Source organism: Dama dama, chromosome 8 (assembly GCF_033118175.1).
Source record: "Dama dama isolate Ldn47 chromosome 8, ASM3311817v1, whole genome shotgun sequence".
Lineage (NCBI taxonomy): Eukaryota > Metazoa > Chordata > Mammalia > Artiodactyla > Cervidae > Dama > Dama dama.
The window spans coordinates 36,893,752-37,470,467 of NC_083688.1; the positions used below are offsets into that span (position 1 = coordinate 36,893,752).

Genomic DNA, 576,716 nt, shown 5'->3' on the forward strand with positions numbered 1-576,716 from the left:
AGTGTCCAAAATGGATGAAGAACCACTGTACTCTAATCTAACTAAAGTCAAAATATGCATGTATTAGACTATATACACATGAGTGCTCAGTCATGTCTGACTCTTTGCGAATCCAAGGACTGTAGCCCACTAGGCTCCTCTGTCCATGGAATTTTCCAGGTAATAATACTGGAGTGGGTTGCCATTTCCTCCACCAAGGGATCTTCCTGACCCAGGGATGGACCCTGCATCTCCTGCACTGTCAGGCAGATTCTTTACCACTGTGCCACCGGGGAAGCCCATATTAGACCATAAACAAAAACTTAAAAGGACTTTAGATGTGAGACATGATACCATAAAACTCCTAGGAAGATAGTGTGGACAAAACATTCTCTGACATATATTGGACCAATGTTTTCTTAAGTCTCCCAAGGCAATAGAAATAAAGCAAAAATAAACAAACGAAACCTAATCAAACTTAAAAGTTTTTGTACAGCAAAGGAAACCATAAACAAAATGAAAAGACAACCTACAGATTAGGGGAAAATATTTGCAAATGGTGCTACCAACAACAGCTTAATTTCCAAAATACACAAATAGCACATACAACTCAATAGCAACAACAACAATGAAACAATCCAATTGAAAAATGAGCAGAAGATCTAAGTAGACATTTCTCCAAGAAGACATACAGTTGACCAACATGAAGAGATGCTCCACATTGCTAATTATTAGAGAAATGCACACAGAAACCACAGTGAGGTACCACCTCATACTGGACAGAACGACCATCATTAAAAAGTCTGCAAATAACAAATGCTGGAGTGGGTGTGGAGAACAGGGAACCTTCCTCCACTCTTGGTGGGAATGTAAATTGGTGCAATTACTATGGAAAACAGTATGAAGTTTCCTCACAAAGCTAAATATAGAGTTGCCAGTTGACCCAGCAGTCCTACTCCTGCACATATAGGCAGATGAAACTATAATTCAAATAGATACATGCACCCCTGTTTTCATAGCAGTACCATATAGTCAAGACATGGAAATCATTTATTTATTTATTTTTAATCCAAAATTACTTTTTATTTTATTTTTTTCATTTATTTTTATTAGTTGGAGGCTAATTACTTTACAATATTGTAGTGGTTTTTGCCATACATTGACATGAATCAGCCACGGATTTACATGTGTTCCCCATCCTGATCCCCGCTCCCGCCTCCCTCACCATCCCACCCTTCTGGGTCTTCCCAGTGCACCAGCCCCGAGCACTTGTTTCATGCATCCCACCTGGGCTAGTGATCTGTTTCACCCTTGATAGTATACTTGTTTCAATGCTATTCTCTCAGAACATCCCACCCTTGCCTTCTCCCACAGAGTCCCAAAGTCTGTTCTGTACATCTGTGTCTCTTTTTCTGTTTCACATATAGGGTTATCGTTACCATCTTTTAAATTCCATATATGTGCATTAGTATACTGTATTGGTCTTTATCTTTCTGGCTTACTTCACTCTGTATAATGGGCTCCAGTTTCATCCATCTTATTAAGACATGGAAATAATTTAAATGCCCATCAAAAAATGAATGGATAAAGAAGATGTGGTAAATATATACAGCGAAATACTACTCAACCATAAAAATAAAATAATGTCATTTGCAGCAACATGGATGGACCTAGTGAAGTCAGAGTCAAATACCATGTGACATCACTTATAAGCGGAATCTAAAATATGACACGAATGAAATTATCTACAAAACAGAAACAGACTCACAGACATAGAGGACAGACTTGCATTTGCCAAGGGGGAGGGGCATGGAGTAGGGATATATTGGGGGTTGGGATTAGCAGATGCAATGATTATATGTAGAATGGATAAACAGCAAGGTCCTAAATGTATAGCACAGGGAACTATATTCAATATCCTGTGATTAAATCATAATGGAAAATAATAGGAAAAATATTGTGTATATATATATCAATTACTTTGCTGTGTAGCACAAATTAACACAACATTGTAGATTAACTATACATCAATAAAATAAATTGAAAAAATATACATACATTTATATATGTATTCATATATATTGTATATATTATATTCATATAATGTAGAAAAGGTGACTACATAAAAAAACCAAAAAATAGAAGAACTCCAACTGTCATACAAATATGATTAATTAAAAAAGTAGTGTTTATCATAGAAAAAGCAGAAAAAAATGCCATAAACGAAAACACAGTCCTCTAACTTCTGTCTTCAAGATTTTAATCAACATTTGATCATGGACTAGGCATCATCCAAAATAATTTGCATGGTTAGTAATAATCAATGGTCTTTACCCTCTGTGAGAAATAATTCGAAATCTAATTTGACTACTTTGATGTTTTTAAAACTTGCCCACTATTATACAGATATGTAAATTTTAATGGGATTTTGATCAAAAATTTCATGGATCTATATAAACAGATCTAGGCAGACTAGTTTAAACAGAGGGACAGGTGACTCTCATAAACACAGAAGTTGTGTTTGGGCCTCACGGAAAGGGAATTAGGTGAGGACAAGGATGTGACAAGGACCAGACCATCAGTTCAGGCTATAGCTGCATATTTAGTGAGACTTGGTTACACTCTGTGGGTCTGCCCCACCCTCCCACCCTCCCACCCCATCCCCACCATCCTTTTGCCTAGGGTTTAGCTGTCTTCAACTTGCAGTGTCCTTGGTGGTTCCACAAACTATGATAGAGTTGGGAGGAGAAAGATCATGTTCTAAACCATGATTATTTATGACAGCAGGAACTATGGACAGAGCGGGCAGACCCACTTTGAATCTCTGTGAGAGTCAGGCCATGAGTGACTGCCTCAGGATAAGAGGACAGCAGAAAAGGCAGCTGCCTAATCTTTTCAAATATGAGAGGCTCCATCTGGGTGTGGAATGAGAAGTCTGGACTCGGGGGTAGAAAACCTGTTCAACTAGAATTCTTTCATTTACTAGCTGTCTTCTGTATAATACAATGCTATTTTATATCAGCTTTCACTACAAAAAATGTGGCAAGAATATGTACCCCACAGGATTGATTTAAAGGATTAAATAAATTGTTGAAAAACCTTTCTTCACCAGATGGTCAATACTGAGATCAGATTGATTATATTCTTTGCAGCTGAAGATGGAGAAGCTCTATATAATCAGCAAAAAAGAGACCGGGAGCTGACTGTGGCTCAGATCATGAACTTCTTATTGCAGAATTCAAACTTAAGACTGAAGAAAGTAGGGAAAACCACTAGACCATTAAGGTATGACCTAAATCAAATCCTTTACAATTATACAGTGAAGGTGACAAATATATTCAAGGGATTAGATCTGATAGACAGAGTGCCTGAAGAACTATGAACAGAGGTTCTAACATTGTACAGGAGGAAATGATCAAAACCATCCCCAGATAAAGACATGCAAAAAGACAAAATGGTTGTCTGAGGACTTACAAATAGCTGAGAAAAGAAGAGAAGCTAAAGGCAAAGGAGAGAATGAAAGATATACTCACCAGAATGCAGAGTTTCAAAGAATAGCAAGGAGAGATAAGAAAGCCTTGCTAAGTGATCAATGCAAAGAAATAGAGGAAAACAATAGAATGGGAAAGACAAAAGAGCTCTTCAAGAAAATTAGAGATACTAAGGGAACATTTCATGCAAAGATGGGCACAATAAAGGACAGAAATGGTATGGACCTTACAGAAGCACAAGATATTAACAAGAGGTGGCAAAAATACACAGAAGAACTATACAAAAAAATCTTCATGACCCAGATAACTACAATGGTGTGACCACTCACCTAGAGCCAAACATCCTTGAGTATGAAATCAAGTGGGCCTTAGGAAGCATCACTATGAACAAAGCTAGTGAAGGTGATGGAATTCCAGTTGAGCTATTTCAAATCCTAAAAGATGATGCTGTGAAAGTGCTGCACTCAATATGCCAGCAAATTTGGAAAACTCAGCAGTGGCCACAGGACTGGAAAAGGTCAGTTTTCATTCCAATCCCAAATAAAGGTAATGCCACAGAATGTTTGAACTATCGCACAACTGCACTTGCTCACACGCTAGCAAAGTGATGCTCAAAATTCTCCAAGCGAGGCTTCAACAGTATGAACCAAGAATAGCAGATGTTTAAGCTGGATTTAGAAAAGGCAGAGGAACCAGAAATCAAATTGCCAGCATCCATTGCGTCATAGAAAAATCAAGAGAATTCGAGAACATCTACTTCTGCCTCATTAACTATGCCTAAGCCTATGACTGTGAGAATCACAACAAACTGTGGAAAATTCTTAAAGAGATGGGAATACCAGACAATCTTACTTGCCTCGTGAGAAACCTGTATGCAGGTCAAGAAGCAACAGTTCGAACCAGACATGGAACAACAGAATGGTTCCCAATTGGGAAAGGAGTACAGTACGTCAAGGCTGTATCTTGCCACCCTGCTTATTTAACTTATATGCAGAGAACATCATGCGAAATGCTGGGCTGGATGAAGCACAAGCTGGAATTAAGATTGCAGGGAGAAATATCAAGAATCTCAGATATGCAGATGACACCACCCTTATGACAGAAAGTGAAGAGAAACTAAATAGCCTTTTGATTCAAGTGAAAGAGCAGAGTGAAAAAGTTGGCTTAAAACTAACTCAACATTCAGAAAACTAAGATCATGGCATTTGGTCCCATCATTTCATGACAAACAGATGGGGAAACAATGGAAACAGTGAGAGACTTTATTTCCTTGGGCTCCAAAATCACTGTAGATGGTGACTGCAGCCATGAAATTAAAAGATGCTTGATCCTTGGAAGAAAAGCTATGACCAACCTAGATAGCATATTAAAAACAAAGACATTACTTTGCCAACAAAGGTCTAGATAGTCAAAGCTATGGTTTTTCCAGTAGTCATGTATGGATGTGAGAATTGGACCATAAGGTAAGCTGAGCACTGAAGAATTGATGCTTTTGAACTGTGGAGTTAGAGAAGACTCTTCAGAGTCCTTTGGACAGCAAGGAGATCCAACCAGTCAATCCTGAAGGAAATCAGTCCTGAATATTCATTTAAGGATTGATGCTGAACCTGTAACTCCAATCCTTTGGCTACCTGATGTGAAGAACTGACTCATTTGAAAAGACCCTGATGCTGGGAAAGATTGAAGACAGGAGGAGAAGGGGACAACAGAGGTTGAGATGCTTAGATGGCATCATTGACTTGATGGACATGAGTCTGAGCAAGCTCTGGGAGTTGGTGATAGACAGGAAAGCCTGGCATGCTGCAGTCCATGGGGTCACAAAGAGTTCGACATGACTGACCAACTGACCTGAACTGAATGAACCAATATTGATAGATTATTTTAATTAAAGTCAGTACTTGATTCAAATTCCTTTGGCTTTATGGAGTCACAAAGAGTTGGACATGACTGAGTGACTGAACTGAACTGAGCTGAAAAAGCTTAGCAAATCTCAAGGCAGAAGACAAATTCAGAGGAATAATCACTTCAATGGACCAGAATGTCAGGTTCATTACTATTGTAATCAAGGCAATGCAAGGCGACTGCTTATGAATAAATATCAGCTTGACTGTCTGTTTTAACTCTTGTATTCAATATATTAATGCAACATTTCATGTGTGAATTTTCCATAACACTGAAGAATGAATATTGGCTATTATTTAATTGCTTTCACGTGAATTAAGTGTACCAAATGGATGATTCCAACTTCATTATAAGTGAGGAAAAGCTGATGTTCAGAGAGGCAAAGTTGCTGAAGTCCACACTGGTCATAAATTACAGAGTAGGATTTGGAGTCATTTTGGCCTATGGGAAGGAGCAGATCTTTTTTTAAAACTGAACAGCACCAGTCTCTTCAACCATTTGATCACCTATCTCTGCTGTCTCCTCCTTTGCTTTTGTTATGTGAAAATAAGGATTACATGAATCACATGTAATCACATTACATCTATTCAAATTGGGGTCTGCAAATGACAGCATAGGCCAAATCCAGTCCTCTGTCTGTGTGGGCTGATAATTTTTACATTTTTAAATGAAAAATATTGAAATAAGAATAAAATTATGGGATGTGAAAATTATACACAATTTTAATTTCCATGTTGATCATGTTTTACTTTTTTTTTTTTTTTTTTTTGGATGCTGTGTTCACATTACCAAGCAGAGTTGAGGAGACAGAGAATGTATAATGAGAAAAAACCTAAAATATTATCTGGCTCTTTGTAGAGTAAGTTTACATCTCCTGGTCTTACTTACTGGCTGCTTTTCTTTTGTTTTCTTGTTAGTAAGAAAAGAGTGTCTCATCAGTTGTTATCACAACTTTTAAAGTGAAAAACTAATGTATGTACAACATGTTGGCAAAGATTAAAAATGGCCTTGGGGAATATCTTTCTATTTGGGGAATAAAAAATGGCACATGATTTCTGGAGACAACTTTGCTACATGTGTAAAAAGCTCTTATAAATCCAAAGAATTTTTGACTCAATAATTCCATTTCTATAATTTTTTTTAAGGAAATAGATTTCTGTGCAGAGATGTAGGAAAGGAGAATCATTTATAATAGTGAAATTTTTAAACAGAGCAAATGTCCAAACATATATTATTAGCTAAGTAAACTGTATATCCATCAAATGGAAAGGAATAGAATCATTAAAAAAATCATGCAAACCTACATTTATTGAATTGAAAGATGTATACATGTTTGGAGAAAACAGCATGGTACACAAGAACATGTATTGTATGTTCTTTTAGTAAAATTATATGTTGTGCTATTTCATTAAATGTGATTTTGAAAAATGTAAAAGGTGAAACAGCAGAAAATTTAGCATTTGCAGAGTTTTAGGTACTCTATTAAACAACCCTACACATTATTTTGTTTAAAATCTCCAACAATCTGGTGAGCTATTCACTCATTTTTAATTTAGTTACATTTTTAATATGCTTAAAATTGTCTCCATTTTACATGTGTTGAAACTGAGGCACAAAAATTTGAATAAATTGCCCAAAGTTACATCACCAGTAGCAATAAGGCCAGGATTAGAAAGTTTATGCATTTTTCTCTTTTTACTTTTTATTTTTTGTTTTTCTCTCTTTTTAATGTGGACCAGTTTTAAAGTCTTTGTTGAGTTTGGTACAATACTGCTTCTGTTTTATATGCTTTTTGATCACAAAGCATGTGGGATCTTCACTTCCCAACCAGGGATCAAACTCACATCCCCAGCATTAGAAGTTGAAATCATAACCACTGGACTGCCAGGGATGTCCCAGGAAGCCCATGTTCTTTATATCCTACCCCATGGTTTCCTTTCAGGATCAGGTTGGATATTTTATTGCCATAAATAAAACATTGTTTATTGTATATTATTTATTATTTTTAAATATTATTTTTATTATTTTTATATAAAATAAAACAGTCAGTTTTAGTGTGTCCTTTTAGTGTAAATAACTGATACCCTCTCTAGAGTTTAATGGGGAAAGTATGGGAATTCCCATCAGAGAGATCCATGTAATTCACTGCTTAGCCATTAGTGTCTATGTGATGCTGGATAAGTTAATTTAGCCCTATAAGTTTGTCTTTCCTTAAAATCAAAATAATGATATTTATCTCATAGAGTTACTGTGAAGACCAAAAGAAGCCATGTTAAAAGAAAGCATATAAAAAAGAGCATGTAAGACATACTTGAAAAGCAATAAACTTCTGATTTCCTTAAAAAGGTAATAAGCAATGAATATTAGAATTTCCCTATGGGTATCTATATATGGATTGCTAAAATACTAAGCAGTGGCTGAGTAATTTAATTTAACCATCTTAAGACTGGTTGTCAATCATAGCCACTAACTTAGAGATCACTAGTTTGTCATTTTCAAGGAAATGCCGCTGAAGGAAAGTCTGACTTCTCATACGCCCAGCAGTCATTCTTTGAGTTCCTGATGTATACAGCCTTTCATTACAAACAATCTCTTTACATATAGAGATATTACCTAGTGTGCTTAAGAATGACAGTCATCTGCTAAAAGAAAATCTGTTAGCTGGCAAGAAAAATATCCTAATTCTTCAAAAGAATGACTTGCCTTTCTGATAGTGTCAGGACTATAGCCTAGCAAGTTAGAAAAATACTACCAATCGGGGGACGGTTGCTATGGGTTTCTCTTGTGGGTGTCAGGGCTGGGGTCCAGAAATAGCTGAGTACAATTCTACTCCTTGGTTCAAACATAAGAAAACAGATTCAGTCAACTGTCTTGAATAGAGAATAATGGCACCTGTGATTGATATACTTCTGAAACAACAGGGAATTTCATCTTGTTCCATAGTTTATGCTGTGTCACATCGGGTAATTTTCATCTCTATTTTTCTAGCATTTTTTAAAAACAAACCAAACAGACTTCTCTTGGTGTTTACTTCCTTTACTGATCTCACAGCTAGGATCTTTCTTTCCAATGTACAAAATTGATGCTGTGAAACGTTGTGTAGAAAATTGGTGAGAAATTTTGTTATAAAAATGGAATGACATTGGATGTGGCTGTGAAAGTCAAGGGGAAGTCTTCTACTTGCTCTCCTATATTTAACCCATGTTCTAAAATGTGTGGAAGCCACCCACTTATGCTCTAATATTTAATATGATTTCATTTTTTATTGGTCAAAGTTTCCCTTACAAAGTATAGGTAAATAGCCCATCTCTTTAGGCAAGTTGTATTGCTGCTAATGTTCCTCTCTAATTAAGCATCATTGTGCTTGATCAGGGAGAAGGCAATGGCAACCCACTCTGGTACTGTCGCCTGGAAAAATCCCATGGATGGAGGAGCCTGGTGGACTTCAGTCCACGGGGTCGCTAAGAGTCGGACACGACTGAGCGACTTCACTTTCACTTTTCACTTTCATGCATTGGAGAAGGAAATGGCGGCCCACTCCAGTGTTCTTGCCTGGAGAATCCCAGGGATGGGGGAGCCTGGTGGGCTGCCGTCTATGGGGTCGCACAGAGTGGGACACGACTGAAGCGACTTAGCAGCAGCAGCAGCACCAGTGCTTGATCAGGGGGCTTCCCAGGTGGCGCAGTGGTAAAGAACCTGCCTGCCAATGCAGGAGATGGAGAAGGCCTGGATTCCATCCCTGGGTTGGGAAGATGCCCTGGAGAAGGAAATGGCAACCCACTCCTGTATTCTTGACTGGAGAATCTCATGGACAGAGGAGGCTGGCAGGCTACAGTCTGTGGGGTCAAGAGAGTCAGACACGACTGAAGTGACTTAGCACACATGCACGCATATGCTTGGTAAAGATGATTCCTCTGGCATCAGGAATGAAAGTACAGGCAACATAATTGGGAAGAACTACAAGTCTGCAGTAAGAGCTGGCTGCCAACAGAGCGCAGCAGCCCCCCACCCCCCCCCCCCGCCCCCCGCCTTTTATTCCGGAGTCATCAGAAACTCTTCTCATTTCCTAAGAAACTGAAAACTAACTTAATTTTAGAATAGGCATGTCATGGAATATTTAAAGCATGCTCACACTCATGTATGTGCAAAAACAGGAATGAGATCAAAATAGAACATAATTCAAAGGCGATTATGTACAAATGATTGCATGATTGTATAATATATTCAAGTCTATCTAGAGAAGAAATCACAGTAAATTATATAACCAAAATTAATCTCCTGTGGTTTTCCAGACTGGTCCTGAGGGCAGAGGGTTTTACATTCATCAACTCATCACTTATTATTCTTATGATGTTTAAATTAGAAAACTCAGTAATCTTTATCTGAGACTCATAAATCACTCTGCAAATGTAATTGGCTAAAACACAAGGACATAAGAAAGAATTATTATCTTCATTTTTGAGGCTGAAAGTTTTAGTTAAAAGATTTAATCTAAGACCAACAAATAAATCAGTTATGAACAGACATAATCACTTTCTTTTAACCCTTGAGATACTATTGGAATGCTTCATATACTTAGCAGTCTATTTACTCCTATGAAATTTTGTATTCATGCTTTTTATTACAAAAAAATAAACCTACTTATGCTCATTTAGAAGTCAGTATCAAAGTCAGCAACCATGTGCTGGCAAGGTAGCAAATGCAAGTACTTGTGAACCAGGGGAAATAGAACTAGTTTTCAAAAATAGTCATCTGACTGCTAGGAGGAGTTGACAAAGTGAAGAGAAATTGCCTTTTCATCATTGACAATGCTGACAAATATTGTGTGCCCTGGATGAAAGGCGTTTCCAGAAGAAAACATTTATATTCAAAGTTCCCCAAGCTATGAGTGGGAAATTCATTGCAGATTGCCCTTTGGGAGCTGGAGAAGATATTTCTTTGCCAAAGGCTCAGTTATGTAATTTCCCCCTGGTCATATGTGAAAGAAATAAAGAACTACAGCCCAAGAAGCCTGTTCTGTCTTCAGCATCCACCATTGTTCTGTAAAGTCACTGAATGATCAGCTTCTCATTTCTCCTGTCTGGCAGACTTCTTGCAGATTTTAGCCCTATTTAACATCTACTCTTGAGATTTCTCAGTCCCTTTTCTCAAATCACAGGTCCTCAGTTTTTACTATTAGTCTCCTTCCCCCACACCTGTTTTTTCCCTCTCTGTCCCTTAAATATGCGAACTACACAAAGTTTCATTTTGGACTTTTTAACTCTTCTCTCTTTTGTGAGCCCAGTCTGCATGAGCTCATCCAGTCTTCAGGACTAATACCATCATTTGTATGTTAGGATTTTTTCAAAGTTCTGTTTCAGGTTATGAGGAAAGGAGAACAAATGTTAGGTGTTATGGGAAGATGGCAAAATTAATGACACTGTACTGGTCCTTGTTGACTTGAAGGATGTCATTTCTAGATGACTAGATGTTCATCCATAGACAAAATAAATGGAGCCAACATAAATGGTGTTTTATGGAGGGATGTTAAGAACAAATAAAATTGTAGGAAAAAGACCTTTTGCGTACTTAAGATGAAACAGTCTTAGGGGCAAGGGACAAACTAAGAATCAGTGCTGGTGATCTGGGAAGAGTTAGGTATAAAATCACTGAACCAGTGTCAGGAGGAAATATTGTAACCCGCATCACACCCACTTATGAGGTTTTCCTTAAAACTAGCAACGCACGCAGATATTTACAACAGGGGAATCGTGGATCTGGGGTGGTCACCAACACTGCTTTCACAGCTGCTGGATTCATTCATCCTAAGGGGTAAGGCCTGAATTCAGAGAGATCCACGCTCTGGGATGATCGGTGAGAGCATTGCTCATTATTGAGCAGTTCAGTTGGGTTAGATATGACCAGGGCAAGCCAACTGTCCTTTTCTTGTCTACTCTTCCTGCCTCGGGACCCTCCAGAATCTGGAGTGATACTCATATTCGTCTTTGGTCATGATTCCACTTCTAAGATCTGGATGTGAATCGACAAATTTCTGAGATTGCTTTATGAACACTCCCCACTGACACCTTGTCTTTTTCACTTGCATGCATCATCTTTGTTAATGGTATCAATATTATTATCCACTTGGTTACCCAAGTTATTAACCTCAAGTTTATCTCTCTCCTTCTCTTTAACAATTCACATCCCCTGGTTCTGTCCATTTGATGTCAAGAGAGTCTTTCTTCCTTCAGGTGGTCACTGCTACTCTCCTGGCTCAGGGTCTAGGTCCCCTCTCCCTAGTTCCCTCAGCTGTACTCTCATCTTTCCAGTCCAATCTCTACACTGTTGTCAAAACTATTCTTCTAAACCTCAGAAATGATCACGTCATTTCTCCTCCTCAGAAACCTTTCATGACGGCTCCAGCTTACACAATAGAATCCAAACTTGTGAATATGATAGAAGACCCAGTATCTGGCTCCAAGCTTCCTTCCCCCGCCCCCCTTGGCCTCATTTACTCTGACCCACCTATGCTCCAGATACACCAAATGCGTTCATGTTCTCAGAATGTGTCCTCCACGCCTGCTTTTGAACTGCTTTAGAAATTTCCCCCTTTTTTTATTCCCTGTCCTCCTTTCCCCCCCATAGGTTTTGTGTAACCTCGAGTTTCCACCACAGATTCTTATTTATCCCGGGCTGTGGCGTGTTGGGTATCACCTGTCTCCCTCACTTGACTCTGGATGCCTTGAGGCCATTGGACCAGATAAGGGTGCTGCACTCAGCAAGTGTTTGCGGCATTTATTCGTTTCCTAGTTTTAAAGGCATCCACATTTTGAGACTACTCTAGCCAAAAGAGCATAAAAGAAAAGGCAGCAGGATGTTAAAACTGGATTTTTTGTTTGTTTGTTTTTTTACCCGAGAATCTACTGCAGGGCCGTCACACGGAAGTGAGAGTAACAACTATTCCTGCCCATGTGATGCTTTATAAAGGAAATGATCTCCAGGACTTCATTTCCGTCAGGTTAAAGACACGGGCAGGGGACATAGAGAGGGACCAGATGAGAAGAAGCTGATGAGATTTCTTTGGACAGAGACGTCATGCGCCAAGTCACACCTTTGTTTTGGTGTGGGGAAGCTGTGGAGAGGTCTTGCCTTCTAGCCCTCATGCATGGTAGTTGCTCAGTCATGTCCAGCTCTTCGTGACCCTATTGACTATAGCCTTGCCAGGAATTTTCCAGGCAAGAGTACTGGAGTGGGTTGTCATTTCCTACTCCAGGGGATCCTCCCAACCCAGGGATGGAAACTGCATCTCTTGTGCCTACTGCATTCTTTAGCACTGCACCCTTAGGGAAGCCTCCTTTCTAATCCCAAGCTTAATAAAAAGAGGATTTAAATGCTTGAAGAACATTAAACATTACAGTGTGTTCCTTGATGCTGGGAGACAAATATTGGGAGACACTGGATCTCTGCAGGACAGAGAAATTCAGCAGCCAGAGAAGGGCTGATGGCTCTGGTTCTGGAACCCTAGGAGCGCTTCTGAGTTGGATCTGCCTCAACTCTCAGAGTACAGAGAATTGGTAATACAAGAGGGCCAGGTGAGGGCTGCGCAGGAGAGGGACTGGGGAAAGTCATTTTAGGTCCTGTCCAGTAAGGCTGCCTGAGTGGGACAGAAGAATTAGCAGAAAGGGGCTGGAGGTATACCATTGGAAGCCCACAGAGAAAGAGAAGAAATCTGCTTAAACCACCTGCCAGTCACAGGATGCCCAGTCTCCTATCAAGTAAGATGTCTCCTATTCCCTTATTTTTGTTTATTCCCCCAGCCTTATTCTTGGAGGGAGAAAAAACAGCTTTTGTCAGGAAGAAGACAAAGTGAGTCCGTGGAGGAGAAAGCAGGCTTGCTGCCTGAGGCAGATCTGTGCTTGAGAAGTACAGATCTTACGACTTTATCTTCGGAATTTTGACCGTTCCATAGACTGGGTATTTTAATTTTGGAAATGATACTTCTTAATGATCGAGATTCTTTTTATAGCCAGAAGAACTTTATCTGAAAGGGACTGAGACATCACGAGTCTGCCCAAGTCTTTAGCATGGGGAAGGGGAAGATTTCTGCCACTGCCTAATGTTTAAAGGAACTGCAAGACACATTAATAAATGTGCATTCTGCTCACAACTTATATGATTCATCCTTGTTCAATATGTTGGTTATACTGGAAGAGATAAAATATTAATACTTGGGTGTCCACATAATGAGTGCTTTCTGATTTTTCTACAGCTGAAGCAAAAAAAAAAAAAAAAAAAAAAATGAGAAGCCCCTCTTGGTATCTATTTGTGTCTCGGTTTTCTGATGTTAATGAAAACCTTTTGCTTACTAATATTAAAAATCAAACTATCAACTAAAGCTTTGATCAGGCACTCTCACATTTTATGCTATTAATTATAGTATAATTTTTTTACAAGAAAAAAAATTTTTTTACAAGAAAAAAATCTAACTCGCATGCCATGCTTATAATGAATGCAAGAAATTTAATTCAGTTATTAGTGTCATAAAAGAAGCATTTAAGAAAGCTATATGGTGCTGAAAGCAAGAGTGATGTTAAAATGGTCATCCCTCAATATCTGCTGGGTACTGGTTTCAGGACCTGCCCCATCCATGGAAACCAAAATCTGTGGATGCTTTCATCCTTTATGCAAAATGTCCTGGTACAGTTGACCCTCTGCATTTGTGGGTTTTGTGGTTGGTAGAGTTAGGGATGCAGGACACATGGATACAGAAGACCAATTATTTAGCAACTGGCACATTATCTAAATAAATACATAGAAAAAATGCTTTTATTCTCTAAACAGTATGAATAATGAAATTGCTTGTCAAGTGATGTGCGTTTTGGTACAAATATTCATCCAATTTTCCTAATAATTTCCAAATATAATACATTGTTAACTTTTAGAAATATCTGGTTGATCTTTGATTGATATACATGTCACTTGCTAAATGATGCCTATATATGAGCTGGGACTTAACAAAGAGAATGGCAGAAAATTGTTCCAATTAGTTCCCATTTGTTATTGAATGACATTTTTTTAAAAGAATATTTCTCTTTATATGAATCAGATTGTTTATAATCCATAATCCTCTGCCATCATTTGCTCAATTAACAGCTTGCTGAGAGTTTTCTCTTTTATGTATGTAATACTTGTTTGGTATCTTTATCATTGTCAAGAAAATTGTTTATTAGAATATTTATTGGATCAAACCTAATCCATTAGGCCAGATCAGACATTTTGGGTTTCTTGAGTTCAAATTCCAGCTCTGCACATTAAGTTTTAAACAACTTCTCTATGCCTCAGTTTTCTGATCTGTAAAATGGGGATGCTGAGAATTACAGTTATTTAATTACAGGAGTTAATGTAAGGATATAAGGATGCCTATAGAGACAATCACTAAATAAGTATAAAATTAATGCTAATGCCTACTTTCTTTGGGCTTTTGGTGGGTTTTAAATGGAGGTTAATTTCAACAGGCACTATTAAAGTCTTTATCTCAGGCAGTAGTACCCTGCATGGCTCCGCAGGACCTATCTGTTGCTTACAAACTCCTTTGCTGGCCTCAGAAGCTCCTATTGCCTTCTCGGTGCCTGTTACCTGTCTCCTTACTCTGGTGAGAGTTCATCTGTGGTGACTGTAGTTCCTACATGCAACCCTAGGAGAGGAGGGCTCTGGGGAAAAACGAGACTGGTAGCCTGTGGCCACAGCCAAAGTATGGTTCCATGAGCACTGTGTCCTTGACTCTCAGGATGCCCAAAACTGTTATCTCCCCTGTAGGACTCCAGGCTTCCTCTGACTTGGAGGCCAATGCATGGACAGCAGTAGCCAAGTAAAAGCTGTGGTGGGCTGGCCGGTGGGCCAGCAGGCTGCTAGAAGCCCGTGTGGAGAATCTGGACTTTCCCAAACAGCTGGTGTGCCCAGGCCAGCCCTCCAGAGCCCTGAGCGGATCACAGCAACCGGTGGTGCCTGGAAGGCAGGACTTCTGGGGACCCTGGAACAGGATCGTGGAAGCTCTCTGTTGTACCCAGCATTCACCTCATAGGGGCTAGAATTGGAGGAGGTCTGTGACACCTGGCGGAACAGGTCTGGGGGTCAAAAGGCAGGCATTGATAAGGTAGAGTCTTGGAAAGCAAGTCTTTTAATATTGTAAAAACTTACGCAACTGAATAAGGTCCAGGTTGACTGAACGTCAGCCCTGGGTTAAAGAACATGCCCCTCACTTGACTCGGTGAGAACATCTTTCTTCTACTTCTAAAAGTAACAGGCAGGCATCTCATAAGTTCAGGCCTACTGAGTAAGATGGTAGTTTCTGCGTTTTCTCACTTGACAACATTTTTATTTATCATGGGCGGGGACACAAACAAACATGCATTTTTCTTCTGTTTTATGATAAATGTAGATGAGAGCAGAACCTTAAATGTATTTATCAGGGACATGAAAATTGCCAGTTGCTACCATCAAAGGAACATATTACTTAAGATTTTTTTTTCTTTTTTCTTGAGACAGGGTAAAATCTATTAAATATTGGTTTCCCAGGCTCCCAGTCGATTCTGACCTGACCTACTCAACCTGACCTTTCCGCTCTCCTACTCCAGGATTGGGGCTTATGCTTTTGGACTTTTCTTTCACAGAAATGAGAAAGAAATTGGGAAGGAGAGAGAGACAAGTGGATCTAGGTGAGAGGTTACAAATAAGTGACGGGGGATAAATGTGGGCTGGGAGCAGTAACAGGCACGGGTGGGTGTTGTGGACAAACGGAGGGAAGAGATCCATCTCATCCTTCATGGACCAGCTCCAGACAATCGTTACCACGAATGAATGTGGGCCCACTGTTGCCAGATCTCTTAACTTTTCAAAGGTCCAAGTCTGGGATTTTGTGTGTGTGAACCTTCTTGAGTTTGAAAACAAGCCAAACAAAGTACAGCTGGAGGCCATAGGTCTATTGCCTCAACGAGACCTGGGGCAGAGAAGATTTTAATGGAATGAGGGTGAAGTGGGAACAGCTGTGGTGCGTTTGTGATGGAAAAGGCATAAAAGGGAAAAAGGAGGCTTTAAGGGCGTGTCTATGATGTTTCCTCAAGGTGTTTAAGAAAACTGAGCGAAGGACAGTATTTTGAAACAATTTTAGGATACTGGAAACTGTGCTTTTGACATGGACAACATTCTAGCCTTGAATTATTTGGGTCATAGTTCTACAAGTAAGTGCCACATCATAAAAGAGGAACATTTCCCCCCCGTAAACTATATAAGGAGTCATCCTGCCATCCTACATTACATCTGAGTTACTCATCTCTTCTTTCCCTTGTTAATAATAATAAAAAAACTCTTTATTGAGGCACATCACTAATTATTAGAGAAATACAAATCAGAACCACAATGAAATATTACCTCACATCTGTCAGAATGGCCATCATCAAAAAGTCTACAAATAATAAATGTTAGAGAGGATGTAGAGAAAAGGGAACCCTCGTACACTGTTGGTGGAAATGTAAATTGGCGCAGCCACTGTGAACAACTTTACGGAGATTCCTTAAAAATGTAAAAATAGAACTACCATGCATTGTGTGCTAAGCCACTTCAGTTGTGTCTGGCTCTTTGCAGCTCCCTGGACTGCAGGGAACCTGGCAGGCTCCTCCGTCCATGGGATTCTCCAGGCAAGAATGCTGGAGTGGGTTGCCATGTTCTCCTCTAGGGGATTTTCCTGACCCACGGATCAAACCCTATCTCTTAAGTCTTTTCAGTTGGCAGGTGGGTTCTTAACAGGCGCCACCAGGACTACCATAGGATCCAGCAATTCTACTCCTGGATATATAGTTTAAAAGATTGAAAACACTAATTTTAAAAGATACATACACCCCAATGTTCATAGCAGTACTATTTACAGTAGCGAAGACATGGAAGCAACCCAAATGCCTATCAACAGATGACTCGATTAAGAAGCTGCAGTATACAAAGGAATATTAGCCATAAAAAAGAATAAAATGTTGCCATTTATAGCAGTGATTGGATGTAGAGAGAATTATGCTTAGTGAAATAAGCTGGACAGAGAAAGACAAATTATATCATTTGTATGTAGAAACTAAAATATGATATAAATTAATGTATTACAAAACAGAAAAGGATTCACAAACATAGAAAGCAAACTCATGGTTCCGGAAAGCGAGAGGGAGGTGGAGAGGGACAAGTTAGGAATATGTTATTAACAGATACAAACTACTATACATAGAATAGATAAGCAACAAGATTTACTGTATGGCACAGGGTCTTATTATCTTATAAAAACCTATAATGAAATATGATCTGCCAAAAATACTGAATCACTATGCTTTACACCTGAAACTAACACATTTTTGAGATCAACTGTACGAAAAAAGATTTTTATTGTGATTTGTGCTATCAGACAAATGTCTTAATCTTCTGTGGTTTAAAGATATACTTTATGAAGGAAAACACAGATGCTAGTCTTAAAAAATTATTAACCAAAGATTTGTGATTTTATCTAATTGTACGCATTGCTGCCAAAAAGTAGGCCGAAAGAAGGTGTTGACACTATTGGTAGAAGTAGGTTTCAGCCAAGGGAGAATGACATGAGTTTGGAAAGTCTCCCGGACGAGTCATTCGCCAGTCACACATTTCCACCACTTTATAACCGAACTCTCTGACATCAGAGTTGATGGTATTCTCTCAAACCATTTTAGGGGTAATTTTTATCTGTGAGTGGTCTGCCGTGGAGCTCCTTCTCCTTAGGCACGTTAGAGAGAACTGGAAGAGCTGAGGCTTCTCAAGCTTTAAAGGGAAGACGAATCACCTAGGGGAGTGTTAAAGTGGCCTGGGGTGGAGCCTGAGGCTTTACATTTTGAACAAGCTCCCAGGTGAAGCTGGGCACACTCTAAGTAGCAAGGAGCTAAAGGATGCATGCATGGGAGGAGGTCTGTTTTCATGGCTGACTATCGGTTTTCTCTCTCTTCTAGCAGGAGCAGTCTGACTTGACTTTGGAGGAAATATTTTCTCTCCACGTTTAGTTTATGTATTGATAGTTCAGATGAGACCCCTTCTCTCTTCAAGTATCCACTTACCCCAATCACCTGTGATAGAGTTAGGTCTGTGACCTCCCCTTGCCCTTTAGGACAAGCAAGCAGGTGACCTAAGTAATGCAATGATGTTCACACCCTGGGTTTGGCTAGTGCTGCTGGGAAAGACGGAGAAGGCAACGGCACCCCACTCCAGTACTCTTGCCTGGAAAAGACGGAGGAGCCTGATAGGCTGCAGTCCATGCGGTCGCTAAGAGTCGGACATGACTGAGCGACTTCACTTTCACGCATTGGAGAAGGAAATGGCAACCCACTCCAGTGTTCTTGCCTGGAGAATCCCAGACACGGGGGAGCCTGGTGGGCTGCCGTCTATGGGATCACACAGAGTCGGACACGACTGAAGCGACTTAGCAGCAGCAGCAGCTGGGAAAGAGGCTTTCTGTGGGAGGGTATGAGACCTGAAGCTTCCAGTGCTCATTATGAGAAGGTAGTCTGTTTGAGGATGAAGCCAACATAGAGGAAGGAGAACTAACCTTTGGGAGAATTCCAATGACATCTTTTGAGAGCCTGGGTCCAGAGTTAAAGAAAAACTTATTAATGACACTTTTTTGAGTGACTGGATACATTCTCGCCTGAGGCAGATACTCCTGCCTTAATGGAGACTTGACTCAATCAAGTAGCCTTTATGCTTAGGCCAATTTGAGTTTGTCACTTGCAACAGATAGCATCCTGCTAATAATACAGTGGTGATAGGGCTTGACACATAGCCAGCATTCAGCAGATAACTGAAGCCTCCTCTTCATAATTTTTCTTTGGTTGGATTGAGCAATATGCATTTATTATGTTTTATGTTTTTTTCCAGGAAAGAAGAAACAATCTGAAACTATCGGATAGGTGACAAGCAATTTTATTTTGCAAAACAATCACTATACAGCAACAAATACATTTGCAAATTTTGATTGAAAAACATGAACTAACTACAACCAGCCATTGAAGAAATGCCTTTCTATGGTAACAGGCTCTAGAATTATCAGAAGAAAGAAACCCCCCCACAGATTTGTAGCGGCATGTTGGAACCTTGGAATCCCAGCATACAGAGTATACTTTTTGTTGATTTTTTTCTTTTTGCTAAAGTTGAAGTATCATGACTGACATTTTCTGAGTTTAAAAATAAGTTTTTTCCTGCAGAGGGACTTGGCCTCAACCTACATACCCAGGCTAAAAACCCTAGGTGTAAAAAAACAAACATCAATACTGATTTAACATATTAATCTTTGAAGGAATGCCTAGAATTTGCCTTTTCAAGCCATAAATCTATCTTTTTTAGCTACTTAGACCATGAATAGTTTGTTTTCCTCCTCTTCGTAGTGTAAAAAATAGGAGAAAATGATATAATTGCAGCTATGTCAAAATCAACCACATTGAAGAGATGATTTCTTTAATAATAGTGACTTGATCTCTTATTTTGCCTGATGATCCCATTTTCTGCTCTAAAACTATGTGAGTGTGTGGAGAAGGCCAGCTACTCTCAGTCCTTTCTTCCATTTAACCAAGTTCTCACTTCAGCCTTCTTCAGCTATACCGAGTTGGTGATCCACAGGTGTCTTGCTTCTGGGTGGGATTTCTGCCCATCACCCTGCTGGAACTCAGCAGGAGAATCCAGAGAGAGTTGGTTCCTAAATGAACATGGCCTTTGAAACTCATCATGAACTCGGATCTCTCCTGCATCATTGAAAGGTACCCAATTATTGGTTGCAGGTGACCCAGAGAGAGTGAGTGGGCCTTTTAACTCTTCACAGCTCTGGATTACTTATGTTTCCTTAAACAGGTTCTCCAAGGCAAAAGCCAGAGAGAAACTGGCATTAATTGATCTAGAATTGAGACTATGAAGCCTTAATTTCTAGATCAGCGTATGGATGTCCCCACAAGAGTGGTGTTCAAAAAGCTTAATTTGTGTCGTTAATCTTGAGAGTAAAGGTAAGATGGGTTCCACCCCTTATCCCCAAAAGAAGACATTTAGCCTGTATTTCTTTCTTTTACTGCTACCAATTTTCAATTTCATTTTATAGAATTATTAATTTCCATACAAAGTGAGGGTATTTAGTCATTATAATTTTGCTGTGATTTGAAGCAAACATTTGTTTTAATGCCAAATCTAATCACTGGGTACCTTATATAATCTTTATTTTAGACATGTATTTGTAAAAAACAATATGTAGAACATGGTTACTTAGTGTTTATAAAAATTTTAAACCAAGTTGAAAAAAAATACATGTTTCACAGGTTAAAACTGTTCTAACCAGCTGTTAACTTCTTTCTAGAGCTTTAATCACTAACTAACACTACCTAACACATAAGAAAATACCATTAAGTCTCCACACAGCTATTCTTTCTTTTCCTATTTCCTGGTGCATTTCAAGGGAAGCTGATGAATCAAACGTCCAGATTGGTCAAATCAAACCTCACAGCAATAATTAGGAGAAACTAGACACACTCATAGTCCTAATCAGTCCTTTCTAAATCTTTGACTATCCTAAGTAACTGATCTATAGTTTCAGAAATGTTTGCCTACGTAAAATCTCTTAGTTGAGAGTGAATGGTGCACTTTTGCTCACAGAGTTTCTTTCACGGAAGTCATGTTGGCTGTAACTTCCAATGGGTCACAACATGCACCCCTGTCTCTCTGTCTTTCCATCCTTTAGCTTCTTTCTCAGATGCTACTATACTAGCTTACTGCCTCAGTCCATGTTCATCATTTCCTCTTTTATGCTCGAGAATTGATTTGACTCAAAGGGATCAAACCCTATTGAAACATTTGCCTTTAACTTTTCAGATCCAGCCTACCAGCCCTGAGCAAGAAAAAGAACAGATAAAATACTAAAAAGCATCCATCCATCCTAGTAATCCACTGCCCTACTCAGACTAATAATGACTATTTCATTGCTTCTTCATAAATTTAAGATGAATGATTCTTAAAGAAGAATTAGTTGATTTGTGATGTCTAGACTGTATAGAAAGTCAGAACCGTATTAGCTAATGATAAATAATAGCAATACAGTATTCCTTTATAGAGTGCAATGTTGGAGTTATAAAAAAACTGATTTAGATATCTGCATCTCCAATATTTTGTAGCTTCTCAAAATACTGTATTTTCCCTTTCTGATCAAGGGATCTTACTTCGGGTATGGAGGCCAAACATTTTCTATCAGATAATTGAATAAACAGGTACTGCTTGGAAGAATGGAATATCATGTCCCAAACTCCCACTGTTAGTTTCAACTTTAGCAAACGGAAAAAAAAGAAAAAGAAATCTTAATAAGTCTATTCCATGAATGATTATAGGAGTAAACCCCAAAATATTCTGTGATTCAAAATAAGACAAACCCATAATCTTAAACCAACAATCTGTAAACCCCTTTTATGTAACTGGACCCACCCCCACAAACTCCATGTTGGTGAAAGCAAAGAAAAATAAATTTTTTCTAGCATCACGGGAGAAACTTTAACGGGAGAAACTTGTATCTGGCACTAAAACAGGGTTACAGCTTTGAGTTGTTACAGAAAGCAACTTCATGCTAAAACTTTTTGTCATTTTTAACTTTTTTTTTTTTAAATAGGGAGAGAACCCTGCTAACATCTACTTTCACATACCTAAAATTGCAACACCAAAGGGTGCAGGAGACACAGATACTGTGAATAAGGAAGTATAATATTCAAGTATGAGGAAGTATCACAAATGGCCACAGAGAAATATATATATTTATATCTATAATACTGTATCAAACAGATGGAAAGGGGTGTGAAACTGGTAGTGTGGACACAAATCTAGCTGATCAACCGACATCCTAATCAGACACAAGTCCATCCTAATGAAAGTGCTTCATTCCTAAGAGATGCACTTTATGTCACTTCCTCAACCACAGCTCAAATGCTTCGAAACTATTTTTTAATTAATTAAATAATTTATTGGATTGACTTATACTCTGATATAATTATCCAGGTCCCAAACGTTAATAACTTAATTGAATCTTTCTTCCCATTTATACAAAATAACGCTTTAAAAAAAAACATTTCTTACATGCTTTTCCCTTCCTGCAATGACTCCTTGATTTAATTTAACCTGTAATAAGTTACAAGGGGCAACTTTTTAATCTTTTCACCCAGCAACAGAATAGTGAAATGAGCAGCTTGGATTTTAACAAGGCCTTTCAGAATGTAGTAGACAGCCTTCAGGCACATGAAAGGTAGAAATGCAATTTTTAAAATAATGATACTCCATGCAAAACAGCAGAGCGAAAAAAAAAAATTGTCCAATTGTACTCATGTAAAGCCAGTATCTTCCTGTTGCAAATGGAAATCAAGTCAATTTCTGCATATACTATTTTTTTTTATAAAATTGTAACAATTACTACAGTTTGGGAATGAGATTATTTATTTTATGGTTTGTAAAGAATGAATATAACACCTGCTCAGAGCCCACTCCTGCCAGAGCTCATGCCTAAATAGTATGACGTCAATACTAAATGAGAGATATTCACAAGCCCTGTTTAGCGAGTGCGGCAGTGACATCCTCGGCCAGGGTGGCAAGCTGGGGGGATTCGAGCAGGTTGATGCTTCCAGAAGAGGAGACATTGCTGAGTCGTCGGGGGGAAGCCACGCTGGATCTGCCTGGGGACTGCGTAATGATCTCAGCCCCATGGTCCACACGGGCCTTAGCATGCTCTCTGAAGTTCAACTTTTGGCTGTCAATCTGTTTAAGACAAGCATCAGTCCTCGTCAACACAAACATCTTAAACTGTCCCCTAGCTCTTTCTCTGTATCCCAGAGCTGATGTTCATGTCACTTCTATTCAGCTCTGCCATCCCTACTTCCGGGGTGTCTAGGTTTTTAATCTGGGACCCATTTTGATGAAGAGTATTTCAAAAGGATTTTTTAAAAAGGCAAGATCGGCTCACAATCTTGTGTCTTACCTTGACATTACCACCTCCGGGAACGTGGTGAGCATTGTCAAGAGAACCGACTTTAGCTTGGGCCTTTTCTTTGAAATCTAGCTTCACACTTTCAATTTTCACACGCCCACCACCTACGGAGGAGATGAGAAAGGTTTTTAAATGCCTTGCTAACGTTAAATCTTCTATTTTGGTGACTAGTTACCCAAAATGACTATAGCAGGTAGACCATGGCAAATCACAAACTTAATGAACTCTACTAACCCTCTGACCATAGATGGGAAAGGAATCTTTTAGAATTTCTAATCTATACCATTTCCCCCATACCATCTAAGTAAGGTGTTGTTCAGTCACTCAGTAGTGTCCGACTGTTTGTGACCCCACGGAGCCCAGCATGCCGGGCTTCCCTGTCCATCACCAACTCCCGGAGCCTGCTCCAACTCATGTCTGTTGAGTCGGTGATGCCATCCAACCATCTCATCCTCTGTCACCCCCTTCTCCTCCTGCCATCAGTCTTTCTCAGCATCAGAGTCTTTTCTAATGAGTCAGGTCTTCGCATCAGGTGGCCAAAGTATTGGAGCTTCAGCTTCAGCATCAGTCATTTCAATGAATATTCAGGATTGATTTTTTTTAGGATTGATTGGTTCGATCTCCTTGCAGCAACTCTCAAGAGTCTTCTGCAACTCCACAGTTCAAAAGCATCAATTCTTCAGTGCTCAGCCTTCTTTATGGTCCAACTTGCACATTCATACATCCATCGAAGGCAGTGACATCCTTTTTGTATCATTCCCTGGATTGCTTTACATATTAATTCTTTACTCATGTCTAACCTAAAATATCAGAGGTATTTTTCTTATCTGTGTAATAAAAACTAAAAATAACACAATGAAAGTACCATATGTATCCTTTCTCAAAGTTGGAGTGTTTTGTCTCATTCTTAAGGGAGCAAATTGCAAGGAAGCACTTCTCTATTTTTCTTCATGGTAGTAGGTCACTTGTTCAAAGAACTAATAGGCTAGCAATTGTGTACATACGGGTGGTATTGCCATTTGTAAATTTTTAGCATTGATACCTTGACTGATGAAACGAGTGAGGGGCTAAGGTGCTTAAAAGCTTCCATTTTAGTTAGTAGATGGGAGTGATAGGAAGGGAATCTTAGAGATCCCATTCTTGTCCAGATTCCATAGGACTATTTGACACTGATCTGATAATACTGAGACAGAGTTCTGACCATGCCATTTTCTTAAATGCTAATTAGTCTGAAAATCGAGGATCTGCTGATAGATGAGAGTGCCATGAGCCACCCTTCTGTGGTACCTCCATTTCTGCACACCTTTTTAGGCTTGTGAATGCAAGCAGTTCTACATTGAGTAGGTATCTGTTGTTCTTTGGCTTATTCTTGAGCCTGTCTGGTGATGTCTTTGATCTGGGAAGAATCTGGATTAGATGCCTTTACCTGTCTCCACCTAAGAGACTAGCTTTCACTTTCATTAGCAATTTGGTTTTGGCTATATGCATTTTTTTTTCCCATAAGGCTAGTAGTGAGCCATGTGATCCTCTATTATTATTGCATCTCTCTTGGGATTTTGATTCGGAAAAAATACCTGAGGGGCTCTATGGAAACATGGAAAAGATTTTTCAATTTTGGACTCTTGATACTTATTTACCTCCATAGATGAAAGAGAAAGGGTTGTTAAAACTTCACAGGTCTCTTATTCCTGAGGTGTTTTTCTCATGTGATACCTAGACATTTGTATTAACACCCAATTGCCTGGCCAGGGCCCCCTTGAAATTGTATGATGTTACTGGATTACATTTTAAAAAATTTATATTTATTTATTTGGCTTTGTTGGGTCTTAGTGGCAGCATGTGGGATCAAGTTCCCTGACCAGGGATCAAGTTTGGGCCCCCTGCACTGGGAGCAGCATGGACACTTAACCACTGGACCACCAGGGAAGTCCCTGGTTTACATTTTGAAGATTCATTCATTCTCCTTCTGAAGACTTGGGATGTGCATGATGTTATTTAACTCATTCCTATAAGAGACATGAAGCTGTCCTTCCCTCAAAAGATTCATTATTGCACGGGTGTTATTCTACCAACATTTTATTTGGCCCCATGGGTCTCACCTGTTGGTTGTTACAGGATTACTGTGATTCATAAAACACAGTTATATTGGTTAGAGGCTAGAGGATACTGAATTTTCAACTACAGGAGATCAACTTTCTTGGGATCTTACTTTTATATTTTTCATAGCCTCTGATAGAAACTGTCTTTTCAAGTTTTATGATTATATATTGTGTCAATATAACCCTATTAAAAATTTTGTTAGACTATATTTTGAGAGAGGGGAAAAACAATGTAATATTGACCCAAACTATATTCAGAAAAGGAAACTTGAGAAGTCTATTTTTGTTAAAGTCTTACTGAAGTGAAGTGAAAGTTGCTCAGTTGTGTCCAACTCTACATAGTCCTTGGAATTCTCCAGGTCAGAATACTGGATTTGGTTAGCTAGGTAATTTTATATAACTGTTAGAGAAGCTCATTTGAAATCAGAGATCTCTGCCTTTGGTTCTGAAAAATTCTGGCCCCATTAGGAGCAGTAAATGCAGAGGATTATAATCCCCATCAAGCTTCATATGTCCCAAAGTGAAGTCAAAAGACTAGCTATTTCAATTTGTGCCTCCAGGTGATGAATTGTTTCTTCCTTACTTCCTTCTGAGACATTCCACAATCCAAAGTAATTTTGTGAAAAGCTTGCTATTGTCAAAGATCATTGTGTTAACACGTCTTTATGAACTTGGTCATCTGATTCACTTATTATGAAGTAAGAGTGAGAAATAGGTGGGAGTCCATGACAGTAGCCTTTATGACCCATAAAACATACACATAATATTTTCTTGTATATAGAAGATTTTTCTGTGCATCAAGACTTTAGGTGAATTGAACTAAATGTATACTTATCATCTGGAATTACAGAGTCCAATATTTTCTCTTGTATTCTGGAAGAAGGTAGGCAGTATACCCAAATACTTCCATCATACTGTTGACACAGGACAAAATCAGCTAAATGTTTGTAGATATAAGGCATAGATGGGGGGCTGTGAAGATACCCATCTGGGAATATGTCCCTGCTATCTCATGAATGATAGCTAATTCCAGATAATAGTTCTGAAATCAGTAATGGAGATCACTTATATGCAGTTTCTATCTCCTTGACTTGCTTTATTAATACCCTTTGCCAACATGAAGCCCAATTTCAAGACATATTTCTAATACTTATCCATTTTTTAAACCTTTTGTTTTTCAACTGAAATGATTCTTCTCATTAATCTTCTGGTCAGAAATCTCACTGGGGTCAGTTGTTCTTTTACCTTGTTCTGATAACATTTGAGATTATGACTCATGGGAATAAGATATTACCTGGTTTAATTAAGATGCCAAGAATAGATGGTTAAAATTAATTTTTTTGTCCTTCAATCGTATATGTAAGTTGTGTCAAAACAGTCTCAAGAAAATTTACAAATTTGACAATTGTCCATTATTTACCTATGCATGGAGGTGGAATTTAGCAAAAACATATAGTACATGATACTTAGAAAAAATGACTCATAATACATTAAATTCACAAATTAAATAGGGAAAAATCACTAGCACATATGAATATAAACTCTACCTTAGGGCACTAGATTTATGAGATATGAGATCTCTCATAATATATCATAAAATATCATAATATACCATATTGTATATTATGATATCCTAAGATATCATAATAATGAGATATGAGATATCTCATAATAATGAGATATTATGAGATACATGGTTTTTCCAGTAGTCATGTATGGATGGATGTAAGAGTTGGACTATAAATAAAGCTGAGTGCTGAAGAATTGATGCTTTTGAACTGTGGTGTTGGAGAAGACTCTTGAGAGTCCCTTGGACTGCAAGGAGATCAAACCAATCAATCCTAAAGGAAATCAGTCCTGAACATTCATTGGAAGGACTGATGCTGAAGCTGAAGCTCCAATACTTTGGCCACCTGATGCGAAGAACTGACTCACTGGAAAAGACCCTGATGCTGGGATTGAAGGCAGGAGGAGAAGCATATGACAGAGGATGAGATGGTTGGATGGCATCACCGACTTGATGGACACGAGTTTGAGCAGGCTCCAGGAGTTGGTGATGGACAGGGAAGTCTGGTGTGCTACAGTCCATGGACTCGCAAAAAGTTGGACATGACTGAGCAACTGAACTGAACTGAACTTATGAGATATTTCAGAAAAACAAGCAGTCTGTGGTCAAATAAGTTGGGGAGACATTGCATTCTGAAGATTCACAATGCTTATTGACCTGGATCTGAGAAATTCAACAGAAAAATAAATTTCTCCAGTTTTGTTAAAAAGCACAATCCCCTCCCCCCCCCCACATAATGTAGAAAAACAATTTCTTGCAAAACCTTTGAAATGCTGCTTTCAGTCCATGAATTACGTAAGAATACATGGCCCAATGTTATTTTATGGACTATATATTTCAAAAGAGCTCCAATAATCATGTTGAGTTCATACAGATAAATGCATCTCCTGTATCTTTTCATTTTTAACATGTCCTACGATATGTGGCCTGTTCGTGGTAACTGAGTTTACTTGTCCATATTAAGATGCCTTAAAATTTCTAATTTAAGTTTCTATTAACACAAGCATGAAGTATCAGGATCTGGAAAGGTCCTTCCAATGAGATATCTCACAGCAACAAAAACTTTGTTTGTCAATTTTTTGAATTCAATCTTATATCTCTCAGACTACTAAAAATACTGATTTACCTGGCCTGTGGCGGATGTTCTTCAGAGAGCCACATTTGGATGTCACATGGCTTAGGTCTATCTTCTTGGTGACAATCTGTACCTGTGTGAAGGACAGAAAATAGGCTTAAAATAGTTTAGATGTAAATAAGCCCCCAAGCTCATATGTAAAATCTAGAAACATATCCAAACTCACAACATACAACAACATATACACACACATGGGAAAACCTAATCTTCCATATGTCCTCCCATATGTTTGGTTGGAAAGAAAAACACAAGTGAAAGAAAATCCTAGAAGAGAAGATTTTATTAGTAGAAAACAGATCATGCTGCAAAGGGACAGAACTTCTGTATTAAGAAGGCAAGCTTTCCACTCAGAGAAAGAGGCCACACCGTATTAAACCTTTCCATAAGCAAAGAGCCAGGTGAAGAGGGAAAGTATTCTTTAGAAAGTGATTTTTACATGAAAGTGACCAAAACTGCTCATACAAACAAGAAGTCCAACACTGCTTTAAGATACAAGAAGAAGAAAGCTCTAAACATGCTTTTCTAAAATACTCTTGTCATATTTTGGCTAAATGCAATTTTTATTGCACACCAAATGATAAAAGGATAGAATTTTTTTTTTTCTTCTGGGTTTTACTGAAATCAATTCATCTTCTAATATTTGAAAGGGTGCTTTCCAAGCATGGTTCCTGGTTCATTTACATCAGAAATACATGGGAATTATGTAATCTAACACTGGAAATGGGGTTAAGGAATCTTCCCCATTCAAATCAATCACATGTGAACAAATGATTCTTCTCTAGGGGAAAGTTTCAGACTACTGGTTTGGAGGTTGGAAGCTTCTCTAATAACTTTAAAATCATCCTTTCCTTCGTAGGTGTTTTGACCAGCAGCACCTATTGTAGAGGTCAGCTGGGTCAATCTTCTGATACTCTCAAAATTACCCATTAATTCCAGGACTAAGATTGTTTCCGTGACAGTAGTACATGGTGTGTACTTACAGTCAGGGCATTGGGGAGGAGGGGGGCCTGTCAGTGTAAATACCGAGCCTGAGGCTTAGCCCTGTGCCCTGGAAGGAGCCCAGCAAATCTGGCTGGGGTTCTCCCATGTGGCATAGATTCATGCTCAGTGGAGCTGCTTTGAACATCAGGCACTTGCTTGTCTATTTTTTCACTGCTTGACTCCATCTCTGCCCAACTGAGGAGCGAGAAACCAAGCGTTATTAGATACGCGAGAATTCTGGATTTGATACTCTATAAATTACTTGAGTCACAGATGGCTAGAATCTGAGGTCTAGGTGATTGGATCTGTAGTAGAGTCAGCCTAGTCACCTTTTTGATTATTCTAATGTTAACAAAGAACCATGCCTACTTTAGCTTGAGTCTGCCTGTTTCAACTCTTCCTGAAATACTTTTGAGAAACATAAATTCATCTTTCTCTTCCTCTCAGAGGATATTATTTCCACCCAATTTAAGAGACAGGGATAAAAAAAAAAAAAACATCAAGACAAAGAGTATACTGGGACTTGAATCCTTTCACTTTGATTACAGATGAGCCATGCTTCACCAGGTTTGAATTATTCCAAATGATATCCCAACTCTCATGAATAATGAAGCACAAAAGATTGACATTATACACTTTGGATACTTTCATACATCAGTCATTGCCTCAGGAGTAACTTTAATGGAGCTAGAAAAGTGTGTGCTCAGCTGACTTTTGCAAGGGAGCAGAGACAGCATGAGAAAATACCTTAAAGCCAAAGGCCAGCAAACAAATTGGCAGGTGAAATGGACTTTCCATCTCCCTGAAAACCATGGTGTCCCCGTTTAAAAAGCGAGACATTCACCAGTGATCTCAGAGGGAAGGATGGAAAGCCCATCCCCGAAAATGCAAGGCTGACAAGCTCCCAAACCAGGGGGACTTGTGGAGCAGCAACAAGAAGTGGGGAGTGTGCTGGGAGGTGTTGGAAAGGAGATGGGAAAGGAGACGGCGTGCCGGCTGTGCAGACGGCTCCACACAATCAGGACAGCTGCTGACATAGCTTCTACTTACATTTCCGCCCCCAGCAGAATGTTTGATGTTATCCTTGGAACCACATCTGGACTGAACCTTGCTAAAATCGATCTTCTTGTTTAAAATCCTAACCTAAAAGGAATTGGAAGTAACTTCACTGTGCATTTTCTTTCAAAATTCTGGGATAGGATATTGGGAACCAGGGAACCAGAAATGGGTTAGCACCAAAGAAGCTCCAAGCTCCTTTTCACTTACATTTATCATTTATGAGAAAAAACTAAGAATGAAACTGAAAAGCAGATCTATCATGTAAATATGAAGTGTTTTTCTCCTGCAGCCCCCACCCCCATCTCCAAGGGCCAGTGCTTGAGAGCCTCAGATACCCTGGCTGTAGGCTGCTGTAATCTGGAAACAATATAGGAACACAAAAATAAAACCTGAATTATCTGTGAGGTCTCCGATATTGTGGGCAACACTGGGACTCAGGTCCCCTCCACGGAAAGTCCAATAGTTCAGCCCTGGTTTCTGAAGGATGTGCCAGTGCTCTCCCCACCCCACCCCCCAACTTCTGGAGTGTTAGCCTGACTGTAAATCACCTGGTACACTTGAGTTGACTATGACTGGTCCATGTAGAATGATGAGGTTCACACTGGTCTGGCTGACTGCTACAGGTTAGGGTTCTCACTCATCTGAGGGAAGAAGCTCTGGTTTTCCCAAGATCATCAACAAGGAGACTCTGGGCCTCCTCTACTGAAAGGCTTCATGATTCCCTTGCAGGTTCAGCTCCGTAGCCTTCTGAAAGGCCACTCTCTGACAACTGCTCATAAATAGCAATATCCTTGACTTTGGTGTGAAAGCATCCTTTCCATTTTTACAAGGGAGAAAACCAAGGACTGTTAACTAGCTGACCTGAACCAGGTCATGTACAGGTAGTCCAGGTCTGGATTGGGCCCAACAGATTGGAGGTTAGCTGTTTCATTTCTATTTTCAGGAAGTCCAGTGTTCATCTTGAGGACAACAGCAAATCCAGATCTGGAAAGATATTACTCAGGTGTAAAGTAATGTGCATAGTAATAACTCTTGTAGCTTCTTCCATGCATCTTCTGAATTTTGAATGTTTTGGAGAGCCCTCCAAAACAAGCAATGTAAGAATGGAAGGAAAGGTTTATTTTAGTTATTTTTTTGTTTATTTTGTTTGTTTTTATTATTTTGTTTGTTTTATTTCATTTTGACTACAAGTACCCCCGAATAGCTAGAGAGATATCACATTTCCAGTATTTATCCACTTATACATAAAAAAAAGCAAAATAAATTTACCCTAGATATACAGCTTTCTCCAGGAATGGTATCACAACTCTTGGAATTTTCAAAAAAGAGTAGAAAATTCAAAAGGACACTGAATCTTGACTATTTTTAACTAGACAAAGCTTAAATTGCAGCGTCTGCCTAACACTGAGAAGATAGCTTGTTCCTTACAGGGAAGCATCATCGACAGCTCTCATCAGCAGCCGAAGGGAAGAGACTCTTGTCAAAATCTGAATTCAAAAGATAGAATGATGTGGCCACTCTTTCGGGCATAATAAATATTCTAATTAAAAAAAATGGCAATGTCACAAAGTCTGTATCTAACAAAAAGCACAGTTGTTCTAAGAGTTTCAAGTAAACTGTAGATGCAGATAAACAAGTCAATAAGGGCCATTACATTTCAAACCTCACAGATAAGTTATTCTTAGAAAGCAAATAATTGTTTTTTATAATAATAATACTTTAAATTATTCTGCATAAGGATCTATTTATTTTAGAAATGAAAAAGAATTCATCTAAGCCATTTTTCTAATCCTTGGGGATATACTGAGTCTCATATTTCATTTATAAGTTTTAATTTAGAGATCATAAGAGTACCAATCAAGTGACTCATTATCAAGTGATCAGAAGCCAAATGTTAAATCTGACTCACTTGTTGCAAAAATGGAAATTCCAAATTCAGTTGCATAAATTTGTTTGACTTTAATGTTTAATCAACTGTTTGACATTTTTTATTATTTTCCAAAGCAAATGATTCCAACCCAAAGAGGACATATTGCCAGCATTACTTAAAGATGATTCAAATTTTAAATCCTAAAACTTCAAGGCCAACTTCTGTTGTTTTTCTTCAGATTTTCAAGAGAATCATAGATTTTCTAGTAAAAAACCTAGCTGGCCTTTTTTGATGGTAGATTTTACTAACCCATGTTTGCTCACTTTGACATGCATTAATGGCACAGCCTTTACATATTTCCATAATTGGAAAAACTTCATAGTATACTGCTTTTGTCTAAAATAAGGCAGAGTATGACATTCACCATTTTGTTTAATGGTTGAGTGGACAGAAATAAAACCACTCAGGGCTGTGAATGTTTGATGTTCAGTGAGATTTACACTCTAGCTTGACAACTTGTACCTGAGCCATGTAACTCACATTTATGCCTTAGCACAATTACAAACTACTTCATGCCAAACATCTCTAGGATCATTGACAAATAACACCTTAGAGAGTTGATTCCACAAATACTGGCAGTCCTTAGAAGCCATCCCACCCACAAAATTGAAAAACAGATGGCTGCAGTGAAGGGTAAAGCTTTATTTCAAATATTTCTTTTTTTTTTAAATCAGAGAGTTGAGTTTTAACTCTCTGTTCTCTATGGATAAATTGAAATGAAAACTGCTTTCTTTGGGAAAAAATTTTCATTGGACTTTTATTTTCCTAAAGCCCATGTCAAGGGAAAATTATTTTAATATCTTGGAGACTGCCTAAAAAGATATAATGAACTTCTATTTTACAAATTAAATAATTTTTTATATTCATGATATAAAGGAAAAATAATCAAATAATCATTATCCAACATTAACTCAAAACCACATTTTAATCTTTGTTAATTTTTTTTAAAAATGTTGCTCTATTAATGCAAAGAATATGAAAATCTTTCCTTCTGCATATTTCATAGCACAGTGAAATGTATTATTATATCAAGCAACTGGATCAGCTTCCTAAAGCTCTGCCTTATTAAAAATTCTACTAAATTTCCTATTTCTTGTAAAATGAGACAAAATATAAAACTTATAGCCAGGCAACCAAGGTTCGCAGCAATACTGACGCTTGAGTTATCTTTTAATACTTTACATTTTGTCCAGATTGTGCTATAGTTTATACCTTAAGGGTCTTGTTTATATTTTCAAGTTCATCCCCATGATGTCTTTATGTTATTATCTCGTGACAGAATGCCTTCACTCCAAGTTGAGTATGTAACAGATCATCTTTCAAGGTTCACTCAAACCAGTTCCTCAGTGTGGGGTTGGCAGAAAAGGATTTCATTCTTTTGGGCATATATTGGTGACTTATATGCAAACATCACTGATTTTTCTTTCATGTAAGGGTCTTATAAGCATGAAGAGTTATAAAGAATAGATTAATGCAACTGAATATTTAATCAGAATTATTTTATTTTAACTTAGTTCTATCTATTCCTCCACTACTCTAGGAAAGAACAGAAGAGTTACTTTTTGGATATTCTTGATGTGATTCTAGTTGAATTTTATCATAAATGGTTCAATTGAAATGATCTGCCACTGTACTCTCTCTGCATATAAGCTTAATTGCTCCTGTAGAGAAAGGAGCTTTTTTTCCTCCCCCAAATGGGGTTACTCTAAGAAAGAGCAGGAATACAAAATGTGGGATATGCCTGCAGGCAGGAATAGGTCTCTCTTACTAGAAATTAGCTGAAACATGAAACATGAAAAATGAAAGAAAATACAATCCCAATTTTAGTTTTGAATAAAACAGTTTATAAACCAGAGTTAGTAATCGCGATGTCAACTTGGGTTCCTTGAGCAATGGGAATCTGATTTTTTTTTGACACTCTCTGCTGCTGCTTTTTAAAAATAAAATATCCACATGTCAACTCAAGATAGCAAGATACGGAAAGTAACTTGGTGTCTAAAAGTTGGATTCTGTTCTCAGTTCTTTACAATTTGGTGCTGGGCCCTCAGGCATCCTCTAGGTATGAGCCTCAATTACAAAATCATTTCTTTCTTTCCCCATCCAAGGTAGTCTTACACAGAATTGAGTGACATTCAATTGACTTCCCTTCAACTTTATAGGGCAGTAAGCTTTTTCTTTGGGTTTGCCTCATTTCTTAGGAATGCTTATGAAGTTTTTCTTTATCCTTGCATAATAAAAACACTTTCTGCCTTTCTCAAAAGTATTTCCTATTCCATAACATTCAACTTTAATGAAACTATGTAGCCTCTATAGAGTCCATAGGCATCATATATTAAAATAAAAATATTTTTATGTCATATATATTCCTGAAGATTAAAAGTTCTCTGGATAGTGCTCTTCAAATATTCATCTGTTAACAACCTGGTACTCTGGTCAGAATGCACACAGGTATATAAACATTATAGTCCATTCTGAATTTTAATTAACACTTACGTACACTGACCAATAACATCTTCAAAACGAAGTCTATCAAATATAAACAGTAAGTATATTCCTTACACATTTAAACAGAAATAATAGTTCATGTCAAAACAAACAATTCCACAGAGCTCTAAGGAAAAGAATGTGGGAGAGGATCCATTTAGGTGAGAGCTCAATTCTCCTGTGTAGGCTGTGTCACAAAGGGCAGAAAGTAGAACTACACTGAGAAATCTTGGAGTGAATAGATAACGCTGAAAAATTTGGAAATAACTTTTTGGTGAACAGACATTGAGTTTAGCCATTAGAGCTGCTGTTACACAGTTTAAGCGGTCTGTCCATGGACACTGGAAGGAAAGTTACAAACACAACAGTCATTGTGACTCATGAAAATTAACATACAAAGAGGTTTATAAAGTTCATATGCCATAACTTCTTGACATTACATTTTTTCTTTAGTTTAAAACTTTAAGATAGTGTAAGGAATATTAGGCCACGTTGGTAATAAACTAACTTTTCAAGAGTCCGTTCAATTGTTTGAAAACAACCTGAGATTCAAGGCTGTTCCCATGTCCTTGTTTGGTTTGTAAATGAACAACAAACAAAAAGAGAGTCTACAGGTCTCAGCTTTGTAAACCCAAAGTAATAATTTTTCCATCATTTTTAATAATTAATATTTATGAAGCCTAGCTTGAAAACTTTTCATTACCTTACAAAAGTACTTGAATTATAGTTATTAAAGTTCTGTTGCATAAAGACAGAGTCCCTGATTTCAAGGAGCTTTCATTTTGAGATAATGATGACTTTGGTTGCAAAAAAAAAATTTCTTGTCAATATTATGTAATATATTTTGGTGAACAGCTTTTCTTCATGCTGGGTTGACTGAGAGTATTTTACAATTAGTGGGGTATTTTATTATACTTTTTAACTAGTACTTATTTGTAACCCTAAGGTGATGGAAAGAAATGGCTTGGAAAAAAATTTAAAATCAAATAAAGGCAGGACACCAGGGGAGGACAAGAAAAACAAACACTTCTGCTTAGATTGTACAGACCACGTGTCATGTGTCACATAGTACACAGCAGAGTCTTCGTAAATGATTAAAGAATAAATATGCAAATAAGAAAAAGATCTAAATAAACTTATTTTTCTCTGTTTATAAAATTTTTGATTCTGTAAATGTGCCTATGTATATTGATAGCACCTTAGTAGACCTTCACAAAATTGGTCATAATAATTTTATATGATAAGAAAAAAATCCTGTTTCACCATAATTTATAGTTGCCTCCAGAATTAATTTCATTTTTCCCCTTGAATATAAAATTGAAAGCAACTCATTCAAGGTAGCACATGAAAGGCCAAAAAAGTCTCAGGATATTGCCTACAATTTTATATAAAAAATATAAAAAAGATTCCACTTTACATTTCATTTAATTCATTTTCTTCTTACTCTCTCTCATTGCTTCTATTTAAAAAACACTGCTTTTTCACTCACCTTCAGCTTGCCCTTTGTGGCACAAATATTTATGGAGTCTGTTAGAGTATATAAAGGGATTTATTTTTACTTTTATTTTTAATTGGAGGATAATTGCTTTATTACTTTATAATATCGTTATGGTTTCTCTAATACATCAACATCAATCAGCCATAAATATACACATGTCTCCTCTCTCTTAAACCTCCTGCTAAGTTGTCTCCCCTTTAGGATGTTACAGAGCATTGGATTTGGGTTGCCTGTGTCATACAGAAAATTTCTACTGGCTATTGACTTTACATGTGGTAATGTATCTGTTTCGATGGATCTGATCCATAGACAGAAAAAATGCCACTCATTCAGCTATTGTTTAATTTTTTTTAATGTCACACATTTAGAGAAACTGGTTATTTTCCTATCTTTGTTCAAATCAAGCAGCCGAGTCCTTAAAAAGCTAACACTATTTATTTTAAAATTTAGATTTGGATGACCATAGATTAAGGAGCTATGTACAGTGAGACAGTTTCAAATTAATACACTTAATAAGATACCTTTACCTATCCCTTGAGTTAAATTAACCAAGCTTACTATCTATAGTGAATTTGAGATTGCATATGTTCTTACCAGTAGACTGAATTTACATTTTAGCAAAAAGATGAACTTTATTGCTTTTTGCAACGCCCCTCACAGCTTCACCTAGCTTATTATCTATTCCATTAGGCATTGACCTACCTCACTGAACTGAGCTCTGAGTTGAGCCTCTTTGCCAAAAGAAAACTGGACTTTAACAGAAGAGATAACAGCCATAAGCACACAACTTAACACATATGGAAGAGCAATAAACATTGAAATTGGGGCAAATAATAAAAGCTTCCCAACGTGGAAGGTTGTTGTTGAATTCCTAAGACACATATATCTTCTATTAGAGATTTCTTCTCTTTATATTCAGTGACTGCACAAACTTTAATACAAAAATAATAATGCTTTAAAAATTAAATTATTTACATACAATCAAACCACTCCAAATTTTATGACAGTAGAGTCTGTAGAGATGGTCTGAATTATATGAATTAAGGTTATAACGACCTATTTACTCCCATCTTCACTAATAAGAATTGTGTGACTATTTTTCTCAGTAACTATAGATGACATATGTCTGCTATAAAACTGGGCTCCTATAGAAGGTATTGCTATTGTCCTATTCTCTTTAATGATTCTGGGTTGGTCACTATCCATTCAAATATCCTAATATATACAATTTACTATTGGGGACAACATACTACTGGCTTCGATTTCCCCAGTTTATGGATTCTCAACCAGATATTAATAACAAGGGTCTTTGGCATATTATTACTATCTTGATAATTTCTAAGAAACTTTTACATAAAAATTTTTTTAAGTTGTTTTATAAAGTTGAACCTTTAAAATCCAGTGAAAATCCCCAGTTTAACATGTACAGAAAAAGAAACTCTCCTCACCCTCTGTATGTGAGAAGACCATACACTATAAGGAGGCTTTTAGGAGCATAGTGTTAAATGTTGAGTAAAATATGTTTCCTACAAAGACAGTTCAACTGTAGTGCATCCAAATTTTCTAATTCATTTTCCTCTCCAATTTAAATACATTGACGCCATCTATCACAAAATAGTAGGCAAATATACTCCTTTCATCTATGTCTTATCTTGGTGAGGAAACACTTCCCATTTCTCCAACAAAAGTCACTTTATAATTCCACTATTGTAGAATTTTTCCAAGTCATCTGAAATTGCAATAGGATAATTTTGCATTAGTTTAACACTGGCCTCATGGAACAAAAGATTTTCTTCAATTGACATGGTGATTTTGAGGCTAATTCTATTCTTTCTTTAATTTTCTTTGTTATATGTGTTTGCTAGCCCTTAATTACCATAACCTCTAGGGCAGCACTGGTTCACCTCAGAAGAATGTCTTTACATCAACTTTAGGAATTAACAAAAACAGGAGAAAATTAAAATTAGACACAGAAATATTCACAGCAAGATATAAAGAAGTAAAAGAGAAAATAAATTTAAGTCTTCACATTTGGGGGTTGGTTTAACTTAATGATTCTAGCAAAGCTGAGGCCAAAACCACTTTCTGTCTTTCTACCTTTAAAAGTCCTTTGAATAAAGTGCTCCGGCCTGGTGCACTGGGAAGACCCAGAGGAATCGGGTGGAGAGGGAGGTGGGAGGGGGGATCGGGATTGGGAATACATGTAAATCCATGGCTGATTCATATCAATGTATGACAAAACCCACTGGAAAAAAAAAATAATAAAAAATAATAATAATAATAAAAATAATAAAATAAAAAAATAAATAAATAAAAATAAATAAAAGTCCTTTGAATAAAATCTTTATTGTCAAATTAGATCAATAAGCATTTACGTTTTATTAAATTTTCTTTTTAGTTTCAATAAAATATCTTTGAGATAATTAACTCCCGTGTGATTCTAAGAAGAAATAGATTCTTTTAAGTATCAATATTTTCCAGAAGATAGGCAAATAAACCTCACATTTAATTAAGGAAAATATTAGGACACTAGGATATTCACAAAAAGAGAACTGATTTAAATACACATGATAACTACTCTATTTTAGGAGGTAGATCAAAAGAACAAAAATGATAAACTTGCAAACTGGTATAAATTTATTTTATTCAACTTTTTTCAATTATTTATGTATATATATAAAATAATATTACATTTGGATATTTCCAAAAGGCTTGAAATATTTCCTTCTCTTGGATATACAAAAGTATGATAAAGGCAAGAGTATGAGACTTTGGGAATTATAGGCTTAAATGTGATATAATTTGTTTTCTTTTTTTTTTTGCTTAAAAAGGTTTCTTGTAGCTCATATTTTAATTACATTCTTCTATAAAAAAAGGATCTTTCTGTGACTATATTATTATAGAATGTTACAGTTGTTCTAAAAATGGAATTCTGAGCCCTTCCTCCCTTCTTTGGTTGATTTTTTTTAACTCTGGACTTTCTTGAACAGAATCATAATGAGAAAGCAGAGAAGTCTGTTGCTAAAGGAAAAAGCAACATTAAATTTTTGTTTCAATGCTGAGTGGGAGTCTTTGACAGCTTCATGTTTTGGCAAGACATTTCTTCTAAACCTGCTGAAAATGTATTTTCTTTGGCGTGAGAGAGGGATACCAGAAATCAGTGGCAGAAAATACAAGAGACAAAAAAAAAAGAGAGGAAAAAAATATTTGTTTTTTTTTTTAAAGTTTTTCTTGGTATATTGAACAAGGGCATTATACTTTGTTAATGTATAAAGGAAATTACTGCTTTCCTCCTTTTACTCAAGGATGGGTGTTTCATCTCTTCATTTACAATAAAAGTCAAACTATGGGCATATCAATATCACAAGGGAAACATCAGGTGATATTTGTTTTATCTCCTTCCAGGCTAATTGCTTTGTCCAGACATACAATGTGTAAGCAATGTTTAGGTTAAGGTAGAACTCAAGCTCTCTGGTTAGAAAAAATAAATATAAATGTTTGCTCTGAAGCTGAAGTTAAGAGACAATAGGTAGAGTTTTACTAATAACTCTATTTAACACAATTATTCTGAAACGGAATTTCTTATAGACTCATGTAGAGTCATTTATTAATTACCAACGTGAATATCTGCCCTTTGCAATGTTTAGGCAATAGCAGGCTGAGAAAACAACTTGGGGAATCATGCTCTGATTTGGAATGAACATGGGGAAATGGTAGTCATAGGAAATCCTTGGGGAGAAGGAAGGTGATAAAAGTAGTATCACTAAAAGATGGCCAAATGAGCTCAAAGCCAGTATCATACCAGAATTCATACCAGATAATACTCGAATTTATACCAGAAATGAAACTTATATCTCCTAAGTTAAAATCCACAAGTCAACAGAGATACATTCAAAAAGGATCTATTAGGTAATCAACTAAGAGATTCTCCTCTATGGTTAAATCAATTTTTATCTAATAATAACCAGAAGGAATGGACATGGCATATTATTTACACTATATTCTATAAGGTAGCTTTCGCAGATAAGATCCAAACTACTGCTAATAAATCACAACCAGTAACGCCATAAAACCTCCATCTCCCTTTTAACAACTGTAAGCCTGTAATGAGGATGGAAACATAGTAAGTAACGGGGATTATACTTCGGCAGCAAATATGTGTGTTCATGTGATTCTTACCTGGCCCCCTTTAGGCTGGTATTTGATGTTGTCTGTGGATCCAATTTTGGATTTGACATTCTTCAGGTCTGGCAGTGGTTGGTTGATAAGCCGAAGCTGTTTGGGAGTAGCAGGAGATTTTGGAGGCGTGCGTATAATGGCGACTTTCTTCTCACTGGGAACCAAGATGGCCGACTTGGGGGTTCCTGGTGTGTGAGGGGTCCTGGGGTAGCTGGGGGTTCCAGGAGTGCCTGGGGTGCGTGAAGAATAGCTTGGTGGGGTGCCAGGAGTGATGGCCGTTGATCCAGGGGTAGTGGGTGTGGAAGTGCCACTTTTTCCTGCTCTGCGAATTGGCTCTGACCCTATATTAACAAAACCAAACCCAAACCACAGTGTCAGAAAGTTCTTCCCTGAGATACCCCTTTTCCCATCCATTGTTAGAACTTACAATTCATCAAATTTCTAAAGGGTTTAGGATATTTACATATTACAACAATGCTTGAAAAGGTGAGAATCTCGTATTTTTAGGCTCACAAATTGATGACATTCTTTTGAACATGCATTGCTATCAGTGTGAAGATAATACTTGGGTTTTCCTGATTTATTCTTAATTTTCATTATGAATATGTCAAAAATATTTTTTACTTGCATGGTCATTAAAGCATATGGATCTGCCTTTAGTTGGAAAAAAGAGTCTGCACTTAATATTCTTTGTGGACTCATATAAACTGAAGATTCTTTGAATGATGTGTAGAATATTTATTCCTTTGTGCAGAAAGTTTATTCCGAGATCCACGTGGATATACAACACAAAACAGTGTATTTAGATCACATGATTTTGGCCTGTGTAGAAAATTATTTAGCTTAAAAAAATCTAGCTCTCTCTTTTGAAAAGTGGGATGTTACAACAATTTATTCACAGTGAATCTTGTACTTGACTGTGTTTTCTCCCATACTTTCAGTACTAGCTTGCAGTTTGGAGTCAAATCAATAATCCCTCACTGTCTATTATACAAGATGCTGTAAGATGCATTTCTTTGCCTCAACTTGATGTTACCCTCATTTTATCATTTAACTCTTTCCCCCATTTTCCTATGCTGTTTCTCTTTTATATTATCTTTTAAAATGTGTGCGTAAATGCCACTTCAAATGCTTTTTTAAAAGAATAATGATATTAAAAAGAGGACACACCTTAGGAGACTCTCATTAAAATAGGAGATTCTCACTTTTTCAAAGAACTTTTGTGAATACCAAACATTTGATAACCAAACATGTGCATACACAATAGATGCGGCTCTTTTTATTTCTTATTCAGTAATAAGGACTTTAAGGCTCATTTACCCAGATGACATTAAATTCTAAGGCAGATATGATACTCAGCTTCTTAATATTTGTTGAGCTTTCCTCTTAAATCTAAAAGTCTGTTCTCCTAAAATAATACATTGATTCCAATAATAGAATACTGACTTACGTTGTTTATGTTATACAAATTCTCTCACTTTAAAAACTATTTTATAGAAAGGGCATGGTTTTTAGTTTTTACTGCTAAGTATGTAACTCTGTGGGGCTTTCCTGGTGACTCAGTGGTAAAGAATCTGCCTGCCAAAGCAGGAGATGCAGGTTGGATTCCTGGGTCAAGAAGATCCCCGAGAGAAGGAAATGGCCACCCACTCCAGGATTCTTGCCTGGGAAATCCCATGGACAGAGGAGCCTGGTGGGCTACGGTCCATGGGGTTGCAAAGAATCGGACAGGACCTAGTGACTAAATGACAACAATGTCACTTTGTAAAATCAATGAATCTTCTAGAAATTTTGAGGAGGATAAAGATATAACTCATTAACTTTAAAATCAGTAAAGTAGAAGGAATCTTAGAGTCAACTGATATAACTCATCATCAATGTAGAAAGTTCTTCCTGAGAAGGGGGACAATTATTAATAATCTTTGCTTAAATATTTACAAGGAGTGAGCTCAAGTCTGCAGACAAAATAACTCTACCCAGGCTCAATCTCCTGGAGAAACAGAACAATTTCCTCTCTCAGTGAACAGTTTTCACATATCAAGGAAAGTTGCCCTGTGTCCTTTTGGTCTTTTAGTAGAAGGGAAAGACATAGGTAGACGCTTCAACGATAAATATGAAATGGGATTTGAGAAGAGTAAAGTGACAAATTAGTGATTTTTATTGCTTTCCACAAATATGACATTTCAAGACCAGGGTAATACAACCACATTCAACTTGGCTTTTTGTAGATTCCTGGCTACAAAGTTTGTTTATGGGCCAAGGTTTTGATCTTGGTTTGAGTCAGTCAGTATGTTCTGAAAAATCTCTTCAGAAAACTTATTTCTCCCCCAAATGTATTCTCCATCATTTCATCTTTCTTGACTATCTCAGGTCTTCTGGGGAGGGGGATCATATCTTTATTCTTTGTCCCTCTACCTAGCACTGGTGTCTTTTGTTGGGCCTGAACACAGCAGAAGTTCAACATATTTTCTTTTTTAATGTTACGGACTTGATTCAAAATTTCTCTATGTACGGAGGAAATTTTACTGTAATGGAGACTGAGTGGAAGCAATATTCCAGATATGCATAACAACATTAACTAAGAAAAATATTTGAGAGTTATTTTGTGACTCAGTGGACATGAATCTGAGCAAACTCAGCACTAGTGAAGGACACAAGAGACTGATGTGCTATATACAGTCCACGAGGTTGCAACGAGGTGGACACTACTTAGCGACTCCATAGCAACAAGAGTAAATGGCTTTATGTTTTGAATATGTCAAGGAGGAAGGTACTGTGTTATATCTGGAAAATGAGAAAAAATCAGTCACAAGTATTAAGAAGCTCTTAATACTGCAGTTCAATAGATATCAATCAATTTTTATTGTAATAAATTATGTTCTAGTCATCAAAAAATGACAAATTTGAGTGTTTCCTATGTGTTCTGAAATAGAAAAGATTAAATCTAAGTTACTAAAATGATTAAAAAGTATTTATGAGTTACTCTATTACAGTTTGTTCTTACTTATCTTGTCAAGTCTACAATGACAATGTCTTTCCCTCCCTTTGGGCTAAATAAACTTCTTGCATAGCATTCTTTCAAATCTTTTCAATAGCAGTACAAAATGCTAGAACATTCCCTTGTGCAGTTAAGGAGTAATAGTGTTAGTTGCTCAGTTGTGTCCAACTCTGATCCCACAGACTGTAGCCCGCCAGGCTCCTCTGTCCATGGGATTCTCCAGGCAAGAATACTGGAGTGGACTGCTATTCCCTTCTCCAGGGGATCTTCCCGACCCAGGGCTTGAACCCCAGTCTCCTGCAGGCAGATTCTTTACCTTAAGGAGATGATAGACAAATGGGAGAGGCAAATTGTTTGTTCTGCTAATTGTCCCTATGTCTTTTAGCTACTGCTATGCAGGGATAAAATATACCCTATGTCCTTAGATTATCAGAGTATCAGTTATGTTCATTACCAAATAATACAATGCCATATGCTTATGAATGTAAATAAAGTTAAAAAGTCAAAATAGATTTGGCTCAGGACATAAAAAGCAATTTGTATAGAGGTGGACACAACTGAAGCGACTTAGCATGCATGCCATTTTGAAAGGCAGAGCACAGTGGCTTAAAGTTGGGATTTGTGGGAGAAAGTGCCATTTTGCTTCCATAGCAACAAACACAAGTGCAGTTGAAGGTGTGCCTTTGGGGAACACTTGGTGCCTTTGGGGAACACTTGGTGACTTTGTGTTGGCTCAGCAACCCTGGGGTTATTGTTGATGCCCAATTCTAACTCCAAATATTTGGAGTTAAATTCTCCTCTGAAGATAATGGACTCTTAAAGGTTTTCTTTGCTAGTTCATTTGAATACTTCATATGTGTTAAGAGTTTTAGTGATTTCAAAGTGTTCCTAGCATGTATCTCAAAGGATGTTAATGCTTCATGAATCCAAATGTTTCGGGACACAATTGCTCTCATTATAACGAACACTTTCATTACAGGCAAAAAACAAACAGTTTAAGTGTCATACAAAATAGTCACATTTGAAGTGGGGCTGCTGCTGCTGCTGCTGCTGCTAAGTCACTTCAGTCGTGTCCGACTCTGTGCGACCGCATAGACGGCAGCCCACCAGGCTCCCCCGTCCCTGGGATTCTCCAGGCAAGAACACTGGAGTGGGTTGCCATTTCCTTCTCCAATGCATGAAAGTGAAAAGTGAAAGTGAAGTCGCTCAGTCGTGTCTGACTTTTCAGGACCCCATGGACTGCAGCCCATCAGACTCCTCTGTCCATGGGATTCTCCAGGCAAGAGTACTCGAGTGGGTTGCCATTGCCTTCTCCGAGAAGTGGGGCAATTACTATTAAATACTTAAAAAATAAGTGGTGAAATCAACTGTAATGCAATAGTAGTAGCAATTTCCACCACTTTCTTTTTTTTTCCCCCCACCACTTTCATATGGATTTTAAATGACAGATATGCTATTCTCCAAATGTTTCTACCATTTTGTAATAGTTTCTAAATGACAGGGATACTATTTTCTGAGTGACTCTATAGAACAATTCCCTAGTACTATTTCTTCTAAATGAATATAGAGAAGACATTAAAAGGACAGGTTGTGAATTTATCAGTAGGCTGAAAACCAAATTCAACCACTTACTAGCTGTGTAGTACTGACAAATTACTGTCTTTAAAAGGTCAGTTTTCTCATCAGTAGATTTAATGAGGCTATTAATACCTGACCATCAGCATTTTAATTGAATTGATTGAAAAATGTATCAAGATTTCAGCATCTATAAATGATTAATAAATAATAGCTAATTTTGTGGTAGTAGAAACACATTTATGAAAATAGTTTGAATTACTAGATAGTCTTGGTAGTAACATAGTATGTAAGTGAGTAATGATTGGAGCATTTTTATATTCTTCACATAAACTATGATCATTGCTGAGCATTACATTATGAGATCAAAAGAAATTGAAGCTATCACACAGAACATGCTATGTTAACAGCTTCACTGGAATGCAAATTCTTACCAAATTGAGCAGGATTCTTGATTTTGAGTGTTGATTTTTCAGTTAGTTTTTATGACTTGGAATTCTAATAAAGGTTACGCTTTCATATTTAAAAAAATCCCTGGCAATTGCTTTTCTATGCTAATTAGTCCTTTTGAATTATCTTTTTCACTTTAAACTTGAAAGAAGAGAAAAACAATCCTGAAGGTGACTTAATTTCAATCCTATTTAATGGATAACAAAGTAGTATATATTCATTTCCTCCATCAGTTGTTTTGACTCAAATAATTGTTTTGGACCCACTGATAGTCTGAATTTCTGATTCTTAGGACAAATATAATCCGACGTAAATACAGGCTGTATTTGAAAATGTAAAATATAAATATGTTATAAGCTACTCCACTTAAGGGATTTTTAAAAAGTGAATGAAAAGGAAGCCAAACCAAAATAAACCTACGAGTGGTCCGCCGTGCAGAAGAGGAGATAGAACTGTTGAGAGAGAAGGAGTTCTCATCTCTGTCTCCTGATACACCTCGGCGAGGAGGAAGGATGGAGGAAGGTCTCGGCAGAGAAGAACGCTTCTCTGGGCTCTTGGTAACTCCATCCTGATTGGAGAAAACAAAATGACGTTGGGTTCCCGTGAATCTTCGGATACAGAGAGATTATACTGCCCTGGCTAAAATTATCCTCCTGGGTCAATAGAGGAATTTCTTTTACACTACTGACTTGTACATACTTAATAAGTATTTGTCCTTTACAACTTAGAAAGAGTTCAGAATACAAAAATATATTATTTTGGAGTGAATGCTAAAAATTGACTGTGAAATTCAAATTCTAAGTGATAACATGAGTAGAAATGTGCTGAAGTAATCTCCAGGTAATTCATAATTTTCCTGACCAGTCTTCATCAGCATGATACTGTATCACTAAGACTGGCAGAAGGGCACTGCATGAACAGTATTTAACGATGACCACTCCTGTATATAGTGCACTTCTGTGACAAGAATGCTAAGCACTTTACATTCACTGGTTATTTAATTTTTACCCCAAAATATTATATGCATTTTAGAGCTGAGGAAACAGGTTTCAACAGTTTATGTAATTCTTGTTAAGAATCACTGAACTGGGATGTAGCAGATTTAGTATTAAATCCTGATGTGTCTGATGCTGAGCCCAGACTGTCCATTATATTTTATATAATTTGGTACCCTTAGATTATATGTGTCACATATAATATGAAATATATTTTGTATTTGAAATTTTATTAAATATCAAATAATAAATTATGTACTGTATATCTTACAAAAACACAAGTTCCGTTTTTTAATGATTAAGCTGTTTATAACTACTGAAACATTTAATTGGTATCAGATTTTTAATAGGGTATATTGTTTATATGTCAAACACTTTAGGATTGAAACTCTTGGCTTTCAGACATTTACTGAATTGCATCCTTCTCCCCAGTTATATTCCTTTCTGGACCTTTGGTTGGCTTGCTGCCTTACCTTGTTCCCTGATTCTGAGTATGGTAAGCGGTCTGTGGGGCCCGCTGAGGTGAGCTGTGTGAATAAACTGTCAGAAAATGTAGCCCTTTTAGTCGCGCTAGGGCAGGCTGAGCTGCATCTTGGGGACTTTGTGCTACTCTGTAAGGCAGGAATCTTTGACAAGGTAGAATTCTAGCCATGGAAGAAAACAAACAAAAGCACAAAATAAACCAAACTATGAAGGAAAAGGAAAATTAAAAAAACATATAAACATATAAGAAATTAAATGTCTACTTTTAATAAGAACACATGATAAATGGTTATAATCAATGACAGACATGTATATTATGTGAGAACAAGAGATTTTCATTGAATTCCTCTTTTTAGCTGGAACTAAGAATATTCAGAAAATGAGAATATAGATTAAAATATTATTTATAAATTCTATGTATAAGGTCTCTGATTAAGCCAGAGAACTTATAATGACACCATATTTGGAAAATATCTTGAGACTCTTCTAGAATTAGTCCTTTAATAAACACAGCACTTAAATGGTAATATATAATCAATATTTTGACGGCATTTCAAAAACTACAGAACAAAGTATATTTCAATAACTGTGGAACAAGTCAAGTATATTTAAGGCCTAATAATGGAAAATATATTTTTAAGCTGAGAAAATGTACTTTTAGATTGTCTACACTGATTTCATCAGAAAATTGCAGATTTTAAATACAATGAGTTCATTTTATAAGTTAAATTCACACCAGGGACCAAGTTATACCACAGAATTAGTAACATTTTTATGTTAATAAATCACACATTTTCTATTATGTGTTATAAATTCTAAAAATTGAAGTCAGCACTGACTAGACTGCCCATGAAAATCACACTTTCACAGGTGTTGATAATCCCTGGGGCGACTGTTGTCAAGTACAAGTGTAAGTGCTTTAAGTGTATATACTCAGCTTTTGGAGAAAGCTATGCTAGCATGCTAAATGTCTCGGGGGGAGACTGTTAAAAATACAGAGCCATATGACAAAGCCGAGGAGATTTTAATCTTCAAATAATTAATATTATTTAGCTGTTACAATAATAGTAATTAAAACTAACGTTTCTAATCTCAAGTTTTAACCTTCGGAACCACTTTGACATAGGCATAAGTATTCACAGATTGCACAAATCACTTCTTGTTTTACAGACCCAGCACCTTAAGTGGGAAGCGTAACTGGGTCAGTGTAAGTCATTCTTTTTTTTTTTTTTTTAAGTCATTCTTTTTTGATTGACATTATCCACAAATAAACTAGTTTCAAAAGTGTGGTATAGGAAAGAAAAGTGAAGTAACTGGATTGGTTTAAATGATGAAAGACATCTACTAATCTCATGCTAGATAAAAAAACAAATAAAATGAACAAACAAACAAACAAACTCAAATGAAATGAAAGATTATATTGATAGATCAGGTTCACAATAAAGATCAATTGAAAAATCGGAGAGAAAATTCTGATAGATACAGTGACTATCAGAGGTATATAAGAGTTAATCTTGGGATTTTAGGAAACTATAGGAAGAGGATGAAGTTATAAGGAAAAAGAGAATAAATTAGAAAAAGAATGGTGGTCTAATCTCTGTCAGAAGATTGAGATGGGTATTTACAAGGAAAAAAGTTAGGTTTTGTTTGGTTTCTGTACAAGTGTGGGCACTGAATGCTAATTCTTGTTTAAACACATTTATGAAAATAATTTGAATTACCAGACAGTCTTGGAAGCAACACAGCACGTAAGTGGGTAATGACTGGAGCATTTTTATGTTCTTTGCATAAACTGTGATAGTTGTTGACCATTACATTATGAAATCAAAAGAAAGCTATTGCACAGAATATGCTACGTTTACAGCCTCACTGGAATGCAAATTCTTACTAAATTGAGTAGGATCCTTGATTTTGATGGTTGATTTTCTAGTTAGATGTTAAGACCAGTAATTCTAACAAAGGTTAAGCTTTCATATAAAAAAAAAAAATCCTGACTGTTGCTTTTCTATGCTAATTAGTTCTTTTGAATTTTCATTTTTACTTTTAAACTTGAAAGAGAAAAAAATATATTCTGAACATGACTTTATTTCAATTCTTTTTAATGGATAACAAGGTAGTAAGTATTCATTTCCTTCATCAGTTGTTTTGACTCAAATAACTGTTTCGTACCTACTGATAGTCTGAATTTCTAATTCTTAAACACAATCTGTTTTTAATACATGTTTTATTTGAAAATGTAAAATATAAGTATTAAGGGGTTTTAAAAACTGAATGAAAAGGAAGTCAAACCAAAATAAAACCAAGGGACTTGAAAATTTCTTAAAGCTTTTGCAAACAGGGTATACTTAAAAATTATCTTTTATAATCAGGAGAAAACTCAGACTTACTTTCTGTATCTGGTCCTAAAGAGTTCTACTTTTAAAATAATAATAACTACTGCTATTTATTGAATAAATACTATGTTCTAAGCACTATAGAGTGCTTATTATATAGGAATTTTTACTCTTCTCCTTATTTTTGGTAAATTAAGACACAGGAAGAAAAAGGTTATATACAGTTAATAAATGTTCAAAACTTAGATCTGGTTTGTTTCATAGCCCTGCTCTTAACCAACACAATACACTACTTCTCCATTAGAAACAGAAGGTAAAGAGATATAAATCTTGAAATAACAGCACGGTCAAATAAAATTACCAATGCAATAGATGCATTGCCTTATGTTCAGTAATATGTCTGAAAACATTTATACAATAATCAGATATACAAATAATTTTTTAACCAACATAAAGCTCGTGGCTTCAAGATGATATAAAAGGTTCTGCTGTCATTGAAATGAATTCTTGTCTTTCACAATAAATAAAAAGTAGAAGTTCAAAATTTTATTAGGTTTTAGAAAGCTAAACGAAGAATTGTGATTTACATGTCATATATTATGGCTATGACCCAGAACATTGTGATATCATTCAAATTATTTGTCATAATTTTAAAATTTCATTAGATTCCTTTTTTCCTTTCAGTAAGAAAGAAGAAAACACTTTGTATTCTCTGTGGTCTTTTGAAAGTTTAAAAAGCATGGTTAATAATATAAAAAATAAATTTGCAAAATAAGAAATATAAAAGATTTATAAATATGAAAGAAGCTAAACATCATTAATACAACCAAATTAAAACAACAAAATATTTCATCTCTATCACTTGTTAAATAAAGAAAAAGCAATATCTAGTAATAATGAATACAAGCATGTTCATATACAGCTGGAGTACATGTAAGTCTAGAACCTTTCTACAAGGCAATTCTGCAGACTTTCTTCTTGAAACAATGATTTTGCTATTAGAAAACTACCAAGGAAATGTATATGGACACATTCAGCCAAAACAGATTTCTACAGTAATACCACTAAAATAACAGAAAACTGTTTGAATACAAAATAACAGGAAATTGATAAAGCATATCACTGTAAAAATATAAAATACAACATTATATAGTCATTAAAATGTACGAGAATGTTTAATGACATAGAAAATTTTTAGTGAATAATTAAAAAACTGATTCGCATCTTCCATCTTTGTTATTAAACCTATAAATGTGTAGAAAAATTAATATCTTGCATCAAAATGGTAACTGCAGTTATCTTTAGATAAGGAGATAATAATGTATTTTTACTTACTTTTACTTATCTACATTGTTTAAAATTCTCATATTCTTAATGTATAATAACAATGAAAAAGTGCTGTAAAATACATTGTAGTGTTGATTACAGTGGTTTATCTGGATTCTATGAAAAGCAAATGAATTGAGTTCTTCCACTTTTCTCCAGATCATTGTGGTGTTTCGTATGTTTCTTCTTACTAACAACAGAGGCAGCCTGCATCCCAGCTCTGCCCTCACCAGCTACCATCACATTCCAGAAAATACCAGGACATGCTCAAATGCCACCGAGAATCATGCTGGGTGAGCAAATGATTTAAAAGAGCAGATGTCTAAAGTCTAAACTGTATCTAAAATTATTAAGACACTGCCACTAATACCAAAGGGAACTTCAAAAAAAGAACAAGGAAAGAGGTATTTTACTCACAGAGACTTTGTCCTTTGCCTGTTTAAATACACTGGGAGCCTGAGCTGATTCAGCGCCCGCTGCTGTTGAAAGAGGAAACACAAACAACCCCACACTTAGCGGCTAAAACCACATACATGAATTTTTCATACCTTTTGGATATTCAGTTCTGTCAACAGACTAATGTTAAGTGCATTTTGTTTACACTGAGACTCAAATTCAGTAACTGACGAAATCTGAATAATAACATTACAGCACGTGGCCCCCACTACACAGTGTGCTAATGACTATAACCCAGTGTTTACCAAAGCACAGATAAGCACACCAAGTGATTTTCTGTTACCAGGAAGTTTCTGTTACCCTTAGATTACTATCGATACTTTAGAATGGAGATCGCAGGACAGTTATCCGAATGCTGCAGAATTTAAGGAAAAGGGGCGTGTTTGGTTTCTAGGGTGGGCATCACATAAGAATACTCACAGAGATTCCCCAACCTTCTTTATGTAGCCACTGGCATATTTCTGCATTTTATATTTTAAACTATTACAGTCTGCCAGCCCCTTTTCCTCTGCACCCCTGGCATTTCATAATAGTAAGACACACTTGTTCGACATGAAATGTGCCACACGAGAAGGGAAGGGAAGAAAAATAGCTTGTCAAGAAGAGAAAACAGGAGAGGAATTTCAAGCTCAATAAAATAGACCATGTTCTACACATGCACTTCCTGTATGAAATTATTACCATATCTGTTACTGTTGTTTTTCTTGCTGCTGTTTTATACCTCTGGTTTCAATTTTAAACTCCATCATCTCCAGCATAATTTCTGTTGACAGCTTACCTGACTTGACTTAACTATTTTTCACAATTGAATACAACCCTTTGTGTTTGGGGAAACTATCTCTATTTAACAATTGAGCTTAGAAAATAAAAAGCTGGTATGTTTGCTCTAATTTTCTTTTGCAAGAGAGAAATCCTCAGGAAAAAGTACTTATCCTTATAAGCACTCTAAATGAGCTTTAAAAAGGTTTCTCATGCCATATGCAGTTCTAACACAAAAATAATAGTGGCCTACAATATGTTCCATGCTATTTAGGACTGGCTAGTAAGATTATTCACAGATTCTCAAACTGTTTTTCCAAAGAAGCAGTGCAAATTATGGCTCTTTACTATTTCTATAATATAGCTCACGTTTGTGTGACATATATGCTTTGGTTTAAGTCAGCAGCACTTGTTTGGTAAATGCTTTTTGTTTGAGTATCTTAATATCTGAATAAAAAAGAGCAAGATCCTAACTTAGTCCAAAGGTCTTAAATTTCCTTTAATGAATGAAGTAAAAAGGCAAGTTACTCTCAGTGTGGCAAATTGAACACCAATGACATGTGGGTACTTCATCAAACCATTTGACACTTCCTCTGAAATTATACAATCCTAATATAATTTTCATCTTTTCAGATGGCATATGGGATTTTTACACCCAAGCCAAGAGATTCTGCCTGTGGAAGCATTTTTAAAAATAGAAAAATTCCAAGTTTAATGAAAATGTACTAAGTGAGATATAAAATTTAGAGATGTCATGTTGATTCATAATTCTTAACTTACTTCCTCATTCTAAACCTTCATCATCAAGGTTTGTGTATAATTATAAACCATCTACTTTCAAATCTTGCCTTATATACTAGTTCTTGAAGGAAGCACATGAGATACTTCCTATATGAAGAACACAAATTAAAAATACTTGAAATCTTCAGTGGCTATCACAAAACATCAATGCCTTGATATTCTTCTTCTTACAAGGGTTAATGCTGCTGCTAACCCTTTAAAGCCATGCAAAGATTCATGTAAAGGCACTTCTGATTTGTATATAATGGAATGAAAAATATTGCTTTCTGACTTAAGCTCTGATACCTTCCTTTGCAAGTGTGCCATTTAATCAATACTAAAATAAAATATAATTAAGAGTATCCTAATATAATACATACTTTGCACTGAAATTGAGGAATAGAGTTTGCATTATAGATATTACATAGGGGCTTTTATTATGATTTGTAACATGTTTCACTCCTTATTCCACTGCTTATTTAAATAGTAAAAACAAAGTACATTTGAAGACGACAGAACAATAAGAAGACAGCAAGATAGAAATAAACCTAAATTCTAAGATATTTGGAGGAAGGGGTTTATTAAATTTATTAAATTTCTGAATACTACATTATAGGGGGAAATTTAGTATTTTGAATCCAACACATTTTAAGAAAATTCCAAGGACAAAATGTCAACCAAGAGATGCAGTATTGTCAGAAAGCCTAGCTAATTTTGGATATGAAAAATAAACTCTGATGGGATTACCAGACAGTTTCTTTTTCCTTTTTTTTTTCTTTCATCCGAAAGCAAAGGAATTTTTCAACCACAATTTTATCCCAGATTTGCTTCTCATTCTCCATCTCAAAATCCCTATGCATTCTTGGTGGTCCTCAGTAAATCCATCAACATCAGTAACAGATTTGGCAGTAACAATATAGAAACCAGGACAAATACGTATGGGTTTAAGCATGAGGGAGATAAATAAGCAAAATAATGAGAATGCATACCACGGTTATATTCATCGCCATCGTCTAACCAAACACACAGAATGAAAACAGGAATCCCCAGAACGTGACACTAGAGCACAATGCCAAGATACAATCACTGTTAAGTCTCAGCATGACAAAGAAACAGATGGTCATGACCTCTTCTGTAGGGAAGGGATAAAAAAAGAGTAATGATACAAGACACTTAATAGCGAAATTGTTCATGACTGCTGAGATTCTCGGAAGAAAAACAAAATGAAGCTGCTAAGGTAATGAGATAAAAAAAAAAAAAAAAACATGTCTATGTTTGCCAGCCACATTGCAGAAGTGAACAGTCACCTGTCGTTTTCCGCTTAACACAGGAGAGATGAGTTGGTCTAGTATATTTGATAGCAGGTTTTAAAATGAATTTCCTGGAGGGAGAGTGGGCCTGAACTTCTGTTTTTTTAGCAAGTTCAGCCTTCTTATAAACTGCTATGAATAAGAAAACACAGAAAGCATACCATCAGGAGAAAAATATACACTTGGAGCAAAACCAAACGAAATTTCATCAATAATTAGTTACCACGGTTAGGCAGTTTTCTTCTACAAAAGAGTAATAATGAATTACTTCAAAAACATTTATAAAGAAGTGATTGTGAAATGAACCTTTTTTCCTTCTCACTTCATCTCTGGAGACTGTGCTAGGTTCCTTTTTAGCTATTTTTCTTTCAGGAGTGGAAATTCTGCCTCTCCCGGTTTTAAAAGGCTTTTCTTTTCTATGTTTCTCAAGAGATGATCTCCGAGCTTCCTTTTCAGCTTTCTCCTCTTTAGGGATAGTTTCTAACTGTTCTGTCATGATGCTTCTATCATCATCTGTGGATCAGAGCAAACCATGACAACAACAACAACGACAACATTAGTAACAAATGTACAAAATCCTCCATCTGTCTAACAAAATGCAAAATAAAGAGATAAAGGGACATTTTAAAATGTCTAAAATGAAAAAAAAAAAAAGTTTTCCCACTAGGATACTGGATTTTATTTGGGAGTAGAAAATTGAAAAATATAATGCACACCTTGAGTGTCCACCCAGAGGCTGTCAGCATCCATGATGGAGTCATCAATGGTGGTCTCATCTTTGTAATCCTCATAGGTCTCTGTCTTATATTCTGAGAGTCCAACCTCTTCTCTCTCAGGGGAAGCTGGAGCCTCTGGGGAACCATCCTTGGGTTCAGCCTGGGCTTCAGCTGCCTCTTCTGGTTCAAGTTCTTCTCCAGCATGGGGTGATGGTCTCCTTTCCACCTCGGGCTGCTCGAGGGCTGCAAAACGCACACTGTGGGAACCTGACTCCCCTTCATCAGTTGTGGTTTGCACGACGGTGATGAAGTCGTCCTCGATGGTTACTACAGACTCAATCACTCCTTTGTGCTCACCGGGACAGGTCTCCACAAACTCCTCCCTGACAGCTGGGGCACCCAGGTCAGTAATCTGAAGGGTGTCTGAGCGGAAGAGCAGCTTGTCATACTCTCCCCGGGCTTCGATCTCTTCTTCCTCGCTCTGAGCCTCTGCTGGTTCAGCTCTGGCGGCTTCAGGCAACTGCTCGGTAACATCGGAGGGCGTGATGGAAATATCCGGGGTCTCTTGGCTTTCTTCTTTTGGCAGCTGAATAAATTCCATCTGGACATCAGCTCTCTCATCTGCGGCTACATCAACCTCTGAAACCACAGGTGCACAGGGTATTTCCACAGACAATTTGATGGCAATCTCGTCTTGAATTAGAGAAGATTCTGGGGAAGTTTCCTTCTTGCCCTCATCGGCTTTCAAGGACTCCATGGTGAGGCTTTCATGCTCACCGCTGGACTCGTAGGATTCTTCTTTGTCCACAGCCTCCTGGTGCACCAAGTCAGGCTTAGCCACCTTCTCCTTGACTTCTGTTTCACTAACTTTGGTGCCTTCCTTCACGTGGCTGGACTCAACACCCATAAATGCATCTACCTCCTGAGGGGCTGTGGCTGAGGGGGCAAGGTCCTGGGGAGCCTCAAGTTTAAGCTCTGCTGCCTTGCCAGCATCGACATGTAGCCCTGAGGCCATCTGTCCAAAGTCACTGATTTTAATATCTAACTGACCTTGTTCGGCTTTCTTCACAGCCAAATCCAGTTCTGCTTCAGCTTTTTTGGACGGTTCTACCTCAGCTCCCTCTGGCACTGAACTGAGACCTTTCTCTGCTTTCTCGGCCACGAGAGGTGATGCATCTTTAGAGACTGTCGGTTCTCTGGCTGTAGCTTGCTCCTCGGTCACTCCTAATCCAAGAGTTTCGGCTTCATCACCAGCCTCTTCTGTTTCCTTGGTGTGCTCTTTTGAATCAGCATGTTCTTCACTTTTCTCTAGGACAGTATCCAGCTTATCATTCGCCTTCTTCTCCTGATCAAACTCCCTACTCAGTCCTGCTCTGTCACCAGAGATAGGTGGGGATGTTTCCTTCTCAGCACTGACTTCATCTTTTACTCTTCCGGCAGCTGCCAGTTTGACTTCAATTAATGAAAGATCAGTGGCTAAATCTCTTCGTGCTTTATCATCAGTGCCTTCATAAAAGGACCCACTCTCCCCAGATAAATTCTCACTGTCTTGAACAGGTGATGGGAGGGGGACTGTGTATTTATTGAACACACAGTAGCCCAGGTCGTCGAGTTGACTGTCGGTTTTCACGATGATGTGGTTTTCATCAGTGACAGGGGGCAAGCCAGTGCTACTCTCCTCCACCACAGTCTCCGATGGGACTGATTTTCTCCTGGCAACCTCAGTGTCTGCGCTCACGGAAGCTAATCTTGACCGAGTGCCTGCCAGGTCTAGCATTTCAGGCAAGTCAGGAGCCATGACAGTACCATTTTTGTAATAATCTTTGGCTAGGAAAGGCGACTCACATGATGTCTCGACTCGGGCATTTTCCTCCCCAGTATCTTTTTCTTCCTTTACCTGTTCTTTTTCTTCTTTGCTTTCAGTTGGGAAGCAAGGGGCTTTGTCCATGGCAGGTGTTGTGGCTGGAAGGTAATCATCTCCTTCATCCATACTTCCACTAGTGTTGGTGAGAATGTCAGAAGCCAGGGGAGAAAGATCATGCCCTCGACCGAAGTTAAACCCAAGGGCTATGGAATCCAGGCAAGACATGGGCAAATTGATGGACATGCTTCTTTGTTCTATTGCAGACCTACCACCAAGTCCTAAACTCCTGCTTAGCGTCAGATCATCCTTATTCTTACTGTGGAGATCTCTTTTCTCTCCGTACACTTTTGGATCAATAGTGAACATTCTTTCTTGAGGAGAACTGGGTTCTTCCGGTAAGTCAGACGGATGACTCTGTGCAAGAGTGCTATACCCTGCTTCTTGCGCCGGAGCCCTGGGCTGGGGTTCTTCTTCTGGGAGTGCCTTGTCACCATCTTTATGCACGGGAGATACAGCATCGAAAGCCTCTTGGGCACTTTCTCTGGTGTCACTTAGTTCATAGTAATCACTGCCTGGCTGGATGCTTTTGGTCACTTCTTCTTTCAAGGCGGATGTTTCAAAGTACTTGGACATTCCTGACTTGTCTTCATAAAATGCCACGTCGAGCTCAGCTGATGTTACAGCTCCAACTCCGTCTACCTCATGATCTTTGTCAGCAACTTTTTCCTCAAAGAGCTCCTGGGTGGCAGTCTTTTCACTTAGTATGGTTGGTTCCGTCATGACTTTTTCCGGTGTCTGAGTGGTCACGGCTGAATCAGTAACTGCTTGCTCCAAACTTACAGGGAATGAGTCCTGTTTTACTATATCCGTGGGAGGCTCCTGGCCCTTCTCTTCTTTTTTGGAGTAAGTGTGTTCTGTGGAAGGATGAATGATATTTGTTTCTTCATCTGTCAGTTTTGGGGGTTCGCTCTCTTTTGGCATGGGTTCTTTGTCAGAAATGGTTGTTTTTTCTTCAAGTTTTAGGTGAGGTTCCTTTTCAACAAGTGTAGATTCTTGTCCGCTGAGGGTGGGAGTCTCTTTGATCTGCATACTTTCTTCCTTTATCATCCCTTTCTCTTCTTCTGAAACTTTCTCTGGGACACACTCTTCCACAATTGAAACGTGAGCATCTTTGGGTGCAGCAACTGCCTCTGAGGCTGGTGCTTCTGCTATTTTGTCAGGTTGATCCTTCTGGGGCTCTTCAACTTTAGAACTATCTTTGGCAGTTGCTGGGCTACCAGTTTCTTCCAGAGATTTTTGGTCATCTGGCTGTAACAGGGCGGGAGCAAAGGGTGATGCTGCTGCAACTATTTCAGTCTTTGAGATGTCAAAAGGAAGAGTGAAGCTTCCACCCTGAAAGGGACTCGGCATGGGAGAATCAAATTGTTTCCCTTCCCATTTTGGGATATCCTCAAGTACATCTTTTTCCTTCATGGGTGTTAGGGGGCCAGGAGATACGGGAGCAACTAAACCCCACTCGTCCTTTTTGGCTTCCGTTGGCATTTGGATGAACCAGTCCTTTTGCTCTTTTGCAGCTGTGGGCTCTGCAGGAAGGCCAATATCAGGTACCACTAGGCTTGGTTCTGTCTTGGGTTTTGTATCTTCTAGGCTGGCACCAAGAGTGTGCCCAAACAGAGTGGGGGGTGCTTTTTCTTCTTCTGGGCCTTGTACGTCCTTTTTATCAGGGGAAGTTTTAGTTGTTTCCAGCTGAGAAACTAAGGCAGCATGCTTAAGGTCTTCACCAGGCTTACTTTCTGTCTCTGGTTCCTTTTCCTTCTTGTCTAATGGCTCGGCTGGAGAGGGAGTCAATTCCTGTTGATCATGAAACTCCATCTTCGAGGCTGTAAGTAAACCTGAAGTAATTGGGTTGATTTTTAAACATATAATAGGCAAGAGCTTTCAGGCAGTAAGCTTAAAATTATCTTTTGAAATGGCAAATGAATGGTAGGCTTGAAAGAAAAACTATGAAACATGCAAGCATGCTATTCATTTAAAAATCAAAATGAAAATGTCAGGACTGAGATATATTTGTATGACTGCTAAAATAAACTCCCACTGTGAATTAATATGTACAGAAATTGAAATAAGAGTATATTTTGAATACTCTTTTTTCCTTTGTTTGTTTTGTCTCTCTAAACAGTACATGATGTGTACTATAGTAGAAAAAAATGTCATGTACCTTCTACAGATAAAAACTAAAAATTAAAGAAAATTTAATAAGTAGTAACATTAGGGTACAAGATAATCTATATAATCTATAATCTTAATATGGAAAAGAATTGGTTTCAGCCAAACTTTTTCTTTTCTCATTGAAAAGTGAATTGGTAGCCCATAGGCAGAAGGCCAATTAATTTATAATAATATGTGTTAAATAATTTCAGCTAACTTGACCAAGAAATGCCAAGACCAGTTTTGGTGGCATTGCAATGTTCCTAGAATAAATTTTTAGAGGTCATCTAAGATTAAATTTCGGTAATACAAATAAATAATTGCTACTGACTTTGTTTGATGTGACCTAAATATTAACAAGATAATTTCTACCATGTATCAAAATTCCTAAGTCCTAATCAATACTTAGTCTGTATGACAGATGTAAGAAAATCTGAATTATACTGTTAATACTGGGAAGTTACATGAGTAACAAAATTTTAATAAGAGTCAACTATTAAAATGTCTTTTTTTCCTTGGTCATGACCTCATTTCCTGGAATGTGACCAACAGGTGAAGCACTGACCAATATTGGCTTTAGAGATGCTTCACAAAGACTAAATGAGTCTTTGTAATTTTTATTTGTTCACCAATTCAAAAGGCTTCAGAGTGTCACTTGTATTTTACAGCCAAAGTTATTTCATTGTGGTCACTAAGGACAAATGTAATTGTCTGGAGAAGATTTGGGGAAAATAATAAAATTCAGTTCTCTGTTGAAGGGCAAGTGTATGGATCATCGTTAACTTAAATACTTGTGTGTCTTGTTGTCACAATAGAAAATACATACTTTATGAATTCTCTAGTAAAGTTTAGATGAATGAAAACTTAAGAGAAATGGTGATGATCAAAGGGGTTGGTTGCCATGGAAAGGAAATGATATGAGAAGCATCAGCAGGTGCTTTTGAGGAAACCAAACCAGTATTCACTGAAGCGTAAAAAAAAATATAGCACATTGCGGTTGCAAACGAAAACCATTCTACCATTGAAGCCTGTAATAATGTGCCAAAATCCACCTCTACGATTTGAAAGAAAAGCATATGAATTGCTGTCCCCCCAAATAAAAATAAAAATATACATGTATTAGCAATGTGACTGGCAAACATTTGAGATGAGGAGGGGCAGGGGCGGAAAAAAAGCTCACATAGCATCATCAGCCTGGCTGCAAAGCGTATTGTATCATGGCAAAGTAAAACCAGGAATCAGCTGCAACAGTGGAAAACCAGGTTGCCACACAGCACCTGCACAAGCCACACTCTTTGCTCTTTAAGTCTCACACAGGGGTCTCGGTATCATGAGACGACCCAGCGATGGAATAGCATTGGAAAGGCGTCAGACTGGTAAGCTGCTGGAGAGATCACTTGCAACAAAAGACATGCAAATCCTAAGAGAGACACACCTTCCCCGGCAGAGGAAGGGGTTTTTACTGCTGGAGACACCTCGGTGACCGTGACCTCTTTTACACCAGTCTCCTGTGGGACCCCTGCCGGGGCGTTGTCTGCAGGAACTACTTGGGCCTCCGCACTAGACTCCACTTGGCCCTCACTGAGGCCCGTGGGCTGATCTGAGACCTTGGCAGCCCCACACTCTTTCTCAGGAAGAGTGGCAGGTTTCTCTTCCTCAGCCACTGGACTTTCTAGCGTTTCTTCTTCTTAGGGATGAAAAAGATGTTGACATCATGACCATAGAAACATACATGGAACAACAGAAATATTATTCAAGGAACACTTTCAGCTCTATTGTATTGACCTCACAAGAACCTCTTTTACCGTTTGGATGAACGAATTAATATCCTAACTCAATGGACATTATGTATTGCTTGGAAAATCAGTAAATATAATCGGCTAATAATGATGCCTTTTAAAGTCTCATTAAAAGGCTCTTTATTTTAAAACTTGAGAGCTGAAAGGGTTTTATTGCTCTATTACCCTTAGTGGAAATGACAGTAAGTTGCACACAATGTGGAAAGCTGGCTGGAAATAAGAGATGGCGCTGCCAGATAACAGATGGTTGTGAAAAGATAGATGCATTGATGTGCTGCAACAAACCTTTAAGTTTGTAAGTCACGTGCTGTTTTCTCCAATGCAGGAAGCCCCTACATACGAATTCCTGATTACTTAATTTAAAACATGCCAACTTCACTGAAGGGATCTTTGGGAGTAAAAAGCCTGGCCTCAAAATAATATCCAATCAACCACTTTATTATCAACTTTATCATGAAACCCATCAAAACTCTTTAAGACATGCTTTATTTAGTTTTTTTTTAAGGCCAAAGACTACCTAACTCAATTAATTTTACTTTCATTGCATTATATGATTGGAGAATGTAAAAATTCTCCAATGTAAAAAATTGGAGAATGTAAGAAGTAAGTAAAATATTTTGAAAAACAAGGTCCAGGTAAAAGTTAATTTCACTGCTATTTAGAAAAGTCTACCTCTGGGACACGGCTATTATCATATTGTTCAAACCACTGAAATATCAGTAATATAGTTCTTGTATAGTTCTCTTTGACACTAAAGAAAGAAAATGTGCATCTTATAAAGTTTCATTTCTGCAATTCAAAACAAAACCACCAAGGAAAGATAGCCGAGTGGCAAAAAAACTGCCAAAATATCCTTCCCAAAGATGTATATCACACAGAAAAATATTAACAATTAAAATGTAACAAGTTTATGAAAGGCCATGAATTATGCTGTTTATTTGTTTCTCACTTAACACTTCAAATATCAGTAAAATAAATCCCATTTTATTGCTTAAGAAATTAGAGGGAAATATATAAGCTGTCTTATAGTTCTTCAAATGAATGATTCTTTTGAAATTCCTATGAACAATCATACATTGTTTAAATGGATCTGTGAGAAAAACTATAGATGGAAAGGAGAGAAATTTTTTGAGAAACATTAAAGCCCTTATGGGGAAAAAAGAGGACTGCTACTATTTTTTTCACATTTAACATACACTTTAATTTTTGTAATTTAACTATGTCAGTAACATTTTAATAATTCAGATTCTAACTTATTATTAAGGCAATTTTGACAATGCCATAGAATTAAAGATTTTGATTAAAGCTAAGAGACTTTTAATATAGCTACTTTACTAATATCACCTTATTGGATGAAATCAATTTAATTTACATGTTTTCTAAATCCATGTACATTTTTAGCTTTCCAGTTTCTCATTTTGTATAAATCATGTTTATTTCCACACCTGTTCTTTATTCAAAATTCACATATTTTTCTTAATTATTTTAAGTTCATTTAATTTTACTCAATATGCATTGTATTTTTCTATCACAATGTCTGAACCATTGGTGCTCTTGCCTTGGAACTATCTGCCTTTACATTAAATATTATGCCATACAAAATTATACTCTTCACTTAAGCAAGGTTTTTTTTTCCCCATTTCAAAATGACATTCACCTAAGCAAAAAAAATTAGCCCTATTTTTTCTTTATAACACTACCTTGTTAGAATGGGATAAATTGTGGCACACTGTCCACTTATTTTATCCTCCCCACAGCCAACTATCCACAAGGTCTCCACCTTCAAAAAGACTGGAATGACAAAAGCTTTGGGGGCATTTCCTTCATTTTAGCCCACTTCTACTTATCTGAACCAAGATTTAGTCACCTGAGGAAGCCTCTATAATTTTTGTAGACGTTTAAGTGATTTGGAGAAATAAGTTCATTCCATAACCTTTATTCTACCCTAAACAATTATTTCTCTTTTAAGGGGCTATCACATTAACATGGCACTAAATAGAAACCTAACTCTCTAAGTCTGGTCTAGTAATATGGAAAAATTATATTAAGGGTCATCTTCTTTGGTTTGGGTAAGAAGATACATTCTTTCCCTATTGATATATTTGCAAGGGGTAGAAAGAAGTCATACTTTGTTTGAACTTTTTTTGCTTCCTTCTCAGAAGCTGTGAAGAAAAAAAAGAAGCACTCACATGTCTTAAATCAGACTTCTTCCATATAAATTGTTGAGGCATTTGGATGCACATGAGTGATATAGGGACTTCACTTTCATATGGAAAAAACAGGCTCCTGCCCCTCCCACCCGCACATGGAGGCACACTCAACGTGATGCACGTGGTCAAAGCTGCAGGCTGGGGAGGAGGAGCTAAAGGGGACCATGCTTGGTTCACCTTTCTCCTGGCCTAAGTGGGCCTCTGCACTCTGCGCTGGGACACTGGGGAGCACACTAGAGGCAGTCCATTGTGAGCTGAACAAAGGATGCTCATAGTACTCCTCATCGGAATTGGAAGGGTCATCATCAGGCACAGACACCGAGATGGAGGGGGCTAGGAGTCTACGCCTCTCCCCGCTGGTGGCAGGTTCGTGGCTGGGGAACCTGTGTAGAGGACCCACTTGATCCTCAGCCCCTTCATCTACAAACAGACACACAGGAAGAAACTGCAGGGAAAACTGGACAAGACAGACACAAGATCAGACAGACGAGACAAACATTTGCACAAGGACATGGGGTCACGGAAGCAGCACAGCAGGATGGAGACAGATGAGTGAGACCAAGCTGGTGGAGGATGGGAGACAGTGAAATTTCATGCTTCAGGAGCCGCTGAATTAAACTCTCCCTTTAGGAATCTTGTCATTGATCTAAATGAACCAAATGCTCTGACACTCCCACTGCATAATAGAAATTATCTTTACATCTCCCTCAAATGAGTTAAAATAACAACAGAAACACTGGGATAGAAACAAATCACTACAAAACAAATGCATTTGTTAGAAGAAATTCTTTCAAGTACGTACATCTTCTCATGTTTTTATCAATACATTTATACGTTATAAAAGAGGAAAGCTGTTAGGATCTGATGCCTGCACATTTCAGAGAGAAATTGGGCCTGTGGATGTACAACCTTAATTATCTAGTATACTCGCATGGTTGGCATTTTGGTTGATTTAATTTTTAGTTCATGACTCCCACCAGAAATTAATTTTTAATTTCAATCCTGTTAAGAAAAAATCTATAATGCATTATGTTTCTTTCCTGTTTTGCTTAGGGGAACACAACTGGCATAGCATTTTCTTTAGATGCAAACTCCTAGGCATCCTTTTGAACCCTAGTTCTTATCTGCATGGCTGTGAAAGTATTAGAAAAGTACCCAGCAACATATACTTGTTTTCTTGTGTTCTGCTTCTCTTTGGAAGGCTTAACAGAGATACAGTTAGCTGAGAATTTCTACTGAGGTGGCTTCTGACCCATCACAATTGTATTCTATGCAGTTTCACTTGCACTACTGTTTTTATATTTCAAAGCCCTCATTGTACAGTTTTCATGGAAATGCTAAAGAAGCTGCTCTCATTTCTTTTCTTTCCCGCGTCTTAGCTTAGAAATCTGTATTACTTAAGTATATTTCCTTAGAAATATGAGTGTATATCAGTCAGTTTGCTTAACACTTCAATGAGCCTAAAGAATGATCGCAAAGAACAATATCTGGCTGAGACACTGTATGTATCTCAGGCCTACATGGCTGATTACTAAATTTGTTAACCACTATTTATTTACTTATATAGAGAAATAATTTAAAAATTTTGTAATTTTCAATAAGATCAAAATGCAGTAGCTATCTGTATCATTTTTATTTCTATCAAAATTTAAGTGGACAGAATTATACCATTAATTTGAAAATGCACTGTATTTTTAGCACAATAACTTATTTTCAGTCAACTGAGTGCTGACAACTGGAAATAAACCTGAAATCATAAGGACACTAAAATAATATTTTGAAGAGAGAATGCTTTCAATCTTTTGAACACATTATTTACTGATTGTTCCACGGAAGTTGTTTCTAGCTGGGTGCTCAGAACTCTCCCAGACACAATGCTTATTATATCATGGGATAGAAGAAACCTAAAATTATATTTGATATTCTTAGTTCAACTCGGCACGATTTCTCAGCTGAGCAGACGACTGGCTGAGATCTGGCGTACAACACTGGCTGAATCCTAAGTCTTGGGTTTGTCACAAGTTCCAGCCATTCATATCTCCTCTAGTGACTCCTGAGGCTGTAGACTCCCCAGGGACACAAATTCTTTCTAAAACTTCTAATACATTCAAACAGATTACATGGATAATCAATAACTGAAAATGGCATATTTGCCTCTCTGCTTTTCAACATTTTCTAGGGAGGACAGCAAACTACAATTCAAAACTAAAGAATTTAAACCTGAGAGATGATAGTTTAAAGGCAATTCTCCTTGGATAGTTTAGCCTTTTGAATATTTTGGCTTCCTCTTTCTTGTTGCTTGTTGTTGTTTCTTGAAAGTGCCAAAATGTGAAAACAACCCAGAGTCTTGTTTCAGATCCAGAACATTTCAAGGAAACAGTACTTTCTATTCTGAAATCTTGGCTGATCAGGGAACAACAAAAATGAGAAAAACTTGAAGTGTATCAGTGGAAAAGTAGCTTCTCTGTAGTATTTGTCTGGCTCTTAGCCAGGCAACTTCAAAAAGAAGGTCTGGCAAAACCCAGTCCCCTCTGGGGTACTTTGCTGGTAGGTGAGTTTAAAGTCTTAATCTATGCATTCAGAGAAATATTTTTATATGTTTTGTGTAATTTATAACAAGGATTTTTTTTTAGCTTTGTTAATTGTGAATTCGCCCCGCCTCCTCTACTGCATATTTAAAGCATGTGTTCACACTGTGTGTAAATATTCACTTTGTGCACTGCTGACTGTTCAAGCATAACAAGTATTATTAAAATTAAATATTAACTGACTAAAAAAAAAAAAAAAAAAAAAAAAGACCAATGAGACTGAAGTTCATCTACATTACATGTCCCAGAGATGTGCCAGTGAAGTGATGTTTAGAGGACCATGTTGACTGGCTAAGTTCAGAGAGTGTACCAGTGCATGGGCTTTCAGTGATAATGCTAGAAGACAAGAGATCCTCATTTGCTATAGGATTGTGTATGGGAAGTGCTCTCAGTTCACACCCAAATGGAGGTGTGACACATAATAAATAAATTATTTAAATGAAAGAATTATTTACTTGGGAGTGGTTTGAAAAAAAAAAAGGAAATCAGTCCAGTGTCTTGTAACCAAAACACTCTCATTAGAAGATGACTTCACTCTCACTGTCCCACAGTAAGAACCTAGCTAGATAACATAGCGCTTTAGCGATGCGGTGAGACTGTGCCTGTAGGAACTTAGGTTTCCCAGGTGGCTCAGTGAGTAAAGACCCTGCCTGCAGTGCAGAAGACACAGATTCAATCTCTGGATCAGGAAGATGCCCTGGAGGAGGGCATGGCAACCCACTCCAGTATTCTTGCTTGGAGAATCCCATGGACAGAGGAGCCTGGTGAGCTACAGTCCACGGGATCGCAAAGAGTTAGACACGACCGAAGCAATTGAGCATAGCAGATTTGAATGTAAATTCTGGATAAGCCACTTATTAGCTGTGACATCCTGGGCAACAGTGGAAGTGAGTATTATCTGTGTGAGTGTTCTGTGTGGGTTGCTTGGAGAATTAAATGGGAAGGTATTTGAGAAAGCACCAAGAATCATTCTTGATTCCATAGACGTTAATATCTCTATCTTTAGTACAAGTTGTCATGTACCTTTACTCTTTACTTTGATTTGATACATCAAAGCTAGACTTAGGAGATTTATGAAAAATGAATTCATAACAGTTTCACTCTTTAAGGCCAGGATTGAATGTCTCCTTTTACTATAAGTACACTTGCTTTTGGACACTTGGTTATGTCACAAAATAGTCTGTTTCATTTAATAATGTACTGTTTTAAAGGGAAGGGTTGTCTTGTGAACCTTGGACTTTTACATAGTTCCTTTGCACAATGATAATCTTCAAAAATGAAGCTTACCTGGTTTCAGTGGAGAACCACACTGCCCCTAATTTGCTTTCATACAAAATTTTCTTTAAAAGAAGCATTTGAAAATTTATATTGGGTAAATTTTGCCACACAAAATTCAGTCTTGATCTGTCAGCCCCCTAGGGTACAATGAGTCATCACGTTTATGAGAGACTGAACAGCTTGGGGGTATTAGTGACTCCGACTTGGTGACTTTGCCTGTCCTGGCATCACAGCTTCTACCCCATGGCCTAGGGCAGCTGACCCCTCTCACATACTGCCCCACCATCTCTAAGCCCTATCCAGTCTACAAGCTTCAGACGGAGGACTTCCCAGTTTGCCAATGGTGTCTGCTGCCCTAGAATGATACGGAGGGAAACTGCTGGGTTAACAGTTACAGTGTGGCCACATCACTGACACAGGAAATCATCAGCCTAGGATTCTGGAGCAAACCTAAGAGGGTAGAAGGACTCCTGGTTCTGTTTCAGATTTTTCCATTGCTCTTGCATGGGCTTCCAAATTCTAACAGTTCAGTTCAAGTGATAACTATCATGGTTAGGGGAACTTAATTTGAAACTTAATTTGAAAATATAATAACTAGTTCAGTTTGGTTCACTGTACCTGGGTTTCCTTTCTAAGTGTGCTACTTACTTAATTTTTTTCATCAAAATCTCTTTGTTTCCCAGAATAAGTACATAGACTTATGAATATTACACCAATTATAATAAATGAATATTCATATAGGACAGTAATTAACATCTTAAATTATTTTTAGTAGAAGCATCCATGCTTCCCCTTTGGGAAAGAACAGCTTTTAGAATGTTTGCTAATTAATAAAAAGCCTGTTCTCAAAATCAATGAAATACTCAATTTAATCTAAGAACATTTACATAAAAGGACTGAACTGTGACATTCACTGTGCCTTTAGATTGAAGTTGCTTAAGGGTGTTTTGAGGAGGGTAAAAAATCTCCTAGATGGAGAAATTCACCTGCTTTCTTTCCAGGCAGTGTGCTCATAAGCTCATAAGCTATATATTAAGAAATTTTGGCTTTGTCTTTACAAACCAATTGATCTGAAAATTTGAAAAGTTGATTCTTGTGGATTTTCACTAATTTTTTTCCGATAAAACAAATAAGTTGTTATACATACTTTAAAAGTGGTTTAAAATAAAAGAGAGGAACTAGTTTGATTGCCTAGATCATATGCCTTTCATAAATTTAAGGTAAAAATATTACCTAATCTTTTAAATCAATGAAGTTTGAAATTATATATTTTCTACATAACTAAAAAATATGGTTATCTTTTTAAAAGCAAATCATTAAGACTTTGTACAGGTTGAGGCTTTCTTTTGAAAAAAAATTCAATAAAAATACATGTTATACGTGTAAATCTATGGCTGATTCATATCAATGTATGACAAAACCCACTGAAATGTTGTGAAGTAATTAGCCTCCAACTAATAAAAAAAAAAAAAAATACATGTTCAGTTTGAGAATGTTAAAAATATCTTCAAATTACTTTCAGTAGGAAGTAAGTTGACATTTTCCCCAAATATACTGAGACACCTTGAGGAAAACAATCCTGAAATGTGAAGGAACAGTTACTTTGGAATATGACACCTAAGTTACCAAGATATGAAATTGATTCTATTTTTAATTTATACTTTCATTATATCTGTGGTACACCCTCCAGAAACAGACTGGATGAGTCTCAGATGGCTGGGAAGACCTTGTTACCCTTTTAACTCAAACTCACATATAACAGTAAGAAGAATGAATTACTTGACCTCTAGGTGACTTGGGAGTCAACTTCATACCCCTTTCTGGATTAAGAGGATTCCCTGACACGGGAAAGGCTTTAAATAGGGGTTCAGAAACATTTTCAGTGACCTGTGGGAAGCAGAGCTATCATGGAAGACTTTCTACTACATTCAGAGGAAAATCCAGGAGCCTGAACCAAGCCAGCTGCTGCTCACTCCCAGACTCCTCTCCTCCACCCATCTCTCACACAGTAGCCCTGGGACTCCTTCAACTCCCAGAGCACTTCATGCGCTTTCCCACCTGACAGCCCTTGCACATCCTGGTCCCTCTGCCCAAATTGCCCCTTTCCTCCATCTTTGCTTGGCCAAAATGTCCTCAGGCTTCTGAGATCAGCTCCCTTCACCAACCAATAAAGGAAGATTACTCTTTTTTTTTTTACCTTAAATCTCCCTGTTCTTTTCCTTCCTAGTGCTGAACTTATTTACTGGATTTCCATTCTCCACCAGACTTTGTGCTTCTTACAAGGAAGGATCATGTCTGTTTTGCTTACTAATGTACACTTGGAGAATTTGAAGAGTGCAAAGTGCTCCATACACATGAACAGATAAAATCAAGGCCAGAAAGGATCTTTCAAATCTATGAATTAAAAAGATCAAATCACATTTTTAGGGAATTAACTAGTCATCAATGGTTACAATGACACTGATTATATGCAATGTTTATAGTCTTCAAATTTTCTTTTATTCCTTAGACTAATTATTTCAGGCAGTAAACTTAGGAAAAAAAGGCCTCAGTTTAAGGAAAAAAAATCTTGCTAAAAAAGGTTTAAGTTTATAAATCTATGACAAAAATAAACTATGTTTATTGATAGTTTATAGTTCAGTAATTTAGATAACCTCTAGTAATTAAAAAAATAATGTAAACAAACCTAATTACGGATTATAAAAAGACAGTGATTCTTTTGTGATCTTATTTAATTTTTAACACAATAAAATGAGCTATAAAAGGCACAACAAAAGGAAAAATAAGTCAACAAATAAATGACTAAAATGGAAAAGTATTAATATTCTGATTTTAGTATATGAAAAGTAAATTATATTGACACAAGCAAGCTTTCAATAAATTTTAAAAGCTTTCTTCTTCTCCTGTAACTCTCAAACAATAGACAAAAGTTAACTGGTCTAAGTCAGAGAACCAATAATAGTTAGCTTTTAAATAGTGTCTTTCATCTCAGATTCTAAATGGATATTCTTCAGAGGCATCTGTCTGCTTCTTCATTGCGAACTAAAAAGCTGACACGGCATTCCATGTTGAATGAATGTATAAATAGATTCATGGACAATAAAAGGTCTCAGCAGGAAAGAAGCCATGATCTAGTTTCCAGTTCACTACTCTCAATATCAAATTTGTTCACTGACTTCTTCATTTATTCATTAACATTTATTGAGAGTTTGCCACAGGTCTGGCCCTGGGGAAGCCCTTGGCAATACAATAGTGAGCAAAACAGAGACAGCTCCTGCCAACCCTTCCAAAACAAATCTATTGATTTCATTATTTATTTTTATTCAGTCACTTATAAAATTAAATTGTATCTACTCTTTAAAACATTCTACATGAAGTAAACTAGTTCTCTGTAGTTATTCTAGCTAGCCACTTAAACACAGTTTTCTTTTCCTTTATCCAGCAGATTTTTCCTGTTTTATTTACCATATTCCTCTACTTTTGATTTTACATACAGAAATGATAATACATTTAATTAAAGTCTTTGTTTCTTCTTGGTTATTTGAAACAGACAGCTCCCAAGCTGGGTCACATACTAACCAATACCAAAGTTCAGCACTTATGGGTTGAGGTTTATTTACCCTTAAAAGAAGACAAACCTCAAAGAGTCCAACAGGCCTTACCTTCCTCCACTGGGACAGTCTGTTCTGAGGCTGGTGATGGGGGTGGAGAAGGAGGCAGATTAGCTGTCTCTTCAGCTGCTAAAGATCAAACAATGGAAAAATGAGATACAACAATTAATCCTACTAACCCAGTGGATGTGTAGGAGTTGTGCCATCTGTAAAAAGGACTCTATGAAATTCAAGGCAAGATTCAATAGTAAGTTGCATTTGACTTATTTTATTTCAGCCCCATTACCTGATTCATAAATTTTTGAAAACCTAAAAAAAGAAGAGCATTTAATATTAAAAAAAGTCACTCCATAAAAATGGATTAGAGATAACTTCCAAAATTCTATCATTACTCTCATTAATTTTTGTCTGCGCTTTCAATTAATAAAATATTTAATTCTGGTCCTAATTTACTACATTCAAACCCAGCCAGGTAAGCATTTTAATTTGGATTTGAATTGACCGATTAAAAATATGTTAGAGCTGGAAACTGTTGTTTATCTTGATCTGGAAACTAATCACAGCTATTTTAGGAGATGTATTTTTTAAACAACATTTTGTTCACTGAGTATAATGTCAAATCCATCTTCTGTATGTATTCTCAGAAAAGAAAAATGAAGCTGTCACAGACTGAGGCAACCTTCAGAGAGAAGCACGTACTAGTGGGAGCTGAGAAATAGTCTGGCCTTGGCACTACACATGAAAGAAGCCCAAAGAGAAATGCTCTAAAAGATGAAATTCAGTCACACTTAACTCCCTTTTCCTCTTGAAGACACTTACCTTCTTTATGACCACTCACACGAAGGTAAGGGATTTTAAAAGGAAATATTTATCAGTCAAGGCCAGTGGTAAAATTTACTTTAAATAAGCCTTGAGGGCTTCTAAGGGATATTTTAAAGTTTTATTTTTTTTTTAAGTGAGATTTTTCTTTTAAAAATTAATGAAATTTTGCCACTAACAGGGCATTATGTTAAGTGAAGTAAGTCAAACAGAGAAAGACAAATAGTGTATATCATTTATATGTGGAATCTAAAAAATACAGAAAACTAGTATCTATAACAAAAAAAAGGGGCAGATTCACAGATAGAACAAACTAGTGCCTACCAGTGGGGAGGGAAGAGGGGCAATACAGGGGTAGAGAATGGGAGCTGTAAACTCTTGGGTGTAAGATAGGCTCAAGAATGTACTGTACAACATGGGGAATATAGCCAGCATTTTGTAATAGCTGTAAATAGAAAATAACTTTCCAATTGTATAAAAATTAAAAAAATATTTTTAAAAAGTAAGGTTTCCTTTCATTTCAAAGAACAGAAGTAAACCATAGAAAGAAAGCTAATGTTTTAGATAAGTTTTTCCCTCTCTGTTTTAGGTGAAAATAATCCCTGCTCATCAAAGAACATTTTATTGAATATAATGAGATTATTTTTAATTATTATTGAGAGAGGATAAATTTTTATGGTTTAATTTTTAATAGATAATGGAGTGCTTATCAGAAAATCAAATATTAAAGATGCATAAGACTGAAAGAACAATAGTTATATACTATTTTTAGCCTTTAAAAATCACATTTTTCTATGGGTTAGTTATACATACCTGTGAAATAAACATATGTTGAATGCAAGAGAATTTCCTTTTTTATGTGTCTCTGCATATATACACATCTACTTCTAGCATCTATCTATCCATTGAGAGTAGGGGCACTACATCTTTGGCTGAGAGTGTTTTCCTTGGTGAGCACCATTATATTACCTGTTTGGTCCTGTAGGGCATTTGACTTGCAATGGAGGGAGGAGGTTAATGTATTGCCCTTAAATGAACAAAGTGAAGGCTAGTACCTTATATGGGATTCAATCATTGTATCCCATATAAGGTACTAGCCACTGATGATTCTAACAATCTCTGGCTATAGGTTTTGGTAGTCTTTTCAGGGAGACCCCAGAGACTGTAGTATAGACAATCATTAATCAAAACCCATAAAGGGAAACAATCATATCTAATTAAAGCATCAGAACATTTTCCTTATGAGTGGGGGCCATGACATCAAAGTGCATTGGCTTTATTTTTTTTAATAACTATCTCTAGTGGTCTGGAAAAGAAAAATGAAGGTCAATTTATGGCCAAAGTGTAATTATAAGTTGACTGTCCTAAAGACTTCTGAAATACCACAATAAGCCTGTTGAGAAAGGTGAAAGTAGGTCCCAGTGCATTCCAACAGAGGCGTTTGATGAATGTCACAAGTAGGGATGGAGTATGAGATACGGCCTATCTTTGAATGTGAAGACTTGATCCTGTGATTGACGTGCAGCAGACACTGCCCCTGACCTGAGACTTTCTCATTTACCTAAAGGCAGAGCAGGAGGTTGATCTTTAGGCTGAGCTTCTTTCTCTTGTTCACCTTTCAGGACTGCTACAGCTTCTGCCGTGACTACTTGAACTATCCTTGCAGACACCTCCTCTGTAATAAATGGTAACAAAAGAAAATAAAATGATGAGCCATCAAAAACAGGTGGCAAAGAGGAAAATTAATCAAACAATACAGTCAGTTAAAACTGTATTTCACTGTCTTTCTCCATAAAAAGTGCAGTAAGATAAGTTGCAGATAAACACACACACATAAACACATAAACCAAAAAAAAAAAAAAAAAAAAAGAGAGAGAGAGAGAAAGAAAATAAAAGGAGCTGGCATTCTGGGAGCTAAGCAACATGCACACAGAACTAAAGAAAACAACCTGTATGGCAGTTAAAAAAGAAAAACTGTTTATACAAACAGAAACAATGTATTATTTTGTAGCCAGTAAAACACTCTTCTATGCTAATCTGAAGAAATACCATGACTTCAAATCATAGGAAGATGCTTCAAAATGTGAATTTGTGATTAAATAACACTATCTGGGTTCAGTTTGAACAAGAGAGATTAAGAAAAACCTGGGAAGATAAAATATGAGTGGAATACATGGAAATGATGTATCAGACAGTCCCTTTCTAAAAAGCTGCTCCTTTTCTCAATAGTGGATGGTTTAAAGATCCTTAAGGCCATATGATATATATTCAACTTAGTCAGTGTCACTGTTGTTTAGTCTCTAAGTCATGTTCGACTCTGTGATTCCATGGACTGTAGCCCACCAGGTTCCTCTGTCTATGGAATTTTCCAGGCACGAATACCAGAGTGGGTTTTCATTTCATTCTCTAGGGGATCTTCCCAGCCCAGGGATCAAACCCACACTTCCTGCGTAAGCAGGTGAATTTTTTACTGCTGAGTGACCAGGAAAGCCCTATAGGCAGTGCAATAGTTAAAAGCTAGAGTGAGAGGGAGGTTCATCATTAAACTGATCAGTCTGTGAGATGCCTGATCACTAGTTTTTGGCCTGTCACATCATCTGCTGAACCATGTCAATGCTAACTTTATACAACCTTGTCAGAAAAAATTCAGGCAATGATTATCAATGATGATCAATTCAAGCATATATCATCAACTAAAAAGGAAAGAAGTCTTTTGAGATTAAAAATATTTTCTAAATTAGAGATAAAATTCTACAGAATTTTTTCATCATATTTATATAAAAACATCTACCACAAGGTAATTAGTCTACTTGACTGATATTGAAGCTGAAACTCCAATACTTTGGCCACCTCATGCGAAGAGTTGACTCATTGGAAAATACCCTGATACTGCAAAAGATTGAGGGCAGAAGGAGAAGGGGATGACAGAGCATGAGATGGTTGGGTGGCATCACCGATTCGATGGACATGGGTTTGGGTGGACTCCAGGAGTTGGTGATGGACAGGGAGCCCTGGCGTGCTGCGGTTCATGGGGTCGCAGAGTCGGACACGACTGAGCGACTGAACTGAAATGAACTAATTTCAACGATGAAGCATCCTTTTTCTTTACTATCAAAAACAAGTATGGAATAATTACAGTATCAAGTACCAAAGATACAATTCATCTTTATAAGGATGTTTTAACCTATACAATTTAATTCATAGTATCACACAATTTTAGAGCTAAAGAACTTTTTAAAGAGAGAAGTTTGTCTAAATTTTCCAATTTTGCAGATGAGGAGACAAAGGCTGAGTATATTGATGAGATTTGCTCAAGTTCACACAGCTGATGGAGGCAAAACATATTAGAACCCAGGTTTCTAACTATTATGATGTTCTTCCTCTTAAACAGGTCAGCAGAAGGTATAATGGAAAAATAACCAAAAAATTCTTTAGCAGTCATGTGTGAATTACTAAAGGAAATGTATGAACTCCTTTAAAGGTATGAACCAAGGAAACACACTCTCAGATCTGCTTGTCTATTCATGTATCTAATGTACACTATTGCTATTCCTGATTATATTTGGAGACTATGTAACAAGTGATTGACGAATATCTATCTATCTAATCATTTATCTGCCTACCAACCTATCTACCTATATATCTTGAAGACTATGTTAGAAACTGCAATATATAATTTACCTCAAGGAGATTAATATTTTATTTCTAAGAGACAGTACTATTTTATTAGCATTTTAGTTCCATTTCAGCTTTTGCAGGTAACTATGTGACAATAACAATCATCAAAGCATTGTAAGGATTAAGCACTGTAATCATCAAAGCACTGTAACTGCTATGCTATTTGGTGGGGAGGGCAGAGGAGGAAGACGGGCTGCATGTTTTTATGAAGCCAAGCTGCTGGGTTGAAAGGCTAATCTCCCAGAGTGACATCATCAATGGAAAGAACACTGAAAAACGGGCCACAGAAAGTTAAATCCACTTGGAGACACTTCTTTGTTGTCTACACTGTTTAATAAAATAACAAAAAGAATTATTTTACTTTTTGTGGATTGCCACTTACATGTATTAACTTTCAATGAAATTCAGACATTTAAAAGTCAAGAGAGTAATCTTAGGGCTTCTAGCATCCAAGTGTTTTATGGAGAACGGAATGCAGTGGAAAGGCGGAGCAAGCACTCCAGAAAATGGGATATATATAAAACCAATGCATCTTCTGGATCATTCCTGCATCTCCCTGTTGACACTACACACATTAGTATCTCCCTATAGCACTTAGGGAATATATCTTGTGTGAAATTGTGCTGGTACACAAGCCTTATCTCCACTTCTATGCAGTTTTCCAAGTCAAGGATTTCTCTCTGGCATTGTTGCAATTCTCAAAGCTTCTCTCATTGAACTTTATCCAGATTGGACTTTTAACACAATTTTTTGAAAGGATGAAAACTCAACATGAAAAGCTTGTTCGTAATATTTAAACAAATTCAGAAGTAATCTGTGCCTGATACTATATTTACTAACTTAACCCCCCCCATTTATATAATTTATTGTATTCTTCAGATTTTGATGCATTCTGGATTAAATGGGGTTCCAAAATTCTTCTGTACTTTCTGAAGAATTTTCCAGGATCTGAGAGCAGTTAAAAAATGAAATTTGTTTACATTGGGAAGACAGTCCAATAAAAATAATACAAATAACTGCTAATTTATGTGAACAAACTACAAGTGATCTACATAATTACACCAGTCATTTTGCTTGAGAGTGTATTTACAATAATTCTGACGCCAGGGAGAACTAGTTTGCACGTTCTTAGCTAACGAGAACAGAGGTAAAGTCAATAAAGAATGCATTTACATGAGGTGTGGGTCAAGTGACATCTTCAGACACTGTACAGGCTCTCAAAATATTCTAAACAGAGATAAATGAAGGGAAAATTGAATCATAACCTGCCTCCAACAGTTTAGACAGGACCAACTTAAGTAAAATGCACTACATCAGCTGGTACCATATGTTTTATGAGTGACAATTTAGTTTTAGCAAAACAATATTAATTTAGATGGAAAGTAGCAGGACATTTGAATCTTACTGGGTTTGCTGTTTGAAAGAACATTAATTTAAATGTGTTTGAGTTTCATGGTTGAATAAGCTGATTTTATATTTGTAGGTATTTAATCAAAACTACTAAGAAAATAATCTAGCCCAATCTTAGGAGAACTGATCTTTTTTTTTTTCAAAGGAATTTCACAGATTATAAGAAATGCTACTTTAGAATAATCAAATAGGCTGTGTGGGAGCCAAGTTCATGACACATTATATTCCATTCTGGGGAAAATAATATTGTTAAAACTTTAAAAATAGAAAATAAGTGTATCTTCTAATATTATTATAATTTTACCATTTATTCAGGAAATCACAAATATAGGGTTGCTCAGGGGTTTCAAACGGTCCAGTCAGTTTAAAAATCTTTCTCTAAGCAAAGGCTGTCATCAGTGTGGAGATGGCAGCTTCCCCCATTAATGATGGCCTTTTCCCAATGGAGGCCTAATCGGCAGATCTCCTGAGGGAACCTCATTGTTATAGCCTGGCTTTTGGAACAGTGGCAAATTTACTCAGGGTTCAGGTAAAGTTCAGGGAAGGCTAATGGTAAACATGTCGAACATATACAAAAGATAAAGGAAGACAGTCAAAAAATCAGACCTATAAAAATGATGAGTTACAATGTGTGTGATTATAAATATATAATTATAGCTAATTATGCAATATAATTATATATATATTCATTCTACAAGTATTTATTAAATGTCACCATCCATCCATCCATCCTTCTATCATATCTTTCTATCTATCTAAAGTATTACTATCTTTTATAGTGTACATTAGACAAAGTCACATGGACTTTAAAGCAGAGATATGTGGGCATAAACTCCAGCATTGCTATCTTCTAGTTACTTCATCTTTGGAATTTTACTCAAACTCACTGAGTTTCAATTCCTCAACTAAAAAAAAATATTGGAAATGATAGTAATACCCATCTCACAGGCTGTGGTGAGGAACTCAAAAATACAACAGGCCTGGCACATCAAGGACTCAAATAAAAAGATTTCCCACTAGTTCTTCACTAAGATGCTTTCATTTTCTCTCAGTCATACAGTGTTCTGAGTTTTCTACTTTTATATTTCTACTTACAGAAAGAGCAACAGTGATATGCAGTAAGAGTTCCAGCCCAACGAGGCTATTTATGTCGAGTTATAGGATAGTATGATTAATCTGTGATTATCTATGTTGATGGCCAGTTTTTCTGATTGTTATTGTTGCTTTCTTTCCCTAGACAAAGCTAGAGGGATGTTACTTATTTTCTGGCTTCATACAAACTTCTTTGGCTGTGTAGGTTCTGGGCTACCATCTGCTCTAGATTCAGCCAGTAAGTCCCAATTATTGAGGGTCTTCTAGACAGTGTTTCTAGAAGCAAGGTAACCCATATCTACTGCTGAGGACAATGAGCAACATGAAACATTCTTTTTGTGATGAACAGATTAGATGACATTTTAATTCTGCATTGCTTACTTGTTCTACATTCTTATTCCCTTTCTTACTTTCTAATTTATTGTTGTTAATTTTTCCTTCCAAACATTATACATATAAAATTTTGAGTAGGATTTAGTCATCCAGAAGATTAAAGATGAATACAGATTATGCATAAATTGACAAAGTACTATTCATTATACTTCACTGAGAGTTAACATGGATCTTCACAAGGCCAAATTTGCCTGTTACTCCAGGTATTTCTTGACTTCCTAGTTTTGCATTCCAGTCCCCTATAATGAAAAGGATATCTTTTTTGGGTGTTAGTTCTAGAAGGTCTTGTAGGTCTTCATAGAACCATTCACCTTTAGCTTCTTCGGCATTATTGGTCGGGGCATAGACTTGGATTACTGTGATATTGAATGGCTTGCCTTGGAAATGAACAGAGATCATTCTTTCATTTTTGAGACTGCATCCAAGTACTGCATTTCAGACTCTTTTGTTGACTATAATGGCTACTCCATTTCTTCTAAGGGATCCTTGCCCATGGTAGTAGATACAATAGTCATCTGAGTTAAATTCACCCATTCTAGCCCATTTTAGTTTGCTGATTCCTAGAATGTCGACATTTACTCTTGCCATCTCCTGTTTGACCACTTCCAATTTGCCTTGATTCATGGATCTAACATTACAGGTTCCTGTGCAATATTGCTCTTTACAACATCAGACTTTACTTCCATCACCAGTCACATCCACAAATAGGTGTTGCTTTTGCTTTGGCTCCGAAGAAAGGAAATGTTAAAGAATGCTCTGACTACCACACAATTGTACTCATCTCACATGATAGCAAAGTAATACTCAAAATTCTCCAAGCCAGGCTCAACAGTACATGAACTGTGATCTTCCAGATGTTCAAGCTGGATTTAGAAAAGTCAGTGGAATCAGAGATCAAATTGCCAACATCCACTGGATCACTGAAAAAGCAAGAGTTCCAGAAAAACATCTACTTCTTCTTTATTGACTATGCCAAGCCTTTGACTGTGTGGATCACAACAAACTGTGGAAAATTCAGAAAGAGATGGGAATACCAGACCACCTGATCTGCCTCCTGAGAAGTCTGTATGCAGGTCAAGAAGCAACAGTTGGAACTAGACACGGAACAGACTGGCTCCAAGTTGGGCGAGGAGTACATCAAGACCGCATATTGTCACCCTGCTGATTTAACTTATATGCAGAGCACATCATGAGAAATGCTGGACTGGATGAAGCACAAGCTGAAATAAGAGTGCTGGGAGAAATACCAATAGCCTCAAATATGCAGATGACACTACACTTATCGCAGAAAGCGAAGAACTAAAGAACCTCTTGATGAAAGTGAAAGAGGAGAGTGAAAAAGTTGGCTTAATTCAGAAAACTAAGATCATGGCATCTGGTCCCATCACTTTATGGCAAATAGATGGGGAAACAGCAGAAACAGTGAGAGACTTTATATTTTGGGGCTCCAAAATCACTGCAGATGGTGACTGTAGCCATGAAATTAAAAGACACTTTCTCCTTGGAAGAAAAGTTATGACCAACCTAGACAGCATATTAAAAAGCAGAGACATTACTTTGCCAACAAAGGTCTGTCTAGTCAAAGCTATGGTTTTTCCAGTAGTCATGTATGGATGTGAGAGTTGGACTATAAAGAAATCTGAGTGCCAAAGAATTGATGTTTTTGAACTGTGGTGTTGGAGAAGACTCTTGAGAGTCCCTTGGACAGCAAGGAGATTCAACCAATCCATCCTAAAGGAAATTGGTCCTGAATATTCACTGGAAGGACTGATGTTGAAGCTGAAACTCCAATACTTTGGCCACCTGATGCGAAGAACTGACTCATTAGAAAAGACCCTGATGCTAGGAAAGATAGAGGGCAGGAGGAGAAGGGGACGACAAAGGATGAGATGGTTGCATGGCATCACTGACTCAATGGACGTGAGTGTGGGTAAACTCCAGGAGTTGGTGATGAACAGGGAGGCCTGACTTGCTGTAGTGCATGGGGTCGCAAAGAGTAGGACACAACTGAGCGACTGAACTGAACTGAACTGAGCTCGCAGCTGAAAACACGACACATCTTACTGTAATCTGAAATTCTGAAAGGATTAGTTATGTTTCTTTTGAACATCTAAAATTTTCAGAAGTGGACATTTTTAGTCTATGTTAGAAATTGTCTTAAGGACGTTGTGTAATATGTATTTTATTCTATCTTTTGTTAATGTCAAGGATTTAGAATTTCAGTGAAAACCTTACAACCAGTATTTGAATATTAACTTGGTATAATTTTACTAGCAGTGTCATTATGGTAAGGACACAGTTTTTATAACTAATACAAAAATAGCTCATGATGTGGCCATAAAGTCATGTCATGCCTAAGCAAAATGAATGATAACTTGGAACTGATCTGATAAAAGATCTGTCTAAAAATCAGCTAGACATTAAAAGCAACTTCTTTAAAACAAATCCATTTTATAACCTTTAAATAATGTCATTGCTTATGAAAAGTGAAAGTGAAGTTGCTGAGTCGTGTCCAACTCTTTGAGACCCCATGGACTTTAGCCTACTATGTTCTTCCATCCATGGAATTTTCCAGGCAAGAGTACTGGAGAGGGTGCCATTGCTTATAGGCTTATATAAAATAAAGGATTTAAAGATAAAATCCAAGGAATAGAGCAACAGGTGACATTGTATCATCAATATAGAGATAAACAGCTACAGGTAACAAAGTGAAGTCTGTTTTGTAAACATATTCTGAATAACAGACATGGGGTTGGTATTCACAAGAGGATCAAAGCAGTCCTCAGGAGACTGAACTGAATTCTGGAAAGCAGGTTTATTTTTGTTATTGGGTAAATATACTGGTGGAAGCATATACCACCAATAGAAGTAAATAGGTATAAGAAACTGAGACATGCTCTCATCCACAGAAACCTACTTGATAATACCTTGGAGATATGATGCTAAGCTACTTACATTCTCCTGCATAATGAATAAACATCATATTGCAATACAAGGTTATTAAATAAGTTGCTACACTAGGCACTTCTATTTCCTGTCAATATTATATACTTCACACAGTAACATATTTTCCAAGTTGGAAAACTAGCAAAATCATGGATAAAGGCAATTTACTGTCTCACTAGAATATCATTTTGATTTATATCAGTGTAGTACAGATATTTTATATCATAGTAGATTCTGGTGTCAGAAAATCTGGAATCAAACCCTGTCTTTCGCTCTTACTAACTGCAAGTAAATACTGTCTCGAGGCTTCCATTTCCCCATCTAAAAAGGGGAACTGAAGTAGTATTCATCTTTTGGTATATTGGGACAACTAAATGAAATATATATATATGTAAAGTGCTTATTTAAATTATATATTACTATTTTAATCACATTCACAGTTTTGTTATCAAGTCTACTATCATCATTTGGTCGACAAAATGTAGGTAAAGACTGACAGTTTCTGTCATACATTAGGACAGTTCTGTCGTTTTTCCCAGTGAGCATCTTCTTGCTTGAATTTTGGGTCATTGTCTAACAGACTGTATCAGGCTCCCGCCAGTGATTCTTGCAACTAAAACGATAAGGTAAGTTTTACTCTATCCTTATACCATGTTGCTGTTGTTTAGTGGCTAAGTTGTGTCCAACTCTTCTGTGACAAGGCTCCTCTGTCCGTGGGATTTCCCAGGCAAGAATACTGGAGTGGGTTGCCACTTCCTTCTCCAGGGGATCTTCCTGACCCAGGGATATTCAGCATTTACAGTCGGTTTGCAATCCTCCAGTCTTTTCCATGATGCTGATTCATGCTACACCACTATGCACTTCAGGTCACCTAATTTTATCATGTCGAATTCTGTTGCTAGTGTCAGGCGCTGTCTTTAGCATCTATTTTTGGTTTAGTTATTTTGTTAATCTATCAATATTGTTTGTTTGATTTATAAACAATGGAGCTGAAACTTTCTCAGTGGCCCTGACAATTCCAACATGGTTCTGAGCAAATTATGACATTGTTGGTATACAAAGAAGTCTGATTTTTAATGTGTACCTTTTGGGTTTTCATCACAACCAGCTGAGATGACTTGAATATGTAAAGGCTCACTGATTACACTGTGAACAACAACAAAAAAATCCAAGCAAGTTGGCATATGCATGAGAATATATTTTTGTTGATTTCTTTCAGGTTAAGAGAAAAGTAAGAGATGTTGACAATAAATTCAACCATATGGAATATAAAAGCCAGAAAGCGCTTTTAAGAATAGTTAAGTATAATAGTGCTGTGTTAAAAGAAATGACAAGTAAGCCTACCGTACACTTGTGAAAGAAGGAAAACAAAGCAATTTTAGACAGAATGCTCCTGTCAAGAAAAGGTTTTTCTCAGTGGGGTAGAGAATGGTTGCCTAGGAAACTGAAGCTAATTGCTGCTGCTGATGGAAACTAGTCAACAAGGAAAGCACTGTGTTCGAAGCGCTCGGCTAAACAAACACCCTAGATAAATTCATATAAACAGGGAAAGGAGGAAAGTGCCTTGCCTCTGCTCCAGCTTAATTTGGAGAGTGAATGAATGGTCTCTCTGAAGCTGTTCCCCGTGATCAAGTGTTGATGAAGGAAATTAAAAGAGCAGATTGGTTTTTGTTGTTGCTGTTTTTGTTTGTTTCTCTGGCACCTTGGTACTTATTAAAGAGGCCAGCATTGGCATATCCCTTCCTAATCAGATTTCCATTGATCTCAAAGGGTCACCCTAGCCACCTGGCCAACACGACAGCTGTGGATCTCTGGGTACCAGCTTTTTCTTTCAAAGATGAATTCCAAAGATTTACTGAGCAAAACAAGGATAAATTTATGAGGGAAAACGCCTTTGCAGTAATGTTAGTCTACAGAGATAAATGCATTTAAGATGAGGAATCATGACTGCACAAAGTGCATTCTGAAGGGTACTTAAATTTAAGTTATATTGTACCCACTCCAGATAATGTAACTATGCTTAGTCATTACCAAGTCACTACTAAGGCTAATGATTACCTTGGCAATTACCAAGGCAAGATGAATAAGACATGGTGTTCCTATATTTAAATTGTACTGGAAAATGGGACAAGCTCATTGAAGAACATGTTTTTGGTTTTATTTTTTAAGATTTTTCTAGTAAGGGCCACAGATTTTGGCTGATCTATACATTCACAGTCACTCACATGGTCCTCTTCTGAAAGGCATTTGCAACAACTTGGGCTAGGATTAGGAGTAGTGTATGACTATGGGAGAATTTTCCCTCTTTCTCCTTTTTCCCTATTTCAGCCTATGTGCTTGAATCCATAATCTTGTTTAGATGGCCAATTTAATCTACTTAAATGAAGTTCTTAGAGCTTGGATAGAATTGGCCTAATGTTTAATTTACTTAACGGGAAAGACTTTGTAAATGAAGATGGTTATCAGTAGAAGGATACTGCAAGTTAAGAACAACATATATGGAATCAAAAGTAATTAGAAAGGCAAAGTACCAATCAAAAACAGTACCTACTGGAAAATTTCACTTCTAGTTCTAAGGGTACAGCAGAAGAAATACAGCAAGCAAGTATGGCTTAGCTTTATAATTATATATTCTAATTAAAGGTTTGTGCTGTTGGTGGTATTGGAGGATCTAAATGTAGTAATATGTGCATATTTGTAGCGTTGTTTGTATTTCATACAGTAAACATTTACTAATTAAATCAGCTTGCAATATTTTATTGATTCTAAATTAATTTGAGAAAGAAATGTCTTGGGGAATATGGCTCTCTGAAAATTTCAAACTGCTTAATATCAATAAATTGAGTACAACAATTAAGGCACTGAGGGAATGGATAAAATGCTTTCAGAGCCTTGTAAAGCTCAGGTTTTGCATTTTGTCAAAACCATTAGAATTGTACTACTCCTTGTAGACTTGAGAGAAACTGGATTACTGTCTGTATTGTCTTGAGCACATCACACAAAGGAATGTAGCAGGAGACATTAATAATAACATTAATGAAGAGATGAAATATCAATAAAACTAAGAGAGAGAGAAAAAATTCCTCTTAGAGTAACTGTGTGATAATACAAAATGCACTGTGTGTGCGGAACAGCACTTGAGCACGTGTGTGTATGTGTGTGTGTGAATCTATGCATGTGCCAGCATTTGTGCACATAAAGGTCTATTTGTGCCTTCAAAGTTTTATCTGTTTTGGGTACCTCAAAGACTTGGGCACCAGCACGAGTCTAAGATTTCATATGGGGAAATTATTGCTTCTACCATTGCAAAACCAGGAATGTCTGAGACAGAGAACACAATGGAAAAATGGAAAAACATTCTAGATTCCAAAAAAGAAAAAAAAATCACTGGAGCAAAATTTTAAAGTGTAAGTGCTCTATATATCTGGGAGAGTCTTTACCAGTTACTTCTATAAACTGTAAGATTTCATCTCAGGAAAAACTGTTACAATAAAAAGGTAAAAATCATCAGCTTAGCTACATTTTGTTGGCACCATCTCATCCCCAAGGTAATAATTTTAAATCTTTGGCGGCCTTATGACCTAGAACCCTACAGAATTTAGGAACTGTGTGGTGGGAAGATTGCTTTTGTCATAGTACATCATGGTGTACCTTCAATCAGCAAACAGACAGACCAACATGACTTCTGTGTAATTAGTCTGCTTAAGCCTCTAGTCCTAACATAGTTCTAAGAATGAATGTGTAAATAATAATATACAACATCCACCTTATTTGATTCTTCTTAGTCAGTCTCTCATGAAATGTAAGTATTTTAAGTGATTCTCTTTTAAAACTGCCTATTTTATTTTTGGCACTGGAGTTATAGAAAATATTGTTCACAAATATTCTCTTTATATCAGTCCTGAAAGGACTTGGCAGACTTTTAAGTCACTAAGTACACATGAGAATTCTTTATCATTTCCAAATTATAACTGAATATATATAGAACCTGCGAACCATGTTTCAATTATACTGCAGGAAAAGGGACAGTGGAATTAATTACATTATGAAATTCTGAAAAGTAAAATGCTATGATAGAAAAGAAAACAAAAAATGAGAAAGAAAGATAATTTTGAGTCATCCTTCTTTTAGTCTTTAATAATGCTTGTTAACTAGAGCTCAGCCATAACATAAGATAAGGAGGACTGTTTCTTTGGAAAAATTCCAAAAAGCAAAATTGTTGATAGTTAAGGATATTTTCTAGGCTCTCTGAATAGCAAAATCAAGAGAATTTACAAATAAAAAAATAATTTTTTTAAGTAAGAAAATAAGTGTTAAGTCTAACATCATATTTATACTATTATGATAGGAAAAAGCAAAAACTTAAATAGAATTTAAAAACTTATGCCAAAAATTATTCTAGAATAAAAATATTTTTTGTATTCTGGATTGATTAATGCATTCCATGAAACATCCTATAAAATGAATTTCTCTCCAACTATGGGATACAAAAAGTTTATGTTAAGATAAACAAAAACAAGTAATAGTAATTTCAAAGTAATCCAGAAATTTTCAAATAACATACAAATACTACTTTAGAAAGTACCCTCTAATTATCTGTTGAAATAAAATTTTACATTGATGATTTTGCTTCAATGTTGTTTACTTATATCAATCTATATCTCTTCTGTGTAGTGGGTCTCACTGATACCAAGCATACCTCTAGAAATACTTGCAAACTGTGGGTGCCAAGGGTGATATATCATACTTAAAACTGTCAAAGGTGGGATGGCAAATATTTTCAAGAGGACAGAGATCATTGCTATCCTGATTGAACGAACTTCCTCTCCTAAAAATGCGACTTTTGAAAGTGGTATCTGTACTTGCTTCAAACTCATTTCTCTGTTTCTTTTTTACTACAATCAAGACAGAAGAATTGGGTGACAACTGGCTTGGAAGAACTGTCTTACATGCTTTGTGAGACAGGCCAAGTTAGTGCAATTTTTTTTTGTTTTTTTGGAGAAAAGTCAATTCTGGTAAAGCTCTCAGGAGAACAGGTTTATTCCAATCTTTCCAATGCTTTAGTCACAAGTCTTGGTTTTTCAAAAAACCAATAGATAATTTTTAAAGAAAAAAAAGCTACACTTTAGCTTAAGATAAAGAATAGTAGCATGGAAATGCAACAAGGAGAAAAAGTATCCAAAGAACTGATTCATTTAAAAAACTGCTTATAAAATTAACAGTAGTTTAATTAAATACTGTCCTTTAAATACTGAAATAATAATTAAAATTAGAAAATGTAAATGGGAGCATCTTTCATTTTAATATGTCAAAAAGGAAAGAAAGTCATCAATTACATGCAGCTTTTAAGATTTTTTAAAATAAGAAAACTAGAGAAATGTATCTGATTGAAACTGAAACATTTTTCCTAAAATTAGTGAATACCCCTGTTATTCAATAGTGAAATGCTGTTTATTACCTAAGAACTTATCATTTTCAAGTAATTTTATAGACTCAAAGATGAAGTAGTGTAAAAGAACATTGGTGATACATTAATCATGTTGACCTTCAAAAATAGGATACATAACATCTCTCCAAGACAATACTAGTATATTCCTTTAACAAAGTATAATTAAGTCTATGACTTAGAGCATCCATTTTCTTTAAGATTCAGTTTGTCCATTTGCCAGAAATGAAATTTGTGTGGCCTTCTGATTTATAGTAGTGAGGCAATCTTTACCTTAAAGCCAGAAGATCAACAAAGGTGTGCATTTTAGAGTTCTGTTCGCAGGATATTTCAGTATCATTTTCTATTGAGACCAACTCTATTACATCAGACTCTGTTTTGCAAGAATGAACAAGAAAAGTTGTTTAATATCTATGCACTTCTTAGCTGTTAGATTATGGATGTGTCTCAGAAAGGTCATTTTTCCTGATTTTTTATATTCTTCCCAGTTCAGGTGTTTTCATCATCAAGACTGTATTTCTAATCAGATGTCTTACTTCTATTTTAAGTCAAAGATATGTTTTCTTCACTCCAAATCTTCACTCCCATCTGCAGAACATAACAAGTCTTCTGCTATATCCCTCCATGACACTCTCTTTACAACAGTATTTCAGAATTCCAACTTGATTGAGCTAGTCAACACTTCTACAGTCTTCACTCTGAATCCAGCCTCCCCCCATGTTCCTCCATTTGCCTCTTTAGTTCCAACATTCCTAACATCATCTTTCCCACAAATATATTGCTTACACAATATATATACAAAATATATTCAAAGTTTTTGTAGCCCTATTTTGTTTATGTGATTTCCATTCTCAAAATTGAACATGAATACTAATTTTCTCTCTTCCTTTTTTTTAATTGTCTCTGAACTTTTTATTTTGTATTGGGGTATAGCTGATTCACAGTGTTGCGATAGTTTCAGGTTCTCTCTTCTTTATCTCACTTTCAAAAATATTTATTAGCACCTACTATGGAGTATAAGCATTACATTATATACCAGAAGGAACATGGAGATGAATGAAGCACAGCTTCCACCTCAAAATACTTATGATCAATGCTAGTAGCAAGACATAAACATGGTACACAGGGGCATTTGAAAGAGGAAGAGATTCATTTGAGAGAATAAAATCAATCAGTTCTGGACCTTTGATCATGGATTTCTAATAATCTCTTCTGTTGCATGTACCCTTTCAAATGAGTCCTCTGTCACTTGTTTCATGATGCGGTATTTGAATGAAACCAGAACAGATTGCTTGAGCAAATTAACTAGGTTTGCAAAAGAGAACATTGTTAGTTCAAATAGAGAACTGACTACTCATGCTGGAGTTACTTATGCAAGAATCAGAGGTGCTCAGCTCCCAGCCTTACCTTGACCTGTGTTTCCAAACACAAAACCTGGACTGAAAATATTGAATCTAATTTTCAGGGTGCTGAGGCTGAATCATCTCTATTACACATGATTTTTCTCTGAATCATGTGTTGATTGCTCCCTTAGTACCCATTTTGCCTAATGTTTTATGAAGTTTGAGCATCGCTGAAATCAATTGTAAAAGTGGACATTTAACTCTCCTTTCTAACATTTACATACTAGCATTACCTAGTATTTGCATACTTGTTAAAAGTTGCCATGAGAGCCTAGAACACATGCTTCCCTCTTTCTCTGCTCATCAGCGTGGCTGTTTTCTGAGTGTTGCTGAACCGTGACTCATTCTGTAAGGCGAGTCACAAAGAGAGAGGGCACTGGGTGGTTTGGTGTCCTTTCCCCCCCAGGACAAGTCAGATGTCAAGTCAGATCATGCTTAAACTACCAGGTCTGCAGTGCAGCACCCGTCGTTCTGTTCATCTGCTCCTGGTATGAATTTCCAGACTCCCCTGACAATCAAAGCAGTGCTTTATGTAATGTGCTAAGGTGCAGTGAAGTGTGAGGGGATGAGAGGGCTTGATACACTGAAGCAGAAAGTCGGTTCATCTTAAGTGGCTTGGGGAGAAAAGAGGGAGGTGTTGAACACTGCTAGGTACTCCCTGACCTACTAACCTCCCAGTAGCGATAAAACCAAACCTGGAGCCAACCCTCAAGAGGATATTTGGTACACAGTGACAGACATTTTTCTCAGGTATATGCAAGCAATATAATCATATAACTTTTCAAAAACACACATTAGTGATTGATGAAGAATATTCTCCAGATATTAGTTAATTTATTTGTTCCAAATTATTATTAAGGTTTTTCTCTTTTATTTTCTGGGAAGAGAGAATTCTTAGTAATTGAACAAGGGACATATAAAGGTCATGCATAATCCTAACCAAAACATAGGCTTAGAGGGTCCAAAAAAAAAAAAAAAAATCAGGAAGACTGGCTTCCATGACTGATTATTGTCATCTATTCACTACAAACAAAAAGGATTTTATGAACTGTTTAGAAATCTTCTCTAAATGGAGATTTTAAAAAACCTCAAATAGGGATACATTGAAAGAAAAATATGATGATACAACATGGTAGCAAATTAGGAGAAAATTTGATAAGGTCTTGAAAAAAATATAGGATTACAAGAAAGGCTCAAGTGAAAAATTCAATGCTATTTAGTTACATTTACAGCTAGAAACAAGAGAGACAGTAATTTTTACAAGTAGTTCCGAACTCTCCTTAGCTCAAATTCTGTTGCATTAAGATTCAAATTCAAAATAATAATTTTTCAAAGTGTCAGTGGACCAAAGAGAATTATATATATATATGTGTGTGTGTATGTATGTGTGTGTGTATATACATATGTATATATCTATATCTATATATATATAGATAGATATTAGTGTCTATGATGTAGTTCTGACTTTAACCCAAAACAAGACAATAAAGAAATGAAAATGATTTCCACAAGTGCATGGGAGGAATTTTCTGGAGGAACATACATGGGAATAAATGCATATGCAAATTAATCTTAATTTTGAAATATTATATTACGTTAGATCAAGTCTTACTCTTCACAACTTGAAGTGTTTGTAGGCAATTAAAATTCCAAGGCATAAAATCATGGGTTTTATTTGTTGAGTCACTGGGTTTAATTAGAAGGAGTCAAGAGAAACCAAGTTTTCCTTAAATTTTGATTCATAATTAGCAGCTTCAAACAATCACATTCTACTCTAAGATTCTGGCTGAAGAGCAAAGAAAGATACAAGGTAATTTTTTAATAGAAAGAACTACCTACAATTGCACATTTAAATAAACAACTGTATCTGGTACCTATCTTTTCTTCTAATTTGTAAAACATTACAAGCTGTATTTAGCAATATCTGCTATAAGCAAGCAACCTTACCAAGGTTGAGAGGCTGGTCTTCATTATAAAGTCCAGGCAAGACAGCCCCCAGTTAGGTTCAGAACCCCTTCTATTTACCAACAAGGCAAGTCACATATGACTGAAGCTAATACTCCAAACCTGCTTCAAACGGTACAGAGAGCACATAGGACAAAGCAAACGTGACAAATACAAACCTCACGCCTTTTCTAGCAATCCTTGTCTTTCTCACTTTTTCTAGCCCCAGATGCCCAACCTTTCGAAGGAAAACATTGCAAAGATCCCCATTTTCTGTCCTTGTCCATCGGCGCCGCCAGGCGCAGACACTTTGCAGTGAGGCCGTGTGCTTTTCTGCAGATCCACCCTGAATGCTAAATAACTGCTCTGCACACTCCTCTGCGGAGCTCCGGGAAATGGCAGCCAGAGCAATGAGTGGTTGGCATGGCAACAAGGAAAGGAAAATCTGCAACCTTTTGTATTGTTAGGCCAGCCTATTTATTTGCCTTGGGGGGGGGTGGGGCCAGCTTCAGTCACTTCACAGGAGAAATGGTTCTGCACTATTTTGCTCTGTGTGTATTAATATATATTATGTATAATATATCATAGTTTAAATGGGATGGTGATTCCTACCATTAAATCTAAAATGTGAGAATGGAGGGAGGGGAATATGAGGTGAGAAAATGCAGATTCAAATTTTCTAAGATTAGAAAGGGAGACAGAGAAGTGTAGAGGTATATTCAGATTTTTGCTTGTGACTGATGATAACGTTTTTCTCCACTATGCATTTTCAATCTGAAATTTATAATTTCAGCAACAAAAAACTTAGAAATCCAAGTATGTTCATGACTGGGCTGCTTGAATCAGGAGGATGCAAAAGGGTGTGTTGAGCTTTAGAAGGTGCATATCCATTGGAAAGCTCTGGAAAAATTGACCGTGATAACCCAGAAGGGCTTTACAGATCTCACTGCTTTGATGGGAGCAGACCTGGAGAAATGCCCCAGAAATGCTGGAGAAACACTGCAACCCTTGGGAAATCAAGGGGTAGTTTACTGAAGGACTGACCTTTAATCTTCAAATTTACTCAAAAAGAGACCTGGCAGTGATTTATAATCACAAAGGCACTTTACACTGTGACTGCTGTTTTTTTTTTTTTTTTTTTTTAACCTGTGTTCAAAGCATTGTACCTCAGAATAGTCAAAATCACTTAAAAAGTGTGATTTTAAATGCTTCAAAGTTTTGGCATCTGTAAACATCTCAGAATTGCCTCCTTTCTTTCTCCATTCAAGCTGAAAACTGGGAATAAATTTGCTGTCATGCTGAAAGGCACAAGGATGTGACCATTCTGCAATGGAAGAACTGTCTTTGGCTATGACTGGTTATTGTTGCTGCCGGGCGTCTGGCTGCATGGGGCAGTGGAAGGAGCACGACCCCATAACGCAGGAGACCGGTGTGCTGGCTTTAGCCAAGTATCCTGGATGGGTCACTAAACCCATATATAGGAGAAATATGAGAGGTCATCTTACAAGATAACATCCAGTTATCTTGAGGTTATCTTGCGTATTGCATATTCAGTCACTCAGTTCTTTCTGACTCCTTGCAACTCCATGGACTATAGCCCACCAGGGTCCTCTATCCATAGAATTTCCCAGGCAAGAATACTGGAGTGGGTTGCCATTTCCTACACCAGGGGATCTTCCCAACCCAGGGATGGAACCTGCGTCTCTTGCATCTCCTGCATTGGCAGGTGGATTCTTTCACCACTGCACCAGCTGGGAAGCCCAGATATTATCCTGATATAAACTGTAATATGCATTTGAGCACCACCTACAAATAAGAAGCTTAAACATGAGGCTCCTAATTATCACCCAGAGTTGAAACTCTGTGGGGACTGAAATGCATTCTGTTTGCTTTTCTCTATAAAGATAAGGTAGAAAAGAGAAGAAGCGTTTATTATAAGCCTTTATTCTTATTAACCATGGTGGAAAATGATTTAAAAATGACTTGCTTCAGTATTATGTTGTATTCACTTATCAATAACAATAACTTTCCTAAGTGGCCCAATTTTTCATGGATTTTGTATGGTTTCTCATCTGTTGTTTTGGTTTCAGTGGCATGGCTTCTAAAAAGGACACTTTAATAAGTAAGTGTAAGAAAAATTCTTAAAGTAAAAAGTTATGTGATACTAGGTGAGTATATAATTCTATCTATTTCTATGGATTAGTTTTAAATTGTAAGGAAAGAGACAAAAATCTAGACAAGTAAGTTGTAAATTAAATATAAAGTGTTATTTCCTTCCAGCATTTTCTATGCAACCCCTCCCCGCTGCTTCCTCCCCCACCATCTTAGTGCATAAGATTAAAGGTAAGCAGACTATGGCCTTGCACCTTCAAAAATTAAAGTTATGATGGTCCAGACATGAAGGTGAACACTGAAAGGGGTGGATGAGAGAGAAGGAGGCAGACCTTTGGCTGAAGTAAGTGCCCTCTGATGAAGGAAAGAGGAGAGAGAGTTGATGATTGCAATTCATTTATTACGTGATCTGGTTTGTAGAGATGAATAAACAATGTTGAGGAAAAGATTTATTTCTAAGAATGAAAGCAGAAGAAAAGCAAAGTAGAAGAAAGATCTTTGGCTTCGATCAGCCATGGTCTGGACATTGTAACAGACAGCTGAGGATGTCATGGGAAATGTTTCATGTTTGCAACATCCTGAAAAACATCCATATAGGAGAAACTGCAATATACCGATAGATTACATGAAATGATGAAAGAGTGGGGTAATATATAACCTGGTCCTCACTCAAATAATCACCTCAAAATATAATGCCTGCTCAATCAATGGTCTCCATTATCAAAGGATAGCATTTTTAAAGATCATATCTAAGATTTAAGAATATTCTTTTTTTACTGGGGATGATTTTTGTTTACAATTTATTATTTTATTAAGCTAAAGTTTGGAGAGAAATTTAATTGCACATTAACTTATCACTGAAAAATCCTCTGTAGGTATGAGAAGATAACAATCTACATTTTTTCTCTCCTGCTGCTTTCCATACATGGATGACTGGTGGATTCAATACTCAGTCTGTTCTTTCTGGAGGGAGGCTGGTTTAAAATTACATCATCGTTTGGATTGAAAACATCACTGTTTACAACTTTTGTCACTATGAATATACATATAAAATTTACATAATCAGTCTCCCAAAGGTAATGTAAAATTCATTTGATATATGTTAAGCTGAATTCAAAATTAACTCTGGATGGTCTTGGACCCACAATTTAAATAACCATCTGTTTGTTTCTTTTTAATTTATGTTATTTTCTCAAAGAAGTTGGCAAGGCCACACTGACCTGACAAATAGATTTTTTCCTGATGCTCTCAACCTTAATTAAGACTATTGAAAAAATGAAATGGTGAGTGGTGTTGGTTCTCTCCTGTTAAACCAAGCACGCTACACGTATTTTTTTTCTTGGGTATATAATAAGCCTCCATATAGTCAGTGAGAGTCAACTTGTGAGAGTTCAAGAGACAAAGTTAAGGCTTTTCAATAGCTTTCCCCGTTAATTTGAAAACAACTTTCTTCTTTTTGTATCATTCACCCAACTACTCACTCAACACACATTTATTGAGTCCTTGAGGTATAATGTCAAGTGCTGCAGGGGACAATGATGAGAAAAATCTTGGTTTCTCACATTACCTCCTTTATTCCCACAATCATTTTTTTCTAACATGTTCTCAACTCCTCATGCCTCAATCACTTCCACATTTTCCCAGTTAATGCTCCTGATACCCAAGTTGCACCCTCTTCAACCTGTATTACACTTGACTTTAAAAAAACAGTTCCTGATCCAGGGTGTCCTGTTGTCTATTTGAACACCACTACTGCCACTAATAATCACAATAACAATGGTACTTAATAGACGCTATTTCTTGAGTCATTTACTTTATATACTCTACCTCATTTAATTTTCCCTGTAACCATGAAAGGTAAAAATAATATTTTTATTTCATTCTTAACCACAATTTCTTACTAATGGGACATGGGTGTCTATAGGGCGCTGGACAGCTTTTCAAATCTGTGAATTAGCTTGGACACTGCCACTCTCTTCTTCCTGTTCCACATACATTTCTGTAGGGTATTTGCTTTACTGATCACAGTAACTTCAAAAAGACCCCAAAATCCCAGCTTCAAAAAGACAGGACATCATGAAGAAGAATGTAGTATGACCTAATGTTGAAACCAAACTATCTTAAATTAATAGTTCATGTAGTATTTGACATCTATTGAATATTACAGAATTTCATCTGGGTATTTAAAAACACTCTGCCACACTCTTGTGCATCTGCTGTGGAACCTCAAGAAGCTTCTGTACATGATTTGGGAACAAGGTTTGGAAACGATCTCCCTTCAACTTTGCCTTTCTATACTGCTCATGTGGCCCTTAATGTACTGTGTTCTGTATTTGAATTAACTGTACACACAGGTCTCATGTGTGCTACTAGATCAACTGCTCTGGGAAGTTCAAAGCCAATTCTTTGCACTTGCCCTGGCACAGCTTATATGAAGAAAATGTTCAACAGTAGTTTGTTAAATGAAAAGAATCACACTATGTATGTATGTATGTAATTTCTCCTCAGTCATTTGAAATGCCTTTCATACTTGCCCATTAAAATTTAAATATACTTTTTGAACTGAGTGTACAGTGGATGTGTGCCTAACCAATTGAGTGTAGAAAACTAACCCTTGAATAAGTAAGGTATGATCTTGAACCAGACAGAGCCTTTCTTACTAGGAGTTCACTTACTGTTTTTGGAGTAGCATGTCTGCAAATTACTGTCTTCAAATACATTACATTCTGAATTACAGAGAAAAGGAAAATAATGGTAAAGAGTACTATAGAGCAGACTAAAGTCTGCAGTCCATGGGATAGCAAAGTGTCAGACATGACTGAGCGACTGAACTGAACTGAATGTTTCTCTAAGCCATTAATGACAATATCATCAACAAACTTGTGGTAGAAATTATACTTTAAGATTAAGTCAGGCAGGTTGATTCCTCCAGTTCCATTCTTCTTTCTCAAGATTACTTTGGCTATTCGAGGTTTTTTGTATTTCCATACAAATTGTGAAATTCTTTGGTCTAGTTCTGTGAAAAATACCGTTGGTAGCTTGATAGGGATTGCATTGAATCTATAGACTGCTTTGGGTAGAATAGCCATTTTGACAATATTAATTCTTCCAATCCATGAACACAGTATGTTTCTCCATCTGTTTGAGTCCTCTTTGATTTCTTTCATCAGTGTTTTATAGTTTTCTATGTATAGCAAAGACAGAAATATAGATCAATGGAACAGAATAGAAAGCCCAGAGATAAATCCACGAACCTATGGACACCTTATCTTTGACAAAGGAGGCAAGGATATACAATGGAAAAAAGACAACCTCTTTAACAAATGGTGCTGGGAAAACTGGTCAACCACTTGTAAAAGAATGAAACTAGAACACTTTCTAACACCATACACAAAAATAAACTCAAAATGGACTAAAGATCTAAATGTAAGACCAGAAACTATAAAACTCCTAGAGGAGAACATAGGCAAAACACTCTCCGACATAAATCACAGCAAGATCCTCTATGACCCACCTCCCAGAATATTGGAAATAAAAGCAAAAATAAACAAATGGGACCTAATGAAACTTAAAAGCTTTTGCACTACAAAGGAAACTATAAGTAAGGTGAAAAGACAGCCCTCAGATTGGGAGAAAATAATAGCAAATGAAGAAACAGACAAAGGATTAATCTCAAAAATATACAAGCAACTCCTGCAGCTCAATTCCAGAAAAATAAATGACCCAATCAAAAAATGGGCCAAAGAACTAAACAGACATTTCTCCAAAGAAGACATACAGATGGCTAACAAACACATGAAAAGATGCTCAACATCACTCATTATTAGAGAAATGCAAATCAAAACCACAATGAGGTACCATTACACGCCAGTCAGGATGGCTGCTATCCAAAAGTCTACAAGCAATAAATGCTGGAGAGGGTGTGGAGAAAAGGGAACCCTCTTACACTGTTGGTGGGAATGCAAACTAGTACAGCCGCTATGGAAAACAGTGTGGAGATTTCTTAAAAAACTGGAAATAGAACTGCCATATGACCCAGCAATCCCACTTCTGGGCATACACACTGAGGAAACCAGATCTGAAAGAGACACGTGCACCCCAATGTTCATCGCAGCACTGTTTATAATAGCCAGGACATGGAAGCAACCTAGATGCCCATCAGCAGATGAATGGATAAGGAAGCTGTGGTACATATACACCATGGAATATTACTCAGCCATTAAAAAGAATTCATTTGAACCAGTCCTAATGAGATGGATGAAGCTGGAGCCCATTATACAGAGTGAAGTAAGCCAGAAAGATAAAGAACATTACAGCATACTAACACATATATATGGAATTTAGAAAGGTGATAACGATAACCCTATATGCAGAACAGAAAAAGAGACACAGAAATACAGAACAGACTTTTGAACTTTGTGGGAGAATGTGAGGGTGGGATATTTCAAAAGAACAGCATGTATACTATCCATGGTGAAACAGATCACCAGCCCAGGTGGGATGCATGAGACAAGTGCTCCGGCCTGGTGCACTGGGAAGACCCAGAGGAATCGGGTGGAGAGGGAGGTGGGAGGGGGGATCGGGATTGGGAATACATGTAAATCCATGGCTGATTCATGTCAATGTATGACAAAACCCACTGGAAAAAAAAAAAAAAATAATAATAAAAAAAAAAAAAGAAATTATACTTTAAGATTAAATTATATTCTGTTATCCTTTAAGCATCTGTATATTAGTTCTTAAAAAGCTATCCAAGGAAGTATTAAATGGTTCCCGTGTATTCATGTGCTGTTTTCCTTTCTTTTTTCCATTTTAAATGCTGGGAGACAGACTCCACATTCCTTCCTGCTCTAAAAAGTAAATGTGCTTCTTATCAATTAATCAGATTTAAGTCCAATATCATTCAAGAGAATCCCAGCTAGTGAAGTTTTTTTTTTTTTTTTCAGTGATTTACAATGCTGACAGTTATTAGCAAAACATAGACACACCAAGCCATCTGTCTACTAAAATTAAGGTGGTAAATGGAAATTTCCTGGTGGTCCAGAGGTTAGGACTCTGAGTTTTCATTGTGAGTGCCCTGGGTTTGATCCCCAGTTGGAGAACTAAGATCCTACAAGCTGCTCAGCACAGCCAAAAATAAAGTAAAAATTAAAAAGCAGATAAGACTGAGAATATAACTGATCTGGGGGAATGTCAGGCTAGTTCCTACAATTTTTCTCTCCTTTTGGTGTCTATGTCCCTTGACTGACTGGAATTTCAGTCCTAGCACCAGTGAAAGAATATCAGTGCTGTAAACTAATTCACTTTACGGTGTAAACAGACTTCAAAGCACAAAGCAAGTACCGGGGACAGAAGAGCCCTTGGTTACCTGCTGTTTCTCTGTCAGCTGAGGTCAGCTCTCCGTTGATTCCGTTCTCTTTGGTATTCGAGTAGGTGCCCTGTGACCCATGTTCTCCAAAGGCGCCCTCTTCATCCTCCCTGTAGGGGAATCCATTGGTGCTTCTGACAAGTCCTTCCCCTGCCCCTCCTTGATCTTTGATCTCGGGTGGGTGTGGTTGGGCAGATGCCTCTGTAAGTTGAGCTGAGGTCCAGTGAGGCGCCTTTGCTTCATCTTTCCGATCATCTGCCATTCTTCAATGTCCTGGGATGTTTCCTGTGATTGGAAGAAGAAAAATGGCAGCCGTGACCTTAGAGAAAGCTTATCTGAAGTACTAAAATAGGGAAAATTGACAGCAAACTCACCAGCAACTAACGATCAAGAAAACACATTCAATAACCCACTTTTAAATATCGAGAGGTAGCTACTATTAACACCTTAGTTTTTACAGATCTTTTCTGAAATATCTGTTTTTTAATATATAAGATCACCATCAGTTTCATATATTCTATTTTTTAAAACTAGTGTTTGGCATTTAAGGACATATCTGAGCTAACTTGCATTGACATATGACATTGACTCAACAGGGAAAATAGGGAAAATCTGTAGTATGAGAAAACTGGATAGAAAACAGTGGGGAAAGGAATGGCTGAGGGGACATGCTGGATTATGGAAAATTATTCCAAATACTCGTTAAAACCACAACTCTCTGTGAAATCTAGAAAAGACAATGGTCAGTATATTAGTCCTTTCAGTTTCAAAGATGTTTACTTCAAACCAGAGGTAGATATATCTTTCTGGATACTGAATATTAAAAGAAAGAGAGTTTTGACTTCATTTTTCAGCAAACTTCTCTTAAGCTCTATCTATAGATTAAAAAGAGAATGACATTTTCTCTTAGTATAACTCTTACATAGAGAATAAATATAATATTAGGCCTATGTCACAACTTACAGTTTTATTTCACAATTAAACCAATTCAGTTAAGGCGCTAATATTCATTAGGTGACCATAAATTATAGTAAAGTTTGAATAAGTCGTGGAGTAGGGATTCTGCATGTGTTAATAAGGAAACAGCCGGTACTGCACAGCCTTCACTTATAAGCTGAAGCCACTAAATTTATAGATCTAGTTGACAAGAAGTGATACATCACTGTTTTGAAAAGCTGTTGCCAGCAATGTAGCTTCATTGATGGTCTATTGTCCCCACCCTTATGATGACATAGACAATCAGAATCTCTGATGCAAGGTAAGAACATTTTCCTTTTTCTTTCAAAAATAGTAACTCAACCCAAACCCTCCCCAATAAGCAAACAAAAATTCTATGAAAACAAATCCAATTCTAGCTACCAAGTTCTGTTTAGAGACATCACAAATAAATAAAGCTGTCAAGAAAGTAAGCTTTCTATCAGATTTCTGGCAAGAATCTTACTATTATTATTATTTTTTTTTACTGAATTTCAATGCTATTCTAAGGTCCCTATTCTAATTTTCTGTTCATACCAAGAACTAGATGAGTTAACTCATTTGAACTAATTTGACAACCCCAAAGCCCCTACCCACACCCCCACAATTGCTTCCCATAAGGGTTATACTTATCTTCCCTATGAGCATTTAAACAGGATATGCAATTTAGCTTTTAAAACATTGATTGAAGGGCTTCTGAATAAATCAAAGTGCATCCCCACATCACTGATGATGTATAAAGAAGTGCATGCATAAAAGAGTATCTTTATCTGTAAAATGAGGACAATGATGCCCAGTTTATTTGTTGCAAATTTAAACAAAGTAAGGACTCAGCAAAGCCCCCAGCAAGCTCAATAAATAGTAGTTTCTACCTTTGCCATTGTTATTATAATGGTACTAACAGTCATCATACCACCAGTCATTACATATAAAATACTTTCAGTAGTTTTTCTGGAATTGTTGGCATAGCAAGAGGAGCCTGAAAACCTGGTAGTCCAATAATAAGAGTTACTTGCAAATTTCTGCCCATGTATCACAGAGAAATGAATGAATGCTCCAAGACAGGCACTGCCAATGTTTGGGACAGGAGAGCCTAACCGGAGGAGTGTGTCCTAAGAACTAACCACTCCATGTGTACAACGGAAAACAGCATCTTTTATAAAGATGGTTCTGCAATGTTCTAGATCCCACTCTGCCGCTGTCTTCTAGTCAAACATGAAAGGACCTAAACTGGGAGTCTGAGGACTGTGTTTCTTCTGAGTTGTTCTGGCATCTCCATATGTCTAATGGGCTGAAAAAATGATCTACATTCAAACTGTGACCTTGATCACAGTATTTTATTGCTAGTGAGACTGTTGGCTCAGCATCCTTACCTTTACATGCCTTGACTTCTTTACTTTTTCTTTACCAGGACAGCTTAAATAAGATTCCCACAATCTTAAATGGTCCAAACTATTGTTTTTGTGCAGAGTGAACACTTATAAGTAGAAAAACTTTCCCACAAAGAAGTACATGACTTGTTAATATTGCTCTTAAAAAGATTAACAGGTTTTCTACTTTTAGGACAATTTCAGATTTACAGAAGCATATGAACAGATAATATAGAGTTCCTATGTATCTTCTGCACTCAATTTCCCCTGTTATTAACATATTAGTGTGATTCATTTGCTATAATTAATGAAACAGTACTGATGCATTATTATTAACTAAAGTTCATAGTTAGTTTAGTTTTTACCTAATCTTCTTTTTTCTGGTTCTAGAATCTTATCCAAGATTCTACATTACATTTAGTTCCAGGTCTCTTCAGTTTCCTTCTGGCTGTGAGAGGTTCTCAGATTTTCTTTGTTGTGGATGACCTTAAAAAATACTGGTCAGGTAAATTATAGAAGTCTCTCTATGGAAATCTGTCTGACATTTTTTCATGATTAGTCTTCGATTACATTTTTGGGAGGAAGACCACTAGCAGTAAAGTGCTCAAATAAGCTTGGGCAATGCTGAGTTACATGGGCATGTATAATACAAGTTTTCTGACAGCTTTTGCTCTTCTACTGCACATGGCAATCTCAGAGCAGGACACTGGTGTGCAAAGCATCCCAAGTAATCGGCTACAAAACCTTCATTTGATGTTACATTTAATAACATCTCCAAAAGGATTTGGAAAATACTTAGATTTGCATTTCAGCCCATGTTTACCTCTGGGAGTTCTTGCCACAGACATTCAAAGGAAATAAAATAATACGAGCACCCACAACTCCCAGCAAAATGTGACAATTTTTCCCCCAGGGCTAGGTGGAAAAGATTTCTCAGTGACTAAAAATCTTCATCTTGAACCTAAAAATCCAACACTGAAACGAGCAGTGTGTTACTTGATAATCATCCACTTAAAACATTACGATAATTTGTTTTCAAGAGGCCAGGTATTCAAAACGTGAATTCCTTAGGATTTAATACTTTCGAGTTTTTAATTCTTTCTTTATAGTTAGTTGATAAAAACTAACGTTGGAAGAAGAAAGGCAAGGCTGCCTACACTGACTTCAATTGCTATCAGATAAATGAATTTATTATCTAAAATGCATCATCTGGATTCCTGATGAGACTATTCAGATAATACTCCTTCAAACATATGTAATTCACTTTCTAATTTGTTGGGCTTTTGAAACATACAGAGCCTAAGTATCTATTAAGTGACAAGCATTTGAGGAGATTTCAAGCTAGAACTGGCACTGCTCTGGCAAAACTTCTTTGACACAAAATATGATTTGGAAAGATTTGTTTCAGTTTTAATGAAAAGCATCTGGAATCAGAGGAGACATTACTTAGCCCCACACCCTCAAAATAACAACATGATATTATTAAAATACCACCCATTCATGATTCTGCTTTATTGGCTATGCCAAAGCCTTTGACTGTGTGGATCACAATAAACTGTGGAAAATTCTGAAAGAGATGGGAATACCAGACCACCTGACCCACCTCTTGAGAAACCTGTATGCAGGTCAGGAAGCAGCAGTTAGAACTGGACATGGAACAACAGACTGGTTCCAAATAGGAAAACGAGTACGTCAAGGCTGAATATTGTCACCCTGCTTATTTAACTTATATGCAGAGTACATCATGAGAAACGACAAGCTGAAATCAAGATTGCCGGGAGAAATATCAATAACCTCAGATATGCAGATGACACCACCCTTATGGCTGAAAGTGAAGAGGAACTAAAAAGCCTCTTGATGAAAGTGAAAGAGGAGAGTGAAAAACTTGGCTTAAAGCTCAACATTCAGAAAACTAAGATCATGGCATCTGGTCCCATCAGTTCATGGGAATTAGGTGGGGAGACAGTGGAAACAATGTCAGACTTTAATTTTTTGGGCTCCAAAATCACTACAGATGGTGATTGCAGCCATGAAATTAAGACACTTACTCCTTGGAAGGGAAGTTATGACTAACCTAGATAGCATATTAAAAAGCAGAGACATTACTTTTCCAGCAAAGGTCCATCTGGTCAAGGCTATGGTTTTTCCAGTGGTCATGTATGGATGTGAGAGCTGGACTGTGAAGAAAGCTGAATGCCGAAAAATTGACGCTTTTGAACTGTGGTGTTGGAGAAGACTCTTGAGAGTCCCTTGGACTGCAAGGAGATCCAAACAGTCCATCCTAAAGGAGATCAGTCCTGGGTGTTCATTGGAAGGACTGATGCTGAAGCTGAAACTCCAATACTTTGGCCACCTCATGGGAAGAGTTGACTCATTGGAAAATACCCTGATGCTGGGAAAGATTGAGGGCAGAAGGAGAAGCGGATGACAGAGGATGAGATGGCTGGATGGCATCACCGACTCAATGGACATGAGTTTGAGTAAACTTCGGGAGTTGGTGATGGACAGGGAGGCCTGGTGTGCTACAATTCATGGGGTTGCAAAGAGTTGGACATGACTGAGCGACTGAACTGAACTGAACCCATTCATGATAAATTTCACTTAAACAGTGTTTTGGGGTCACAGATAATCTCTACTCTTCAGAATGGTGTTAGAACATAGTTAAAAGTTATCAAAACTTCCTTTAATACCTTCTTCCTGATGTATAGTATTACTTTTACCTGAATCTCTGAAAACCATGCTTGCAGAATTAAAGGAGATAAGCAAACTGAGAGAAAGGGAAATCCTCTCCAAGTCTATAAAAGAATATTTGTGAGGTAGCAGGAATTGTAACATCCCATTCCTACTATGTAAAGGGGAAAGACTCTCCTCTCTCCATATTGCAAAAGACCACATAGCCTCCTGCTCCTAAGCACTGAGCAGCTAGACATCTGCCACACAATCTTCTGGATGGATAAAGCAAGCTGAGAAGCTACTTGAACTCTCCACCTTCTCCTCTTGCCAAAAGCCTAGCTTGATAATGTGAGCAAGGAAATTCCTAAGTTTTTAAAAACAGTACTAAGTCTAAGGCATTGACATAATTCATAATAAGTCACAATGGGATCTTAGCTGTTAGGGCTAAGCACAAATGCCAATATGAATGAGGATACAGATACCTGTAATATGAATTTTTAAAAAGAAATCCAAGAAGTTCCAATATCTATTTTGTATGAGAATGAAATATTTCACTTGACTCTATCATATCATGGCTATTACGTGACATAATGCAGGGCCCCAGTATTCTTCCCAATTAAGATATACCATTGGAAAAAATGTCAAGAAAAGATCTTGCACCACCAGAAATAATGTTATAGACTTGAGTCATGAGCTTCAATCTCTGCTATCTTTTATTATTAAACAATTTCCTCTTGATATTTGAAAGTTCTCTAAGGACAGATATTTTTTATTTCATCAAAATCCCAGCTGTTAAAATTCCAGTTCTTCCAGTTTTCCCCTTATAAGGCTTAGACCTGGATCTCTCAATCTAATGCTCCTTGGTAAGAATATGCATGATTTTTTCACACCAGCTGTTGAATCCACTGATCATGGCTATACTCTCTGATTCATTTCACTGATGGATAAATATGAAAAAATATGAAAAAAATATGATGGATAAATATGAAAAAAATATGATGGATAAATATGAAAAAAGAATCTTTGAAAGTGTTAGTCGCCCAGTCATGTCTGACTCTTTGTGACACCACGGACTATAGTCACCAGGCTCCTCTGTCTATGGGATTTTTCCAGGCAAGAATACTGGAGTGGGTTACCATTTCCTTCTCCAGAGGATCTTCCCAACCCAGGGGTCAAACCTGGGTCTCCTGCATTGCAGGCAGATTCTTTATTGTCTAAGCCATGTGTAGGCTGCAAACATGTGTTGAATGTTAAATTAATTAACACCTCCAGATTGGTTCTGTCAGCTATGGATATTTGGCCAACAGTAGGCCAACTAGCTGCAGGTTCAACTAGTGAGTTCAATTCCTGGGTCAGGAAGATCCCCTGGAGAAGGAAATGGCAACCCACTCCAGTATTCTTGCCTTGAGAATCCCAAGAGACGTCTGGCTGGCTATACAGTTCATGGTGTTGCAAACAGCCAGACATGACTGAGCGACTGAACACACACACACAAACCAATCAGTGAGAGAAGATTCACTCTGAAACCTAATTTTCAGGCACGACAGAAGAACGGAGATTCAAGTTCTCAATCCACTGAGAGCATACAAAAAAATAACATCAAGCAGAACAAACTTCTAGACCCAAATAAGACTTTGCCTACATAACAGTGACTGCAACATACAGGTTTAGAAATACCTTTCAGAGAAAAAAGCTTTAAAATCATGAAGCTAAAATGGCCTTCAGTGATGATCATCCATTCCAATGTAACTTGAAGTATTTCCAGCCAAAATCAGCCTGCAATGCAGGAGACACAGGAGATGTGCATTTGATCCCTGGGTCAGGAAGATCCCCTGGAGAAGGAAATGGCAACCCATTCCAGTATTCTTGCCTGGAGAATTTCATGGAGAGAGGAGCCTGGTGGGCTACAGTCCATAGGGTCACAAAGAGTAGGATATGACTGAGAACATGGCACATCTCCATCCCAGAAAGTTAGAATTTCTGGTTTTAGGGCTTGGAAATTGGTATTTTAATGGATTTAACAAGTTACTCTGAAACACTGAAGTTTGAAGATTGGTACCTTCAGGCAAACCTGCTGCATAGGACCTCAGAAAAGAGTGGGCAGTGACAGAAATGCATACAAGAAATACTCCTGTAGAATAACTGGAGTAAAGCATTAAAGCAATTATCTTGATAGCTCAAGGTGATCATTCTCACAAATAGAAGCTGAATCTTTCACTGCCTTAGCCCAAGATATTTATGAACGATGGGATGGAGTTCAGGGACTTCTTTCAGTGAGCTTCTTGGGAACATGCCAGTTCTCTCTGTTGTGTCTAATGCTACTTGAAGGAAGCAGAAATATTTCAAAAGAATGTTTAAAGTTACCCATTGTCTGTGATAAAAAACCTACTGCATACTGTGAAGAGAGACTAGTCCTTGGTCAGTTTATCAACATCTTCAAGATGTCTTTAGAATATTTATTTTAGATACTTCTTGGCATTCATTAATGGTTTAGGACAAAAGTACACTTGCCTGAAGTATCTTAAATCTAGTTATAATCTTCTTTATCTGTTAGATCAGTTTGGAGATGGATGTGGGGTAGTAGGCATGGTGTGTATACGTGATGTTTTGAACTAGCAAAGCCCTCAAAGAAGTAACTGAATGATTTAATATCTAGATAGTAGACATGCGTGCTGAAAACGTCATTTAGTAAAGTATAACTTTTTCTCTTGGGACTCCCATAAAACCACAAATCTCACTGTTTTTCTTTGGATTACAACATTAGAAAGATCACAAAGCACAGAAATAGTCCCTGATTATAGTTATTACCAGGCACCATTAAATACTCTAAGAAATTGGCAAAGGGAGAGACAAAGAAAGCTTGGAAAATCTAAAGGAAAAATACACCGTGTGCCAGACAGACATGTCTCCATTTTCATAATGCACTTGGCGTGAGCAGTTCTAGGATGTTTTCTGTGATACGTTCTTCCCTGTCATCATGCAATGTGCCAGTTCAATAAAAACACTGGGATTATAATTTTGTACTGATACATATCCAAGGATGAACAAAGAATAAAACAACGAGTTATATAATACAATTAAGCATATGAATATTGTTTCCCCTTTCATTGTAGGCACAATTATGCCTTACACTATTAGTTATCCATGTCAGTACTACAAAACAGAAACTTCTGTTTTGGCCCCTAAAAATAGAAATTTATGTAGAATGCATATCTCTACTTCCAAGTGTTGAGGAGTTCTAAGCTTAAACAGTTGTTGACTAACTGACTAGAACCCTATATATTCTCTCTTCATCTCTGTACAAAATTGAGAAAAAAGTTCCTGATGACATGAATATCTGAAAGTCCAAATAATTGTTTCATGTCCTTCCTGCTCTTTTCAGATTGATTGTAAAATACCAATAAGGATGATTCATCCTTTTATTTTTTTCAGGATGATTCATTCTTCATCACACACCATGACTAATAAACAATTCACATCAAGAGAGCTGGTGAATGCATCATTATTTCTGATGATAATGAATGCAGAGTACACAACAAGCCGGTGCTAGGGTACTGGTAGACTCAGATAAGGTAATGCAGAGAAAGTATAATTCCAGGCAAGTGGAAAGTTCCCAGCAAATGTTACTTTTTATTTGTTGTTATTACTGTGTGGCTCTTGTTTAAAAACTTTTAGCAACAGGATTCAATATACGGTTTGCCACATATTGAAAAATTGAGGCCAGGCAGAGTAAATTATTTGACCAAGTTAGATTCTTCCAGGGAGATCTGGAATGAGAAGTCAAACCTACTAACATCCATCCCACTGCTAGATCTTTCACCAAGCAGTCAAGCTGGTGGAATGAGGTAGAGAAAAAGGATGCAATCTGGATAAGGACTCTAACTTCATATTCCCATTCCATTGAAAACAATCTATTACATTAAACTGGGTAAGGAGCTTTATGTAACTATGGTATACAACCTATATTTCACAGTTGTATATATTTCTGAACTTTTTTCACGTTATATAAAATAACTAATATAATATACATATCAGAAATGAATAGTATTTAAATGATCTGAAGCTTCAGCTTCTACTGATGATATTTCACTAAGGACCTACATACTAGAGATACAGTGAGATAAGTAATAGATTTCTAATTAGAAAATCAGAATTGAATGCTGGCTGTCTCATTTACTAGGTGTTCAAACTTAGACATGAGCAAAATCTGAGCATTACTTTCATAAGCATCAGATCACTGAACAGATAAATTTTGACCCCTACATCAGTAATTTTCTTTTACTATATAAAGAGAAATTCACTCACAATAATTTTATTAAAATCTCCCTGAAGCATAAATGTAAGTACTAGGACAAAAGCTTAAGAGGACAATTGTCACTTGGAATTTGACAGTTAACAATTTTGTTTCAAACTTTTTCAGTTTGAAATCTGATTCCAGACTTGTGAGACTTTGTCCAGTGGCACATAATAACACACTGTAAATCTCCTTTGGGTGCAAATCTAAGGACTATTCTGTAGAATTCCAGATTGTCATAAGTATTTACTGGCACCATTACCAAATGAAGATCCTTTAGCTCTAGACACCTGAGAACCACCTTACAGGGAAGGCGCTGGTTGCACATTAAAGGGGCTTCCATTCTAAAAACAGCAATTAGTACTTGAGGACAATATGCTTCAGAGATTTCTTTAAAGGAGGTGGGAGCAGGGCCACGACCCAGGTAAACCTGGAGGCTGTGCTATATATCACGAAATAAGATGCTAGAATAAACCCCCCTAAAACCCCAAAAGTTGGAGAAGAAAATGGAAGTCATGAAAAAAAAAGATGGAGACTTGGAAGTTAAGGATTTATTTAAAAAGTAAATACTTGATGGTGTTCCATAAATGGGATCTCCTTTTAGCTATTTAAGACAGAAGGAAGGATGAAGTCCTGTGAAATTATACGCAAGATGCCACTGTGCTCTTTTTTGCCTCTTTGTCTGATCTGCTCAGTCCCTTTATCTTTTGATGAACAACTCCTCCTCCACAAACACAAACTATGTGACTGAAGCTCTGCCTCTGAACATGTTCCGATTAGAGTCTTGTTCTAAATACACTAAGCGTATGTGGCTTCTAGGATACTCAGTCACAACATTTGTTTTCTGCACGTCTTTGAATATAATGCACTCTTTGTCAATGGATGTGCTGAAGCACAAGCTGAATGTCTATCCTGTCATGAACATTATAGACTCAAGGGAATGTTGGCCTACATGACTTCTAAAATGTCTTCCAACTGAGATTACAAATCTTAATTCATTGCCAGTTAACTGGTTGAGAAACGTCTGCCAAACATTAAAAGAAAGGCTCTAGGTGTCATAGGGAATGCACTAGGGGTACAAGAAAAAACATACGGCCCTTATGCAGAAGGAGCTCACAGGCAAACCAACAAGAAAAAGTCATGCTGTGATGCAGATAAGGACAAGAATCTGTGGAGGCACATGGACCGTTCTTACCACACTGGGAAGTCAATCAAAACTTCCCAGGGGAGGGAACATTGAGTTGAGTTTAAAGGACAAGTAAGTTAGCCAAAGAAAGGAGGGACACTTTCTAGGAAGATAGAGGCTGGATGACCACAATCACAAACTGTGTTATTTTTGACTTGGGCTAGGCAACACCTTCCAGGAAGATACCCATAATGAGCATTCTCCTGGCATCCCAAACTCCAGTTTTCACCCTGTGTTAGATTTTCCTTCCCATTCTGTATTCATCAAGGAGCTGTGAGCTCTTGGAGGAAGAGCATTTCATATTTCCACTACCAACACCTAATACAGTGTGTGGCACAGAGTAGGCTTGATAACAGGTGTTTACTACAGGAATGAATGAGGAACACATGTAAAGCAGAAGATGGTTCCCTGTGGTCCACAGACTAAGCGGGACATGGGGAAAGGAGGTTGACAGGCAGGCAAGGGTAGAAAAATTAAGAGGTGTAGTAAGCCATGCTCAGAATCCCCCTGAAAGCCAGAGGGCTCCCACAAAAGATGTGACATGCGAACAAAATCAAGTTTATTTTTTAGAATGATTGATCCAGCAATGGTATTAAAAGAGAATTGGAAGGATGCATGATTAAATGTGGAAGCAACTCTTAGAGAAAGTCACTTTAAAAAAGGAGCATCTTTTTTAAGTGGACTGTGGTGATGAGATTGGTACTGAAATGAGAGGGTAGATTCCACGTTCAAAAATGTAATCAATTAAAACAAAACCTAACTTTCTTCTTTCTACCAGACTGCTTATAAAGTTTCTCTATTTTATCTATCTTATCTATCTAGCTACCTATCTATTATCTACCTATCTTACTATCTTACTTATCTTACTTACTTACTATCTTACTTACTTACTATCTTACTATCTTATCTTCCTATCTTACTATCTACCTATCTTACTATCTATCTACCTATCTTACTATCCATCTGTTTGTTGTGAGATGCATCATGCTTTATACTATTCTGAGAGACAATTTACTATTTTCTTGAGTCTGGTTTGTAACTGAAGTTCAGATTTGTTAAGTTTAGTTATATACCATGCTCTGAAGAGTGCTCTTTCATTAGACTATACAGTGTTAGGAAATATTTTGCTTGATTTTTGATGAACACTGAAAAAAAGGATGGGATTCTTTTTTTTTTTTCCTTTGCTTTGTTTTTGTTCAGTGTGAACCTCATGAGGTTCTTTTGACACCACTTTTAAAGTTTTCTTTGTTCATTTTTTTGTTATTTGAAATGTGACAGTGGGTTACAAAGACATATGGGCCTAGTTAGATCTGGATTCATCTGATGACACATGGAAGCAAAGAAATGGAGAATATTGAGAAAAAGAAAGCCTGAATAGACTGAAGAAGTGGATTTTTCCTTAAGAGGCACTATTAATAAATTCCTTTAACAAAGCATGTATTGAGCTCCCATTTAATTTTCAGATTGCTATCAATTATCAGCTTATTTATTATGCTTTCTAGAATCTAATTCAATAACATTTGTTAAAAACTAGGTTCACACCAAGAATTCTGTTAGAGACTAGGAATATAATGATTAAATTATGGATTCTGGCTGCAAACAGCTTACATTATACTGAAGAGGTCAGATGTATTTGAAATATATATGCTATAAGGTAACACAGTTAAAGCAATGATAGAGGCCACCATTGGTGCTACATGAATATAGATCTGAATCATATATATTTGAAAAGAAAAATGGATAGATGCAAAATATTTATATAACTATCATTTTTAAATATACTAAACTACTGCATCCAGGGAGAGTCCAAAATCTAGTTAATTATAATAAATGCTAGTTTTCTTCCAGGGAAAGGTAAAATATGAGTCACATAAAAGTAAAGTATGAGTCATATAAAGCAGATCAACTTTTTTTCCATTTTCTTTCTTTTTGGATTTGAAGCAGGCTGTGTGCCATGTTGTATTGTGTATCTGTAATTGTGACTCAGGAGAATTCTGAGTTAAGTTGAAAGTAACCTTGTTCACTCCATCAGTTGAGTTGGACCAAAAGAAAAAAAAAAAAAAAAAGCACAAGAAATCCTTATCATTTGGAATTCCTTCACAACTCATGTCTGATCCAATTGGGTCAGTCAGTCCTCATATACTGTTTTGATTTCTCTCTCTGAGCTGACATAACTTTGTGTACCCTGGAGTGAATTCTAGAAATCAGTTTAACTTTTATGGCTTGTCACCTGTATTCTGCTAACCTTCTGGAATAGGATGTGGCATAAATTTGCTAAATCCTTCAGGTCTGAAATACATGTAATAAGTCTGTGTTTATGAGATGATTAAAAACTGAGCTGAAAAAAATTCAAGTAAAGAAACAGTCACAGTAATTTGTCTACAAAGACAAATATTCCAGTCTTACATGTAGAAGTCTTAATGCATGTATAGGCACTGATGTGGCAAAATTGTATGGTGCGCTAATAGGTAAAAATATCTTGATATAAAAATAGACCCATCATAGGCAATTAAGGTAAATGGGACCTGGTCAAGAGCAAATAGACCATGATTTGTAGTGTAAAAAATGTTAAATTAATTTTTAAGTGAAATACATTTCTATGACAGTCACACAAATTTTGAGGAAGCATATTAATTTTTAAAATATATGCTTTGAGCAGTGCTTACTTTTTATTAAACCCAATATATTTCTGATACTATATATAACCACTGCATTGAAAAGGATAGGAATTTTATGCTTTTTTAATGGCATAAGGAAAGGGGAGAGAAGATGACAGATAAGGCCAATGATAAATCTCTGGGCAGGTTAGAAGTGTTGCTGGTAATAATGTTTTCGAAAAGGAAAGAAAGGGCCACTGCGGACTGGACCTCATCTTTCTGGGATTCCAAATGAACTGAGGCAAAAGGAACACAGCAGTAGTGTCTGAGCTTCAGGTTGGCGCTCTTTGATTTTTAGATTTCTAATCTATACATCCAAGAATTCACCTTAGTATACTTACAGAAGCAATAGACAAATCTGGAGAATCTTCCTGTCTCCGGCACCATAATCTCTAAAACATTTTTGAAATTCTCTTCAATTCCATGTTGAAGAACTTGGGTATCAAAAGTAAATCTATAGATTAAGAAATGGCTTCTCAGCAAGAAGCAAGCATATGGACTACCTACATTGTCTTCTTTTTAAATGTTGTGGATGCGTGCTAAGTTGCTTAAGTCATGTCTGACTCTTTGAGTCACTATGGACTATAGCCTGCTAGGCTCCTCTGTCCAGCGGATTCTCTAGGCAAGAATACTGGAGTGGATTGCCATGCCCTCATCCAGGGGATCTTTCCAACCCAGAGCTCAAACCTGCATCTATTTATGTCTCCTGCATTGGCAGGTAGATAATCTATACCACCAACATCACCTTGGAAGCCCTCAATACAACAGACTTTTGTTCAAAACAAAGTTCATGAAATTTACCTTTATTTATTAGGAAAAAATAAAAGTCTTTACAGGAATAACTTATAAATAAGAAAAGGGACCGTCTCACTCGTTCTTAAATAAAAGAAAAAAAAAGTGATATAGTGCCTTAATGATGAGTAGAAAAGAGACATACGAGGTTAGAAAACGTTCTCTTCTGGTGAAATTTAACAATATGTACTGAACATCTATTATGTCATAGGCATGGGTCTAGATGCTGAGGATATGCAAATACTAGCAAGAGTCAGAGGGTGACAGAGCATGAGATGGTTAAATAGCATCACTGACTAAATGAACATGAATTTGAGCAAAGCCTGGGAGATGGTGGAGGACAGAGAAGCTTGACAAGCTATACTCCATGGGGTCTCAAAGAGTCAGACACGACTTAGCAACTGAGCAACAACAACAACAGCAAGATTCAGCTTTTGGTCTTTAGAAGGCATTGAGAGAAACCAACGTGTCAACATATATTTAAGTGACAATATGATAAACGCCTTAATAGAGATAAACAGGAATTCTATGGAAGTTCCTATGAAATAAAAAAGTCATGGGAGACTTCATGATGGCAAAATGTGCTTTCAATCTTCAAGGGCATTCATAGTGGATAGTGGCATAATTCTAAGCACAAAATTAGCAATAGTATGATGTAGGGATAGAATAGGATTGAAAACATGCTGGAAAACATTAAGGCTGCTTCAGAATGCCAGAAACAGTAAGGGTCCATATGATGAAGATTCTGTCAGGCTGTGTAGTACGAATTTTATCATTAGGGTACCCCACTGAGAAACTTTAAACTGATAATGAATGATAAAATGAGCCATAGGAAGGGTTATAGATTATGATCAGAATCAGGAAAAGTGGATAGTTGGTCATAATGTGATGATCAATGAGAGGGCATACAGGAGTTTGAATTAAAATAGTAGTAGTAGGATTGGAGATGGGGAAAAGGATATAAGATATTTATTTTGAGACAAAGGTAAGTCACTCAGTGCCCCATAGGTCATGCAAAATTCCCACCCTCATGAAAGTTACATTTTAATGAGGTAATCATACAGTAACCAAATACCTAGTTAAAATATTAAACTTAATATGACTAAATATTATTTTAAATTATTTAACCTCACATGTCACATATTTAATATAAAATTTAAAATGAGAAGATAACAGGGCAAGAGTAGACCACTATTTTCCATAAGGTGGTCAGAGAAACATCTCTGAGGAGATGAGTTTGGAGCAGAGACTTAAATAACATGGAGGATGCTAGCTATTTAAAGAATCAGATAAGGATGCTCCAGGAAAGAGGTCGTGCTGTAAAAACAGAGGCTTTGGGATGTGAATTAACTTCGTATGTTTGAGGCTGACTTGGAGTAAGATGCAGGAAGAGTGCTATGAGAACTAAGCAGAGCCAGATTGTGTAAGATCCTGCAGAACTTGGGTCAAGAGTTTGGATTTATTTCGAAGGGGGAGAAATGGGGAAATATTGGTCAAAGGGTACAGACTTTCAGTTATAAGACCAATAACATCTGGGGATCCTAATACTGTATATTGTATACTTTAAAGTTGCTAACAGAGTAGATCTTAAATGTTCCCACCACAAAAAATAAATGATGCCCTGGTGGCTCAGACAGTAAAGAATCTGCAGGAGACCCAGGTTTGATTCCTGGGTCAGGAAGATCCCCTGAAGGAGGAAATGGAAACCCACTCCAGTATTCTTGCCTGGAGAATTTCATGGACAGAGAGACCTGGCAGGCTACAGTACATGGGGTCACAAAGAGTTGGATACGACTGAGTGACTAACACACAATTATATGGGGTGATGGAGGTGATAGCTAATGCTCTGGTGGTATCATTTTGCAATATGTAAATGTACCAAATCACACTGAATACTTTAAATTTACATGTTAGATGTCAATTATATTTCAAAAAAGCTGGGGAAAAAGTATGATGAGAAACCTTTGCAGAATTTTGAGGAGGGTGGTAAGAACTTTTTAAATACCTTATGGCTGCTGTGTGGAAGGTAGACCAGAACAGGGAAAAGGGGAAACGGAGAGGCAAGTAGAAGACTACTGTAGTCATCATCTGAGAGGGGATGGCAGCTCTGATCACAGGGTGCTAATAGGATCAGCAGATTCTGGACTCCAGAAACAATACTAGCAAAAGAGACCTGCCATGATTTAAACTCTTTTGAAAAATAAGAATTAGGAGGATTTTCAATGTAGCATCTGTGTACAAATATTTCAAATGGAAAGATACACCATGTTCTTGAGTTGGAAGAATCAATACTGTTAAAATTATTATATTACCCAAGGTAATCTACAGATTCAATGAAATCCCTAATTAGAATACCAATGCCATTTTTCACAGAACTAGAAAAAACAGTTTTAAAATTTGTTTGGAAACACATAAGACCTCAAATAACCAAAACAATCTTGAGAAAAAGGAACAGAGCTGAGGAATCACACTCCCTGATTTCAGACTATACCATAAAGTTATAGTAATCAAAACAGCATGATACTGGCAAAAAAACAGACACAGATCAAGGGAACAGAACAGAAAGCCCAGAAATAAACTCACACGATTAGTCTATGACAAAGGAGGCAACAATATACAATGGAGAAAAAAGTCTCTTCAATAAGTAGTGCTGGTAAAACTGAACAGCTACAAGTAAAAAAAGTGAAATTAGACCATTCTCCAAAACCAGATTAAAAAAAAACCCAATGGATAAAAGACCTAAATGTAAGACCAGACATATAAAACTACTAGAGGAAAACAGGCAGAACACTCTTTGACATAGACTGCAGCAGTATATTTTTGTCTCTGTCTCCTAAACTAAAGAAAACATAAGCAAAAACAAACAAAGGGGATTTAATTAAATTACATAATATAGTCACTCAGCTCTGCAATGAGAAAATTATATAAAAATTATACATCATATGTTATTTCCCTACACAGCTTCATTGAAAAATTCCCCTGCTCTCATGTTTCATTCAACCAGTCCTTCTGTAGTAGATATTTAAATGATCCATAGTTGGTAAACGTCTGTGTATTATATTTGAGTGTGCATGTATATTATGTTACATTATCTTAAATTATTCTGCTTTTCAATTTCTCTTCCTTTTAAAACAAAGCTTCCTTTAGAATTTTTAGGCTTCAAAGGCAAGACCCACTCAAGTGGTAAACAAAAAGGAATACATAAACCCCAAACAAAAAGGCTTACATGCTGCTTCCCAGTAGCAAGAACTTTCTAGTATCACAGTGGTCTGTCTTGGAAAAAACGTCTTTTTGATTGTTTTGGCCCTTTGCTCTTCATTCAAGATTGATTACTACTGGATCTCTCCTAGAGCTTGGCTCACAACGGTTTTAAATGAGTCAAGCTTTGGCGCCCCCTCACTAAAGTATTTGCTTTAGTGAATTCTAAATTTCTCTTACAGAGACTACAACTGTCTCAGAATCAAACTGCCTTTTGTAGTAATTACTGAGCACATGGTACAACTGGAATCTTTGACATTCATTAAAAAAAAAAAGTGTGTATGTATGGGAAGGTGGGTGAGAAAAGGAAAAGAGTAAAAAAATTAATCATAAGAAATTAGCATGTTTAAGTAAATCACTATACTGTTCAGAAAGAAAGATCTGACAGAGACACTCAGAAGGGATCAGCCTGCAGGTTCAGCCAAGATGGATTTTTGCTTATCACTTTTTATTCTTCTTACATATTAAATTGTTGTTCTTGTAGGAAGAGCTATTTCTATTAGGGTATCTTCATTTAAAAATGTTCTCTGATGCCATGAGAACTTGGTTAAATGCTACCCATTCTCAAAGCAAAAAGGAGTTTTAACCTTCAAGGAAAATCAGTGATCATACACTTGCTACAATGCAGTATGTACATGAAAACACATGTTCCACGGTCACAAGAACGTGAAACTTTGTGATAGAATTATTAGCAGATAATTAGCTAAATATTAGCTAATATTCTACAAAATTGGATGATTTTTATACAATACTGTGACACCATATTCCAGTCACATAAAATAATCAGATGCATGGCTACCCTCCATATAAATGACAATATTTACTACTCTCCAAATAAACAGTACTGATAAAACAAATGAAAAATGTAATATGGGGCCTATACTACTTGTGAGTTCATTCAAATATCAAAATTCTTTAAAAATTTTTGCAAAAGTGGATTTTTTCCTCAATATTATACCTTTACTTATTTTTCTTGAAAAGGACACCTTTTTCTTCAGTTCAAAATGAGTTATTTGACTATCTCAATTCATGTCTTTTTATAATGTATTTTAGAAGCTTACCAGAATACAAATATTAATTTTGTTCTACCAGTCAAGTGAAAGTTGCTCAGTCGTGTCCGACTCTTTGCAACCCCATAGACTACACAGTCCATGGAATTCTCCAGGCCAGAATACTGGAGTGGGTAGCCTTTCCCTTCTCCAGGGGATCGTCCCAACCCAGGGATTGAACCCAGGTCTCCCACATTGCAGGTAGATTCTTTACCAGGTGAGCCACAAGGGAAGCCCTGTTCTACAAAGATGCTTTTTTACATCTACAAATTAATCATTTGATACTTTTAGCAAGCAGCAATGGAAGAAAACCATAGTAGTATCAGGCACTATGCTTCTTGAGTCATTATCCTTTTGGATACAACAATCATTTCTATAAGGAGGGCTTTTAAAAATATCTTATTTGTGTACTATCATAAGAATTAATTTTGATAAACTGATGTATTTACATTTACTATTTTAACATGGTACCGAAATTATGATTCATAGTTTTATCTCTACATATAAATAGCATCTATTCTTGCCAGGGCTTGAAATATTTGATCCAATTTTTCAAATATATTAACTCCATAGACAGATTTTCCTTTGGAGATGACTGGCAGTTTATCAAAATCTCTTTCTTTTTCCTTAGCACACAGTAGGATTACATCGCCCAACCTCCCTTGCAGTTAAATGTGGCCACATGACCCAGCTCTAACCAATGAAATGTGAGCAGGTGTCATTTGTCTACCTCTAGGTTTTGCTCACATACCCTTCCATGCACTCCTCTGTGGTATTTTCCCTCCTACCAGCTTAATGGAGACAAACATAGTAAAGCTATAAATAAAAGGAGTTTGGATACCGGGCTGACTATGAAGAGGAAAGACATCCTCCCAACTCAAACAGTCAGCCAGGACTGCTAAATGAACAATAAATAAAGTTGTAACACACTTTTGAATCTAGTTGTTTTTTTTTTTGTTTGTTTTTTGTTTTTTTTAGCAATTAGCCAATCCTAACTAATGTATTTGGAGAAGAGTAGGAAGAAATATATAATGAGATTAGGAAAAAAGAAAAGAGGAGGATGAGACTAATAGAAGTCACGGGGTTAAAAGAAACAAATTTCAGTAACCATTCTCTATCTGCTGCCTGCACAACAGATCCCAACAGCACCTGGAACAGGTCACGGGTGCTGGAATGGGAGAAGGAAGAGTCAGCTTGAGGCAAGAACATTTCCTGCTCTCCTCCTATATTACCTTCTTCATGCCCATCTCTTTTTCCAGTATGGATGGAGCAAAGAGCCCAGCCATCAAGTTGGTCCTATTCTAGTGCCTGCCTTGTGGCCGAGGTGGAGAAAAAATGTGCAACTATTTTCAGAGACTCTTAGGACAGTCTGATATTTGCCAAGGACAAAGTGAAAGTACTGCCTTTCTTGAGATGGAAGAAGATAGAAGACTTTACATCTGGTCCACCTCCTGTCTCCACAGTCCCTCTTCATTCTCCCTCAGCATCTCCTTAAATATTACCTTGCAGAATCACAGTGTCAGCTTCTTCCTTCCTTCTCACTATAAACATACTTTTTTTTCTATCCATAACAAACAATCACACACACACACAAAAGAAATGACAATTAAAAAACCACAATCATAAAACCTGTTTTGTAAATCTGCTACCTTGAGTTATAGCTCATTTTCTTTTTACCTCTTTAACTCCTCATTTATATACCACCTATTCACTCTTTCAGTCATTATTTACTAATTATTTATTGTTATTAGCTATTAACAAAAATATATTAAATATTAGTTTGTTTCAAATCTAATAACATGGTTCTGGAGGCACAAATATAACAAAGACAAAACGTTTGCCTTTGATGATTATACAGAACTGAGGAAAAAGACAGATGAAAATAATTACACAGCAAGATGATTTTTTTGTAGTCTAGATACAATTAAAGGGTTATGAAAGTGCTTCCTCTCTCAAAAGGCACAATTAGTACTACCTTTCAGGCTGGAGAAGAAAGCTTAATAGAAGGAATGACATTTGAATTGAAAAGACACAGGCTTTTATAAGTCAAACAAGGGGAAAATGAATATTTAGGTAGAAATAACAAAGGCAATAAGCAATATGAGACAAACGTGGCGTACAAAGAGAAATTGAAGCTGAAGAAGCTACAAGTAGTCTGCTGTGGTGAGAATGAAGGAAAGAGAGGGACTGGAGGTTGCCCAAAAGGCGCTACTTAGAGTCCTATTTTGAAGAGTCTTACTGAGCTTGAAACTTTATATTATAGAAAACTTTTAAGAAGGGGAGAGAAATGATCTGATACATATGAAAAAGCTTCATGGTGGGAAATCGGATTATGTAAGAGTCAGGAAGATGGAAACTCATCAAAGTTTCAGATAAATGTTGCTGTGGTTTAGTTGCTCATCGTGTCTGACTCTTTGTGACCCCGTGGACTGCAGCACACCAGGCTTCCCTGTCATTCACTGTCTCCTAGAGTTTGCTCAAACTCACTCCCATCGAGTCAGTGATGCCACCCAAGCATCTCACCCTTTGTTGCCCTCTTCTCCTCCTGCCCTCAATCTTTCCCACTGGAGGCCCCTGCTGAAGGGGTTAGTGTTCAGCACTTGCATTATAAAGCACTTCAGTGATCAGAAAAGAATTTTCCCTCTTCTGCTTAAGCAAAAATTAGATTTCTTATTGGCTTTCACTCCTTCCCCAAATTGACTGAGAAAGGCTACTGCAATAGGTCTACAGAATTTTCTGAAGGCAACCCTCTTTTAAGAATTCCTACAGTAAGCCTCCCTTATTAAGGAACTTGTAGTCATGGCCAAATGAAAGGACTAAAGGCATAATAACCATTACTTTTATTCTAAGCATTAGAAAAAGTGCTCATCAGAACCAAAATTTTGTCTTTTCCTATCTCCATCTGGCCAAACTGTGAAAAGGCCAGACTTAATAACAGCATCCTCTGAACAAGAACTACAGCCTTTTTGCAGCAGGTGGTTCCCACCTCTGCCTACAGAACTGCAGCCCAAACAATCTGCTCAGAATTGCAGAGAACTCAGTAGAATGTGCTTATGACTCAGGCTGTTAAGTAGGAGGACTGTTATTGTTATTTTAACTCGTGCCAGAGTATGTGGGCAATTCTCCCTCTTTCTGTCTCGAGTTAACCAAGAGACATCCCTCTTCAAAACCTCACCCCTGGAATAGATTCTTACTCAGTTAGAGCCAGAATGGTTTGGGGTCTGGGCATGACTGCCAGCTGATAGTGGAGATTAGAAAAGGCTTTCATACAGGGAACATCTGATATTCTCACTTAGCAACAAAATTGACTTTTAGAATGCTTGAATCTGCCTTTAAAATCATTTGCACAGGGTGCCATAGACCAGAGCTGAATGCTGATGAGATAGTAGTCAGCACAAGTCAAAGGTACTTGTTTTCAGAAAGGACGCTGAAAATAGCAAGTCTTCTTTCACTTTCCCTTAACTGTTGGGGTATTGTGGTCCTACTGTTTGTCTTTCTCTTGCCAAATGTTCTCAACAGTGCAAATACTCATCAAGTGCTGCTCCTAAGGAATATTTTAAAAATGAAACAAAAAAAATCAGCCTATTTTTACAGAATGTTGTCTTAAAGGATAAACTTTGCCCAACAACATTTCAGGAAAAGGTGTAAATCTATTCTGAAGATATAGAAGTATCAAAGAAATGTCAGGATGTGGCAAATATTAATATTATTCAGTAGACAAAAGATGACATGGAATAGGAAAATAAATATTTTCTGCATTTAAAATCACTTTCTCATTTCCACTTAGCTAATTTGTCTCTGTTTTTCTGATGCTATAAATTAAGATTCAAGATTATATATCACTAGGATACAATATTGTCAAAATGCTATAAAAGTATGCATCAAAAAGAGGCAGGAAAGTTCCTCAGCATTCTAGAAGTGATGGGCAAACTGAAAGAATCCAGAAAAAGGCAACAACCATCACTGGTGTTCATTAACGATAATGTGTGTATTCCAAAGTAACCCTTGCATACCTCTCTAGTCCTCCAAAAAGTGAGGGTCCACCAAGACAGAGACACCAGTCCAGAGACAGCCCAGAATATCACAATGTCAGAATATCACATTACATTACATAGAGAGGATATGGAGATGACGTCAGGGAGGTAGAAGATGTCAGCTGATACAGCACCTTGTCGGCCATAGGAGGAGTGTGGGTTTTCTTCTGACCATTAAAGACAGCCAATGGTGAATTTTGAACAAGAAAGTCACATCAGTTGATTCATGAAAGATCAGACTACGTGAACAATAGATTATGCAAGAGCAAGATTGAGCATAGGAGGCTACTGCATTAGCTAAGGTGAGAGAGAGTGGATTCCAAGGGAACAGATAAAGACAATGAGAAATGGTTAGATTCTAGACAGAGATGAGCTTGTTACTGTTACTATCTGTGATGAGGCTTAATTAGGTTAAATACTATGCCGCTAATACGCAGTGGAGTCCAGAAATAATGCAACTGTCAGGGTTGTTTACTATACTCTAAATGTTTACATGGGGCTTTTATGTCCAAAAGATGCTGATATTAAAAGAAGTAGTAAGACTTAAATGTCAAAGAGATATATCAATCTTTATACTAAGAATTACATGTATTAAGTTTGAAACATTCAATTCTAAATTTTACAAAATAATCAGTAATATTAGCACACGATTACAAAGATTTTGACATTTACAAAGCATTTTCACTCCTGTTATCCTATTCAGTACTAAGATAGCATAGCAAAATAGAGATATCTAATAGTCACCTTTATGGTATCACTGAAGACTGTTCTCAATAGCCTGTTTTTCTCTCTGGGTAGATATGGTGCCTTCCTTACTTTTCTCACATCAGTCCCCTCAACTTTCAAAAAACGATCCTAATATTATTGGTGGAATAAATGAAACTGCTATTTATGCATCAAACAGGCCATGTTTCCTCCATTCTTTTTCTGGCAGGCAGCTTAGCTTTGAAGTCTGAGACAGATGAATTTGAATCGAGGCTTTGCAACCACTATATGATCTTAGTTAGTTTCCCGAAATATATGGGCCTCAATTTCCCATCTGCAACATTGCATTACACTCGTGACCTGCAGGCTGTGCAGCAAACCTTACATGTGTTTACATTTGCGCAGCAAAGGTTAGTTTCTCTCTTCTTTCTCTCCCAACCCTCAGAGTAGTAATTTATTCCCTTCAGGAAACAGAGCAGTGCAAGTGGGGTCTCTTTTCTCCACACCCTCTCCAGCGTTTATTGTTTGTAGATTTTTTTGATGATGGTCATTCTGACCAGTGTGAGGTGATACCTCATTGTAGTTTTGATTTGCATTTCTCTAATAATTGGTGATGTTGAGCATCATTTCATGTGTTTGTTGGTCATCTATATGTCTTTGGAGAATGTCTGTGTAGGTATTCTGCCCATTTTTTGATTGGGTTGTTTATTTGACACAGTGGGGGAATAAGAGGGTGGGACGAATTGAGAGAGTTGCATTGAAACATATATATTACCATATGTAAAACAGATAGATAATGTTGCTATATAACATAGGTAGCGCAATCCAGTCCTCTGCGACAACCCAGAAGTCTGGGATGGGGTCGGGGTGGGAGAGAGATTCAAAAGGGAGGGGATGGTTGATTTACACTGTTGTACAGCAGAAACCAACACAACACTATAAAGCAATTATCTTCCAATCAAAAATACATTTAAAAAGAAAATTAAAAAATTATGAAATATTCAATGTCTATAAATCTTACTGGTATATATTGATATTTCTTTTACCTTAAATGAACTGTGAAATTAAATGTAGTGATAGAGAAAAATAAGAAAAAAAAATCCTTTTTTAAAAGTTTCTCTCATGATTTTTGAAGGGAATATGAACAATTAATATGGACCAAACAAGAGTGTTTTCCTTTTATGCATCTTTTAAATTTCAAAGGTAATATTTATCTTTGTAAATATTACCAAATATTATATTTGGGAATAGTCAGTATTTCATCTATGGAGAAATAAAACAGATTGTAATTATTGCATTATGGAAAAAGCAGTAAAACTATGAATACCATTACTGAGCAAGCTACTCAGAGCCAAAAAAAAAAAAAACAAGCCCATAACCAAATGTTTTTCTAATAGGAAAAAAAGAAACAGAAACAGAATTGGCATGATATCACTATTAAGATATTTGGATCTCTTATAAAATTCAAGAGATGCTTTGAAAGCCACACTTAAGCCATTTTAGCTTTAAATCTTCCAAATGCTGAAAGTTATTTAGAAATAAATAACAATACTGAGCACCAGATGACTGAAACATTAAAATGAGTCAACTGTATGACAGAATGAGTCAACCAGATCTTCATGTATTAACACGGATGAATCTCTAAATACAGTGCTGGGTGAAGGCAAGGTACAAAAGAATGTCTACACTATGACACCATTTATGTAAACTTTCAAAATGTAAATGATCCTATGGAATATTATCTCATACATATGTCATTAAAGTTAGGAAGTCATTAACCACAGGAAGGCTATACCATCTTCAGTGTTGTGACACATTATAGGAAAAAAGGAAAAGTTTTATTTCTTCAGAAAAGATTTCAACAAAGCTGAATGCTAGCATGTTTTCAAATTCATGGGGCTGATACTTGGGTATTCATCATATTTCCTGTGTGCGTGTGTTTGTGTGTCTGTGTATGTGTGTGTGTTTGCGCTCAGTCACATAGTCATGTCTGGCTCTGTGGTTACTCCACAGTCTCTAACCCACCACACTCCTCTGTCTATGGGATTCTTCAGGCAAAAATACTGGATTGGGCTGCCATTTCCTTCTCCAGGTGATCTTTTCCTACACAGGGATTGAACTCATGTCTCTCTGTGTCTCCTGCATTGGCAGGTAGAGTCTTTATCCCTGCACCACCTGGGAAGCCCCAATATTTCTTCTATTTCACTCTGAAAATTTTGTAGATTTTCTTGATTAAAAATAAAATAATAAAGAAATAATGAAAACAGTAAAGTTCATATTGCTATGGCCAATTTAAGATTGTATACTCATTAGTTCCAACAGCAAGAAATTTAATGAAAATGCATTTTTCATCTCCTAGAATAAGAAATCATTCATCTTTATTTTTTCGGTAATATTATTCTGCTTTTATCATAGGAATTGAGTCTAAAGAAAGATATGAAATCAAACAAAATATTCTTTCTGCTGCTACACTGAGATAAAATATATATGTTCCTTCATTTATTTATGCAATAATTGTAAAGTAACAAGTACAACATCAAATAAATTTTGTCTGTCATGACTTTTTTGGTAAATGCATTGTAATTTTTCTTCCTTAAATTCAGATATAACCAACTCAAGACAAAGGAGAATCTGATGACTAGACATTTCTATCACAACCAGCCTCACAAAAACAGCTGGGCTGATACTTTTTCCAGAGACTTGCTCCCAGACCCAAGTATACAACCTTCGGTGAATCTCTACAATTACCTGCCTCCTTTCTCTCTGCCTCATGACCCAATCTACAAAATGAACATCCTTATAGCTACTCACAGGGCTGTTATAGGTTTAGTTAATAAGAGCTAAGTCACATAGGACCACACCTGGCACATAGCAAGTGTTGAGAAAACACTATTGGTTTTGTTAACTATAGCCGGAGAGAAAGGCTTAATTCAAACCTCATTTCAGAGAAATATTTTTTTGTTATTTTACGATGAAAGCATTCAAAACATTACAAAAGCTCATTTTAATAATCCTAAATCTATTAGCTATAAAAGGCATGTATCTTTTCCCTTATTAAAATGAACTAAAACTTATTTAATAAAGATTTAAAAAAAACAGTTAATAAGTGGTTATTTTTCACATTTATGTGTAACTCTTTTACTTTAGAGAGGCTAGGGTCTTACCTGTTCAAAGAAGTGGTAAAATGGTAAAGTTCGTTATATTGTGTTCTCAAAAGGTTGATAATATGTTCTGGTTTCTTTCTGTAAAAAAAAAAAAAAGAATTTAGGAAATTAATAATTTAATCTCTGATCCATGTGTTACAATTACATTATGTAGGTCAATATTAAATTCAACTCACGGCTTTACTCTTAACATTATGTAAATATGAGACTGTGAGGTGAATTTTATGATGGTTCTTAAGAGTTATACACTGAGCATTTACAAAGAGCAAGGTCCTTTTCTGAGCGTTTCAAATAGAGAAGTAAAAATGCTAACCGTTGCAGACTTTTTTTTTTACTTTTTAGCTTCACTCCAGTGTAGTTTAATTAAGTACTATATCCAAAAAAAAAATAATATTTTTAATTGTTTAAATTGTTTTCAGCTAATAAATAACAGGCAATTGTAATTTCTCCCAAGAGAATATATTCATCCTGGTAAATCATTAATTATGTCCAGTAAGCTTTAAAGGACTGGGCCTTTAGCCCAGTTTGCATTGATGCTCTACACTCAGGCTGGAAGAGAATTTTTTTTTTTAAATCAACTAATTATGTTTTCTTTCTAGAGTACTAAACTTATTTTGACATTCAGGATACTAAAAGTCATTCTGGATTAGTAGTTCTGCTCAGAATTCCACGAAGTGCAAGGGGCAGAACTGAGACCCATTTTTAAGTTGTGCTCCTTTACAACTGAACTGTGGTGCTGGAGAAGACTCCTGAGAGTCCCTCGGACAGCAAAAAGATCAAACCAGGTGATCCTGAAGGAAATCAACCCTGAATATGCACTGGAAGGACTGATGCTGAAGCTGAAGCTCCAATACTTTGGCCACCTGAGCAGAGAGCTGACTCATTGTAAAAGACCCTGATGTTGGGAAAAATTGAGGGCAGGAGGAGAAGAGGATGAAGAGGATGAGATAGATGGATAGCATTACCAACTCAATGGACATGAGTTTGAACAAAGTCTGGGAGATAGCAAAGGACAGGGAAGTCTGGTGTGCTGCAGTCCATGGGGTCACAAAGAGTTGGACACAACTTAGTGACTAAATGAAAACCTTTTTTAAAATAGGTGTCTAAAGCTATGCATCTCTGTGTGTCTTCACCAAGGCTTTTGTGATTTCACACCTGGTAAAACAGACCTCATCACATTATCAAAGAAGATGCTGCTCTAATAGTAAGGAGCCCTCAGAATCAAACCGATAACTATTAACTTTTCTTAATCACCGCAGATGGTGACTGCAGCCATGAAATTAAAAGATGCTTACTCCTTGGAAAGAAAGTTATGACTAACCTAGACAGCATATTAAAAAGCAGAGATATTACTTTGTCCACAAAGGTCCGTCTAGTCAAGGCTATGGTTTTCCCAGTGGTCATGTATGGATGTGAGAGTTGGACTATAAAGAAAGCTGAGCGCCGAAGAACTGATGCTTTTGAACTGTGGTGTTGGAGAAGACTCTTGAGAGTCCCTTGGGCTGCAAGGAGATCCAACCAGTCCATCCTAAAGGAGATCGGTCCTGGGTGGATGATATTGAAGGATGATGTTGAAGCTGAAACTCCAATATTTGGTCACCGGATGTGAAGAGCTGACTCATTTGAAAAGACCCTGATGCTGGGAAAGATTGAGGGCAGGAGGAGAAGAGGACGACAGAGGATGAGATGGTTGGATGGCATCACCAACTCGATGGGCATGGGTTTGGGTGGACTCCAGGAGTTGGTGATGGACAGGGAGGCCTGGCATGCTGCAGACACGGGGTCGCAAAGAGTCGGACACGATTGAGCAACTGAACTGAACTGAACTGAAAGACCCAGAAGAAAGGGTAAACTTGGAAAGACATAGAACAGGGGCTTCAGTTCTTCTCTGTAATCCCTCAAAGAAAAATGTGTATATGGACATAAACAGACCGGGGTTTGATGCAAAAGTGATAAACATTGACCAGGTCAGGAGCTGCATTAAGTGATTTTACATATATAAGTCACTTAACCTGCAGGAATTCACATACAATGTACAGTAGCAAACAAATCTATTAATGCACATTAAATACAGAAAGGCTTAACATTTTAAAAATGAAGAAAATTCTGCAGGCAAGAAGAAATATAGTAGAATTCTCCATTCCCTCAAATAACTTGATAGGTATTTTAGGAAAAAAAATTCAACCACCCAGAACTCTGTACACAGCTATTCATTTTTTTAGTCTTGCTCAGTGATTCTCAAATTTGGAATATAGATATAATATTACTATACAGTTATATACACAATAAGACTCTATTATATAGAGTTCTATACACAATAACAAGACTAAAGAATTTTAAAGGGTAGTTTTGATCAAAAGCAAGTGAAACCTCATAGGTTGATTTCAGAACAAAATAAAAATGGTAAACCAGCCCTGGACCAAGTTCAAAAAGAGTCTTTGGGTAATTAATCAATGAATACTAAATAAAGTATCATCCTTTATTTCTTCTTTAAATTCATTCTTTTCCTTCAATTCTTTTTTTAAATTTAAAGAAACAATTTATTTATTGGGCTGCTTACAGTCTCAGCTAAGGCACGTGGGACCTTTCATTGTGGTGCATGGACTCTCTAGTGGTGGGTGGGCTCCCCAGCTGAGGTGCACAGGCCTAGCTGTTCTACAGCATGTAGGATCCTAGTTCCCCGACCAGGGATCGAACCCGTGTCCCCTGCATTGCAAGACGGACTCTCAACCACTGGACCCCCAGGGAAGCCCTTCCTTAAACACTTCAATGTGCATATATTTTTCATTTCATCTTTATGATTCTCAAATCAATGTGTGCACATGAATACGTGTGCAAGTACACAGTTATATATATGTGCATATATATTTTACCCTAGTAAAAATAGGAATTCCACAGAACAGAGGTCAACTAACTATGGTCCATGGAGCAGATCCATTCTGATGCTGCCTGTTTTTCCTAATATAGTGTTTTGGGCACACAGCCATGTCCATTCATTTCCTTGTCCATTCATTCATGCGCCATTGCCAGAGCAAAGCAGTTGTAACAGACTGCATGGTCCTTCATATGTTTATATATCATCCTAAATACCACTGTCTGGCCCTCCACTGAAAATATTTGTTTACACCTGTTATCAAGGGACATGTCTATCATTTGAGTAACACTAAAAACAATATTAAAAAACAATCTCCTGGCTTTTAAAGTTTTTTTCCAAAAATTAACTCAATAGTTATATGTGAAGGAGAGAAATTCCAGCCTTAAACACTTAAAAGCTAATTTCATTCCGCAGGAATTAGAGAATTATTGGCCACAGCATGAGATGATTATTGGAAAGCTGAAAGTACCCAGTATCCATGCATCATAAAAATAATGCCCCCTTTACCCATCATCCATATTTTTATGGAGTTCTTTGGTTTATTACAAAATTAAAATGACTATCTTTTTTCTAGGCTTTATTTTATGAGAAAAGATAAATGTCATTTGGGAATTATTTTTAAAAAGCAACTTAAGGCCTATTCCATAAGGCATATAAACTTGAATAGCTGTTTTAAATTAACATAGTGCAGTTAGAGCTGATCATTTTTATTCCATATCAAAAGGTTTAAATCAACACAATTTTGTTAAGAATATTATTTTCCATAGTTTTAGTATTTGATACAGTGGCTGAAACATCCCTAAAATAATCCTAGCAAATGCTTATATGGCATTTATTAATCTGCCAGACATTCAGAGAATGTTCCAAGCACTTCATATATATTAATTCACTTATTCCTCTCTATCACCCTTTAAGTAGGTAACTTTTATTCTTCCCATTTTACAGATGAGAAAACTGAGGCCAAGAGAGTTTAAATGCCCTTCCCAGCATGATACAGCTAGAAAGTGGCCAAGCCTTTCAGCCTTGATAGACCCCAAGAGTTGGTTTCAGGTCTTCAACTCTGGTTAAGGACACGTTCAACCATAAAGGCTTTGTGGCTTCTCTGAAAAGTGGTATTTCATCTATGGAAAATTGCAATTTATTGAAAATACTTAGCATATCTATTATTCAATATATTCAGCTTCTTGAACAAACTGAAATTTACTCAGTTGCTCCACTGATTGTATCAGGTTTGCTTATGCCACTTTCCAGAACTGCTTAGAACTGGATTTGAACATTGCTGAGAATCATGACTGACACCTGATGAAGTCAACTGATTGACAACAAGATACAAGGGCTAGCCTACAGGTGATACAGGACAGGATGTGCACTGGCTTCACAAAGTCAGATGAGTGCATCATTGAAGGAGGAACCCAAGACAAACACCTGTTCACTATAAACAATTCAGCTTTTATCAGGTGGGTTATTCAGATAAATAGGATGTGCAGACAGTGCACTTAGGCTGCATAGAATATATACTTAGCTGTGGTATATTTATACACAAGGTATGTGACACCTATAGGGTTGAAATTAGAATGATAAATTGATGTAGACTTTCAGAATCTCATTGAGAAAATATTGCCAAGGTGTGCTTTTCCCAACTGATACAAGAACCCACGTTTCATTCAGCAATAAAATAATGATGAAATCTTTCCTGAATTGCAAGACCAGAGTATACTTTACATTAACCTTTGAAATACATTCTAGCATTAAGTTTCATTTGGTTATTTTTCATGTTTTGATAGACTTTTGTCAGATAACCTAAACACTGAGATGCTTGAGATTGCTGGAATCCTGAAAAGTGTTTCTGCAGGCTAAGCTTAACCTCATCAGCTAGTGTTAGCTCTCCAATAAACTAATATTAACATCATTCTCCACCTCTATCAATATGCTTTATGAGATTTTGAACAGTTCATGTAATTCAGTGCACTTGTCCAGGATAACAAGATTTCAACTAAATGGCCAATACCGCTGGGAAAATATCCACAACCCAGCAGTCTTTAAACAGGAGAGTAGCTACCAACATAAACCATTTAGTTCAACATGCTACTCAACCATTTCTATCCCCTAAAGGTTTAGAAGCAGTTCATTATCACTGATTATCCAAGAGTAACTGAAAGCCACAGTGAACCAAACTTGCTACTAGTTGAACGGATCAGAGCAAGGGTCTTCTTTTTCTGCCAAAGTTCTCTTAGGAGAATATTATGTTTCTTGCAAAGGAAATATGCTTAAAAACGTACACTTGAAAGAACTAAGGGCAGTTAACATAAGCCCTATTCAAAACATACAGTCTCCAGTTGACCAGAGAATGTAGGTAAGATAGACAGAATTTTCCCTTTTAATCCCCAGACCTGCTATTTCAAGCCATTTCCAAGGACTAGCAGACTGCATTAAGGTGACTTAATAGAAATTAGCTAGTTTTGTCCAAAGACTCTCAACATAATTCAGGGCAGTAAAAAGAGGATACAAGTAGGTGAAAGATAAGGGACTGGATTAGTCAGAAAAGTCAGGCTTAAGTCACTGAGTCTTTAGAGAATGAAGGTTTATAACCTATTCATGCAAATCCTGATGTAAGCAGAGTAACTCTCCAGGCCACCTCACTCCATGGTGATGACCCAGCAAACTGTGTATATTCTTCTTGTGGCTCAACTAACTCATGGCATCTGAGATTACTGCATCAGTAGAGGAAGACATCTGGAAGGTTCTGCACTGGCCCCTCAATGCTTCAAGGAAATGACACTCATCACTGCCTCTCACAGCCTCCTGACTAAACCAACCACATGGGCTCTGGCTAAATGCAAGGGGTTGAGAAACATGAAAGTTAGAAGGAGATTGGGTGAGCAGTACAATTTTCCATCACAAGAGTAAAAAAGGCATGATGAGTTACCCAATGGCTATTTTAGGGCCATCTTTAGATTCCTTCCTTGTTGAAAAGGGTTGACAAGAAATAATGCTCAGTGATAATGAGCTCAGCTAAAAACTTATTTTGCTAAATTAACAAATGCTGACTCTGATTGGATATATATTTGTTATATAAATATTCATCTTTTTAAATGTTTTCTTAATATGAGTTGACCCTGAATATAAAGAACCTTGGGCATCAAGAGGCTACCCATGTCAGTGTTTTCATTTACTGATGCGTTGTACTGTTGTTTTCTGCTCAGAAATCAGAATATATCTGAGTAACGCTTCTTTGCTTGACAAAAAGCCATCTGTTTGTTTCTAATTTTATACGAATATCAACCATTTTAAAAATGGTAGATTAAATTAATGCAGATGCACAGGTTCATGTGGTATAAAGAGAAGGGTCTGGGGATGGAAACAAGGAAACAAAGCTGCCATGAAACTTATCATGCCAGAATGTCACTTCATGATTTCACTCTCAGGTTCAAAATTCTTCTATCAAAGTAATAAAATCTAAGTTTCTTAGCCTAGCCACAAGGACTTGCATACTGCAACTGTACTTTTTCAAGTTTATCTCCAATTTTCTACCACCACAAGCCCTCATATCTTCTTAGACTAGTTACTCTGTAGACCTAATAAATGCCCTTTTCATTCAAGCTTCACAGTTTTCTTCTTTCTTCTGTGAAGTCCTCTTCTTGCCTCCTTGTCTCTCCCTCTCCCCCTTTTCGTACTTTCTCTATGTCTGGCAACGCCTTGTTGAACCTAAACTCTCTTTTCTAAGAACACTCCCTAGTCACCTCCAAGAATGTCTCTGTCCACTGGCTCCTGGTTCTTGTTTTTATCACTTATTTGGCATTCATATAAACTATCCCAGGTGGCGCTAGTGGTAAAGAACCTGCCTCCCAATGCAGCAGACATAAGAGACTTGAGTTTGATCCCTGGGTTGGGAAAATCCCCTGGAGGAGGGCATGGCAACCCACTCCAGTGTTCTTGCCTGGAGAATCCCATGGACAGTGAGCCTGGTAGGCTACAGTCCACCGGGCTACACAGAGTTGGACATGACTGAGGCAACTTAGCATGCATGCACACCTTCTGTTGTTAATTGCAGCTTATTGAAGAGGAAACAAATTCACAGGCCACCCTTTTTTCTGCTTTATTTCAATACTAGAAGTTATTGTTTAGTTGCTAAATCATGTCCTGCTCTTTTGCGATCCCATGGACTGTAGACCACCAGGCTCTTCTGTCCATGGGACTTCCCAGGCAAGAACACCAGAGTGATTGCCACTTCCTTCTCTGGGGGATCTTTCTGACCCAGGGATTGAACCCTCATCTCCTGCATTGCAGGTAGATTCTTTACCACTGAGTCACCAGGCCACTGAGCCACTATTGACTTCTAGAAGTCATTGGTTCCTATCAAATATATGGATTCTTTTTCTTCCCATAGTATTTTAAATTCAAAACAAGTGCAACTGGACAAAAAATACTAAGCCATACAAGAACATACAAAGCACTTCGAGTAAGGCTGTCATATTATCAAATTGTCTCAAGAGGTATGAGCAATTTCCACTTCTATTTCCTTAGCCTATCAACGGCACCGTGTACCATTTATTTGTTTAAAGTCCACCCCATCCCACCCCAGCTATTCTATAAGCTCTAGGTGGGGAGGAGCCATTTTCCTTGGCATATATTCTCCTTTGTACTATGATACTTCCTGTCTAAAAGCAAGTACTTAATAAATATTCATCCGAAGATGAAAAATTGAGGTATGTACTCCAAAAAATTAAATACTTTACTTTTGTGTATATGAATTTCTCTGTTCTAAGCAATGAAAAGTCCTTTCTACCTGGCTGTTTTCCTGATGTGAAAATGGGTGATTAGTAAATGTTGAATGAATGAATAAACAAAAACAATGATAGCAGTGATGATAGTAGTTTATCTTCCTAAGCATTCTGATGAGAAGTTGGTTAAATCAGATCTTTGAAATAAAAATAACACATATTTTGGACACGGGAGCTGTGTTAGAACCTTGGCCTATGACCTACTGGCTGCAGACTACTGGGCAGACCTTTTGACTTTTTGAATCCTCAGTTTTATCATCAGTAAAATGGAGATTATCCATGCAATTTCCCTCACAGAGTTACTGCAAGAATTAAATAAAATCATCTGTAGAAAAGTGCACTGACAATTGTGATGTGTCAATGTCAACCTTCAGATACTATTTCTTCACCACTTAGCACAACTACATACACTTGTGAAGATATTACCTATTAGCTTGTACAAAGTTCATGCTGATGTGAAATTTCTTAGCTTCAACTCTTCTCTTTTTTGCTTTGCTGCCAAATTCCTTTTGTAAGTTCTTAGAACACAGGATGTCTTTGGGGAAGACTGTGCTTGATAAAGAAAGCATCTCATTCACTAACAGCCCCAATTTCACCTGCTGGGAGCAAACAGTCAACCTGCAGCACCACCCCAGGAAAGCATTTGGCTGAACCGTGTGACAGAGCACCAGGCTATTTTGGGGGGTCACTGTGAGCTCACAAATTCCAGCTGTGCCTAAAGAAATAAGAATTCAGTCAACTGATGATGTTCATTGCTTGAGCTCCCATACTCTCTGAGGATGACATTCTTGACTGCTGGATCATTTGAAAAGACGTACATTGCTAAATGTCTCTTTTCTAAAAGAGGCTCCACCAGAGAGGGAAAATACACGCTATTCTCCAGTCATCTGACCGGAAAAATGAAAATCTGGCAAATCTACTTTTTGCCCGAAGAGCTAAAGCTCTGAAAGCAGAGGGATTTCATCAACTGACTGGCGTCTTGGGGTGGAATTTACAATTAAGGGTGATCTCCAGCTGGTTCAGGTTCTTCATCTTCTGCTGCGTATTGTTCAAGAGGCAACCCATGAGAATTTAATTAGCACAGTGGGGCCTCAGTGGGCACCCACCCCTCCCCCCTTCTGTAATGCTAATTTGAAATATCTCCTTTTCCTCCTCAAGTTATTTTCTGAACAGTGGCAGCCAACATTTTATTACTAAAGAAATTGCCAGTAATGACCCATTTGAAAAAGCCAAGATTTCTTAATGGAGTGCGAATATGACTTACTTGCTGCGAAAATATATCAAAATAAAAGCTAGCCCTGAAATGCACCTGAATCCACTATATTAGCATTCCTGGGTGTTTTGGAAATTCTATAACAGTATTTGTGTATGCAAGATATATCCCAAAAGTAATCTTAGAAATATTAAAACACACAAGGACAGAGCGTGAAGATTTCACCAAAAGGGGGAGACTTGGCCTGGAGCTGCTGGTAACAAAGAAGGGAGGGGGGAGGTTGCCTTCCTATAAATAGGAGGCAAAGGAGGGAACAGATCCTCTGCTGGGGAGTCCTTTCAAATGTTTTCTCCACCTCTTCCATTATTCTGTCAGTGGCCATGTAACTCCCTCTTTTCTGCTCTTTTCAGAAGAGGATTCTATTATTATGCTTTATTTAAGAGGCTAGGATTTAAGTAAATAGACACCACAGGGTTGAAGGGCAGTTGGAATGGAGGGAGGAGGGCAGAAATCGACACAGGAGGAGGGGCAGAGAGAGACAGGGCTGGAGCCAGACGTCAGGGAAACCAAGCACCGCATGCTCATGAATGGCTTTTACCTAACGCTCCCAGCAGCCACCTGACATCTACAATCAAGCCATATGTGCCTGATTTATAAAAAAAAAAATTTAAAAGTAAGATGAAAGTCTAAGCTTAAAAAAAAAAAAAAAAAAGCAAATAAACCAATGAGATGGCAAATATTTCAGCTGCTCTAATTACGGTTGTTCCGAAGGAAAAGTGAGGGTTGCCAATGCCTTGTTTGGGTTCCCCTGGGCTCGCCAGGATCACATCGGCCACTTTTGGTATTTGCAGACACAAGAGTTTGCTTCAGAGGTAGGGTTTTACCCTCACACTCTGAGAATGCTTTTTAAACTACTGTAGGCCAGTGAACATGCAACCATTTTTTTTTTCCCCATGCAACCATTTTTAAACAAAATTATTGCAGCTTTAAAAATGTATACCTGGATCACTTTGCTGTACGTATGAAACGAACACAGCATTGTTACTCAACTATACTCCAATATGAAACCACTGTTTTAAATGTATTATCTTTTAAAAATGTGGCTTCCCAAATTTTTTAAAAAAATGTATGATCTTTTTAAAATGTGGCTTCCCATAATTACAGTACAAAAACCTTGGAGGCTTAGGGTGGGCCAACTATGTGTTCCACGCTACTCTCCCCACATGCCAACTGGCCAGCCCATCTCCAAGTGTCTGCCTAAAACGTGAAGGCCAGCAGCCTGTCCTGTGTCTGTCCGCTGTACCTAGGGGTGGGCGTTACATCATCTTTAGCCGAGTCTTGACTTTAAGGGCTTTTAGAAATACCTTCTTAGTGAAGGAGTGCAGATCTTACAGGATAGTGGTTTTGTTTTGTTCAGTTAATTTGTTGATGATTTTATTTTTCCCATCTTACATCCATCCTAGTTTCAATGTAATGTCAAGCTGAAAGTCATTCAGCTAAAAGAAAACTTATGCATCTAAAGAAAAGGAAAAACAAAAGAGTAAAAACGGTTAAAAGAGAGAGTGGAAGCCACGTTTGATCTCCTGTCTGTCTCACATTTTGGATGCTCTATGTGGTCAGCACGAACTTGCTACTTTCCCCACACACAGTAAGTCTGTTCCGAGCTCTTCAACTACCTCCAGAAATCCACTGATTAGCTATCACAGTAGAACACAGACAGGAAGGAGTGAAGACTCATTAGATCCATATATAACTTTAAAATAACACTAAACTCTGAAATCCTGGAGAAGAAAATGGCAATCCACTCCAGTATTCTTGCTTGGGAAATCCTATAAACAGAGGAGCTTGGCAGGTCCATGGGGTCTCAAAGAGTTGGACATGACTTGGCAACTAAACAACAACAAACAAAATCTGAAACACAGATTTCTACTAAATTGTTTGTAAGAAAACACATATATTTCCATTGCAAGAACAAAAAATAAGGAACTTTATAAGTGTTCAGTTCAGTTCAGTCGCTCAGTCGTGTCTGACTCTTTGCAACCCCATGAATCGCAACACACCAGGCCTCCCTGTCCATCACCAACTCCCAGAGTTTACTCAAACTCATGTCCATCGAGTTGGTGATGCCATCCAGCCATCTCATCCTCTGCTGTCCCCTTCTCTTCCTGCCCCCAATCCCTCCCAGCATTCAAGCTTCACTGCCCTACACCAAGGGGGACATTGGTGGGGTGGGAGGAATTGGGAGATTGGTGTTGACACATATACACTATTGATGTAGGCTTCCCTTGTGGCTTGGCTGTTAAAGAATCTGCCTGCAATGTGGGAGACATGGCTTTGATCCCTGGGTTGGGAAGATTCCCCTGGAGAAGGGATCCCCCACTCCAGTATTCTGACCTGGAAAATTCCATGGACTGTATAGTCCATGGGGTCACAAAGCGTCAGGCATGACTGAGGGACTTTCACTTTCACACTATTGATACTACGTATAAAATATATAACTGGACTTCTCTGGTGGTCCAGTGGTGAAGAATCAGCCTCTTTGTGCAGGGGACACCAGTTCATCCCTGGTCCAGGAAGACCCCACAACTAAGCTTGTGTACCACAACTATTGAAGCCTGCGAGCTCTAGAGTCCATGCTCTGCAACAATAGAGGCCACCACAATAAGGCAAGGCACCACAACCAGAGAGAAACAGAGTCAGCTCATAGCAACAAAGACCCAGCACAGCCAAAAATAAATAAAAATTTATGATATATATATATATAAAACTAATGAGAATATACTATATAGCACAGGGAACTTTACTCAATGCACTGTGATGAGTTGAATAGGAAGGAAGTTCAAAAGAGGGGAAATATGCATATGTACAGCTGATTCATTTTTCTGTACAACAGAAACATTGTAAAGCAATTGAACTCCAGTAAAAATTAATTAAAAAAAGACTCCCTTGGAAACTTGGAAATGATATTTTAATGCCTCAAAGGAGCCTGTGCACAATCACAAAAGATCTTTCACTTCTCACCATGTTCTTGAACATTCTCCTGACTGTAGCATCACCTAACATCTTCTAAAGTTCCAGTGTAAATATAAATGTGTGTTGACTAGTTCTCTCATTAACTGAACATAGTATTTTCTATAGATGGTTACTGAAGAGCCAAGTTTCCCATGGGACCAAAAGGAATAGCATGTTTATCATTATATGGAGGGTGATAAGCCCAGTCATATCAGACCCAGGGGAAATTTCTGGTTTCCAGTTTCCCAGAGAATTGGTTTTGAACATTATCCGAACCAATAGTCATTTCTCTTAAATAATTAAAATTATTTTCCCCCAAAGAAATAATCTGTGAAGATATCTTCAAATAAATCATGTCATTATAAGAAAGCTTCCTTAAGAGTCAAATTAAATTTCTTAATCTGATGATTTCATAACAGAAATGCAAACATTTCAAAAATTGGCACTAGAATAATAATTAGAAAGTTTGGTTTCTGTCATTCTCTAAATGTCAAGAGTTGATTAAATTACATTTATTAGCAAAGAGATCTGGACTCTTCACAAATAGAAGCTTATAGAATAAATGACTGTCAAGATTTTAAAAATTTGAGTAATTTCATTATTAGTGTCCAGTGAAGGTGTTGAATGAAATAAAGCATAATTCAAGTGATATCATATACATATCACAGATTGATCAACCGTAGGCAAAAACCTGGTAAAAGCTCATGTTTTAAAGAAGCCCCACAGACATGTCTTCCAGCACCTCTACTGGGTTACAATAAACTTTCTTTTTTTTGTTAGATGGTGACTTGGTCACCTGATGCAAAGAGCCAACTCACTGGAAAAGACCCTGATGCTGGGAAAGAATATAGGCAAAAGGAGAAAGGGGGTAGCAGAGGATGAGATGGCTAGATAGAATGACCCACTCAATGGACATGAATCTGAGCAAACTCCCGCAGACAGGGGAGGACAGGGAAACCTGGAATGCTGGGTCCATTGGTCCAAAGAGTTGGACATGACTTAGCGACTGAACAACAACATACTGGTAGATTTTAGTGTCATTTTGCATAATGTAACTCTTGGTTTTCCCTTTATATTCTCTGCTTGTTAAATTATAACAACTGGAAGCAATTTTCTTATATTCACACTATTCCTACCTATAAAGTGTAACCTCTGGAAGCTTCTTTTAGAAATGTGTCAGACAGTTGTACTTAGCAAAAGAAGCTCATGTGTTACATGCTGTTCATTACAACCCTAATTGTTGATGACCATGGATTTCGGTGGATGTTAACTGGGACTGTAAGGTTCATACATAACTCCACTCATTTTCTATTTTCTGGATAATTCTTGTAGTGGGTCACTAATACAGCAGTTACAACAAGAGGTTTACAGAATGAAAACAAAGGCTTTGAAGCCAGCAGGACCTCTATTGTAACAAGTCATTTAATTTCTTCACCTATAAATTGTGGATAATAATATCTATTAATATTTCCCTGCAGAATGGTTTTAAGAACTCAGGGTAGCTTAGGGACAGCTTCTGACACATAGTTAGTGTTTGTTACATGGTACTAGCACCTATCCAACTCAATTAATTGGGTGGTGGTGATGGTTTAGTTACTAAGTCATTTCTGACACTTGTGACCCCATGGACTGTAGGCTGCCAGGCTCCTTGGTCCATGGGATTCTCTAAGCAAGAATACTGAAGTGGATCACCATTTCCTTCTCCAGGAGATCTTCCCAACCCAGGGATCAGGAAGAGGGTGGAGGGATTCCTAATGGTGGAGACAACCATTGCAGGTGTATTCTTTGCCAACTGAGCCACCAGGGAAGCCCAATGAATTGGGTAAGCCTGGTTTATCAAAACAGAAAAAAGGAGTTGTTATTTAGTAATTTTTTTAACACTTTACAAACGTGGGTAGACATTACCATCACCTGGGATCCTAGTTAAAAAGTCAGACTCTTGGCTTCCACTCTAGGGAGTCTGATTCCAGGGGTCTGGCATAGCTCCAGGATCTATACCCTTCATAAGTGCTAAATATGATTCCTAAGAGGGTGATCTGGGGACCAGAGTTTGCAAGTAACTGCTGTATAATAGATAATTAATCCTATTGGCATGTGCTATGCTATGCTTAGTCGCTCAGTTGTGTCCGACTCTTGTGACCCATGGACTGTAGGCTGCCAGGCTCCTCTGTCCGTGGGATTCTCCAGGCAAGAACACTGGAGTGGGTTGCCATGCCCTTCTCCACCTATTGGCATAATCAGGATTATTTTGACTATCACTATATCATTTTTAAAAATGTAAGGATATCGTTCTCAAGATATTAGCTTAGTGATAGCTCTTAATACTGTTGTTATTGTTGTTTTTTTAAACTATGATGCTTTAACTTCCATAAGTGATACAAAATAAACCCCAATATTTTCCCTAATAACTTATGGATTGTTTCTCTTCTCAAAAAGGTTGATTTTTAGCTTTTTGTGCACTGGTAGACTCTATAAAATTTAATGAAACTGGCAGGCTACAGTCCATGGGGTCACACAGAGTTGGACATAACTGAAGCGACTGAGCATGCATACAGGCATGACCTGCATTTGTACAAAAGCTTCCTGGTTCTATTCATACACTGCCTGGGAGGCAATGGACCAAGTTAACAGCATTTAGGTTGAAGAATTAGGTGTTAACCATTTGCTGTTTAGAGAACTATTTCTGCACTCTAGATTTTTACAAGTCCAAAACACGGTTATTGTGCAATGAAAAAATAAATGTGACCTTTAAATATCTACTTATTACTTCTCAAGTTATTTTGATTGCTTATTCTGTAGGAGGGTTAGAAAAAATAGTTCTTTACAAAATTGAATTGGGAAATTCTAACAAGGATTAGAATTTCTACTGTCTACTCTATGAAAAGAACACAAGTTTCTACTTCAGATAATAGGGAATTTGATAAAAGCAAACTTTAAATTAAATGCTACCACATTAAATTCTATCATAAGTTTCGGCAAAACAGCTATGTATTACCCAGCAACTATGATCTTCTGTAATGCATCAAAGCCCTAGGAGAGAAGTGTAGGCAATGCCCAGTCTTTTTGTTTGCATTATCTTTGGGATTAAAATACTTCAGTAGTCCAGTGCACGTAGGAAAAAGACCAAAACCATTTCCCTGTCTTGGGGTACCTGGCTTTGCTTATAGCTCCATCATCATTTTATACCACGCTCCCTGTCCCCTCAGTTCTCTGTTACACTGGTTCCTGGCCTCTCCCCACCCCCCACCCCCAATACGCCAAGCTCCTACAGCCACAGGGCCTTTACACATTCTTTTACAATACTTAGAATGTTCTTTTCTGCCCTCTTTACCTAGTTAAAATTGAATTGGGCTTTCCTGGTGACTCAGCTGGTAAAAAATCCGCCTGCAATGTGGGAGACCTGGGTTTGATCCCAGGGTTGGGAAGATCCCCTGGGGAAGGGAACAACTACCCACTCCAGTATTCTGGCCTGGAGAATTCCATGGGCTGTATAGTTCACAGGGTCGCAAAGAGTCAGACACGAAATGAGCGACTTTCACTTTACCTGTTTAATTATCACTTATTTGAAGATCACAGCTAAATTATCCTCCCTGACAATGTCAATTCCTAAATGTCTCCTACACAGCCCTTATTATAGTTCTGTTAATAATTCTGTTTTTATTTATGTGACTATTTGATTATCAGCTTATTCCCCACTAAACTGAGCTTCATGAGGACAAGGATTAGAACTGTTTTTGCTATCCAGGACTTGGTTCCCCAAGACTATTTATTAACCATATGGATGAATGAATAAAAGAATGAATGAATGCTTACATCATACTGTATCAACCTAGCTTCTAAAATAATAAGAAACACTAAGTATCCAGATAAAGGTCTAGGAGTGCCTCTTGAGCTTCAGTTTCAGGTGCATAAAAGGAGAGCGTTTGAGTAAATAATCACTGGGCTCCCTTTCAGCTTTAAAAATCAGTGAAAGTCACTCAGTCATGCCTGACTCTTTGTGACCCCATGGACTATACAGTCCATAAAATTCTCCAGGCCAGAATACTGGAATGGGTAGCCTTTCCCTTCTTCAGGGGATCTTCCCAACCCAGGGATTGAATCCAGGTCTCCTGCATTGCAAGCAGATTCTTTACCAGCTGAGCCACAAGGGAAACCCAAGAATACTGGAATGGGTAGCCTATCCCTTCTCCATCAGATCTTCCCGATCCAGGACTTGAACTGGAGTCTCTTGCATTGCAGGTGGATTCTTTACCAACTGAACTATCAGGGAAGCCTCCTAAAATCAGTGATTCAACATCAAATGCTCATCAAGTAATACAAAATGAATTAACAAAATGAGGCAAATCCATTCCGTGAAATGTTACGCAGTCAGAAAAGCAATAAGTACTTATACTTATTACAACATATATGACCCTGGAAATATTATGCTGAGTAAAAGAAGTCTCTCACAAAAGACTATGTTGTATTACTTTATTTATATTAATTGTCAAGAAGAGGCAAATCCAGAGACAGAAATTAGATTAGCAATTTCTTGGGGAGATCCCCTGGAGGAGGAAATTGCCACCACTCAAGTATTCTTGCTGGGAAAATCACATGGATGGAGCAGCCTGGTGGGCTACAATCCATGGGGTCACAAAGAGCCAGACATGAGTGAGCGAGTGAGCATGTGAGTGCGCTCTTGTGCACACGCATGCACGCACACACACACATAGGGTATATGGGAGGCGGAAATAGGGAGTGACTGCTAATAGGTATGGGGTTTCTATGGGAGTGATGAAATGTTCTAAAATTAGTCAGTAGTACAATTAGATGATTGCATAACTCTGAATATATTAAAATCACTGAATTATGTATTTAAAACACTGAATTTTATATGTGTGTTATATTGCAACATAGCTATTATTAAAAAAAATCAGTGACCCAGTGGCTACATTAATTCATAGTGTTAACATTAAAATCTAAAATAATTCAGTAAATATTAATTTTTAAAGATATTTGTTTTCAAAGAGTTAAGCCTAAGCAGTGGAAAATCCTTCCTATAATAGAAAAAACATTCAGAATATTCATTCTGAATATTACTTCTTTTGACACTATATATTAGACACTTAATTATATACTCTGTCTACTTAGATCTTGTCAAAAAAAATGTACGAAACACCCTCTATGACTTCATTCTGTAGTAACAGAGATTTATTGAAGGTTTTGGATAAGATGTTATAAATCACTTGTGTTTTAGGAGGATTAATCTTGAATCAAAGTGGCTGAGCTCATCAACTATATGTGAAATGAACGTCTTGGGATGGACCAATGGTAGGGTGTCAGGGTTAGAAAAGCTAGTGAAGACAATAATGAAGAAACAAGACAAGCTAGCATTGCAGAATCTAATGAAGAAGAAGATTTCAAGAAGAAATGGGTAGCTCTGAATAATTCTCTTATGCACGTGTATAATATTTAATCTTTGACAATCTCCTAATGTTTTATAACCCGTCTGAGGTCTCACCATCAGCTGTGGGTGTCAGAGTCAAGACTGAAATCAAGTTTTCAGTGTTCTTTCTACTGTATCATTGCTGTGACAAAGGGAAGTCATTCAGCATGAAGGCTAAGATAGATTAACACAGGGGACCTCTCAAATAACATTTCAGCAAGTAGTAGGGCGAAAAGAGAACCATTTTGCGAAATGCTAAGAAGAGAATGGGACAGATAAACAGGGCAGTAAGTAGAGTGGACATGTTAACAGGAGTTTGGGAGCAAAGGGAAAGAGAAGGTAGTAGAAGCGGTAGTTAGAAACAGGACCAGGTTTAAGCAGTAACTTTCAGCCTGCGACTTTCCAGAATGAGGATTCTGGAGGAAAAAGGTACCAGACTAGTCAGGATCCAGCAAGGGAGCATACTCGTAGGAGTAAGGCAGCCATATACTATTACATTGAGACTACTGAAAGCTGGGAAATAATTCACAATGTTTCCAAGTGTGTTTGATATGGACTGGCTCTAAGATCAAATTTCATATTATCTCTTCATTAACTTATCTTAGTCGATGAAACAGTCATTTCTCCTTGTATTTAAGTATATATCTCTTATGATAGTGGCAGAAAAAAAAAAACCCAAAATATTCAGAACATCCCTCAATCTTTGAAAATGTTTTAAATGTTAAGTTGTATCCAATGTTTATAATATTTTCTAACTCTACTTGAAAGGAGAAGGCCACTGGAAATGTCCCTTAAATATGTATAATATAACACAAAATGTGCTGGAGATTAGATGAGTTTTGTTGTCATTTCATTATACTAACTGAAAGATGCTATTAGTTTTTCTGATCATTAAAAATAGAACAACTTCAAAATGCACTTAAGGTTAACAAATATTTCTGCTTGAGTTTAATAGGAAGACAACAGTAAATGATCCACTTACTATCATTAATGCTGTAAGTTTACTGTGGATCCTCGTAAAATACAAATATCAGTCCTGCTTTACCATATGCCATTTGAGTCACTTGAGCATTTGGCTTTCTGCTGTGGTTATTGCTTCTTTAAATGACAATTTAATTATGCAGTTACTCAGCTTCAAAAAGGAAAGGCAGCCTCATAGATGCAAAAATAAATGACTCATAGACATGATCTCAACTATCAAATGTCAATTATTCTTTAGATTTAAAATGATGCCATCAAAACAAAAGAAGGGTTTGTACAGATTTTTTTAGATATTACAGATTTTTTTAGACATTATCTATATGCCCAACCTAATAGTGATGGATGCCTGTTAAATAGTTTCTGATTACAGTGGGTGCACAAAATGAATCTACTATATTTTTAACACTTCTTCAATTTCCTTATTCTTTCTTCACATGTTACTATAAAGAGGAAACCTGCCCTTTTTCTGTGCCTGAATACTAAATAGGTGTAGTCATACCAGGCAACTCTATATTTTTCTGTATTTTTTTTTACCCTTGGACATGTATTTAGAAACAGTTTTCAAATAAGTTTTCCAAAAGAATCAGAAATCAGAAAGATTGAACAACTTATTATTAATGCCTCTCTGTTATGGTATTAAGCAAATGGCTATTTTATTAAAGAAAAGGTTTGATATATGATTTTAAGTGAGGAAGACCATTTTCCAAATTTGGAAAATTTCTTTTCAATTCGATTCTCTCATCACAGCATGAACACTGGTCACGGACTAACGAACTGAGCATTTATAAAATGAGTATGCCCAAGAACAGCCATCTGTTCTCTGGTTAACACTAGCTTCTATCCCTTCTTAGAAGGTCAAAGTCTTGTTCTTTAGTTGATCCCCAGATGACTGTCTAAGATGTTAATATATGACAGTGCAACCTGAATTTAATACCATCAACTGCAAGTTGAAATTTCAAGTCTTGCAAAGATGCAGGATTTCTTGAAGAGCATGAAGGCAACGTTAGAGAAATGGTCAAGTAACAGACAAACTATGGAAAAATGAAGACCTGGTATGATTAGATCAATTTCCCAGGGAAGAACAGAAAATCCACAAGGATGAGGACATAATACTCACTTTAGCAGATAATTATTTGTATAATAATTATAAAGAAACTAGGAAAAATTGATTAAGCTCATGAATTTTTTACAAAAATATCTTTTTTAAGGAGACACTGTAAAGGTCAAATGGAACATGAAGGATGAACTGTTTTCTAATATTTGTGTTGAAATGATTCTCAACAACAACAAAAAACATTTGATTCATTCCTTTTTTTTTAAGAATATGCGAATTATAATTATAAAAATTTCTATAAAGAATGATAGCAAACTTATAACATCTAATTTTAAATTTTCAAATTAAAACTTGTCTCACACTCTTTTTTACTATGCTTTTAATGAAATTTGATCTGTATTTGAATACAAGTTACTATTGTCAGTTAATGAGGGCCTCTTCTACATGTTTAATACAAGAGATCTAATTTTAGATAAATCTATCTCAATGAATGCTGTCTAAATGTCATACAAAACTAAGATATTGGATTATCACTGAAATAGTTTAGTGGAAAAAAACTACTAATTAATAGCAGGTGAAAAAAACTGCATTTAAAAAACTGTTTTCTAGAACAGCCTGGTTACTTCTATCTAAATATTTCTTCTTTCAGAGCTTATTTATTCATTTTTGGATTCTCTCTCAGTATATTTTTGCTGCACTAACTAAAATATAGTGGGAAATTCCTGATTATGTTTAAAATCTCCACCTCTTTGGTTGTGCATAATATACCATAACCCTATAGTCTTGTCAATAGCCCTTGAAGTTCTTAGCATTTCTGTAGGGAGGCCATTAAACGTGGGAGTTATTTCAGTAGCAGAAGTATTCTGTTTTGGGATTTGCCGACACCAACATTTTATCTTTCCTGTCCCCTTCTACAACATGCTTAGCAAACTATAATTATCAGTATTTTCTTTTACAGCAGGATAATTATTTGTTATTTTTGCTTAGGCAATAAAAGAACCTAGCAGAATTCTCCCTGCAAACAAGATTTGCATGAAAAGCATTAAAGGCTTGCCTGCCTGCACAATATAGGAGGATCACATAAAACAGAATGCCATTATAAGTTACTCCAGTGAAATATCAGACAATTGTATGGAAATCCTTGACAAAAAGCTTCTGAGAGACAGCAATATAGTCACACTGAAGAAGATCTCACTTTTCTCAGTTCCAATTCTATTTTAACTACAGATGTTCATACCAGAGAATAAATATATCATTGAAATGAATGTTGGTAAGATTCTTAAGATAGGAGCAAAATTCTTTTTTGCTACAGTTTATGATTATGTAGCCAGGGTACTGAACTTCCTGTGTGATAGTCATTTTACTTAACTCAAGGGTCAAACTACCAAATTAGCTCATCTGGATTAGGGCAGATTAAGGCAAGGATTTGTACAGCATTCTTATTTCAAGGGCACTGGGCACAGATTTAAAGAACACCTCAGTATCTGCTAACAATACTAAATTGAAGCTATGATTAAAAAAACACAATAATCCTAACAATGCAAGTCTGTGCATCTGTCTTGGTCCCTACCCTGATTGGTAGCCGAATCATTTCTGTACCTCTCCTTACTGCTGGAAAGATCCAGTGGTTCTCAGAGCTAAATTATTGCGGGCTAGTGAACGCACACTGTATGCAAAACAAAATCCTTCAGCAGACCATGAGACCTGCCAAAGTTCAGTAAGGCAGAACCCTCAGCTCACTGGAATGTGCTACATGTCCCCCCAGGCGACTTCACACTTCTCTCTCCAGCGACAGGAGGACATCTGTGGTTTTATCTTGGCATTATACAAATATTCAAAATCTTTTTTTTTTTTTTTTTTTTTTGGCACCTGAGCACACATACCCTAAGACTGTTAGAATCAATTTTGAAACCAGTGGCAGCAATCGTGGGTTATTTCACAGATAAAAAGGTTGAGACAGTTACTATCAAGAAGTTTTCTCTTATAGTAGTGTATTTATTTCAAAAATTGAGAGATTCTGTAAAAATGTGTAAAACTATGGCTCCTCTGTTATGCAGTCAAATAAAAGATGATACAAAGAGATGAGAAATGGTTATAGAGGGATTAAAGAGTGGGGGTAATGCTTCTCCCCACTTAGCTATTAACAAGGAGCAAAAGAAGCCACCCACCAGCAAGCAGAAAAGCTTTGAAAATGTGCCCTTGAATGTTCACTGTGTCCTGCTTCCCCCTTCTATACACACAAGGTCAACAGTCTGTGCTAAGTCCCACTTTCCATAAGTTTCTACATCAAATGAGACAATAACTATGAAGTCACACTGGAGATGATCAAGTTCTTTCTGTTATCAATTAGTGCCATAGTCTCCTCGGGCATCTGTCATGAGCAACATGCTAGGTAGAAAAAAATGATAATAGCCATGCCAAATTGTACTTCCATATTGTACAATAGCCTTAAATAAATGAGGTTAATTCTGCCCAGAAACTTCTTATTCAGATCAGTTCTGAAGCCAAGATCTGAATAAGTAATTCTACTCAACTATTTTTGTCCCATGCTTGAAGCTGTTTGGACTCCTGGTAGGGTTGAGTGAAAGAATGACTATGCACAGTGAGTGGTCCTCTTTGTTAAGGATGTCTTATCTTTCTTTGGTTTGTAAGGTTAAGCAGTTTCTATTGTAAACAGTCTCAGTTCAAGCTATGGATTTTTGAACCGAGATGTCAGTCTGAGTCATTAGCCTTCCTCCTAGGGCTTCCAGCAAGGCATGGTCACCAAAGCATCTCTTGCCACTTTGCTTCCTTTTTCCAGAAAACAAGGCATGTTGCAAAGCTATTGTAAGATCTGGTAGTGAATTTCCAATGTGTAATATTTACTGTATGCAGGTCAAGAAGCAACAGTTAGAACCAGATATGGAACAATGGACTGGTTCCAAATTGGGAAAGGAGTACATCAAGGCTGTGTTTTGTCACCCTGCTTTTTTAACTTATATGCAGAGTAAATCATGAAAAATGTCCGGGTGGATGACTCAAAAGTTGGAATCAAGATTGCAGAGAGAAATATCAACAACCTCAGATATGCAGATGATACCACCCTAATAAGTCTATGCCCTGACCAGTAATGCTGAAGAAGCTGAAGTTGAATGGTTCTATGAAGACCAACAAGACCTTTTAGAATTAACACCCAAAAAAGATGCCCTTTTCATTATAGGGAACTAGAATGCAAAAGTAGGAAGTCAAGAAACACCTGGAGTAACAGGCAAATTTGGCCTTGGAGTACAAGATGAAGCAGGCCAAAGGCTAATAGAGTTCTGCCAAGAGAACACACAGGGCATAGCAAACACCCTCTTCCAATAACACAAGAGAAGACTCTAAACATGGACATCACCAGATGGTCAACACCCAAATCAGACTGATTATATTCTTTGCAGCCAAAGATGGAGAAGCTCTATGCAGTCAGCAAAAACAAGACCAGGAGCTGACTGTGGCTCAGATCATGAACTCCTTATTGCCAAATTCAGACTTAAATTGAAGACAGTGAGAAAACCACTAGACCATTCATATGACCTAAATCAAATCCCTAACGATTATACAGTGGAAGTGAGAAATAGATTTAAGGGACTGATCTGGTAGACAGAGTGCCTGATGAACTATGGACGGAGGTTTGTGACATTGTACAGGAGACAGGGATCAAGACCATCCCCAAGAAAAAGAAATGCAAAAAAAGCAAAATGGCTGTCTGAGGAGGCCTTACAAATAGCTGTGAAAAGAAGAGAAGTGCAAAGCAAAGGAGAAAAGGAAAGATATTCCCATTTGAATGCAGAGTTCCAAAGAATAGCAAGAAGAGATAAGAAAGCCTTCCTCAGTGACCATTGCAAAGAAATAGAGGAAAACAATAGAATGGGAAAGACTAGAGATCTCTTCAAGAAAATTAGAGATACCAAGGGAACATTTCATGCAAATATGGGCTCGATAAAGGACAGAAATGGTATGGACCTAACAGAAGCAGAAGATGTTAAGAAGAGGTGGCAAGAATACACAGAACTGTACAAAAAGATCTTAATGACCGAGATAGTCGTGATGATGTGATCACTCAACTAGAGTCAGACATCCTGGAATGTAATGTGGGCCTTAGGAAACATTACTATGAACAAAGCTAGTGGAGGTGATGGAATTCCAGTTGAGCTATCTCAAATCCTAAAAGATGAAGCTGTCAAAGTACTGCACTCAATATGCCAGCAAATTTGGAAAACTCAGCAGTGGCCACAGGACTGGAAAAGGTCAGTTTTCATTCCAATCCCAAAGAAAGGCAATGCCAAAGAATGCTCAAACTACTGCACAACTGCACTCATCTCACATGCTAATAAAGTAATGCTCAAAATTCTCCAAGCCAGGCTCAACAGTACATGAACTGTGAACTTCCATATGTTCAAGCTGGTTTTAGAAAAGGCAGAGGAACCAGAGATCAAATTGCCAACATTCGCTGGATCATTGAAAAAGCAAGAGAGTTCCAGAAAAACATCTATTTCTGCTTTATGAACTATGCCAAAGCCTTTGACTGTGTGGATCACAACAAACTGTGGAAAATTCTGAAAAGATGGGAATACCAGACCACCTGACCTGCCTCTTGAGAAATGTGTATGCAGGTCAGGAAGCAATAGTTAGAAGTGGACATGGAACAACAGACTGGTTCCAAATAGGAAAAGGAGTACATCAAGGCTGTATATTGTTACCATGCTTATTTAACTTATATGCAGAGTACATCATGAGAAACGCTGGACTGGATGAAACACAAGCTGGAATCAAGACTGCTGGGAGAAATATCAATAACCTCAGGTATGCAGATAACACTACCCTTATAGAAGAAAGTGAAGAAGAACTAAAGGACCTCTTGGTGAAAATGAAAGAGTGAAAACATTGGCTTAAATCTCAACATTCAGAAAACTAAGATCATGGCATCTGGTCCCATCACTTCATGGCAAATAGATGGAGAAACAGTGAAAACAGTGGTGTACTTTATTTTTGGGGAATCCAAAATCACTGCAGATGGTGACTGCAGCCATGAAATAAAAAGATGCTTACTCCTTGGAAGAAAAGTTATGATCAACCTAGACAGCATATTAAAAAGCAGAGACATTACTTTGCCAACAAAGGTCCATCTAGTCAAGGCTATGGTCTTTCCAGTAGTCATGTATGGATATGAGAGTTGAACTATAAAGAAAGCTGAGCACTGAAGAATTGATGCTTTTGAACTGTGGTGTTGGAGAAGACTCTTGAGAGTCCCTTGGACTGCAAGGAGATCCAACCTGTCCATCCTAAAGCAGATAAGTCCTGGGTGTTCATTGGAAGGACTGATGCTGAAGCTGAAACTCCAACACTTTGGCCACCCGATGCAAAGAGCTGACTCATTGGAAAATACCCTGATGCTGGGAAAGATTGAGAGCAAGAGGAGAAGGGGACGACAGAGGATGAGATGGTTGGATGGCAATACCGACTCAATACATGAGTTTGGGTAAACTCTGGGAGTTGGTGATGGACAGGGAGGCCAGGCGTGCTGCAGTCCATGGGGTCGCAAAGAGTCAGACACGACTGAGCAACTGACCTGAACTGAACCACCCTAATGGTAGAAAGTGAAGGGGAAATAAAGAGTCTCTTGATAAGGGTAAAATAGGAGAGTGCAAAAGGTAGCTTAAAACTCAACATTCAAAAAACTAAGATCATGGCATCCAGTCCCATCACTTCATGGCAAATAGATGGAGAAAAAGTGGAGAGAGTGGCAGATTTTATTTTATTAGGCTCCAAAATCACTGTGGACAGTAACTGTAGCCAGAAAACTAAAAGACGCTTGCTCCTTGGAAGAAAAGCTATGACAAACCTTGACAGTGTATTAAAAATCAGAGACCTTTGCTGACAAAGGTACTTATAGTCAAAGCTATGGCTTTTCCAGTAGTCATGAATGGATATGAGAGTTGGAATGTAAAGAAAGCTGAGCGCGTAAGAATTGATGCTTTCTATCTGTGGTGCTGGAAAAGACTCTAGAGTCCCTCGGACAGCAAAGAGATCGAACCAGGCAATCCTAAAGGAAATCAAACCTGAATATTCATTGGAAGGACTGACACTAAAGCGGAAGCTCCAATACTTTGGCCACCTAATGCGAAGAGCTGACTCACTGGAAAAGATTCATATGCTGGGAGAGATTGAAGTCAGAAGAAGGGGGTGACAGAGGATGAGATGGTTGTATGGCATCACCGACTCGATGGACATGAATCTGAGCAAACTCCAGGAGATAGTCAAGGACTGGGAAGCCTGGTGTGCTGCAGTCCACGGGGTCGCAAAAAGTTGGAGACGACTTAGGAACTGAAAAACTACAATATTTACTTCAGAGAACTGGCACCAAGCTCCATAAGTAGCTCTTCACTTTAATGAAAATCCTAACGGGGTGGAGATGAAAGCAGTCTTTCAGTCCCTTTCTTGTTTACCCATTTCTTCCCCTCTCTGATCTTAAAAATGTAATTATAGGGAATGAGACCACTAGGCAACTGAAACTAAATCCTGATATATGCTTTCCTAAATGTACACTATGCCTTGCCTAACCTGTAGACTCTTTTTCTAGATAAAAGAAGTTAAGAATGAAGAATTAAGGAGTTAAAGCATGATCTGCTCTCTAGGCCCAGCAGCCCTCTTAAGATTCCTGCATATCACTTGGGTGAGATAGCATTTCAAGAGAGTCAGCTCATTTGCACACAATGGAGAATGATGCAAAACTCAACCTCCTGCCTCCATGATTCACTGAGATTCCTCCCCTTCCTGATATTTTCCTTTAAAAACTGTCACAGCTGAGGGTGGGAGAGGAGTTTGGGGGAGAATGGATACATGTATACGGTGGCTGAGGCCCTTCCCTGTTTACCTGAAACTACACAACATTGTTAACCAGCTATACCCCAATACAAAATAGAAAGTTCAAAAAAAAAGACTCAGTGGTTGAGCAGAATCTTTAGAGTTGGTCTCGGGACACAAGTCCACCTTCTCCCCAGAATGCCAGCTTTTCTTATTAAAACACTTTGACTTTCTACTGACAGTGGCTTCTCCAATTATTGGTTTGTGAGTGGCGAGCAGCTGAACCTGAGTTTGGTAAGAAAGAGTCCAGTTTGGGCATGCTCAGCGTCTACCTGGTTCTTACAATGACCTGAGTCTTCTTGGTCTGTTTCAATTGTCAGGAGAGCTGGTTCCTGTTCTTCGAGCTCATTCAAAGAGATTGCCAGTGTAAATACGCACTTTCATCGAAAGTAGGTATTAACTATCAATACTAGTAAAAGAAGTCTAGGATTTATTTCTGTATTCATCTTTCTATTTGCAGAAGCTCTTCAAAGTGCTGGGGTTCTGATCCAGTGAGCTTAGGAAAGGTTCAATCTTCTGACAGCTCAGGGAGGCCAAGCTAATCTTCTGACGGCTAAGAGATGCCAAGGTCACTCTGGGCCAGCTGAAGGGGAGCATGTGAAATAAAAGGCAGTGTTTTCATCAGCATTAGTTTGTCACTGAGTGGGTAGCCTGCGGCCTTTTGGCATATTTACTAATTCTACTTAAATGAATTTGAAGATAAACATTTTTAGTAGGTTTATATTTGTTTTAAAAGACAATGACATTTTTAGCCTCAATAGTAAAGGCAATCTGCCAACTATTTCTTTTTAACTGAGAGTTGATTTGTTTCATTTGGGGGAGAATATAAAAAGCAAATATATAGTTGAGCCTCATTTGAGCTGGAAACTGAAGTTTTAGGCATATCAGGCAATTTCCTTTCAGATTAGATTAAATTTAAAAGATGAACTGGTAGTTTAGAACAACAACAACAATAACATCATATGCTTGAGCAAACTGTTGTGTAAATTAGTTTTGGAGATTTTTCACACAAAATGTTTGTGAATAGAGGAATTTATAAAGCTGAACCTTAAAGCTTGGAAGAGTTTATGCACATCACATAAGTAAACAACCCCTTTCCTGAAATGCCATTAAGCAGAGAGTATGTTTTACAATTTAATTTTAGTTTATAAATTCAAAGTGTCTTTGAAAATGAAAATTTATTTTTAAAAATATAATTAGTACTCCTTCAAAGGGGACTAAGATGCTGAATATCCCTCATTCTCTCTTATTTCTAGGTCCTAAAAAAAAATACATTTCCTGTCAAAGGTTACTCAACCTTCCAGAACTGATTTGCAGTAAACTTTAGAACCATTTTTGATGAAACCCAGAATCAATCAGTGTTTCTCTCAATTAAACTCCAGGAGCAGATCTCTACAGCATATTAATTTACAAGGTCATCATACTTTGGATACAATCCATAAAAGTTCTCCTTGTAGCACCCCAATGTTCATCGCAGCACTGTTTGTAATAGCCAGGACATGGAAACAACCTAGATGCCCATCAGCAGATGAATGGATAAGGAAGCTGTGGTACATATACACCATGGAATATTACTCAGCCGTTAAAAAGAATTCATTTGAATCAGTCCTAATGAGATGGATGAAACTGGAGCCCATTATACAGAGTGAAGCAAGCCAGAAAGATAAAGAACATTACAGCATACTAACACATGTATATGGAATTTAGAAAGATGGTAACGATAACCCTATATGCAAAACAGAAAAAGAGACACAGAAATACAGAACAGACTTTTGAACTCTGTGGGAGAAGGTGAGGGTGGGATGTTTCAAAAGAACAGCATGTATACTATCTATGGTGAAACAGATCACCAGCCCAGGTGGGATGCATGAGACAAGTGCTCGGGCCTGGTACACTGGGAAGACCCAGAGGAATCGGGTGGAGAGGGAGGTGGGAGCGGGGATCGGGATGGGGAATACGTGTAAATCTATGGCTGATTCATATCAATGTATGACAAAACCCACTGAAATGTTGTGAAGTAATTAGCCTCCAACTAATAAAAAAAAATTAAAAAAAAAAAAAGTTCTCCTTGTAAATAATAAATAGCTATTCACATTTTTTTAAAACTATATTTTACATGTCAAGGAATATTAAATATTTTATGAAAGTAAATAGCATTTTCCCCTCTAGATTCAAAAATTTATTTTCCTGACATGAAACACAGTCAGAGTCAAACCCAAAAAGAACAAAGAATAACTCTTCAGGAAAATGTTCCAAAAATGAAATCCTACATTATTTTGACAAAAAATAAAAGAAAGAAAAAAAGAGGGAGAATTGGAACAGATTAATTGATGAACTATAACTGGTGTCTGTCACTAACTATAAATATAAGTAAAAACAACTGGAATACCAGCTTCCATTTATTGACCATAACTAAGAACATGCAGTAGAAATATCATTAAGTAGGAGGTCTGTTCTCTAACCTAATTTTAATTTATAGATACAAAGCCCAAGTCTTTAAAAATTAAAATTTGACATCCGGTCCCATCATTTCATGGCAAATAGATGGAGAAACAGTGGAAACAGTGGCAGGCTTTATTTTTTCGGGCTCCAAAATCACTGCAGATGGTGACTGCAGCCATAACATTAAAAGACGCTTACTCCTTGGAAGGAAAGTTATGACCAACCTAGACAGCGTATTAAAAAGCAGAGACATTACTTTGCCAACAAAGGTCAATCTAGTCAAGGCTATGGTTTTTCCAGTGGTCATGTATGGACATGAGAGTTGGACTATAAAGAAAGCTGAGCGCCAAAGAATTGATGTTTTTGAACTGTGGTGTTGGAGAAGACTCCTGAGAGTCCCTTGGACTACAAGGAGATCCAACCCATTCATCCTAAAGGAGATCAGTCCTGGGTGTTCATTGGGAAGACTGATGTTGAAGCTGAAACGCCAATATTTTGGCCACCTAATGCGAAGAGCTGACTCATTTGAAAAGACCCTGATGCTGGGAAAGATTGGGGGCAGGAGGAGAAGCAGATGACAGAGGATGAGATGGTTGGATGGCATCACCGACTCAATGGACATGAGCTTGGATAAATTCCAGGAGTTGGTGATGGACAGGGAGGCCTGGCATGCTGCGGTCCATGGGTTCGCAAAGAGTCAGACATGACTGAGCGACTGAACTGAACGATGTCACAATCTTGTAAGGCACTTCACAATCAATGTGACCTTTATGCCTCATAACAGCTCTGAGGCAAGTATGATTGAAACTTACTGTTGAGAAATCTATTCCCCTAGAGTCACTGGGCAAGAGCTCACTCCATGCGAGATGCGTAAACCTGAACTGACATGAGCTATTAGTCTCTCAACAAGATGCTTGCTAGTCATAAAAAAACAGCATGAATCTGTGCACGCAAATTAAGCACAACCTGAACTTCCAGGAAGGGCTACATAGTCACAATCCTGGCTTAACTGATGGAGCCCCGAGAGAAGCCACAGTGCATTCATTATTTGCAATCAGGCAGCCCCAGCAGAACTAACACCTACTTGCTCAGTATTTTCCAACTCTTTGTGACCCCAGGGACTGTAGCCTACCAGGCTCCTCTGTCCATGGAATTCTCCAGGCAAGAATACTTAAGTGGGTTGTCATTTCTTTCTCCACAGCGGTCGAACCCACGTCTCTTAGGTGTTTTTCTGCATTACTAGGTGGGTTCTTTACCACTAGCAACACCTGAGAAGCCTACCTAGGGGATGGTGGTTTAGTTGCTAAGTCATGTCTGACTCTTGGGTCTCCACGGACTATAGCCTACCAGGCGCCTCTGTCCATGGGATTTCCCAGGCAAGAATACTGGAGTGGGTTGCCATTTCCTTCTCTAGGGGATCTTCTCAACCCAGGACTCGAACCCAGGTCTCCTGCATTGAATCCTCAGGCAGATTCTTTACCGACTGACCCATGAGGAAATCCCTCGTAGCTAACACCTAGGGAAGCCTGCAAATTCTAGGCAGCAGCCTCCAAGCTGACCCATGTTGTCTTGGCTCCACCGGCCCCACAAGGAGATGTGTCACTTTTGATTCTGCAACAGGGGCTGACAGACAGCTCCTGTAAAAGATCACATCTATGAGGCCAGAGGCAGAGTGGAAAATACTTACTCAATAAGTCACCTTCCTTTGAATCAGGCAATAAAGGACCCTGGCAACACTGGAGACTGGTATGGGATTTTGCTGCAGATTCGGAGGGAAAAAAAATCTATCCAGAATTGGTTCTGGTGGTGAATGACCCCAGAAGCAGGTTGCAGAGCAGATAAATCCTCTTAAGCCATCTGGGAGGACTGAGGGCAGCTGGTGGGCCTGGAGGCTGAAATAGCTAGGAAAGGCTCCGAAAAATCTGCATTGCAGATAAGCCTCAACGGAGACAGCTGGAACTCTTGACATCTCCCCAAGCCAGCTTCTCTCCTAAGAGCAGAGTGGCCTCAGGTGGTATAATTTAGAATGTATAGAATTTACAGGCTCTTTTGGTGACCTTGGGTGGTTTAAAAATAATTCCACTTTTTTTGTCTTCCTGCTTTTCACCTGACAGTATCTTTTTTTTTTTTGCGTTGGTGGGGTGGGCAGAACAGAGGTGGGGCACGCAGTGAATCCTACTCCTTTTGTAAATCTTATCTTTTATATAGTGTTAGGTTTTGTCTTTAGCCAATTTATATCACAGCATCAACAACATAGACAACTGAGAATCTGCTGTGTCTGTTAAGAAAGGGGTGGAGAAATATAAACTTGGAAAGTCATAATAATCAAATATGAGCAATTACAGAGCTTCTGCTATGTAAATTATCTTCATTAATTCCTACAATATCCTAATGAGGTTGTTATTATCATTCCTGTTGTATACAACTGAGGCTTGATAAGTTCTCAGTTTCTCATAGCTGATAAGGGCCGGATCCTGAATTTGAACCCAAGGGTATCCAGCTTCGAAGTCTACTCATTTTCCTACATTATAACCTAGCATTTGTTAAATGCCTTTTATGTGCCAGACATTCTGCTTGCAAAAAGCAATAATAGCCATAGCCTCCAGAAATTTCTGCTCTGTTGGGATGAAGGCAATTATAATAAATAGCTTTTTAAATAGAGGGTGTTATTATTTTTTTTAAAAAAAAACTTTTTAAGGCTTCATATTTTCTATAATGTGTTCACAAATAGTAATTTAGAATTCTGTAAACACATAACTGTAATTAAAGTCTAGTATATGATCTCAAGAAAAGTAATTATTAGTAGGAAGGGGAGATGAATAGGTGGAGAACAGGATTTTTTAGGGCAGTGACAATGCTCTGTGTGCTACTATAATGATACATATGTATCATTATATATTTATCAAACTCATTGAATACACAACAAGAGTGAACCTTAAGGATGAAAACTGTGGACCTTGGGTGATTATATGTGTCAATATTCACCCTTACTAAAAAGCATACTACTTTTTAGTAAGCTGAAAATGCGGGAACTGGGTGTATGTGGGCGGGGGGGGGCGCTATATAGGAAATCTCTGTACCTCCCTTTCAATTTTGTTGTAAACCTAAAACTGCTCTTAAAAAATGGTCTTTTTAAAAAGGAGTGAGAGGAGAAAAAATAATTAAAAGGAGAGTGCACATACATGGTTTGGATGACTCAGAATGGATGGGGTTTTGGTAAGTGAAACTCTGGTTCACATGTTAGTTAGCTAAGCTTTTTAGGGGAAAGGAGGGAAATAAAGGATCAGTCTGTCAGCCAATAGTGTTCTTTGAGCACCTCCTCTGTCCTGGTTCTTTCAGTGGGTTCTGGAATGGGACAGACACTCATGGAGGTTTTAGTCTTGTGGGGCAGATATGCATTAAATGGATAAATATAAGTGGGAGAAGTGTAGAGTGTTATGGGAGTATGTAATACGCAGGCTTATAGGCCTAATATATTAGACCAGAGGCTGGGACATGGCTTAAGTCCAAATCATGACATCTGAGACCTAACTAACAAGCAGGACTTGAGTAAGCAGAGGGGCAGAGGGAACAAGAGAGGAATGGGAAGTGAAGGGTATGAGTGCTTCAGGCAAGAGAAAAAAAAGTGTGCAATAACCCCATGGCAACAAACTCAGGATTGGCTAGAGAATCATGAAGAGGACAGATCATGGATGGCCTTTATAGGCTCCTGACTCTATTATTATGAATACTGTGGTTTTAAATATAGGCATATGATGATTATATTGATTTTTAAAAGATACAACCAGTTACTAGGTGTATCCTAAAGTCCGCCTTAAAGGAGATCAGTCCTGGCTGTGCATTGGAAGGACTGATGTTGAAGCTGAAACTCCAATACTTTGGCCACCTCATGCAAAGAGCTGACTTGTTGGAAAAGACCCTGATGCTGGGAAAGATTGAGGGCAGGAGGAGAAGGGGACGACAAAGGATGAGATGGTTGGACGGCATCATCGACTCGATGGACATGGGTTTGGGTGGACTCCGGGAGTTGGTGATGGACAGGGAGCCCTGGTGTGCTGTGGTTCATGGGGTCACAAAGAGTCGGACACGACTGAGCAACTGAACTGAACTGAACTAGGTGTATAATGACTTGTGTAGAGCAAGTGTTGATGCAGGAAGTTGTCACAGTTGTCAAGATCAGAGATGATGGGAGATTACCTAATAGTCTTTGGGCATAGAAAAATGGACAGATTTGAAAAATGTTTAGGAAGTAGAACTGATGGGACTTAGTAACTGACTGAACTGTTGTATTTTAGGTAACAATTTTAATACAAACATTATTTATATAGACAACAATATTTGCTAAAATGACATTTCAGAGCCTTTGAAAGTAAATATAAGACTGCAAAGTTGTTATACAAGTGATGACTATGGTAGGCTGTAGGTAATGAGGAAACTCCAAATAACAGTGGCTTAAATGAAATGAAAATTCATTACAAGATGATCTCATTTTTAGAATGGCTGCTGAAAGTCTAGCCATCAGGTCTGAATTCCCACCAGCAGAAATGAGGAAGGAGTGACGAAGAACACACTGTTTCCTTTTAAGCAATTATTTCCCAAACACCTTTTGTTCATATCTCACTGGCCAGAAATTAGTCATATAGTTAGACATATATACAAGAAAAACTGGAATTCTGGATCCTATTCTGAATGGCCACATGATCTAAAATGCTGAGGTTCTACTATTATTGAGGAAGAAAGAAATAATTGATATTGACAGCAAAAGTAATCTGTATCACATTAATTATGAGCTAAGGTCTTAGGTATGGCTTAGGAAAAAAAATAAAATGTGTAAGTTGTACGAGGCTTTTAAAACAACAGAAAATTGAACCACATCAAAATGAACTCACTTTGAAATAGCACTCTGCATTTTGCCTAAGTTGCCAAGTACATTTTTTAACCTCAAATACAATCTAGATGGGCTGGGTAAGTTAAACAGAGTGTCCCCTTCAATAACTATGGTTTTGTACTGCCACAAAGCCGATACAGCTATGCCAATATTTGAACATAGTTGTTTATGGTTTCATTTCCTTTACTTTTAATAGTGGCCATAAAAACCCAAACAAATGCATTTTACTCACATTCCTTTGAATGAGGCCTTGAATTTAAATTATGTCACTGGATCCATTAACATTTAACTATGGCTGGTGACTTATCCTCTACAGACATTCAACTTTTGAATAATAATTGCATGCAGAAAGTGAGAATTAACAGCAGTCAGATAGCACATCCTATAATGCATCACTCCTCACACTTTCACATTATTTTATGTTTTGTCTGTTTGATATGTCCTCAGTTTGTTTCTAATAATAAAGTTTATCAATAAGATGCTGGGCTTAAGTATTAATAATTTAGGAAAAAATACCCCTTTTATCAATTTTCCGTGAATGGTTCCTAGTATGCTGAAGTCAAAGATTGCTGAGACTCTTTCTTTATACATTTAATTTTGTCTTAACAATTTTTTCAATTTTTACAACTAAGCCACTCTACTTAGTGTTATTTAAATTTACTGTTATTGTTATTTAAATTTTTTCCCTTTTATTAGGTGCTTCAAGTCCCAACCTCAGTGAGAGAGAAGAAAATCTTCAATGAACTGAACCCATATGAAATATTTTTGTGACAGCTAATTAACTGTACTATATTATATTCATTATTACCTAAATATTCACATTCTTAATTTTGCCAACCAAAATGATCACACAACATTAAGTTGTATATTCTACGCTAAACCTAAATTTACATTTTTTAAACTATATTATACCCACTACATTCTTGATCTGCATTTATCTTTGTCTTTCCATTAGGTAAAAAAAATATATCCATGAACAATTGCTTATTTTAGTATTGCTACTAACACATAATTTTTGGTTCTTTTGAATTGCATATACCATTTTAGTTCTAGTATCTACTGGGTATCACCTTGCAATTTCTATTGGGTAGGGAGGTCTGGATTTACTTGTTACTCTGGATCCATGACAAAGATAGCTTATATTTATTTTCCACTTTATAGCTTTTATGTGTTTATACATTCCATCTGAACCCTGAAAATCAAACAGCATCTTTATTTTATAGAAAAAAGCCCCCCAAAAGGGAAACAATATTTCTATTAGCTAGTAAATAGTAAATGCAGGACAATGTAACTAGTGCAAAAAAAGTGCAATGTAAACACATATTGATGTTGTGAAAATTTGCAGTAAGAAAAATTAAATATGATCAGTGAGGGAAGAATTATCACATCCCCTTTCTCCTTTAAAATGGTAAAAATGTTGAAAAGTAATGTAACTCTAACAAGATTTTGAAGATATTCTATAAGTCAGAAAGCAGGTAGGCTGAGATAGAGAAAAAACATCAGGAAAACTGCTGCTAGAAATTCATGTCTATCCCAAGGAAACCTGGAGAAACTCCAAGCTGAAAATACAGAGTCCAAGGGGGCTGTGAAATCAATATCATGCAATTCATTAAGAAATGTATTTAAACAATCGAGACCCTTTCTCTTCTTCTCCTTTGCTAGCACATATTCAGCTGACAGAAGATGCTTTTGCTCCCACCAGTAAAAATAAAAACTAGCCTTTAATGAAAACAGGTGAATAGTCTTGCAAACAATTCTGATGCATAAATCCATGCAGAACTGAAACACCACTGTGGAACTGTGGGTACCCTAACCAGCTCACTCACTGGTCCCACCTCCATGCTCCTCCTGGGAGTCTGTCGCTTGAAAGACTCTGTTCACTTGCCCAAAACTTGCAGTCAGCCTTCACAGTGAGTGGGAATACAGATCTGCACAACGGCAGAAGAAACTTCTAATTAGCTGCCTAAGGTCCTCAGCCTAGTTCTCCATTCATTTAAAACAAACTAAAACCTTTCAATCAAGACATCTGAGGAAAAACAGTGCCATGAGTCAAGAAAAATCCTTTAAAAAGTAACTCCTGGAGAACTAGAAATGATTCAGGAAACAATAGAGAACTTTATAGGTATCTTCCTGAGAGAGATGCAAAAGGATATCCCATACTTTAAATAAACTTCCCTCCAAAAATGAATTACAGAAAAGCATCAATCAGAGAATGAGGAAAAAGTTCCGGGTAATCAACATATTATTAAAAATATATAATTAAAAAATTGAAGAGTGTGTGCCAAGGATAATGAGGGATGTGGAGGAGTCAGTGTAGACCTTGGATGCTCAAGTGAAGCATCTGGTTATATTGAAACACCATGAAACATCACATGGATGTGATTTTCTGAAGCTTTAATCATTTTCTTTGTGATCTTGGGTTCTTGCTGAGTTGTCTAACACTTGACTTAAATTCTGTGAATTTTATTCAATTCAACAATTTTATTCAATTCAAAAATTCAACAATGAATTTTTATTCATCTCTCCCTCCATCACATGCTTTTTAAATAAATTACATATTCTGTGATATATTTAGACTTCTCTCCCTTTCACACTGAAAAGTTTAAAACCATTTCAGTAATAACTGTTTTTATAAATAACTAGCATTTAAATACATACTCGGTAAATAGCTGGTAAATAGTACTCAGTAAATAGTATTTGCTCAGTAAATAACTAATATTTACTGAGCTCCATGCTATGCTCATCCAGGATTCTAAAGGGCAGGAGTCTTTTGGCAGGGCAATCCACTGGGTGGAGGTCACAACTAACTTGGAATGGGCTTTTTATTTTAGCAGTCAAATCACTGCATTATTAAAAGAGTATAGCTTTAGGACAATCCACTAATTGTTCTGTTTTGGCTGCAGAGCTGTAGAAAGTAAAGGTTTTGGGGACAGAACAAGGGTAAGAGCCCACCTTCACCATTTTTTAGTGGAATGACTTGGGAAGCTCATTGAAATCTTCCAACTTCAGTTTTCTCATCTGTAATTAATAAATATAACAAGACCTGATATTCTCACCCCAAAGACTGTTGTGAGCTTTGGGATGCCATGTATTGGAAAATGCTTTGTATCATTTGAAAAGAGGTACTGATTTTTTTTTAAAAGATCTAAATGCAACTTCTTAGCTGGTCACATTATGTAACAATTTTATGATCCAAAGTCTATATCCTGGGTCATTTTGTGAGCAAAACATACACAGTAGAAAGAAAAATGCAAGCATATATTAAGCTATATATCATATATATTACATTATCATATCCCTTTGATTTACTGGACTATTCACCATCTTATAGTGGAAAAGTACAGCAGTGGACCAGAGTATATGAATTAGTCAGGACCATGAGTGTTTGTTTAAATTTTTTCATTGTTAGATCTCATATTTCCTCGAGTATCAGTGAAATTCTTGGAAAGTCAGTCATTTTAGGAATTTCTGTCCTCAACTATTTAAAGTATCAGCAGTGAAGTTGTGCATTTTAAGATTCTAGAATATCACAAATTCACCTGCAGCTATGGTCAAAATAGTGCTAACCAGTTGCTCTTAGGCACTATGTGAAAGGAATTCTAAATGCCTGTGTGGCATCTTTTTCTCTCTACATAACCATGAACTCCTACCATGAGAAAATTCTACAGTGCAAAGGGAAAATGTTTTTAAAGGAAACTAACTGCAAATGTTGTTCACCTTGTAAATAAAACATATGATCTTCCTGAAAAGAAACATCATTTCCCAAGTTGCTACACAAGGCAAAGAAATATCTTTTGGCCATAATCTGTTAAATGAAGTAGCTTTGCTTTAACAATCGCCAGACATGGATCAATGTACTTCCGCTGCTTTAAATGGTCATAATCCAGAGTCATTAACACTAGAGAGAATTTGAAGAAAGGTTAATTCAAACCATCTGAGGCAGATCCAAATGGAATTCATGAAAACTGAAGATTGATTCAGACTTTGGGGGGGTGGCACTGGCGGAAGAGGCAGAGTTTGTGTCAGCAACACCAAAGATTATCCTGCATGCCCCAAGACTCTTAACAATTGAATGGATGACAAAAAGAGCATAAAAATAGTATTTAAACCTGGAATTTTACCAATCCCAGTTTGATTATGCACAGAAGACCAACACTGTCCATTATAGAAAGACTTGAGTTTCACATACATGCTCATTTTCTTAGCTTCAATTTGACATATTATTAAGGGCATTTTCTGTGTAGACAGCAAAGAAGACTAAGAAGCAATAAGAGGTCTTAAGATATGGTCTCTCTCCTCAAGGATTTTCCCCAAGTTTTCTCCTTGAAAAGATTTTTCTATCTAAGTTGACTTCTGTTCATATGAAAATGAATTTTATATTTCACTGGAATTTTCTATTTAAAATCACTAATGGCACTGCTCTTGCCTATTTGGCTGTTAGAGTAAACACTGAATTACAGAATGACAGTAACAAGGTCTAAAGATCTGGTCATGGCATGACTTAGAGATAGAAACAGCCTTTTAAGCAAAGGATATATGCTGGTAAGTATGAGAACATCACAAATGTTAAATAGGCACTCAAGATTTTTTTTTTTAATGAAATGTTGTATTTATTTGATTTGTTATATTCTTACTATTTCATGGGGCTTCCCTGGTGGTTCAGTCAGTAGAGTCTGCCTGCAATGCAGGAGACCTGGGTTCAACCCTGGGTTGGGAAGATCCTTTGGAGAAGGAAATGGCAACCCACTCCAGTATTCTTGCCTGGGAAATCTCATGGACAGAGGAGCCTGGCGGGCTATAGTCCATGGAGTCGCAAGTCAGACACAACTTAGTGACTAAACCTACCTATTTCGTAGCTGAAAAGTGTGCTGTGCAAGGAATCAAACAAGTAAAGGCACCCATGCTTCTGCAGCTAAAAGGGAGGACTGAGAGCCTAGCAGCGGAGGCTGAAAGATAACATCCCTCAAGGAGTCTGTCAAGACTTTTTGTGAACACAGACCCTCTAAACACTGTCTACCAATACATGCATCCCTCCTTCAAAGGAATGAAGGTTGCTGTCACCAACCAAAACTGTCCTCCAAAGGGAAATGATTATGTTGGAAAAATAAGCATTCTTGAAATTAGAGACTATCTTCAATAGCTTCCTGTGACTATGCACAGTCCTCCAAGACTTATGTTAGGGTATGGGTGGCAAGAAGATGGGATGTGAAAATTGGGAAGCTTTGCTACTCAGCACAGAGGAACATAAGGGATGTGAAGTGTTAACAGATCAGAGAATTTAGCAGGCCACAATGGTGCTGAACATTCAGGCAGAGAAGAGGTTAAAAGTCCAAAGAAATTATGAAGCAGGGAACAGAACTGGAATTAAGAAACTGGCCCAGGGTTATATGCAATCACATCTACAAACCGGAGCCACAAGAATTCATTATACAGCATAATAAGCATTGAGCATGGGCAGAAAGAAGGAAATGTCAGTAGCTCATTAGGGCTGGTTTAATGGATCTTTCATAAAGTAACTGGCTGAAATTGAAAAAGTTTAGAAGTTAAAAGGAACAAATCTCTCTTACATCATCAAAGAGGCTTGTAAGTTTGCAGTGCTACTGCAGGAAGAGAAGGACTCACATTTGACTTGCTCATAACAACAGCTCCAGTTATTCTGAAGTTTTTTGGGGGTGGTGGGAAGGTCTGGACATTTGCCATCTAACCTCTTGCTAATCAAAGCATGGTCCACGGTTCAGCAGCATCAACATAACCTCTTGTTTAGTCACTAAGTCACGTCTGATTCCTTTGAGACCCCATGGAGTGTAGCCCACCAGGCTTCTCTGTCAATGGGCTTCTCCAGGCAAGAATACTGGAGTGGATTGCCATGCCCTTCTCTAGGGGATCTTCTTCCTGACCCAGGGAATAAACCCATGTCTTCTGCATTGGTAGGCAGATTCTTTACCAGTGAGCCACCTGGGAATCCCAACATCACCTGGGAGCTGGTTAAAATATATAATCTCAGGCCCCTCCTTGCACCCACTGACTTGAATCTTTATTTTAATAAGATTCCCAGTTGATTCGATTCTGCTGTAAAGTTTGATACATTTACCTTCCAGTATCTACTCTTATACCTGATTACCCGTTCTCTATACGACTGACTCAGCCATCCTTTAATTTTGCTTATCCACTGATTATTTCCCCCGTCTAGAAAGAAACTTCCATTAGGGCAGGAAAAGGGCATGAAATTGATGCTCAATAAACATTCACTGAATGAAAAAGCAAATTTCCCTGCAGTCTGAGATAAAGTCTGGATGATACATCAGGTTCCCATATCTTCCCTTTACCACTCAAAACTCTCACTTTCTTCCACTCGCATCTGTAGGGAAGATGAATTTTGCCTGCCAAGGCCATATGCTTGTCTATGCTCTCTATCTCCTTTCCATAAGACCCTGCTCCTTAAATGTGTCCTTCTTCTGCTTCCAAACATAGCATCCTCCCCCTGCCTCACCCCAACATCTCTATCTGCCCGCTCCTTTCAGTTTAGGACTTCCCCTGTTAGTAAGAGAGGGGGGGAGTCACCAGCCTCCGTGCCTTATATATTCTATTCTCTTTCCTTTGAAACCTGATCTTCTTAAGCATGTTTTCTATTATTTTCATATCCTTATTTGCTTACCCTCTTGCTTCTGTTCCCACAGTTTGGTTGGTCTGAGTCAGACCCAATTCAAAATTGGTGCTAAACTTGTGTGGTTTTCCTTAGTCCTTGGCCCTTCACTTTCTAAGTGGATATATAAGAATCTACGTTGGAATCACTGTGATAATTAAAGTGCCTGTCACAAAGGCTGGCACACGGCAGGTGCTAATGTAATTTTAGATTCCTTTTCTTGGAGTAAAGCTGGGGCTAATTTTGAAACCGGCAAATTATATCTGACCAGGAATTTGACAATCTAGAATATAGTGATTCTGCTGTTAGGAAATATCCATTGGAAATCACTTGAAATATTCTGTAAGAGGGATATACAAAGTACCCCACTGAAGAATTGTGATGACTGAAAAATTAAGAACAATGGGGAATAAATGTGTTCAATGTCCAGGGGATAGAATATTATGCAGGTGGAAAAATGTGGTGAGATGACAGAAAAAAATGCAGGTTTCAAACCATATGGTTCTAATCCTCATTACGTAAATGTAAACAAAACAGATGAAAAGAAATAAGCAAAAAGGTTAGGAAAGTGTCAACCATAATCTCTGGCTTGTGTAATTATGGATGGCTACTATTTCCTTCCTTATCCTCTTCTAAATTTTAGAAAATATGGATTTATTGCTTTTTATAATAGAAAACATGACTTGAAATAAATACTAAGTTCAGCAGTCTTTTATTTTCATCCTTTAGTTTTCTCTACTGTCTTTTTTCTTTGCTTAAAAAAAAAAAACAAAAAAAAACCCAACTTTCTTTAATTTTGTCATTTCATCCCTTACTCTGTACCCTAAATGTGAATGCTGTCAAGAGTTTCCTCTCTGGCCCTCTTCTTATCTTTCCTGACAATGTCATTCACATCCTACTTCCCTGATTTATCTTCTTAGCTTAGGATCTACATGTCCCGCAATTTACTGGACCAGCCCACCCACCTCCACCTTCATGGCCTAAACTGGCCTCTCCAGACTGACATTCAGTCAGCATGTGCTGGCTGTCTACCATGTACTAGACTGTCTGCTAGAGACTAGGGATGCAATAAAAATAAAAGGCAAGCTCTTTCCGCAAACAGCTCTTACCTACCTTTCTCCCCTTATTTTTCCAGTTGTTGAATTCAAATGTTAGTTACCATGAATCCTTTTGCTTCTCACTCCTCTTACCAATCCAGCCTTTGCTATATTCTCAGTGTATGAATCTGAGCCCAGAAACATCTTTCATGTTCATGACCTCTTTTTGTTAATGCCCACTGTCAACACTCTCTTGGAACCTTTATTTTTTCCTGGATCATCCCATGACAGCTTCCAAAGTGATGCTTTCTTCAGTATGTTCTCACACACAACCCTGCCATATACAGAGCTATAAAGTCAGTCCTCTGAAAATACAGTGCAGGTCACTGTGGTCTCTTATTCAAAACACAGCCCATAGTTTTTCAGTGAATACTGAAAACATTTCCTCGACTTGGTGTTTACAGTCATTTTTCAATGTATTTGATTGAACCGAATGAAATTTTTATCTTGTAGCCAAAAAGAGCAAAATACTAGGCATTTCGTATGGTACAACCTAACAGTATTCACATACATTTCCATCCTTATCTTCCAAGATTCCCCTTCTTCTGCCCTGCATTCTAGAATACAAATGAAATAATCTATGCCTTCCTTGCATGCTCACATTCTCTGGTTCCTTTGCTAAGTTTGTTTGTTCTTTCTAGAGCTCCTCTAGGCATTATCTCTCCCTTGAATGTATCGATTCATCCCTAAGTTCCATCTCAAAAGTCATCCTCCTCTGTCGTGTCTCTTCCCAATTCTGAGCAACCCTGCCCTGTAATGAGGTCCCTTAAGAAATTATTCACGTGTCTCTTATGGTACTAATGAGCCTGGATGCTACTTTCTGGTTTTAATCTACTGCACTCAACTGAGCTTAAGAGGTGTTCTGTTGTATAGATTCCCTTACAAGGACAGCATCCTAATACGTATCTGTGTAATTGTAAGTGTCCTCAGGTACTTCTCTGGGCTGAGCTGTAACTTAAGGTTGAGTGTGGTATCTTCACACTTTCCTGCTTGTTTATCTGTTTTGGCCAATTGAAACTTCTACCATTATTTCAATTAAAAAGAGCTTTTGCAAGATATGGAATCAATTACACTACTTAGTACTCAAATTTTTCTGACTGATTTTCCTATATAGATGATGCAATTCAGTAATATGACTTCACTGTAATGACATAGGAGATGCTTTATGAATCCACTTATTTCAAAATTTATCTAATTTATCTCTGACATCCTTCAAGAATAAAAATCTTCAGGCTAAGCATAAAATATATATTAAAAATATAAAATAAACCAGAGCTTGAACATTACGGTGAAGTACTTGAAGATGCACTCACTCCTACCTAATATATAAAAACAAGGATCTACAAGGATACTCTTTTAACCTTATTTCAGTAACATATATTTTGTGTGCATAATAAAATATTAAAATAATGATTATGAGCCAAAAAATCTACCAGAAAGAAATGAAGCATTCTGTGGTTAATATGAAGGACTTTGGGCTAGACTTGTGTTGGTTACCCAATTGGAATCTCGGTTCATCCATCACATGGAGACCATACCCAACTCCCAAAGTTGTAGGGAGAGTTAAAATGTAATAACATACCTTAAGGGCTTACGATATTATCTAACACATAGTTAATAACAAAAATTATAGTTTTACTAATAAAAATAAATGACAAGAAAGAATAACATTCCCTAAAGCTATTATGATTCTAGAACTTTCCTTACAGATTATATAGATGTATGTAAGCATATATAAAGTGATGTCATACTTAGTAGTCCTTAATAAGCAAGCAAGCATTTAAGAAGATTATGACATCATTCTTAGTATTACATTGAGAGAGAGAGTGAGCACCCCCCCTCAACCCCCGTCTGTGGCAGCAAAATTTTGGCTGAAGACATGAAGAGCAGTAAATAATGCCAAGCCTGGGAATAGTATTTAGGAAGCATCCATAAAGAAAAACTCATGCTGCAGTTTGGCACCCTAGCTGGTGAAAGTGAAAGGGGACATTTCAAAAATTCTTTCCAGCTTAACCTTAAACCAGAGAAAAAAATACTTTTGCATATAGTCTGAAGAAATTTTTTATACATGGTTTGCCTGATTTTCTACCTGGCATTAATTATTTAATGAATTTTGATTAATTTTGGGGGTAACTGAAAAAAAAAGTACAAAATGTCTGTTTTACAGTCTGTTATCTCATGAAAAACGAGAACCAAAAAGTAACGGGGGAAAATATTGACGAGTCATTTATCCATCACGTAATTAAATAAATATTTACTGAATTTCTGCTGTGGTTCAGGGACTATTCTACATGCTGAAGATATGAGTTAAAAACAAATCAGCAAAGGAATTAACTCATGTCAAGACGATATTGATTAGAAAAACCGTGATACAGGTCCCTGACTCTCTTAGCGTCCAGTAGCCAAGTTCTATTTTGATTTGACAGTGTAACAGACTATTTGAATAAACTTTGATTTACTACCCAAAATCTATCAACATACCCCAAGATGAATTTTAAAATGGTTCTAGAAGATATAAGAATCTATGAGGATTTGTGAGGTATTACGCCACCTCTTCAATACACAGATAAAAATCAAAACAGAGCTGATTAATGCCTATTGACAATATAATGAATACATTTTTTAGTGGCTAAATAGTAGCTTCAACCTTTTTCAATTCACGTAAATACCCCAAAGTTCAAAATTAATATAGTGAGTAACTAAAAGAGTCTGAAGATCAGGAAACAGATTCTCACTTGAAATATAAACTGTAGATATTTAGTTAGATGGGCAAATACCAGATAGATTTTTTTTTCACCAACTATGAGATGTTTTCACTCACTCTGAGTGAAACCAACAAAGAGAGAATGGTCCTAAGGGTTTACAATATCCAGGAGGAATAGTCAGTCTTGTTTGGGTATTTCATACATGATTCCACTGAGAAATTTCTGAGGAAAAAATACAATCTATTTCATATATTTCTGAGACAAGTCTATTAGACTTTGTTCACTATCTGAAATAATGCAATTTCCTTTTTTAGAACACACTGATTTATTTTAATGAATTCATTCTTCTGTGCAAAAATATTATGTGGTGATGCCTACACTCTGGAAGGGGTTGACAATGGCATCTGCCCTTCCCTCTCTCCCACAATAACTACCCACAGCAGCAAGGCTCTTAATAAGTGATTGTGGAATGAATAAATTTAAGTTCTCATAATTACACACTGCAGAGAAAATTAAACAAGGACAATGCATTTGTCTCCTTCAACTGCCACAAATATTCACAGTCACAGGTGTACACTTGTATACTTCTGGTATTTCAGCATCAGTAGTTAAACATTAGCCATTTTTTAAATACCTTAAAAAAAAAAAGAACCTTCCTTTAAAAAATATTTTGGACTAGTAAGTCTTATGGAGAAATCCTATGTGAATACCAAGGAAAGATTTAAAAGATGTATTGATCTTCTCAGCAAGGCAGAAAATGTCTTCCATTTTTTAAAAGGCAAGTTACAAATACTGGTTTTATCAACATGAATATACGTTCAAGTCAAAGCTCATCTTAAAGAATTAAGGAAAAGGTAATACCCATAAATGGCATCTCCAATCAATATATATCCTGGTGCTGAATTTGAAAATTCATATTTTTCATGGAAGGCATAAGGCCCAGGATCAATGATTCAACTGCTTTAATGACAAGATGAAGGATTACTTTCTTATGCTGTCAATGCTAAATAAAACATATAAAATCAGTTCTTTCAATAACAAACAACCTCAGCCTTTAAAATAATACAGTGCTAAAGACTAAATCATCAGAGAAGAAGTTAAAATATTTTATTCGCAAAACCCAACAATACTGAGTCATTCCTGGGAGTCTCTAGCGCTCATTCCACCTGGGAAGGGCAAGCCATTTCATTTAGGCATTTAAAAAATATCACTTATTAGCAAGATTCCTTCAGATAAAATCATTACTTGGTATGTTTCTCTTAAATTCAAGTTATTGAATTTTTTATTAAGAGAGAATTTTGGACATTTTTTTAAGTTGTTACAATGATAGAAATCCCCAAATAAGCCAGAAATATTGATATTTGTTAACAACTTGCAACACAGACAAAAAACACAATTCTTTAGACATCTTAGAATCAAAACAGCCTTGGATAATGGCATTCTCTGCAAAGAAAATCATACATGCTATAGACAATGATCAGCGTAGGCTTAAGGATAAAAGATCAAGCATAGAGGTTAATTTAAATAAAACATTCCAAATCCTCCCTGATTTTCCCTCATTTAAACACCCAAACAAAACATGTGGTACCTTTTAATTTTCTGAATGAGTAGTTTCCAATCAATGTTTCCTCGATTAGAGCCAACAATCTGAAGGATCTACCGAAACAAAAGAAAAAAATTCATGTATAGATTTATTAACTCAATACTGAAAACTGTAACTCACCAGTAAGCAAAAGCATTCTTTACATCCAGATAAGAAATCTACGTCTTGAGATCTGTAGCACAAAAAAACGCAGTACTTGATTTTTTTAGGAAGCTCGGTAAGGAATTTAAAAGCATTTCACTTTGAGATCACAAAAAGCAGATCCTTTGGGAAAAAAAAGGGGGGGGGCTTAAAAAGAGAGCACAATAAAATGTGAAAAAAAAAAACCCCAAACCATTACCAGCGCCTATGCAGCGATACCACCCCAGCCTAGCCTTTGAGAACTGCAGCAGAATCCTTGTCCCGGAACATGATCTCCGCGGTCTGGCTCAGGCTCTCTAGCTCCAGACAGACGCAGTCTGCAAGCCACCAGCTCCTGTCTGTGTGTGTCGGGGAAAGGGAAGCTGCAAATTAGAAAAAGTCCCCGCAGTGGCGAAAAGGAAAATAAGGCGAGTGGGAGAGGGAGAGAGAGCTCACTAGCCTCAGAATTTTCGAGAATGATGACAAGCCACCGGGTGCCGCCATCATTCACTGACAATAAGATGCAGTCCTGGCGTATGATTTAGCGGTTTGCACAGGGGCTTCTGGTATCAAATGCCTGACAGGCATCTTAATTGCGTCCATCCAAGTGTGTCCCCAGGAGTCGAGTCTATAAGCCTATGAATGTCATCATCTGTTCTCCTTTGTGTTAATGCCACACACACACACACACACACACACACACAAACCCCTGTGCTTAAACAGAGAAACTGTTTGCTGGCATATAGAATTACAAATAAGTTGGGCTCCACAAACTGGACATAACTAAACGATAGTTTATAAGAATTTTTATCATCTGCATTTATGACATCAGAAAGATTCTTTGATGTTTTGTCATTGGCAGATCATTACAATAGTTTTAAAACTGAGTATCACATATTGCTTATTTATAGTACAAATAAATAGGTTCATTAGAGAAATGCACACAATCACGTATATTTTCTTATGGAAAATTTGATCCCCTTGTAACTGCGATAATTACGCCCTTGGCAATGGTTTCCTTACAAGGGAGAATGCAGCAAAAACAAAGAGGATTAGGAAACCAGGGTTGATGTGTGTTTTCTGGAGGCAATCTATAATAATTCCTTTCACATACAAAGGCAAAGAGAGGTAGCAACCAGCTTGAGCAGTGAGACTTTACACTCCCCCAGGACCAAGACAGGGAATTGAATCTCTGGCATAATCAGTATCCCCTTTATGTTAGCAACTGAAATTAACAGTTGAAAATCCCTGTTTTATAGTGTCCCTTATGTAGGGAGGTTAAATAGGAAATAATTCCCAGCATTTATTTCATGGACAAAAGGGATGGGGGGAAATGTTAATAAATAAATTTTTATAGCATTGCTAGCTCTCTGCATCAGTGAATGGAGCAAAATTCCATGTGTACCAAAAGGGCCGGCTGCAAAGAAGGTTGCTGGGAGGCAGCATCACCATGGTTACCGGAAACAGAAAGTAGGAAAAAAATAAGGTGATGATAGAGGAGATGGAAGGAGAAGCTACAGTGGAGGAAATCCAGAGACAGAATGATATGTTTCATTTTTTTTTTCTTTCTGGAAAGAATTGTCTCTATCAGTTTTTCATATTAGATTTTGAATGTGTTAGGATGAATATGCATTCTGTATCAGTCACCTTTCTTCTCCAATTTTGGATCACTAGCTAATTTTGCTTTCATAAGTTTGGTTCTTTTGTATGAGATGGATCCTAATATTCCTTGCCTCTGACACTATCCTGGATTCCTGGACACCACTCAGCCTAGTCCACACCCTTTGTTTCACAGGTGAGAAAGCTGAGGCCCAAGGAATCTGACCAAGGTCACAAAGCTGGCTGGAGATCCAACAGAAACACCATCCTAGTCTCCTAGTTCAGGTCCCTGTTTTTCTTCTCTCAACAAGTAACTTTCTTTCTGTGCTCTCTTCCATTCTGTCTGCAAGCAAAACAGATTCCAGAAACATCCTTTTGTCTGTGATTTTGTTTAAGTCTTCTTTTATTTGCTAAAGCAGTGATCCTCCTCTTTAAAACTATGCATTGCAATCATTCCAAAGACCAGCTTTGCTTAATAGCTATGCTGTACTGTACTCCACGTCTAGGGAAACTGGAGTAATTATGTCACTGCTTTTCTTTCATTTCCAGTCTGGCAATCAGATGAATAAAGCATGATTGCCCTGTTGTGAACCTATCTTGTTGAGCCTGAACTTAATCATCATATACTAAGCACTCTCTCATCCCTGGCATCATTCTTTCTGCAAGCATGAAATTAAGTAATCGAATTGAATCAGCTTCCCAAGGTTCCTCCTAGTTATAGACAATGTGAACCTTCCTAGGGTTACCAATAATGAAGATGCAAAATTGAGAGCTCACGTAAAATTGTTAAAAAAGGAAGGGAAAAAATACTCAAAGCAACCACTGGGGGGCGCAATATTTGTTAAAATCTTTCTGAGATATTCAGTAAAAAAAAATTATGAGTAGGATTTTGACCTTGCTTTTATTTCCTTTCTAAAACATTCTTTCAATGTTCAGTTCTTATGAGTCATTGCTCTTAGGTTAACTCATTGATTTGTTGTTGTTCAGTCGCTAAACCGTGTTTAACTCTTTGATAAGTAGAGTCATGCTGCTTTTTTTGACATTTTAAAGTATAGCTGCTGCTACCGCTACTACCCTCTGCCCTCAGCATGTCAGCTATACAAGAAATTAATCACAGTAAAAAAATATGGTTACCTTAGGTAATAATTACAAGAGATTTCAGGTTTCAGTGAATCCTCCATAGTGGTTAGGATTTTTTTTTCTTTTAAAAAATGTCCCTTTATATATAATCTTTCTATGACACGACAATTTTTCTCCTCAGTGATTTTGGACATTAAGGTTATTTTTTCAAAGCAAATATTTTGTTTTAATATGCTGTCCTCTACTGTTCACTTCTAGGCAAGCAAAAAAAAAATGATGCACAAGACTGTCATTTCTTGAAACATGAATCATATTTTATCAAGATCTCATAAAGCACACATAATGGTCTTGGTCAGTTTAGAAGTCAGCTCAGCTTCCAAAAATATTTAATACTCCTTGGGAATCATTTAATATTTGTGGATACTTGGTTCAGTCAATGAGAATGAGTAGGGATATTCTTTTCCTTTTCACTTTTACGATTTGTTAATGGAAGTATAACTTTGTCTTTTGTAGAATAAGCACTATATGTAACACAGAATTCTTTTTTTTAAGGTTTCACAATCACACTTTATAACTACTAAAGTTAGTTCTGAACTAACTAGTTCTGAAACCACACCATGATGCTACACACCAGTTTTATGCTCATGTGTGTGTGTGTGCTGAATCGCGTTAGCCCTGTCTGACTCTGCAATCCCATGGACTGCAGCCTGCCAGGCTCCTTTGTCCATAAGATTCTTCAGGCAAGAATACTGGAGTGGGTTGCGTTGCCTTCCTCCAGGGGATCTTCCCCACCCAGGGACTGAACCCGTGTCTGTTACCTCTAACCTGCGTTGGCAGGCGGCTTCTTTACCACTAGAGCCACCTGGAAAAAAAGCCCTTACATGCTCAGAGCGAGTTCTTACTGGCCGAAGTTCTGAAATGCTGTGCAATTACATATGCCAGGAATCTGTATCACATAAGACTCTCACTGGCCAAGGTTACAGAATTAGACAAGATTTCTTCAACCCAAAATTCTAGATTCACATAAAATTCTAACAAGCCAAAATTCAGAATCACAAAGTCCAATAAAACAACCTTCCCAAACCACATGAGATTCTTTTGATCAAGCATTCAGAATTACATGAGACTCCTATCAGAGAATGTTTCAGACTCATGCAGGATTCCTACAGGCCAAGGTGCATGATCAAGATTCCAGAATTACCCTAAATTTCTTATGGACTAGGCTTCCAGAAGCAGCCAATATTCTTATAAGCAAGTTTCTGAAAAACCCAGTGATAGCCAGGTTCCTGGAATCAAGCGTATTTCTTTCATGCCAAGTTGTAAAACATAATTCTTGCCTTTAAGTATGTTCTACTCTGATAACACTAGACACCAGATAATTGAGAGGCTTGCATGATGTTTTATATTTATGCTCATGAGCCTCAACTGTCATGTAGCACTATTTGCCAGTTCATTTAACCAATTTTAATGGCACACATTCACAGGATTTAGGTATGGGGAAAAAAGAGAACATTTCCTACTCAAGGAACTTCAATTATATTGAGGGGAACACAGAAGTGAACAGAAATCTAAGTTCACAATTCTTTTTCTCACTTTGAGGAGACATGCTATCTTTGCCCCTGGGTTATCTGCTTTATCTCAGGTCCTCATCTTTATGAATGCCCCAATCCCAAGTTCAGTTTAGCTTACCCCTGTGCTTCTTCTGGAAGATTCTCGGTTTTGTTCCTTATGGATATGGATCTGTGTATTTCTCTATCACCCTTTAAGCCCATTAGGAATGGATAATGGAGGTATTTCCTTCTTACTTCTTTGAAGTTCTTGGTCATATATCATTTTCCAAACTAGGACTTTTCTAAGTACCATAATGGAAACTGCAGTCCTGTCCCTTTCGCAGTCCTTCATCACCTGCTATACTTTTCCCTTTGTCCATAGCACTTACCACTTTCTATCATACCATAAAGTTTTACTTTTTATGCTTACTATGTATTACCTGGGGCTTCCCTGGTGGCTCAGACGGTAGAATCCACCTGTAATATAAGAGATCCAGGTTCAATCCCTGGGTTGGGAAGATCTTCTGGAGAGGGGAATGGCTACCCACTCTTGTATTCTTGCCTGGAGAATCCCATGGACAGAAGAGCCTGGGGAGCTACAGTCCATGGGGTTGCAGAGTCGGACATGACTGAGCGACTAACTCATTTCACTTTTATTTATTACCTGCCTCACTCTCTAGGTCATGAGGGAAGTCATCTTAACATGTTTGGCCCACTAATCTCTAAAGCAACACTAAGACAGTGCCTGGAATATCTAGCACTCAAAAAATATCTTTTAAACAGTAAGCGTGAAAATCACAATATTATTGGATTAAGTTGGAGTATTTAAGGACAAGAAAGTTTTTGGATTCTATATTGACTTCCTTGTTCTATATATTCAGTCTTCCTTATGAACATAGTCTTTTATTTATACTAAAAATCATTTTTTTCCCATGGAATCAATTTTTTTTGGTAATTTCCATGAAAGGATACACATTTATTTAAAACAGGGATTTGTCTCCTACTTTCTTTATATTCTGCAAAGTACCTAGCATGGGACTATCAGCTCTTAAATATCAGCTGAGAAAGAGCTTGTTTGATAAATCATACTTCTATTGGTCTTAAATATGCTAAGTTTTAATCATTAGATTATTTAAATTAGAAAAATTAATAAATTAGTACTGTCTGATGGCCAAAATGCTTTGAAATGGCTTTCTGAAAACTGACTATAATTACTATAATCTGCACTTTAAAAATTAGTAAGAGAAATAATAATTACACTTTTACCTAGCACTCTTAAATTTGTTATTCTACATATATTTGGTTCTCTTGGGCATACACCTAGAAATGGAATTAGTGGGTCATAAAGTAGACATACATTCAACTTTACTAGATATTGCCAAACTGTCTTCAAAATTGTTCAAATCAATTTACACACCCACCAGCAGTGTATCAGAATTTCGGTTGTTCTATCATTATAGCTTTCAACATCTGGAGAGCTTTTTATTGCCAACATAGTTTTTCAAGGGTAATGAGACTATGACTTAATGAGCTGAACTAGCAATTATTTTTCATGGTAATAGTAGAATATTATGGTGTCATTGGTTTAGAAATTCTTTGTTTACAATAAATTTTAGGACCTATTAGTGAACATTGTGGAAAAGGGTTTTGGGGTGAACATATATTTTAAAAATGTGACATGCAACCATGGCTGCACATGATGATTATGTTTGTTAGATAAATGAGTTGTATGGGGATATTTTACTTAGAAGGGAGAAGATATTTTATACAGGGTTTTAATAAATTAATAGGCAACTGTGAAGTGAAAAACAATGAAGTGAAAAGCTGTGTAGTAAAATCTCTCTCTTAGAAGTATACCAACAAGTCAAAGTATGACACGTCTGAGACAACACACACCAAACTGCACTATCATGACAAAAGAATGAACAGTTAAGGTGCTTCCAAAACTGTTCCTTTCACACAAAGCCCTTGCTCGTTCATTCTTGCCATAATTACTAGTTTACTTCTTTTTCTCCAACCCCAATCTTACACATCCTTTCTGGTCCATTTAAAATTCTGTCCTCTTTTACAGGGACTTTGTAGGTGGCTCAGTGGCAAAGCATCTGTTTGCTGATGCTAGAGATGCAGGAGATGGGTGTTCATTCCCTGGGTCGGGAAGATCCCTTGGAGAAGGAAGTGGCAGCCTGCTTGAGTATTCCTGCCTGGAGAATTCCATGGACAGAGGAGTCTGGCAGGCTACAGTCCATGGGGTCACAAAGAGTTGGATGTTACTGAGCACCTCTTTTACAATGGTTCCAGAACTTTTCCAGCCCACAGTGCCACAAAGCTCTTCCTCTGTGCTTGTGACTGGTCTCTTCCTATTTTCTATTTTTTCCTGATTCAGTCTTGGGAAGTTGTACTCGTCTGAGAACTTGTCTATTTCTTCTAGATTGTCCATTTTATTGGTGTAGAGTTGCTTATAGTAGTCTCTTATGATCCTTTCTATTTCTGTGGTGTCAGTTGCAACTTTTCCTTTTTCATTTCTAATTCTGTTGATTTGAGTCTTCTTTTTTCTCTTAATGTGTCTGGCTAATTCACAAAAAACCAGCTTTTAACTTTATTATTCTTTGCTACTATGTTCTTCATTTCTTTTTCATTTGTTTCTGCTCTAGTCTTTATGATTTCTTTCCTTCTACTAACTTTGGGTTTTTTCAAAGCCGTTTCTCTGAATTGCCATGATGCCAAAACAAAAAATAATTAACATGATACCAACGAGCAAGGAGATCCAAGCAGTCCATCCTAAAGGAAATCAGTCCTGAATATTCATTGGAAGGACTGATGTTGAAGCTGAAACTCCAATACTTTGGCCACCTGATGCAAAGAGCTGACTCATTTGAAAAGACCCTGATGCTGGGAAAGATTGAGGGCAGGAGGAGAAGGGGATGACAGAGGATGAGATGGTTGGATGGCATCACCGACTCGATGGACATGAGCTTGAGTAAACTCCGGGAGTTGGTGATGGACAGGGAGGCCTGGCGTGCTGCAGTTCATGGGGTCGCAAAGAGTTGGACATGACTGAGCAACTGAACTGAACTGAAACCATAATGCCTGATATTATATATGGCCTCTGGCTGGTCTTCAGTTGTTTATATGCAATTATTCTGATACAGACCAATTAAAAAAGCATATGACATGCTTCTCATATAAATTATTAAATTCCAATAATGTGCCAATCCCTTTGAACACATTATTTTATTCAATAACTCAGAGTTATGAACTCCCTTTCACAGCTGAGGAAACAGGCCCAGTTAGGTTCAGTTACATTCCAAGAACATACAGCTGGAAAGTAGTGAAGCAGAAATTCAGTCCCTAAACTGCTAAACTAATTAGTTTGTAATTCAGCTTAACACTTCCAAGGTATCAGAAATGGAGAGAAAAATTAAACATAGAATTAAGAATTTTCCATTTTTCTAGGATAGGTATTAAGACTTTAAACAGACTGTGTGTTGTTCTAGGTGTGCATGAAAGAGATAGCATTAGAAACAAGAATTTTGATTTTCAGAATTATTTCAAATTCCATCAGTTCATAGTTTAATGATGTATATGTGTGAACACAAACATTCCTACAGTTGAAGAAGACATCATAATTTTATTCACCATCTATTTGGTCTATTATTAGAGTGTACAGTATCACATCTGTGAAATATATGCTCATGTGTTTTTTAAAGTACTTCACTGTTTGACAATTTGAATTTATTGTGTATGTTTTTAAATATATTGTTCCAATTAACCTATTTTAGAAGTACAGATTGTAATAATAAAATATCTGTCTTGGCCAATCATTACCCTCATTTTATTAGACAAAGTTAGAAATAATCAAATACCATGGTGAATCTTAAAGGTTACATCAAAGAACATTATATCAATTCCATATTACACAATGCATGTTTTGTTTAAATTAAATTTATTTATCGTCAGATTCTGCCTGTGGGCATGTTTCTTCCAAATAACTCCACTCCCTCCATCAAGTCTATCCTCAAATATTAACTTCTCAAGGAGGATTAACCTAACCATGATATTTAATACTGCAACCTGAAATTCCCATTATTTATCTTCTTTATCTTATTTTGCATAATACTTATTTTCTAATATACTATATAGTTTACTTATTTTTATTCTTTATTGCTTTCTCTTCTCATTCACTTGTAAGGTCCATGAAGGCAAACTCTTTGCATGTTTTGTTCACTAATGTATCCCAGGTACCTAGAACTAGGCCTAGTACGTAACTGGTACACAGTAAATATTCATTAAACTAATACCTATATGAACAAATAATTAAAATTATAACACTAAAGCGCATATAAAAACCATGAATTACCTCCTAAAAATTCTGAATTCTGAGCTTATCAGTTGAGAACATTCAGTTTCAGAAATCACTAGACTAAATCCTTAATGTAAGTATTTTATTTGGTTTATGTATTGGTTAACAAGTATAAAGTTTTAGGCTTTTCATCTTTGGTACATTTATAGCCATTTTGAATACATCTTTCCTTTAACTTTAGATTTTTTTAGTTATCTGTTTATCTATTTATTATGTATTTTAACAAAAGTTATTCTAGTCATTTTTTTGCGTGCTTGCGAATCCCTATTTAGAAATTACATTACATATTTCTCTTCATCTTTCCAATCACCTGAAAGTTGATACAAACTGCTTTCTTTCACTACTGGAGATACTACCAGCCTGTGGGGAAACATATTTATAAGACAAATGGGCAAGCCATGAAAGAATTAGTGTTGAGAAGTTCTCACTTCAAAAAATTTTCACTTGACAATGAGTCAAGCAGAATCATCTTCAGGACTTATGAATTTCTTGGCTGATCTTTCTGGAAGCATGAAATGAACCTGCATTTTATCTAATGTCTCCACAAGTAGGAACATTAGAGTTTAATGGAAGACTGGCTAAGGACACAAAATCAAATGATGCATTGCATGATATTAGATATAAAATCCTTATTTCTTTTTTAAAACTGCTAAAAGGAATTATTTTGTTTACTGTTCTCCAAGCTTTGAAGACCGTTATCTCAATATTCTAAATCTCTGTCATTCCTTAGTCAACAATTCGGAGAACTCGAGAGTTAGCAGTAATTGAGAGTTAAGCTAGGACTGCAAGGAGATCCAACCAGTCCATCTTAAAGGAGATCAGCCCTGGATGTTCATTGGAAGGACTGATGCTGAAGCTGAAACTCCAATACTTTGGCCACCTCATGCGAAGAGTTGACTCATTTGAAAAGACCCTGATGCTAGGAGGGATTGGGGGCAGGAGGAGAAGGGGACGACAGAGGATGAGATAGCTGGATGGCATCACTGACTCGATGGACATGAGTTTGAGTAAACTCCAGCAGCTGGTGATGGACAGGGAGGCCTGGTGTGCTGTGATTCATGGGGTCACAAAGAGTCGGACACGACTGAGCGACTGAACTGAACTAAAGCTAGTACTAATCCATCTGAATTCAGGTCAGTTCAGTTGAGTCGCTCAGTCGTGTCCGACTCTTTGTGATCCCCTGAACCACAGCATACCAGGCTTCCCTGTCCACCACCAACTCCCGGAGCTTACTCAATCTCATGTCCATAAAGTCAGTGATGCCATCCAACCATCTCATCCTCTGTCGGTCCCTTCTCCTCTCACCTTCAACCTTTCCCAGCATCAGGGTCTTTTCAAATGAGTCAGTTCTTTGCATTTGGATTGGATGCAAAGGACTGGATTTTCAGCTTCAGCCATCAGTTCTTCCAATGAATATTCAGGACTGATTCCCTTTAGGATGGATTGGTTGGATTTCCTTCTAGTCTAAGGGACTCTCAAGAGTCTTCTCCAACACCACAGTTCAAAAATATCAATTCTTTGGTGCTCAGCTTTCTTTATAGTCCAACTCTTACATCCATACATGACTACTGGAAAAACCATAGCTTTGACTAGACGGACTTTTGTTGGAAAAGTAATGTCTCTGCTTTTTAATATGCTGACTAGGTTGGTCACAGCTTTTCTTCCAAGGAGCAAGCATCTTTTAATTTCATGGGTAGGCAGTCTTTAACCTTAACATCACTAGATTATTCTGAAAGCTTTGACTTCTGCAAGCTTCTACAGCGTTTTCCTGCAATGTTGAGCATTTACAGTTCAAATTATAAAATGTCTACTGTGGTGGTAAATAAATGCAATGTCATATTGAAATGATTTCTCAAAATGTATATTATTATAAAAATTTATTTTGTTAATAGCCAAAATTCACATTCCAAAAATTTATGAAATTCATACTTATTTTCTCTGCTATTTAGAGGCGAGTACTCTTGGGTGATTGCCACCCAAGATATGAAATGTCTTAGTCCCTCTCATTCCTTTTCCTTTAGTCCTTTTACCAGGGGTACATTACAAATGGGAGGAGAGTATTAACTGGGGATATTGGGATTCAGAGGTGGTGCTAGTGATAAAGAACCCACCTACCAATTTAGGAGACATAAGAGACACAGGTTCAATCTTTGGGTCAGGAAGATCCCCTGGAGGGCATGGCAACCCACTCCAGTATTCTTGCCTGGAGAATCCCATGGACAGAGGAGCCTGGCAGGCTACAGTCCATTGGGTCACAAAGAGTTGGACATGACTGAAGAGACTTAGCATGTACACATATGGGTTATTTAGTTACCAGCAGCTTAAGTAAAACAGCTTGTCAGAACTACACACGCTTTGAATATCTAGAATACAATCAATGGTATATCTAAACGTGTTTTAAGATCCTAAATCCTCCTACTGATTGGAACCAAAGAACATAATGATGGATATGAAATCCCTTAAGTGAAAAGAAAGAGGAACTGGAATGGAGAGTGGGGGCACTTCTATGTTCCTTATCATCAGATTTCTAAGCTATAAAAGATATTAGATAAAAGACGTATTAGCTTTTAAATTAAAAGGAAATATTCTACATGATCAATGAATAAATGAATATTCTTTCTTGACAATACCATCAAATTCGCTAAAAAGAGTTCACGTGGAAAGGATTCTAGATGGCAGTATTAGAAATTATATTAATATTATATTTATACTAATTTTTCAATTTTGTGGCTTTTTTCCTCTTTTGCTTCTAATAGCAAACATATAATTAAAGAAATAAGATTTGATTATATTTAATATTCTGGGAGAATTAATTCAAGATATTTTTCTAGACAATGTTCATCTACTGTGACTTATTTTTCAAATGGAGTGTGACAATATGCTCTTTACAAAGGTAGCCATTGTGAATATCTGGGCCAACAAATGTGTCTGGAGAGAAATTTTCACATCCCTAAGGCCACTAACTGTTTTCTTAAACCGTCACATTCCATACTGTTTTTTCTTTCCTCCCCTAATCTTTATGCTTTGCCTACCCCTTCCCAACTCTTCCTTCTCTTTGTACCCCAAAGGCAGAGAGAGCGCTGTTATGTAAACAAACTTTCCTCTACCAAAGTCCTGCGATTTCAAGTTAGTTGAGGGCAGATTCCATGGGTTTTACACCATTTTCTCTCTATAATATCTAATAGACTCTTTTTTGCATTGGTGTACAAAAATAATGTTATTTCATTTTGTAGATGTTGACAGGAAAAATTGGAATTGAAGATGGGTAGAAAAATATGAGGTTATTGCAGTCACTGTACGTAGTACTAAGCATGGGATTTGTTTATTTTGAATCCAGCAGAACTAAAGAAATAAAGAAAAGGGAATAGAATACGCAACTTACAGATACCTTCAGCTGAAATGCCTGTAGGCACATAGATGCCATATTAGAAAAAACCAGAAGGTGCCTCAATGACAAGTTTCTCTAGATAGCAAAGACTGACTGTAATTTTCTCATAGTTTCATATTTTCATTTGGAGCTGCTCAATAAAATGTATGATTGATTGGCTGACGAGAGAAGGGGAAGTGAAAGCTATGTTATATGCACACAGAACGCACAAAGGGGGACTTTGAGTAATTGGCAGTCAGGACTTTCCATTAGAAGGCAAGTGCAATGAAAGAGAAACTTATTTTACAAGGAAAAATTAGAAAGAAAAAAAGAGCAGGGAAAACTGAACTTGATAAAATAGCACAGAAATGCTAAGATGGACTCAGTGCTATGCGCATAACCTGGAGAAAAGAAGTAAATGAAAAATAATGGTGTGTGTTAGGAGGGTTAAGATACTCAAATCACAAGGGGAAAAGGAAAAACATGGGAGAAAGGTAAAGAAGGATTAGAGGACCAGGAACTTTAGAAGCAAACAGGGTTTCATTTATAAACCAGTGAGCCAGTCTGACAGGTGAGGCAGGCTGAGGCACTTGAAAGATCTCATTCAACGGCTGACATTACCGAATGCCCAGCTGGGTCTGAACAAGAGTAGTTTTAAACAGGGACATTGTCTAAGGAAATCTTAAGTTTCATGTGCCCTCTAATGCAGCCTTATAAATCTTGAACAGCATCAATATATTCACCAACTACAGGCAATCAGCGTTACTCTAGAATTTGCTGGACACAGCAAGTCCTTGATAGGGAATATTCTAATTTGGATGGCTGGCCCTCTGCTCAGGATTTACATGTATTGATGACATGCAAATCAGTTTAGTGCAGCCTCATCAACAGCATAAATTAAGTGCATCCTGTTGTGGGGATCATCTTGGAAACAGAGAATGTCACCTTCAGTATGCCTATGGTCTGGAGACGAGCAGTCAGTCTCTGAGTGAGGGAGAGTGAAAAACAGACCAAGAGCATCTCCTCACCACTGTCTGGCTGCCTGCATGCTTCTTTACATTAATGCTTGACTACCCACATAAAATAGCTTGGCTCGAAATAATTTTCTTTTTAACACCCATTCAGAGACAAGAGACTCAAAAATAGCATTTTGATCTAGAATCCCTGATACTGCAGGTAGGCAAATCATAGGAGAAGACAATGCTCAATTCTAACCTTTGTTTAAAGAGTGCATATTTCATTAACAAATGATACCCTCTAGCATTGGACACATGCTTTGTATATGAGTGAGGATGGATTTACAACTTCCTGTTACACATTCTAAGTAACTTAGTAAATAAAGGGCTAAAAGCTCCAATGAGAAAAATCACAAAATTGTATGACAAACATAAGGAAAAAAAATCCTTTGGTTTAGGAAATACTACCTGTGACTTAGAGTTTTAAGAATATATAAACCATGCCTGGAAACAGCTGATTAAAGGAAATCCACATACAGTTCACTCCACAGAGTAAAGACATTTTCCATTGAGTTTGCAATTGCTCTCAATACATGTTATCTAGCCAGCTTATTGGACACCATCAATGAAAAATAATCTTTAAAGTCTGGATTTAATAACAGACAAAAGAAAATGAAGAGAGTATTCCTGAGGCCTAACGACATGTGGACTGGTCAAGTGTGTACCTGTGTGAAGTAGATGAATGTGGCGGTCTACCATGCCAGGGATTGAAGACACAGAGGTGCTTACAGTGAAGGGTAAGGACAAGTCAAAGGTGTTTGGTGGAGAGTTGGGAGTTGTGTGCAGCTGATGGAAGCTGTGAACTCCGTAATGTATGACAGTATTGAACGGAAATGGTATAAACAGAATGGCATCTCTACCAAGGACAGAGGAACATCAAGCATCTTGCAATGAGGGTATATGGGGAGCAGAGAAGAGAAGTGGAGGTCAGAGATAAAAGGGCAAGTTTAAAATAATGTGAAGCAAGAATAAGGACTCTCATGTTCTGATGATCAGGTACCCCCCAAAACGAAGACTATGAAGAACTCAGTTCTTTGCACTTGTGTTTCACAACAACACCAGCAATAACAATAAAAGCAGTGACAACAAAAGGTTATGAAGAAATACTGACCACAGAAGACTGAAAAAACAAATGCTAGTTTTCATCAAATGCAAAGGTATTTTGTCTCTTATGCCAGTGAAGCCAATGGGAGTCCCAAAAAAGAGGGTGAGGGGTCAAACTCTGCATGAATTTGAATTTGTGCTCGGAACAAGTACAATGCGTTATCACAATGCTGTTGCTGCTTTTTAGCATTTTGCTGATAAGTAATGTCTGACTCTTTGTAACTCCATGGACTGTGGCCCACTAGGCTCCTCTGTCCACAGGATTTCCCAGGCAAGAATACTGGAGTGGGTTGCCATGTTCTTCTCCAGTGGATCCTCCCAACCCAGGGATTGAACCTGCATCTCCTGCATGAAAGGCGGATTCTTTAAAACTGAGCCACCAGGGAAGCCCTAATATCTTCTAAAATTAAAGATTATATCAAAATTGGAAATTCATTTTTTAAAGAACATGATTTATTTTATTGTTTATTTTTTATTCATCTTTCCTTTCCTATTTTCCCTTCTTTATTAGCTATTAATACAATCAGTAACGACAGGTAACACCCAGAAGAAAGAAATTGCTCTAATCAAAGACATTTTAAGATGAGCTTCCATTTCACACTGACTGTTAAGAGTCAAAGGAAGGTACAAAGAGGATGCCAAGATTGGATTTATGACATATACTTTAAATAAAATCTACAAATATTGCTCATAAAATCATAGTGTTGTCATCACCATTCTTGCTGTATTTCTACCACCTACTGGAAGTTTTGTTCTTGATGCTTGTAAACTGAAAGCCACAGAAAAACGCTTTCTCTTTCAAGTGCAAAGCAACTATAAGATGAATAAGAAACCTGTTTATGTCAGATGAAAGTGCAACACTGCTTTAGCTTTCAGAGTTTTATCTTGATTAAAGGCCAAAACCTCTGTCAGGGAGCTGGGGAGCACAGCCGGCACCCACACGGGAATATGCTCACATGCATGTTATTATGAACATGGTCTGTAGGGTTTGGGACTGATTTCAGAGCTTGAGAGTCCAAGGCCCACTGCTGATTTAGTTCGAGAAAGATCAAGAGATTCCACTATGAGCTGGAGAATTATTCTGGGAATGGGGGTGGCAGGCAGTAGGTGGCAGGGTGGGGGGGGGGGGGGGGTCCTTAATCCTAAACTGGCTTCAGACAGCCTCCAAAGGAGGATTATTTGCAGATTATCTGATTCATTTGTTGACTGGATTGTTTTAAAATTTTCCAATGTTGATGAGAAGTGATGTTATTTTCTTAATATTTCTATTTAGGCAAATGTAAATAATAATAGTAACAGCTAATATTTGTTGAAAGTGAAGTTGCTTAGTTGTGTCCAACTCTTTGCGAGCCCATGGGATGTAGCCTACCAGGTTCCTCCGTCCATGGGATTTTCCAGGCAAGAGTCCTGGAGTGGGTTGCCATTTCCTTCTCCAGATCTTCCCAAGTATTTGCCTACACTACAGTGAGCACTTTATACATATTAATATGGCTGTATAAAGAAAGTCTTTTATTACTTCCATTTTAAAAGGGGGCAAGCTGAAACACAAAAGTTTAGATGACTGCCTCAAGGGCAAGCTGCTAGTAAACAGAAACTTCATGAACCAGACAATACAGCACGAGTTTCGCCATGAGCCTAAATTTTTCTGCATATGTTTTGAATTCTTGATAGGAGTAACCCATTCCTTTCACTGTTGGGAAATGAGGAATTCTTGAAACCGGTTCGAAGAATGCACTAGTAAACCCAATCACTTTCCTTGCTTAGCTCAGCTGCCCAACACACACAGGCATTCAACATCCCTTCATCTGAATTTTATGCAAAACCAAAAATACAGAAGCACAGGATATGCCAACACAGAGTACACAATCACATCGCCTCTGTTCTCCATTTTTAGCCTCGCTTCCTCTGAAAACAGAACTTGTAAAACCATTGGGTCTCTGTAAGTCTTCCTTACTCAATCCTCATGCCTCCCTGGAAAAGTTAAAAAGAAACGAATTGCTGTTTCCTAGACATCTGGGCTATTTTGCATTCCTTCCCTGGAATTAATGATATGCTAAGCATTACCTGTTTATCATCTCTGTCTTCTGTCCAATTGATCATAATCTATGATCTCATAGGAAACGGTTATTAAAAAGTTTTAATTTGAGAGTACATAGAGACGCAGCACAAATAGGAAAGCCTGGAAATTAAACCAAATGATATTTCTGGTTTGAATTTTAAAAATGAAATTATAGACAAGTAGGCATGGCCTTTATTTGTAATAAAGTCACAGGAAGCAAAACCCTCATCAATCTATTTACCTACAATGAAACTCAAAGATGCCACTTCACTAACTCCTTAAACATGATGTAGGTACTACATCCATTGGGGAAACTAAAAGAAGTTATATATTTGCAGATTTTTTAAAATCTCATAATTCTTTAAACAACACTGTTCTTTTGGAACCTACTAAATAAATGTAAAAAAGGTAAAAGCAGGAGAAATCACACATTTATGTTTCATCATTTTTCAGATGAATGATTCAGTTTTCAAAAAGATTACAGTTGATCCACAAAATAAAATGCTTTGTACTTTTCTATCTGAAGAACTAAATAACAAAGCACCTTTGAGAAAAGGTGAGGAATCAGGCAACAGTCTTTTCTTCTGTTCTATTTACTATCTTAAAGTCTTAAGATAAGGTCTCACATTGATTCTGACAAAGCTAGCCTATGTTTCTCCCCCTGCTTCCCATGTGTCCTATGTCTTCTAATTATCCTCTAAACACAGAGACTCGTACCGGAGCTGCTATTTAGCACTGCTCCAAATAACCGAATACTTGTCTGATGGCATGAGTAACAGTCGTGATAGTGTGGTGCTTCACATTTTTAACTAAGTATGCTCACATCAATTACCATTTTTTTTACCTCTTTTTTTTTTTCTTTTTCCCAATTATTTTTATTAGTTGGAGGCTAATTACTTTACAATATTGTAGTGGTTTTTGCCATACGCTGACATGAATCAGCCATGGATTTACATGTCTTCCCCATCCTGAACCCCCCTCCCGCCTCCCTCCCCATCCCATCCCTCTGGGTCATCCCAGTGCGCCAGCCCTGAGCACTTGTCTCATGCATCCAGCCTGGACTGGCGATCTGTTTCACACTTGATAATATCCATGTTTCAATGCTATTCTCTCAGATCATCCCACCCTCACCTTCTCCCATAGAGTCCAAAAGTCTGTTCTATACATCTGTGTCTCTTTTTCTGTCTTGCATATAGGGTTATTGTTATCATCTTTCTAAATTCCAGATATATGCGTTAGTATACTGTGTTGGTGTTTATCTTTCTGGCTTACTTCACTCTGTATAATGGGGCTCCAGTTTCATCCACCTCATTAGAACTGATTCAAATGTATTCTTTTTAACGGCTGAGTAATTTTTTTTACCTCTTAAGCAATGACGTCCCAGTCTTAATTTCTAAATACCATTCATCACTAAATGGAACCAGAACTTCTTGGTAAAAAGTGGGCAACCCCAGGTCTGGGGCAAGGAAAGTACAGAGTCCCTGGACATCTTGTTGTCCCATAAAACAGGGAAGTGTTGAAGGATTAATGGGGTTTGTCAGAAGGACAACAGTGCTTTCTTGGAAGGGCTCGCAGTGGCCAAATTTGAGATAATTTAGGCATCAAATATAATAATGATGGCACTAGATTATAAGGCAACTTGTAAAATAAAATCTACTAGCCAAAAGTGATACTCTATCAGAGCAGGGGACAGAACAGGTGGAGAGAGGGAAAGAGGCGAGACAGAGAGACAATCCTATAGAAGGGGAGAAAAGTCTTCTTTAAAGAAGAATGCTAGTTAACAGGAGTAGAATGATACATATATATACATATTCAAATTATCATAGCTTCCTTCAATATAACAATTAGCACAGGCAAGAATCATGAATTTATGCTAAAACTATTGGGTTAAAGGTTGTTAGGGAAAGATATTCCCATGACCTCAAAGTATCATTGTCTTCATTACAGGGGGAGAAAGGTGCTTTTAAAAAAACCGAGTGCCAGGAAGTTCCAAGATTGCCCATTCCCCCTCCCCACCCCAAAATATACTCAAACTAATCATGAGGAAACTAACAAAAAATTCCATCGTGTGGAATATTCTACAAGACCCCTTGCCTGAAATTTCCAGAAACATTAATGTCATGAAAAAAACATAAAAGGGGGAGCTCTCCATCAGATTAAATGAGACACAAGTAACATGGCACCCTGATTGATTCTTGAGTTAAAAGAAAAAAAAAAAGGAACAGGGGCATTTGGAGACAATTCAGGAAATCTAAATATGGGTTGCATATTAGATGATATTATTGAATACATTGTAAACTTATTTCTGGTAATGGTACTGTGGACCTGAGAAGGTCTGGATGTTTAAAGAAAGCAAAATGAATATTTTAAAGTGAAGGATCATAATGTCTGCAACTTTCAAATGGCTGAGAAGAAAACTGAGCATACAGATAATATATTGTAAGAGAAGGATAACATTAACATGGTAACACATTAACCACCAGTATGTAGTGAAGAATACACAAACATTTATTGTGCTATTCTTTCAACCTTTCTAAAGCTGTAAAATTATTCAAAATAAGACATTGAGAGGATAAAGATACTGTTTATGTTGTAAAAAGCTTACAGTAAAGTGGGGGAGAAAGGTGGGTTAAAATATTTCGATTTCAATGTCATCAGTCCTTCAATAGAGCTTCTCATAGGAACCCAGGAAAGCACAGGGCAGGATGAGCTGGATTCCAATCCCAGGGTCCTGAGGCCGCAATCCTGACCTTCTTCTACTCTCCGGCACTGTTCCTCTCACCTTTATGCTCATCTCCACAACACTCAAATCTCTTATTTTCACCTGCCTAATAAAAGCAGCATTGGACTTAACTTCCACCAACCAGACACACCCACAACTGGGCATCATTTCCACTTTTCCTCTCCATTCTTTCTGGAGCTATTTCTCCGCTCTTCTCCAGTAGCATGCTGGACACCTACCTACCAACCTGGCGGGCTCACCATTCAGTGTTATACCTTTTTGACTTTTCATGCTGTTCATGGGGTTCTCAAGGCAAGAACACTGAAGTGGTTTGCCATTCCCTTCTCCAGTGGACCACATTTTGTCAGAACTGTCCACCATGACTCGTCCATCTTGGGTGGCCCTATATGACATGGCTCATAGTTTCATTTAGTTACACAAAATTGTGATTCATGTGATCATTTTGGTTAGTTTTCTGTGATTGTGGTTTTCATTCTGTCTGCCTTCTGATGGATGCAGATAAGAGGCCTGTGCAAGTTTCCTGATGGGAGGGACTGGCTGTGGGCAAAACTGGGTTTTGCTTTGATGGGCAAGGCCATGCTCAGTAAATCTTTAATCCAATTTTCTGCTTATGGGTGGGGCTTTCTTCCCTTCCTGTAGTTTGGCCTGAGGGTGGTGGGGGTAATGGTAGGTGGTAAAAAGTCCTCCTCCCAAAGGATTTAGGCAGCACACCAGGCCTCCCAGGATTACTGCTATCAATGCCTCTGAGCCCACAGCAGCCCTGTCAACCCACAAGTCCACCAGAGACTCCTAAACACTCACAGGCAGGTCTGGCTCAGTCTCTTGTGGGGTCACTGCTCCTTTCTCCTGGGTCCTGGGGCACAAAGTTTTGTTTGTGCCCTTCAAGCATCTATACTTCTCATTGGAAAGACCCTGATGCTGGGAAAGACTGAGGGCAGGAGGAGAAGGGGAAAACAGAGGATGAAATGGTTGGATGGCATCATCAACTCAATGGACATGAGTTTGAGCAAACTCCGGGAGATAGCAAAGGACAGGGAAGTTTGGCTTGCTGCAGTCCATAGGGTTGCGAACAATCAGACACAAATGACCCACTGAACAACAACAAATAAAAACAGATCTAATCTAAGCTGAAGACCACTTGACTCATCCTCAGCCCCCAGACCCCTTTGGATCTAGGCCTTCTAAAGATTCCAGAACAAGGAACTCATTTTACAGACTAATTTTAGGATTTGTAAGCCCACGTGGAAGATCAGTGAAGCTCCCAGTGATGTTTGATACTGGAGTTTGATGGCAGCTATGCTGGGCAAGACCGTTCATGCCAGGTTCACTCTCGTGGATGACTATATTTTGTTGGAATATGGCAGTTTAAATAGAAAGAAAGTATTTTCCTGCTATTTACCTTTATACTATCTGTGAAGAACTAGACAATAGTCTTCTCTTCTTACCAGATACATTCTCCCATCAGAGTAACATTTTAGACTAAGTTTCAGTTTCTTAATTCTTTCAACACAGTCAAGAAGATGACTTAAGTTGCCTGATCTCATGAATAAAATTAAAAGTAACAGAATTTAAGAATTTAGATGAACCTCAATAGTAATTCATTGAATGTATTTTGAATTAATAGTGAATGTGAGAAGGTGATTTTTCAAAGGCTACAGTGCATTATTAATGTCTTTACCATGTTAATTTTTTAATTAAGATGTTATTATTTTAAAGCAGTCTGAGGTTTACAGCAAATTGAGGGGAAGATACTGATATTTCCTATACACTTCCAGCCTCCATACAGGCACAGCATTTCCTTTGATCCATATTCCCCATTTCCCTCTAAAGTGGTACATCTGTTACAACTGATGAACTACACTGACCCATCATAATTACCCAAAGTCCGTACTTCACATTACGGTTTGCTATTCCTGTTGTACGTTCTATAAGCTTGGACAATTATATCATGAGATGTATCTATCAATACAGCAGCAAAAAGAGTATTTTCACTGCTCTGAAAGTCCCCTGGGCTCCACCTATTCAGCCCTCCTTCCTGTTTCTACTTCCCTCCACCAACCCCTGGCTACCACTGACGTTTTTAACTGTCTCCGTATTTTTTAGCTTTCCAGAATGTCATCAAGTTAGAATCATACAAAGTATGTCACCTTTTCATATTGGCTTTATTCACTTAGTAATACGTATTTTAGATGAAGTTTTCTCAATGTCATCTCATGGCTAGATAGCTCATTTCTTTCTAGCATTGAATAATATTCCATTGACTGGGTATACCATAGTTTGTTTATTCATTTACCTACTGGAGGATATCTTGTTTGCTTCCAAGCTTTGGTAATCATGAATAAAAGCTACTATAAACACCCATATGCAAGGTTTGTGTGAACATACATTTTCAAATTCTTAGGGTTAATACCAAGGAGCATGATTATTGAATCATTTAGTAGAAGTATGTTTAGTTATGTAAGAGGCCTCCAAACTGCCTTCCAAAATGACTGTACCATTTTGCATTCACATCAGCAGTGAATAAGAGTTTCTGTTGCTCCATATGTCCTGACCAGCATTTGGTGTTGTCAGTGTTCCAGAGTCTGATCATTCTAACTAACATTCTAACAGGTGTGTAGTCATGTGTAGGGAAATCTCATTGTTGCTTTAATTCTCACTTCTCTAATGACATAAATACAGAGCATTTTTCATAATAATTATTTACCATCTGTATATCTTTTTTTGATGAGCTGTCTCTTAAGGTTCTTGGCCCATTTTTAAATTGGGTTGTTTGTTTTCATATTATCGAATTTTAAGAGTTCTTTGCATATTTTGTATACCAGTCCTCTATCAGATGTGTCTTTTGCAAATAGTTTCTCCAACTCTATGACTTATCTTCTCATTTCCTTAACATTCTCGTTTTTAGAATAGAAGGTTTCAATTTTAACGAAATCCAGCTTATCCATTATTTCTTTTATGATTCATGTCTTTGGCGTTATATCTAAAAAAGGTCACCATACCCAAGACCATCTAGGTTTTCTCCTATGATATCCAATAGGAATTTTATAACTTTGTATTTTACTTAGGTTTGTGATATATATTTAGCCAATTTTCATGAAAGGTATAAGATCTGCATCCAGATTCCTTTTTTTTGTTTGTGGCTGTCCAATTGTTCCAGCACCATTTGTTGAAAAGACTATCTTTGCTCCATTGTATTGCCTTTGCTTCTTTGTCAAGGACCAGTGACTATATTTATGAGTTTATTTGCAGGCTTTTTATTCTGTTCTGATTGATCTGTTTGTGTATCCTTTTGCCAAAACCATAGTGTCTTATTAATTATTGTTACTTTATAGTAATTCTTAAAACTGAGAAGTGTCAGTTCTCCAACTTTGTTAGTCTTCTTCAATACTGTGTTGGGTATTCTGGGCTTTTTGCTTCTCCATACAAATTTTAGAATAGAATCAGTTTGTCAATATCTACAAGGTAACTTGCTGGAATTTAGATCAGAATTACATTGAATTCTAAGCCCAGTTTAGAGGACTTCCCTGGTGGCTCAGACTGTAAAGCATCTGCCTATGAGGCTGGAGACCCGAATTCAATCCCTGGGTTGGGAAAATCTCCTGGAGAAGGAAATGGCAACCCACTCCAGTATTCTTGCCTGGAAAATCCCATGGACAGAGGAGCCTACAGTTCATGGGGCTGCAAAGAGTTGGACACAACTGAGCGACTTCACTTTGGGAAGAACTGACATCTTGACAATATTCAGTCTTCCTCTTCAAGAATATGGAATATCTTTCCATTTATTTACTTCTTTGATATGTTTGACAGAGTTTTATAGTTTTCCTCATATAGATCTTGTGCACATTTTGCTAGGTGTACATCTATTTCATTGTTTTTTTGAATAGCAATGTAAATAGTATTGTGTTTTTAATTTCAAATTCCACTTGTTCAACTGACTTTTGTCAATCTTGTATCCTGTAACCTTACTATAATCACTTAACTAGCACAGGAATTTTTTGTCAATTCTAATCTAATGACTAACTTTGTATTTCCCTTAGAAGAATGACAAGCATTAAGGTTTACGTTACATTACATTCCTGTTTTATTTTCTTTTGCACTGCTTAACAATTAAAAGAAAATCAGCAAATAGAGGTATCATATTTTAGATGTGGTTTATAATACAGTCACATTTTAGAATTTTTAGAGAGTAGATTAGAACATTTCTGGGTTTAATATGCCAGTACTGACTGTAGTGGTTGTATGCTGGGTTATCACTAACTGAAAGGGTTCTTTCCATGTTGATTGTTTCTTCCACTGTGTATTTCCATTTTTTTGGTAATAAACCAGAATATGTTGCTCTGTGTGTGTGTGTGTGTGTGTATAAAGTGTATCAGGCCAAGATCTGGCATTATTTTTTAGTCCCTATGTTTTTCTCTAAGCAGAAGAGGGAAGAATTGTTGCCCTTACAGTGTGGCAGACGCTGTGCTCAGCACTTTGCAAGGCTCACATAACACTTACACATTTAGGAGACAGGTACTATATTACCTCCATTTCAGAAGCATTGAAACTGAAGCAGAGAAAATAACATGCTCCCCCAAACAATAAAAAGAATCGCAAATCATTAAAAGAAACAATACTTTAAAACAACGTTCTCTTCCCAACTTATCCTAAAGCAGAAAATCTTTCCCAAAACTAAACTGTTAATAGGATAAGGACACAGCTGCTAAACCCTCTCTGCTCATGACTGACATGCTTTACAAACTACAGAAGTTAAGAATGTGACTAGATTTTTAAATGTATTCTTGAGTGAAGGACAGGAGTGGAATATCAGCATTCCCCAGCTTATGAAAAATATTAGATATTACTTGGGTTTCCTGGGAGCCCACAGAAATTTATTTAACTCATAATGTGGTTGAATCATAGTACAAAACTGAGATGAAAGTACTTTTCGGGAACACTATGCAGGAACAATCTAACGGCTTCACAGACGCTGAATGGACGAATAAAATAATTGGACTGTAAAGTGAAGAATTAAAGCTTAATTTCTGTTTTGATCCCTTTATATTGAAAATTTATATGTAAGTGTCGTCTTTATCAGAAATTAGAACTTTTCCTGCAGTACTCTATGTTCTCAATTATCTCCAACCCAACTATAAGCCTTGACATCAATAAAGAACCCTATTCACCACATCTTTCCACTCTCGTAGAATTTTTCAGCATACATCTGCTTCCCTTTCAGACTCCATTGAAACTCATCCCCACATCAGATTCCACCTCGACTTTTGAAAAAAATAAACCAATAACTAAATTGAATGGACATCTGCTAGCATATGAGCTTTCTCAGAAGATATGCATTTATAAAGGGAAATAAATCCTTGTCTATCAAATGAACACCCCTGGAGTTCTAGGCAGTAATATAGATTCAAACAAAACAAGACGTAAGTTCATAAAATTAAGGATACTCATGATTGCCGTGGGCAGTGAGCACTCTCCTATAAAAATTATCTGTTATTTACTAGTTATTTAGTTAAAAGCCCTGTGCATCAAGACTATATAATTGTATTTATTCACTCAAAGGTTAACCTTAAATTCTTTCTGAAACACGGCAGAGAAACAAGCAAATAAATTAATAAATGTGTGCATTTGTGCACGTGTGTGTGTGTACAGACTGGCATCCCTTTGTAGTTCAGTGCCTCCATGAGACTTACCAGGGGCATCCAAAGCAAACAGTCCTGACCTTCTACATAAAATTCATCAAGCAAACATTAAATACATTTCTGAATTGTGTGTATGTATATGTCTTCACCCATCATGCGCTCAGTAGTGTCTGACTCTTTTGCGACCCCATGGACTGTAGCACACTAGGCTCCTCTGTCCAAGGGATTTCCCAGGAAAGCATACTGGAGTGAATTGCCATTTCCTTTTCCAGGAGATCTTCCTGACTCAGGGATCAAACCCTCATTTCCTGTATTGGCAGGCAGATTCTTTACCACTGAGCCACCAGGGAAGCCCTATTAACTCTCAAAAGGTTGAGATTTTTCCTCCTTTTGGCATAACTTTCACACTTCATTAGGCAGTGGTAACGTTCCCAAATACCTCAGTTTGGGATGAGGACCAATTAATTAAATGTAGTAGGGACAGTCCAAAAATAAGAGAGGCACAAAAATAGGGGGAAAATTACTTGAAATAACCAGTTAGACTTCAACTGAGCAGATCTCCAATTCCTGCCATTATGAGTTTAGGTGGCAGTATTCATAAAAGCAATAGTCATTGACACCTGAACATCGATGTACTGTTTACCAAGTATTTTTCTGCATCATATCTCTTACATTCTCCATGAGAATCTTGTGAAGGTGCTGGGCCCAGGGATTGTTTTATTGCCATACATACATTCATAAACTCAAGCATCTGATTTTTGGAGAAGGCAAAAGCAGGATCTGTGTTTCATTATTCCCAGTACAGGGCTTTTCTCACTATACCACTCTACCTCTTAAAAATAAATATGTGTGTTTTATTAATATTTTAATTCTGTTTTGTGATGACTCAGTTCTCTCAAATAGTGTTTTTTAGATTCTCAAAAATCCTCCAAGTGAAATTAATCTTAATTTCAATTAATGTTAAAAGTCAGGATTTGAAAGCAAGTTTTAGGCATAACACATAGGACTTTTAAAAGAAAAGATTATATAGGAAAAGGAAATGATACTGACACATAACTGCAAAAAGGGTTAGAACCATCAGATTGCGTACTTTAAACTCTGATGTTATTAAGAGCACAAATTCTACATTATTTAAATATATTATGTCCCTGGCACTGTGCTAAGTCTGTCTCTAAACCCCAATGTTAAAAATAGAAGTAGATGGAATGAAGGCAGGAAGTCGTTATAAGTAAAGATTCCAAGTGGCTGGAAAGACCATTTTGCTCAAAACAGGGGAGGGATTAACAACTTTACAGTAAATTAGGAACAGTGAAAAGAGCTAAGGCCTGTCTATAATTAAACCTTGTTTTATTATAGATATTTTTACTTATAAAGTTCCTCTCCACAATTTTTACAGCACAGAAAAAAAATTAGAATACATGCTCTTAATAAACAGCTATACAACCTTTCTGCCTGGCAGAGACTTCACGTGCCATCATTCCATAACAGAAATAATTTATTAAATCAAAAAGTCTATTTATTCACGTTGACTCATTTAATCTTTCTGGCTGTAATGGTGTACTGAGTGATGCATGTCTTTGGAAGCAGTCTTAAGTCTAAAACTGAGTTCTGTTATTTGCTAGTTGTAAACGCTTCAGGAAATTAAGTAGCCTAGGCTCAATAAATACTCCATAAGGTCAATATGTGAAATAAATAATTTGATGTATACAAAATAAAAGCACATCATACCCTCCAAATAAAGGTAGCTCCCTTTCTTAAACTGGTTACACCATACTCTGGTTTTCCTAAAAAGGAAATGACTTATGACCTCCACAGTGAGAGCTTTTCACCGCCCGTAACTTGCTCAAAACATAAGTGCTTCCTCTACCAGACTGCCAGTCTTGAAAATGGAAATTCTTACTTACATCAGAATACAAAATCTTGAAAATAAATATCATTATGCATTTCACCTACATTAACCCTGCATATAATGAAATTACCAAAATGTTTTCTAAAACAGAACAGGTACTTTAGAGCCCTTTGGGTTCTATGCAAGGACATGATAAGCACATTTAAAATACTTGAATGATTATGAAATTTACCTTAGTGAATAAATATAGTCAGCTGCCAGAATTAATAATGCAATATAAAAGGAAGTTTTTAAGATACATTATTTTATGTATGCTACTTTTAAAAGGAATGAAATGACAACTGATAGTTGAAACTAGTAAGAGTGGTTGATCCAAAATAAAGACTGAGAAGAGGTGGACTACCAAGACAACACATTTTCCTATTTGATGATGCTTTCTAAGGGATATTCATACCACAGTCTGTTTCTATCTAATAATAAGCAAGTTTTTCTTCTCTGTAGGCCTCAATTTTCCATTAATAAAAAAGATGGATTGTATGTTTTTCTCTCTAGCCCTTTAACTTTGTACCCAATCAAGCCTTTATTCCCTATGCTAATAGAGTCAGTGGCATGATGACATGAAATCCTTTACAGGACGTCCTTTATGCTGTTTGAAAATGGACAGCATCAGCATCATATATCTTCTTCTGAATGTTTTGCTTAGAACAAAACTGAACTGAGGATGCGACAAGAAGAAATATGAGAAGGGATCAGGGTGACCTTCTCAATGTAACTAGGAGAGCCTACCTACATTAAAATCCCTGATGCAAGTTATATATACAATCTAGCATTCATTTAGAGGGAATTGAGATGACTAAACTTTGTGAAGTTTTATTACCTAATTATATTAAATTAAGCAAAAGTACATTATGAGAACTGTGACAGGTAGGAAGTGTTTCCAGAAATATTTAATCCATGACAAACCCAATTCTATTCTTGGGTCTTCTGAATGCTGCAACCATTACAGCCTTTAGTTAACTGAAATAACTAATCTTGACTATTTATTAATCATCTAGAAATTGTGTCTTGCAACATTTCCCAAAGGTTCTAGCGATGTCTGGTTAACGCTGGCTTAGAAATGAAGAAATACTCCCGGGGAGTCTGTTTTACATTCATCATCAGTATTTCAGAAGTACTGCTTCAGGTTCAGAGAAAATATCAAATAAAGGAATTAGTATGAGAGAGATCATACAGTTTTGTGGAAGAATATGGAATAAACTTCTGATTTCTTTGAATCTTTCAATTAACTTTTCTAAGTAGACCTAATAATACATTAAAAAAAAAAAAAAGATTATTTATTTATTTATTTTTGGCTATGCTAGGCGCTCACTGCGTTGCTTGCTTTCTCTAGTTGCAGTGGGACGGGGTGGGGGCATGGGGAAGGGGCAGGGGGGGAGCGGGGAGCTCGTCTCTTGTTGTGCAGCAGGGCTCCAGGGTGCACAAGCTCCGTAGTGGTGACACAGGGGCTTGGTTGCCTCAAGAAATGTGGGATTTTCCTGGAGCAGGGATCGAACCTGTGTCTTAAACCACTGGACCACCAAGAAGCACCCCCTAATAATATATTTTAATAAGGCACTCATAACAGTCTACTGCTGAAATTTAGAATCAATATACTTTATAAAGCAGGATGCATTTTATTGCCATAATCGTAAACATATGGACTCCCTGCACATTTCTTTTTCCATCAAATAGATCCTGTGAACAGCTTTAATGTTTTCAGTACAGTTTGATCATCTCAGAGGAAAAGAGGGAGACAAAGGGTGTTGCTTTCAAATCTGACATTTTATTAACGATCTTATTACCACAGTAATCATGTTTTAAGTGTTTCTGATGTAAAATAAAACTTGACTAATTGACTGCTATAGCTTCCACCAGAGTTGATAATGACAAAATTAACCAAATGTTTGCTTCCTTTCTCTAAACCATCAAAAAATGCCTTTTAAAAATATTGTGGAACAATATATAAAACAGATTATGTAGGAACTTTGTGTTATAAAGAATCACTGTTTTTTTTTTTTTTTTTTCCCCAGTATTTGAAGCAGCAGAGAATCAAAAGTTATTAAAAAGTAGCCAGGTAGACTTCTCTACATAATTTCAATGGGCAAAATATGCAATTAAGATTAGCCTGGCTTTGTTCACTACCAGTCGCAAAAATGTGTAAAACCTGTAGTTCCCAGAGGGTCAGAAAAGAAGCTAAGTAAACTGAAGCTGCTTTTAAAGTGTTTAACAAGGCAGAAACTGGAACGGATGTGCCACAAACCAATATCCATTACCACAAAGTGATTGCTAAATTTTCTTGTAAAATAGCTCTCAGCTGGCCTATTCAGCCTCATCCTGATATAGCTAAAAAGAGCATCCAACTTGTGATTGTTACCATGAAAATAAGCAAGCAACAGAATATACAGTAGCTGTAGAGAGGAAAACAATATGCTTCAAGAAGTTTTCTGACAGATTTAAATCTGTATCAGTTTCTTTAAAGGTCTAAGAAATAGAAGTATCTCTTCATGAAGGATTTTTTTCAGACATTCAATACACAGATATACTATAATATATACTATATGTTTCTAATTATCACTTGAAAGTAATTAGAGTTGACTTCCAAGAATAACACAGTTCTAGAGAGAACTTCAATGAACACCTGATTGATTAATGGAGGGGTACAGCTTGGTAAGGCAGAAGCCACCAGAGTTAACTAATACTTCTCTACAGCTAACTGTGAGACTTGTATAAGGCTGTTTTAGGGACAAGACTGGTTTTTTCACTAATCAAAGAGAGGTACAGCGGACATTCTCCATTGTTTACTCAATGGCCAATTCCCTTGGCCAGTGATTAGTTGGGTTGAAGAGATGGCCCAGTTCTGGCTAATACTATACAGAAGAAAAATTCTTAGAAACAGCCTTTTATTAAAACAAATATTGGGACAGAGAATGCCTTTTTACCATTCTTTCTTCCTGCCTGGAATATAAATATGATGCTTAAAGGTGTAGCAGCCATCTTGTGACTGTGAGGCAAAAAGTAGGACTAAAAAAAAGTGAACATCCTAAAAATATATAAAGATGTAAAAAGATACAAGGACACTGGATATCTAATGGTATCACTGAACAATTGATTTCATTTTTGACTAACATATTTTTGTACTTTTATGATATTTTGTACTTTTTTTTTTAATGACATCTGAAAAAGCTTCTCCCTGGATTTGCCAAATGATTCATAAATTCATGTGTGAATCAAGCCAAGAGCATAAGTTCTGCTATTTGTTTAGCAAAGAAAAAATATAGAAAGGAAACAGAAGTTCTGATGAACAGCAGGAAGAGGACAAAGTTTAAAATGCAACTTATTTGTGACAGGTCATCATCTTAATTGTCCCTCTGAGCACAAGTTCATTGAACCTAGATCAAAATACAAGGTTTGTGGAACTCCTCATGTTCCCCACCAAAGCTAAGTGTTTTGTTCCTTGTAGGACTGCCTTAGAAGTTTTTATTACAATAACATACATTTGGTTAATCTACTCAGGAAATATTTTCCTACTGATGCTTGGATCCTAAAGCTTAATTTAGTGTGGAATAATTTACATGACTAGATGAATTGAAGCAATCAGGACACTCTGTGTCCAGATAATGAACAGCAGTCAATTTATTTCTGGTGCTTTATTGAGAAAAGCACTATATAAAGCTTCATTGTTTGAGTGGGAAAAAATGGGAAAAGGAGAAGCCTTGTGCTCTTATTTCTTTCCTTTCTTCCATTGAAGATTGTTGCACAATGAATATCATTTTTGGTAAAAAGACTGACTATATTCTAGTATTAAAAATGTGAAAGAATTCTAGCCTTCAAGCACAGTCACAAATTTGTTTGTATGCAATATGACAAACATTTAATAATAGCAATAATGGAAATTATAGCAACAATTAATCCTTATTTTAACATCTGTGCTAACACGGATTTTTTTTATTACTGAGATATAATAGAATTTCCCATGTAATCCTTATTCATACAATCACTATGAGCTCAGTGGTTTTATTTTTCCTTTATGATAGAGGGAACTCAGGCACAGAGGGGTTAGATTATATGTTCAAAGACACACATCAAAGTGATATGACAGTAATACAAACCCAGGTGATGTAATTCTAGAACCTTCAACATTAAGATGAAATATAGCTATTTTTATTAAAAACATCATTTTTTTTTTCTTCTTTAGATCTTTTAAGCTTCCCTGGTGGCTCAGCTGGTAAAGAATCTGCCTGCAATGCCGGAGACCTGGGTTCAATCCCTGGGTTGGGAAGATCTCCTGGAGAAGGGAAAATCTGCTGGTATTTTAAGCATTGCTATCACTTGAGTGACTGACTATTTGGAACTCATTTACCTTGAAAGTAGTGATAACTACAAAGTTATAGGAACTTAAGGAGTAGAGGAGGTGGTTTGGGGACTTTTAAATTGGCAGGGCAAACATACTGTTTTTAACTCAAATGAATCATTTGCTGGTTTTCTTCTTGCAGGGAGTGGTTTTCTGAGAAGATCAAGCAGGGAGCAGTGGATTGCCGAAGCCCCTTCCATTCAATCACTCCGAAGCTACTTCTGCTCAGGGGTTGCGATTCTGGGAAGCATATCTCTCCACACAACCCCTGCACCAGCCAACATGACTATCTTAGAAAGAGAGGCTCATTTATGCCAGTTTATAATATCTAAAATAAAAACAAAATTATTGGTTGAAAAGATACAAGGTATGCTCCACACTTGAGGCATTTTCTTGGCTACTTGACTATTTAAACCCATAATTTCATACTTTTATCAATCTTCCTATTTTACTCAAAGACAAAATTAGCAAAAAAGTGAAAAAAGTTTTAGTTGTTTGAATCTTCTAAAATCTGGATTATTTGGAGAATTGCTACATAACAGAAGTATATTGTTTTGGAAGGCATAGCATATCATATTCTTCATCTCTTTTTTAACAAAGAATGGCTTTTTGAGACTCAAATTTTGTATTTCTTCCCTCTTAGAGGAAGGCCAACCAACTCTAAAGGTCTCATTCTGTTCTCCTCTTGCCCTCAATCTTTCCTTGTGGGAAAAGTGATGTCTCTGCTTTTTAATATGCTGTCTAGGTTCGTCATAGCTTTTCTTCCAAGGAGCAAGAGTCTTAAGTTTGTGGCTGCAGTCACCATCCACAGTGATTTTGGAGCCTAAGAAAATGAATCTGTCACTGGTTCCACTTTTTCCCCATCTATTTGCACGAAGTGATGGGACCGCCTGCCATGATCTCCTTTTCCTGAATGTTCAGTTTTAAGCCAGTTTTTTCAGTTTCCTCCTTCACCTTCATCAAGAGGCTCTTTAGTTTCTCTTCACTTTCTGCCACTGAAGCGTTCTATGTGGCCATCAAGTGTTATATGTGGGTTTACTTCAGTATCATTCATACTTTCTCACATTCAACCCACAATTAATAGAACATAACTATGCAACTTTGACGTTACAAAAAATTCTGGACTTCACCTAACTTATTTTTTTTTAATTAGGTGTTCAAATTATAACCAAAAAGAATTATATGTGCACCAAATTATGTGCACCAAATTATGTGCTATAAACAGGCAATAAGATAAGCTTTAATTTGATTTTTCTTATCATCGCTTACTTCAGTGGGAGAAAGCCATGCTTAACTACAGAGAAAACAAACTCTCAGGTTAATAGAATACTAGCCACGTGACTTGACTAACAATGTTACGATACTCTCAGCTGCAATATTACCATAATGCTGTTGTCACTAGGACAACTGATTGATATTTATTCAATGCTCTACAGTCTGAAAATAAGAAAAAAACAAAACAGCATTAAAAAATAATCATTACTTGGCTCTTGTATTTTGCTAGATCTCTAATTTAGAGACCCAATATTAGGGCTTTGGGTAATATTTACAAAAGTGGCTATCTTTCCAAAAGTGAATTTCTTCTACAGTAGGATTCTATAGGGCAGAATCTATTAAATCTTTCAGACAGACAGATAGTGAAGTGTAAATTAAGGTTCAGTAACTTGCAGGAAACTCACAACTACCTTCAGTAGTTGGTAGAGTATAAATAACCTAACTTAAATGTGTAAAATAATGTAAACACTGCCACATTCCCCCCACCCACCCAAAAAAAGAATTCTTACTATTATCCCACAGCTGAAATCCTCCTTAAAAAATTAAAAGCAGTGTTTTTCTTCAAAAAGTGACAAAAATAGCTTGGGTTTTACTCTATCTTCACTTTCCACTGCTCATGTTCTAACAGTTTATTTAGCAGTAAAATGGCCAGAAAAAGAATATTCCTATTTTAAAGAGGTTGATGCAGGGACTTCCCTGGCAGTCCAGTGGTCAAGACTCTGCACTTCTGCTGCAGATGGCATGGGTACCAGTTCTGGGTCAGGGAACTAAGATCCTGCAAGCCACACAGCAAAAAAATATCTAATAAAATAAAAATAAAAAGGCTGATGCAGTCTGAATACTGCCTATTCAAGTCCTGGAAAACCAAATACTTGCTACAAATGTATTTTCATGTACATATAATATTTGCTACTATTTCCATATAAATATTGGTGGTTTGCTAACCACACAGAATTAAATCACATGGTTGAGTTGTTGTTGTTTAGTCACTAAGTCCTGTCCGACTCCTGGTGGACTGCAGCCCACCAGACTCCTCTGTTCATGAGATTTCCCAGGCAAGAATACAGGAGTGGGCTGCTGTTTCCTTCTCCGGGGATCTTCCTGACCCAGGGATTGAACGCACATCTCCTGCTTGGCAGGTGGATTCTTTACCACTGAGACACCTGGGAGCATATCTTTTGAAAATGGATGAAGAATCTAGGGTGAGTAGTCCATGATTGTGATTTCATTCTTCTACCTTTTCCCACAAATTCAACAGTTTCTAAGCAATTAATAGCTAATATATTATACATCAGTGTTTACTGAGTGCTAGTACTTTACATAGGTTATATCTTTTAATTCTCATAAAATATCTATAATGAAGAATTATTCCCCTTTTAGAAAAGAACTATGGCTTCAGAGGTAAATGACTTGCTCAGGGTTCCACCCTCTATGTTAGCCTAATAGTGATATGGGGAAGACAGAGAACATCAACAGAAGACAGAAGAAGAAACCAGCTTCAAAAGACAGACATAAAACAGTGATTATTTTAAAGGTTTCTATGAATAAAAATCATCCCACATACAGCCCTCCCCTCCATAGACAAAGTGAAAAGAAGTCTTGCTTTTCTTTCCCCGCTGCCATAAAGATCCCTCTCATTGCCATTTTGTTATTCTTGTCATTTTTAAGATCATCTTGATACTGTTGTGGTGGAGAAAAAAGAAAGGAAAAAAGAGAAGGAGGAAGGGAGGGAGAGAGAGAAAGAAAGAAATGAAGGAAGGAAGGAAGAGAAAAAAGAAAAAGAAATAATAAAGGAAAGGAAGGTTACAAAAAGATTCATATAGAATGAAAGCTCTTAGAGAATGATAACTTAAATATTTATGACACAATTATTATTTTTAACTAACTACAAAATAAAACCTGAGACCACATTTTCATGCAGCTTTATAGCCAAGATTTCAGTGATCTGTTTTCTACAAGGAGATGTATTGAGAGGGAAAATGTGTTGTTCTAAACCGCCCTTACAGACTTTCCCTGTGGTTCAAGAATCTCCCTGAAATACGGGAGACACAGGTTCAATCCTTGGGTTGGGAAGATCCCCTGGAGGAGGAAATGTCAACCCACTCCAGTATTCTTCACTGGAGAATCCCATGGACAGAGGAGCCTGGAGGACTGCAGTCCATAGGGTCACAAAGAGTCACAAACACAACTGAATTGGCCTAATACCCACTCGTGCAAACTGCCCTGAAAATCTTTAAAACATGAGTGGCATCTAAAGAACATTTAAAACAGAGAAACATTTAAAATAGACAAACAGATGTAAAAGAGTTTTAAATGTTTTCCAAATGTTATTTTACCCACTATGTTAGTTAAGGTAGCATTGATTATGTACAGAGAAGAGTTGTATTCTAAGAACATTTGTGAATCCTATATCCCATTATATGTTTATGTCTACCACCAAATGAGACATGCTACAATTTTATTTCATTAAATGATAATTACATTGTATGTTTATTTTTACTGAATAGATTTTGTTATATCTATGACTTACAGACATTAGATTTCAGTCCAATGAGATTTTTGCCATTGAGATTTAGTCCATGGCAAAAATAAAATTATTACATTGTAAAACAATCCACCTAAACCAATCTGCTGTATGTTGTGAACTCCAGGTTCACTTACAAGTAAAAAGATACACTAAATAAAGTGAAATACCTGATGCGAAGAACTGACTCACTGGAAAAGACCCTGATGCTGGGAAAGACTGAAGGCGGGAGGAGAAGGGGACGAGAGAGGATAAGATGATTGGATGGTATTACCAACTCGATGGACATGAGTTTGAGGACATGAGCTCCGGGAGTTGATGATGGACAGGGAAGCCTGGTGTGCTACAGTCCACGGGGTCACAAAGAGTTAGACATGACTGAGCGACTGAACTGGGTTGAAACTAAAGAAGGGTGAAGTGAAAATACCTCAGGTTTTGGAATCACAAAAACATAGGAAACATGGCCTCATGACATAAACTGTATATTCTTGGGCAAGTTGTTTAACCTCTCTGACCTTTAAGTGTCTCATGGAGGAATTACAACCCCTACTTTGAAGAATTACAGAAAAGAAGAAATGAGAGTCTCTCTATAAAAGTACAACAGACCTGAGGGATGGGATGGGGAGGGAGGTGGGAGGGAGGGTCAGGATGGGGAACACATGTACACTCATGGCTGATTCATGTGAATGTATAGCAAAAACCACCACAATACTGTAAAGTAATTAGCCTCCAATTAAAATTAAAAAAAAAAAAGTACAACAGAATTTCTGCTCAGAGACTTCAGTCAATAAATGGTAGTTATGATGAATAACTAAGACTTCATTTCTCTTATAAAGCACAGATTTCTGCCTACTGCATCCATTACCCTAATTAAGCTTCTTAAATTACAGAAAATATTTATTCAAAAATTCCCTAATACATTCTGAATTAAAATGATGATCAAGTGAAACCACTTTTTTCCAAGGTAAACTCATATCCTCCATACCAAATTTTAAAGCTGAATTCTAAAGCAGACCCAAATTTAACTAAAAATGAGTCACTAAAAGCAAAAAAACAATAAAATTTTCAACATAATTTGAATTCATTTATATCTGAGAAGGCTCATGTGTAAATTAACAAGGCAACTAGAAGTGTATAGAAGCATAATGAAGACAAAAAATGCTGGTTGTTTCTGTACTGAGACTATATTTAGATTAAATGGTTAAATGACCAAAAACTCTCATCCAATTTTCATAAAAGACAAATTGTATGATTTTCTAGATAATGCACTTTAGAAAATAATTATGCATGTGTGTGTGTGTGTACAGTATTTGATTTCTGTATGTATATTCACTTTGTCTCCTTGAATTTCAAGGGCACTGAGAGCAATGACATTGCTTATGTGACTGCACTGTGGCCCCCATCATATTTAGCACAGTATTGAAAAATCAGTAGTCCTTCCATTAGTATTTGTTGATCAATGTGTAATTAAGCTAAGTCCTTTTACAGGTCTGAAATAACTCTGTGCTTACTGTGAGGACTCTCTCAATATTCTTGGATATATTACCTATTTCCTTCACCTGCCTCTGATTCAGTCATTTCAATGTATGTTATCATAAAGGTGCAATACTGACCAATATGAGCTTAATTTCTGTTCCCTTTGGCTGTTCACAGAGGCATCAACGGACATTGAAATGATAATAGAAGCCGTATTTAATGTCTGGCACTTGTGCCAAACACACTGCTTATAATTTTTGTTTTTTACATTGCTTATGATTTTATCTCTCATCTTCAGGGGGAAAACTGTATCTGGCTCACAAGACTAATTAACTTGCTCAAAGGTACAGTCTGGGGGATTCAAACGATCCACTTCATTTGAACATCAGTGTAGAATATTTTGACCATGAATACAGGTCATCTCTGGCTGAGTCTCACACACAAACCTGTTGGTGAATTTTTCCTGAGGGGACTCTGATTTATGGATTTGTGCCTGTAAATATTGTGCCTGTGGAATACTTTATAGGTGGTTAATACCACTTATGGCATGATGAGACAGATGAATTGCATGTTGAAAGTAACATGTGGAGGAAGGAGGAAGAAGGCAGTGAAGTAGGCTGACATTCTGGATTTATGACCTTTGTGGTGACAAACATTAAGACAAAGAGTTAGTGAATTTCCTACCATGACTTTGACATTTCTGCTCTTTTTTATCATTGACTCACATGCCAAGTTCAACAAATCCTTCTCAGCAGAACAGTATGCAGTAATGAAGTGTGCTTAATGTTTAATAATTTTTTATCCAAAAAGTTGATGAATCAGTGAGTCAGAGCAAAGAGGCAGAATACCTGTCTTCTTCTCTGCATGTGACTTTGGGGACAAAAAGAGCTGGTCATGAATTGACTGTGGAACGATGAAGTACACATTGGAAAAGATGAATGCAAATGACTGGCATACTTTGGGCTAAAATACATACTAATTTCCATATTATTCTCCTCTGCCTTTGCTGTTAATAAAAACACATTGTATAACTGAGATGCTGAAAAAACAAGTGGATATTTCTTTCCCAGTACACACAGATCCCACTGATTTAATCAAGTTATTGTTGACTACCCTCATGTTTGCTAGTAAGAAGGAAGCTAACCAACTCCTAAGTAAATATGTGTTAGAAAAACTAACAAAGAATATCATTGTTGTTATTGTTAGTTGTGGAAAAATAATTGGTGGTTTCCTTCTTTAAGAATCAAGTTCATTTTAACGGCTTAATTAATTTTTAATTCAAGGCTATACCTGTATAACTGCTTTCCAACAAAATATTAAAATGATTAAAATGATATATTTTCTGTGTGATCCTGATGTTTAAGAGAGAAAGCGGTATAATTTTAACAACTGATGATATTCTAGACCCAAAACTTAAATTTTTATTTAAATCTTATGACTGTCCAAAATCGTTACCACTTTGGAGGTTACCTTAAAATTTATGGATTTTTTCTGTTCCTATAGAGTACCAAGTATAAAGACCATAGTAAATAACTGTAGCATTAACTGAACAGTGTTTCTATAATATATATGAATCCATTCTGTACATAACAAACTGTTGAATGTAATTATAATAATTCTGTTTTCATCTCCATTCCTTTATGATTCAGCAACTAATGAGACCTAATTTATGATACAAATCAGAATATCTGGACTAGACATTTAAACTAGCTAATATTTCTGCAGTAAAAAAAAGATTCTCAATTCTAAGTATCTAAGGAAAACAACACATTGGCCTTTATACTGAGATGCTCATTTGAGTATTAACGCAGAAACAATTTTGTGATCTTACTATTCCTAAAGGACTCTTTCTCTAAAGAATACCCCCATATGAGAACTTAATTTTTGGATGAAATATTTCATTGGTTGTCTTTTTCTAAGCTTTTTTGATTCTCATAATTGTTGTTATCTTGTTCTGAAAAGAATTCACTTATTAATACTACTTAAATTAATATTGTAATTATATTTTACATTTAATAATAAATGTCAAAAACTTAAATATGAATTTCAAAATAACAATCTGATTTTTTTATGTCTGTAATGAGAGAATAGTGCAAATTTCTTATTGACAAACTCAAGGCAGACATATTTGTTTACTTGCCCAAACCACACAAAAGCCATGTTGGTTTTCGAATAGTAGATTTGGCCCCAAATCTATAACTGACAGTGAGCTCAGCAGACACCAGAAATATGCAGTAACCACTTTCTGTAATTATCGGCTTGAAGAAAAGTTAGAGAATATCTTAAGGAGAGTAGAAAGATATATCTTGACATTTAGCATTTTATAATACATTCATGGGTATTTTCTCTGTTAAAAATTTAATTAAAAGCTATGGCACTTTACAAGATCACAATAATTAACTAAGCCCTTTTAATTCTCATAACATGTCCGTGAATGATATCTTTTTGTTCATGTAATTGATGAAGCATGTCTAGGGATGATAAACTTCATTTTAGGTTACATATGTATTACTAAATATTTGTATAATTATTTGCTAAGGTTCAATGAATGGAGCAAAGATCTAAATTTTTAATCCCAGTTCAGTTAATGTTATGTAACAGGTCAGTTTACAGAAAAGACAATGAAGAACAAAGAATAAGTAAAATTTGAAATTATACCAGCTTCCATATTAATAAACCTATTTTGGTACAGCTGAGAATATCTAAAAAGTAATACATACAACATATTATACATACAACATACTAATGCATACAACACACAAACAGCATAGTACAAATGAGAAAATCTGAAAAGTAATACAGTAGTAATATATTATTTATTAGCAGTTTTACTCTGGCAATGCAATTTTATTAGTGGAGGTTAAAACTGGAAACCTCACCCAAAGGTATTGATCATTCTGCATTTTCATTGTTTGCTTCACAGCTTTGTTTTTACTCCATTTCAAAGCCTTTGATTAGCTTTCCTCTGCAATAAAATACTTCACAAGATTATAGAGGAAGACTGCACTGAACCAAAATTGCACGGCTGAAAAATGCATTTATGATGAGTGAAAAGGTGTTGAGGAGGAAGTGACCATCTCTGAAGTACTACAGAGTGTACCTGAAGCTCTGCAAGAACCAGCCCTGCCTACAACACTGCAAAAGTTAGGATTCTAACTGCTCCCCAAACTCATCCCTCTCAGTCCCTCTAAAACAGAGTTCCCTTGCCAAGTTTATGGTTAACCTCTCGATCTAAAATGTTATTTCCTTTCTTGCCTAACATGTGTTCCCCTTAAGATTGAGGACTATCAAAGAGGGGAGTGAAACTGAGAAAGACCATGTGGGGCCCTCCTGGACCTTCCACGTCCCCTGTTTCATGTTTGTAGGACAAAAGGCTTCAGCCTACTAAACCTACCCTGAGTGCCAAAGGGCAGACTCAAACAGTGACTAATTAGGGAAGAAAGGGAATATAGAAAAAAAGAAGTCAGGAAACAATAATGCAGAGGGAAAGCAGGGTCTTGGTTTCTTCTCAAGGCATACAGAAAAGTGTATCTCTGAGATCTTCTCTTGGAAAGGAGGTCCCCACCCAGAAGGAGGAGGTAACTTCAGGCTGAGCACAAGCCCAGGAACCCCAGACTAGTTAGAACCAGGAAGCTGATGATTGAGATTCCCCGAACACCACCCAGTTACCTCACTTCCAACCAATTAGAGGAGGGTTACACACCCTGCAGACCTCTCCCTAAACTTTGCCTATAAAAACTACCAAACGCAGCTGCCCGTTCTCCTTGCTTTGCCATGCAATAAACCTTCTCTGCTCCAAACTCTGATGTATCTGTTTGTTTGGCCTCACTGTGCATTGGGCACATGAACGTGCATTTGGCAATACTCCTTGGAAATGCTATGCATACCCAGTGAAGTTTTCAAGGATGAATAGGGTTCACATTTTAGTGTCATCAAGGATGAGAACCCTTAGAAAAGAAAATAATGCAAAGAGCAAGTAAGTGGATGTTGCAAACTGGATGAACTTAGAAAATAGTATGTCAAGTGGATGAAATCAGTCACAAAAAATCCACAAGTCACATGATTCCATTCATATGAAAATCTAGAATAGGGAAATATCTGTAGAGACAGAAAGTAGATTAATGGTTGTTTAGGGTTGGGGGGGCAGTTTCAGGAGGTAACAGCTAAAGGGTTGAAGATTGCTTTTTTGACATGATAAAAATGTTCTAAAGTTGACTGTGATAATAGTTGCACATATCTGTGAATAAACTAAAAGCCACTAAATGGTATACTTTAAGTGAATAAAATGTATGGGATGTGAATTTTATTCCCCCCAAACTAATAGAATACGCAAGTATTCTATTCAATAAAATATAAGTCGGGGTACATGATCCTTTAACCTCATGGACATTTCATAATGTCACTACAGATTATCTTTGAAACTACTGCTATGTGATACTGGCAATTCACTTAAATGTTGACTTATAACTCTTGTGGTATTTGAGAAAAATATTCTTGTTAAATAATTCTACATTCTATCTGAATAAAATTAAAGTTCGGCTCAAAAAAAAAAAAAAAAAAAGAGTTGTTGACAGAATGAATAGCCCAAGATACATCAAAGTCAGGATACAGAATGAATATCTGATGTATTTATAGATCACATTTACATAAAATAGAAGGACTAACCAATGTTACCTTTGTATAATAACTTGAGGACATCCAGAAAATCCACCCATTCCCCATCAGCATGCACACACACGCGCACACACACAATTTCTTTTAGTAGATTAGACTTTCATTTTCCCCCTCCCCAGAAGACTAAATCATAGACCATGTGATGGTTAAAAATAAGAACTCTGGAGTGGGACAATCCCTGGGTTGGAACTCCTATTCCTCTGTCCTAGTAGCCTTGGGCAAAGCCATCAATTCTTAAGGTCTCCAACTTTTATCTGTAGGATGGAGATCCTAACAGTAATCCCCTTGTTTTAAAAGGTAAATGAGATAACACCAGGAAATAGATTAGCCAGTGTTGGACAGGTACTCAAGAAATATTAGCTGGTATTAATGGCAAATTAACAAAAGTTACTTACAGGGCTCAGAAGTAATCAAGCTGGCCTGTTTTAAGGTGGAGGTTCCACCCACTCTGGCAGGTTATCTTGGTATTTGCATACGCCCTTGGGGCAGCCAGGCAGCTGGCAGGCCCTTTGGAGCCCTTGAGATTCCCTGTTTCCTTCTGCCAACACTCAGCTCCCATTTCCTCCAGCTAGGGCAGCTCCCTGTTTCCACCCTCCTTGTGTTAATAGAATTCCTAGAAACACCTCTCTCAGCTAAACCAGCTGTCCTTACCCTGTATCATCCCAGTTCTCTCAGAAATGATCTTGATCTGTGAGCAACTTTCCTGCCTACCCTTGGAGAAGGGACACTACATCAATGACCCTAACACAAACCAGTTTAGTCCCTCACTGAACCTCCAGAAACTTGTGTCTAATCTGAACTGGAAGTAAGCTCTGACAATCAAGTCTTCGTTTTAAAAGACTGTATCCTATTAAAATAAGTCCCCATGCCTTAGAAATTTTTCAAACAACAAAAGAAGACTCAAAGGAAATTTGCCAAAACTCATCCTGTAGAGGCATCTGGGTGATAGTTAGGGGCTGTGTGTCTGTTTCTTTATACTGTTCCGTACTTTCAAAAATTTCCACAGTGAAAAACAGAACAATTCAGAAACCAGAAAAAAATATTTTAAAATGTATCTTGACAAGGGAGGTAGGGGCAGTGGGGAAGAATAAATGGTGTGCAAAAAATAAAAAAAGAAAGAGAGAGTGTGCTGCGCTGTGCTTAGTCACTCAGTCGTGTCCCATGGACGGTAGCCCACCAGGCTCCTCTGGCCATGCAATTCTCCCGGCAAGAATACTGGAGTGGGTGGCCATGCCCTCCTCCAGGGGCCTTCCCAACCCAGGGATCGAACCCAGGCCTTTTGCATTGCAGGAGGATTGCTTACCTTCTGAGCCACCAGGCAAGGGTGAGAGGTGGGCACATTAAAGCTATTTCATGAGTTCACCAAAGAGCAGGGTAAGCCTAGTTTTTAAGGTACATTAAAAATTACCACTTGATTCACTGGTAAAAATGTCATCGAGTGTGTTGGTCAACTAAAACAATCAACCCTTCAAGTCAAAATGACAAATGCAAAAAGCCTGCAGACATAGGGTGTAGGGTATCATTTTGTGACTTCAAATTCCAAGGGGCCACTAAAAATGGAAATAGAAGATTTAGTGAGAAAGCACTATAACAAGGTCATGTAAACATGGACAGTTCCAGATTTAAAAATCTGTGAGTTACTGTATAAGGGTGTCATATGGGCAGTCTCTGAATTTCAAACTGTCTCCACTTAAGTCTAGGCACAGTTAGTTATAAGCTGTGAGAACATGAGGAAATTGTTAAATATCATCTTTAAAATGGGGATAATTTTATGACCTCGTTCTTAGAACCATTAGAAAGATTCAATGAAATAACACATGGTCAGGGTTTGCCTGTATGCATGCTCAGTTGCTCAGTTGTGTCTGGCTCTTCACGACCCCATGGTCTGTAACACGCCAGGGTCCTCTGTCCAAGGGATTATCCAGGCAAGAATACTACAGTGAGTTACCATTTTCTCCTCCAAAGGATCTTTCCGACCCAGGGATTAAACCCAGGTCTCCTAGGATTCCTGTATTGGCAGGTAGATTCTTTACCACTAAGCCACCTGGGAAGGCCATGGTCAGGATTTAGCACTCATTAAAAATCAAGCATGTGGATGAAGAAAATGATTATGAGGATGAAGAGTTTACATAAACTAAGTAAAACCTAGATCATGTAAAAGTTGAAGTCATACCAAGGGTTCCTTTGTCCAATTAGTCAAAGGAAGGAAATGATCAGCATGTATGTTTTTAAAAGGAAGGACAAGTCACTTTTTCTCAATAAGACTCTGCTTCCATGAGCAACCGAAGATTGGTCGCATAAGACTAACTGATGTTGTTTAACAACGAAAACTGTTCCTGGCTAGTTAAACTCACTTAAATTTAGCATTATAAAGAACAATTTTAACCAGTGATCCATATATTGTAAATTTTATTATTAGTATCAGCATTTACTTCAAATACATTTAAAAAATCATTTAAACCCTACTGACAAATGAGTCATATTACCCAAACAATAAACATCTCAAGAGTGTTGAAAGCAAATTCTACTCAACTTCTGTTTCAGTATTCTCAAGGCTAATATGCATAAATGTGGCAAATGCACATTTAATTATTTTATGACATTTCATGAAAGTCTGTTTTGGGCTCATAAGAGTACTGTTTGCATTTTGTTTACTGCGGCACTCAGTGGCTGAGTGCTTTCTTAAACAACTCAAAAAAACCACGCTATAAAATGATGGGGAAAACATTTTGAAAGGGGAAGAGCAGATGTTTTGGGACACAGAACATGGACAAAATGAGCCCACAACACAAGGAGACTCAGGTGCAGTAAGAACTAAGAAAGAAAGAGAAGGAAATTGTCTTTTCTATTCTATTAATCTGCTTTTTTCCCTTGCTTTGTTTTTCTTAAGAAGAAAAGCTGTTCGGAATTTCCTAGGTATCGTATCACCTAAGTTGCTCAATACAATTTGTTATTACCTAGATTTGGTCAGAACCAAAATATATCAAAATATATATATATATATATACATACACATATATATATACACACACACACACATATATATATACATATATACACACATATATATATGGCTTTGGATAGTCTATACATTTTTAAAAGATACATTTCATGGCATCAGCAAAAATATTAATAGTAGAGGCAGTGTGTCGTTCATTTCAGTCAGTACCTACAGGCACTACCCTTAACAAGTAGGATCTAAAGCTGGATGAAATAAAGGCAGTGCTAAAGCCAAATCTGACCTCTGTACCCTTACATGGAATTAAACTCGGAAAGAGTTTTGGGCTAAAGTGGCTCATCGGTAAAGAATCTGCCTGCCAGTGCAGGAGATTTAAGAGATACTGGTTAGACCCCTGGGTTGGGAAGATCTCCTGAAGAAGGGAATGGCAACCCACTCCAGCATTCTTGCCTGGAAAATTTCATGGACAGAGGAGCCTTGAGGGGTCCAGTCCATAGGGTTGCAAAGAGTTGGACACAAGTGAGTGACTAACCAGAAACAGAAAAGAATAGCTTTATTGCTTTGTGAGGAAAATGGGGTCACAACAAGCTAATGCCCTCAAAACTGTGTCCCCACTTGGAAAGGATAGGGAGAAATTTTATAGCAACGGTTCAAAGAGGGTGTGATCAGCTCATGGACATTCTTCTGATAGACTGGTGATGAGCAGGAGTCAGCATCATCATGAGCCTTCAGGTTCCAACCAGTCTGAGGTCTACATGCTTATGGGGAGCATACTATGTTAATCCATAACTTCTCCTACCTGGAGGGGGTTTCGGGATCTGCAAAACACCTCAAAAATAATGTTGTGTGCATTGATGGGGAACCAGAACCTTGCCCCAAGGTTGCACTATTTCTCTTGATTTTATTTCTTTCTTGTCTAACCCCCACCCCCCCCCCCCCCACCCTTTTCCTAATAAATAACTGTTTGAATGTGCTCATTGGGACTCAGGGGAGGCCATGGAGGCTGAATGAAGGCTATTTCCTGTAATCAAAAAAATGGGGGATACAGAAAGACTTTGTGCCCAGGAGCCCCACAGGCCCTTGCTTGGCATCAGTGCCAGTGACACTGAGAAGTTTCTATAAAAAGAGAAACAACTACAAAAGAAGGTAAATACCTGCATTATTGGATGGTTATAAAGGAAAAATATGTTTGCATATATCAGGAACCTAGCAAGCTGTCTGGAACTTCATAAACATTTGACTTCTTATCAACAAAAATTACTAGGATTTATGATTTAATTCAAGCTGAGAAAAATACTCAACCTCATAAATAACAGGCAACTTTAAGATCTCAAATTACACAATTAGGGGAGATATTTAATTTCCTGCCTGTATTTGTCCTATAATCATGCAACTGAACAGTGAACATTTACTGCAGTTCTAATAACCTGTACTTCCTCCACTGATTAACAGAGTAAATAGAGCTAATTTGAGTGAGGCAGAGGCTACAAACTGTCCTCTATTATCCATTCTCTTCTTCCTCTTTTACCAAAAGAATCTTTGAATGCTGGTTGGGCACATGTTTATTCTGAACAGAGGTCCATTTCACCTTGATAGCATAGTATGACCAAATAACTAAGTTCTGGTCAGTAGGACTGAGTAGAAGAGGTGTGCCTAGGCCACGGACAGGATCCCTTCTCTTGTTCTTTCCTCCTCCTGCTCTGCGGGATGTTATGTGTGATGAGACAGTGGGAGCTGAAGCAGCCATCCTGGACATAAAATAAAAGTTGTATGTTGAGGCTGGCAGGTCAAAAATACAGAGGCATCTGGTGATGATGGATCAACATGCCAAACTAGGACTGACTTAAATTTACTGTTACCTCAGGTTTTTTTCATCATTCTTTCCTGGATCTAGTCAAATTTAAATGTACCTGAGGCAAACTCTGCTCTCAACACTCACAAAGTTATTGGATTTGTTTTCCTTCCACAGTTACTAATGGAAAAGAAAAAAGTGTTAGGCTATATGTACTCCTAATAAATTACTTCAGCTGTCCAGAAGTGAGTGATGGGTTTAAAATAGATAGGAGCATAATTAAAGTTGATAGTTAAAATGAGACATAAATAGCTTATAGGTACTTAGTGACATATGCATTTGCTCAAAGTATTTATTGCTTCTCTCTGAAGCATTTTTTATCTTGCTAATAACCTTTGGGACTGATGAATCTGCTTGCCTTTTACTTATTTTAAATGGAATTCTGCTTTTAAAACAATTAAGAAGGAATTTTAGAGGGCCCTTTGTCATTAAAAGACTGGATACCCTACTAACATTTCTAATTATCAGGCCCATATTTTTTTCTGGAAGAGCTACTTTAATGGATTTAACAGTAACGTGCATGATTTTCATAGGAAATATGTTTTTTTCTTTCTCACACCAGGCAATGCCCCTCATCCCATGAGTTCAATTACTATCTCTTTATCAGAGCACACACATAACTGTTTGCTCAGACATGTACTTACTCAGTTTTGTCAATATGCAATGCATTGACTACACATCAATTTGGACTGAATACTCTGCTAATTAAAATATAATCTTGAAAACAATAGAATTCCAGTCTTCCCAAACATGCTTATTTCCCTTCAAAATGCAATGCCCTTGTTGCTCTAATGTTACGCCTTTAAAACCTGATGCTGTTTTATCTGGGCTTCCCTGGTGGCTCAGATGGTAAAGAATCCGCCTGAAATGCAGGGCATCTGGGTTCGCTCCCTGGGTTGGGAAGATTCCCTGGAGAAGGGAACAGCTACCCACTCCAGTAGCTGCTGCTGCTTCATCTACAACCCCATTTTCTTCGCTCCAACCCTCATGAGTTTTCGTCTAAACCAGGTAAATTCCATTTTGAAGGACAAACAGTACCTCCTTACTCTTCATTCAGATACAAGGATTCTTAAGAAACCATAATTTGGTCTTCTCTGGAAAGAGAGGCTGGAGATGTGATTCTACTTTTAAAAGTGTTTTTAAAAAATGACTGAGAAGAAATATGTGTATGTATTTCTGCAGGTCCTAAGAAGACATGGGTTCCACTATCCTTCCAATTGTTTTCATGAGAAAGAGACTTGGTCCTCTTTTAGCCACAGTGAAAGGTCTCGGGGGCTGGAAGCCAAGTCTGCAAAAGACTGAACTGTCAATATGTTAATCAAATTATGCTGCTACTGCTAAGTCACTTCAGTCGTGTCAGACTCTGTGCGACCCCATCCCTGGGATTCTCTAGGCAAGAACACTGGAGTGGGCTGCCATTTCCTTCTCCAATGCATAAAAGTGAAAAGTGAAAGTGAAGTTGCTCAGTCATGTCTGACTCTTCGCGACCCCATGGACTGCAGCCTACCAGACTCCTCCATCCATGGGAGTTTCCAGGCAAGAGTACTGGAGTGGGGTGCCATTATAATCAAGAGAGAAATACGGCATCTAAAAGATCTCAAAAATGATAAAAATGACTTTAATTAGGAAATAAATGCAATATTGTATTATTATTTTGTACATCAAAGAAGATCTAGTACACAAAAATTAAAAGATGGACACTCATTCCTAATTCTATCATAATTCTATAGTAGAATTATAATTCTATGTAATTCTCTAAAACAGAATTACATAGACTTTTCAAGCGGGAAACATAGTATCTGTGTAGTATGTCATTCTAAAATATTGTATTTTTTAGCCTTAGACACAATTGATTATTTTTAATGTTTTTCCTGAAGAACTATGGCTCACCTCCAGTAGGTTCTGGGGATGAAATTACTTGTGCCATGAAGATGAAGGAGGCAGGCATTTAGCAAGGGGTTGAGGACTGTAACTGAGTATTCTAGAAACTTGATTTTAGATATTTTCTAGGAAAAAAAAATGATAGCTTCTACACTGCAAAATTCTACAAAAGTGTAAGATTTCATAGATTCTGTCCAGCATGCCCACAATTTACTAAATAAAATTTAAACACTTGTATTAACCCAGATAGCAATTTTAGAATAATAAATGCTTACTGGATCCACTGAAGAAATAAACTCAGAGAAATTACAGGGCTTTAGAAAAGTTAAAAACAAAGTCAGGGATGAAGCTGGTGTCCGATTGCTGATTCTCAAATTTAAGCATCAGAATCATTTGGAGGGGAGTAATGATAAAACAGTTGTTGGACTGCAATCCACATGTTTCTGACTCACTAAATCTGGGGCATTTCCAGTAAGTTCTCAAGCAGTGCTGATGCCACTGGTCTAGGGACCACACTTGAGAACCACAGTCCTACATTAAGGAAGAACATAAGGACGTCAAAGAGGGAGCTCAATCTTCACCTCCAGGAGGGCACAGCCACAGGTGGTGTCAGACTAAGCACCTGAGAAAAATCTAGAAGACATGGTTCCCTAATAAGTTATGTAAACTCACTGTATTGAAGAAGGCCACTACTGAAGACAGGAACTATGGGAAGTGACAAGAGAAGAGAGGCAGGGTGATGTGCTTCAGGGAGAAGACCAGAGGCCAGTGGACAGCAGTGAGTGCACGAAGATGAGAAAGACAGGCTGGGACCTGGGACCTTTTTCTGTAGTGTTCCATTGCTTGCACCTGGACAAACATCTCCTTGAGCAACAAAATCAAAAGGAAATATAAGGGACTAAAAGTAACTGCATGCACACACGTGTGTGTGCTAAGTCGCTTCAGTCGTGTCCGAGTCTTTGCAACCCCATGGTCTGTTGGCTGCCAGGCTCCTCTGTCTGTGGGATTCTCCATGGCAACTGGAGTGCATTGCCATCCTCTCCTCCAGGGGATCTTCCCTACCCAGGGATTGAACCCAAGTCTCTTAGCTCTCCTGCATTGGCAGTCAGATTCTTTACCACTAGCGCCACATGGGAAGCCTGCAGGCATGAATAGTTCAGGCAAATTCCGGACCACAAGCTACAAAGAGACTAAACAGCCCAACTCCCACTCATGAAGAGCCAGGGACGCAAGGAGAGAGTTGGGAGGAAAAGCAGGGCACTGTGGCCCCCTGAACACAACAGCACCTATGGGGTGGGCAGACCACCTAAGCCACCCCTCCAGCCCCACTCTTGGATACACCCCTACCCTCACCCCAGTTAAGGAACCAGCTCATCCCACCCTGCTCAGCTAGCAAGCTAGCAAGTGAACCAGTTACATGGTCTCACTGCAGCAGGGGTCCCGATAAAGCCTTGCCTGAATTTCTTGTCTGACCCTTGATCAATTTCTGTTGATTAAGGAGGCCAAGAACCATGGTCCGTAACAAAGATGGCAACTAGATTTATTCTTTCAACATATTATATATTGACTGAGCATGTATCATGTGCCCACAAACTGAGCTGGGGGTTAGGGACTCATTAGTGTCCCATCAAAATAGAAAACGCTTCTGCTTTCTTGAACACTGTGGCTAGGGGAAATAAACAATAAGTAATTATACAAATCAATATAAAACATATCAGATATATCTATAACATATAAATGCTATGGAGAAGAAGAACAGGGCAGGGTAGGTTGAATTTAAGTGTTCATTTTTCACACAGGGTGATGTGGGAAGAATGCCCACCAGATATCAGACCTAAGAGCTGCTGCAAGAATCTGAGAGAGTTCCAACTGGTAACCTTAGCAATTATTTTTCCTCCAGATGCCAAGATTAGTACAAAGAACTCCAGATAGAGAGGGTGTAGAGTTCATGAGAGCCCGCTAACTTAAGAGGTCTACTGTATTCATACATTCACAGATCTTTTTCAAGTAAGTCTGGGAGAGAAGAGAGAAAGCATTTTTTGGTTTTGTGGTCAGTCAGTTTACAGATTCTGAACTATATCCCATCCACAGATATGCTGTGAAGGATCAGGCTTAGGAAATAGGTTTGCATATTTCATATTTCAGGTCTCAAATGAAACTCCTCTAGCACACAATGATCACGATCAGAAAACAGTAATACTATTTATTTAGTTGTTCTAATTACAGCAACATTTCCTTCTTTCACTTTCAGTATGGCAGAAAATAGGACTTAGGTCAGTCAACATCTCTGAAAGCATCTAGCATAGATGGTTCAATTAGGAAGAAAATTCTATGAATTCTAAGGTAACTTTTTGGGTTTTTTTTTTTTTTTTTCGTCATATAGTAAAGAGGCAGAAGGAATGAGGATTCCCTGTCAGGCAGAGCCCTAACATTTTAAATATATAAATGCTTATACCACGAAATGCAAGTGCTCATGTATTTTATCCAAATAAGTCTACTTTGTTCTGACCATATTAGAAAAAAAGAAGAAAAAAAGGAAAGGAAGAAAACCCAAAACAAAGATGAGAAAAGTCTCAAACACTTCTTTCTATGTGCTCCTTATGTGGGCATATATATGAATTCTGTTTCCCTCCACATTGAGAACTCTTCGGCACTCACAGAGAAATATGCTGTTTGTATATTACTGTTAGTTCATCTCTTAATTTTCATTTCCATGAGGTCAGTTCCTAGTTTCCTCTTTTAAACCACAGCTACATCAAGCTGACTGCTACACTCCAAAGCATAAGGCTTGTGGAAAAAAGCAATTGGACATTCCTGATCCACTGATGGTTGAAAATATTTTATGAATTATCAGATCTTTTTAAAAAGCCCATGGTACATTTAATTATATAGACATATTTCCTCTGCATTGCTTTTTAAGCTTTGAAAATATCAAAATCATGACATGACATGAGAAGAATTCTATTTTGACAAAATGAAAAACACAAAAATTCTTCTACTCAGAAAAAAAAGGAATGTAATGGAGAAAATAAACACAAAAATAGAATTGGCTGAAAACCAGCAACCACAAGAAAAGAAGTGCTGCAGGAAATGGAACTAATCAGTTACTATAGTCAAGATTTTTTTCCCAGACTTTCTTGGGTTGAAAAAAATTACAAATTAACATAGAAACTAGGAGTTTGGACAAAGCTATATATGTAGTCTTAAAGAATTTCATGTGACTACTTATTTTTTGAAAGGACAATAGACTTTCTATTTAGTGCAATTTCTAAATTTAATCTCCTTGAGATTCTTCTGATATCTTAGTGAAACTTTGATTAGCAGGGGGAGAGCTTTTGAAGAATACGGTCTATATAATCATGCCATGATATTCTTTCTAAAGATATAACTGTTTTTGTCCCTAACTCAAGTCATTTCAAGGGTCAGTGCATTCAGTAACAGACTTGCTTTGGCTGAATGCCCACTCAGCTCAGCAACAGTCAGCGCCTAAAGAATAGCCTTCCTTGAATTAGCAGTTATCTTCATACTGGCAAATTTTGTAATATGAAAGTTGCTCCTTCCGGTTATTCTCTTGTCATAGCTCACTCATATTGTTTGGTTATTTTGGTATGTGTGTGTGCACTCAGTCACTCAGTGGTGTCCAACTCTTTGCGACCTCATCATGAACTGTAGCTGCCAGGCTCCTCTGTTCATGGAATTGTCCAGACAAGAATACTGGAGTGAGTTGCCATTTTCTACTTCAAGGGGATCGAACCAGGGAGGGGTCGAACCCATGTCTCTTGCATCTCCTGCATTGGCAGGTGAATTCTTTATTACCAGTGCTCCAGCTGGGAAGCCCCATTTTGGTAAAAAACATACCAATTGCTTTTTAACTGTTTTATGCCTAAGAAATGCTATTTCTAAATATGGATATGGAAAACTGATCTCTGTATCTGTCAAAATTGATTTACAAACAGTTGTCACTTATTTGCTAGAGGGTTTTGGAAAACCAGTGTCATCAAACTTGCAAAATAGTTCGTGATTCTGTTTGCTTTTTTAAAAATTAGTAAATAATTTACTTTAAAAAATCATTTACAAAAACATCTGATAGCCTCTGGGCATATCCATTTGCAGAGATGGCAAATTTCAAAGCTGTAAAGGATGGAAAATAACCTTTATATAATTTCCAATATTATACTTGAATTACAGTGTGGTGTCAAGAAAAAAATGGTACCCAGAAACTCAGAACTTGCCTTGACATTCTGGGTTGTTACAATCACAATATCTAAAAACTATGTTAGAAAACATATGACTTATTTTCATTTGATTTATACACAGGAAAACTTAGGTCTCAAGAGCTAAAATTCATTATCCAAGCTGCTGATCAGAAGAGGCAAGTAATGAAGTGAGGTTTCCAGATGCCAAGGTGTGTTGATAGTCACCAATTATCATGGTGTAAGACAGCTCCAGTCAGTTACAGAAAAACACAACAGGTAATGAATTGGAAAAAGAAAAACTAACATGGATCTTTTGTCACATCCTTGTTTTAATCCACAAAAAGTTATTCATATATAAATTAGTGAAGGTCTTGTGCCATTTTCGTCACCATTTCACCATATTCACGCAAAAGACATTAGGACTGAAGAGTTTGGCTGATGAAAAGGAATCTGAATCAGAATACTTTGTGGATTTTTTTTTACTCATTCTCTTTGTATTTTAGAAATATAAAAATGAAATTGTTGAAAGTATACTTTCTGCAAGACACTCTGTTAAGTACATTACATATATGACATCATTTACTTCCTTTGATTATTACTATTCAGTTCAGTTCAGTTCAGTTCAGTCGCTCAGTTGTGTCCGACTCTGCAATCCCAAGGACTGCAGCTATTAAATCAGTTTTAATCTCAATTTTTTGAGACTATTAACATAGCAATGGTCATATAGCCAGTAACTGCTGGAACCATTATTGGAATCCATATGATTCCACAGTCTATTTTTATTCATGAATTAAACTGCTTAACTCTTAAAAGTTATTCCCTGCCTACCTCCTTATCATTTTCTAGTAAAATATATTTCCTTTAAATAATTAAAGAAGTTGCTTCTGCCCATGAAAAAAATTATACTCCTAATGTTAGATAGAAACAAACATTAAAACTGATTCTAAATAGGAATAAATAAGATAACCAGGAAGTTCAATTGAAAATCTTTATGTATTGAGTACCTAAAATGTCTTCTCCAAGTTTCCATGCCAACCTTTCTGCGATGCTAAAATAAGCCATGTAACAACAGTTACTCACACTGCATTATGTAGGCTTTTGATACATTAATTTTTTTAATAAGCCCAATTAAATGTTGAATATTTAGCACATGGAGGAAGTAACATTGGCAGAAGTCGTCGTGAGGCAAGCAATGCATTGCTTTTGTTTTTCTAAATGAGAGAAGCCTTAAAAACAGATATGAAGGAGACTTTTTTATTTCCGTTAACTTTCTTTTTATGTATATCCATAGTTAGTCATAGCTTTTCAAAATAGAGTTTTATAAAAGTTATGCTTAAAAATATGAAAAGCTCTAACTATTTAACACTGAATTTGTAGAAGACAAATGTGGAAATCTAGGGCACTTCCATTGTCCATTCAGACTACCTAACAAAGGAAAAAATAAATAAATAAAAACCCAGTGGAGCTGAACAGGTCTGCTGATTGTTCTTATGCAGTTTGAAGAGATTTCTTTTATTTACCAAGCTCCTTAAGGACAAATATATTGTGGTTTCATTGACTGTTAAGTATTATAGGGGCTTCCAAGGGGGAACAAGAAGGCATTTCTGCAGGTCAAGAGGCGAGAGTGGGGGATCTGCCAGGTGGGTTCAGCCTTCAACATGCAGGAAGCCCAGGCTGATGGCAGCCCAGACAGGATGGTAAGAATAGAGATGCTCACAACAGCAAAAGAGAGGGGCATGCAAGGCACCAAGATAATAACAACAACCCAACGATAGCAATGAAAGTGACAGCGAGAGTAACTAAAATTTAATGAGTACAAAAACTGTACTGGGCAGGGTACAAGCTTCCAGAAAGAAAAAAACGTTAAGGCATATATGGTCTCTGCCTCAAAGAACTTAGAATCTAACCAATAAGAAAAACAAAAGTTGATTAAGCAATGGGAATAAACCTAAATGCCACAATAGATGAGATTTGAAGAGTTAATGGCATGCAGAGCCAAGACATCTAGCCCAGTGGAGCAAAGACTCCCCAGAGAAACTGATGACTAAGCATGCATCCCAACAGCAGAAATGGAGAATAAAGGAAGAAGAGGTACAAGAGATGAGGCTCAGGAATACTTATGACTGTTAGCTGATTTAAGGTGAATACAAACATCAGAATTTAATTTGTGCCTTACCAGGCTGTGCAGAAGCACTTAATATGTCCTATCTAAAGACCAGATTCAGGTAGTCATAGATAAACAAGAAAAGACAACTGTAAGTTCATTAGAGTCATGACTACTTTTGTTTCATTGCCCAGAATTGTGGGCTGCACTAAGATGAAGCCTCACTGATCTATTGATCTGTACTTTCTGTCCATAAGTCACAATATGTTTGAATAGAGTATTTTATTTCTGAGAAGGTAGCATCAACCATTATTTTCTCCAAATGAGGAAATTTTAAGATATGACCAAAGATAAAAAGACAAAACAAAACAAAACAACTTCCACATAAGAACTTTTTTAAAGACTCTAATTAATGACTCTACTAATGTCAATTTCTTGGATTGAGGTCGCAGGCCATAACACTCTCTCTGGGAGAGACCTACCACTGCAAGCCTCTTGCACATACCAATAATTTTGAAACATTTTATCTATTGACCTAAATCCCCAATCAGTCACTCCAATTATAAAATACTGATGATAGTCATAACAATTTCAAGTTATTTTGAAAAGTATTTGCCACAAACATTTCTTGAAATATCACATAAATTGGTAGGCAATATTTTCTTCCATCTGAGATTTAAGATTCATCAACCTACTTCAATGACATGATTCCATATCATTTATAGTCTCCTCTGCTTCCTAGGTGTCACTGGTGGTAAAGGACCCACCTGCCAACACAGGAGACCTTAGAGACACTGGTTCGCACCCTGGGTTGGAAAGATCCCCTGGAGGAGGGCATGGCAACCCACCCCAGTATTCTTGCCTGGAGAGTCCCATGGACAGAGGAGCCAGGTGGGCTAGAGTCTAATGGGTTGAGAAGAGTTGGACATGACTAAAGGGATTTAGCGCACATAGCATGCATAGTCACCTGTATCAATTTCCAGTTCACTCTTCTTCCTATTTTTGGAGCTCAAAATACTGTCTTATGCCTAAATCCATCATTTTTTCCCTGGGCATATGCATAATGCTACGGCATCTCCCTTGAGTCAGAAGTGTATGGCCACACCTTTCTGCTCTGATTAGCTCTTGATGTCTAAGTTACTCTCTTTTCTTATTATGCTCTCTCCTATCACAGGTGAGATCCAGCTGGTGAAACACAAAGAAGCCCCATCCTTTGTACCAGAGCACTGTAGAAATGATGCTGAAATGAGCGGTCTGGTTTTATATCCAGAGTAAGAAGCAGCTCACCACCATTTTGTTGCTTCTCTAAAGATGAGCACAACAGAATCTCCTCATTTGAATTATATCAATGAAGATAACATTTTCTGAACTCCAACTCTAAACATATGGTCTGTCAAATGATTTTTATATATGATTTATGACTTTAGGAAGTCTTATAAAGTCAAACAACTGAACTGCATTATCAAATAGTTAATCTATCATTTATTAAAAATAATAACATCATGGGATGCCAGTACTTATGAAAACAATAATTACTGAATTCAGCATGTGAAGCTTCTCCTTTAATATATACTATAGAATGGAATATGTGAAGCTTAAACTATTGATCCCAAAAGTGGGTCATAAATGTACTTCTCATGTTATCTTCACAAAAGGCAGAGTTCCAGCTGACAGAGTTCTAACAGGGAAAACTCTTTCCTGTTCTTTCTCTGAGAAGTTAGAAAAGAAATATCCATCGTTACAGCTGAAGCAGGTTTTTTTTTTTTTGTTTTTTTTTTAAGAATATTAAAGAGTTTACAAGAAGCAAGGAGGAAGCATAAAGACAGACAGATGAAGGTGGGAGGAAAAGGTTATGATCCAATCAGACATCCTTTATTTCTGAAGAATAAATTATGTGGTTTCCTACTAATGATAAAAAGAGAAGGAGGGTACTTGAGAGGTGCTGCCACAGAAAAGGCTTTTAAAAGCCATCAGTTGATGCTGATTCTAAAATCCCTGATAAATCATTTAGCAAACTGCACATTATGTTTAGGTACATCACACAAACGTGCTGGGTAGCACATGGATACAACTCCAAAGGTTGTTCAAGTTGTCACCTCAGAAAGAAAGGGCAAGACTGTGTCGGCCACGTTCCCTTCCAGCACACTTCCCGGCACACTGCTGTGCTCACAACAACATTTGTTTAGTGAATAAATAATTTACTAGGTGTCCCTTCACACACGCTAGAAATAAGGTTAGCCTGACTCAATATTAAAATAGAAAATTATAAAAAGCTCTGAACTCGACTTTGGAGGCAGGTTGGCATACTGAGTGATTTTTCAAAAGAAGGTGCCCTGCCTTCCCTTTCATCTCACTGACATTAATCAACATGATTGCATCCAGACAGCATGGACAAGATACTGTCACATATTCCAACATGCAATCAGCAAGAGCAGTTGTGTTCAAATGTTTCTGTGTGATATGAGTCAGGTTCAAAATAAACCCAATGACATTTAAAACTGTAGGTCTGAAAAGGGAGCAAGGTAAACGATACTGCTGAAAACTATCCTGTGAAACTATAATTTCTCAAGAAGTAAAGGGCCTTACAAAAGGGAAAATATTTTGCCTCATTAAAGAATAACTCTCAGAAGGTCTTAGGTTGTCTAAAGAATTTTCCCTTAAATACACACCCTCATAATTATGAGTTAGGCCTTCACCCCCAAATTAAGAAAACAAAATAAATAATATAGAATAAGACTTCAGCTGGAAAGATTACTAAGCCCTGGCAACAGTCTTTTCTCTTTGTACAGAGAAATAAAATTTGTGTAGGTGAAAGCTGATGCTTCATTATTAGTCATTATTAGAGTTTTCTCCATGTCCTTCTTTAGAATGCTAATTATGTTCACACACACAAAAGTATGCATTTTAAACTGTTCTCACTAAATTTAAAGATCAATTGTAAGAAAAAAGTAACCCTATGGAAAAAGTACCCTCTTATCACAGCATAAGGGTTTTAGCTCTGTATACTTATTCATATTAAGAAATGAATCACTGGATGTCTTACAGGAAAGCCTGGCCTTAGTAATCTTCTGATCCATTTATCATCAGCAGATGCTCACTCTGGGTGCAACCTGAATGATTGCTCCCAGAAAGCTCATAATTGCTATAATTAGGGTCACATGACCTCCAGCTTGTCTTGCTTAGGAAAAAAATAAAAAAGCAGATGGCCAAATATTAGCACTTGAATGAGCACCAGAGGTCCTTTAGATGAGGGGAGTTAAAGTTAAATGCACCAGAAAGCTGTGAATGTCTCATCTCAAACACACTTAAAAGAGTACTTTATGCTTTTTTTTTTTTTTAATTGTCCATTCTGCTCTCAGCAGAGGCCCACCTTCCTTTACAAAAGCCAGATCTGGGCAGTCTTACGCCACTCATCTACCCAGCCATCAGGCTACTACAGAGTGCAAGGAAAGACGAATGATTGTACTTAACTCTTTCTACTTTGAATTCTATTTTTTCTTTATTTTAGAGTATCAGTTCAGTTCAGTTGCTCAGTCATGTCCGACTCTTTGCGATGCCATGGACTGCAGCACACCAGGCTTCCCTGGTGGCTCAGTAGGTGAAGAATCCACTTGCCAAATGCAGGAGATGCAAGAGACTCTGGTTCAATCCCTGAGTCGGGAAGATCCCCTGGAGAAGGTGACAGCAACCCACTCCAGTATTTTTGCCTGGGAAATCCCATGGACAGAAGAGCATGGAGGCCTACAGTCCATGGGGTTGCAAGAGTTGGACGTGACTTAGTGACTAAACCACAGCAGTATATTTGAAGAACTAAAACCATCCCCTAAATACTTTTCTTAAGAAACAATATTTTAATTGTAAAGTGAAAGTGTTAGTTGCTCAGTCGTGTCTAACTCTGCAACCCCACGGACTGTAGCCTGCCAGGCTCCTCTGTTTATGGAATTTTCCAGGCAAGAATACTAGAGGGGCTAGTCATTTCCTCCTCCAGGGGATTTTCCCTACCCAGGGATCAAATGGGGTCTCCTGCATTGCAGGCAGATTCTTTACCATCTGAGACACTGGGGAAGCCACATTCATTCTAAGGGCAAATACAAATTAAAAATAAGGGGCTTAATTCTCCCTGTTGAAAATAAGCTTAGAGACTTCCCCCTTTCATTTTTCTTTTACAGTTTCTTCCATTATCCTTTTCAAACACATGTAAATCTTCATAATGGGCTAATTAAGTCTCAGGCCATGCTCACATTCAGAAATGTTTTTTCAAAGACCTGGGAGACATCTTTTTGAAATGCAAGCCTCAAGGAGTAATAGCTCCTCTATCTCCCTTGCTGGAGAGTATTAGAGCCTAATTTAGGTTGGCTTCTGGCTCCAAGTTGTAAAACTACTTCCCCTTATAAAGGTACTAGAAGCCTCTCTCTCCACAGAAGAAAATCAATCAGCTAACACAGATGTCACCCCAATTGCCAAGTAAATTCAGTCCTCTTACTAGAGGACTAGTTATTATTTATTTTGAAAGCTTCTATGTGACAGGTTGTATTTGCTCGGCTATGTAGAAGGTTGAAATTTCTTTTGGTCTTTGCAGTCTCTTAGTAGATTGCCTCTGGATGCTCATCACATTCTAATTTAATGCTTATTCATTAACAGGAGTGTTTTCTTTGTCTACTAACTTTCTGGAAAGGATTTCTGGGTTGGGAGAGGTTTTTGTTTTTAATTATATTTCCCCAACAATTTCAATTCCAATTAACCCTTCTCCCTGGACTGGAGGCCTTTCAGATAATTTAACAAATAATTCAAATGGTGAAATTCCAAATTTCCCAAGTGAAATTTATTAAAGAGATAAAATATTTAATTTTACTCTTTCATTTACCTTTAACTGCAAACAAGCTTGGTAATATTCATTCCAAAATAAAAAAAATCCAGATAGCATGAATGTCAGTTGGAACATTTGGCTCCCATGTGTCAAGATACTGGTGTTTATTTTTTCTTTAAAAAAAAATCTAACATAAAACATAATTTTACTAATGGAAGCTCTTGGAATAAACCCTCAAATTGATATTTCTCTGTGTAATTATTCTTTGTGCACAAAAAGAGCAGGAAAAAAATCTCATGATGGATTAGATTCTTGCTCATAGTTTTAAAAAAATAGATATACATAAAAGTAGTTCAACAAATATTTTTTGAAAGAGAAAAACTGGAAGGTTGAGACAGAAGGGGAGATGGAAGTGGCAGAATCTTGGTCCAAAGTAAACTTGTCTGGCAACCTCTGTTCCAGGTCTAAGCTTCCAGTCCTAGTCCCTTCTCTGTGCCTTAGCTTGGCTTCTGTAGACCCCTTTTAGGATAAGCCTTTCTTTTTCTAGCTCTCACTTTCCACTGTATCTATTTAAATTGTTTACCTTTAAACCCAGCTGAACTTCCTTTTCTTATAAGGTCCTGTGAATCACAATCAAGTACATCTTTTCTGGATCTCTCTAGAAAGTTATGCCTGTACTTAGTATTTGATTGCATTGCTATGTATTAGCTGCTATTTATATGCATTCATTTTCCCCTCCCCTTAACTTGACAACAAGCTACTAGAGAGCAAAGGAACCATTTTTGGTTCCTTTGGTAAATATAAAGAAGATGCAAAAATCAATTACTTCGTTGTTCAACAAAGCAGCGTAGGAAACTTTCAGAAATGTAATGTTTTGTCATCACAGTGTCTGGCAAAATGCCAGGGGGAGACATAAAAGCGTTTGAAATGTGATTTGATTTGTTTTTTCTTTCATAAAGTTTTTTGAGGTAAATGGTTTCTCTTTGGATTAAACATAGTATCTTTGCCACTTCTATGTCATGCTTAGATCAGAGATATTTTTACCAGTTCATTATTTATCTCATAAAGACCAAACTGATATTATTCTTGATACCTAGCTCTTTATCTCACCATTTTGATACTGTCATAAATGATGTCCCATTCAGCTAGTCAAACTGTACCATTTTCTTGAATGAAGGAGTCCTTAATAAGGTGCTCCACGTGGAAGTATACCACTTTAAGGGTGGGAAGATGATGAGGGTGGGGGAAGGATGAACTGTACCAGGAAGAGAATAGTTTATATATATATATATATATATATATATATATATATAAATTCTAGTCACAGATAAGTGCCTGATAGCCAAACAGAAGTGTCTAAAAAGAAAGAAAAAAAAAAAAAAGTGAAACAGCCCAGACGATGACTCTGTCTTTTAATGATCTAGACTTTGGGAAATCAGGTTGTTTCTGACATTTTCATAGTTCCCTGGATATTCATCAATGATGGTACTTCTAAACCATAGTAAAACCTTTGCATATGTGAAGCAAGCCCACATGAGAAGATACAATTCTAATGCATCAGAGTAGTTATTACTAAATCATGTATTGAGAATACACTTATAGTTCATTTGAGATCTCGGTTCTATGGATGCTTTAGAAGTATTAAAAATGGTTCCTTTGCTCTCCAGTAGCTTGTTGTCAAGTTAAGGGGAGGGAAAAATGAATGCATATAAATAGCAGCTAATACATGGCAATGCAATCAAATACTAAGTACAGATATAACTTTCTGGAGAAATCCAGAAAAGATGTACTTCACTGTGATTCACAGGACCTTATAAGAAAAGGAAGTTCAGCTGGGTTTAAAGGTAAACAATTTAAATAGATACAGTGGAAAGTGAGAGCTAGAAAAAGAAAGGCTTATCCTAAAAGGGGTCTACAGAAGCCAAGCTAAGGCACAGAGAAGGGACTAGGACTGGAAGCTTAGACCTGGAACAGAGGTTACCAGACAAGTTTACTTTGGACCAAGATTCTGCCACTTCCATCTCCCCTTCTGTCTCAACCTTCCAGTTTTTCTCTTTCAAAAAATATTTGTTGAACTACTTTTATGTATATCTATTTTTTTAAAACTATGAGCAAGAATCTAATCCATCATGAGATTTTTTTCCTGCTCTTTTTGTGCACAAAGAATAATTACACAGAGAAATATTATATTTACGTAAAGGTAAAGAGCTTTTATATTTTCTAGACACAAAGTTAAAACAACTTTTGACAGTTGGTCTCTTTGTTCTTCTGCAACTAAGCACCGTGTGTGTGTGTGTGTGTGTGTGTGTGTGTGTGTGTGTGTGTGTGTTTTCAGTTGCTTTAGTCTTATTCAACTCTTTGTGACCCCATGGACTGTAGCCTGCCAGCCTCTTCTATCCCACTGGATTTTCCTGGCAAGAATACTCGAGTGGGTTGCCATTTCCTCCTCCGGGGGATCTTCCCAAGGGATCAAACCCGCGTCTCCTTCTTGTCTCCTGCATTGCAGGCAGATTCTTTACCACTGAGCCACAGGGGAAACCACTGAGCACCTTAGTAGTAACCAACAAGAAAGTTTATGAAAACTGCCCAGACATAGGAAAATCAGAAAATTAACAAATTTCTAATTTCTAAAAAATCAGAACATTAACAAATTTCTGACTTCTAAAAAATAAAAAAATTAATAAAATTCAGGCCCTATAATATAAAGAAAAACAAAAGAAAAAGAGCAATTATAGGTATGGCAGATGAGTAGAAGTATGTTTGACAGAGTGAAATAATAGTTATTTAGGTAACTCCTCAGTAAGGTGGGCGGGGGGGTGGGTATATTTATAGTTGATGGATGATTATTTAAGCACCATAAGATGTTTTAGAGTAACTTCAGTAATTATTAAGTATCATGGATTTTTTTTTTTTTTTTTATGTTAGGAAATACCTGTAGGAAATTGAAGAAAAGCTGATGACATTCCACTGGAACATCCATATGACATCCTAGCCTGAATATATAAGTACAATTTCTTGAACTCATTTTACCTAGCCTTCATGGCTTGTACATGCCTCAAATGTAGTACTGATAGAAGAGATTTACATCTTCATTTCCACATAGTTAAGAGAGTTAGAGAACCCCAAAAGGCAATTATTTTTATTATGTGATATTAATGCCAGATGGCCTGTTAGATCTCTGAGTCCCTAAAAGAGATGAAATTTGAAAGTGTTCGGGACAATAAAGTTGCCAACCAAATTAAACATCTTACTCAGTGACCTACTTTTTCCATATTCCAAACTTACCTAAAATTCTTAAACAATGAAAAAAACTTAGAAATAAAAACAACAAATCACAATTAGAGAAGGGAATTCTTATGTTACTTTCCCTAATGATTTCAGAAATGAGGTCCCCCCTTCCCTCCACGGATGCGTACACGTTTTCTATCCCTTTTGTCTAATTTAGTCTCCTTTATGGAACTGGTAATTCTTTATGGCTGCCTAAGGACCCCTTAAAGATGCCAGTATAGGTTTTTTGTTTTTTTTAAGTGGACTAATTCATTCTAAAACTTTCCTCTTGTACCTAGAGAGCTACTTCTGGCAAGGCACTAACATGTGACAATAAATTTAAGGACAAGGCTGAAAAAGTTTTTCCACTCTCCATGTAAAACATTTTCAGGCAAAAGATATCAAGTTCACTCTCATTTATCATTCTGAATATGAATATCTTATAAATAAAGCCACTACTGAATAGTATACACACACATATACCATAAGCAAGTAATTACATTTGGGTAAATATGTAGTTTTCTACTTATTTTTATCCCCCCAGAAGACTGTTCTATATTTTTAAGAACTATTAATATTACATTTCCCAGAGGAATTTTTTTTCCCCTGGTGGCTCAGCAGTAAAGAATCTGCCTGCAATGCAGGAGATGCGGGTCTAATTCCTGGGTTGGGAGGATCCCCTGGAGAAGGAAATGGCAACCCACTTCAGTATTCTTGCCTGGGAAATCCCACACAGAGGAGCCTGACAGGCTACAGTCCATGGGGTTGCAAAAGAGTCAGACATGACTTAGCTTCTAAAAACAACAATAACAAAAAAAAGCATTTCACAGAGGAATAGTCTATTATAAAAATTGTGTCTGACTTAGTGATTTTTCATAAAATGAAGATGATAGTACTTAAAGTTTCAAATATCTATTTATATTCTAAAAGTTAGCTTTCTCTATATTTGAATTATAAACTTTATTCAACAAATATACAACTTTTACTGGAAGACAGAAAGAAGAGAGAGAAAAGGAGAGAAAATGAGAGAGAGGGTAGATGTTCAAGTATAGACACAGATGTATGTGTATAATATAGTAAGTTTTTTTTTTTTATTCAGCTCTTCAAACCTATTTTAAATAAATTTAAATAGTAGAAAGAAAAGTAAACAAAGTCTCTAAAGCAACATAGGTTGTTGGTCACAAGATATTGAATAATATGGAGTGAAACCAAATCCACTTTGGTTTACTAGCACAAAATGATTTTCCAACTAGCATTTTTACATTGCTAAATAACTAGAAAGAATAAGCTCAGAAAAGGCAGACAATTTTATCTGCTTTAATAGGAATGGCCTATAAAGTATGCCCAAAAGCAAAGCCCTTGTGCTGTTAATTGGCAAAACCGTCCAACATGAGCATGCATATCCATGTATCTATCTAATGTATATGTATTATCCCTTTTTCTATTATATGTATATCCCTTTTTCTGCTATGATGATTTTTCTATCCTTGGATGAATAACTGATGATATTTAGTAAGTCTCATGTAGACTTATAGAAGTTGAGGAACAAGAAAGCATATCCGTTTTTAATAATATAAAGTTCTTACTTTGCAATAAGTAGGCCATAAAAGAAATAAAAGATTTCTAAATGAATGGACTCCTTCTTACAAATGTACTTCTTATGTTTTTAAATTCTCCAAACTGCCTTAATAAGATAGGCCCAAATAAAGCCATGATATTCTTTAAAGAAACAAATGGTCTGCAAAAAGATCAGCTGTACCATTTTTTGGAATGGCATTCATTCAGATGAATTCAGGAAAAGAATAAAAATCATCGGGCCCATGACTTAAATCCATAGGATCGATTTCCTAAGTATGAGGTTTGTATGAAAACATGTCCAAGGGGTTGTCTCTTGTAGCCATTTGATGCTACATACATTTAGCTAAGACAAAAAGAATCAGCTAGAATATATTTTTTCTCATGTGGGAAAAGCGTATCTGTTATTTGTTATTTAAGATATTTCCAGTGGGTTGTGTTTTCCTATTTGTCCTCTGGGGCCTCATTAAACCTATTTCCTCAGTATGTTAAGACTCTGCCAAAAAATTAAAGAACAATTCTGTAAAAATATATTCCTGAGGTATTTCACTGGCTCACATGAGGAGATTGAGAGGTTGACAGCAAGTTTACCTCTCATCCCCACCCCCCTCCTCCCCACCCCTCCCTAACCCTAACCTAACCATTCCAAATCATGTCATGAAGCTTATCTGTTGATTGTTATGTTTGTAACAGGAAAGGATTACTTTTAATAAAAAAGGAGAAAATAAGTACTTATGATGCTTCAGATTTCAGAAAGCTGCACAAAAGAAAGCAAATTCTCCAATGACTAACTGGCCTTTCCAGTCTATTAGCTTTGTATCTCTCCTTAAAATGGTAAAGAAATAATTAGGCATTCTACAAATCTTTCCAGAATCTCAAATTCACTTTATCACGTATCAATATAATAACTAGAATTCCAAACGTGTGTTCATCCGTAAGTATATTATATCATTCTCAATGTAGGAATAAAGTAGAAAGACAAAGCAATCACCCTTCTCATACCTTTACTTTTTAAAATTCCCCAAATTGAACCAAGTAATTATTTCTGCTTCAAATGTATTTTGTGTGATATGTTTAAAGTCCTTTGCTCTTTTGCTCAACTCTCTTCTATCACCAAGAGAAAGAATACAGTAGGTAATAATTATTATCACATATATACACACATATAAATATATAAATGGGTTTCCCTGGTGGCTCAGTGGTAAGGAATCTACCTGCCAATGAAGGAGATGCCAGTTCTGTCTCTGGGTCGGGAAGACCCCCTGGAGAAGGAAATGGCAACCCACTTCAGTATTCTTGCCTGGGAATCCCATGGAGAGAGGAGCCTGGTGAGCTACAGTCCACGGGGTTGCAAAAGAGTCGGACACAACTTGGCAACTAAATAACAGCCACACACACACATGTATTTCACTTACAAATATGTAATAAAATTGTTTGTTTTTGCTTCTATACTTTACAATTCATTCAGTAAGCATTTTCAGGGTGTCCACTCCTACGAGGCCCTACCAGGACAGAAGGCACGGAGAGAGGAACCCCAGATTCTGAGTTGCTAGGGAAGATAAGACATATCTGGAAATATTGAGAACATATAACATAAAGAACCAAGGGTGAATGCTATAAGAGCCCTGTGAACCATCATGAGGCGAGTTAGAAGATAAACAGAACTTCTTGAGGTGGTAACTGAACATTGACTACATATGTAGCTGGTCAAAGGCTTGTTTGCTTGACTCTGGAAGGCAAACCACTGCAGCTTACTAGTAAGACATTAATGGTATCCTGAAAATATTAGCATTTTATACACTGTTTTTTTTAAGTGAAAGTCTGCTTAATGTTAAAATATGCTGCTTAGTTTGTTAACAGTATCTTTAATAAAAGAAACAACACCACTCAGTAGAGCATAGAGAAATTACTCTCTAATCAGTTTAAAAATAAAATATTTATATCCTGACCTCTTCTATTTTATATTTTATTTTATGACAGTAATTTAAAGATCTTCATTGGTTTTATTCCATCTTGGGAGAAATACCAGAAGGATTACTCATGTAAAAACTATGAAAAGAAAAGAACTTTGATAGAGAATTTAAAAATGACTTGAAATCTACCCTATTTAAGGTCCATAAGTATGCATTATCTTATTTAATCCTTAAATGAAGTATAAGTTATTTTTATTCTAGCTTTAAAGATAAAATAATAAAGTCAGACAACTTTTCTACAAGGCATAAGAATTCAAGTCAGAGGGATAAACTAGAAGAAGAAGAGAGATCCAGGTCTGGGCAGAAATTATGAGATACTGAAAATAATCTGAATGCTCAACAATGAGTAAATGCTAAAAAGAATTATGGAATAGGATGAAACATTACATAGTCATTAAAACTGCATTTTCAAGAAACCAGGAGTAACAGGATACAAAGTTTAACTTCAATTTTGTGAAAATAAACAAGTCAAAATCTGGAGGGAAATACACCAAAATACTGGTCGCAGTATAATAAAAAAGAAAACAAATTAAAAAATTGAACTCACCTTGTTTTAAATGGTAAAAAGTGTGGTGTAAAGTGTTTTTAAGAATCAGTATCAAGCTTGACTTCACAGTTTCTGAACTTTACCCTGATTCTCTTTTGTAATAACTTGAAATTTAATTTTTTTCAATCTAAATTCAGTAATACTATATTTCATAGACTCTAAGATACAACCCACTGTAAGACACACTTTATTTGCCACCTAGAAAGAAAAAAAAATTGCCGATTTAACTATGGTAGTTTTTGATTTTACATAGTTTAATGTAAAAATGTGTATCTTAGAGTTGATGAAATACTTCATGGACATTTAAAATTTTTTATTGAGGCATAATTGACATACAACATTATATTAGTTTCAGGTGTACAACATGATTTGATATTTGCATATATTGTGAAATGTTCACCACAGTAAGTCTAGTTAACACTCATCACCATATACAGTCACACAATTTTTTTGTGTGTAAGAATTTTTAAGGTTTAGTCTTGTAGAAACTTTCAAATGTGCAATATACTATTATTAACAGTAGTCTCCATGCTATACATTACATCCTAAAAATTATTTTATAACTGGGAGACTGTAAATTTTGACTCTCTTCTATATCTGCTTTATCCATTGATCCATTGATGGACATTTAGGCTGTTTCCATATCTTGGCTATTGTAAATAAGGCTGCAATGAACATGGGTGTGCATATTTTTTTCCAATTAGTGTTTTCACTTTCCTCAGATAAATAGTCAGAAATGGAATTGCTAGATGATATGACAGCTCTATTTTTAAATTTCTGAGGCACCTCCATGCTGTTTTCCATAGTGGCTGCACCAATTTACATTCCCACCAACAGTGAACAAGAACTCCCTTTTCTCCACCTCCTCTCCAACAGTTATTTCTTGTCTTTTCGATAATAACCATTTTAGCAAGTATGAAGTGGTTTTGATTTGCATTTCCCTGATGATTAGTGACATTGAGCATCTTTTCATACACCTACTGGTCATCTGTATGTCTGCTTTAGAAAAATGTCTGTCATATCCTCTTCCTAGTTTTAAATAAGAGTGTTTGTTTTTTGCTATTGAGTTACATGTGCCTCATATATATTTTGGATATTTGCACTTCACAAGACATATGATTTGCAAACATTTTCTCCCATCCAGGAGGTTGCCTTTTCACTTTGTTCATGGTATCCTTTACTGTGCAGAAGTGTATACACAGTTCTGATATTCCATTTTAAATATAGCTATCTGTAACTTGGAGCTTCCCTGATAGCTCAGTTGGTAAAGAATCTGCTTGCTTTTATCTAGCAATACTAGTCATTTTACTCAGTTAATATTATTATAGAAAAAGAAGCTTTTCTATGAGGGAAACCGCTTCTATCCTGAAGCAAAAGAACCTAGCTCTAGTTAAGAAAAGAATAGTAATTTTCATTATATATCATATTTTGTGTTGAGAATCTGGTTATTTCTGGTGAACTGATGTATCCTTCAGAAGCCTTGTCACATCTAGCTGCTTTTCCAAAACATAATTTAGATAATTAATTACCAAATTGAATTTAAATATCTTTTCATTCTCAGCTGGAAAGAGAAACAATACAATATGTTCAATTGGGAAGACTTTGTAATATGAGAGATTTAAATATGTTTCCATTTCTATGAACACTGTATATTTTAATCAATATATTTATTTTGGAGTATGTAAGTCACCCTGATTTTTCACAGTTAGACCAAACACATTTAAATTATGTTCTCACTCCCACAAAAGAAATTCTTCATATAGAAAATGAATACAGGATTAGATTAAAAACAGGTTTTGTGTATTACTCTTATAGTCATTTACTTTTCTATTTAACAAAATTTTTTAATTTCTTTTCCTTTTACATGTTTCTTTTCAGTTTTTTGTTCCTTTCTGAAGAGTAGCCAAAATGAAATGAGATTTCAAGTTGTGATGTTGACCATACCAACCACAAACAAAAATCCAAAAGGAAGATGACAAAATACAATTTACTTTTAATTAAAATTTAAAAACAACACTTCATATTCAACCTTGTGCATTGAAAATATTCCTGATTAAAAGATTTCTACTTTGCAAAAATCTCATTCTAGCTGTTATTTCTACTGGCAGATGGGTAGAAGCTAGCAGGGAAAGAAGAGTAGCAAAAAGTCCAAAAAGTCTTACAAGAATTCCATGTTTAAATGTGTGCAAGTTTACATAGAATATGCTTAGGAGTGAATATGAAAGGAAACCAGCCTAAATGTCCTCAATAAATTCAACTCCAAATTATATGAACACAAAATAAAGTACATGCAGGTTATAAATTTAACTCTCACTTTTAAAGACATCTCCCTTTTTCTCCTTATTAAGTTGCCAATTATCAGTAGGCATGATTCCAACATATCTTATTTGCTACAGTCTATCAAGATTTCAAGGATAAGAAAACATAGTTTGTACATGAAAAGGAAAAATAATAATAGTTTGTGTGTGTGCACATGTGCGTGCACATGCATGTGAGACAGATGTGTTGGGGGTGGATGAATGAGGTCAAAATTGAGGCCAGAAAAAGTAACATATTTACTGTGTGCCTGCTATGTGTTGCATGCCAAGTCACATCAGTCGTGCCCTGTGAGACCCTATGGACTGTAGCCCACCAGACTCCTCTGTCCCTGGGATTCTCTAGGAAAGAATACTGGAGTGGAATGCCATGCCCTCCTCCAGGGGATCTTCCTAACCCAGGGACTGAACCCAAGTCTCTTAGGTCTCCTGCATTGGCAGGAGGGTTCTTTACTACTAGAGCCATCCAGACACTGCAATTTGAAGGCTAAATACCTGATTAATATAAGCACAAAGGAAAAGCCAATGTTTTTCTTTTTGTTAAATTAATAACCAAAAACCTATACAAAAAGTTTAGCAACGCCTCGCATTTTGCTCTTTTATTAGCAACAAAAGCAGTTATTTTATTCAGAGTTTAGTTTTGTTTTTTTTTTAACTATGAATGCATGGTCTAGAGAAGAAAGGAGAAGGAAATAAATGAGATTCTAAGCCTATTGATGTCAGTGCCCTCTAAGGCTCTGTTATTATTCTAAACTCCATTAAGCTAGTTTTGAGTCTCCCCTAAAACCAATTAACAAGGAAACAGAGCAAAAGAATGGCATCTTAAAACTCTGCTAATTAACTGAAATATGCAATTAATGAGCAATTTTTCAGCTCTACCATGCTTAGGAAATGTGGCTACCCAACTGTGGGCTTCAAAACTATTTCCCTGCAAACAGAAAGCTAACCATTTTTTAAAACACTAGCCAGCGTTACAAAGAAGTCATACTTTTGATATGTTTATTAAATGAATGACTTAAAATTGGATCTTTTTCTTTAATCAAAATTCTGCAAGTAAGGCAGGTAAAAGAAATGAAACTTGATAATCAAAGAAATATTAACAAAGAAAACAAACACTGTTCAAGAAAACATGTCTGCAAATCTGAAATGTATCCAGTTCTCACCAAGTTACAACTTTCCTACCACACCTGCAAAAGTAAGTACTCTGACTCAAAGCTACAAAAGCTCATCAAAGCCTCTATTTAACTTCACAGTTTATTCAGAATTAATATATAAACACATCACCAACCTTAATTCCAGCCAGCAGTCATAAGACAGGTTGGATCAGATCAATAAAATCTGAAAGATAAACAGAATAACATATCATAAATTAAATCAATTGAATGATTTAGCCTTTTACTTTAGTAAAAAGGAAGATGAAGTTACTTGAATCCTCACACATAAAATTTACTGGCTGACAATACACCCACATCCATTTACAAGGGCATTACGTAGTTATGAAACTTTAAACTGATATATCTTCTAGATTTTACTTAAAAACATGTATTAGATGTGCAAATTATATACTATTCTATTTTCAGCAGTTTCTATTTAAAATAGAACAATGTTTATGCTTATATTTTAAAACATCAACCATAAATATTTTTTAAACAAATTCTGTACTGAAAATACTACCACTTATCTTGAAAGATGTTTAATTAAAAATAATAAAACTGATGCATTCAATCCTTAATCTAACTTAACATCCACAGACAGTCTGCAGATTAAAAGTGCAGGATCAACAATCTGTTTGACTGATGCAGACCATGGGATCACAAAGAGTCAGACACAACTGAGCAACTGAACAACCCAACCATCTGTTAAAAGGCAAAAGGCAAATAAGATGATTCCAGTGACAACCTAGCAATCTTCTCATTATTTTCTTGCACCTAAATCTTGCCACCAAATCATGCTGAGAAGTGTGTTGTCAAGTGGAAGGAACGAGAAAGTAAACCAAGGACAAAAGCAAACCCAACTTCTGTTCCAAAAGTCAGCCTGTATTTTGAACATTTAGTAGAGAAAATGACTTTACAATGACAGAGTGGGATTCTTGGCTTGCTGCAGGGAGCACCCATGGATAAATCTCCAATTTAAATAAAATAATCATTAGGTTCTAGAAGTGTGTTTGTGATTAACTGGTTAGAAGTTGGAATATGTTCCACGTGGTATTGTTAGAAATGGTTCATTATTAGACTCAGAGGTTAAGTCCAAAAGATAATTAACCTAAAATCATGATTATTTAATGAAAAGAATAAAGTAACACTCATATATTCAAGATAATATGTTAATTAGCTTGACTGTAGTAATCATTTCACTATGCATATCAAATCATGCTGTAAACCTTTAATATATACAATTTCATTTAAAAATATAAAAGAAATACTAGCAAAAAATGATTGAAAAGGAAACTCTTTTTTAAAAAACTTGTTATTTTACAATGGGGTATAGCCAATTAACAATGTTGTGATAGTTTTAGGTGAACAGTGAAGGAACTCAGCTTTGCTCACTTCAGTTCAGTCATTCAGTTGTATCCACCTCTTTGCAACCCCATGGACTGCAGCATTCCAGGCTTCCCTGTCCATCATCAACTCCCGGAGCTTGCTCAAATTAATGTCCATCAAGTCGGTAATGCCATACAGCCATCTCATCCTCTGTCGTCCCCTTCTCCTCCTGCCTTCAATCTTTCCCACATCAGGGTCTTTTCAAATGAATCAGCTCTACACATCAGGTGGCCAAAGTACTGGAGCTTCAGCTTCAGCATCAGTCCTCCCAATGAATATTCAGGACTGATTTCCTTTAGGATGCACTGGTCTGAGTTCCTTGCTGTCCAAGGGACCGTCAAGAGTCTTCTCCAACACCACACTTCAAAAGCATCAATTCTTCAGCACTCAGCTTTCCATCCCATTCAATAATGCCAGAGCTTTTTAAGTTCAGTTTTTGACAGTGTTTGTGATATAAAGGCAAATACTAACATTGCATTAAAACCAATGTGGAATAAGAAATGAGAATGAGTGTCCAATCTGGCTCTTAGGTTTGAGGGCTGGTCAGTACCCAACAAGCACACATATCCCATATTAAGTAACTGTGAGTTTCTAAGTATAAAATACAAATTTTTTTCCTTATTTATATGCATTATTTTTTCAAAAGGTGACTAAGTTAATACCTAAATACTTTTTATGCTAATTAAACAAAACTGTGAGGTATTTCTTTCAGCCTAGGGGTGCCATGAAAAAATTACCAAGATACTCAGAATGTCATAAACTGAGAAAGTCTGGGACACTCTCTGTTAAGCATACTGTTTTGTTTTATTTCAATTTTGCTCCACAAATTTAAAGAAAAGAAAAATCAGGAGAGATTTTCTTTTCTTTTCTTTTTTTTTTTTTTTAGAAAAAACTAGTGAAGAGAGAGATATAAAAGGAGAGGGAGAAATTATTTTCTTAAAATAAGAGAAAAAAATACTAGGAGCCTGGGAAGGACAGTGGTTCAATACACTGCACAGATGTGACTGTGTGTCCATGGACATGTACGTGTGCATGTTCATGTGCACTTCTGGGCATGTAAGAGGTAGCTAAAATAGTACACATGAACACCAGGGGGTGAAAGACAAAGAACTAGGCATGGCCTATGGTACATGTATACATGTTAACCACAGTGACCATATGTCACTATTCCCTAAGAAAAAGTGGTTCCCCTAGTTGCTTGGAGTCAAGGAATAACTGCATAGAACCAACCACATGTTAATTTATGTGCAGTTTTAAGTCTCAACTTACCATTTGATCACAACTGCTTCTTGCTAAGAGTTTTTGGCATACTAAATTGATATCCTGATATCTTTAGACTCAAATAGATTGGACTTTATCTGTTCTGCATAAGCTTTCAAATATATGTGTGCATGCTCAGTTACTCAGTCATGCCTGACTCTTTGTGACCCTTTGGACCATGGCCCACCGGGCTCCTCTGTCTATAGGATTCTCCAGACAAGAATACTGGAGTGGGTTGCCATTTCCTGCTCCAGAAGATCTTCCCAACCCAGGAATAGAACCCAGGTCTCCTGCATTGCAGGCAGATTCTTTACCAGCTGAGCCACCAGGGAAGCCCATCCTGTCAAAGTAAAAACTAAATGAGACTTGTAGAATTTTTCAAAAGTCAGGCTTTACAATTCATGAACCTGGCTACTTTATATGATCCATAGTGGCCACCTGATGGAAAGAGCTGACTCACTGGAAAAGACCCTGATGCCAAGAAAGACTGAAGGCAGGGGGAGAAGGGGATGACAAGGACAAGATGGTTGAATGGCATCACTGACTCAATGGACATGAGTTTGAGCAAGGTCCAGGAGCTGGTGATGGACAGGGAAGCCGGGTGTGCTGCGGTCCATGGGGTCACAAAGAGTCAGTCACGATTGAGTTACTGAAAAACAACAACAACTGTGACTAGGAAGATATTCTGACCTATCCCCATCACTGTCCCATCAACCCATCCCCATCTCCAAAAATTTTTATTCTTTATTTAGTGTAGCATATGTGACACACGAACTCTGTTTAAGATATCAGTACTATTTCAATTATGTGAACTTTGTATTTGAACCCACTGGCTTAGCACACAGAAGAATGTCAATAAGTGATTGTTAAATGAATGAAAGTGCTTAGTGTCACACTTTTTCTGATGCGGCTGTCAAATTTAAAGAAATGGTTGAAAATTGCCCTTTTAGCAGAGATAAGGAAAAAAATCCCATCCATGACCTACCTGATTTGCATTGAAAATGTGGAATATAAAAGTTCTGAGGGAGAAGAGGTGTTCATTTCTGACCTGGTGAACTCACACTGTCTAGGGAATTTTGTTTGCTTGTTTGCTTTTCTTATCTTAAGGGCAGCACATCCATTTGCAGTGCCTGGAGCAGCTGCTTTGTAAAAAATTCTCTGAACCTTTTATTTCCCCACTCAACCCAGTTATCAAGCAAATAGGCACAGAATAGTGAAGATTTATGTTGCCCTAAGGCTCAATCCTCACTGTGAACATCTGCCATTTCACACACAGAGGTCAAGACTTTTTGTGTAGTATTTTGCTAAACAATGCCCTCAGCATAACTCAAATGAAATTCTTTTCAATATAGGATTCAGCATCTGCTTTTAGGCAGCTTAACTTATCAGCATATTGAAAGCACCACTTCTTCATCCTCTGAGTCTCTTTCTCCACACCAAAAAGGCAGGGAACATGTCAGAAAATAATCTTGAGAATTAATTGCTAAATCTCTCTTTCCCCTCTTTATGCAATGAGAAATAATCTTACATCGGTCTATTATACATCATCTTGTGATGATCCGGTTGAATTATAAACTCAATTCCAGGCAGCAGTATTCCTGTTTACATCTCACAAAGAATAAAAATGGAAACTAATAGACATATTTTTGCTATTAGATTAACAAAGGTCAACTCTCAATTGAAAAACCTTTCACATTTTCTGTACTTCTCCCTTCTTAAAGGTACACAAGAGTCTCAATGAAAAGAAATTATAACTGCCTGAGTCATAGAAAAGTTACTGCTTGAGCTTCACTTGACATACAAATGTAGGGAATACTACAGTGTGCAAATTAAAATTAAAAATCGATTCTATTTTTAAAAATATATTTAAGTGCTTATTATTTAATAGTAAGTACAATCCTTATATTTTAAAATACAGAACAGTTTTAAAAATAGTATTGTTTACTATTTCAAAGATCAAAAGCTCTTTGCCATCTAATAGCTTAGTTAGAATCTAGTGGGACAGAGGTAGTTACGAAAAATCAGAAGACAAAAGGCAATGATACAAAGCAGAATATACCTTTTGTCACTAAGAAATATCAACAAAGAGCTATGGGACACTGCAGAACAATGGAGGAGAAAAATGAAATCCTATTATATAAGGATAAGGATTCAGAGGTGCATTTGAGTTGAGCCTTGAAGGAGGCAAAGGATTGTGATAGGTGGAGACAGAATGGAAATGAGACCAACTCAGACAATGGATTCAGACAAAGGACTTAGCTGTAAAAAGTAATGAAAAAAGCAAAGACAAAGGGGTATCTGGAGCCCCACCTAGCTGGAGTAAAATACACAAGAAGAGCAACAATTGGGTCAAAGTCTAGGTTGGGTTTGTATAGGTAGAAACGATCTTGAATGACAATCTGAGGTGAATAGAGAATTAAATATATTTAATTTTGCCCACTTGGAGAAGGAAATGTTAACCCACTCCAGTATTCTTGCCTGGAGAATTCCGAGGAGCCTGGAAGGCTACAATCCATGGGGTCACAAAGAGTTGGACACGACTGAGTGACTATCACTCACTCACTCAATTTTGTCCACTAAAGTGAACCACTGAAGGTTTACTATTCAAGAATGCCATGATTAAAATATTTAAGTGATATCACTGTGTAGACTGGATCAGAGATAAGGAGATATTAAAGAGCAGACCATTTAGGTATCTCCTTCAGAAGTCCAAGTGGTGGGTAATGAAGTGTCAGTTTGCGTAGAGACAGTGTTGATGCAAAGAAGGAAGAAGGCTCCAACTACTGCAGATGCAAGCATCTTAGACTGCTCAGGCTATATAACACAATACCATATGCTGAGTGACTTAAACAATAGAAATATATTTCTCAAAACTCTGGAGGCTGAAGTCCCAGATCAAGATGCCAGTTCAACCAGGTTTTGGTAAGAGGCTTATAGCTAGCTACCCTCTCATTCTCTTCTCCCATAGTCGTTGTCATATTAGGGAGCCACCTCTGTGACCTTATTTAACATTAACAGACAAGAATACTGGAGTGAGTTCCCACTGCCTCCTCCAGCAGACCACATTTTGTCAGAACTCTGCGCTACGACCTGTCCATCTTGGGTGGCCCTGCATGGCATGGCTCACAGTTTCATTGAGTTACACAAGCCCCTCTGCCATGCAAGGCTGTGATCCAAGAAGGGGAATATTCTGAAAACCTTATTCCTAAATACAGTCACATTGATGGCTTAGGGCTTCAACGCATGAATTTTGAGTTCAGTCCATAGTAGTGTGTATAAGTAGTGTGTAATAACCTATGGGGCTTAGGAACTGGTTGGCTATGAAAAGGCATGTGACAGAGAAAAAGAGCCAAGAGAATTCTGAGGGTTAGAGACAAACAGACCCCCATAAAGATGTTGTTCTTAGAAACAGGGAAGGCTAAAGGTAGATGAGGCTGCTGAGCAAGAGGAGAGGGTGATAGGTTTTATTTTTTACACACACTGTGAGTTTCTGGCAGGATAATCAAGGGAAGGTATGCATCAGACAACTAACTTATTCATAAAGGGTAGATTTTATGTGATATGCAAAAGAGTGAACTCTTACCTAACACTGAAAGAAAACAAAAAGGAATGAACATTGTGGAGATAATAACTGGGCTAAAATACATCAATATCGGGTCAGAAATGTATGTTCCAAATTATAGAATTAGGTTGTCTAGCCAGGCCACATTATTGTATATTTAATCACACTTTTCCTGGATAGACAGGTATAGAGCACCAGCTGTATGGAAGCCCATATTATTTACAATGAATGCCACATCCTGTCTGCTCAGGCTGTGGGCTGCTCTGGGTCAGCGACCCAGCAAATCCACATTTGTATCTCAGGCACTTATAGAGTGGTGTATGGCACAAAGTCGGGGAGCTCTAAGTGCAGAATGAGTCACTCCCGGAAAAAGGAGGCTGAGTCACGGGCACTCCAACTAATTTCACCTCTAGACTTTGTATTGTTCACATAAAATGACACCGTTGGAAGAGAGGCACTAGCTATGATGCCTAATGGAATGTTCTGAACACATAAGCTGACATGTTCCCTGTAGCTGCTGTGACAATGCTTGGAAGTAGAGATGAAGGGTAAAGAGGACCAGTTCCATGCTGGGATTTTGTATCTACCCATCTACTGTCACAACACGGGTGGGGAGAAGGGTAACACAGCAACTCAGCAACTAGAAGTATTAATAGCTACCCATTTAAGTTGCAGGAGTTTTAAATGCTCAATTATGGAGTCTGTTTTATGAAAACTACAGTACTATCCCTAATACAAAAACAATAATAGGAGACAATCCTTGTTAAATATAACCCAGACATTGTACAAACTATATTGCAAACATTATTAATTTAATCCTCACAAGAACAAATAAAGCAGACATCATTATTTCCAAGAGGAAACTAGCCTTATAAAGATTAAATCCATAGTACCTATGGATTGAGCTTTCCCAGGTGGCTCAGTGGTAATGAATCCATCTGCCAATGCAGGAGACTGGGTTAGATCCCTGGGTTGGGAAGATCCTCTGGAGGAGGAAATGGCAACCTACTCCAGTATTCTTGACTGGAGAACCCCATGGACAGAGGAGCCTGGCAGACTGCAGTCCATAGGGTCACAAAAGAGTCAGATACAACTTAGCAACTAAACAACAATACCACCTATGGATTAAGATTGCTAATTAATTAATTTTATAGAAATATCATTTACTAAGGCAAAAATGACAACTTTAGTCAGAGATTAGGTGAAATATATACATATCTGGTATATGGCCTGTGTATATTTATATATGCTTTTTTCACCTTTTGCTTTTAAGTTTACACATTCATGTGAAAGTCACTCACTTGTGTCCAACTCTTTGTGACCCCATAGACTGTAGACTACCAGGCTTCTCTGTCCATGGAATTCTTCAGGCAAGAATACCGGAGTGGGTAGCCTATCCCTTCTCCAGGGGATCTTCCCAAACCAGGGATCGAACCCAGGTCTCCAGCATTGCAGGGGGATTCTTTACACTCCTGAGTCACCAGGGAAGCCCTTAGACACTCCTGTGTCTGTGCAATTCCTCAGAGAATTCTGGCATAATCAAATTCAGGCAGAAACAATAAAGGTAATGCTTTGAAAACACTGTAAGGAAACAGTTGACAAAATTTTGAAATGGAAAGACCCCAGACTCCTGTAGTTCTAAGCATTTTTAGTGGGACAAAAATTTTGGAAGATGCAGCATTTATTAAGAAGCTTTTTGCTGCATATGTACAATTGAATCTCTTTGCTGTACATGTGAAAGTAGCACAAAATTATAAATCAATTATATCCCAATATAAAGCAAAAATTAAGCTAAAATGAATTCCAAACTCAGAAAAAAAAAAATATAAACTTTCTGCTGACACTACCTCAAAGGTCTACAGCAAAAGGATCTAATATATTTTTATCCCAGATCCTTCCTTTTTTTTTCTTCCTTGTAATATTTGTGTTTGGATGTTAGGCATATAAATGGTTTAAGAAGTTGATCTATTCAAGGTTCATGATGAAAAACACCAGTAAAAAGTATGCTTTATTGAGAGCCAAAATGCATCTGAATAATGCTATGTTTATTTTGATAATGAGATAGTACATGAGTGAAAATGGAATCGACAAAAGCCAATAAGTTTATTTTCTGCAAGAAAGCCTATCTGCTAGGTCAGATCATTAGTCTTTAATATCTAAGGTTTCCTTTGAAATGGTTTTATAGCAAAGTGAATGCACTATCAACTATTTGTTCAAAATCTTTAATGGAGCACCTTTAGATTAATATTTGGATTTACAGCTGAGATTTGAAAAGATGTGAAATACGTGTGAGTACCCATTGAGCAGGAGGTATGTACGCTAAGTCTAACATCAGGGTGCTTTTTTCAAAGATTAATCCTACAATCTAGATTTTTTTTCTAATTCAGAAAGTACACATTCTCCTAAGATTATCAAAAAGTCATTTTGTCATCTCAGTAAAACCTGAATTTCAAAGGAATGAACAACTATAAGGCAATCCTTAAACAATGAAATAAATCTGTTCCCCAAAGCTCTAATTTCCTGAAAACCCTAGTACATGCACTAAGAAGCCAAATTGCAGCATTCCACACATTTCTGGACCGACTTCTCTGAGTCAAAAGCTTTCTCCTGGGTGAACCCAGGTATATTTAACTCCTGTAGATGTTGTTGTTATAAATAATTTCCAGCATAATTTAACTAATTTAATAAAAGATGTCAAACCTTCAAAAAGAGGTATAAATGGGTTGACTTCAGAATTATTTATTATACAGAAAATTTTCATCAATTTTAATATTCTTGTTGCATTACATGCTATATATAAGGGACCAAAAATGAGGTCAGAATTTATATATTACAACTGAAAATCCTATTTCTGGAACAAATACAGCTACAACAAAAGTTAGGATTTCCTATAAGTCTAAAAACATTCCTATAAAAAACATCTGCTGTTACCACATGTAAAATGTTAAGTAGTTTTTCAGACTCTGTCATCCCTCAACTGTCCTAATTAAGGGTTAGAGCTTCAAATTTTCTCCAACATAAAGTAGACCAAAAAGCACAGTAGAATAAAAATAGCTTAAATTAACTGCACATCTTTTCCCTACTCTTCACATACAGGTAGTCCTAGACTTATAATCTGTTAACCATTTATTTAAAACTATATGGAAAATATTACAAACGGTGGTTAAATTCCTAATCCAGTCTACTTAATCCTTACTCTAACTGAAGTAGTACTGCATAGCTAATTTGAATGTTTTATGGTCTGACTGTGATCCAAGACACAGCTTCATTATTCTATTGTTAAGAATGTGTTCCCAAGCAAATGGAATACACTAGGGAATTAGTTATACACTCTCTTAACCAATGACTGTTGATTTTTAAAAAAGCTTTTATTTTGTATTTTCAACTAACAAGGTTGTGATAGTTTCAGGTGAATAGCAAAGGAATACAACCATACATATACATGTATCCATTCTCCCCCAAACTCCCCTCCTGTCCAGGATAACTAATGATTTTTGAATAACTGCGTCATGGCAGGCACTCTTCTAAGGACTGGAAAATAATGATAGGCAATAAGTTATGGAAAGTTTTCTGTCCTTTTAGAGGTTGATTCCTCCAGTGAATATAAACACAGAAGAGAATGATGAGGAAAATAGAGGAAAATATTTCCTCTATGAGGAAAATAAAGCAGGGTAGGGGGTGAGTGAATGAACTGTGGTGGGAGCTTTCTCCATCCCATTTCAGAAGCAAGAAAGGGGTAGAAGCTGAAATGCCATTTATTACAGCAAGAAAGCTAGACCTTCACAGATGCTTTTTCAGATGAAAATATTTCAACGGGCAGATGCCTGACCTACAACTGTCCTTAAATTGAAAAGTATAAATATAACAAATACATTTGAATTCTGAAAGTGCACAAAAAGTACAATTTGGGAACTAGTGTGGGTTTTACTAATAGTGTTGGAACAACACAAAAACAAACATCTTGTATGTAAAGGACATTCGTTTTTCCACATATATAGCTTTGCTTAATCCTGTGTTGACCTAGATTCAGTTCACTCTGACTCATTATCAAATATGACACCTGCTTCCCAATGAAAGGTAATCTCTAGTAATAGGTTATTTTCAATTGCTAGCTTGCCAAAGTGCCGAATGCCATGCAAGAAAGTAAATAATCCAGAGACTAAAGGAAACAAATAACCTAATGGTTGATCTCCTCATGCAATGAAATGCTTCCAAATAATAACATGTGCTTCATTTCCAAACTTTTAACATAATCAAAAAAAAAAAAAGTTACAGAAGGTGGAATCTATAACCCATCCATAAAGAATTGATAAATTCTTCTTGCTTGGGTCAGGGACAAAATCGTTTATAACACACCACTGATTGATAAAATTCCTCTCGGCACACACATCTTCAACCAGTTAACAGAGAGGGAAATAAGCTTTGACAGCAGTCGGGCAACACCGAAACACTGTCCCCTGTGACTCACATGAACGCAGCAGGCTCGGCGGGTCACCTTGTCACTTCTCAGAGCGCTCGGTGCTTGATGGACCCAGCACACAGCAGAGTGAGTGGACACACTCCTCGGCACTAGAGAAAGCCAACAGGCCCTTCCCGTCTGGAAGGAGGAACCCAATTATCAACGTGTGTTGTGTGTGTGTCGGGCTTGCATGCTGCACAACTGCTATTGTGTTCCCATCTGCCAGTTTCAGTGAGCTATGGAAACCCAGCCAGAAGATTTAAGTTCTTTCACACACAATTTTTTTAACTATTGCTAATAGTCAACAAAGGATGTTTAAATAATTGAGGAGGCATTATTTTCTAGCCAGTCCCAAATCAAGAAAGTCACGCTGCTAAAGGAAGAGTAAAAACACAAAATAAGTATGTACTGATTGGCAGTAATTCATTCCCAAGCAAACTTACTGAGAAAGATAAGATTCAGTGTAATGAGGCATCAAAGAAACTACCTTTATTTCCTGGTACTGAAATGAAGAACACCGGCCACATGTCAGTAAATGCCTACTGTTGTAAGAAGGCAGCCTGTGCTTCCTACTGCACTCAGAGCAAGTCCATTTACTGATTTAACAGTCAACACAAATGGGAAACATAAGAGTGAAAACTTTTTTTTTTTCCCGCAAACAAATGAATTTTTCTTTATAATATCTTCAGATGGATTAGAGTGTCTAAGGGTCTTTACTTGTACTTTTGAAAACGAAAATGAAGCTTGAGAAGATTAAAGGAATGTCCTGAGGTCATCTAAATTGTCAGCAACATGATGAGGTCCAGCGCCAAGTCTCCTGATGGGATGATAACCTGGGTAAAGCTAAAGGAGCTGGCAGAAAACACCACACAATCAATCTTCCGAAAGGGCTTTGAGGCCTCTCTGGAAATCTGTCCCAGCTGTCACCCACCTTTCCAGGCTCCATGCATTGTATTTAATCTTCCCCATGAAGAAAGGATGGTTAAAAGTAAATTGTGTGTGCTCTCTGAAGGCAAAGCACACTGATGTGACTTAGAAATTTTTCAAATGATTACTATAAAGTCTGGCATTGCCAGAGGGCAAATTGAGAGGCGAATTATGACATTTTGGCCTCATCTTTCAAAATGCATTTTTTTCCTATATATAAACAGGAATCATAATAGGTAGACTGTACCAACAAAATATAGTAATTTCAAGAACAATTGTTTTTCAACAAAGGGTAAATGTGCCATTAAATCTTGGTACCAGTACTAGTTAAAAAATCAACATTAAAACACAGTATACTTTTCAATACTAGGATTTTTTTTCTTCTTTTAGATTTATCTCACTTTTCAGTACTTGTAAGTTTTTTTTATAAAAATGAACATGTGCTATGTCTAGCAATAAAAATATAAGCAAAAATGCTTTCAATAGATTCTTATAAATAATTTTTCCAAAATATTTTATAAAATATTTTCCTCTGTTGTTACAGTATAAAAGTCCTTCAATAAGAAAAATATTCTAAGAATTATGGATCATGTTTAGTCATTAGTGTGATATCAATAATTTTAGGTTTTTAAGTCTGAAGGATACCTCCATGACTTTATTTCTAAATGCACTGCTTTGTTAACATGCAACTTTGTTCTTCTGGTTCTAAGTTCTAAAATAAGGATACTAAAATCCACTCCTACTTAATTGATAGGGTAAGTGTAGAAATAACAAGATAACAATCACAATAATAAGACAGTTACACCCTGTTTCAGGTAATCATATTTCCTTAAAAAATGGCTATGATTCTAAAAAAGTAGATAGTTTCATTTTAATCAGATTACTATCATTTATTACTATGATTTATTACATACTATACTTTATACTATATTACTATAGTAAGTATATTATTATGCTATATATAATATAGTATATTACTATATACTACACTTACTATATGATTACTATGATTTATTAGTATTCAAATTTCATTACTGTAAATATGTTTTAATCTTCTCAGTTCAGTCACTCATTCGTGTCCGACTCTTTGTGACCCCATGTGCTGCAGAATGCCAGGCTTCCCTGTCCATCATCAACTCCTGGAGCTTACTCAAACTCATGTCCATCGAGTTGGTGATGCCCTCTAACAATCTCATCCTCTGTCGTCCCCTTCTCATCTCGCCTTCCATCATTCCCAGCATCAGGGTCTTTTCCAATGAGTCAGTTCTTCACATCAGGTGGTCAAAGTATCAGAGCTTCAGCTTCAGCTTCAGCTTCAGCATCAGTCCTTCCAATGAATATTCCGGACTGATTTCCTTTAGGTTTAACTGGTTTAATCTCCTTGCAGTCCAAGGGGTTCTCAAGAGTCTTCTCCAACACCACAATTCAAAAGCACCAATTTGTCAGTGCTCAGCTTTCTTTGTAGTCCAACTTTCACATCCATACATGATCACTGGAAAAACCATAGCTTTGAGTAGATGGGCCTTTGTTGGTAAAGTAATATCTCTGCTTTTTAATATGCTGCTGTATAGGTTGGTCATAGCTTTTTTTCCAAGGAGGAAGCATCTTTTAATTTCATGGCTTTGGTGACCATCTGCAGTGATTTTGCTACTACTAAGTCACTTCAGTTGTGTCCGACTCTGTGCGACCCCATCCCTGGGATTCTCCAGGCAAGAACACTGGAGTGGGTTGCCATTTCCTTCTCCAACGCATAAAAGTCAAAAGTGAAAGTGAAGTCGCTCAGTCATGTCCGACTCTTCTCGACCCCATGGACTGCAGCCTACCAGGCTCCTCCATCCATGGGATTTTCCAGGCAAGAGTACTGGAGTGGGGTGCCATTGCCTTCTCCAGCAGTGATTTTAGAGCTCCCCAAAATAAAGCCTGTCACTGTTTCAATTGTTTCCCCATCTATTTGCCATGAAGTGATGGGACCAGATGCCATGATCTTAGTTTTCTGAATGTTGAGTTTTAAGCCAACTTTTCCACTCTCCTCTTTCACTTCCATCAAGAGGCTCTTTAGTTCCTCTTCACTTTCTACCATAGGGTGGTGTCAAATGTGTATCTGAGGTTACTGATACTTCTGGCAATCTCGATTCCAGCGTGTGCTTCATCCAGCCCGGCATTTTGCATGATGTACTCTGCATATAAGTTAAATAAGCAGGGTGACAATATACATTTGCGTGACAATATACAATATACATATATTTGCCTTGACATACTCCTTTCCCAATTTGGAACCAGTCTGTTGTTCCATATCCTATTCTAACTGTTGCTTCTTAACCTGCATATAGATTTCTCAGGAGGCAGGTCAGGTGGTCTGGTATTTCTACCTCTTGAAGAATTTTCCACAGTTTGTTGTGATCCACACAGTCAAAGGCTTTGGCGTAGTCAATAAAGCAGAAGCAGATGTTTTAGAAGCAACACAAATTCAAGGCAGTTCTCCCAGGCTATGTGCTTGAATCCTACAACTGGCTTAGAAGTTAGTGCTTAAGTATGTCTGAGTCTCAGTTTCCTCATTTTTAGAATGGTGGTAACTACCTATTTCCCAGTGTACTTTGAGGATTAAATGAGATAATGTATGTTCAGAGCTAATCAGAATGTTCAGCATATCACAGAGGCTCCATAAATAAATGTCCTTCATTCCATAACATGCTTGTGCAAGTTGGCTTACATCTTGTGACTGATACTTACCCTCACTAGTAATACACTGCCACATATGTCAAATTACAAAGAGTCGGCCTAGTTTCTCATAAGGTTGATTCTGATAGGCTAAATGTAGTAACACTGAAGTCAATTAAGCTGACATCGGATTTCTGATGGTGACATTAATGATTTTATTTAATAAAAAGTTTAACGATCCATGATTACTATCTTTTCTTTTTATCAACATAAACTTACACATTCACTTATGCAAATATTCCGTGTGCAGTGTTGGATGCTACATGCTCTAAGAGACACAAGGCGTGCAGAGCACCCCACCTTCACGCAGTCACAATTTAGTAAGAGCTAAAACGCATGATCAATAGAACTACAAATACAGATGGGGTATCAACAGTGATTCTACTCCTGTCTTTGAGATTTTGGTCAAATCACTTAACATAGGGAAACAGCAATAGGAAGAGGGAGAGTGAGAACACAAGTCAGTGAGAACAAGAGTAAGTTCAAGACTAATGTAATGATTTCATCAGAACATCACGATCCTTTCATCCATGTACCAGCAGAACTTCCAAATATTTTTATTTTAAACTCACTTAAGATTTTTCCTATTTATATATGAAATATAATGTTGACTAGGGTAAACACTGATATCGAATCTTATAATTAACTTCAAATAATATGTTTTGACTGATACATAAAGCAGGGTCATGATTGGCCAGTTCCTGTCAATGGACTATAACAAAAGTAGGTATTAAGAAAAAAAAAAGGCTTTAGAACATCTCAATTGCAAGCTACATTTTAAAGCAAAAACTGTGATTTCAACAACAAGTAAAGCAACACTAGCTTATAGTCATGCTTGAATATTTTGCCAGGTATCCATAGACTCAGCCAGCAATTCAACACTATTCAAAAGTAAAATGCATAAGAACAAAAAGTATACAATAGCCTTCTTGTATCTTGTGTAAACCAGAATCTAGTAATTTACCTCCAAATGGAATAAAAGATCCTAGTTAATAAAGCCAATTAGCTATAGTACCAAGTGGAGTCTACCAATCTAGAAGACTACATTATTATATTCTCAAGTTCCTTCTCCTAAGGAAGTCTCTCATTTTGGCTGAACATCATTATGCTTTCCTTTTGATACATTGATTGTATCAAATTTGATACACTGATTGTATCAACTGATTGATTTTAAGCTTTAATTAACTACTCTTAGTCAATGTGCATACTTCACTAAAGGTCTATCAGCTATTTCAGTCATGTACATTACTACTAGGGAATGGAGAGAAAAATTGTGAAAAATGTCAAATGCAGCTTCAACTGTCACACCATAATTAAATTTATGTGATTTATTGAAGTAAAACAGAGGAAACAGTAGCAGTAATAAAAGTTCATCAGTTCAATCATACAAAAATCACTTGGGCTTCCTACTAGTAACTCAATTGTATTTTGATGTATAATTTGGAACAGATTGTAATGTTCAACAATTACACCTGCTGAGGCTGAGAGGTTATAATTAGACAGTCTTCTTTAAAGATTTAATTAACTAAAATTTTATTTGGCTGCATCTTTTCTTTTTTCCTTTTTTGGTGATGGAACACTGAGCACCAACATAGTGTTTTATACAGTGCAAAGTTATGCTGTTTTCCATCCATCTCAAGCTGGAAATCAGATATACTGCATTTAAATAACAGAATTCTCTGTGTTTTTCTATAATTTGTTGTCTCCAAACTCATATTACTCATTCGTACATCTATCATTCATTGGCTCAGAGAACTCTCTGATATCAGCATTGTCTGAAATAGGAAATAGCACAGTAAATCTAACTACCATATCATTTGAGCATGAGCTTTTTAAGCTCTTTCTTGCGTGTCTACTCCTAGACAACTGACAAAATAATATCTTTATTGACACAGTTCCTATACATTAATCAAATCATAACATGACTTCTAAGTATACTGACCATTGATGGAGTAGTGTAAATGTCAATATAGTTGTTATAATGAACTTTTATATAAATTATCTATAGTATTAACAATATTATTTCAGTAGATTCCTATGAGAATTTCAATGAAAACCCACAGAATTCCTTCTTTTGTTAATTCTAACTATAGAGCCTTATAAAAATGAGAGAGGTGTATCCTTTGCAAAACTACTTCAAGGAAAATAACTACCTGCTTTTGTAACTTGAAAATAAATCAGTATGTGCTAGAACATCAGAGATTAATATTCATCTTATTCATTATCCAGAATACTCTATTAATTGCTTCTCAATAAAGAACAATGTTTAAGTGAAGACAAGTCAATAAAACCATGTGACTGGGTAAATACTAGATGCCTCTTTACAAAGTTTCCTCAAACCTTAGAAAAGACTTTTCAACTTACTGAATTTCATCTCCAGTTACAGTGAAGATATCCAGCAAAACATAGGCAACTCCTTGAAATTTAAGACAAATATCCAAGACATTAATTTAAAAATGTATACTTGGATGATTAAATTTGGAGAAGAAATGGGAAACATACCAGCAAAGTAAAATGTAGGACCTTATAATGATTTGAAGATAGCAGTTGTAAGTTACCAATTTGAAGACACCAACAGAAAGTTGGTGTTTTAATAATGTATGACACACACCAGCAGAAACTCAATTATTTACATGTACCTGCCTGACATACATTTGAAAAGTGGGCTATGCAACAGGAGAGTCAAAGTAGCCGCGATGTTCTGGGTGCCCACGAAGCAGTACGAAATTCTGTTCCTATTTCAGGATCTCCTCCAAAGAAGTTTTATAAGCTGCATTTCAAATATACAGAAACATTTTGAAGACTTAGCAGTACTAAATATTTGCCTTTAGTTTGCTAAATACATTAATACTTACTGAGTATTCTATGCTGGGCACTCTTCTAAATACTTTAAATATACTAATTCACATGGACCTTTTAATAAACTTAAGAGGTAGAAAATACTGTGTTAACCCATGTTTTAAAAATGAAGGTATTAGGCATTAAAGGTCACATATAAGAGCCATGATCAGGATTTGAATATGAGCTGCTTGACGTCAGAAGTTGGGTTCCTAATTATTGTAACTGGTGTCCTTCCCTTATAGGTAATTATAGCAATAATGACATATTTATCATGATTTTTGTTTGTTTTTCCTTTTTTTCTCCCCACTTATCTAAACCAGGCTTTACAAAACTTTAGCCTGAGAGGTACTCTCTTAAAGCAACAGAATTAATCTAGCAACATTTTTAATGTCAGAACTGTCAGAGTGAAGGGAGAGAAGGAAAAATGAGAGGCAGGGGAAGAGATGGAGATACAGAGACAGAGACAAACTTAAACAGCCATTTAAAATCCACTTTGCTTTGGTTAAAGAATTACCTAATGCCCTTATTTCCCCCAGTAAGTGTAATTATAAAGTGTTTAAAGCAAAGTAAGTCTCACATGTATGTAGCTAAACCAACAAAAGGAAAAAATAAACCCTTGTTTTATTTTTATTCTGTTCTTATTTTAATTAATTTTTTTTAAAGATAGAGCCATACTTAGATATTACAGTTTGGTTTCTTCACGTTTAGCAGTTAAAGTTATCCTTTTTTTTTTTTTTTTTTTTTTAACATGTCTCTTTATTTTAAAATGGTTTAAGCCTCACAAGAGTTGCAAAATTGGCCCTGGGTTATTATGTATCTTTCACTCAGCATCCCCCAGTCCCTTCCTTCATTTTTTTTTTTTTTTTTTTTTGGCAAGAGAGAAAGTGAATGGATCTCTTTCTTTGTTGCCAAATCCACCAACTGAAAAGCAGAGACAATAATACAAGTGTAGGAGGCACGCCCCTGGCCTGCACCGTGGCTGCGCTGCAGACTATGGAAGAAGCTGAGCAAACGCAGTGAAACCTTGGCCTTGAATGTGAAACCTGCTGGCAACCTGCCCTTGCACAGGATGGTCTTCGTCACGGGTGCCAACAAGACTTGGCCTCATTTAAAAAGAAAAATAGCTCATTCAGTCTTTGCGGTGAAGTTCACGAATGCTTAACTGATTTCAATTAAGACAGGAAAAGGGATTTGCCTTAATACACACAGAATAAAAAAAAAAATCTTTGTTTTTATTTTTTTCCTCCCAAGAGCTCACTTTTCTCGAATGTAAGAAGACGTTTCGTTTGGCTTATAAGAAAGATGAATTGTAAAACAGAAAAGTTAAAAGGCTTTCTATCAAGACAGATTACATTCGAGAGCAATATTTAGGTGATGGGTTAAGAGAACAGCTGGCACAATTAAGGTCTGGATGTGCAGCCTGTGGCTGAAAAGAGACCAAAGAGCATTTAATCATATGGACGTTGTGCATTTTTCAAGAAATAAAACCTCCAATGTTGCTTTTCCCAGACGAAGGTTAGTGAAAAAACTCTGAGACTGTTTTTATTACATCGGGCTCTCTGCCCAGTTTTAATCACCATTAGGGAAATGGGGCTTTGACCAGAATAGTACGTTTCACTTTCAAGATAGCTAGTGGTAAGCAGTAATGTATTTCCTAAATGACGGCCTGAATTATAAGTATAGCATAATGAAAAAAAAAAAAAAAAACAATTGTGGGGAAGACCACTGCAGGTTTGGCTATTTTACCTCCTTCTGTGGATGAAGCTCTTGCTTCAGCATCTGTTTACGAAGATGCTTCATTCCAAAGCAAGGGAGACAATTTCATGCTGAGGTCAATGGATCTTGTTTCTAACTAACTGCTATCTCTTTTAGATAGATATGCCTCTTATTTCCAAAATTAGTATCCACAATCATAGCATTAAAGGAGGTCTCAGCTTAAAATTCACAACAATTTTTAAAAGATGTTTTTAAATGTTTGTTTCTTTTAAAGGATCTTTCCCCTATCTTGAAAGATAAAGAATGTGTTTCTTAAGACAAGAAGTTCAAAGAAAATACGTTCCATCTAAAAGTATAAAATTATTTTACTATGGAAAGTGTCTTTTAGTCTGAGAGAAAGAGAAAGCTTTGTTTACTAAATACACAACATGTACTACCTGACTTCATATTAGTTCTCGCTTACAATGTTCCTAGAGACTTTTCACAGAAGGCTCTAGAGTACAAGACTCACCTTATTCATATCTCTTGTAATTAAGAGTATATGTGTATACACACACACACACACACACACACACACACACACACATATCTTTTCAACACAGTTGAGTTGATCATATAGTATTAAGGTAAAAATTTGTTAAAAAGTAGAAAAATGCAGAGACACAAAGATTGATTCTCACCTTAGAACTGATAGAAGCTAACCACTATAGTTCACAAAAACTTTTTATGAATATGCATAAAACCAGAAAGTTGGCTATTCCCATTTGAACATGATGGTGGTGGTTCAGTCACCAAGTCGTGTCTGACTCTTGCGACCCCATGGACTGCAGTCCACCAGGCTCCTCTGTCCATGGAAATTCTCCAGGCAAGAATACTAGAGCGGGTTGCCATTTCCTTCTCCCATTTGAACACAGCAATATTGATTTGACCTCTAAGTTGAATGTCACTCATGACATAATTTCTGGTTTTAAGTTTTGTAAGGCTCTCCCTAATAAATATATTCTTAGTTAAAAATATATCTATTAAACATTTACCACTAAATTTTTTTTGCCTTAATGTTCATAAAGGATTGTGCACTCAGGACAATTGCATAGGCGTGGGAATGAAAGGGCACACTTGGCTTTTCAGTTGATTTGAATACAGTGGTTTAAATAAAAAGAATAAGAATAAAATTCCATCCATAATTTATGTTTTTTATCATAAATAAAAGACAAAATCTTACAAATAGGTATTTTTAAGAACTGATTAGAAGATCGTTTTACATTCACTGTTTGATTTATCTATGATATGTGTAAGTGTATAAATGCATAAAAGGATGTTATCTCCTTTACAAAAACTTCACGCCATAAGCAAATTGCTTCAGTATAATAGACTGCATTTAAGGATATACAATCATAAATCAATTTTTCAGCCTGTTGTATCAAGATAAGGAATAGAGCTAAAACTCACTCCTCTCCCTACACATAAAAAATTACTAGAGAAAACACTGTAAACTCAAGGAAGGCTAACAAAGTGAAAAGTCTTCACTTGCAAAAGTCTCTCTTTTAAATTATATTTGAAATCGTCCTGGTTATAAGGGAAAAGATAAAACATGGCTAAATTATACTCAGAAGTGCTGTTGTCTGAATTAAGAAAGTGATATGTGCTTTCTCTATATTCATTTTTAGGGTTAAAGTTACACATATTTATATGTGTAAGCCTGAAGTAACAATATCCATGCATTTTACTCACTGTGCAGTAAAATATTACTTAATTCTATTTATCAGAAAAATCACCTATTTCAAACTGCAAGCAGCACCCCTCTGTCCTATTAATTTGTGACTTAGTTAACTTGTTATTTATATGCAAATTTAATTTTTGAATTATTATACATTTGTGTAATAACAAGTATAATTTGTAATATATATATAACATACACAATTTGGAATATCTTTGAAAAAATACACACAAAACAGTTCCCTCACCCTTCCTCATAACAATACTGATTTCCAATTGCAGGAATATTGAATATACTGGGAAACCATCTGTCAGATACCAATACTGAAAATCCTTTTCCTATAGATTATGTATTGTCCGTGGGCTAATGGAATAGCCAATCACTAATCATTTTAAAAGCTATATAATTGCCTTTCTATTATCATATAAATTATGTGAAGAACTCATAATTTTCATTCTGGCTAAGAAAAGACATTCAGCTGATAAAACGTATGCACTGAAGTCAGTGTCTTCAGGCACTTACCACATTTGGCTCCACTGAATTGCAACAACTTCCTAAAACTGAGATCAAAGTGAAGCACATCTGCAAAGATCAAACCACAAATCAGCTGTAACCAAAATTGCTTTGGTTCACCTCCTGGCGGAATGCCCATATCTCAAGCTCTTCTTGGGTTAACCACTGTAGGGAGCATTTAAGGTAATGAATACTCATTTCTAAATTTGACCCTGGATTGGTTCATTGTCAGAAAACACCACAAATCAGGATGGCAAAATGTGCATAAAGCATGGAGGGGTAGACCATCAACTGGTGAAACCAAAGAAAACAGTAATGCAAGGACTGCCTAGGGTAAATAAATACAGTAATCTGGAAATATTAGTATTTTCCCCCAGAAATCTTAAGAGGAAATATGCAATACTATATTTTAAATATATATTCTATGAAATTCTAGGGCATAAAGATGTGTTCAGTCATTGTTTGCCAAGGTATTTTAAGAGAGTACTTTATAATTTTATGATTTATAAATTTTAGTTTTATTTTCCAATAGGTTCTAATTTATTACTAGTTGTTTCACATCTAAGTTCTGTAGTAACTAGTCTCAAACACACTTCAGAGGGCTCTATTAAGAATTTCTGTAACCTTTTATTTAATAGGTCAAAACTATCTGATAAGTAGAAAACTATATGTATATATCTCCATTGTATCTCATCGGCTCAGGAGATGCAGGTTCAATCCCTAGGTTGGGAAGATTCCTTGGATGAAGAAAACGGCAACGTACTCCAGTATTCTTGCCTGGTGGGTTACAGCCCATGGGATCATAAAAGTCAGACACGACTTAGTAACTAAACAATAACAATAACAATTGTATCTCATATCTGTTGCTATTGCCAAGCACAAATTTTAAAATTAAAATTCAACATTTCAGAATGATAACTCATAAAGTTATACAGATCACCTGATAAAAATTTTTAATTGATGCCAAACCCTCAAACACATATATATATTACTAGAGTGCCTTCTACTCCTAGGCCCTGCTCTAGCCTCTTCACCCTAAAGTCCTGAGCTCTGTAACAAATTGATTTTCATCAACTAAACAGTCTCCGTAAAAATACTCAGAAAAATGAAGGGGAAAATCATTTTCACTTGTTGATAAGTCTTCTAAATATCGCTGAGTAGAAAGCTATAGATCAGTTTTTTATCATTTATTTTCTCAACAAAGAATAATTATTGTACCCTACCACAGCCTGCCAACTACTGTGTAAAACATGTGGAATTCACAGCTGAACAAAACACAGCTTCAGCAATAATATTAGGTGGTGGAGACACCACTGTGCTGGGTGGAAAGTCCAATAATGGCTGAGGCAGGGACAATGCTCTGTGACTTTGAGAAGGGTCTGACCCAAGGCAGGCCAGAGAGCAGTACCCTGGCCCTGGAACTCAGATCACAATCCCAGCCATCAAAGCTCTCAGGCCAATACACGGAGAATCAGAAGAGCAGAAAAACCACAAATACATACCCAAACCACGTGAAATCCCTCATACCGACTTGACAACGACCAATCCACAAGTTTTGTTTTGTTTTTCTATAAAACAAGACCAGCCTAGAAGATCTCTAAACTTCCTACAAACTCAATACTTCAATTCTATCAAATACTGTGTGTGTGCGTTCTCAGTCATTCAGTCATGGCCAACTCGGGCGATCCCATGGACTGTTGCCTGCTAGACTACTCTGTCCATGGGATTTCCCAGGCAAGAATACTGGAATGGGTTGCCATTTCCTCCTCCGGGGGATCGTCTTGCCCCAGGGATCGAACCTGTGTCTCCTGCATTGGCAGGCAGATTTCTTTACCACTGAGCCACCTGAGAAGCCCATATCAAATAGCGTGCAGTAACTATTTTATACAAGTTCAGAGTTGTCCATTCTTAGACACAAAACAATGACAAAGCAGCTTCAGCGATGGCAATAATGTTCTTTTGAATAGCCAGAACCTTCATTTATGTTATACAATCCTGTGCTTTTATCAACCCTCCCTCAAACCTGATTCAGGGGGCAGTCATTAGTAATTAGCATTTAACACTTCTTTCACTACAGACATTTCAAGGTTGATGCCTCTGTCAGTAAGTTGATGGATTTTGCTTTCAATCTTTTGGAAATGAAAAGTGTGGACTGAAAGCTTTCACTTTTCCTGACAGTCACTTAGCCCTGAGCTTTAGGAGGGTCACTTTACAAGTCCAACAAAACTCAGGGCTGATTCCTCCCATTAGAACTCTGGCTAAAAGGAAGCAGAAAGCCTGACTGTACTTTTCAGCTTGCTGCTATATACCTGCAATAATTCTAAGGGGTCCATTTTCTCCTTAATAAACCTGGTTGCTGATGTAAATCCCTGGCTAACAGCCCAGACAAACATTTGCTCTGAGGGCATCACTAGTAACATCCCAGAGGGGCTCCAAATGAAAATTAAAAATCAATAGCTCCATAATACGCATTTGCCTGCTTTTCATAACATACCTAGTATATTAACCCTAATGGAAAAATCTTTACAATGAAGAGGAGGAAGGGAGTAAACAGCAGCTCAGCTGACTCTGAAATTCTTTTAACTGTAAAATTCGACTTATTCCTCTTCACTGTAGCTGTGAAAATGAAACAGTTCATTTGCATAAGTTTCTGTTAGGACTTTCCAAAATCAGAAAATGCAAGAGACCAGGTTTATGTGTTCTGAAGGTTATCATTAAAATGTTTCCTTATTTGGAATTTTTAAAAAGTAAAAACCCCTTATTCTCAAAGAATGGACAACATTTTCAAGGTAATAATAACATACATCCAATGGAGGAAAGTGGGCTTCCTTCAAGAAGACTTTTCTGTTCCCTCTTTATTTGGCAATTAAATGGGGGTGGGGGGTTGGGCAGGAAAATGATAACAATTATTGAAATATTTGGATACAATGCTCCCACTGCTTTAAAAAACTTTTAGTAAGTAATCGTATGATACTAACTTCCTTTACTAAATTTACCTACAATTGTAGATCAATTGGTCAACAAGCAATTACTAGCCCTCCCCTTCTATAGCAGCTCCTACTTTTATTTATTCTCTATAGCTACTAATTATTCAACTATTATCAATTAATATTATGCAAATGAATATGTATAAAAGATAAGAATATGCTAACATATGCCAGACTATGCTAGGTACTGGGGATATCATGCTGGTAAAGAATGCACCTGCAGTGCAAGAGACACAAGGGATGTGGGCTTGATCCCTAGGTCAGGACAAATGAGAAGCCAGAAGACAAATGGGAAGCCACTAAAGACATTTATTCAGGACATGGAAACTGATAGATTCATGTTTTTACAAAATTACATCTACTCTAGTATGGTGGACATGGAGGAGGGCAGGTAGAGTGGTTGCAGGGAAATCAGTTAGTAAAAGGTTATTAAAGCAGAGCTTTGTGTTCATTAGATAGAATAAAAGGAGAAAGATCCCATGCAAGTGGTTTTGACCCTCAGAAAGGTGTTCCCTTTCAGTATTCACTTTCAGAATCCAGGTGTCTTAATCTGGGGAAAAGATGAATCAGAGAGGTAGTGTGGTCACATTTGATCCCCCGAGTTAACCTTGACGTTGAAAGCTTAATGTGAGTGGAACCAAGATGCAGACAGACAGTCAAGGGTGTTGATGGGGGTGACGATGAGAAGGTACTGGTAAGAAAGTTGGGACCTCTTTCTGATTAGGTTTTGCTATTACCCACTGTGGTTCAGTGGCATCATCTGTTTTTAAAACACAGGAAGGGGAAAGGGAATTATTGAAGAAAAAATTTTTTATGATTTTTCTTTTCTGAATAGGCAGAAGTCTGAGTGAAGAAAAAAAGTATGTGTAATTACAGTACATCACAAGCTCAAACAGCTAAAGACACATTAATAATATGCCCGGTTGGATAAATATACATAAGCACTTTGCCATATGTAAAATCTATTTCTTTTGCTTTTAAAACAGTGCCAAGGGGCATTGCTCATCTACATGACGAATTGTTTCCAATGCTCATCTCCTCGTGCACAGCATCTGCCTCACCCAAAGCACTGTTTGGATTTTCACTTCTTTCAATTACAAGTGTTTAAATTCAAACATGCTATACTAATTTTGAACACTGAAGATTCGCTATATTAAAAAAATATGGAATGACTAAGTTCTGAAAGCAAACATATGTGTTTGATGCAGCAAACCATCATAAAACTGGTAGGTGGGCTCTTGAGAATGCAGACCCACAGTAGAAGGGAAACTCATCGTTCTTGAGCACTTATTATTGAGTCAAGCACTCTTACATTCACTATTTCACTTAATAGTCACCACTTGTGAAAAGCATTCACTTTTCCATTTTGCAGATGAAGAAACAGAAGTGCATTGAGTTAGCTAGTAAGCTGGAATTCAAATCTTCCTGTATGCAGCTGAAAGCCAACTTACTTTTCACAATACGAGACTGTGAGCATGAGCTACACTGGCTTAGGCAATTCTCTCTGAGCAGGAATCAAGGTGCTGAAGTGTGTGTGTGTGTGTGTGTGTGTGTGTGTGTGTGTGTGTGTGTGTGTGTGTGTAAGAGGAGGAGAGGAGACAAAGAAAGAGATGGAGAGACATATTGGTTGACAGTGTGAACGGAAGAAGTAGCATATCACTGCTTCTTCTCTTCCTAAGAAGACAGAGAAGAAATGAAGCTAGGCCTATTAGTCACCACTGGAAAAAATATACTGTGTGTACACTTACTGGTAAAATAGCTAGTGTGAAGCTGCGATAAAGCACAGGGGGGTTGAGCTCAGTGCTCTGAGATGACCTAGAGGGGTGGGATGGAGGGTGGGCAGAGAGGTCCACAAGGCAGAGGCTATATGTATACATATAGCTGATTCACTTCATTGTATAGCAGAAACTAACACAGCATTGTAAAGCAACTAGACTCCAGCAAAAAACAAATTTTAAAAATAAAATATAAAATTTTGTGCCATGTTAGAACCGTTTGAGAGAACTAAGGATATGTATCCTAAGGAAGAGGACTCAGAGAAGGGGCATGGTGTCTATGCTATCATCCTGGTACAACCATCCTATGGAAGACTGTGAGACGTATTGTGGATAGTTTAAGAGAAGAGCTTGCACAAATGAGTGAAAACTATAAGAACACGAGCTGGGGCCTGATTCTCACAAGCTCTTCTAGCAATGAGGAAAATGTGGAGAGCTGACTTAAGAGATAGAAAGTTCCCTAATAGTGGAGGAATTCAAGTAAAGACTGAATGAACTCAGATCATAGAAGAATTCATGCATAAGTAATTGAACAAGATGACATGCAAGATCTCCGCTAAAACTCTGATTCTTATTAATCAGATTCCATGATCTGGTTCAGTCTGGGGCTCACAGCACGGTCCTGACAGTATCACCTTGGATGTTATCCCAGAATCTTCAGAAGCAACATATCCTGGAAGTTCAGGGCAACAGAGAAATGTTCCCACATGGCAGCCCCGGGCACCAGAGGAGTCAGACTGGCTCCGAGTCCCATCCACTTTGCTTCACTGCCCTGTGCCTCTGCTTCTGGTTTCCTCACCTACCAAGTAAGGGTAATATGTACTCACATCAAAGACATCCACTTGGGATAATTGGATGCAATCCGTAAAACCCTTTGGCAAGGATACCATATCATTATCTGTCGGAATAGTTTGCGCAAAGACACAAGAACCATAAAACCTGTGAGGTTAAGAGCGGAAGGGATAAACTCCCAATCAATTGAAACAAAGGCTTTGCGTGCTTAAAAAACACTATACTAAAAGCCAACCCCTTTTTCAGTTTTCTTAAGTACTCAATGACCTTGCTTGGAGATACAAGACACCAATCTATGAGCAATTCTATTAAGAATGGACAATTCAGCACCAAGGATCAAGTACTGAACGAACCACATTATGTGCAAAAACAAACATGACCAAACAGAGGGGGCTGGGAGGAAGTGGAAAGTTCTGAGTTTGAAGTACCAGTGGGACATTCAAGAGAAACATCAACTGGAGGCTAGAAATGTTAGTACAGGACCCAGAAGAGAGATGAGATAGAGATAGAGACAGATGAGAGAAAGAGTACGGTAGAGACTCCATTTCATTGTTCACAAAGGCAGGCACCAATAGCTGATAGGATCTGATTTTATTCTCAAATTTAACTCTATGAACACTTCAGACAAAACTGTAATAGTATTCTCTGGACTAAAAACTATTTCTTCAGAAGTGTGATGGGACATCTATATAAGGCAGCTTGTTCAAAGTTTCTGATTCTTTTGACTTCTTGTCCAGTTGTTTCAACTGGGACAGACATGAGAAAACATAGGACTTTATCACTGAATAGACTTGGTGTCACCATCACCCTATTCTTGGAAAATAAATCATAGCCTATTAATATACCTTTTTTTTTTTCCCCCTAAATTCCACTTCTGGATACCATTAGAACAGAAAAGGTAAAACTCTCAAGAACTGACATGTGTCTTAAACCTAAGGGCATTTACCAACTAAACTATCATTTAGACTGATGTGGAAGCCATAAATTATAGTGCTGGCAATACTATATAAGGAAATGAAATATAACTTAAATGCCAAGTATTTACATCCTAGAGTGGGAAAAGTATTATTGTTCTTTGCAATAATGTATTAGAATGGAAAGAATTTTAAAATCCAAGTTTCCTTTTCAACATGTGCTCACTTTATAGCATTGCAATTAACATACCTTGAATAAGAGAGACTGGAAATTCATTTTTTAATTTTTATAAAATGCCATATTTTGTGTGCCCCTCTCTTATTGATAGAGACTGTAACAATTGTTATATGAATGCATTTTGCCTTTAAAATGGGAAGAAAATATTTATAGCGAATGATATATTAGTCACCCCAATGATAGATTACTCATCCACATTTTTTATTCTATTTTGAATGTGGCTTGAAGATTAAGTTTATTTTTCTTTCACTTCTATTTTTTTAAAGAAAAAAGTATTTCTGGAATTACATAACTCACATTTATTTTCTAAAGAAATAAGTGTCTAAGTCAACCTTTCTAGACCGTAGTCCTAACTATAAAATCATGTTATACAAGAAAGTATTAGCTGCTCAGTTGTCACCGACTCTCTGATCCCATGAACTGTAACCCACCAGGCGGCTCTGTCCACGGGATTTTCCAGGCAAGAATACTAGAGTGGGTAGCCATTCCTTTCACCAGGGAACCTTCCCAACCCAGGGATCGAACCCAGGGCTTCCTGCATTACAGGCAGATTCTATACCAGCTGAGCTACCAGAAAAGAACATAGAAGGAAAGGCACTGAATTAAATCTTTAAGCCCCCTTTCCAGCTCTATGATTATATTAAACCATGACCTTTGGAAACAACTAAAGTGCCCAACAGCAAAAAAATGGTTAGAGCCCACTCATGATAAAATGCATGTAGCAATTTATTGCATGAGATGAACAGGCTGGCATATAGGATAGTGTACAATTATTCACACACAATTATAATGATCTGTGTGTTTTAGTATACAAACACACACATATAGGCACAGCCATACACATTAATTTAAAATAGAATATTTTTTAAAGAAAACATTACAAAATTATTTCAGTTGTTAGGGGAATAATACAGGCAATTTTATTTTATATCTTTGTATTTTTAAAATTTTTATTAGTTGTGCATAACAACTTTGTGTAATTAGCAAGCCTATTTTTAAAAGTCTACATTTTTTAATCTTTACTATAAGCTGGGTTTTTCTAATCTGGGCATTTTTATCATTAAAATATGAGTGATAAACACAGGATAAGTAACTGACTGTAGGCTAGTCAATTGAATGCTGAATTAGAATAAATCAATCACTACTGAAATTAACCAACAGTATAAAATTTAATGTCTGTAGAGTTATACCTCTGTTTACCAGTTCATTCTTTTAGGAAAACAGAAATAAAGTTTCCTTCAAGCTTTCTCAAACTCTCCCCAAACAACAAATATTGCCTGATAATATTACAAAAAAGAGTCTGTCCACAATCATTTTTCTTCCTTAAACAGCATAATTTAAATAAACCTAAGTTATTTCATGGAAATTACTGTAAGTAATCACATGGAGGGACTTTTACCACATTAATTCAAGGGTGGGGAATAAATGGTTATGAATATTTAATGAAATCTATGTTATTTTCATTTGAAGTACCTATGTCATTTAATCCTTAGAAATCAGAAATTAAAGGCACATTAATAAGAAAAACACTAATCCTATCTTGGTACTGAAATGCAGTGATTAATCTTAGTAGGCCATTTCACTCATTCATGAAATTTAAAATGGCAAGGAGTATACTCTCAAATTCCAGACTTGCTATTGTAGACAGATCTGTTCACAATAAAAAATAGTATAGTCCATCTGCCCTAGTCACTCATTAAACATTCCCCACCACTGTGATTTGAGCACCTGGAACATTCATCATGCTGAGAATTACGTGTTCCAGAATGAGGGAGATGTTTTTCCGCCTGAAACCTTGTAAAGCACCCTAAATCTGGGGACCAGGAGATAGTTCAGAAATAAGTGATCCCTACCTTAACAATTTTATTTACTTCACTAAATCTGCATTCTCTTATTTGACTTAGGCAAAGAGTATTTTACAATTTTTCAAAGCTTCAGTAAAGAGGACTCTACAGAGATAAGGAAAGAAAAGGAACTAGAAAACTATCATGGATTATCTCAATAATATTTTTCAGTAACAGTTTAAAAAATGGTGTTACAATAGGTGACCCATGGGATAACTGGAGACTAAATCTACACCTGGTTTTTCCTATAGTTTCTTTGATTTATAGGCTTCCCAGGTGGCTCAGTAGTAAAGAACCTGCCTGCCACACAAGAGATGCAGGTTCGACCTCTGAGTCAGGAAGATCCCTTGGAAACAGGAAGATCCCTTGGAAAAGAAATGGCAACCCACTCCAGTATTCTTGCCTGGGAAATCCCAAGGACAGAGAAGCCTGGCGAGCTATAGCCCATGGGGTCGCAAAAGAGTTGGACATGACTTAGCAACTAAACAACAAAGTTTGATAACCCCGGTTTTCTCTCTGATCCTGTGCAACTGAGTTTGTCTTTCTGGATTCCAGTTTCCTGATATCTGAAATATTAGCATTGGTCTTTTGGTGCATACATTTTTATGATTGTTTTAGTTTAAATGTGTCATTATTATACCTCATTGATCTATATTATGTATGTTATAATGATGTTTACTAATTAACTAGCATGTCTTGATTTTAATTTTTAAAAATCCAAAAGAAAAGAGTAAATTAATAGTTTATTTTCTCCTCGGAGAGAAATCAGAAAAAGAAAAATGTTTTCCAGTATCTACTGGCTGGGGGAAGTCAGACCTTACTTGGAAGTGGATCATAAACACTAAAGGGATGCATTGCTAAATGTACACTTTTTGTGAGACAATAAAAGTTAAGAAATAGTAGGAAGTTGGGTTTTATTAGTTTCTATAAAATAAAACAAGTTAGACATACCATGACTTATCAGAACAAATTTTAAAGGGCCATATTACTAAGTGAAGAATAAGTTTGAGTTGATGAGAATCAACTTATAGAAAGACTGCATAATGACTCAGTGTAAAAAGTTTTCTTCATCCTTTTTTCCATCTCTTCTATCTCCCTTTTTTTTTTCATCATTTATCAGATAATCAGTATGAGACAGATACTGAGAAGGCAAGATAAAAGACACAGCCTTGTCTTCAAGTTGCTCATGAGCATGTGTGTGGGTGTGTGTGGGTGTGTGTGCGCTCACATACATGTTTCATTGTCCTGGGGTTGACAGATGAGCAGGCAAGTAAACAGATAATTACACACACATTCCTCATTTAAAGGGCTGCTCCTGAAAGTCACCTGGTAAGATGATCTTCAACTGAAGATTTTAAAACTAAGTGTAGAGAAAAAGTGCTATAGAAAATTTAAGTATTATCTTAAAAATATATTTGTGTTTACTAAAATGAGGAACTTTCTGAGTTAATACAGTAGCCACTAGCCATATGGAATCCTGAAAAAATGCAACTGAGGAACTAAATTTTAAATTTCCTTTAAATTTAATTAATTGAAATTTAAGTAGCCACTTGAGGTTAATTTTGGAAGCATAGACTTCTGAACAACAGCTTTACTTTTACTTTGAATTATTATGAATGATTTTCTTGTAATAGTAATACACCTCTTTATTATTAGGTTTTCTGGAATATTATAGTAAGTTTTTTGCTTTTTACTTTCTAGTAAAACTAGTTTATATCTTTAAATTTTTAACTTTATAATGACCCACTTAAATGATTCTACTTCCCACAACCAAAGAAATCTCTTTTCAGTTATTTAGAAGGTGAAAAAAGAGAGTAAACAGAGAGAAAAGAAATTCATTCCTTCCCAGTTTATCCAGATCACAGTTACTAACAAATTTTTTTCTTCTTGAAATCAAAGGCACCTGAGTCACTCAATTTATGGCACCACAGTGATTTTTTGGAGCAAACCAATGTCTCCATTATGAAACAGCATCACACCCCAAAGCTTTTAATTTGTCAAATTACCCATGTTGCTTTTCCATCAGTAGGTATAACCTGATACTTACTGATTGTCACTGAGGACAAAATTAGTCATATATTAGTAATATTCATACATTATGGTGGCTAATTTCTCTCATCTATTCTATGCAGAAAGAAATGGTTTCAGAACTTACTGAGAGAGAAAAAAAAAGAACTCACTGAGGAAACTATGCACATCCATGTGCGGATGTGCACACACCCATGTACACACACACGCACACACAACAATGAAATGCCACACTTGTTCAGTCGCTAAGCTGTGTTCAATCTTTTGTGACCCTAGGAACTACAGCCCACCAGATTCCTCTGTCCATGGGATTTCCCAGGCAAGAATACTGGGGTGGGTTGCCAGGACCCTCTCCAGGAGATCTTCCTGACCCAGGGATCGAACCCTGGTCTCCCGCATTGACAGCTGGATTCTTGACCACTGAGTCACAAATGGAGAAGTCCATTTTGGTTGGTATTCATCTCTGTCTCCCTGTTTCCTTTCCTTCTTATTTCTACCCTTTTTTTTTTCTTTTAAAGTTTGAATCAACAGAGGGTATAGTTTGAATACATCCTATCATCTAATAGAGGTATAACTCTACAGTCTTTGAATTGTGTGGGGGAAATAATTTCCCTCCAGATCCCCTGTGTTGCTTTCTCTGGATAATGTACATTCTTCCGTGACTCCAAACAGTGAGATGAAGAGTGCTAACAACTGGATTCTCACTGGGGAACCTCCTGTTCTGGGAGTCAAGCCAAGCCCTTTATAATGATTCTACTTTATTAAATGGGATTCTTGGCATCTTAACAACAAGGACTTCTGTCAGAGAGAAAAATTTTACCTGTTTGCTTGCATTATTATCCTGATGCTTAGGACACATTAATAATCAACAGTGGTTACACAGTGTGACCTTCATTAATTTAACAAAAAGGCACATTTGCCAGTCACAGCAAAATCAAGGACAAACATGCCATGAAGATGACTTCTTTTGCAGGTGCAACTCATTTAAATGGTTGCAATGGATAGTGGCAATATTGTGGCACGTGGTTCTGAACTCACTTTGGACCATCCTAACTCAAGAAGGAAAGGCAAAGATGGCAAGGAAACTCAGGTCTCTATATGTTTAGGACATATCCTGGCCTAACCCTCCCCCTGTCCCCATCCCTCACTCCCAGAACACTTCTCAGGTATCCTGCAGTTGTCAAAGAACCTTCATATGCTGTACTGAATTTGGTCTCCTCAATGATCCTATGAAGTTTACAAAGTAGATAGTCTCCTTCTTTTTAATGGATAAGAAATTGATGTTTGGAGAGAAGTTGAATGCTAGGTCACAGAACTCATAAGTAGGAAAACTGGAGTTGAAAGCTTCCTATTTTGGCCATGAATTGAGCACTATTTCCATTACACTCTAAGTAGCCCATACATTGGAGAAGGAAATGTATTCTTGCCTAGAGAATCCTGTGGATGGAGGAGCCTGGTGGGCTGCTGTCCATAGGGTCACACAGAGTTGGACATGACTGAAGCGACTTTGCATGCATGCATGCACTGGAGAAGGATATGGCACAACCCACTCCAGTATTCTTGTCTGGAGAATCCCAGGGACAGAGGAGCCTGGTGGGCTGCCGTCTATGGGGTCATACAGAGTCGGACACGACTGAAGCGACTACCAGCACACAACTACCAGTAGCAGTAGCAGCAGCCGCCCACATGTTCAAAAATATATAAACTGAAAGAATTACTGGAGGCCACAATAGTTTGCTGCATTATGACATTCTTGCTTCCAAAACTGCGTGATGACATAGGATTCTCTTGTGCACATATGCAGTAATTTCCTACTAACTGGCTCACTGCTCTCTAGTTGAGATAATTTGGCTAACAGGTGTCTTTCCAAAATGGGTAATTGAAGGTTTTACAAGACTCAGAATATAGAATAGATATGGCAATACCCACGTAGATGTTGTTCTGGGCAGCTGTCATAAACAAATCATTCATGGTCTTCAAGATTCATTCTCTTTAAGACTCAGTGTCCTCATCCGTGAAATCAAGAAAATAATAACTACCACTTTAAAAGAGACTGAATGATTAAATAATGCATGCAGAGTACACTTCTACACAACAGAGCGCTAAGTAAACACTCTGATTAAGACGGTCACCTATTGGTGGGGTAGGGTTCTTATTAAAATGGCCCATCTGCTTTCTTTGATCCACGTGTGGACGTATATGCATGTATGCATGTGTTGGGATAGGAAAACTAACAATAATTTTATTCTCCTAAAAGTTCTGCAATGTGACCATTTTTCTATTCCAAAGATTAACTTCCTTTAGTAAAATAAAGTCCTTCCCAGGCATGTCATTCTTTAATTCAGTGAGCAGGGAACCAATCATCCCAGCCTAAGGATGTAATTCCTAAACTACACTGGAAGATGTTATAAACCATTTCAACTCCCTCTGTCAAAGTGGGAAGATGCTCCATTTTGGCCCCTCAAATGTGCCTCACAACATGAAAGAGGCAATTTACGTACTCCATTTAAGGATGACTCAGAGGCAGGAGAGGGAGAAAATGTTCAGGAGATTAGGTGACAGTCACTTCATTTTATTGCTGCTTTAGATTAAAGATGCTCAGGTTTGAGAATAAAACAGGGGTAAACTAACGTAACAAAATCACTGTGAGAATGAAGTGGAATGTGGATACAGTGCTTAGTAGTATGCCTGGTACTTAGGACACCCAAGTAACTGCTCACAACCCTGCTATGGCCGTGGTGGCAGCTGTAGGAGTAATAACAGTAGCAGCAGCAGCAGAAGAGTGGTCGCACTCACAAGGATGGTGTCAGTCAAGTTCAGAGCCAGGTGAATGACTGACAGGTAAGAATGGGAATCCAGTTATTCTCCATGAGTCATCATGACCATTCCCCAAGCCCAGGATTTCTACACTGATTTTCTAAACATTACTGGAAGTTTTCTTTAAAATATTTATATGACAGGGTCATTCAGCTCTAAATATATTAAAAAGAAATCTGAAGCAGCAATTTTTATTAATCTTTACATGTTACAGAAGTATTTAACACTGATAATTTTTACATTGTCAGAAAATCTTCATAAAGATGCATCTATATTTCAAGCATTTGAGGATCATTATGAGAAATGGTAAATATGAAACAAGAGTAAACAAAATTTGCACTTTGCTTTGGCTATCATGAATACAGACCTGCATTCACATAACTATAAACAGAGTTGAGCAATTCCAAAGATACGATAACTTGCTAATCCACTATATTTTAACATACCTTTAAAATGTGATGGTTGATAAGGTCTAGATACCATATAGTCCATCTACCATATAGATACTACATTCTATAATTGTAGAATAATTTAACAAAAGGAAAAATATTACTAAGTAACCTACTTTAAATATTTCAAGCAAATGGACATCTGAAATCACCTCACACGAAAAAGAACAGACATGATTTGATTTTAGAGAAGAAAGCTGATTCCTGTTGTTAGGATTATGGAATAAAATTTTCACATTACTACTAACTACCTGTGTGATTCTGGACAAAGTACTTAACATCTCCTTCAGCATAGTTTCCTCATCCAGTATCTACTTAATGAGGTTATTGTAAGGAGTAAGTGATTATACACACTGGAAAGAGCACACGGCACATGCTTAAACCTCATACAGTATGTAAAGATTAGCTCTTATCACATACTAACATATTACATGTTACTGCTGCATGCTCTGTCATGTCCGATTCTTTGCAGTACTGTGGACGGTAGCCTGCCAGACTCCTCTGTTCAAGGGATTGTCCAGGCAAGAATACTGGAGTGGGTTACCATTCCCTTCTCCAGGGGATCTTTCCGACTCAGAGATTGAACCCACGTCTCCTGCATTGCCGGAGAAGGCAATGGCACCCCACTCCAGTACTCTTGCCTGGAAAATCCCATGGACGGAGGAGCCTGGTAGGCTGCAGTCCATGGGGTCGCTAAGAGTCGGACACGACTGAGCGACTTCCCTTTCAGTTTTCACTTTCATGCATTGGAGAAGGAAATGGCAACCAATTCCAGTGTTCTTGCCTAGAGAATCCCAGGGATGGAGGAGCCTGGTGGGCTTCTGTCTCTGGGATCCCACAGAGTCGGACACGACTGAAGTGACTTAGCAGCAGCAGCAGCAGCTCCTGCATTGCCAGGCGGATTCTTTACCACTGAGCCATCAGCGAAGCCATTACATGCTACTACACATTACTGTGTTTTATTATAATATAAAATATTATAATTTAATGTTATTAAGTGTATAAGATATTTAGCACTCAGTGAATATACTGATGATTTTCTAACACATTAGTTTAGATGAATAAACTCCTGCCACAGACCATGAACAATATAAAATTCTTTTTCTCTGATTTTAGGATTGAGATTTTTCACTCACTATTGAGTGAACTAATAGGATTAAAATCTGCTATTTTTTAAAAAATCTCCAGTGGAAGGGTGACTCTATCTAGTACCGTCTGTGTATGCTACTAATGCCCACAATGAAACAGTTACTCACATGAGAAACACTGTTTTTCCTGACATGACACTGCATGTGAATAAATGGAGAACAGGGAGCCCCTGGTTGGAAAAATAATTTATTCTATAAAAATAATTCTAAATAAGAAATTTGGTTACTAAGAGAATGTATGGAATCTTTCTCTGCAAGACTTTCAGTGTAAGATGGGCACAAATATGTTTGGGATGACTTAGGCTTTACTCTTTTGGAAAACAAACATAATCAGTAACAGCCATAGGTATTTATATATAATCCTAACCTTCTTCAGCCATCTTAAATTGTTATGTTACATTGCTGTTTATTAAAGCTATACATTTCAATTTTAGAATATTTTTATAGTGAATGTTCAGACTCATATTCTATTTCTTAAGGGAAAAAAATATCTTTTGACATATGAAATCTGACTAATTTAGAACTGAATGTGCCAAAAGTGCCAAACTAGAACTATCATTGCCAGTTTGTCATTAATTTCTTAAACAAAAGCATAAATACAAGATAGATAATGGCTGATTATGCATCATTAAAGCAGAGAATATCCGGGGGTTCAGATAGTTTACAAAAGAAATAACAACATCTCTACAATTATACTGTCATTCTGAGATGTAATAACAGAGCACAAAACACAAAAGACCATAAGGCACATTTTCACTCTGTCTAATATGTGTTTTTATATAAGCTCAGAATTCATTTTGGGGCTATTCTATCTTCAAAATATAGATGAGGAGGAGAAAACATGGATAAAGAAAATAACTGTAGGACTGGAACATAAGAATCATGAAGGAAAAAAATCAAGGTTATGGCTAAATATTCTCAATTTCTTTTATAGTCAAAATGAAAATGGAGAGATGTGATTACTATTTATATATGTGAACGATCAACAATGTTTGTAAAGAGGATGGTGACGAACTACATGCACCCCCTTCGATTATCACACAAAATAATGCTGTAAGACTTCAGCAAAGGAGTTTAGGTAAGATATTAAAAACATACCTTGCTGCCTCCCTCCATGTTTCAACTTACATTGAGAACTGTTGACTGGTACTAAGGTGTGTCTACAGCCTAGGAACTGGAGGGATGGAGGCGCATTATGACAGATGGGACTGTGTATTGTAGGACCAAACGTACTGCTATCAAAAATGTAAAAATTTGGATCAATCCTTTAATGCTTTTATTCTATTGCAACTGACAGTTTCATTCTGAAGATATACTTTGTCAGAAGACATGTTATTATCAAAGGCAGGAAGAATATAGGATGCCTAGGGACACACCCCAGGATATCATAAAAGGGTACTAAAATACCACACGTTTTTTTTTTTTCCCCCCTCAGGTGTGTGAGAAAATACAAAATGTATAAGGAGATCTTTAGATTAAAGAAACTCATCTATGCTCAAAAAGGGAAAGGACAGTTTTGGATAGAAAGCCTTTCTAGGAGAAGGACCTACCAGGAGATTAGATGAAAGCAGGTTTTATCTCCTCGAAGAAGCTGGGGAAACTAAATAGCTCCTAGAAATAGGTCTTTCTTATTTGCATATAGGTCAACCCTCCCCCTTCTCAGTCAGCTTCGAGAGATCACAGTCTATCTCTAGAGGAGAAAACTACCTAGACTCTCAACCTCATAGGCTTTCCTCCTCTTAACCTCAAAGACATGATCAGGTTTACTCTGAAAGCTAGACTTGAAAAAAGACCTTTTTGGATTTCAAGATGTTCTTCTGGGCCCTTAATTATTACTACATCAACTTGGTGTTGCCTAAAATTTCATTTACAATCAATACAGTTTTTCTATATAAAATTAGAGAGAGAAAGTTGAAACGATAAAGGTAAGGCTGAGGTATGCTTCTTTAAACTTCATCAATTCTAAAATACTATCGTGGTCAAGTAACAAGGATAACTTCTAATATCAGGCTCTTCTGAATGAGTAGAGAGAGAATCAGATTACAAGAGAAAACGCTGGCAGTGAAAGATAAAGTCCTTACTGAACCCCCCCCAAAGTAGTTTAGAATTGCAAAAGATTCTGAAAAGAAAAAAGAAAAAGATGCTGCAAACAGAGCTATTCTTAGCCTCCTGCAGCTGTGCCTGCATACACCCAGCAGCAGATTTTCTTCAGATCTGTATTAAACACTCCAAACTTGTTTAGCATGGGTATCTGTCATGGTCCAATCAGAAAAGTGGGATTTTGATGAGGGGATTCTTTAGAGGTGTTAACAAAACCAACAAGGGGTGTTGCTCACTAGGAACTAGAAAAGTACAAAGCTATTTTCATCCCTGGGACATAGGAGCAAAGAGAAAGAACAGTATAACCAGACTCCATAAAAGGTACAGCAAGGGATAGGGGCCTGCCCTATCCACCAGGGAGACTCAGGCATTCTCAGCAGCAGAGGGAAGAGGGGAAGAGTGGATAAATACCTGACCTTTTTCTTCTCCCATCCGCTGATCATCCATTCTTGCTTCCCTTCTGCTGAACCCAAAAGAAGCCAGACAGCATGTTAAAAAGCAAAGCTATCACTTTGTCAACAAAGGTCCATGTAGTCAAAGCTATGGTTTTTCCAGTAGTCATGTACGAATGTGAGAGTTGGACCATAAAGAAGGCTAAGCACTGAAGAATTAATGCTCTTGAATTGTGGTGCTGAAGAAGACTCTTGAGAGTCCCTACGATGGCAAGGAGATGAAACCATCAATCCTAAAGGAAATCAACCCTGAATATTCATTGGAAGGACTGAGGCTGAAGCTGAAGCTCCAATACTTTGGTCACCTGATGCAAAGAGCTGACTCACTGGAAAAGACCCTGATGCTGGGAAAGACCGAAGGCCGAAGGAGAAGAGGGCAGTGGAGGATGAGATGATTAGATGGCATCACTGATTCAATGTATGTGAATTTAAGCAAACTCCAGGAGATGGTGGAAGACAGAGGGGCTGGCACGCTGCAGTTCATGGGGTTGCAAAGAGTCGGACGAAACTTAGTGACTAAAGAAGAGCAAGAAGTCAGAGAAAACATGAGCCTGGATGAAGCAGGTCCTGAGGGCTATACTCACTCCCCACCTTGACCCTCTCCCCTACTGCAACCAGGCAGGCAGAGTCAGGAGATGAGGAATAAATGATGAATCTTTTATTAAAAAAAACTTCTTTCCTCCCTAACATGGCCCAACTTCATTTTAAAGAGTCCTCAGAATCAAAGGGTATAAACAGCAGATTCGGTGAGTGAGTATTAATAACTCGGTTGTTCAGATTCATATTATGTGGATTTGGATTACATCTCTTGGTTCACCAGTCCAAAGGATATTGTCTTACATAATCAGCCAGGGGAAATAAAAGGTAAAATTTGAACTTGCTAATAGCTTTGGAAAAAAAGAAAACTTTCATAAGAGAACTTAGAAATTCTAATAATTACATCTGACTACTGTAAGTGGTAGTTTAGTCACGAAGTCATGTCCAACTCTTACAACCCCATGGACTGAAGCCTGCCAGGCTCCTCTTTTCCACTGAATTTTCCAGGCAAGAATACTGGAGTGGATTGCCATTTCCTTCTCCAGTATAGCAACCCACTCCAGTATAGTACTACATAGACTGCAAGACAGTTCAAATAATTTTTTCATACTATATACCGTACTGCCCATTTTAAGGTAATTAAGGTAATTCCTATTAGATTCTGATTCTTTAGATTATTGTAATGAATCAAAAATTATCAAGAAATAAGGTATCCCAATTAGCTACAGTCCTTAATCAAATAGTTTTTGAACATTATTTACAGGTGCTTTCAGATGATACACAGGATACTGAAGTGTAAGATATGACCATCATGTCCTTTACAGACATTCTGATGGGTAGGTATACAAATATACTTAAGCAAAGGCAAAGAGTAAAAAGTTTTAGATATTCAAGTACTAAGTGACATAGTAAAAATACATGGGCTCTATTGCAGTATAGAAAGTAAAAGTTCAGATCAGTACAGTTCAGTTGCTCAGTCATGTCTGACTCTTTGTGACCCCATGAAATGCAGCACACCAGGCCTCCCTGTCCATCACCAACTCCCGGAGTTTACCCAAACTCATGTCCATCGAGTCGGTGATGCCATCCAGCCATCTCATCCTCTGTCATCCCATTCTATCCCTGCCCCCAATCTTTCCCAGCATCAGGGTCTTTTCCAATGAGTCAACTCTTCGCATGAGGTGGCCAAAGTATTGGAGTTTCAGCTTCAGCATCAGTCCTTCCAATGAACACCCAGGACTGATCTCCTTTAGGATGGACTGGTTGGATCTCCTTGCAGAGTCCAAGGGACTCTCAAGAATCTTCTCCAACACCACAGTTCAAAAGCATCAATTCTTCGGCGCTCAGCTTTCTTCACAGTCCAACACATCCTTACATGACTACTGGAAACACCATAGCCTTGACTAGATGAACCTTTGTTGGCAAACTAATGTCTCTGCTTTTTAATATGCTATCTAGGTTGGTCATAACTTTCCTTCCAAGGAGTAAGCGTCTTTTAATTTCATGGCTGCAATCACCATCTGCAGTGATTTTGGAGCCCAAGAAAATAAAGTCTGTCACCGTTTCCACTGTTTCCCCATCTATTTGCCATGAAGTGATGGGACCGGATGCCATGATCTTAGTTTTCTGAATGCTGAGCTTTAAGCCAACTTTTTCACTCTCCTCTTTCACTTTCATCAAGAGGCTCTTTAGTTCCTCTTCACTTTCTGCCATAAGGGTGGTGTCATCTGTGTATCTGAGGTTATTGATATTTCTCCTGGCAATCTTGATTCCAGTTTGTGCTTCTTCCAGCCCAGCATTTCTCATGATGTACTCTGCATATAAGTTAAATAAGCAGGTAGACAATATACAGCCTTGACGTACTCCTTTTCCTATTTGGAACCAGTCTGTTGTTCCATGTCCAGTTCTAACTGTTGCTTCCTGACCTGCATATAGGTTTCTCAAGAGGCAGGTGAGGTGGTCTGGTATCCCCATCTCTTTCAGAATTTTCCACAGTTTATTGTGATCCACACAGTCAAAGGCTTTGGCATAGTCAATAAAGCAGAAATAGATGTTTTTCTGGAACTCTCTTGCTTTTTCGATGATCCAGCGGATGTTGTCAATTTGATCTCTGGTTCCTCTGCCTTTTCCAAAACCAGCTTGAACAACTGGAAGTTTACTGTTCACGTATTGCTGAAGCCTGGCTTGGAGAATTTTGAGCATTACTTTACTAGTGTGTGAGATAAGTGCAATTGTTAGAAACTCCATTTATATTTTTTTCTAAGAGGAAAAAGTGAATTGTTATAAATATTTAGGTTGCCATTTCTTCCCCTCAGTAGTAGATATAATGGTCCTCTGAGTTAAATTCACTCATTCCAGTCCATTTTGGTTTGCTGATTCCTAAAATGTCAACGGTCACTCTTGCCATCTCCTGTATGACCACCTCCAATTTGCCTTGATTCATGGACCTAACATTACAGCTTCCAATGCAAAATGGCTCTTCATGGCATCGGACTTTACTCCTATCACCAGTCACATCCACAATTGAGTGTTGTTTTTGCTTTGACTCCATCTCTTCATTCTTTCCAGAGTTATTTCTCCACTGATCTCCAGTAGCATAATGGGCACCTACTGACCTGGGGAGTTCATCTTTCAGTGCCCTACCTTTTTGCCTTTTCATACTGTTATGGGGTTTTTGTGGCAAGAATACTGAAGTGGCTTGCCATTCCCTTCTCCAGTGGACCACGTTTTGTCAGAACTCTCCACCATGACCCATTCATCTTGGGTTGCCCTACATGGCATGGCTCATAGTTACATTGAGTTAGACAAGGCTGTGGTCCATGTGATCAGATTGGTTAGTTTTCTGTAATTGTGGTTCTCATTCTGTCTGCCCTGTGATGGAGAAGGATAAAAGGCTTACGGAATCTTCCTGATGGGAAAGACTGACTGTGGGGGAAACTGGGTCTTGTTCTGATGGGCAGGGACATGCTCAGTAAATCTTTAATTCAATTTTCTATTGATGGGCGGGGCTGTGTTCCCTCCCTGTTGTTTGACCTGAGGCCGAACTATGGTGGAGGTAATGAAGATAATGGAGACCTCCTTCCAAAGGTCCATGCGGGCACTGTTGCACTCAGTGCCCCCGACCCTGCCACAGGCCACTGCCAACCCACGCCTCTGCAGACCCATGCCTCCACCGGAGACTCCTGGACACTCACGGGCAAGTCTGGGTCAGTCTCTTTGGGCTCACTGCCCCTTTCTCCTGGGTCCTGGTGTGCACAAGCTTTTGTTTGTGCCCTCCAAGAGTCTGTTTCCCCAGTCCTGTGTAAGTTTTGGTGGCTCTATGGTGGGGTTAACGGTGACCTTCCCCAAGAGGATTTATGCCATACCCAAGTATACTGCACCCAGAGCCCCCGACCCTGCAGCAGCCCACTGCTGACCTGTACCTCCACAGGAGACACTCAAACACAGCTCTGGCTCAGTCTCTGTGGGTTCTCTGGGTCCCAGTGCACACAAGGTTTCTTTGAGCCCTCCGAGCATCTCTGGTGGGTATGGTGTTTGATTCCAAATGTGATTGTGCTCCTCCTACCATCTTGCAAGTGCTTCTCCTTTGCCCTTGGATGTGGGTTATCTTTTTCTGGTGGGATCCAACAGTCTCCTGTCAATTGTTGTTCAGCAGTGAGTTGTAATTTTGGAGTTCTTGCAGGAGAAGATGAGTGCATGTCCTTCTACTTCACCATAGTCTATGACTAGAATGGGTGAATTTAACTCAGATGACCATTATATCTACTATTGTGGGCAAGAATCCCTTAGAAGAAATGGAGTAACCATCATAGTCAACAAAAGAGTCTGAAATGCAGTACTTGGATGCAATCTCAAAAATGACAGAATGATCTCTTTTTGTTTCCAAGGCAAAATATTCAGTATCACAGTAAGTCAAGGCTATGCCCAACCAGTAATGCTGAAGAAGCTGAAGCTGAATGGTTCTATGAAGACCTACACGACCTTCTAGAATTGACACCCAAAAAAGATGTCCTTTTCATTATAGGGAACTAGAATGCAAACGTACAAAGTCAAGAGATACACAGCGTAACAGGCAAATTTGACTTTGGAGTACAAAATGAAGCAGGTCAATGGCTAAAAGAATTCTGCCAAGAGAATGCACTGGTCATAGCAAACACACTTTTCCAACAACACAACAGAAGACACACATGTAGAAGACTCTACACAGGGTCATCACCAGATGGTCAATACCGAAACCAGATTTATTATATCCTTTGCAGCAAAAGATGGAGAAGCTCCACACAGTCAGCAAAAAAAGACTGGGAGCTGGCAGTGGCTGCCATGCTCAGATCATGGCATGAATTTGGCTCATTACTGCCAAATTCAGGCTTAAAAAGAAGAAAGTAGGGAAAACCATAGACCATTCATGTATGACCTAATTCAAATCCCTTACAATTATACAGTGGAAGTGACAGATTCAGGGATTAGATCTGATAGACAGAGTGCCTGAAGAACTATGGACAAAGGTTCATCATATTGTACAGGTGGCAGTGATCAAGACCAGCCCCAAGAAAAAGAAATGGAAAAAGGCAAAATGGTTGTCTGAGGAGGCCTTGCAAATAGCTGTGAAAAGAAGAGAAGCTAAAGGCAAAGGAGAAAACAAAAGATATAACTATTTGAATGCAGAGTTCCAAAGAATAGCAAGGAGAGATAAGAAGGCCTTCCTCAGTGATCAGTGCAAAGAAATAGAGAAAAACAATAGAATGGGAAACACTAGAGATCTCTTCAAGAAAATTAGAGATACCAAGGGAACATTTCATGCAAAGATGGGCTCAATAAAGGACAGAAATGGTATGGACCTAACAGAAGAAGAAGATATTAAGAAGAGGTGGCAAGAATACACAGAAGAACTATACAAAAGAGATCTTCATGACCCAGATAACCACAATGGTGTGATCACTCACCTAGAGCCAGACATTACGGAATGCAAAGTCAAGTGGGCCTTAGGAAGCATAACTACGAACAAAGCTAGTGAAGGTGATGGAATTCAAGTTGAGCTATATCAAATCCTAAAAGATGATGCTGTTAAAGTGCTGCACTCAATATGCCAGCAAATTTGGAAAACTCAGCAGTGCCACAGGACTGGAAAAGATCTACTTTCATTCCAAACCCAAAGAAAGGCAATGCCAAAGGATGCTCAAACTACCACACAATTGTACTCATCTCACACACTAGCAAAGTAATGCTCAAAATTCTCCAAGCCAGGCTTCAACAATACCTGAACCGTGAACTTTCAGATGTTCAAGCTGGATTTAGAAAAGGCAGAGGAACCAGAGATCAAATTGCCAACATCCATTGTTATATCATCAAAAAAGTAAGAGAGTTCCAGGAAAACATCTACTTCTGCTTTATTGACTAAGCCAAAGCATTTGACTATGTGGATCACAACAAACTGTGGAAAATTCTGAAAGAGATGGGGATACCAGACCACCTTACCTGCCTCCTGAGAAATCTATATGCAGGTCAAGAAGCAACAGTTAGAATGGGACATGGAACAACAGACTGGTTCCAAATCTGGAAAGGAGTACATCAAGGCTGTATATTGTCTACCTGCTTATTTAACTTATATGCAGAGTACATCATGAGAAATGCTGGGCTGGAAAAAGCACAAACTGGAATCAAGATTGCCGGGAGAAATATCAATAACCTCAGATACACAGATGACACCACCCTTATGGCAGAAAGTGAAGAAGAACTAAAGAGCCTTTTGATAAAAGTGAAAGAGGAGAGTGAAAAAGTTGGCTTAAAACTCAGCATTCGAAAAAGTAAGATCATGGCATCCGGTCCCATCACTTCATGGCAAATAGATGGGGAAACAATGGAAACAGTGACAGACGTTATTTTCTTGGGCTCCAAAATCACTGCAGATGGTGACTATAGCCATGAAATAAAAAGACACTTGCTCCTTGGAAGAAAAGCTATGACCAAACTAGACAGCATATTAAAAAGCAGAAACATACCAGCAAAGGTCCATCTAGTCAAATCTGTAGTTTTTCAGTAGTCATGTAAGGATGTGAGAGTTGGACTATGAAGAAAGCTGAGTGCCGAAGAACAGATGCTTTTGAACTGTGGTGGTGGAGAAGACTTTTGAGAGTCCCTTGGGCAGCAGGGAGATCCAACCAGTCCATTCTAAAGGAAATTAGTCCTGAATATTCAAGGACTGATGCTGAAGCTGAAACTCCAATACTTTGGCCACCTGATGCGAAGAACTGACTCATTTGAAAAGACTCTGATGCTGGGAAAGGTTGAAGGCAGGAGGAGAAGGGGATGACAGAGGATGAGATGGTTGAATGGCATCACCAACTCTATGCACATGAGTTTGGTAAGCTCCGGGAGTTGGTGATGGACAGGTAAGCCTGGAGTGCTGCAGTCCACGGAGTCACAAAGAGTCGGACACAACTCAGCGACTGAACTGAACTGTCCTTGGCATTGCCACCTTCACCTGGTCCCAACACATCTAACACATCAGATGTCACATGTTACCAAGACTAAAGCCTATACCAACCTGACAAGAAGTCACCAAAGAAATTAGAAACAAGATGATTATGTATAATATAGATTTATATCCAAACTCACTAATGATAAAATTTACTCATATTTGCATTTGAGATGTTAATAAAGCCATTGTGATTTTCCAAAAAAAAAAGTTACTCTTTATTTCCTGCTTAATTCAGTCTTTTTTAATTTCTAACTTTATATTTATAATTATGTAACAGTTCAATCTATGGAATTTTTAAAAATATCATAAAATCAATATGCATTAGGTTATATGCTCACTGCTGTTTTAGTATACGGTAAACTACCAAAATAGTTTGAGGTCACTGGTACAGACTATGAAAGTTGGAAAGCTTGATAGAAGAGGTGGGACTTGATATGAAAACACAGGTTTAGCTTATAGAGAGAAGGAAGGGCTTCCTTGAACATCAGGATTTCTTAACCTGTCCTTCTCAAAGCATTTCTGTAGTTCTGGGATAAGGAGCTCATGTGCTTATTCGTTCAGTTGTGTCCAACTCTTTGCGATCCCATGGACTGTAGCCTACCAGGCTCCTCTGTCCATGGGGATTCTCCAGGCAAGAATACTGGAGTGAGTTGCCATGCCCTCTTCCATGTTTCAAAAAAAGTTTCAGTTTCAAATCTAGCATCCAGCATGCTAGTGCATGCTGGTGGTGGTGGTTTAGTTGCTAAGTCGTGTCCGACTCTTGCGACCCCAAGGCCATGGATCCTGCAGGCTTTCTTACTCTATTGTTCCTTCCTTCATTTAAGAAAATCCATGTTATGCATCTACTATGATGCAGCCAATATGCTAGGTGATATACTGGCAAATAAGGCTCACGGCATTTATAACCTAAGAGTTGGTCCTCAGTTGCCTCTTTAGGCCAAGGTGCTGAACTTGGGTAGCTCCCTATCTAACCCCTATGAAAATCAGGCATTAAATCAAAGAGGACCTAATGGAAGTGGGTTCAAGGTTTATCATACTTAGTAGTAGGACTCTAATAATGACATTTTGAAGGTGCACTTCAGGTATGGCATCTTCATATTTTTCTAGTTCATAAACCACAGGCATAAGTACCAGTGGTATGCAGTGGCTACTGCATTTTCCAGAAAGAATCACGTAATGGGCTAAAAACTGATCCTTCAGAAGATTGAACACAAAGGGTGTCTTAGTCTACACAACAGGAAGGCCAGCGTCTCAGGTCCATGTGGAACTCAGGTCTGGGAGAAAAAGCCAGGCAGCTACTGTGGTATCTCATTGCATTCCTCCAGTCATTTAACTAGATATTAGCTCCAGAAAAGGAAAGAATACATGGGAGAAGCAAGCTACAGTTCTGCCAAAAGAAAATAATTGTTGGCTTTAAAGGACCTATACAGTCCTAAACTACCTAGAGTACCTAGACAGGTAAGATCTAAGAAAATATCTGCTCTCCAACTGACACTGTCAAACTTTTGAAGTCTTGGGAAATGAATACAGCTCTCTGTATTTGAATTTGGCATGGACGAATTAAATTTCAATAGGAGGCCAGGCTTTAAATTCTGCAGAATTTACTCCACTTAAATAAAATAGTAAAATGGTGTGAGGAAGCACTCTTTGACTCTAGTATTAGTTCCACAAAGAAGAAACTATTACCATGATCTGAGAAAAACCAGGTATATTTATTCAAACTTGGGTGGAGAGATAAGACAGCTGGACTCTCCTTCCCCTCCTGTCTATTTTAATAATATAATTTTAGATGATTTTGTTGTTACTATAAAATTGCTTTCCTTGGCTCATTCATGTCCAGATAGTTCTAGGTTAACTACAGACACACCAAAAAATTCCACCACTGTAAATTTACAGTGTGTTTCATTTTTGTTCATTAAATAGCCAACATTTTCAAAATAATTTTATGTACAAAGCTGTTTTTTAAAACTGAGATTGGTGATGGTGGCAGGGTGGGTAAGTATACCCAAGCTATACCTGGGATTTTTCTTTTTCAATAAAAAATATAAAATATACACTGTAACATTAAAGCTAAGTCAAAGGAGGGAAAAAAATCCCAGGAAGACCCTTGGATGCAACTACAATCAAACTGTTGACAAAAGGCCAATATAAATCTAAAGAACACCAGATATGGTCTGTCAGGACCACATTCAGCAGTCTATTAAAGTTTCCTTCACTTCTGTTTGTTAGTCAATGAATAGAACTACAAGAAAGTATATGAAAAGTGACACTTTTCTAAAATAATCTCACTTTTTCTAAAAGCATGTCAAGCTTACAACCACAGTATGGAATTAAACTGAGCCATTATAAATTACGTACACCCTCAAATCCAAATAATTTTTAGCATTTGCTTGTGTAGCATCTTGCAGATGCATCTCATGATGAAAAACTAATTCTGTTATGGCATTCTGTAATAGGCAGGAAACAAAGATACTTAGTTTATGATTGTGAAAAAAAAAAACACGTGGCTTTTTGTTCATTTAGTTTATGGTATGTTTTATGGTCTATAGACAAAAAGAAAGGAAATGCTTTGTTTTCTGGTTGAGTTTATACCCACATTTTACTAAAACATGCTGCCTAATACCTCAAAGCAAAATTGCTATTATGAGTAATTTTCTTGGAAGATGTGGGTGTCTGAAAGGTCTGCCAATGCTTCTGATTATCATTCCCAAGTTTAGTTCTGTTGATAGAACATGATTTTCTTGATCATCTGTTATAAGCCATCATAGTTAAGATGTCACATAAAAATGACATCTTACTCTCAAAGCAAACTATCTATGGGCCCAGTAGGATCTTATGTTCTGAGTGATGTTTGCTTTTCCATAAGAAACAAGAGTACTAACTTTTCTCTTGGCTCCACCCCTATTTTTGGCTACATGTTTTAAATGTGTTGCAATTTTTCTGCCGAAAAACCAGTGTCACATAGCTTTAGGGTTTTAAGAAAACAGGAACACTGAAACCACACTTGTCAATCTATTCTGAACAATGATTATGATGTAGGTTTTACTTTCATGTATGTTCACTATCACTCTTGGCAAAGCAGAAATTTACATTGTGCATCCCACAGTGGTTTTTTTTTTTTCTTTTAATGTAAACAGAAACTCCTCTCTAGCAAGCAAAAAGACAATGATATTAGTTGTCCTTATTGCCCACTAGATGTGCTAGAATAGGACTGTGCTTTATTAGTGATTTCTGAAATTTCTTAAAGAGGGAACCATGTTTTTAAATTTTTATTCATTTTTTAATTTATGAAAAATTGACCTGCAATTTTGTGTTGGGTTTCTGCCATACAACAACTTGAATCAGTCATAACTACACACACACACACACACACACACACACACACACACACACACACACACACACACACCCCCCTATCTCTTCCTTCCTGAGCCTCCCTCCCCTGCCCCCACCCAACCCCTCTAGCTCATCACAGGGCCACCAGTCTGGGCTCCATCATTTTTAAGTGTATCTAACCAAATACTTTACTAGCGTGTGAGATGAGTGCAACTGTGTGGTAGTTTGAGCATTCTTTGGCACTGCCTTTCTTTGGGATTGGAATGAAAACTGACCTTTTCCAGTCCTGTGGCCACTTCATGGCAAATAGATGGGGAAAAAATGGAAACAGTGGCTGACTTTATTTTTCTGGGCTCCAAAATCACTGCAGATGGTGATTGCAGCAATGAAATTAAAAGACACTCCTTGGAAGGAAAGTTATGACCAATCTAGACAGCATATTGAAAAGCAGAGACATTAGTCAATAAAGGTCCATCTAGTCAAGGATAGGGTTTTTCCAGTGGTCATGCATGGATGTGAGAGTTGAACTATACAGAAAGTTGAATGCCGAAGAATTGACGCTTTTGAACTGTGGTGTTGGAGAAGACTCTTGAGAGTCCCTTGGACTGCAAGGAGATCCAACCAGTCCATCCTGAAGGAGATCAGTCCTGGGTGTTCATTGGAAGGACTGATGCTGAAGCTGAAACTCCAATACATTGGCCACCTGATGTGAAGAGTTGATTCACTTGAAAAGATCCTGATGCTGGGAAAGACTGAGGGCAGGAGGAGAAGAGGACGACAGAGAATGAGATGGCTGGATGACATCACCGACTCAATGGACATGGGTTTGGGTGAACTCCGGGAGTTGGTGATGGACAGGGAGGCCTGGTGTGCTGCAATTCATGGGGTCACAAACAGATACGATTGAGTGACTGAACTGAACTGAACCAAATTCTACGTGATTAGTATCTGAATACTAGAATATTTCTCTTAGATTATAACTCTAAAACTGAATCATACAGAAATATGCCATATCCTTCTTGGAAATTTACTGATTATAGAATCAGACACAAGCAAGGCTGCATGCAAACTAAAATGACAAACCACGTCTTCTTCAGAGTAATGCTGGTAATCCATCCAGCATCATAGTTTTTTTTACATTTCGCCATGCTGAGTGGACTGTGGGATCTTAGTTCCCCAACCAGGGATCAAACCTATACCCACTGTGATGGAGGCAGGAAGTTTTAACCACTTAACCACTGGATCACCAGAGGAGCCCCCACAGTTCCTTGATTTATGATTTTAAAAACGTAACAACCAAATATTTTTTGAAGTGTGGCATTTCATAAAATGTTTTAGAATTTTTAAATGCACTATTTAAATTATTATTTATTTATTTATTATTTAAATGCACTATTTAAATAAAATTTAAAAATTTAATGCAGAAACCTAGTGTTTTTCACATTTCTTCAATGGATATTTAAATAGCAAACTAGTCTCAATCTCAAAGACAACTCAGTTTGAAAATATTCATTATAGTTAAATTCCAGGTTAAATAAATAACTCACATACCCCTGGAGAAGTCAGTGTAATGTAATATAAATTATACTCTAATTTTTATTTTCCCTCTAACAAACTACTTACAAGTAATTTTATTAAGCTGCAACCAAAAATTTACCAAAGATTTCAATTCAGAGTAGCAACCCAATTCAACTTCAAATTTTAGACCAATAGCTCTGTCTCCTTATACATAATACTGACTGGCTGGATTTATCTGGAATGTATACTTACACTTGACAGTGCAATGCAGGTGTAATTCAAGTCTTTTAATTATAATATACTAATTAGTATTCATATGTTCACTGTATATTATTTAGGCATAAATTATTAATTTTCTTACTGAGATTAAATAACATAATTAATCCTACAGCAAAAACAAATATTGAATGCAAAAGTCATACAAATTTCTATTCTAGTCCCCAAGAAAAGTAAAAGTTGGAGGTCCTAATTTCCATCACTGATTTGAGACAAATATGCCAAACTTCCAATCAGTTTGTTGGTTTCAATGGTTAATCTTCTTGGTAAATCACTGCTTACCATTAAATTAAGTTAACCTAAACAAAATAATCTTGGGCTCCAAAATCACTCTGGATGGTGACTGCAGCCATGAAATTAAAAGACACTTGCTCCTTGGAAGAAAACCTAGGACAAACCTAGACAGCATATTAAAAAGTAGAGACATCACTTTTGCCAATAAAAGTCCATATAGTCAAAGCTATGCTTTTTCCAGTAGTCATGTATGGATATGAGAGCTGGACCATAAAGAAGGCTAAGTGCTGAAGAACTGATGCTTTTGAATTGTGGTGCTGGAGAAAACTCTTTTAAGTCCCTTGAGCTGCAAGGAGATCAAACCAAGGACTAATGCTGAAGCTTCAATACTTTGGCCACCTGATGCAAAAAGCTGACTCACTGGAAAAGACCCTGATGTTGGTTATTGAGGGCAGGAGGAGAAGAGGGCGACAGAGAACGAGATAATTGGATGGCATCACCGACTCAAAGGACATGAGTTTGAGCAAACTCCAGAAGATAGTAAAGGACAGGGAAGCCTGGCATGTGTAGTCCATGGGGCCACAAAGAGTTGGCCATGACTGGGCAACTGAGCAACAACAAAGCAAAACAATATAGACTTCAAGCATACTAGTATCCTTGTTCACCTTATGAAATGTTAATATCATTGCCACTTAAGTTCTCCATCACAGTGAACTTTCACAAGAACCCACTAAGAAAGCAATAATCTAAGGTGAAGAAGCCTTTATTTTACTCAGATTTGGGTGTCAACATGAAGTAACTGCTCTTTGAGTGGATGGAGAAGAGATTAAGAGCATAAATTAAGAATCATGAGGAAAATACTTGGTATACTTAAGTATTTGACCAAAGTTAACTCCACGGATGGAAACTCAGTATTGCAGACAATCACCCATTTAATCAAAGCAATCAATAGCAAAAGGTAAACAGAAGCATAAACCAGCATTATTCAGTTCAACAAATAATTATCAAGTGTATAGTGTATGTCAGGCCCTCTGCTAGGTATTGAATTTATGATAATGAATACGACAGTTCCTTTCCTCAAGAAGCATAAATATCCAGCAGGAGAGAAATACAAAAGCTGATCTGGTTTTGCAAGATAAAAGCAATTGCTGTTTAGTCACTAAGTCATGTCTGACTCTTTTGCAACCCCGTGGACTATAGCCTGCCAGGTTCCTCTGTCTATGGGATTTCCCAGGCAAGAATACTGGGGTGGATTGCCATTTCCTTCTCCAGGGATCTTCCCAATCCAGGGATCGAATCTGTGTTTCTGTCATTGTCAGGTGGATTCTTTACACTGAACCACCTGGGAAGTCCGGAAAACAAATAGCCATGAGGGGGGTGGAAAACATAATGGGAAGAACAGAGCAAGTAATTTATGGGCAGACCTATAGTAAGTTTGGTAGTTCTGAAAGAGGCCAAAATGCTGGCGGTGGCTGAAAATAGATGGAAAAGATACCATGCTTATAGATTTGCATAGCTTTACAGTTATGTTAAAAAATACACTGAAGGGAGGATTCTAAACAGAAGAGTGATCTGGCTAGATATACAGTTTAAAAAAATCACTTTCGTTCTTCTAAAGACTGAATATAATGTGAAAAGACTGGAGGCAAGAAAATCAATAAACTAATTGGACAATCAATTCAGGGAGAGTAGAGAGGAAAAGAAAAATTTGAAAGAAATTAATATTTAGGAAATACATTAGGAGTCTAGGATAACTTTTCGTTTCTGACTTGGAATAGTTCCATTACCTAAAATAGAGACTGTAAAAAGCATGTAGGATGAATGTTGAAATAAGTTTCATTACGAACATGATGAGTTTCAGGTGCCTACAGAATGCTAAGTGGAACCACTCAGCAGACAGTGCAGTATATGAGTCTGACTCTCAGAAAGAAGCCCCAAACTGGAGATACAGAATAGAGAGCTGGCAGAATACAGGTGTTTGCTAAGCTTTAAAAATGGAACCAATCGACCAGTAATAGTGATGGATCCAAACCAAACAAAATATTGTGTGTGTGTGTGTGTGTGTGTGTGTGTGTGTACGTGATGGTGGGGGGAGGAGGAAGAGGCCATAATTTTAAACATTTATTGGCTAACCAAACCTCTTATTATTTCAAGAACTAACTGAGACCTAGTCCTTAGCTATTTCAATAGTACAGAAATTATTCATTAGCCTATATAAACCTTATTGTCATATAAAAGGCAAAATCATGGATGAATGTTTTATAAAAATGTGTATGACTCCTAAGCTCCAAACTTTTAAAGTTCTTTTATTCCCTCAGTTCCATAGTTTGTACGAAACTCAATCAATATATTTATAGTTTCCCTTCCTCACGGATAGTTGTTTTCTTCATTACAGATCTATGATGTCTGATTGACACCAAATACTAGGATTAGACCAAGTTCAAATGAACATATACCTACATGAGTTATGTGTAGCCCTTTGGGCTTTTTCTCGAAGTACTTAAATTGGTATAATAATACAAATAAAAACTAATTTATCTGTGAAAATCCTTGGATCTGAAAGCTCTCATAGATTTTTGTTCTATTGTGAATACAAAAAATTTTGACCAAGCTCATGCATAATCTTCCTATTTTGTTCCCATGTGGCACTGCCTTGCATTCAAAGACCGCTATTTTGATTCATAAAACCACATGAAATGCAACTCACGCCAGCACCATAGTTCAATTTACAGTCCTGCTGTGGCACTAACGCAGCGACTCCCTCAGTTCTGTGCACTGTTATCTTGTAATTTGGATTCAGTCCCAGCAGAATTGAAGTACTGTTCCTCAATTAATTCAACTACCCAGAGTCCTAGACAATCTGTGGGTTGTGTCCACTTAGTTCCTTGTAAATCACTTCCCTCCTAGCCTTTCAATTCATTTGTGACTTGTGCATAGTAGAAAATCTCCCTGAAACCCCTTTCTCACTGTGATTGCATTGGGCATTGTCTGAAAAGAATGACTCTCATTATTCCCCTTTGATAATTTACATTTTAATTCTAGTTCCCAAACAGCTGGCCTCTGCTTTGAAAAATGGTACAACAAATCCTTTGGGCATTCTGCCCTCTTCTTCCCTTCCTTTCCAAAGCATCATGTCCTCCAAAGGACTTACATTTGAAGTGGAACACATTCTCAGAGAATTGAAATGGATATATGAAGATCATCTAACACTAACAAGAAATTTAAAGGATTTAGGAGAAATGTTTTCGCCACAATAAGTCTGATGGATTATTTTAAAACTTAATATACAAGAAATAAAACACAGTATCATATATATTAGTGAATAAAATGCTTTTTGCCTTCCTATTGTAAAATAATTTTTTTCAAAAGCCATTGTTCTTTCCTTTTAAAATCCACACTGGCTATGAGAAGGGCAAACATCTGCCAAGTATATAGAGTTATATCTATCTTTTCCTAAAGCACTGTCTTAGTCTCATCTTTCCAACAGCTCTGATTATTTGTATCAGTCATATTCATTGTTGTTGTTTAGTTGCTAAGTTGTGTCTGACTCTTTGCAACCCCATGGACTGTAGTCCACCAGGCTCCTCCGTCCATGGGATTTCCCAAGCAAGAATACTGGAGTGGACTGTCATTTCCTTCTGCAGAGAATCTTCCCAACCCAGGGATTGAACTTATGTTCACTGTGTCTCCTGAATTACAGGCGGATTCTTTTTACCCGCTGAGCCATCGGGGAAGACCTCAAAGGACTATAAGCACTAATAAACGTGGACCTTAGCAATCACAAGTAGCTGTGAAACTAAGTAATTAAGTGCGTGTAGTCTCTTAAATGACAAACAAAACAGAGCATCAGTGTGGGCTCTCAGAAATAACAATGCAAAGTAAAGCCTGCTGCTGCAAAGTCACTTCAGTCATGTCTGACTCTCTGCGATCCCATAGACAGCAGCCCACCAGGCTCCCCCATCCCTGGGATTCTCCAGGCAAGAACACTGGAGTGGGTTGCCATTTCCTTCCCCAATGCATGAAAGTGAAAAATGAAAGTGAAGTCGCTCAGTCGTGTCTGACTCTTAGCGACCCCATGGACTGCAGCCCACCAGGCTCCTCCGTCCTTGGGATTTTCCAGGCAAGAGTACTGGAGTGGGGTGCCATTGCCTTCTCCGAAGTAAAGCCTGGAGTTACACAAAGTACTCAACATATACTTCCCTTCTCTGTTCTCTCTTCTATCCCTTCTGACCTCAGAAATGGAGAAGAAACTTTTACAGACCTTCAGTGGTGAGTCATCATTATGTCTGTGTACACTTTCAAACGTTTAACTTTTCAATTTTATTAACTTCAGTGGTGACAAAATAAAAGTCAGTAAAGCAATACTTAAGTGTAAAACAAAATGAAATTTTTATTAGAGTTGTACAGATTTTTCCAATTTGGGGTCCATTTTTATTCTATTATTAGGTTATATTACAACTAACTGTATAACAGTTTTTCCAAATGTGAAGTACTGCTTGTATCTTAACTACATCCTGTGCTGTGGATACATGTACACCTAGATTTTGTGATGGTATACAATAGTAAATTTGACCACCAGAGAACTGTGCCATTAAAAAGTTAGTTTTCACCCCTTCTGGAGGGACTTTGACCTGAGTTCAGAAATGGCCTAACTGCCACTCTAAGTCAACAGCAGTTTTTTGAGCAGCATTTTCCACACATGCCTTGGCCTAAACCAGGGTTCCTCAGCTCACTGGTAGGAGCAGATTCTCCACATACATAACCTTCTATGCAGGTCTCAGAATCTCTGAGCAGCACCATAATTTGGGAAAGGCAACTATCGCTGTTCAATATCTTTTCCTCATGCTCTTTCCAGAAAAAGCTTTCTGAATCAATTTATTAGAGTTATCACACAATAAGCTATACTTTATCACAAGATATAAAGTCATGGTTATTCTGTTTGTTACAAAATCTACAGTGGTTGCTCTCAGAGGCTTCCCTGATAACTCAGCGGATAAATAATCCTGCATCGCAGGAGACACAGCAAACTCGTGTTCAATCCTTCGGTCGGGAAGATCCCCTAGAGGAGGAAAATGGCCACCCACTCCAGTATTCTTGCTCATGTTTTTGATGTGCTTTATGATCTGAAAAGCAATTTTCACCTTGAAATGGTCATTTAAAATAATAAAATGGATATTCTTAAGGTTAAATATGCGTGCTCCATTTACATCCTTCTTTACAGACTGTCTCCATTTACATCTGATATATACAATAAAATGTGATTTTTTAGCATGAGAAATTCAAATTGTATTTGCTTTAGGAAAATATGAGCCCACCTTTTTATTATGACTAAGTTAATACTCTTTAACCTGACCCTCTTGCTAATGTTTGAAATACTTTGTATATTTCACTAACAATGAAATTAGTACAGAATCACGCCTTAGTCTCTCCCTCTAAATAGGCTGGTGTATCTATGCCACACCATATGTAGAAATTCTCAACCTGCTACTAAGTCCTCTCAAATTCACCTTGCTAATCTTAAAAGGTTGCATTCCTCACTCTGCTCCCCAAGTCAAAACCCTTCACTGATTCCAAAGGCCTTATGATAATACCAAAATCCCAGTAAAGCCTAGTATTTAAGTCCCTCTCCACATCCAAGACCACTTACCCATTCTATTCTTTCCCTAAAGAAATTTCCCATTGCAGGCAATATTGTTTACCATGCTCTTTGTCACCTCAGTGTCTTTGCTTCTGCTATTATCCTACCTGGGTGTTTTCTAAACCCAGCCATATATGCAGCCCCACCCTACATCCTTCACTTCCCACATAAAAATCTTTAGCTTCTGCACATGGTGATATATTTCCCTCCTCTAAATTTACATAGCACTTACGAGACATGCTCTTGTTTATCATTTATCTTATTGTGCATTATATTCTTTTTGATATTAGTTTTATGTCTTATGTCTCTAGTGAGTGGAAACTAGAGGAGAACAACATGTTGTATATTTTACACTCCAAACTAGCGGAGAACAACATGTTGTATACTGTACACTCCACAGCATAAGCATGGTCGTACATATAGAAGAAAATTAATCACTTTCTTGTTTTTATTAAAGCCTTTCACTAGTTTTTTGAAGTAACAGTTTATATTTGATATTTAGTGACATCTCAATAATAAAAGACCTATGTTTAAATAAGATTCCAAGAACACTATTTAAAGCTTAATATATATTTGAATTATCTGTTGGTTTGTTATTCCTATATTTTATAACTAACTTGAGGAACTGCTAGTCTGGGAGACAGAAATATCACTCTAGCTAACTGCTCCATGTTAAAGTAATTTATATTACATAATTAATTAACCCTAGAAACAAAACAAGATGGAAGTCAAGAAAAGAATCTTGAAGAACAGTAATTCAATTTTTCATTGCAAAATAAAAATACTTTCACCTAAATTACGTGATTTTTTTTAAAATGCCCTATAAATAACATTACATGAAAGAACAAAAAATTTAATAGCTTTGTTTTCTATTGAGAAAATGTCTAGGAAAAAAGTAAACAGCCCTGAAATATGCCAAAAGTATAATCAATCAAAAGTCTGGTACACTGTGTTTAATGTTAAGTCCAGTAGAGCATTACACTTGGTCTACAAATATTTGAAAAGCACATTTAAGTATTTGAGCATAAGCAATATATACATGAAGAGACACACTAATCATTAATCTCAAAGGTGACTTAAGATCATCACAAAATTGGATTAGTTCACTTACTGAATTTCAGCGCATTTGGGCCATTACCCGTAAGAAGCAAAATATGTGTAATTTGGTTATTTAATTCATTTATAAATTCTGATATTGGTTGTTGCTTGGTACCTGATCTTGTTTATAACTAAAGCTGCTATGGGGAAATAGTCAAAGAACACACTCATATTGAAACTGCACTGATTTTTGTGACTACTTTTCTCAAACATGGATTTGTAATTTTCTGTTTAGATTTAAAAAAAAAACAAAAAACTTAATTTCAGATCCAAAACAGCTGCAAGGGTTAAAATTACTTATATAGGTAATACTCCAGTATCTCAAGAAAATGACACAGTTTAGGCTACTTATGTTTAGACCATTTTATTAGACTATATCAACAGAAGTCTAATCTTGTCTCTACCATTGATTTCTAATTTTCTAAATTATTTCTCTCTTGTTATTTAAGACATCAGTGAATGTTACAGATATATCTACAGGGATTTAGAAGACATAATTAATCTCTGAAAACTCTTATGAGATTATCAAAAAGAATTGCTTCTACTACCTTAAAAATTAGAACGCACTGCCAGTCAAATAAAAGTCAAACCCTTTATCATGGTCAAGAGAACCCACGAGGCCTGAAACCTGCCTTCTGCTCTCTTTCCTGTCCCATCACCCTCTACCATGGTCATGAGACTCCCGTGCCATTGGCTTTGTATTTGTTTCTCAAATATGCCAGGTTTCTTCCTGCTCTTAATGCTGTTGCTTTTTCTATTCCCTCTACCTAAAAGCTTTTCCCCCAAATGTTCGTTTACTTGGCTACTTTTCATTATTCACGTCTCCAGGAGCAGCTTATCCCATCCGAGACAAGCTCTATCGTATGTTTTTGTTTTCTACCTCTTACAGTAATTTTTTATGTCTGAAATATTTAATCATTTATTTGTTTACAAGTTAATTTCTGTCTCCCACTATTAGAATATAGGCTCCATGAAGGCAGGGATCTGTGTAGTTTGTCCCAAAATCCTACATATTCAGAAAACTTCCTGCTGCATGTTCAGGATCCAACAACCATTTGTTAAAGAAATGATTTATGAACCATGATATTTGAAATACATTGGGCACACTAGACTGATATTTAAATGAAAGAAAAAGAGAATATCTATTTGTCCTGTAGTGTTTAAAAATGTTAAAATTTGGTGACTGTGAAATTTTTTTAATAAATTTTCTATTTAGAAACAAAAAAAATCTTCAAGATAAACACTAAGTTTCTTTTCATGAAAAAGAATATCTGTACAAGAATTTTTTACATTTCAGAGAGTTTGGCAGTTTAAAATAATAATGTTATAATTTTTCAAGTAGTGATTAATAATATCCCTGTTACACATACTAATTTTGCATGAGCAAGTTTACAAATATGTGTTGCCTGTAAAATAGTATGTATAGATTATTCATAATGCAAAAGTTAAAAACGAATTATTCCCAAGAACATCATTTACTACAGATATTATTTTAACTCTTTATGGATCATTTAGATTTTCAGACTGGTCAAATTCAGTAAATCATATCTAAGAAGAAGAGGACAAAATATCTTATTTCAAAAGATTTGCTTTCATACGTATGCATTACTTATGTGCAAATAAGGTGGTTTTTTTTCCAGATTTATGGCTCAAAATAAAGATATTCAGGAGAAGCTAATGTGCACAGCCCATTCTATCTCAAATAGTCATGGAAAATATTTTAAGGAATTTTGTTCCATCCATTCAATGATAAAACAGTAACTCTAATTTTGATTAATGATTAAATATGTCCATTTAGAGAATTAGGACATACTATATGACATTCTCTAACAGAAGGAGGACATTAGAATTCCTTCACTCCCTAAAGAGTGGTATAGTTTCAGTTTTCACTGACTAGAAATATATTTCTCTTTAAATATTTAAGCATGGTTTCTGCTCGGTTTCTTTACTCTAATTTGCCCATCATGCTTTTCAAATATTTGTCAACTTAAGACTCTAAGGTGCCTAAGCAGTGTGGGTATAGGTGAAGCTCTACTGAACACAGTAAAGATGGAAACACCTAATTCTTATTTAATCTGCTGTCTCCTTGGATGAGGCAAAGAAACAAGATGCATGGAGCACTAGAGGCAGAGAAACAGGAAAACATACAAGAGTAGGAGAGTTCAGAGGGAAGCAGACACAGACATAGAGGCCACAGCCTTTCTAGCTCACTTCCTTTTAGCTAAAAATGTTAAAGCTGGGGAGACACAAAAGGAAAGCTATTTCTGAGAAAATTTCATTGTGCAGAAAGAAGTTTCCACCTGGTTATTTTTGTTGGATTTCCCTTGTACACAGACCCAAGTTTAAACACAAACTCAAGCAATCTGGAGGCATCAGTATGGATAGTTGAAGTTCAGAGAAAAGCTCCCTGGCTTTTCAAGTAGCTTGAGTCTGGGCACACATCCCCAGAGAGTTTAAATGTCTGTCCTAAGAGATCCAAACCACAGGAATGAACCTGGAGCAGCAGCCGGGTCAGTGTTTCCTGAATCAGGTTTAGACGCACCACGTTCAGTAGTGGAACTGGCAAGGAGCTCGTTGGAATGGCCTTAAAATGCTGAGTTTCTCCCTCTTTCATATTCATGCGAAAGTCACAGTTGAGTCACAAAGTGGGGGAGGTATGACAGGCAGATCACCCCACCCTTAGGTCAGAGAACAGGAGTATAACCTGAATTGGAAGAAGAGTCAGAGTGAGACGGTTCTTCATGGGCACCTCCTTACCAAGAGCTGAGTCTGACCTGAATAACAATTTTAGGCCTGGTTCCACCACTCAGAATCTCAGGAAAGTCATTTAACCACTCCCTGTCCCAGTTTCCTTACACGCACATCAGAGGTTCACACCGTTTGCTCCTAACTTATACATACTTCAGAAGTCTTAAGAACTGATGTCCCTTCTGCTACAGGGCAGAGGCACAGAAAAATATACTTTATGTTTTCATTTGTACAAGCACACAATCCTTCTAAGCCACTAATCAATAGAGTTACAAAATGTCACTCTGTTATATAGACTATAAACATATTAAGCAAAAGGAAAGGATTTCATTAAAAATACATTTGCTCAATATCAGTTTTTTAATGGAAATCAATATCAGTTTTTTAATAGAAAAATTAGGATTCTTCTCCCAAAACCTGATGGAGGTCTTTCAGAAAGGGCTGAAATGGGGACAGAGAGACTGTCCTAGACTGTATAAAGTTTAGTAAATTACAATTTTGATATGGACCACCTTCATTTAATATGTTTCTATTCAAAATAAAGTAAAACCACACCCCCTAATCATGGAACTTATGACTGAGTCTAATAAGCACTTTTCAAAAATCCACAAAATGTCAATTTTACCAAAGACCAATTAATAGTCTATAATAGTTTACATCATACAATTGTGAATGAGGCAAGCTTTAGTTTGAGATGCAATGGCCAAACCCATTTAAATAAACCCTAGATCATACCCACTTCGTGGTTTCATAAAAGATGTAGCTTCCAGTAGGATGCTTGGTGCTTTCTCGGAAGCAAAATTTCTGAAGTTCCACCAATACTGGTTTCTCCTCTTTAAAAAGAAGAAAATATGCAGTTTCCATGCAATAGCAATGTCATCTGCACTTCCTAAAAGATAAATTTAAGTGACCAGTATTTCAATTTAGGACACTTGATCAACATGGAGATGCTTTGATATTGAGTACCAGATTTAGCTTTATCATTTCAATTCAGTAATGGACAATAGAATTTGGATCATATCTCTCAAAACAGAAAAATATAGTAATTATTTGAAATTCGTTTAATTTGATTTTATGATTGAAAACATACACCATTGTTTTTCCTATAAAAGTGTATTTAAAATCAAATATTCTCATGTGAACATCAAAGTATAATTTTCAATTTTTTATAAATCAACTGTATAACAATTTATCTCAACTATGAAAAAATGGGATATATAAATACTAATATAAGGCTAACAGCAGTACATGAACCGAGAACTACCAAATGTACAAGCTGGATTTAGAAAAGGCAAAGGAACTAGAGATCAAATTGCCAACATCCTTCGGATCATAGAAAAAGCAAGAGAATCCCAGAAAAACATTTACTAATGCTTCATTGATTATTTGAAAGCCTTTGACTGTGTGGACACAACAAACTGTGGAAAATTCTTAAAGAGATGGGAATACCAGACCACCTTACCTGTCTCCTGAGAAACCTGTATGCAGGTCAAGAAGCAACAGTTAGAACCGGACAATGAACTGGTTCAAAATTGGGAAAGGAGTACATCAAGGCTATATATTGCCTGCTTATTTAACTTCTATGCAGAGTCAGTCAGTCAATTCAGTCACTCAGTTGTGTCCGACTCTTTGCGACCCCATGAACCGCAGCACGCCAGGCCTCCCTGTCAATAACCAACTCCCAGAGTCCACCCAAACTCATGTCTATTGAGTCGGTCATGCCATCCAACCATCTCATCCTCTGTCATCCCCTTCTCCTCCTGCCCCTAATCTTTCCCAAGATCAGGGTCTTTTCAAATGAGACAGCTCTTCTCATCAGGTGGCCAAAGTATTGGAGTTTCAGCTTCAACATCAGTCCTCCCAATGAACACCCAGGACTGATCTCCTTCAGGATGGACTGGTTAGATCTCCTTGCAGTCCAAGGGACTCTCAAGAATCTTCTCCAACACCACAGTTCAAAAGCATCAATTCTTTGGCGCTTAGCTTTTTTTATAGTCCAACTCTCACATCCACACATGACTACTGGAAAAACCATAGCCTTGACTAGACAGACCATTGTTGGCAAAGTAATGTCTCTGCTTTTTAATATGCTGTCCAGGCTGGTCATAGCTTTTCTTCCAAGGAGCAAGTGTCTTTTAATTTCATGGCTGCAATCACCATCTGCAGAGATTTTGGAGCCCCCAAAAATAAAGTCAGCCACTGTTTCCACTGTTTCCCCATCTATTTGCCATGAAGTGATGGGACCAGATGCCATGATCTTAGTTTTCTGAATGTTAAGCTTTAAGCCAACTTTTTCACTCTCCTCTTTCACTTTCATCAAGAGGCTCTTTAGTTCTTCTTCACTTTCTGCCATAAGGGTGGTGCCATCTGCCTATTTGAGGTTATTGATATTTCTCCCGGCAATCTTGATTCCAGCTTGTGCTTCTTCCAGCCCAGCATTTCACATGATGTACTCTGCATATAAGTTAAATAAGCAGGGTAACAATATACAGAGTATTTCATGTGAAATGCCAGGCTAGATGAATCACAAGCCCAGAATCACGATTTCCCAGAGAAATATCAGATATGCAGATGATACCACTCCAATGGCAGAAAACAAAGAGCAACTAAAGAGTTTCTTAATGAGGGTGAAAGAGGACAGTGAAAAAGCTGGTTTAAACTTAACATTAGGCATCCAATCCCATCACCTCATGGCAAACAGATGGGGAAAAAGTGGAAGCAGTGACAGAGTTTATTTTCTTGGGCTCCAAAAATCACTGCAGATGGTGACTGTAGCCATTAAATTAAAAGACATTTGCTCCTTGGAAGGAAAGCTATAACAAACCTAGACAGTATATTAAAAAGCAGAGATATCACTTTGATGACAGAGGTCCATATAATCAAAGCTATGGTTTTTCCAGTAGTCATGTACGAACGTGAAAGTTGGACCATAAAGAAGGCTGATGCTTTCAAACTGTGGTGCTAGAGAAGACTCTTGAGAGTCCCTTGGTCTGCAAGGAGATCAAGTCAGTCAATCCTAAAGGAAAACAGTCCTGAATAGTCATTGGAAGGACTGATGCTGAAGCTGAAGCTCCAATACTGTGGCTACCTGATGAGAAGAGCCCACTCATTGGAAAAGACCCTGATGCTAGGAAAGATTGAGGGTCGAAGGAGAAGGGGGCGACAGAGGATGGGATGGTTGGATGGCATCACCAACTCAATAGACATGAGTTTGAGCAAACTCCAGGAGATAGGGAAGGATTAGGGATGCCTGGCCTGCTGCAGTCCATGGGGTTGCAAAGAGCTGGACATGACTTAGTAACTGAATAACAACAATCCTGTGATTATTACATACACAAACACAAATATCACCATGATAGCCCTTTGGAAAACACAAAGTGAACACATTTTGTGGAGTAATAGATTGTTACAGGTGTTATGACTCCATATAGCAAAGATTTGTATGCAACAGATTGCAGATCTTCATTCAAATGACATAATAAGTACATGTAGTAAAGTACAGAATCAGATCTTTTCCTGGCTATACTAGATGACACTAACATAAAAAGAATGCACTACTGATCCTAAAAACTTTTTTTTTTGCTCTTTGTTTTCAAAGTGGGCCAAAGGAATGTGGTCTCATAAACACCAGAAAAACAGGCAGCTTATTGTTTAAAATACTGTTTTGTTCAAAAACATAGTTTAAAGAAAAGACTAAATTACAACTTTGAGAGGCACAATACCCAAATAAAGTAATATAATTTCAAAGCTGAGAATTATTTAATTGTGATGCTTCCTACTCAATAAAACTAGGAAACATTTTCTCATACCATTTTGTTATATAATTTCATATTGTCTGTTAGCAAGATAATACAGTGTTGTTGCAACTGTTACAAGAACACCACATGGGCAACAATAAACTCATTAATACTTTAATGCAATATAAAAGGTTCATACCAGCATGAATATTCTATCTCAAACTAAATGAGCAAGTCTGTATATTTACTTACAAGTTTGTTTTAAATATAGGAGATCTAGACAGTTAAGCAATGAAATATACTAATGGACATTCAAGACTGTATTTTATGATTACTGAGGGATGGATTCAGGATGGCTAATGACAACACTGTACACAGCAATGTAACTAGGGATATTTTATTTTAAATTAAAATAATTCAATTCAACTTAAGAGAACATCAGTGTAGCTAGCTAGCATAAAATGAAGACAGTGGACTGCCTGACAGATAATGACTACTGTGGGTGCATGCTCTATCGCTAAGTCGTGTCTGACTCTTTGCGACCCATGGACTATAGCCCACCAGGCTCCTCTGTCCATGGGATCTCTCAGCCAAGAATACTGGAGTGGGTTGCCATTTCCTCCTCCAGGGGTTCTTCTCCATTCAGGGATCAAATCCACATCTCATGTACTGGCAGGCAGATTCTGAGACACCAGGAAAGCCCGGATGACTTTACTAGTCAGTTTCCATTTTACTTGAAGTCACGTGAATAAAATAACAAAACACAGTTAGCTAATCAAAATTTTCATTTGAAAGCAGTAAGTTGTACAGCTACACCACTCTTACCTTTTTCAACTCATTTGAAGAAGGCTGGTAAGAACACAGCTGGGATAAACAACTGTCTATAAGATAAGGGAATCTGGGTCAGCTTGGGTACAAACAATAGGAAGACACAAGGCAGTAACTTTTCTTCCTGATTCAGAAAGGCTTTCCAAAGAAAGGAAGCAGGATCAAAGACTGGTATACAAGGAAAAGTCTGTTCAAGGCCAGAGTATATAAAAGTCAAGATCAAAGGAAGGACCAAGACAGTGATGAAGCCCTGAGAAGAAGTTGGCGTAAAACTGTATGTTAAATGAGAAGTATAGATATAATGGAAAATAAATTACAATAAAAACGGCAGGTTCTATTTTCTAAAAATTGGTGTTTTGTTTTGTTTTGTTTTTTGGCCAATACAAATTGAAAGCAAAGAGCAAAGGAAGGAAAGAAGAAAGGAAGGAAGGAAAAAGGGTAAAGAGGAAAGGAAGAAAAACAAGAAAGCAAGAAAGAAGTCCAGCTGTGTGATCTTAGAAGCTAAATTATTTTCTCTAAAAGGCCTATTAACATAATAGGCTCCTCTGTCCATGGAATTCTCCAGGCAAGAATACTGGAGTGGGTTGCCGTTTCCTTCTCCAGGGGATCTTCCCGACCCAGGGATCAAACCTGTGTCCCCTGCACTGGGCAGGCAGATTCTTTAACAATGAGCCACCGGGAAAGCCCCAGTTTATATATACAAATATTTATACAATTATATATGTTGTTGTTTAGTGGGTAAGTCATGTCTGACTCTTGCGACCCACTGGATTGTAGACCCCCAGGATGCTCTGTCCATGAGATTTCCCAGGCAAGAATACTGAAGCAGGTTGCCATTTCCTTCTCCTTCTATATATAATTAGATAGAGAGAATACATATATGAAAAAAGGAGGTTAGGTATACAGGGTCTACATTAGGACATTTACATAACTGATTCACAAAAAATTGCCTTTGAGGCTTGGGACACCACTGTCCCCATGTGCAGCCCCTTGTGTCCCATATCTGAAATACAATAACTGCTCAATTAAATGTTATTTTTTAGTTATTCCCCATTACAAAAGAAACAAATCTCTCTAACTTTATTTGAAGATTTCTTAAAGCCAGGAACCCTGTAGCATTTTTAGTGTCTCTACACTTAGTCCCCAGGAAAATATTCTGCATCCAGTAGAAATATAATAGACACATAACAAAATACATAACTGAAAAAAAAAAAAGAAAAAAAAATACATAACTGATGCTGAAGCTGAAACTCCAATACTTGGGCCACCTGACTCAAAGAACTGATTCACTGGAAAAGACCCTGTTGCTGGGAATGATTGAAGACATGAGGAGAAGGGGACAACAGAGGATGAGATGGTCAGATGGCATTACCGACTCAATGGACATGAGTTTGAGCAAGCTCTAGGAGTTGGTGATGGACAGGGAAGCCTGGTGTGCTGCAGTCCATGGGGTCTCAAAGAGTCGGACATGACTGAGCAACTGTCAAACAAATAAATAAATAAGTTGGAATAAATGCTCTCCTATATGAAGAGTAAAGGCTAAGTTTATAATAAGAGTAACAGTGTTGAAGACAAAATGCCTGGAGAAGACTAACATTCAAATAGGAGATTACAAAGAACAGAATGAAAGGAGAGGAAAAAAATCAGTGAAATGATCAAAATACTGCTCACACTTAAGAAGGTCTAGATTGAGCAGATCAAACTAGGAAAGGCGCAGAAAGAACTAACGTACAAAAGAACAGACATGTCTGAGAGAATCAGACATGACTCAAAGAGCTTAACAGCATCTTTGCCAGATACACCAGAGACATAAGAGTTCATAATTGTTTCAGAATATTATCTTTAGCAACATTCACTAATGCATTATTAATAACTTACCTAAATGACTGCTTTTAGGATTAAGAAATATGACATTGTTCTGGGGGTAGTGTTACTATCCACTGTAACTGTTATTTCAGATTCTTTATCTTACTCTGTCAAGAGGAAATTAAGCATTGAAAGGAATTCATTAACCAAGCAATCAACTTGAATACTAAAATCTCCAAGTTGGCTTCATACGCTCAATCTTATGGGGACATCAATGAATATTTTAAGGATGCACATACTATAATGTGCATCTAAGCAAACATTATCATTGCATTTTAAAGTCCAAGAGCGCAACCCCATTTTTCAAAAGCATAGCAATCCAGTCTGCTCTCTAGATGCTAGTAAAATGTTACCAAAAAAATGTGTATCATAAGAAAACATGCAAATATATGCCCATAAACATTCTTCTTCCTTTTCCCTTCTGATGTGTTTAGAAAATCTGCAAATTGATTTTAAGCCAAAAGTGGTAAAGGAATGAAATTATTCTTTCAGGTTTAGGGGATGTTGTGCCAAGTTTCATTTCTGGCTGCATATTTATGACCAAGTTCAAGATCCTTGAGAAGAAATACATAAAAGAGGAAGTACCCCTTTAACCTTAGCAGAGCAGCAGAGCAGAGGCTGCTGTGGGAAGCGGAAGGCTTCTTGGAGACGAGGGTGTGCTGCTGGTGTTTGCTTTCCACGGAGAGGTGCCTGCTCTCTCAATGAGTCTGAAGTAGCTACTAGGATGAGGTAATGGCCGTGCCAGTTTCACTGGGTCAGGCTCTGTCAGCACATTCCTTCTCCTTCTCCTCCCTGAGAAGGTGCTGTAAACACGTCATCCTAGGAGAGTTGCTACAGAGAACGAACAAATCCTAAATCCGAAATTCCTGAGAAAGCTGGCTCTGCTCTTGACAGTCTAGACAGAACTAGAAGCTTAAAGGAGCATAGATAGAGTCACAATAAACAGGTTATTTGATGGAGGTGAGGGAAAAGAAGAGAAAATGGACATTCAGGCATTAAAAAAACATGTTTAAAGGAAGGTCAATTTTTAATTGCTTAGATCTACAGATGTATGTTAAGCAATTTTCTGCTTATGGGGAAAAAAACCTTTAGGAAATTAAATAATACTGTAGCATATTATGAAATAATAAAAATTAAAATTAAATCAAGCACAAAGAGCACGAACCACTGATCCTAAAGGCACAATAGCTCTGCTCAATGCAAATTGTGGATTCCAGATATAAAGCTATGATAATCAGATAAAATTATCAGGGAATCAACCTTAAAATACACACACACAACAATACTTTTTAATTGAAAGAGAAAAATGCATTTCACCTTTTCTTGGGAAGGAAATGTTTCTGTGCATGAAGAGGGGGTGACTGAAACGCCCATGATATTTTTACAGAGTCATAAAGATTTCCACCAAAATACGTAGCAAGTGACCAGCTAAATGGGTGTTTTGTGTCACATTCAGGTGAAAGGCTATAATCTTCCTCTTGGGCATTCTAAAGAGCTTTTATTTATTTAATCTATTTTCATTGCCAAAAAAAATTATAATTGCCCACAGTGAAATGACAGGGTTACAGAGCCATGCATTATACTGGTCTGGTACCTGCCGCTCAAGCATGGGACATTTTGCATAACACAGCTCACATAAAAGGCTTTGTTCTCCATCGCCTCACTGCGGCTGCAAACCTCAATTTCACTTAGCAGTCATTTCCTCTCCCAGACCAATCATTTCAAAATAAATCATATTTTTGACATTTAATACCTTACCGATATTCATTAATCCCTTTGCCGCACATCCAAACTTATATACCACCCAACAGCATATATTTATTTGTTCTGCAGTACAAATGTGATTCACACCATAATCCCCAAACCTTCAAGGATAAATATTTTAAGATTCGTCTTTTAAGTACTACTCTCTTTTGCAAAATTAGGTATATATTATATGTGCGAATGTGTTTATGTGTGTGTGTTTGTGGTGTGTACCACCATACGCCTGTGCATGCTTGTGTGTGCATTTAAACAAAAACCTTTCACACTGAGTCAGTAATAAAGGGTCTATGCCCTGGAATCATTATGCTAAAGGTTTCCAGCTGATGGCAACCAGCAACTGTTACAAATGGGCTTGTAGCTAATGAAAGCTTTTTAATTTTCTGACAAAATCCCAAAACCCTGATGCCAGGCAGTATAACATCCATTTCCAGTTTTCAAGGATGTTTTTTTCTGACCCCATCCATTTTACTACTCCCTCCTCCCTACACACACCCAAACACACACATCCCCACTCCTGGCTCCTCTCAAACACTCTTTCTTTAAATTTTCATCCTGAAACAAAAGATGAAGTTGGGGAACGAAGACGCCAGGCACTGCAGCCCCCAAAAACGCCTTTTGAGAAGAAAAAGAAAAGAACTGTTGGACTGTAGATGCTGCCTCCCACTCCCATCTCTTAAAAAGAAAGACTATGTGGATATTCAAGCTCATCCAGACTCACTTTTTCGTATCCCGCCCTCCATCGAGACCAGACATTAATTTTTCATTTTCCTAAAACTATAAACATCTGTCAATCTTTCTCTTCCAGCTGTTTCTGGGACAATTACAGGGAAAATGATTTCGAATTGACAAGGCTTCTTTAACTTAGTCATCCGTCATTGTGCAGTTCTCTGCAATTCCATGGACCAAAAACAAACAAAAAAAAAACTAAACAAAAAACCTCTACTTCGAAATTCTCTTTTACCTCAGTATAAATCATTCTCTGTCTTTCCCCAGCTCAGGTAATATTAGCTCTAAAGACAAGTATCCCAACCTGATGTAAGTTCCCGGGCGCTTCAGAGTGGTACCTACCAAGGTCACACGCCCTTCTCCAAATCCAGAGCCCAGGTACAGCCCGGGTCCTCTGCTGCGCAGTAGTTACACCTAGAGAGGCCGGGCCTGAAGCTGCCGCCAGGTGGGAGACAGCTCGACCAACCTGTGCCTGCTCCCAAGACACGGGATGAGACAAATCCCTTCCCATCCCCGTTCCTTCCCTGGGCTCCTTCTCCTCCCTCCACGCGGTGGGCGAAGCAGGAGAAGGGAGAAGCACGTTTATACTGAATCAGAGGTGGGGAACGGCTCTCTTACCTGGGCGCGGAAACGATGCACCCGCAAGTCGCCGCTGCCACCGCTCAGGGACTTGAGGACCTAAGGTCCTCTGGAGAAGGAGCAGGGGGGTGGGTGGGGGTGGGACAGGGCAGGGAAAGAAGGAGGAGAAGGAGAAAGAAAAGAAAGAAGCGGAGGGGAAGAAAAGAAAGAGAGGAGGCGGAGGAGGATGCTGTCGCCGCGGCCGCCGAGAGCCCGCGCAGCCGGAGCTCCCGGCCCAGTCTGAGCGCCGCCCCGGCCGCCGGCTCCCCGCGGCCACCCCGCCCTCCGCAGGCCCCGCCCCCCGCAGGCCACACCCCCTCGCCCCCACAAGCCCCGCCCGGTCGGCGGCCCGGGCGGGGGCGGGGCTGGCGCGGGTACCGCCACAGTGTCCTGGCGGGGAGCGCCGCCGGCCCGCCTTCCGCAGCTGTCCGCCCGCCGCCCGGCGGGGACCGCGAGGGTGGCAGCCTCGGAGCGCAGGCCAAACCCCAGCAACTTCGGGCTTGGGACTGTGGGGGCCCCCTTTAAAGAACCCCTGCCCTCTCCGCCACCAGAAGCAGAGTGAGACGAGCACCTTTGGGACAGAGGGACCCATTGGACCCTTTTCTGATATCCTTGGTGAACTCGGAGTGGCGGGGGCGAGGAGGAGGGGAGGTGGCATCAGCTTTAGTCTCTCAAAGAGGCGTCCCCCATAGAGGCCTCTCTTTTCCCTTCTCCATCACTGTGACGGTGGGAGTTTCGGTTACCCTTCAGTGAAGAGGGCTCCCTGGCCTTGCCGCCACATAACCTCAAGATAGTTGCATCCAGAATAGATAGGAAAATTGGGGGGAAGCATGAGTACAAAGAATAACTCCTGTCAGTACTAAAGGAACAAGGCTTGAGGGTTTAGAGAGTTACTAGACCCCCGTTCGATCACTAGTCAGATTTGTTCATTGGTTTATTCCTTCTACAAATGTGTATTAAATTTGCTGTGAGTCAGGCACTGTTCTAGGCACTGTGGAAACATCAGTGAATAAAACAGAACTCCCCTCCCTCAAAAAAAAAAAAAAAAAAAAATACTTGCCTTGAACAACAGTACATTCTAAATAGCCAAATGCAAGTTCCAGGGTCAATTCATTTAGTATAAATCTCATGTATGACTGTGTCAAATAAGGATTAAAAAATGTTAGCCCTACCCCTCTGGCTTGTTTAATATGAGTATATAATTAGATAATGAATAAGAGTCTGTGAAGAATATGAAGAATGATACAAGAATAATGAATTAGCACAGAAAACGTTGACCTCGAAATGTCAATGACCATTTAAAAGAATTATCTCTTAAATACTTTTGAAAGAAATATGACCAACTGAGAAAACAGATAATTCTTTACCATGGAATCTTCATAATCATAGAACAGTTTTTCATTGTAAGTAAAAGAGGTAAGATGCAATTTAGAATTGTTTCTGGCTTCTACATGGAGTGCTAAGGTTACCAAGATAGTGGGGTGTGGTCTGTGCAGTTTCAACAGTAGTTATAATTTGGATTTGTCACTTAAATTATCCATAGAATCATAAAACCGTAGAAACTTAGGGTGTATTTCTTAGGCATTTGGCCCAAGTTCCTCAATTTTCAGATTGAAAAAGAGGCCTAATGATGAGACACTGTAAAGATTAGAAACTAAAACAGAGCAAAATCTGAAACCCTGGTCTCAAAAATCACACCCCATGTTCTGTGTATTGCTTCCCTCTGTCCAGCTTCATTCCAGGTTCCTGTGCTCACAGGGAGGTTGAAAGTGTCAGGGCATACCTAGTAACACGGAGTTTGGAGGAGTTGGGACTCCTCCTCAGAAAGTGGCCTGAATGAGAATAAGGAGGTCTTAGGGGATTATTAATGATATGGATGGAAAGAAGGAGTAAAAATCCTCTAGAGCGTTAGAAGTTGACATTCATGACCTGGCACAAAGCTGCAGATGTTCACTGAGGGTGTGTCATCAATCCTGTATTACTTCTATTATTATTTCTCAGGTCCTATTAGTTCTGTGCAAGAAAAACATCCCAAGGTAGGTAGTGGTGCTCCTTCTACCCTCCTTCACTTCTTGTAGAACTCCCCTGCGTCCGCATCAACTCTGAGTTACCAAAGTAAAAAGATACTGTGCTCTGATGTTGAACACAGTTCTCCCTAGTGTCACCGTCTATAAGCCAAAATATTGTTTTGATTACTCTAGTTTTACAGTTAGTCTTGAAGTCATGTATTGCCAAGTCTTACAATCTTCTTCTTTTTCAAAATTCTTTTGAATCAATAGTACTTTGCATTTTTCCATAAGTTTTGGTGCCTTATCCATTGCTATAAAAGTAATACTGTTTTTTGATTGGAATTGTGTTCAATTTATAGGTCAGTTTTTGGCATTATTGCCATCTTATTAATACTGAATGTTCTAATCCATGAACATGGTATAGGTCTCAATTGGTCTTCTTGGGTTTTTTAAAAAATTATTATTAATAGGTTTTTATTTCTCAAAACAGTTTTACATTTCAAAAAACTGAACAGGAAGTACCAAGTTCCCAATACAGGAATTCCCCTGCTTTCTAAAACTTTGCTGCATGCCACTTCTCTTTTATTGATCTATATTAGTATATGTTTGCACTAACTGAAAGAAATCCAAGGAGGATTTTTGCTTTTACAAAAAAAAAAAAAGACAAAATAGCATTCAGTGTTTGTTTTGCAGCCAGCCATTATAGAGGCAGACACATCGGAGCAGTGAGAATGGCACCACCAAATTCCATCAAGCCCCATAGCTTTAAACTCTTGTCTATGAGGATCTGTGCATATATTAGCAAGAAGGTAGTTGCTTCTTCATTTTATGCCACTATGCTTACCAATGAAATGTTCTACTTTTGGTTAGCAGAGTGTGTGTTTCACAGAGCAAAGCTTTTTAATTTTAATGAAGTCCAACTTACCGATTTTTCTTTCATGAATCATGCTTTTAGTGCTGTATTTAAAAAGGCATCGCTAGACACAAGTTTACTAGGATTTCCTCTTGCATTATCTTTACAGTTTAATAACTTTGTGTTTTTCATTTAATTCTTAGTCCATTAGGGCTGCCATAATAAAAATACCATATAGTGGGTGACTTATAAACAACACTTGTGTCTCAGTTCTGGAGGCTGAAAAGTTCAAGAGCTTGGTGCCAGCCGATTATGTCTGGGGAGAGCCCATTTCCTCATGAATAACACCTTCTTACGGTGTTTTCACATGGTGAAAGGAGCAAGGGAGCTTTCTAGGGCCTCTTGCACAAAAGTATCAATCCCATTCTTGATGACTTCACCTACATGACCTAAGCACCTCCCCAAACCCACCTCCCAATACTATCTCATTGGGTATTAGGTTTTAGCGTATGAATTTTGGAGGGACACAGATATTCACTTTATGATTCATTTTGAGTAAATTATTGTAAAGGGTGCAAGGTCTCTGTCTAGATCCATTTTTTTTTTTTTTTTTTGCGTGTGAATATCCAGTTGTTTTAGCACCATTTGTTGAAGATTGTATTTTCTCCATTGAATTGCCTTTACTTCTTCATCAAAGGTCAATTGAATGTATATGTGTGAGTCCTTTTGGACTCTCTTCTTTTCCATTGGTCTATTTGTCTGCTCCTTTGCCAATATTACCCTGCCTTGAATACTACAGTTTTATAACTCTTGATGTCAGATAGTATAAGTCCTCCAAGTTTGTTCTTCAAACTTATATTGACTATTCTGGGTCTCTTTCCTTTTCATAAAAATATTTGATTAACTTTGTCCATATCCACAAAGTAACTTGCTAGGATTTTGATTGTGATTGCATTGAATCTGTAGATCAAGTTGGAAAGAACTATATCTTGACAATATTGAATCTACTCATAATACATAATTTATTAGATTTATACCTAAGTATTTTATTTTCTTGGCACTAATGTAAATGCTATGTTTTTAACTTCAAATGTAAATTGCTCATTGCTGTGTATAAGAAAGAAACTGACTTTTGCATATTAATCATGTATCCTGCATCCTAGTTATAATCTCTTATTAGTTTCAGGCAAATTTTTTATTCTATTTTTTGGAGTTTTCTACATGTACAGTCGTGTCACCTGCAAACCAAGAGTTTTATTTATGCCTTGCCAATCTGTGCACGTTTTATTTGCTTTTGTTGTCTTATTGCCTTCCAGTATGATGTTGAACAGGACTTACCTTGTTCTCAGTCTCAAAGGAAAAGCACCAAATTTCTTACCAATAAATATATTAGCTATTAGATTGTTCATAGATGTTCATTATCGAGTTGAGGAGTTTCCTCTCTTTCTTAGTTTGCTGAGAGCTTTAATCCTGAATGGAGGGTTGGTTTTTCAAATGATTTTCCTGCAACTAAGAATGTCATATCACCTTTCTTTTTTATCCTCTTGATGTGATAGGTGAAATTGATTGATCCATTAACAGTGTTCCATAGCTGGAGTAAATTCCACCTGGTCATGGTATATAATTATTTTTATACATTGTGAATTTAATTTCCTAAGATTTTACTGAAGAATTTCACATCTGTGTTCATGAAAGGTATTGGCTGTAGTTCTTTTTTTTTTTTTTTTCATTTATTTTTATTAGTTGGAGGCTAATTACTTTACAATATTGTAGTGGTTTTTGCCATACATTGACATGAATCAGCCATGGATTTACATGTGTTCCCCATCCCGATCCCCCCTCCCGCCTCCCTCCCCATCCCATCCCTCTGGGTCTTCCCAGTGCACCAGCCCTGAGCACTTGTCTCATGCATCCAACCTGGACTGGTGATCTGTTTCACCCTTGATAGTATACTTGTTTCAATGTTATTCTCTCAGAACATCCCACCCTCGCCTTCTCCCACAGAGTCCAAAAGTCTATTCTATCAACTGGTCAAGATTTAAGTTTCAGTTATGGATGAAAACAGTCTCAATTCAACTTTTATTACGCTCATCATGGGTATGCAGGCTGCGCAGACAAATGCTCTTATCAGCTAACTATATGAAAGATAAACTGTAATAATTTATGTGATCCAAAATGGGCAAAAGCAAAAGACTAGCTTCCCCTTAAGAAAAATTTTCAGACCTATGAAAAGGACAACAATACTAATAAAAAAATTGTCTTTACTTAGAAGCATTCAGAATGTCAACAAAACAGCTGCAACTTTTTTCTTTTTCTTTTTGCAATTACAGAGTGGTATTCAGTTAACAAAACAACAATTATTTGTATAAGCTGCATCAGAGATAACTGAAGATGAAAAAACTACCGTCCCCATATATAACTAATTTGTGCTGTGCACCAACAAGAACCTGCTTTAAATTTCCATGCCAATTTACAACCCCCATACTGTACCAGGCAAGGTTAGTGGCTATTGAAAATACCACCAGGACAGGACTATCTAAAGACACATTCGGTAGTGTGTTAACTATACAGAAAAAGACACTGTACAGTTTTAAAAACAAATCTTACACAGCCTTACATTTCAATTTTTTTTTCTTTAAAATGAGTGAGTTGTGTACAGGGGGGTTAAATGCTTTATAAACAAGAAAAAAAAACTGCGCTAGAACCAACTTATTTATCATCATCTTCTTCCTCCTCATCCTCTTCATCTTCTTCCTCATCCTCTTCATCTTCATCCTCTTCCTTCTTTTTCTTGCTTTTTTCCACCTTGACAACTCCCTTTTTTGCTGCATCAGGCTTCTCTTTAGCTCAGTATGCAGCAATATCCTTTTCATACTTTTCCTTCAGCTTAGCAGCCTTCTTCTCATAAGGCTGCTTGTCATCGGCAGCAGTGTTAGTCCACATCTCTCCCAGTCTCTCTGCAACATCACCAATGGACAGGCCAGGATGTTCACCTTTGATTTTTGGACGATACTCAGAACAAACCAAGAAAAAGGCCGAAGGAGGCCTCTTGGGTGCATTGGGATCCTTGAACTTCTTTTTTGTTTCTCCTTTAGGAGGGATATAAGTTTTCATTTCTCATTTCATTTCTCTTTTTTTGTCCACCTTTGCCATGTCTTCAAATTTTCCTTTCTCTTTAGCAGACATGCTCTTCCACCTCTCTGAGCACTTCTTAGAAAACTCTGAGAAGTTGACTGAAGCATCCGGGTGCTTCTTCTTGTGCTCCTCCCGGCAAGTTTGCACAAAGAATGCATGTGATGACATTTTGCCTCTCGGCTTCTTAGGATCTGCTTTGCCCATGTTTAATTATTTTTCCTCGGCGAGGCACAGAGTCGCCCAGTGCCCGTCCGGCTCTCACTTGCCCCGGCGCTGTCTCTATGGAGCGCAATGTACTGCAATGGCTGTGGCTGTAGTTCTTATATTAAAAGCTTCTTGTATTAGAAGTTAGGCTAGCCTTATATAGTGAGTTAGGAAGTGTGCCCTCTGCTTCTATTTTGTGGAACAGATTGGACAGAATTGGTATCTTTTTTTTAATATTTGATAGAATTCACCAGTGAAGCCTTTTGAGCCTGTTGATCTGTTTCGGAAGGTTGTTGATTATTTATTCAATGTATTTAGTAGATACAGGGCTATTCAGGTTGTCTGTTTCTCCTTCTGTGGGTTGTGATATGTTGTGTCTTTTGAAGACTTGGTGCATTTCATCTTTATCAATATGTGAGCATAGAGTTGTTAATAATATTTCTTTAGTTCCTTTTAATGTCCGTGGGATCAGTAGTGATGGTACCTTTTTCATTTCTAAGATTAATAATTTATATATTCTCTCTTTTTCTTGATTAGTATGGCTAGAAATTTATCAATTATATTGATTTTTTCTTTTCTTTTTTTTAAAATATAATGCAGTTTTATTATTTTTTGTTTTGTTTTGTTTTGAAAGAACCAACTTTTGACTTTGTTGATTTTCTCAAGTATTTTGTTTCTGTTGATTTCTGAACTGGTTTTTATTACTAATAATAACCTTATTATTAATATATGCATTTAATGCTATAAGTTTTCCTCTAAGCACCTCTTCTACTCTTTTCCATAAATTTTGAAAGGTTGTATTTTCATTTTCATTTACTTCAAAATATTTTTAAATTTCTCCCAAGGCTTTTCTTTGACCCATGAGTTATTTTGGTCTGTTGTTTAATCTACAAATATTTGGACATTTTCCAAATATTTTTGAGTAATCTTTCTCTTATAAATTTCTAGTTTAATAGCATAGTAGTAGTCTGATAGCATACTTCTTATAATGTGTACTTTTTCAAGTTTGTTAAGCTGTTTTATTGAGTATCTGCAATGTTTTGTTGATTTTGAGGACAAGTTTCACATATATGTCTTTAACTTTATTTCTGAATTACTTATGTTTCTTAAAACTATTGTGAATGGTACTGTTTTATAATTTAATTTAATTTTAATTTATTTTAATTTCTAAGTATATGTTGCTTATACATAAAAATATATTCAATTTTTTGGAGTAATCTTGCATTCCATGAATTTTCTAAACTCCCTTATAAGTTCAAGAAGCTCTTTGGTACAGTTAGTAGGGTTTTCTATGTACATGATAATGTCTGCAAAGACAACTATTTTCTTAACTGTATGCCTATTTTTTTTCTTCTCTTGCTGCAATGACTAGTTCCTCCAGTACAATGTTAAACAGAACTGATGAAAGAGAGTCCTTGCATTTTTTTTTTTTCTGATCTTAGGGAGATGATATTCAGATGTTAAACTTTGCCTATCATGTTAGCTATAATTTTTTAATATTTGCCTTTTATAACATTGAAGAAGTTCCCATCCCTACTTTGCTGTAAGTTTTTTTATCATTTTGCAATGAAAATATTGTTTTTCCCACCACTACCCATTATTCTAAATGTATGATAAATTATATAAAATTTTATGTTAAACAAATGCAGAATCCTGTCATAAATCTTGGTTTGTCCTTATATTGTTATTGTTTAGTTGCCAAGTCGTGTCTGACTCTGCAACCCCATGTATTGTAGCTCACCAGGCTCCTCTGTTCTCTGGAATTCCCAGGCAAGAATACTGGATGGACTGCCATTTCCTTCTTCATTGTCATTATATACTGGACATTTATTTATACAAGACATTTATTTCTAATATAATCAATTAAATTAAAATCCTCCCTAACTATTGCTTTAGTTGCATCTTAACATTTTTATGTTGCATTTTAATTATCTTTAAGGTTAAAGTATTTTCTGATTTCTTTTGTGTTTATAATTGTCATTTAAATTCAATATATTGTATTGTTTAGTTGCCTAGATATCTTAATTTATTGATTTCTAATTTATTTGCACTGTAGTCAGAGAGCGTATTCCAAAGGATATTCTTCAGCCTGGCTGTCCCCAACATAAGGTTGTAAGGCATTTTTCCATGTTAATTTCCAGAAGCCTTTTGATTAGTTTTTGTATGTAGATGTGGGCTTCCCTGATGACTCAGATTGTAAAAGAATCTGCCTACAATGCCGGAGACCTCAGTTGCATCCCTGGGTTGGGAAGATCCCCTGGAGAAGGGCATGGCAACCTACTCCAGTATTCTTGCCTGGAGAATCCCATGGACAGAGGAGCTACAGTCCATGGAGTCAGGAAGAACTGGAAACAACTCAGTGACTAACACTTTCACTTTCTTTATGTAGATGTACCATATAGCTGAAATTAATGTTGATGGTATGATATAAAAGTCTTTCTTTTAAACCATGAATTTCCTATTCACTCAGCACCGTTTAATGAAAACACTCTCCCTTTTCAAATAATCTGAGTTATATTCATTGGAAGGACTGATTCTGAAGCTGAAACTCCAATACTTTGGCCACCTAATGCGAAGAATTGACTCATTTGATAAGACCCTGATGCTGGGAAAGATTGAAGGCTGGAGGAGAAGGGGACGACAGAGGATGAGATGGTTGGATGGCATCACTGACTCAATGGACATGATTTGGGTAAACGCCGGGAGTTGGTGATGGACAGGGAGGCCTGGCGTGCTGCAGTCCATGGGGTCTCAAAGAGTCGGACACAACTGAGCAACTGAACTGAACTGAGTATCACTTTATTATAATTCAAGGATCTAGTATTTGTTTCTGTATTCTCTATTTTATTGTGTTGGTCTATTTAACTGTTCTTGTGAGAAGAACACACTATCATAATTCCCATAGCTTTATGTTAAGTTTTGATAATTTATAGAGTACACTCTCAAAATGATTCTTTAAAATTGTATTTTTTCCTCTTGAACTTATACATATTCATATACAATTTAGAATTAGTATCATAAATTTTATATTTAATTGAAAGTATAGAACACTAGGAAAAATAAGCAACTTGAACTAGGCCTTATTTGATACATTTCAATCATTTTTTATAGTTTTATGTGAAGAGTTATTGTATATCTTGGACAGGATAATTTGTATGTATTAATGTTTTCCTCTCATAAATAGCATCATTTAAAAAATAGTTTTCTAATATTTTGTTGCTGATATATAAAAATATAATTAATTTTTATATAGCCTTGTACCCAGTGAAATGAATAATATAAAAAAATTAAATTTTTAATTCTAATTATCTCCCTTGGATTCTTTTAGAATTTGGTATTCACAATCATTTTATCTGTTTTAGTCTTTGTTTCCCGTCTTTATAAATTTTACTTCTTTTGTTCAGTTTGTTACTGGTTAGGACCTCTAGAAAACCGTTGGATATGTTGTGATATTATACAACTGTGTCTATTCCCTTATCCCAGGGAGAATACTTTCAATATTTTACTGTTAAGTATGATGTTTATATAAATGTGTTTTTTATAGACATGCTCCATCAGATTAAAAAAACTACTTATTATTTTGCAAATAATATTAAAAGTTATGAATGGGTATGAAAATCTATCAAAGCTTTTTAGATCTTTGTATTAATTTTCTTTTGCTGCCATAACAAAGTGCCACAAACTTAATAGCTTAAGAAAAATACAGTATTTTACACTTTTTACATCAGAAGCCTGGCATGAGTCAGGATTAAAATCAGAGTGTCCACAGACCTGCCTTCATTACTAGAGGTTGTAGAGGAGAACCAGTTTTCTTGCTCATTTTAGATACTGGCAGCACTCAGTTCCTTGTGGTTAAATAACCAAGGTCCCCATATATATATATTTTTTCCTGGTTGTGAGCTGAGGAGTATTTCCAGCTTCTAGATGCTGTTGTGTTTTTTGGCCTCCTTCCTCAATCTTTAAAGCCAGTATGGGTGGAGGCAGGTGGAGGTCAGGGTTCCATCTTTCTCCGATTGTATCTCGTGGACCCCAGCTGGGAGAGGTTTTCACTTTTAAGGACTCATGTTACTAAAATGCACCCACATGGTATGTCAGGTTAATCTGTCCATCTCAAGGTCCTTAACCTAATCACATCTGCAAATTTTTCTTGCCATGTAAAGTAACATATTCATAGGTTTTGAAGACTGAGTATGTACATCCTCAGAGGAAAGTAAAAGTGAAAATATTAGTCGCCCAGTAGTGTTTGACTCTTTACAACCCCATGGACCCCATAGCCTATCAGGCTCCTCTTTCCATGGAATTCTGGAATGGATAGCCATTCCCTTCTCCGGGGGATCTTCTTAACCCAGGGATCAAACCCCAGTCTCTTGCATTGCAGGCAGATTCTTTACCATCTGAGTTACAAGGAAAACCCATAAATATGTAAAATAAGATATAAATATGTGTAATATGTATATATAATATATAATTTGTATATTATATATATGTTCAGTTCAGTTCAGTCAATCAGTCATGTCCTACTCTTTGCGACCCCATGGACTGCAGCACAATAGGCTTCCCTGTCCATCACCAACTCCAGGAGCTTACTCAAATTCATGTCCATTGAATCAGTGATGCCATCCAACCATCTCATCATCTGTTGTTGCCTTCTCCTGCCTTCAATCTTTCCCAGCAAAAGGGTCTTTTCCAGTGAGTAGGTTCTTCACATCATGTGGCCAAAGTATTGAAGCTTCAGCTTCAGCATCAGTCCTTCCAGTGAATAGTCAGGACTGATTTCCTCTAACATTGATTGGTTTGATCTCGTTGCAGTCCAAGGGACTCTCAAGAGTCTTCTCCAACACCACAGTTCAAAAGCAGCAATTCTTCGGTGCTCAGCTTTCTTTATAGTCCAACTCTCACATCCATACATGACTACTGGAAAAACCATAGCCTTGACTAGATGGACCTTTGTCGGCAAGGTAATGTCTCTGCTTTTTAATATACTGGCTAGGTTGGTCATAGCTTTTCTTCCAAGGAGCAAGCATCTTTCAATTTCATGGCTGCAGTCACCATCTGCAGTGATTTTGGAGCCCAAGAAAATAAAGTCTCTCACTGTTTCCACTGTTTCCCCATCTATTTGCCATGAAGTGATGGGACCGGATGTCATGTAAATAACATATTCATAGATTTTGAAGAGGGGGTGTGAACATCATCAGGAGAGGGGAACATTATTCTATCTGTCACAGCATCTACTGAGATAATCCTATAATTTTTCTTTTTTATGATGCTAATATGGTCAGGAGATTTGTTTATTTTTGATTATTATACCAGTCCTGAATTCCCAAAATAAATTCAACTGGGTTATGATGTTATCATCTTTGTTCTATGTTGTTGGACTTGGGTTGTTAATAGTTTATATTCATTGTTTCATATTCATTGTCCAACATCTATGTTTATGAGACATTTGACCCTATAAAATAATTTTGGAAATTTTCCTTCTTTTAATCTTTGGTTGAAAATTTTGCATACCAAACCTGTTTGTTTAGGTTTGGTATTCTTTATCAAAAATGATTAGGAGAGTATTCTAGGATGGCACCTTGGCCTAATGTTTTCTTTGTGGCAAGTTGTTCAATTATAAATTAAATTTATTTATTGAATGTATTTAGATTTTTATTTCTACTTAGATATGTTTTTAATATGTTGTGTTTTCCCAGATTGTTGTCTTGCTCTTCTAAATTTGCAGATTTATTGGTATTGTTTATGGTATCTTAATTATTTTACATGTAATTTTCATTTATAATATTGGTAATTTGTACCTTTTTTGCTCTCCTGTCTCAAGTTGAAAGTGAAAGTGAAAGTTGCTCAGTCATGTCCAACTCTTTGCAACTCTTTCTCCAGGCCAGAATACTAGAGTGGGTAGCCGTTCCCTTCTCCAGGGGATCTTTCCAACCCAGGGATCAAACCCAGGTCTCCTGCATTGCGGGCGGATTCTTTACCAGCTGAGCCGCCAAGGAAGCCCTCCTGTCCCAAGCGTTGTGCAAATGCTTGGGATCTTAGATGGTGCCAAAGGAGAGTGAGGATCATAGTTCTAGTCATGGATCATTAGATCTTACTGGATGACATGGAGAAGGCCATTTGCCAGCTAGTTTGGTCCTTTTAGACTCTGCTTCTCCACCACTTCTAGTCCATGGTTGGTGTTCACGAATCTCTAAGAGAACTAGGGGCAAACCATCCAGCCTGTCTGGCTGCACTGTACAGAAACCCCCTTGTCTTGCCAGATTCTGTATCTCAGTGAACCTTCTAAATCCTGACCTCTTTCCAGTATCAAGAAAACTTTTCCTCTTTCCCTGTGTTGCCCTAAAAGTCACTCCAGCTATCCCATCTGCTTCCAGGCCTCATGGCCATACCTCTTCAGTGAGTATAGGCATTGGCAAGAGTCAGGAAGAGCTGTAGAATTCATATGGCTTTCACCCTTGTACCCTGTGTGATATTAAGGGCTTGGCTGCCTTCTTGGAACTCCTGAGGTGTGCACAGAGCAAAATACAAACCCAGATGATTCTGTTACGGGCTTCAGCAGGGCGGAGTTTTGGTGAATATGCTCTAGGTCATGTGTGTCCTTTTATCTAGGTAAACAGACAACACCACATTATCTTCTTAATTTCTTGACTGTACATAGGCTAAAGAACAGTTTTTCCTTTTTCATCCAGCTGCTATAATCTTAGTATTAAAGAAAAGGGAAAAAAGTTGTTTATTAACTCTAAAAAGCAATAATAGTGATAGTTTGTAATTTATACTTGATGATAAATACCTCCCATAACATTGTTCTCTGTATCTATTAATTTGCTTCATTTTTGTTGTATTCACTAGTTCCTTTTGTTTTTTAGATTCCACATATAAGTGATATCATACAGTATTTGTCTTTCTCTGTCTGGCTTATTTCACTTTAGCAGGGTACCCTCTAAGTCCATCCATGTTTTTGCAAATGGCATTATTTCACTTTTGATGACTTGAGTAGTTCTATTGTATGTATAAACCACATCTTTATCTCTTCACTGTTGATAGACATTTAGCTTGGTTATATACCAAGGAGCTAGGCTCTATCATTTCTAAAGTCACTTTGAAAAGCCAACCCTTGTCTTTGTTGAAATAGAAAATAATTCTTTGCTATCATACTGATTTTTTTAATCATTTTTCTTATTTACTTTGTACTATTTTCCTTGAGTTTTATATGGCATTCTCCTCCTATCTTCCTTCTATAGAAGGTGAGTCTTTTCTAATATATGCATTTAAGACAATAACTTTCTCTATAACTATGGCTTTATCTCCATCTCACAAATATGCCATTTTAATTGTCATTTGGTCTTAATTTTTTTTCCATTGTGATTTCCTTCTTGATCCGTAGGTTATTTAGTAGAATATATTTCCTTTCTAAACATTTTAGTTTTTCTACATTATAGTTTTGTTATTATTCTGGCTTTAAAAAATTTTCTCTACTCTGGTCTGAGGTAAACTCTTTCATTTTGCCAAATATCCCATTTACACTTAAAAATAATGTGTAGCCTTCAGTTTTTTGAGTCATGTTCTATATCTATATGTACTAGATCAACTTTCAATTTGTATTTTTAAATTTTTATTTCCTACTGATTTTTTGTTAGCCTATTTGATTAATTTCTGAAGGCTATGAGTTGAAGTCTCCTACTGTGATTATCTAATTTTTCTTTTAATTCTATCAATTTTTGCTTTACATATTTGAGGTTATACTAAACACATTCAAAATGATCATATGTCCTTGGTTGATTTGGCTATTTTATAATTACAAAATATTCATCTTTTTTGTGGTGATGTCTTAAAACCTCCTTTGTCTTATATTAGAGTACCTTTATCGACTTTCTTTTCCCTGGTGTTCACATGATGTATCCATTTTCCTTTATCTTTGCTTTTGGTCCCTTTTATTTTCTTTTAAGTCATAAGCAATTTATGCAACATTGAATTGAGTTTTGTTCTTTTTCCAGTCTGACAATTTTGTTCTGTTTTGTCTGTTTCCATTTACTGTAATTCATTTACCTTGAGGTTTTAATCTACCATCTTATTGTTTTATATTTGTCCAAGTGCTTCATGGTTCTTTTCTTTCTCTCCTTTATCTGGATTAATCAACTATTTTTTAATTTCAAATTACCTCTATTAGATAGCTAGTTGTACATTCTTTTATTGGCCTGTTTGTGATTATGCTAGTGATTACAACCTGCGTACATCCTCTTACCACTTCCTAGAAATGCAAGAAACTTAAACCACATTAATTTCACTTATATCCCCTCCTGACTCATGTACAGTTGTCATATATTTTATTTCTTTGAATATTTTAAACTCTAAAACACCTTATTATTGTTGTTGTTTTCTATCATCAATATTCATTTGGAGCTACTTTCACACATTTCTTTCTAAATGGCAGAAAGTAGTAAACATGGTTTCCAGAACCCTATCTGCAAGAGGATGGGGGCATGTATAGGTTTTGGCATTCTAGCATCTGCAGGGTATGACCATAGAATGAGGCTGAAATAAATGCTGTGCAAATTTATTATATCCAAATTGATTAAATTCTAATATGTAAGCAAGTTGTTCTCCAAAGATGAGTCATTATGATTTAGTTCTTCTCAATGCTCTGTACAACTCAGCATTTCAAAAAGGCCATTTGATAATACACATTGCTACAGAGTATAATTGTCTTGTGCAAAATAGCACTTTTTTCCTATTCTACCTGAATGATACTCTTTCACTGATCAAAGATATTTTGGCTACACCTCCAGCTTTGCAGGGCAATGTCCTAGTCACCATAAAATGACAATATTTATTCTTGTGAGGTGACAACGCTATAAGGATGTATATGATGAATATTATAGCACAAGATACCATATACTCTAGCTGCCAAGAGAAGCCAGGTGGCCCTTCCGTGTCTTGTCAGGTGCTTAGAAACCAACTAATAAAACTGATCAGCAGTACCTCGGAGCTGTTCTTACCTTCGGAAAGGAAGTCATAATCTGAGTACAGTTGTGCTAAAAAAGGCACAGAGTTGAACTGCTTCTGACACATGAGTCGGTTTACCCCAAGGCCAATGGGGATAATTCAGAGGCTTTGTATTTTTCCATCAACAAACAACAGTACTTTGATGCTGTACTTTAAGCGGGCCTGGGTTATGATGATTGCTATTGAGTATGCTCAGACCTTGGACAATGTGATATTTCAACCAGCCTCCAATTCTTCAGAAAAAAGACTCCAGCACTGCAACAGCTGCCTATCCGTATTTTATGCCTATTTTGCTTATACAAAAGTAATATGGACAATACTTGAGAGTACAAGAAATGATAAATAAAAATACTGTTTTTCTGACACATTATAGATCATTTATACTGTCTTCCTGGCTTCTCAGGCTTCCCTGGTGGCTCTGATGGTAAAGAATTTGCCTGCAGTACAGAAGACCCTGGTTAGATCCCTGGGTCAGGAAGATCCCCTGGAGAAGGAAGTGGCAACTCACTCCAGTATTCCTGCTTGGAGAATTCCATGCACAAAGGAGCCTGATGGGCTACAGTTCATGGGATCACAAAGGGTCAGACACAATTGAGTGACTAACACTTGCACTTTCACCCTGGCTTCTAAGGTTCTCATCCTTGCAAGTCCACCTAACCGTATACACACACTCCTCACTCAAAACACCAACACATGTTTAAATGATGACCTCATACTGAAAGCAGCCAATATAATTAAGGAAAGCATTTCCAATTAGAGTGTCATTTTTCAAAAATTATTGTACTCGACAAGGTCACAAGACAAGGTCTTCATATATCTAGAGGCCAAGTAATTTTGCGGTGATTGTTGTAACACTTTGAATAAGTCTTTGTATTTTTAATTAATAGGATTGAAAATGCAGAGATAAATGTAGTTTGACATGAATTGACGGGTACCAGAAGCTGCCTAGTCACATGCAGTGCCCCCACCAGTCTATTGCCATTGTATTGTGAAATTAGTAGGGGAAAGAGAAAAGAACAAGTAGTTAACTAAGCTATCACCTAAAATATATTGCACATTTAAAGATATTCCTCAAATTAAAGCATAAGGTATAACACAAGACTAGACTCATGAATAGTGAATCAAGGTATTTGAATGTCGTTTGTTTTATTTTAGCTCTTTTCATATGAAGAATCCAGAACACCTGGCAACTTATCTCAAGGAATTCATTTTTATTTTAAATCAAATAGAATATATTCATATTTTACCATGGAGTAGTTTTTATTATTTAGATCAAACTAAAATCCAGGCCTACATTTGAAATCTTGACCAAGCTGCATTTTAAAACTTATATGGTTTATATCACTATTTATTAAACAGTTCCTTAAACTTTATCCTTAAAGAAAAGTTTTTATAAAAATTCAGAATAGTATTACTGATATTGCTCCAAACTGAGCTAATGAAATAGGTGAGTGATGCATTTTAATGCTCAGTTTCTTTGAAATATGCTTTTTGAGATGAAGCTGATTGATTCCATGAGTGAGGAAAATCTGAAAATGGTATGTGGGAAAGAAATGTGAACGTTTGCAATTGTCAAGAATAAATTGGATATTATATGCAATAAATTTCTTTCCCTTTAAGCACAGTGGTATCTTTACTAAGTATAGATTTCTCTCTCTTTTTTTTTTTTTTTTGGATCAATTGAATTTCCATGTATTTCTTTAAAATCTGTTGGGTTTTTTTGTTTTTTGTATTTTTTTTTTTTTTTTTACAATTCTTTCTGAGAAGTACAGGATGCTCTATTGGAGCACACACTCTGCAAGGCCTTACAGAAAAATGCAGACAAACATTTTGGCCAACCCAGTGTGTAAGCGTGTACACCTTCTACATTTATCGAGTAAGAGAGTCAAGTAAATCAAAGAGCAGTTCTTTCTTATGTTGACAGGAGTTAGTGAGAAATTAGTTGTGTGTAGATGATACCATTAATGATATTCTCAAGTAGTTTCACCATTAAAAAAAAAAATGTGCTCCGTTAAAAATTAAGTTTTATCAACCAAAGTTATAAAAATCTGAGAAAATATAAACAATGTTAAATAGTTTACATATATATATATACACATATATAAAATTCCAACTGTTCCCCCGATTTCTTATTCTAAAAGTACTCCCACTTTATCATTGTGAGTAGTTAGTATGAATGCTTTGTTCAGTGGAATTCATAATCAAGTAGTATATAGAAGGCATTGGGCTTGGTGCCATGTGATAGGTAGAGATAAACCAAATAGCTCGGTTTTTAATAGAAAAATGCATTTCTTTGTACTGTGCTTTGCTCATATCTTCTCCTATCTATAGTGACAGTAATGTTAGTAATTGCATGTTGTTTTATAAATACAGTATCAGCAGTCACCTGGTGGCTGACAATGCAGAATGTATTAAATGATAGGTATAAATAAATTAATTCTACAAATCTAGTATTGCAAATCAGAAAATTATTCAGGACTTCAAGTAATTCTGTTATGGGCGAGTTAGCACAAAGGTTGTTTTTCTGATTATTGATGCTCAGTGACACCAGCAAAGTCTCTGTGTATTCTCTGTTAGATAATTATCCTCCAGTGCCCTTTACTGAAAATGCATTTATTGCTCTCTGGTATTTCTTCCTTTATACAGACAATTCTCCAACCTTGGCATTCTTAAATCTATTGCTATTTTTTCCCAAACATTTCTTTGTTACCAGGCATTCAAAAACCAAATGTTCTAGTATGTCTTATTTCCCCATATGCTGCTTTAGAATATGATTGTCTTTATATCTCTCTCAAAATCATTTATTTTCTCTGTGATGAATATTTCTCTTAGGTAGGTCATCCACAGCATGATTTGGTGTTTCCTTGGCAACCACATGGTCTTAACATTTCTCAGAATCCTATTTTTACTCCCAGTCATCACATTTCACTTTTTCTTTCTAATCATTAATCCTTGAAATGTCTTCACCTAGTCCTTATCATTGATTTTATATCCTCCATTTTAATCATCCACGTTCTCATGCCTATTCTACATCTCAGTCTTTTAATGGCATTAATTAATTAATTTTTAAAATGAAACAGAGATCAGTTCCATTTGAGCTATAGGTAGGTAAATCTCTCCTACAATTTATTGGCTGAGTTATTAAGCTTTACAATTTACAGTTGAACTGGAAGTTTGCTAAATGAGAGTGATGCCTGATATTCCTGTATCAAGATTATATATAATATATTTTGATCCCAGATACAAATCTGAAATTTAAACAGGCAGCCATTTATAAGTCTGCTCCACCTTGGAAATGAGCTCCTGTCTCTAACCAAAAGTTAGTTAGTAGAGTGTTTTCAGTTGTTGTTCAGTCGCTAACTCATGTCCAATCTTTGCAATCCCATGAACTGCAGCATACCAGGCGTTCCTGTCCCTCACTATCTCCCAGAATTTGCTAAAACTCATGTATTTGGAGTCAGTGATGCCATCCAACCATCTCATCCTCTGTCGCCCTCTTCTCCACTTACCTTCCATCTTTCTCAGCATCAGGATCTTTTCCAATGAGTCAGCACTTCACATCAGGTGGCCAAAGTATTGGAGCTTCAGCATCAGTCCTTCCAATGAATACTCAGGGTTAATTTCCTTTAGGATTGACTGGTTTGATCCCCTTCCCCTCCAAGGGACTCTCAAGAGTCTTCTCCAGCACAATTTGAAAACATCAATTCTTCAGCACTCAGCCTTCTTTATGGTCTAACTCTTACATCCGTACATGATTACTGGAAAAACCATAGCTTTAACTATATGCATCTTTGTTGGCAAAGTGATGTCTCTGCTTTTTAATATGTTGTCTAGGTTTGTTACAGCTTTTATTCCAAGGAGCAAGCTTTTTTTAATTTCATGTTTTCAGTAACAGGCTTTGAAATTACAGAAAAATTGCTAAGTTTGAATCTGGGTTCTGCCTTTTAACAGGTGTGTAATGTTGGACAAGATACACAAACTCTCTTATCTAAAGTAGGTAAGTAGTATTCTCATCAAATGGTTGGAAGGATTTATTGAAATTTTATATACAGCAAGTAGCTAAGAGCTTAATAGGAAGTAACTATTCGTGAATAAGGCCTCCTACCTTCATGGGATTATTTGAAGCCTCTATTTTGAGAATGTTTAGCCCACATCCACTTACAGTTGATTTTCTAATTCCATCTTAGAGACAAAAACCTAGGTAGTATTTTTACCTATTTTCTTACCCCCCATGCACTGGTTCAGTGAACCCTAAAATTTTTGTTTTTCATTACTGTTTCTATAGCTCTAGAAACTAGCTTTACTAAGTGTTAATATTTCAATATCTAGAGAGAGAAACATATCCAGTATCTGAAATTAAGAATATAGAAATACATCTTTTGTTGTAGTGGTTTTTCATTAGTTTGTTTTTAGTTTCTCTTGTGTTGAAAATTTTGAAACTTCCATACAAATCTAGAACAAAGGGAATCAATCATGCATTATGTTGCAAGCTTTGCATAGGTGATTTCATGTACTGTTCTGCTTTCTTTAAATAAGAGTTTTCTGTAGTTGTAATTCTTAACTTCAAGAGGCCTTGGAGTTTCCCATGGCAACATTACTTCACAGTTGTGGAGTAGACACATTGTAACATGGAGGAGTGTGTTTAAATAGAGAGGACATATGCCCATTCCCATGACTCTTGCCTGGCTACTGACTTTCCACAGTTCTTCACTAAGCCTCCAGCCCATCTCTTCTCTTGCTGAGTTACACATAGCTGAAATCCTATTAGATTTCACTTTATTTTGGATTTATATTATTTTTTCAAAAGCTGATTGATCCATTGTTTTGAATTTATCAGCCCTCTAAATGAACGTATCCTAATCTGTGTTATTTTTTCTTCCATTTACAAATGAAAATATTATTTGTGCTCTGTGTGTAGACTTAACAGGATTTCAGCATTCCTTTGGTACTGACGTGTTTTATATTTTGATTTTCTTCTCTCTTCATAGGATAATGCCTGTCAATGTTCTCCTGAAAGAACTGGTGCCAGGATTAATTATTTCAGGCTGCTATCCCAAGGCTGGAATGTTCTGAAATGCTTAGCCTTTCACCTATTATGGATGGCTTTTGTAAATTTTATCCCAGTCACCTACATGCAGTCTACATTGTTTCTTTTGATTGAACTTAGCTCAGCTAAGGGCATAAGGTCATGAATCTATTTTTTTTTCCCTTACTCCTATCTTCAGTGTGTAGTTAAAGTTTTATCATGCATGTATTAATATATTTCTACAACTGAGGTATCTTCTTTGTCCCAAATATAAGTGACTAAAAAGCTCTCCAAATGGGTATGCCTTTTGACCAGCAATTCCACCTACACCAGAAGTACATAAAAAATAAAAATTCTATTTTGTGATAAGATTGTTGATTGTAGCTTTGGTAATAATGACAAACTTTGGAAGCAGTGTTGGAGGTGAATTGGTAAAATAAATTTGAGTATAGTATTATAATGAGATAAATATGCAGTCATTAAAATGATAAAAATAATTTGATAAGCATTAGTATGTGCTAGGCACTATGCTAAGTTCTTTACATGTAATCTCATTAGTTTGTACATCAGTGCTATGAGAGAGATATTACTTTTATCATCCCATTATTTGTATAAGGCAATTAAATCTTTGAGGAGTTGAGTAAGCAAAAGCACACAAATAGTAGGTAGCAGAATTTAATTCCAGAATTTCTGACTTCAGAGTTCAGAGTCTTGGCCCATAGTCTGTCTTGAATTTGTAATGGAGAGGAAAATATTCATGATATATAAGATTAATTACATGCAATAAAAAGCAATAAAATGGGTATTTATTTTTAATTATTTATATTTTCTGTTCCCACATATTATATAAATTACTGTATAATAAAATAATACATGCTGAAATAAAAATACGAGAAAATACAAAAAGATATTAGTTAATAGAAATTGATATGTAAAAAACTTCCCTTGTGGCTCAGCTGGTAAAGAATCCGCCTGCAATGCAGGAGACCTGGGTTTGATCCCTTGGTTGGGAAGATCCCCTGGAGAAGGAAAAGGCTACCTACTAAATGTAAAATACTTCCCCTAATGATTTTTCTTTAAAGTTATGATGTTTTAAAATTCTTTTCAAAACAGATATTCTTTGTAATATGGTCAAAGGGCTCAGTGCCATGAATGTAGTTTTCCACTCCATTTCTGTTCAATACTATAAATATTTATCACTCTTATTGACTATGTCCCCCATTTCCTAACAATCAAGTAGACACCTCTTTGGAGGTACATCAAGTACACTTTCTGCTTTAAAGCAAACAAAGTAAAATGCATCCTCTAGTGTTATTTTCTCTTGACCATAATTGGATTCAATCACCACTCTTTCTTTACAAAATTCTCTCTAGTTATCCTTCAAGTACATTTTATAGGTACACTCTGACCAATTTTTAAGGGTAAGTGATATTTTTATTGGGCTTCCCTGGTGGCTCAGCTGGTAAAGAATCTGCTTGCAATGTGGGAGACCTGGGTTTAATCCTTGGGTTGGGAAGATCCCCTGGAGAAGGGCATGGCTACCCACTCCAGTATTCTGGCCTGAAGAATTCCATGAACTATTATATAGTCCATGGGGTCGCAAATAGTCAGACATGACTAAACAAAAATGTACTGTTTAACTGAGATCTTTTCTTATAAGTGAATAGAAATAAGCTAGATTTGTATTATAACTCTTCCTTCAGTGTGGTTAAATGTTTTAGTCATTCAAATAACTTTAGTGGTCCTTCTTTCCCTTAGTTCTTGTCCCCTAGTGTTTCTGTCTGTCGCTCTCCCTTCTCTCTCTTTCCATGTATAAATATCTGTATATACTCTAAAATCTATATCCAGAAAAATTAACAAACTGATCTCTTCCACGAACGATGGATGGGGAAATTAATGAATCAGCATCCTATTAACATATCTCCTGCTGAAGACAGTCTTAAATTAACCCACAGCTCTCTTGTGGGTGGGAGGAAAACTTAGGCTGTTGTGAGAGTTCACGCAAGAGATGATGACGAATAGGTCCCTTGTGATACTGGAGAAAACGGATACAAATGCATGGATTCCAGTGTGGCTGGAGGCCAGCTCCTGATATTTATAATGTGTAAGTGTTAAATGAATAAATGAATGTACAAATTACTAAAATAAAATCTTTGCTCCTCCAATAGAACATAACCTAATTGTGGTGACAAATGTGTGGTGACACACATATGCAATTATAATCAGAATTATTTATTAAAAATCATTTTTGTTGGGTGATTCTTGAATAGATTAAGCAAAAGATTGCACTCAATCTATTAATCTCCATGTTATTTTGGAAATATTAATAAATAACTTTTTTAATGTTAAAGAAAACTAAGATTAATTTGAAGAGTCTACAAAAGAGTTGAAATAAATAAGATCTGAGAGTGAAATGGATAATAAGCACATCTTAACAATACTGCAGTATAGCCTGTATATATTTTAGCTTCAGTTGTTTTACTCTTGCAAAGTCTTTTAAAAAATAGCAATGGATCAAATTACCATGAGAAGAAAAAGTAAAAGTTAACAAAATAAAAGAGTATATAGGATTATGTTCTTTAGACTTACAAAAACAATAACTTTTATTTTACCATTACTGTATGTCAGAGTGTCAGCAAAACAGACTACATGACATCATGTAGTAATGATATTAAATAAATAATAACAAATTATTTAATAAACACTGACTACATATTGAACTATGTTAAATGTAATTTAATGTATGTATTATTTTAAATTCTAAGCAAAAATGTTTCTTTAACAAATGCTAATCTAAGTTTTAACAGTGAATTTGTCCAAGTACATATTGAAACATATTGATAAGGTGTTTCACTCCAGATTAATAGTTTTTGAATCATCAGGCAAACATACATGTATGATTCAAACTCCAGTCATTTTGTAACATTAATGTATTTACATTTCTTTACAAGTGCTAGTAAAGATGCTGAGGCAGAAATTTCAAAGTAATTATGAGGTCTAAGTAGAAGAGTACTTTGCTTCTTGTTCTGCCACAGATATTAAGTACTTGCATAATAATATGTGCAGAAAATGAGTGATGAGACTTAAGGAATGATCTATTCTGGTCATGAGCAAAATGGTGGAATGGAGGGAGAGTAACTTACTAATGTAAGAATAGTCACTGTTTATCTATAAGATTCTGACTGCCTTGCAAGTGAAACGCCTAAGGACGAATACCATTGCAGTAGTCCTCCCTTACCCATGGTTTTGCTTTCCATGATTTCAGTTACTCATGGTCAACCATAATCTGAAAACATTAAATGGAAAATTCATTATATACAATTCATAATTTTAAAATTGCGCATCATTGTGGGTAGCTTGATGAAAGTGTCGGTACAGGATGTGAATCATCTCTTGGTCCAAAGTCAGTCAGTCAGTTCAGTCGCTCAGTTGTGTCCAACTCTTTGTGACCCCATGGACTGCAGAATGCCAGGCCTCCCTGTCCATCAACAGCCCCCAGAGTTTACTCAAACTCATGCCTATTGAATCGGTGATGCCATCCAACCATCTCATCCTCTGTCATCCCCTTCTCCTCCCGCCTTCAATCTTTCCCAAAATCAGGGTCTTTTCAAATGAGTCAGCTCTTCACATCAAGTGGCCAAAGTATTGGAGTTTCAGCTTCAACATCAGCCCTTCCAATGAATATTCAGGACTGATTTCCAAGGTAGCCCACCATTAGTCACTTAGCAGACCTCTCATCTGTCTGCTGTCGTATTGTGTTCAGTTAATGTTTATTTTACCTACACCAGATGGTCAACACCGAAATCAGATTGATTATATTCTTTGCAGCCAAAGATGGAGAAGCTCTATACAGTCAGCAAAAACAAGACTGGGAGCTGACTGTGGCTCAGATCATGAACTCCTTATTGCCAAATTCAGACTTAAACTGAAGAGAGTAGGGACAACCACTAGACCATTCAGGTATGACCTAAATCAAATCCCTTATGAATATACAGTGTAAGTGAGAAATAGATTTAAGGGACTAGATCTGATAGACAGAAAGCCTGATGAACTATGGACGGAGGTTCATGACATTGTACAGGAGACAGGGATCAAGACCATCCTCATGGAAAAGAAATGCAAAAAGGCAAAATGGTTGTCTGAGGAGGCCTTACAAATAGCTGTGAAACGAAGAGAAGCTAAAAGCAAAGGAGAAAAGGAAAGAAAAGAAAAACTTTGCATCCCATTTGAATGCAGCGTTCCAAGGAATAGCCAGGAGAGATAAGAAAGCCTTCCTCAGTGATCAATGCAAAGAAACAGAGAAAAACAATAGAATGGGAAATAGAGATCTCTTCAAGAAAATTAGAGATACCAAGGGAATATTTCATACAAAGATGGGCTCAATAAAGGACAGAAATAGATGGTATGTACCTAACAGAAGCAGAGATATTAAGAAGAGGTGGCAAGAATACACAGAGGAACTGTACAAAAAAGATCTTCAAAACCCAGATAATCACAATGGTGTGATCACTCACCTAGAGCCAGACGTCCTGGAATGTGAAGTCAAGTGGGCCTTAGAAAGCATCACTACAAACAAAGCTAGTGGATGTGATGGAATCCCAGTTGAGCTATTTCAAATCCTGAAAGATGATGCTGTGAAAGTGCTGCACTCAATATGCCAGCAAATTTGGAAAACTCAGCCGTGGCCACAGGACTGGAAAAGGTCCGTTTTCATCCCAGTCCCTAACAAAGACAATCCCAAAGAATGCTCAAACTACTGCACAATTGCACTCATCTCACACACTAGTAAAGTAATGCTCAAAATTCTCCAATCAGGCTTCAGCAATACGTGAACTGAGAACTTCCAGATGTTCAAGCTGGTTTTAGACCAGAGATCAAATTGCCAACATCCGCTGGATCATCAAGAAAGCAAGAGAGTTCCAGAAAAACATCTATTTCTGCTTTATTGACTATGCCGAAGCCTTTGATCACTATAAACTGTGGAAAATTCTGAAGGAGGTGGGAATACCAGACCACCTGACATGCCTCTTCAGAAACCTGTATGCAGGTCAGGAAGCAGCAGTTAGAACTGGACATGGAACAACAGACTGGTTCCAAATAGCAAAAGGAGTACGTCAAGGCTGAATATTGTCACCCTGCTTATTTAACTTATATGCAGAGTACATCATGAGAATCGCTGGGCTGGGGGAAGCTAAAGCTGGAATCAAGATTGCCAGGAGAAATACCAATAACCTCAGATATGCAGATGACACCACCCTTATGGCAGAAAGTGAAGAGGAACTAAAAAGCCTCTTGATGAAAGTGAAAGAGGAGAGTGAAAAAATTGGCTTAAAGCTCAACATTCAGAAAACTAAGATCATGGCATCTGGTCCCATCACCTCATGGGAAATAGATGGGGAGACAGTGGAAACAGTGTCAGACTTTATTTTTTTGGGCTCCAAAATCACTGCAGATGGTGACTGTAGCCATGAAATTAAAAGACGCTTACTCCTTGGAAGAAAAGTTATGACCAACCTAGATAGCATATTAAAAAGCAGAGACATTACTTTGCCAACAAAGATCTGTCTGGTCAAGGCTATGGTTTTTCCAGTAGTCATGTATGGATGTGAGAGTTGGACTGTGAAGAAAGCTGAGCGCCGAAAAATTGATGCTTTTGAACTGTGGTGCTGGAGGAGACTCATGAGAGTCCCTTGGACTGCAAGGAGATCTAACCAGTCCATCCTAGAGATCAGTCCTGGTTGCTCATTGGAAGGACTGATGCTGAAGCTGAAACTCCAATACTTTGGCCACCTGATGCAAAGAGTTGACTCACTGGAAAAGACCCTGATGCTGGGAGGGATTGGGGGCAGGCGGAGAAGGGGATGACAGAGGATGAGATGGCTGGATGGCATCACCGACTCAATGGGCATGAGTCTGAGTAAACTCGGGGAGTTTGTGATGGACAGGGAGGCCTGGCGTGCTGCGATTCATGGGGTCCCAAAGAGTCGGACACGACTGAGCGACTGAACTGAACTGCACTGAACTGAATGGACCCAATGCACAGCAGTAGTAATTCTGGCAATTCAGACATGCCCAAGAGGAGTTGTAAAGTGCTTCCTTTAAGTGAAAAGGTAAAAGTTTCTGACTTAATAAGGAGAGAGAAAAACGGATGCTGAGATTGCTAAGACCTACAGTAAGAATGAATCTTCCAGTTGTAAAACTGTGAAGAAGGAAGAAAGAAAATTTTACTAGTTTTGCTGTTGCATCTCAAGCTGCAAAAATTGCAGCAGCAATGCATAATGAGTGCATTGTTAAGATGGAAAAGTTGTCAAACTTGTACAATAAGATACTTTGAGAAAGAGAGACCACATTCACATAACTTTTACTACAATATATTGCTATAATTATTCTATTTTTTATGATCATTGTCAATCTCTTACTGTGCCTAATTTTTAAATTAAAATATAAAGGTATATATGTATAGTAAAAAGCATGGTATAGTTGACCCCTGAATAACATGGGTGTGAATTGTACACATCCAGCTATACATATTTTTTTTTCCCCAGTAAATGTATACTGCAGTAGTAGATGGTAATGGGTTTCCCCGATGTCTCAGCGGTAAAGAATCCACATGCCAATGAAGGAAATGCAGGAAACTTGGGTCCGAAACCTGGGTCAGGACGATCCCCTGGAGGAGGAATTGTCAACCCACTCCAGTATTCTTGCCTGGAGAATCCCATGGACAGAGGAGCCTGCCAGCTACAGGGGTTGGTGCCCCAGATCTCTGAATTCAAGGATCAACTGTATATATAGGGTTCTGTACATTCTGCAGTTTCAGGCATCCACTGGTGGTCTTGGAAAGTATACCCCATGGGTTAGGGGAGACTACTATGCTTCAGAGAAATCTGAAATCCTGGGCTTAGACACAGTCAGATTCTGAAGCTGGCTGTTCACCACATTGTGAGGAGTGCTGGGGAAAGTCCTGCCTCTCCCCTAGTGCTAAAACAGTTTCCCTGCCTGTTTTGCAGTGATCTTTGTAAATCCCAGTTGGCCATCCTTTGCAGTTAATTTTGGGAGTTATTGGACAATATAGAAAAACTTAGTTTCTTGGCAGGAGGAACAGATCTGGAGTCAGCTGGTTTGCCTTGAATAAGCTGGTTTATCCCCCTATTGCAAAATGGGAAGAATGTCTTCCTCAGAGTTGTTTTGTGAGAATTCAGTGTAACTATGTAAGTGTTTATGTACTAAAGAAGTCTACGTAGGATGATGCTAATTCACTTAATTTTTCCCATGGTGTATGGTTCATAGGCTTTGGGAGATAAATCACCAGTTGCCTGGTAAGGATTCAGGTAACATTATGAGCAACATTGCACTGCAGAGAAAGGCAGGCAAGCCACATGTTGATTATTTCAGTGTTTTGTAGGAGGCTGGCTATCAATGAATGCATTGAAAGTTTGATAAGCAAGTGATAAGGTAGAACTATATTAAATGATCTGGAAATTCCAGCCTGTCCTTCAGATTTCAAGATGGCATTATTCCCAGACAAGTTACTCATTCTGTTCCTAAAAACTTCAGAGAAAGAGCTTTCTGCCTTAGTAAAGCACCCCAGGGTTTGCCAGCCACAACAACATAGAAATCCTTCCAAATATCTCACTGCATTCCTGCTGCAGTTGGCCTGAGTGCACCCTTATTGGAGATGGAAAACTACAGATGGAATGCTTTTAAAAGCAATCCATTATATATATATATATCCCCAAAAAGATGATACTGATGATTCACTTTCAAAAACTTAAAAAATACTTTTGCACAGAAAATTTATTGTTAAACAAAATATCACCTTTGATCTATATAAAATAATCAAGTATTAAAATTAAACAGAATAAAAATGATTAAATACAAATATTGTTGTGGTTAATGGTTTTATGGAATATAGTTCTCCTTTGGGTTCCTAGCACTTATTGCTGAAGTCATTTTTGAACCATTTTAATTAGTCTTAGTACACAGAGACTTTTGAAGAGAGGGACCAGAAGGAGGAAATGAAGGAGAGAAAAGAGGAAGAAAATAAGGGGATCAGAAGTTCCTATAAAATAGAAATTCACTTGCAAACTGAAATGGAAAAAATCTTGTGTCTGAATGACAATGAAATAAAAGAGAAACTGGCTCTGCATTGGCTGAAAAATAAGCTTCTTTAAAGAAAGCATGAGAATGTCTTATTTTTACTGCTTCTTGAATATTAAGCAACATAAATGTCAACAATAGCTTGCCAATACTTCCAAAGAATTAAATTTAATAAAATTTATGCATTCATTATATGCATTGGATTCCCCCAGTAGTTTCTAAAATGATAATAGTAATGCTTCATGATTGACTTTTGTTATTTTTATGCTAAAGTGCATTAGGCAATTAACCAGTGAACTGCTTACTTTGGAGGCAAATGATTATGTGGGCAGCTACACGGCTATCAATTAAATGAGCACTTGAGTGCACTGAATGGTACCCTAAGGAATGCTTCTGAAATGATAAAGTAATAATAGCTAATATTTATTGAGTGCTTATGATATGCCAGGAACTGTTAAGTACTTAAAAGTATTGACCTATTTATTTCTTCTAACTCTATGGTGGATTTACCACCTTTATTCCTATTTTATATATGTGGAAACTGAGATCCAAGAGGATATGGAAGGTGCCTGCAATGAAAGAGCCAAGAAGAGACTGATCCAGGTGCGCAAATGAGGTTGTCCACCCCTAGAGGCCTATCCTAGCTGGGCGACACCTCCTCCAATGGCTAGTGAGGCCCTAAACAGAAGTCAGTGATGTGAGTGAGCACAGAAGTTTGGATTTTATGTCATCCCTGGTGTCTCCCCTGGTGGCTCAGGGGGTAAAAATCCACCTGCAATGCAGGAGACCAGGGTTCGATTCGTGGGTCAGGAAAATTCCCTGGAGAAGGGAATGACTACCCACTCCAGTATTCTTGCCTGGAGGATTCCATGGACAGAGGAGCCTGGCAGGCTACTGTCCAGGGGTCACAATGAATTGGACACAACTGAACAACTAGCACTTTCTTTTTTTCACTGCTCATAAAGTTAGAACATATGCCAGGGCACTCTACCTTTCTAACACTTGTCAAAGGGAATGATGAATATGTAGTGGTTAGCATGAAAAGAGCTCCATTTTGTACCATGATGAATTACAAAAGCTGATCCTTCTAAATCCTGACAAAGAGGTCTGTACAGAATAAAAATATACATATATTTTTGCTTGTTTCAAAATGAAAATATTATACAATGCACAAAAATATTATGGTGCAATACTGACCAGGTTCTTAGGACTTCAGCCTTGCTCTTATTATTGATCATTTTCTGAGGGAGGAATACGTTTATATAGAAGTCTTAAGTGACAGATAGAACACAACATATTTTTCAGTTGATAAACTGAAGCTACTTTGAAGTATTCCAGTTCAATTCTGTCATTTTAAAAAAGAGAAACCCAACACTGAAACATTAATATCAAGCAGTAAGCAGGAGTGATTAAAAACTAGGCCTCCTGAATCCTTGTGTTGAATATTTCCAGACAGCTTGCATAAATAGAACCACTGGAAGCAGAGTGAATCCATTTTCCAACCCCCATTTCCTTCTGCTTTGTATCCTGAATATTCTATTAGCCCCAAGAAAGCAAAATGAAAAGAAATGCTTTGGGGTGGGATTTTATTCCTCTTAAGAAGTGTCAGAAAGTCATGAAATTGGGAAAGGATTATCCCCTTCTGCTGGGCAAGGGATAGCCTTTGCTATTGTGGATATGGTGGTCTGACATGACTAGCGACTCCCTGGGGCTATTTGATATTTCTCAAATAAAGAGTCTTTGGAATGCCTTGCCTGGGATACGTTGCCATGGAAACAGTGGAGTCAGCAATTGCAGTCCTTAGTGAATGATTTCATCTATTTGTGCACCTAGCTGGTGCAGAACATAGCTGGTGCAGATTTTCAAAACAGCAGCTTTGCTTCTAGAGCATTTGACATTGACCATTAACTTGGATTCAGGAGTTCACCTTTTAAATGTCATTCTGCCAGCAATGATGCTAAAGCAGTCTGGAGAAAAATACCATAAGGATCGCCAAGCTGACATCAGTGTTGTCACAAATTTGAAGTAGCAAAGCCTGTTTTAGCTTGCAAAGTATCTCAAGCTCCCCAGCCCCTGCCCCCACTCTCCACCCTAGAAAATTTAGCCATGACTATGTCTTCTCCCGGTCAGTGATGGAGGATAAAGAAGAAAGTACATGAGAGAACAAGGGGGAGAATGGAGGAAAGAAGGAAGGGCAGAAAGAAAGGAGATGGGTCTAAGATGACTTGCAAAATGGAAATGCACAATAGCAAATGCGAACAAGGAAGGGACCCGGGTGAATTAATAAGCACTGCTGGTGGTAACATTTCTTGAAAAAATTTAACACTCTTTGTTTTGAAAATACACATAGTCTAAGGCTTCCCAGGTGGCTCAGTGGTAAAGAAACTGCCTGCCAGTGCAGGAGACCTGAGTTCGATCCCTGGGTCAGGAACATCCCCTGGAGTAGGGAATGGCCACTTACTCCAGTATTCTGGCCTGGAGAATTCCATGGACAGAGGGGCCTGGCGGGCTACAGTCCATGGGGTCATAAAGAGTCAGACATGACTGAGTGACTAACACACATTTACCAGTATTCTTGCCAGGATAATCCCATGGGCAGAGGAGTTGAGGGGTCTACAGTCCATGGGGTTGTGAAGAGTTGGACGCGACTGAAGGACTGAGCATGCACGCATGCACATGACCCAGCAGTTGCACTCTTTGGAAGACAGTCCCAAGGCATCCTTGCACAGGTGCAGCAGAACAGTGAAGAATGTTCCTGGTTCCCAGGGTGTGATAACAAAAGTGCTGAAGACTTTACAGAATCCCCTACACACATGAGCACAGATGATTCTTACAACCTAATGTTGAGTGGGGAAGCAAGTCATACGGCATAAATGCAGTAAGAAACTAAAATATCCAAAGCTAAACAGTAGATCATTTAAGGAAGCATACACAAAGCATACAATTATAAAGAAGAGTGAGACCATTATTTACACAGAATCCAGCATTGCATTTATGTTTGGAGAGGAGAGAGAAATGTTTTGGTTGGGAGAATAACATGAGTACTGAGGATATTCTCTAACTTAAAAAAAATTAAAACCCTGTATATCTCTATAGACACTCTTAAAATAACTTTTAAAATACTAAAAGTTGAAAAATAGAAATTCATATGCCACCTTACACCATTTTAGTCATTATTTTTATCTTTCTCAACAAAGAGCATGACAGAAGGATATTGTTATTAGCAGGCATAAATAGCACTTACATGTGTTGCATCTGCTAAGTTGCTTCTGTCATGTCTGACTCTTTGCAACGCTATGGACTATAGCCCTCCAGGCTCCTCTGTCCATGGGATTCTCCAGACAAGAATACTGGAGTGGATTGCCATGCCCTCCTTCAGGAGATCTAATTTATGAAAACAATTCCCAATACTTCAAAGTGGAGATGATTAGTTTTGAGTCACAACCAAATAAGAGAGTCTCAGATATGACATATTCAAGGAAAAAGAGCTAGGAAAGTGAAACTCTGGTCTTGTGACTTAGTAGCCTGGTAATCATTCTACTGTAACTGTACAAAAACCTCACACCCATTCTTGCTGTCCTTCTTACACAGTACAGGCTTTGATTAGAACCATGGGGCTGTTGTTCTCTACCTCAAAGTCCATGTTCCTATTGCTCGCAATTCCTCTAAAATCTTGTGTTCTCTCACATTCCCAGGTCTTTGCACATCTTTGCACATTTTCTCGATTTGTGGTGTTCTGTCAAATCACAACTCTCCTCCAGCCCTCTTAGTTTGCTCATTCTTATTCATCCTTCGGTTCCAAGCTTAGATGTCACTCCATCTAGGGCACCTGAGTCCCCAAGATCAAGTTAGATGTCTTGCAGTATCCTTGACAGGAGTTTATTTTCTGTTTACTACTGTGTACCACTGACTACATTGTAAATCCCTTGGTAGCAAGGCTTGTGTCTTGTTTCCTTCTTCTCAGAACCTCAGTCAATGTATCTGTTGTCTGTTACTACAATGAGACTGCAAAACGAAGCACTTCAATTCTCAATGGCTTAAAGGGACAGTTGTGCAAATCTTGCTTGTGCATTTGCAGGCCTGCAGGGATTTGGCTTGTCTGGGTTTGGCTCCAAAATATGGATTGAATCCACCTCTGATTCACCTAGCTCTTCAATCATTTCTGGACCTGTGTGCTGGCTCGATTATGCTCTACCCACAGCTGTTGCAGAAAGGCAATAGAATGTGCAAGTATATTTGAGTCCTGTCTGCTAGTATTCTTTGGGATAGTCACGACTTAATCGATGGTAGGAAAGGACACTCTGCCTTTAGTAGAAGGAACTTCAAAGGCATGTAGAACAGAGGGTGGATATGAGGAAGAGTAAAAAACTCAGGTCTAATAATTCAAGATATCACACCCAGTACACAGCATGCACAGGGATGCTTCTAGACCTCAGAGAATGGCTTTGTTGCTCACTTGCTTTCCCTTTCACGGCCCCTTTCACACTCACAGAGCCCTCTCTATCTCATCTACCTGTACCTTTATCTACTCCTCCCCCCTCTTGTTCAGCTTTGTGCACTTTAATAGAAGACTATGTCCTCAAAATGTCTCAGGATCCAGCATAAGGGATTTTATTAACTTAGGTAGGTGATGGGGAAGATTTGGTGGATCCAGACACCTTGCCTGAAACTCCTTAAATTCTTCATCGGGTCCCAGGAATATGCTTTCTGGATAGTCGAGCTGAGTCACCAACATTTCCTTACCTCTGTCTCTTAGGGCAACTGTTATTTTATCACTGATTTTGAATGTTACTCATTTACTCCTTAATAGTAGAGAGTTTTCTACTGTTCTCTACATGCCTTCTTGTTCAAATGGATAAAAAGGAACCAGGGAAGGAAGGAAGAAGTAATGCATATTTTTAAAATGCAATCTATCTTTAGTCTCTGCCTCAGATACTTTATATTTGGGAAAAGAAAATGTTTTATAGGTCTTTTAGGAGCCAGCATAAATATATAAAAATCATTTTATAGCATTCATAAAACCTTTCACCATCTTCTATATGAATAGCATAGTGTTTTTATAGAATTGAAATGGAGTTGAATTATGGAATTTTGATGAAAAACTTGGAAGTAAAGGTAGCAGAAATAATTTTACCCTATATATGTCAACACTCATTCAGTAATGCTTTTGTTAGGAAAACTTTTTACATTACTGAAAAAAAAATGACGAGTGTGTAGACTTTTCTTAATGTCATATTATAGGAATGTAATCAAGTTTTGTTTCTATTCAATAATTAATAGAAAGCAAAAAAAGATTTAATTTATTTAATTTTAAAAAGATCTTTTATTTTATATTGGAGTATAGCCAATTAACAATGTTGTGATAATTTCAGATGGACAGCAAAGGGACTTAACTATACATATACCTGTATCCATTCTCCCCCAAACTCCTTTCCCATCCAGCCTGCACATAACAGTGAGCAGAGTTCCCCATGCTATACAGTAGGACCTGGTTGGATTTCCATTTTTAAAATAACAGGGTACATGTCGATCCCAAACTCCCTAACTATCCCTTCTGCCCATTCTCATTTCTTTCTTTTTTTTAAAATTTTAATTGGAGGCTAATTATTTTACAATATTGTGGTGGTTCTTGCCATACATTCGCATGAATCAGCCATGGATGTACATGTGTTCCCCATCCTGACCCTCCCTCCCACCTCCCTCCCCATCCCATCCCTCAGGGTCATCCCAGTGCACCAGCCCTGAGCACCCTGTCTCATGCATCAAACCTGGATTGGCGATCTATATATGATAATATACATGTTTCAGTGCTAGTCTCTCAAGTCATCCCACCCTCACCTAGATCCTGCATATAAGGGATATCATATAATATAGCTCTTTCTCTGTCTGAATTCATTCAGTATGACATTACCTAGGTCCATTCATTTGCTGCAAATGGCACTATTTTTCTCTAAGATGTAATTTAAAACATTACCTTGGCATCACATATTGAGAAATATATGAATGGAATGCAGTTGAGGGCCTAAGTATTTTTATTGATTTCTACTGTTCTCTGTGGATTTCACCAGGCCACAAATTCTCTGGGCCTTTCCCCATTGAGATCAGTTTATGAAGACTGCAGACTTCTTGCATGAGTTCCCCGAGTTTCTGAAGTATGACTAGTGTTAATGTAGTGACTTTAGCTCGGATACTTGCTTCTGAAGAAAGGATAACTAATTTTTCTGTTTAATATGTATTTTGATTCGATTGTGAACCCTAAACTACATGGATGTATTATGTTCAACTCTTGATAGATGGCCTCTTCTAAAACTAAAAGTCAGGTCACCTTGTTTTGTGGGTTCCAATTAATTTGGAACTTATGGGTCCTAACAGTGTTTGAATTTGTCATAAGTAGGCCACTATTTCTAACAGATTAGTAGACTCTTGGTCATTTTTTAACATCTAAGGATTAAGGGAAAATAATAATATAGTTCTATGGCTAATATTTCACTTTTGCAATATTGAAGTTTGTGACCTTAGTCTCAGAGCATTTAGCTATGTGTTTGTTTTGATCCTACAGAAGTTTAATTAAACTGTTTATGTCAGACCTCTTCCTTTCTTCTATAATTATATTTATTAGAAAAAAATAATCTGAGCTATAAGCTTCTAGTTCCCAGGTAGTTGAGTTCAGAGTTGTATTTGACTGGTGAGACAATAATAAGACCTTGAAGAAAAAGCAAGTATATAATACAACCTCTTAAAAAGGGGAAATATTGAAAAAATATAAAAGAAAAAAAGTGGGGAGAGCTTTCCTATCTATTCAGGATCATTTGCTAGGAAACCCTGCTGCTTTCCTAATCCCAAAGCAAGGAGGCTGGCTAATCTTAGAAAAATTCCCTTACAGCATGAAACTCTCTGATTCAGTGACTATGACTCAGCATGCTTGACAGCCAGGTCTAGCCTTGAAACATCAGGCGCAATTTCCTGGAAGCTGTTGTCAAATCTATTTACAAAGCCAAGCAGAAAAAGTTTCATCGGGGACTCAATTGTGCACCTGTCTTGGGCATCTATAGAAACTTCCTTATCTGCAGCGAGGCAATAGAAATTACACGGAAGTGGGTGAGCTGTGAAGTGCTTACCTGTGGCAGTACACTGAAAGAAGCAACAATGAGTTTTATTGCCTTTCTCACTCCTCCACTCCTGACACAGGAAAATGAAAAAAAAAAAAAATCACAAAATACATGCATGGGTGCACCCACGGAGGAAGGGGGAGTATGGGAGGAGTGGAGAAACAGAAGGTTGCTCTTTCAATGGAGACCTGGAAAGGTATCAGAATAAAGCCTTTGGGGGAAGAGCCTGTAAGAGCTAGAAGAACTGGTTTGTCTCTCCGTTGGTGAGGTGGAGCCAAAGCGTGTGAGAGTGAAAAAGCATCAGAGAGAAGAGATTTGGAGAAAGGTGTAGGAGAGGTGTGTTTTTCCTCTCCAGTCCACCCTCCTCAATTATGGGGGCTGGTGGTATTTGACTTCTCTTCTCATACAACTAAGGCTTCCAAGGTGGCGTGAGTGGTAAAGAATCTGCCTGCCAATGCAGCAGACATCAGAGACTCGGGTTCGATCCCTGGGCCCGGAAGGTTCCCTGGAGGAGGAAATGGCGACCCACTCCACTGTTCTTGTCTGGATAATCCCATGGACAGAAGAACCTGGCAGGCTACAGATCACGGGGTCGCAAAGAGTCAGACATGTCTGAGCACGCACACACATAGATCATTCATTGAAATTAGATATTTTTACATTAAAAACAATACAACTGTTTAAAAAATTGCATCTGTTTTGTACATACTTGGTATTGTAGTAAGTAAATATTTACATTCATTTTACTCTCCCTTGAAATTAGATGTTTGTTTGAGTACTTTTTTTTTTTAAGACTGTCTTCCTCAGGGATGCTTAAATTCTTCAAGAAAAGATTTAATCTCTCTTGACTGTCATGTCATTCCTAGACTTAGTAGAGATGATGCCTAATAGATTATCCACAAAGTATGGTTGTTAAAATGGGCAAGCGCATGGTTGTCCTCACCATGGTGATTTGGTGACAGCGAACATTGTAGTTTCTTTTCTTATCTGTCTGCTACTGCTGTTGAGTGCCATTCAAGTTGGCTACTACTTCTGCTACTTAGCAAATGGAGCATGAGTATGTCTAGGTGTATTCTTGTAATCTAGGGCAGGGTCCCTCAGGAAGCAGCACACTCATGTTTCATAGGGTCTCTTTAGACACTTAAATAACAATGACATCAGAGGAAGCCACGGGTATAAATGGAGGATCACTAGACTAGAAACCAAAGGCGTCTTATTTTGCTAAACTATTTTAGGATATTATTTAATTTATCTGCACCTCAGTTTCCTCATTGAAAACAAATGGAATAAAACATCTGGTTTAGTTTCCTCATTGAAAACAATTGTTTTCAATTGTGAAACATTGAACATTGAAAACCTTAGTTTCCTCATTGAAAAGAATGGAATAAAACATGGGCAGAAGCCTGGAGGATACAGTTATAGAAATCACAAGAAAATAACCATGGTATCTTTAAACATAGCCTTTCAAACATCAACACAAAAACCTTACCTTTCTCTATTACGAAATAACAGATGAGGGGGATTCTAGAATTCTCTCGTTTGACCATTGTCCCTTCTGCAATCCCTAAGAATTTATTAATTTTCATATCTTGAACTACTTGTTGTTGTTCAGTCACTCAGTCATGTCCGACTCTTTGTGACCTCATGGACTGCAGCATGCAGTTCAGGAAGCCAGGCTTTCCTGTCCCTCACCATCCCCCAGAGCTTGTTCAAACTCATGTCCATTGAGTCAGTGATGCCATCCAACCATCTTGTCCTCTCTTGTCCTCTTCTCCTCCTGCCTTCAATCTTTCCCAGCATTAGGGTCTTTCCTAATCAGTCAGTTCTTCCCATCAGGTGGCCAGAGTGTTGGAGTTTCAGTGTCAGTCCTTCCAATGAATATTTAGGACTTATTTCCTTTAGGATTGACTGGTTGGAGCCCCTTGCAGTCCAAGGGACTCTCAAGAGTCTTCTTCAACACCACAGTACAAAAGCATTAATTTTTCAATGCTCAGCCTTCTTTATGGTCCAACTCTCACATCCATACATGACTACTAGAAAAACCATATCTGACTATACAGACCTTTGTCAGCAAAGTAATGTCTTCACTTTTTATTATGCTGTCTAGGTTGGTCATAACTTTTTTTTCAAGGAGCAAATGTCTTTTAATTTCATGGCTATAGTCTACTAAACATTATAAAAGGACAATGATAGGTGGAATCACATGGTGACTTTTAAGTAAATTAGTCATGTAGATTATAAGGGGAAGAGCAGAATCCTCAAAATTTATTTGTACCACTAGAATTCAAGTATGGCTAAAAACATTTTCTGTCATGAACTATTACCATCAGTTCAGTTCAGTCGCTCAGTCACGTCTGACTCTTTACAACCCCATGGACTGCAGCACACCAGGCCTCCCTGTCCATCATGAACTCCTGGAGCTTGCTCAAATTCACATCCATCCTGTCAGTGATGCCATCCAACCATCTCATCCTCTGTCATCCCCCTTTTCCTCCTGCCTTCATTCTTTCCCAGCATCAGGGTCTTTTCCAATGAGTCAGTTCTTCGTATCAGGTGGCCAAACTATTGCCATAAGCCATTCAAATTTCCAGTGATTTTCAGTTGTGGAATATGCACCCCACATTCATTTTCAGTAGATGCCTGGTTGCTTGAGGTCTGCTAATACAATGTCTTCATCTTAAGTCCTTTGTTAATTGTTTTATTTCTCTTATCTTTTTCCTACTAACTGCTATTTGGCCTTCATTAAGGAGACTGAAAACCTGCCCACCCCCTTCTTCTACCGCAGTTGGCCTTATGACTGTTCTTTGAATAACAGTCATTAACATCTGTGTGGAATGATTTTTAGTCACAGAGTTCTGAGGTATTAATTAGTGTCATAACATCCCTGAGAGGAAAGTAATTACGATTCTCACACTTTTTACACAGGGGAAACCGAGACACAGCTGGGTTCAGTCATATGCCTAAGCTCATGCATAACAAGGTGAAGAATAGGCCAGACTTGAAAACACAATAGCTTCCCTGTGCCTGACACCAGTGGGCCATCTAGACAGACTGCCTATGGCATCGCACTGCAGAGTCTCCTGGATGGCTAAAAAATCTTGTTTCGATTCTTACTGTGGGAATCTTGTGGAGAGTTTCACTAGGATGGAAATTTTCTTAGACATCAAACTAGAAAGTGATCATAGGTTTTCCCCATGGAGAAATCTAGGGGAAATATGAAGGGCCCCTTTAAGACATGTGACATGTGTTGAAGACACCTACGATGCTAGTCAGTCATCCCTCTTTCTGTTATCATCATTGAATACAAGGGTTCGGTAAACATTCAGTTCAGTTCAGTCGCTCAGTCCTGTCGAATTCTTTGTGACCCCATGGACTGCAGCACTCCAGGCTTCCCTGTCCATCACCAACTCTCGGAGCTTACTCAAACTCATGTCCATCTCGTTGGTGATGCCATCCAACCGTTTCATCTTCTGTTGTCTCCTTCTCCTCCTGCCTTCAGTCTTTCCCAGCATCAGGATCTTTTCTAATGAGTCAGTTCATCCCATCAGGTGGCCAAAGTATTGGAGCTTCAGCATCAGTCCTTCCAGTGAATATTCAGGACTGATTTCCTTTAGGATGAACTGGTTTGATCTCCTTGCAGCCCAAGGGACTCTCAAGAATCTTCTCCAACACCACAATTCAAAACCATCAATTCTTTAGCACTCAGTTTTCTTTATAGTCCAACTCTCACATCCGTATATGACTACTGCAAAACCATAGCTTTGACTAGACAGACCTTTGTCACAAAGTAATGTCTCTGCTTTTTAATATCCTGTCTAGGTTGCTTATAGCTTTTCTTCCAAGGAGCAAGCATCTTTGAATTTCATGGCTACAGTTACCATCTGCAGTGATTTTTAAACCCAAGAAAATAAAGTCTGTCACTGTTTCCATTGTTTCCCCATCTATTTGCCATGAAGTGATGGGACTGGATGCCATGATATTCATTTTTTGAATGTTGAGTTTTAAACCAGCTTTTTCATTCTCCTCTTTCACTTTCATCAAGAGACTCTTCAGTTCCTCTTCACTTCTGCCTTAAATGTGGTGGCATCTGCATATCTGAGGTTATTTGTATTTCTCCAGGCAATTTTGATGCCAGCTCGTGCTTCATCCAGCCTGGCGTTTCTCATGATGTACTCTGCATATATGTTAAATAAGCAGAGTGACAATATGTAACCTTGACGTACTCCTTCCCCAATTTGTAATGAGTCCATTGTTCCCTGTCCAGTTTTAACTGTTGCTTCTTGACCTGCATACAGGTTTCTCAAGAGGCAGGTCAGGTGGTCTGGTATTCCCATCTCTTCCAGAATTTTCCACAGTTTGTTGTGATCCACACAAAGGCTGTGGCATAGTCAATAAAGCAGAAATAAATGTTTTAATGGGCTTCTCTTGCTTCATCTATGATCCAATGGATGTTGGCAATTTGATTGATTGTGTAAATACATCTCTACATCAAACCTCAAACCATAATGGATTTTTAATATAATAGTATTAGTAATAGACTTTTTCAAAATTACTTGATTAATTTATGTGTCAATAGCCTCCCATAAGATTTGAACATGATTCCATTAATACCAGTGGGTATCTCTTTGTCCAAGTCTAACATTTATTGATAAGACTTAGGGCATTGCCATTTTGTATGCACATGTCTGAATGATCAGAAACAGTTTCTTAAAAACATTCCATTTTTCATTATTTTGTAACTTATTTGTTAACTATCTCCTATTTTATTTATTTTATATGAAAAGATCAAATGAAAATTATACATTAGTCTCCAAGATTCTGCCCCCCAGAACAAAAGTATTCATTTAAAACAAAAATGGAAAGCTTTTTGGACAGTTATGGAGTAATGAGCTGGCCTCTCTAGATACTTTTTTATGGAACCACAAAATTAGGGGCAATTAAATGCGCTTTATTATATCTCACATTTTTTTCTTCTCTCTCAAGTAAGGCAGAAATGAGAACCCAAATGCTGTCTGGACAAGTTCCCTCTGCAGATCCATAGGTCAGTCAGTCTTGATCTGGGTTTAATTTGGGAGAGAAGTAGATATTGATTGTGTAAATTTGACTTAATCCTAGACTTTAAGTTAGGGAAAGATAATGCTGGGGAAGATAGAAGGCAGGAAGAGAAGGGGATGATAGAGGATGAGATGGTTGGATAGCATAACTGACTTAATGGACATGAGTTTGAGCAAGCTCTGGGAGATAGTGAAGGACAGGGAAGCCTTGCGTACTGCAGTCCATGGGGTCACAAAAAGTCTGTCACGACTGAGTGACTTAACAACAACAGACTTTAAGTAAAGAGGTAAACACTGCTGTCACTTTAGATGAGAATATCTTAAGATAAAACACTGAGTTGTGTGATTTTTCAATCTATACTTAGCCTATTTGGTAATGCAGCAATCCAGTGAGCTGGGTTATGTACTACTTTATCCTACCTTGTCCCCCAATTAACCTATGAACCACTTGGAGTGGAAAAGCTCAGCACACTTTCGGAAGCCACTAGTGAACAAAAGTCATCAGTTATATTTAAAGGCATTGAGTGTTATTAATTCTGCTTCTAAAATAAGAATGGAAACTGCCACCATCTTTTCATTCTCAGTCCAACAACTTAATTCCTGGTCTTCCTTCCTTTCAATTTATTCTCCTTATTGTTCAAATTAATGAACTGGAGCAATGCTTACTTAAAGAGAAAGTCTTCTAGAATGCAGTAGCTCCAGGAGGTCCAAAGGAGATTAAAATTCCATAGATGGGATAAAGATTATTCATCATGTTCTGCAATTTCCTGTTGAAACCTCGGGATTCATTCAGACCTACTACACTGCTATGTTTTCATTTGGACGAAAAAGGAGTTCTGTGCATTGATATGTAATGTTTCTCTTGTAAGAATGTCCTTCTCTTTGTCTACTAGGTGGAGATCCTATTCTTCAATATACTCCATTACAGTTATTTTAGGAACAAATTTTCTACCACTTGTACCCACCCACAACAAACAACAGTAAGTTGTTCCTACGCCTATATTTCAACTGTTTTTTGAACAAATCTCTCTTCACACACATCACACTGCATTGTAATCATACTAGGACAGAAATAACTTCTTTTTCTCCTTCACTTGTAAGGTACAAAATAAGGGCCCAGTAGATATTTACTCAACTATCATTTCATCTTTCCTATAACTTTCTCCTTCTGTAAATAATAGTGTTGAATTCAGTCAGCACAGTCCCTCAGTCATGTCCGACTCTTTGAGACCCCATGGACATTGCAGTATGCCAGGCTTCCCTGTCCATCACCAATTCCAGGAGCCTATTCAAACTCATGTCCCTTGCCTCGGTGATGCCATGCAACCATCTCATCCTCTGTCATCCATTTTCCTCCTACCTTCATTCTTTCCTAGCATCAGGGTTTTTCCCAATGAGTCAGTTCTTCACATCAGGTGGCCAAAGTATTGGAGTTTCAGCTTCAACATCAGTCCTTCCAATGAATATTCAGGACTGATTTCCTTTAGGATGGACTGGTTAGATCTCCTTGCAGTCCAAGGGACTCTCAAGAATCTTCTCCAACACCACAGTTCAAAAGCATCAATTCTTTGGTGCTCAGCTTTCTTTATAGCCCAAATCTCACATCCATACATGACTACTGGAAAAACCACAGCTTTGACTAGATGGACTTTTGTTGGTAAAGTAATGTCTCTGCTTTTTAGCAAGCTGCCTAGGTTGGTCATAGCTTTTCTTCTAAGGAGCAAGTGTCTTTTAATTTCATGGCAGCAATCACCATCTCGAGTGATTTTGGAGCACCCCAAAATTAAGTCTCTCACTGTTTCCATTGTTTCCACATCTATTTGCCATGAAGTGATGGAACCAGATGCCATGATCTTAGTTTCCTGAATCTTGAGTTTTAAGCCAACTTTTTCACTCTCATCAAGAGGCTCTTTAGTTCCTCTTCACTTTCTGCCAAAAGGGCGGTGTCATCTGCATATCTGAGGTTATTGGTATTTCTCCTGGCAATCTTGATTCCAACTTGTGCTTCATCCAGCCCAGAATTTCACATGATATACTCTGCATATAAGTTAAATAAGCAGGGTGACAATATACAGCCTTGACATACTCCTTTCACTATTTGAAACCATTCTGTTTTTTCATGTCCAGTTATAACTGTTGCTTCTTGACCTGCATACAGTTTTCTCAGGAACCAGGTAACATGGTCTGGTATTCCCATGTCTAGAAGAATTCTCCACAGTTTTTTGTGATCCACACAGTCAAAGGCTTTGGTGTAGTCAATAAAGCAGAAATAGATGTTTTTCTGGAACTCTCTTGCTTTTTTGATGATCCAGCAGATGTTGGCAATTTGATCTCTGGTTCCTCTGCCTTTTCTAAAACCAGCTTGAACATCTGGAAGTACACAGTTCACGTACTGTTGAATCCCGGCTTGGAGAATTTTGAGCATCACTTTGCTAGCATGTGAGATGAGTGCATTTGTGCAGTAGTTTGAGCATTCTTTGGTCTTTCTTTGGGATTGGAATGAAAACTGACCTTTTCCATTCCTGTGGCCACTGTTGAGTTTTCCAAATTTGCTGGCATATTGAGTGCAGCACTTTCACGGCATCATCTTTTAAGATTTGAAATAGCTCAACTGGAATTCCATCACCTCCACTAGTTTTGTTCATAGCGATGGTTCCTAAGGCCCACTTGACTTCACATTCCAGGATGTCTGGCTCTAGGTGAGTGATCACACCATCGTGGTTATATGGGTCATGAAGGTCTGTTTTGTACAGTTCTTCTGTGTTTTCTTGCCACCTCTTCTTAATATCTTCTGCTTTGGTTAGGTCCATACCAAGTGTTCATCTTTGCATGAAATATTCCCTTGGTATCTCAGTTTTCTTGATGAAATCTCTAGTCTTCCCATTGTATTGTTTTCCTCTATTTCTTTGCATTGATCACTGAGGAAGGCTTTCTTATCTCTCCTTGCTATTCTTTGGAACTCTGCATTCAAATGGGAGTATCTTTCTTTTTCTCCTTTGCCTTTCACTTCTCTTCTTTTTTCAGCTATCTGTAAGGCCTCATCAGACAACAGTTTTGCCTTTTTGCATTTCTTTCTTGGGGATGGTCTTGATCACTGCCGCCTGTACAATGTCACGAACCTCCATCCATAGTTCTTCAGGCTGATTGATAGACAATCAATATAGATTACCCTTGAATCTATTTCTCACTTCCACTGTATAATCATAAGGGATCTGATTTAGGTTCATACCTGAATGGTCTAGTGGTTTTCCCTACTTTCTTCTGTTTAAGTCTGAATTTGGCTATAAGGAGTTTATGGTCTGAGCCACAGTCAGCTCCTGGACCTGTTTTTGCTGACTGTATAGAGCTTCTCCATCTTTGGCTGCAAAGAATATAATCAATCTGATTTCAGTATTGACCATCTGGTGTTGAATTAAGTTTCATAAATGTCCTTTTTTATCAGGTAGTTTATTTAACCAAGTCTCAGTTTTGTAGTGGGGGAAAAAAAACCTGTGAAAATTATAATTATTCACTTTGCAAGGATATATATAGATTAATGAATAGACTCAAAGTGTTTGTAAAATGTAGGCCATATTGTTTATGTGTTAAGTTCTATGATTTAAGATCAGCAACAAGGCTTTTTAAATGTCAGGAGTAAATTTTGAGAACACAGTACCACAGGAAAAAAAATCTAAGAAGGCTCAAGCTAGGTGTGAAGTTCTTTTTCAAGTAATTTTGGTTCTGAAACATCACATTATTGGCTGGAAATTGAGTTTATAAGAATAAGATTAAGGGGAAGTAGAGTGTTCAGTGTTTTGTAGACAGATGTGACTGTGTATTTATAGGCATGTATATGTTATGTAGGTACCATGGGTTCACAAGTATATATGGTATAATGCTAATTGCTTAGTCATGTCCAACTCTTTGCAACCTCATGGACTGTAGGCCAGCAGCCTCCTTTGTCCATTTAATTCTTCAGGCAATAATACTGGAGTGGATTGTCATTTCCTATTCCAGGGGATCTTGCCAACTCTAGGATTGAACCTCGCTCTCCTGCATTGCAGGAGAATTTTTTACCATCTGAACCACAGGGGTCTTATATATGGTATAGGTGTACAGAATCACGATATATATATCATATATCTAAATATTATATACACACATACACACAGAGTGAGTGGAGAGAGTGTGAGAGAAGAGTTAGTTAGTTAGCTAGTTAGTTATTCCTGGTAAAGCCACTGAGTTTGAGGTTAAGGAAGGCTCTTTCGATTCCACTTCCAATTTATGATTGTTGGCATTTTGCATTCTCTCCTTTCAAGTCTCAGTATGCATCCTTTTGGCTTCATAACCAAGCACATGCCTGTCAGTTTATTGGTGCTCAGGGGAATCTCTATTTATTGACTTTGTAGATTATTGGTAAAAAAACACACAAGGGTGCACATAAACAAAATTTCTATAAAGCTTAAAGATCTGTAAAGTTCTTTCATGTATATTTGAGACAAAGTCCTGTTTTCTGACATCAGATTCAAAGATTGGTTGGGTAGTTGAAAAAACTTATTTCATGGAGGAAGCTTAAAAATAATACATATTAGCTTTATTTTTCTTTAAGTAGCTCTAAAATTAATTTCAATTTCTCCATATGCTTATATTATGCCAGGTCTTTTTCTTTATTCTGGATTCTGTGCTTTGAATTTCATCATCTTGCCTAATGCACATCTAAAATTCATCATATGGGAGGGGAGTCTGGGGGAGAATGGATACCTGTATGTGTACATGTATGGCTGAGTCCTCTTGCTGTCCACCTTAAACTATCACAACATTGTTAATCTGCTATGCTCCAATATGAAATAAAAAGTTTAAGATAAAATAAAATTCATCATATATCATATACAGTTTCCAGATTTATTTTACTTAAAGAGGAAGGAGAATTTAAAGATACTTGTGAAGACATTAGAGTACAAATTTCTTTGACCTATTTTATGATTTTCCCTTTAAATTTTTAGTTATCTGGATATCCCTGAATTGATAAAGATTTTTGATGGATTTACATCTATGGAGTTTTTCCAAAGCATTCAACTTAGTTTTCATAGAAATGACTCTCTTTTTACATGTATATTTGCATTGATTTATATAATGATTTGAATATGTAGTTACCATGCCTAAGCTGTAAACACCTAAGTCCATATTCCATGAATCCTTGTCCAGAATTTTTCATTCACTGAATACATACGTTTCTCTTAAATGCTTACTAATGGCAGACACTGTGCATTATTTATGTTTCCATAACAATGTGTGCTTACCACTTTTAATGTGACATTTGCTATAAAGTTTAATTCAATATTGGTGTAATTGTCATAGTTATCAGGGTCTATGAACCCCAAGACTCTCTCACACCCAGTGGCTTATAGACTTATGAGTCTGACAAAGTATGCAGAGGAGCAGTTTCAGGTGAGTAGAATTGAATGGGTAGATGCTAAATGTAAGGATGCTAATTCATGTGTATGTGAGCACCTATGAAAGCACTTTGACCTTTGAACCATCTGCCTAGACTCTTGTGGCTCTCACTTATTGTGAATGAAAACCATCTCCACCCATTCTATTGTCTAGCACCCTTCATATTGATTTACACTTTTGCAGAATGTTTGAGAAAGATCATAAATGCTTCCACAGTAATTCAGTCTGCCAGATGACTGCTTTTTGTCCATAATTTATATTGTACTTGTCATTATTATAGAGCATTTTATCACCATTCAGATCAATTAAAAGTTAATTAGTTTCAGATAGTAATACATTTTTTTTTTTATCATCTTCATGGTGTATAAAGAAGAGGAATACAGAGCAGTGAAGAGTCCTGCCCAGACTTTGAAACAAACAAGCATACACAAAAGGGATGGCGTTAGATTGTTTATGGCTGCATTTGTTAAATGACTATGTCTGGAGATCGAAGAAGGATTAGCAGTCTTCTCTGCCAAATGCTTGTGTTTATTAACAGCAGAACAGTTCTCTTTCTTAAGGGCAATGGTTAGGTCCATATATTTTGATTTATTCTGTAGTTGCTTTGTCTTCACAATAGAACAAGATAATTGATGTTTCACTTTTTAAAAACACACCCTATATTAGTTGCAACACTTGTCTGGAATATCTAGCTCTAATGGTTTTATTTTTCCTTTTATACAGTATCTTCTTTTACTTATTTATTCAATTGGAGAATAATTGCTTTACAATGTTATGCTGGTTTCTACCTTACCATAACATGTGTCCTCTCCCTCTCAAACTTCCCTTCTACCCTCCCCCCATTTTCACCCTGGGCAAGGTTGCAGCTCTGATGTGTTTAATATAATATACTCACAGGTGAGGCTGGAGGAAGTTCAGAAATGTGAGTTTTGATCTGATTCAAGAAAGAAGTGTGTCAGGAATTTAATTGCAGGGAAAATGTTCTAGCCACGACTTGTTATCAACGTGAAGCCATGGCTTTGGTTCAGGAGCCTACGATGCCATTGTTGTCAATAAGACTTCTAGTTTCATTCCCAATTGTTAGTTTCATTCCAGGGCCATGAGTCAATGATCTGAAGTGGCATTGCCTCTGACACCTTACAGACAGGTGTAAGAGATGAGAATTCCTGACAAAGCTCCAATCAGATAAGGAGGAATCTAACCAGCTTGTGATGCCAGGTCTCCCTAAGAGGGAACAGAGAATGCTGCTGTTGTCTAGAATTAGAACTACCTTACTATGATTAGAATCTAAAACCATTTGAAAATTTGAATTTTACTCTGGGCAACAAGAAGAACCATAATATTCTTATCAAATGTTTCAAATACATAAGTTAGTCTCATCTTGAGAAACAGTGTTTTACGTGATAGATTGAGATATTCCTTTCTCTTAGATATGCAGGGGCCGCATGAAGCTTTATTAAATATTGAAAGCCACAGACTCCCTAGGCATGCACTAGCCCTCAGGAGAATCACAAAGGGATGAAAGTAGTGTTTGAGATTTTGTTGTTGTTGCATAATCACTAAGTCGTGTCCCACTCTTTGCGACTCCATGGACTGTAGCCTGCCAGGCTCCTTTGTCCCCGGGATTTCCCAGGCAAGAATGCTGGAGTGGTTACTGGCTCTCTTTTGCTATGGTCCTTCCCTTTCACCTCTCTTTGGGTTCCTAATAAGTCAGTGGTGGGATGGAAAGAGCACTGAGTTTGGAGTTAGAGGAATTAAGTTTTCATCTCAGCATAGGAGGGGTTAAGTTTGCATCTCATCAGACCTACCCTAATAGATCATATGTAACAAAAAGGGCAAACTCTTACATATACACACACACACACACACACACACACACACATATATATGTATGTATGTATATCAGTCAAATACTGTTTTAGGTGAATTCCAGCATTAACTCATTTAATCCTTAAAATCATCCACAATGTAGGTACTATTTTTATCCCCATTTTACAGATGGGGAAACTGAGACAGAGTGGATAAATAACTTGCCCATGTGCACATAGCCAGTAGGTGCAGGAGTCATGCTCATTGTTTTCATTTTGTGAGTTGGCCTCTGCAAACCTCTCCTCACTCCATCCACTTGTTCTAATTAAAAATGAAGTACTTGAAGTTCAACAGCATGTGATCCTGTTACAAATTTTTGCCTTTAAACATACAGTGACTTCTCTCTGGAATGTCCTTATTCCTGTGTCTACCAAGTAAACACCTTTGTCTTTTAATTCCCAGCTCAGATATCATTCTTTTCGCCAACTCAGATAAAGTTAACCCATCCCTTTTGTGTGTATAATATGTGTATTTAATTGAAAATATATTAAAGTTAAAAATTTCCCTAAGAAATGTACAGAGTATTATACAAATAGGTTTACGAGAAGAAGCACTCAAAAGATAAGAAATTAGAACAAAACTAAAGCACAGCCAAATGCAGAAATACAAGGTATCTTCTTTTAAAATATTTAATAGCATAGTTAAATTTGGCTGCAAATACAGTTCTATGCTTCCAAGTAGCCAGAGAGAAAAACAGATTTTTGAGATTCAGAATGTCCTTGGGATACATTTTTAAAAAGCTAGATGCTTAAGAACTATATAGCTTTATATCATTCTGAAAGAAATTTCTCCCAGTGGTCTTCATAAATAAGCTATTAGCTGGTATACTAATAAATATGTTCAACTCCATTCAGGATTGCTATTCGGTGAGTAAGCATTATTAGCATGGCCTTCCTGGTTATTAAAATGCTGAAGTACTTCCTTACTGATTGGTAAAATAGCCATTGCCTTGAATGCCTTTTCTCCATCCCTCTGTATTCCTTGCTTGTCCACAACATCCAGCAACCAGGGATGAAATTTGGCAAAGCAAGGATAACTCATAACTGCTCCAGCACTCCAGAGGTGTCCCTCCCAGTGGACCAGTGTCTGTGAGCTGATTGTTATTCACAGGTTGTTCAACAACTCACAGGTTGTTCAATATATTGGCTACCATCTCTCAATTAAAACAATGCACCACCTGAGACTTAGAAACTCCATTGGCTACATTACATAGCCACTTGGATTTCCCACAGATTCCTCCATGTTAGCACGTCATAAATCAAATTTTTAAAAGTTGAATAAATTAGTAGAGACAATATTGAGTTTTATATTTTCCCTAATAGTTTTCTCAGCTCAAGCTGATAGTCATGCCAAAGTACGATATATTCAAAGAAAATCTAGGAACTTCCCTGACAGGCCAGCGGTTAAGAATCCAGCTGCCAATGCAGAGAACAGGGTTCGATCTCTGGTCCAGGAAGATCCCACATGCCAAGGAGCAACTAAGCCCGTGGTCCACAACTACTGAGCCCTGGAACCTAGAGGATGTGCTCAGAGAAGCCACCACGAGGAAGAACTGCGCACCGCAACTAGAAAGTAGCCCCTGCTCACCAAAACTAGAGAAAGCCGGTGCGCGGCAATAAAGATCCAAAGATCCAAAAATAAAAAAAACGATCACAATCTTAATGAGAATTAGCAACATGGTGCTCCAGGGCTCAATTTTTGGTGAGGCCCGAAAGGCAATATTTTATATTGCTAACTCAGGACGGATCCATAGGCTTTGATAATGTGCCAGATTGAGGAGAAGAATCAGTTTTCAGTGAAACTGCAGAAGTCAATCAGAGCAGCTGTCTGGAGAGACGGCTCTTCTATCTCAGCACAGGGCTGGCAGAGGATGTTTCCACAGAAAATAGTTCTGGGGCAATGCCAAACATGAAGAGGTGGGCACCGAAATCCATTCATACACCAGAAATCATGGCCAGGTTATGCCACCATGAGGAATTAGCAAAGCATGTAAATTAAATTTTTTGGTGATTATTTTTTCTTAGTTTTCAATTAATTTCATTGAGATACAATTTATGTGTGCATGCCCAGTCAGGCCTGACTGTTTGTGACCCCCATGGACTGTAGCCCACCAGGATCCTCTGTCCATGGAATTTCCCAGGCAAGAATACTGGAGTGGCTGGTTCTTCCTGACCCGGGGATCGAACCCTCCTCTGCTGCATCTCCTGCACTGGCAGGCAGATTCTTTACCTGTGCGCCACCTGGTAAGGCCAAGATATTATTCACATACAATAAAATGAACCCATTTTAAGTGCAAGGTTTGATAAGTTTTGAACAATGAAATTATCCATGGAACCCACCTTGATCAATTTGTATTTTCATCATCCACCATTACATTATCTCTCTTTTCAGTCAGCATTTTATTTCCACCACCACAAACTCCAGGCAATGACTTATTTGCTTTCTATCATTATAGATTAGGGTTTTTTTTTTAAATTCTAAAATTTCATAGATTTCATAACAATAGAATTATTCAGTAGTTACTTTTTGATGTGTCTCATTTGCTTAGCATAAATTTTTTGACAATGATCTATGCTATAGTTTTTTTTTCCCAAAGGTGAGTAATATTCCATTGTATAAATGTCACGACATTATTTATTTACTCAACTGTTCATGGATGTTAGGGTTGTTTCTAGTTTTGTTTTGTTTTTTTAAAAATACAATTAAGAGTGTTGCTGCTGTGGACATTTGTGTGAGCACATTTTGTATTTGTTACTGGATTTCATTTTAACTCTTGCAAAAAAATGTTAGGCCTACAGAAGAATTGAAACAGTATTAAGAGTTTTTATTTACTCTTCACTCTAATTTCCCTAGTGTTACCATCTTACATAACAGTGGTAAAATAATCAAAACTAGCAATTAAATCTCGGTTCAATGCGACTAATGAAACTATAGACTTTGTTCAAAGGTCCCTAGTTTTTATACTAATGTCCTTCTTGTGTCCCAGAACTCACCTCAGGATGGAGCACTGTATTAGTTGTCACGTCTCCATAGTTTCCTCCAACCTACGATAGTTTCTCAATCTTTTCTTGACTTTTATGACCTTGACACTTTTGAAGAGTAGTGGTCAGGTGTTTCATGGAATGTCTCTCAGTGGGGTTCATTCGATGTTTCATAATGATTAGACTGAGAATATGAATTTTGAGGAAGAAAACCACAGAAGAGCTGGGCCTTTTTTAGTGTATTGTATCAGAGTTGAATGCTATCGATATGTCTGATGATTGGTGATGTGAGTAGATTCCTGGTACATAACAAACATTAGATATATATTTGCTATTATTATTGCCCACTAGTCATTATCAGTACAATAAGTTGGCTTGCAATTATGACATACAATTTTGCACTTTAATCTACTTTTGTCTATTTTGCTCTTTAAGTTGTGAGCTTTCTGAGAATAGAAATTAGATCTTTATTTCTTTTTACAGGTGTCTTGGGTGATAAGTTCTCAGAAGATGTTTGTTGATGTTATTGAGTAGTAGGTACATGCACATTGGGCTTCCCTCGTAGCTCAGTCAGTAAAGAATCTGCCTGCATTGCAGGAGACCCAGCTTCAATTCCTGGGTGGGGAAGATCCCCTGGAGAAGAAAATGGCAACCCACTCCAGGATTCATGCCTGGAGAATCCCATGGACAGAGGAGCATGGCAGGCTACAGTCCATGGGGTCGCAAGAGTCAGACACGACTGAGCAACTAAACCACCACCACCACCACCACATGCTAAATCTTAGCAAGTGCATATGGATATGCTGATAAATAATAATTGTTCAATATTTTCTTTTCCTAGTCACAAGTTCGTGGTTTTGACATAATCTTTCCTGAAAAGGACCTATTCACTTATGCACATATCTATGTTTTAGAAACTTGTGGAATGGTACCTAAAATTCTCTCTATTTGATCTATTCTTTGAGTTAACTGTTTATTATCAGAGGGAAGATTCAACATAATCTGTCATAAGAGCTAATGAGAGCTCTTTCATCTTTCTATTTCAGAAGAAAAGATTTGACCAAGATGCCTCAAAAGGAAGAAGAGTCAGGGGATGTGAGGGTAAGAACAAGAATATTGCCATTTCTCTTAAACAAGGATGATAATTTAGCAAGAGCTAAAATGTAAACATTAAATCATGATTTCTCTCTAGGGGGAAGATATAGCTTCCACTTTTATGATGATAAATTTTATTCTTCCAGTGGTAATCTGTTCTGATTATTGTGTTCAGAATAACTTGTTGATTCTCATCATGTTTTGCATGTGAAATCATTATAGAGATACAGGAGAAATTTTTGTCTGTCTTTATTTTGAATTTATAATTAGGAAGTCTTTTGCTACATAATTGTCAGATATAAATGATATAAATGCATATTTCATATTCTTTTATTAAACATCCAAGAAATGTGGAGAAATCACATTTTGGAGAATCAGGAAGTAAATAGTACCCTGAATATAATAATTTAGAATTATGGAAAATTAATAACTGCCTTTGAAATGGTTAGCTTTGTGCTTTAGCATTAGCACTTGACAATGTTCAAATAGGGAACATTTAAAAGGGAATTAAATTTGCCTAAAAATTGTCATTTAACCAAAGTAGTATAATATCTGGTAGCTGGAAAATTTTCATAATGTAATATTAGAAAAGAAAAGAGCATTAGATAGTTGGACACTGATTTCCCTTAAATGTCCATAAAAACTTTTTTTTAAAATGTGTATCATTTTTAAAGTCTTGAATTTGTTACAATATTGTTTATGTTTTATGTTCTTTGGGATTTTTGGTCCCTGAAGATGTGAGATCTTAGCTCCCCGACCAGATATCAAACCAACACCCCTGCACTGAATGGCAAAGTCATAACCACTGGGCCACTGGGGAAGTCCTGCACCCTGCCCCCCCCACCCCATAAAAGCTTTTTGAGGAAAAAATAAACAGCAATGACAAAAAAAAAATTCTGAGGTTAGCTTCACATGTGTTAGTACAACTCCATAGACTCTCAAAAAGTACATTTTTTAAAAATCAAGTTTAAGAGTCTATAACTGAATTGAGGCAAAATTTACTGCCTTCCTAGAGGAAGAGATGTAACACTTTTATTTTCACTAACATGTCACAGTAACCAAAAGCTTAGGTTTCTTTGGAGCCAAAAATATTTAATTGCTGGGTACTGAAAAATAAAAAGTGCATTATCATGTTATAGTTAAGATGATTGGAGAAGGCAATGGCAACCCACTCCAGTACTCTTGCCTGGAAAATCCCATGGGCAGAGGAGCCTGGTGGGCTGCAGTCCATGGGGTCCCTAGGAGTGGGACACGACTGAGCGACTTCACTTTCACTTTTCACTTTCATGCATTGGAGAAGGAAATGGCAACCCACTCCAGTGTTCTTGCCTGGAGGATCCCAGGGACGGAGGAGCCTGGTGGGCTGCCGTCTATGGGGTGGCACAGAGTCAGGCATGACTGAAGCGACTTAGCAGCAGTTAAGATGATGGAACATCTTCAGTGAACCTACACACTAGTTGTCAGTCATTTGTTCATAAAACACTTATTGATGAGGCATTCTGGTCAATGTATTGGGCTACAAATTGGGGGAATATAAAGATTAGAAAGACATCCTATTTATATACACACAGAATTATAATACAGAGCTGAAATTGGAAGGGACCTAACATTTTTGGAAGTATGTGAATGGGAGCCAATAGTAAAGTTTTAAGTTTCAGTAAAATCAGCATCAAAGAAGAGTTTCAGTTCAGTTCAGTTCAGTCGCTCAGTCGTGTCCGACTCTTTGCGACCCCATGAATCACAGCACGCCAGGCATCCCTGTCCATCACCAACTCCCAGAGTTTACTCAAACCCATGTCCATTGAGTCGATGATGCCATCCAGCCATCTCATCCTCTGTCGTCCCCTTCTCCTCCTGCCCCCAATCCCTCTCAGCATCAGGGTCTTTTCCAATGAGTCAACTCTTCACATGAGGTGGCCAAAGTACTGGAGTTTCAGCTTCAGCATCAGTCCTTCCAATGAACACCCAGGACTGATCTCCTTTAGGATGGACTGGTTGGATCTCCTTGCAGTCCGAGGGACTCTCAAGAGTCTTCTCCAACACCACAGTTCAAAAGCATCAAATTTTCAGCGCTCAGCTTTCTTCGCAGTCAAATTGTCACATCCATCCATGACCACTGGAAAAACCATAACCTTTACTAGACGGACCTTTGTTGGCAAAGCAATGTCTCTGCTTTTTAATATGCTGTTTAGGTTTGTCATAACTTTCCTTCCAAGGAGTAAGCGTATTTTAATTTCATGGTTGACATGCAAAGAAAAGGATGTAGCCTAAGATGTCATTGTTGCCTCAAATCATGATCATTTTAATATCAGTATATTCTGGGGGAGATGTTGCTAGAAAACATTACAGTAAACAGACACAAGTGTTTAATTTTCTAAATAATAACAACATGATTTTTTCACATTCTTTTCTTTTTTTTTTTTTTTACATTATTTTCTATCGTTTTCTTGTTTAGCATCACAAAGTTTATTAAGTTTTCTTCAGTGTAAACATTCAGTTAACTTACTTTGGGACATTGGCAAATAAGCAGCTTTAGTATCAGCAGTACATATTGCTTTTCATAACATGATTTTAATGACTTGAGCACCACTGAAATTGTTAATATAATTTTGAAGTAAAATTATTTGCATTTCTTATTTAGCTGAAAATATAGACTATTTTTTCCTTAACTTGTCTTTCACATTGTTGGAATATAAGCAGCTTTTCTTAAGAGTCAGCCAGAAGCCTTAGACAAATACATGTAAATGACTTAAAGTGAATTGGGCAAATCAACCTCCTTATTTCAGAAATACTCTGATCTGTTCTGTGTTAATTGTCAGGTTTAACTGTCAGATTTCTCAATGTCAAAACAAAATTCAGTTTTTCTCTACTTGTAAGTTTACTTTTCTTGAGTTGGTTCTATAATGCAGTTGACTATTGCTTTACAAGAAGATATCTAAATGTGTAATTCTTCCAACAATGACTATTTATTTATTTTATAGCCAATATAGGGCTTTTATGGTGGCTCAGATGGTAAAAATCCACCTGCAATGCAGGAGACTCGGGTTCGGTCCCTGGGTTGGGAAGATCTCCTGGAGAAGGGAATCGCTACCCATCTCAGTGTTCTTGCCTGGAGAATTCCATGGACAGAGGAGCCTACAGTTCATGGGGTTGCACAGTCAGACACAGCTGAGTGACTAACATATACACACACATAGCCAACATATGTTTCATAGATCTAGGTTCATCTCTCCTGCTTATACCAAAACTTTTTGTTTCATAAACCCAGATGTGGGTTAAAATGGAGTTCAGATAAAGTGAAACAAAATGAGGAAAATGTATTGCTTCTGATTGTTTACATATAAAAAAATCATGACAAATACATATATTTTTAAGGAATGATGTAGTTTAACCTATGAAAGCACAGGCACATTTGTTGCCCCAGCCTAATGAATGTGTGAGTTGAGATGGAGAACCTAAATTATTTGAGCAGACTTGGAAACAGTGTTCTGAACAATAGCTACTACCTGCACTGGACTGATGTGTTTATCTTCCCAGAAAAAAGTTCCATAGAATCTTAAACACTTGCAGTGAATCTATAACTAAGAACCTCCAGAGAAAGAATTGTTCTGCTTCAATAGAAGCAGAAAAAATATTTACATTGCTTTGAAAGAGGCTGTTTCTATTTTTCAAATTTTATTGCTTTTAAAATTATGAAAACAGTCATGTTCATTGAAATAAATCCAAACATTACAGTATAAAATGTTATCAAGCTTCATTCCCTTCTCACCAGTCTCCCCCTCCTCAAGGATGATCAGTGTTGGATATCTTTCAAAATTTTAGTGTATGTGAGAAGTCTCACCATTTTACATTCCTAAATACATTAAATGGACTAAGTCATGTGTAATTATCAAGCTTATTGCATAGAGATATGTTTCAGTTTACTTCAGTTGCTCAGTCCTGTCTGCCTCTTTGTGACCCCTGGACTGCATGCCAGGCCTCCCTGTCTAATACCAACTCCTGGAGTTTACTCAAACTCATGCCCATTGAGTCGGTGATGCCATCCAACCATCTCATCCTCTGTTGTCCCCTTCTCTTCCCCCATTCAATCTTTCCCAGCATCAGGGTATTTTCTAATGAATTGGTTCTTTGTATCAGATGGCCAAAAGATTGTAGTTTCTGCTTCAGCATCAGTCCTTCCAATGAACACTCAGGACTGATTTCCTTTAGGATGGATTGGTTGGATCTCCTTGCAGTCCAAGGAACTCTCAAGAGTCTTCTCCAACACCACAGGTCAAAAGCATCAATTCTTTGGCTCTCAGCATTCTTTATTCTCTAATCCTCACATCCATACATCACTACTGGAAAAACCATAGCTTGACTAGACACACCTTTGTTGGTAAAGTAATGTCTCTCCTTGTAAATATGCTGTCTAGGTTGGTCATAACTTTTCTTTCAAAGAGCATGTGTCTTTTAATTTCATGACTAAAGTCACAATCTGTAGTGATTTTGGAGCCCCCCCCCCCAAAAAAAAATAAAGTCTGCCACACTTTCCACTGTTTCCCCATCTATTTACCAAGAAGTGGTGGGACCTGCTGCCATGATCTTAGTTTTTTGAATGTTGAGTTTTAAGCCAACTTTTTCACTCTCCTCTTTCACTTTCATCAAGAGGCTCTTTAGTTCTTCTTCGTGTTCTGCCATAAGTGTGGTGTCATCTGCATATCTGAGGTTATTGGTATTTCTCCTGGCGATCTTGATTCCAGCTTGTGCTTCATCCAGCCCAGTGTTTCTCATGATGTACTCTGCTTATAAGTTAAATAAGCATGGTGACAATATACAGCCTTGACATACTCCTTCCCTGATATGAAACCAGTCTCTTGTTCCACGTCCAGTTCTAACTATTCCTTCTTGACCTGCATACAGATTTCTCAGGAGGCAGGTCAGGTGGTCAGGTATTCCCATCTCTTGAAGAATTTTCCACAGTTTCTTGTGATCCACACAGTCAAGGGCTTTCGCGTAGTCAATAAGGCAGAAGTAGATGTTTTTCTAGAACCATCTTGCTTTTACTATGATCTAATGGATGTTAGCAATTTGATCTCTGGTTCCTCTGCCTTTTCTAAATCCAGCTTGAACATCTGGAAGTTCACGTACTGTTGAAGGCTGGCTTGGAGAATTTTGAGCATCACTTTGCTGGCATGTGAGATAAGTGTAATTGTGTGGTAGTTTGAACATTCTTTGGCATTGCCTTTCTTTGTGATTGGAATGAAAACTGACCTTTTCCAGTCCTGTGGCCACTGCTGAGTTTTCCAGATTTGCTGGCCTATTGAGTGCAGCACTTTCATGGCATCATCTTTTAGAATTTGAAATAACTCAAGTGGAATTTCATCACCTCCACTAGCTATGTTCGTAGTGATGCTTCCTCAGGCCCACTTGACCTCACATTCCAGGATGTCTGGCTCTAGGTGACTGATCACACCATAATGATTATCTGGGTCATGAAGATATTTTTTGTGTAGTTCTTCTTATATTGTTGCCACCTCTTCTTAATGTCTTCTGCTTCTGTTATGTCCATACCATTTCTGTCCTTTATTGTGCCCATCTTTGCATGAAATGTTCCCTTGGTATCTCTAATTTTCTTGAAGAAATCTCTAGTCTTTCCCATTCTGTTGTTTTTCTCTATTTCTTTGCATTGATCACTGAAGAAGGCTTTCTTAACTCTCCTTGCTATTCTTTGGAACTCTGCATTCAAATGGGTATATCTTTCCTTTTCTCTTTTGATTTTTGCTTCTCTTCTTTTCTCAGCTATTTGTAAGGCTTCCTCAGACAACTATTTTGCCTTCTTGCATTTTTTCTCTTGGGGATGGCTTTGATCACTGCCTCCTATACAATGTCATGAACCTCCATCCATAGTTCCTCAGGCACTCTGTCTATCAGATCTAATCCCTTGAATCCATTTGTTACTCCCACTGTAAAACTGTAAGAGATGTGACCTGAATGGTCTAGTGCTTTTCCCTACTTTCTTCAATTTAAGTCTGAATTTGGCAATAAGGAATTCAAGATCTGAGCCACAGTCAGTTCCCAGTCTTGTTTTTGCTGACTTTATAGAAAATTTCCATCTTTGGCTGCAAAGAAAATCTGATTTCAGTATTGACCATCTGGTGATATCCATGTATAGTCTTCTCTTGTGTTGTTGGAAGAGGGTGTTTGCTATAACCAGTGTGTTTTCTTGGCACAACTCTATTAGTTTTGCCCTGCTTCATCTTGTACTCCATGGCAAAATTTGCCTGTTACTCCAGCTATCTCTTGACTTGCTACTTTTGCATTCCAGTCCCTTGTGATGAAAAGGATATCTTCTTATGGTGTTAGTTTTTGAAGGTCTTGTAGGTCTTCACAGAACCATTCAACTTCAGCTTCTTCAGCATTACTGGTCAGGGCATAGATTTGGGTTACTGTGATAACGAATGGCTTGCCTTAGAAACAAACAGAGATCATTCTGTCATTCTAGAGATTGCATCCAAGTACTGCAGTTTTGATTATTTTGTTGACTATGATGGCTACTCCTTTTCTTCTAAGGGATTCTTGCCCACAGTAGTAAATATAACGGTCATCTGAGTTAAATTCCCCCATTCCAGTCCATTTTAGTTTGCTGATTCCTAAAACGTCAACATTCATTCTTGCCATCTCCTGTTTGACCACTTCCAATTTGCCTTGATTCATGGACCTAACATTCCAGGTTCCTGTGTAATACTATTCTTTACAACATTGGACTTTACTTCCATCACCAGACACATCCACAACTGGGTATTGTTTTTGCTTAGGTTCTGTCTATTCATTCTTTCTGAAGTTATTTCTCCACTGATTTCCCCACTGAAATAGCAAGATATGTCTATTCTTTAACAATGCTGCTGTATAACTCAATATGAGACATTCCATAATTTATTCCATAATACCTATGGTCAGTTCCATAGGTTGGTTTGTTTTCTGTAGCAAATCAGGCTGTTATAAATGTTTCTATGTATAAATCTTTGCAATTTGTATTTTAGTTTTGTAGGATTTTTAGGAGTAAAATCTTGCTACAGAATTGTGTATTGAATATCTTGATAGATAATATCCATTTTTTTTTGAACAAGAGTTAGATTGTGTCATTGATTGTTGTTGTTCAGTCACTCAGTAGTGTCTGACTCTTTGCGACCCATGGATTACAGCATGCCAGGCTACCCTGTCCTTCACTATCTCCTGGAGTTTGCTCAAACTCATTTTCATTGAATTGGTATGCCATCCAACCATCTTATCCTCTGTCATCACTGTATCCTTCTGCCTTCAATCTTCCCCAGTATCAGGGTCTCTTCCAATGAATTGGCTCTTTGCATCAGGTAGCCAAAGTATTGGAGTTTCAGCTTCAGCTTCAGTCCTTCCAATGAATTTCAGGACTGATTTCCTTTAGGATGGACTGGTGGGATATCCTTGCAGTCCAAGGGACTCTCATGAGTCTTCTCCAACACCACAGTTCAAAAGCATCAGTGTTTTGACACTTAGCTTTCTTTATAGTCCAGCTCTCACATCCATACTCACTACTGGAAAAACCATAGCTTTGACTAGATGGACCTTTGTCAGCAAGGTAATGTCTCTGCTTTCTGATATGCTGTCTAGGTTGGTCACATTTTTTCTTCCAAGGAGCAATGTCTTTTAATTTCATGACTGCAGTCACCATCTGCAGTGATTTTGGAACTCAAAAAAATGAAGTCTGTCACTGTTTCCATTGTTTCCCATCTATTTGCCATGAAGTGATGGGGGCAGATGCTATGATCTTCATTTATCAAATGTTGAGTTTTAAGCCAGCTTTTCAGTCTCCTCTTTCACTTTCATTAAGAGGCTCTTTAGTTCTCCTTTGCTTTATGCCATAAGGGTGGTGTTATCTTTATATCAGAGGCTATTGATATTTCTCCCGGCAATCTTGATTCCAGCTTGTGCTTCATCTAGCCCAGCATTTCTCATGATGTACTCTGCATATAAGTTAAATAAGCATGGTGAGAATATACAGCCTTGACATATTCCTTTCCCTATTTGAGACCAGTCTGTTTTTCATGTCCAGTTCTAACTGTTGCTTCTTGACCTGCATACAGATTTCTCAGGAGGCAGTTGAGGTGATCTGGTATTCCCATCTCTTGATGGGATCTACACATCATAGATCCCAAACTTGTAGATCACAAGTTTGTTGTGATCTACACAGTCAAGCGCTTTGGCATAGTCAATAAAGCAGAAGTAGATGTTTTTCTGGTATTCTTTTGCTTTTTTGATGTTCCAACGAATGTTGGCAGTTTGATCTCTGGTTCCTTTGCCTTTTCTAAATCCAGCTTAAACAGCTGGAACTTCATGGTTCATGTACTATTGAAGCCTGGCTTGGAGAATTCTGAGCATCACTTTGCTAGCATGTAAGATGAGTGCAATTGTGTGGTCTTTGAACATTCTTGGCATTGCCTTTTTTTGGGATTGGGATGAAAAGTGACATTTTAGAATGCTCTGGCCACTGCTGAGTTTTCCAAATTTGCTGGCATATTGAGTGCAGCACTTTCATGGCATCATCTTTTAGGATTTGAAATAACTCAAGTGGAATTCCATCACCTCCACTAGTTTTGTTTGTAGTGATGAATCCTAAGGCCCACTTGACTTCGCATTCCAGGGTATCTGGCTCTGGATGAGTGATCACACCATCATGGTTATGTGGGTCATGAAGTTTTTCTGTATAGTTCTTCTTTGTATTTTCATCACCTCTTCTTAATATCTTCTGCTTCTGTTATGTCCATAATATTTCTGTCCTTTATTGTGCTCATCTTTGCATGAAATGTTCTCTTGGTAGCTCTAATTTTCTTGAAGATATCTCTGATCTTTCCATTCTATTGTTCTCTTCTATCTCTTTGCACTGATCACTGAAGAAGGCTTTCTTAGCTCTCCTTGCTATTTTTGGAACTCTGCATTCAAATGGGTATATCTGTCTTTTTCTCCTTTGCTTTTTGCTTCTCTTCTTTTCTCAGCTATTTGTAAGGCTTCCTGAGACAACCATTTTGCCTTTTTGCATTTTTTCTCTTGGGGATGGTCTTGATCACTGCCTCCTGTACAATGTCACAAACTTCTGTCCATAGTTCCTCAGGCACTCTGTCTATCAGATAGAATCTCTTGAGTCTATTGTCACTTCCACTGTGTAATCATAAGGGATTTGATTTAGGTCATACCTGAATGGTCTAGTGGTTTTCCCTACTTTCTTCAGTTTAAGTCTGAATTTGGCAATAAGGAATTCAAGATCTGAGCCACATTTAGCTCCCAGTCTTGTTTTTGCTTACTGTATAGATCTTCTCCATGTTTGGCTGCAAAGAATATAATCAAGCTGATTTCAGTATTGACCATCTGGTGATGTCCATGTGTAGAGTCTTCTCTCGTGTTTTTGGAAGAGGGTGTTTGTTATGACCAGTGCATTCTCTTGGCTAAATTCTGTTAGCCTTTGCCCTGCTTCAACTTGTACTCCAAGACCAAACTTGCCTGTTACTCCAGGTATCTCTTGACTTGCTAGTTTTGCATTCCAGTCCCTTGTGATGAAAAGTACATCTTCTTTGGGTGTTAGTTCTAGAAGGTCTTATAGGTCTTCATAGAAACATTCCACTTTAGCTTCTTCAACATTATTGTTTGGAGGCATAGACTTGGATTAGAGTGGTATTGAATGGCTTACTTAGAAACAAACAGAGATCAGAGAGAGTGCACCCAAGTACTTCATTTTGGACTCTTTGCTGACTATGAGGGCTACTTCATTTCTTCTAAGGGATTCTTGCCCACAGTAGTAGATACAATGGTCATCTGAATTAAATTCACCATTCCAGTCCATTTTAGTTCGCTGAATTCTAAAATGTCAATGTTCACTCTTGCCATCTCCTCTTTGACCACTTCTAACTTACCTTGATTCATGGACCTCACATTCCAGGTTCCTAGGCAATAATGTTTTTTACAGCATCAGACTTTACTTCTATTACCAGTCACATCCACAACTGCGTGTCATTTTCACTTCGGCTCCATCTGTTCATTCTTTCTGGAATTATTTTCCACTGATCTCCAGTTGCATATTGGGCACCTACTGACCTGGGGAGTTCATCTTTCAGCATCCTATTTTATTGCCTTTTCATACTGTTCATGGGGTTCTTAAGGCAGGAATTAAACCACTGATGTGCTTTGCCATTCCCTTCTCCAGTGTACCACTTTTTGTCAGAGCTCTCCACCATGACCCGTCAGTCTTGGGTGGTCCTACATGGCATAGCTCATAGTTTCATTGAGTTAGACAACACAGTGGTCCATGTGTTCAGTGATTTTTGGGCCCAAGAAAAGAAAGTTTGTCAGTGTTTCCATTGTTTCCCCAACTATTTCCCTTGAAGTGATGGGAGCAGATGTCATGATTTTCATTTTTTGAATGTTGAGTTTTAAGCCAGATTTTTCACTCTCCTCTTTCACTTTCATCAAGAGGCTCTTTAGTTCTTCTTTGCTTTCTGCCATAAGGGTAGTGTCATCTACATATCTGAGGTTATTGATATTTTCCCCAGCTATCTTTATTCCAACTTGAGCTTTGTCCAGCCTGGCATTTCACATGACGTACTCTGCGTAGAAGTTATAAGCAGGGTGACAATATGAAGCCTTAACCTACTCCTCTCCCAATTTTGAACCAGTCTATTGTTTCATGTCTGGTTCTAATGATTGCTTCTTGACCTGCATACAGGCATTTGTTGATATCCCAGCCAAATTATGCATGATTCTCTACACTTTCACATATGCCACTTATTATTATTATATATATTTTTTAGTTTTCTACATTTAAACTTTTTATTACCTGGAATTTATATCATGTACAGTGTGAGGTGGGCTTCCCAGGTGACTCTAGTGGTAAAGAACCTTCCTGACAAGGCAGGAAGTGCAAGAGACACGGGTTCAATCCCTTTTTTGAGAAGATACCCTGGAGGAGGAAATGGCAACCACTCCACCATGCCAGTTTTATTGCCTGGAGAATCCCATAGTCAGAGGAGCCTGGTGGGATACAGGCCATGGGGTCACAAAAGAATTGGGCACGACTAAAGTGACAGCACATATGCAGTTAGTGTGAAGTAGGACTCAAACGTATCTTTTTTCCCAAATGAATATCAAGACCCAGAATAATTTATGCATGGAGTATCCTTTCCTTTCAAACTGTGATGCTGGAGAGGACTCTTGAGAGTCCCTTGAGCAGCACGGATGTCAAATCAGTCAATCCTAAAGGAAATCAACCCTGAATATTCATTTGAAGGACTGACGCTAAAGCTTAAGCTCCAATACTTTGGCTACCTGATGTGAAGAGCTGACTCAATGGAAAAGACTCTGATGCTGGGAAAGCATACATAAAAAGGAAATTATTGGCAGAATGATGAATGATTTGGTTTAGCAATTCTGAAACTTCAATGAAGGAATCATTCTCCCTTAAGATATTCCTAGCTGCAAACGGGAAGTAGAGGTAATGAAATTCCCTAATTCATTTTCTCAGAATATAGATCGCAGCCTCAAGAGGGATCAGGAGGCACACTACTCTATCCAGAGTCACTCTTAAAAATAGGATTCCACCCAAGTGGTAGAAGGGGCAAAATGTTCCCTCTTTTCACCCGTGCTGCCAATCATTCTGTTAGTAAAGGCTTACATTGTGGCAATATTCCATTAAGTGGCACTGACAAAAAGTGTTCTATTCAGAATATCGAAGAGTGTTTCCCATCCCTTGGAGAGAGCCATGAGTCCAATTTAGGATCACCATCCCTCTGAGAACTCAGACAACCTCCTAATACAGAAAATAGAGAAATTTCACATTTGTAATCTCTTGTGAAATGATACTATTAGAAAAAATAGAACTTTATATAAATAGGAAAAAATCTGCAGAATATAGGAATGCTAATGAAAAGAAAATCTTCCATAAGGAAATCCATCAAATAATTAGCAGTGAATACCTCTGGGGATAATACTGAGATGAGGAAAAGATGGTGAAGGTTTCACTAGAGACTTTCATTTTTTACTTATTTACTTATTTACAAATTTCCGCTTGTGTTTTGAACAATGAGAAAGAATGCATGCAACCCCTAATGTAGCTAAAGTATTGACTGACACTTCTACCTAGTTTAATATATCAAGATGTTAGCTGGGTCATTCCTGCCCAAGGAAATCTAGATAGTAGTGGCGTAAAACTTCAGTTCCATGGTCTAAGGAATCCCTAATCTCCGGATTCCAGGAATTTACTCTTTCATGGGCCCTTGTACTTCTTCCTCCATCCTCATTTGCTGTGTGATTGTAGCAGATGGGTTTACACACATACCTTAACAGTCCCAGTTGTTGTTCAGTCGCTAAGTCATGTCTGACTCTTTTGAGACACCATGGACTGTAGCCTGCTAGGCTCCTTGTCTCCATACTCCTCTTCAGAATTCTTTCCCAGGCAAGAATACTGAAGTGGATTGCCATTTCCTTCTCCAGGATCTTCCCGACCCAGGGACTGACCCTGCTGCTCTCCTGCATTGGCAGGAGGACTCTATCACCGAACAACCAGAGAAGCCCTAACAATCCATTTTGTTGTTCTTGTTTGATCCCTAGGTTCTGTCTTAAAGATCCATATGAAAGCTACAAGGGCAACATAGACCTTTACGAAGATTCTATGGGGAGTGAGAGAAGACTCGGCAGCATGCAACCTAAAAATGCTTATTTACTGTTCTGTTCTCCAAAGACATGTCTCACTGCTCTCACGCTCCAATGACCCCGTCTCCTTTCTCCTTCCACACAGCTCTGAGTCTCCTTGAATTCTCTGTCTGCCTTCCAAATTTTCAATTCCTGTCCTTCCACTTGCCTTAGTTATTTAACTCCTACTGCCAATTTTTGCACATAAACATTTCAAGGTGCTCTGAAGAACGGAGCAATGACTTTAGACAGAAGTTATTGTTATGAGTGCCAATTACTATCTGTCATGTTATACCTTCCTCCCTTGAAAGAAAAAAAAAATATTTATAATTCTTAAATGCTTCTGGTTCATGCTTGTTGCCTGTCCTTATGCTTGGAGTCTTCTTGATGGGTGCTTTCTGCCTAACACGGGGAATATCTTTCACCTTCTTCTTCAGGGTTCTCATTCACCACTTATTCCCTCCTTCAGGCTGTAATTCAAGTGTTCCAGGAAAGGGCTTTGCTTCTCATTATTTCTGCATCTGGGCTGAGTCATCCTTGCATGAACACTACTTCCTCAGTTGCTTCCAGTTCTAAGGATACAGTTCAATTTTGTTCTGTGGTGAATGCTGAAGTCATCTTCCTATCTCCTCATCCCAAATTATCTCCATGTACTATGATAATTTATGGAAACACTCAGGGCTCTCAGACACAGTGTGCCTCCCTAAAATATTTTGCACCAAATTGCTTCTGCAGTGTCTTACCACAACCAAACAAGATTTTTGAGACTGAGTTCAATAGCACCTACTTGTATGGCTCATTGGAATCATCTTTGATTTGAAAATATATGCAGAGGACTCTTCAGATAAACATCATCTACAATTGTGAAAAAAGAACCCTGAACTAACACCAAATATTAATCAATACTGTAATAAATATATATATATTTCATTGGAATATGCAATGGGATGAAGTGATGGGGAATTTATGATTGAGAGCTGTATGTAGTCTCCTGGATGAATCTCTTGGTAGAAATACTAAGTGGGAGACAACTTACATATAAATACTGATAGTTGAATTTACATAAAGTTGTAAATATTGTGTATAAATTTACTATATCAATATATAAGAAAATAATAACAAAACACTCTTGTGCTGTATTAGTCTAATTCTGAGATTGATTTTAGTTTTTTAAACATGTTGCTTGGAATATTTTGAAGGACTACAGTTCACTTTGTCTCAGAGGTAACTAAAGCTACAGGATTGAGAGACGTACTAGATATGGGAGCAAGAAACCAATTTTCCTGCCATTTCTGGTGAAATAACCTGTGTTTCTGTAATTTTAGAAAGTGAAACTGTTTTTCTAGCTAAATTATGTTAGTTGCAGACCTGGACAACAGATTAATGAGTTACCTTGACCTTGAGAAATCCCTAAGAGATTAGGCACCTGTAGATGAGAACGTTGAATGAAAACACCCAGGAGACCGAACCTCAGAAAGAATAGAATGAATGGCATGAGATAACGTCAGGTAGCATTTCATTCTGGAGACCTCTGTGAAGCAGGAAGAAGATCTTTACAACGTCTTCCTCAGTTTTCTAGGTCAGTCTAACCCGATAATTAAGAGCAAGTGTTTGAGGAGAAACTGGCAACTAGTGGAAGAAGCTGAAAACAAAGCCACACAATCTTAAAACAAGTTCCTGGATCTTCTCTCTCAGGAGAGGCACCTCTGTACTAACACGTGCTCCCACAATTGCCCCAGCAGCATCAACCACTAGCAGAGAAGTGCTGCTCCCCAAAACTGACTCGCTCTTTTCCTCCCGGTCCATTCACCAAAGCAAGTCCAGTGGCAATACCTAAAGCTGTGAGAGGATGCGTTCATGCGTGCTAGGTCGCTTCAGCTGTACCTGACTCTTTGTAACCCTCTGGACCGTAGTCCGCCAGGCTCCTCTGTCCATGGGATTCTCCAGGCAAGAATACTGAAATGGGTTGCCATTCCCTCCTCCAGGAGATCTTCTCGACCTGGGGATCGAAACAGCGTCTCTTATGTCTCCTGCATTGGCAGGCGGGTCCTTTACCACTAGCGCCCCCTAGGAAGCCTTGTAAGATGGTGGGGAGATTCAGTTCTCAGAAGTAAAGTATTCACATATGAACACGCCTCAGTAGCACCTATTACCCAGAACAAGCACCAAAAATGCACTTCATTTTACATTTTAATGTTTGTAAAGAAAAATAGGAAAAAAACTAATCAATTTTCAGGAAAACACCAACTATAACCCAGAAACTATTGAGAAATCTCTTGTAAAATCTGTTTGCCTTCATTTATTCACTGGAAGAGATGCAATTAATGTAAACTGACTGGAAAAGAGAAAACACTCATTATATGAGCATTGATCATACAGCTTCCAGGGACGACCATGCACAACCTATAGCAAAACTGAGTTTTTGCTGTTTCAAGAGCTTCCTCTTAGAGGAAAAGCTAACACCCCCACACACACACCCCCCCACCCCCCCCCCCCACTCCCCCAGGTATCAATTCAGCAGACTCTACATAGATCACACACTGCTCAGGTTAAAAGAAAATAAGAAAGATAGGTTAGAAAAGAGAAGGATGTGTGGGAAATGGCAGAATATTATTTAATACAGAAACAGGAGATTAATTTTGAATCATCTTGCCAAACTGCTTCTCCATCTTTTCTGTAGTTTGGCATGTTGATCAGTTTTTCAAAATCAAACAGTTTTCAATTTTATAAATGAAAATTGTGGTTCAAAAATTAGGGGGACGTTTACCTGGAAGGAATTTTAGATTCTCTTTTACACTTCTCTCTACCTTTGAGAAATCCACCTTAGATCAGACTCAGTCAGATATAGTCTGAAGTTGCATTTAGTATAATGTTTATTTTTGCTAGCCATTTCTTCCCCTTCATTCCTTTAATGCCCTTGCTTATAAATAAGGTGAAATGTCCTTCCTCTAAATCAGTGATTCTCAAAGACCTGTGTGCTTAAGATCCAAGTAGAGTGGTTATTTAAAAAAAAAAAAAAATCCTTATTCCTGGATGATATCTCTAAAGATACTGATTCAGAAAATCTCAGATGGAGTACAGCAATTTCCATTTTAAACCAGAGCTTCTGTTGGTTCCGTTATGAGAATCTGAATACCACCCTTTGAGACTCATTGTTATAAAGTGATCAACATGGATCAATTGACTCAAGAATTTTTTCAACACCTGTTGTGAGTACCCAGGAGACTGGCTGGGTACCATCCATGGTGGCATTCCAAGGAAGCTGTGTGTTTTTTATAGCACTGATTCTCTATGGAATCATTGATATTTGCTATCCCCTGACCTCCATCAAACTAGTAGTGAGTTCCATCACAAATGAGACACTAATATAGTCCCTATGTAGAGACATTAGCTCTGACTTCAAGGTGTCTAGTTTTTTAAGGGGAGTAAAGCCAGGCAGACCAGGTACAAAGCAGAAATAGATGCAAGAAGGTGGCATTTGGCTGAGTCTTAAAGAAAGTGAATGTTAGTCACTCAGTCATGTCATACTCTTTGCAACCCATGGACTATTGCCCACCATGCTCCTCTGTCCGAGGAATTCTCCAGGCAAGAGTATTGGAGTTGGTAGCCATTCCCTTCTCCAGGGGATCCTTCCTAACCCAGGGATAAAACCCAAGTCTCCTGCATTGCAGACAGATTCGTTACCATCTGAGCCATCAGGGAAGATGCTTGGAGGAAGAGTAGCATTTTAACAGGCACTGGATTGAATACATCTTAATTAGTGGGGACAGCATCACTACAAACAAAGGTAGTGGAGGGGATGGAATTCCAGTTGAACTATTTCAAATCCTGAAAGATGATGCTATGGCAGTGCTGCACTCAATATGCCAGCAAATTTGGAAAACTCAGTAGTGGCCACAGGACTGGAAAAGGTCAGTTTTCATTCCAATCCCAAAGAAAGGAAATGCCAAAGAATGCTCAAACTAACCGCACAATTGCACTCATCTCACATGCTAGTAAAGTAATAATCAAAATTCTCCAAGCCAGGCTTCAGCAATACATGAACTGTGAACTTCCAGATGTTCAAGCTGGTTTTAGAAAAGACAGAGGAACCAGAGATCAAATTGCCAACATCCGCTGGATCATCGAAAAAGCAAGAGAGTTCCAGAAAAACATCTATTTCTGCTTTATTGACTATGCCCAAAGCCTTTGACTGTGTGGATCACAATGAACTGTGGAAAACTCTGAAGGAGATGGGAATACCAGACCACCTGACCCACTCTTGAGAAACCTGTATGCAGGTCAGGAAGCAACAGTTAGAACTGGACATGGAACAACAGACTGTTTCCAAATAGAAAAAGGAGTACATCAAGGCTGTATATTGTCACCCTGCTTATTTAACTTATGTGCTGAGTATATCATGAGAAACTCTGGGCTGGAAGAAGCACAAGCTGGAATCAAGATTGCCGGGAGAAATACCAATAACCTCAGATATGCAGATGACACCCCCCTTATGGCAGAATGTGAAAAACTAAAGAACCTCTTGATGAAAGTGAAAGAGGAGAGTGAAAAAGTTGGCTTAAAGCTCAACATTCAGAAAACTAAGATCATGGCATCTGGTCCCATCACTTCAAGGCAAATAGATGGAGAAACAGTGGAAACAGTGTCAGACTTTATTTTTTTGGGCTCCAAAATCACTGCAGATGGTGACTGCAGCCATGAAATTAAAAGATGCTTACTCCTTGGAAGGAAAGTTATGACAAACCTAGATAGCATATTAAAAAGCAGAGACATTACTTTGCCAACAAAGGTTCATCTGGTCAAGGCTATGGTTTTTCCAGTGGTCATGTATGGATGTGAGAGTTGGACTGTGAAGAAAGCTGAGCGCGGAAAAATTGATACTTTTGAAGTGTTGTGTTGGAGAAGGCTCTTGAGAGTCCCTTGGACTGCAAGGAGATCCAACCAGTCCATCCTGAAGGAGATTAGTCCTGGGTGTTCATTGGAAGGACTGATGTTGAAGCTGAAACTCCAATACTTTGGCCACCTGATGCGAAGAGTTGACTCACTGGAAAAGACCCTGATGCTGGGAGGGATTGGGGGCAGGAGGAGAAGGGGACAGCAGAGGATGAGATGGCTGGATGGCATCACCGACCCGATGGACATGAGTTTGAGTAAACTCCGGGAGTTGGTGATGGACAGGGATGCCTGGCGTGCTGTGATTCATGGGGTCACAAAGAATCGGACACAACTGAGCAACTGAACTAACTTGTGGGGACAGTAGGGACCCAGGCTTGGGTAGAGAGATGTACAATTGTGTGCTATGTGAAGAGGTAGCTAGTGATCCAGGTTGACTAGGATCTAGTGATGTGCTGATTTTCTCAATGATTTATTGCAATCTAGAAATTTTAAAGTGAATAATTTTGTGCAAGTGGGGGAGGAGGGCAGGGTGAAGGAGAGGAAAAAATAGCTGACATTATTTTTTCTGATAGTAATCATAATAAACTCTGTAAAATTTAATCATATTTAATTCTCAGTTTAATCCTTTAGTGAAAGGACAAGGAAGTGAAATTACATAAAAGCAGACAGCAGAAGGGAGGGAGGAGCAGGGAGAGAGGCAGAATGGAATGAGGTTAGATGGCTGCAGTGTGCTGGGAAGAACATTATCCCATTGCTGGGGTTGCTGTGATTGTGTCTGATTAAGGTTGGCATAGAAAAGCTACTTAGGAGCTGGCAACTGTATAGAGGAAGGCAAAAGAAATAGACCTGATTTTAAGACACAGTCAATTCACAAAGCTCCCAAGAAATGACTCAAATAAGTGTAATATGTGATTTGCCTAAGAATAGTGTATATAAACATCATTGCTTCTTGTGATAATAGGTCAAATTCTGTTCAAGAGCAATACTTTGCTCATAATTAGAATGACTCTCAGAGAAATAAATATCAGTTTGCCTGAGAACTTTATTCCATTCTGTACGTGTTTACTCCATTGTATGCCCCATCTCTAATAAGAAGTTCAATTATGACACATCACTTTCATTTTTGACACTATTTTTAAAGGATTTATGAAATAAAAAAATGAATTACTTTTCCTTTTGCCAAAGATAGGCTGCACTGCAGTAAGTTCTAGAGAAATCTACTCAATGCTTTGATCAGAAAGAAGTTTTCCCCAAATTGAGATAATGAGCTTTAAGAAATGGAAAATCAATTTGGGTTGCTGTTCTTTGTGTAAGACAATGTATCTGAATGGAGATAACATAATCTTACATATTCAAATTATTAATGCAATTAATCATTAATGGTTCTGTGCCATGTCATCAAATTGGAATCTAGAATAAGTTAAATTTGTTTTTAAGGTCTATTAATTTTCTAGCATTTTTCCAATTTAAGAATTATAGTAAGCAAAATCCCAACTTTTGATATTTTCTAAAAATTTTTACATTTGGTAGAATGCATTATTCTCTACTAAAAAAAAAAAAAAGAAAAAGATTTTTCAAACCATTTAAATTGTGATTTAACAAAAAAAATCAATCTTCATGGAATTTCTAAGAATCTATTTACTTCATAAAGGAAGGCAATCTTTAACATGATAGCAGATAGGAAGGGAGAAATGGGAATGTCAGATTATTGGTATATACAATAGCGCAAGGTTGCAGGGATGCGCGAACAGCCTTTATACTGAACAGATAATGTGGGAAGACTGAAATGCTCTAGCAAGGGGGATGTGCCCATTTTGAACAACTTGTTCAGGGAATTGGAAAGAGTACCAGAGCAATCTGTCTACACTGAAAAAATTGCTTGGCTTGGAACCAGTCATCCAACTTTTCTGCACCTCACTTTATTCATCTGCATTATTATTAATAATGGAGTTGGACCAGATGCTCATTATTGGAAGCTTAAAAAATGCAGAATACTGGATTATACCAAGATCTACTGAAGCAGAAATAGTATTTAACATAAGCTATGGATTCTTCCTATGTGTATCAAGTTTAAAAAGCACTATGATGGTTTTTACATTACCCTAAGTTGTACTTTTCTTTGTGTATCTCCTTCTTCTCTACAAATTCTCTCTTCAGCAAAGCAGGCAACAGTCTTTAGCAAAAGGTCAAAGTTTTCCTGAGTTTGGGAGTCAGACAAACTTGGGGTTCCTGGCTCACAGTTACTTTGTGGGACTCTGGATAACTGACTCCATTTTACTTAATCACAGTTTTCTTATCTTAGTAATGCATATTAATGCATTCATCACATGTTTTCTGTGTTAATTAATGTTTGTTGAGTCTCTGACACATATTTGAGGCTTAATAACTGGTAGCTTTAATTATTGCTATGATTCCAATCATTTTTACAACCCTGAATTTACCTGCATAATTCATATTAGCTAAGGGATAAGTCTAACTAATAATGGTTTAATGATTAATCTCTCCATCTCCTTTTTCTGGTAAAAAAAAAAATATATATATATATATATATACACATACATATTTATTTATTTACTTTTGTCTGTGCTGGGTCTTCATTGCTGCCTGGACTTTCTCTAGTTGCGGACAGCATGGGCTACTCTCTAGTTGCGTGCATGGGCCTTTCACTGTGGCAGCTTCTCTTGCCGCAGGGCACAGGCTTTAGGGCACAAAGGCTTCAGCAGTTGTGGCTTGTGAGCTCAGTAGTTGTGGTTCTCAGGCTCAGGCTCCATGATTGTGGCACACAGATTTACTTGCTCCATGGTGTGTGGGATTTTCCTGGATCAGGGATTAAACCTTCATCTCTTGCATTGGCAGGCAGATTTTTTTTTTTACCACCGAGCCACCAGGGAAGTCCTCCATCTCTTTCTATGCTTTCCTTTCAAAAGGAGAGTCTAAAAGGCTATTGGTCATGGAAGGACATTGTCCAAATGGCCTTCGAGTCTCCTCTCTTCTCAGCTGCTTCTGGACTGTTACTGGAGTCTGGATAAGCATCCACACCCTGTCTTCCACTCTAGAATTATAGGGAGGAGGGATGATTCACTCTTGTGACCCAGTACTTGTCTCTGTGGCAGATCCTAGACCTACTTCCTCTGTTGCTAGTGAGGAAAGAAAAAGTTTCCTGTCCCAGAAAGAGAGCTGATCTCTGATTTAAAGCTTGAAAAATATCTTCCATCAGGTATTATTCTGTTGCAGGTGAACTGAAAGAAGAGTCCAAATATTCTCAGTGTTTGCCATGTACACTGCCATTTTTGGAAGAAATTGACCCATCCCGGTCTTTCCCCATCTTAGCAGCCTTTGCTACCAAGGGGAAGTAACCAGTCACCTCACTATGAAGTTGGTTTAGTTGCTAAGTCATGTCCGACTCTTGTGACCCCATGGACTGTAGCCCACCAGGCTCCTCTGTCCGTGGGATTTTCCAGGCAAGAATACTGGAGTAGGTTGCCATTTCCTCCTCCAGGGGATCTTCCCAACCCAGAGATTGAACATGTGTCTGTGCATCGCAGGCAGATTCTTTACCACTGAGTCACCAGGAAGCCTAGACACTGAACTGGTCATATCCAATTTTATCTTGACTGTTGCCTGACCCCAGAGTAGGCTGGTTCCTAACTATTGGCATCTTGCATCAAGAAAACAAATGAAACTCCACATTACATTATCTCCAAATTAGTTGAAGTCATAAATTGAAACAACATTATTTTGATGAATCTGAGATTTTTCAAGTTAATTTAAAAATTTTAAGTACATTTTTAAATCTTTCATAAAGAAATTAATTATCTAGAGTTCTAGTGTTCAGTGTCTTCCCAGTTGCCAATGAAAAAAACAATATGACTCCTCATGTCTCTCTGTCTCAATATTTACATATATATATTATTATTTAATACCACAAAATATTATTCAGTAGCCTTTTGCAACTGTTGAAAATACTGATTTGTAAATTTCTACAAATTGAGATATAAAAGGAAGCAATAAAATGAACCATCATTGTTCATGGGAAACAATATTTAATGACTTAAGAATCAAAAACATGGTATCTGAGAAGAATATTGCCACATTACTTAGTCTTTTCAATTACTTAAGGGCTGAAACTGCTCAAATATCTCCCATATTCTGAAGTGCTGTATTTTTCCAACATAGCATAATACAGCCTATAAACTTTGATGATATTTGTCTGTATGTTTTTCTTTTGATAGCATGGAGCAGAAGATGTTGAGAAGATTTATTTTCCTGAGCTTGAAAGGTGTTCATTGAAAGGGAGGACACCCAGGCTCCTGGTTGTCTGCCCCAAGAAGACATCCTTGTGCTCTTCAACAAACTTATTAGTTTGCAAGAGCATGAAGAAGGGAATAGCAACCCACTCCAGTATTCTTGTCTGGAGGATCCCATGGACAGAGCACCCTGGTGGGCTACAGTCCATGGGGTCACAAAGAATGGGACACTCTGAGGGGCTAAGCACGCATGATATGCAGAGCTCTCTGAACAGAGTGGCTCAGTGGAGAGGTCCCTCTTGCTTGAGTATAAGGACAGTTGGTTTCTGATCCCACCAAGATAGTTGGCTAAAACTGCCTAATAGAACTAGAGCACAATGAATGATATCCAAGCCACCCAAGCTAACTCTTCCCTTCGGAAAATGGTGGTTTGTGTGGCCAGAATTTCTGTCTTGAGAATTCGCAAGCACATTTTCTGTGTATTTATGAAGACTCATCTCTATCAGGAAATTTGGATAACTGAACCCTAGTTGATGTGTTGCATAATCTGATTACTGCTCCCACTCCATGCACCTTCATCCTTGCAATAAACATATACAATTATGGATAAGCTGGGATTTTTATTTCTTGAGATCCTGGGTGGTCTAAATAGCATGTCTAATATACATCCTTTATAAATAACTTCAATTTCATACCATGTTATCTTGCATAAGCCACTATTATCCCAGAGCTTCAATGATCTATTAATATAAAATGAGGAAAATTATATCTATCTCTTAGCGATGCTTCAAGGACTAAATATGTTAATATGCTTAGAAGGTGCTCAGTTAATTAAACATGAATATAAGTCAAAAAATACAAGACTAAAACCCAGAAATGCTTTTGCCATTAATACCTTTGCATTTCATGGTAAGACTGTTGAGACATTATTTCTTTCTTGCCATAGTGTTGCTGTTGTTTTTGTCATCAAATAACTCTGAGAGTCACTTTGTTATGAGTAATTAGCACGCTTATATGAAGAACCACTGGTTCCCTACACTGATAAAGTTTAAAGAAAGAGACAATAGGAAGCTGGTTTTTGAGTCAGGCTTCTATCTGAGGACTGCCAAGTTGGGATAAGCCTGCAGACCTTCCATGGTGCAAACAGAGGAAATGAGCTTTTAGTTAGGAGCCTGAGGGCTTGAGGAAAATGTATTTGCTACATTTCTGAGATGTATTGCATAGAAAACAACTGAAACATTTATTGTTTCCAGCTGCTGCGTATTCCAGTTTTGTTTGTACTTGAACAGTCCATTGGTGGATGCTGTTGCTCCTACCCAAACTCTCACACTTGGATTTCCTTAGAGCTACTCTTGTACTGTCACTTTCGAGGTGTCCTAGAATTATTTTGTAATATAAGTATGGTTCGGAGTTACTTTGCCGAGTTGATGTCCAACATCAAATATTGGATAGCAATGGAGAATGCAGGATAAAAAGCATTCAAATACATGCATTTAAATATGGCTTTCTATTTGTTTAAATGTCTTGTAGTTCATCTATTTTCTAAAAGGATTTGGGGTAACTAATGGTTTGGATACATACCCAAAATAAACACTTGAAATAAAAATTTTAATTTTAGATCTGCATGAAAAGAGAGTGAATGTTGCATCAGAAATTTAGGATTAGAAAGCTACTCTTGGTGCATTCAAAATTTATATCTGAATCCCAGGATGTAAGAGCAGAAAGTGTTCACATAAATAGCTATCACACTCCTCATGTGGGGAAATAAAATGTCTAAATTCACCTGAACATGCAAAATTACTAAATATGTATTCTGTCCCCCAGTATTATATAATCCACAGATTATACATAAATGCATTCTGAGTCTAGGATTAAGATCTGTTGAATAATCATGTAAGATAATGTTGGCACTGCATTCCCAACTCCTAATCCATTAGTACAGTTCTGTACTTCCCTTCCCTGCCTACTTCCCCCAAAACATTTCACTCCTTGGCTTTCAGAATGTTTTCAATGGCCAGATCTAAGGCTCTCCTTCAGCCCACTGCCCTAGGCCTAGTTTATGTGGCCCAGCACTCCCCTGTGGGAATATTAAATTTCAGTTCCCTCATCCCTGCTAGGGACAGCTCTGGGGAGTACCCCATACTTCAGGGTTCCCTTGCCGGGTCAACTGGGAGCTACCCTCGATGGGACTTTTGCCAGAGACCCCATCTTTGTCTCTAGCATGATGTATACTCTTGGGGAACACTTCCTGAATAAATTATTTGTGCATAGAATCTCTTTTCCTCTTTGTAAGATCAGCTTCTGGGAAATTCAGTCTAGCACAATAATTGATGAACTCTAAAAAACTCTCAAGTCTTCTCTCTTGGAGCTGAGGCAGGACAATAAAGTTCAGGTATACCTCAACTTGATTGGTTTCTCAGAGTTGAGGAACCCAATCTTCCAGTGTTAAAAAGAAAATATGTTTAGAAATTTTAAGGAATATAGCAAGGTCATTTGTAATTTTTTTAAGTCTGAAGATAGGATAGTTTTTTGTTTCCCAGGAGAAACAGGACAGAGCAATGAGCTAATTAGGAGAAATGGATATGATAATAGTGATTCTGCATCAGAAGAGACTGGCTCTTAGAACTGTCAACTTTTTAATAGATAATTAATGGGAAGTTTTAAAGAAGATCCTGATCCCGGATTCTACCTAGGAAAACAATAAAGTCTATAAACTGTAGGCAAATCATCTGAACTGACCCAGCAAGCATATGTTTGTTTGTTTTTTTTTTAACCAAAGCTTTGTTGTTTAGTTGCTAAGTTGTCCAACTCTTTGTGACGCCATGGACTGCAGCAAGCCAGGCTTCCCTGTCCTCCACCATCTCCTGGAGTTTGCTCAAGCTCTTGTCCATTGAGTTGGTGATGCCATCCAACCATCTCATATCTCTGTTTCCTCGTTCTCCTCCTGTCTTCAATCTTTCCCAGCATCAGGGTCTTTTCCAATGAGGTGGCTCAGAGGCAAAAGAATCTCCAAATCTGCTTTTTTGTTGGCCTCAAAATCTGTCATCAGGCGTCATTATATCCAATTTAGTTTTCTATGGAACATTATTTATAATTAAAATATTTCTGAATATGTATATTTATATGATTCATAAAAGGTCTCACATTTCTGCTATAATTGGCTTGGTTCCCTACCTCCTATTTATTCCCACAGAGAACCACTAATATTGGTATTTCGTGTATTCTTCTGAAGTTTCTTTGTGTAAACATAAGCAGATAAAAATAAGATTTCTTATCCTTTCCAGTGCCCTGATGCCCAGGTATAGAGCAGTTCAACGGGATTGCAACTTATGCGTAAATGTTGCTATGAGACTGTAGAGAGGACTCTTCCAAGAGTGCTGATCAGGATGCTGAGACTTCTCTAGACCTCAATTTCTTCTTCGTAATTAATTCCTCTTGCAGGAGTAGCAGCAGGGGAGTATTTGTACTGGCACCTTATGCATTTCCTAGAGGACACACATTGGATGTTAGCTTCCCATTTAACTTCTGATGGCAATGAATTAAGATGGACCCTGTGGATGAGCATGTCCAGTTGTTATTTCCTGATGTGTGACACTGACCTATTCAATTCCACATGTCAGTTTTCACTCTGTATTGGATTGGCCAAAAATTTCGCTGGGGACATCTTACAGAAAAAACCTGAATGAAGATTTTAGCCAACCCTATATTTTGTGGCATCTGTTATTAAGATCTGAATGTACTCTGTATATTCGCCAAACATCTTTTTTCCTAAACAAAAAGGAGAGAAGCAAATTAATATGATGTGGAAAGAGAAGTTTCTCATGCATAGCCCCTTAGGCTTTCTCTTTGAACCCTACATAGAATGGAGAATTAAATATTAATTTTTAAAGATGGCCAGATTCTTTTTACTCTCCCTCAAAAGTAATTTTTATGTTTTAACTAGAAATTGTTAAGTTATAAAAGTTCAGTTCAGTTCAGTCACTCAGTCGTGTCTGACTCTTTGTGACCCCATGGACTGCAGCACGCCAGGCCTCCCTGTCCATCACCAGCTCCCAGAGGTTACTCAAACTCATGTTCATCGAGTCAATGATGCCATCCAACCATCTCATCCTCTGTCATCCCCTTCTCCTCCTGCCTTCAATCTTTCCCAGCATCAGGGTCCTTTCAAATGAGACAGTTCTTCGCATCAGGTGGCCAAAGTATTGGAGTTTCAGCTTCAACATCAGTCCTTTCAATGAACATTCAGAGTTTATTTCCTTTACAATGGACTGGTTGGATCTCCTTCCTGTCCAAGGGACTCTCAAGAGTCTTCTCCAACACCACAGTTCAAAAGCATCAATTCTTTGGTGCTCAGTTTTCTTTATAGTCCAACTCTTACATCCATACATGACTACTGGAAAACCATAGCATTGACTTGACAGCCTTTGTTGGCAAAGTAATGTCTCTGCTTTTTAATATGCTGTCTAGGTTGATCATAGCTTGTCTTCAAAGGAGCAAGTGCCTTTAAATTTCATGGCTGCAGTCACCATCTGCAGTGATTTTGGAGTTCCCCCAAAATAAAGTTTCTCACTGTTTCCACTGTTTCCCAATCTATTTGCCATGAAGTGATGGGACTGGATGCCATGATCTTCATTTTTGGAATGTTGAGTTTTAAGCCAGCTTTTTCACTCTCCTCTTTCACTGTCATCATGAGGCTCTTTAGTTCTTCTTCACTTTCTGCCATAAGGGTGGTGTCATCTGCATATCTGAGGTTATTGATATTTCTCCTGGCAATCTTGACTTCAGCTTGTGCTTCATCCAGCCTGGCATTTCTCATGATGTATTCTGCATATGAGTTAAATAAGCAGGGTGACAATATACAGCCTTGATGTACTCTTTTCCCAATTTAGAACTAATCTGTTGTTCCATGTCCAGTTCTAACTGTTGCTTCTTGACCTGTGTAGGATTTCTCAGGAGTGTGGTTAGGTGGTCTGGTATTCCCGTCTCCCTAAGAATTTTCCACAGTTTGTTGTGATCCACACAGTCAAAGGCTTTGGTGTAGTCAATAAAGGAGAAGTAGATGTCTTTCTGGAACTCTCTTATTTTTTGATGATCCAGTGGGTGTTGGCAATTTGGTCACTGGTTCCTCTGCCTCTTCTAAATCCAGCTTGAACATCTGGAAGTTCACAGTTCATGTGCTGTTGAAGCCTGGCTTGGAGAATTTTGATTATTACTTTACTAGCATGTGAGATGAGTGCATTGTGCAGTAGTTTGAACATTTTTTAGCATTCCCTTTCTTAGGGATTGGAATGAATACAGACCTTTTCTAGTCCTGTGGCCACTGCTCAGTTTTCCAAATTTGCTGGCATATTGAGTGCAGCACTTTCACAGCATCATCTTTCAGGATTTGAAATAGCTCAACTGGAATTCCATCACCTCCACTAGCTTTGTTCGTAATGATGCTTTCTAAGGCCCACTTGACTTCGCATTCCAGGATGTCTGGTTCTAGGTGAGTGATCACACCATCATGGTTATCTGGGTCATGAAGATCTTTTCTGTATAGTTCTTCTGCATATTCTTGTCACCTCTTCTTAACATCTTCTGCTTCTTTAGGTTCATACCATTTCTGTCATTTATTGTGCCCATCTTTGCATGAAATGTTCCCTTGGTATCTCTAATTATCTTGAAGAAATCTCTAGTCTTTCCCATTCTGTTGTTTTCCTCTGTTTCTTTGCATTGATCACTGAGGAAGGCTTTCTTATCTCTCCTTGCTATAAATGTAATACATAAGTATTTTATCATTGTTAAAAATCAATTACACATGAAAACTAAGAAGTTAGAACGTGGTGACTCTTCCAGTTGCTGCAGATTTTATCCCCAGAGGGAACCACAGCGATCAATTTTGTCTTTGTCCTTCCAGACACTTTTCCTGGACATCTGTGCATTCGTGCCACTATGGGCATCGTAGGTTCGATGTGCTCATTGTCATGAATGGAGTCATACTCTGCAAAATGATCTCCCTACCTTTACCACATAGAGATAAAATTAGAATTTTTTAATATCATAATATATACATCTGAACCTAGTATTCTGACCTTTGGCAAACTGCTTCACATCTCTTCATCTTCAGTTCAGTTCAGTTCAGTTGCTCAGTCGTGTCCGACTCTTTGTGACCCCATGAATCACAGCACACCAGGCCTCCCTGTCCATCACCAACTCCTCGAGTCTACTCAAACCCATGCCCATCGAGTTGGTGATGCCATCCAGACCTCTCATCCTCTGTTGTCCCCTTCTCATCCGGCCCCCAATCCCTCCCAGCATCAGGGTCTTTTCCAATGTGTCAACTCTTCGCATGAGGTGGCCAAAGTATTGGAGTTTCAGCTTCAGCATCAGTCCTTCCAATGAACACCCAGGACTGATCTCCTTTAGGATGGACTGGTTGGATCTCCTTGCAGTCCAAGGGACTCTCAAGAGTCTACTCCAACACTTTATCTATATGGTGACCATCATAATGAAACATACCACACTGGGTTATTGCAAGGATTGCTTGAGGTAGTGCTTGTGAAATGCCTATAGCCCCTCCACCACTTCAAAAGTTTGCTGGATATTTGTACTTTTCATCTTATAAATTGCTTATTCATGTCCTGATTTTGTTTTTCTACATGTGTATTTTTCTTATTGACCTATATGCTTTCTATTGACCTACACATTTTATATTGTTAGTTAATTAGCCTTATGTGTATCACAAGTATGCAACATTTTGTTTTCACAGCTTGATTATTTTCTTCTGACTTTATTTACAGTGTTTGAATTTTTGCCTATGGGCAAAAATGTTATTTCATTTAAGATTATATATGTGGCACAGTTATATAAAACATCCCTCATAAATTTGTATTCTATCAAGTAGATAGGAAATTTACAAGTAGATATACTGTATTATGTCAGTGAGTGTCCTGGAAATGCCAGGTACTTTAAGGGAAAAGATAGAGAAGGAAAGGAGCGAAAGCTGCTTTGAAGTGGTAGTATTTGAATGAAGATCATAACAAGTGAAAGAACGCTCCACGGAAATGCCTGTTAAGAGTTCCAGGCATCTTTAAAAAAACTAAAAGAGAACTACCATATTATCCAGCAATTCCACTCCTGGGAATATACCCAGAGAAAACCATAATTGAAAAGGACACATGTACCCCAGCATTCATACTTGCTCCATCACTAAGTTGTGTCCCACTCTTTTCGACCCCATGGACTGTAGCCCATCATGCTCCTCAATCCATGGGATTTTCCAGGCAGGAATACTGGAGTGGGTTGCCATTTCCTCCTTCAGGGGATCTTCCCAGGGGTCAAATCTTCTTCGTCTCCTGCATCGGAAGGTAGTTCTTTACTGCTGAGGTGCCAGGAAAGCCCTTGCCGCAGCACTATTTATAGTCACCAGGACAGGGAAGCAACCTAAATGTCCATCAGCAAAGGAATGGATAAAGAAGATGTGGTATGTATATACAACGGAATATTACTCAGCCATAAAGGAATGAAACTGGCTCATTAGTAGAGACTTGAATGGACCAAGAGATTGTCATACAGAGTGAAATAAGTCAGAAAGAGAAAAACAAACATCATATATTAACACACATATGTGGAATCGAGAAAAATAGTATAGATGATCTTATCTGCAAAGTAGAAATAGAGACACAGATATATAGAACAAATGTGTGGATTCCATGGAGGTGGAGGGGAATAAGAGAAATTGGGAGATTTGGATTCATACATATATACTATTGAACCTATTGCCAGAAGAAATATCAATAATTTGATATTAATAAGATTAAGATTGCTGGGAGAAATATCAATAACCTCAGATATGCAGATGACACCACCCTTATGGCAGACAGTGAAGAGGAACTAAAGAAGCTCTTGATGAAAGTGAAAGAGGAGAGTGAAAAAGCTGGCTTAAACCTCAACATTCAAAAAACGAAGATTGTGGCATCCAGTCCCATGACTTCATGGCAAATAGATGGGAAAACAATGGAAACAGTGAGAGACTTGGTTTTCTTGAACTCCAAAGTCACTGCAGATGGTGACTGCAACCATGAAATTAAAAGACGTTTGCTCCTTGAAAGAAAAGCTATGACCAACCTAGACAGCATATTAAAAAGCAGAGACATCACTTCGTCGATAAAGGTCCATCTATTCAAAGCTATGGTTTTTCCAGTAGTCATGTATGGATGTAAGATTTGGACTATAGTGGTGTTGGAGAAGACTCTTGAGAGTCCCTTGGACGGCAAGGAGATCCAACCTGTCCATCCTAAAGGAAATCAGTCCTGAATATTAGTTGGAAGGACTGATGTTAAAGCTGAAATTCCAATACTTTGGCCACCTGATGTGAAGAGCTGACTCATTTGAAAAGACCCTGATGCTGGGAAAGACTGAAGGCAGGAGGAGAAGGGGATGACAGAGGATGAGATGGTTGGATGGCATCACTGACTCGATGGACATGAGTTTGAGCAAGCCCTTGGAATTGGTGATGGAGAGGTAAGCCTGGCATGCTGCAGTCCATGGTGTCGCAGAGTCAGACACGACTGAGTGACTGAACTGACTGACTGATTGACGCTATGTGTAAAATAGACAACTAAGAGAACATGCTGAATAGCACTAGGAACTCTACTTAATGCACTGTGACAATCTAAATGGGAAGGAAATCTAAAAAAGAGTGAATATATGTATATGTATGGCTGATTCATTTTGCTCTACAGTGGGAACTAACAAAACATTGTAAAGCAACTATAATCTAATAAAAATTAATTTAAAAAGAGTTCCAGGCAGATGGGACAGCAAATGCAAATCCTCACTCAGGCACTGGTATGATATGTTCTGGAGCCAGAAAGGGCCCCTGTGACTTGAACATTAGTGAGCAAATGGGAACAAGCAACAAGTGGAACTGAATAGGTTGATCAGATCACATATGGTCTGAAAGGCTGTAGAAAGACTTGTGGTTTTTTTTTTTTTTTCCTGTATGTTAAGAGAAATTATTGGAAGATTTCCAGCAGGGAAGTGACTTGGTATGTTTTTAGGAGTTACTACCCTCACTACCCAATCATCTGAGTGTGAGATAATAGTGACCTGGACTATGGTAGTAGGAAGGAAATTGATAAGAAGTAGTTGTATTTGGCTAGTTTGAAAGTAGAATTTTGTTATGAAATGATGGGGAAGAGAGAAAAGAGAGACTCATAGCTGGTGTCAAAGGTTTTAGCTTGAGCAACTGACTGTATTATTTACTGAGATATAGAAGAAAAAGTGAAGAATAGATTTATAGAAGGGGATCAAGTTGTGTTTGACATATTATTTGTGAAATGACTATGAGGTATGCAAGTAGAGTATCAAGTAGACAATTAAGTATGGAAGTCAGAAGAGAACAGAGCAGGGCACATAAATGTGAAAATCACTAGTGTGTGGATGGTATTTAAAGTCACGTTACTGTATGAGATCACTTAGAGTTTAATGACAGTGAGGAGATGAAGACCTAGAGAACTCCAACATTTAGAGATCAGAAGGAGGTGGTAAATTCAACAAAGATGAGCAAAATTGGCTTACAAAGTAGGAAGAAAATCAGAATCATATTGTGTCCTGCAAACCAACTGTGCCAACTATTTCTACTGTGTTTAATACTCCTGAGAAGTTGAGTGATAGGAGGACTGAAATGAAATAGTGGGTTTAGGATTATGGAGCACTTGTGGGTTTAGCAGTAGGATTTTGAACAGAGAAGCACAAGGAACAATAGCCAGATTAAATAAGAAATAACACACCATCATTTCTCTTCAGAGCATCTTCATTTTGAATATAATGGCAAAGTTCTCCTCTCTGCAAAGATTCTATAACTCTCTGCAAAGATTCTATAAAATCATGATAAAGGACATTACAATGGAACTATTTTAGACCCAATTTTGGCTGAGGCACTATAATGACAGACGCACAACCCACAGTGAGACATGGGAGATAAAAAAAGGTTGTATCAGAATATTGGTTTCCATCATTGGTTGATTACTCACCTCTAACAGATCTTGGATAGGCTAAGAAAATAGATCAGAAATTCAAATAGGATTTTTAGATAGAGTCTTGGTGTTCTATGGTTTATCCAAACTGCAAAAAGCAAAGTGCTTTTCCTTTTTTTTCCAGACAAATAAAGGGGATGCAAGAAAAGAACTTGGAGAGCTTAATATTGGGTTGGCCAGAAAGTTCAGGTTTTTCTGTTAAAATGGTACAGAAAAGTCCAAATGCACTTTTTGGCCAACTCAATACATTCCCTTCCTATGGCCGTCTGACTCGTGCCTGAGAAAACTCCAAGGGCAAGTTCTGGGCTGCCTTTCTGGGGCTCACAGAAGGGAGGTTGTTGTGGCTTCAGAATTGTGCTACACTCAGAAGTTCAGCGGGGCAAAGCTGTGCATTTCTCTTATGCCCCAAAGACATCATTTCTGAAGAAAGGTTGTGAGCTTGTCTTTGTTCTTGCCTAAGTCTTATATCAGTCAGACTTTGCTGTGTAAGAAACCAACCAAAAATTTAGTGGCTTAACACAGCAAATGTTTGTTATTTTAATGCATCAACCACATGACTATTCTGGGGTCAGTTGGCAGGTTGGCTGGGGCTGGATTGCCTAGAATACCTTCATTCCTATGTCTGGTCATTGGTGTTAGCTGGTGTGATGATAGGGACATCGCTCACCATTAGTAGGCCAGCCAGCACCATTCTCGTGGTAGTGGTCACAGGGAGCACTGAAAGTTTCAAAGAGTAAGTCTTCCTTATGCCCCTCAATTACTTGAAAAATTTTTCTTTGTATAGGTGTTGTATGTTAACTGAAAATTTTATTCCTATTATTTATATTTTTGTTCATATTACTATCAACAATAACATAATAGTGAAGTTAACATTTACTTTTCTATATTTGCTAGCAATTTATTTTGAAAATAGTTTTAGAAATGTCATGGATGATTATGGAAAAATAAAATGCACCAATTAATTTTCAGTTTATTGAATATGATACCTATTTTTAAGACCTGCTCAGTCATTTTTTTAATTTGGATTCTCTGTTTTAGCTCTCCCTTTGTGCTGAGCTCACAGAGATGAGGTTGTTCCCAACTATTTTGCTTCTATCTATTCCCATTTACAATTTTTGCAGTTTTATTTTAATGGTCTGTAATTTGATGCATAAATGTTATTGACCTGGTAGTTAATGTGGTTTGCTCTGATTGATGATTATAAAATTTCTTTTTTTTTCTCAGTTCATAATCATTGGGTTGAACTCAAGCTTAGAAGTCCCTACTTAACATTCTTATTTTAATAATGTGTGCTAATTTGCTTCAGTTGTGTCGAACTCTTTGCGACCCTAAGGACTATAGCCCACCAGGCTCCTGTCCATGGGATTCTCCAGGCAAGTATACTGGAGTGGATTGCCATGCCCTCTTCCAGGGGCTGTTCCCAACCCAGGTATCGAACCCACATCTCTTATATCTCCTGCATTGGCTGGCAGGTTCTTTACCACTAGTGCCACGTGGGAAGCCCTTATTTTAATAATAGATTGTTCCAAACTTGGTGAAAGTTTGGTAATTCACACTTTTTCATAATTCAGACAAAACTTAAGATACAGTTATATTTAATTAATGAATTATTTTATAAACTATTTAAATCATTTATCAAATTATAAACATATTCAATTATTAATCAAATGTTCAAATTATAAGGATTAATCTTGCAAAAATTCCAAGAGAATAAATTTTTCTAGTATTTTGGATGTTATATTTTATTTGCAAATAGATATTTAAATAACTACACTCTGCACTTGCCCTAAGAACATTTTCTTCTTTGAAAGAGAATCTTGGGGTCAAAGATTTTGCTGAAAACCATATAAAATATTGAATAGTTTATATATTAGAGTAAGTGACACATATCAAAGTTTTTGTCCTCCCTGCAACAAGCACCACGCAAATATTACTACCATGCTAGTTACAAATCAATATGACCTATCGAAATAGTTATATAACCATTATTTTCTCAGCATGTATTCTGTGCACTTAACATTGTACTCAGCATTTCTGTACATTATGTAAAATGTTATTTGAAGCAAGTATCCTTATTTTTACTTACAGATGAAAGAACTGAGGCTCACAGATGTAATGTGACTTCTCAAGGTTACACAGCTACTAAGTAGCAGAAGGAGAATTTGGACCAGGTCAGTTGGATGCCAAAGAGCGTACATGTCATCAACTTTGCTCTTATGTTTAATATTCCCTTCCTGGGAAACAATGTGAGTGAATAAAGGATGTTAGCTTAATAAGGAAGATATATTTACAAAAAGCAATTTAACAGTATTTAAGTATGTGAACTGGGGTTTTTTCTAGATCAGCTAGGTCTTTTGGCAAGGATAAAGTAAGGAAGTTTCACTATTAGCATTTTTGTATTATAATATTGGGGATTGAATGGTTTTAGAACTTGAAGTGCATCCCAATATTCTAAAAATGTTGATTTTCTCTGAAAATAAAAAACAATGATCTAAACGGTTTGCAGAGTTTTCAATATAACTACAGTATGCAAATATATGATATATAAATATATCTATCTGGTGGCTAAGACAGTAAAGCATCTGTCTGCAATGAGGGAGACCTGGGTTGGATCCCTGGGTCGGGAAGACCCCCTGGCAAAGGCAATGGCACCCCACTCCAGTATTCTTGCCTGGAAAATTCCATGGATGGAGCAACCTGGTAGGCTACAGTCCATGGGATCACAAAGAGTCGGACACGACTTAGCGACTTCACTTTCACTTTTCATCATATATCAAAATAGATGACTATCAAATATTTGATTAAAATGTGAAAACTCTGCCATAAAAGTCTTAAATGATACTCAAATCTCCAGGAGAGGAAATGGGAGCATTGGCATTCAGTGACCGCCCGCCCCCCCCCCCGCCCCCAGTCCACGGGCAGTCCACGGGGTTAGGGGAGTTTTTTCCTCCCAAGGTTGTCTTATGAGCGGCACTAAATTCTGCTGTCTGGTCACTGGTGCCCTCTGCAGGACAAAAGCATGCTCTACAGTCCTACCGTGTTTGCAATGGAAGCACGGAGGCAAATTGCCTCCTACAGTGGTATTTTACGGCTGTTAGCCAACGTGACGCTAATGACATGTCTCCCAGCCTTCAGCAGGCTACCCCGGGCTCTTTGCATAGCACTGGTCATGGAGGGAATTGGAAATGTCAAAGAACCTGTTTTCCTAATGCCCTTCAGTTATTTTTTAAATTTCTTCTGCATATAGGTGTTATGTAACTCTAACACTCATAGAATACAACACTCATATAACGACTTTTTACATTGTTCAGTTAATTCAAGATGATTATTTTTAAAAGGGGGAATAGGAAACAGACCTGGTTATGGCAAGAGTGGATTTTTCTTTAAAATTTAAAGAAGTTAATATCTTCCTGATTGGTTTATTGTAAGACAAATAAGTTGTGTAAAGCACATGGCAAACAGGACCTCTGAAAGAATTATCACTCTATCAATTTTTAAAATTGTATATGGGAACAGAGCAAGCTAGGGTGAGGATGGAATGGCTGGGGATTATGGAAGAAAGCAGGCAACGTGGAAAAAGTTTCTACATAGTCTTCAATGAAAATATGTCTCAGTAAATATGTTTTGTATAAAAAATTGAAAAACGGACACAAAATATAAACACATGTTTCAAGCATAATAAAGAAAAGCCATGTAAGGTCAATGTTAGGCATATTTTTTTTTTCTTAATGAGAAACCTAAGCTTGCAGTCTTTGCTCAGGGTCAGACTTAAGCTGTTGGTTAGATTTATTTACAACCTTTCTCTTGACAGTTTTCTGACATGGACTAATTCAGAACTCCCTGACTCTTGGTAAAGAGACAAGCTCTAGTTTTGTCCTCTTCACTGTGTATAGAGGATAACAGCATCCTAACGCTACTAAGGGCTCCCCAGGTGGCTTAGTGGTAAAGAAGCTGCCTGTCAGTGCAGGAGACGCAGGAGACGTGGGTTCGATCCCTAGGTCAGGAAGGTCCCCTGGAGAAGGAAATGTCAGCCTACTCCGGTATTCTTCGCTGGGAAATCTCATGGATAGAGGAGTCTCTTAGGCTACAGTCCATGGGGTCGCAAAGAGTCAAACATGACTGAGCAACTAAACAACAAATTCCACTAAGGTTTTTGTTTTGTTTTTTAGGCTAAATAAGAAATTCATGTAAAAACACCTAAGACTTATCATGCTGGACATGGTCATAAGTTCTTCACATATAATAACTTGACTCTCACAACAATCTTTCAACAAAGGACTATTTTCCTCATTTTTCAAAAGAGGAAAGCAAGGTAGAAAAAATTTTAATAAATAGCCTAAGTTGGACACAGTTTATAAGTGTTGGACCCAAATCCATCTTGGGCAATCTGATTCCAATTATCTATGTGCTTTATCATATATTCAATCTTGGCATGTTTTTATAAAGTGATATTTAAATTAAGGCATTGTTATAAGGATTGATACTAATCGGGTCATTATTTCTCACACTCAGCTAAACTGAGTTAATATGAACAGCATGGGCCCATTTAGAATGATCAAAATTAAACATTATTCTTAGAGGTCTGGGTAGCATAATTTTGGCACCATTTATACTGGAATGGGATATGGTGTTTCTCTTCTGTTACACAGGTTTGATTTTCTTCGGTTGCTTAAATTTTTCTGTAACTTTATGCCACAAATGTGCATCCTTACTTATAGCATGGTACCTTAGGGTATGATGGTTAGGTCAGGTTATGATATTTAGATATTCAATTAAAATGTTTTTGTTTTTTTGAAAGTAAACTTAGATTAAATGTCTTTCTACAGTACTCAAAAAACAGGATCTGTGTATATATTTGGAATTATTAAATAATTTAATTATCTTAGTCTATTTGTGCTGCTATAACAAAATACCATAGACTGGGTGGCTTATAAACAGGAATTTATTTCTCACAGTTTTGGAGGCTGAGAAGTCCTAGATTTACCATCATGTTAATGGGATTTCAGATGGGAGGAGTGATAAGTAAAGTGGTTATTAAATCATAGCAGAAGCCACGTAATGCTTAAGCAAGAGATGATGTAAGAAGAAACTTTAAAAGAAAGAGAATGCCTATTGTCATCAGACCAATGAACTGTAGGTCTAGAAGTCTTTCTTTTACAAGTCAGTGTTTACGTATCAAGGTAGAATAAATTAATTTTCTAAAATTATGTGATTGTCAGTATCAGTCCAGAATGAGTGGCAATTCTAGCTGGAGTGAGTTTTTACTTCTTATCTGATAACATCTGATTTTAAGGGTACATAATGACTGTTTTTGTTTAGGACTTGGTGCACCTGGCACCTTTAGCTAACTCAGGTCAATAAAGGCTTAATAAGGTATTTTATTTTTAGTTGCCCTGGCTCTTGCCCTGCACTTGCTGTACTTTTTTTCTTTTTTTAATTTTTTTTTTTTTTTTTTGCTGTACTTTTTTTCATCCTCTTCAGTGACAGAGCAGACAAGAGCTTGGAGGCTTTTTACTAAGCACATTTCAAAATATCAGACCAAGCTAATACTAGTGCAATTTTTCTTTTCCAGCCAGAAAGTCTTATCTGGAAAAAATAGTTATCTTCTAAACTCTTTTTATGAATAATTTTTATGAATAATTTATTTTGAAATATTTTATTTGATCATATTACAGTTCAGTTTTAGCTAGAGCTAGTGGTAACTCTGAGCTTCCCAGGTGGTGCTAGTGGTAAAGAACCTGTCTGCCAGTGCAGGAGACTTAAGAGACGTGGGTTCAATCCCTGGGTCAGGAAGATCCCCTGGAGGAGGGCATGGCAACCCACTCCAATATTTTTGCCTGGAGAATTCCAAGGACAGAAGAGCCGGGTGGGCTATAGTCCATAGGGTCACAAAGAGTTGGACACAACTGAAGCAACTTAATATGCATGCAACAAGAACTCTAGGCTGCTGTTTTTATTTTTCAAAATTTGAGATGTGAGTTTGAACTGTTTTACCCAAAAGAAAATAAAATATAATTTACAAATACAAAATCATAATTTTCTATTTCTGACAATAAGTAACAAGGGCACTTATTCCTGAAGTATTTCTGTATGTTTGGACATTTTTTTCAGCTGTAGAATTACAAAGGACATTATACAATGTCTTACTAATGTACCTGAGGTTATATGACAATGAGTGTTTTGTTAGTCTGCCAACACTATGGGCTTTAGGTTTTGAGGAATGAAGTAAAAATGGCAAGCCTAGACTAAAACTCCTTTTCAGTTGATACTTCATAAGGAAATTAAAATTCTAAATCTGTCAAAATTTTTCTCTAACACTATTACCTATAAAGTTTTATTGAGGTTGTGTTTTCAGATGTAATGCTTTCTCATATTATAAATTCAGAAATACTCTTGGAAGAGACCCAACTCAGCCAGCTAACTATGGTCAGGTAAATGAAGACATTGAGAGTTTAAATGGCTGTCTCAAATAGGTGCACAACCAATTACTGGCAGCCTTGATGATATTTCACAAATTTTTAATATGTTGTAGTTTTATTCTCATTCAGCTCAAAATATTTAAATTTTTTCTTATAATTTCTTTGACATCTGATTATTTAGAAATATTATTTATTTTCTAGACATTTGGGAATTTTGCAGATAGCTCTCCTTTGTTAATTTGTGATTCAATTCCACTTGGGTCAGAGAAAATAGTTTGCCTGATTTCATTTGTTTCCAATATACTGAGAGTTTATTTAAGGCTCAGGATATAGTCTATTTTAGTAAGAATTCTGTGTACGTTTCAAGAAATCCCATCTTTTGCTCCTGTTGGAAGTCACCCAGGGAGGATGTTGCTGAACTTGCTAAGTCGCTTGTGCTGCCTGCAGAGCTTTCTGGGAAGAAGTCCATGGATGTGTCATGGAAGCTCACTGGGAGTAAGTTCAGCTGTGTGTCCCACTTGTCAGCTGAACGCTGTAGAAGCAAGAAAGGAAAAAAAAAAAAGCACAGGGGAATTATAAGAGAAGGTCCTTCCTACTCCTGCTGTGTCCCTCAGGGTGACGCTACTGGCAAAGCTTACCATCCAGACGGCTGGAAAGAGAAATGATTTTAAGATTCAGCTCCACAGGCCATACAATCAAGAATGGATTTGGAGCTGAGAGGCAGTAAGCTGGTAGCTGGCATACTGAAACTTCTTTCTAATAAAATAGATCTTATTTTCTTTTGCATTGTATCAGTAACAACCATCAACAACAGACTAGGAATTAAAATCTTTGGAATGGCCACCGAATAAGTAGAATCATATTTCCTGTCATTTGTGTCTTTAATTTTCATTGACATAAAATTAAGCTGTCTTATAAATAAGTGGATTTATCAGTAGATGGTGCTGTTTGCCTTATATTTTAATTTTTTCCAGAGAATTTAAAGTATTTTTATTTCCCTTTAACAGTTATATACCTTTTAAAAGTTACAGAATACAACTTATATTTAAGCAATTTACAAAAATATTTAAATTTAAGTTATTTGACAAACTAGGCAGGCTTTCACAGAGCAATAAAAAATACAAATAGGAAAAAATGCTAACAGTGAAGCTTCAGAGAAGTACACGTTCTGACAGCTGTCATTAAGTCAGTTCTTAATTCTAAGTTCCTTAGTATAAAAACTACAGTAAAACTTATGGATAATACCAAAAATTACTCACAATACCTTTGTTGAATTGATTTTTCAGGTGAGTGACATCAGGAAAGTGGATGGAGCATTAAAAACAGCTTTCTCCAAAATGCGTACCTAATCAATCATGAGTTTTAGTATAAGAGATGCAGTTCAATCGGAGAAATAGAAAACATTGTTGCCTAGAGTTTTGATGAAGTGTAAATAGTCGATTGATTGTACTAAAGATGAGAGTTGGACATATGCTAAAGATGGGAATTGGACATGTTTTACCCCTGAACGGAAATAAGAATGGGTTTGAGAAGTCATATGTAAACTTTCATTGGCTTAGAAACTTCAGTGATAAATGCTTTATTAAATATTATTTTCTATTTTACTCAAAATATATAGTTTCTCATATTAAGAAAAGGCATATCATTTTGCATACCATTTATATGCCAAAAGTTGACTTTTAAGATTTAACTTTATAAGGTTTATAGAGACCTGTGGACTCAGGTTACATTATCCTTTCTGATGCTTTTCCTGGATACATTATTCTTTCTGACAGCATTGTCTTAGTTAATTTGGGAGAGTTTTCAGTGGAATATATTGATTGTTTGTCTTCCAATTTACAAACACTCAATTTGTATATAAATAACCTCTATCTATAAACATGTGCCTCTACAACACTTCATTTCCCCTTGAGTCTGTCATTGCTGCTCTTGGCATTGTGGAACCAAACCATTTGTGTGCTTTCTCTTTCCCTTCCTTTCTCTTCCCTTTCTTTTCATTCCTAAATATTTTTCCAGAACAATTTAGTCCTAAAGCTTTAGACAGGGCGGAGAAATGTAGGGAGGAAAGAGAGACAGGCAAACAGAGAGAGAGGGCGAGAGAGGAAGAGAGACTGAAGACGACAAGGCCATCTGCCTGAACAGAGACGAAAGGAAGCTGAACTCAGAGGGCGCTCAGCCTGCGGTGTCGTAGGGGAGTTAGGAGAGCATCAGGCAGGGAAGAGGTCTGACGTGGGGGGTCAGCCCACTCAGGCTGAGGACGAAATACACGTGGGAGGAAGGAGGCACAGGATGGAAGCCTGAGTGGGCTGAGCAGGGTGACCCTGCCCACCCAGCGTGGAGCGTGTGAACCTGAGGTCCCGGTGTGAGTGGCATCCCCACAGCGGGGCAGCATGACCTTGTGTCCAAGCCCAAGCAGGGTGGTGAGGGCACACACGTAGCAGTGGGCGATGGCCTGGATGCAGAATCACAGTCTGCAAAGCACATCACTGAGCATCTGAGGCGGTCCCGTGAGGGGTGGTGGACCTGAAAATGGGGCTCAGCACACTTGGATTTAAAACAGCAGACTGAATGCACTGCAAATCAAATTTGCCCACTAGGATGAAATCCTTGCTCTTATTGTTATGATACAACGTCATCCTATGATGTTAATATCTGTCTTCAGCATTGGATTTTATGAAGTTCCACATTTTACAGTATCTCAACTCAGGAAATGTCATTGAGAAAGCAAGGGATATTCTTGGCATAGTTGTTCTGGTCTCCCTGGTTTCTTAGAGAAACACTGACCAGCATTTTCCATCAGCGGAGTCCAGAACATCCTCATCAGGTCTGAGCATGTTCAAAAATTCCAGAATGTCCCACGGATTTCCTCCTGTCTGCCCTTCCTGGTCAGTGAGACACAAGTGGCATCTGTCTACCTAACAAGATACATCAGAATACACTTAACCTTTAAATGAGCACCCGTAGCTGGTCTTGGTTTGGGAATCACCTACATCCCACTTGTATTTCTATACCACAAATATAAAAATTCAAATATATCATAATGGTTTCAAGACCAAATTTCATCTCTTAACTTTCTATTGAACAGTATCCCCTGCCACACCAAACTCTCAAGGAGAGTCTGATTTTTCTGAATGGATATCCCTTATGACAGAAAACTCATTACTTATCAGATTGCTCTTTCTGTTTTCAGTTAGAATGATGTGATTTGCCATGAAACAGAACTGTCTTCCTACACCTTTGGTGGATCAGAACTCATTCTTACTTTAACAGTCGCATGAAATGAAGCATAACCCACATTTCCCAGAGCAGACATTGAGACACTTAAAGCCTCACTTTCTGACCTGATACATGTTTTCTCCACAATTACCAGCCCCAGTTACCTCTGCAGCTCACTGGGTAGAATGGTTTTCTGAATCACATTATCTTATCTACCTATTTGCAATTTATTCTTTGTAACACATTCCAGTTTTTCTCTGTTCCTCCTGACCTACATGTGCAGAACTGAACATAATACCCCAAATAACTTCATCTCTACAATTTTGGTATCCATATAAGTAATTTCATATTTCTATGAAAATTAACTCTGCTTTCTATCTTTGCAATTTTTCTATAAATCTAAAATTCTTATAATTAAAAAGTTCTATTAAAATTTCCTGAACTGATTTTTAGAAAAGTCACTACTGAAATATGTAACTCCATATATTAAATATGTATGATCATATATATAAATGCATCTTCATTTTTCATAGACAAATTCTAAAATCCCACTATTAAACTTACTGTGGAAGTATACTGTTATTTGATTATGGAAGACCAGTTTCCTTATCCAGAAAATAATCATTTGGGTAAGATATTCTCTAACTTTTATAAACTCTTTTTATTCAAAACATTGGACTTTTTTTTTACACATTATTTTCAGTAAAATTTAGAAGTTAGACCAAAGCATGCCACGTTCTCAATAACAGTAGTTCAATAAACTTTTCTGACAGTTTCTGTAATATTCCATGAGATGATGCTATGTTACTACAAAAAATATTCAAATTTCCAATTTCACAAAGCTTGGCACTAATCAACCCTTTATTTCATCTGTTCAGTTCAGTTCAGTGGCTCAGTCGTGTCCAACTCTTTGCAACCCCATGGACTGGAGCACGCCAGGCCTCCCTGTCTGTCACCACCTCCTGGAGTTTACCCAAACTCATGTCCATTGAGTCGGTGATGCCATCCAACCATCTCTGTCGTCCCCTTCTCCTCCTGCCCTCAATCTTTCCCAGCATCAGGGTCTTTTCAAATGAGTCAGCTCTTCGCATGAGGTGGCCAAAGTATTGGGGTTTCAGCTTCATCATCAGTCCTTCCAATGAATACCCAGGACTCATCTCCTTTAGGATGGACTGGTAGGATCTCCTTGCAGCCCAAGGGACTCTCAAGAGTCTTCTCCAACACCACAGTTCAAAAGCATCAATTCTTTGGCGCTCAGTTTTCTTCACAATCCAACTCTCACATCCATATATGACCACAGTCACCATCTGCAGTGATTTTGGTGCCCCAAAAAATAAAGTCTACCACTGTTTCCACTGTTTCTCCATCTATTTGCCTTGAAGTGATGGGACTGGATGCCATGGTTAGTTTTCTGAGTGTTGAGCTTTAAGCCAACTTTTTCACTCTCCTCTTTCACTTTTCTGAATGTTGAGCTTTAAGCCAACTTTTTCACTCTCCTCTTTCACTTTCTTCAAGAGGTTCTTTAGTTCTTCACTTTCTGCCATAAGGGTGGTGTCACCTGCATATCTGACATTATTGATATTTCTCCTGGCAATCTTGATTCCAGCTTTAGCTTCCTCCAGCCCAGCCTTTCTCATGATGTACTCTGTATAAAAGTTAAATAAGCAGGGTGACAATATTCAGCCTTGATGTACTCCTTTTTCTATTTGGAAACAGTCTGTTGTTCCATGTCCAGTTCTAACTGTTGCTTCCTGACCTGCATACAGATTTCTCAAGAGGCAGGTCAGGTGGTCTGGTATGCCCATCTCTTTCAGAATTTTCCACAGTTTATTGTGATCCACACAGTCAAAGGCTTTGGCATAGTCAATAAAGCAGAAATAGATGTTTTTCTGGAACTCTCTTGCTTTTTTGATGATCCAGAGGGTGTTGGCAATTTGATCTCTAGTTCCTCTGCCTTTTCTATAACCAGCTTGAACATCTGGAAGTTCACGGTTCACGTATTACTGAAGTCTGGCTTGGAGAATTTTGAGCATTACTTTGCTAGCATGTGAGATGAGTGCAATTGTGTGGTAGTTTGAGCATTCTTTGGCATTGCCTTTGTCTGGGATTGGAATGAAAACTGACATTTTCCAGTCCCGTGGCCACTACTGAGTTTTCCAAATTTGCTGGCATATTGAGTGCATCACTTTCACAGCATCATCTTTCAGGATTTGAAATAGCTTCAACTGGAATTCCATCACCTCCACTAGCTTTGTTTGTAGTGATGCTCCCTAAGGTCCACTTGACTGTTAGGTTGCATCTGTTTTTTCAAAAGCTATTTGAAAAAAAACATAGTTAACTGATATAATTAACAAAGGAATTAACTTATGCCAAAACCCACTATTTAAATCAGAGGTTGGTAAACTTTCTGAAAGGGCCAGATAATAAATATATTATAGCACAAAAGTGTGCATGCATGCTCATTCCCAAAGTTGTGTCTGACTCTTTGGGGCCCATGGATTGACTGTAGCCTGCCAGGCTCCTCTGTCTATGGGATTTTCCAGGCAAGAATACTAGAGTGTGTTGCCATTTCCTACTCCCGGGGATCTTCCCAACCCAGGGATCAGACACATATCTCTGGGTCTCCTGTGTTGGCAGGCAGATTCTTTACCACTAGCACCACCTGGAGGGCTTCCCTCCCTGGTAGCTCAGAGGGTAAAGAATCTGCCTGCAGTTCCATGGACAGTCTTTGGGTCGCAAAGAGTGGGACATGACTGAACACAACGCCCCCTGGGAAGCACGTCCAGTCTTATGGGTGTCATTCAAATGCTGATTTTTATCTCTAAGCTACTGTGACTCAGAGTCAGTGAGAAATGTGCTTTCTTTGGATTTTGCATGAGTGATGAAAGATTTATACTGGCCATTTGAGTTTTTAACCAATGTCATCCATTTAAAGAAAATACTTATTATTTTGTTCTGTCACGTGGACACTCTGGGGCATAGCATCTCAGGAGATGTGTCATCCTTCATGTTGTGAGTGTAATTTTTCAGGTCAATACTGACTTAGAGTTGGAGGTTGGCTTTCACGGAGGTCTCATTAACTTCAAAGTTGCAAGAACTTTACTGTCTTATAGCTGCCCTTATACCTCCTAACACTATCAGTCAACTGGTCAGCCATCTCTTTTCTGTAACCACAGGGAGGAAAGAAAGAAACCATTACCCAAAGAGCTTACGATCTGTGGGACTTAGAGGATAAGCTATGACATTCTGGAGATTCCTACAGAACCTACTCTGAGAGTATAGTAATAATGGCAAAGTGTTCCAAGTACATACCTAGCTATTTAAAGCATGAGAGGAATGTACCTACATTTTATAAGCTACCGCCTTTTGAAGTTTCTTAGCAAGGCCAAAGAGTAAGTGGGGAATCGGGATTTGAATCCAGCCAGAGTCATCATGGGTGCTCTTAACACCAGGACGTAGTGTGTCTTCTGGCCCAAAGTAAAACAGAGTTAAACCCATTGGTGCTTGGTTTCTGGCATTTCTGTCATCGCCAAGAGAAAGGCATATCGTGGGCAGCCTGTGGGTTTCCAAAGAGCAAAAGGCACATGGAGTAGACACAAACCTATAATCTAAATACAATCCTTCTCAATCTTCTCTGAAAACAGCTGAATGCCCAGAACTTGCCAGATGAATGAGAAATAAATTCTTCCTGTCATACACTGCTGAGTTTTGGGGTTGTCTGATATGTGTATTTCTGTGAAAGCAGCTTACTGATAAACATCTGTAAATAATTTGTTGGTATTTACTGTTTCTAAAATAACTGATAATTATTTTACTAAAAATACTTTTTTTTTCGTTCTTGATTAATTCTTTATTACTATTCAAAACTTCAGGACAGAAACTTAGGGTTAATATAATTCTAACTAAATTCCAAATCAGTTCTTAATGGTTCTAGTTTGGCTCATTCATCTATATTTCTTAGATTTTTTTTTCCTCTCCTTTGTTGATTTGGACTTATTTATATCATGCTTTTCTTAGAAAAATTCTGCAAAATAATCTTCAGTGTGCTATCTTTGAACCTGACAAATAATATATTCAGCAGAATATGAGGGAATGGTATTATATCATACTGAATGGCTACTTTGGCAGTTTCTTATTCTACCATTGCTTATTTTCCAAAATAAGGTCTTATATTTTTTTTAAAAGAACAATTTCCAGTTCCATAGTAATCATGCTAATTAGAATTTTACAAGTAGGTATATTCTTAGAATTTATTTTAATGACATTATAATAACCTGAAACTCATGGTGGACACTATTGTAGCTTAAATATTCTTGATCTGGAAAATGAACACTTCAGTGCATTATCTGCTGAGAAATAGTACTGTAATAACCTCAGGAATTATTAGAACATAGCTAACTTGCTACCATGGGGTGGTTTCAGTACACACAAAAAATTGAATTCTAAATAATCTAAGAGGAAGATCACAACATTAAAGTGTTGGCTAGGTAACTTTTTGAATCTCAGAAGTTGAGACCTAATTGTTTTCTAAGATAAATACAGACTCCCATTTATAAGTTTATCACATTGAAACTGTATTATTGTCTCAGATCACTAGGATACCTCAATGTCCCTTGGTCTCTATAAATAGGCTTACTTTGATCATTCTTTAACAGCTCAATGTTTACTCATAAGGCTAATAAAGCAAGTAACTCTAAGGGGTACTGTTTGAGAGAAAGAGATAAAAACTGCTCCAAACTGGGTTGTTCTAAACTGAAAGCAATGAGATGACTTGTGAATACTTCATTCTCTGCTACTTAGCCCAGGCTTTGGCTGTTCTCTTTGTAGGAACACACCCTGAACCATACCTCTAGATTCCCATCATATAAATCTTCTCATAAAAATTAGCAACTTATTTTTGTGAAACCTCTAACAGCCCCACGTGGTAAAGAATCTGCCTTCAACGGAGGAGACCTGGGTTTGATTCCTGGGTTGGGAAGATCCTGTGGAGAAGGAAATGGCAACCCACTCCAGTGTTCTTGCCTGGAGAATCCCATGGACAAAGGAGCTTGGCAGGCTACAGTCCAAGGGGTCACAAGACTTGGACACTACTTAGCGACTAAGCCGCCAGCACCAACAGCCCCACACAGAGGTAAACTCTTTGCCTTTCTGTTTCACTTCCTGTTAGCCACTCTATTATTTTTTTAATTGGAGGATATTGTTTTATTATTAAATGCTGTGTTCGTTTCTGCTGTAAAACATTGTGAATCAGCCATGTGTATACATATACTCCCCCCCTCTTGAGCTTCCCTTTCACCAACCCATTCCACCCCTCTTGGTCATCACAGAGCACTAAACTGTTTGCTCTCTGCTATATAGCAGCTTCCTCCGGCTGTCTACTTTCCATGTAGTCGTCAATATGTCAATGCTTCTTTTTCAATTTGTTCCCAGCTCTCTTTCTGCCCCCACCCCATGTCCACAAGTTCATTCTCTACATCCATGCCTCATTAGCTACCTCTGTGTTACTCTTACCATCAGTCTGTGAACTCTTCGAGAAGACAGAGCATGACTCATGCTTTTACAATATTGGGAACGTTGTTGATATCCAAGATATATCTGTAGAATTAAAGGATAATCTCAGACAGAACTAAATACAGGAATTTAGTTTTTCCCTTCTTTTACTCTTAACATTGGGAAGCTAAGTCACACATCCTAATTGAAAAATCTTTCTCAATCACATATGGTAGTGTCTTAACAGTTAAATATATGTATACTTTTTACTTCTAGTCTACTTGATATTAAGTTGACATGAGAAACTTAAATTTAGCTTTGTTTTTGGACACATGAATGTCTCATAACACTTAAAATTTTTCATAATTACCTGGAGGACTTTCAGCTACAGGTTTTCCATACTTACTGAACTATCTAATTGAATCAAAATACTGTCGTTCAGTGAGCTAAAATTAGGTTATCTTTGAAAACATTTTCAAAACCACAATACTAGTATCATAGTCCCACTTTTCTATCTCTTTATAACCTTTTCTAAACTATGCTTCTTGAAAATTTCTGCTTCCCACTTGCTTTTCATGCTTTGCCAAAATCATCCTAATTTCTGTTCCTCTTAGCAGTTTGAATTATTCTGGTTGACATAAACTATTACTTACTCCGTTTTATGGAAGATTTAAATGTTGTTTGATGTTGAATAGTAGTAAACTGAAGGTAGCAAAAGACAGCATTTTTTTCTCTGATAATCCTTTGTTATGACAGACATCATTTATCTAGTCCCACATTAAATAATTGCAATATGCAGTAATAAGAATTGGAAGGAGTTACATATACTGCACAGAACCTATGTCCCTACACAAATAAACAGAGATGGATTGTTGAGGTGATCAGCTGACAGAAGATGAGTGATGAGAGGCCTCATGCTAACACTTTAGGAAGTCTCAGAATTAAGCTAATCAATAAACTTAAAATTTTATTTTTGGCAATTGTGAAAGTTGAAGAAATCAAGTAATTCTGTGTTCAGACTTTTCTTAAGGAAAACTTTGTGAACTTACTCTTAAGAAAGAACTGTCCATTTCTCTTATAAGCCAATAAGCTGCTAACAGAGTCTTACAAGGGATTCAGGTGTTGCTGATGGTGAGAGCAAGTATTTCTTGGGAGATCCTGTTTACCGTTGTATCTGCAATTCAATATTTGTTTTTATAACATCATGGTCCTTTACATAGATAAGTGTGGGTTTGGATGATATTAGGAGACAGATGGTTAATACAGCAAAAAATGGAAAACAACATCACTGAAGAAATATGCCTACATATTTTTAGCCATTGATATATGTTCCAGTGACCTGCAAATAAATCACTGGGACAAGAATGGAACAAATGGCCATGACATTCCTATGTCATGGAATAGGTGTGGTGCCATGTCTGAACATGTCTGATCCAGTGCCACAGAAGTCATTACACATGTCTGCACTGCTTCATGTCACAAGCCAAGTATTCTGCTTTCTTTCACCAATCACAGTGTGATATCTGCACTTTTAGATATTTTGCATTTGTGAATACTTGATAAAGTCCAGATGATTTAGTCCTTTCATAGAAAAAGAAGATTTGATAGTTTTTCTCTTAAGAAATCAATTCAGGTAAAAAGAGTCCAATTTAAAGAAAAGGATTTAACTGATATGTTAAAAACATAATCACCTGTTTCTTTAGTTTTGTGTTTAGGTAATGATGGGAATCATTTAACAGCCAAAATTGCAAAGAAAAGATGATGCTGATTTTTAAATTTTGAGATATATTCTTTTGTTCAACCAAGTAATTTTACCACATAAGAAGAAGTGAGCTTTAGATCCTAAAGACACAAATTGAGGCTTTAACATCAGAGGACAATGCAAACTTAATTTACTTGACTGCCCCTCAAAAGAAAAATTTTAATCTAGTCTTAGCAGATTGAATAGCATTGTATCACAACAATTTATCTTACTTTGAGTAAGTATTAAATTTACCTAGGCATTGGGAGGTTTTAAAAATGTAGTATCTTTAAATAACCATGTAATTATTTTCATCATCATTTAACTATAGTTTGGGGGAAATTGTAAAATATTATTTCCAGTATTCAGTTCATTGAAAGGATGTATGACATATGTAAGCTTATTTTTTCAGTGTAATATTGAACTGGCATCTGCTAAGGCTTCTACAAAGTGGTAATCTATTAGATATGAAATAACTTCTTAAAACAAATCATTTTTTAACTTATTCTTGTTTAAAACTTTATGACATCATGAACTCATTGAGGGAACTGGTTATCTGTCATTATCACTCTTGTGAAACTAAATTGAGACAGCAAAATGACACATTTCTCTAAGAGAATTCTAGATCCTGTTACCTGTTAAAATTACTCTTTCCTTCTTCATATTTGCCTTAGAAATTTGCAGATAGAAGTTGGGAATTCAAGCAAATATGTACTCCTAATTATGATCCTCCTAAATTCTGTCATTCTCCTGCATTGACAACGTGCATGGGAATTGGCTCTAGAGGTTGATAAATTTGGACACAGATATTACTTTTTAAAAAAATTTTTATTTTATTGGAGTATAGTCAATTAACGTTGTTGTTAATTGTAACTAATCAGGTATACAGCCAAGTGAACCACTTACATGTATACATGTATCTATTCTTTTTCAAGTTAATTTCCTATTTAGATAATTACAGAATATTGAGTACTAGATCATTGTTATTTATTTTAAATATAGAAGTGTGTACATGTCAATCCCAAACTCCCAATGTGTCACTACCCTCATCTTCCATATCTGGTCACCATAAGTTCATTCTCTAAGTCTGTGAGTCTGTTTCTGTTTTGTAGAGTTCCTTTATATCATTTTTTTTTTTTTAGATTCCACATATGCATGATGCCATATGACATTTGTCTTCCTCTGGCTGATTTAATTTACTTAGTATGATAATCTCCAGGTCCACCCATGTTACTGCAAGTGACATTGGTGGTTTAGTCGCTAAGTCATGTCCGACTCTTGTGAACCCATGGAATGTAGCCTGCCAGGCTTCTCTGTCCATGGGATTTCCCAGGCAAGAATACTGGAGTGGGATGCCATTTGCCTTCTCCAAGGGATCTTTTCAACCCAGGAATCGAACCCACATGTCCTACATTGCAGGCAGTCTCCTGCATTACAAACTGATTCTTTACTGACTGAGCCACTAGGCAAGCCCCTGTAAATGACACTATTTCACTCTTTTAATGACCAAGTAATAGTCCATTGTGTATAGGTACCACATCTTTATCCATTCTTCTATTAATGGACATTTATAGCTTCCATATCTTGGCTATTTTAACAGCACTGAAATGCACACTGGGTTGCATATAACCTTTTGAACTATGTCATTCTCCAGCTATATGCCCAGGAGTGGAATTGTTAGATCACATGGTAGCTCTAGTTTTAGTTTTTTAAGGAACCTTCAAACTGTTCTTCATAGTGTCTGTACCAAATTATATTCCCACAAACAGTGTAGGAGGATTCACTTTACTCCACATACTCTCCAGAATTTATTGTTTGTAGACTTTTTGATGATGGCCATTCTGACCTGTGTGAGATAATACCTCCCTATAGTTTTGATTTGCATTTCTCTAATAATTAGTACTGCACTGAATATGCCAGCAAATTTGAAAAACTTGGCAGTGGCCACAGGACTGGAAAGGTCAGTTTTCATTCTGATCCCAAAGAAAAGCAATGTCAAAAAATGTTCAAACTACTGCATAATTGCACTCATCTCACATGCTAGCAAAGTAATCCTCAAAATTCTCCAAGTTAGGTTTCAACTGTACATGAACTGTGAACTTCCAGGCATACAGGTTGGATTTAGAAAAGGCAGAGCAACCAGAAATCAAATTGCCAACATCTGTTGGATCATAGAAAAAGCAAGAGAATTCCAGGAAAAACATCTACTTCTGCTTCATTGACTACTTTAAAGCCTTTGACTGTGTGGATCACAACAAACTATGGAAAATCCTTGAAGAGATGGGAATACCAGACCACCTTTCCAGCATCCTGAGAAATCTGTATGTAGGTCAAGAAGCAACAGTTAAAACTGGACATGGAGCAACAGACTGGCTCCAAATTGGGAATGAAGTACGTCAAGGCTGTATAGTGTCACCCTGCTTATTTAACTTATGCAGAGTACATCATGTAAAATGCCGGGCTGGATGAAGCACAAGCTGGAATCAAGATTGCTGGGAGAAATATCAATAACCTCAAATATATAGATGACATCACCCTTATGGCAGACAGTGAAGAGGAACTAAAGAGCCTCTTGATGAAAGAGAAAGAGGAGAATGAAAAAGCTGGTTTAAAACTCAGCATTCAAAAAACAAAGACCATGGCATCTGGTCCCATCATTTCATGGCAAATAGATGGGGAAACAACAGAAACAGTGACAGACTTTATTTTCTTGGGCTCCAAAATCACTGCAGATGGTGACTGCAGCCACAAAATTAAAAGACCCTTGCTCCTTGGACGGAAAGCTATGACCAACCTAGACAGCATATTAAAAAGCAGAGACATTACTTTACCCACAAAGGTCCATCTAGTCAAAGCTATGGTTCTTCCAGTGGTCATGTTGGGATGTGAAAGCTGAACCATAAAGAAGGCTGAGCACCAAAGAATTGATGCTTTTGAACTGTGGTCTTGGAGAAGACTCTTGAGAGTCCCTTGGACTGCAAGGAGATCCAACCAGTCCATCCTAAATGAAATCAATCCTGAATATTCATTGAAAGAACCAATGCTGAAGCTGAGGCTCCAATTCTTTGGCCACCTGACACAAAGAGACGGCTCATTGGAAAAGACCCTGATGCTGGGGAAGATTGAAGGCAAAAGGAGAAGGGAACAACAGAGGACAAGATTGTTGGATGGCATCATTGACTCAATGGACATGAGTTTGAGCAAACTCTAGGAGATGGTGAAGGATAGAGAAACCTGGTGTGCTTCGGTCCATGGGGTTTCAATGAATCAAACAAGACTGAGCAACTAAACAACAGTAATTAGTGATGTTGAACATCTTTTCACATGACTCTTGTCCATCTGTATGTCTTCTTTGGAGAGATGTCTATTTAGGTCTTCTGCCTATTGTTTGAGTGGTTTGTTTGTTTTGATGATATCAAGCCATGTGTGCTTTTTGTTAATTTTGGAGACTAATCCCTTGTCAGTTGCATTGTTTGCAAATATTTTGTCCCATTCTATGCATTGCCTTTTGTTTTATTTATGATTTCCTTTGCTGTGCAAAAGACATTGAGTTTAGTTAGGGCTCATTTGTTTATTTTTGTTTTTATTTCCATTACTCTAGGAGATGGCTCAAAAAAGATAATGTTGAGATTTATGTCCAGGAGTGTTTTCTCTGTGTATTCCTATTAATACTTTTATAGTATTGAGTTTTAAATTCAGACTTTGAATCCATTTTTAAGTTTATTATTGTATATGATGCTAAAGAATATTATAATTTCATCCTTTTACATATAGCTGTCCAGTTTTCCTAGCTCCATTTATTGAAGAGACTTTTTCTCCATTGTATAGTCTTGTGTCTTCTGTTATAAATTAATTGCCCATAGGTGTGTCTTATTTCTGGGCTTTCTATCCTGTTCCATTGACCTATGTGTCTGTTTTTGTGCTACTATCCTAGGGTTTTGGTGAATGTAACTTGGTAGTAATAGTTTGAATTCGAGGAGCTTGATTCTTCAAACTCCATTTTTCTTTCTCGAGATTGCTTTGGTTTTTTAGAGATTGATCACATTCTGGGCCACAAAGAGAGCCTCAATAAATTTAAGAAAATTGAAATCATATCAAGCATCTTTTCTGAACACACATTATGAGCTTAGAAATAAACTACAAGACAAGAAACTATAAGAAACAAACACGTGGAGGCTAAACAATATGCTGTGTGCTGTGCTTAGTCACCCAGCCATGTCCTACTCTTTGCGATCCCACAGACTGCAGCCCTCCAGCCTCCTCTGTCCATGGGGATTCTCCAGGCAAGAATACTGGATTCGGTTGCCATGCCCTTCTCCAGGGCGATCTTTCCAACCCAGGAATCGGGATCTCCTGCATTGCAGGCCAATTCTTTACCAACTGAGCCACCAGGGAAACCTGCCAACATTATGCTATTAAACAACTGATGCATCACTGAGGAAATCAAAGAGGAAATAAAAAAGTACCTAGAGACAAGTGAAAATGAAAGCACAATGATTCAAAGCCTATCAGTTCAGTTCAGTTCAGTTCAGCCACTCAGTCGTGTCCGACTCTTTGCGACTCCATGAATCGCAGCACACCAGGCCTCCCTGTCCATCGCAAACTCCCGGAGTTTACTCAAACTCACGCCCATCGAGTCGGTGATGCCATCCAGCCATCTCATCCTCTGCCGTCCCCTTCTTCTCCTGCCCCCAACCCCTCCCAGCATGGTATGCCGCGAAAGCAATTCTAAGAGGGGAGCTAATAGCAACACAATCTTATCTCAGGAAATTAGGAAAATCTCAAATAAACCGCTTAGCCTTAACACGTAAAACAACTAGAGAAAGAAAAACAAACAAAACCCGATTAGTGGAAGGAAAAAAATCTTAAAGATCAGAGCAGAAATAAGTGGAATAGAAATGAAGAAAACAATAGAAAGGATCAATTGAACTAAAAGCTAGTTTTCTGAGAAGATAAACAAAATTGATAAACCTTTAGCCAGGCTAATAATGAAAAATCAGGAGAGGGTTCAAATTAATAAAATTAGAAAGGAAGAAGTCAAAGTTACAATGGAGACCACAGAAATACAAAAGATCATCAAAGGATAATAGACTACCACAGCAACTATATGCCAATAAGGTGGACAACATGGAAGAAATGGACAATTTCTTAGAAAGGTACAATCTCTTAAGACTTAACCAGAAAGAAATAGAAAATATGAACTGATCAGTCACATGTACTGAAATTGAAACTGTGATTAAAAAACTCCCAACAAACAAGAAATAGAAAATATGAACTGATCAGTCACAAGTACTGAAATTGAAACTGTGATTGAAAAACTCCCAACAAACAAAAGTCCAGGACCAGACGGCTTCACAGGCGAATTCTATCAAACACTTAGAGAAGAGCTAACACCCATCCTTCTGAAACTATTCCAGAAAAGTACAGAGGAAGAAATACTTCAAACCTCATTCTATGAGGCCACCATCACCCTGATACCAGAACCAAAGATACCACAAAAAAAGAGAGAACATTGCAGGTTAATATCACTGATGAACATAGACATTTAATCCTCAGCAGAATACTAGCAATCTGAATCTAACAGTACATTAAAGGGATCATGTACCATGATCAAGTTGGATTTATCCCCAGGGTACAGGGATTTTTCAATGTCTGCAAATCAGTCATTGTGATACACCACATCAACAAGCTGAAGTATAAAAAACCTCATGATCATTTCAACAGATGCAGAAGAACCTTTTGACAAAATTCAATAAACATTGAATTTTGAACATACGTACCCATTGAACATGCATTAACAGACATTACTCTTTGCTCACTTAACAAGCTAATCCCAGCTTTTCAACCCTCTCTTGTCACCACAGGGGCCTTTAGAAGGCTGTTGTAGTCTTAGAGGCATCATTGTCAGCCGGCTGTCATTTACTCTCTCAAGAAAATGGTCAAAACTGATTTAACTCTCCCTTCCCTGGAATTGGGGCTTCCCTGGTGGCTCAGCTGGTAAAGAATCCACCTGCAATATGGGAGACCTGGGTTTGATCCCTGGGTTGGGAAGATCTCCTGGAGAAGGAAACAGATACTCACTCCAGATTCTGGCCTGGAGAATTTCAAGGACTGTATAGTCCATGGGGTCGCAAAGAGTCGGACATGACTGAGTGACTTTCACTCACTGATTGAAACTTAAAAGTCAGTTGAGTCTATGCTGAATCTTGAGATGCATGTCCCAAGTATTAAAGGATGAGGCCAGTGTGTGGTTCAAACTACACTCGTAATTTTTTTACACATATCATTATCTAAACCATGTACTTAGACTTAGTTTCCTTGAACCCTTTCTAATTGGCCCTAGAAACTGAATGCATAAGGCTATGATGTATGTCCTTTCTTTTGCTTCCCTGGTGAAATCTGAACTTGCCTATGTCCTTACATTGGTCTGATATCTGGATCTTATTTTTAAATTTGTGTAATAGTGACATATTCTATTTCTGAAACATGATCCCAGTCAATTCAGTCGCTCAGTCGTGTCTGACTCGTTGCAACCACATGGACTGCAGCACGCCAGGCTTCCCTGTCCATCACTAACTTCCGAAGCTTGCTCAAACTCATGTCCATCAAGTCGGTGATGCAATCCAACCATCTCATCCTCTGTCATCCCCTTCTTCTTCTGCCTTCAGTCTTTCCCAGCATCAGGGTCATTTCCAAGGAGTCAGTTCTTCTCCTCAGGTGGCCAAAGTATTGGAGTTTCAGCTTAAGCATCAGTCCTTCCAATGAATATTCAGAGTTGATTTCCTTTAGGATTGACTGGTTTTATCTCCTTGCAGTCCAAGGGACTCTCAAGAGTCTTCTCCAAGACCACAGTTCAAAAGCATCAGTTCTTCAGCACTCAGCTTTCTTTATACTCCAACTCTCACATCTATACATGACTACTGGAAAAACCATAGCTTTGACTAGATGGACCTTTGTTGGCAGAGTAATGTCTCTGCTTTTTAATATGCTGTCTAGGTTGCTCATAGCTTTTCTTCCAAGGAGTAAGCATCTTTTAATTTCATGGCTGCAGTCACCATCTGCAGTGATTTGGGAGCCCAAAAACATAAAGTCTGTCACTGTTTCCGTTGTTTCCCCATCTATTTGCCATGAAGTGATGGGACCGGATGCCATGATCTTTGTCTTTTGAATGTTGAGTCTTAAGCCAGCTTTTTCACTCTCTTCTTTCTCTTTTCATCAAGAGGCTCTTTAGTTCCTCTTCACTTTCTGCCATAAGGGTGGTGTCATCTGCATATCTGAGGTTATTGATATTTTCTCCAGCAATCTTGATTCCAGCTTGTGCTTCATCCAGCCCAGCATTTCACATGATGCACTCTGCATATAAGTTAAATAAAGCAGGGTGACAATATATAGCTTTGATGTACTCCTTTCCTGATTTGGAGCTAGTCTGTTGTTCCATGTCTGATTCTAATGGTTGCTTCTTGACCTGCATGCAGATTTCTCAGGAGGCAGGTAATATGGTCTGGTATTCCCATCTCTTTAAGAATTTTCCACAGTTTGTTGTGATCTACACAGTCAAAGGCTTTGCCATAATCAATAACGCAGAAATAGATGTTTTTGTGGAACTCTCTTGCTTTTTCGATGATCCAGCCGATGTTTGCAATTTGATCTCTGGTTCCTCTGCCTTTTCTAAATCTGTCTTGAACATCTGGAAGTTCACGGTTCACGTACTGTTGAAGCCTGGCTTGGTGAATTTTGAGCATTACTTTGCTAGCAGGTTAGATGAGTGCAATTGCGTGGTAGTTTGAACGTTCTTTGGCATTGCCTTTCTTTGGGATGGGGATGTTGTCATAGCTAATAGCTTTCATATTGGCCTGGATGTTTTATTGACTACTTTGCTCTTGCCCTTACATATCTGTAATCTTCATAACCCTCTCTAAACCATGACAGCATGGCACAGATTTTTCAGAATTATATGATTTACTGGTTGTCTTGTTATCAGCCCAGTTGCCCAGTTTTGAATTAGAAAACAGTGTGTGTGTGCTTGCACGCTAAGTAGCTTTAGTCATGTCTGACTCTTTGCAATCCCCTGTATTATAGCCCGCCAGGCTCCTCTGTCCATGGGATTTTCCAGGCAAGAATACTGGAGTAGATTGCCACTTTCTTCTCCAGGGGGTCTTCTGGACCCAGGGATCAAACCCTTGTCTCCTGCATTGGCAGGCAGATTCTTTACCACTGAGCCACCAGGGAAGCTCTTTTAATTAAATTACCTATTTAAAAATTTTACCTCAAAATAAAGTCCATGGGTAAACATAGGGCCATGTACAAACCAAGGAAATTATGGTGTATATTAGCTTCTCACATCATTATTCAGTTGGGGGTGAGAAAAGAGGGAAGGGCAACTGGTGTCACTTGAATTGATTTCCTTGTCCACACACTCCAATACAGTTCCCACACTGTTTTTCTCTTTTGAAAGTGCTGAATGTTACCATTTAAACTAAGTTGAGTGTAAGAATAATTTGAATGAGGTAATCCAGAGACTGTCCAGTGTAACTCTGTTTTGTTCATCCACTTCAACGAATCTGAACCAGGAACTTTGAGTCCTGTGGTCAAAGCTTGGAGATCAGTAAATAAATGCTTGTCCTCATTAAGAATAAACAATGTTTTATTCAACAAAACAGCATTCATATTCTGTCTGCTTCCTGAGCTTTCAATGAGACTAGTGTTCCAAAGAATATACTAAACAAGAAAAATAGAAACATAAAATCAAAGCAAACTGCCCATAATTATTGAGTTAAAAACCTTACTCTCCCAAGGTTGTCATTCTGTTACCTTTCATAAACTCCTTATTATAATAATTTGACAAAAATGAGTTATTTTGACTGAGATCAATTTATTATCCCTCCATTGCTATTGAGATGATAAAAACCCTAAAACTGAAATACAACTTCAATGTCACTGAGTCTCTCTTAACCACAGTAGCAAATTCTATTAAAGCCAAAAGCATTTGTTTCCTTGTGTAAAAAGATGTGATGATTGGATTGTTTGAGCAAGATAATTAACCAAATGAAGTTCTGCCCATGTGTCAATGTACAAGCTTGATAGGTTTTGTTGTTGTTGTTTTCTTTTTTTGGACAATGGAGACAATTGAAGTAAAAAAGATAGCTTTTGAAGTTGCATTATTTTGGCGGGGACTTCCCAACCATTCCTCTATCAAAACGTGCTATCCCATTATTAAACACCTCCACTCTGCTTTTATGAAGTTTGTATTTGTTGTATTCCTGTGCTGATGATAACACTTATGTTCAAATAAAAACTCTTGTCTTTATTCATTTATATAGAGTTTCTCAAAAGAATCAATATATGCTGTTGTTGTCCAGTCACTAAGTTTTGTTGACTCTGTGACCCCATGGACTGCCGCACGCCAGGCTTCCCTGGGCTTCACTACCTCCTGGAGTTTGCTCAAATTCATGTCCATTGAGTTGGTAATGCTATCTAGCCATCTCATCCTCTTCCGCCTTCTTCCTCTTTTGCCTTCAATCTTTCCCAACATCAGGGTCTTTGCCAATGAGTTGGCTCTTTGCATCAGGTGGTCAAAATATTGGAGTTTCAGCTTAGCATCAGTCCTTCCAATGAGTTTTTAGGGTTGATTTCCTTTAAGATTGATTGGTTTGATCTCCATGCAGTCCAGGGGACTCTTAAGAGTCTCCTCCAGCAACAAAGTTCAAAAGGATCAATTCTCCGGTAGTCTCCCTTCCTTATGTTCATCTCTCAAATCCGTACATGACTACTGGAAAAACCATAATTTTGACTTTGTCAGCAAAATGATGTCTTTGCTTTTTAATATGCTACCTAGAGTTGTCATAGCCTTCCTTTCAAGCAGCAAGCGTCTTTTAATTTCATGACTGCAGTCACCATCTGCAGTGATTTTAGAGCCAAGATATGTTTGCAGCCTATTTTTATGAGACCATTTAAACCAATTCTTCAGCATGCCTCTCTTTACATTTCTCTGTCAATTAAATATTTTCAAAACAATTTTGAAAAATTTTCACACTTTATATATTTTATTGAATTGATTTTATTATTTTCTAACTAGTAGAAAATCTTTAGCCTTGATATGTAGATTTATTAGGACCTATTACATCATTCATATTTAACACACGATTCTAATAGTCACAACTACTTTCTTTCTACTTATAGCTTTGTTAATCAATCTGTGCTCTCACTTAATTACCCCCTAAAAAACACAAAAATTTTTTGATATATTTAACTACAAGGAGATATTTTGAAAAGGGTCTATATATGTTGATAGTTTTAAACTTATATTTTTGCCTGAAGTGAATAAAAATAAATATGAGTAAATTAAAATATTAATATAAAATAGTTTATTTTATACTCAGAAAAAATCTTGAGAAGTTCCCCTGGTCTTTTGCTTCTATCATTATTGTAGCCATTTTTTACGGCATTTCAGTTCAATTCAGTCGCTCAGTCATATCCGACTCTTTGCGACCCTAAGGACTTGCATTACTCTAGGCTTCCCTGTCCATCACCAACTCCTGGAGTTTATCCAAACTCATGCCCATTGAGTTGGTGATACCATCCAACCATCTCATCCTCTGTCATCCCCTTCTCCTCCCACCTTCAATGATTCCCATTTTAACCACTAATATCATAAACTTTAATAACAAATTCCAAATGACTAATAATAATGCCAAAGCCACCTTTTATAATAAAGGATAAGATAATAAAACCATGTACCATGAATCTTAAAATCATTAGTGTTTGGTTTAATTAACTGCAGATTACTTTACCAAGTAAAGCTTGTCATTTCAGGGAGTCTAATCGTAAATAAACTCAGGCTAATCAGAATTGTTTAGTTCAGATAAAAATCAAAATGTATGACAAGAATCTACCTTATATCTTAGTGGAGAGGGTTTGTTATAATGGTAGAGAAAGCATTCTTTGTCTCTTTTAACTAGCATAGTGCTTGTTGCATTTTCCCATATAGCATGTAACACAATTGTGGTTTGTGGATTTGAAAGTGTACTTATTTAATATGCCCCAGCACATGAGTGCCTGGAACACAGGCACTGCTTGATAGACATTTTTTTTTTAATTGAAACATAGTTGTTTAGGCAGAATGTTTTAGATATCATATTTTAGTTAGAGAAAGGGGTGTGGAGGTGGGAGAAAACTGGCAGACATTTTTGAATAGACTAAAGTACATGAGTTGATTGATCTTTCCATGTTTTCTATTAAGAAGAATTTCCAGGTTGGAAATGGTCACACAGAAATAATTAAGAGAAAGCTCAGAAGAGAAGAGAAGTGAGAGAGCTGGCATAGCTACCTCAAATGAATGCAAGTCTCCAGGAAGAGACAGATTTAATTTCTAGGTTAAAAAATCAATTTATATCTGAAGTCCATTCATTCTTCTTGCTAATGTGCCAACTTCATGAACATATTACATGAAAATTAAAAACGTGTATAGATATTTCTGTATCTCAAACAACAAATTTTGAATTTTCACTTGTGTCCTACTCTTTGTGACCCCCATGGATAGTCCATGGAATTCTCTAGGCCAGAATACTGGAGTGGGTAGCCATTCCCTTCTCCTGGGGATCTTCCCAACTCAGGGATCGAACCCAGGTCTCCAGCATTGCAGGCAGATTCCTCACCAGCTGGGCCACAAAGGAAGCCCAAGAATACTGGAGTGGGTGGCCTGTCCCTTCTCCAGCGGATCTTCCTGACCTTCGAACCGGGGTCTCCTGCATTGCAGGTGGATTCTTTACCAACTGAGCTTTCAGGGAAGCCCACAGATGCAGGTCCAGGAATCTTTATTTTGTAAAAACTTCCCAGTCAGATCTGAGAATCAATGTAGAGAACAAAGTAGAAGGATCAAGATTCATTTTGTACATATGGAGATCACAGTGATTTGAAGAAGTGTTAAAGTATTGTCACTGCTTCACATTTGTCACGAAGTGACTGACTGTATATACCATTCTGCTTCAATTACTCCAGTGTTTGAAACAAAAGAGTCCAAGAATTACAAACTGAGACAGCAATTTCTATTGTTAGTAAAAATGCAAGATTCTCAAGTTAAGCCTCCTTCCAACATCAGATTCCCATGTCTACAACAGAGGATGTCTGCACATTGTTTCCATTTTTCTTAAGTCCTTGTCATCATGAGGATTTCTCAGCATGAAGCTGTTTGATGAATGGCGTGGTGAGGTACTTTATATAGTATTATAGCCTTGACATACAAATAGAAAGGAATCTGAGATTTTAGAGTTTTATCTTGTCAAATTTTTTATAGCAGCTGAAGGATAGACATTTAGGCATTGTTCTTATAACTTCTGGTAATAAAAATTGGGAGAGTTCAAGCTTCATAGAACTAACTTGTCACAAATAATAGCACTTACCATTGTCCCCTCACCTCACACCTAACATTCTATGTTATTCTAAGTTCTAAGACATTTCATATATATCCCTTAATTTCTCCATATAAGATTTCTTTAAATGACATGTCTTATTCTCTATAAAAATAAATCATTATTATAGGAAAGAAGGAAATGTAAGTAGATTGAAGCATAAGCCTAAAGCAATCAACAGCATTAGTAGGAAAATGTTCTGGTTGTATTTAGAGCATGAGGGTAATAATGTTTCCTTTTGGAGTTGCAAAACAACAATGATGTAAAGAAAGCAAATGTATTGTGTTTTTAATCAGACAGATATTATAGATTATTGGTTGATCAGTTTGCATAAATATCACTAAATATTTCTAGTAATCAGATGTCAAAACTGTTATGTGATGTAATGTCAGGTTGCATGACAGACTTTCTATGGCTTTGAAAGAGCTGAGCAAGTAAGTTTTTCTGTGTCTTTAGAAAACAGTGAGATTTCCCTTGGGTTCATGTTGTGTCCTGCTTGGATATCATTTATGACATTTATTATTTAAGAATTGTGTAAAAAATTATAGTAACAACACAAAAAATTCTATTCAGTATTCTTTATATAACACTGCACAACATTCTACTGTAAAATTGTCATTATCATCATCTTCACCAATATCATCCAATAAAAATGAATGAAATAAATTCAGTTGTGTTTAATTTAAATGTGCTTCCAAGTGAAAGAAGTCAATCTGAAAAGGCTACCCACTGTATGATTCCAATGACATTCTGAAAGAAGCGAAAGTATGCAAACAGTACTAGAAAAAACTAGCGATCGCTGGGTTTCAGTGGAAAGGAGGTATGAATAGACAGACCACAGCAGATCTTCAGGGCAGTGAAAATGCTCTTTGTGATGTTCTCATGGTGGATCTATGTCAGATGTTTGTTCAAACCCATAGAATGTACAACACCAATGCATGCGTGCATGCTAAGTCATTTCGGTCATGTATGACTCCTTGCAACCCCATAGATGGTAGCTCGCCAGGCTCCTCTGTCCATGGGATTCTCCAGGCAATAATACTGGAGTGTGTTGTCATGCCCTCCTCCAGGGGATCTTCCTGACCCAGAGATAGAACTCAGGTCTCTTACTGTCTTCTGCTTTGGCAGGCAGGTTCTTTATCACCTGCACCACCTAGGAGGCCCATACAACACCAAAACTGAACCCAAATGTAAATCAGTATCCCCACTGGAGAGGTATATATTTTACAACTGACAAACCTACACTGAAACATCATTATCATCTATAATCTATCATTTACACTAGAGTTCATTAATGTAAGGTATAGCTTATGGATGATAATCATGTTTCAATGTAGGTTCATCAGTTGTAAAAAATATACCTCTCTGGAGGTTGGGGGGAGGATATTGACAATGGGAGAGTCTGTGTATGTGAGGGAGCAAGGATACATGGAACATCTCTGTAGTTTCTGCTTAATTTTGCTGTGAACCTAAAACTGTTCTAAAAATTAATTTATGAAAAAATGGAAAGTAGTGTATATGAGTTTCAAATTTAGTTGTAATTTCACTGTTTTCCATGCTGGTAACAAATGATATTTATCTTTGTGACAATAGGCAAGCCCTTTGTCTGAATAAAGAAATATCTTTTGCTAAATAGTGGCAAAACACAATAAATTAATTTGTTGTTCTGTTTATAAGGATAATAAGGTCAAACCAAAGATGTCACTCAGTTATAGTATAAGAACTGTTAACCTGGTTAAATACTTATGTCGGATTTTTGAAACGTTTTCCCTATGAAAATAAAAAAATATTTTTTCATCTCTTTATTAGATGAAATAATTTTGAAAAATCCCACCACTTCCTCCTTAAAGCTGAAGTTACATGAAATGCTACAAATCAGAATAGATACTATCATTAAGATAGACTTGCAATTCAGTCTGCAAGAATAGGCGATGAGGGTCCGTGTTCTGAGGCGTCAGATATAGTGACGTCACATATAGTTGTAGTGACACATATACTCGCCACCATCTTCAGGACAGATCACGTACCTGGGAGCAAGCCAACCTGAACCACCTCCTGGAGTTGCCGCCGTCTTTGCCTACCAGACTCAACTGTGTGCTCATGAACATATATATGCCTGTTACCTGCATGTTGTTCACAAATGACTCTTTAATTATTAGCTGCATGGCCAGATGTACCAGATCACAGCAACCCATGACATGACTCTTGTCCAATAATAATGCTCTGTGTTGCATAGTGATTGAAAAATCTATTTTGATCCCATTTCTTGGGACATTTTGAGTTGTAGAGAGGGTGGTGGAAGTAAGAACCATAAGTACACTGCAGGATATTGAGGGAGAATCTGACAAGGACCTGGTTTGTAAGTAGGGTACTTGTCACTAGAGTGGAGAGCAAGGGTGAGCTGGCTTCTGAGGGGACAAGATGCCCAGAACTGTAGTACTTCTTTTGGTTCATCTAACTTGCAATTGTGTCTTGAATAGTTACAGTCTTCCAATCCTTCAAAGGTTCAGAACAGTTCCTGTGTTTCCTTACTTTCTGGCATTCAGATAACAAATTGCTATCAGGTGACCCTGGTATTCCCTAATCCTTGTTAGAAAAATCTCGAACAATGTTTATGCATTGATAAAAATGAAATAAATTAATTAATGCTACTACTATAGCACACACTCTTTAAAAAAAATACTTCTTTTAATTGGAGGCTAATGATTTTACAATATTGTGGTGGTTTTTGCCATATATCAACATGAATCAGTCACAGGCACACATGTGTTCCCCATCCAGAAACCCCCACCCACTTCCCTCCCCATCCCATCCCCCAGAGTCATCCCAGTGCACCAGCCCTGAGCACCCTGTCTCATGCATCAAACCTGGACTGGTGATCCACTTCACATATAATATACATGTTTCAACACTACCCTCTCAAATCATCCCACCCTCGCCTTCTCCCACAGAGTCCAAAAGACTGTTCTTTACATCTGTGTCTCTTTTGCTGTCTCACATACAGGGTCATCATTACCATCTTTTTAAATTCCATACATATACATTAGTATACTGTATTGGTGTTTTTCTTTTGGACTTACTTCATCTGTATAATAGGCTCCAGTTTCATCCACCTCATTAGAACTGATTCAAATGCATTCTTTTTAATGGCTGAGTAATATTCCATTGTGTCTATGTACCACAGCTTTCTTATCCATTCGTCTGCCAGTGGGCATCTAGGTTGCTTCCATGTCCTGGCTATTGTAAACAGTGCTGTTTACAATGTGATGAACATTGGGGTACACGTGTTTCTTTCAATTCTGGTTTCCTCTGTGTGTATGCCCAGCAGTGGGATTGCTGGGTCGTATGGCAGTTATATTTCCAGTTTTTTAAGGAATCTCCACACTGTTCTCCATAGTGGGTGTACTAGCTTGCATTCCCACCAACAGTGTAAGAGGGTTCCCTTTTCTTCACACCCTCTCCAGCATTTATTGTTTGTAGACTTTTGGATAGCAGCCATTCTGACCAGTGTGAGAGAGTACCTCATTGTGGCTTTGATTTACATTTCTCTGATAATGAGCGATGTTGAGCATCTTTTCATGTGTTTGTTAGCCATCTGTTTGTCTTCTTTGGAGAAATGTCTGTTTAGTTCTTTGGCCCATTTTTTGATTGGGTCGTTTATTTTTCTGGAATTGAGCTGCATGAGCTGATTGTATATTTTTGATATTAACTCTTTGGCAGTTGCTTCATTTGCTATTATTTTCTCCCATTCTGAAGGCTGTCTTTTCACCTTGCTTATAGCTTCCTTCCTTGTGCAAAAGCTTTTAAGTTTAATTAGGTCCCATTTGTTTATTTTTGCTTTTATTACTCTGGGAGGTGGGTCATAGAGGATCCTGCTTGTGATTTATATCAGTGAGTGTTTTGCCTATGTTTTCCTCTAGGAGTTTTATAGTTTCTGGTCTTACATTTAGATCTTGAATCCATTTTGAGTTTATTTTTGTGTATGGTGTTAGAAAGTGTTCTAGTTTCATTCTTTTACAAGTGGTTGACCAGTTTTCCCAGCACCACTTGTTAAAGAGATTGTTTTTTCTCCATTGTATATTCTTGCCTCCTTTGTCAAAGATAAGGTGTCCATAGGTGTGTGGATTTATCTCTGGGCTTTCTATTTTGTTCTACTGATCTATATTTCTGTCTCTGTAACGCACTCTTAACATCAAGCCAATCTCGCCCCATACCATTAACATTTAGCTTTATACTATTTCTAATGGTGTGTCAATGATTGTATGTTTTTGCCAAAATCATATGAGTAGTGTGGAATGCTATTGATTGAAATATCAGGTTTCTTTATGACCACACATCTTTTTAAAAATATTATGAAGAAAACTAAAAAGGAAATCTCAAGAAGGGATTTTAGGATCTAAATTAGAATAGTTATTATTTGAATTACAGTATATTTTTAAAGAATTTTTTCTTGGTGATTTAAATAAACTTAAGGTAGACAAATATGTCATTTTCTCCATGGTCTCTGCCTAACTGAAGTTTAAATACTTTTGCAAACCTTCAGCATATATGCAGTTAAAATTTCCTGTTGCCACAAGAATGACTGAGCAGAAACACATAAATATGCAAAGTGGTTTTGAAAGTGCCTCTAAGTTTTAATTGTTGTTTTAGGGCTGACATTCCAACCCAGTCAGACAGTTAAGTAACAGAGTAATAAACGAAAATCATCATCTGAATCGTCTATGTGTATTGTGGCTATTCTCAGTGATCCAGTGTACAATTTCTATAGCTCATGTTAGTTAGCAAAATGCCTTAACTCTGTTCAAATTTAATAAATATACATTCTCTTGTGTGCATTTTATTCTCTTTCTTATGTTCCCTGTACCATATACTCCTATCCTCATCCTCTTTCCTGGAAAATGCCTTTAATGTAGTGAATGTAGAATATAATCACCTACTGTGTTTAGTGTCCTGAGAGCATCCCAGGGGCTTGAGAAAATCACTTTCTCTGTGCACATAGGAAGAAAAATTCAAAATAAAATAGATGAATCCATTCAATTATGCAGATGCATTTTGTCTCCTAAACAAAGCTAACTTTCTTCAGTATCTAAGATTTACTTGAGCTCTAGAAGAATCTAGATCTATTTTTGATAAAGGATGCTAGATAGATGCTTTAATTTGTTTTAGTTTGGTTATAAATCCAATTTAAATAGACCTGGTTAACATGGGAATTTTGAAAATATGTATACTTTCCCTAACTTATACCACTCTGTGGATTTCAAAGCATCTTGCAAATATGGCTTTAGTTCACACACCCAGGTCTGTTACACACATGTTTTATTAGGTAAAAGCAAAATTAAAAATAAAAACCTTACAAATATATAAAGATTAGAAATATGCTGGTATTTGCACTGTAGAGTAGGGAGCACTCTAAAGTCAAGAATTTCATAAAAGCGATGAGAAAAATTTTAAATTCAGTAAAGTAAGAAGACAGTCAATAAAACATTACTGCCATTTTCTTAAGCTCATCCTTCTTTCTTTTAAGTCCTGAGTATGTGAAGTAGTATATTTAGTTAGATTAAAATCCTGGAAATCCTATAGGTATAATAATCCTGACTGCTTCACTATTCTTTTTATTGACTCAAGTTGTTTTCAGATATTTACTCAGTATAAAATAATACCTCACGTATAAAGGACATCTACCAGGGGAAATTTTTGTTTGCTCCAATAATATTAAAAATGTTTCTACTTCCTTTTAAATATTTATTTGCAAAGCCTACAGCATATTCAATATATGTTCTCAGCTATGCTTTTTGGATTCTGTCCAGCAGTTATTGAAAGTTAGAACTTGACATCAAACAGAAAACATTGCCTTACTGCACTGACAGAATACTATTTTGTCTACTGAAGTTATATATACATAAGAATTAAAGAATTATTTTAAAATTATTTATAACACTCAAGATATTTATTCTGAAATACTGTCATCTCTCAAGATGTGAAGCATATTCCATCTCCAATTACAGGTAAAAATACTGGCCTTTTATCAGAGTCAAATGTCTACTTTTTCTGGAGATTTATGATATCCAGATTATGATTAGAGAAAAAAAAGATCTTCATAAGCTAGAGATATGATTAAGGGTAAGTTTTCTGGAGCATCCAGAAAATTATGCCACCTAATTAAACTGAAAATTAATTTTCATAAACATTTCCAAAGCAAATGTCATGTTTAGCTTATTGCATGTGCAGTAATGGCTATGTATCCATTCTTGCTCTTATGACATGTACTTATTAAACTGTAGATCATTTGGCTTTGAGTAAAGTGACTACCCTTGGGTCATAAGCCAGAGTCCAATTCATAATATCATCAGATAAGCTACCTCAGTTTGTTTTCAAAATAAGTAAAATATAAATAATCATGTCATTACCTTACATCATTATTGAGATGTTCACACTGGAGTAGAACAGGAGGAAACCTAAGAATATTCATCATCCTGAAATGACAAAGTTGTGGAATGACAGAGATTTAACTCTACAGCAAGTTCATGAGAATTCAGAAGCACTACAAATGTAACACAGTTTTTTCAAAGTATCTCAAGTGTTATTATGTATTTGGGCTGAAATATTGAATAAATGTAAAGAAAAAGGGGTCTATTATTATTGCAAAGAGTCCACTCCTTATGTTACATCTGTTTTTACATCAAAGAAAAATTACTAGGTAAATAAAAATGATAAGAAAAAGATTTTGGTTTTATTGAAAGCATATCATGTCCCACAACTGATGTCTATACAATTCCTTTTTCTCCTTGGTATTTATCTTTTCCTTCTTAAGATAAACACTTTCATATCTCAGTATGTTTGAGTCTCTAACAGTGATCAGTAAGAAAATCCACCATAGTAAATTGGCCAAAGGATTTCATAGAATAAAATTTTACCTTTTGAAGTAATTTTGTTGATGTATACTTTGATGTACTTGGATGCCATCTCAAAAATGACCGAATGATTTCTGTTTGTTTCCAAGGCAAGCCACTCAAAATCACCATAATCCAAGTCTATACCCCAACCAGGAATGCTGAAGAAGCTGAAGTTGAATAGTTCTATGAAGACCTACAAGACCTTCTAGAACTAACACCCAAAAGACATTCTTTTCATTATAGAGGACTGGAATGCAAAAGTAGGAAGTCAAGAGATACCTGGAGTAACAGAAAAAATTTTGCCTTGGAGTACAGAATGAAGCAGGGCAAAGGCTAATAGAGTTTTGCCAAGAAAATGCACTGGTCACAGCAAACACCATCTTCCAAGAACACAAGAGAAGACTCTACACAAGGACATCACCAGATGGTCAATACCGAAATCAGATTGATTTTATTTTTTGCAGCCAAAGATTAAGAAGCTCTATACAGTCAGCAAAAACAAGACTGGGAGATGACTGTGGCTCAGATCATGAACTTCTTACTGCCAAAATCAGACTTAAATTGAAGAAAGTAGGGAAAACCACTAGACCATTCAGGTATGACCTAAATCAAATCCCTTACGGTTATACAGTGGAAGTGAGAAATAGATTCAGGGGTTAGATCTGATAGACAGAGTGCCTGAAGAACTATGGACGGAAGTTCATGACATTGTACATGAGGCAGGGATCAAGACCATCCCCAAGAAAAAGAAATGCAAAAAGGCAAGATGGTTGTCTGAGGAGGCCTTACAAATAGTTGAGAAAAGGAACGATGCAAAAGGCAAAGGAGAAAAGGAAAGATATACCCATTTGAATTCAGAGCTTGAAAGAATAGCAAGAAGAGATAAAAAAAGCCTTCCTCATTGATCAATGCAAAGAACTAGAGGAAAACAATAGAATGGGGAAAGACTAGAGATCTCTTCAAGAAAATTAGAGATACCAGGGGAACATTTCACGAAAAGATGGGCACAATAAAGGATAGAAACGGTACGGACCTAACAAAAGCTGAAGATATTAAGAAGAGGTAGCAAGAATACACAGAAAAATTATACAAAAAAAGATCTTCATGACCCAGATAACCAGATGGTATGATCAGTCACCTAGAGCCAGACATCCTGGAATGCAAAGTCAAGTGGGCCTTATCAAGCATCACTACAAACAAAACTAGTGGAGGTGATGGAATTCCAGTTGAGCTGTATCAACTCCTTAAAGATGATGCTGTTAAAATGCTGCACTCAGTATGCCAGCAAATTTGGAAAACTCAGCAGTGGCCACAGGACTGGAAAAGGTCTGTTTTCATTCTAATCCCAAATAAAGGCAATGTCAAAGAATGCACAAACTACCACACAATTGAACTCGTCTCACATGCTAGCTAAGTAATGCTTAAAATTCTCCAAGCCAGGATTCAACACTACATGAGTCATGAATTTCCAGCTGTTCAAGCTGGATTTAGAAAAGGCAGAGGAAACAGAGATCAAATTCCAACATCCATTGGATCATTGAAAAAGCACGAAAGTTCCGAAAAAACATCTATTTCTGCTTTATTGACTTCGCTAAAGCCTTTGACTGTGTGGATCACAACAAACTGTGGAAAATTCTTAAAGAAATGGGAATACCAGACCACTTGACCTGCCTCCTGAGAAATCTGTATGCAGGTCAAGAAGCAACAGTTAGAAGTGGACATGGAACAACAGACTGGTTCCAAATAGGAAAAGGAGTACGTCAAGGCTGTATATTGTCACCCTGCTTACTTAACTTATATGCAGAGTACATCATGAGAAACTCTGGGCTGGATGAAGCACAAACTGGAATCAAGATTGCCAGAAATATCAATAATCTCAGATATGCTGATGACACCACCCTTATGGCGGAAAGTGAAGAAGAGCTAAAGAACCTCTTGATGAAAGTGAAAGAGGAGAATGAACAAGTTGGCTTAAAACTCAACATTCAGAAAACTAAGATCATGCATCAGGTCCCATCACTTTATGCAAATAGATGGGGAAACAATGGAAACAATGACAGACTATTTTTCTGAGCTCCAAAATCACTGAAGATGGTGACTGCAGTTATGAAATTAAAAGATGCTTGCTCATTGGAAGAAAAGCTATGACCAACCTAGACAGCATAGTAAAAAGCAGAGACATTACTTTGTCCACAGAGTTCCATCTACCAAAGCTATGGTTGTTCCAGTAGTCATGTATGGATGTGAGAGTTGGACTATAAACAAAACTGAGTGCCAAGGTATTGATGCTTTTGAACTGTGGTGTTGGAGAAGACTCTTGAGAGTCTTGGGCTGCAAGGAGATCCAACCAGTCCATCCTAAAGGAAATAAGTCCTGAATATTCATTGGAAGGACTGATGCTGAAGCTGAAACTCCAATGTTTTGGTCACCTGATATGAAGAACTGAATATTTGGAAAAGACCCTGATGCTGGGAAAGATTGAAGGCAGGAGGAGAAGGGGATGACATAGGATGAGATGGTTGGATGGCATCTCCAACTCAATGGACATGAGTTTGAGTAAGCTTCTGGAATTGGTGATGGACAAGAAAGCCTGATGTGCTGTAGTCCAGGGGGTCACAAAGAGTCAGACAAGACCGAGCAACACTGAACTGAAGTGTTGATGTATAAACTGTTTACCTTTCTTTGAACTTGAAATACATTTGGATTGTGGCCATTTTTCTGTGATACTTAGGCAGCCTTCTATGAAGTAATCATCTTGAGTATTTAATGAGATGTGATGATGGAACTAAAAATACTGCTAAAGGAATAACAGTGCTTTCTCAGGAAAAGAAGAATGAAATTGCTTTCTGTAGGGAATTGATGTATATTCACTTTATGGATAAACATCAGACTGCGTTCTGAAGCACCACATTTACAATGAAGTCTTAATCTGAAAAGAGGTCACATTCTATTACTTTTACAAATCTAAAATTGTGTTTGTTTTATTTATCATAAATAAATTGCATGCCAAATAAATGCTGAGAATTTTTTATTGATTATCTCCTAGGCAAAATGAATCTTGATGGTTCCTATAATGACCTAGTAGTAGCTTTTTATTCTTTTTCTGAGGAGGGACATTGTTCCATATAATCAAATAATATTTTGACAGCCTATAATTCAGAACTAGCCAATAACTGGAAAGTATAATTTGTTGAAGATTGAAATACATAGATTCATAGGAAACTGATTCCAGTTATAATATCTAACTCTTCCATGTAGATATGCCTACGTGTCTGTGATAGCCTTTATCCTCTAATTCATTCTTCTTAAGTCACTGTCCCAGTGTTCTTCCCTGTCTTTTTCTGTGTGTGCTTGCATGTTAAGTCACTTTAATCATGCTCGACTCCTTTCCACCCCATGGACTGTAGCCTGCTAGAGTCCTCTGTCTATGGGATTCTCCAGGCAGGAATTCTGGAGTGGGTTACCTATAGCAACATTTTAAAAACTAGAATAAATGCATTTCTCAAAAGAAAACAAATCAATACTTAGGCCAATCCTAGGTACTTTGATATGTGTTACTCTTGATGAAATATCTTTTAAAACAGACCTTTTTTTTTTAAAAGAGAACTTTTAGGTTTAGAGTAAAATTGAGTGGAAGGTACAGAAGTTTCACCATACTCCAAACAGGCATAGCCTCTTCCATTATCAACATACCCCACCAGAATGGTACAGTTTTTACAACTGATGAATCTACATTGGCACATAATTATCATCCCAAATTCACATTTTATATTAGGGTTCTTTCTTGATTTTATATTTTCTACTGGTTTGGACAAATTTATAATGACATGTTTCCACCATTATATATCATACACAGGAGTTTCACTGCCCTAAAAATCCTCTGTTCTCCACCTATTATTCACACACACCCCCCCCAACCCTGGAAATCACTGATATTTTTACTGTCCTCACAGTTTTAGCTTTTCTAACATGCTGTTTATTAGAATCATAGAATACAGCCTTTTCAGATTAGCTTCTTTCACTTAGTAATATGCATGTTTGTTTCCTCCTTATCCTTCCCTGGCTAGATAGCTCATTTCACTTTAGTCCTGTGCTATTCCATTATTTAAATGTACCACAGTTTGTCCATTCACCTACTGAAGGACATTTTTGTTGCTTCCAAGTTTTGACTTTATGAATAAAGTTGTTGTAAATATTTGTGTGCAAGCTTTTGTGTGTACATAAATTTTCAGCTCCTTTGGGTTAACACTAAGGAGTGTGGTTGCTGGATCACATGATAAAAGTATGTTTAGTTTCATAAGAAGCTGCGTACTTGTCTTCTTAAATGGTTGTGCTATTTTGTACCCCACTAACAATGAAGGAGAATTTCTGTTGCTCTGTCACCATCAACTTTTGGTGTTGTCAATGTTTTGGATTTTGGCCACTCTGTTAGGTGTGTACTGCTATCTCACTGTTTTAATTAGTATTTCCTTGGTGATATGACATGGCATATCTTTTCATATGCTTATTTTCCCATCTGTGTATCTTATTTGGTGGGAATATGTTAAGTTCTCTGGCTTATTTTCTCAGTTGTGCTGTTTTCTTACTGTTGATTTTTAAGAGATTGTGCATATTTTAGATAACAGTCCTCTAACAGATGTGTCTGTATCTATTGCAAAAGTTTTCTCCAAGTCAGTGACTTGTCTTTTCATTCTCTGGACTTCATCTTTCATAGAATAAAATTTTTAATTTTAATGAAGTCCAATTTATCAATTCCTTCTTTCTTGGATTATATCTTTAATGTTACATCTACAGTCATTGCCAAAGCCAACGACATCTCAATTTTCTCCATGGTTATTTTCTATGTGTTTTATAGTGGTGTGTTTTATGTCTTATTTAGTATCTATTTATCTATTTTGAAGAAATTTTTGAGAGGCCTAAAGTCGATGTCTAGATTTATTTATTTTTTTGCATGTAGATGTCCCATGAACATTGGTAAAAGACAAAAAATAGAAGATCATTAAGTAATCTTCTATTTCTTTTAATAGTGTCACAAATGGGGGATAATTCATATGATTTGCAAATATACACTACACAGTTTTATTAAGTGTCTCTAACATATTTTGCACAACTTACTTCAGAAAAGAAGGATAAATAAAATTTGAGTAAGGATGACACAGTGAAATGCTGCAATAAGGGAAATAGCTTTTGTTCTTAAATTTCATTAAATAGCTGGAGCATCAACCACCATAATAAAAACTTATCTTTTCATACCTAGCTAAATGCTTCCTGGCTCAGATGGTAAAGAATCTGCCTAAAATGCAGAAAACCCAGGTTCGATCCCTGGGTTGGGAGGATCTCCTGGATCTTCCCAAACCACTCCATTTCCTTGCCTGGAGAAGGCAATGGACAGAGGAGTCTGGCAGCCTACAGTCCATGGGGTCGCAAACAGTCAGACACAACTGAGTGACTAACATGTAAACACAAAGTACTTCTTTAATAGATATGAGATTAAAACTTATCTACGCCCAAGTTCAGTATTTTAGGCCACAAGCTGACAACATTTCACTATAAATATTGAATTGAAAATAAAAATGAAAGTATTAGAGTAACATCTAACTCTTTGTGACCCCATGGACTGTAACCCACCAGGTTCCTCTGTCCATGGGATTCTCCAGTCAAGAATACTGGAGTGGGTAGCCATTTCCTCTCCAGGGGATCTTCTTGACCCAGGGATCAAACCCAGATCTCCTGCCTTAGCAGGCAGATTCTTTACCATCTGAGTCACCAGGGAAGGACAATGCTAACCATGCTTCCAGAAGGCGAAAATCAGAGAATTGTAGAACTGTTAAGACTTGAGCCCAGAGCCACAGCTGGAGAATTCCCCTGGCCCCAGAAACCTGTCCAGTCGTCCTCAACCTTTTTGGCACCAGGGACTGATTTCGTGGAAGACAATTTTTCCATTGATGAAGGAGGTGGGATAGTTTTGGGATGATTCAAATGCTTTACATTATTGAGAATTTTATTTCTATTATTGTTGTTACATCAGCTCCACCTCAGATCATCAGGCATTAATTAGATCCCAGAGGTCGGGGACCCCTGCTTCAACCACACTATCCGGGTTCTTGAAGACTGGTGGTCAGCAGGCATCTACACGGAAGGGAGCCTTCAGACACTCTGGGAGGAGCCAGGGTAGCCCTAGAGACAGGGCGGGTGGAGCTGGGACAGAGAGGAGGGAGGCAGAGGTGTGAGCTGGAGATGGCAGGAGCAGTGTCCTGGATGCGCTGTTCTAGGCTCCCCCTGAGCTGCACCGCAGCGACTCCGAGGAGGAGCGGGAGCACCTCGCCCCTCCTGCAGCTGCAGAAATCAAAGGCCCCGAGTTGTCAATGGCTGTACCCGGAAATGCCGACACGCACCAGTCAGGAGCGGACACGCTGCGGGACTGAGATCCTAGCGGGTGTTGGGCGCAGGCAGCCTGGCGCCAGGGACCCGCGGCGATGATCCCCAAACCTCACCGTCCAGCTGGCGGCGCTCCAGCTCACAAACTTGCTTGCTCGCCTTACGAGTATGCTGTTTCCCTGGGGCTCCGTGGAGAGCGTTGCCCTTCCTTCCTCGGACTGGTCCAGGCTTGGCTGGAATCCAGGTACGAGCCCCTGGCCCCCGGTTTCTCCGAGCCTCCCGCCAGGACTCCGCCTCCGTATTAGGGAGACGGTAGACAAGGCGCGAGCCGGCACTCACGCTGACACATCCATGCAGTAACCCACAAATGGAAGGAAGAATTGTTAGCGATGGTAGTGAAGAGTTTTGGTTTCACAAGATAACTATATTATCAGTTTAGACAATGTGTGGATTATTTCACAATAGTACCTCTGCGATATGAAAATGACCATCTGTAGATCTACTGAACCAAATAAGTTTAAATTTTACACTCAGCTTTTAGTTACTTTTTATTTTAACCTCTGTATGGTAGGGGGCGCGCTGAGACCGTCTGATCAAAGTTTAAGGCGCATGTTTCATTATTGATTCGTGAAATAATACAGTACACTGGCTTTCAGATGACTAGATTAAAGTTCAGTTATTCCCCAATACAATTTCCCTTTAAACTACCTGTCAGTCAAAATAAGTTATTCCTACTAGAGAAAAGCATCTCTAAGTTCTTTGACTTTAACCAGTGTGTTCAGAGGTATAAAATAGACTGATTCTAAAGTCGAGCCACTTCCTTTGCATGCGATAGCTAACTAAATGAGTAACGCATGTTGAATGTAAATTGATCTCATAATTTACCCTGAATATTGCCACTGAGTTAGTAGGAGGAATATGAGTACAGAGAAATCTATCTATCTTTAAAGACTTTGGTACTACATTTGCATGACACTGGTACAAAAACAGGTCCTTAAACCCTTTCTATCTCATGGGTTACTAGGATAGAATACTTAAAAACATTTCTTGCTTATAAATGGTACAAATGAACTATAACAATGTGTGTTCTCCAGCAGAAGTGTTCCACTTTCCTTTTTCTAAGGTAATGGAGAGTTGCTGTTTTGTTGAGCAAAGAGAAAAATCACTGCAGGATTATATGTATGATATTTGTATTTATAATTACAATTATCATCTGGTTTTAAATAACCAAACTATAGTGGAAAATTGTTATTTTTCCAAGTATTTCCAAATATTTTTCCAAATATTTTTCCAAATATTTCCAAATATTTTCCAAAAATTGTTATTTTTCAAAGTAACTTTAAACTGATGAGAATTTAGGAGAATCATATAAAATGGTGATTTAAGATGCTACATGAAAGGGGACCAAGTATTTGATGCTTCAAAAACACTAAATGAAATTGATGTTTACACATAACACTTTTTTGAGCTTCGGTTTCTTAATTTTTAAAATATCATCATTAGACTAATCTTTCTTCAACTCCACAATTCTCAGGCTCAATTTTGAATTATGGTTGTTCTGATATTTCACTTACTTATCTGAAGATATTATGCCATTTGAATATTCAATATTTAGTTGCTATTTTTATTAGTACACTTATGATAGTATTTTTGAAAGACAGTGTATTACAATACATAGTTAGTGCTGCTAATTAAATAGGCTCAAAGTGAAAAGAACATACTATTTTAAAGGTCCATGAGAAAGTCATTCACTTTCTTCTGCTGGTGAGTAACAAATGTTTCAGTTCAGTTCAGTTTAGTTCAGTCGCTCAGTTGTGTCCGACTCTTTGCGACCCCGTGAATCACAGCACGCCAGGCCTCTCTGTCCATCCCCAATTCCTGGAGTTTACTGAAACCCATGTCCATCAAGTCGGTGATGCCATCCAGCCATCTCATCCTCTGTCGTCCCCTTCTCCTCCTGCCCCCGATTCCTCCCAGCATCAGGGTCTTTTCCAATGAGTCAACTCTTCACATGAGGTGGCTAAAGTATTGGAGTTTCAGCTTCAACACCAGTCCTTTCAATGAACACCCAGGACTGATCTCCTTTAGGATGGACTGGTTGGATCTCCTTGCAGTCCAAGGGACTCTCAAGAGTCTTCTCCAACACTACAGTTCAAAAGCATCAGTTCTTCGGTGCTCAGTTTTCTTCACCATCCAACTCTCACATCCATACATTAGCCCTGGAAAAACCATAGCCTTGACTAGACAGACCTTTGTTGGCAAAGTAATGTTAATGTGCATTAAATACTGACTATTGATGTTAAGATAGATATAGCAGTTTAGGAAAGAGTGAAATGAAGATGAATGAAGAGAAAAACTATGTTCAATTTTAGATAAGATGTTTGTGTAGCCTCCTTGAAGAAGTCTAAGCAGGTCGAATACTTGGACACAGAGTTTTAGAAAGAGGACTGGATTCATGGTGCAGATTTAAGGTCTTAATTCAATGAGAGCTGAAACTCCATGTGTAAATAACTTTATTTAAGAAGAGCTTAGTAAGAAAATTCTGATCAACCAAATTCATTCTTTTGGAGAAACATGCAGACTAAAATTCTATTAGATTCATGGTAGATTAGAAACAGTTTTGTATCACCTGTGATAGATGCTCAAATACATTTTTAAAGGAGAATGTACTTCATCTTGTAGAAAAATATTATCCTCTTAACCCCATTTGAAATTTAAGTTTCTAATCATTTTTAATCTTGCTTTTAAATAAGTAATTGTGTTCTAAAACCAAGCACAGGTGATAGAGTCCATATGGATAAAGACAAATGAAAGCAATAGTTGTGTGTTTCTGGTAAAGCATTTCTTCTGAATATTCAAAAATGCTGCTCTTTTTAAAAATTGATATAAGTTTTGCTCTTAATGATTGTGCTATTGGCTGATGGGGTATAAGAGTCCCATATAAAGAAAGTTGTTTTTCAGAAGAAGAAATACAGTAAACACAATGGCCAATTATAGCCTATGATATCTGAGAATTGAATTTGAGTCTGATTAAGGTAGAGACCAGCTGTGAATTAGTATAGCAGTATATTATTTAGCATCTTGAAAACTCATTTCTTATTCTGTTAAGTGATAATAGCAAGAGAAAATTTTATTGGAATGTTGCGAGGATTGCATGAAACAACCCAATGAAAACATTTACCCTCATTAGTGCTTGATATATAGTAATCATATAGAAAGTGTTAGTCATCGTTAATCACCACCATTCCATTGCTGTTTTATGTACTAATTTTTATAACCATTGTAGAAAGATTCTCTTGTTCTTGCACTAGTATTAATGAGGCATCCAATATTTGTCGGTTTAAAAAAAAAAGAAATCTCTCTAGGTATATTGCTTAAGTTTTTGGTAAGTATAACATCATTTATAAGCTTGATGACTTGACTAAATATAAGAAAAATATTGAATTATTCCAAAAGATATAAATTTGAATTTAAAATTTGCAAAATTTCATTTAAAATTACAGTGTAATTTATTTTGAGCATATGTAAATAGTGACCAGGTGACTAACACCTCACACAAATAAGTTATATTGGCATCCTACTCCAGATTTTGGGTTTCCCTGGTGGTTCAGTGGTAAAGAATCTTCCTACAGTGCAAGAGACGAGGTTTCAATCCCTGGTCAGGAAGATAACCTGGAGAAGGAAATGGCAACCCACTCCAGTATTCTTGTCTGGAAAATCCCATGGACAGAGGGGCCTGGTGGGCCACAATCCATGAGGGCATAAGAGTTGGACATGACTTAGCAACTAAACTATACCATCACCACTCCAGATTTTGGGCTGAAGGCAAAACTGATTCTTCACAACTTGATCACTGGGACTGACACCTAGTAGATGCTCATCAAATGTTGGACGACATCTTTATGACTAAAGTTATAAAAGCCATTATACAATTCAACTTGACAGTCCTCGGCCAACAAGTCAGACATTTTTGATAAAGTACAAATGAGTCACCTGCATTACTAATGTGGTTGGATTGACTCTATTTCCTATAAAAGAGAGGTTTTTTTAATTACTTGTATTTACCATATATTTGGGTCAATTGAGAGGCCTTGAGATGTGTATGAGCATGCCTCTCTTTCTGTCTACAGTGAAAGAGAATGTGGTTTCTAGTTGTAGGAAGATAAACATACTATGAGTTTCATGTAACTTCTAGTCTCATCACACGTTCTGGCAGTTCATTTTCTGGATGAATAATATCTGCGAGACGAAAGTCATGCTCACAAAACTTCAGTGCATTTTTTTTTTTTACGTTGAATAACATGGCCTGGAGCTATCTGAAAGCCTAAAGAAATCTCAAGCGAAAACAATGCTTGCGAAATCCTCTGGTACTTTATCTGCAGGCTAAAAAATATCTACTAAATCAGTTCCAAGACCATCGGATCATACCATTATGCAGCAGATTGGTAATATTAGTCATGGCATTCTGTTTGTAGGCCTATGGCTTTTGGGACCGCACATGGAAGTTGTTACATAGTTACTTGTATCACAGATGTTTGAGAATGTATCATTCCTCTTAAATACTTGGCGGTCATAACCTTGCCTTGTCTATCTACCTTCTGCCATAGTGCCCATGGAGAGAGATTTGCTGTGTCTTTGTTGAAAGAGTGAACTCTATAGCCATTGCTTATTTACCAGTAGAATTTTGTCTGGAATGTAGGTAAACATGGATAAAAGATTCTCTCACTTAAAACTATTTTTCCTTAGATCTTACATTTTCAAAATAATGTATTTTACTGAGATACTGAGGGCTTTGCTAGTGGCTCAGTGGTAAAAATTCTGCCTGCCAATGCAGGAGACATGGGTTCGATCCATGGGTTGGGAAGATCCCCTGAAGGAGGAAATGGCTACCCACTCTATGGAGTTTCTATGCAGTTTAAAAAATTTTTGATTCTGAATTCCTCTTACTGAAATCCAATAAGATATATAATGATCATTAATATTATAGATGTTTTGTAGAAATCTTTGAGTAATTCATAATGAATATAGTTTCAACATTTCTTCCAATCGTGCAATTTATTGGTTTCCCTAGAGAAGTTGTTTGAACGTCTTTTCTTTGTTACACATGTGGATCAAAATAGTTAAATTTTTAAGTTTTATCTGGCTAAATAAATTCTCAGAATTATGTTACACTGTGTTGATATGTGAAGCTATTTTACTTACTTTGATTTTGCCAAACTTAATAAATTTGGATGAAAAATAAATTACACTCTTGCAGAATGAAAATATTGTATCTTACCTGAGTTGTCTTTGCTAAATTAAAGACAAATATTGAAATTGAATGTTTTTACATTTCTCTTTATTATAAAACATGATGAATATAAAAGTAAAGGTGAACACTAAAGGTTTACATTTTCTTTTTCTTCATTTGCATTCTGATTATCCCCTGTCCCGGACTCATTATCTTCACATAAATAAGGAAATTTGACTCCTGGTTCTTTTTTCTCTCTCATCTTCATAAATTTCTGTTCATAAAAAGATTTGGTCTTATTTCTCCATTTTTATTGAAAATGATGTTTTACCCTTATCATAATAACCAACCCAATCGCCCTGCTGTTAGAAGTGACAGCAGTTTGCATCCGTCCCATCAGAGTGTTCATCCTGAGGATTTCATGCAGTCACTTCCTTACTGCCAAGCATCAAACAAGAATATTTTCATACACAGATTTTGTCAGAAATCAGAATGCCCAAGGATTCCAGTTTATTATCTATCAAAAAACCCCAATTTCTATCTTAAATAAATACATGTTATGGGAAATATAAGTATTTATGTTGAGGATCCTGCCCTCAAAAAGACAAAAGGTTTGATTTTTTAAATTTATTTTGTGTTTTCCTTTCTCATGGTTTGTGTCATAACAGCAATTTTGAATTTGTAGGGTTTATTTTTTACAAAACACTTTATAGCCAAAAGTATACTTAACCTTTTGATAGAATAAAATGTAAAAATTTGAATCTGATAAATGAACTAAAGATTCCTTTCACCTATGCTTTTTGTGCTACTATTTATTCCTAGTTTTCACTGTCAATGTGTTTTAGCCTCAGTGTGATGTGATAGACTACAAACCATAGAGAACCACAGGGCATCTCAGGAAGAGAATGTCAGAAAAGACTTGCAGGATTTGAGGTCTGGTTCGGTAAGGTTGTTTTGAATTCAGTACTGTGTTAGTCAAGTTGTTACCGTGCATTGCTCTCATTTGATGATCAGACTGTTCCTAGTTTGGCCAGTGAGGATTATTTCAAGCTGAGTTCTCTGTTCTTTTAATATGTTGCCATCTTTCTTTGAACATATTCTTGCTTTTTGGTGAAAAAAAATTCTGGGTTATTTTGTAGTTTTTCTGGTAAAGAGAATCATCAATTTTTCTAAGGATCCATGTTTATTTTTAAATACATGTTGGTGTTTAAAAATCAAGAAGTTAACATTCTGCCTACTCATTACTATTGGGCTGCCACTTTGAAAGTTGCAAGATTTCAACTCACTCCAGATTTCCAAAATACTTATATTGGACAGATTCTGCCAGTGCAATCATACTGACTTTGTAATAGTACTGACAGGCCCTTACCTTTTAGCTATTTTAACAGGTTCAGGAATCAAGAATGCACGTTTATATTTTTCCCATTGTACATTGAAGAGTTTTTCTTACATTAACTGTCAGTCTCCTCATTACTACTTCTATCCTTTTGATCTTTACTACTTGGTCCCCATTCACTTTCTAAAGTAAAAAATACTTTGTTGCCTATCATGCGTCCCTTAATAATTTATATTTTTGTTAAGATGTGAATTTATGGCAGTGCATTTACTATACATATGGAATTATCTGGTAAAAAATTTTTTCTCTGTTCACAAAATAAAATTACACATGAAATACCTGAATTTGTGGTGTTCAGAAAGGAAAACTGTGACTTTTAAATGCTGTATCATCTAAAATATATCTAAAATATAATATTCTAGTACATAATCTTATTTCCTATTAAATTCCTATGACATTTAAGCTCTAGATTGTTTCATACAATTTTTGTACATATTATCTGTCTCTTCTGAAACACTGAATGTGAAAACATCTTGTCAACAAGACCAGGAGTTCCATATGGGCAGTAGTAAATGTGTCTTTCAATACAAAACTCCTATTTTGTGTCAAAAATACTATATTCAGTAGTAGAAGGCTCTGCAATGTTTATTGATTGAGTCATTGTGATCTGTTTAGCTTTAGTTTTGGACTGATATTGCTTACTGATTACTTTTAAGCTTGGAGTTAATACAAGCTGAGAATGATTAGGAGACATGATTTCTCTTCCATTTATTAGCTATAGTATATTCTCAGGCTCAGTTAGAGTGTAGTGAGGACAATGTTCTTACTTTGTAACTAAGATTGTGAGTCTTCATGTTGCCAAGTGAAACTCCATCTCTGAAAGCATTTTGTAAACTTCAAGTTCTAGATAAATACTAAGAGTTGGTCAGGGAATTACTAATTAGTAAGATCTGGTTGTTTTATATAAACAGAAAAGAAAACCTTGATAGCATGTCTCCCGCTATTCATGATAAGTCTGGCAGATTGTTCTGTGGCTGCTCCACACATATCTTTGCCTGTCTGCAGGATGCCAGAGAAAGCTTTTAATTGGCTTCTCATGGACATTGGGAAGAGTCCCCAGTTTTCTGTGTTTCTCTTTAGGGGCTCAATGATGAATGAACACTGGAATGTTCATTTTTCATATTGTTCTTATTTCTAGTAACAATAGGTTAAACGAAAAAAAAAAAAAGAGAAGAAAGTAGAACATCAATCAGATCTGAAAGCTTTGCTGTTGTAGTGAAACATAAGCAATGAAAAGGCAATGTAATTTGCCTATGTAGTTACACTGTGCATTACCTTAAGTGATAGTATGATTAAGTAGCTACCTACTTCACAACAATATTACTTTTCTGTTAGCTTCTAGAGCCTTTATTTAATTTGAGTCTGGTTTTTGAGTTACCAGTTTTCCCCTAAAGTTTTCAAATGATGTCCAAATATTTTTACATACATCCATTCAACAGTTATGTATTGTGTGTTACCAAGTGCCATGGCTTCTGTTAAGTATAGGAAATTTAATGTTAACAAATACAGACACAGACCCTCTTGCATTCACAGAACTTCCTAGCTAGCAGAGAAGAGAAACTATTTTTATGAGAGGGAAGATACAGGAAAATGGCTAAGTTATGTTGACCTGGATTCAAATTCTGACTTTGCTATCTTCTAGCTGGGCAAACTTATGCCAATGGCTTAACCTGAGTTAACCTTCCTTTCCTAAAGTAAAAGGAGAATAACATTGCATCTTTTTCATATCAGAATTTTATAATGATTTAATTAACTGACACATAAAATGTTTATTTCAATATTGGCACATAAAACATCCTCAATTAATGAATGTAATATGGAAATAGAAGCTAATAGTAATAAGGAAATAGAAGTGAAAGCCTTAGGAGCACTGGTAGCGATTGAAATAGTAGCAATACTCTGGTTGGGAAAGTCTGTAGCAACTATACCAGGGCTCTCTCAGAAGTGTCCAGGAAGGTTTCTGAGAGAAAGTGACCTCTAGGTAGAGAGCAATGAATAGAAGTTAAATAACAACAAGAACAACATTACTTTAGAAACAAACATCTAAAAGGACAAAGAAATACCTCTGCCCTCTGCTTTCCCTCCTTACCCCACCCCCCCACATACTCCAGGGAGAAGAAATAAATCCATAGCACAATGCTAGGGCTGCACACACTGACTATTCTTTAAAGAAATAAAACAATTAGAAAAAACACTATAGGCTCGTAGAGAGTCTGTGGTAAATTTTTCTTCTTGCTAGCTGAGCTTTTGCCTTATTATTTAAAATCATTTCCTTTCTTTTACTGTACTTATACTTTATTAATTCCATAGTCCATATTTGTCACATAGTTTTGAGATCAAAGTAACTCCAATTTCTCAGTGGTCCAGGTATTAAATACTCTAGGTATCACATTGCATTTATTCATTTCAAACCATTAAAAACCACAACCTTCTGAATTGTCAGAGAAATATATAAAAACTTTCACACAGAAGTTTCATGTAGACTAGTAGATATTCTATAGGTTCATTATGTATACCACTTGCAAAACTTCACAAGTTCATAGAACTGCTTCTTTTTCCTTCCTTTTTATTTTTTAATTTTCATTCTTTTTTAAATTTTCTAAATTTTTTTTGGAATATAGTTGATTTACAATATTATATTAGTTTCAGGTATACAGCAAAGTGATTCAGTTATGTATAAACATAGTCATACTTTTTCAGATTCTTTACCAATATAGGCTATTGCAGAATATTGAGTAGAGTTCCCTGTACCATGCAGTAGGTCCTATGTCTAGTCCTATAAATAGTGTATCTATTTTATATATAGTCATGTATGTTATTAATCCCAAGCTCCTAATATATTCCTTCCTTCCTCTATCTTTTCCCTTTGATAACCATAAGCTTTTAAAGTGTGTGAGTCTATTTCTGTTTTGTAAAAAAGTTCATTTGTATCATTCTTAACAAAAATAAGATTGCACATATGAGTGCTATCATATGATATTTGTGTTTCTCTGTCTGACTTACTACACTTAGTATGATAATCTCTAGATCCACCCATGTTGCTGCAAATGACATTATTTCACTCTTTTTATGGCCTAGTAATATTCCATTGTATATATGTAACACATCTTTAGCCATTCCTCTATCTATGGACGTTTAGGTTGCTTCCATTGTAAATAGTGCTACAATGACCATTGGGGTGCATGTATCATTTTGAAGTGTGTTTTTCTCTGGATATGTGTCTAGGATTGCTGGATCATATGGTAGCTCTATTTTTAGTTTTTTAAGGAACCTCTCTACTGATCTTCACAGTAGTTGTACTGATTTACATTCCCACCAACAATGTAAGGGGTTTCTCTTTTCTCCACAACCTTTCCATCATTTTCTGTTTGCAGACTTTTTGATGATGATCATTCTGACCATTGGGAGATGATACCTATTGTAGTTTTGATTTGTTTTGATTTAATTATCTGATAATTAGTGATATTGAGAATCTTTTCATGTGTTTTATTGGTTATCTGTAGTTTTGATTTGTTTTAATTATCTGATAATTAGTGATATTGAGAATCTTTTCATGTGTTTTATTGGTCATCTGTATGTCTTCTTTGGAGAAATGTCTATGTAGACCTTCTGCCCATTTTCTGATTGGTTTGTTTGTTTGTTTGACATACAGCTGCATGAACTATTTGTATATTTGGGAGATTAAACTCTTGTCAGTAGTTTCATTTGCAAATATTTCCCCAGATTCAAGGGGTTGTTTTTTAACCTTGTTTATGGTTTCCTTTGCTGTGCAGAGCTTTTAAGTTTAATAAGGTCCTGTTTATTTTTGTATTCATTTCCATTACTCTAGGAGGTAGATCCAGAAAGCTACTGTGATTTATGTCAAACAGTGTTCTGCATATGTTTTCCTCTAGGAGCTTTATAGAGTTCAGTCTTACATATAGGTCTTTGACCCATTTTAAGTTTATTTTGTGTATGGCGTTAGTGTTGTGTTAGTTGCTCAGACATGTCCAACTCTTCACAGCCCTGTAGACCATAGCCCGCCAGGCTCCTCCATCCATGGAATTCTCCAGGCAAGAATACTGGAGTGGGTTACCATTCCCTTCTCCAGGGGATCTTCCCAACCCAGGGACTGAACCTGGATCTCCCACATTGGAGGCAGATACTTTACCATCTGAGCCACCAGGGAAGCCCATATGGTATTAGAGAGTGTTCTAATTTAATTTTTTCATATGTAGCTGTTTAGTTTTCCCAGCATCACTTGTTGAAAAGACTGTCTTTTCTCCATTGTATATTCTTACTTCTTTTGTCATAGATTAATTGGCCATAGGTGCATGGGTTTATTTCTGGGATTTCTATCCTGTCCCATGGATCTTTCTGTTTTTGTAGCAGTATCATACTCTTTTGTTTATTGTAGCTTTATATTACAGTCTGAAGTCAAGGAGTTTGATTACTCCAGCTCCATTTTTCTTTCTCAGGATTGCTTTGGCTATTTAGAGTCTTTTGTGTTTCTATACAAATTTGTAAATTTTTTGTCCTAGTTCTGTGAAAAATGGTGCTGGTAATTTGATAGGGATTGCATTGAATCTGTGATTGCCTTGGGTACTATAGACATTTTGACAACATTGATTCTTACAATCCAAGGACATGGTATATCTTTCCATCTGTTTGTGTCATCTTCAATTTCTTTCATCACTGCTTTAGTCTTCAGAGTACAGGTCTTTTGCTTGCTTGGATAGACTTTTCCTAGGTATTTTTTTCTTTTTCATGTGATGGTAAATGGGATTGTTTCAAACATAAGAACTGAGTTTTTAAAAGTGACAACAGGGTTCACATAACCTATGAAAGTTATAATAAACATGTAAGTTATTTTAGAACACTTTGATATACAGAGCTTTACATTATCTTGTGTGTGTGCTAACTTTCTTCAGTCATGTCCGACTTTTTGTGACCCTATGGACCACAGCCTGCCAGGCTCCTCTGTCCATGGGATTCGCCAGGCAAGAATACTGGAGTGGGTTGCCGTACCGTCCTCCAGGGGATCCTCTCAACACAGGGATTGAGCCTGCATATTTTATGTCTCCTGCATTGGCAGGTGGGTTCTTTACCACTAGCCCCACCTGGGATCCCCTATAGCAAATAATGATAAAGATAATGGTAATAAAAATTGAGCCAACTGGACTAAACATGCACTCTACTTTCCATGCTACATGGAAAGTATTGTCCTCATGTCATGGGGCAGGGTATAGGTGGGGAAGGTTCAGATGAATTAACTGCCAACATCATCCAAATTGTACATTTATGAGTTTTATATCAAATCTTTCAAAACCCAAGTTCATTTTGTTTCTACTCTATCATGCTGTATTCACATCATACAAGAGTAGTCTGTCAGTGTAAAGGAAGGACATTATTCTTGGAATCAATCAGAGTGCAGCTCTTCAACTTCATAGTCATGACATTAAGTTCATTTTCTTTATCTGAAAATTAAAATAATAGTACCTAGCAATGAAGCTGATGAGGGCTCTATGAAGATAAATGTTTTTGATCCCCTACTCTGATATCCAGGTGCAGTGGGTCAGGGAAGAAAGCTAGAATGAAATCTTGTGATTGTACCAAAAGGAGAGTCCTAAATGGATGGCAGTTCAAGGGCTATATTGATAAATACGATATTGAGAGAAAAGCAAGGACATCTGGAGAATTAATGAAAAACCAGAATCAATAATATTTCTCTAAATAGTATCTAAAAGCTCAGTTGTTTTTCTTATACTAAAAATGTCCATATATGGTCAAATGTTCAATATCAAAAGTTTTAAGACAAAACTGGTTTTGATTTACTCCCAAGAACAATTGTTTTACGGTGTTAGAATTATGTAATTGAATCTCATTATTTTTAGAGATATCATCAGAATGATGACTATCATTAAAACAATTTAAAAGCATTTTGTATTTCCCACCAGGAAAAAGATTTCTCAGAGAATTTCAAAATGTCAAAACTGAGAAATCCAATAGATTTTGTAGCTTGTGAATTATTGTTTGATTTATATTCATTCAATATATCACCTTCCTTGTGGCAGAGAGTTCTTCCAGCAGAGAGTAATATATCTTCTGCAAGAATAGTACCTTTTCACTAATAAGTTTTCTTTCTCTTCTTGTGTAATGTGAAAAATAGATATCTGTGTGTGACCTTAAGAAATATTACTTAATGAGATGTCTCAAATTTCTGTATCTTAAATGTATGGTGGTCAGACTCAGTCACTTAAAAATGTCTGTTTAATTTGGCTTGAGAAGGCACTTTGTTATAGAGGACTCATTAGTTAAACTCTCATTCATCCACCTAATGAGATCCTGGGAAACGGAGGTCTCTATGTATGATAGAGAGGGGAAAAAAGTCAAGAATATACTGTGAAATGAAAAAGGTACCTTGTAAGTGAGTGTATATTTTATCTTTTCTAAAAAATGATTAAAAATAATATATATTTGTTTGTGCATATGTAACTAAATGAGACACTTAATGATACTTTAAAAAAACTAATAAATTAGGTTACCTACACAAAGCTGAGTTAAACAGGTAGACAGAAAGAAAAGTATAGAGAATACAAATATATAGAGAATCCTCAACATGCTTGTATATTCATATTTATATAGTGTGAACTTTACAACACATTACCTATTGCAAATCTTTATTTTTGTCAGTAAGAGTCTAGCCCATACATTATAAAAAATGTATTAACCACCTTAGTAAAACTATAAAAATCATTTTTATTGTTCTTTATACCAATGACTTCTAACCATAAAAAATTTCATTTAGAATAAACAAAAGTCCACTGCACTTTATCCCTGGTAATTGTCTTATAAATTCTCTTTTTCTTTTACCATTGTCAACTGAAGGGATTTATTTAGGGAAAGTAAAATAAAGGCTTTTATATATTTGTTCAAATTCTTCAAAAGTGTAAATTAATATTTTAAACATAATTACTGTTTATCAACTTTGTGTTACTTATTTTAGCTTAAAACCTGAGGCCAGATTGGGTGATAGTGTTTCTAGCTCATTTTGAATTCATGTCTATTCAACTTCAAAAATATTTATTTAACATGTTATTGTGAATACATTCAATTGAGATATGTGGTTTTATGGACTTACATTTTGGTTGTTGTATATGAGGAGAATGCCATAACCAAGAAAAATCATAAGTAAATCATACAGCATTAATATTGTCTCAGAGAAAAAAATTGTTGAGAAGTGTTAGAATTTAAGTAAACATATCCAGAGAGCCAGACAATGTGGATGGGTGGGATGTGGGTTACAATTTTAAATATGGTGTTTAGGGTGGGTCCTATTGAGAAGGTGACATGTGAGCAAAAACTTGAAGAGGATGAAACAGCCATATTGATGTCTGAGGAAGAATATACCAGACAGGGTATATCAGTTATGTGTTTCTGCAAATCAATCCAGGCATCCCAGGTGGCTCAGTGGTAAAGAATCTGCCTGCCAAGCAGGAGACGCAGGTTTGATTCCTGGGTCAGAAAGATCCCCTAGAGGAGGAAATAGCAACCCACTCTGTATTCTTGCCAGGATAATCCTGTGGACAGAGCAGCCTGGGGGGCTACAGTCCATGGGGTCGCAAAGAGTCGAACGTGACTGAAGCGACTAAGCATACACAACATGCAAACCAGCCCACTCCAGAAAGTTCTAAGTTGGGAATATGCCGAACACGTCTGAGGAAGAGAAAGGAGGCCAGGGTGACTGGTGTGTAAAGAGTGTTGAGGTGAGTAATAGGAGTTGGCATCAGTGAGGTAAAGAGCGAATATTCTTCCTTCCTTCCTCTCTCCCTCCCTCCTTTCCTTCTCTCCCCTTTCTTCCTTCCATCCTCCCGTCTTTTCTCCTTCCTCAAAGCCTCAAATTATTCATTAATTCATGCATTAACCTTACTCATTTCATTGAGCATATGTTTATTGTTGAATAAATGTGTCTGTGATACACCTTATTTTAAAGTCTGAGACATTCAGCAGTGAATGAAATAAACTTCTTGCTTTCATGGGCTTACTTTTTTTGGAGGTGGGGCATACAAATTAAACATAAATATTTAGTATTGCAGATGTATGTAGAGAAAAATAAATCATAACAAGAGGATAGAGTGTGGGTGAGGTTATGTAATTACGTAGTGAAAGTTTTGAGGTCTCTTTGTTAACATATTTAATATGGCCATAGATATATATAGATCAGCCTCTTATAGTTATATTGAATAATATATTGAATAATACTCATAAGCTTTTCAAACCAAAAAGAACCCAAAATATTTATATTTTATTTCCATTTTTTAAGTAAGGCCTACATATTCAGAGAAAATAAGAAATTTTCTGGAGTCATTTATCCAGGTAAGACCTAGGAATACAATTCAAACCTCTTGACACCTGGATGGTGTTCTCTCATTAGAAACATATTTTTATTTATGATCTCCTAATTTTCTTCCAAACTTCCCTGGTGGCTCAGACGGTAAAGCGTCTATCAATGCAGGAGACCTGGGTTTGATCCCTGGGTCGGGAAGATTCCCTAGAGAAGGAAATGGCAACCCACTCCAGTACTCTTGCCTGGAAAATCCCATGGATGTAGGAGACTGGTGCAGGCCATGGGGTCTTTTTCTTCCAGGTTAAACAAAGTGAAGGGTTACAAAATATATTGGTATTTTTAAACATATTTGTGTTTTTCAAAGTAGGTTAGGAGAATAGTATCCAGGAATAATTGGTAGCTTTTTTTCAAGGAAGAGTGTATAATAAAGTTTTGGTAATTTTTTTTAACCCATTAAGGTTAGTTTCTCTTATAACTCTAGGGCAAAAGCAAGGAAATCAATTAACCAGCTCTCTTGTGTAAGTTTGTGACCAGTCAAAACCACCTGTCTCTTTATTTAATTCTCCAAGAATGAGATTCAATGGTATCTGCTTCCATTGGATTTGGTAAATGAGGATCCAGACATAGCTGTGTTCCAACCCAGAATCTGGACTCTACTGTATTCCTCCAATAATGACAATAATTATTTGAATTAATGAATTATAACTGTATCTGTCTATAATTCTATCCTTTAAAAATAGTCCATTACTGCCTGTACTGAAGAATCCTACCTGAAGTGAAGGGTAATTAATGGCAAAAAAAGTCATTTATATAGGTTTAGTAGCACCATATATTACTTTTTAAAGCATATTTACATTCTAATGCAATTTGAATAAAATTTTTAAAGTTATTTCATATAGATAAACAAACAAGGCTTGTGATGAATGATCCAAATAGTTCTGAGTGGTAGAGAAACAAGATCAGGCCTTGAAATCAGTCGTTAAATTCATAAATGTCAGAATTGAGCATGAAATATTTTAAATACCAAATTATCCAAGCATATGTGATAGAAAATCCCTAATTTTACAAATTTCAACATATATTAATTTAGATACAATTGTTAGCTAAGAATCTATGATCTCTCTGTGACAAAGATGGTGCAATTTCAAAAGGGTATCTCAATGTAAGAAAAAGGTGGAAAATATATTTAGATTATATTTCAGAGAGGGCAGGTTTACTGCTTCGTCCCATAAGTCAGTTTGTTATTATTGTTCTAGCTTGGGTACTGTTGTTTCTCCCTCTCTTCTTGCCTGGGTTCAGGATTTATTCTATCATGTTATATAGCACGGGTTAAATAATAGGCTTATTGGGCAGAGTCTGGTCAGCCTTAAGAGACAGCTTCAGGTCCCTCTGATTTCCCTTCATCTGTCAGAGACCCAAGTCACAGTCAGAGTTCTGCTGAACACATCTACCAGGGGAAGAACCCCAGCCCTGGGCAATTCTGGTGATCGTGTTATACATTTTTCCCAGGGTGTTCCGTGTTGCTGGCCAGCTTCCCTGGAAATTGACATGAGGATGGGGATTTGACTGCAGGAAGTTTATTGGGTGGGGGGGGGAGGGGGGAGGGTGTGAATGCTCTTGGGATCAACATTCCCATGGAGAGTAAAGGAAGCAGACTTGGGCAGAGACTGAACCATGATGCAGTTGTAACCAGGGCCTCAGCCAATCCCACCAGGAGCTCTAGTGCTGGGATGGCCTTGCAGAACTATCTTAAGTTGGCAAGGAGTTTGGTCTTTGTATCCTCACATCAACCCATTACTGAACACTAGATTCCCCCTGGAAGCTAGCCTTCCTTGGGCTTGGTCTGGGGGACACTCTTCAGCTGAGAATAATTTCCAGGAACAAAGACTCAGCTGAGATCTGTTAGCCATCAATACTACCAAAAGTTAGGGGAATAAGTCCCTTTTATGTCCTAAAAGAGATATTCCTATAAATTCTTGGGACAATAATTGTGATTTTAGGTTGAAAGTGTGAAAATAATTTGTTATAAACTCCACCTTTTATGTAGGTAAGTCATGAGTGAATCACAGGTGAGTCTTGAGTGTGAGAGGGCTTCATCAACAAAATTTAGTTGCTCTACTTCATTTTAATGACAAAACAGCTAACTTTTTGTTTGTATTATGCTTAGAAAAATCTTATAATTTGCTCTAGGATTAAAATTCTATTTTGAAAAATAAAGTTATTTCACAAATAACTACAACAATTCAGAAATAGTTTACCCCAGTTTGGAGGAATTTAAAAAGCTGGAAGGCAAAGACTGTTTAAGAAACCCGACCAGGGAATACCCGGGACAATGATCAGGCAGATTTATCAGGGTTTAGACTCACAGCGGTAATTGGTTTTCTGTCTCCTCTGCTAGATTGTGGGTTCTTTCAGAGCTGGAGACATGCCTTATTCATCTTTCACCAATCAGAGCATTGAAGTAAATGAGGTAAGTGCCAGGAGAGATGCGTATATAAAGTGGTCTGGGAATATGGAAGTGAAGATTGATTCAGCCTCATGAGACATCAAAGAGGTTTTATAGGAGTGATGATTCTTGAGCAAAATTGACTGTTGAAATTTGCCAGATGGAAAAATAGCAGAACAGCACGAGAGATTCACAGTATTACTGGTTAAACAAGTGTGAATTTGGAAAGACATGATGTCAGAAGACTATGTCATGTGTTTGGGGAATAGTGAGTTTTGAGGCACCACTTTTTAAAAAATATTTGTTTGGTTGTGGCCATGCTGGATCTTCATCGCTGTGCAGTCTTTTCTCTAGTTGTGGTGAGCGGGGGCTACTCTTTGTCCTGGTGCTCAGGCTCCTCCCAGTCGTGGCTTCTCTTGTTGCAGAGCACGGGTTCTAGGGCGCTCAAGCTGCAGTAGTTGGGCTCATTAGTTGTGGTTTCCGAGCTCTAGAGCACAGACTCAGCAGTTGCGGCACATGGGTTCAGTTGCATGACATGTGGGATCTTCCTGAACAAGGGATTGAACCCGTGTCTACTGCATTGGTGAGCAGATTCTTTACCACTGAGCCACCAGGGAAGCCCGAGGTGCCACTTTTTTTTTGACAAACACTTTTTGAGTCCTTTGCTTTCTGGGCTTTGTCCTTGAACACAGAGCAACCTGCCAGCCGAAGCCAAGCTGTTTTCAGTCGGTACACTCCCGAGTCATCTCATCAGGCAGCTGTACCTTTTCAGAAAACTGGGCTGCCAAGATGTGGGTGGTTGTGCAAACAGTGTATGCAGATGGGGGACCACATATATGCCAACCAAGTCAGTGTTCCAGCGGACACGGTCAGCTGTGATGTCAGCGGAAAGATCTGTCTCAGTGAATGAGTAGACAGGCGATGACCAATGCGTATATTTAAAGCCTGGCACAAGTTACTATGTTCACTATTTCACTGTTTCGCTCTATACTTGTACAATTGTGAGCCTTTCACACCATGTGTCCCTTTGTTCCATTTTAAACTAGTTTTTAGGTACTGGTATCATGCAGTGGAATCTCCCTGATGGCTCAGATGGTAAAGAATCTGCCTGAAATGCAGGAGACCCATATTAGATTCTTGGGTCAGGAAGATCCCCTAGAGAAGGAAATGGCAATCCACTCCAGTATTCTTGCCTGGAGAATTCCATGGACAGAGGAGCCTGGTGGACTACAGTCCATGGGGTCGCAAAGAGTCAGACACGACTGAGCAACTAACACACACATCTTGCACAAAGTCAACTTTTATTTGGAGAAGAGCCTCTGGGGGTATTTAGAAATTCATTAAAGGAGAGAGTAGACAGTTTTCTATTTAGAATAAATGCTGAGCAGGACTTGACATGATTTTTGCAGTGCAGTTAAAACTGTTTTCCTTTGATTGGATTGAATTGAATTTTAATGCAGTGAGTATCCTCCTGGTGTCTGGACCAGTCCAGGAGGTACCCACATAGTTATGATTCAGGGGGAAAATGAGCTCGTTCTAGGAAATGCCTGACAAATGAATTGGGAGAATATTAAAATTAAAGCTAAGGTAATGTCCATTGGGAACATCCAGTGCCTTTAACTGCATGGATATTTATTCATGAATGCTGCCACAAATGAAATGAACTGATCAGGGCTGCCTTAAAAATTCCCTTCAGCTTAACCAAACTTTAGACTTCTCCCTGCCTGAACTTCCTTTCCTAAGAGCATTTACTCTAGGAAACATGTCATTCTTTCTTTGCCCTTTTGAGATATGCATGTGTGTGTGTGTGCATGCTCAGTCATGTCCAACTCTTTGCAACCCCATAGACTATAGCCCACCAGGTTCCTCTGTCCATGGGGGTCTCCAGGCGAGGATACTTGGAGGGAGTGGTTTACTACTCCTTCTTCCATGAGATCTCCTGGACTCAGGGATCAAACCCGTGTCTTTTGCATCTCCGGCATTGGCAGGTGGATTCTTTACCACTGTGCCACCTGGGAAACTTTTTGAGATATAAACCTTTTTAAAAAACTTCTTACCACTTTTACAACCCAGGGCTTCCTTTCTCAAAGACCTGGAAGCCTTCTCTTTGAAATGTGATAGCACCCCTGTCTCCCAGTCTTTGTGGGGAGGTAGGAGCCTCACTTCAGTGGCCAAGGAGAAAGAGATGGGGCACATATGCAACTGCAAACATCCAAACTGGACCCCTGCCAGCAGTTCTGTGCTTTTCTTGAGCTTCTATAGGATTAGAAGATAGTGATGTGATCAGAAAAATGGAGGGTGTGTTCCCAATAGAAACTTTTTTTTTTCATCCAAAAAAAAAAAAAAAAAAAGAGATTCTTTATTTAACTCAGCAAACTCAGATTCTTCAAGCCCCAGCCCATGGTGAGCAGCCTTCCCTCCCAAGCCCCCTCACCCCCACCCCTTAGCCACAGAAAGGAATGGAAAATGAGAAGCCTGGGGGCCTCTGCCAGGGCAGGCTGCCTCCGAAGTGTGGTGAGTGCAGTCCAGCTGGGGCTGGGGTGGCGGCGGCCACAGGCCCCTCCCTATAAATTAAGTCCCTACAGCCACAGCTGTGGGCAAGGCATACTTGTTGGGGGAGAAGGCCGTCAGGCAGCATCCTTGATTCCCAGCTAAGGAATGGGTTAGGGCCCAGGGCTCAGAGGGAAGAGGCCAGAGGAAAGAGAAGAGGTATGGTGCAGAGAGGGGGTGAGGTCACCCCCCGCCCCCAATCTTGGTCCCAGGGGAAAAGAGGCCAGTTGGTCCAGTTTTGTGGGTTTGGAGAAGGGAATGTATTAGTAAGCATAAGGGGGAGGCCACTGTCGGGCACCCCCGGAGGAGACAGGTCAGGCCCCCACCCTGGCAAAAGGGAGCGTGAAAGCTCCCAGGGGCTCTCAGGGAATGTCAATGCTAAAAAAAAAAAAAAACCAAAAAAACACATATATGTTAAGCATTCACGGAGGGCAGGGGCAGGGCTGCAGAGCCAATCAGAGGATCTGGCGTGGCATCCCATAGCCGGTCATGCCTGCCTGAGAAGCCCCGCGGTTAGTTCCCATCTATAAGCCAATCACATTCTTGCCCTCCTGCAGCTGGTTGTCCGAGAAGTACCGAGGGTTCTCCTTGGATTTCTTGGGAAACCAGTTAGGATCCCCAGAGAAGAGCCCATCGTTCCGGGCTACCGCCAGCCCGCCCAGATTCATCAGCGTCCACTGCACACAGGCCACGTTCTTCCCTTCCCAGAGGTCTGGAAGATGTCAGTGGTGTTGATGCCGTAGCGCTCGGCTGCTTGCAGGAACTGGGAGATCTGCTCCATCTGCTTGAAGGCCATGGTGGAGGCCTGGATCTTCTTCACTGGGGCCTGCCCCTCGGGGTACAGCCCATTAATGAGCTCACACAGCATCCTTGAGCCAGTTCTGGAAATTCTCACGCCCAGGCTGGGGCCGGCCCACATCCTTGCGGCACTGGGTGATGATCCACTGGATCAGGATTTGCTCCAGGTCCGCATCGTATTGTTTCTCGATCTTCTGCTGTACCTCCCGGCTCAGGCCGTAGGCAGGTCCCCTGTTGGCCATTCCGAAGGGTGGCGGCAGTGGCTGGGGGGGGGGGGGCGCGGTTCACGTGGGTCGGAGAGTTGCGCACTCGAGGCGGGGGCCGCAGCGCGACCCCAATAGAAACTTATTGTAGAAGTGTAATTCTTATAGACTTTCTTTTTCTGCATGCAGTTTTCATATGTAGGGGTAAATAAACCAAGTCAAGTAGTGTTCTCTAGACTTGTCAACTAGATAATGTAAAATGGGAAGCTGAATCCATTTCTTTTTTTCAATTCAATATGTTTTCTTCTCACTCACATCTCTTATTTCAAAACAAAAAGAAAATAAGAAACTGTTGGAGAAAAGACTAGAGAGAAGGATATAGAAATCATCCTAGCCAAGATATCCAGGTTATCAGGACTTCAATGATTTGAAGAGGAAGGGAGATATTTGAGATGTGGAGTAAGAAAGAGGAATGCGGATTTAGCAATGTATTAGATAAAAAGTAAAACTGAGAAAATAACCAGCACATGCTGGAAGGCTTCTATGCTCACCACTATACCACCAACACACCAGCACATGTTGAGTTTAAGTGATGAGAAAGATAATGGATGGTCCTCTAAAAACACAGGAATATATACAGAATATATGAAATGTATAAGTTGCCAGCTTTGGGGATTTATTACAAATTGTTGGTGCTGGTTGAAAATGGACAGAAGTGATCTATAGGCTAGTTGAGATACAACGCTTGCTGGTTAGAGACTAAGTAGAGAAGGAAAAAAAAAAGGATTAACAAATTAAATGTTCTCGAGAATAAATACTCATCAAAAATAATTCAAGAACCAAGAAAAAGAAAAGAAGCAATGAAATTTGTTCCCAAGAAAAACAAACAAAAAAGCCGAAAGCTGCCTATGAATCTTTAGGTAGTTGGTTTATATTGACTAGCAACCAATCTGAAATGACAGTATTCATCTCCTGCAAGCTGTCAAGAGGATCATCAGAGAAACTGAAGTTCTTTAAGATGCCAGCATGGACTAATTCAGAGCTTCACTAGTGGCTCAGATAGTAAAGAATCTACCTGCAGTGCAGGAGATCTGGGTTCAATCCCAGGGTTGGGAAGATCCCCTGGAGAGGGGAACACTATCCACTCCAGTATTCTTGCCTGGAGAATTCCATGGACACAGGAGCCAGGCAGGCTACAGTCAATGTGGTTGTATGAGTCAGACACAACTGAATGACTAACACTTTTCATTTTCATGGATCAATTCCTTACATTATTTTGTCATTTCTCTTTAAGGGAAATAAGATTATGGAAAGAGTCACATTTCTGTTGGAAGAGAAGAGGCAGAGAAAATCTAGATCATGGCATTGATGCTCAAAGAGGAGAAAGCTTTAAAAGTTCACTACTCAGAGGTCCCTGGGGTAACAGAAGGTCACAGGGTATCTGCAGGATGAGTAGTGCAAAATCAGAACAAATGAAAAGAGAAGTCACAGAAGCCTGTCTATTTTCAGAGGCAGGCTATAGCAATAGTTAAAAGATTCCTAATCAAGCACATATACAATCAAAGATACTTATAATCAAAATATAATCAGAAACATACTTATAATCAAAAATAAAATCTGGATGTTGGATACTGGAAGAGATTCAGTTTGGGTGAATGTGTAAACTCTGCAGCCCACCTGCAGAGTGGTGTGGTGGCATTAGGTCACATTAAAACTATGTCTTAAAACAGATGTCTTATTCCTACCTACCTAGGGTAGGTGGGAAGAGTTGGATGGGATTGAGAAAGTAAAATAAAAAAGAATAAGTAAAATAAGGAGTCCTTGCAGACTGATGACATTAGAGGGCCATAAACTGAGAACCAGGAAGAACGTTGCAATGAGAAAGAATTTGAGAGCAATTTAAACACAGTTAATTATGTGTTTTATGCATGCAAGGCAGGTGCTTTCCAGGCAAACAAACTACACTGAGTCCAAACCACTCCAATAAAATATGTACAGATATTTTCCATTCCCTGAGGTTTAATAGCTTTCTTCTAGCCCACTAACCTCTAGGGCTTTTCCTAGGATATGAGTGAGAACAGCATTTATGGTCTTTGGTAGATAAAGGCAGCATCTGCCTGTTTCCATAGTAACTCTCCAAATAGATTAATTTTTATAGCTCTGATGTCAAGACAGTGAAATTACTGGTACTTTCTGGCAGCAATTAATGGCAGAGCTCATTAAGTAGGTTTTCACTACTACATGGGAAAGAAAAGGATAAAAGCAAAACTAATATCCTATGACATGCATAAGAAAAATTAAGACCTTTCTGTATCTCTCAGCCAAGAACTGACAAAATTAAAGAGAAAAACATAGACATAACACATGTTTTCAGAGCATGGCTCATGACTTTCTGGTTTGAGTAATGGATGGTATTTCCAGAATTATTTTCTTTAAAGATTGTCAAATCAATTGTCTCCTGTTATTCTAATTCAAGACTTCTTCAGCACTGACTTTTAAGGTTGCTACTATAACTGAAAAGAACTTGATCATATTTCTGGGTCAGTGATTTACTCCTTCTACAGTGAGTACTCATTAAAATTATCCAAAGACATTTTCCACATAGTTCCAGATAAATCAGATAGATGGATTATGTGGTTGGAACAGTTTTCCTAGTACAATGGGGGAATTTAAAAGGATATTTCAGATCAGTGTGCATTAATTAGCCCAGTTTTTATAAAAGTATGTGTTCATAGTTTCTTAAAATTTTAGAAAGTATATAAAAACAAAATGTAAAGACTGGCTATATTTGGATAGTTTTTTAGTTGTATATAATTTGTAATTTTTCTCTAGTAAAACCTGGATTTGTATAAAATTAAAAAAATTGTTTGAAATTTTAAAATTTTCATTTCAGAAAAATAAAAGGCAAGATATATTTAGCCTAGCATGGTCACATACATAGGAGGGCATCACTAGGAAGTCCTGTGATTTATGCCTTCAAGAATAACAATAGGAAGACTTCTATAATTTCTTGTTAGAATTACAAATAGTTAGATGACTATATTATGATGCTTTTAAATACATTATATTATTGTATGGGCTGTGGAAGGATCTTGCCTAAAGAGTTTACCTTGATATTATAGTTAGATGTATTGTAACAAAATAAGAAGAAAGTTATGCATATGAACAACCCTGGCATTGATACACTTGCTTCCTGTAGCAGTTTGGATAGTTTCATCCAAAGTAACAGAAACCTTGATCCAATATGGCTGAAGAAATCAATACATCAAGCAGTAGGGTGAACTTGGACTTCCATGGTGCCTCATATGGTAAAGAATCCGCCTGCAATGCAGGAGACCCAATTTTGATCCCTGGGTCAGAAAGATCCCCTGGAGAAGGGAATGGCAACCCACTCGAGTATTCTTGCCTGGAGAATTCCATGGACAGAGGAGCCTGGCAGGCTATAGTTCATGAGGTCACAGAGTCAGGCACGACTGAGTCAACTAACACACACACACACACAGGAGTTCATTCATAGAAATTGACTAATACAGTCATCAGAGACTCTGATTGTTTCTGTCCATAGTCTACACCATCGCTGATGTGCACTTCTTCCTCACCCTGTTTGTAGAATAACTGTAGCAGTCTCCCGTTACAGCATGACACTCTCCTCAGTTCAGTTCAGTCGCTCAGTCGTGTCTGACTCTTTGCAACCCCATGAACTGCAGCATGCCAGGCCTCCCTGTCCATCACCAACTCCCGGAGTTCACCCAAACTCATGTCCATTGAGTCGGTGATGCCATCCACCCATCTCATCCTCTGTTGTCCCCTTCTCCTCCTGCCCTCAATCTTTCCCAGCATCAGGGTCTTTTACAATGAGTCACCTCTTTGCATGAGGTGGCCAAAGTATTAGAGTTTCAGCTTCAACATCAGTCCTGTTAGTCCTGACAGTCTCCTGTAAGAGTCTAAGGCATCCTATTGTCCAGCTCTTCATGTGGCTCTCTCAGACATGATGCAAGCTTTCTAAAAAGTGGTCAGCAAACTCTCCCACATCTTTCTTGCCTTTTCTGAATCAGTCTAAGAGTGGTGGTGAGTACTGAGAAAATATTCTTTAAATGTAACCCTTACTTATGAGATTTAGTTGAAAATATCAGGAAGTCACTGTGTAGCAAGAATTCTTCATACTAGGGATATTTCCAGGTTGGGAGTATAATAAACTTTTCTGTACATGGGGCACATATATTAGTAGCAGAAGAAGTGATACACAGAGATTTCTTTAATACTACTATTTCTAAACTGTCTACAAAGTGGTTCTAATAATTTACTCTCCATCTATCCTTATGTCAGGGTACTACTAGTTCTTATTTTCACAAACATTTGTTAAAACAAGACTTAACATTTTAATGTATTTGTTATATAAGTAATGATATCTTATTATGATTTATTTTCCTGGTTAGTAATATATACAAGCATGTGTTTATGTGTTGGTCACTTAGTCATGTCCAGTTCTTTGTGACCCCATGGACTGTAGCCTGCCAGGCTCCTCTGTCCATGGGGTTCTATAGGCAAGAATACTGGAATCGATTGCCGTTCCCTTCTCCAGGAGCTCTTCCCCACCCAGGGATTGAACCCTGGTCTCCTGCATTGAGGGCAGGTTCTTTACTATTTGAGTTACAGGGAAGTCCTACATACAAACATATCAACACAATATTGTAAATCAACTATACTTCAGTAAAAATAAATTAAAGAATAAAAAAACAGAATAATGTTCTCTGTGTTACAATTTCACTCAATATTTATACCTACTTAAGAGAAATAACAAATTAAAAATACATGTGTGACTTTGTTGTTGCTTTGACTTGTTTTTAAATTTTACAGTGTGACAATTGGTCTATTAATATCTACCAAATCTGCCCTTTTATGCATTTCATTTATCACTTTTGAGACTGCATATATCACTATCCCTATAACTTAGGGGTAGCTTAAAACCTGATGGCTAGGGAAATGGCTCTTTGTGAAATGTGCAAGGTATCAGAAATTTCTTTATTTCTGTTGTTGAAAAAGAGGGGTGGCATGGAAATGGGGGTATCCTGCACAGAGATCCTATAAAAGTCATTAAAAGCTCTGAAAATGTCTCTTTTTCCTCTTCTCCCTCCTCTTACCTCCCCCATATCTTTCTCCTTGTTTCGCTTTTCCCAAAGACTTGCCTGAAATATTTTGATTCTCTTCTTCATAATGGAAAGCAATTTCTTTCCACTTCTTTCATTATTTCAAAGTCATTAATAATTCTTTTAAATGCATTTAAACATGAAGTTGAAGGCTGTGTGTTATTAATTATATTTGTTCAACTGAGGCTCTTTAAGCTGAGATTCTGTGTGGGAAGAACTCATTGTCAGAAGAGGAAAATGATGAATCTCTGTGGGAAGGCTGAAAATTGTCTAAATCTATCAAAATGTCATGACCAAATTAAGGTTTAATTAAAACCTAAAAATAATCACCTAATATTGAATCCCAATTGTTTTGAAAAGTAACTCTTTGCAATATTAGAATTTAGTATTTTAGTCTCTTTCTAATCCTTGTGCTACAAATTTGATTTTCAACTATAATGAATGTTTGCCTTTTTCAAAACTAGAATGCTGGAAGTATCTGACATTTCATCCCTAGAACTTTACTGTATTATCCAGCTCTATTGGAATTTTGACTGAACTGGTCAATAAAAAGTCACTGAATATTCTCTGGGCAGATTGTTCTCTGGGTAGGACTAGGGCACTTACAGCATGGTAGCCCTGCCAGGAGTGCTGTTTTCTCTCCTTCTGTCTCACTCTGTCTTCACAAATTACAAAGTAGTAAGATGGAGAAAAATCAAAGGATGGAAAAAACCATGAGATGCTCATCAGACTGCAGATCTCAGTAGGGACCGTGCATCATCATATTTGTATCTCCTCAGTTTCTATCAGTAAAGTACTAAACAAAACATTTTAAAAAATCCAAGAAATACAAGAAGTGCTAAAAATCGGCAAGCAAGTGTATATTTAAGTGTTCTTAACTTTTCCAATGGTAATGGGTTTTAATAGGGCCCGTGGTACCTCCATATAATTTAGGCATTTCCAATATAACATATGGTTATGTTGGTTATGTTTGACATGGTCCTGAACTACTTCCTTCATTTGGCTTTCATGATAACACCCCCAGCTGGTTCTCGTCCCTCTTCTTCCCCCATGCCCCATCCAATTTCTCTCAGTCTCCTTTGCGAGCTTCCTCTCATCTCCTTTCCTCTATGCCATGGATAAAACAAGGAAGTAGTCCAGGATATCTTCTCTTTCATATTCACATAAATTTTCCTCCTGACCTCTAGATTCTTGGAAGGAATTGGTTATTTAACATTTCCACGTAGACATTTGATACATGTCTTGAACTCAGCAGCTCCCAAACCAAGTTACAAACTTCCAGTTATAAAGTAAATAGATCATGGGGATGTAACATACAGCATGGTGACTGTAGTTAATAATACTGTATTATGTATTTCAAAGTTACTAAGAGAATAGATCTTAAACACTCTCATCATAAGAAAAAAATTTATAACTATCTTCATTTTTTGGCAATTTTTTATCATTTTTATTGAAGCTTTATTATAGGAAAAAGAAGAGTGATATGGAGAAACTATAAAAAGGAAAATGACTCACAGAATAGAAACAGTGAAAAGAATCTATTAACAGATAGTGAAAAAATTGATGAATCATGAAGCTTATTCATCTCTCTCTCTTGTTCTGCATGAGGATTTGGTGAAGCAAATGACAAACAGTTGTCATGAGTTAGGTATTTTTCTTTAAAAACCCATTGGTCCATAAATGAATCTTTACTAGACATTCTATTTAAGTTGAGGTAGTGAGGATGATAAATATATGTGTCAACACCCAACATGCTGCTATCCATGTAGTTCCATGAAGAACACATATCCTTACAAAACTGACTAAACTAGTACAACTCAAGTCTTCATTTAAGTGACTGAGTATCTTAACATAAATAGATTCATTGATTTATTTTTCATGTACTAAGCACTGTTTAATGGACAAGGGAATCATCAATGAACAAAACAAAAGTTCATATATTTATGGAGCTTAATTTTAGTTCATGAAGACAGGCTGCAATAAATAATTTAGTATATGTTAGAGGGAGGGAATTTCTATTGGTTAAAAAAAGAAGGAGAGTACTGGTGACTGGAGCAGGCTAGTTGGAGTATAAAATGCAGATTGCAGTATTAAATGGGATGTTCAGAAAGTGGTTCACTGAGTAGATCTGAAGGCTATGAAATTGCTAGTCAAGTAATCTGGAGAATCATTTACCAGGGAGAATTATGGCTAGAGAGATAGCTTTCGAGTAAGAGCATACTGACTTCCTCCGTGTAAGTGTTTCAGAGTAAAATAATGGGGGGATGGTAGACAAGGAGGTCAGAGAGATAACAGAGTTGGGTTATGTAGAGACTTGTAAGTCATATTAAGGACTTAAGCTTTTACTTTGATTTTATGGAGACATTTCGCCAGAGTTTAAGCAGAAAAGTAGTATCGTATGATTTATGTTAAAAAGGATCATGCTAGCTGCTGTGTAAATAGACCGTAAAAGGAAAAGGTGGAAGCAGCGAACCTTATTATGAAACTATTGTGATAATCCAGGCAAGGAATAATGGTAGGCTCAGTCTTGTGTGTAAGTATCAGAGCTAATGAGAAACGATGTTGTTATTTGATATACATTGAAGAAAAAGCTGAAAGGTGAGTTACATATAGAATAGTAAAAGAAGAATAATCAAACATAACACAAGAGTTGTTGATTTTGATCTTTCTAAAATTTTGAGTAACAGGAAGGGTGAGGGATATAAACTGTAAACCAGGTTGTGAAGGAGAGAATGGCATGCTTTAGCAGTCTAAAAAGGGAAAGATATTTTAGGTGGTAACAGTGAGTGAAATAGCTCAGAAATTTATCAGAGCACTGGGTGAGGCGTAAGTGGGCACAGCATTATTTTTAAAGGAGCAGTTTGTCACAGCATGGCACCTCACACAATGCCCCCTGTTAAATTTATTTATACTCCGCTTCCCAAAACTGAAGTAAAATTGTGACTCCCCAAAAAGCAGATACTAGGAAAACAACAAGAAAGAGAAGAATCAAATTTTAAGAAGGGAGAATCAATAGTGGTGGTACATGACCAAATTGTCTGCCGCAAATAGTTATGTTGTCCAAAGATTGCTGCTGTGAACAGTTTTGCCATGTGCACTCTCTGACTCAATTATTGACCCCTCTTTTTTTTTTTTTTTCTTCTCCTTGCCTACTTGCTAATACACTTTTATGTTTAGCCAAAGTTTAACTCCTTTCTGCATGGTATACGCGGGGTTGTGAAGAGGCCGAACCTGGCTTCCTTTTAATTCCAGTCACCAGAAGCCAGCAATACTTACCTTTATGTTGTTAATCAGCCAAATTGTGAATTGAGTATACAACAAAGACACAGCCAACTGAGACAACATAGAAACAAATGCAGTTTGTTTTTGATTTTAGAAAAGCTTGGCGTTTTCTTCTGAAGTCTTAGTGATCGCCCTTTCTGTTTCCCAGCTGACCTTTCTGTTCCATCCTGTCAGCATGTGAGGTCACCAGCTGCAAAGCAACCTCTACACTTTTCAAGTTGATTTTCAGAAAAACCAAAGCATGGTCCCAAACTAGACATGGGCTCATTCCTAGAGATATAATTCATTTTGGGAAGAGACAGGAGGAAGACAAAGGTAGGTCACGAACAGTTGGGATTTTTAGGTGCTGACAGTATAAGAGTAGGGGAATAAAGCCCCACTATCCACTGCAACAAAGACCAATACCTTCAGCCACATTTCTGAGTCCCTGCTCTGTAAGAAGGAACTCATCCAGGTACCAGAGAGACCCAACGTCTGAAACATGGCTCAGAGCCCTAAAGGGAAGATAATAGAAATGTTAACAGGAACACAAAAAAATGAGAGGTTAAAAGTTTGGAGGTATTGGCAGGGCAGCAGTGGAGATGCAGACATAGGGAACAGACTTGTGGACACAGTGAGTGAAGGACAGGGTGAGAAGAATTGAGAGGAAAGCGTGGAAATGTTAGGTAGTTAGAATAGGGAAATGGAGTCCACAATGGCGGTGGCTAAAAGACCTGGAAGGGAAAAGCCCGCGAAAATAAAACAAAGGAAGTCCTCAGAAGGAAGGTCCGAGGACCGGAGTGAGAACCTCAGGTAAAACTAACAACACTCCTGGCTGGCCCAGTTTACATAGGACAGGCCCAGGGGCAGAGAAACAGATAAAAAGAGGAGCCAAAGCTAGCTCGCTCTCTCTCTCTCCCGCGCGATGGGGCGCTCTTCTCTTCGTGTCTTTGGATCAACGTGCGCTCACACCTCGAAGATGGATTTTCCTGCTATTATCTAAATAAAATAGAGCTGTAACACTGATTTATTTAAGAGCTATAACATGGCCCGGTCAAGACCTGAGAGCTATAACACGGTCTGTCCAAGACCCGAGAGCTGTGACTCGCCGAGGGGGCGTTAATGTCCGTCACTCCAAATTTTTGTTGTGATGAGACAAAGAACCGAGGAGCATACACTCCCCTGACAGAAACATATACATTACTATATGTAAAATAGATAGCCAGTGGGAATTTGCTGTATGCTGCAGGGAGCTCAAAACCAGTGCTCTGTGACAACCTAGAGGAATGGGATGGGGTGGGAGATGGGAGGGAGGTTTAAGAGGGAGGGGACATATGTATACTTTTGGCTGATGCATGTTGATATACAGTAGAGATCAACACAATACTGTAAAGCAATTATCCTTCAATTAAAAATAGATGAATTTAAAAAAAAATTTGTAAATGGATAGAAAGTAGAATGAATATATATATGTGTATATACATACACATATATGTATATCTATATATCTATATATCTACCAATAAATAAACAAACAAAATTTTTAAAAAAGGTTTAAAACACCAAACAAAATTTTTAGGACTGTATCTGCCTTTCTGTGTCCATTTCAGCTAGAGAGCTCTGTATTTTCTCTGCAGAACAGAGATGACATTAAAGATTTCCTCTGAGCTATTAAAAAGGACAGAGCTGATTGAAATGAGAGTTTGAGTTGCCAAAAAGCTCTCTTCAACCTTCAGCTCCTCCTCGTTTGTTTTAGAGCATTCTGTTCTTCCTGACCTCCTATTTTCCACAAGTATTTCTTCATCCCAACCATATATTGAGTTCTAAATATAATTTTAAAATCAGTGAATGAGAGGTCAGGGGAAAAAAAATTGATTGTCAATCAACAGATTGTGTCTTTTCCCTGAGAAATCACTCTTGCAAGGAAGAACGACAACAAAAAAGTCCCTTTTTAAAAAAAATCACAATTTGAGGTAAGAAATTATTCTATTTAACTTTGGCTTGAATGAGTTCTGACCTATTTGTACTGTATTTTCCAAAGGTCTGGAGTCAAATTACATACATTTTTATTCTAATAGACATCCATGTGACTGTATTTCCTTGCTTTTTAAAACAATTCTATTTTCTGGACTTGAGTATTTGGAACCAGAAACTTGAAGGGTTACGTTGCTAAGAGACCAAATTTAGGTTGAAAATCAGAAAACCAGGGTTCTTTTTGCACATCTGTTACTGATCATGTAGGACATTGTGAAAACCACTTATACCTTATGCTTATCCACTTTTTCAAAAAATTTATCTTTTTATCAACTTCACTGCTAAAGAATCAAATATAAAATCCTACTGCAGAGCAGGAAATTAAGAAAGTTATGAGTAGGAAGGAAAAATTGGTTTAAAAAATTCTAAGGTTATTTTGTTTATAACATTGTGAGCCATATACCCTGAAGCCTTTGTCTATATTTTAGTTTAACAGCTTTATTAAGATATAATTCATGTACTACCCAATAATTCACTGACCCCTAGGCAACCACCAATACTTTCTGTCTTTGTCTATCCTGGAAATTTCCTATTAATTGAATCATATAATATATGATCTTTGGGATTTTTCTTTCTTTGCTTAACAAAAGATTCATTCATGTTGTACCACTTCAGTTATTTCATTGTTGAATAGTATTTCATTGTATGAATATATCATATTTTTTCTACCCATTCATCAGTAGATGGGTATTTGGGTTGTTTACATCTTGAAGGGAAGTGAAGTCGCTCAGTCGTGTCTGACTCTTTGTGACCCCATGGACTGTAGCCTACCAGGATCCTCAGTCCATGGGATATTCCAGGCAAGAATACTGGAGTGGGTTGCCATTTCCTTCTCCAGGGGATCTTCCTGACCCAGGGATCGAACCCAGGTCTCCCGCATTGTAGACAGACGCTTTACCATCTGAGCTACCAGGGAAGCCCTTAGGTTATTATAAATAATGCTGCTATGGACTTTTGTTTGTAAGTTTTTATGTGAACATATGTTTTCATTTCTCGGGTAAATATCTAGCATTGGAATTACTGGGTAACATGGTAAATATAAGTTTAACTATTAGAGGAACTGCCAGATTGTTTTCTTGTACTGTACTATGTATCTACTTTTCTATTGGTCATATATGAGACTTCCAATTTCTCCACATCCTGCGCAACACTGATTTTATCTGTTTATTTTATTTTTATAACCACACTAGTGAATATGAAGTGTTCTTTCATGGGGCATTTGGTTTGCATTTCCCGATAATGTTGAGCTTCTTTTATATTTCCTTTGGAGAAATACCTATTCAGATCCTTACACTAATTTTATTTTTATTTAATTAATTAATTTATTTCTGGTGGCACTGGGTCTTCATTTCTGTGTGGGCTTTCTCTAGTTGCAGTGAGCGGGGCTTCTCTTTCTGGCGGTGCATGGGCTTCTCATTGTGGTGGCTCCATTGTTGCGGAGCACAGGCTCTAGGTGTGCGGGCTTCAGTAGTTGCAGGCATGTGGGCCCAGTAGTTGGGGCATGGGCATGTGAGCTCTAGGGCATAGGCTCAGCGGTTGTGGCCCATGGACTTAGTTGCTCTGTGGCATGTAAGATTTTTCTGGACCAGGGATCAAACTTGTGTTCCTTACATGGGCACATGGACCCCTTTCTACTGTACCACCAGGGAAGTCCCTTTTCACTCATTTTAAACTCAGTTCTGTTTCTTTTAATTTTTGAATTGTAGTCGTTACTCTGTTTTTTCCAAGTGTCCAAGTCCTGTTACTCCTGGCACAGTTGGTTTTACTTGATGAAGCAAAGTATCTACTTGCTCCTAGATAGCCACATTCTCCTGACTATACATTTTCCAGAAGAAAGTTCCTCCATTTGTAAACAAGGATTTTCATGCTAAATTTAAGCTGGGGTTTCAGTCTAAGCAAGAGATGCCTGTTTTTTGATACCTGGGTCCAGAAGATCCCCTGGAGAAGGAAATGGCAAGCCATTCTAGTATTCTTGCCTGGGAAATCCCAAGGACAGAGGAGCCTGGCAGGCTACAATCTATGGAGTTGCATGATTGAGTGACTGAGCACATACATAAGTCTAAGTAAAAATGTATATCTAGAAACGAATGAACCCACTTTATACTGTCAGAAAATGAAAGTTATACAACCCATTGTATTCTCTGTATTTGTGGTAGATGCTTCAGAACCTGGAGAAAATTACTTCACTGCCCCAAAATGCTTTAGATCTACTCACCTAAAGTTCATGTTGTTTATTTGAAATGGGATCGGGTTTGTTTTAGGCTTAAATGCTTCTTTCTGGTATGTTTTCATATCTAAGTTATCCTAATCCCTTTCAGAAACAGACATGACATATCTTTGATATAAAATGCTGGGAGATGTGTCAAATGTACTTAAAATTCTTTATCTTTTAAAGAAAAAAGTCACTTTTTGTTCCCTTTATGCCATAGAAAATGAGCAGTATCCTTGAGAAGGAAGCCTAAAGCTCCCTGTGGTGTGTTAAATCATAAAGGTCATAAAGTATCTTCACCAACAAAAAGGGAGCCATAAAGTCTTTCTGAATGTGAGGACAAGAGTAGAGAGTGATTTGAATTGATTAAAGTGAGATATAGTAAATTCAATGATTTATGATGATCCATGGTTGCATCTGTTCCTATTACCTGCACTAGATTTTCATTACGTGGAGGTCACACATAGTAGCTATTCTCTTCCTGCCCTATAGGTAAGACCTAGGCAAGATTTCAGAGTAGATAATTTTTTCAGGTAGATATCTCCCCTTTCCTTTCAACAATCATATACTTAATACTGTCTCTTCCAGTTCCCACTTTCCTCACCAAATTATTTTTGATTATTAGTTTATTCTCCAACTCTCCCACTCAGGAATATTTTCATTTTTAAAGAATATTCTTGAAGAGGAAAGAACTTTCACAACCATGCATGTGTTCATGGCAAGAGGCTCCAGTTGTATCCGGCTCTTTACCCTATGGACTGTAACCTACCAGACTCTTCTGTCCATGGAATTCTTCAGGCAAGGATACTGGAGTGGTTGCTGTGCCCTGCTCCAGGGGATCTTCCTGACCCAGGGACCAAACCTGCCTCTCTTATATGTTTCCTGCATTGGCAGGCAGGTTCTTTACCACTAGCATCACCTGGGAAGCCCTTTTGATAACCATAAGTATGCATTTCTCCTAGAGGTCTAGTATTCTTCCAGAAGAATTTCTGATGATTTATTAAACTTTTAGGAATTTTCCTGAAGATTTGGTCCCATTCAAATTGGAGGGGAAATATTTTGCATTTTCTTGAACATATAGGTTTTTCTTTTAATTAACATCACTTAATTTTTTTTTTTAACAAAAACTATATTGCCCAATTTAATCACTCACCTAATTTGTCCCTCTCAGTCATCGGTACTGATGAATGTCATTTCTACATTGAATACAAAATCTGTCATCATGGACAATTATCAAAAGAATATGCCAAATGTTATAGCAGGGTTTCAAAAAAATGTAATTCCAGAAATACTTCTGAATAAAAATGTAAATAATCTCCCAGCAGGACTATTTGAAAAATCCAGCATTAATATCAGTGTTTAACTATTTTTAAGAAATATGAAGCACGTTATTATACAAATAAAAGTTTTGCAGGTATGAACTTTTGACATTTTTCTACTGTGGAACATGGACGTGCTTGGCCTGAGGCAAGTGAAGACACAGCACAGACATTATGATCAGATGATCCTTACTTTCTCTTGATTTCTCGTGGCTGCTTGGAAAACACAGGGCCTCACAGAAACCAATCTGCTACAGTCTCTCCTGGAATGGACTAAAGGAAGGAACTCAGGAGAGGTTCTCCACTGGCTGTAAGTTGTTTTTTTTTTTTTTTCATTTATTTTTATTAGTTGGAAGGCTAATTACTTTACAATATTGTAGTGGAAGTAAGCCAGAAAGATAAAGAACATTACAGCATACTAACACATATATATGGAATTTAGAAAGATGGTAATGATAACCCTATATGCAAAATAGAAAAAGAGACACAGATGGCCGTAAGTTTTGAAAGGGAAAATATATGTTGTCCGTTTCTTCACACTGGTTTAATTTCCTGATTAAAGATTTATTTATTTATTTTTAAAGAATGGGCTTCTGGCCCTTTCAAATCCTTCAGACTTTTTGAAAACTGACTGATGTCATTAGACAGTCAATCACAGACTCAGAAATTCAAAACTCAATGAGACATATACCAAAACTAATGTTTTAGAGGCTTAACTTTCATGTAAGATGCATTCAGTTGCAAGGGACAAAAAATCTGATCTAAAATGGCATTAAAAAAGGTAGGGAATCTTTGGTTTACAGCATACACCAGAGCCTGGTTCATGATCTTGGTTCATTCTTAACCAGCGAGGAATTGAAAGAAAGTTCAGTTCCTGCAAATTTTGAGTCTGTGGATCTGAGGATCTTTGACCATCATGGGTCGAACATGATCTCTCCAGTGTCTGGAATTTGGAAAAATGTAATTGTATTAAACGCAGGAGGACTTTCTCAGGGAGCTTAAGATAGAATCAGTTTTTCCCTTTCTCAGATACAATGCCTAGGACTCCGTGTAATAGAAATTCCTTCTCTAATTAGCTTAAACAATATGTAGTATGTAAGAATAGTAGGAAGTTCTGAGAAGGAGTCTCCAAGTATAGTTAAAATAGGACTCCTGCTTCTCTGCAGTTTCCTTGGCTCTGCCTGTCTCCATGCATTGGCTTTCATAAGATGGGATAGTTTCTGGACTTTTCAAGTACTGTTAGCCTACCCATGAAGTTTGAAGATAGCAAAAATAGCAACTTGAATGACCCAGAAGGGCAAAGAAAAAACTTCTATTCCCCAAATAAAGTTACATTTACTCAACATTTATTTAGTATGTTTGGGCCAATTTGGGTCATATGTCAACTTTCATCTCATATCAGTCTCCAGGAGAGTGCCGTGATCTGTCTGGTTGAAAGCTGAGTTCTGTTATTGGATAGGCAGGTAGGATTATTACAACTGGTCCAGGACTAGTAATCACCTTTGAGCTGAGATGGGATTACCTTTCCTGGGAATCATAGAGCACATAGAGAAGGTTGAGGACTTGAACAGGATTTGCATTTTGTAAGAAGGAAAGAGGTAATAGACAGAGGATATTTAGCTGTCAATGGTCAGGACATACCCACATTCAGAAAGGAAGAGACAGCAGTTGATGAGGAATATAGAGATAAATTATTCCTGTGACAATGTTTCTTCTTTTAACACTTGACTGACAATATGCATAAAACCTGACTGAATAAAATATGATCTCTCAGGAGTACCACTCTAGAAACCATCAGATTTCAATTTCAAAAACTATTCAAAGCAACCACTACTCGTATCTGGTTTCCATATTGGATAGAATTTGAGAATCTTGGTGACATTCAGTGATTTAGAGTTGACTTAGAGTGATTTAGATTTAATGTTGTTTAGAGTTCCAGAAGCTTCTGAATAAATTTCCAGTTTCTCTGCATCCAGTCAACTCTGATGCCCAGAGAGACCAACCTTCTCCTTTCACTGAATGAGTATTCTTTTATTCAGAACTTATTTCCTGGTTCCTAAAAGAGAAATTTCCATTTCGCACTAGCTTTTGTGCATCACAGTGCATTGACTGGCAATTTGCAAATAGCATTTGTAGCAAAGAAGACAAAACACCCAGAAGTTCATTTCTCAGTTCAGAGCAGATTTCAGTTCAGATGTCAACATCCACTTCCTGGCTCCCTCCCTTTTTCCATTGATCAGTTTCCTTTCTAAGAAAGGAAGACCACACCAGGACAAGTGAAGCTTTATAAATGGGTGATAAACCCTGACTGTATTTTGAGAATACTTTATAGGCTGAAATAATTTACTCACAGGGTTAAAATAGGAAGACCTTGTAATCTTATCAACATGTAATAGAGACAAAGTGGAATTCAGAGAACCAAGATTTTCTAAGTCACTTTAAAAAATTATTTTGTTAGTTAGAGATGACAAAATTAAGCTGTTATTTAGTGATGAGTAAATTTTGTTATGAGGCTTCCCTGGTGGCTCAGTGGTAAAGAATCCTCCTGCCAATGCAGGGGCCTCAGGAGACACAGGTTCAATCCCTGGGTTGGGAAGATCCCCTGGAGTAGGAAATGGCAACACACTCTAGTACAGAGGAGCCTGGCAGGCTACAGTCTATGGGGTCACAGAAGAGTTGCACATGACTTAACAACTAAGCAACAACAAATTGCATTTACTCATTTAGGTAAAACCAATCCAGTAATGGAAAGGTTAGAATGTTATATTTCTTTAATATAGTCAACTATTATCTCAAAAACAGTCCCTTTAAATTAAGAAAAGAAAGAAAATAAAACTAGCATTTATGATATTACATGCTAGCAGCTCAACTAGGTGCTTTGTCTTACATTTCTCAAAATCCTCATATGACTGATGAGTAAGTGGAAAGTTCTGAAATCCATGATTTTCCTAATGCTTTCAAAATAGTAATAGCCCATCATGAATCACTAGGTAGACAGAGCAATCAGTTTCTATGAGGAAAGGAAAAGACGGGCATAGTTACTGAACACCCAGTCTTGGCACTGTGCAAGGTGATTATCAATTGATAAAATATCTCACTCCATTTAACTGACAAAGTAAATTAATCGACTTTGAAAGATTTGATGATATGCCCAAAGCTCCAGGTCTGCACATGTAGAAACTGACTAACGTGGACGTATTCTTGTAGGAACTGAGCTGTTAGTAGTTGGGAATACCAGTTTTAACAAATACAGAGAACATGCACCCAATTAAAGAAAAAGGACATGAGAAAGGGGTAGCTTTTCCTTTCTTTCTTCTTCTCCTTTTTTTTTTTTTTTTAATTATTTGTTTATTTGTCTGTGCCAGGTCATTCTTAGTTGGGGCACGTGGGATCTTTGATCTTCGCTGCTGCCTGTGAACTCTTAGCCGTAGCGCATGGGATCTAGTTTCCTGACCAGGGACCAAACCTAGGCCCCCCTGCATTGGAAGTGCAGAGTCTTAGCCACTGTACTGCCAGACATGGAGTTCCACGGCATAGGTTTTCACATTAATTGAGGATGTGTGAGATCCTCTCCTACACTAATGGCTGTTGTGAGGACAACATTGCCTGTAGCCTGAGAGTTTCTGAAAATATAGTTTTGAAAATACTTCACGGTTGTCATTTTTCACAAAGTTGATATAAAAATTATAAAATAGTAAATAAACTCTGAACCTTGCTGACAAATCTACTCTTTCTGCACGCTCCCCTTCCCCTCTCTAAATTGATACTATAACTGATTTGGCTAACATCTGACATAAACATGTGAGTGCACATAATTCATACATGTGTATCAGTACTGAACCTCTTGTGTGAGAGGCACACTCCTTGTCAGGTTGAGAGATTATTAAATTCTTCAGTGTTTATTTTTCCTTTTAATTATTAAGTATGACACACAGCTCCTCTGCGGTCCAGGGCAAAGATTTTTCAGAAAGCCAATCAGTACATATAACTCTTGCAAAAGTAACTCTTTACCTTTCAAGTGCCATAAACAATTTATCACTTCATTTAGTCTTTTATCAAAATTATATTTTGCTTGACTGGAGAACTCCTTCAATCAGTCAGCCTGACAGGATCTTTCTCTGTGGCTACAAATGTGGCAGGGTAAAAAAAAAACAACTGCATGTCAAAACAAACATCCTGGAAGCTTTCTATTGGCCTCATCTTGTTAAAAACAACAACAAAAAAGTACTTGAACTGAGTTTTGAAAGAGCGTATGATTTGAAACAAACAAAAAATGTTTCTCTTTTTGGTATGTCTTTTTCTTTGCCTTTGACCAACTAGCATTCTGTTCACAAAGAACAGCATTCAGGTTTTCTATTGCACATGTTAATAAATATTTCATTATTTACTCAAATTCTCTAAGTTTTAGTTTTGAAATTCCATACAATGTTACTCTCATCCAGCTATTTGACAAATATATTCATGTGTTTCTGCAAAATATCAAGGCTTGCATCTTGAAGGGAAAATCTCTCCCTTTGAATTCCTCTATAACTGAGATGATTATAATTCAAATCCCTTATGATGATACAGTGGAGGTGACAAATAGATTCAAGGGATTAGATCTGGTAGAGTGCCTAAAAAACTATGGACAGAGGTTCTTAACATTGCGCACTAGGCAGTGACCAAAACCTTCCCAAATTAAAAAAATGCAAGAAGGCAAAGTGTTTGTCTGAGGAGGCTTTATAAATAGCTGAGAAAAGAGGAGGAGCCAAGATGACGGAGGAGTAGGACGGGGAGACCACTTTCTCTCCTACAAATTCATCAAAAGAATAACTGAACGCAGAGCAAACTTCACAAAACAACTTCTGATCACTAGCTGAGGTCATCAGGCGCCCAGAAAAGCAGCCCACTGTCTTCGAAAGGAGGTAGGACAAAATATAAAAGATAAAAAGTGAGACAAAAGAGCTAAGGACGGAGATCCGTCCCGGGAAGTCTTAGGCGGCATTGCTTGGGGTAGGGTCCGGGCCTGAGTGCCCTGAGGACAATCGGAGGGAGCTTCTGTGAGTTGCCAACTTGAACTGTGGGAGACCAAAAGAGAGAGAGAAAATTAACCGGCCTGAACACACTGCCGGCCGTTCGCAGAACAAAGAGACCGAGAGGGTCCAGAGAGGAGCTCGCAGGCTGCGGACCGGCCCAGCCCCGCCGGAGGCAGGAGGCAGGGGGGAGGGGAAGGTCGTGGCGAGACACAGGGCGCAGGCACCCGACCGGCGCGGGCGGGGACTGGGGCTGGGGACGCGGAGGGCAGAAGGCGCGCGCACCCGACTGGCGCCAGCGGAAACTGAGACTGGGTCTGCGGAGGATAGTGGGCGCGCCACACCTGGGGAGAGTGTGCCCACCAAGCCCCTGGCTGCCTGGACTGCTCTGACGGGGAAGGCACGGAGAGCAGGCGCAGCTTTTCGTTCTGCGCTTTTGTGGAACATCCGAGGGCTGGAACCTCGCGCAGCGCGGGGCGCGCTCCATATAGAACAGCCGGGAGCCTGAGCAGCGCAGACGGAGAAAGCAGCGTCAGCCTCTCCCGGCAGCGCCAGCCCCTCCCCGCAGCGCCAGCCCCTCCCCGCAGCGTCAGCCTCTCCCGGCAGCACCAGCCCCGCCCCGCAGTGCGACGGAACTAGCTACCTGAATAAGAGTCCACCTCCGCCCGCCTGTGTCAGGGCGGAAATGAGGCTCTGAAGAGACCGGCAAACAGAAGCCAAATAAACAAAGGAAACCGGATCAGAAGGGACTGGTGCAACAGATTAAAATCCCTGTAGAAAACACCAACTACACCGGAAGGGGCCTGTAGATATTGAGAAGTGTAAGCTGGGACGAGGAGCTATCTGAAACTGAGCCGAACCCACACTGACCGCAACAGCTCTAGAGAAATTCCTAGATATATTTTTACTTTTTTTTTTTTTTAAGTAAGGGGAAAAAAAAATTATTTTTTAATTTTTATTTTTTTCTCTTTTATTTTCCTTTAAAATTCGCTATTACTCCCCCATTACTCCTTAACTTTCCTTTCCATAGATTTTTACGATTATTTTATTAGGGAAAAAAATTTTTCTTTTTTTTTTTCTTTTTTCTTCTTTTTTTTCTTTCCTTTTTCTCTTCTAGTTTCTATTTGTCTTTTTCTCTTATTTCTTTTAAAGTCCTCTAGGACTCCTCTACTACTCCTTAATTTTCATTTTCGATACACTATAACCTTAAAAAAAAAAAAGAAGAGAAGCCCTATTTTTAACCGAAGATTATTCTCTCCCAATCTTGACTCTCCGTTTTCTACCTCAAAACACCTCTATTACCTCCTTTCTCCTTCTCTTCCCAATCCAATTCTGTGAATCTTTGTAGGTGTCTGGGCTATGGAGAACACTCTGGGAACAGACAGCTGCGTAGATCTGTCTCTCTCCTCTTGAGTCCCCCTTTTTCTCCTCCTGCTCATCTCGATCTCCCTCCTCCCTCTCCTCTTCTTCATGTAACTCTGTGAACCTCTCTGGGTGTCCCTAACGGGGGAGAACCTTCTCACCATTAACCTAGAAGTTTTCTTATCAGGGCTGTATAGTTGGAGAAGTCCTGAGACTACAGGAAGAATAAAACTTAAATCCAGAGGCAGGAGACTTAAGCCCAAAACCTGAGAACACCAGAAAACTCCTGACTACATGGAACTTTAAGTAATAAGTGACCGTCCAAAAGCCTCCATACCTACACTGAAACCAACCACCACCCAAGAGCCAATAAGTTTTAGAGCAAGACATACCAAGCAAATTCCCCAGCAACGCAGGAACATAGCCCTGAACATCAACATACAGGCTGCCCAAGGTCACACCTAACACATAGACCCATCTCAAAACTCATTACTGGGCACTCCATTGCTCTCCAAAGAGAAGAAATCAAGTTCCATGCACCAGAACACTGACGCAAGCTTCCCTAACCAGGAAACCTTGACAAGCCAATCGTCTAACCCCACCCACTGGGTAAATCCTCCACAATAAAAAGGAACCACAGACCTCCAGAATATAGAAAGCCCACTCCAGACACAGCAATCTAAACAAGATGAAAAGGCAAAGAAATACCCAACAGGTAAAGGAACATGAAAAATGCCCACCAAGTCAAACAAAAGAGGAGGAGATAGGGAATCTACCTGAAAAAGAATTTAGAATAATGATAATAAAAATGATCCAAAATCTTGAAAACAAAATGGAGTTACAGATAAATAGCCTGGAGACAAAGATTGAAAAGATACAAGAAATGTTTAATAAAGACCTGGAAGAAATAAAAAAAGAGTCAATTAAAAATGAATAATGCAATGAATGAGATCAAAAACACTTTGGAGGGAACCAAGAGTAGAATAACGGAGGCAGAAGATAGGATAAGTGAGGTAGAAGATAAAATGATGGAAATAAATGAAGCAGAGAGAAAAAAAGAAAAAAGGATCAAAAGAAATGAGGACAACCTCAGGGACCTCTGGGACAATGTTAAATACCCCAACATTCGAATCATAGGAGTCCCAGAAGAAGAAGACAAAAAGAAAGGCCATGAGAAAATACTCGAGGAGATAATAGCTGAAAACTTCCCTAAAATGGGGAAGGAAATAGCCACCCAAGTCCAAGAAACCCAGAGAGTCCCAAACAGGATAAACCCAAGGCAAAACACCCCAAGACACATATTAATCAAATTAACAAAGATCAAACACAAAGAACAAATATTAAAAGCAGCAAGAAAGAAACAACAAATAACACACAAAGGGATTCCCATAAGGATAACAGCTGATCTATCAATAGAAACCCTCCAGGCCAGAAGGGAATGGCAGGACTTACTGAAAGTAATGAAAGAGAATAACCTACAACCTAGATTACTGTATCCAGCAAAGATCTCATTCAGATATGAAGGAGAATTCAAAAGCTTTACAGATAAGCAAAAGCTGAGAGAATTCAGCACCACCAAACTAGCTCTTCAACAAATGCTAAAGGATCTTCTCTAGACAGGAAATGCAGAAAGGTTGTATAAACGTGAACCCAAAACAACAAAGTAAATGGCAACGGGACCACACCCATCAATAATTACCTTAAATGTAAATGGGTTGAATGCTCCAACCAAAAGACAAAGATTGGCTGAATGGATACAAAAACAAGACCCCTATATATGCTGTCTACAAGAGACCCACCTCAAAACAAGAGACACATACAGACTAAAAGTGAAGGGCTGGAAAAAAATATTTCACGCAAACGGAGACCAAAAGAAAGCAGGAGTTGCAATACTCATATCAGATAAAATAGACTTTCAAATAAAGGATGTGAAAAGAGACAAAGAAGGACACTACATAATGATCAAAGGATCAATCGAAGAAGAAGATATAACAATTATAAATATATATGCACCCAACATAGGAGCACCGCAATATGTACGGCAAACACTAACGAGTATGAAAGAGGAAATTAATAGTAACACAATAATAGTGGGAGACTTTAATACCCCACTCACAACTATGGATAGATCAACTAAACAGAAAATTAACAAGGAAACACAAACCTTAAATGACACAATGGACCAGCTAGACCTAATTGATATCTATAGGACATTTCACCCCAAAACAATCAATTTCACCTTTTTCTCAAGTGCACACGGAACCTTCTCCAGAATAGATCATATCCTGGGCCATAAATCTGGTCTTGGAAAATTCAAAAAAATTGAAATCATTCCAGTCATCTTTTCTGACCACAGTGCAGTAAGATTAGATCTCAATTACAGGAAAGAAATTGTTAAAAATTCAATCATATGGAGGCTAAATAACACACTTCTGAATAACCAACAAATCATAGAAGAAATCAAAAAAGAAATCAAAATATGTATAGAAATGAATGAAAATGAAAGTACAACAACCCAAAACCTATGGGACACTGTAAAAGCAGTGCTAAGGGGAAGGTTCATAGCATTACAGGCTTACATCAAGAAACAAGAAAAAAGCCAAATAAATAACCTAACTCTACACCTAAAGCAATTAGAGAAGGAAGAAATGAAGAACCCCAGGGTTAGCAGAAGGAAAGAAATCTTAAAAATCAGGGCAGAAAAAATGCAATAGAAACTAAAGAGACCATAGCAAAAATCAACAAAGCTAAAAGCTGCTTTTTGAAAAAATAAACAAAATTGACAAACCATTAGCAAGACTCATTAAGAAACAAAGAGAAAAGAACCAAATTAACAAAATTAGAAATGAAAATGGAGAGATCACAACAGACAACACTGAAATACAAAGGATCATAAGAGACTACTACCAGCAGCTCTATGCCAATAAAATGGACAACTTGGATGAAATGGACAAATTCTTAGAAAAGTATAACTTTCCAAAACTGAACCAGGAAGAAATAGAAGATCTTAACAGACGCATCACAAGCAAGGAAATCGAAACTGTAATCAAAAATCTTCCAGCAAACAAAAGCCCAGGACCAGATGGCTTCACAGCTGAATTCTACCAAAAATTTAGAGAAGAGCTAACACCTATCTTACTCAAACTCTTCCAGAAAATTGCAGATGAAGGTAAGCTTCCAAGCTCATTCTATGAGGCCACCATCACCCTAATTCCAAAACCAGACAAAGATGCCACAAAAAAAGAAAACTACAGGCCAATATCACTGATGAACATAGATGCAAAAATCCTTAACAAAATTCTAGCAAACAGAATCCAACAACATATTAAAAAAATCATACACCATGACCAAGTGGGCTTTATCCCAGGAATGCAAGGATTCTTTAATATCTGCAAATCAATCAATGTAATACACCACATTAACAAGTTGAAAGATAAAAACCATATGATTTTCTCAATAGATGCAGAGAAAGCCTTTGACAAAATTCAACACTCATTTATGATTAAAACTCTCCAAAAAGCAGGAATAGAAGGAACATACCTCAACATAATAAAAGCTATATATGACAAACCCACAGCAAGCATCACCCTCAATGGTGAAAAATTGAAGGCATTTCCCCTGAAATCAGGAACAAGACAAGGGTGCCCACTCCCACCACTACTATTCAACATAGTGTTGGAAGTTTTGGCCACAGCAATCAGAGCAGAGAAAGAAGTAAAAGGAATCCAGATAGGAAAAGAAGAAGTGAAACTCTCACTGTTTGCAGATGACATGATCCTCTACATAGAAAACCCTAAAGACTCTACCAGAAAATTACTAGAGCTAATCAATGAATATAGTAAAGTTGCAGGATATAAAATTAACACACAGAAATCCCTTGCATTCCTATACACTAACAATGAGAAAACAGAAAGAGAAATTAAGGAAACAATACCATTCACCATTGCAACAAAAAGAATAAAATACTTAGGAGTATATCTACCTAAAGAAACAAAGGACCTATACATAGAAAACTATAAAACACTGATGAAAGAAATCAAAGAGGACACAAACAGATGGAGAAACATACCGTGTTCATGGATTGGAAGAATCAATATTGTCAAAATGGCTATTCTACCCAAAGCAATCTATAGATTCAATGCAATCCCTATCAAGCTACCAACGGTATTTTTCACAGAACTAGACCAAAGAATTTCACAATTTGTATGGAAATACAAAAAACCTCGAATAGCCAAAGTAATCTTGAGAAAGAAGAATGGAACTGGAGGAATCAACCTGCCTGACTTCAGACTCTACTACAAAGCCACAGTCATCAAGACAGTATGGTACTGGCACAAAGACAGAAATATAGATCAGTGGGACAGAATAGAAAGCCCAGAGATAAATCCACGAACCTATGGACACCTTATCTTTGACAAAGGAGGCAAGGATATACAATGGAAAAAAGACAACCTCTTTAACAAGTGGTGCTGGGAAAACTGGTCAACCACTTGTAAAAGAATGAAACTAGAACACTTTCTAACACCATACACAAAAATAAACTCAAAATCAATTAAAGATCTAAATGTAAGACCAGAAACTATAAAACTCCTAGAGGAGAACATAGGCAAAACACTCTCCGACATAAATCACAGCAAGATCCTCTATGACCCACCTCCCAGAATATTGCAAGTAAAAGCAAAACTGAACAAATGGGACCTAATGAAACTTAAAAGCTTTTGCACTACAAAGGAAACTATAAGTAAGGTGAAAAGACAGCCCTCAGATTGGGAGAAAATAATAGCAAATGAAGAAACAGACAAAGGATTAATCTCAAAAATATACAAGCAACTCCTGCAGCTCAATTCCAGAAAAATAAATGACCCAATCAAAAATGGGCCAAAGAACTAAACAGACATTTCTCCAAAGAAGACATACAGATGGCTAACAAACACATGAAAAGATGCTCAACATCACTCATTATCAGAGAAATGCAAATCAAAACCACAATGAGGTACCATTACACGCCAGTCAGGATGGCTGCTATCCAAAAGTCTACAAGCAATAAATGCTGGAGAGGGTGTGGAGAAAAGGGAACCCTCTTACACTGTTGGTGGGAATGCAAACTAGTACAGCTGCTATGGAAAACAGTGTGGAGATTTCTTAAAAAACTGGAAATAGAACTGCCATATGACCCAGCAATCCCACTTCTCGGCATACACACAGAGGAAACCAGATCTGAAAGAGACACGTGCACCCCAATGTTCATCGCAGCACTGTTTATAATAGCCAGGACATGGAAGCAACCTAGATGCCCATCAGCAGATGAATGGATAAGGAAGCTGTGGTACATATACACCGTGGAATATTACTCAGCCATTAAAAAGATTTCATTTGAATCAGTCCTAATGAGATGGATGAAACTGGAGCCCATTATACAGAGTGAAGTAAGCCAGAAAGATAAAGAACGTTACAGCATACTAACACATATATATGGAATTTAGAAAGATGGTAACGATAACCCTATATGAAAACAGAAAAAGAGACACAGAAATACAGAACAGACTTTTGAACTCTGTGGGAGAATGTGAGGGTGGGATATTTCAAAAGAACAGCGTGTATACTATGTATGGTGAAACAGATCACCAGCCCACGTGGGATGCATGAGACAAGTGCTCCGGCCTGGTGCACTGGGAAGACCCAGAGGAATCGGGTGGAGAGGGAGGTGGGAGGGGGGATCGGGATGGGGAATACGTGTAAATCCATGGCTGATTCATATCAATGTATGACAAAACCCACTGAAATGATGTAAAGTAATTAGCTTCCAACTAATAAAAAAAAAAAAAAATTAAATTAAATTAAAAAAAAATAAATAAATAGCTGAGAAAAGAAGAGAAGTGGAAGACAAGGAAGTAGGGAAAGATATGCCCAACTGAATGCAGAGTTCCAGAGAATAGCAAGGAGAGACATGGAAGTCTTCTTAAGTGAACAACACTTTGGACAATGTGAACAATTTTCAAAGTGAAAATAGAGGAAAGTAATAGGATGGAAAAACTGAAAATCTCTTCAAGAAAATTGGAGATATCAAGGGAATATTTTGTCAGGGGAGCTTGTAATTTCCTCCGTTCTGTCTTGCCACAGCAGAACTTTGAAGGAATGGATAGACCAGTGGTATAGCTCCATGTTTCAGCTCAGTTTTATTTAGAAAGCAAAGGAAAATACATCCTCGAGGAGTGAGGGCAGGTCGACCCAAAAGACCCGAAGAGAAGAGAAGCCCCAGGCTCAATTTTGGTTCCTCCTTTTACATGTTCTTTCTCCTCCCCCTGGGCCTGCCCTTTGTAAAACTGGGCTAGCCAGGAGGGCTGTATGTTTTACCTGAGGTCCTCACTCTGGTCCTTTGACCTTCCTTTGTTCTATTTTCATGGGCTTTCCCCTTCTTTCTCTTTTAGCCACCACCATTTTGGACTCCTTTTTCCTATTCTAATTACCTAACACTCCCCCCTCAGAGGCCCAAGTCAAGGTCTCTCTAGCTACTTCCGGTTGAACTGGGACAGTGTGGGGCATTGGACCTCCCCCTCTTGCTAGTCTCAAGGCTCAGAGTCCCTTTAGTCGTGTCTGTCTAAAAGTGAGTGATATTTTCCATGGTCAGCTGTAATTTTATATATCCTTGTTAAACTGGCACTGCATGTTGTAGCCTGTTGATCTGGGCAGAGACAAAACGGGTTAGACCAATTGATAAGACATGCAGCAATCATAAGCAGCATTGATATGGTGATAACAAGGATTAGTAGGGGCATTAGTCAACTCCAAATCCCCCATTTTCAGGAGAAGGATCCCCCAGAGAGAGATTGTAGCCACCCTGAGAACTCTCCAGCTTGTTCTTTGAGGTCCTATAGGATATAGAATATTTTTCTTGAGGACTGTGAGACTTTTTTTTTTTTAACTTAACTGGAGGTATTTACCCGGAAACAGCATGTCTCATTCAAGATGGCTCAAGTCCCTCCTTGTTTGAGGATCAGGAGATCTATTTCCAGTCTATATTGGAATACAACCCCTGCCAAGTTGTGCTGGCTCTTTAGATCTGTCTGAGAAATCTTATCCCCAGAAACTTAATTTTGGTGGTGTTCATTAGAATGGCACTCATTTGTAGTTCTGAATAGGTATCTGAGATTTCCCAGGGGTTCAAAGGTGTATTGAGTGTCCTCTTCTGTTTTCTTTCATGGCTTGACTAATGAGTAGTGAATCCAGGAGTCATGTCCTAGTACCTTCACTGCTGTGGGGGTAGAAAATATTACAGGGTAGAGGCCCTTCTATGTGGGCTGGAGTTGAGCCTTTGAGGACTCATCTTTCTAGACTTTAATTAGGACTTGAGTCCCTGGAGCATGTAGTGGTGGCTCTTTAGAATCTTTTGAATCCTGGTTGACACCCCACAAGTGTATATCTTGTTGGAATTGCCCAATGGCCATGGTATAAGACCAGAGGGTCTGAGTCTCTGGATCTAGGAAGGGGTCATTGACATAAACAAAAGATTTCCCATATAGCATCTCATAAGGACTAAGACCAACCTGTTCCTTAGGGGCAATATGGGTGTGGAGGAGAGCTATTGGTAAAGCCACCTTCCATCCCAGGGAGATCTCCTGGGTTATCTTTTTTATTGCTGATTTTAAGAATTGGTTGGCTCTTTCTACTTTTCCTGAAGACTGAGACTTCCAGGCACAACGGAGATAATAAGTAATGCTCAGTGCTTTAGAGACCCCTTGGGTGACTTTAGAAGTAAATGATTTCCCATTGTCACTTTGTAATGACCTGGGCAGACCAAATCTTGGAATAATTTCATGGAGCAGTTCTTTTACCACCTCCTCAGCCTTCTCAGTCTGGGTGGGAAAGCCTTCAATCCATCCTGTGAATATATCTATCATGACTAGTAGGTATTATACACTTGAGAAACTGGCATCTGGGTGAAGTTCATCTGCCAGTCCTCTCCTGGGTAGGTCCCACGCCATTGGATGGGCTGGGCCAGCTGGGGACTTCGAGCTCCATGGGTGTTGTTTAACTGGCAAGTGGGACAAGAGGAGACCACTTGCCTTATAGTTGTTTGGAGGCCTGTTCCTCTAAAGGACCTTTCTAGTAATCCTTGGGGGCCTCTCCCCTAAATGAGTGATGGCATGTAAGGATTTAACCAACTTCCTTTGGAGATTCCCAGGCAGAAAAAGGAGTCCCTCCTTTTGGAACCACCCCATATGATCTTAAATGCCCTCACTCTTATTTTTAAGAGTCTCACCTTCAGAATAGGAAGGAGTTTCTGGCAAATTAGTCTGTGGAACTAGGGTGGCCACCCCTATTAGGTCATGGTCCTGTAACGCTGCTCTCTTAGCTGCCTGATCGGCCGCTTGGTTCCCTCGTGCCACTTCTGTGCTCCCTTTTGGTGTCTTTTACAATGGAAGACTGAAACTTCAGGGGGCAGATGGACTGCCTCCTAGAGCCTAAGGATTTTATCACCATATTTGACTGGGGATCCTCAGATGGTCAAGTGGCGTCTTTCTTTCCAAATAGCAGCATGTGCACGTAGCACCAGAAAGGCATACTTGGAGGCAGTGTAAATGGCTACTCTTTTGCCTTTTCCCAGCTCTAAAGCTAAATCAGGGCTATGGGCTCAGCTACTTGGACTGAAGTACCTGGTGGCAAAGGTTTAGCCTCCATGGTCTCGACATTGGATACTACTGCACATCCAGCTCCTCTTTTTCCATCCAAGACAAAGCTGCTTCCATCAGTGTACCAGGTTTCCTCACGATTGGTCAGAGGATCTTCTAACGGTCTCTCTTGGGGTTTTGTCCAGTGGTCCAAGGTTTCTAGGCAAGAGTGAAAGGGGAGAGAGCCCTCAGGAGTAGGCAGGAGGATAGCTGGGTTAAGAGCCTCACAAGGGGATATATTCAGGCCTGGATTTTGCATCAGCACTACTTGATATCTGAGGATCCTTTCATCAGACATACATAAGAGGTCTCTTCCATTCAGGAGTTGTTTCACTTGGTGGCTGGTGAAAACAGTTTGCCCCAAGAGAGAGAGTTTTAAAGCATCTTCTATCAGGAGTGGAATAGCTACAAGCTTTTGAAGGTAGGGAAAGATCTCTTCCCAATAAAGGAGGAGGACACTCAGGGATGACCAAAAACTAGTGGGAAAATATTTGTCCATCCCAGCAACAAAGACGTGCTTGGGTGAATATTTTTGTAATTGTTTTCCTGTAGCACCCAAAATAGTACAGGTTTGGGAGGAGAAGGCTCCGGAGTAGGAGATCAAGACAGAGTAGGCGGCCCCTGTGTCAACCAAGAAATTCTTGGACCTACATGCCACATCCAACTGCACCCTTGGCTCCAGCCCCGTGATGGTTATCTGTGACAAGCAGGCTGGCTGGAACAGGCTGCTTCAGTCGTGCTGAATCACCCTGAGGGAAGGCTTGGTGCTTGACCTTGAGCCTCTTGGGTACTGATGGCAGAGTATCGCCCAGCGTCCCAATTGATGGCATTTGTAGCAAGCCATTTTAGGGGACTTTTCATGGTTTGGACCCTCTTTGGCCCAATGTCCCACCTGTCTACAGATTAGGCATTTGCCTTGTGCTTTGTCCTTTAAGGACTTGGGGTTTGCCATAGGGCTTCCCTGGAGGCCAGCATCTCTGCATGCCTTGTCTCTTTCCTTTTCTCCCTTTCCTGGGCTTTGGCTTCCATCTCCTGTTCTCTGTTATAAAAGATATTGGTGGCTGGACTGTCTTACCTAAAGAGGCATCAGGATCCTGCTGCTGTAGCTTTTGTAACTTTATCCTGATGTCTGATGAACACTGGGACAGGAATTTGTCCTTTAAAATCACCTGTCCCTCATAAGAGTATAAGTGCAGACTGGTAAACTTTTGGAGGGCCTCTTTTAGACTTTCCAGAAAGGCAATGGGGTTCTCATTGGACTCCTGAGTTATTGCTGAGACCAGGTGCAGTCCCACAACTAATGCGCTTCCTTCTAATTCCATGGGTGGACTTCCTTAGTGATGAGTCTTTCTGAAGCTTATCCTAGCCAGTACTCTCACAATCTGAGATCCAGGAGTCCCTGGGTCAGGGTGCAGGTCCCCAGGCAGGCTGAGGCATGACGGCTTCCTGGAGATCAAATCCCTGGGCAGGCTGAGGCAGGTTGGCCTCCTGGGACCCCTGGACTGGCGGATGTGACAAGCTTCTGAGGACCAGATCTCTAGGCAGATCAACCTCCTGGGATCCCCAGGCTGGAGTTGGGTGTCCCCAAAGTACTGGGTAGTACTGGGTAGGATGAAGGGGTTGTAATCTTAACTTATTGCTGGTTTGTCCACTGCAGATGGGAACAGATACCATGATGTAAAGTAATTCAAGTCTATGCCCTGAGACTGGGAACCTGGTGAAACAGACATAAGCCTTATGCTCTTATTGTTCTGAAGGAATGTAAGTCACTGATTTCCTCCCCTAGTCTTTCATAAGAGCAGCTTAGGGTGTCTCCAGTGATAAACCTTTCACTGTCATAGACCCACTCTAGGTAATAACAGCAGTAATGACAAAGGAGTGGGTTATCTGGTCCTGTTAGGGGCATTAAGAGTACTTTAATAATAAGTGAGGTGGAGCAATGTTGCCTACTAGGGGGCAGGGTCCTGGTTGTAGGAGTTAGTGGCTTAAGAACCAATTGAGAAGAGGCAACAGACCAAATGTTCCATAAAAGTGGAGTGGAGATTTGATCCAGGGGAATGTTTGTAACTTTAGGAGAAGGGTGGCAAGGGCTTGGGCCCAAATGGCCTGCAGGGATAACTCCCGAAGTGGCAAACATTATCCCTGGAAGCCCAATTGCCCTTGAAGGGATGCCAGCAGATGGGCTTCTAGCAGGCATTGTGTGCCTGTCATCTGCCCTAGCAGGTTCACTGAGAAATGCTGTTGTTGCACAAGTGGTAGGAATCACAGAAGATGAAGGCCTGAATATCTAGGGGGATTGGATATGATACGGTATTTCCCTCCCAAGAACCAGCTATTTTCTGGTTGTCCCTCCAGAGGATTGTAGCGGCAACACTGTGGGCCCAGACGGGGCTTGGGAAAAGCAAGAAATAGGAGGGAAGGGGGAAGGGCACAACTTTTAAAAGAATGATATACCCCAAGGGCATAACATAAACTGATTAAAATCAAATGGGCCCAAGATGCCTATTCAAATTCAACTAAACCTTGATCCTCAATCTGCAAACTAAATGACACACCCAGAGGTGCCAGGCCAGTTCCAGTTCAGTTCAGTTCAGTTGCTCAGTCATGTCCAACTCTTTGTGACCCCGTGGACTGCAGCACACCAGGCCTCCCTATCCATCACCAACTCCCGGAGTTTACCTAAACTCATGTCCATTGAGTTGGTGATGCCATCCAACCATCTCATCCTCTGTCATCCCCTTCTCCTCCTGCCTTCAATCTTTCCCAATATCAGGGGAAGGAGTCAGTTCTTTCTTTTCAAATGAGTCAGTTCTTCACTTCAGGTGGCCAAAGTATTGGAGTTTCAGCTTCAACATCAGTCCTTCCAATGAATATTCAGGACTGATTTCCTTTAGGATGGGCTGGTTGGATCTCCTTGCTATCCAAGGGACTCTTGGACATAGTTAGACAACAGTTAGAACCAGACTTGGAACAATAGACTGTTTCAAAATCAGGAAAGGAGTACATCAAGGCTGTATATTGTGACCCTGCTTGTTTAACTTCTATGCAGAGCACATCATGGGAAATGCTGGGCAGAATGAAGCACAAGCTGGAATCAAGATTGCTGGGAGAAATATCAACAACTTCAGATTTGCAGATGATACGACTCTAATGGCAGAAAGTGAAGAGAAACTAAAGAGCCTTTTGTTGAGGCTGATAGAGAAGAGTGAAAAAGCTCCACATTCACAAAAGCTAAGATCATGGCATTAGATCCCATCACGTCATGAGAAATGGAAGGGGGAAAGGTGGAAATAGTTGCAGATTTTATTTTCTTGGCCTCCAAAATCTCTGTGGTTGGTGACTGCAGCCATGAAATAAAAAGATGCTTGCTCCTTGGAAGGAAAGCTATTACAAACCTAGAAAGTGAAAGTGAAAGTGAAGTCACTCAGTCATGTCTCTTTGCAACCCCATGGACTGTAGCCCACCAGGCTCCTCCATCCATGGGATTTTCCAGGCAAGAGTACTGGAGTGGGCTGCCATTGCCTTCTCCGATAGCAGGCTGCTAAAAAGAGAAAGGAAATGTAGCTTAAGAGAATATTTGCATGAGTGAAACATAGGTTCTGAGTCTTTGGCGAAGGACTTGAAGAAAGAGTCCAGGGTAAATACATAGTTCATTAACATAGGTTAAGAAAAACTTTTCCTTAAGAAAAACATTTCCATGAGAAAAATGCGTTGGTTAATTCAAGATTTGAGAAAAGTTAAGTTCAGGTGTAACCAGATGTCGTCATGGCAACACAGAACTTTAAGAGAAACCTCCTTTTAAATTTGTATAGAGAAGGGGAAGAAATCTGACACTTGTAGTTTGTTTCCTCCTGCTGCTTATGAGAGAGATTAAAAAATGTCTGACACTTGCAGCCTATTTCCTCCATTTGAAGACCTCTAGCCTTCCTGTCATCAGGATCTTTAATAAGGAAGGAAACATCTAGGATCCCTCTTGTTTTATTACCCTTCCTCTAGTACCATATATACATCCTTTAAATTTCAGGGATTAATAAATTAAACTCCATCTTATCTGATTTTTTCCGATGAAAAAACATATAGTAAACATATAGATGGAGAAAAAAACACTGAATGAGAACTGGTGTCCTCTTGCTGAACATTTGCAATCTGAATTCTATGCACAATATATAACCTTTTAAAAAACAGAATTGTGCCACCTCTTCAGTTCAGTTCAGTTCAGTCACTCAGCTATGTTCGACTCTGTGAGAGCCTGGGGCCTCGTGGTCAAGGTTGTTTTTGGTTTTCTTTTGGGAAAGAAAGAAAACCAAAAACGAAGTGTCCAAACTGGCTGAAATACAGGGGAAGTATGTGAAGAAGGAGACATCACCTCTGCTGCGGAATCTTATGCCTTCATTTATCCGGCATGGCCCAACAATTCCAAGATGAACTGACATCTGTCTTCCAGATTCAAGTGCTAATGCCTTTTCAGCTACTGGAGATGGAATAGTTTCAAGAAACCATAGTTTCCTTAGAACTCCAATTCAAAGAACACCTCATGAAATAAAGAGAAAAGAAAGCAACAGATTATCTGCACTTTCTTACCTTGCCAGGAGGCTAGCAGATGTCCCTAGGGAATATGGCTCTTCTCAATCATTTTTAACAGAAGTCAACTTTATTTCAAAAAATGGAGACTCTGGTTCCAAATGTTATTACTCAGATAATTACTTTGATGGTCAGAGGAGGCACCCACTTGGAGATCCTACACACAAAGACCATAGGTATTATGAATACTACCATGGTATCTTCTAAAGAATGCCACTGAATCAGGGGAGGCATGCTTCAGCCCAGTTCTCAGGTCAAACAACAGGGAGGGAACACAGTCCCACCCATCAACAGAAAATTGGATTAAAGATTTACTGAGCATGGCCCCGCCCATCAGAACAAGACCCAGTTTCCCCCGCAGTCAGTCTCTCCCTTCAGGAAGCTTCCATAAGCTCTTATCCTTCTCCATCAGAGGGCAGACAGAATGAAAACCACAGTCACAGAAAACTAATTAAATCAATCACATGGACCACAGCCTTGTACCACCTCTATTCAGCTCTAATTCCTCTTGATATTCCAGCACTGGATGATGCGGCTTCTAGAATGAATGTTCAACTCTTCTTTCTCACTTTCCATTGTACTTACCATTTTTAAAAATCTCAAAAACCACTACAGTATTGTAAAGTAATTAGCCTCCAACTAATAAAAATAAATGAAAAAAAAAACTCTTTAGCAGATTGCTGTCTTTTTCTCATCATTATAGCTCTTAAAAAACTGGTTGTTCTCCTAAATAGTAGTAGCCTGTGATCTTGCTCCATAATGGTTAATGTATTGATTTGGCCAGAGTAGTTAAAGAGTCAAAGATGATTATTTTTAGCCAGTTATTTTTCAAGCTCTTTATAAAATCTATAACATCGTCAACAGTGTTTGAAAAGGTTTAGGGAGGCAAACATGGCAGCTTCCAGAATGAAAATGCTACAATTGAAGGGCCATCCTGGACAGGGAGAGGGAAAGGAAAGAAAATTAGCTGAGGAAAGAAGGGACTTTTATCTGAAGAAGGTAGGATCATTCTCATTTGTTGCTGAAACTTCAATTCAGTGTAGTTAATGGAACGAACCTATTATAAGACAGGATGGGGGCCCACTCCCCCATGCCCTCAATCAGCGATAGGTGGAAATTATAATTTCATTGAGTATCTCCTCATAAGGCAGTGGATATTCAATGACTATGTAAAGCTTAACCATGTTCTCTGCCATCTCCTAACTGTGAGGTTTTCATATAACTCAAGTTTCAGGTTGAGCTGTATCTGAATACAAATTACAACTCATCTTTTTAGCCTGAAAGTCTGATCAACAGAATTGTAGTAAGAGGCATAAATGTAATTTTTCTGAAACAGTTAAATCAAACAAATAAAATCAACTTTAATAAGAGATTTTATTAAATCTAATATATCCAAAATATTATATTTCAACATTAAATGAATTGGAAAAATATTCAGATATTTTGCATTCTAATGTCCATACTAAGTCTTTGAAATCTGGACTTAGCCAAATCAAGTCTTGCCAAATAGAGTCACATGATAGTGACTATGGTATTAGCACAGATCTGAATGTCCTTAGGGCTTCTTCAATATCTTGTAATGTGCATGTGTGTTAGGAAAGTAAACTGTTACATAATTTGACTACTATATTTAGGATTTCAGGAAGAACTTATTTCTTAACTGCTAGATAGTTTCAAGCAAAAAATGATTTGCAGTAGTTCTTTGCTAATCACGGCCACTCAACTCACCAAGAACTTATTTCAATAAGAGGTGCTATTTTCAAAATTAAGTCATACCCCTAAGCTGGGAAGTAATTTGTTTTTTTTCTCAATTACATGCCAGCATCTGAAATCAAGAAGTCTAGTATTTTCAACTGAAGAAAATTCAGTAGATAATAGAATACCTACTTAGATTACATTTGATAAAATTTATCTTCCTGCAAAGAAATTTTGAATTCAATTAAATGATTAGTTCCCATTTCTTCCTTAGTACTATGATTATTATCAAATGTTGATTCATGAGTGAGAGGTAATGAAAATTGATGCAAGTATGGGGACAATATCAGCCTAGCCAATAGTAGATTCAAGAACTTTGCATGGTTGCAAGGTATTTTCCTGATCACGTACGTTGTGCCTGAACTTCTGGCCCTCTGTGCTTGTTTTTATCGATGTGCACTGTCTGAATGTTTTGTATCTCCCCTAAGTAGAAAAGGAAATGTCAGCCCACTCCAGTACTATTGCCTGGAAAATCCCGTGGACGGAGGAGCCTGATAGACTACAGTCCCTGGGGTCACAAAGAGTCGGACACGACTGAGCGACTTCACTTCAAGTAGAAAAAAGTTTGGAAGAGACTGCTGGGCAGTTCATTAGGTAGCGCTTAGTTCCTATCCTTGTGCTCTGGATACACATATATTAACAAAACTATTCTGGTAGTCACATATATTTATACCAAAGATGTGTTAGACACATCTATCTCTATCTAACTCTGTCTCCCTCTGAGGCAATTGCACTTAGCCATCTTACTTAATGCGGTCTCCAAAAGGGAGTTCTACTAAGGAAAGAGTACTAAGAAGATGCCCAGATGTTTCACCTGCAAGCTTGCAGAACAGTTTCCTAAAAACTGTTATATGCAAAACTGAAATGTGTCAAGGATTTTTTTTTTTTTTTGATTCTTTCTTTTTTTTTTTTTTTTTTTGTGGGTTTTGTCATACATTGATATGAATCAGCCATGGATTTACACGTCTTCCCCATCCCAATCCCCGCTCCCACCTCCCTCTCCACCCGATTCCTCTCGAAACATCCCACCCTCGCCTTCTCCCACAGAGTTCAAAAGTCTGTTCTGTATTTCTGTGTCTCTTTTTCTGTTTTGCATATAGGGTTATCGTTACCATCTTTCTAAATAAGAGCTTATTTAATCCACCCCACAAACTTAAGAAATGAAGAGTAGCATTACACCAAATTTTGCAAATTAGGAAACTGAGGCACAGAAATGTGAAGCAACCTGCTGATCAACTAAAGCTCTTTAGTGGTTGTGGCACCAGGCATTCTGTCCTGAACCTGTCCTCTTTACCTCTACTCCACATCACCTTTCCGCTGATACTTGTTAAGAAAATCCATATTATTCCCAACTTTATTTTTGTTGCACCCTTTCAAGGAGCTTGAAAGGAAGAGAGAAACACATTATTGCATCAAGCACACAGGAAATATTTTATTAACTTTCATGTGGAGAAAAGGGTAGAGTAAAAATATTTCAATAGAAATCCACGGCCCTCCTCAAGGAGCCCACTCTGGCATTTGTAGCCCCCCAGTCGTGGTAGCGCCTGTAATCCCCCGGCCGCAGCAGGTACTGCCGCCCCCGGTAATTGGTCATCTCGTAGAGGACCCACCAGCCCTCCAGCACACTGAAGGAGTGGATCTCACTGAAGTGGAAGCGGTCGTGGAGTGAGGAGCAGTCCTCTGTGATCTCCACCATCTGGCCTCGGTAGTCCTCTCGCTCATAGATCCTCAGCCGGTGGGAACCAGTCTGTGGGTTGAGCAGTCAGCACATGGGAGAAGTCAGAGAAGCTAGTCCTTAGCCACTAATCACTCACACCCCTGGGGGAATGGGCATTTACAAAATCTTTTTTACATCAGAGATGACAAGTTTAAAAGACAGGCAACACCAGGGCCACTGTGTGCAACTGGGTAGACAACACACTGCAGAACTGAAGGGGGTGCTATTCACATAGATCAAGATACGCATGGTTTTCCCTAGAGTTTTCCAGGGCCACAACCTACATGAACTATATTTAGTACATACTTAGTACCACTCTTAATTAACAATTTTATATATAATGTTTTGTTCTTTCCTTGATAGATTTCTGGTGGTCTGGAGTCCCCTTGGAGGATATAAAATAATTAGATGTTAAAATAAAAAGCAAATATATCCCTCGCAAAAGGCATTATTTTGGGTCTCAGTAGCATTAGAAGAGGTTGGGGAGAGGGGAAGCAGGATTGCTTTCCCCAGAGTAAGTAAGGCACAGAATGGTGATCATTCAGCCCAGACACCTAATTCCTGCCTCTCTGCTATGAGTCTTGCTATTCTGAAGTCCTGAAAAGCAAGAGCCATTGTTAACGGTTAAGTTTCATTTCTCAGTTCTAACATGTGATCTGTCAAAATAATTTTAGGTTATTAATAAAAATAGAAGCTCAAACTCATGAGAGGCCTGCCTAGATGGATAGATTATAGACCTTTAGGAAAATGGAAGGGAGGCTGTTAGTCCTGGGTGAATCCTGTCTGTCTCTTCTGAGCACTTGGCTTTTATCTGCTTGTTTCTTCCCGGCAGGTACATATTCAGTTTTCCTTCTTCCACCATCAAACCCTCCTTAGCAAAGGTTCTCATAAGCAGTTCATTCTGAGGCATAAAAACTGCTAATAAGGCATCTTCCATGGTTTGCAAAGGGTTCACATGTCCGTTACCTAATTTTGATCTTCACAACCGCCTGACACACGTGGGGCAACCATTCTGTCTTCTTTTATGAGAAACTAATGACTAGAACTTTCAGGCTGTAACCAGAAGAGTCAGGCCTGGAAGGTGGAAGCTGAGATTTCCAGGCTCCTAATGCCAGTCTGGGTCCTATCAAGGCATTAAACCCTCTGAGGGTCTTTCAAACTTAGCCAAAGTGGTACATTTTCCACAGGACTCGGTCACAGGCAAATTACAGCATCCCTAACTGTGGAATTCCAGGCTGCTCAGGCTTTATTTGGATAGCAATGACTTTGCAGGGGCTACTGGAATCACATTGCCGGTTAGTTGTTTTGCTGAGTCAAAAAGCAGGACTTGAGAGACCCTGGATGTTCAAAGTAGTCAGTATCTGTAGGAGGGGGTGGCTTGCCAGGTGACAGGCAATCTCCTTCCCACCTCATCACAGCTCTACGAATTAGCTGCCCTAGTAGCCCCATTTTACAGGTGAGGAAAGAAAGAAATAGCCCAGGGACTAGCCTAAGACCACCCGAGTGTGAGGAGTTCATCGCCTGTGGCATAGACACCCTGAACACTTTTCCCCAGTAGAGGTGAGTTTAATTTTAGCAAAGGAAAATAAAATCTCAGTTAAGAGCACTGCATTCTCAATTAAGAGATATTATAAAGGAAAAGAGAACCCGGTTAGAACCGGCAAAGGAAGGCCACCGTCCCACAGTCTGACCACGGCGCTGGGGCCTCGGTGTGACCCGAGCCCACGGCAGGCCCAGGGGGACCGGACTCACGTGGGGGATGAGGCGGCAGGAGCGGACCGAGTCGCTGAGGCCCATCCACTGCTGGTAGTCGGGGTAGTCGCCGCGCCGCAGGAAGTACTGCGGGCCCTGGAAGTTGGGCTGCTCGTAGATCATCCAGCAGCCGCTGTCCACGCGGATGGAGTTGCAGCGGCTGAAGTAGGGCTGCAGGTTGGGGTGGTCGCTGCTGCACTCATAGTGGCGGCCCTGGAAGCCCCGGTCCTCGTAGAAGGTGATCTGCAAGGAAGGGAAGGAGAGGCTCAGAGGCCTGGCCTCCAGCCGGGCTGCGGGCCCCTCCCGCCGGCGCGGGGCTCACCTTCCCCATGGCTGCTGGACGCGGGGATGGAGTTCAGGGCGGTGGGGCCGGCGCGCGGTCTATATAGCGGGAGGGCTGCTGCGTTGGCAGGAACAACACAAAAGGGGCCCCCGGGTGAGGAGGATTTCCTTTCTGTCTCTTTTCTATATAATGACGGCGGGGGTGGGGTGGGGGACTTACTGTATGTTTTCTCTTAGACTCTCCAGAGCTTTCGAACTGATGACCCGCGTAAAACTGTCATTGGAGCCTCTGGGGCCTTTAAATGAAGCCTATTCAGGAGATGGGGAGCGAGCAAAAGCGCTTAACCGGGCTAACACTTGTACTGAAATATTTTATTTATCTTTTAAATATTCTAAGTGATCTCTTTTTGAGGAACAACACGGGGTAGTGACCGGGTCAGAGGTCAGGGTGGGCCCCAGCGGGAGGCGTCTAGATGAGAGAGCTTTTCCTTGGTGCGAGGATGTGGGACACAGAGGCCCCTGCCTTCTGCCCAGGACGGTTGAAGGAGGATGGGATTTCCCCGAGAGAGCCTTCTTCCGTCCTCCCGGCTCAGGAGCGGATGCAGCAGACATTACACCGGGGGAAGGAAGGTGGTGGGCGCTGGACCCCAGGAAGCCCTGTTCATGCGCCTGGCTCGGCTCTGCTCCCTGGAGACGGAGTGGACCAGGGTCACCTCCAGACGCAGCCAGTGTCTCCCAGGAAGCTCCCAACTCTGGAGTTCATGAGGCAACTCATGGTGTTTATTAGTCACATAGTAGATTTCTGTTTAATATTTCTGCTAGCTAAGTGCTAAGCTTATTTGTATGGATCTAGCTGCTGTCAAATGCAAGTTAGCCTGAAAATATAACCAACTTTTAAATCCCACAATTTTGCACAGTTTCTGCCTTCTCTACCTTCCCCAACCCTGACCAAGCCGGAGTGGCTCTCTAGTTAAGTCTGATTCCATGGACTGGAGTCTTCCCTCCTCCCCCAACTCCTAGCAGCTTCTGGCACCCTCCTCTCTGTGAGCAGGCGTTCTCAATCTCAGCACTATTGTGACATTTTAGGCTGGAACATTGTTGGATGTTTAACAACATCCTGTCCTTAGCACCTGCTTCCTTCCTCTTCCAGTTATGACAACTGTGTTCAGATATTTCCCAAAGTCCCCATGGCAGGCAGAATCAGCCCCGTTAAAAACCACTGATTTCAAAGTGCTAGCCATGTGCCTGACATTCTTACAAGCAGTTATCCCCCTGCATTAATGGGATCATTTGCAGGCTGTGTTTGTGGAACCGCAGAAATTCCTCAGAGATGCTCTGAGGCCACTCAGAGAACAGGGAGGAGGGGAAAATGGGGTGTGCCTGTCCTATTCCCTACTTTAATGGGAGTGTTTTCACTTGTACCTATTTTATAGAAAACTTTATTTGAAAACACGGTTTGATCACTAGATGATGATAACTTTAAAAAGATAAATATTTGAAGACTACTGGTTTAAGGTATTGTGAATCTCATAATACCCTTTAAACTACAAATATTTGACCTACTAGCCACAGGACGTAGTGAAGTTGTTTTCCCCTTACAGCTCAGTGTAGATGAATTTCCCAGTACGACTTGCTAATTTCTCATGAAAAGATCCTGAGAGAACAAAACACGGGCCCGATAAATCCTGATGTGATAAATTCTGGAAACATTAGCTCATGGCACTGGGCCAAAAAGAAAAAGAATGAGGTGGGTATCACATGGAAAGTTCTGGACAACTGGGGATTAGTCTGTGAACAGTGGGCTGGGGAAAGGGGGCTGTGAAGAGCTGGCAAGGAGAATGCCCTAAAACTGGGCTTTGACAAATTCACAACCTGGTCTAGAAGCTGATTGCAGTTTGGGGCTCTGTTTTGAAGGTTTCTAAATGGTTGTCAGAAGATGAAATTGTTTCATTTGAATCTTAACTTAGTGATGGGTTGGTTTGCTTTTTAGATTGTGGAGGATTAGTTGGTTATTCATGTTGCTTTTTATTTATTTATTTATTTTTCTTTTTGAAGCAGTGATTTTATTTCTTTTGTACATATGCCTAAAAGTGAAATTGCTGCATCATATGATAGACAACCATAGTTAATATTTAAATTATATTTTTGAGGGTCCCCATGGTTTCCTAACTAATACAAGTTGATGCCCTCTAGTTTCAGTCTCCTGAAAAGTTATACTTACGAGGAAATCGACTCAGATTTTAAAGTTTGCAGGTTAGAAGGTTGAGGGTAATGGCAAAATTTTTCCTTCTAACCTGCAAACTTTAAAGCTGAGTCGATTTCCTCGTAAGTATAACTTTTCAGGAGACTGAAACTAGAGGGCATCAACTTATACTAGTAAGGAAATCATGGGGAAAGATTTTATTAATGTATGAACAGAAAAAAACAAGTAGTATAGAGGCATTGGGCATGGGGGTTAGCAATGATATAATCTGTACTTATCCTGCATATTCCAAATGTGCTACTCGGGCATTTAAGCTTTTTCTCTAAGCTCTTGGGGAAAAGCAACAACATCAACAACAGTCTTTCAGGAAACAATTCAGGATATAAAATGGGAAATTGAAGCACTGTCAAATAAAGCATGTAATACTAAGTATGTTGGCAAGAAAATGTGAAAAACTTGAATCACGAGGGTCTATCCTCTAATGGCTTATAGCAGGTTTTCCCAAAAGGATGTGGCAAATTTTCTCCCAACCAATTGTTTTATTATTTGAAACTTTGGATCAATGTTTATTTTCCCAAGGATGTGTATCAAATAATGAATTTCCTAGTAATTGTACTCTTTCCTGAAGTATTTTTAAGGCCTCTTGAGAATAAAATATTTAAAGCTAACAAATTATATTTTTACTCTAAAAATCATAGGCTGTATACCTTGAAACTTTGTAATTGAGTTTGTTTCAATAAGAAACAATTCTTATTGTTTCTTATTGAAAGACCAGTTCCCTAACACTGGTCACAGAAAGGTACCAAGGTTCTCAAGGGAGCTTGGTATATACATACAAAGCAGTATTAGCCTGAATATTAGTCAGTTGAGGCAAAGGCAACTCTTTCCATCACTAGTCTAGTGAAGTTGCTCAGTCGTGTCTGACTCTTCATGACCCCATGGCCTATACAGTCCATGGAATCCTCCAGGCCAGAATACTGGAGTGGGTAGCCTTTCCCTTCTCCACGGGATCTTTCCAACCCAGAGATCAAACCAGGGTCTCCTGCATTGCAGGTGGATTCTTTACCAACTGAGCTATCAGGGAACCCCAAATTTTCTTCTATCAAGGTCTTACAAGCTGTCTGCATATTTAATATGAGAATTCGTTGTTTTAATGTATTGATAGTATCCATGCTAAGAAGAGGAGATAACTTAGAGGCAATTCATGTTTGATCAATCTATGAGAGCAGTTGTGAAATGCAGACTGTACAAAATGTATAAAGTATCTCTCCTTTCATGTCAGCATACTAAGGTAGACACTAAAAATGAAGTAAAATTTTCAATTACATGGTAATAAGAAAAAGAGGAAGAAGTTTGCATCATATGCATCGTATGCATTTTAAGTTATTCAAATTCTAAATACATTCTGTGACAAAATATGTATTTACTGGAAAAGAATTCTACCTCAGAATAGCAGAGGAGAAAATAAACTTACATTTAAAGTATAAGATTATTCTTTCTGTTTTAAAATTGCTAAACTTTTCTCTGTGCTTTGCTTAGTTATTCAGTTGTGTCTGACTTTTTACGACCCCATGGACTGTAGCCTGCCAGGTTTCTCTGTCCATGGGGATTCTCCAGGCAAGAACACTGGAGTGGGTTGCCTTGCACGTCTCCAGGGGATCTTCCCAACCCAGGAATCAAATCCAGGTCTCCCACATTACAGGTAGATTCTTTACCGTCTGAGCCACCAGGAAGCCCTTCTTAAAGAATAATATATTTTAAATGTCTGATGTCAAATAATTTAATTAAACCAAGAAAAAAATATTAAAAATTACTCAGGAAGCAAGACTGGTGAATTTTTTTACCTGAAAAATTTTAGTCCTTGTCTTTATTTACTAAACAATCATCAATGGTAAAACTGGGAATTATAGCAGACTTTTTTTTTTTAAAAAGAGAAGTCTTCTTAAAATATTGTCCTAAACAAAATAAAAACATACACCAGTAAACATTGAAAAGAGATCTTGATTCATATTTCACTCATTTCTTTGTGCTGTTGTCATACATATCCTATATATAAAATATGAATGAGAAAAATCTAATCATAGCCTAGAGAAAATTTTTCTCAATTGTTTATTCCTTTTTGCTCTAAGAGCTTCTTATATGTCATTATTAAATAGTTATGTAATTCAACCTCAACAAAAGGAAGTCTACATTTTGTTCTAAGGAAAATGGAAAAATATAATTGGCCTCATTCTCAAAAAGTAGCAGAGATCTTTTTCATTTTTAAGAAAAAAAATTTTTTAAATTGCATGCTACAACAGAAAAGAATAATACTGAATTCTAAAATTAAACAAAGCTGCATACTAAAACACTACAATAGAATATGATAATATATTTTTAAACATTTGAGTTATATGTAATGATATATGATATGATTGAAAGAAATTTAGTATTTTAATTAGCTTTATGACAGTAAATAACTCAAGAAACCTCTCTGGTTTACTTCTTCTACAAAATGAAGGTGTTCAGTTTGGAAATACCAGAGGCTTTAGGAGATACCAAAGGCTTTATCTTTATCACATAAAATTCTATTCATCACTAAAAAAAGAGAAACAAGTGTCAACAAATACAAAAATAGCCAGACAGGTTTTATGGTCCTTTTTTAAAAAACTGAAAATTAGGATATGAGGAAATAGTATGTTGTACTTTCTGTTGTTCTTTCAAATTGTTATTTAGTTTTACAGACATATTAACTGTTCTTTGATGTGCAGATTACAAAGGAGAATTATTGCTCCATAGAGAAATCTTTTTCAGACCCCTATCATCTTAGTGTTGAGCCAATCAACTTACCTTATCTTAGAGGACAAGAACATAAAGCAGCAGCTAAAATAATTGAATAATTCTTCCCACAGTCCCACCCTAGTTAATATCTAATTTCTAAAATTCTTCTCAGTCTTCTTATTAAACTGCTTTCATCAGAGCAAAGTATACCTCATCTATCCAAACTTGAATTAAATCACCATGATTACAGAACCCTCCTCAAAAGAGGAATTAAACTTTATCATTTTACTACTATGATTCAGAAAGAAAAGTTTATTCTTATAGAAGTTCTTACTATTCTTTGCCAAATAACTGCCCTAGGTGTTTAGAATAATTATTGCACAAAATAGGTGGAGAGCCTACCCTTTTGAATTTTATTCTAGCCAATGTAGATGGATGCTAAAGGCAGACTAATTAAATTATAATTTTAGATGTGATAAGTCATGTGAAAGCTACAAAAGGTTTTTCCCACACTGGATGGTGGGATCATGAAGTAATATCAGCATATAGGAGTTCCTAGAATCATTTAACCTGCTCCTTTCTAGTAGTTTTTTTTTTGCATTTGTTTCAGCATTATGAAATACTTTTACTTTTTCCTTTTCATATAACTATTTAACTGTTTTCATATAACTAGTGTAACAATCAATCCTCTTTCCTTACTAATCTTATCCAATGAAAGAGAATGTTATGACTGTGTTTGTTCAATTTGTGTCCATTCACAAAACAGAGCTTTTGAAGTTTCCTTTACCCAGTCCTAAATTAATATTATTTACTGACAGGACTTACTATAAAAATGTGGAGAAGGAAATGGCAACCCACTCCAGTATTCTTGCCTGGGAAATCACATGGACAGAGGAACTAACAGGCTATACGGTCCTCGGGGTCATAGGAGTCGGACACGACTTAGTGTTTAAACCACCACTATAAAAATGAAAAAGGCAGTTATAGTAAATATGCAATAACTATTCTATACTTTTTTATAGTATCCAGTTCTTCATGGAAAGCATATTTTGTTTAATTTAGCTAAACTTATATCACTCTGTAAAGCATATTAATGTGTTAAGTAGAAAGGCTAAACATATACTCTGATGATTTTGGAATAACTCATGACTTTGGGATGCTAAGGAATCAAAGAGGTTTTTATTTCTAGCTCCTCTTTTGACTCTTTAAAAAGTAAACAAATTCATGAATTTTAAACATTACTATAAAAGTGATCCAACCAGTCCATCCTAAAGGAGACCAGTCCTGGGTGTTCATTGGAAGGACTGATGTTGAAGCTGAAACTCCAATACTTTGGCCACCTGATGTGAAGAGCTGACTCATTTGAAAAGTCCCTGATGCTGGGAAAGATTGAGGGCAGGAGGAGAAGGGGACAACGACAGAGGATGAGATGGTTGGATGGCATCACAGACTCAATGGACATGAGTTTGGGTGAACTCCGGGAGTTGGTAATGGACGGGGTGTGGTGCGGTTCATGGGGTCACAAAGAGTTGGACACGACTGAGCAACTGACCTGAACTGAACTAACTGATAAAAGCTATAGGAAATTCTTTAGTAGGTCAACAGCTAAATATGCTGGTTAATTTAAATGCGTTGTGAAACTGGAAGATACATCTATGGAGAGCTTATTATTTCCTTTGCAAGTGTACAAAATATCACAAAATAATCAGTCTAAAAAGTTTATGATGATGATTGGGAAAATCCAGAACAGTCAACTGATAGCACCAGAAAAACTCAATTAGACCCTTGCCAAAATCCTTCATGAAATATCTCCATTGGCTGGCCTATCAAACACCAAAAATTTTCTAGGAAAATGGAAAATATGGTGTAAATTATATAATTTTGGAAGAACTTTAACTATGGTTTGTGAAAAGAATGATGTTCATCTCCAGATAGATTTTATGTAATTTTCTCCTACTGTGGGATATCAAATCAATGTATACTTGTAATTCTTGTTTATTTTCTGAATTTCTGTTCTTCTGTTCTTTAGTTGCTCAGTTGTGTCTGACTCTTTGCAACCCCATGCACTGTAGCCCACCAGGCTCCTCTGTCCATGGGATTTCCCCGGCAAGAATGCTGGAGTGGGTTGCCATTTCCTTCTCCAGGGGATCTTCCAACCCAGGAATCGAACCCAGGGCTCCTACATTGGCAGGCAGATTCTTTATCACTGAGCCACCAGAAGAGCCCTAATCTCTTGTTGATTGTTAAGAGAGAGCAAGATTGAATAGTTGCTGGCTTGTGTCTGTTATAAGTGTGGTTGTGCCTATTACAGGGAAAGAGAGTTAATAACATTCATGGATATTTTAGAGAGCATTGATAAACTTAATTTGACTCTTCCTTGAGCTGTTCCTTGGAGGTAGTTCAATTAACATAGTAAAGAACTAATATCCTTTCAAAAATATAATTTTAAATTTAAATCTTTTAAATGTCAACCTGCCACACAATGACAGTTACTTATTGTTCCACTGTCTTTTCTCTCAGTATTAATTAATTATTTTAAAAATATATTTGTTCTGGGTGAAAACATTGTACAGATGTAATTTCTATATTGAAAATTAAAAAGTAGAGTTCATGGTTTTTATTTTTCTCCCAAATTATTCCTCCTTGTTAAGCTTAATTGAAAATAGAATAAGAATAAGGGAAAATCAAGTTATCTAAAAGACAGGGACAAAATACTATGAAGGTATCACCTGTAGTTTACCTTCAGGCTCTCTGCAGTTATGCACATAATTTCTGATTAGGGTAAGGTACTATTGAAATCAACTAGAAAACATTATGCTCATTCTTGATTTAGTTGTTTTCCTCAAAAAAACTGTAAAAAAATATTATTCATGTTAAGTTTGGAAAATATGTTTGCCATCTATGAAGGGCACATATTGAACAACTGAAGAAGCAAATTCTGTTTTGCTTCTCTTGACTTGTGCAAAATAGCTCAGACCTTTCAGATATCCTGTGGTTGTTGAGTCACTAAGTCGTGTCCGACTCTTTGTGACCCCATGCTCTGCAGTGCACCAGGCCACCCTGTCCCTCACTGCCTCCCAGAGTTTGCCCAAGTTCATGTCCCTTGAGTCGGTGATGCTGTTCAACCATCTCATCCTCCAACGCCCTCTTCTCCTTTGGCCTTCAGTCTTTCCCAGCATCAGGGGCTTTTCTGATGAGTTGGCTCTTCTCATCAGGTGTATCACATCAGATATCCTGACCCACCTAAAAAGGTGATCTCCCATGCTTTTGTATGGCCGCATAGCATGGCGACAGGGAGGAAAGAGGTCTTCGTGGGCAACCCAGTTCTTCAAGGCTGTGTGGATCCCCCAGGAGAGGTTCAAATTCACACCTGCTTTTGTAAATAAAGCTTTGTAAAAAGTGTTTTTGTGGCTAAAGTTTTTCAGGTGCTTTCATTTGTTTCCCTCTTGTCTGTGGCTGCTTTCATCCCATCATGGCAGCGTTTCAGAAGTGTCACAGAGATCACGTACTCAGCAAAGCCTAAAATATTTATCTAGCCCTTTAGAGAAAAAGTTTGCAGCCTCCTGACCTGGGGTGAGAGATTTCACTGTGTCTTGTTTGTTTGTTTTTGTTTTCCCTTGAAGCATGTGATACTGCTTCCTTTTTGTTGTTGTGGTTGTATAAAGGACATGTTCTTAGAAAAAATAGGATTCATGGTAATTTAGTGCAATTAAAAGGAAAAAAAAAAGGCATTGCTTTCCAGGGTGGTGGAACATGACCACATGAAAGCACCATTATTAATAACCTTAGTAGCTGTAATATTCTGGATAATTTTTTTTCACCTTTCTGAACCTCAACTACCTAATCTGTAAAATGATACTAACGGTAACTGCTTTGCAGAACTTTGGTGCAGATGAAATGAGATCATCTGTGAACAGGCTAGAACAGAGACTCATGAGGAATGGACACATATTAATCCCCCCTCATTGGTTTCAGATGCACTCAAAGCCCCCAGAATCCAAATCTCTTGACAAATTCTCATGTGTGTATATGTGTGAATTTCTAAATATTTGAAATTTCTAAGGCAACTGTGGTGACACAGAGATGAAGATACGTTCCTGCCACACAACTTTCAACCCCTGATAAGCTGGTGGCAGAAGGGGAGTACTAGCCTTTCTGGAAATGTCTGCTGGGGCGGGGGGGGAGTCGGGGATTGGAAGCAGGGTGGGGGAGGGGGAAGAAGTCATTTATTCAGGGCCCAACATGATTAATAAGATGAGTTTGAGATCATATGAGGGTAGATTCTTTGCTTTCTCTCTGCTTTCTGAAGATACTGGGTTTCCTGTATTATTTTTTTAAATTAAAGAATATATTTTGTATATACTATTGGCAAGTGATCACCACACTGTTTAATTAACATCTGTTACCATGCATTGTTAGGCTTCCTGGGTGGTGCAGTGGTAAAGAATCCACTTACCAATGCAGGGGATGTAGAAGACGTGGGTTCGATCCCTGGGTCAGGAAGATCCCCTGGAGAAGGAAATGGCAACCCACTCCAGTATTCTTGCCTGGGAAACCCCATGGAAAGAAGAGCCTTCTGGGCCACTGTCCATGGGGTTGCAAAGAGTCAGACACGACTGAGCACGTCCACACCATACATAGTTAGAATTCTTTTTTTCTCGTGAGTTGTGTGAGCCTGCAGAGCATGAGCTCTACCGTAAGAGTATACTAAGAACAAGAAACCAAGTTAGCCTGAAAAACCTAGCCAGCTGTCTCCATATACAACTGCTCTGGGCTAGTCTGGGAGGATGGGGATAAAATGAGTAGAAAATGGAAGTGACATTCCTACAAAATGCTAGAATAGAATATATAATAATAATCAAAGCATTTCAGCAGATAAAAATATCTGCAACATACACAAAACTGAGTACATTACTCAAATCTAAATTAAATATTAATGAAGAAACTGCAGATATAAAAAACTGGATAAAATTTTTAGCCTGAAACGTAAATGAACCAGATTTTCATTTTCATTTTGTTAATAGTTGTGTTCAGTTTTTAATAGTTGGGAAAGAGACATGAATCACAGGTAAATTTCTCCAGGAAGGAAATTTTCAACAGCTGTGTCTGGCTTCATTAATCCCCCCGGTGTTTCACAGAACTGCTAAGGATGAGCCCTTGCCCAGAAATGTGATTTAGATATTAGTACATCCAGGACGAAGCTGAAATCTCTGTCCAGGAACTAAAGCCGTAGAAAGTGTCCTGTTCTGAATTGGGTATTGTGCATGCATGCTAACTCACTTCATTCGTGTCTGACTCTTTGTGACAATGTGAACTGTAGCCCGACAGGCTCCTCCGTCCATGAGATTCTCCAGGCAATAATATTGGAGTGGGTCTCCATGCCCTCCTCCAGAGGAGCTTCCTGATCCAGGGATCAAACCCGAGTCTCTGTCTCCTGCATTGGCAGGAGGGTTCTTTACCACTAGGGCTGCCTGGGAATCCTGAGTTGGGCATTATCCTTTGGCAAAAATTGATTGGACCAAATTTACCAAAGAACCATCAAACTGGTGAAGCAATGACCTGAAGGGATTGGAAATTTCTAGGGTGCAGAAACAGACAGTAATACAGGGACATCAAAATGTATTAAGAAATGTTACTTTAGGCACATTCCCAAGTATAGAACTGACAGTATGAGTAGAAATAGGAAGTGATGTGAGCTCACAGTAAGACTTAACAAGGCTGCCTTGATCTGGTGTGGCATGCTTTATCAGAGACTGAGTTCTTTTTCAGTCAGTCAGTCAGTTCAGTCACTCAGTTGTGTCCAACTCTTTGCGACCCCATGGACTGCAGCATGCCAGGCTTTCCTGTCCATCACAACTTCCAGAGCTTGCTCAGACTCACGTCCATTGAGTCGGTAATGCTATCCAACCATCTCATCTTCTGTCATTCCCTTCTCCTCCTGCCTTCAATCCTTCCCAGCATCAGGGTCTTTTCTAATCAGTGAGTTCTTCGCATCAGATGGCCAAAGTATTGGAGTTTCAGCTTCAGCATCAGTCCTTTTTCAGTAAAGATAAATAAACATGCCACATTTTAACTACCAACATGAAATGACAGATGAGGTTTAAGTGTCTGATGAATGGTTAGGCTACATGACCTTTAAGAACTCTTTCTACTCTGAGATGCTAGGCTCCCAAAGTAGTTAATTAGCCCAGGAGAACGTTTGGACTTCTCTGTGCTGGTTCCACAGAAAGGGGAGAAATTAATCCCTAAAGATATCTAAGTCCTGAAATCTACACAGACACAAGCTTATAGTGAACAATTGTAACCAAGCAAAGGAACTAAAGATCCCCTGGAGAAGGAAATGGCAACCCACTCCAGTATTCTTGCCTGGGAAATCTAATGGACTGAGGAGCCTGGTGGGCTACAGTGCATGGGGTCGCAAAGAGTCGGGTACGACGGAGCAACTTCACTTTCACTTTCAAAGGAACTAAGGCAGCTCTATTGTGTACAGAATTTGGAGTAACTCATTTCATAGAATAAGGTTCTCTGTGTGCAGAATACTCAGAATTAAAAAGCAGGAGTGAGGGGTAGAAATTTAGGAGATTAAGAGATTAACAAGAGAGTCATGACTCTTTGAGAGTCATGAGAGTCTCTTTGCTCAGCAAAAAGAATAATATTAATATCATGATTCCGGGGCCAGATATCAGGGATTCCAGGCTTCCCTGATAGCACAGTTGGTAAATAATCCTCCTGCAATGCAGGAGACCCCGGTTTAATTTCTGGATTGGGAAGATCCACTGGTGAAGGGATAGGCTACCCACTCTAGTATTCTTGGTCTTCCTTTGTGGCTTAACTGGTAAAGAATCCACCTGCAATGCCGGAGACCTGGGTTCAATCCCTGGGTTGGGAAGATCCCCTGGAGAAGGGAATGGCTACCCACTCCAGTATTCTGGCCTGGAGAATTCCATGGACTGTATAGTCCATGGGGTAGCAAAGAGTCGGACACAACTGAGCAACTTTCACTTGGGGCCAGAAGGTGACCTTGGCGACTCTGAAGCCTCAGAAAGGTTTTTTTCTTCTCCAGTTAACAGCCTCTATCCCATTTCCCCCATATTTGCAAAATTCAAAGAAGATTTTGTTCACCAAAACATATGTATGGGCTAAAAATTGAGATTATTTTTGAGATTTTTCTAACTGCAAAACTCATCATATATATATATAACATCATCATCATCATATATATATATATATATATATGTATATATATATAACATCATCAAAGTAGAATTATTTTTGTGTGTTTGAGTCTGTGTCTATGTGTGTATGTCCCTTCTTAGTGTTGTGTCCCTAAGCACTCATGGTTCCCTGAAGCTTTGTGGGAGAAAGGAACAGTACTAATTATTTGACAATAACTTCTTAAAAAATATTCTGTGCATCAGTGTACTTTTCCTGATTTATGTAAAAGCAAAGCTTATCTCAGCATAAGGGATGAAAATTCAGGTCTACAGAGGTCAAGCGTGAATCATCAGTACAAGAAGGGGCCAGCTGCTTGCACTACAAAGCACTTGCCCAGTGACCTTGCCTGTCAAGCTGAGTACAGTTCTTTAGGACCAAACAAAACACCTCAGAAGGCTGGTTGACCCAAGGGTCATTGGTTTGCAACAAAAAGGTTTCTGATGTGTAGTTCTTAGAAATAAAATGAGGAACTGCCTAGCAAGAAAAATGGGCTAAAGCTCATAAAGGTGGATGATTAGCAAAAACTCCTCAACAAAAAGACTGAGAGGGACTCTGCTGGGTAGTCCAGGGTTACGACTTGGCCTTCCAGCACAGAGGGTGCAGGTTTGATCCCTGATCTGGATGCTAAGATTCTACATGTTTCGTGGCCAAGAAAAAAAGCATAAAACAGAAGCAATAGTGTAATAAATTCAATAAAGACTTTAAAAATGGTCCACATCAAGAAAAAGTCTTTTTAAAGATGGCTGAGACTTAAGAGGCTAGATAAGTTAGTGTTGGTTTTTCCTATTAATTGTTCCACTATTCTTGCTCAGGTGCTCTGGACTGTAGGGTGATGGTCTTGAAGTGTTAGAGTCAAAGAGATAGGGTGATTGGTAGAAGGAAGAGCTCTCACGCGTGAGGTTCTCACTTTTACAGATGCTACTGGAACCCAAAAGGTCTAAGTGACACGTGCCAGTGAGTTTACAGCAGGGTCAGGTCTAGAACCCAGTTACCATGTGTCTCAGAGTAGCTTAGTATTTGATAGTACAGACTGGAATATAAATTTGCTTTTCTTTTAGTTTCTATAAAGACTCTCACTTTAGGTGAGTGAGTGTCTATGATAATCATTCACTGGCTTGGGTCTTCTTTTTGGTCACCTTCATAATTCCTGGCCAGTTATTTGGAATTAGAACTTTGTTAGGTCTATTGATAACAAGACCAAGACAGATAAGAACAAGGTGGCTCTTTTGGTGAACACCAAAAAACAGATAGCTGCCCTTTTGTTTTCTTAATTGCTTTGGATGCATTGGAGAAGTATTACAGGTATTTCACCCAGGTACAGGAGATGGCTGGCAATGTCTTCAAACATGTCTGTTGTCTTTTCAGTTCAGTTCAGTCACTCAGTCATGTCTGATTCTTTTGACCCCATGAACTGCAGCATTCCAGGTTCCCCTGTCCATCACAAGCACCAAGAACTTGTTCAAATTCATGTCCATTGAGTCAGTGATGCCATCCAACCATCTCATCCTCTGTCGTCCCCTTCTCCTCCTGCCTTTAATCTTTCCTAGCATCAGGATCTTTTATAATCAGTCAGTTCTTCGCATCAGGTGGCCAAAATACTGTAGTTTCAGCTTCAGCATCAGTCCTTCCAATTAATATCCAAGACCGATTTCATTTAGGATGGACTGGTTTTATCTTCTTGTAGTCCAAGGGACTCTCAAGAGTCTTCTCCAACACCACAGTTCAAAAGCACCAATTATTTAGCCCTCAGCTTTCTTTATAGTCCAACTCTTACATCATACATGACTACTGGAAAAACCATACCTTTGACTTGATGGACCATTTTCGGCAAGGTAATTTCTCTGCTTTTTAACATGCTGTCTTGGTTGGTCATAGCTTTTCATCCAAGGAGCAAGCGTCTTTTAATGTCATGGCTGCAGTCACCATCTGCAATGATTTTTGAGCCCCCCAAAATAAAGTCTGTCACCATTGCCATTGTTTCCCCATCTATTTGCCAGGAAGTGAGGAGACACAGATGCCATATTCTTAGTATCTTGAATGTTGAGTTTTAAGCCAACTGTTTCACTCTCCTCTTTCACTTTCATCAAGAGGCTCTTTAGTTCTTCTTCACTTTCTGCCATAAGGGTGGTGTCATCTGCATATCTCAGGTTATTGATATTTCTCCGTGCAATCTTGATTCCAGCTTGTGCTTCATCGAACCTGGGATTTTGCATGATGTACTCGGCATATAAGTTAAATAAGCAGGGTGACAATATACAGCCTTGACTGTACTCCTTTCCCAATTTGGCACCAGTCTGTTGTTCCATGTCCAGTTCTAACTGTTGCTTCTTGATCTGCATACAGATTTCTCAGGAGGCAGGTAAGGTGGTCTGGTATTCCCATGTTTACAAGAATTTTCCATAGTTTTTTGTGATCCACACAGTCAAAGACTTTGGTGTAGTCAATAAAACAGAAGTAGATTATTTTCTGGAACTTTCTTCATTTTTTGATGATCCAATGGATGTTGGCAATTTGATCTCTGTTCCTCTGCCTTTTCTAAATCTGGCTTGAACACCTGGAAGTTCACCATTCATGTACTGTTGAAGCTTGGCTTGGAGAATTTTGAGCATTGTTTTGCTGGCGTGTGAGATGAGTGCAATTGTGCGGTAGTTTGAGCATTCTTTGGCATTGCCTTTCTTGGGGATTGGTATGAAAACTGACCTTTTCCAGTCCTTGGCCACTGCTGAGTTTTCCATATTTGCTGGCATATTGAGTGCAACACTTTCACAGCATCACCTTTTAGGATTTGGAATAACTCAACTGGAATCCCACCACCTCCACTAGCTTTGTTCGTAGTGATGCTTCCTAAGGCCGACCTGAACTTGTGTTCCAGGATGTCTGGTTCTAGGTGAGTGATCACACCATCATGATTATCTGGATCATGGAGATCTTTGTTGTACAGTTTTTCTGTGTATTCATGCCACCTCATCTTAATATCTTCTGCTTCTGTTAGGTCCATACCATTTCTGTCCTTTATTGTGCTCATCTTTTCATGAAATGTTCCTTTGGTATCTCTAATTTTCTTGAAGAGATCTCTACACTTTCCCATTCTATTGTTTCCCTCTATTTCTTTGCACTGATCATTGAGGAAGGCTTTCTTATCTCTGCTTGCTATTCTTTGGAACTCTGCATTCAAATGGGTGTATCTTTCCTTTTCTCCTTTGCCTTTAGCTTCTCTTCTTTTCTCAGCTATTTGTAAGGCCTCCTCAGGCAATCATTTTGCCCCTCTGTATTTCTTTTTCCTGGGGATGATCTTGATCCCTGCCTCCTTTGCAAGGTCATGGACCTCCATCCATGGTTCTTCAGGCACTCTGTCTATCAGATCTAATCCTTAGAATCTATTTGTCACTTCCACTATATAATCTTAAGGGATGTGATTTAAGTCATACCTGAATGGTCTAGTGGTTTTCCTTACTTCCTTCAATTTAAGTCTGAATTTGTCAATAAGAAGTTCATGATCTGAGCCAGTCAGCTCCTGGCCTTTTTTCTGACTATATAGAGCTTCTCCATCTTTGACTGCAAAGAATATATTCGATCTGATTTCAGTATCTTCCATCTGGTGATGTCCATGTGTAGAGTCTTCTCTTGTGTTGTTGGAAGCAGGTGCTTGCTATGACCAGTACATTCTCTTAGCAAAACTCTGCTAGCCTTTGCCCTACTTCATTTTGTACTACAAGCCAAACTTGCCTGTTGCTCCAGGTGTTTCTTGACTTCCTATTTTTGCATTCCCTTCCCCTGTGATGAAAAGGACATTTTTTTGGGTGTTCATTATAGAAGGTCTTGTAGGTCTTCATAGAATCGTTCAGCTTCAGCTTCTTCAGGATTACTGGTTGGGGCATAGACTTGGATTGCTGTGATATTGAATGGCTTGTCTTGGAAATGAACAGAGATCATTCTGTTATTTTTTAGATTGCATCCAAGTACTGCATTTCAGACTCTTTTGTTGACTATGAGGGCTATTCCATTTCTTCTAAGAGATTCTTGCCCACAGTATTAGATATAATGATCATCTGAATTAATTCCCCCATTCAAGTCCATTTTCATTCAGTTATTCCTAAAATGTCGATGTTCCCTCTTTCCACCTCCTGTTTGACTACTTCCAATTTACCTTGATTCATCGACCTAACATTCCAGGTGCCTATGCAATATTGTTCTTTATAGCATCAGACTCTACTTTCATCACCAGTATCATCCACAACTGGGCTTTGTTTTCACTTTGGCTCCATCTCTTCATTCTTTCTGGAGTTATTTCTCCACTCTTCTCCAATAGCATGTTTGACACCTACTGAGCTGGCAAGTTCATCTTTCAGTGTCCTATCTTTATGCCATTTCATACTGTTCATGGGGTTCTCAAGGCGAGGATAGTGATGTGGTTTGCCATTCCTTTCTCCAGTGGATCATGTTTTTGTCAGAACCCTCCTCCATGACCTGTCTGTCTTGAGTGACCCTACATGGCATGGCTCATAGTTTCACTAAGTTTGACAAGGCTGTGGTCCATGTGATGAGTTTGATTAGTTTTCTGTGATTGTGATTTTCAGTCTGTCTTCCCTCTGACAGATAAGAATAAGAGGTTTATGGAAGCTTCCTGATAACAGAGACTGACTGGGTCTTGTTCTGATGGGCAGGGCCTTGCTCAGTAAATCTTTAATCCAATTTTCTGTTGATGGGTGGGGCTGTGTTCCTTCCCTGTTGTTTGACCTGAGACCAAACTATGGTGGAGGTAAAGAACATAATAGCGACCTCCTTCAAAAGGTCTTGTGCACACATTGGTACACTCAGTGCCCCCAGCCCTGCAGCAGGCCACTGTCAACCCAGGCCTCTGCCAGAGACTCCTGAACACTCACAAGCAAGTTAGGGTCAGTCTTTTCTGGGGTAACTGCTCCTTTCTCCTGGGTCCTGGTGAGCACAAGATTTTATTTGTGCTCTCCAAGAGTCTGTTTCCCCAGTACTGTGTAAATTTTGTAATCCAATCCCACTGGCCTCCAAAGTCAAATTCCCTGGGAATTCTCAGTTCCTTTTTGGTCTTTTAATCAAATTATATTCAGTCTAATTCTTGGTAAGACTATCAGTGGTATTAAATTTATCTCAGGCTTGTTCCCCATTATCTTTGCTGCCTTAATAAATAATGTTTTATCACAGAAACTGACTTAACTAAATGTTGTCCTTTATTTTCATCATTAGTTGTAGAATTACAAGATACATCAAAAATACCTTATGAATTATTGTCCCCAGTTAATTGAGCTAATTCTTCCTCTAATTCATAATGAAGGTGTTTACTGTTGCTGTGAATATTGACCAGATTTCCCACTCCACATATCAGTAAGTTATATTATGAGACTGTGCCTAAAACTGTTAGGTAGTATGCTCTTAAAATATGTCAATTTTCTAAGAATAAAACTTGACCATCATTAGGTCTGTTACTTATGATGGCCACCATTTGTGCATTAATGAGTTCTCCTCTGAAGAATTTAGTTCTCTGAGAAATTACATTATGTTGATTTCTAACATTTAAAACATAATTGTAATTGTGTTTTGATTTAATTAAAGCCTACTGTATTTTGATCAAGTTGGATGAATTAAAATAGCTATAGGCCTCCAAATGTGGATTCAGGATGATTTTATTAAAATTTCTTTATCTAAGAAAACTTCTTGAAACCTGAAATCCTTCTCTCTTCAGCCAGTTAATTCATGGAAAATGTCAGAATAGCCTCAGAACCAACTACCCATTTTAGATCCAAAATGCATCAGGCAATAATCTTCAAATGTGGGGCATATTTTTAAAATCTGTTCCACTAAGGACAACAAAACATCCTCTCTATTAGTGATGCAATCAGGGGTCATGCTTGCCTCATATTCTGAGAATGATTATTTTTGGGTTTAATCTAGCAGATCAGAGACTGAAGGACAGTGTAGCCTGCACATGTTCAACAAGATCCTCAGTAGGTGGGAACCTGTGGCTCCTTGCTGTGCGTCTCAGGTCTGGAACAGCCTTAACTCAAAGGTATGTCAACTAAGGCAACCATTTCTGTGTCTGATTTCCTGCCCAGGCCCTACACAATCAGGTGGGTTTCATGGATCATTAAGGCAACATGCTCAATTTCCTCTACATATTTTAACAAAATGTTTGGTACCTCTCCAAATTATAACTACATTGAATCCATATGTTAGTTTGTTGAGCTATTATTTGACATTTCAGTGGAGAGCATTCAACACTCAACATTTCTGAGCTGAAAGAGAGCTCAGAGATAATCTAATCTAGCCATAGCATTTCAATAAGGAGAAACCCAAAGCCTGGGTGATGTAACATTTCCAGTGTCTTACCACATGTGTGTGACAGAACCAGGACTATGGATCACCATTTTTTCATTCTCTTTTTTGGTTGTGGTTTGTGACCAACATGCAGACTCAGGCATGAACCCTTCCCTTTTGGAAATCACTATGAAAGAAAAGAAAAGCAAGAGAAGCTACTCTGTAGGTATCTTATTTCATATTTAATCATATGTCTTGCACAATATTTTATTAGCTTCTTCAGTGGAATATTGGCAGGGACTCATTGCTCTTTTCCTTCCCTCCTGAAAAACATCAGAAATGTTGGGAGTATCTGGTTGCCATAAAGTATATGAGGTATAATCTCAAAAATTACATATCTTAAATATCAAAAGTGTAAATTTCATAGGAATCCTATGATTGTCATGACAATATGCCTTGCAGACCCCCAACTGCTGGAAGAGTCATTGGCCAAGGGCCCAGGTGCTACCCTGAAATTCATCACTACCTTCTGATGTCTGACAGCAGCAGGGATAGTCAGGCAGGCCCATTGATGGAGGCACGGGACTCATCTGATGACTGAATTTGGCTCATGGACCCTCAAAACTTCCTTAGATTTCACTGTGGTGTAGGAGCTACATGCTCCCATCCTTCCCTCTTCATCTCCTTCACTCTGGTTCAGGCTTGTTCCACACTCTGATAGCTCTCCAATCATTTTTCAGTCCCTTCTCTATCTATCTTCTTTTGATAGCTTACAGTGAACAGTGAACTGTGCCGCCAGATTTGTGGTCTCTGAAGGAGAAGATTTAATCCCAGGACCAAAGACAAGTCTCAGTCACTCAGAGTTTTGTGTGAAAAAGTTTATTTAAAGTGACAGGACAGAGAAAGCCTCTGACATAGACATCAGAATGGGGTAGGAGAGTACCCGCTTCACTAATTCAAGTGGGCCCTATATAGTTTTCAACTAGCTGCTGAAAATAGATAAAAAGAATACTTCAAGGTTGTAAGAGTTCCACCAGACCCTTTCCCAAGGCACACATCTTGAGATAGCTTTGGCACAAGATTAGCCTGGGAGAACAGGTTCCAGGCAACATCTCTGGGGTAGATATACTGTTGCTGTGTAATCAGGGGTACAAGTCTTAAGAAACAGGTTCCCAGGCAAGATTTGTTACAATTATAATCATTAACATAGAGCCTAAGAAAAACATTTCCATGAGTAAGACACTGTGCTGTGTGATCATTAGTTCTGGACCTAAAGAAAGGCCAGTTCTTAGGTAAGATACATTGTTGCACAAGGCTTAAAGAAAAGATGAGAGAGAATGTTCACCTCCTCCTTAAAGGGCCTTGGACTGCCTGCCTAAGCTTTAGCTCTTTGATTCCACCCTTTTTCTTTTAGGAGAATATGGTTGCCGGGGAAGCGGGCGGAGAAATCTTTCTGTAACTTCCTGCTGGCAAAGGGCGCAGACCCTAAATTGTTGAGGCATCATATTCTCCTTACCCTTGTACTAAGGATCTCTGATCCAGGGTCCCCAAGTAATAGTTGGAAGAGCCTGTGGCAATCATAGGAGCTTGAACAATCATTTGTAACTTAAATGCCTCAAGCCTCTTAGATACAAAACTCATTATATAGTTACAGACATAAGGAGCAAACAGCAAAAATAATATGATTGCAGTTATCAAAGTCAAGATAGTTTTCCACCAAGCAGAGCTTATAAACCAAGATTGTGTCTGTGATCAGAGGGTAACATCAGGGGAGTCCATTCTGAAGAGCGACCAGAATCTCTGCATCACCATTACTTTGTCTGGGAAGCCATTGTATCCTTTAGAAAGAACAAACTAGACAAACAGATTAAAAGTGCAGAGACCAAAAATCAGTAAAAGAATTATTGCAGTCAGGGGTCCAACCAAGACTGAGAATCAGGTCACATTTGGTAGTAACTTTGATTCTGATCTAGACAGAGTCAACACGTGGGCTTCCCTGTTTATAAAAAAGGGGCCATTTGGCATGTTTATATACATTGTGAATGTGGGTATAACAAACCTAGTTAGAAGTAGTTGAAACAGTGACAACCTGAACCTTAACAGATGAAATAAACATTACCATTTCTTTTTGGAAGAATGACTCTGAACCCCAATATAGACAGCAACTCTAGAGAAACTTATAGACAGGTAGCCAGTTGTCTGTTTGTCTAAGTAGGCTTTATCCTCTTATTGTGGTATTAATATATAAGCTAATGTAGTTGTCACCATTAACAACTTTAGTGTTTTTCTAGATATGAGAAGATGCAAGAATTAGGACTCAAGAAAATTTTTACCTGAAAATATCTAACTGTCCAAAGGCCTGTTTGTCTTTTTTTTTTTTTTTTCTTCAGAGCACAGAGTGAGTGTCTAATTTCTGATTTTCACCCTAAACTCCTTTCAGGGGATGTTGAAGGTCAGCATCTGCAGTGTCCATGAGTTAATCTTTGTAAAGACAGGCAGCAAGTGCAAGTTACCAGAGCAGGGCCCCTTTATTGCCATGAGTTTGACCATGGTTTGGGGGACATTTCATGACCATCATATCCCACGGTGCTGGGAAGGCTCATTCCCAGGTCTGTCGGAGATTTCACTAATAGGCCACTCAATGTGCTGTTATTGGACTAGGCCCTGTGAGTAGCAAAAGTCTCTGGACCACACCTGTATCACTAGTCCAGGAAAATATTCCCTCTTGTTACTTCTTCTCATATATAGAGTCACACCATTATAACTGTGGATTTCATAAGGAACTGTACACCATCATCATATCAGTGGCTCAGTCACACAGTTGATAATGTAATGGAAAACAGTTCTTGAAACAGGCAATTTAGAAAACACTATAGTTAGCAGTAATGGTAAAATCATAAGAACTTAAGTCAAGAACTTCCATTAGGTATAGCCCAGTGACATCTCCAGGTCATCTGACTCAGTTTGTTAAATGACTGTAGCCTGCTGTTAATCTCCTGGTTGTAGATCCTGGAGCATCTGATCTTTATTCAAAGACTTGTTATTGAGATAAGCATTATAAACAAACTCAGAGCGTCCTTTTTAATAACTTAATTAAACATCTTAGCAATGTAACATAACCACAAGGAACTAAGAAGTGAGCCTTAATAGATACAGACCTTAATTAGCAAAACTGGAACTTAATATTCAGTGAAACATATTAGATGGCGTAGGCCTGACATCAGTTGGGTGGCTTTCTCTTTTAGAGCTCTTTTAGAGCTCCCCTGTATACTCTGAGATTTCTGTATATGTCTGGAGACAGTTTTTTTTTTTTTTTTTTTTCACTTTGGTGAGGCTGTTCAGATCCCAAATGTCTCCAGTTTCTGAAGGGATGAAGCAGAGAGAAAAAAAATGTTTTAATTTTACCCACAGGTGTAAATCACTAAATTGTTTTAAACCATCACTGACTTGAGGAGAAGAGCTTCTTTATATCTGAAAACAAAGATTAGAAGGCAGTAATATGTCAGACAAAAAATCATGAAAATTGTAATAATATTTAGCAGTCTATTTAATCTCATGTAACCAATCTCTTTGTTCTGCCATCTTGACAACAGAGGATGCCAGTGAAAGCAATAGTCTCCAAGAAGCTCATGAAGTTTTTTTTGCCAATGTCTGTACAACCTGTCCAGCAAAGTGCATGCTCCAATAACTGGAGATTGTAGAGAACATATTTTAACCATTTTTTTAAAATCTACTATGAGATATTAACCCTGAAGCTAGGAAAGACTTTCTCCTATAAAATACAAGTAAGTTTGTCAGGGAGCCGGGAAAAGCCAAGCGGCCATCTTGGATTTCCCATAGCCCCAACTACTTGGTTTATAGCCATTGTTTATCCATTTTAAATTCCCTAATGAAGGGTTAATTTTTGTAAAAACAGAACAAGCTTTGTCTATGCGTGACATAATCTGTTACCAAAAGCCATATTCCAAGAAAAGTTTGTTCTTTTAATAGGGAGAGAAAACCAAATTCCAGTTTGGTACCAGCTTACATTCACTGTGAAATAATAGCTATTCACTTAGTCAAAGTAAAGAGTTCAAAGGCAGTTTAATGTCTTAAGAAACTTGTACCATGCATAAAACTCTCTTCCACTTGTCACAAGCCTTTTTTTTTTTTTTTTACACTTTCTGTATTTATACTCCATTTGTCCATTTAGAAACAGTCACCTGTTAGTTTAGACTTACTTTCTTTTTCCTTAATAAAATGTAATCCCATTCCTTATTGTAACCATGAACTGTACTTTATATCATCATTTTGTAGATTGATAAACATAAATCACCCCAAATTATGTCATTTGTAAAAGTATCTTCACAATGTGTTAATTAGATCAATAAACAAACATCAATGCCAGGTAGCAATTCAATAGTGACTATCTCCCAGTTCACATATGCCTGAAATTCATTTTAATTTTCTTGAATTTAGAACTATTTGACTTTTAAGCACTTACTTTTCTTTAGACCAATTAAATAGAGCCCAATGACCAATTAGCCTTTAGCAATTTTATCCAAGGACAGCAACACACTGAAACACACATAAATCTGGACAGACAGAGACCTCACAGTTTTCCACTTGAAATTTAAAATGTCTCTTTGCCCTTTTTTTTGTTTCCCTTGGCTTGAAGTTCCACCAGTTTGCTCATGGTGGGAGTCCCAGACAGAGTGGGGCTGTGTATCTCAAGGACATGATAAGAGTTAACTTCAGATTTTTTTCCCAGGCATGTCTTTGTTTCTCAAGCAGAATTAGAGCTCCAAAAAAAGTATTTCAACGAGCCAGCTTTTTCCTAATTTCACAAGGAAATTGTGCAAAAAGAGCCAGTTTTGCAGTTTCAAAAAGATTTCATTTTAACCAGTTTTCTCTGAAGTCTAAAGAATGTCATGGCCATTCAGTGTCAAAAAATATCATCTCTCCTTTTTGTAGTCATAGTTTCATAGATAAAAATTTTAAACCAGAGAGTATTCGAATTGGCTCTGATGACAGGGGTATACAGAGTGATAAAAGTTGTCCCAGCAGAGATTGTCCTCTCTGAGCAGGTGAGGTCTTCTTTTAAAGCAAAGAAAGACTATATATGGGACTTTTTAGGCTCTGGGGATCAAACTTATCTCAGGTTTTCAAGATACAACTCAAAGGAGTGGTTCTGGAGCTGCAAGCTCCCATCTGTAAGAGAGAAAAAAGCAGCACCCAGTACCACAGCTTTTTTTCTACCAGAGGGGTCCCTCCCTGCTCTAGATGGGGGTGGAGACAGGTCTTCTGCCTAAGCTTCCTTCCCTGGCCGGAGTTAACCTGTCTGTTACCGACGCAGGTGTCTCACTATCGGCCCTCCCCGTTCTACCACTGAGGCAGGGTAGAGATGCACCAGGGGTAGACCTGATGGCATCCCAGATTGATGTCCAGTTCCTCACCATTAAAACCTTGGCTTGATTTCCCCTTTTTCTCTGGTGCCACCAGGGTGGAGCAGAGTAGCCTTCTGGAATGTCTCCCAAGCTAAGACCACAAGGGGAAACATCCATCATTTTTTGTGCCTGAGCACATTCTCAAGCATATTCCTGACTGCAGTAGAAGTGGTAAGTCATAAAGGGATGACCGGAAAACCCATGGTATCCCTTCTGAGAGTTGCCACATGAGTCTATGTGATAACAAAGGAGATGATGGAGGGCTGGCCTATGAGGAAAAAAATAGTCTTTCATGTTCATGGAGTGTCAAGGTCAACCTTTCTATTTCTGTCCAGCGGATTGTACAAAATGACTATCTAAGGAGTTGGGACAAGAGCCACTGGCGGGCTTTCTCTTGTCCACTTAGAGCTAGCACTACCAAGGGAAGAAGTCCGATACATTTCCAGTCTGCCTAAACCTGGAGTTCCCTGGTTTGTGTCCTCAGGAATCTTATGCTCACCAGCAATGTCTACATCCATACAATCCAGAGGCATAGCCATGACAAGAACTTGCTTCTGGGTCTCTCGGGTCAGGATGATGATTTCCAGTCTGAGAGATGTCCCTGGAGCTCCAGCTCCAGCTAGCTCTCTAATGTGTTCCTGTCTGCAGTGTCCTGTAAAACTTGGAATGGGGGTATGGCTAGAAAAACAAAATAACAGCATGGATTGCAAGTCCTCTGAAAGTCTACAATCTGGCACATTATCTTAGTAGCTTTAATCCCCCAAGCAGTTAATTAAAAAGTCAGCAATACCAGGGAAAGCTGACCAGGAAAAGTTCGGTCCATATGCTTCTGAGTTAGAAAAGCAGAGACTTTACAGTAAAAGAGCAGAAGAGTCCCAGCTCTGAGTATTCTTACCTTGTCTTGAAGATCCTGGATGAGCTCCCAAGATGATAGCTTACGGTGAACAGCGCCACCGGATTCGTGGTCTCTGAAGGAGAAGATTTAACTCCGGGACCAAAGGTAGGTCTCAGTCACTCAGAGCTTTGTGTGCAAAATTTTATTTAAAGTGACAGGACAGAGAAAGCTTGTGACATAGACATCAGAAGGGGGTAGGAGAGGAGGAGGAGCCAAGATGACGGAGGAGTAGGACGGGGAGACCACTTTCTCTCCTACAAATTCATCAAAAGAATAACTGAATGCAGAGCAAACTTCACAAAACAACTTCTGATCACTAGCTGAGGTCATCAGGCGCCCAGAAAAGCAGCCCACTGTCTTCGAAAGGAGGTAGGACAAAATATAAAAGATAAAAAGTGAGACAAAAGAGCTAAGGACGGAGATCCGTCCCGGGAGCTCTTAGGCGGCATTGCTTGGGGTAGGGTCCGGGCCTGAGTGCCCTGAGGACAATCGGAGGGAGCTTCTGTGAGTTGCCAACTTGAACTGTGGGAGACCAAAAGAGAGAGAGAAAATTAACCGGCCTGAACACACTGCCGGCCGTTCGCAGAACAAAGGGACCGAGAAAGTCCAGAGAAGAGCTCGCAGGCTGCGGACCGGCCCAGCCCCGCCGGAGGCAGGAGGCAAGGGGGAGGGGAAGGTCGCGGCGAGACACAGGGTGCAGGCACCGGACCGGCGCGGGCGGGGACTGGGGCTGGGGACGCGGAGGGCAGAAGGCGCGCGCACCCGACTGGCGCCAGCGGAAACTGAGACTGGGTCTGCGGAGGGTAGTGGGCGCGCCACACCTGGAGATAGTGCGCCCATCAAGCCCCTTGCTGCCTGGACCGCTCTGACGGGGAAGGCACAGAGAGCAGGCACAGCCTTTTGTTCCGCGCTTTTGTGGAACACCCGAGGGCTGGAACCTCGCGCAGCGCGGGGCGAGCTCCATATAGAGCAGCCGGGAGCCTGAGCAGCGCAGACGGAGAGAGCAGCGTCAGCCCCTCCCGGCAGCGTCAGCCCCTCCCCGCGGAGCGACGGAACTAGCTACCTGAATAAGAGTCCACTTCCGCCCGCCTGTGTCAGGGCAGAAATGAGGCTCTGAAGAGACCAGCAAACAGAAGCCAAATAAACAAAGGGAACCGCTTCAGAAGGGACTGGTGCAACAGATTAAAATCCCTATAGAAAACACCGACTACACTGGAAGGGGCCTGTAGATATCGAGAAGTGTAAGCTGGAACGAGGAGCTATCTGAAACTGAGCCGAACCCACACTGACCGCAAAAGCTCCAGAGAAATTCCTAGATATATTTTTACTTTTTTTTTTTTTTTAAGTAAAAAAGAAAAAAAACTTTTTTTTAATTTTTTTCTTTTTTCTTTTTATTTTTTCTCTTTTATTTTCCTTTAAAATTCCCTATTACTCCCCCATTACTCCTTAACTTTCATTTTCATAGATTTTTACGATTTTTTTAATTAGGGAAAAAAAATTTTTTTTTCTTTTTTTTTTCTTTCTTTTTCTTTCTTTTTTCTTCTTTTTTTTCTTTCCTTTTTCTCTTCTAGTTTCTATTTTTCTTTTTCTCTTATTTCTTTTAAAGTCCTCTAGTACTCCTCTACTACTCCTTAATTTTCATTTTCAATACACTATAACCTTACAAAAAAAAAAGAAGAGAAGCCCTATTTTTAAACTGGAGACTATTCTCTCCCAATCTTGAATCTCCGTTTTCTACCTCAGAACACCTCTATTACCTCCTTTCTCCTTCTCTTCCCAATCTAATTCTGTGAATCTTTGTAGGTGTCTGGGCTACGGAGAACACTCTGGGAACAGACAGCTGAGTAGATCTGTCTCTCTCCTCTTGAGTCCCCCTTTTTCTCCTCCTGCTCATCTCGATCTCCCTCCTCCCTCTCCTCTTCTTCATGTAACTCTGTGAACCTCTCTGGGTGTCCCTAACGGGGGAGAACCTTCTCACCATTAACCTAGAAGTTTTCTTATCAGGGCTGTATAGTTGGAGAAGTCCTGAGACTACAGGAAGAATAAAACTTAAATCCAGAGGCAGGAGACTTAAGCCCAAAACCTGAGAACACCAGAAAACTCCTGACTACATGGAACTTTAAGTAATAAGTGACCGTCCAAAAGCCTCCATACCTACACTGAAACCAACCACCACCCAAGAGCCAATAAGTTTTAGAGCAAGACATACCAAGCAAATTCTCCAGCAACGCAGGAACATAGCCCTGAACATCAACATACAGGCTGCCCAAGGTCACACCTAACACAAAGACCCATCTCAAAACTCATTACGGGGCACTCCATTGCTCTCCAAAGAGAAGAAATCAAGTTCCATGCACCAGAACACTGACGCAAGCTTCCCTAACCAGGAAACCTTGACAAGCCAATCGTCTAACCCCACCCACTGGGTAAATCCTCCACAATAAAAAGGAACCACAGACCTCCAGAATATAGAAAGCCCACTCCAGACACAGCAATCTAAACAAGATGAAAAGGCAAAGAAATACCCAACAGGTAAAGGAACATGAAAAATGCCCACCAAGTCAAACAAAAGAGGAGGAGATAGGGAATCTACCTGAAAAAGAATTTAGAATAATGATAATAAAAATGATCCAAAATCTTGAAAACAAAATGGAGTTACAGATAAATAGCCTGGAGACAAAGATTGAAAAGATACAAGAAATGTTTAATAAAGACCTGGAAGAAATAAAAAAGAGTCAATTAAAAATGAATAATGCAATGAATGAGATCAAAAACACTTTGGAGGGAACCAAGAGTAGAATAACGGAGGCAGAAGATAGGATAAGTGAGGTAGAAGATAAAATGGTGGAAATAAATGAAGCAGAGAGGAAAAAAGAAAAAAGGATCAAAAGAAATGAGGACAACCTCAGGGACCTCTGGGACAATGTTAAATACCCCAACATTGGAATCATAGGAGTCCCAGAAGAAGAAGACAAAAAGAAAGGCCATGAGAAAATACTCGAGGAGATAATAGCTGAAAACTTCCCTAAAATGGGGAAGGAAATAGCCACCCAAGTCCAAGAAACCCAGAGAGTCCCAAACAGGATAAACCCAAGGCAAAACACCCCAAGACACATATTAATCAAATTAACAAAGATCAAACACAAAGAACAAATATTAAAAGCAGCAAGAAAGAAACAACAAATAACACACAAAGGGATTCCCATAAGGATAACAGCTGATCTATCAATAGAAACCCTCCAGGCCAGAAGGGAATGGCAAGACGTACTGAAAGTAATGAAAGAGAATAACCTACAACCTAGATTACTGTATCCAGCAATGATCTCATTCAGATATGAAGGAGAATTCAAAAGCTTTACAGATAAGCAAAAGCTGAGAGAATTCAGCACCACCAAACCAGCTCTTCAACAAATGCTAAAGGATCTTCTCTAGACAGGAAATGCAGAAAGGTTGTATAAACGTGAACCCAAAACAACAAAGTAAATGGCAACGGGACCACACCTATCAATAATTACCTTAAATGTGAATGGGTTGATTGCTCCAACCAAAAGACAAAGATTGGCTGAATGGATACAAAAACAAGACCCCTATATATGCTGTCTACAAGAGACCCACCTCAAAACAAGAGACACATACAGACTGAAAGTGAAGGGCTGGAAAAAAATATTTCATGGAAACGGAGACCAAAAGAAAGCAGGCGTTGCAATACTCATATCAGATAAAATAGACTTTCAAATAAAGGATGTGAAAAGAGACAAAGAAGGACACTACATAATGATCAAAGGATCAATCCAAGAAGAAGATATAACAATTATAAATATATATGCACCCAACATAGGAGCACCGCAATATGTACGGCAAACACTAACGAGTATGAAAGAGGAAATTAATAGTAACACAATAATAGTGGGAGACTTTGATACCCCACTCACAACTATGGATAGATCAACTAAACAGAAAATTAACAAGGAAACACAAACCTTAAATGACACAATGGACCAGCTAGACCTAATTGATATCTATAGGACATTTCACCCCAAAACAATCAATTTCACCTTTTTCTCAAGTGCACACGGAACCTTCTCCAGAATAGATCACATCCTGGGCCATAAATCTGGTCTTGGAAAATTCAAAAAAATTGAAATCATTCCAGTCATCTTTTCTGACCACAGTGCAGTAAGATTAGATCTCAATTACAGGAAAGAAATTGTTAAAAATTCAATCATATGGAGGCTAAATAACACACTTCTGAATAACCAACAAATCATAGAAGAAATCAAAAAAGAAATCAAAATATGTATAGAAATGAATGAAAATGAAAACACAACAACCCAAAACCTATGGGACACTGTAAAAGCAGTGCCCAGGGGAAGGTTCATAGCATTACAGGCTTACATCAAGAAACAAGAAAAAAGCCAAATAAATAACCTAACTCTACACCTAAAGCAATTAGAGAAGGAAGAAATGAAGAACCCCAGGGTTAGCAGAAGGAAAGAAATCTTAAAAATCAGGGCAGAAAAAATGCAATAGAAACTAAAGAGACCATAGCAAAAATCAACAAAGCTAAAAGCTGCTTTTTGAAAAAATAAACAAAATTGTCAAACCATTAGCAAGACTCATTAAGAAACAAAGAGAAAAGAACCAAATTAACAAAATTAGAAATGAAAATGGAGAGATCACAACAGACAACACTGAAATACAAAGGATCATAAGAGACTACTACCAGCAGCTCTATGCCAATAAAATGGACAACTTGGATGAAATGGACAAATTCTTAGAAAAGTATAACTTTCCAAAACTGAACCAGGAAGAAATAGAAGATCTTAACAGACGCATCACAAGCAAGGAAATCGAAACTGTAATCAAAAATCTTCCAGCAAACAAAAGCCCAGGACCAGATGGCTTCACAGCTGAATTCTACCAAAAATTTAGAGAAGAGCTAACACCTATCTTACTCAAACTCTTCCAGAAAATTGCAGATGAAGGTAAGCTTCCAAGCTCATTCTATGAGGCCACCATCACCCTAATTCCAAAACCAGACAAAGATGCCACAAAAAAAGAAAACTACAGGCCAATATCACTGATGAACATAGATGCAAAAATCCTTAACAAAATTCTAGCAAACAGAATCCAACAACATATTAAAAAAATCATACACCATGACCAAGTGGGCTTTATCCCAGGAATGCAAGGATTCTTTAATATCTGCAAATCAATCAATGTAATACACCACATTAACAAGTTGAAAGATAAAAACCATATGATTATCTCAATAGATGCAGAGAAAGCCTTTGACAAAATTCAACACTCATTTATGATTAAAACTCTCCAAAAAGCAGGAATAGAAGGAACATACCTCAACATAATAAAAGCTATATATGACAAACCCACAGCAAGCATCACCCTCAATGGTGAAAAATTGAAGGCATTTCCCCTGAAATCAGGAACAAGACAAGGGTGCCCACTCTCACCACTACTATTCAACATAGTGTTGGAAGTTTTGGCCACAGCAATCAGAGCAGAAAAAGAAGTAAAAGGAATCCAGATAGGAAAAGAAGAAGTGAAACTCTCAGTGTTTGCAGATGACATGATCCTCTACATAGAAAACCCTAAAGACTCTACCAGAAAATTACTAGAGTTAATCAATGAATATAGTAAATTTGCAGGATATAAAATTAACACACAGAAATCCCTTGCATTCCTATATACTAACAATGAAAAAACAGAAAGAGAAATTAAGGAAACAATACCATTCACCATTGCAACAAAAAGAATAAAATACTTAGGAGTATATCTACCTAAAGAAACAAAAGACCTATACATAGAAAACTATAAAACACTGATGAAAGAAATCAAAGAGGACACAAACAGATGGAGAAACATACCGTGTTCATGGATTGGAAGAATCAATATTGTCAAAATGGCTATTCTACCCAAAGCAATCTATAGATTCAGTGCAATCCCTATCAAGCTACGAACGGTATTTTTCACAGAACTAGACCAAAGAATTTCACAATTTGTATGGAAATACAAAAAACCTCGAATAGCCAAAGTAATCTTGAGAAAGAAGAATGGAACTGGAGGAATCAACCTGCCTGACTTCAGACTCTACTACAAAGCCACAGTCATCAAGACAGTATGGTACTGGCACAAAGACATAAATATAGATCAATGGAACAGAATAGAAAGCCCAGAGATAAATCCACGAACCTATGGACACCTTATCTTTGACAAAGTAGGCAAGGATATACAATGGAAAAAAGACAACCTCTTTAACAAGTGGTGCTGGGAAAACTGGTCAACCACTTGTAAAAGAATGAAACTAGAACACTTTCTAACACCATACACAAAAATAAACTCAAAATGGATTAAAGATCTAAATGTAAGACCAGAAACTATAAAACTCCTAGAGGAGAACATAGGCAAAACACTCTCCGACATAAATCACAGCAAGATCCTCTATGACCCACCTCCCAGATTATTGGAAGTAAAAGCAAAACTGAACAAATGGGACCTAATGAAACTTAAAAGCTTTTGCACTACAAAGGAAACTATAAGTAAGGTGAAAAGACAGCCCTCAGATTGGGAGAAAATAATAGCAAATGAAGAAACAGACAAAGGATTAATCTCAAGAATATACAAGCAACTCCTGAAGCTCAATTCCAGAAAAATAAATGACCCAATCAAAAAATGGGCCAAAGAACTAAACAGACATTTCTCCAAAGAAGACATACAGATGGCTAACAAACACATGAAAAGATGCTCAACATCACTCATTATTAGAAAAATGCAAATCAAAACCACAGTGAGGTACCATTACACGCCAGTCAGGATGGCTGCTATCCAAAAGTCTACAAGCAATAAATGCTGGAGAGGGTGTGGAGAAAAGGGAACCCTCTTACACTGTTGGTGGGAATGCAAACTAGTACAGCCACTATGGAAAACAGTGTGGAGATTTCTTAAAAAACTGGAAATAGAACTGCCATACGACCCAGCAATCCCACTTCTGGGCATACACACTGAGGAAACCAGATCTGAAAGAGACGCGTGCACCCCAATGTTCATCGCAGCACTGTTTATAATAGCCAGGACATGGAAGCAACCTAGATGCCCATCAGCAGATGAATGGATAAGGAAGCTGTGGTACATATACACCATGGAATATTACTCAGCCTTTAAAAAGAATTCATTTGAATCAGTCCTAATGAGATGGATGAAACTGGAGTCCATTATACAGAGTGAAGCAAGCCGGAAAGATAAAGACCAATACAGCATACTAACACATACATATGGAATTTAGAAAGATGGTAACGATAACCCTATATGCAAAACAGAAAAAGAGACACAGAAATACAGAACAGACTTTTGAACTCTGTGGGAGAAGGTGAGGGTGGGATGTTTCAAAAGAACAGCATGTATACTATGTATGGTGAAACAGATCACCAGCCCAGGTGGGATGCATGAGACAAGTGCTCGGGCCTGGTGCACTGGGAAGACCCAGAGGAATCGGGTGGAGAGGGAGGTGGGAGGGGGGATCGGGATGGGGAATACGTGTAAATCTATGGCTGATTCATATCAATGTTTGACAAAACCCACTGAAATGTTGTGAAGTAATTAGCCTCCAACTAATTAAGAAAAAAAAAAAAAAAAAGAAGGGGGTAGGAGAGTACCCACCTCACTAATTTAAGCAAGGCCTTATATACTTTTCAAGTAGCTGCTGAAAATAGATAAAAAGAATACTTCAAGGTTGTAAGAGTTCCACCAGACTCTTTCCGAAAGGGCACATCCTGAGATAACTTTAGCACAAGATTAGCCTGGGAGAACAGGTCTGGGGCACCATCTCTGAGGTAGATAAACTGTTGCTGTGTAATCAGGGGTACTAGTCTTGAGAAACAGGTTCCCAGGCAAGATTTGTTACAATTATACTTATTAACATAGAGCCTAAGAAAAGCATTTCCATGAGTAAGACACTGTGCTGTGTGATCATTAGTTCTGGACCTAAAGAAAGGCCAGTTTTTGGGTAAGATACATTGTTGCACAAGGTTTAAAGGAAAGATGGAAGAGAATGTTCACCTCGTCCTTAAAGGACCTTGGACTTCCTGTGGAAGCTTAAACTCTTTCACTTTCCCACAGGAATTTCCTCCAGTAAAATCTTCACACATAGAACTCTCTGGGGTGCTGGCTTCACAGCACATATACTAAAATTGGAACAATACTTAGCAAGGCCCCTGCACAAGGGTGACACACAAATTCATGAAGTGTTCCATATTTGTAATCAATTAATATAGCACATTTGCAGGATAAAAAATTAATATATGGAAATCCCTTGCACTCTTATATGCTAAAAATGAAAGTCAGAAAGAGAAATTAAAGAAACAATCCCATTCACCATTGCAACAAAAAAGGATAAAATACTTAGGAATAAATTTACCTAAAGAGACAAAAGATTTGTGTGTAGAAAACTACAAAACACTGAAGAAAGGAATTAAAGATGACATAACATATGAAAAGATATACCATGTTCTTGGATTAGATGAATCAGTCTTGTGAAAATGACCATGCTACCCAAAGCCACCTATGGATTCAGTGCAATCCCTATCAAATTATCAATGGTATTTTTCACAGAACTAGAACAAATAATTTCACAATTTATATAGAAACACAAAAGACACTGAATAGCCAAAGCAATCTTAAGAAAGAAGAATGGAACTGAAGGAATAAACCTTCCTACCTTCAGGCTCTACTACAAAGCTATCTACAGTCATCAAGACAGCATGACACTGGCACAAAAACAGAAATATAGACCAATGGAACAAGATAGAAAGCCCCGAGATAGATCCAAGCACCTATGGGCACCTTATCTTTGACAAAGGAGGCAAACATATACAACCGAGAAAAAACAGTCTCTTCAAATAAGTGGTACTGGGAAAATTGTGAAGCTATGTGTGAAAGAATCAAATGAGAACACTTCCTAACACCATACACAAAAATAAAATGGATTAAAGACCTAAACTGTAAAACTCTTATCTGACATAAATCACTAGCAAGATCTTCTATGACACACCTTCTAGGATAATGGAAATAAAAACAAAAATATACAAATGAGACCTAATTAAACTTAAAAGCTTTTGCACAATGAAGGAAACCATAAGCAAGGTGAAAGACAACTCTCAGAATGGGAGAAAATAATAGCGAATGGAACAACTGACAAAGGATTAATCTCCAAAATATACAACAGTTCATGCAGCTCAATACCAGAAAAATAAGCAACCCAATCAAAAAGTGGGCAGAAGAACTAAATAGATATTTCTCCAAAGAAGACATACAGATGACTAATAAGCACGTGAAAAGATGCTCAACATCACTTATTATTAGCTTCCCTGGTAGCTCAGATGGTAAAGAATCAGCCCAAAATGTGGGAGACCCAGGTTCGATCCCTGGGTCGGGAAGATACCCTGGAGTAGGAAATGGCAACTGATTCCAGTATGCTTGCCTGGAGAATTCCATGGGCAGTGGATCCTGGCAGGTTGTAGTCCATGGGGTCACAAATCAAAACTACAGTGAGGTATCATCTCACACCAGTCAGAATGGCCATAATCAAAAACGACAATTTACAAACAATAAATGCTAGAGAGGGTGGAGAGAAATGGGAACCCTCTCACACGGCTGGTGGGAATGCAAACTGATACAGCCACTATGGAGAACAGTGTGGAAATTCCTTTAAAAAGTAAGAATAAAACTATCATATGACCCAGCAATCCCACTACCAGGCATATATCTTCAAGAAACCATTGATGAAAAAGACACATGTACCCAGTATTCATTGTAGCACTATTTACAGTAGCTAAGACATGGAAGCAACCAGATGTCCATTGATAGATGAATGAATAAAGAAATTGTGGTGCATATACACTTCACTCAGTATAATAGGCTCTAGGATGAGCCTAGAGCCATAAGTCAGAAAGACAAATATCATTTCAGTTTAGTTCAGTCCCTCAGTAGTGTCCCACTCTTTGTGACCCCATGGAAATATTGTTTATTAATGCATATATACAGAATCTAGAAAGATGGTACTGATGGTCCTATTTGCATGACAGCATAAAACAAAATTGTATTGTTAAGGGAAAAAGTCATTCTATAATTTATAGTTTAATCACCTACTGTAACCAGCAACAGGGCACAGGGAGAAAGAATTGGAGTGGGGAACAATGGTTCCTGTTTTTAAAGGTTCTTCCCACGTTCAAGTCACAACATTTGTTATTTTAGTTCAGTAAATGAATCAGATTGCCATCACAGGAACAGGGCCCCTCTTGTATGCCATGTTACCAGAGATCAGAAAAATCATCTCTTAACTTGATTTCCACAGACAAAGACCCCAGAATATTTGCTCTGCTGAAAATTAGGGGAGATGGGTGTGGTCAGTCAGTTCAGTTCAACCGCTCAGCCGTATCAGACTCTTTGCGACCCCATGAACCGCAGCACACCAGGCCTCCCTGTCCATCACCAACTCGTGGAGTTTACCCAAACTCATGTCCATTGAGTTGGTGATGCCATCCAGCCATCTCATCCTCTGTCGTGCCCTTCTCCTCCCATGTGGTCAGTAATGCCCAAAAATACAACTTATAAAAAGAATGTTAGATAAAATATATCATATATCTTTTGGCCCATCTTATAATCATGTGTCATTGCTTTCTAAAGAATTTCACACATCTCTTCTTTTAAAAATTTTATTGGCATATAGTTGCTTTACAGTGCTGTTAGTATCTCCAGTACAGTAAAGTGAATCAGCTACATGTATTCATATATCCCCACACTCTTGGATTTCCTTCCCAGTTAGGTCGCTTATCTCTTTGGAAAGCCTCCTCCCTTTGACTTCATCCAAATACCATCTTTTCCACTTTATTTTACTGGGCAGTTTAGCTCTGAAACCTCTCAGTTACAAACCCAACATTGCATATGAAAAGACTCTACTATGCTCTGCCACATACAGTACAACTGACATCGTACAACAGCAAGAAAACAAACTAGACGATGCTTTGAAATTTTCATATTCTCCCATCAATGCCTGTAAAAAATAGACATCCATTAGTACAAATCATGGGATGTCCTTTAGAAAATAAGACGAGTCACAATCAAGTTTGGTTTCAAAACCTAATTTTTCTCTGACTTACAAAGATTTGTTTTTAGTTATAGGTATAGAAAATGTTAATAAATTTTATCTCTAGGTAAGGGAGTACATTTCATTACATTTTCATGTATTTTCTGAATGTTGTTGCTGTGGTTGTCCAACTCGTTTTGACCTCATAGACTGGAGCCCGCCAGGCTCCTCTGTACACGGCATTGTCCTCTTGTCCCAGGCAAGAACACTAGAGTGGCTTGCCGTTTCTTTCTCCAGGGATTGACCCTGTGTCTCCTGCATTGGCAGGTGGATTCTTTACCACTAAGCCACCAGAGAAGCCTCATTTTCTGAATATTTTACAATGAATATATATATAAATTTTAAAACCAGAGAAACCATGACTATGAAAAACAATCTAGTCCTATTTTTCCAACTGCTCTTCAGTTCTGTTTCCAAATTATTGCAAGATGTCTCCACAAGGTTGATCAGAATTCACAAATATCCCCTGACCTTTCAGATCAGCTCCCTTTCCTACTAATTCACTGTCTTCTCCTTTAATTTTTAATTTTTCTCTCCTTCATCTTTCATTCATGCCTATATCCATTCACCTGTTCAACAGCAATTTATTGAACTTCATTGTGATAAACACTGGGCTCAATGTTGCCTAGTCAGTCTATAGAAATCTTAATTACCTCCAATAAAAAACAAGAGTCTCCCTATGTTCAGATCTCAGCTTCACCACAAGCTCTATAAAGACTGAGTAAGGAACCAGTGTCATAGTTTTAGATTGTGTTGATTACTTGCATTCCCTAAAGTATAAACAAAACCTGAGCTACTGGAAAGGTAAAATCCTAAGGAAGGTTTCTTGGTGGAAGAAAGTAAGAAAAGTCAGTTTCAATTCTCTGGTAGAGGCCAACAGAAGCCTGGCCATCAGTGTTCAGAGAATACCTATTAGCTTGTGTGTATGCTTACTGGCTCAGTCGTGTCTGACTCTTTGACACCCCGTGAACTGCAGCCCATCAAGCTCTTCTGTCCATGGGGATTCTCCAGACAAGAATACTTTAGTGGATTGTCATGCCCTCCTCCAGGGGATCTTCCCAACCCTGGCATCGAACCCAGGTCTTCCACGTTGCAGCCGGATTCTTTAGCCTCTGAGCCACCAGAAAAGCCCACCTACTAGCTTAGCCAGAGGTTTTTTGTTTGCTGTTTCTCCTCTCGATTTTATGGTTCTCTTCCTAAAGAAAAATAAAAGCAGAGACTTGAGGATTTAAAAAAAAAAAAAATCATATTCAGCAAATGAGTCTAAAAATAAAGGTGGCTAATAGACCTGATCCTTTTCTCTTAGGGGTTCTCGAGTTCTATTCAACACCTCAGGCCACATGATGGGCCTCTTACTCAGCCAGAGGCTTGAGGTTTCTAGACCTCACCATCCTAATCACAGAGAAACACATATGCTCCTCCATATACTAATGCTGAGGACATTTTCTAAGGTAAACTCTTCTTATCTCTCAGGTGCTTTCACAGACCATCTGAAAGCTCTAAGATAGTGTTCTTTTTTAAAATATATGTATTTATTTATTTGTCTGCATCGGGTTTTAGTTGTGGCCCAAGAAGTCTTTCCTTGTGGCCCGCGGACTCCTAGTTGCTGCACGTGGGTTTAGTTGCTCCGGCGTGTAGGATCTTAGTTCACAGACCAGGGATGAAACCTGTATCCCCTGCAAGGCAGATTCTTACCCACTGGACCACCAGGGAAGTTGCTAAAATAGTGGCCTTTTAATCCAGCAAATAAACTGCTTAATTCTTAGGGGGAATGCTTCAGTGTGAATAAATGATACATTTTTATGCAAATTAAATATCATCTCAACTCCCTTTTCATACTTTCACTTTTTAAAGCCTATCTGCACATTGGATATTTTTATTTGGCATTAACTACTAATATCAGTGGGAAAAAAAATGGGTTACATTAAACATTTGTTAACTGAATTTGCTGTCACCCCACAATGGAAGAAAGAACTGCTCTTAGACTATTTTGATTTTTTGCATCTGCTTTGTTTTCATGAGGTCACTTTCTGCTTTTAAAGGTCACTGATGATTCACTGATTCAGGATGCTGCACGTGACAGAACTTATTTATTGCCACATGTAGGTAGACCCAGTCATTCCTGATATGTCTGCGCAGATACAATGACATTCCAAAAATAATTTAGCAAAAGCTTAGCATCAAAATGCTACTTCAAAAAAAACATTTTTATTGTTTGTTCCACTCGCATTCAATAAACAGAAAGGAATAAGATAAAAAAGAGAAAGGAGGAAGTAGCCCATCATGTGAAGGAACTTGCCATCATGTTACCCACCAAAATAACTCTCCCACACACATGTACACAATGCACACACACTCACTCCCTCAAGTACACACTTCATAGGGGCTCCAGCACTCTTGTTCTCTCACACTCTTTAGGAATGACAATTAAAGACACAGTCATGGTAAAATAATAAAAAGCACATCAATTTCCTCTGATAAAAATCTAATTAATAAAAAACCAAGTTTCCAAACAATTTTGAAGGGCTATAACGCTCCATATTTACTCCACATGCCCTTAAATCAGGATACCTTATACATCAGTATATTGGGAACAAAGAGAAAAACTAAACCTACTTCCCTTGAACATATTTCCTATTCAGAAGCCCTCTTAGAAATTCTTAAATATTTCAATATATTGATATAAAGTCATTCACCAGAGAACAGTTTTTTTCTTTTCTTATCAAATTAATTCCCATCTCATCACTGATGGGTAGGAAGATGAGGCAAAGGGCATGACATCATTGCCAGAACACATGTGTCGGACACACCTGAGCAGAACTGGTTTGAGGTTATCGAAGGCCTCTGTAGTCTCCTGACTGTCAGTGTGATTGTGAAACCGGTCTTCCTACCATGCCTAAGAGAAACTTTAAACTGGGATGACTATGACAGTTTTTCTGAAATATATGGATTGCCTGAAAAGATATTTTGTTGATTCTCCTTTGCTTCCAAATAAAGTGTAACAAGGAGAAAATAAAGTGTTGCAGCGAGAAAAGCACTGGTCACTGTTTATTTCCAGGGTTGTTCCCCAAATGGATTTCAAGAGCTCTAATCTGGACATCATATTGTCTCAAGGTCTTTTTTGTTTTTAAGCTTCCTGTCCATCCTGTCCTCATTGACCTCACAGGTCAATAATAGCAGCTCTTGCCTAAGGTTCTGTGGCTTTCAGGAAATGAGTTTCTTTTGTCTTTTCAGCCTGTAGCTATTCTCTACTGGGATACCAGTCAACTATTCATTTAGGCAATCATTTATTTTTATTTTGGCAATTATGACATCTGTTTGCTTGATCAGTGAAACAGAAGCCTTCTTGGTGGTAAGAAGAATATGATGCAGTAATGTTTTTAAAAATATTTTGCTTATTTCAAGAAAATATGGGTTGACAACAACGTTAAGGACCTCAGCCCTGATAGTAACCCCAAATGACTGCACCATCCCCCCAGGGGCAGCAATTGTCATCGTATCTTCTGTACCATTTAGAAAGAAAAAAGAGACCAACGTCCGCCCGAATGGAAACATAGGCAAGGAGCGCCTTCAAGATCACCAGCGGCGGAGTTCATGGTTTGTCTGCTGCTGCTAAGTCACTTCAGTCGTGTCCGACTCTTGTGCAACCCCAGAGACGGCAGCCCACCAGGCTCCCCGGTCCCTGGGATTCTCCAGGCAAGAACACTGGAGTGGGTTGCCATTTCCTTCTCCAATGCATGAAAGTGAAAAGTGAAAGTGAAGTCGCTCAGTCGCATCCGACTCTTTGCGACCCCATGGACTGCAGCCTACCAGGCTCCTCTGTCCATGGGATTTTCCAGGCACGAGTACTGGAGTGGGGTGCCATTGCCTTCTATGAAAGTGTTAATATTGTTACTGAAAGGGTGTTGGGGGGGTCCTGGCTGCTTGCCACTCAAAAGCCAATAAACATGCCAGGTTGGTGGAAAGGAAGTTTGCTTTATTTCAGATGCTGGCAACTGGTGCACGGGAGAGGGGAGGGGTGGAGAGTGGGAAGGGTGGGGGGATGGGGGGGGTTGGGTGTGGGGGGCAGGGTGGCAGATATCTGTCCAAAGGCTGACACCCCCCACACAATAGAGGATGAGAGCTTTTACAGAGTGTCTGTGTGTGTGGTGGGGAGGGGGCTACATGCAGAAACTGCACAGTCATCTCTAACAGTCATCTTCAGACTGGTCCTCAGTGGTCTGACCAGCGTCATCTTAGTTGTTTTGCATGTGTGCTAAGTCACTTTGGTCATGTCGGACTCTGTAACCCCATGGCTTGTAACCTGCCAGGCTCCTCTGTCCATGGAATTTTCCAGGCAAGAATACTGGAGTGGGTTGCCATTTCCTTCTCCAGGGGATCTTCCCCATCCAGGGACTGAACTCAAGTCTCTTAACATCTTCTGCATTGGCAGGCAGGTTCTTTACCATGAGTGGCACCTGGGAAGCTTTAGGTAGAGTTAATCTTTACTTCCAGGGTCCATTTGTTCCCATTTCTTTGTGGCCAATTCTTGGAATTGTGACAGCTCATGTCCTGGGTACAGTCTGAGCATCATGTATTAACTTCTCCAGCTAGGGTTTTAGTATCTATAAGACAGTTCACAGGATACGGCTCAGAATATTATCTACAGCCCTTGAGAAAGAGCTAAAGGTCCTTGACTGTGCCTAACAACTGCATTATTACTATTTAATCTCCTTTGTTTTCCTTTGTTTCAGCATTTCTCTCTTCTCTGATTAAACTTAATCTTTGGCTAAAATTTTCTGCAGACAAAAGGCAGGCAGAGGACATTGTTGCTGGCAGCGGGGGGTGGGGTGGGGGGTGAGGGGGTGGGAGGGGTGGGGGGGGTGCAGGGGGCTGAGAACATAGAAGTCCTGCTCTGTTTCACTATGAAATTAAGAATTTTGCCAAGCCAGCGATCTGTTTTCCAAATCTTCTGGCCATTATGCAATAAGCATGACTTGATGAATTTTAAGCAATTCAAGTAATAAAAAATCTCAAATAAAAAATAAACAAATCACAAACACTTAACAGTAAGGCAGCTATTTCCTTGATTCATGTATCTGATTATCCATTCTAAAAATGGATCTGGAGTTGCCAATGACACTGTTTCATGCTCACGAAAGAAATCGTAGATTAAGAATTGTAGCCTTTTCCCTTGAGTGGAGGAGTAAAGTTCAACAATTTAATTATGATGCCATTGCCTCAGCGAGGGTATCATGGTGTGGAAAAAAAGCATTTCTAAAGAATTTTCTAAATGTATCTCTTGACTGTATTTCAGTTTGTTGTTGTTGTTGTGTAGTTGCTAAGTCAAGTTCGACTCTTTTGATACCCCATGGACTGTAGCCTGCCATGCTTCTATGTCCATGGGATTTCCCAGGAAAGAATATTGGAGTTGGTTGCCATTGCCTCCTCCAGAGGATCGTCCCAATTCAGAGATCAAACTCATATCTCCTGCACTGGCAAGAGGATTCTTTACAATTGAACCACTTGGGAAGCCCTTATTTAAGTTGTAGAAAGTTAAATATCTCTGCTATGATAATAAAATAAATGTTTACAAGTTCTCTTAAGGAAAAGCAATGGTTTTGTTTATTAAAATTACTGTTGTTGGGGATTTTCACAACAGGAAGCGCTGGGTAGCTACTCACAGCCAAGTTCATACTCCTCTTATACATCACCTTGCATATTTATTTCTCCTGAAATAGAAGAAAACCAACATTGTTTACGTGTCAGCTGAGAAATTCAATCAAACAAGCCAAGGGACAACAGCAGCCACACCCACAAGGGCTCATGCTGCGAGGCTAGGTGATTACAGAGGTCTCCTAACACTGCCACCTGATGAGAAGAACTGACTCGCTGCAAAAATCCCTGGTGCTGGGGAAAGCGAAGTGGGAGAGAAGTGGGCGGGCTTCCCTGGGTAGCTAAGAAGGTGAAGAATCTGCGTGCCATGCAGGAGACCCAGATTCGATTCCTGGGTCAGGAAGATGCCCTGAAGAAAGGAATGGCAACTTACTCCTGTATTCTTGCCTGGACAACCCCACGAACAGAGGAGCCTGGCTGGCTACAGCCCACGGGGTCAAAAAGAGTTGGACACAACTGAGCAACTAACACTTTTCATTTTCACTTTCAGAGAAGGGGCGACAGAGGATGAGATGGTTGGATGGCATCACCGACTCAATGAAAATGCATTTGAGCAAACTCCGGGAGATAGTGAAGGACAGGGAAACCCGCTGTGATACAGTCCACGGGGTCACAAAGAGTCTGACTGGACTGAGTGACTGACTGAGCAACACTTCTTTCATCCTCTTTGGGTTCCCTAGGTGGCGCTAGTGGTCGAGTGACAATGCAGGAGGCAGAAGAAGGTGGGGTTTGATCCCTGGGTCGCGAAGATCCCCTGGAAAAGGAAATGACAACCCACTCCAGTGTTCTTGTCTGGAGAATCCCATGGACAGAAGAGCCTGGAGGCTACAATCCATAGGGTCGCACAGAGTCAGACACAACTGAAGGGACTTGGCGCACATCCTCTTTGGCTTCCTCAGAGCTGTTCCCAGTACGGCCACTAGGGGGCGCTATCTGTTCCCAACTTTGCTTAGAACTCTGAAGTGAAGGATTCCCTGGTAGCTCAGCTGTTAAAGAATTTGCCTGATATGCAAGAAACCTGGGTTCGATCCGTAGGTTGGGAAGATCCCCTGGCGAAGGGAAAGGCTACCCACTCCAGTATTCTGGCCTGAAGACTTCCATGGACTGTACAGCACGTGGGGTCGCAAGGAGTCGGACACGACTGAGTGGCTGAAGTGAAATAAAGTGAAAGTCGCTCTGTCCTGTCTGGCTCTTTGCAACTATGGACTGTAGCCCACCAGGCTCCTCTGTCCATGGGATTTCCCAGCCGAGAATACTGGAGTGGGTTGGTGTTTCCTTCTCCAAGCTTTGCTTAAACCTTTTCAGTAGCTAGCTTCTCATTTTCTTTAGAGTGAAGACCGAGTTCTTTCAAAGATTCTTAGGTACCTGCAGGTCAGGCTCCCTCTGTCTTCATGGCTTACTGCAGCCTTCTCAGTTCTCTGCTTTCTAGGTTCTAGTCACTTGCCTTCTTTCAGCATCTTGACCTTGTGGCCCTCCTGCTGCAAGTTTATTGTCCATACATCTGTCCAGTCCTTGGGCACCCCCATATAGAATATTCCCCAATCAACCTTGTTCCTCTGTTTGTTCTTTCAATCCCAATGACATTGTTTCTCAGGGAGCCCTCTGTGACATCCCGGTTCAGGTCAGTCTTTAGTGTTAAGCTGTCAGAGAATGACCAGTCTCTCCTTTCTAACACTCATTTCAGGTATGATAAATGTATGCTTGTCGTTATTTGATAAATTCTCTGCCCCTCAATAAGTATGTAAGTGCCATGAATCCCCATTATATAAGAGAGTGACTGACACATAAATGGCACCACATAAATACTGGTTGAAAGAACATAGAAATTAATAATTGGCAAATATCATAACAAGACGGGTTTTCTCTAGATTTAGACTAGTCTGAGTTAACCAGTATTCCCTCCTGGTACAAAATGTTTCCTGGCAAGGGTAAGACTTCCCTCAGGAAGTTTCCAGCAAGACTTCAGTTAGAAGAGTGATAGAGTTAATAAGTTAATTCCATAAATTCATGAAATTATCAGCCTAGAACACAGCCATATATTTCAGAGAAGCTAGAAGAAAGATATTTTGTCCTTATACATTACATGTATAATATAAATTCAGAAATTTTACAATTTCTCTTCCCTTAGAAGTTAATATAACATTTTAAATTACCTCATTTAGAAACTAAAAGATTCCATACTTTCAGAGATCTTGGAGGCAAAGATATTGTTCATCTGTGCCACAAGGGAGGAAAATAGGAGAGGAGATTCTTGGCCAAATTTTATGACACTTTCACAGCAGCTCTTGTTCCCCTCTCTCAAGTCTACACCCTGAGAGGGGATGTGTTTTCAGGGTTCCTGCTAACTGGGGACTACTTGCACATTCCCTTTATGGTTTCAGTCACCATGGGCTCCATTCTCTCCCGTCATCACACACAGGCCTCCAGGTTAACTACTCTGAATTTTTCTTGCCCACGTCTAGCTGCACCGGGGTTTGCCCACCAGCCCCAATCTGTCTGAAGGCTTCCATCTGTCCTTTGATTTTGGTCTGGTTGGTTGACCTGCAACTTCTGATCCCAGATTGGTTGAAGAAAAAAATCACAACCTCTCAGGTTGTTAAGAATTTTTGTTTGTTTTATAAGAAATTCTTTTTTGTTCTCTATTTTCCCATGTGGACCCTGGGATTCAATAATTAATGTCTGAGTTCAAAATAAAACTAATTTCAGGAAAATCACCAATGTTACATTACTAGTTTTTATATATCACTCTATTTGATTCACTTATATTTTGTTGAGCATTTTTGGTGTCAATATTCCTAAGGGCTGTCAGTTTATGTTTTGCTTCCCTAGAAATCATCTTTATTGATTTGGTCACAGATTTGTGCTGCTCTTATAAAATGTATAAAGGGGATTTCTCTTCTATATTTTGAATGAGTTGTAATTTGGGTATTTGTACTTCAAAAGTTTTATAGATTTCACCAGCAAAGCAATCTAGGCCTAAAGTTTTCTTCGTGGGAAGATTTCTAATTATAATTCAATTTCTTTCTAGATACCAGAATTATTGTGTCAGTTTTGGTAAATTGTATCTCACATTTTGGGCTTCCTTGGTGCCCCAGGATCTTTGCTTCTCAAGTATTGGCTTAATTCCAAACAGGTGGGGTTTTGAGGGGGGTGGATTTTTCCCTAAATTTTTCATTGTTCTCAGTGGGAAAATTCGTCTTAACAAGATAGCTCACTGTTGCTGGAATTTCAAAAGCAGAAAATTTTAATATGTTAGACTATATTCCAAGCACCATTGTGGCATGTGTGTGTGTATGTGTGTGTGTGTATTAAAAGATTCATTCAGAGATAAATTAAAAGATTCATTCAGGGGAATCTCTGGAGGTCCAGTGGTTAGGATTCTGTGATTTCACTGCCTAGATCAAGGGTTCTATTGCTGGTCAGGGAACTAAGATTCCACAAGGCATGTGGTGTTTTAAAAAACAGAAATAGAAATAAAAAGACATTCAATATTAAAGTTCTAGATATGCACACAAAAGATTAAAATGATTCTATTATACTGCTGTCCCATATATGGTGAAATTTCAGGGTTTGTAAGTGTTGTGCTGAAAGCTACATGAACACCAAGGAAGTCTGTTGTCAGCCTTGTCTACACCTTCTGTCACCTGTTACTGGGAACCCGCAAGATTTCTAAATTTGGCTGAAAGTGCCAGTTAACACTTGTAGGATATTTGATATTCTGTAGTTGAGATTGAAATCTAATTACATAATTTTCCAGGAAATCCAGAAATAGAATAAACTCATTGAAAACTACCAGAATGTGAATAGTCCACACTACAATTTATCCAGACATAATGAGAACCATTTTAGCTTGCTTGGAAACTGAATATATACTTCGATGGAGCTGTTCTCTGGAATAAATCTTGTAACAGAGAATAGGGCAATTATTTAAATGCAGATGGATATATTAACCTTCAACTATAACAGTAAAAATAGCCATCAACATTTATCACTTAGATAAAAAGGACCTTTTGTTTTCATATATTAAGTTATTTCATGAATAATTCATAGATGTAAGAATAAAGGGATAGTGAAACCAACTTTCCTGGAAATTGTAATAATTAATCATAGCATCCAAAGTTTTATTCTATATCATCTTGATTTTAACATGATGACTTCAATCCAATTAATGCTTATCAATTAGAACATACACATCTTATAAAACTTATTTCAGATTTCAAATGTATTTCTAATAGCTTTTAGGTTACATTCACTTTAAATTATTGTCCCTAAATATGCATTATCCAAATTTAACACTTTTGAAATTGTTGTCATCTCATAATTTTGTTGAAGAGATGATAGTCAGTTTTGCTTTATAATTAGTAATACAAAACATTTTCATTTTCAGATTTAGAAATCCTAGTTAGAATGGTTAATATTTTTGTTGTTATCTTTTTAAATTTTATTTATTTATTTATTTTTTAAATTAGTTGGAGGCTAATTACTTCACAATAAATTTATTTTTTAAATTGAAGATTAATTGCTTTACAGAATTAGAAAGGTTAATATATATTTTTAAAAAGTCTATACCTTTAATTTCCTTCCAAACACACTTGTATCATGCCTGCCTGTAGTATTTGTCTACCTACAAACAGTATCAAGTAAAGTTTGGTGCACAAAAACAAATAAACAAATAAAAGAGTAAAGAGTATTGTCACACATTTCTTTAGCAAATTGGGATGATCCAGTTCTTTGCCACGAAACACTGGAAGATGAACTAGGTTATGTTTTCCTTTTGTGCTCAGAAATGTTTTGCTTATCCATCACTTCTGGGCTTCAAAAAAGTTTGGGTGTAAGAGTTGGCCTGTGCATCAGGGAGGAATGCCCCAGTTCCGATACCCTTGGCATGCTCTGTTGTTGCTGACAACAGCCTGGGGGCAAGTGTGGCCTTGATCTGACCATTTTAATGGCTCCAAAGGCATGGCTACTGGAGGTTGTTAGTCAGCTCTGTTCCCTGTAGAATATCCTAGATAGAACTAGGTGGCCAACTCCATGATCACCACGGAGAGGGGACCAGGATTATGATCCCTTTTTTTTGCATTCCTGATAACTTTTTATTGAATGCCACATAATGTTGATGAAAAATTATGGAGATAAACTGATGCTATGGGTATTATCTTCCTTCAAATATAATTTCCTTTTGTTTCTGAAGACCAAGTAGGATAAAGGTAGGGACAAATCAACTTAACCCAAATGATGATTGAAGGGAGTTGAGCCTGAACTTAAGTCTTAAGCTGGTCTATTTCTGTTTTTCAGTTATTCTTAGCACACAATCCCTTGGTAGTCCCTACTTAAAGTCTGGCATTTACCATGGCACCTCCTACTTAGCAATTTTGGACCTCCTAGTTTTTCCACCAGTCCCATAAGGCTGCTAAAGTTCTCTTCACATCCTCCATCTCTCAATTGCTAATTTCACAGCAACAAATTCCTCAAGAAGAAAAGAAGTGCCAAGTACTGCACTTCCTCTCTGGGTTTCCTTTCACTGTAGGATTTTTTGCCCCACAAGGTTTCCCTTGACTTTAAACATTTCTTTTGAGGTTTTGTCTTAGATTTTGTAATTATTCTTGATGGGGAAAATTGATCTTAAATAGGCTAGTTAGCTATTTCTGAAATGTTATACTACATTGGTACGATATTAAATCTGCTAATATTTATGTCAGAATGTATATATGTATTTACACATAAATATATATGTTATAAACCAAGTATATATATTATATACATATATATGCTCTCTCTATATAGAATACATATTCCAAGTGTGTGTGTGTGTGTGTTGTTCATTGTTCAGTTGCTGAGTTGTGTCCACTCTGTGAAGCCATGGATTGCAGCATGCCGTGCTTCTCTGTTCTTTACTAACTCCCAGAGTTTGCTCAAACCGGTATCCATTGAGTTGGTGATGCTTAACCATCTCATCCTCTGTCGTCCCCTTCTCCTCCTGCCCTCAATCTTGCCCAGCACAAGATCATTTCCAGTGTGTTGGCTCTTCGCATCAGGTGGCAAAAGTTTTGGAGCTTCAGCTTCAGCATCAATCCTTCCAATGAATATTTAGGGTTTGTTTCCTTTAGAATTGACTGATTTAATCTCCTTGCTGTCCAAGGGACTCTCAAGTATGTGTGTATACTTGACAATAACATATATGTTGCATATATACTCTACATAGAATAATATACTAAGTATGTATATATATATGCATATATATATATATATATACACACACACACACACTTGGTTTATAATCTATATGCTTGCTTTATAATCTTTCATTTTGTGATTTCTTTGTCAGATTTTGGTATTCATTTATCATCATATACTATACTATTTAAATTTCTATACTACATCATCTGCATATTTTTTCTCTTTTGTAAATAAGGTAAATACAATGACACTGAATTATGGATTGGCCAAAAAGTTCATTTGGGTTTTTCCACAGGATCTTATAGAAAAATCCAAATGAACTTTTGGCCAACCTGGAACTTAAAATCATGACTTTTTTCATCCGTATCCCATTTCATTTGCTTTTGCTTCCCTTGCTCTGTCCCATTACCTCTTAATTTCATCCAGTTTTCATCCGTGCCTTGTTATCCCCTCACCTTAGTATTATTGTAGTCTAACTTTTTCTGTATCTGAGAAGTTGTGTACTCTTTTGAAGATGCTAAAGAATTGTGTAAACTGTCTTCTGGTTTTAACATTTGCAGTCTCCTTTTCATATCCTAACTTTCCTCTCCTTTTCCATATGCATCTCCTTTTGTGGTCTCTGTTTTTCTTTCCTTACTCATTCTCTAGCATGATAATACTTGATTCTGGTGCTGACCCAAATAGCAGGTAAACAAAAATCATTCTGATGTGTTTATTTTGCATCCAACTTGAATAGCATTTTTAGATGTAAGAGCGTATAGGTTACTTTCCACAGATCTCAGTAAAATTATCCATTTTTAGCTGTTAGCTCCACTTAGTGAATTTCTCCCTGATTCCTATTTTAATTCTTTGGTACTCTGTTTCTAAAATCTAATTCTTAGCTAAATTTACATCAATCAACATTATTTCTTCATTTTTTAGCCATAAGAAAAATCACAATATTCTTCGCCACTGCTCTTCTTAACTGAAGCTTAGGGCTAATTTGAATTCTGAGTACAGAATAAATCAGTCTTTGTTGGTTCTAAATTGGTTTACCCACCAATATTGCTTAGATTTATTTTCCTTTTTCTCCCCCTGAAGATTTCCCTTTATACAATTCTCATTCATAGAATAATTCTAGAAAGTAATTGTCAGGACACTGGCTTTACTATGAAAAATAACATACTCAGCAGAATTCAAGGGAAGAAAAGTAACTTCTTTTATTGAAAGACTGATGTGGTGAGTAATCATTCTAAGATTGATCATTTTGAGCCCTGTTTTTTAAATACATTTTAATTTTAGAATAGTTTTAGATTTCCAGACAGGTTGTGATATAATACAGACAATTCTATCCACTGTGCAGCATACCAAGTTTCTCTTATTATTCATGGCTTACATTAGTATTGTACATTTGTCACAATTACTGAAGTAAGTTTTTGATTCCCATCACCCATTAGGTAATATCAATATTGCTCAATTGTGTCCAACTCTTTGCAACCCTAGGGACTGTAGCTGCCCGGCTCCTCTATCCATGGGATTTTCCAGGCAAGAATATTGAAGTGGGTTGTCATTTCCTTCTCCAATTAATATGTAATAACTAAAGCCCAGAATTTATTCAGATTTTCTTAATTTATATCCATCCACTTTCTATTAGAAAATCCTATTCAGGATACTATATTACAATTAGTCTTCATATCTCCTTGACTTCCTCTTGGCTATTACAGTTTCTTAGACTTTCCTTTTGGTTGAAACTGCAATAGGGTTCTGAGGAATACTGGCTAGGTATTATATAGATTGTCCCTCAACTGGGAATTCATATAGTTAAATTGGATTTGTAGGTTTTTTGAAGGAAGACCACAGAGATATCATCAACCCAAGTATACATACAATTAACATGGCTTACCACTTTTCATGATAACCTTGAGCCTCTGCTGAGGCAGTGTTCACCAGCATTCTCTACTATAATGTTACTCTTTCTTTTTTTCTTCCTTTCCATACTAGAAATTTTGGAAGGAAATCACTATGTGTAACCAACCCTTAGGCAATAGGGAATTGTGCTCATCTCCTTGAGGCTGAAGTATCTACATGGATTATCTAAAATACTTCTGTATAGATTTGTCTAATTTTCTCAATTTGTTATTTATTCAATCATTTATGTCAGAAGGAACTCATGGATATTTACTTTATATGCTGGATCATAATTCAATACTATTTTATATATTTTGTTGCTTGAACTTTTCTAACTTTGGTGGTTGGATGTCTTTCAGGTAGCTCCTGAGTCCATTTGACACACCATCTGTATTGTGCTTTTTCTATTTTTACTTTTAAAGCATCTCATTTCTTTTCAGGATAGAAGATATTCTTGGATTGTCTTGCATATTCCTTATCTTGCCTTTGTTGTTCTTTTTTTTTTTTTTTTTAATATAAAAACTGGCAGATTTATTCTGCAGGGGCTCATTTCCTCCCCGGCCCTGTCCACGTTCCTCCCCAGGAAGCCGGACTCTATGGGGCGGGACCCTGGGGGAGACTGAGCAGAACCTAGAACCAGCGCTGAACCTCTGAACCCCGAGCCAGGGGCGCCCCGGGAGCACCTAGCCCGTGGGCGCTCCGCCCGCCCGCCGAGCAGCCATGAGCGAGACGGTTGTGTGCACCAGCTGGGCCACGGTGATGCTCTACGATGACAGCAACAAGCGCTGGCTGCCCGCTGGCATGGGCCCGCAGGCCTTCAGCCGCGTCCAGATCTATCACAACCCCACCGCCAACTCCTTCCGGGTGGTCGGCCGCAAGATGCTGCCGGACCAGCAGGTGGTCATCAACTGTGCCATCGTCCGGGGTGTCAAGTATAACCAGGCCACCCACAACTTCCACCAGTGGCGCGAGGCCCGGCAGGTCTGGGGCCTCAACTTTGGCAGCAAGGAAGATGCCACGCAGTTTGCCAATGGCATGGCCAGCGCCCTAGAGGCCTTGGAAGGAGGTGGGCCCCCCGCCCCCAGCACCACCTACAGCACCTCCCACCTGGTCTGCCCAGAATAGCCCTTCCCCAGAGGAGATGGAGCAGCAGAAAAGGCAGCAGCCCTTGTTGTTCTTGTTGTTGTTCAGTTGCTAAGTAACGTCTGACTTTACAGCCCCATGGACTGCAGCATGCCAGGCTTCCCTGTCCTTCACTATCTCCTAGAGTTTGCTCAAACTCATGTCCATTTGATGCTATTTAACCATCTCATCCTCTGCCACCTCCTTTTTTCCTGCCCTCAATCTTTCCCAGCATCAGGGTCTTTTCCAGTGTGTTAGCTCTTCACATCAGGTGGCCAAAGTATTGGAGCTTCAGCATCAGTACTTCCAATGAATGTTCAGGGCTGATTTCCTTTAGGATTGACTGGTTTGATCTCCTTGCAGTCCAAGGGACTATTAAGAGTCCTCTCTACCACTACAATTCAAAAGCATCAATTCTTCAGCGCCCAGCCTTCTTTATGGTCCAGCTCTCACATCCATACATGACTACAGGAAAAACTATAGTTTTGACCATTTGGACCTTTGTCAGCAAAGTGACGTCTCTGTTTTTTATTACACTGTTTAGGTTTGTAATAGCTTTTCTTCCAAGGAGCCAGCATCTTTTATTTTCATGGTTGCAGTCACTGTCCGCAGTGATTTTGGAGCCCAAGAAAACAAAACCTGCCACTGTTTCCACTCTTTCCCCATCTATTTACCATGAAGTGATGGGACTGGATGCCATGATCTTAGTTTTTTGAATGTTGAATTTTAAACCAGCTTTTACACTCTCCTCTTTTACCTGCATCAAGAGGCTCTTTAGTTTCTCTTCACTTCCTGCCATCAAAGTAGTATTGTCTGCATATATGAGGTTGTTGATATTTCTCCTGGCAATCTTGATTCCGGTTTGTTATTCACCCAGCCCAGCATTTCACATGATGTACTCTGCATAGAGGTTAAATAGACAGGGTGACAATATACAGCCTTGATGTACTCTTTTCCCAATTTGGAGCCAGTCTGTTGTTTCATGTCCGGTTCTAACTGTTGCTTCTTCACCTGTGTATAGGTTTTTCAGACAACAGGTAAGATTGTTTGGTATTTCCATTTCTTTAAGAATTTTCCACAGTTTTTTATGTGATCCACACAGTCAAAGGCTTTAGCATAGTCAATGAAACAGAGGTAGATGTTTTTTTGGAATTCTCTTGCTTTTTCTATGATCCAGTGGATATTGACAATTTGATCTCTGGTTTCTCTGCCTTTTCTAAATCAATCTTGTACATCTGGAAGTTCTCAGTTCACAACTGCTAAAGCTTAGCTTGAAGGATTTTGAGCATTACCTTGCTAGCGCATGAAATGAGCACAATTGTGCAATAGTCTGAATATTCTTTGGCATTACCCTTCTTTGGGATTGAAATGAAAACTGACCTTTTCCAGTCCTGTGACCGCTGCTGAGTTTTCCAAATTTGCTGGCATATTGAGTGCAGCACTTTCACAGCATCATCTTTTAAGATTTAAAATAGCTTGGCTGGAATTCCATCACCTCCACTAACTTTGTCCATAGTAATGCTCCCTAAGGCCCACTTGACTTCACACTCCAGGATGTCTGGTTCTAGGTGGGTGACCATACCATTATCTATTTCTAAAATAAATGTCAGTTCATTTGATTGGAAAATGCTGTTAGAAACCAAAATCTGGATGCTAGATGCATTCATTGTACTGTGTATTTTTATTTCTCAGCAAATCAGCTGACATTAAAAGACAACATGTATTTCCATACTATCCCTTATATAAATACATATTAATAGCTCTAAATATTTCTAGATATATACTCACCTGTATCTGTATTATGCTGAATATGTGTTCATACTGGCATTTCCAAAAATTAAATACAATGAAGTTATATAGTCTGGCTAGTAATTTCTAAAACCTTAGTAGCTTATAGCTTTTATATCCTCTTCTTTCTTTCCATGATTTCCTTTACTTTTAATGTTTCTTCCCCATCTGATCACATATGGTATCCTCAAAACATCTCACTTTCTGCTCCTCTTTGAAGGCTGGATTTTTCTTTTTTTATTTAAGTTGCATGCTTAGTTGCTCAGTCGTTTCCAACTCTTTGTGGCCCATGGACTGTAGCCTGCCAGACTCCTATGTCCATGGAATTTTCCAGACAAGATTACTGGAGTGGGTTACCATTTCCTACTCCAGGGGATCGTCCTGTGCCAGAATCTGCATCTCCTATATCTCCTGCATTGCAGGCAGCTTCTTTACCCACTGAGCTATCAGGTAAGCTATTTAAGTGATTGTTTCTATTTCTTTTTTTTTTCTGAGAATGACACTTTATTTTTTTTCCCAATTATTTTTATTAGTTGGAGGCTAATTACTTTACAATATTGTAGTGGTTTTTGCCATACAATGACATGAATCAGCCATGGATTTACATGTATTCCCCATCCCGATGCCCCCTCCCACCTCCCTCTCCACCCGATTCCTCTGGGTCTTCCCAGTGCAGCAGCCCCGAGCACTTGTCTCATGCATCCAACCTGGGCTGGTGATCTGTTTCACCCTTGCTTGATAATATACATGTTTCGATGCTGTTCTCTCTAAACATCCCACCCTCGCCTTCTCCCACAGAGTCCAAAAGTCTGTTCTGTACATCTGTGTCTCTTTTTCTGTTTTGCATATAGGGTTATCGTTACCATCTTTCTAAATTCGTTATATATGTGTTAGTATACTGTATTGGTCTTTATCTTTCTGGCTTACTTCACTCTGTATATGGGGCTCCAGTTTCATCCATCTCATTAGAACTGATTCAAATGAATTCTTTTTAATGGCTGAGTAATATTCCATGGTGTATATGTACCACAGCTTCCTTATCCATTCATCTGCTGATGGGCATCTAGGTTGCTTCCATGTCCTGGCTATTATAAACAGTGCTGCAATGAACATTGGGGTGTACGTGTCTCTTTCAGATCTGGTTTCCTTGGTGTGTATGCCCAGAAGTGGGATTGCTGGGTCATATGGCAGTTCTATTTCCAGTTTTTTAAGAAATCTCCACACTGTTCTCCATAGCGGCGGTACTAGTTTGCATTCCCACCAACAGTGTAAGAGGGTTCCCTTTTCTCCACTACATAAAATGTTATATGACAAAACATCACAATAAACTGTAAGTGGCCGAAGGAACCAGATTTCTCACAACACTTTGTTTTACCGTAGACTCCAAAATAAATCCATAGTAAATAACTTCAAAAGCAACTACCCAGGTAAAGAGAGACAAAACATGATACGGTAGCTTGTCTCCAGAACCCAGTAACTGAAGACAAGATGCCATGGATATTAGTCTAATAGAAGTAAACATTAGGTGGAAGAGCCTACAGAAAAGCAAGGCTCAGTGAGACAAGTTGGGAAGCCAGCCACATTTTTAGGCTAATTAATGTGTCTGGTATTTTATTGCTGGTAAGTATAAAAAAAAATTTATAATTTTCTGATTAGAGAATTTTTGAGAAAAAGTTAATATTTATGAACTTTCTCATCGGAAGACACTGTTCATCCCATTGTTTTTAATAAATTGCTCACAGATTGTGGCTAGAAACGATAGACTTGTTAAAAACCAAGTCACTTCTAATTCGGTGGGAACAGATGTCTTTGGGGTGAGAACAATTTCTGCATTTGCAGGTGGCATTTATATTTGTGGCAGCACTAACAGGAAGCATGTGAAGGATGATACAGGAAACAGAAGGTTCACATGATAAATAGTGGAAAGTGATCCCTAATAATAAACATGTTTACACATTTTTAGACAACCATGTTCACTCCAAAAAATCTGAAAATAAGTCAACTATTAAGACTAAGCAGATAATGAGCTTGATGTGCTGAAAGTATTAGCTGCTCAGTCATGTCCAACTCTTTGCGACCCCACGGACTGCAGCCCACCAGGTTCCTCTGTCCCTGGAATTCTCCAAGCAAGAATACTGGAGTGGGTTACCATTCCCTTCACAAATTCAAATGCTTTTGAGGTATAGCTTATGGATCATGAATTTCTTTTAACCCTAAATAGCTATTTACCACTTGCTACTACACTGCCAAATGTCATAAGCAGGTGAATTATGCTAATAAGTCACATTATGCATATCTGTGAATATGTCTTTGAAAAATATGCTAATGTATCATTTTGAGGTGAATGGCATTTCTAAGTGTGTGAGTAAAAGATAAGGTCTGAATGATTAGTCTTTCGAGAAAACATGATAAATTGATTCGTATGATTTCAGAAACCTTTTTAGAAGAAAATAATCTGATTTAAGGAAGAAAATTTAAGTAATTTTATTTCTTGTATTGTATTTAATTTTTCCTTCACCTTTGTGTTTGAATGGTGACCATTTTGTATCTTTTAATTTCTTTAGCAGGCACAAGGTAAATTGAAATTTGTTATTTTTTCTCTTTAAATATTAATTCTCTTAGGAAAATAAATTTGTTATTCTCAGCTTAAAATTTTCATGTTTTGTCATAAATATGTCATAAGGAAATAGTATTTCTTTAAGAAATTAGAATTGCAAAATTTGAACAGAAGTCTTTGAGGGTTTGATTTAAGAGGTAAATGCATTATTCACTTAACTATTCAATAATTCACTTCAATTTAACCTTATTATATGGATTGTACCAGGGTGTAGTAACCCTGGTACTCAGATAACCTTAGTAATCTTATTTTGGGGACAGTTTTATTTTGACTTTATCTGTTGATAACAACACTTTAATTACATTCTTTACTGTTCAGTTTAAGAGAAAACCTAAGATGGAAATTTTGATACAAAAGATCTGTGCAATACAAAGGTATCTTCTATGAGTGTTTCATTAAAAAAAGTTTTGTTAAATACCAACAAGGTTGGAAATGAAATTGCTTCTTAAAACAAAGCAGTATGCCTTTATATCATTTAATAATTGATCACATTTTTCATTAACCCAGTGAAGAAGAAACAGGCCATCTACACTTATAAAATTAACTTGGCAAATTCTCAAGGAAAAAGAAAGTCTTTCCTTTTAATTTGTGATTTTATATTGTATTTTTGTGAAATTATACAAAAAAAAATAATAACTTTAGGGAATGTCACCAAGATGGATGACATTGGAGGCTCCTGAGTTTTCCTTCATCTACAGATGCACCAAATATTTGACTACCACAATGACCAGTTCTCTCTGAGAGAAATCAGGAGACTAGCTGAGTAAGTCCTACATATCAAGCAACTGAGAAAACACCCACATCATAGCTGGTACGAAATATTGTGACACATTCTCACTGAAAACCTCACCCATAGTCCAGCACCTTACCCTCTGGTGGTGGTGGTTTAGTCACTAAGTCGTGTCCGACTCTTGCGACCTCATGGACTGTACCCTGCTAGGCATCTCTGTCCGTGGGATTTTCCAGGCAAGAATACTGGAGTGGGTTGCCATTTCCTTCTCCAGGGGATCTTCCTGACCCAGGTATAAAACCCCAGTCTTCTGCATTGCAGGCAGATTGTTTAACAACTGAGCTACAAGGGAAGCCTTTACCATCTGGAGGGAACCCCAACTTGTGGCTCTGAAAAGCTGAAGGTTTGGGCCATGCATACAGATCCCCAACTTTAAAGTTGCCTCACATAGTTTTTGTTTGTTTTTGGTGATAAGAACATGCAAGATCTACTCTGGTGGCACTATTCAACTACAAAATACAGTATTGTTGACCATAGTCACCATCCTGTACATTAGATCCCCAGAATTTACTTATCTTATAACTTAAAGTTTGTACCTTTTGACCAACAGCTCCTCCATTTCCTCTACCCCTTAGTCCCTGGTAACCACCAATCTTCTCTTTGTTTTATGATTTCAGCTTTTATTCCCAATAGCCAAGACAGGGAAACAACCTAAGTGTCTGTTGATGGATAGATAAAAATGTTTATATACAAAATGGAATTTTAATCAACTAGGGAAAAAAGAAGGAAATCCTACCAGTTGTGATAACATGGATAGGCATCATGATATAATGGGTTAGTCACACAGACTTCAGCTTCATTTCAGACCCCACCCTAGACATCTCCTGGGAAGCCCCTCTGGCTTCCACCATTAAGTTGGTGTCTCTCTCACATAATGTCAAGTTGGCACTGACTTTGATCTTAGTTCCTTGTTATGCAGTTGTGTGATCCATGTGTCTCCTTCCTGAAATAATATGAATATAATCTGAAATCCTTCAGGGAAGAAATTATATTTGCTTACTCTTTTATTCCCAGAGCCTAGAAATATGCTTGAAACATATTAAATAGAATAAACTTACCTGTTTCTATTTTTTTCTTTTTTTCTTCCCCCTTTCTTTGTTTTTGCTGTATACTAACTTTAAGATCTGTCTTTAATAACTTTAAGAATTGTATAGTGTCACCCTGCTTATTTAACTTATATGCAGAGTACATCATGCGAAATGCTGGCCTGGAGGAAGCATAAGCTGGAATCAAGATTGCTGGGAGAAATATCAATAATTGCAGATACACAGATGACACCACCCTTATGTCGGAAAGCAAAGAGGAACTAAAGAGCCTCTTGATGAAAGTGAAAGAGGAGAGTTAAAAAGCTGACTTAAAACTCAACATTCAAAAAATGATTATCATGGCAACTGGTCCCATCAATTCATGGCAAATAGATGGGGAAACAATGGAAACAGTGACAGACTTTATTTGTGGGGCTCCAAAATCACTGCAGATGGTGACTGCAGCCACAAAATTAAAAGACGCTTGCTCCTAGGAAGAAAAGCTATGACCAAAATACACAGCATATTAAAAAGTAGAGACATTACTTTGCCGATAAAGGTCTGTCTAGTCAAAGCTATAGTTTTTCCAGTAGTTATGTATGGATGTGAGAGCTGGACCATAAAGAAAGCTGAGCGCCAAAGAATTGATGTTTTTGAACTGTGGTGTTGGAGAAGACTCTTGAGAGTCCCCTGGACTGCGAGGAGATCAAACCAGTTCATCCTAAAGGAAATCAGTCCTGAATATTCATTGGAAGGACTGATGCTGAAGCTGAAACTCTAATACTTTGGCCACCTGATGCAAAGAAATGATTCCTTGGAAAAGATCCTAATCCTGGGAAAGATTAAAGGCAGGAGGAAAAGGGGACAATGGAGGATGAGATGGTTGAATGGCATCACTGACTCGATGGACATGAGTTTGAGCAAGCTCCGGTTTTTGGTGATGGACAGGGAAGCCTGGCATATTGCAATCCATGGGGGTAGCAAGATGTTGGACATGACTGAGTGACTGAACTGACTGATTGAACTTTAAGAATTAGGGGGAATAGCTCAAGCTTTCTGAGCCTAAGTTACCTTATTTATAACATCTACTTTGTGTGTTTTTGCCCTTACAAGGGAGAACAACAATAAGGATGGCCTGTCTAGAATACTGGTCCTCATAATAAGCATTTAATAAACATTAGTTTATGTCCATCATTAAAAATACCTACTCTACCCCCTTGGTAGGAAGGTTAGTCATATCTTGTTAACTAAAAACCCAGATACATTATTTACTAAAAGTTTATATTTTACGATACTCTGAGGCAGAGTATAATAACTCCATTTTATAAATAAAGAAATTAAGGCTCTTACTGATTAAGTAACACCAGTGACCTCAGAGTCAGTGATATGATCTAGGATTCAAACAGGAAATTTCTATCTGGCAACCACAAAAACCATTTCACCATCTTACCTCCTACCCATCTTCCTTCTTTCCTTTGCTGCAGCTTCTCCACTGTTTGAACCTAAGTGCATAGATATGTACATACTGTGGTAGCAGTTCTTATTGTAATAAATGTTAAAGAACCTCTGGTGGAAAAATTCAGAGCATCAGAATCTCATCTTCATGATTGATGATGTTATTGTTTAATTTTCTCATTTTCCAGGGTCCGTGATGCTATCAGGCTCTATCTGCAGGAAACTGTTTACTAAAAGGCTCAGCAAAAACTTGACATAGTGCTACTGTTCTGCATAGAACTGAAAATAACATGTGATTTTAGAGCTTTCACTTTGAAATCTTTATGTAGTTAGCTTGACACATGAAAGTTTTATTTGGGCATTGTCCTAATAACTTCCTATAAGAAAAACTAATTATATTCCAAGAGATCAACCACATAAACCTTAAATAACCAAGCTGTCATAATGAAAACCACTTATTTCATTTTCTTTTGATCATTTTTTATATAGTATAAAATGCACTTAGATCTTAATGGCAATAATTTTATTTCTTTCTACGGTAATCCACATATATTACTTACTTTTTCATATGACATTTTTATGAGAGTTGCAGACCTCATTACCAGATGAGAATAAAACATTATTATATGAAAATAAGAAAATATAAGTGAACCTAAACAAAAACTCATTTTCTGGACTCAGTGTCAGGGAAGATAAAATAGATATAATTTTCCCTATTCTTCCTGTTAAGTACAGCTAACAACCCTAGACATTATACATAAAACAAACATAAGAAGACTCTGAAAAGTTAAAACAAGTAGACAGACCATCTAGGGACCTCAAAACCTGAACAGCGTGCTGATAAGTTCCATGAGTTTCTTTTGCCTCATGTATCCCAGCCCACATACTAGAGAAGTTGGTAGCATGGAATTGCCAATGGGCTCAGACAGAAAAACATCCGAGGAAAAGGGCAGCCTAGAAAGACAGAAAACTTTCAAACACAAAGAAAAACTACAGCCCGTCACCTCCACCAGCCAGAGCCTGAGGGAAGAGACTAAACTTCCACCCTTCTTAGACTTTGATGTAATGCCTCAATCCCTGACCAAAATGGTACTAGTCAGAGAAGGTCAAGTGGGGAGCAGGTCTCCTTGACTCCCATGGAATCAGTGTGATGAAGGAAGGAAGGAAGAAAGGAGGGAAGGAACAAGGAAAGGCACACGGGGAGTAAATATAGAGTTCCTCTAGAAGATAAAAACCACAGCTTAATTTCTTAGTTTCCCTGCTGGTCTTCAGTTATTTTCTGATTTCAAAAAATGATCCTTAATTGACGTGTGTGTGTGTGTGTGTGTGTGTGTGTGAGGGAGAAGGAATATATGTGTATGCAAATTCAAAGAAAAAGTCATAAACATGATATACACATCTTGTTGATTTTTTTCTAATCAAGATTCATTAAGCAGAAATGAAAATTGTATATCAAAGAAGCTATTTCTGACCAAAACATATTCACTTCTGTATGAATATGAAAAACTACTAATTTGAAATTTACATACTTTGTCTAATCATAAATATGTATGTTACTATAGTATTCTCTGATTTTGTATATGAAAAGTTTCTTTCATTCTGTTGGTCAAAAACATTCTACATCTAAACTTTTACCTTCTATTGATTTATTTATCTATCTGTCTGTAAATTTGATGGTTTTTAGGGAGACAAAAAATACATTCAGAATAATACACCTCTGGTTCAATAACTGTAAATATAATTGTGGAATTTCATGAGAATTTTCATGACTTTTCTAAAGATGAATATATAATTAATAGAATATAATATAAAACAATGTTATATAACATATCCATTGTAATAACTGGATGCATTTTGTCTACAATAAATTTTGTTTACTGTAACTATGGACTGAATTATGTCTACCTAAAATTCATGTGTGAAAACCCTAATCCCTAGTGTGCTGATATTAGGAGTGGATCCTTTGCAAGGTGATAAAGTTTAGATGAGGTCATGAAGATGGGGCCCTCCTGATGGGATTAGTGCCTTTAAAAACAGAGACATTAAAGTGTACTCTTTCTTCTCTCTCTCTCTGTCTCTCCCTCTCTCTTTCCCCTGCCCTCCCTTTCTCTATCTCTCTCTATCTCTCCAATCCAGGAAAAGAGCTCTCACCAGAAACTGAATTGGCTTACCTCCAGGTAATGACAACATATTTTTCTGTTACTTAAGCCACACAGCCTGTCATATTTTGTCATAGCACCCTGAGCAGACTAAGACATTTATCATTAATCTTATGTCCACCAATATTTTTTCTTCCTTGTTTTCTAAATTATTTAACTACTCCCTCATCTGTGCAGCTGGAGAACGGAATGGCAACCCACTCCAGTTTTCTTGCCTAGAGAATTCCATGGACAGAGGAGCCTGCGGGGCTAAGATCCATGGGGTTGCAAAGATTCAGACACGACTGAGCAACTAACACTCACTCACTTATCTGTGCTCCCCTTAGTCCTCTCATCTTTGTCTCTGGATGAATATTTCTCTAAAAGTTAGTGTTTAGGAAGTATAATTAAAAGCATGTCTTCTTTCAACCCTGAAAACCTCTCTACAAATGTAGAAGAAACTCAGTTCAATTATTAAAAAAGCACTAAGCCAGAATGTGAGGCACATTGTAGGCAGCCCACTAAAGAGACTGCAGAGACAGAAATCTCATCTTTTTACGACAAGCAGTTATAACCCATTACATACAAAACGGTCTTGATGGCATCCTTTGCCACACATAGTTCACCCTAAATTCACCTGGGTATTGTGATGACCTTCTATGTCAGTTAATTGGCTTTGTCCAAAGGAAAAATAAACATCACATCTTTATGACAGGAAGAAATTTTGCAATTTGGAGCAAGGTGCCCATTGAAATGAAGCTCCTACCTTCCCACAGACTAGGAGATAGGGTGCTATGCCCCTTGATGACTGCATTTCAAAGAGATACATTTCAAAGAGATTCCTGAGAAAGACATTCCTGCATTGTGAAGCCACTAAGAGCCTTATTTAGTTTTTAGAATGACTCATATACTTTTCAAAGAGACAGAGAAAGAATTTAAAATGACCAAGTTTTCTAAAGTAAATGCACTACAAAACCAGAGTGAGGAAAGTTCTGTCCTTAGTTTCCATGGGGAGAATTAAATTTGTAGTTTGTATTTGCTTATATAGTAGCATCTATTATTTCATCACCATCAATTTCTCCAGCTTTATTTCCCCTTCTTCCTCAACATGTTTAAGCATGTTTGACTGTGTAGATCACAACAAACTGTGGAAAATTCTTAAAGAGGGGAATACCAGGCCACCTGACTGCCTCCTGAGAAACCTGTATGGAGGTCAAGGAGCAACAGTTAGAACCAGACATGGAACAAGAGACTGGTTCAAAATTGAGAAAGGAGTACTTCAAGGCTGTATATTGTCACCCTGCTTATTTAACTTATACACTAAGTACATCATGCAAAATACTGGGCTGAATGGATCACAAACTGGAATCAAGATTACCAGGAGAAATGTTGCAGGAAGGGGGACCCCTTCCAGGGCCCGAAACTGGGCTCTTGTCTAACACTCGGAAATGAATTGTCCGAGGAGACACATGCTGACAAAGCAAGAGATTTTATTGGGAAAGGGCACCCGGGTGGAGAGCAGTAGGTAAGGGAACCCAGGAGAACTGCTCTGCCGCGTGGCTCGCAGTCTTGGGTTTTATGGTGATGGGATTAGTTTCCGGGTGGTCTTTGGCCAATCATTTTAATTCAGAGTCTTTCCTGGTGGCGCACGCATCGCTCAGCCAAGATGGATGCTAGCAAGAGGGATTCTGGGAAGTGGACGGACAGGTAGTGTCTCCTCTCGATCTTTCCCGATCTCTTCCGGCTGGTGGTGGCCTATTAGTTCCATATTCCTTATCAGGATCTCCTGCCAGAAAATAACTCATGCAAATGGTTACTATGGTACCTGACCAGGGTGGGCGGTTTCAATCAGTGTGCTTCCCCTAACAACTCCCCCCTGAGAGACTTCATACTCAAGATGCTTCTTGGGAATTGGGGCGGAGGTCTCTTTCTTCTGTAACTTCTTCCTGCTGTGTCGGGGCGTAGGCCTGCCTAGCAGAGCAGAAGTCTCTCTCTACTTTTCCTGAAGCTTGAGGCCTCCAGGATGAGTGGAGCCGGTATTTTATGCCTAAGCATGCGGCTAGGTTTTGGGATATCGTGGCTGTAAATGAGGGCCCATTGTCACTCTGAAGTGACCAAGGCAGCCCAAACCTAGGCACTATCTCCTTCAGCAGAGCCTTACAGACTTCTGTAGCTCTCTCTTAGTAGGGAACACTTTGATCCATCTTGAGAATGTGTCAATAAAGACTAGCAAATAAGAAAACCCTTGGGTCTTTGGCATGGCTGTAAAATCTACTTGCCAGTCCTCTCCTGGGTATGATCTCCGATGTTGGACAGGTTTAATTAGAGGAGGTGGCAAGGGTCTGGTTTTTGGATTATTTCTTAGACAGGCATCACAATTCTGTGTGACCTGTCTAACAACCTTAGCTAACTGGGGATGGTAGAGAATAGACTTAAGCAAGATTTCTAGATTATCTCTTCCAAAATGGGTGCTTTTATGTAAGGAGTTAGTAATTTTCCAAACCTGAGAATCAGGGAGTATTATTTGGGCCTGATTAGTCTGAAACCACCCATGTGACCCAATCTCCCACCCCCGCTCAGCATATCGGGAATGTTCCTCTGGGGTATAATCTGGAGTTAGGGTTTCCTTGGGGAAAAGGGGGCAGATAGCAGTGGCAGAGGTAGCTTTTCTGGCAGCTCGTTTTGCCTCTTGATCAGCTTTCCTATTTCCCTGGGCCTCTTTTTTTTGCCCCTTTTGGTGACTCTTGCAGTGGATGACAGCTAATTTTGCAGGAAGTTTGACTGCCTCCAGGAGCCTGAGAATGAGCTCTTTGTGTTTAATAGGAGAGCTTCGGGTACTGAGCATCCCTCTTTCTTTCCAAATTGCTGCATGGGCATGCAGAATGAGGAAAGCATACTTAGAGTCCGTATACACATTAATCCTCTTTCCTTCTCCTAACTCCAAAGTTCTTGTCAGGGCAAAAGGTTCAGCTTTCTGGGCTGAGGTGTCTGGGGGAAGAGACCCACTTTCTTTAGTTTCTTCTAGGCTCACTACAGCATATCCTGCTTTCCTCTCTCCTTTTTTTACAAAACTGCTGCCATCTGTGTACCAGTTTTCCTCTGGGTCAGATAAAGGTGTCTTTGATAGGTCCGGGCGAGAAGAGTATAACTCGTCTATCATTTGTATGCATTGGTGATCCAGAGGGGAAGTAGGGGGATCTGGCAGTAAGGTTGCTGGATTTAAAGTCTGCCAGACCCTCAACCTTATTTCTGGAGTGTCAAGGAGGAGGGCTTGGTATTGGGTGATCCTTCCCCCTGTCATCTACCTGTCCCCTTTAGTTTCCAAGACTGCTTGCACCTGGTGAGGCGTATACACTGTGGTGGGCTGACCCAGGGTCAGCCTAGATGCCTCCTTAACCATAAGAGCGGTGGCTGCTACTGCCCGGAGGCAAGTGGGCCACCCTCTGGCCACCTCATCTAGTTGTTTTGAGAGATAAGCCATGGGTTGTAATACGGGCCCCATCATCTGCCCTAACATCCCAAGAGCAGTTCCTATCTTTTTAGAAACATAGAGTCTAAAAGGCTTTTCCAGGTTTGGGAGGCCTAAAGCTGGGGCTGTAGTGATGGACTCTTTTAGGGCATTAAAGGCCACCTTGCAGGTCTCATCCCAGTCGAGTGGCTCTTTCTCTTTCCCCCTTAACTTTTCATATAGGGGTTTGGCCAGATTGCCATAATTAGGAATCCAGATTCTGCAAAACCCGGTCATTCCTAAAAATCCCCTAAGCTGTTTTTTTGTTTGCGGGTACGGGGTATTTAAGATGAGGGATTTCCTCTCGGGTCAAGCATTCTTTTTCCTTCTGTAATTATAAATCCAAGGTATTTTACTTGGGTTAAGCTAATCTGAGCCTTCTTGGGGGATACTCGATAACCCTTTTCATATAGGAAATTTAGAATTTTAATAGTGTCCATCTGAGAGCTGGTAAAATCTGGACTAGCTATGAGCAAGTCATCTACATACTGTATTAGACTACTGTTCGTTAAAGTTAATTCCCTTAGTTCTCTCCCCAAGGAAGTCCCAAAGGTATGAGGGCTATCTCTAAACCCTTGTGGTAGTCGAGTCCAGCAGAGTTGTATGGTCTCCCTCGTTTCCAAGTCCCGCCACTCAAAAGCAAAGAGTTTTTGGGATTTAGGATGGAGAGGAATGCAAAAGAAAGCATCTTTAAGATCCAAGACTGAGAAGTACTTGGCTTTTCCTGGTACTTGGGATAGGAGGGTATACGGGTTTGGGACTATGGGGTGGATGGGAACCACAGCTTCATTAACAGCTCTTAGATCCTGGACGAATCGATAAGATCCATCTGGTTTTTTAACGGGCAAGATTGGAGTATTGCAGGGGGACTCACAGCTGATTAGAATTCCAGTATCTCGGTATTTGTTAACTAATGGTCTAAGACCCTCAAGAGCTTCTGGTTTTCAGGGATATTGTCTTTTCCAGGGGTAGGGAGCATTTGGCCTCAGAGAAATCTTTACCGGTGGAACATTTATGGCTAAACCAGGGCTGGAGACATCCCACACCTGGGGATTGACCTCATCTAGGAAAGGGACAGACTCTTCCTTTTCTACCTCTGACTGTAAATATTTAGACACTAGGCAAAGAAAATTATCGACTTCTACCTTTTCCCAAGTCACTTTGGTTTGGAGGCGGCAAAGAAGGTCTCTCCCCAGTAGGGGAGCAGGGCAACCAGGGATGTATAAGAAGGGGTGGGTTTCTTGCCAATTTCCCACCATACAATGGAGGGGCTTAGTAAAATTCCGGCTTTGGGGTTTTCTATCTACCCCTATCACCATTTTAGTCTGGGAGTCTAAAGGTCCTAATTGGAAAGGAAGAACGGAGAAGGCAGCCCCCGTGTCTAGAAGAAAGTTCACATCCTTACCTTTTATTTGTAGAGTCACCCAAGGGTCGAGAGGAGTGATCTGGATCTCACCATTCGCGGGGGTTTCTCGAGCCGCTGGGCACCGTCAGTCCTGGTCGCCCAGAACTAACACAGAGGGAGCAGGTGTAGGGGTCGCCATACGCCTTCCCTTAGGGCGATATGGACACTCCCTTTTCTAATGTCCATCTTTTCTGTAGTAGGCACATTGGGTGCGGCTCAGCCGCGGTGGATTGTTAAGATCTTTTTCTCTTTTTTGCTCTCCCCGGGACTCTCGCATAGTGGCAGGATGGATCAAGGCCAGGATTTTAGCCTGTTGTTGGGCCAAGGCCTGGGTCTGCCTCTCTATTTTCCTATCTTATTGGACTTCTTTTTGCTCTCTTCTTGCTTCCTCCTCCCAGTCCCTGTTCAAAAACACCCCATTTGCCTCCTCCACCAAATCGGAAATTGGGGTCTCTGGTCCTTTTCTAGTTTTTGTCATTTTCTCTTTATGTCTGGGGCTGCCTGGGTTATGAAGGAATGGGCCAACAGGACTCGTCCTTCCATACTTGTTAAATCTGTCTCGGTAAAGTTTTTAAAGGCTTCTGTGAGTCTGCCCAAAAAAAGAGCTGGATTTTTATTCTCTCCCTGTGTAACCTCTTTTATCTTATTATAATTAACAACCTTTCGCACACCCTGGGTCATTCCCTGTAGTAGGCAAGTAATGAGGTGTCTTAAGGATTCTTTTTTTGCCCTTGTATTAGGATCCCAGTCTGGCTCTGTCGAGGGAATTGCCTCTTCGGCAGGGGCCAGACTGACATCTACCCGCTGTCTTTTATCAGCCACTTTTTTAGCCTGATCTGGGATTCGAGCTTTTTTTTCATCATTACAACACCGGGTGAGGATGACCATTATATCCCTCCAGGTGAGGGAGAAGTTAAGGCTAAGACGCTCAAATTTATCTTTAAATTTTTGGGGGTTCTCGGAATATGAACCCAGTTGTTCCTTGCATTGGGTAATGTCTTGCATAGAGAACGGAACATGAACGTGCATAGTTCCCCCCTCCCCATCTGGTACCTCTCTTAGGGGGCAGATTTTGTCTGAGGATGACCTTTCCTTCTGTAGAGGACAAAGCTTACTTCCTGATCGTAACCCCATGGGGGAGGGGACATATGGAGGAGGAGCCGAGGCAACTGGGAGTGACTCCCCTTCTGATCTCATGTCTTCCGGGCCGGGCTCCTGATTTCCGGGCGTATCTGACCCTCCCTTCCTCGTGGCCTCTCTGCTGAAGCAGGGGAGGTCAAGAGAAGGTCAAGGGGATCTTCTGTTTCAGGCCTTGCTAAAAGGATTTTGGAAGAGCATTTATCGAAGTCCTCAAGCTTATATTTTCCCTTTTTTTCAGAATCCTGGTAGAGGGCCATAAAGGCCTGAACATAGGGAACTTCCTTGTATTTACCCACACGTTTGCAGTATAGACTGAGCTGTAAAATGGTGTTGTGTCCAAGTGATCCTGACTGGGGCCATTTTTCCCCTCCTCCCAGGGAGTAAGTAGGCCAGTACTGAGTACAGTATTTGATAAGTTTTTTCTTTTTTAACCCTCCCAGTTGGCCAAAAGACAACCGAGCGGGGTGTCTAGAGGGAAGCTAGGCTTATTTCCCATTTTAGCGATGGTATAGCCTATATCTCGTTCCCAAGGGACCAGTACTGGGGCGGATGCCTCTATATCTGACTCTAGAGAGATTGTAAGCTCTCTCCTGGTCCCAAAGGGCCTGATTGTATAAGCGCCAAAGGAAATGTTCGGTAGTAAGCACAATCAATGGGGCTGTAGGGCTGGTCCCAAAAGGTATATTAACCCCTAAGGATGTATCTAGGGTGTTAATTTTCACCCAAGACCAGGTGCGACTATACTGAACCCCGTCAATCACTTTTACGTGGAAGCACTCAGCCAAATGCGCAATTAAATGGCTGAATTTATAGAAACAGGGCACCCGATGGAGGGCTTCTAACGCCCGATCGTCTCCCCAGGAACAGAAAGCACAGTTGATGGGGAGCAGAGGGCGTAGCCTCTCTGAAAATCTCTTACAAAGACCCAGAACTTCAGGTCAAGTATTGACAGACAGAGTAAGCGGAAATAACTTGGGTCTTTAAAGAGAGGGAAGAGGGCCAGGTTGAGAGAAAAGGCGTGGGACGAGACAGAAGGTCTAGGAGTGGGGGAGAGAAAGAGAAAAAAGGGGTGGCCTTACAGACGTCTCCTGCCACCTGCAGACACCCAGGCGTTACGGGACTTTTCCCTGGGCTTCCAGAGAAGGGAGGACTGGAACTCGGCCCTACCAGAACCAGAATTCGAGTTCTCTGCCAAGAGGAGGTGATCAGTCTCCAATCCTCAGCTTAAGCTGAGGCCCTTCGACCAGATTCCTGCGTCCAGGACCGGGGGACTAGAAAAACAGGAAGGATAGGAAGGGCTAAGGAGAGGAAAGAGAGAGGGAAGAGGAGGGAGGTCAATAAAGTCTCTTGTTCCTTACCGGTCGGGGCACTCTGGCCAGTTGTCCGCGTCAGGAGGAGACCAGGGACAAAAGGGTCCCAGTTGCGGCCGCTGGGTCTGGTCCATTGGCAGGCAAGCTGGCCCCTGAGTACCCCGAGTGGTCAGGATGTCAGTCTCAGCGAAGAAGATGTCCCTTCGTGGTCGCCATTTGTTGCAGGAAGGGGGACCCCTTCCAGGGCCCGAAACTGGGCTCTTGTCTAACACTCGGAAATGAATTGTCCGAGGAGACACATGCTGACAAAGCAAGAGATTTTATTGGGAAAGGGCACGCGGGTGGAGAGCAGTAGGTAAGGGAACCCAGGAGAACTGCTCTGCCGCGTGGCTCGCAGTCTTGGGTTTTATGGTGATGGGATTAGTTTCCGGGTGGTCTTTGGCCAATCATTTTAATTCAGAGTCTTTCCTGGTGGCGCACGCATCGCTCAGCCAAGATGGATGCTAGCAAGAGGGATTCTGGGAAGTGGACGGACAGGTAGTGTCTCCTCTCGATCTTTCCCGATCTCTTCCGGCTGGTGGTGGCCTATTAGTTCCATATTCCTTATCAGGATCTCCTGCCAGAAAATAACTCATGCAAATGGTTACTATGGTACCTGACCAGGGTGGGCGGTTTCAATCAGTGTGCTTCCCCTAACAGAAAGAGCAACAACCTCAGATATAGAGATGATACTGCTCTAATGGTAGAAAGTGAACCAAACAGCCTCTTGGTGAGGGTGAAAGAGGAGAGAAAAATGTTGGTTTGAAACTCAACATTAAAAAAAAAAATCTAAGGTCATGGCATCAGGTCCCATCACTTCATGGCAAATAGAAGGGAAAAAGTGGAAGCAGTGACAGATTTTATTTTCTTGGGTTCAAAAATCACTGTGGACAGTGACTGCAACCATGAAATTAAAAGACATTTCCTCCTTGGAGGGAAAGCTATGACAAACCTAGGCAGTGTATTAAAAATCAGAGGCAAGATTTTGCCAACAAAGATATGTATAGTCAAAGCTATGGTTTTTCCAATAGTCACGTATGGATGTGACAGTTGAACTATAAGGAAAACTGACTGCCAAAGAATTGATGTTTTCCAAAGAATTTTGGTGCTGGAGAAGACTCCTTAGAATCCCTTGGACTGCAAGAAAATCAAACCAGTCAATCCTAAAGGAAATCAGCCCTGAATATTCATTGGAAGGACTGATGCTGAAGCTGAAGCTCCAACATTTTGGCCACCTGAGGCAAAGAGCTGACTCATTGGAAAGGACTCTGATGCTGGGAAAGATTGAAGGCAAAAGGAGAAGGGAGCGGCAGAGGGTGACATGGTTAGATAGCATCACCAACTGGATGGACATGAATCTGAGCACACTCTGGGAGACAGTGGAGGACAGAGGAGCCTGGCATGCTACAGTCCATGGGGTCACAAAGAGTTGGACATGACTTAACAACTAAACAATAACAACAAGTTCCTTCATCCTGAAAGAAACTCAGGAACAAAATCCACACACACACACATAAATAAACAAGGAGAAAGCCTTCTTTCTCAATCTGCCCCAAACCGTTCATTCTCTGTTTCATCAAGGATGTTTAATATAGAAAAATTGTGCAATTTAATGGTTCAGATGCATAATAGTTACTTTGGAGAGTTGAAAAATAACTTTTCTAAAGTCAGGCTTGGAGGAATATTTAACATACAGTAAAATTCATACTCTTTATGTATACCTTTATATGAATTTTGATAAATAAACGTAGTTGTATTGTTCAGTTGCTAAGCTGTGTCCAAAATCAAGGTATAAAATACTTCCATAAAGCAATCCCTGTTTTCCCTTTTTATTCAATCTCCTTCAAATAAGCAACAGCGTTTCCTGACTCTGCGCAGTGACTTAAGGCTTTATTTATTCTAAGAAGGAAAATTGGGGGAGGGCGGACTGGTGCCTCTCAGGCCCCCTGGTCCTCCTGCCCAGCCCCAGTCTCACTCATTAGCACCCGGTGGGCCATTTGACAACAGTCTTCAAGTGAATTCCTGTTCTTGTTTGGGCCACACACTAGCCCACATTCAGCCCTTGGCCATGTATTAGCTCTATATGCTTCCTGCTTACCCACTCACATGCCTACTGGAACCTTTTTTTCCAGCTCTGCCACAGAGCACGGAATCTGCTTCACTCCTCATTCAGCTGTTCTTGAAACCCTACTTGAGTATCAGCTTTTATATATTGTTCTCACACATCAATCCACCTGAACACTGGCTAGGCATTTGTAAGCATCTATTATATGTCAAGAAATGGTCTAGACTACTAAGACATAGTGGTACAAAATAGACAATTTTCTAGTTCTCATGAAATTTGTACTCTAGTGGTTGGAAGGAAAATTAATTGATTACTTTCTGGTAGCAAAAACTTCATTGAAAACAGTAAATCAGAATAATTTGGTTATGATTATAATTTGAATAGATAATACAGAGAATGACAGGAAGAAAGTATATGTTTCTAATGACACGGTATTTAAAATAGTCCTACCAGGGATGTCTTTGTTGTCTCCTAGGTATTTTAGGTATGCTTTTGCCTAATAACCATTTATTGTGTTTTCTGAACAGACTACAAACTTTTCTCACTTGCAGCACTCTTATCTTCTTTTTGTTTTATACTTTGTTGATCAGGCAATTCTTTCTGTGATGTGTCTTTAAACACACAGCTTCTTTTAATAAACATTATCTGATTTAGTGATTCTTTAATTTTATTTATTAAAATGAACAGTTTAATAATGAGAGCACCTTGATAAAAACTGCCGTTCTTGTAATTAACCATGATATCACTCATCCTTTTAGCATATCTCTACTTACAAAATTAGAATAGAAGTTAACCATGAATAAACCAAAACTAAAAATTAGCTTTGAGGCTCTTAGGGGATTTTGATTTATTGGTTTTTCACTTTTAGGCAAATAATTTGTTAGGTATATGATGTGTCAAATCTCTAATAGATGCTTAATACTGACCCTCATCAGTTAAATTTTTTGTAAGGTATTGATGTAAATCAGACCATGCCACTCTTCTAAATACTTCAGTCCCTTGGCCAATTCAAAATAAAACTTACTATTCCCTATATTATTTGGGGGGGGGGGGGCGAACATAATGAGAAACTGAGCTTATTTTATTTTGGATTTTGCTTATAAAATATAAATATACTGCTGTTTATATGGTACTGTCAAATTCAAAAATTTTACTACTTTGATATCTCATAAAATTCAGCCTTCTGTAGTCTGAAGCCATTGATAACTTTTCTTGGATATAGACTGACTTAAAGCTTTGCCTATAAAAAAACTGAAAGGGAAGTAGCAATCAGTATTTCTAAATAATGATATTACTATGCATGTTCTATGTTGGAAACCCAGCTGCTTCTGATCTGAATTTTGAGTTAAAATTAAGATTTTCTCTGCATCATCTTGGCACTTCAGGGAAAAGAAAGCAAGCCATATACTTTGGAAATGTAAGTAAAAATGGAAAAGGAAGGCATTTCCCAATTTGGGAAAGTAATTAAAACTTCATTAAAAATAAAATGAAGTTTCTTCTATCACTGAAATTCTTCCAAAAATGTTATCTGATCAAGATAGAATAAAATAAATGAGTAATTTAGATAAATAAACCTCAAGCAAGGGTGATTTTCTCTTCTTCTTTTTTTTATTTTGGTCTATTGGTTTGTTTAGAAAAGCACAAGCTTGCTTATTTTTGTCCTCCTTCACTGTTTATTTATTTATTTATTTATTTTTGACTGCAATGGGTCTTCGATGCTTTCTGCAGGCCTTCTCTAGTTTTAGCGAGCTAATAGAGTTTGGGGGACCACTCTGTTGCGGCGCACGGGCCTCTCATTGTGGTGGCCTCTTTCATCGCACAGCTCCAGGCATGAGGGCTTCAGCAGCCTGTACAGCACACAGGCTCGAAGTCATGGCTTGCACGTGGGCTCTAAAGTGCAGGCACAGTAGTTGCAGGCACATAGGCTTAGTTACTCTCCTGCATGTGGAATCTCCTGCTTTTATCTCACCATCAGGCAGGAATGGGGAAGAAAATCATAAAGGCAAGCTCCAACATTCCTGAAACATGTCTGCCTGGATATCAGGACCACGCTTTCCTCACCCACCACGCATTTCTATCAAATGCTGAATTGAGAAGACAGCTACATGATCCCGTTGTGAAAAGAATGCATCTTTCTTGCTCCATCTCGTAGTGGGAACCTCTGTCTGCTAGAGAGACTACTATCCCACACGTCCATCATCCAGATTTAATCTTTACTGACATTCACATTTCTATTTCCTATGAAGGTCAAATTCCCTTTTATGAAAATATGAATGAGGTAAGTTTCTGAATTGTGTTGCTAATTGCAGTGCTGATTAAAATAGCCAGCTATATATAGCAACTGCAGAATTAAAGAACAGCAGAGATCAATAATGTTTCCTTTAAAAGTCTAAAATCTTAGTTGGCCCTCTTCTATCAGTGGCCAACTTGGAACTTTGATATGTAAACTGAATAAATCCATGTCGCATGATTTAAGGTACAACAAGCTTTGACCTTCTGCTAAAAAAGACAACTGTTTTGTAGTGTTAGAACTATAACATTGAATCCAGTGTTCATCTTTAAATCTAATTTTAAAGATACTATAGTAGAGAAGAACAAGACTCCATATTGGATCTACTTCTTTTACTTTAACCTTTGTATTCTATTGCTTTTGCTACAAATTAAGAATGTTGTCTATAGCCTGAAATATACAAGATAGCCCTTTCTTAAGACTCTGACCTTTAAAGATGTAACATTTTTCCATTCATATAGGGATAAAAAGTTGCAGAACAAGAATAACACTTGTCTTATTAAAAGTTTACAGGAACATCATCACCTGAACGACAAGGACAGCTGCAAGAACAAGGGAGTCTGATACCAAGAAGGTTACAGCAAAACAACCACATACCCTCCCCTTTTAATATAAAAGAAGTCTGAATTCTAACTCAGGTAAGATGGTTATATGGGACATTAGACCACCATTTCCTCAGTCGGCTGGCTCTCCAAATAGAGTTGCTATTCATTGCCCTAAAAACTTGTCTCGATTTATTGGCCTGTCGTGTGGCAAGCAGTACAAGCTGGAACAGTACTATTAGTATGTCAAAATGTCTATAGAGCTATTTATAGATCTACTGTATTTCTCCCAAAGAAGAACACAGCTAAGATATTACAAAAATGTCAAAAACTGGTAAGGAAAGATATGAAAGCCAAGAACTTTGTAGCTAATGAATCAGTGTTCAATTTATAATCACATGGTATAAGCCACCTTTCTTAGAACATAAAGTCCTTCCAGGGAAGTGTAATGTTCTGTATAACTGTCATAACATTGTAATTTATTTCACTTGTAATCTTCAATAATATGAAAAAAAATGTACCTGTATATAATTCTAGGCAATGTCCAATAATGAGCCAGTTTCCAATTTCCATGATTTTTGCTTTCATGTTCATTGACTTGACAGTCAAAATCAGTAACTTTAAAATGAATTTTATTTTGACTTATCAAACTTTCCTCCTGGTTCATTGTTCAGTGTAAACTCCTGGGGTCACTTCTAGACAACTCTGCTTGTTCCCAGGTATGTCCATATGTGGGTTAAGTAAAATATTTTGTTTTACTAAATGCAGTATATTTCCAAAAATGCCTGTAAAAGAGATATTGAGGTAGTTTCAGGCTGAGATTACAACTTCAATTTTATTCATGACTGAGTCTATGATATTTCATATAAACTTTTGAGAAAAATTTTACCATCTTAAGTGTGGAAGTTTATAAAAAAGTGTTTATGAAATTGCTCATTTCAGTGAAAATAAACAGGTTTATAATAACACTGGGTTTAGGAGACTCAATTATTTCCCTCTATGGCTCTAAAAACTTTGTTTTAACTCTCATCAACGTAAAACTCATTTCACTAATAATTAAAATAGTACGCTTGTCCCTACAAGCTAGCTAAAAAGGTGAAAGCCAGACAATTTTTCTCATTACCTAGAATGTTTTAAACCAGTTACTTTTCCTATTTGTTCCTTAATCAGTATCATGGGGACAACTACATAGAGTATTTTAGGAAATCTCAAAATGCTATTTAATATTTACTGCTTATATACAATACTCACAAAATCCCTTCAGGTCAAAGATGCTAGAGATTTAGCAAAAACCAACAAAACCAAAAGCTGGTTCTTTGAGAAGATAAATAAAATTGACAAACCATTAGCCAGACTCATCAAGTAACAATGGGAGAAAAATCAAATCAACAAAATTAGAAATGAAAATGGAGAGATCACAACAGACAACACAGAAATACAAAGGATCATAAGAGACTATTATCAGCAACTATATGCAAATAAAATGGACAACTTGGGAGAAATGGACAAATTCTTAGAAAATTATAACTTTCCAAAACTGAACCAGGAAGAAATAGAAGATCTTAACAGACCCATCATAAGCACAGAAATTGAAACTGTAATCAGAAATCTTCCAACAAACAAAAGCCCAGGACCAGACGGCTTCACTGCTGAATTCTACCAAAAATTTAGAGAACTAACACCTATCCTACTCAAACTCTTCCAGAAAATTGCAGAGGAAGGTAAACTTCCAAACTCATTCTATGAGGCCACCATCACCCTAATACCAAAACCAGACAAAGATGCCACACAAAAAAAGAAAACTACAGGCCAATATCACTGATGAACATAGATGCAAAAATCCTTAACAAAATTCTAGCAAACAGAATCCAACAACATATTAAAAAGATGATACATCATGACCAAGTGGGCTTTATCCCAGGGATGCAAGGATTCTTCAATATCCAAAAATCAATCAATGTAATACACCACAGTAACAAATTGAAAAATAAAAGCCGTATGATTATCTCAATAGATGCAGAGAAAACCTTTGAAAAAATTCAACATCCATTTATGATAAAAACCCTCTAGAAAGCAGGAATAGAAGAAACATACTTCAACATAATAAAAGTTATATATGACAAACCCACAGCAAACATTATCATCAATGGTGAAAAACTGAAAGCATTTCCCCTAAAGTCAGGAACAAGACAAGGGTGCCCACTCTCACCATTACTATTCAACATAGTTTTGGAAGTTTTGGCCACAGCAATCAGAGCAGAAAAGGAAATAAAAGGAATCCAGATTGGAAAAGAAGATGTAAAACTTTCACTGTTTGCAGGTGACATGATCCTCTACATAGAAAACCTTAAAGACTCCACCAGAAAATTACTAGAGCTAATCAATGAATATAGTAAATTTGCAGGATATAAAATTAACACACAGAAGTCCCTTGCATTCTTACACACTAACAATGAGAAAACAGAAAGAGAAATTAAGGAAACAATTCCATTCACCATTGCAATGAAAAAGAATAAAATACTTAGGAATATATCTACCTAAAGAAACAAAAGACCTATATGTAGAAAACTATAAAACACTGGTGAAAAAAATCAAAGAGGACACAAATAGATGGAGAAATATACCGTGTTCATGGATCAGAAGAAGCAATATAGTGAAAATGAGTGTACCACCCAAAGCGATCTATAGATTCAATGCAATCCCCATCAAGCTACCAATTGTATTTTTCAGAGAACTAGAACAAATAATTTCACAATTTGTATGGAAATACAAAAACCTCAAATAGCCAAAGCAATCTTGAGAAAGAAGAATGGAACTGGAGGAATCAACCTGCATGACTTCAGGCTCTACTACAAAGCCACAGTCATCAAGACAGTATGGTACTGGCACAAAGACAGAAATATAGATCAATGGAACAAAATAGAAAGCCCAGAGATAAATCCACATACCTATGGACACCTTATCTTTGACAAAGGAGACAAGAATATACAATGGAGAGAAGACAATCTCTTTAACAAGTGGTGCTGGGAAAACTGGGCAACCACTTGTAAAAGAATGAAATTAGAACACTTTTTAACACCATACACAAAAATAAACTCAAAATGGATTAAAGATCTAAATGTAAGACCAGAAACTATAAAACTCCTAGAGGAAAACATAGGCAAAACACTCTCCGACATAAACCACAGCAGGATCCTCTATGACCCGCCTCCCAGAATATTGCAAATAAAAGCAAATATAAACAAATGGGACCTAATTAAAATTAAAGGCTTCTGCACTGCAAAGGAAACTATAAGCAAGGTGAAAAGACAGCTTTCAGAATGGGGGAAAATAATAGCAAATGAAGCAACGGACAAAGAATTAATATCAAAAAATATACAAGCAACTCCTGCAGCTCAATTCCAGAAAAATAAAAAACCCAATCAAAAGGTGGGCCAAAGAACAGACATTTCTCCAAAGAAGACATACAGATGGCTAACAAACACCTGAAAAGATGCTCAACATCACTCATTATCAGAGAAATGCAAATCAAAATTACAATGAGGTACCACTTCACGCCAGTCAGAATGGCTGCTATCCAAAAGTCTACAAGCAATAAATGCTGGAGAGGGTGTGGAGAAAAGGGAACCCTCTTACACTGTTGGTGGGAATGCAAACTAGCACAGCCACTATGGAGAACAGTGTGGAGATTCCTTAAAAAACTGGAAAGAGAACTGCCATATGACCCAGCAATCAATCCCACTCCTGGGCATACACACTGAGGAAACCAGAATTGAAAGAGACACGTGCACCCCAATGTTCATCGCAGCACTGTTTATAATAGCCAGGACATGGAAGCAACCTAGATGCCCATCAGCAGATGAATGGATAAGGAAGCTGTGGTACATATACACAATGGAATATTACTCAGCCATTAAAAAAACACATTTGAATCAGTTCTAATGAGGTGGATGAAACTGGAGCCTATTATACAGAGTGAAGTAAGCCAGAAAGAAAAACACCAATACAGTATACTAACGCATATATATGGAATTTAGAAAGATGGTAATGATAACCCTGTATGTGAGACAGCAAAAGAGACACAGATGTATTGAACAGTCTTTTGGACTCTGTGGGAGAGGGCAAGGGTGGGATGATTTGGGAGAATGGCATTGAAACTTGTAAATTATCATATGTGAAACAAATCGCCAATCCAGGTTCGATGCATGAGACAGGGTGCTCAGAGCTAGTGCACTGGGATCACCCAGAGGGATGGGATGGGGAGGGAGGTGGGAGGGGGGGGTTCAGGATGGGGAACACATGTGCAGCCATGGAGGATTCAAGTCAATGTATGGCAAAACCAATACAATATTGTAAAGTAAAATAAATAATTAAAAAAAAAAAAGATAATCCCACTACTCTCAGCTTCAAATAAGTACTAAAATTGAGAGAAATCTTTATTTTCTAAAAATTGTGAACGCCTCCTGTATACAAGAATATTTGATGGGAAGAATACGGAACAGTGTTAATAAAAGGAGCTGACAATAAGACAACCCATACAGAAACCATCTACTCCCTTTAATCTGTTAGCACTCAAGACCAATTCCAGAGATTCAAAACTATCTATGAGCTTATATATAGAATATTTAGCCAAGAGTGGACCATGGTGGCCATGAAAATGCACCACCCTGACCACTTGCTGTAATGAGAGCAGCTGTGCAGCAACTCTAGCTGCTGTCCGTCTGTATCTACCACCACGTTTTCACTAAGACCCATCTTTCTTTACACTGCCTCCAGCCAAGGACTGAATGTATACAAAGTGTTAACTCAGATTTGTTCCCTGAAACATGGGATCCTCTGATGGGCAAGCTTGGCTCCAAGATACTCCATCAACCTGACAGAAAACTCCTGAGAACTGTTTTCTACCTGGTCTTATCTCCCCAGACTCCTTTCTAGATGGCAGACCTGCATCATGGCCTGAAGCTTCTCCCTGACAACTCTTGCGCCTCTCACTTATCTTTCATATTTCCCCAAGTGTCACTCATGTTTTCCCAACAAATCTCTTATACCTTTAATTCCATCTTGGTGTCTGCTTCTTGGAGGACTCAGCAGAATGCATGCCTTCACCCCCAGTCTCATAACACACCAATCCTCCTTTCATTTATTTACTTTGCCCCAGTAAGCATAGTCATCTTCACTGAGTTCCAAAAATTCAATGAATTATTTCTACCTCAGAGCCTTTGTGCAGAGTATCCTGGATTCTTGGTATACAACTCCTCCTCATCACTAACTAGCTAACTTTTCTTATTTCAGGTCTCAGTTTAAAGAAAACCATTAGGCAGACTTTCCATGATCATCCTATCAGAAGAATACCACCATAGCTCAGACCACTGTTTTTTTTCTTTTAGATTCAACAAAATATTTATATATTTGAGTATTTTGGTAGATTAAGTAAAAATTTTCCTAACTAAATTTTGACTGTAAGTTCCATTCACAGCTATAGAGTTATTAAAGTCCTTTTAGGATCTTAATTTTATGCTGGTTTTATGGACTACCTAGGGACACATGGAGATTTAAGTGTATTGAAATGCATATAGCATTGCTTCTTGAAAAATGTAATGAAAACTAAAATATTTTAATGTGCTTCTCAAGAGAAGGCACTGTTGCAACAGTATGGATGGAGGAGAAATAAGACAAATCTAAAAGAGAAAACAACTTTTTTCAGTGAATCTCTTAATAATTTAATGTTATTCCCAATATCAACAATGGAAAATAGTATGTATCATATTCCAATCTGTTGTTGTGTTCAGTCGCTAAGCTGTGTCTGACATTTTGTGACCCCATGGACTGCAGCATGTCAGGCTTCCCTGTTGTTCACTATATCCTGGAGTTTGCTCAAACTCATATCCACTGAGTCAGTAATACCATTCAACCATCTCATCCTCCGTTGACCCTTTCCTTCTGCTTTCAGTCTTTCCTAGCATCAGGGTCTTTCCAACTCTTTACATCAGGTGGCCAAAGTATTGGAATTTCAGCTTCAGCATCATTCCTTCCAATGAATATTCAGAGTTGATATCCTTTAGGATTGATTAGTTTGATCTCCTTGTAGTCCAAGAGACTCTCAAGAGTCTTCTCTAGCACCACAATTTGAAAGCGTCAATTCTTCAGCGCTCAACCTTCTTTATGATCCAGCTCCCACATCCATACATGATTACTGGAAAAACCATAGCTTTGACTGTATAGACCTTCACTGGCAAAGTGATGTCTGTTTTTTAATATGCTGTCTAGGTGTGTCACAGCTTTCCTTCCAAGGAGCAAGCATTTTTTAATTTAGTGGCTACAGTCACCATCTGCAATTGGAACCCAATAATTACCTAGCTTGCCAGAGAATGAGGAAATTATGAAAAGCATAAATTATGGAACGTATGAAAAAGGAGTAAGAAGATATGGGGAATGGAATTTAAAAAATTAATATATAACATATGTAAGTCTCAGGAAGAAAATAAAGAAAATGGAAAAGGCACAATATTTTCAGAGATAACACCTAACAGTTTTTCATACTTAATAGAAAACCCCAATTCTTTGATACAGAAAACAAATAAATCCTCACATAAACACATGAGAGTACAACTGCAAAACACCAAAGACAAATGTAACTCCTGAAAGCAGCCAGAGTAACAATGATATCAAAGAAATAACAGACCTACAGTAAACTTCCCAATATCAACAATGGAAAACAGGAGACAATGGAAAACAATCTTCCAAATTAAGACAATTCTAGTATCACCTAGAATTGATACTCAGAAAAATAAACCTTTAATAATTAGAATATGATCCTTAATTATAGTTTAGATAAAACAGCATGGAGAAAATTTACCTTCAACAGACTCATGCATTTACCTTGAATAGAATATCAGTTAATAGGATAGCTGTAAACAGTGAGTCAGTTTGTTCAATGGGACAGTACTTAAAACCTTTACAAAATATTTTTTAAATAATGGCTAAATTGTAGAGTTTGTATAAAGAGCAAAAATGTTGTACAAAAATAATTTGAAGAACCCAGCTATCTATAAGAGTGGCTGGACAGAGTTGATAAACCTCCCAGGCATTATCTTTTTTTTTTTTAAGTTCATCTTTAAAAAAAATTTTTTTTAATTGGAGGATAATTGTTTTACAATGTTGTGTTGGTTTCTGACATACAGCAATGTGAATCAGTCGTAAATATATATATATATCCCCTCTGTCTTGAACCTCCTTCTCACCCACCCACCCCATCCCATTGCTCTAGGTTGTCACAGAGCACCAGGCTGAGCTCCCTGTGTTATACGGCAGCTTTCCACTAGCTGTCTATTTTATACATGGTAGTGTACAAATATCAATGCCAGGTGTTTTCTTGCTTTTACAACTCTGCAGGTTGTAAGCTCCTCTGGCTGGTATGACAGAGGCTCTACAGGTTGTAACAAAAGGCTCTCCTGATTGGTGAATGTACTTCCCAAACACTCTCACTTCATGTCTCTTTTTGTATCAATAAAGCCAAGCAAGCCATTTTTTTCTGTTTGTTATCTAGCAACATGACATTATGGTTGTTTGCTAATACTAAGACTGGTTAATATCTTACTGCTACTATTTCTATTAGTAATATTTTTAGTACTTTCTATCTTTTAAAAAATATTTTACTTTACAATTAGAGAAAAACTTATTTTAAAAATACGTATTATCCCAGATTTCACACTTTTGAGAGTGAATTTAGCCAAGTTTTTTAAACTCTAAGAGTTGAACTTTCTCATTTTTAAGATGAGAATCCTGTGTATTGAGGATAAAATAAATAAGCTAATATTTGGGTATCATTTAGAATGGTGCCTGGCCTGTAGTAGGTTTTATAAGGCTTAATTTTTCTTCTGTTAAAATATTTCACTTTAATATATATGCAGCTCATACAGCTCAATATCAGAAGAACAACCAGCCCAATCAAAAATTGGGCAGAAGACCTAAACAGACATTTCACCAAAGAAAACATACAGATAGCCAATAAGCACATGAAAAGATGCTCAACATCACTCACTCGTTATTAGACAAATGCAAGTCAAAACCACAATGAGGTATCACTTCACACCAGTCAGAATGGCCATCATCAAAACATCTACAAACAATAAATGCTGGAGAGGATGTGGAGAAAAAGGAACCCTCCTGCACGGTTGGTGAGAATGTAAACTGATACAGTCATTATGGAAAATAGTATGGAGAGTCCTTAAAAAACTAGGCGTAAATCTTCCATATGACCTAGCAAACCTACTGGAAAAACCACAATCTAAAAGACACATGTACTCCAGTGTTCACCGCAGCAATATTTACAATAGCCAGGACATAAAAGCAACCTAGATGTCCATTGGTAGATAAATGGATAAAGAATATGCAGTACAGAATTGCAATTGAATGTTACTCAACCATAAAAAGGAATGAATTTGAGTCAGTTCTAGTGAAGTGGATGAGCATAGAGCTTCTTATACAATATGAAGTAAGTCAGAAAGAGAAAAACAAGTATTGTATATCAACACATGTATATGGAATCTAGAAAAATTGTACCAATGAACTTAGTTGCTGGGGTCCAGCCCCAGCAGGATCCAGGGGGTACCCTCAGGATGAATGGCGTCGGCGAGAGATGGAAGACACGTGAGACCAGCCTTGATAGGGCCAAGTCTGCGAGGGAGAGAGAGAGAAAGAGGGAGAGAGAGAGAGAGAGAGAGAGAGAGAGAGAGTGACCAGACGGGGGGTGCAGCTGGCAGAGTCTGACAATGCTTTATTTTTTACCATAGCTTTTATACCCTAAATTAGTACATTTCTAAGGGGAAGATAGTTTAACATTACGTCAGCTTGTCCTTCACAAAACCAGGGTGTTTTCTGCATACTTCTTTGTTTATGAGGGTCTTGTACATTATCATCTGGCCTTGGGGCCTATTAACATTTTATGCAGGTCAGGTCAATGTAAACCTATTTTCTGTTTCTATGGTGACCTTAACTGAAAGGTAGCAGTCTCATAGGGCAACAGTACAGAGTGGAAGTATAAGCTTATTAACACAAAAATTAATCCTTCTGCAGAAGATGTCAGTTGCGTTTATCTAAGAAGTTTACCCCACACTGACTCTACGACTTTGGTGAGCCAGCTTCTGCCTAGCACTCTTGGCTGACAATTAACAACCATCTCATTGTTACCACACTAGGGCTAAGTTCTTATTTCTCTAGATCTTTAACTATATTAACAGTGGTTTCTATAACACAACCTTAGCACATTAAAAGCAAAAACACAGCAAGCAAAACACAGCAAGCAAACGTCAACTCAATAAACACTTTTATAATAATTTTTTCTTATATTTTCTAATAAAACTCCTTCACCCCTCAAAAATGCTCTATGTCTATTAGGGCTTTTATATAATCAGATTCTTTATGCTATTTTATGATTAAAATATTATAAGCAATCATGCATATTAGTACCAAGGGCATAAATGCATTTGGCTAACAAACTACCAGCAAAGGAGCTTAAATTAAAACACTCCTTTCACCCTAAATAATCTCATAAAATACCACC

General features: G+C 37.9%; 2 protein-coding genes and 4 pseudogenes across 9 annotated transcripts; 2 read left to right on the plus strand and 4 right to left on the minus strand.

The window, feature by feature from the left end:
- Positions 1-19,312: 19,312 nt before the first annotated feature.
- Positions 19,313-308,166, minus strand: MAP2 (microtubule associated protein 2). Of its 8 annotated transcripts, XM_061148865.1 has the most exons (20): positions 307,941-308,166; positions 302,700-303,019; positions 238,030-238,079; positions 168,429-168,496; positions 122,840-122,917; positions 96,683-96,967; positions 72,452-72,565; positions 70,123-70,200; positions 60,021-60,269; positions 54,514-58,269; positions 54,104-54,310; positions 53,795-53,929; positions 50,910-50,971; positions 46,824-46,994; positions 45,776-45,923; positions 40,333-40,673; positions 30,233-30,325; positions 28,193-28,274; positions 23,392-23,504; positions 19,313-23,171 (listed from the first exon to the last, which is right to left on the minus strand). In XM_061148865.1, exons 6-20 carry the CDS (start codon positions 96,942-96,944, stop codon positions 22,956-22,958), a joined length of 6,027 nt encoding a protein of 2,008 aa, XP_061004848.1. In that variant the 5' UTR covers positions 96,945-96,967; positions 122,840-122,917; positions 168,429-168,496; positions 238,030-238,079; positions 302,700-303,019; positions 307,941-308,166; the 3' UTR covers positions 19,313-22,955. The 8 variants fall into 8 exon arrangements, with proteins under 8 accessions (XP_061004848.1, XP_061004850.1, XP_061004852.1 ...); XM_061148867.1 differs by lacking the exons at positions 60,021-60,269; positions 302,700-303,019; XM_061148869.1 differs by lacking the exons at positions 30,233-30,325; positions 46,824-46,994; positions 60,021-60,269; positions 302,700-303,019 and having other exon boundaries at positions 53,795-53,926.
- A 5,345-nt stretch (positions 308,167-313,511) lies between these two features.
- Positions 313,512-314,240, minus strand: LOC133060448 (high mobility group protein B1-like; annotated as a pseudogene).
- Positions 314,241-453,944: 139,704 nt separating this feature from the next.
- LOC133060449 (transgelin-2-like) lies at positions 453,945-455,223 on the minus strand (annotated as a pseudogene).
- Positions 455,224-469,254: 14,031 nt separating this feature from the next.
- On the plus strand, positions 469,255-491,891 carry LOC133060511 (protein salvador homolog 1-like; annotated as a pseudogene).
- A 70-nt stretch (positions 491,892-491,961) lies between these two features.
- Positions 491,962-494,394, minus strand: LOC133060451 (gamma-crystallin F). The gene is made up of 3 exons (XM_061147931.1): positions 494,297-494,394; positions 493,975-494,217; positions 491,962-492,252 (listed from the first exon to the last, which is right to left on the minus strand). The coding sequence occupies exons 1-3, from the start codon at positions 494,303-494,305 to the stop codon at positions 491,980-491,982; spliced, it is 525 nt and encodes a 174-aa protein (XP_061003914.1). The 5' UTR covers positions 494,306-494,394; the 3' UTR covers positions 491,962-491,979.
- A 32,824-nt stretch (positions 494,395-527,218) lies between these two features.
- On the plus strand, positions 527,219-527,316 carry LOC133061126 (U6 spliceosomal RNA; annotated as a pseudogene).
- Positions 527,317-576,716: the final 49,400 nt, after the last annotated feature.

Coding starts and splice junctions, on each gene's coding strand:
- LOC133060451 (XM_061147931.1), bottom strand. Junction 492,253..493,974: donor CCTGCCGCCTCATCCCCCAC/GTGAGTCCGGTC, acceptor CTCAACCCACAG/ACTGGTTCCCACCGGCTGAG.
- MAP2 (XM_061148865.1), bottom strand. CDS start 96,944: ATGGCAGATGATCGGAAAGATGAAGCAAAGGCGCCTCACTGGACCTCA. Junction 58,270..60,020: donor CCCTTCCTCTGCCGGGGAAG/GTGTGTCTCTCT, acceptor CAATTACTTCAG/GTTTACTTACAGCCTCGAAG. Junction 23,505..28,192: donor GAACATCCGCCACAGGCCAG/GTAAATCAGTAT, acceptor TCTCCTCCGTAG/GTGGTGGGCGTGTGAAAATT.